Source organism: Musca domestica, unplaced genomic scaffold, assembly GCF_030504385.1.
Source record: "Musca domestica strain aabys unplaced genomic scaffold, Musca_domestica.polishedcontigs.V.1.1 6, whole genome shotgun sequence".
NCBI classification, from domain to species: Eukaryota; Metazoa; Arthropoda; class Insecta; order Diptera; family Muscidae; genus Musca; species Musca domestica.
Genome location: NW_026712363.1, coordinates 854,074 through 1,341,660, shown reverse-complemented (window position 1 = coordinate 1,341,660; position 487,587 = coordinate 854,074). Strand labels below are relative to the sequence as shown.

General features: G+C 34.6%; 3 protein-coding genes, 1 long non-coding RNA gene and 1 pseudogene across 9 annotated transcripts; 3 read left to right on the top strand and 2 right to left on the bottom strand.

Moving 5' to 3' along the window:
* Window positions 1–213: 213 nt before the first annotated feature.
* Window positions 214–467,157, top strand: LOC101900172 (fat-like cadherin-related tumor suppressor homolog). Of its 6 annotated transcripts, none has more exons than XM_059129194.1 (24): window positions 215–425; window positions 11,738–11,899; window positions 22,809–23,669; window positions 39,806–42,389; window positions 42,453–42,559; window positions 42,619–42,826; window positions 58,682–58,743; window positions 58,808–58,963; window positions 59,014–59,380; window positions 128,316–129,324; window positions 129,381–129,563; window positions 157,401–157,575; window positions 176,149–176,420; window positions 193,102–193,819; window positions 204,426–204,600; window positions 271,962–272,402; window positions 282,803–283,203; window positions 288,815–289,123; window positions 370,861–376,153; window positions 381,907–382,182; window positions 445,373–445,543; window positions 447,059–447,082; window positions 447,708–447,845; window positions 466,940–467,157. In XM_059129194.1, exons 3-24 carry the CDS (start codon window positions 22,845–22,847, stop codon window positions 467,071–467,073), a joined length of 14,028 nt encoding a protein of 4,675 aa, XP_058985177.1. In that variant the 5' UTR covers window positions 215–425; window positions 11,738–11,899; window positions 22,809–22,844; the 3' UTR covers window positions 467,074–467,157. The 6 variants fall into 6 exon arrangements, with proteins under 6 accessions (XP_058985183.1, XP_058985177.1, XP_058985182.1 ...); XM_059129196.1 differs by lacking the exon at window positions 215–425 and adding an exon at window positions 457–673; XM_059129198.1 differs by lacking the exon at window positions 215–425 and adding an exon at window positions 720–877.
* LOC131805713 (uncharacterized) lies at window positions 17,954–21,958 on the top strand. Its single transcript, XM_059129256.1, has 2 exons — window positions 17,954–18,633; window positions 21,016–21,958. Exons 1-2 carry the CDS (start codon window positions 17,954–17,956, stop codon window positions 21,956–21,958), a joined length of 1,623 nt encoding a protein of 540 aa, XP_058985239.1.
* LOC131805680 (uncharacterized) lies at window positions 28,370–29,545 on the bottom strand. The gene is made up of 3 exons (XR_009343769.1): window positions 29,169–29,545; window positions 29,035–29,105; window positions 28,370–28,970 (listed from the first exon to the last, which is right to left on the bottom strand). It is a non-coding gene; the product is annotated as an uncharacterized LOC131805680 (long non-coding RNA).
* Window positions 252,795–254,462, bottom strand: LOC109613888 (uncharacterized). Its single transcript, XM_020039043.2, has 2 exons — window positions 253,221–254,462; window positions 252,795–253,070 (listed from the first exon to the last, which is right to left on the bottom strand). The coding sequence occupies exons 1-2, from the start codon at window positions 253,493–253,495 to the stop codon at window positions 252,926–252,928; spliced, it is 420 nt and encodes a 139-aa protein (XP_019894602.2). The 5' UTR covers window positions 253,496–254,462; the 3' UTR covers window positions 252,795–252,925.
* On the top strand, window positions 410,389–411,895 carry LOC109613944 (uncharacterized; annotated as a pseudogene).
* Window positions 467,158–487,587: the final 20,430 nt, after the last annotated feature.

The following is a 487,587-nucleotide window of genomic DNA, read 5'->3' as shown; positions in this document are numbered from 1 at the left end:
CTCTTCTTCCTTAACGTCTTACAAAAAAGTACCACGAGTACTAAACTCAATTATCTTTTTGCTTCAACATCTTGCAATGTTAACTGTGTGCTATGTCAAAGTAACATGTCCGAACTGTATAAGAGTGTTTATGTCATATTCAGCTGTAAAAACAGTGTAACTTCGGCTTCTGGCTTAGTGAGCAGTTGCTACAATTACCTTTCTTTAGTTTAGTTTGACGAAAGTTTTTGGTGCGTGCGCTTGGTTGCTCTGTGGCTCGCGTGGTTTCTCTGGGTGTAGTTTGTTGAATAATTGTGAATATATATGAATAATTGTGGAAAAAGTGAAAAACGCATAATATTATTATAAAAAATGATATTTATATTGCTTCATGCAAAAGATTCTGTAAAAAGTCTATAGAGATCCGTATTCATCTCCGGTTTAAGGTAACAACTATATGTTGATTACAAAGTTATATATACAGAATTTCAATGTTTGTGTGTGTTATGTTAAAAACCAGTTTGAGCAGAGCAATGAGTAGTTAACATACAACCGTATGTATAATTTAAATGGTCGGCGATATGTATGTTTTCATCCAGTCAATTAAAAAACACAATACCGAGGAACGAAATTTAATGAACATAATGACCAGCTAAGAGGATATAAAATTACAAAATATCGACATCGTGTAAATGTAAATAAAATGAAAATGTTTTTCGTAAATAAAGCTATGAATCGGACTTTCCTAGCGTCGTTCACTGCTGTGTGATCGATATAATTAATTATTAAATCATTTGGGGATGTGAAAAAAAATAACAATAAATATGCACATTTATACTAAAATAAAAATTCGTTCGTACAATCGATAACATAAAACACCAATAATCGGGTTTGCGTAGTAAGATATTACAGATTAACAAGTTTTATTATTTATGTGTGCAAATCAGTGAAGGGTGCATGCATGGTAGAAGAATACAGGTAGATGCATCAACGCTTGGGAGCATTGATATGTCAAAAAAATTTAAATGTTTTTTCAAATAAAAGTGGATTTTTATATGTTTTCTTATACTACGTCATACGGAGGCTATTATAATTCGCGTTTTTCAACAATTTTTACAAATATGAATAATTTTTCATTCAACATTTTCAATTCCAAAATTGGTTTGACAGTTTATTGTCCCAGCAGCTGTGTCGACGCGTCTACCTATATTCTTCTACCATGGGTGCATGCTAGAAAAATCAAATTTGATATATTTTTCCGCATTCACCATAATTATTTTTATTTAATCATAAAGTGCTATAGTTTTTAAGCAAAAAAATCCAAGTGAGTAACTGACAAAAAGCTGCTAGCAAATCCAAAATTTAAATTAATAGTTTGAAGAAATGAACGAAGTGATGGACATGATAATAGAATATAAAAGTTAGAATCTGTTGCTTAATATCGGACAAAAGTGAAATCTAAAGATATTTAATTTAATATCGCAACGCCAGATCTCTATATGTTGTAGTTATTGTCGTCTCCTTGTATTTGCATTTATCGATATCAACGCATTGCAAGATCCAACGCATGGTAGAAGAATAAATGTAGTTGCATCAACACAGCTGCTGGGACAGTGAACTGTCAAACCAATTTTGAATGAAAAATTATTTAAATACGTTAAATGTATTGAAAATGCATATCATAACAACCTTAGATTTTGGTCGTATAAGAAAACATAGAAAAATCTGACCAAATTTATAAACGTTGTGGAATTAATCGGACGGCCTGGGCTTAACTCTAGTTTAGTAAAAACTTTTCGATTTTTTCCACAGGTAGGTATTTTCTTCCTGATCTTGGGAAACAATTTTTTTCTTGGGGGACGGACCCGGGACCCCTGATTTTTGACCCGAAAGTCCGGGTTCAAGACCCCGACTAGACTCGGATCCAGTTACCCGATATAGTTATCGTTGGAAAGCTTTTGAAAATACCTATCCAACAAGTAAGTGATAGGGTAATTTGTAAGCGGTTCGGAAGTTATAGTTAAATTATCGATTTTTTGGACCCTGATTTTTTATAAAACCCTCAAAAAGTCCCGAAAAAGGGCCCATTACACGGGGGTCAACCAAAATGACGCCAAATTATTGCTGACACTCTTACCTTTCCAAAATGCTACAATTTGTGCTAATAACTTTTTCGTGTCCAGAGATATTCTCTTCCTGGTACGTTCACCCAGCTACGCGAATTAAAGTTTTTTTTTTTTTTAAATTAACAGTTGTTGTAAGTAGCCGGCCTTCGGCCTGGGCTTTATATTTTCTTCTTCTCCGCCGACCAAAGTTTTCTAAATTTGACACTTTTTGGAAATAGCCGGCCTTCGGCCGGGGCCGAAGAAGGTATTAGCACCAATTGTAGTATTTTGGAAAGGTTAGAGTGTCAGCAATAATTTGGCGTCAATTTGGATGACCACCATAATGGTTCCTTTTTCGTCTTTTGGTGGTTTTTATAAAAAATTTGGTCCAAAAAATCAATAATTGGATAGGTATTTTCATAAGCTTTCAAACTATACCTATATTGTCTATCTCGGTTAAGTGGATCCGGGTCTTGAACCCGGACTTTCGGGTCAAAAATTAGGGGAACTGGGTCCGACACCACCCCCCAAGATACAAATTGTTTCCACGAATCAGGGTAAAAATAACTACCTCTGGAAAAAATCGAAGAGTTTTTACTAAACTGGACCTATGTAGACAGTGGATGGTATCAATTGCGAATATCAAATACAAAATTTGAAACGTTTCGCTTGGAAACATTTTTAAAAACATCAAAATTATGAAAACATGTCGACGCTATACTGAAACGTGGACCGATATGTTCCATTTGTTTCTGATTCTTCTCAACCTGATCAAGAAGGACGCAACCTGCAAAGTTTAGTTAGATGAGTATGTTTGGCTGGACAGTGAAAGGGATGCAGTTCATGTGGTCCTGCCTGGGCAGGTCTTCTGCACATTGCTGTCCATCCGGCCCAATACGAAATAAGGCGGCTAAGGCCACCATCTGGATCTTAATTGTTCCAAAATTTGCTCAGGTTGGCGAGGCAACTCTTGCTCTTTAGCTGCGATGAAAGAGGGGTTGGTCTTCCAAAATGGTATTCACTATATATTCCTCCATGACTTCTGTGACTGCGTCAGAGTGAATTCCATTCAGTCCTGCTTGATTGGTCGGAATTGAAACACTATAGAACATTTAATGTTATCCTCATCGTCGCTGATCATGTAGTGCAAAGTGTGGTCACCATGGTCCAACTAGTTCGTTCGTGAACTATACAATTCTACTATTCCAAAATACGGTGTAAGTTCATAAGTTCTAATTTTCCCCAACGACATAATTCTAGTTTATTAAAAACTCGATTTTTTTGATTTTTTGATTTTTTTTGAAAAAAAAATTTCCAGAAAATTTTTCAGTTAAAATCTTTTTTCTTTTTCTCAGAGAAAAATTTAAATTTAACTACATTTTAGTGAGAGTAAATTTAAATTTAACTCAAAACCGCTTGTTATGAAAACAAAATAAAAATTACAATAATGAAATTATATAATAATAAAAATGTTGTATGGATTTAATAAAAAATGCATAATTGCTTGAACTTTGTTCCAATATCAAATTTGGCAATAAAAACACTGCGCGCATAAATACCTACAAACTGAAACAAACTAATGGAAAGTAATCATGGATACGCCCTTGTGGTGTCCATATTTGGAAAGAGCATCGAAAATGCTTATAAAACACTGTGGGGAAATGGTTAGGGATACACCTTTATGGTGTCCATTTTCGGAAAGAGCATGTAGACCAACATTATGATATAGCCCCCTCAAATGATATAGCCCCTTTCAAATTCCTCAAATGTTGGTAATTTGAGATTTTAAAAAGAAGAACAAATTCTTTCAAATAATTATAAGTATGGGACCATGCTTCATTATAACTCTTATATGTAGGTATCCGTGATTTTAGCTACTACCAGGGTCTTGGTCACATTTTTAAATGGTTCAGAAATTGAACTGCTTCTCTGGCTGTATGACATGTTGAAATCACATGTCCTTCACATTAATTTCTTCAATTCTAGAAAAGTTTTCTTGGTATCATTTTACAATACCGATTTCATGATTGCGTTCTAGTTGGGACTCCTGCAACTTTCGTTTTTCATCGTTGCTTTTCTGTCATTTTTATTATTTTTTACATAAAATCTCAAAGTAATTTTCAGAAAATTTCAGTTACGAGTAATTTGTTTTCCTTTTTATTTCTATTTTATTGATATTAATTCTTGTTACTAAAAACTTAATAAGTAATTGTTTTTTTATACCCTCCACCTTTGAAAGGAGGGTATATTAACTTTGTTTGTCAGTTTGTAACATCCCTAAATATTCGTCGTATATTCATAATCAGCATAAAATTCTAAGTCGTTTTAACGATCTCAGTCTGTCTGTCTATTGAAATCACGATACAGGCCACATTATTTGGCGTAGGTATTTTCATAAGCTTTCAAACTATACCTATATTGTCTATCTCGGTTAAGTGGATCCGGGTCTTGAACCCGGACTTTCGGGTCAAAAATTAGGGGAACTGGGTCCGACACCACCCCCCAAGATACAAATTGTTTCCACGAATCAGGGTAAAAATAACTACCTCTGGAAAAAATCAAAGAGTTTTTACTAAACTGGACCTATGTAGACAGTGGATGGTATCAATTGCAAATATCAAATACAAAATTTGAAACGTTTCGCTTGGAAACATTTTTAAAAACATCAAAATTATGAAAACATGTCGACGCTATACTGAAACGTGGACCGATATGTTCCATTTGTTTCTGATTCTTCTCAACCTGATCAAGAAGGACGCAACCTGCAAAGTTTAGTTAGATGAGTATGTTTGGCTGGACAGTGAAAGGGATGCAGTTCATGTGGTCCTGCCTGGGCAGGTCTTCTGCACATTGCTGTCCATCCGGCCCAATACGAAATAAGGCGGCTAAGGCCACCATCTGGATCTTAATTGTTCCAAAATTTGCTCAGGTTGGCGAGGCAACTCTTGCTCTTTAGCTGCGATGAAAGAGGGGTTGGTCTTCCAAAATGGTATTCACTATATATTCCTCCATGACTTCTGTGACTGCGTCAGAGTGAATTCCATTCAGTCCTGCTTGATTGGTCGGAATTGAAACACTATAGAACATTTAATGTTATCCTCATCGTCGCTGATCATGTAGTGCAAAGTGTGGTCACCATGGTCCAACTAGTTCGTTCGTGAACTATACAATTCTACTATTCCAAAATACGGTGTAAGTTCATAAGTTCTAATTTTCCCCAACGACATAATTCTAGTTTATTAAAAACTCGATTTTTTTGATTTTTTTTTGAAAAAAAAATTTCCAGAAAATTTTTCAGTTAAAATCTTTTTTCTTTTTCTCAGAGAAAAATTTAAATTTAACTACATTTTAGTGAGAGTAAATTTAAATTTAACTCAAAACCGCTTGTTATGAAAACAAAATAAAAATTACAATAATGAAATTATATAATAATAAAAATGTTGTATGGATTTAATAAAAAATGCATAATTGCTTGAACTTTGTTCCAATATCAAATTTGGCAATAAAAACACTGCGCGCATAAATACCTACAAACTGAAACAAACTAATGGAAAGTAATCATGGATACGCCCTTGTGGTGTCCATATTTGGAAAGAGCATCGAAAATGCTTATAAAACACTGTGGGGAAATGGTTAGGGATACACCTTTATGGTGTCCATTTTCGGAAAGAGCATGTAGACCAACATTATGATATAGCCCCCTCAAATGATATAGCCCCTTTCAAATTCCTCAAATGTTGGTAATTTGAGATTTTAAAAAGAAGAACAAATTCTTTCAAATAATTATAAGTATGGGACCATGCTTCATTATAACTCTTATATGTAGGTATCCGTGATTTTAGCTACTACCAGGGTCTTGGTCACATTTTTAAATGGTTTGCCCTTTTTTGGCATCTAGCTTCTGGTAGAAGACCTCTTCGCGGAAATTTTTCAATGTCAATGCTTCGGAGTAGCGCTCATATAAAAGTACCTCCTGAGTTTACCTATTTCGAGGGTTTTGATTATATTTTCGAATCGATTTGACTTAAAATGGGGTAGGAAACCATTTTACATGGGCCTACTATAAACAGTTAATGTATACTTTTTAATATATATGCTATATTTAGGTTTTTAACTCCCAAACTAAAAGCTCTTACTGAAAAATAGATCGAGTCATTGACATTAAAGACGAAAACTACGGGCCGGCAATGCGGACTGGTCCAGCTAGTACATAAATAAAAATTAATATAAAATAATTTTACTTATATATATGGGGGCTATATGAAAACATAGACCTACATTGCCCATTTACGAACTTAACCTGCCTACTGACAAAATAAACATGTGTGCAAAATTTTTGCCTTCTATCTCAAATCGTTCGAAAGATAGCGTGATTACAGACGGACATCGCTAAACCGACTTACAACTTTACTCTGATCAAGAATATATATACTTTGGTGGGTCTGACATGAGTGTTTCGAGGAGTTGCAAACGGAATGACAAAGTTAATATACCCTCCATAGTATGGTGGAGGGTATAAAAAATGTGAAACATTATTATATCATAAAGCAGATAGAATTAAATTTTACTAATTTTTTTTTTACTTCAAAAAATCCTAAAAAAAATCTTAAGGTGATTCAACACCACGATTTTAGTGAGCAATTCTAGGCTCCAAAACGCAAAATAAAACGACCGGGAAATGACTGATGCAGAAATTGAACTGCTTCTCTGGCTGTATGACATGTTGAAATCACATGTCCTTCACATTAATTTCTTCAATTCTAGAAAAGTTTTCTTGGTATCATTTTACAATACCGATTTCATGATTGCGTTCTAGTTGGGACTCCTGCAACTTTCGTTTTTCATCGTTGCTTTTCTGTCATTTTTATTATTTTTTACATAAAATCTCAAAGTAATTTTCAGAAAATTTCAGTTACGAGTAATTTGTTTTCCTTTTTATTTCTATTTTATTGATATTAATTCTTGTTACTAAAAACTTAATAAGTAATTGTTTTTTTATACCCTCCACCTTTGAAAGGAGGGTATATTAACTTTGTTTGTCAGTTTGTAACATCCCTAAATATTCGTCGTATATTCATAATCAGCATAAAATTCTAAGTCGTTTTAACGATCTCAGTCTGTCTGTCTATTGAAATCACGATACAGGCCACATTATTTGGCGTAGGTATTTTCATAAGCTTTCAAACTATACCTATATTGTCTATCTCGGTTAAGTGGATCCGGGTCTTGAACCCGGACTTTCGGGTCAAAAATTAGGGGAACTGGGTCCGACACCACCCCCCAAGATACAAATTGTTTCCACGAATCAGGGTAAAAATAACTACCTCTGGAAAAAATCAAAGAGTTTTTACTAAACTGGACCTATGTAGACAGTGGATGGTATCAATTGCGAATATCAAATACAAAATTTGAAACGTTTCGCTTGGAAACATTTTTAAAAACATCAAAATTATGAAAACATGTCGACGCTATACTGAAACGTGGACCGATATGTTCCATTTGTTTCTGATTCTTCTCAACCTGATCAAGAAGGACGCAACCTGCAAAGTTTAGTTAGATGAGTATGTTTGGCTGGACAGTGAAAGGGATGCAGTTCATGTGGTCCTGCCTGGGCAGGTCTTCTGCACATTGCTGTCCATCCGGCCCAATACGAAATAAGGCGGCTAAGGCCACCATCTGGATCTTAATTGTTCCAAAATTTGCTCAGGTTGGCGAGGCAACTCTTGCTCTTTAGCTGCGATGAAAGAGGGGTTGGTCTTCCAAAATGGTATTCACTATATATTCCTCCATGACTTCTGTGACTGCGTCAGAGTGAATTCCATTCAGTCCTGCTTGATTGGTCGGAATTGAAACACTATAGAACATTTAATGTTATCCTCATCGTCGCTGATCATGTAGTGCAAAGTGTGGTCACCATGGTCCAACTAGTTCGTTCGTGAACTATACAATTCTACTATTCCAAAATACGGTGTAAGTTCATAAGTTCTAATTTTCCCCAACGACATAATTCTAGTTTATTAAAAACTCGATTTTTTTGATTTTTTTTTTGAAAAAAAAATTTCCAGAAAATTTTTCAGTTAAAATCTTTTTTCTTTTTCTCAGAGAAAAATTTAAATTTAACTACATTTTAGTGAGAGTAAATTTAAATTTAACTCAAAACCGCTTGTTATGAAAACAAAATAAAAATTACAATAATGAAATTATATAATAATAAAAATGTTGTATGGATTTAATAAAAAATGCATAATTGCTTGAACTTTGTTCCAATATCAAATTTGGCAATAAAAACACTGCGCGCATAAATACCTACAAACTGAAACAAACTAATGGAAAGTAATCATGGATACGCCCTTGTGGTGTCCATATTTGGAAAGAGCATCGAAAATGCTTATAAAACACTGTGGGGAAATGGTTAGGGATACACCTTTATGGTGTCCATTTTCGGAAAGAGCATGTAGACCAACATTATGATATAACCCCCTCAAATGATATAGCCCCTTTCAAATTCCTCAAATGTTGGTAATTTGAGATTTTAAAAAGAAGAACAAATTCTTTCAAATAATTATAAGTATGGGACCATGCTTCATTATAACTCTTATATGTAGGTATCCGTGATTTTAGCTACTACCAGGGTCTTGGTCACATTTTTAAATGGTTTGCCCTTTTTTGGCATCTAGCTTCTGGTAGAAGACCTCTTCGCGGAAATTTTTCAATGTCAATGCTTCGGAGTAGCGCTCATATAAAAGTACCTCCTGAGTTTACCTATTTCGAGGGTTTTGATTATATTTTTGAATCGATTTGACTTAAAATGGGGTAGGAAACCATTTTACATGGGCCTACTATAAACAGTTAATGTATACTTTTTAATATATATGCTATATTTAGGTTTTTAACTCCCAAACTAAAAGCTCTTACTGAAAAATAGATCGAGTCATTGACATTAAAGACGAAAACTACGGGCCGGCAATGCGGACTGGTCCAGCTAGTACATAAATAAAAATTAATATAAAATAATTTTACTTATATATATGGGGGCTATATGAAAACATAGACCTACATTGCCCATTTACGAACTTAACCTGCCTACTGACAAAATAAACATGTGTGCAAAATTTTTGCCTTCTATCTCAAATCGTTCGAAAGATAGCGTGATTACAACAGACAGACGGACAGACAGACACTCAGACAGACAGACGGACATCGCTAAACCGACTTACAACTTTACTCTGATCAAGAATATATATACTTTGGTGGGTCTGACATGAGTATTTCGAGGAGTTGCAAACGGAATGACAAAGTTAATATACCCTCCATAGTATAAAAAATGTGAAACTTTATTATATCATAAAGCAGATAGAATTAAATTTTACTAATTTTACTAATTTTTTTTTTTACTTCAAAAAATCCTAAAAAAAATCTTAAGGTGATTCAACACCACGATTTTAGTGAGCAATTCTAGGCTCCAAAACGCAAAATAAAACGACCGGGAAATGACTGATGCAGAAATTGATCTGCTTCTCTGGCTGTATGACATGTTGAAATCACATGTCCTTCACATTAATTTCTTCAATTCTAGAAAAGTTTTCTTGGTATCATTTTACAATACCGATTTCATGATTGCGTTCTAGTTGGGACTCCTGCAACTTTCGTTTTTCATCGTTGCTTTTCTGTCATTTTTATTATTTTTTACATAAAATCTCAAAGTAATTTTCAGAAAATTTCAGTTACGAGTAATTTGTTTTCCTTTTTATTTCTATTTTATTGATATTAATTTTTGTTACTAAAAACTTAATAAGTAATTGTTTTTTTATACCCTCCACCTTTGAAAGGAGGGTATATTAACTTTGTTTGTCAGTTTGTAACATCCCTAAATATTCGTCGTACATTCATATATTCTAAGTCGTTTTAACGATCTCAGTCTGTCTGTCTATTGAAATCACGATACAGGCCACATTATCTGGCGTAGAGCGTCAAAATTTAGCAGAATAATTTGTATTGGATGGTCTAGGATGGTTGGAATTGAAAATGATTGGTATAGTGCTCATATAATTGTACCTCCCGATATTTGTCTAAAAATTGGCATTTGTTGGTCGTAATGGGTTCTAACTCCGGTGGCGAAACATTGAATGTATAGGTCCACGTTTTGTATAGCCCCCATATAACGGTACCTCCCGATTTTCGGTATTTTGTTGATTTTTTCAGTTCCATTTTCGATTTCAAATTTGGAAAAAAAAGCTAGAATTTCTATCAGTAAAAACAACTGTCAATGTTTGTCGTCTGGTTCGCTCTCTTATACTAGACTTTTGACTTGACAGGCAAAATTCAGTAAAATTTGACAAAAATGTGACAAAAATCATCATACAATTATATACATACAATTTTTCGCCACACGAACTAGAACCTTTTATGACCTACAAATACCAACTTTTAGACAAATCCTTAAAAAAATGTTTCAAAAATCATCAAAATACTGAATATCGGAGGAACGGTTATATGGACCGATATATCATTTTTAATATCAACCATCCTAGACACAATTCAAATTGTTCTGCCAAATTTTGAAGCTCTATGTCAAATAATGTAGGCTGTATCGTGATTTCAAGAGGCAGACGGAAATCGTTAAATCGACTTAGAATTTTATGCTGATCATGAGTTTATTTACTTTATGGGGTCCACGACGAATATTTAGGGATGTTATGAGTTTGTTGGATTGTTGTTTGCATATGCTTTAAAATATTCTAGGGAATATATAACCTAGTTTTGTGCAACATAAAAAATACGGGGAGAATCTAGCAGGATCCCCAATATTTTGAGATATGTATTTTACAATATTTAGCATAGAACTTTGAAATTTAATAGAGATCTTTGAATTACATCCAGAATCAATTTCGGGATAGTCCATTTCGAGTATATTTTCCATTTTGGCTATGTTTTCTATTTAATTTTTCAAATTTTGGCATTTTGAGTTCTTATTGTGGAGAAAAGCTTTTCACAAAAAATTGTAAATGTTGGTCCTCTTTTTTTTTTGCAGCAGTTATAAAATGGTCACATTGACTTCATCCTTCCAAGACGTTTACTTCTTTAAATCCAAAATGTATTTTTAATATATATGGATCCCTGGCGTTTAGTTAAAATGTAGACTCTTGACGGCTTCAGGGTCTATAGAACAATTTCATTTCAAATAATTTTGTAGAATATTTTGATAGTCTACTATTTAATGGAAGTTTTTAAGCATATTTTAAAAGAAGGAAAAACATTTTCAAAAGTGTGCAAAAAGGGGGTTTTGTTAATTTTCGATGTAAACTTTCAAAACGTCGATACACCTGTCTCCTTTCTTAAGCTCTACTCTCATGATTTGCTGGATTTTGCCCGTAATTATTGAAAGAAATTTGTCTCGCAGTGAAATCGGGAAAAATGTTTTCCCACAATGGTAAAAAACTCAAAATGATCCGAATTACAATTTAAACATTCAAAACAAATAACCGGGTACTTCCATATCAATAATATTACAAATGTACAAACTTCTGATCCAGTGAAGAAAAAAAAAACAACTACTGTTTATAATGCTTAATCAAAAGAAAAAAAAAAAAAACATTGGGAGATGCATATTATAGAAATATTAGAAAAATTCAACATTTTTTAACTAATTTTAGCAAATAGGACAAAAAAATAACTGCGAAATCCACCTATCTACGAGCATCCTAGAATAAAAAACGATAAGCCATATCCTGAGAATGGGACAACTAACAAGGAACAGCAACAAGTAACACAAAATACATCGCCAGGAAGCAGCTGTAATAAAATACATATAAAATGTAAGTCATGGTAGTATGTGTAAAGTCTTTGTGGTTGGTATAATTTATATATTGCGATGTTCCAGAACCAGACAAGAAACGATATAAAAATGTTAGCCTATCGAAAAAATGCAAAACTAGTAGAATTTTACAGTTTCTGGAACATAGCATACATTAAATAGTGAAATTTTCTGTGTGTTCCACACCCTGCAAATTAGTACTATTTACATTTTAATAACATTTTTCCATATCATACAGGAAAAATCGGTTATTCTAGTAATATTATTAAATTTTTACAGATTCTGGAATTGACCATTTATCTTCGTAATATTAAATATTTAAAAATCGTGTTTGTAAGAAAGGTGGTTGCATCCTCATTGCAGCTGATGCCAAATATACCACTGTAGCAGCCGTTTATATATATATAATATATATATATAATATATATATTATATATATATAATATATATATATATATAATAAAGCATAATTTAATATAATAACTAACATAAGATAATGTAATATCAGTAATATGTTAATGCAAGTTACATCGCATGTTATGTTAGGCGGTAGCATTAGCTTTTGTAACAGCGATAGGTTAACACTTACACTCAAAGGAGCAATTTAACTATTATTCTCTTGTACTCTTTTGCTATGCTTCTTCTTACTTAACGAGTTTAGTGTATGAATGCTCTCACGTACCCATTAACTTAACGATAGTTAGGGCCATTATGCTACTCTTTTTCTCTCAATTACTCAATATATTGCAAAATACCTAAAATTGCAAATTAATAAATACTCAATTTGTTGTTGTAATATTGCCTTCGGAATTAGTAGTTAAGTTCTATTTTATGTTGTGAATTAACTTATGCTTGGTCATGGAAATGATGTTGCATCTTTCTATTCTGATCGAGCAACAGAGTAATAAAGTTGGTAAACGGAGTAAACCCCTCTTTTTTTTTGGGAAACATAAAATAATTATAAAATTTGCAACTCGCTAAGACTTTGGAAGCCTTAAGGCTACATAAGCAAGCAAACCTGAGGACGAATACTGCTCGATTCGACTTATTCTGTCCCAGAATAAATTAATAAAAATTACAAAATTAATAATAACCCTTACCAAGGAAAGGAGTTTCCACCATTTGGAGATTTCCCCCTTACATCTGGCGCCCATCGTGAATGTTAAGAAGCTGCTAAAAATTTGGAATTGCTTGCCCCTAGTTAACGTTGTTGTGTAGGAGAGGTGTTTGTTGTTTGGTTACATCATAAACATTTTTTAACATTAACATTGCAACCAGAACTGCAGAAACGTGGTGCTGTTGATTTTAGGAAAAACGAGTGCTAAAAACTGGAAAATTTGGCAGAGTTTGATAATTGAGGATAAAAGTGGTATAGAAACTCAGTTCTTGGTAGAAAATCTATTTAATTTCAATAATGCCAAGGACAACAATGAATTCATTAAGTGCTATGAACCCTCTTGTAGGATTTGAAAACGCGTCCGATCAATTGAATTCCCCTGTAAACCCCCCTAATCCCATGTGCGTGAAGATAAAAACGTTTTTAATTGGCGAAGACTTTCCGTTGTATAACAGTGTATAACAGTTCAAAAACGTTTTTGTATATGAGCGGAAAATAAAAACGATTTTCTAGGTTATAATAAAAACGATTTTCAACGTGTTAGACTTTTAATCTTAGTCATTTGTTTGATTTACGAAAAACGCTTTTTATTATCCCCTAGTAAATGAAATACTAATACTGAAATAAACACATAAAACGAAAATACATTATTTAAATTGTCAATGTGTAATAATTATGATTGTACAATTTTTTGGCCTATATCTCAGGATCAAAAAAGGATACGCGTATATGGAAGGTATCGTTAGAAAGGTGATTCCTTCTACTTTCCGAATATGTGCTGATCTAAGCATTTCGTTGTAGAAATTTTACGAAAAACATTTATCATCGAAAAATACGATTTTAAAGGACAAAATATGTTTTGGCCTACATCTCAGGATCAAAAAAGGATATGCGTATATGGAAGGTATCGTTAGAAAGGTGATTCCTTCTACTTTCCGAATATGTGCTGATCTAAGCATTTCATTGTAGAAATTTTAAGAAAAACATTTATCATCGAAAAATACGATTTTAAAGGACAAAATATGTTTTGGCCTACATCTCAGGATCAAAAAAGGATACGCGTATATGGAAGGTATCGTTAGAAAGGTGATTCCTTCTACTTTCCGAATATGTGCTGATCTAAGCATTTCATTGTAGAAATTTTAAGAAAAAAAATTTATCATCGAAAAATACGATTTTAAAGGACAAAATATGTTTTGGCCTACATCTCAGGATCAAAAAAGGATACGCGTATATGGAAGGTATCGTTAGAAAGGCGATTCCTTCTACTTTCCGAATATGTGCTGATCTAAGCATTTCACTGTGACATACGCGTATCCTTTTTTGATCCTGAGATATAGGCCAAACATATTTTGTCCTTTAAAATCGTATTTTTCGATGATAAATTTTTTTCTTAAAATTTCTACAATGAAATGCTTAGATCAGTACATATTCGGAAAGTAGAAGGAATCACCTTTCTAACGATACGTTCCATATACGCGTATCCTTTTTTGATCCTGAGATATAGGCCAAAAATGTTTATAATCATAATTCTTACACATTGACAATTTAAATAATGTATTTTCATTTTATGTGTTTATTTCAGTATTTGTTTTTTTTTACTAGGGGATAATAAAAATCGTTTTTAGTAAATCAAACAAATGGCTAAGATTAAAAGTCTAACACGTTGAAAATCGTTTTTATTTTCCGCTCATATACAAAAACGTTTTTGAACTGTTATACAACTGAAAGTATTCGACAATTAAAAACGTTTTTATCTTCACGCACATGTCGAAAAAACTATTTCATTTCCTTTTTCGAATGGCAATCCGATTGCCTTAAACTTCTCAAACAAAAGTTGTCCTGCTATACTTTTGCTTGCCGCTGTATCAAAATATGCTTCTCCCTGCATGGCTTGTATATTGACATCTACAACTGGAATATTTCGTCTTACTACTCCGTCACTTAGAGAATTAAAATCCAATTTTCCAGTACTAGCGCGGGGTTTATCTTTATTACAGAAAGGACAATTAGATCGGCAATAACCAGCCGCACCGCAACCGTAGCTATTCAGCTTTGTTTAGAACATTAGAATGCTTATCTGCCTCCATTTTCTTATAGCAGTTTTCAACAGTGTGATTCTTTTTACGACAGTATGAACATTTCACTTGCCTCTTACTGGGATATTCAGTGTCGAGTTTTCGATCTATTTTCTCCTCCCTATTTTCGTTGGCTAACATCTCTATTTCTCTGGCCTTAGCCAGCAGTTCTTGAAATGAGGAAACACTGTTACGGGGTATTCTTTCCCTGATGTGTATATTTAGCTGTGAAAAAATCATGTCTATCATCATCTTCTCTGGCAACTTGTCAGACAGTTGAGCAAACAAAGATCTTTTTCGACATACAAATGCATCTGTAGTTTCAAACATTTTTTGTTTGTCTTGAAAAATCTCGCTATATATGCGCCAATTTGGCTTTGACGGAGCAAACGCTTTTCTTAAAAGATCAATTGCTTCTGGGAACGTTTTAGCTTCATCTTGTACACCTTGCCACCACGTGGAAGCATAACCCTCTAGAAGTAACGGGAGGCTATTAAGTGCATGGACATCAGAGATATTCTCCGATTCTTTATATACCAATATGGTCGCAATAAAGTCTTCAACTTTGGTCGAATTTCTGTCTCCATTAAAACGAGAAGTGCATGTGCTAAAAGTACTATTCCTTGGTCTTTCCCTGGCTGCTAAGTCACCTAAAAGATTCCTTAACATTTGCTCCATAACATTGAAAAATATTGGGGAATTTGTTGGAGCTCGAGCTTCATTTTGCCAGGACGCAATGGGATTTCCACTGTTTCTAATTGGATCTGAATTTTGTTGAGGAACAGAGTTTTGAGCATTACCTGACACACCTGATAATTCACCATCTATATGATTCACAGTACCTTGTCGGACTGGTGGTGTTTTTCTCGGACTTCGTCTCATATTCCACACTTTTTAAAACGCAGACTTGGTAACCCTTTTTCACAAAACTGAAGCAACTTCTCTCACCAATTATATCGAATGACAACAACAACCAAATGATACCTTACCAATGTACCAACAACAAATCACTCGCAGTACTAATTTGCGTTTGCCTTCGATAAAATGCAACAGATTATGTATTCTGCTACACGATTTGCATCAAACAGGCAATTTCTGGAACAATATCTTTTTTGTTGGGCGCCACTTGTAGGGTTCGTGGGGAGACAATTAATCCTAATATTTAGGGGATTTTGTCTTTTTGTTATTTTATTTAAATATCTTATATTATATCGTAGATATAACGAGACAGACGTTTCCGTCTAGAAAAGTTTTTATCCACTTTATAATATTTTTAGTATCAAGGGTCAACACACACACAAAATGTCCAATGTCGTCCACTTAATACTATAGATTTTTATAGAATAAAAGACGATGATATTCTTGTGTTTGATACTTTATTTCTAAAAGCAACTCCAAGAATGACAAACTTAGCCTAATGCGTGTACTTATATAGGCGAGATCATAAACACGTGGAATGATTAAAACATGAAATTGAGGATGATTGAGTATAAACAAAATAATCACAATAACAATATCACTTGTAAAAGAAAGAAAGAAAAACAATCACTCAATCTCTCATAGGTATTTTACAATAATGTCAAGTTAAACTCATTTCATTGAATTTATGCGAGAGCACTAGAGAACAATTGCAGCATCACTCAATACTCATCAAAGAAATGCAGTTACTTAACACAAAACAACATATTCTCTTATTATTGGCATAGAACAAAATTAATTATCCGAACACTCGAGCAAAATTACAGTTCAAGTTAATGTAAAATAATTGATGTCATTCTATATATGCATAATAATAATAATACAAACAAATCATGATATAGAAGTGTGGGAACAGAAGTTTGAGTGAAGTTGAGAGAGTGTCACGAAGTTTAGCTATGAAGCAATCAATCATCAGCTAGCAAAATGAGTTGCATTTACGACGCGGCAAAGTAAAGACGTTCTTAAGACGGCCCGCATTAACGACGATCAATATTCATATTTATTTTATCTCAACTTTTCATTGCTTTAAATTACATAATCATTTTTATAAATTTGAGTTATTAAATATAATATTAATAAACCCTAGACAAAATATCGTGTTTTATTAAAAAGGAACCCTATAAATTTGGGGACTCAACCGCGATTAAGAAATAAAAATATAAATTTGATAAATTTAACGCGAAAACTATATAAGAATGCCAACTCCACTTGTGCAAAGTGTTACGTAAAATGTTTATTGTGTCGAACAGTACCAAACGTGTGAAAACTTTATAAGTTGTGTTAACCTTTCGTTTAACTTGTGTTATTGTGAAACAATATCACTGATTTCATGTTTAAAATCTCCACAGACTATTAAAACAATACTCTGGAGAAGAGGTTACTTGTTCAGAAACAACATTTGTGTTTCATGTCATAGAAAAAAGTCCAAATAATTTTTATATGTTTGTATGTTTAAAATAACGGTACTATCCGATTCGAAGTAAAATACAAAAAAACTGAAAGACTGTAACTTTAATTTAACCTTGACTAAGAAAAGAGAAAAAACGCAACTGCAAAAAGTCCGAGACAACAAACAACAAAGACGCTTACTCTAGGAGATTTTTTTGTCATACGCAACAACTTATCTACGGCCAAACGGACAATAACAACGGCACTGCATAAATTTATCTTTGGTGAAGAAGGAGATCGATCAAACCGACGACGATTGCGCTCATTTGAAGGCTTTGAGTTTGTAGAGGACAGTGCTGAGTATGGAGAGAAACTCAAATACATCAAACAGAACTTGTCAACAGCCGATCTAGTCTCAATTTGCAACCTATTATGTTTGAGCTACGACGTGGAGCATTTATGTGGTCACATATTCTCAAACCTCAAAAAAGGTATGCTGCTAACAAACGACGGAGACAACGGCGCAGAAAGTCAGGCCAACGACTACGATGACGCAGAGAGTCAAACACAAGATGATGAGTGTTATGATGATGAACCTGGATCGACCAATGGCAATGATTTAACAATTGTACCGAGACGAAACTACCCCAAGTTAGAAATGAGTGTAAATAATAATACCGTTAGTCAAAATTTGCAAAGCAGAATCCGTATGCAGAACAAAAACAACAATGGAGAGACACAGCAATATGTAGAACGGCAATCTACGAATGATGTGCATAGTGAAGACTACGATAACAATAAAGATAATATTACATGTCTGCAGTCACGGTACAACGAGGCTCTCCATGTGCCAAAATTTGCAATGAATTTCAGAGACATAGAAGACACAATAAGAAATTTTGATGGAAGTAAGAATTTGTCAATTCGCTCGTGGTTGGAGGAATTTGAGGAGAATGCCAGAGTTATGTGTTGGGATGAATTTCAAATGTTTATTTTTGCAAAACGTTCTTTGAAAGGCTTAGCAAAATTGTTTATATCAACTGAGAGGGGCATAACATCATATCAACAATTAAAGAAGGCTTTGTTAGACGAATTTGATACCGTGGTAAAAAGTTGTCAACTTCACAAAATGTTGATGGAAAGGAAAATGTCAAAAAATGAGACCGTTGAAGAGTACTTTCTTCACAAGAGAGAGATAGCATCGAGAGGTCCTATTGACAAGAAAGCGCTTATGCAATACGTAATAGAAGGCATTAAAGATTCAACAGTCAACAAAACCATTCTTTTTGGAGCAGACAATTTAAATGAGTTTAAAAAGAAACTTCGATCTTACGAAATGATGCAGATGTCAACAGAGAAAAAAAAATATTCTGAGCCAGTCCAATCGAAAATGACAAATAAACCCGAAAAGCCTGACATAATATGCTTTAATTGTGGCGGTCAGGGTCATACATCCAAAAAATGCCGAAGTGCTAAGAAAGGAATGAAGTGCTTCAATTGCAACAATTACGGACATATTTCGAAAGATTGCCCATCAAAACAAAACGTAAACGTTCGACTAATAAATTCAGACACATATATGAAAATAGAAGTTAAGTTTGGAGATAAGAAATGGTCAGCCTTATTCGATACTGGAAGTAAGTTTAACATCTTGACTGAAAATGTGTACAAAGCCCTGAATCGGCCTCAGCTAACAAAAACAAACTTTTATCTTGTTGGATTTGGAAATAATAAAATAAAGCCAATGGGATCTTATGCGTGCGTAGTCGAAATTGATGGTGAGAAATATGCGTTATGTTTTCAAGTTGTGCCAGCAACGTGCGTAGATGTAAACGTTATTATTGGAAAAGAATTTTGCTCGTACGCTGAAATATACATTGCCCCAGAAAAAATTCAGTTTAGGAAATTGAGAGATGAGCAGTCTGAAGAAGTTTACGGTATGATGGCATTGGATATTTGGAACAACGAAAAGAACACGGAAATTTATATCGAAGAAACGGCAAGTGATTACGCTAAAGGAAAAGTTATTGATATGATTAACAACTACCGACCGGAAAAGACGAAAGAAACGAACGTGGAAATGAGGATTACATTAAACCAAGAAGATCCTATATTTTGCAACCCAAGACGACTTCCTTTAACTGAGAGATATATTGTCGAAGATCAAATTGAAAAATGGCTCGCAGAAGACATCATCGAAGTATCAAATTCAAAATTTTGTAGTCCAGTAGAATTGACGATGAAGCGTGATGGAACTCATAGATTGTGTATAGATTACAGGAAAATAAACAAGGTAGTCGTAAAGGACCATTTTCCATTACCTTTAATTGAGGATCAACTTGATCGATTACAAGATGCGACGGTATTCAGCACAATTGATTTGCGAAATGGTTTTTTTCACGTGCTTGTAAATGATGAAAGTCGGAAATACACATCGTTTGTAACACACAATGGTCAATACTAGTTTAAGAAGGTACCATTTGGACTAACAAATTCACCAGCAGTTTTCCAGCGACATGTTAACGCGATTTTTAGGAGCTTAAACAGAGAAGGTGTTGCGCTAGCCTACGTCGACGATATTATTATTCCAGCTAGAGACGAAAATGAAGCGTTAAAGAATTTAGAACGAGTTTTGGACATGTGCAAGGAATATGAACTAGAAATAAATTTGAAAAAATGTCATTTCCTCAAGAAGCGTACACAATTTCTTGGCCATGTAATTGAGAATAAAAAAAATTATCCGTCACCAGACAAAACAGAGGCGATAATAAAATATCCAATACCTAAGAACTTAAAAGACGTCGAAAGCTTTCTGGGACTGCTGGGTACTTTAGAAAATTTATTCCACAGTTTTCAGTAATATCGAAGCCGTTATCTGACTTGAAGTCTACTAAAACACCTTTTTATTTTGGCGCAGAACAAATGAAGTCTTTTAATAAATTAAAAGAAATGATGGCGAATCAACCAGTCTAGAGTATATTTAACCAAAAATACCAGACAGAACTTCATACGGATGCATCTATCGACGGTTATGGAGCTGTTTTGCTGCAGAAGTTGCCTGACGATGATCTGTTGCACCCCGTGTATTATATGAGTAGGAAAACAACTGAGCAGGAGAGGAAATATTCAAGCTACGAACTAGAGGTTTTGGCAATTGTGGAGGCATTGAGAAAATTTTGTGTGTATTTAATTGGATTACGGTTTAAATTGGTAACGGACTGCAACGTCAAAACAATTGAGAATAAAGACGTACCAACAAGAGTAGCCCGTTGGATAATGTTTCTTCAAGAGTACGATTATTATGTTGAACATCGACCCGGACTACGATGGATACTTTATAAAAGGTGATGTTTTATACAATTTTGTAAATGATTGTGAATTAGTTGTTGTACCGAAAGGAATGCAAAATGAAATAATTAGAAGCGCCCATGAAAGAGGTCATTTTTCTGTGAAGAAAACAAAAGAGCTGTTATCAAGAGATTATTTCATTTCAAAGTTAGAAGAGAAGATCCATAAACATATATCAAATTGCATTGCCTGTATAATAACAAATAGGAAAAAAGGTAAACAGGAAGGGGAATTACACACGATTCCAAAGGGCGATATACCACTGCAAACGTATCACATCGATCATTTAGGACCGTTAGAGTCAACAAGTAAGATGCATAATCATATTTTTGCTGTCATCGACGCGTTCACAAAATTTTGCTGGCTCTATCCAACGAAAACAACATCTGCGCGAGAAGTAATAACTAAATTGCAACAACAAAGCTTAACTTTTGGAAATCCTGTCAACGTAATCTCAGACCGTGGTTCAGCTTTCACTAGCGAAGATTTTAAAAACTATTGTGACACGGAGAACATTAATCACATGAAAATAACAGCAGGTCTTCCGAGAGCAAATGGACAAATCGAACGACTAAACTCAGTTATCATCTCCGTTTTATCAAAACTAAGCATAGCAGACCCTACGAAATGGTACAAATATGTTGGTGATGTACAAAGAATAATAAACTCAACATACCACCGTAGAATCAAGAGTACTCCATTTGAACTGTTAGTTGGTATTAAGATGAGAACAAAAGATGACGTCAAAATTAAGGAGCTAATCGAAGAAGAGTTTATGAGGGCATACGATGAAGATCGAAATGAATTACGACAGAAAGCTAAACAACAAATATTGGATGTTCAAGCTGAAAATGTGAGAACGTATAATTTTCGACGCAGAGCTGCTACAAAATATAAGATTGGTGACTTAGTTGCTATTAAAAGAATCCAACTTGGCGGAGGTCTAAAATTAAAGCCGAAATATTTAGGTCCATATCGTATCATCAAAGTCAAGCCTAACGATACATATGATGTCATAAAATGCGGTAACAATGAAGGCCCTAAGCAGACGACAACTTGTGCTGGATTCATAAAGCCCTGGCCCAGAGGAGAATATGACGACGATGAACTATTTTCGCAGGATGGCCGAGTTGTGGAAACAGAAGTTTGAGTGAAGTCAGTCATCAGCTAGCAAAATGAGTTGCATTTACGATGCGGCAAAGTAAAGGCGTTCTTAAGACGGCTCGCATTAACGACGATCAATATTCATATTTATTTTATTTCAACTTTTCATTGCTTTAAATTAAATAATCATTTTAATAAATTTGAGTTATTAAATATAATATTAATAAACCCTAGACAAAAGATCGTGTTTTATTAAAAAGGAACCATATAGAAGTAAACATAAATATATAAATAATAATGGTGTGTCCACTACAATATAATATAGTTTTATTTTTTTTTCTTATAAAATCATTTGTATTTCATATACCACATTACTTTCCAATATAGTCTTATGCCAGACTATGAAAATTTCATTTGAAAATGTTTTTCCATTTTCACCTAAATTTTCATCGACGTCTACACACAATTTTTTTTTTCATATGAACATTGTTGATATTTTCTTTGTTGCTTTATACTGTTTTTTATAAAATGAAAAGGAATCAAAGAAATGACGTGCAGCCATCTTGATTTGAGCGTTACGAATTTAAGCACAAATAATAATTTCAGATTACAGAAGTTTGTGTACATAGTTTCACCCCCTTCATACCTCTTGCCCATAAACTCATTTTCACATTAATGAAAATTTTCATAGTCTGGCATAAGACATAGATCAAATATATTTAAAAAAAAAAAATATATATATATATATTGTGTCGCATTATTGTACATATTTTTATTGAAACTCATGTTTAATATTTGTAGAATAATATAGCTTCGATATATAAATATTTATATATTTTATGCTTACACTTTAATGATTTTGACATACTTTAATCAAGCATTATTTTTAATTTCAGATTTTTTAACTATGTTAAGTCCTGGGAATATTTAATATGAAGTTCAAACATAATGTGTATATGTTAACGTGTACGTATACGGTAGTACTTCATTTAATTGTGATCTTTTGGACAGTTACTCAAGTCTGTTATGCTGATAATCTAGAACCTGAATCACTTAGTCGAAAAGTGCACAACATATATAGTATTGAGTTCAAAAAAAAAGAGTACAATGTTACTATTCCGGAGAATAGCATTGGTAAAACGTACGCTACGCCTAAGTCGTATGACGAAAGGATTGGTTTAGATACACCAATGTCATGTAATGCAGTTTTTCGAATTATTTCTGGAGATCGAGACAAGTTGTTTAAAGCAGAAGAGAGAACAGTCGGCAACTTTGCCTTTTTGTCAATAAGAACGAGAACAAGTAACGTAGTATTAAATCGCGAAAAAAACGAAGTGTATAATTTCAGAGTTAAGGCATTCGTAACATGTCCTGCGAACGGAAGCAATATTTTGCATGAGGCAGAGTGCACGATAAACCTTCAAGTTCTTGACAGAAACGACCTAAATCCTCTCTTCTATCCAACTGAATATTCAGTAACTATATTCGAGGACGTTCCTGTTCATAGCAGCATATTAAAAGTTACAGCTGAAGACGCAGACTTAGGAATAAATGGAGAAATATACTACAGTTTTTTAAACTCCAGTCCATATTTTATAATCCATCCATCTTCTGGTGTCATATCGAATGTTAGGCCCCTAATAAATCTGGGTGGAAGAGAGTTGGAAATAATAGTAATTGCGATAGATCGAGGCTCCGCAATGTTGCATCATAACCATCAATCTAGCAAGGCTAAAGTTCTGATAAATGTTGAAAAGGTAAGTTCATTCAATTATTTATTAAAAAGATGTCAACCCACATCACGTGTACTGATAAATGAACATCATGTTTCGCCATCAAATCTAAATCAGAGAAATTTTACTTTACTGAATTCAATCAAGTGAAGACCGTTTTTTGCTATGAAATTAATAAATCCGAAGGACAAACTCTTCGTGTGTGCAGAGATTTGTTTGTTTACGCATTAAAGTCTTACAATAAATAAATTCTTGAATTTGTTTTATTATTTTTTAAAGCCACAAAATATTCGTATATAGTATTTTGAATGATATAAATTCAGAAGGGGTAGCAAAGCGCACCGGGTTCAGCTAGTATCCTATGTAAATTAAACTATATCCGTCTATGTGTGCGGCCGTCAGCAAACGCAACTAATGCACAATATTAGGTCAATCTTTGAAAATTTAAACAATATTCAGGATGATTGGAATATGCCGTCTCATTTAGTTATGATACTACCATTAAACATTCGTCCTTCTGCATGTTTTTGTTACAATTTCTACCGATTGAACTGTAATTTGACATTTAAAGTTTTCAGTGTTATAAAATATACACCGGCAATAACTGTTAACTATTGGTCTTTAACCCATTAACGCCGGCTCCCTTATTTGTAGGAAGAAAACTGTTGAAACTTAGTGGAGGATGCCATAATGTCACTCATATTCCGCGCACAAAAATTCAGCCCCCTGTCTCTACCCCTTGCTCGTGCAGGGGGTGGTGCGTTTTCGCACCCGTCGGCGTTACTGAGTACAATTTTAGTACTAGAAAATGTTTTAATAAATTAATAGCATTGTAAAGGAAAATACATGAATTAAGTTGGAATTTTAATAAAATTACTCAAAAATTAGACGATAATATTAAAAAATAGTGAAGTAATACATGTTCCAAAGGTTGCACGTTATCATACACTCCACCTTGGGAAGGCCCATATATCGGCACCTGCCGATATTCGGTTTTTTAATTTTTTTTGAAAATGTCCTAATTTGTTTCATATGGTGAAGGGTATTCAAAGTCCGGTCCGGCCAAACTTACTGCTTTTTTTACTTTTTCTAATTATGAATATTGGAGAAAATTTGTTTGAGAATATAGCAACGCTAATGGGATTTGACGTGCCTTTTGCACCCTATTTATTTATTATTATACTACACTTTTTATAGTAGTTAAATAGCTTAATGTAACAAATTTACAATATAAGGATTCGAATATACGTGCTGGATGTTGATAAGTCAGAAGAGTAAAATAAAAGATTGAAAACATGATACTAAACGACCAATTTTATTTATGTCTCTATTTCGCTTTTCTGCAACGTCAGTCTTATGACTAAGAGGGTAATGTCATTTGATACAAAGAAAATATTTTACTTTATAAAAAGAGAAAGAATCATCCAATTGAAAATCTATGGAAATTGTAATTAACGAATCAGATTTGAATATAGCTCCCATTAGAGCTGCAAAACTATCAATATCCCGACCATCGATAGTTTCGATATTTTTAACAAAAATATCGATACTATCGAATGAAAAAGTAGGTTTGTATAAATTTGTTGCCAACGTTTTAATTTAAATCTTATTAAAAGTGAATAGTGATAGGTCATTTTTGCAAAGTTTTTTAGCCAGATATTATTTAAATAAGAGACCTATTTTTTTGTAAATTTAAATTCATTTTATTTCTCTTCAAAAAAATATATATCATGTACTATAAAATACATTTCATATGTACTTGTATGTTTAAATATTACGATAAAATTCACCAAGTAATAAAAAAAAAACAAAGAAAAAAATAAATAATGAAAATATGAGGTCTTTTACAGAGGTACAATTAATTCAAGAGGTACAAATTATTTCATGTTGGATATTACCCAGGAATTTTTATTAATAAATAAAAGTTTATCAACAGTCTTTGGTTTTATCTGAAATTATAGATCCAGTTTTACTGAAAATCCTTTCAGATTCTATAGAAGTTGCCGGTATGCATAAATACCTTAAGGCACAGGATTTGATTAAGGACATATCAATTCCAATATTCTGCAACGATATATATACACTGGTGGCCAAAACTAAAGCAACTGTAACTTTTTCAAAAATTAAGAAAATGAGAAAGTTTTTCTTGTTTTAAATTAGGTACTTTATTCACTTTTTAAAAACCTAAAACATAAAACCAAATTTCATTTTTATATAAAAAATAATGTTTGGTAAAGTCAATTCACCCGATTTTGGTTTGGACAAAACAAAAGCAACTATGTTGTACATTCATATAACCGCTGCAATTTCAGTTGTTTTTACTGTGATATTTATCGCTTTTTGTTTCCTTCGACAATTTCGCTTGTCATAAATCCTTTTTGAGAAGTTTTTTAAAACAGTATGTGTTTTTCTTTTCGTTTTTTAAGTACTGGCCAAAAAAAATTTTAAAAATGGCTAAAAGCAAATATAGTACCTTAATAAAACAGCAAATTATCAGTGACTATCAAAACAACATATCACAGAAAATAATTTCCGAGAAATATTTCATAAATATTTATGTGATTTCATAATTATTTCTGTATACTAAGTCGGTTTTTTGAAACTGGATCAGTAGTAACAGTCTATAACGGATGAAGGCCGTGAAAAACTTCAGCCCGTACTGATCCACAAATTGTGAGAGAAATAAAAAACAACTATTTAAGAGTTCAACTGGATTGGTGAGCAATCATTGGATATAAGCTCGAGATCAGTGCGTAGACGAATAGTGGCAGCTGGTCTGCATGCTCGTAAGACATCAAAAAACCACTTATATCTGAAAAAATCAAAAAGGCTTTCGGAAATGATAATATTAAGTGAAATTAAGCTCAATGGAAAAAACATTATTTTTGGGATGAGTCTACGTTTAATATTAAAGGCTCAGACGTGAAAAATTTTACGGTGAGAAAATCAAAAAATGAAGGACTCAAGCCGCAGTGTTGCAAAGGTACAGTGAAACATGAGGGAGGGTCAAAAATGGCGTGGCGCTGTTTTTCTTTTTTCTATCCATAAAATAAAGGAAGTTGTGGATCGGTTTGTTTACAAAGATGTGTTGGATATCACGTTGTTCTCTTACGCTGAGTAAAATATTCAGCTGATTTGGGTGTTTCAGCATAACAATGATCCCAAACTTGTATCAAAACTTGTCAAATATTGGTTGCGGGAGTCAAAAATTCATGTTTTGTTATGGCCGGCACAATCACCTAACCTAAACTCCTTAGAAAACCTTTGGAGTATCGTAGGTAGGAAGATCAAGAGAGATTCGGAAATAAATAAGCACAACATTTTCTAAAGAATTCGGGGTGCCTGGGAAGGCACACCCAAAGATCAAATTGAGCGTGCTATAGATTCAATGCCTCGTAGGTGTGCAGCTGGCTGGAAAATAATGGTTATGCTATCGACTACTAGCCAAAATTTAATTATTTTAAAATAAAAAATCAAAAGTTGCTTTAGTTTTGACCAAGCAAAAATTGGGTCATTTTAGTTTTCCACATATTATTTTTCGTTCAAAATTATTTTTGTATTTTTAGTTTCTTAAAAGTGAATTAAACCCCTCATTTAAAACTGGAATAATAATTACGATTTGTTTATTTTTGTAAAAGTTACAGGACATTTATTGTCTTTTCGATTTAAGTTGCTTTAGTTTTGGCCACCAGTGTATATATATATTTATTAGTTGTATGATAAATTACATAAGTATATTTTTACCTTCCAATACAGCAGTGGGTCGCTATCCATCGGTGAATTTTCATTCTCCAAATATTGCCGGAGGGATATTATAGCATCTACTTGATGACTTCTCATTTTGTTGGCTATTTTGTTACAAACAAAATTTAAAAGTGGTGGCTGCGGTTGCTTATTTGGAACAGATTTAGAAGTTGACGGTTCTATATTGTGCTCAAACGTCGTACTTCGGCTTATGAAGCTCAGTACATTTTTCAAAAGTTGGGACCCATTATCGTCATTAGTTTTTGATAAAAAGCCTTCCTTTTAAAAACGCGGATCTAACAATGTTCCTAGTCTTGCTGCAGATCGCTCTTCATATGGAAAAAGTCTCTTTCTCACTTTTTCTGTAAGGAATGTACAAGCCTGTTGTCCTTCAAGGGTATTTAAACGTGATTTAACTTCGTCAAGTGCTTGAAAAAGACCACACGTTATTGGAATGATAAGTGATATTGTAACATTAGAATTGGACGATGTTTGGGTCGTTGCTGTCTCAAAAGGTGTCAATAACTCTTTTATATCATTCAGTATTGCGATATCATCTACTGTTAGGGGTGGTGGTGCTTTTGGTGTCGCTAAAAGTATGTTTGAAATCCAAGCATTTGTGACCAAAATTCTCTCAATCATTTTCAAGGCACTGTTCTATCGGGTGGGTACTTCTTGAAGTAAACTATGTGGCTTCGCCCTACCTTGTGCCGCCTTAAATTGTTCATAAACAACTGTACTGCTTTTAAAATATGTCACAATCTTCTTACATTTTGCCAAAATTTCTTTTATATTGCTTTGTGCTAAACAATCCTGCACTACAAGATTCATTGTGTGTGCAAAGCAGGGAAGGTGTTTCTTTTGCAATAAGTCGCAAGCCTTGATCATGGTACTGTCGTTATCAGTGACAATGGACGTAACCTTCGTCATCACACCCCACTCATCTAAGACTGATTGTAATGATTTCGAAATGTTTTCTGCGTTGTGGTTAGTAGCCGTTAGAAGTTTTACGCAAACAAAAATCCTCTGTAATAAAGTGGCAAGTAACTGTCAGATAACCCTCATTTGAACGGGAGGTCCAACAGTCTGTTGTGATTGCACAGTGCTCTATTTCATTTAAAATCGAATGTAGCTAATTTTTTTGCGCGTTATACATTTCAACCATCATTTTATTTTGTAGTGTCGTACGTGATGGTAAAGAGTAGGAAATCTCTATAACCTCTATCTTCCACTATGCTAAACGGCTGCACGTCGATAGCTACCATGAACATAAGAGCATTATCCAGATTCCTCTTGCGCTCCGATTCTAAGCCGTATGTGTCTTTTTGTTTTAAATAAGACGTGATGACATTGGTCGGTTTTTCAACTTCTTTGAAGCCCGGATGTGATCTTTTAAGGTGGTCGAATAGATTCGTTGTATTGCCGCTGGTTTTATAAAAATTTCCACATAAACGGCATTTAGCACAATTTTTTCCTTAACCGCTTCAAAATACGTCCAAACATCCGAAGATTGCTTACGGGTCTTTTTGGGAATAGGTTCCCCATCATCACTGTCTTCCTCAGTATTTTCGTTGGGACTTTCTATATACATATGTGATGTAAATGTAAGTGCCCATGTACATTAAACAAATATGATAATACCTACCATTTAATATTTGCAGATACCTCTCCATTTCTCTTAAGCCTTCAATTTCCTAATAAACTTGTGTTTGTGATCTATAAATTGAAAAATAATAATTGTTGAACAAGTTTTTAAATTACATTTTGATAAACACTTACTGCTAGCGTCTGTTCACATTACTTATTTGTATTAAAATATAAAAATGTACAGACGGCCTGTGAAAAAGACTGATACAAGCTACCTTGTTCAAATTTGTCGATAGTATCGATAGTGAAAAACCCCATCGATAGTCCTCAAAAAAGATATCTATCGATACTATCGATAGTTTTGCAGCTCTATCTCCCATACATAGTGTCGTCCGATTTCATAAGTAGTGCACAATACATAAGTAGTGCACAATACAATACAAATGCGTAATATCCGCCCGAATCAAATCAATTTAGGTACACGCAGCCAGGTTCAGTGTGGAAGTTTATCTGGCAATCGATTAAGATTTCGATGCTCCCATATATATTTTCGTCCGATTTAAATTTCATTGCGCCACATGTTTAATATGTATCCAGTATGGGTGGATTTCGACACATCTGAGTGAGTTCAACCCTGAAGGAAGTACTTCTAATTTGGTGAAAATCGGTATAGATATAGGTAGAGCTCCCATATATATGATTCATCCGATTTGGGGTGTAAGTCCCTCACATTCGTAATATATATATATATATATATATATATATATATATATATATATATATATATATATATATATATATATATATATATATATATACTAGCTGGCCCGTTTTTGAATTGAGTGACTTAAAAATTCCCATTCAAACCCCTGAAACGACATTGACGACATCTGCTAATCCGATTTTTTTCGAAGATGAACGGTGAGAGCATTTCGTTGTCTATATTTTCATTTGTCTATGTCTATACATGCTGTTATATGGTTGCCATACCCAAATTTCGAATTTTGATTGAATTTTGATTGAAATAATCTATCCAATGAGAACTCAAAATGCAAAATTCATTGGGACTTCAATCAGTGAAATACCGAATATGAAAGGCACTGTAATATGCGGACTACAAAATAGTGGAGTGAATTGAAAATATAGTAAGAAATGGATTCATATACTCCGAAAATTCTTCCGAGCCCTTAAAAGAAACCTTAAATCATAGGTGCCGTTATACGGGCACTATGCGCTATCGTCAGTAATTACACTGCGCCGCAGACAATCTTTAAAATTTTAAAAATTCCCATTCAAACCCCTGTAACGACATTGACGACATCTGCTAATCCGATTTTTTTCGAAGATGAACGGTGAGAGCTTTTCGTTGTTTATATTTTCATTTGTCTATGTCTATACATGCTGTTATATGGTTGCCATACCCAAATTTCGAATTTTGATTAGAAATTTGATTGAATTTTGATTGAAATAATCTATCCAATGAGAACTCAAAATGCAAAATTCATTGGGACTTCAATCAGTGAAATACCGAATATGAAAGGCACTGTAATATGCGGACTACAAAATAGTGGAGTGAATTGAAAATATAGTAAGAAAAGGATTCATATACTCCGAAAATTCTTCCGAGCCCTTAAAAGAAACCTTAAATCATAGGTGCCGTTATACGGGCACTATGCGCTATCGTCAGTAATTACACTGCGCCGCAGACAATCTTTAAAATCTTAAAAATTCCCATTCAAACCCCTGTAACGACATTGACGACATCTGCTAATCCGATTTTTTTCGAAGATGAACGGTGAGAGCATTTCGTTGTTTATATTTTCATTTGTCTATGTCTATACATGCTGTTATATGGTTGCCATACCCAAATTTCGAATTTTGATTAGAAATTTGATTGAATTTTGATTGAAATAATCTATCCAATGAGAACTCAAAATGCAAAATTCATTGGGACTTCAATCAGTGAAATACCGAATATGAAAGGCACTGTAATATGCGGACTACAAAATAGTGGAGTGAATTGAAAATATAGTAAGAAAAGGATTCATATACTCCGAAAATTCTTCCGAGCCCTTAAAAGAAACCTTAAATCATAGGTGCCGTTATACGGGCACTATGCGCTATCGTCAGTAATTACACTGCGCCGCAGACAATCTTGGGGTTAGGAAATGTTTCCATACAAAAAGGTCCGCAAATATTTTGCTCTATACTCCGCAAATGTTACGGTAAAGTTTTAAATTTGATACAGTCCTAGGGGTTACATGATGAATCATTTGTACAAAATATGTATCAGGTTGGTCTACATTCTGATATAGCCCCCCTCAGATGATATAGCCTCTTTCAAATTCCTCAAATTTTGGTAATTTAAGATTTTAGAAAAAAGAACAAATTCTATCAAGTAGTTATAAGTATAGGACCCTGCTTCATTATAACTCTTATGTAAAGGTATTCGGTGATTTTAGCATCTAGCTTCTGGTAGAAGATCTCTTCGCGAAATGTTTCAATATCAATATTTTGGAGTAGCGCTTATATAAAAGTACCTCCTGATTTTACCTATATCGAGAGTTGTGATTATATTTTCGAATCGATTTGACTTTAAATGTGTGTTTAGGTTATTTTGTTGGTAGGAAACCATTTTACATGGGCCTATTTTGCTTTATTATTTAGGTTTTTAAATCTCAAACTAAAAGCTCTTACTGGAAGAAATAGATAAAATCCCAAAAAATCGCGTAAAAATTTGAAATTTGAAAATTTTAATTTTGACTTGTGTGGTGTACAATAGTAATGTTTTATTTTGCATGATTTTTAAAATTTTGACTTACTATTTTGGAATGTACATTTGTAGTGTTTTTTTTTTATTGAATTGAGCTGATTATGAATATACATATGTATATTCTATGGGGTCTATGACGAACATATATATATATATATATATATATATATATATATACTAGCTTTTAGTCTTTAATGCTTATAATATCCTCCACCTTGGAAAGGAGGGTTTATACACTTTTTAATTCCATTTGTAACATCCATAAATGTTCGTCATAGACCCCATAGAATATACATATGTATATTCATAATCAGCTCAATTCAATTCAAAAAAAAAAAAAAAAAAAAAAAACACTACAAATGTACATTCCAAAATAGTAAGTCAAAATTGCAAAAATCATGCAAAATAAAACATTACTATAGTACACCACAAAAATTAAAATTAAAATTTTCAAATTTCAAATTTTTACGCGATTTTTTGGGATTTTATCTATTTCTTCCAAGAGACAATTCCGATTTTGTGTGAATCGTTAAAATCAGATCAGCGGTTCTTGAGTTATAAGCGTAGCAATTAACACAAATTTATGTGATATATATAGATAGATTAGAAGTTTTCTTTCTTTTCTTCTTTCTAAAATCTTAAATTACCAAAATTTGAGGAATTTGAAAGAGGTTATATCATCTGAGGGGGGCTATATCAGAATGTAGACCAACCTGATACATATAGGACTGTACCAAATTTAAAACTTTATCGTAACATTTGCGGATAAACTGCAACAAAGTCAAACGACACAGTTTTTACATTTTTTTAAATAAAAGCAAAAAATGTCGGAAATAAATGTTAAATTTTAGAATACGTTTAGTTTTGTTCGAATTGGTCACCTTCCCACGAATTATGGCCTTCGAACGGCCAATGAAACCGTCACACACTGCCCGAATGTTGCTCTGCGGTATGTTAGCCCATTCCCGGCGAAGCGCTTGATTGAAGTGATCGACACTTTGCTATTTTTAGTGCCAACCTTGCTTTCCAAAAAGCTCCAAACACAATAGTCCAACGGATTGGTATCCTGAGATTTTGGTGGCCATTGTGCGCTGAATATTAAGCAAGATACCTCATTTTGTAACCATTCTTGGGAGGCGCGTGCTGAGTGCGATGGTGCTGAGTCCATTTGGAACGTCCGAGGTCTGCGGCCAAAATACACCCCTTCGGCATTTATTCTGATGCAACGGTTAATTCGAGCGGAGAGCGACCATCGGCTGTTATGGCGGCCCACATCATCACCATGGCCGGCGCTTGAGCTCTTGTGGCCAACCGAAGGTGCACATTTTCACTTGACCTCTTTGGCAAGAAAACACGATCATTTTGTTTGTTTACAAACTGCTAGATAGCGAATGTTTTCTCATCGGAGAAAACCAAATTCGGTAGTTCACCACTTTCGGCCAAGCGAAGCAACTCTTTAGCCCTTTTGAGTCTATTTTCTTTCTGTTGCGGTGTAAGATCTTGCACTTTTTGGAATTTCAATGGTTTTACCCCGAGCTAATTTTTTCAATATTTGTCGAATGAAATATTACGATATGTTCAGCTCACGAGCCATTTTTCGGCCACTGCGACGCGGGTTTCGATCAAGTCGCTTCTTTACTTTTCGAACCATTTCTGCTGATGTTGCTGTTTTCTTCCGTCTGGAGATTAATTCGGGAAAGCATTCTATCGCTCTGAAATTTTGCTCAGACATTCATATTACCTCTAATATGTTTGGCATTAAAAATGGGACATAACGGTCCACGTTTCGGTGAGGCCCCCATATAGCGTTACTTCCTGATTTTTGGTATTTTGAAGGTTTCGACCACAATTTCAAACCCAATCATGAGTTTCTTGACATTTTGAAATCACTGCCTGCTAAATTTTGTGAAGTTAAATCCACTATTAGTATTGACCATATATAACGGCACTTCCAAATTTTAGGTATTTTGGAAATTTCTCCCTGCAAAACGTATAATGTATGTTAATGATTTGCTGAGTTGTATTAATGGTAGGAACTGTATGTCGTTTGCATTTGCTGATGACATTCAAATTTTGTTTAAAGGAGAATATGTGTTTATGGATGTGTTGCAGTCGTCAATTGATTTTAATATTAATATGTTGGTAACTTGGTTGTCCTGTAATGGTCTCTCAATAAATACTCAAAAATCTAAAGTTATGTTTTTTGGGAACTTGCAAGAGGATTCAATTAGAGTTTCCATTTATAGGACGCCTATAAATGTTGTAAGCTCGATGAAATGTCTTGGTTTGTTTCTTGATTCTGGTTTGGTGTTTGATGTGCATGTGAATTCTTTAGTGTCCAAAGTTAACTTTATTTTAAAGAAGTTGTACTGCTTGGACATAGTTTTGCCTAAGAAGATTAGAATTCAGTTGGTACATGCATTAATAATGCCTCACTTTTTATATTGTATTGAGATTTTTGGGGGTAGCTACGGTTTTGTTTTTCGTAAGTTAAAACTATTGTTTCATAGAGTAATGCGATATGTTTTTTGTGTCAAACGTCGTGATCATATATCTCCTTCTGTGAAAGAGTTTCTTGGTTGTTCGTTTGAGTGTTTTGTGAATTTAAGGTCAATGTTGTTCTTCTACAAACATTTTAAATTGAGGACATCTTCTACTCTTTTGGACCTTTTTAAGTTTTCGAGATCTGTAAGGAACCTGCAAATTGTTATACCACGCTTGACTCCTCTGTTGGAAAAATCCTTCTATGTAAGAATTGCTCGCATTTTCAACAATCTGCCACCTAATCTTAAGACATTCAATTCTTCCCTAAAATGTTATAGGCGTAAATTATATGCTCATTTCAATATTGTTTAAAATATATAGTTTTCTTGTGTTAATTTGTTTTTTTCCTTGCATAGTTGATTTATCTAAATCTTCAATGAATTGTGATTTTTGCTAATCTTTTTTTTTTTTTTTTTTTTTTTGTTATTTTTTTAATGTTATTTTTAAGATTAAGGATGTTATGAATAGTTTTGAGTAGTCATGTATAGGAGTTCTTGGAACCATCAATCAATTGTTAATTTTATTCATTTTTTGTTAATTTGTTTTAGTGTTTAATTTTAAGTAATTCTTTTAGGATTAAGGATATTATAATAATTTTAGAGTAGTCATGTATAGAAGTTTTTTGAACCGTCCATGGCCCTGTTGGCTAGGTTTCTGTACTAATTGAAAATAAATAAATAAAATAAATAAAATAATGGCATTTCCTAATATTAATTAGGAAATGTTTTTTACAAACTTATTATTTTGTATTTTGATTCTCAATGAATGGAAGGAAAGATTACAAAAATTGTCTATAAAAAACCAAAATTTGAGTAAAGCCAGAAAAATAATTTATCCTTTGTAAAACCTTCTAAAATCTGAAGACAAAACGACTACATCTTTTTATGAAAAAGGAATAATTATAAAAAATATGTATTGGCTGGCAATTAAGATTTGTTCACATTTAAATGCTGGAGTGATTTAACGATAGCCACTTACGGTTTTCCAGCCAAATATAAAGAAATCACACTATCATGCTTCAATTCCATCACGAATAACTTTTTTTTTCTGGAAAATTCTCACCAAAATGCTTTTGTACGCTTGTAAACAATATAATCAGCTGTCACTGAAATAATTTTAACAGCTCAATAGTGCATCTATCATAGTTTTTATACATTTCAGCATTTTCCATGCAGTTTACTTTCCAACGCCAACCCCACTTACCATTTTCATCTCAGTAATTTGTTAAGATACGTAAATGTAGGATCATCAAAATATCTGCAGGTATCGTTTTACTGGGGCTCTAAAATAAAATGGACCTCTATAGACAATATTCTGCCACCGGAGCTAGAATCTATTACGAACTACAAATACAAGATTTTAGAAAATTTCTTTAGAAAATGTGGCTTAAATCGCCCAGTATTTCGACGATTTAATACTCGAAGGTACCGTTATATGGATGCTGTAGTAAAACGTGGACCTTCACAGACTATGTTCACCCACAAGAGGTAAAATCTGTTATAAAATACGAATATCAAATTGGGAACAATTCCGTTGAAAAAATTGTTCAAAAATCATTAAAATATTGAATATAGAGAGGTACTAATTCCGTTTAAAATATTACTAAAATTATTAAGATGCCGAATATCGGAAGTAACGAGCGAAAAAACGAAACGAATAACGTACCGCTCACACGAAGTCACAAACTTTTATTTTTATACCCTACACCACAAAGTGGTCAGGGTATTATGTCTTTGTGCATTTGTTTGTAACAAAAGGAAACGAGATAGACCCATAGTTCCTTTTGATGATCTGCATAGAATCACATTCTGAGTCGATTTATGCATGTCCGTCCGTCCGTCTGTCTGTCCATGTATTTTTGTAAACAAAGTACAGATCGCATTTATCGCCCTATCCAGATGAAATTTTGCACAGATCATTTGTTTGGCCCAAGGACGAATCCTATTGAAATTGGAGATAATCGGTAAAAATTTAGATATAGCTCCCATATATATCTTCGTCCAATTTGCCTTTAATTGTGCACCAAACGTGTAATATCAGCCCGAATAGTATGGAATTTTACGCATACAACCAAATTAGGACTTAAAATAAATATGCCAAAATCGGTTCAGATATAGCTATAGCTCCCATATATATTGTTCATCCCATTTGTTATTTTTGGCCTCCGCTGCCGTAATATGCACTCTGTAACAACAATATTTGGGGAAATATAGCAAATACAGCTCAGAAATACATTTGCTCAATTTTATGGAGATCGATTAAGATTTGGATATTGCTCCCATATATAACTTCGTCCGATTTACCTTTTATTGTGCACCAAACGTCTAATATTTGTCCAAATGGGATGGAATTTGGCACTTACGACCGAATTGAGTCCAGAAGCAAGTATGTCAAATTTGGTGAAGATCGGTTCAGATAGCTCCCATATATATTGTTCATCCGATTTTTTATATTTGTTACCCACAACAGTAATATGCACTCCGTAACAACGATATTCAGGGAAATATATCAAATACAGCTCAGAAATACCTTTGCCATATTTTACCGAGATCGGTTCAGATTTGGATATAGCTCCCACATATATCTTTATCCGATTTCAAATTAATTGTGCACCAAATGGTCAATACAAATCCGAATTTAAAAGATACAAATTCTTCGGCATGTTTAGTCCTTTGAACTTTAAATTATAATTATAATCATAGCGTGTATGTTTGAATTCTCCCATAAAAACTTTTAATTGTTATGTGCAGCTCTACTAAATTAGCAAAGTGGTGTAGGGTATCATAAAGTCGGCCCGCCCGACTTTAAGACTTTCTTTACTGGGTTTTCAATCGTTTTGTACTTCAAACAAAACAAAACAAAACCACAAACTTTTCGATGTCAGACGTACACAAACATTACGCTTGCCTTAAAGAATTTTGGCTGCGTGTTGCCGAACTGTATCGTTTGAACGAATCACTAGGAAACGTTTCCAAACGTTTGCGGTGCCAAACGATTTTTTTCCACTGTATGCATACTCTATATATATAAAAATCAATTGTTGTTTGTTGGTAATGGAATCAGTTGAAAACGGCTGGACCGATTTGCATAATTTTTTGTACAAACGTTCGTCATACCCGAGTTAGGTTTAAAAAAAAAATATTGACCACGCCTACTTTTACGATCACTATTTTGATTTATCTAAAATCTTTATATTAGCCAGATAATGAAGATATCGATTTGAAAATTATTACACGAGACACTGTTGACGTTGGGGCTGAGGAACTGACCACACATACTTCTAATCTATTTATATAATAACCAATTGTTGTTCGTTGGTAATTGAATCAGTGGAGAACGGCTGGAACGATTGGTATATTTTTTTAATGTTCGTCCTACCACGAGTTACGTTTTTATGCAAAGAAAAAGTGACCACGCCCAATTTGACGTCCATTTTTCGATTTACCTAAAATCCTATTTGCCAAAATAATGAAGATATCTGCTCCACAGTTAGTATACAACGTAATCTTGACTCTCACTCCAAGCCTAGGTATCTGTGTGGGTCAGAGGAGCTGCCCACACCCACTTTTTAAGATCTATGTGTAAAAATTTTAAAAAAGCATAGTAAAACTTCAGTTGAGGATAACTGGACCGACTTAACTCATATTATCTTTTGGTTATTTGTAATTACACTGAAAACGTTTTCAAAAAAGAAAATTTTGAGAAAAGTCTCTAGAAAATTTGCAGAACTGTATTAACTGTTCTATTTGGATATGGAATTTTGTGTAGAATTGTTTCAGAATGCGTTTTGGAATTGAAAATTTTTATTGAAAAAACCCGAGAAATGTTGCCTATTTTGTGTACATGCCGTTATATGGTTGCCATAATAAAATGTTCAATTTTGATTAAAAAATACTTCTCGAAGCATCAAAACATTTAAAAGCTCAACGCGCTTTTAAACAGTTATTGCCGGTATTGATTTCACAATACTCAAAACATTAAATGTCAAATTAGAGTTCATTCGGTAGAAATTGTAACAAAAACATGCCATAATTTAATCGACAAAGATTTCTACTTTTTTAACATAATTTATGGGGTCCCTAACTTTTATAAACCGATGCACCTTATTTATAATAGTTAAATTAAAGTCATATTTCCAGGATTTCTATTTAGAAATTGCTATCGGAAACTTCATAAAATTGACTACATATGAAAATAATCCATCCAATGCAAAATTCATTGGGACTGCAATCAGTGAACTACCGAATATGAAGAGGCAATGTAATATGCGTACTGTTCAAAATAGTGGAGCGAATTGAAAATTTAGTAAGAAAAAGATTCATATCATCGGAAAATCCTTCCGAACACTTAAACGAACCCGTAACCTTAACTTATAGGTAACGTCAAACGGGGACTATGTGCTATCATCAGTAATTACACTGCGCCCTAGACAATCATGAGGCTGGGCAATTTTTCGGTTGGTAGATAAAAATCCAAAAAGGGGGGTTCCCGGGTCAAACTTTTTTAGGGTCCATTTTATATAACTTAAACATACACAAAGGGCCTCAAATATTTTCCTCTATACTACGCAAAATTTAAGATAGAGTTTTAAATTTGATGCAGTCCTATGGGTTACATAAAGAATCATTTGTAGAAAATATGTTTCATGTTGGTCTGCATTGTGATATAGCCCTTTTTTAATTCCTTAAATGTTGGTTATTTGAGATTTTAGAAAGAACAAAACATTATTTCAAATAATTATAAGTATAGGACCAAGCTTTGGTACAACCCTTATATGAAGGCATCCACTTATTTCAACTATTTCCAGGGTCTTGGTCATATTCTAGGTCACCTCAATGTTTTGGAGTACCGCCCATATAAAGGTTCCTCCTGATTTCACCTATTTCGAGGGTTTTGATTATATTTTCGAATCGATTTGGCTTAAAATGTGTGTTAGGATAATATAGGGTAGAGAACCATCTTACATGGGACTATTACAAACAGTTGATGTATAATGAATGTGCTATATTATTTGGGATTCCAACTCTCAAATTAAAACCTCTGGCTGGAAAAAGGATCAGGTTTTTTGAAACACTATGAATCGCACGGTACGTGGCATATACCGACATTTTTGAACTGCATATTTATTTCTCTTTAGTCGAGTCATCATTTATACCAAAAATTGTGCCACTTATGTCAGCCAGATGTGTGAATTATTATGCTTTAAAAACTATGCGTTAAAGACTAAAACTACTGACCGGCAACTCGGTCTGGGCCAGCTAGTGAATTAATAAAAAGGAATGAATTTAACATAATATTAATTTGTACATTATTTGCAATCAGTTAATATACAGGGAAACGTTTTTAAGGGGTTTGTACTGTTTCGTTTCCTATGTTGCATCATCCAGCAGAGTATATTTCAGTTTTGTTTTTGTTTCCACTCATCTACGCAAACAGTACAAAATAAAAAAATATATAAATTATACAATTATAAATTATATTATAACCAATATCACTGCTGTTTTGCTTACAGACTAACCTTCATTCGCCAGATGTATACGTCACGACTGTTTCCAGTATTGTTATCCATGAAACTACTGATGCCAACAGGAATATTTATGGAATAATTCGGGTTTCAGATAAAGATAGTGGCAGGCACGGTGACATAAACGATGTCTCCATTGTTAATGGCGATGCAGACGGAATATTTGAAATAACCCAAGCAAAAACGCGAGAGGAATATTATATTCAATTGAAGAAACTTGTTGTACTAGCAAACACAACTAACACCTTTAATATAACGATAAGGGTGGAAGACAACGGGATTCCGAAAAGACATACGTCTAAAAATGTACTTTTTACAATATATACTGATAAACAAAATGCTCCAGTCTTCACGAAACCGTTATATGAAGTATCCATTCCAGAAACAGCTCCTATTAATATGCCTGTTATTCGTTTAAAGGTAAGCGATCCCAGCTTCGGAAAAAATGCATTGGTTTTTCTTGAAGTTGTTGGAGGAAATGAAGGTGGAGAATTTAAAATAAATCCGGACACTGGCATGCTTTATACTCAAAAGTATTTGGATGCTGAAAAAACTGCCTTTTACACGCTTACTGTCTCTGCCATCGATCAAGCAAATTTAGGAGTTCGAAAACAATCATCAGCGAAAGTAAAAATTAATGTACTGGATGTAAATGACAATGATCCAATTTTTGAGCAGAAAAATATAACAGTTTATATAAATGAGAATGAAAAGGCAGGAACTTACGTAACGAAAGTTCTTGCAAGGGACAAAGATAGCGGAGAAAATTCATATATTTCGTATAGTATTACGAATCTCTATGATATGCCCTTCGACATCGATCATTTTAGCGGAGTTATACGAACAACAACTTTAATTGATTTTGAGGTAATGAGACGATCATACCAGTTAAAAGTCAGAGCATCGGATTGGGGACTTCCTTACCGAAGGCAGACTGAAATGGAGGTTTTTGTTAACATAAATGATATAAATGACAACAGACCTCAATTTGAACGTGTCGACTGTCTTGGAAAAGTTTTTCGACAGGCTCCTATAGGCACCGATATATTCACATTATCAGCAATAGATTTTGATGTTGGCGATTATATAACGTATCGTCTAATTTCTGGTAACGAAGATGGCTGTTTTAATATGGATTCAATTACTGGCGTTATAACAATTGGATGTGATCTTAATGACATTCCAGTCTCTCATCGTTACATTAACGTATCTGCAACGGACGGAACACACTTTTCGGACGAGATGATGATCAAAATAGACCTCTTAAGGATCGAACATTCGGATGCATTAAAGAATGGTTATAGTAGTTTCGAGTGTCATGAAACAGGAGTGGCAAAAAAGTTGGCTGATATATTAGCTGCTTCGGAAAAAAACAATATGAAAACCAATAACGAAATAGAAAGTAACGGGTACTTTACGCTTACAAACAGATATGGACAAAATGTACACAAACCAGAATTTATTGATTTTCCATTAACATTGAATGTAAACGAAAGTCTTCCCTTAGGAGAAACGATTACGCGGTTTAGAGCGAAGGACCGAGACTTGGGATATAATGGAAAATTAGTGTTCGGTATTTCCGATGGCGACTTTGAATCAGTTTTTAGAGTGGACCCCGACAGTGGAGAACTTCAACTAATTGGATACTTGGATCGAGAGCGCCAGGAAGATTATGTTTTGAATATAACAGTGCGCGATCTTGGGCAACCTCCCAAGAGTGATTCAAAAATGTTAAGCGTGAATATTTTAGACGTCAATGACAACCCACCAATATTCCAAAAGCCTATTATTAGACTTCATCTGCCTGAAAATACTAAAAACGAGAGCCAAGTATTCTGTCTAAATGCCACGGATGCCGATGCAACTGTTAATGCCCAGATTTCCTATGGAATAAAGTCTGACACGAGGAATTTTGCTATAAATTCCACTACAGGTTGTTTATTTTTAATAAACTTGCTTGATCGGGAAAAGCAAAATGAGTATGAACTACAAATCTTTGCCAAGGATGGAGGTGTTCCGTCTCTTTCGGCGGAAGCACTTGTTTCCATAATTGTTGACGATGTTAACGACAATGCTCCTGTATTTGGGATCCAGGAAATAATTTTCAAAGTCCGTGAAGATCTTCCTAGAGGTACAGTGGTAGCTAAAGTAGAAGCAAATGATTTCGATATAGGTATAAATTCGGAAATACTTTTTTCGATTAAAGATGACACGACAAATTCATCTACTTTCAAAATTGATAAATACAGCGGGATTATAATGACACAGAATTACTTAGATTATGAAAAACAACAAATTTATAACCTCGTAGTTACTGCAGTAGATTGTGGAACGCCATCGTTATCCTCTGATATGCCAGTTGTTATAGAAATAATTGATGTAAATGAAAATCGATATGCTCCAGAATTCGATGACTACGTATATATAGGGAAAATTAAAGAAAATGAGCCAAAAGGTTCAATTGTACGCAGTGTAACAGCTAAGGACCTTGACACCAAAGGTCCAGAATCCGACATATCTTATTATATTCGAGGTGGAGATGGAATGGGAATTTTTTCAATAACCGACAAAGGTATAACCAAACATATTCTAAATGTTTCACTGTGACTAATGTATTCTTTGCCAATATTTAAAGGATCAATTCGTACACTTTCTCACTTGGATGCAGAAAGTAAAAATTTTTACTGGCTCACTGTATGCGCCCAGGATCAAGCTGTAGTGCCATTATTCAGTTGTACACAGGTATTTATGAATTAGGAATTTATCAAAAAATAAATATTAATATACCATTTATTCCATAGGTGTTTATTGAAGTAGAGGACGTAAATGACAATGTTCCCTTAACATCTCAGCCAGTTTACTATCCGCATATATTTGAAGGAAGTAACGCACACACGCTCATAATAAGACTGAACGCAACTGATGATGATATTAACAAATTAACCAAAATATCTTATAAGATTGTTTCAGGGAATCCTGAAGGTTTCTTCGAAATCAACAAAGAAACAGGTAAAAAGTAAACCAATGATTTAAAAGAGAGTTATATATAACGACTTATATATGATAAAATTTGTTACCATGCATTGAGCAGCCAAATCCAAGGTTGATTCAAAGTTTTTTTTTTATGAAAGAACCGCTATTATAGATTTGTATTTTTTTGTCGCATTATGCGTTCAATTAATATCTTACCTTGAACAGAGCTTAAATAATTGCTTCAATTCCAAAACACATAAAAATGTTTCGGCTTACTTTGAAGAGTAATATTCATTGTTTTTATTTATTTAATTTTACGGGCTGTTGATGTATGTTGAAAAAAAACAAGCTTTTTTTATTTTTACTCAAATCTAATAAATATATAAATAAATCACATTTCCTTCAAAAAAAGCCTGCTGCTGTGCTAATCATTTACTTATCTATATCAGAGATGGGCATAATGCGCTGTATTTTTAGTGCACTAATAATTTCACTATCACTGTTCATTTAGTGGTAGTGCAATTTTTAATTCCACTACCACTAAAGGGTTAGTGGTAGTGAAAAATAAATTGCACTACCACTAACCCTTTAGTGATATTTGAAAAATAATTGCACTACCACTAAATTTTAGTGGTAGTGAAATTTTAATAGCACTACCACTAAATTTAGTGGTGTTTAAAAAAACTTGCACTAAATTAGTGGTATTTCATAAAAATAGCACTGAATTAGTGCTATTTAGAAAAGTAATCAAATTTTATAAATATGTACAATTTATTCTGGATTGTTGCCCCTACTCACTTCAATAAACTTCATTATAGCTGGTATAATACTTATATACATAGTGTTTTTTTTTTTGGTTTCGCTAAAATTTAGTGGTAGTGCAATTTTTTTTTTGAAAAATCGCTAAATTTAGTGGTAGTGCTATTAAAATTTCACTACCACTAAAATTTAGCTGTAGTGCAATTTTTTTTAAATATCAGTAAAGGGTTAGTGGTAGTGCGATTTATTTTTCACTACCACTAACCCTTTAGTGGTAGTGGAATTAAAAATTGCACTACCACTAATTATTTAATTCTTAGTGCACTAAAAATTTAGTGCAATATGCCCAACCCTGATCTATATATATAAAAATCAATTGTTGTTCTTTGGTAATGGAATCAGTTGAGAACGGCTGGACCGATTTCCATATTTTTTTGTACAAACGTTCGTCATACCCGAGTTAGGTTTGTAAAGAAAAAAATATTGACCACGCCTACTTTTACGCTCACTATTTTGATTTATCTAAAATCTTTATATTAGCCAGATAATGAAGATATCGATTTGAAAATTATTACACGAGACACTGTTGACGTTGGGGCTGAGGAACTGACCACGCATACTTCTAAGCTATATATATATATAATAACCAATTGTTGTTCGTTATTAATTTTATCAGTATAAAACGGCTGGAACATCTACCACGAGTTAGGTTTATATGCAAAGAAAAAGTGACCACGCCCAATTTTACGTCCATTTTTCGATTTACCTAAAATCCTATTTGCCAAAATAATGAAGATATCTGCTCCACAGTTAGTATACAACGTAATCTTGACTCTTACTCCAAGCCTAGGTATCTGTGTGGGTCAGAGGAGCTGCCCACACCCACGTTTTTCGATCTATATGTAAAAATTTAAAAAAAAAGCTTAGTAAGACTTCAGTTGAGGATACCTGGCCCGATTTAACTCATATTTTCTTTCGGATATTTGTAATTACACTGAAAATGTTTTCAAGAAAGAAAATTTTGAGGAAAGTCTCTAGAAAATTTGCAGAACTGTATTAACTGTTCTATTTGGATATGGAATTTTGTGTAGAATTGTTTCAGAATGCGTTTTGGAATTGAAAATTCTTATTGAAAAAACCCGAGAAATTTTGCCTATTTTGTGTACATGCCGTTATATGGTTGCCATAAAAAAATGTTCAATTTTGATTAAAAAATACTTCTCGAAGCATCAAAACATTCAAAAGCTCCGATGACACCTTATTTATAATAGTTAAATTAAAGTCATATTTCCAGGATTTCTATTTAGAAATTACTATCGATCCTGAAGTCGGAAACTTCAAAAAATTGACTAGATATGAAAATAATCCATCCAATGCAAAATTCATTGGGACTGCAATCAGTGAACTACCGAATATGAAGAGGCAATGTAATATGCGTACTGTACAAAATAGTGGAGCGAATTGAAAATTCAGTAAGAAGAAGATTCATATCATCGGAAAATCCTTCCGAACACTTAAACGAACCCGTAACCTTAACTTATAGGTAACGTCAAACGGGGACTATGTGCTATCATCAGTAATTACACTGCGCCCTAGACAATCATGAGGCTGGGCAATTTTTCGATTGGTAGATAAAAATCCAAAAATGGGAGTTCCCGGGTCAAACTTTTTAGGGTCCATTTTATATAACTTAAACATACACAAAGGGCCTCAAATATTTTCCTCTATACTACGCAAAATTTAAGATAGAGTTTTAAATTTGATGCAGACCTATGGGTTACATAAAGAATCATTTGTACAAAATATGTTTCATGTTGGTCAGCATTGTGATATAGCCCTTTTTTAATTCCTTAAATGTTGGTTATTTGAGATTTTAGAAAGAACAAAACATTCTTTCAAATAATTATAAGTATAGGACCAAGCTTTGGTATAACCCTCATATGAAGGCATCCGCTAATTTCAACTATTTCTACGGTTTTGGTCACATTCTAGGTCACCTCAATGTTTTGGAGTAGCGCCCATATAAAGGTTCCTCCTGATTTTACCTATTTCGAGGATTTTGATTATATTTTCGAATCGATTTGGCTTAAAATGTGTGTTAGGATAATATGGGGGTAGAGAACCATCTTACATGGGACTATTATAAACTGTTGATGTATACTGTTTAATAAATGTGCTATATTATTTGGGATTCCAACTCTCAAATTAAAACCTCTGGCTGGAAAAAAGGATCAGGTTTTTTGAAACACTGTGAATCGCTCAGTACGTGAACCTATATTGACATTTTTGGATTGCATATTTATTTCTCTTTAGTCGAGTCATAATTTATACTAAAAATTGTGCCACTTATGTCAGCCAGATGTGTGAATTATTATGCTTTAAAAACTATGCGTTAAAGACTAAAACTACAGACCAGCAACGGTCTGGGCCAGGTAGTAATTCATAAAAAACACAGTTAACAGTCAACACTTGCTGTATTTTGACTTTTACTCAAATCTAAAAGAAACAGTGTGATATCGTAATGCCGTAGTATTTATATATTTATATTTACGCTTAATCCCATTATTGTTGTTTTTATAAAAACATCGTTTGTTTATTAGTGGAGAAAGATTTTTTTAATATTCCCAACGCCAATAATTTCCCACCCCTGCCATACAATTATCTAAATAAAATCTATTGACAATTCAAAAACAAAATTATATTAGACTAGCTGACCCGGACCGCGTTGCTGGCCCGTAGTATTAGGGTATAATGAAATTTTTTAAGAACCTAATATTAGATGTAAAGTTAAGCTTTTTTTCTTTGAAAAAGACCTAAACTTTGATATAAACGTTGGCTTACAACCATTTTATAAGAATACAGAAAGATGTATAAACTTTTGGGAAGATTGATATGTCAACATTTAAGTCTGTTAAGATAAATTCCGAATTTAACTAGCGAAGACACAAACCACGAAATTAACATAGAAAATAACAGCGCTCTGTTAACGTTAATAGAGCCAAACGAATATAGCTTTTTCTTAAAAATATTAATTTATATTAATTTTTTATATAAAAAGGCCAAATAATAGCCATATCTACACATCATAAATTATTGTTACAAAAACTGCAAAGTTACAAAGTAACACATCGTATTTGGCAGGACATACTTTCAACCCACAACGCCTTCCAGGATCTTTCTTCCGGGTCAACATACATATCAATGGAAAGCACTATCCATTGACATCATAAAAAGTTTAGAATTTTCGGATAGTTTCCGAGGTATTTGACCATTTCTGGTGAAATCCTTTGAACAGGATAATTCCATTGGCCAATACGCTTTCCAGGATCTTTCTTCCGGGTCAACATGCATATCAATGGAATGCTTATGAAGAGCACTATCCATTGACATCATAAAAAGTTTAGAATTTTCGGATAGTTTCCGAGGTATTTGACCATTTCTGGTGAAATACTTTGAACAATAGACGTCGCCACCGGGAATCGAACTCCTAACCCATCACGCTCCAGCAGTAGCTCTTAACCAACTCGACCATTACTCTACGGCAACATCGCGTTCTAAATTCGTTCTCTGAATCAAACAATGTATAATTAAATAGAAAAAAACTTGGTTTGTTGTTTACTCTGAAACTTAAAAAAGCATCGATTCAATCCTTCAATAGCGAGTTACATACATATGTATGTATTATGTTATGATGGTGCACACATTTATATGTATAGTTTAATTCTTACTAGTTAATTAAAAATCTATCAAGTTTATTATGTGAAATGTGTACACATTGGCCAGCTTCAAAGTTGATGCCGATTTCGCTCAGGTAATCACGCTATCTTTCGAACTATTTTTTTAAGTTCGTAATGAGTATGCGTATGCGGAAATTTTTCTTTGCAGGTCCACGTTCGTTCTAAATGATGGAGGGTTTAAAAGTTGGGCCGGCCGAACTTAGCTACTTTTTTATTGTTTTATTTCAAATTTGTTAACAATATTATAAAACATCCCGAAAAAACCTTTTTATACTCCCTTAGAAACTTTCACAAAACAGCTAAGAATAAAATTATTGTCCCAGATCGGTATGTTATTTTGGGAACTTTTTTTATTTATTTATTTTATTTTTTTTTTTTCAAAAAACATTACCCTCTGATTCACTTTTCATTTAAACCCACGTTGACCAGCAAAATCTGACTGAATGTACAGTTTGCAATGGAATACTTTTCAAAAGATTCGACCAGAAATTACCATATACCTCTGAGTCTATCCAAACTTTCTACATATTTTATGATGTCAACATATATATCAATGTATGTTGGACCGTAAGAAAGATCCTGGAAGGCATACAGTCTAGTGAAATTATATGTATTTAAAATAATTTCTCCTGAACTGGCTACTTAACATTAAACATTCGTGGTATGTTATTAACATAGGAATGACTATATTTGTGCATAACTCAAGCTGTCTTTGCGCCAAATGTATTTTTTGCTGTTTTATTGAGAGAGAGCTATAACTGTTGTGATTTCATGCAAAATGTTTACATATTGCGAATAAAGTAGCATCCACTCGGTTAGTGCGGTAGGCTAACCGTCAAGCTGGTGTGTCGTGGTTCTTTTCGCTGACTGGGCCCCGGGTTCGATTCCCGGTCAACGCATTATATATATATATATATATATATATATATATATATATATATATATATATATACACAACATTTTACAGGTTTTTTTTCAAAAATAAGTAGATTTGTATATGTTTTCCTATACGACACCAAACAGAGGTTGTAATGTTATGCAGTTTTATTTTAATTTTAAAAGTATTTTATTCAAAAATGTAATTTCTAAAATTGGGTTTGACAGTTCATTGTTCCAGTAGCTGAGTCGACGCGATTTCCTATATTCTTCTATTATGCTTTTAACTGTAGTCAATTTACAAATCTGCCGGTTTTCGTGGTTAACCCTTATCGATGTTTTCTTTATTGTGTGGTTTATTGTTGTATTCTTTCCAACACAGTTGTTTAAGGTGCACAATATTTATGATGAATGAAGGAATCCTTGCATGTACACTTGTATATATGTTTTCAATTTTTTTTATACCCTCCACCATAATATGGAGGGTATATTAAGTTTGCCATTCCGTTCGTAAAAACTCTAAATATACATTCTAGACCCCACAAAGTATATATATTCTTGATCAGCATACAATTCTAAGTTGATTTAGAGATATTCGTAGGTCTCTGGAAATCACTTTAGCTTCCGAACGAAATGAAGTAGGCTAATAAAATTTTGCTCAAATCAATATTATGTCTGCAGGACTTTTGGTATCGAAAATGTGCCATGTACGTCCACGTTTTGGTTTTTTTATTATTGTTTAATTTATTGAATCTTTCATATATTTAATGATAATAACAATAAGGTTTCATATCTTATATACTAATATATTTTTTATAGGGAGGTTGTCAATACAATCACCCCATATTTATACCCTACCACACTATGTGTTGGGGGTATTATAAGTTTGATTGGGCCAGAATTTATGTAACACCTCGAAATATTGGTTTCCCATATAGGAAAGTATATATGGATCTTCCTAGCTCGCCGAGCTGAGTCGATCTAGCTATGTATGTCCGTCCGTCCGTCTGTCCGTCTGTCCATGTTAATTTGTAATCACGCTACAGGTCGCAATTATGGCCCGATCTTCACGAAATTTTGCACGAAGGTGGGGTTAAGGTCAGAATAAAAGCCTATTTCTTTTGGAGATGATCGCCAAATGTTTAGGGGTTGAAATGGACCAAATACTGAAAAAATGTCGGATTTTGCAGTAGCTATACAGGTCGCAATTATAGACCAATCGACGCGGAATTTCGTATGTAGCTAGAGTTTAGGGCGGGGAAGAAGCCTACCAATTTGGGTGGTCATCGGATAATATTTAGCGGGTAAAATAGACCATATATTTTTTGTTGAAAAAATTCAAAATTTTTCATTAAAGCGCGAATATTTTAAATCCCGGCGAAATCACAAAGCCATGACAAGGTTACTTCTGATCTCTACATTGATGTTAAGATCAAACAAAACGGACATATAGCAAAATATGTGCGATATTTATGTCTATCAAAGAAGATATGCTTGAAAGATCTCTTATATGTCGAGAACGGCTGAACTGATTTCGACAGTTCTCATTAATTCAGAATGGCCTCTTGGCAGGAAAGAAACAACGTCTAAAAAATCGCATAAAAATATCTCTCTAAAGATGAAAATATTGATTTTGTAACATTTTTTCATATTTTTTCCATTTTGTCATATTTTTGGCATATTTTCATTTTGAATTAAACATTTGGTAATATTTCTACAGCTAACAAAACTAAGTAATTAGGATATCAGGATATCATATACAGATCGCATTTATGGCCCGATCCTTACGAAATTTTGCATGGGGATCAGATGAGGGCTCTTTTTGGAGATGATCGCCATATATTTAGGGGTTGAAATGGACCTAAAAACTGCAAAAATGTCAGCAGGTCGTAATTATCTCCCGATCCTCACGCACATTTGAATGGGGGTTACCGCGCATTGAAAAAGCCAAGCAGTTTCGGATGGCCATCCAAAAATATTCAATGTGTGAAATAGTTTGGCAACTTTTGTAGACAAAATACGAAAATGTCCACTCCAGTGACTTTTTGGAGAATTCACAAATACAGAAAAGACGCACTTCTGACTATTTCGTTAACGCTGATTTCGTTGAAGAATATAGTCAAATGTCTGTATCTCATATATAGCATTTTCAGATTAAATTAAACCTTTTGCAATTCAAATGAATCTTTTTGCAGCGGGAATGAAACCTTTTGCAGTGGAATTGAAACCTTTTGCAGTGGAAATGAAACCTTTTGCAGTGGGAATGAAACCTTTTGCAACCGAAATGAAACCTTTTGCAACCGAAATGAAACCGTTTGCAACCGAAATGAAACTTTTTGCAAATCAAATGAAACTTTTAAATTTATAGAAGGAAAAATAACAAAACATTTATATTTTTAGTAGTTTTTAAATTAAATCAATTAATTATAACTAATATATTGACAAAGAGGATTTTTTATTGATTATAAATATCTACATTTATTTATATTATTTCTTAAATTTTCAATTATTGTAATAAAAAATGGTTCTTTATTGATTTGGTATAAAATGCTTCCATATTATTAAATTCCAAATGCTTAACGGTAAAAAGAGAAATTTAAACAAATTTTGGCCTTTATAGGTATGGCCAGGACTGAAATGTGAAATTAAGCTTTACCACAATTTTTTATAGTTATAGTATACTATTAATCTTTCCTAATAAGGGATTCCCGCTTCGCAGCTTTATTGATTATGGAGATAAAGCAGTCGTGATTTCAATAGACAGATAAGTGGAAATCATTAAATCAACTATGATCATGATTGTATATACTTTATGGGGTCTACGACGAATATTTAGAGGTGTTACAAACCGAATGGCAAATTTAATATATTCTCCTTTCCATGGAGAAGATTATAAAAAGGTATCTAATTCGGGTCCTTTGAAAAAAATACCTTGAAAAACTTTTTTCAATCTTTCTGCATCTACACTTGTGTTTTATGGAAGCTTAAGAAAAAAATTTATAAAAACATAGTTATTAATAATCAATAAAAATTCCTCTTTAACTATATATTAGTTATAATTAGTTAATTTAATTTAAAAACTACTAAAAATAAAAATGTTTTGTTATTTTTCCTTCTATAAATTTAAAAGTTTCATTTGATTTGCAAAAAGTTTCATTTCGGTTGCAAACGGTTTCATTTCGGTTGCAAAAGGTTTCATTTCGGTTGCAAAAGGTTTCATTCCCACTGCAAAAGGTTTCATTTCCACTGCAAAAGGTTTCAATTCCACTGCAAAAGGTTTCATTCCCGCTGCAAAAAGATTCATTTGAATTGCAAAAGGTTTCATTTAATCTGAAAATGCTATAGATGCGTTTCAGTCAAAAACTAATAATAAATGTTAATCTTTTGCCACTTCTGAGAGACTATGGGTCTTTGGGAAATATTGGTTCCAGATCTAGGAAGACCATTTAAGTGCAACATCTACCAATAAATTGGAAATGAGCAAATTAGTTTAAGTTGCTATTATTCGAAAATTAGAGAACGGAACCTGATGGTTTTCTTTTATTATTTGTCACAATATCTTGTGGAATTCTTTCGAGTATCTCGCCTATATAAACTGTATCGTTTATTATAGTGTTGTAGGGTATTCAACGGTCGGCCCCGCTCGACTGTAGCCTTTGCTTACTTGTTTTTTCATGCTTTAATTATTAATTATTCATAATTTTTTTTATGATATAGATATGTGTTATTTTGTGGGCTTGTGGATACAGATATATACGTGAATTAATTGAGTAGGTAATTAAGATTAGTTTAGATACAGTTATATTTAAGTGAATCGCGGATTACAGAAATAGTCTTACAGAAATAGTCTAATCATCCCGCGGACTACATAGTATAGTCTTATCGATTTCTTCACTAATCTTCCCGCGGACTACAGTAATAGTCTTTTCGATTTCTTCACAGAAGCAGCTTCCAATTTAGCATACTACTACCTGTAGAAGTATAACAGTGGGCGACGTTCAATTGGCCAGACAAGAGCTGAAAATAATGAGAGAGTAAGACAAAAAATAAGCTATATGATAAAAAGAGTGTCACGTCTGCGCAGTCTATCGTGTCCTCCGAATAGTAGAAGTTGGCGGACCAAGCTATTTGGGTGCTCGGATAGTTTGTTTAAGTACTTTCGGCAAAGCTTCTTTATTTCTTCTTCAACAGTAAGTATATTTAGGTCTTTGTGGATGTTTGCGTTCCTTATGTACCATGGTGCACCTGTAATAGATCGAAGAATATTCGACTGTCTTCTTTGTAGTTTACTTACGTTAGAGGCACTAGCTGTGCCCCAGATCTGTATGCCATACGTCCAAATTGGCTTTATTACAATCTTATATAATAGGACTTTGTATTCTAATTTAATAGAAGAACGTATACCAATTAACCACTCAAGATTGGCCTTTTTAGTTTAATTTGCGTGATTTTTGCATCGATGTGTTGCTTCCATGTAAGTCTTCGGTCCAGGTGTATTCCGAGATATTTTACGGTATCTTTCTGTGGAACTTGAGTATTAAAGATTTTTATCGTGGGGCAAAGCTCACGTCTTAGAGCAAAAGTAACGTGTATGCACTTGTTTGCATTTACCGATATTCTCCATTTTGTCAGCCAATTTTCGAGAAGATATACATGGTATTGTAGTTCTTCCGACGCAATCAGAGGATCCTTGTGTATGCTAATGAAAGCAGTATCATCAGCAAACGTTGAGGTTAGAGTTTCATTGGTTGTGGGCATATCGGCAGTAAATAACACGTACAGAATTGGTCCTAAGATACTACCCTGTGGGACGCCAGCCAATATTTTCTCGAATTTGAAAGTATGTCTTTCGATTTAACAACAAACGTACGATTTGACAAATAACTACAAATAAGTTTATGAGTGTTTTTAGGTAGAGTTTCACACATTTTGTATAGAATTCCAAGATGCCAGACTCTGTAAAACGCTTGGGAAATGTCTATAAATAACGCGGAGCAGTATTCCTTCCTTTCGAATGCCATTCTAATGTTTGTGACTATGCGGTGCACTTGCTCAATAGTACTGTGGTTCTTACGGAAGCCGAATTGGTGATCGGGGATAATATTGCTACTTGTAATATGGGGAGTTAACTTCATTAGTAATGTTGTTTCGAACAGCTTTGAGAGTATAGATAGAAGACTGATGGGTCTATACGATTTTACTTTTTTCAAGTTTTTTGTGGCTTTCTTCTCAAATTTTTTTTGTGGCTTCCCATAAGCTGTAGTCAGTTCTCTCTGTGGAATTCACGTTATTTAGGAATATTTTTAGGTTTCGCTCCTCATTTAATCTGAGTGCTTGTTGTAAGAGTTTTTCACATTCTTTTAGTTTTTCCCGAAACCTAGGTGAGCGGTGCTTCTGCCATTCTCTTCTGGCCTTCCTTTTAGCAGACACGAGTTTTCGAATGGTCGATGGATTGTAGGAATTATTTTCTAGTTTAGAACATTTAGTGGGAGTGGCAATATTGACAGCAGTGTTGACTATCGAAGTAAATATTTTAACTGCATTGTCGTTTTGGTATAGCCCACATATAAAGGTACCCCCCAATATTCGGTATTTTGGTGAGTTAAGCGATATTATTCACCAAAAATATTTAAAATTAGGTATTTGATGTTCATAATAGATAGCACAGTCAATGACAGAAAATTGTTAGTGCAGGTCCTCGTCTTCATATGGCCTCCATATAACGGCACCTCCCGATATTCGGTATTTTAATGATTTTAGCGACATTGTTCACTGGAATTGTTTCAAATTTAGTATTTGAAGTTCGTAATTGATATTACAGTCAATGACAGAAAATTATCTGTGCAGGTTCACGTCTTCGTATGGTCCCCCATATAACGGCACCTTCCGATATTCGGTATTTTGATGATTTTAGCTACATTATTCACTGAAATTGTTTCAAAATTGGCATTAGATGTTCGTAGCGGATACTACAGCCTATGGCGGAAAATTGTCTGTGCAGGTCCACGTTTTGGTATAGCCTCCATATAATGGTACCTCCATATCTTTGGCATTTTAATGATTTTAGCGATATTATTCACCGGAATTGTTTCAAATTTGGTATTTGAAGTTCGTAATGGATGCAAAAAACAAACGAAAATTTGAGTCAAATCGGCCAAGCAGTTCTCAGCAGATGTATTACTATACTTTTTCAAACTTTATACATGTAGCTTTAAATAAGTATGTATGGCCCTAAACAGAGGGAGAGTCAATAGAACGTCATATACTAACTACGAAACTGATATCTTCATTATTTTGGCAAATATTAAGATTTTAAGATTTTCTTTACATAAAAACCTAACTCGGGGTAGGACGAACATTTAAATATATATATATATATATATATATATATATATATATATATATATATATATATATATATATATATATATATATATATATATATGTGTCGAGCCGTTCTCAACTGATTCAATTACAAACAAACAACAATTGATTTGTTTTATAGATTAAAGAGTAGGCTTGGTCAGTTCCAAGTAAGTACTTAGTATTGCATGAAAGGCCAACAGTATGTCGTGTAATAATTTTCAAACCGATATCTTCATAATTTTGGCAAATATAAGCATTTTAGATAAATCGAAATGGTGGGCGTGAAAGTAGGCGTAGTCAATATTTTTTTCTTTAAAAACCTAACTCGGGTTATGACGAACGTTTGTACAAAAAATTATGCAAATCGGCCCAGCAGTTCTGAACTGATTCCATTACCAACGAACAACAATTGATTTTTATATATATATAGATTTTATTCTATCTATATCCACACCAATATCTACATTAGAATATAAACAATTGAAAACAACACTCATTTTACTGACATGGTCACCCATCGCATAGTTTGAGCGATGTAGGGTTAGGTTCTATGATGCGCGGTTGCTTAGCAACCGCTCCACTCGGAGACCTGCTGGTCCATTGTGATCATCCTGATAGAGTGAAAATAAAGAAATAAAGAGAGAAGGAAAAGGCTTATGTTAGAAGGATGTTGTTACGAGCGAGTCAGTACTGTAAACATGATCAACCATTTATAAACGACAATCTAGAATACATGGCATGTTCTACTTTTTACTTGGCTAGCTCTGCCGTGGCGAGTTCACTGTATCCCCGGGTTATCGCTTTGTAACATAGGAGTTTTTCATAATAAATCAAAACCACATCAATAAACAAAGAACAAAAAACACATAAAGTTGGCCTGGGAAAACTAACATCATCAACTCATTTGTGACTGCTGTAGTTGTCACATGGAGTGCATTTTTCTTCGCCCTAAAAGTACGCACGTGGTAACGTACACACTTACCATTTTACCGTTGCCTCAAAATACCGTTACACCGCGCAGCACATGGTCCAACTACTCTCTCCCCAAAATAATATTAGCTTAGATGTTCATTTTTAATTATACAAAAAATTTATTATTACTAATAGTATTACTTATATAATACATTCATACTTAATACCTACTTACGAACTAATTCTTAAAACTAAATCTGCCATTAGAGTTGTTGTTGATGACTGATGATTGTCAACCTGATTGTTGCTGTTATTTGCTGATTTTCCTCTTTGTTGGTTTTGCATTTGGTTGATATATTTTTAAACTGTTGTAATTGATGTTGTTTTTAGTTATTTTATTCTCGTAACGATTTTAGTTTTTCATTTGTAGTTTAGTAAGATTCATTATTATAATTAAATTATTATTAAAGGGTTTTTTTATTTCGGTCATTATTATGTAAGACTTTTAAATTAATTCATTGTGGTTTCATGTTGTTATTTGAAGTGGGTTGATTATTTGTAATTGCTTGTCTTTTTTTTATTATGTCAGGATTGGTTTCAAACTTGTTACCATTGAATTTTGTATTAAATAAACTTGTTGTAATAAATTTATAAAACAGTTAATAGATTTTTTTCTCACAAACAACGGCTCATTAAAATTATTTCCTTCATCATTCCATGATCTATTTTCTTTATTATTAATGCTTTTGTGATCTTTTTATTCTTTGTTAATGCATTTGTACATAACAATCTTATAGCCAAACATTCTGATATTGGTTCTGTTATTTCATTATTATAATTTTTTTTACTTGCAAAAACTGTAACTTTATTTTAGATTTCGTCTTTTAGTTTGCCAAAACAGTACACGATTCTTCTCATTTTAATTTAGTATTCTATATAGTTTGCCAAAACTGTAAACGATTCCTTTCATTTTAATTTAGTTTTCGTTTTTAATTTTCCAAAAACGGTACACTATTCTTTTAATTTTAGTCTAGTTTTCAGGTTTTTATTTGCAAACTGTACACTATTCTTTTAAGTCTAAAACATTCAATATTTTAGTTTTGATCTTCTCACACTTCAACTTTTCCTTAAGACTCGCACTGACCAACTGCACGATCTTGTTTTTACATTCTTTCTAACTACCAAAAGAACAAACACACACACATGTGCAGAAGCAATAGAATGCAAAACTAACGGCAATAAATTCTTTTGGCAATGAGAAAAAAAACCCATGGATTAGCCAATCAAATCCTGGCATAGTATACTAGGTCAATGCACATGCAGCGTTTTTGTGTAGTTTTAGCGTTTTTTGTGCCGTTTTAGCGTTTTTTGCTGTAAGGGAAAATGATCGAAAACAAATCCCTAACAAAGTATACACGAAGAATTAATCGTGTTGTCTTTAGCCATTTTAGTCTTTTAGCTTACTGAAGAATAATTGACGGCTCAGTGTGGGATAGTGAAGACAGATCATGCAGAGTTTGCTTACCCGTGAGCCTCAGTCTGACTCTAAAAAGAGTTGGACATTGACAGAGTAAGTGTTCCGCAGTTCCTATCTCTTCTTCGTCTTGACAAAGCCTATAACAGTCAGTATCGTCGCCCCCCACTTGGAAGTCATGGCCCTAATATTACAGTGACCTGTAATTAAGCCTATTACAAGTTTCAGGTCCGATTTCGCCATGGAAATGAGTGATAGAGATCTCCTTTCGGAGATTACCGGTCAAATTTTTTGGAAGCAATACAGTCTCTTGCATTTTGCCAGTTATGCTGAAATATTCTGTGTCTGTGTATAATCTGGAAGAAGTGACACAAGGGTGGTTTTACCGAGCTCTCAATCTCTAGAACAGTTGACTCGGAGCCACTTCTTGCTAATTCATCCGCAGCTTCATTTCCAGAGATGTTGCTATGACCAGGAACCCAACAAAACTTAATAAAGGACATCACTTTTTCCAGGCAATCCTGCACTCCAGGACTGCCATAGATTTGATGATGGATGAATTTAGCGCTTTTAGGACCGCTTGACTATCGACATATACAGTCACTGGTCCATCCAGTTCAACTGTTCCATTCATCAGCAATTCTACAGATTTCTGCCTGGAATACGCTACAATCTTTATTGAGTTTGAATGAATTCCGCATATTTAGGCTTTCGCAGAAAACACCTGTACCAGTTCCACTTTCCATCTTAGAGCCGTCGGTAAAGATAGCTATACCCCTGAAAGGTGGGTGTGTTGTGGGTCCAAGTGTCTCTTGTAGGTATGTGGATGTCCAGTGTTTCGAAGTCTAGCCTAGGTGATATATAGTCACTAGTTAAAACCCGACCTCCTAAATTTTCCAAATAATTCATTATGACCGAATGTCCTTGGGTCTCAGTGCAAATCTCGCTGCTTGTTTCTCTACAAATAAGGGTTTCGAGTAGTAATTGATTTTTTACTTTCTTTGTTTATATTGTTACATTCATAAGTAACTTACGTGGGGCTCAGAAATCGTAAACAGTTATATTCATAAGTAACATTAGAAATATTAGATGTTTGTGCTCCCAAGGCTGGGGCATTTCTCTATTTTTACAATTTCATATGATATATGGCTCGGTGTAATATAGTAAGACAAGCGCATATTAATACATGCGAAAAAAATATTATTCCGGGGAAAATTGGCCTAGAATCAAGAAAATAGTTTATAGTAGGAGTATACCAAAAATTTGACCCATTTGAGCAGTTCTCTGCAGGGATGTTTCTTACAAATTCGGGACACAAACTGCCAATTTACGGAAAATTCGGTTTAAAATTGAGACTAAAACGCCCAGAACACCTTAAATCTGTCAGTACAATTATATGGGGTCTATAACGAAACGTTGATCTTTATGACCCATTCTCAACACCAAAAATCCTACGGATACATACATCTGTGTGAATACCTATCAACCTTCCTCGGAAAATAGAGTAATTTCTACAGACGGACAAGACTAAATGGATATGCAATTGTATGTATATCAAGACGTTATAAATAATATTATTTAAGATGTGCAAAAGAAGCTAACTGAACGTTGGCTAAATGAATAGAGGGAATATATTTTAAATTATTCTCTCATTATTCACTTCCTAGAGAATCAAAACGACTAAAAAAATTGGTCACTGATACATATTAAAAAGTAACTGTTACTTTGAAGCATAATAGTTAATTTACTAATTTAATGTCTTCATAGGTGAACTCATGACAACTGAAAGAAAGCTTGATCGTGAAAATCAAGTAGAACATATATTGGAGGTAAGATTTAATAATATTTTAATAAGAAACATTTTAATAAGTACTAATAAAATTAAATTTTTAGGTTCGCATCTCTGATAATGGTTTTCCATCTCTATATTCAACCACCCGTGTTGTTGTTTCGGTCAAAGATATCAACGACAACAGCCCACAGTTTGAACAACGTTTCTATAAAATCCAAATTCCTTCTACTTCAGATATAAATGTTCCTATATTTCAGGTAATTTGTCCAATTCCGCTCTTTCCTCTCCACTAATAATCTTTTTCTAGATTCTCGCCACTGATATTGATATTGGAGAAAATGGACGAATTTCTTATAATATTAAATCCGGCAAAGGAAAAAACAAATTTCGTATTGATGCCGACACTGGTTTAATTTACGCCACTAAGCCATTAGAAATGGAAAGTGAATATGAATTAATTATTAAAGCAGAAGATCATGGAAGTCCCAAGAAAAGTCAAACAGCTAGATTAAACGTATTGGTTATACCGATTTTAGAACAATCAAAGGCTCCACCTAGCATAAAAACAACAAATAGTTTAGTTGAAGTCACAGAAAGCGACAAAGCTGGATTTTTGGTAACTCTTATACAAGCTTCTGACGAAGACAGTGAACATCTTTGGTATAACATTAGTGGTAAGTATGAAATGGTTACATTTATTTATATACAAGATATTTCATAAAAGTTATATTTAAATAGGTGTAATTACATTATTACAAAAAAGTTCTTGTTGAAACTAATGTCCTGATTTAAATATTATTATTATGAACTAAGATCGTCTGCATACAGATCTTCCCCTAAAATATCTGAGACATACATACACATACAGAACATAGACAATACAATATTTTTATTTAGCTATTCTAAGAAACGTAATAGACAATTGCCAGTTGGTGTGAAAATTTTCCTTGTGAAAGTACCCCTGGGAAATTAATAATAATGAGGTTGTCACCGCATCTCAGGGTTTTCGCTCCAATGTTAACAGCACACTTTTCAGCCGTGAAGGAACCATCAGTAAACAATATCGTTTGGTAGCAAATGCTCCAATTATTGTATTTCTTCATGTTTTTACCATTTTCTACGGATATTACAGATAACTGTTACTAAGACACAGCCTACTGTTCTTTGTAAAGTTTGCAACTGCAATTGCATACTGTTTGTGGAAATATTGATAAGGGGAAAATCCTTTGTTTCCATTACAGCAAAATTGAGTTCATGCATTGCTGAAATGAGAACTGACATCAGACAATGTAACGAAAATGTTCGTGATTGTTGATTTTTCTGCCTTGGGTGCAGCATATCCCGAAATGCCTGTTCCGAATACTTTGGAGAAAACACCGGACGTTGGTTATCTTCGGTTTGTCAGAACATCATCCCCCATAGATCTGTTTCGGTGCACTTTTGAAACCGTTCCGGATTTAGTCGGTTACGATGCTGCAGCGAAATGCATATATTATGCGACGTGCTGCAGCACCGTAGTGAATCCACGTCTTTGTCATCTGCTTCTGAGTCTTCGTCGGAGTACGGAACTCCACCGCACCTTACGCCACGTGTTGCTGTACAATGTGCATGTTTCTTGCAATTTACTTGCAACGGACTCCAAGGCAAAATGGATAAGATAGTGGAATTTATGAATCGGAGGAATATTAAGATCGTAACGCGGAAGGAAACCAAGCTGAATGCAAATTGCAGCCTATTGAGAAAGGATCGCACCAGAAGTGGATGTTGGGGATTAGCGTTTCTGTTACAAAATGCTACCCAATGCAGGCCTATCTCGCTTTAGCTAGTCTCTAGTGACTTATAAGAAGAGAGTGTCACAGTTCGCCAGGCATAACCATATTGTCACCCGGTATAATAAATGACGTGACTTGGCAACCCGTCTTTTCTCTTGGTTCAGACCATCGGATAATCGTCTCCATAAGCAGATCGCCCGATTTCATAACCTCTGAACGCCGCTCTTTCCATAACCATGGGATGCAGAAAAGGTTTGTCGAATACCCAAAAAAAGACCAAATTTCCCAGCAGAGACAGCGGAACTAGCAAATGAGCGTGATGATATCCGCCGTTCCAACCCTACTGATCCTACAATCAGTGAATTAACAGTGGAAGTCAGATGGTTGGAAAAGAATCACAAGAGGAAAATTTGGCTAGACCAACTAAGGTGTTGCAATATTGGTGTTGCAATGAGTAAGCTGTGGGTAACTGTTAAGTCGCTTTTAAACTCCGGAAAAAAATAAAATGATAGAACCTCAGTCACTTTTAACGACAATTTGTCGAGCATCCCGAGAACGTCGTATCAGATGTCTTCCCGCCGAAAAGGCAGTTAGTTTTTTAGATCCTCTGTGATAAGAAAATGTGAATCACTTTTTATTGAAGTTATGTTTGGTGATGAAAAGGTATTGTTTGGTGTTGTGTACTGTCTCCTCCGGGTGACGTTAATCTATATATATAAAAATCAATTTTTGTTTGTTGGTAACGGAATCAGTTGGAAACGGCTGGACTGATTTGCATAATTTTTTGTACAAACGTTCGTCATACCCCGAGTTAGGTTTTAAGGAAAAAAAATATTGACCACGCCTCCTTTTACGCCCATTATTACGATTTATCTAAAATCTTTATATTTGCCAAAATAGTGAAGATATCGGTTTGAGAATTATTACACGAGATGCTGTTGGCTTTCCATCTTACCCTAAGTACTTATTTAGGGGCTGAGAAACGCGCCTACTTTTAAATCTATCTCTCTATTTGTAGAAGAAAGTTGTGTTAGTTACTACACTTATAACATAAAGACCGCCGGTCTAATTTTAACGATTTAGACAAATTCGTATTTGCCTCTTGGCCGTAAGGAATAAAATTCAAAAAAATCGCGTAAAAATGTGAAATTTGAACATTTTCATTTTGACCTTTAAAATGTACAATAGTAATGTTTTATATTGCATATTTTTTCCATTTTGACTTACTATTTTCGAATTTACATTTGTAGTGTTTTTTTTTTTTTTTTTAATTCTAATATTATGTGTAGGTTTTTTTGGGTAGTATAAAGCCACAACGGATAAAACTGTTATTTATAGATTTTATGTATTTATTCGTAATACCCAATAAATACATAAAATCTATAAATAACAATTTTATCCGTTGTCGCTTTATATGAAAATTCTAAAATCGGGAAAAATAGACAATTTTTCAATGGAATCGAATTTCAAAATAATAGTACATTCCACCGACAAACTTCGTAAGGAAAATTTGCCGCAAAAAAATCAGCGAACCAGTTGAAGATTATTTTTCTTTTTTCTATATTGAAGTGTACATTTTTTTTATTGGTTTGAATTCTGAATGAATAATATTAAAAATGAAATGAGGGCGCAATACGATGTTAAATGCTTCCTACTCCAGGACCTACATCGTGCTTCAGCTGGAAAATGCGAACACATTTAAACAAACAAAAATGACCACAGAAGCGTTATGGGGTTAATTTCAAAAAGTGAACCTGCTTCTTTCATATGACAATAAATTGTCAAATGAGAACACAAAATGCAAAATACATTGGGACTGCAATCAGTCAAATACCGACTATAAAGAACGCAGAATAGAAATTCTACCTAAACATTCAAGATACCTTTAATCGCTTTGGCAGGTCATGATATGGATCATAACCCCTGATAACGGAACAACCCGATTTCAAGTATATTCTACAATTTAACCATATTTTTCGTACTAATTTTAGCTTATGTTGATAATTTAAGAAGAAACCATCTTTGCAAAAAGTTATCACGTTTTGGTATCACCAAAGGGGGAAGAAAACCTCTTCTTATAAATTTTTATTTTTCGGAAAAGTGCGCATCTTAGTCTTGAGGCTACCTGGGGTAGAAGATCATCTTACAGATAATTATCCTCATAGGAATTTATTTAAGTATAGTCCCCACATTAGTATACCCCCAAGTCCACTTTCCCAACCAATGTGTGGTCAGAAAAGAAAATTTGGTATTCTATTGAATTTGTAACCCCCCAAGAGAATATTGGTTGGGAACGTAGATTTGGTTGTACGTCTATATGAAATAAACTCCGAAATGTCAATCTGGGACTCATTCAGTCGGAAATTGTGGCAGAAACATGAAAAAAATACGAAATTATAAAGTAACTTTATTGGATCTCCACCGCACAATTTAAATGACAAACAATTAATGCCCCTCTTCGGTAATCGGAGCAAAAGAGTAATTTCTTTGGCTATTCTGACAAGTATGAGGTGGACAAAACTGAATACCACGCAGTACGGGATTTTAAACGTTGGAAATACAAATTTCAAATTATAGCTCATTTGAATGTTTTTTACAATATCAAAAATTGAGCTGAATTTTCACATGGGGCTATTATAGATGTTCTTTATCATATAGGTATTTAACACTCAAATTAAAGCCTATAGCTGAAAAATAAGATCAGGCTATTCAAAATATCTAAAACCGACGGTAATTATAATTTTTGCCATGAATATTAATTTATATTTAGTCATGGAGTCATTACTCATAATCAAGTCATTACTTATAATCAAAATTGGAGTAATTATAATGGTGTCATTACTTATAATCAAAATTGTGCCGCCTACATAAGTCAGATCTGTGATTTATTATGCTTTAAAGATTGAAACTACGGGCCGGCAACGCGGACCGGGCCAGCTAGTGCTTTTATAGATATTTATAGCAATTTATTTTTGGAGTATTCAAAAATTGTAAAAGAAGGGATTCTAAAGTTAATTTACTTGATCCGCATAAATCTATATCTGTCCGATCAGCCTGTTTCCGTTAAGCTTGTCAGTTTTGCATAATTTCAAACCTACTCACTATAATGCTATACACCGTATGTCTTCTTTACTTGATTTTATGTTGATAAATGATTGTAATATCATAATCTGTCTGATCAGTTAATATGTGTTGAAGAGTGATATGAACTCCCAAAATAACACTTTGCTATATGAAATATTGGAACATCAATATACCTTTGTATTCTATGTTGTTTATTGAAAAAATAAAATTACTTACTTCCGTTGAAACCTTTAATACAATAACAGGTTATGGGCCTCCCCTTCCGCGTATAATTTGTTTTCTTATGTGATTTCGCGTATAGAAAAAAAGGATTAAACAATGTGACCAATATGTAGATGGAAAAGCTTCGTGGAAGCGAGAATTTTGAAGATTGGAAATTTGCAGTTGAGGCATTTTTTCAAATGAAAGGCCTTTGGAGTTCCATCCAGGGAACAGAAGAAAAGGAAGACAAGCTAATCCAAGCCAAAGCTGAACTGATATTACTGGTGGACAAAGCGGTGTATCCCCACATACGTGAGTGCAAAAGTGCGAAAGAAATATGGACAACATTACAGAGTACGTGAATGAAATAATCAATTCAGCACACAAGCTAAGAAGAATGGATTGGTTCCATGCTTCTGGCTGGATTACCCGATGAATAAAGGCCAATGTTTATGGGAATACAAAGTTCCAGTATTAAAATCACGGGTGATTCAATCAAATTGAAATTGCTTCAAGACATAAAAAGGACCTAAATGCTACAGCTGTAATCAGTATGGACACATAGCTGCAAAATGCCCATGCAAAAATTCAAAAGGCGATTCTAAGAAGAACGTTGAAAAATAGCGATTGGTACTTCGATTCTGGTGCAACCGCCCTAATGTCATAAGTTCACAACAATGAGCATGTTTCAATATTGTCAAGGGTTTGGTAAGTACATCTGCTACCATATCCTCTGTACACATATATTCAACGTTAATCTTTCCATTCTCCACAAGTTCTCTTATGAAATGGCATGGTAGGCGCTGTTTACGATTAAATTAATAGTACTTTTGTTGTCACATTTAATTTTGACCGGTGATGTATTTCCAAGTTCATGAATCAAAGACCTTAACCACAAGGCTTCTTGTCCACATGCAGACAAAGCCATATATTCTGCTTCTGTCGTTGACAAGGCTGTAGTCTCTTGTTTTTTTTTTTTAATTCCAAGAAATGTATCCATCTTGAAACTCGAAGACATATCCTGAGGTCGATTTTCTTTCATCTAGGTCACCAGCCTAATCAGCGTCAGAAAATCCCTCCAGGTATTCTTTATCAGATTTTTCAAATTGAAGCTTAAAATCAACGGTGCCTTTGAGATACCTCATAGTTCTTTTGACAGCTTGCCAATGTGCTTTTCCTGGTGTATTGTTGTATCTGGACAAAACCTCCACTGCATAAGAAATATCCGGTCGACTGACTTGTGCTGCATAGTGTGAGTTTCCAATGGCTTCTTGGTAAGGAACTTTTCGCATTTCCTCCACTTCTTCTTCGGTAGATGGTCACATCTCCTTTGACAATTTCTGGTTAACATCTAACGGCGCCGAAATAGGGTTGCAGTCTAGCATGTTGAATTTCTGCAGAATGTTACGAATGTAGAGTTCTTGATCCAGCCATAACATCCCTTTTTTGTGATCTCGAGTTACTCCCATTCCCAAGATATAATGAGCTTGACCTATATCCTTCATCTTGAAATTTGTTGAAAGGCTTTTCTTAATAAAAAGTTTGTTTTCTTCATTGTTTGTGAATATCAAGATGTCGTCTACGTATATTGCAACGTATGCAATTTCTTCCTCAAGCCTGGCGTTGAATCTCTCGATATCGCCTTTTGAGTCTCGTTTAATCTTAAAACACCATTTGCTGTCAATTGGCTTCTTTCCTTCTGGTATTGCCTTTTCCCACTGCCCTCTATAGATTCCTTCTAATGCCCCTTTCACGGTCTTGGGTTCTTCATTTGTATCTATAGCATTGTACACGTAATCATATCTTTTTACAGGCTTCGAAATTCTTGATGACCGTTTTAAATTTTGTGGCGATGTGATTCTAGTTTCAGGTAGACCGGCCCGGTCCGCGTTGCCGGCCCGTAGTTTCAATCTTTAAAGCATAATAAATCACAGATCTGACTTATGTAGGCGGCACAATTTTGATTATAAGTAATGACACCATTATAATTACTCCAATTTTGATTATAAGTAATGACTTGATTATGAGTAATGACTCCATGACTAAATATAAATTAATATTCATGGCAAAAATTATAATTACCGTCGGTTTTAGATATTTTGAATAGCCTGATCTTATTTTTCAGCTATAGGCTTTAATTTGAGTGTTAAATACCTATATGATAAAGAACATCTATAATAGCCCCATGTGAAAATTCAGCTCAATTTTTGATATTGTAAAAAACATTCAAATGAGCTATAATTTGAAATTTGTATTTCCAACGTTTAAAATCCCGTACTGCGTGGTATTCAGTTTTGTCCACTCTCGGTGGTCTTAAGCACTTTTTTAATTATTTGGTATCATGGTTTCTAAGGGGTTTAAAACCTCTTTGCATAAAATTTTCAATTTTCGGAAGAGGACATTCAATTGTTTTACTAAAAAATTGTATTGTAATTATCCACATAGGCATTTATTTAAGTATAGTCCCCACATTAGTGTAGCCGCAAGTCCGATTTCCCAACTAATGTGTGGTCAGAAAAGACAATTTTGACTTCTATTAAATTTGTAGCCCCAAAGAGAATATTGGTTGGGAACGTAGATTTGGGATACGTCTATGTCAAAATGTCAAAAATGCGGAAATGTCAAAATGCGACTCATTCAGTCGGAAATTGTTGCAGAAACATGAAGAAGTAGCACCGGACCGAACATTTGCTTTATCGTAATTGAATTAAACTGTCACGAAAAATACGGATACAGCTCATTCTAATGGAAAATGTTGCTAATGACTTTTTTCACATGGGGCTATTACCGATATTGCATATCATATAAACTATTTAACAACATTTAAAACTATTCAAAATATCTAAAACCGAGGGAAGGTGAACATCTGTTATAGTTTTTACCATGATTATTTATTTATATTTAGAAATTATTATGGAGTCATTACTAACAATAAAAATTGGCATAGAAGAGTAAAAGTACGGGCCGGCAACGCGGACCGGGTCAGCTAGTATATATATTTATTTATTTTCATTTAATACAGTAGCCTAGCCCATACGGTTTCAAAAACAACTATACATGACTATACAATTTTTTTTGATATTCTAAATCTTAAAAATCTTATTCAAGCATTAAAACAATACTAACAAAAATTGATATATGAACCAACTATGCAAGGGAAATAAAAAACAAATTAGCACATGAAAACCACGAACATTTTTAAACAAAATGTTGATTAGAATGAGCAACAATTTACGCATATATATATCTATATCTACAGTTCTCATCTGACAGTCGATGAGCAAACATCGTTGTTCTGAATCAGCTGATTTAATTAGAAAGCACGTTTTTTCATTCTCCTTTAATTTGTTGGCATTTTTTGCAAATATATTTTTTTTCTTCCTTTTTAAGTTTGATTTAATTGATCGGATTAAAAACAAGCAAAAATGAATGGGGTGTACCCCCCGAATTATAACAGGTACGCTGTTCTGGACCCAACCCGGGATAAACAAAAGTCTCCTCGCTCTCACAAAAGAACACGGCTAGATGCTGCTGATTTTCTTCCTCTACCAACACGAACCCCTAATTATGACGAAGTCCCCAGATTTTTAATCGCCTCCGCTACATCTAAAGACTCCTCAAGTGAAACTAAACCATTGGCCTCTTACAATGTTTTCCAAATCGGACGAGGTATTAAAAACATCTGTCGTGAGTACTCAGAAATATCAGAACTCCGTAGTGGTGACTTACTGATAAAGGCGAATAATATCAAAGCATTCAGAAAATTTTTGTCTGCCAAATACATAGATATAGTGCCAGTCAAAATAGTGCCACATCCTTCACTAAATTCCTCGCAAGGAATAATATTCTCCGACAAAATCAAACATTTACCCGAAGAGGAGATACTCAAAGACTTGGCAGAATACCAAGTAATTGGTGTAAGAAAATTTATGAAAATGGATGGAAACCAATTAGTAGCAACAGGAGGAGCTGTGATCACTTTTGATCTTATACACCCTCCGAGTCGCATTGACATTGGTTGGAGCACTGTTCCTGTCCGGGATTACATACCAAACCCACTGAAATGTAAAAACTGCCAGAAACTAGGTCACACAAAGAACCACTGCAGATCTGTTGAATTGTGCAAAGAATGTGCTTTACCACCACCACACAACACGTGCAACCGAAAATTCTGTGTAAACTGCAATGTTGACACACACTCTTCAAACGACAAAAATTGCGCTTCCTTCCTGACACACAAATCAGTAAACAAAATAAAAATTAAACAAAGATGCACGAACCGTGATGCGTGGAAAATATTTAAAAGCGATCCGGACAACTACCTAATTAAACCCCCAGTTCAAAAGCAGCTCTATTCTCAAGTAACACGCGGCGACAAAAATACCGAAAATAACACTCATCATAATACGAATGTTCCACCATCTTCAAAAACAATTTCCAACCAAAAGTCGTTACCGCCTAACTCAACAAACAAATCAATTACATCTTCCCCAACTACACAAACTAAATCATCAAACGCAAATTCTTTGTACTCTTACAACACAAGCCAAGAAAATAAAAAACCAACAAACGAAAATGCAGAAAAAGAACCATTATTAAACAAACTTTACACACAATTAAACTCTATCAAAGACAACGATCATCAAAATTCATCAAATTCGGAAAAGTTCTCAACAAATGCAACTTTATCAAGTAACCCAGCCAAGATTACGTCAAGGAGACCTGAAATTGTAGATATGGACGACGTTTCAATGTTTCCTGAAATACTATAATTCTATCAAAACCTTATTATTATCATATCTAATTACTATTACTTTTTTTCTCTTCTTTTTTATATTTTTCTATGGATCTGAATTCGAACATTACAATTCTCCAATGGAACATTCAAGGTTTTATTTGCCATAAATTTGCTTTAGAAATAATTATTGCATTGCACAAACCAAGCATTATAGTTTTACAAGAGACCCACATCACGGAACAAAATATGCATTTATTATTTCTTCCAAGTTACAAAGTTTATCATCACAACAAAAACTATAACTATTCCAAGTCTGGAATATGTATTTTTGTTAAAAATAATATTAATGTTACGCACGACAGCATTTCCTCTGGAAATCTATTATTTCAGTCAATAACATTGGACTATGGTTCTCCTCTTCACATAATAAATGTCTATAAAGAATATGACATAGCTATAACGCCAGATATAGTTAATTCTATTAACATACCACCTATGTGTCAAACCCTATTTCTGGGAGATTTGAATGCCCAGAACACCCTATGGGGCTCATCTGAATCCTCTAATGGAGGCCTCATATGGGAAGAGTTTGCTGATACTCATGGTTTTGCCATCCTCAACGACGGTTCTCCTACTCTTTTAAGCACTCGCAATACCCTTACAGCTATAGATGTAACAATGTGTACCCCTGACTTGGCCCCTACACTGTCCTGGAACACACTAGCCCTACCGGAAGTTGGAGATCATTTTCCCATCCTCATAACCAACAACATTCCCATACCTACAAAGAAGTTTATTCCCCGTTTTAAGGATAAAAAGGCAAACTGGCCGCTATTCCAAACTAAATTATTACATTTTAATTCTGTTTTCACCGAGTCTGATAATATAAATAGAGAGGCATCACAAATAAAACGGCTTTTCAGAAAATCAGCCAACGAATCGATTCCAATTACTCATCAACCAAAAAATAATATAAGGCCTATATGGTTCAATAAAGAATTGTCAAGGTTAATCCGCATTAGACAAAGAGCATGGAGATTATTCAGAAGAGTTAGGAATACCGAAAATAGTCTATATTACAGAAGAATGTGTGCGTTAATTAAACGCGAATGTAAGAAAGCCAAAAGATTGACATGGAACAGATTTCTTAACTCTCTTGACCCAAATATGGATGTTCGTTGTTTATGGAATAAAGTAAAAACCATAAGAAATCCAAAATTTGATAGATTTTCTAACATTCACTTTAATAATGAAAATCTCACAAACCCAAAAGATATTGCCAATGCGTTCGCATCTTTTTGGAGCTCCATAAGCTCTGATGAAGCCTTTGACCCTTCCATTTACATGTCAAAGCATTCTTTTTCTATTAGTAATCCCAATGTTCTAAACACAAACAACACGATTCTTACAGAAAAAGTCGAGCTTCATGAACTCAATGATGTTCTCCAAAGTCTGAAGGGTTCAACTCCTTCTTTGGATAAACTAACATATTCAATGATACGGAATGCTCCAAACATAATAAAGAAACGGATATGTAAGTTATATTATAGAATAATACACGATGGCGTCTTCCCACATGACTGGAAGATCGCAATTCTTTGCCCTATCCCTAAACAAGGAAAAAATCCAAACTCTTTGCAGGGCCATAGACCCATCTCTTTACTTCCAGTACTTTCAAAGATTCTTGAAAAACTTTTGGCAAGACGTTTACTACAATACAGCCAACATCGTTTCTCCACAATACAACATGCCTTCCTTCCACATCACGGTGTACATACACTGTGTCACAATCTGGAGTGTACATTACGTGATAACATAAGCCGCAGAAAACACAGTGTGGTTATCTCAGCGGATTTAGAAAAGGCATTTGACCGTGTTGTATACACCAGTATACTCACTGAACTCCATAGTTGGGGAGTACAAAGTCAATTCATTGCATTAATACGATCCTTTTTATCATTTCGACGTGTGCAAGTTAGAGTCGATGGCTATTTTTCTAATTCTTTGCCTTTGGATAACGGTGTACCCCAGGGTTCGCCTATCTCCGTTATTCTTTACAATATATACATAAATTCTTTATGCAGAACTCTTAAAAACTTATCAGGAATTGATTATGTAGGAGTATACGCTGATAACATATTTGCAATTTTATCAGGCTTTCCACAAGTTGTAGAAGTAAATTTAAATAGTTTTAACAGTTCAGTACAATGTTGGGCTAGGGATGTAGGAGCTGTGATCCCTTCTAATAAAATAGAGCTTCTTCACGTTTGTCGCAGGAGAAAATGTCAATTTAATTCAATGTGCCTCGATCAAAATACTGTCAATATTCACCAACGAATGAGAATTCTGGGACTGTCATTCAGCAGAAATTTACTGTGGAATGACCATACAAAAATGTTACAAGCCAAACTGGGAAAGATTAACAACCTACTTCGGTTAATCTGCTCTAAAACAAAAGGACCTCACATTGACACGGCAATTAACATATGTAAATCCTTGGTGTACGGGGTAATTGCCCATTGCATTACAATTTATGGATTCACATCCAAAGCAAATATTTCTAAACTGAATGCTGCCATAAACAAATGTTTTAGAACTGCCACGGGGCTTCTTCGTTCCACACCTCAAGAAGCACTTTACATAGAGGGAAATTACAATGATTTTCAACATATTTTGGAACAGTTCTCTATTAGCCTGGCCAGCAAAGCCCTTACTATACGTGCACATGGGCTCCATAAAACATTTTGGAGATATGCTAACGCTAACAATACTTCGTGTTTAAACTCTATTGTCCAAATCTTGACTCTTTTTTCAACCTTGGAAATACCTCTGCCTTCCAAACCTATCCCAAGTCTTACAAACAGCAGTAATTTCGTCTCGATCGACACTACGTTATCTTCACACTTAAAAGAACACACCAATGACGAGTGCTATAAACAACTCTTGCTTGAAAAAATTGCTGCCTTAAGCCCGGACATGATCCTTTACACAGACGGTTCCTTTAATGGTTTTTCTACGTCATTCGCAGTAATTAAGCAATTGACCACGAACAGTTTCTCTACGATTTGCAAAACAAGATTGCCTAGCAATACAGGTATATTCACAGCGGAGCTCAGTGCTGTAAAAACCGCCATAGCCCATGCCAAACAATACATAAAGACGTTAATTTGTATCGACAATTTGAGTGTCGCTAAGGCCCTTCAAAAAAACAAAGGAGGAATTTACACTGATATGGTGAAGATCCCAAACCACTGTGAGATTTTTGTTTTATGGATACCATCACACTCAGGTATTAAGGGAAATGATTTTGCTGATAAGATGGCAAAAGAAGCACTGGTTATGACTCATATAGCAGAAATCCCCTGCTTTCACTTTACCTTACTGCATCTTTATAAAACAAAAAAACGTGCTAATAAATTGATTATGTGGCAATCTTCGTCCACCTTTCTAAGACGAGTTAGTCCAACAATTCCAAGAATTAGCTACAATCCTGATTTTTCTAGATCCGATTGCATTTTCCTATCCCGACTCAGGGTTGGTAAATGCTTATTTAACACTCGACACTATTTTGATAATACAATGCCAGCTCGGTGTTCTTTCTGTGGCGAGCTTCTTACAATTGAACATATTCTATTAGAATGTCAATACTCTACAATCAATTTAGGCATCGAAAAAATACTCGATTGTTCCACTAAACAGTTTTTACCCCGAATCCGTTCGGCACTAAATATTCATAATATTCGTGATATTTAATTCAGATCCATACTTGTATATATAGCTAGAATATACCCAATAAGAAATTCATATTATACTATATCGAGCGCATAAGGTCTTAGTTACCAGGCGCCTCCCTTCAATATTTTGTAAATTTACTTTATAAAATATTTTGTAAATAAATAAATAAATAAATATCTATATCTATATATATATATATACTAGCTGGCCCGGTCCGCGTTGCCGGCCCGTACTTTTAGGCTTTAATGCGTATTTTTTAAAGCCTAATAAATCACAGATCTGACTTATGCAAGCGGCACAATTTTGATTATAAGTAATGACTCCATTATAATGACTCCAATTTTGATTATAAGTAATGACTTGATTATAAGTAATGACTCCATGACTAAATAGAAATTAATTTTTGTGTTAAATACCTATATGATAAATAACATCTATAATAGCCCCATGTGAAAATTCAGCTCAATTTTTGATATTGTAAAAAGCTTAACATTTCCATTCAAATGAGCTATAATTTGGAATTTGTATTTCCAACGTTTAAAATCCCGTACTACGTGGTATTTAGTTTTGTCCACCTCATACTTGAAGGCAGAATGTTGTCAGAATAGCCAAAAAATTACTCTTTTGCTCCGATTACCGTAAGATGGGCATTATTTTTTTGTATTTAAATGGTTCGTTGGGGATCCAATAAACACACATTTTTCATCATAGTATAATTCAATGACGATTAAACAAATATTCGGTCCCGCGTTACTTTCTAATTTCCTATTTGTTCATGTTTCTGCCACAATTTCCGACTGAATGAGTCCCAGATTGACATTTCGGAGTTTGCTTCATATAGACGTACATGCCAAATCTATGTTCCCAACAAATATTCTCTTGGGGGTTACAAATTCAATAGAATACCAAATTTTCTTTTTTGACCACACATTGGTTGGGAAAGTGAACTTGGGGGTATACTAATGTGGAGACTATACTTAAAGTAGCCTCAAGACAAAGATGGGCCCTTTTCCGAAAACTAAAAAAATTTATGAGAAGAGGTTTTCTTCCCCCTTAAAAACAAAGATGTCAAAATGGAAGAAGTGGCCAAGACCCCGAAAATACCTTAAATCATATGATGGTGATACCAAAACGTGTAAAAACGTTTTTTGTAAGGATGGTTTATTCTTAAATTATCAACATAAGCCAAAATTAGTACGAAAAATATGGTTAAAATGTAGAATATTCTTGAAATCGAGTTGTTCCGTTATCGGGGATTATGACCCATATTATGACCTTCCAAAGCGGTAAAAGGTATATTGAATATTTAGGAAGAATTTCTGGAAGGAATTCGCTCTACTATTTTGCGTCCTTTGTAGTCGGTATTTCACTGATTGCAGTCCCAATGTATTTAGCATTTTGAGTTCTCATTGGACGAACTATTGTTATATGAAAGAAGCAGGTCCACTTTTTGAAATGAAGCGCATAACGCTTTTTCGGTAATTTTCATCTTCCAGCTGAAGGTCCTAGAATTTTATACGTGAAAGATCGCCATTTCGTATTGCGCACTCATTTCATTTTTAATATTATTCATTCAGAATTGAAAACAATAAGAAATGTACTCTTCAACATAAAAAAAGAAAGAATTGAAAAAAGAAAAAGAATCTTCAACTGCTTCGCTGATTTTTTACGGCAAATTTTAAAAGGTCCTTACGAAGTTTGTCAGTATTCGATTCCATTGAAAAATTGTCGATTTTTCCCGATTTTAGAATTTTCATATATTATTCTCTTCTGAAATTATATTATTCTTATTACCCAATAAATACATAAAATCTAAAAATAACAGTTTTATCCGTTGTCACTTTCTACTACCCAAAAACAACTACATATCATATTAGAATTCCAAAAAAAAAAAAAAAAAAAAAAAACACTACAAATGTACATTCGAAAATAGTAAGTCAAAATGGAAAAAAATATGCAATATAAAACATTACTATTGTACATTTTAAAAGTCAAAATGAAAATGTTCAAATTTCACATTTTAAGCGATTTTTTTAGATTTTATTCTTTTCTGCCAAGAGGCAATTCCGAATTTGTCTGAATCGTTAAAATCAGACCGGCGGTCTTTATGTTATAAGCGTAGTAATTAACACAACTTTCTTTTACATATAGAAAAATAGACTTAAAAGTAGGCGCGTTCCTTAGCCCTTAAATAAATACTTAGGGTTGGATGGAAAGCCAACAGCATCTCGTGTAATAATTCTCAAACCGATATCTTCACTATTTTGACAAATATAAAGATTTTAGATAATTCGTAATAGTGGGCGTAAAAGGAGGCATGGTCAATATTTTTTTTCTTTAAAAACCTAACTCGGGGTATGACGAACGTTTGTACAAAAAATTATGCAAATCGGTCCAGCCGTTTTCAACTGATTCCGTTACCAACAAACAACAATTGATTTTTATATATATAGAAGAAGATATATATATATATATATATATATATATATATATATATATATATATATATATATATATATATATATATATATATATATATATATATATATATATATATATATATATATATAAAAAGGATAAAAAATCGCGCAAAAATGATAGATTTGAAATTTTTCATGACTTTTTTTTTATTTTGACTTACTATTTTCGAATGTACATTTGTAGTTTTTTATCTTTTTGAATTCTAATATGATATGTAGTATTTTTTGGGTAGTATAAAGCGCCAACGGACAAAACTATTTTTTATAGATTGTTATACCCTACACTACGAGGTGGTCAGGGTATTATGTCTTTGTGCATTTGTTTGTAACAGGCAGAAGGAAACGAGATAGACCCATAGTTCCTTTTGATGATCTGCATAGAATCACATTCTAAGTCGATTTATGCATGTCCGTCCGTCCGTCTGTCCGTCCGTCCGTCCATGTATTTTTGTAAACAAAGTACAAGTCGCATTTATTGCCCGATCCAGATGAAATTTTGCAAAGATCTTTTGTTTGGCCCAAGGACGAACCCTACTGAAATTGGAGATAAGCGGTCAAAATTAAGATATAGCTCCCATATATATCTTCGTCCGATTTGCTTTTTTTTTTGTTGTGCACCAAACGTGTAATATCAGCCCGAATCTTATGGAATTTTGCATATACGCCCAAATTAGGCCTGAAAATAAGTATGCCAAATTTGATCGAAATCGGTTCAGATATAGCTATAGCTCCCATATATATTGTTCATCCGATTTGTTATTTTTGTCCACCGCCGCCGTAATATGCACTATGCAACAACAATATTTGGGGAAATATATCAAATACAGCTCAGAAATACCTTTGCCATATTTTATCGAGATCGGTTCAGATTTGGATATAGCTCCCATATATAACTTCGTCCGATTTACCTTTTATTGTGCACCAAACGTCTAATATTGGTCCATATGGGATGGAATTTGGCATTTACGACCGAATTGAGTCTAGAAGCTAGTATGTCAAATTTGGTGAAGATCGGTTCAAATATAGCTATAGCTTCCGTATATATTATTCATCCGATTTGTTATATTTGTTACCCACAACCGTAATATGCACTCCGTAACAAAGATATTCAGGGAAATATATCAAATACAGCTCAGAAATATCTTTGCCAAATTTTATCGAGATCGGTTCAGATTTGGATATAGCTCACATATATATCTTTATCCGAATTCAAATTAATTGTGCACCAAATGGGCAATACAATTCCGAATTTAAAAGATACTAATGCTTCGGCATATTTAGTCCTTTGAACTTTAAATTATAATTATAATCATAGCGTGTATGATTGAATTCTCCCATAAAAACTTTTAATTGTTATGTGGAGCTCTACTTAATTAGCAAAGTGGTGTAGGGTATCATAAAGTCGGCCCCGCCCGACTTTAAGACTTTCTTTACTGGTTTTTATTGGATAAGTGGAAATATACGTGTTATTCATAAGAGGATAATATATGAAAAAAATAGTAGCGTGTTCAAAGGGTTTTTCAATTTGGCTAACTTTATTGACGATTATTTGAGAATGGAAATTGCGGGCGGGTTACATTGAATTGTAGTACCGAATTTTGTAGTGGCGAACTGAATAGACGATGTTGAAATAACTTAACGCGGTCACACTTAAGTGAAAGAATAAATACAATTTTAAAATCGGTAAGAAATAACGAAAATACAAGACAAAATTGTCAATGATAGCCCAGTCTATTGGCTAACTTTGTAAGGACCTTAAACATTTGCTGTTACAAATTCGCGTACAAGTTCATGAATCATGTCCGTTTTTCAATGTGAACAAATAAATAATGGTTACTACGCCTTTAACTCAAGAACGGCTGATTTTGACAATTCACGCTATTTCGGAATGGTCTCTTGGCCTGAAAAGGATAAAATTCATGAGTTAATTTTTTGTTTTAATGTATATATTTTTTTAATTTTTTATATTTTTTTTTAATTTTTCATAATTTTAAATATTGCATTATTTTTTTTCAATTTGACATGCTTTGTTGAAGTTTAAATTTTTTGTTTGAATTCTGAATATAAGGTAAAAAATGAGATCAGTGCACAATACGATGTTAAATGGTAATCTTTCCAAACAAACTAAAATATGACTATGATATAAGAGTCATATCAAAACATGGACCTAATCCTCTCATTTGGCAGTTATACGCCTAATGAGAACTCGAAATTCAAATTCATTGGAACTGCAATCAATATCAATATAATGCCGAATAAAAGATGAATTCATTATGCGGACTATACAAAATGGTACATCGAATCGAAAATTTAGTAAGAAAATAAATGATATAGTCCGAAAAATTTTACTGAAGCCATCAAGTTATTTAAATCGTAGGTACCATTAAACAGGAGTGTATGCGCAATATCGAGTAATGGCGTTGTGAAACACACAATATGAACGTTCTAAGTGAATAGTATTCGGTTAGTAGAGCAAAATCCTGAAAGGGTTTAGGGTTCCCAGGTCGAACTTTTTGAGGTACATTATATAGCCCAAACCATACACAAAGGACCTCAATAATTTTCTCTAAACTTCGCAAAATTTGCAAAAAGAAAATTTTGATAGAAAAGAGAAAATTCGAAAAAATTCTTAAATCCGGAAAAATCGAGAATTTTTTTTCAATGGAATCGAATTTAAAATTATAGCTATTTCGGAATGGACTCTTAGCAGAAAAGGATAAAATCCAAAAAAACATCAGGTAAAAAAATGTTATTTTTTTAATTCTTAATTAAAGATATTGGAAAAGAAATTAGAGCACAAAACGATGTTAAATACTGATCTATCCTGACAAGAATTAACATCTCAGGACCTACATCGCGCTTCTGCTGTAAGACCTAAACCTTCTTCTTTCATACGGTAAAAATCTGTCTAATGAGGAATAAAAATGCAAAATTCTTTGGGACGCATGTCAATGAATTTCCGAATATAAAGGGTCACTGCAATATGCGGACTAAACAAAATAGTAGATCAAATTGGAACTTGAGTAGGAAAAGTAATTATATCCTCCTGAAATTTCTTCCACAACCTTCAATATACATTAAATCACTGGTACCGGTATACCGGGGGACTATGCGTAATAGGGAGTAATTGCACTGTGCAAGAGCCAATGTAGCGGTTGGTAAATTCTAAATGAATAGTATTCCGTTAGTAGATCAAAACCTCTAAAGGGGTTTACTTTACGAGGCCAAACTTTTGTATTACCCATTATATAGCCTTATTCATACCAAAAGGGCCTCAAATATGTTTGTCTAACGAAATATAGATTTCGTTTTGGTATAGCCCTCATATGAACGTGTTCCCTGATTTTAGCTATTTCCGGGGTCTTGGCCACATTTTTTCAATTGATTTGGCCCTTATTTAGTTTCTAAGTAGGTAGAAAACCACTTCAAAGAAAATGTTTAATGTTTAAAGGTTCCTCTTGATTTCAACTATTGCAAATAAATTTCCAATCGATTTGGCTAAAAATTTGAAACACCGAATAATTTTAAAAATACCGAATAATTTCAACATAGTCATAAATTTTGGTATAGTTCCCATATAACTTTACCTCCCAGGTCCACTATTGTGAGCCAGATCTGTGAATAATTATACTTTAAAAAGTAATCATTGAAGACTAAAACTACGGGCCGGCAACGCGGACCGGGCCAGCTAGTAACATATAAATAAAGAATTAAACGTCTTAAGATTAGGTGTCAGATTTTTAAAAATGCGAAGAATTCTTACACAAAAGGATTTTTCCAACAGAGGAGTCAAGCGTGGTAAAATGATTTGCGAGTTCTTACAGATCTGGAAAACATTGACCTTAAATTCACACAACAAACAATCAAGAAACTCTTTCACAGCTGTAAAAATATGATCACGAAGTTTTACACAAAAAACATATCGCATAACCCTACTAAACAATAGTTTCAACTTACGAAAGACCAAACCACAACTACTGAATTTTATCTTTCTTAGGCAAAAGAGAAGAAGGTGTCTGGAATTTAAAATGTTTATAGAAGAACAACATTGACCTTAAATTCACAAAACAATCAAACGAAAAATCAAAAAACTCTTTACTTTATGATCACGACGTTTAACACTAAAACATATCGCATAACCCTACTAAACAATAGTTTCAACCTACGAAAAACAAAACCACAACTACACCCTAAAAGGCATGAGCCAACTAAATTTAAATTTTCTTAGGCAAAACTAAATCCAAAAAGGTCAACTTCTTTAAGATAAAGTTTACTTTGGACACTAAAGAATTCACATGCACATCAAACACCAAACCAGAATCAAGAAACAATCCAAGACATTTCACTGAACTTACAACACTTATAAGTGTCCTATAAATGGAATCGGTTATTGAATCCTCTTGTGTGTTCCCAAAAAACATAACTTTAGATTTTTGAGCATTTATTGAGAGGCCGTTACCGGACAACCAAGTAACCAACATATAAACATAAAAATCAATTGATGATTGAAACACATCCATAAACAAATATTCTCCTTTAAACAAAATTTGAAAGTCAACAGTAAATTTAAACGACATACAATTCCTACAATCATTAACATCAGCAAATCATTAACATACATGACGAACACTAGAGGGCCAAGAACAGACCCCTATGAAATTGTATTCTACTGGTTGATGGGATGAGATTAATAAAACCTACGTTATCCGCAATTTTGTAGCGACCGCCATCTTGGATTTATAATGATAAAGAATAAACATAATTGTATTGTCACCAAAATCCAAAGTATATACAAAATTTCAGATTAATCGGTTGACAGGAACGCGGTCACACTTAAGTGAAAGAATAAATACAATTTTAAAATCGGTAAGAAATAACGAAAATACAAGACAAAATTGTCAATGATAGCCCAGTCTATTGGCTAACTTTGTAAGGACCTTAAACATTTGCTGTTACAAATTCGCGAACAAGTTCATGAATCATGTCCGTTTTTCAATGTGAACAAATAAATAATGGTTACTACGCCTTTAACTCAAGAACGGCTGATTTTGACAATTCACGCTATTTCGGAATGGTCTCTTGGCCTGAAAAGGATAAAATTCATGAGTTAATTTTTTGTTTTAATGTATATATTTTTTTAATTTTTTATATTTTTTTTTTAATTTTTCATAATTTTAAATATTGCATTATTTTTTTTCAATTTGACATGCTTTGTTGAAGTTTAAATTTTTTGTTTGAATTCTGAATATAAGGTAAAAAATGAGATCAGTGCACAATACGATGTTAAATGGTAATCTTTCCAAACAAACTAAAATATGACTATGATATAAGAGTCATATCAAAACATGGACCTAATCCTCTCATTTGGCAGTTATACGCCTAATGAGAACTCGAAATTCAAATTCATTGGAACTGCAATCAATATCAATATAATGCCGAATAAAAGATGAATTCATTATGCGGACTATACAAAATGGTACATCGAATCGAAAATTTAGTAAGAAAATAAATGATATAGTCCGAAAAATTTTACTGAAGCCATCAAGTTATTTAAATCGTAGGTACCATTAAACAGGAGTGTATGCGCAATATCGAGTAATGGCGTTGTGAAACACACAATATGAACGTTCTAAGTGAATAGTATTCGGTTAGTAGAGCAAAATCCTGAAAGGGTTTAGGGTTCCCAGGTCGAACTTTTTGAGGTACATTATATAGCCCAAACCATACACAAAGGACCTCAATAATTTTCTCTAAACTTCGCAAAATTTGCAAAAAGAAAATTTTGATAGAAAAGAGAAAATTCGAAAAAATTCTTAAATCCGGAAAAATCGAGAATTTTTTTTCAATGGAATCGAATTTAAAATTATAGCTATTTCGGAATGGACTCTTAGCAGAAAAGGATAAAATCCAAAAAACATCAGGTAAAAAAATGTTATTTTTTTAATTCTTAATTAAAGATATTGGAAAAGAAATTAGAGCACAAAACGATGTTAAATACTGATCTATCCTGACAAGAATTAACATCTCAGGACCTACATCGCGCTTCTGCTGTAAGACCTAAACCTTCTTCTTTCATACGGTAAAAATCTGTCTAATGAGGAATAAAAATGCAAAATTCTTTGGGACGCATGTCAATGAATTTCCGAATATAAAGGGTCACTGCAATATGCGGACTAAACAAAATAGTAGATCAAATTGGAACTTGAGTAGGAAAAGTAATTATATCCTCCTGAAATTTCTTCCACAACCTTCAATATACATTAAATCACTGGTACCGGTATACCGGGGGACTATGCGTAATAGGGAGTAATTGCACTGTGCAAGAGCCAATGTAGCGGTTGGTAAATTCTAAATGAATAGTATTCCGTTAGTAGATCAAAACCTCTAAAGGGGTTTACTTTACGAGGCCAAACTTTTGTATTACCCATTATATAGCCTTATTCATACCAAAAGGGCCTCAAATATGTTTGTCTAACGAAATATAGATTTCGTTTTGGTATAGCCCTCATATGAACGTGTTCCCTGATTTTAGCTATTTCCGGGGTCTTGGCCACATTTTTTCAATTGATTTGGCCCTTATTTAGTTTCTAAGTAGGTAGAAAACCACTTCAAAGAAAATGTTTAATGTTTAAAGGTTCCTCTTGATTTCAACTATTGCAAATAAATTTCCAATCGATTTGGCTAAAAATTTGAAACACCGAATAATTTTAAAAATACCGAATAATTTCAACATAGTCATAAATTTTGGTATAGTTCCCATATAACTTTACCTCCCAGGTCCACTATTGTGAGCCAGATCTGTGAATAATTATACTTTAAAAAGTAATCATTGAAGACTAAAACTACGGGCCGGCAACGCGGACCGGGCCAGCTAGTAACATATAAATAAAGAATTAAACGTCTTAAGATTAGGTGTCAGATTTTTAAAAATGCGAAGAATTCTTACACAAAAGGATTTTTCCAACAGAGGAGTCAAGCGTGGTAAAATGATTTGCGAGTTCTTACAGATCTGGAAAACATTGACCTTAAATTCACACAACAAACAATCAAGAAACTCTTTCACAGCAGTAAAAATATGATCACGAAGTTTAACACAAAAAACATATCGCATAACCCTACTAAACAATAGTTTCAACTTACGAAAGACCAAACCACAACTACTGAATTTTATCTTTCTTAGGCAAAAGAGAAGAAGGTGTCTGGAATTTAAAATGTTTATAGAAGAACAACATTGACCTTAAATTCACAAAACAATCAAACGAAAAATCAAAAAACTCTTTACTTTATGATCACGACGTTTAACACTAAAACATATCGCATAACCCTACTAAACAATAGTTTCAACCTACGAAAAACAAAACCACAACTACACCCTAAAAGGCATGAGCCAACTAAATTTAAATTTTCTTAGGCAAAACTAAATCCAAAAAGGTCAACTTCTTTAAGATAAAGTTTACTTTGGACACTAAAGAATTCACATGCACATCAAACACCAAACCAGAATCAAGAAACAATCCAAGACATTTCACTGAACTTACAACACTTATAAGTGTCCTATAAATGGAATCGGTTATTGAATCCTCTTGTGTGTTCCCAAAAAACATAACTTTAGATTTTTGAGCATTTATTGAGAGGCCGTTACCGGACAACCAAGTAACCAACATATAAACATAAAAATCAATTGATGATTGAAACACATCCATAAACAAATATTCTCCTTTAAACAAAATTTGAAAGTCAACAGTAAATTTAAACGACATACAATTCCTACAATCATTAACATCAGCAAATCATTAACATACATGACGAACACTAGAGGGCCAAGAACAGACCCCTATGAAATTGTATTCTACTGGTTGATGGGATGAGATTAATAAAACCTACGTTATCCGCAATTTTGTAGCGACCGCCATCTTGTATTTATAATGATAAAGAATAAACATAATTGTATTGTCACCAAAATCCAAAGTATATACAAAATTTCAGATTAATCGGTTGACAGGAAGGGGGTGAAATTTGAATTACTATATTTAACCCAAGAAAAAATAAAAAAACGGGGTGAGCTAAATAAAACCTTTAAAAGATATATGCTTATTTTTTGTTAAATTCAATATAAGTGCCATGCCATTGAGATGACACCAATTAAAAATGCTATTTAAAATGTAACATTATCGTCTTGTTTTGTTTGTCATCTCAAAAGAGTTGCCAACATTTAAAAAAAAAATAAATAAAAAAGAATAAATATAAATAACAAAAATTCCAGCTACAGATCTAATCTTAAATAAAATATTTGGAACTTGTGTATTAAAAAAGAAATAGTTATAATTAAAATAAAGAAAATGTCGTGCCCTTTTGAATTGTGTAATATTGTTGCTGAGGATGAATTGTGTGTTACCTGTTGGTTTTGTCTTAATCAATGGCATGCAAAATGTGCTAGGATTAATGCAAAAGTAGTAGACACAATTAGAAATAATGTTGGTGTTCGTTGGTGTTGTGTGCAATGCAGGAAACTCTCTGCAGACTTTTATAATTTTGTAAAGGATTTGCAGTCGGAATTGACATCGATGAAAAAAGATTTTTCCTCATTATCACTCCGATTTGAGAATTTCTCTACATTGTTTGAGAAATACCAAGAGTTAGATGAGTTTGTGTCGTCACCGTCAGTTTCTGGACAGAAAAGCAAAAGGGCTGCGAAAAAGGCACCAACTAAGGGAATGCCTAGTCGCAAAGCAATAGTTTCTGTTGAGAACACTGTTCCACAACCGGTCTCAGTTAATATCACTGATACAACTGAGAATGGACGTGAACAGTCGTATGCCAGTGTTATTACACACCCAGTTCCGGTAGATAACAGCGGTATAGGTAAAGGGGTAATTAATCCTAATTAATGAATATTGATAGTGAGGTTTCTAAGAAAACCTCACAATCTACTCGTGACATACAGGAATTATCATTTCCTTCACTTATCACTAGTGATCGTCCCGAGACTGCTACTGGCAAAACTCAACCTGTCCAAAGATCATTATCCATGGTCCCCGCCATGAAAATGATATTTGCAACAAGGTTTGCACCAGAAACAACGGCCGATGACATAAACTATTATATAAAATCAAAAATTGAGGGAGATTACTTTTTGAAATGTTATAAGCTCCGATCTGCATTTTCTGAAAGTAGATCTTCTTTCAAAATCGTTGTGCCTGACAATATTTTTGTACAGTTGATTTTAAAAGAATTTTGGCCTGCTAGGGCATTTATTAAAGAATTTGTGGAGAGATCCGATAATTTAGCGCATTTGCCTCTTAGACCAGACTCGGTGCCTAAAAACTAAATGACTCATTTTCTATCTGCTATCAGAATGTAAGGGGGCTTAATACAAAATTAACCAGTTTATATACTGATAGCATTGGTTTCAATTATAATGTATTGGTTTTCTCCGAAACTTGGTTAAAAACATCTATATTAAATAGTGAAATATTATATTCAAAATATCAAATATTTAGAAAAGATCGTGTTTGTAAAAAAGGTGATGGCGTCCTTATTGCAGTTGATACCAAATATACCACTAATTTAATTGATCTAAATGATTTTCTTGATATAGAATTTGTTTGTGTTTCCATTGAATTGGGCAAATCTAAATTGTTTGTAACTTGCTCTTATATTCCCCCCTCATCTTCACTTGACATTTATAATCAGCATTTATCAGAAATAAATTTAATTACTGAAAAAATGAAAGATTCCGATCGCATTCTGATCCTTGGTGATTTTAATATGCCCTCCATTAAATGGCTTCCAATGCCAGATTCTGAAGCTTTGATTCCTTTGCCATCTGAAATGAACAGTACTCAGTATACATTTGATGTTGTAAATAGTTTGTGTGACTTAAATCTTTATCAAATAAACAGTGTAAAAAATTCGCATGGCAAAATTCTTGATTTGGCGTTTGTAAATATAACACAGCATTTTGATATATTCAGAATTCCTCCAATATGCACTCCTGAAGATATATACCATCCAACTTTATATATCTCCATGACTCACAGTTATGTAATTGAAAAAAGTCAGTCCGACTCATTTAAAACTGTCCTTAATTACAAAAAAAAACTAATTTTCGAAAACTTAATACTCTCATTTCCTCCATAAATTGGGCTTCTGTGTGCCTGTGTAACAGCCATAAAGATCTAGAATATGTAATTGATAAATTTTATGATATTTTAAATAGATTTAAACTGGAATGTGTTCCAACCACTAGAGTTAAAAATTCAAATAAATATCTATGGATAACCCCTGAGTTATCAAGTTTAAAAAATTCTAAAAATAAGCTTTTTCGTAAATATAAAAAATCAGGCTTAACAATAGACTATACTAATTACTCTGTTGCTAGATCTAAATATACTTTAGAGTCTCGACGATTGTATAATCTTTACCTAGACAAGATTAAAAATAATGTTAAATCCAATCCTAAATCTTTTTATGATTTTGTTAATCTAAAACGAAAAGTTTCCTCAAAGCCCTCAGTATTGAAATATAACAATAAAGAATTTGTCACAGGCACAGATATTGCTGAATGTTTCGCAGATTTTTTTGCCACAACCTATTCCAGTACATCTTGCCAAATTAAAGATTCGTATCCTTATAAGTTATCACAGGCTGATCAAATTTGTATGGCTTTTCTACAACGTCATGATGTGTCCAATAGTCTGCGTAGTTTAAAGTCGATTAAATGTCCAGGACCGGATGGCATACCTAATATAATTCTTAAATATTGTTCAGAAACATTAGCACTTCCGTTAACTATATTGTTTAATTATTCACTTAAATTTGGTCACTTTCCTACTATATGGAAAAAATCTTATATTATACCTTTACATAAGTCTGGTAGTCTTACTAATGTGTCAAATTATAGAGGAATTGCAAAATTAAGTGCCATACCAAAATTGTTTGAAAAATTAATTACTGCAGTAATTTCACAGAAAATTCAATCTATATTGAGTCTATATCAGCATGGTTTTCGTAGTGGTCTTTCAACTACAACAAATCTTATAGAATTTACGTCAACAGTAATAAAAGGATTTGTTCAGCGTAAACAAACTGATACAATTTATACCGATTTTAGTAAAGCTTTTGATAGGGTTAACCATGAACTCCTAATATATAAATTAAATTATATGGGTTTCAACACAAACTTAGTCAAATGGATATCATCTTACTTACAAAATAGATCACAACTAGTTTTGTTTGAAGGGTATCTATCCAAAACGATTAACGTTCCATCGGGTGTTCCGCAAGGAAGTCACCTTGGACCGGTCCTCTTTCTTTTATTTATCAACGATTTACCTAATTCCACAAATTACTCGAAATTGTTAATGTACGCAGATGATGTTAAATTATTCATTTCCCATAATTGTGATAAACGAGCGAGTTTACTTCAAAACGATTTAGATAGCCTTTTTAAATGGTGCACGTTAAATTGTATGGAGTTAAATTTAAGCAAATGTAAGCATATGTGCTTCTCCAGATCTTCTTCTCTGATATTAAAATATAATATTGACGGTCATTCATTATCAACTGTAGATTCATTTGTTGATCTTGGCCTCTTGATGGATCCAAAATTAAATTTTAATAGCCATGTAATAACAATGGTAAATAAAGCAAATGGTGTTTTAGGTTTTGTTAAACGGTGGGCCAAAGAATTTTCTGATCCATATATAACAAAACAGTTATTTACGTCTCTTGTTAGACCTATATTGGAATACGGTTCTGTTGTATGGGATCCTCAATATGCAATATACTCAGATAAAATAGAATCCGTGCAAAAACAATTTCTGCTATTTGCCTTACGAGGTTTACATTGGAATAGTGATTTTGTTTTGCCTTCTTATGCTAGCAGGCTAAAATTAATTAGATTGCCTACACTTAAAAGCAGACGTATTATGTTGAACTCCATGTTTGTACTAAAAATATTAAATGGTAATATACCCTCAAATTTTCTGATTTCATCTATTAGAATTAATGTTCCGTTTAGATCTAGTAGATACTACCAATTATTATATACTGATTTTCACCGCACGAATTATTCAATGGGCGAACCTCTTAGTAAAATGTGTGTTGACTTTAATTCTGTGTACTGTAATGTAGATTTTGGTATGAGTTTAGAAGTTATTAAATCTAGAATAATTTTATTTTTAAACAATTAACATACATGTTTTATTATTTGACAAACTAGCTGATGAATTAAATTCTGTAGCTGGTTTTAAATTTCCTACTGAATTCCCATTATGATGCGGATCATGATGTGTACGCGATCCCTCCGTAAAGGGAGGTCGCCCCCTCGGTCGGCAGGGGTGGGAATGTGAGGCGTGGGAACGTTCGAAAAAAAAAAAAAAAAAAAAATCTCTTTGCGGTAAGTCAACATTTATTTGAGATTTATAAGTCACTAGCTGGCCCAGTCCGCGTCGCCGGCCGTAGTTTTAGTCTTTAATACATAGTTTTTAAAGCATAATAATAATATTATAATATAATAATACTAATTCACAAATCTGGCACAATTTTTAGTATATATGATGACTCGATTAAATAGAAATAAATACGTCGTTCAAAAAACCTGATTCATTTTTCAGTAAGAGGTTTTAGTAATAGGTAAAATCAGGAGGTACTTTTATATGAGCGCTAATTCGAAACATTGACATTGAAAAATTTCCGCGAAGAGGTCTTCTACCAGAAGCTAGATGCCAAATAAGGGCAAAATCAATTGAAAAATGTGACCAAGACCCTGGTAATACCTAAAATCACGGGATACCTTCACATAAGAGTTATATAAAGCATGGTCCTATACTTATAATTATTTGAAAGAATTTGTTTTTCTTTCTAAAATCTCAAATTTCCAATATTTGAGGAATTTGAAAAGGCTAAATCATTTAAGGGGGCTATATCACTATGTAGACCAACCTTATACATATTTTGTACAAATGATTCCTATATATTATTATTAGATATATAAAAATCAATTGTTGTTTGTTGGTAACGGAATCAGTTGAAAACGGCTGGACCGATTTGCATAATTTTTTGTACAAACGTTCGTCATACCCCGAGTTAGGTTTTTAAAGAAAAAAATATTGACCACGCCTCCTTTTACCCCACTATTACGAATTACCTAAAATCTTTATATTTGTCAAAATAGTGAAGATATCGGTTTGAGAATTATTACACGAGATGCTGTTGGCTTTCCATCCAACCCTAAGTATTTATTTAAAGGCTAAGGAACGCGCCTACTTTTAAGTCTATTTTTCTATAAGTAAAAGAAAGTTGTGTTAATTACTACGCTTATAACATAAAGACCGCCGGTCTGATTTTAACGATTCAGACAAATTCGGAATTGCCTCTTGGCAGAAAAGAATAAAATCTAAAAAAATCGCTTAAAATGTGAAATTTGAACATTTTCATTTTGACTTTTAAAATGTACAATAGTAATGTTTTATATTGCATATTTTTTTCCATTTTGACTTACTATTTTCGAATGTACATTTGTAGTGTTTTTTTTTTTTTGGAATTCTAATATGATATGTAGTTGTTTTTTGGTAGTAGAAAGTGACAACGGATAAAAGTGTTATTTATAGATTTTATGTATTTATTGGGTAATAAGAATAATATAATTTCAGAAGAGAATAATATATGAAAATTCTAAAATCGGGAAAAATCGACAATTTTTCAATGGAATCGAATACTGACAAACTTCGTAAGGACCTTTTAAAATTTGCCGTAAAAAATCAGCGAAGCAGTTGAAGATTCTTTTTCTTTTTTCAATTCTTTCCTTTTTTATGTTGAAGAGTACATTTCTTATTGTTTTCAATTCTGATTGAATAATATTAAAAATGAAATGAGTGCGCAATACGAAATGGCGATCTTTCACGTATAAAATTCTAGGACCTTCAGCTGGAAGATGAAAATTACCGAAAAAGCGTTATGCGCTTCATTTCAAAAAGTGGACCTGCTTTGTTCATATAACAATAGTTCGTCCAATGAGAACTCAAAATGCTAAATACATTGGGACTGCAATCAGTGAAATACCGACTATAAAGGACGCAAAATAGTAGAGCGAATTCCTTCCAGAAATTCTTCCTAAATATTTGGAAGGTCATAATATGGGTCATAATCCCCGATAACGGAACAACTCGATTTCAAGAATATTCTACATTTTAACCATATTTTTCGTACTAATTGTGGCTTATGTTGATAATTTAAGAAGAAACCATCCTTACAAAAAACGTTTTTACACGTTTTGGTATCACCATCATATGATTTAAGGTATTTTCGGGGTCTTGGCCAGTTCTTCCATTTTGACATCTTTGTTTTTAAGGGGGAAGAAAACCTCTTCTCATAATTTTTTTTAGTTTTCGGAAAAGGGCCCATCTTTGTCTTGAGGCTACCTTAAGTATAGTCTACACATTAGTATACCCCCAAGTTCACTTTCCCAACCAATGTGTGGTCAAAAAAGAAAATTTGGTATTCTATTGAATTTGTAACCCCCAAGAGAATATTTGTTGGGAACATAGATTTGGGATGTACGTCTATATGAAGCAAACTCCGAAATGTCAATCTGGGACTCATTCAGTCGGAAATTGTGGCAGAAACATGAACAAATAGGAAATTAGAAAGTAACGCGGGACCGAATATTTGTTTAATCGTCATTGAATTATACTATGATGAAAAATGTGTGTTTATTGGATCCCCAACGAACCATATAAATACAAAAAAATAATGCCCATCTTACGGTAATCGGAGCAAAAGAGTAATTTTTTGGCTATTCTGACAACATTCTGCCTTCAAGTATGAGGTGGACAAAACTAAATACCACGTAGTACGGGATTTTAAACGTTGGAAATACAAATTCCAAATTATAGCTCATTTGAATGGAAATGTTAAGCTTTTTACAATATCAAAAAGTGAGCTGAATTTTCACATGGGGCTATTATAGATGTTATTTATCATATAGGTATTTAACACAAAAATTAATTTCTATTTAGTCATGGAGTCATTACTTATAATCAAGTCATTACTTATAATCAAAATTGGAGTCATTATAATGGAGTTATTACTCAAAATTGTGCCGCTTGCATAAGTCAGATCTGTGATTTATTAGGCTTTAAAAAATACGCATTAAAGCCTAAAAGTACGGGCCGGCAACGCGGACCGGGCCAGCTAGTATATATATATATATATATATATATATATATATATATATATATATATATATATATATATATATATATATATATATATATATATATATATATATATATATATATATATATATATATATATATATATATACTAGCTGGCCCGGTCCGCGTTGCCGGCCCGTACTTTTAGGCTTTAATGCGTATTTTTTAAAGCCTAATAAATCACAGATCTGACTTATGCAAGCGGCACAATTTTGATTATAAGTAATGACTTGATTATAAGTAATGACTCCATGACTAAATAGAAATTAATTTTTGTGTTAAATACCTATATGATAAATAACATCTATAATAGCCCCATGTGAAAATTCAGCTCACTTTTTGATATTGTAAAAAGCTTAACATTTCCATTCAAATGAGCTATAATTTGGAATTTGTATTTCCAACGTTTAAAATCCCGTACTACGTGGTATTTAGTTTTGTCCACCTCATACTTGAAGGCAGAATGTTGTCAGAATAGCCAAAAAATTACTCTTTTGCTCCGATTACCGTAAGATGGGCATTATTTTTTTGTATTTATATGGTTCGTTGGGGATCCAATAAACACACATTTTTCATCATAGTATAATTCAATGACGATTAAACAAATATTCGGTCCCGCGTTACTTTCTAATTTCCTATTTGTTCATGTTTCTGCCACAATTTCCGACTGAATGAGTCCCAGATTGACATTTCGGAGTTTGCTTCATATAGACGTACATCCCAAATCTATGTTCCCAACAAATATTCTCTTGGGGGTTACAAATTCAATAGAATACCAAATTTTCTTTTTTGACCACACATTGGTTGGGAAAGTGAACTTGGGGGTATACTAATGTGTAGACTATACTTAAGGTAGCCTCAAGACAAAGATGGGCCCTTTTCCGAAAACTAAAAAAAATTATGAGAAGAGGTTTTCTTCCCCCTTAAAAACAAAGATGTCAAAATGGAAGAACTGGCCAAGACCCCGAAAATACCTTAAATCATATGATGGTGATACCAAAACGTGTAAAAACGTTTTTTGTAAGGATGGTTTCTTCTTAAATTATCAACATAAGCCACAATTAGTACGAAAAATATGGTTAAAATGTAGAATATTCTTGAAATCGAGTTGTTCCGTTATCGGGGATTATGACCCATATTATGACCTTCCAAAGCGGTAAAAGGTATATTGAATATTTAGGAAGAATTTCTGGCAGGAATTCGCTCTACTATTTTGCGTCCTTTATAGTCGGTATTTCACTGATTGCAGTCCCAATGTATTTAGCATTTTGAGTTCTCATTGGACGAACTATTGTTATATGAACAAAGCAGGTATTATATTATTCTTATTACCCAATAAATACATAAAATCTATAAATAACAGTTTTATCCGTTGTCACTTTCTACTACCAAAAAACAACTACATATCATATTAGAATTCCAAAAAAAAAAAAAACACTACAAATGTACATTCGAAAATAGTAAGTCAAAATGGAAAAAAAAAAGCAATATAAAACATTACTATTGTACATTTTAAAAGTCAAAATGAAAATGTTCAAATTTCACATTTTAAGCGATTTTTTTAGATTTTATTCTTTTCTGCCAAGAGGCAATTCCGAATTTGTCTGAATCGTTAAAATCAGACCGGCGGTCTTTATGTTATAAGCGTAGTAATTAACACAACTTTCTTTTACATATAGAAAAATAGACTTAAAAGTAGGCGCGTTCCTTAGCCCTTAAATAAATACTTAGGATTGGATGGAAAGCCAACAGCATCTCGTGTAATAATTCTCAAACCGATATCTTCACTATTTTGACAAATATAAAGATTTTAGGTAATTCGTAATAGTGGGCGTAAAAGGAGGCGTGGTCAATATTTTTTTCTTTAAAAACCTAACTCGGGGTATGACGAACGTTTGTACAAAAAATTATGCAAATCGGTCCAGCCGTTTTCAACTGATTCCGTTACCAACAAACAACAATTGATTTTTATATATCTAATAATAAATAATAATATATAGGAATCATTTGTACAAAATATGTATAAGGTTGGTCTACATAGTGATATAGCCCCCTTAAATGATTTAGCCTTTTCAAATTCCTCAAATATTGGAAATTTGAGATTTTAGAAAGAAAAACAAATTCTTTCAAATAATTATAAGTATAGGACCATGCTTTATATAACTCTTATGTGAAGGTATCCCGTGATTTTAGGTATTACCAGGGTCTTGGTCACATTTTTCAATTGATTTTGCCCTTATTTGGCATCTAGCTTCTGGTAGAAGACCTCTTCGCGGAAATTTTTCAATGTCAATGTTTCGAATTAGCGCTCATATAAAAGTACCTCCTGATTTTACCTATTACTAAAACCTCTTACTGAAAAATGAATCAGGTTTTTTGAACGACGTATTTATTTCTATTTAATCGAGTCATCATATATACTAAAAATTGTGCCAGATTTGTGAATTAGTATTATTATATTATAATATTATTATGCTTTAAAAACTATGTATTAAAGACTAAAACTACGGCCGGCGACGCGGACTGGGCCAGCTAGTGACTTATAAATCTCAAATAAATGTTGACTTACCGCAAAGAGATTTTTTTTTTTTTTTTTTTTTCGAACGTTCCCACGCCTCACATTCCCACCCCTGCCGACCGAGGGGGCGACCTCCCTTTACGGAGGGATCGCGTACACATCATGATCCGCATCATAATGGGAATTCAGTAGGAAATTTAAAACCAGCTACAGAATTTAATTCATCAGCTAGTTTGTCAAATAATAAAACATGTATGTTAATTGTTTAAAAATAAAATTATTCTAGATTTAATAACTTCTAAACTCATACCAAAATCTACATTACAGTACACAGAATTAAAGTCAACACACATTTTACTAAGAGGTTCGCCCATTGAATAATTCGTGCGGTGAAAATCAGTATATAATAATTGGTAGTATCTACTAGATCTAAACGGAACATTAATTCTAATAGATGAAATCAGAAAATTTGAGGGTATATTACCATTTAATATTTTTAGTACAAACATGGAGTTCAACATAATACGTCTGCTTTTAAGTGTAGGCAATCTAATTAATTTTAGCCTGCTAGCATAAGAAGGCAAAACAAAATCACTATTCCAATGTAAACCTCGTAAGGCAAATAGCAGAAATTGTTTTTGCACGGATTCTATTTTATCTGAGTATATTGCATATTGAGGATCCCATACAACAGAACCGTATTCCAATATAGGTCTAACAAGAGACGTAAATAACTGTTTTGTTATATATGGATCAGAAAATTCTTTTGCCCACCGTTTTACAAAACCTAAAACACCATTTGCTTTATTTACCATTGTTATTACATGGCTATTAAAATTTAATTTTGGATCCATCAAGAGGCCAAGATCAACAAATGAATCTACAGTTGATAATGAATGACCGTCAATATTATATTTTAATATCAGAGAAGAAGATCTGGAGAAGCACATATGCTTACATTTGCTTAAATTTAACTCCATACAATTTAACGTGCACCATTTAAAAAGGCTATCTAAATCGTTTTGAAGTAAACTCGCTCGTTTATCACAATTATGGGAAATTGTGCCGCTTGCATAAGTCAGATCTGTGATTTATTAGGCTTTAAAAAATACGCATTAAAGCCTAAATGTACGGGCCGGCAACGCGGACCGGGCCAGCTAGTGTTGTCAGAATAGCCAAAAAATTACTCTTTTGCTCCGATTACCGTAAGATGGGCATTATTTTTTTGTATTTATATGGTTCGTTGGGGATCCAATAAACACACATTTTTCATCATAGTATAATTCAATGACGATTAAACAAATATTCGGTCCCGCGTTACTTTCTAATTTCCTATTTGTTCATGTTTCTGCCACAATTTCCGACTGAATGAGTCCCAGATTGACATTTCGGAGTTTGCTTCATATAGACGTACATCCCAAATCTATGTTCCCAACAAATATTCTCTTGGGGGTTACAAATTCAATAGAATACCAAATTTTCTTTTTTGACCACACATTGGTTGGGAAAGTGAACTTGGGGGTATACTAATGTGTAGACTATACTTAAGGTAGCCTCAAGACAAAGATGGGCCCTTTTCCGAAAACTAAAAAAAATTATGAGAAGAGGTTTTCTTCCCCCTTAAAAACAAAGATGTCAAAATGGAAGAACTGGCCAAGACCCCGAAAATACCTTAAATCATATGATGGTGATACCAAAACGTGTAAAAACGTTTTTTGTAAGGATGGTTTCTTCTTAAATTATCAACATAAGCCACAATTAGTACGAAAAATATGGTTAAAATGTAGAATATTCTTGAAATCGAGTTGTTCCGTTATCGGGGATTATGACCCATATTATGACCTTCCAAAGCGGTAAAAGGTATATTGAATATTTAGGAAGAATTTCTGGCAGGAATTCGCTCTACTATTTTGCGTCCTTTATAGTCGGTATTTCACTGATTGCAGTCCCAATGTATTTAGCATTTTGAGTTCTCATTGGACGAACTATTGTTATATGAACAAAGCAGGTATTATATTATTCTTATTACCCAATAAATACATAAAATCTATAAATAACAGTTTTATCCGTTGTCACTTTCTACTACCAAAAAACAACTACATATCATATTAGAATTCCAAAAAAAAAAAAAACACTACATTCGAAAATAGTAAGTCAAAATGGAAAAAAAAAGCAATATAAAACATTACTATTGTACATTTTAAAAGTCAAAATGAAAATGTTCAAATTTCACATTTTAAGCGATTTTTTTAGATTTTATTCTTTTCTGCCAAGAGGCAATTCCGAATTTGTCTGAATCGTTAAAATCAGACCGGCGGTCTTTATGTTATAAGCGTAGTAATTAACACAACTTTCTTTTACATATAGAAAAATAGACTTAAAAGTAGGCGCGTTCCTTAGCCCTTAAATAAATACTTAGGATTGGATGGAAAGCCAACAGCATCTCGTGTAATAATTCTCAAACCGATATCTTCACTATTTTGACAAATATAAAGATTTTAGGTAATTCGTAATAGTGGGCGTAAAAGGAGGCGTGGTCAATATTTTTTTCTTTAAAAACCTAACTCGGGGTATGACGAACGTTTGTACAAAAAATTATGCAAATCGGTCCAGCCGTTTTCAACTGATTCCGTTACCAACAAACAACAATTGATTTTTATATATCTAACTAGCTGGCCCGGTCCGCGTTGCCGGCCCGTAGTTTTTGTTTATTATGCATATTTGTCAAAGCATAATTATTCACAGATATGACTGATATAAGTGTTTTAAAATACCTGTACCCATATTTAAGCCGTGGGCTTCAAAGGTGTGGATGTGCTATACAAATCTATTAAAAAGTATATATCAATCTTATCCCCATGTAAGGGATCAAATTAATTTTTAGTATGGTAAAAATCGTAGCAAAATCTTCCAGTGAAATGAGCAGTAATTTGGAATTTGCTGTATTTTGTACACCTCATAATTGAGCGCTGAATGAATTAAGAATAGCCAAAGTTAATTACTTTTTTAAGCCATTAGCACCTCAGATTGTCCATTAGCGTTCTTATAAGTCCCCCTAACCATGTCGGTCTGTTTGTCCGCCAAAAAGTGGACTTGAGGGGGTACTATTATATGGAAAAAATTCTAAAATTTGTAGATATGTTCATATTTTTGTGTAAGTTTTCACCCCCCAAATACACATTTTTAGCCAAATCCTTTGAAATATGGTAAAATCAGGAGATACTTTTACATGGGCACTACTCCGAGACATCGACCTACATTGAAAACATTTTTCTAGCCCTTATAATCCAATATGACAAATAGAGACCAAATCAAAAATTTAACAGAACAACATAGCATGTCAAACTGAAAAACATTCCGCGTGATTTAAATGAGTAAAAATAGTTTTATCCACCATATTATCATATAGATGTATTTCCCAAATCTACGTTTCCAACCAATATTCTCTTGAGAGTTACAAATTCAATAGAATACAAAATTTTCTTTTCTGACCACACATTATATGTGAAAGTGGACTTGGGGATACTCCAATGTGGGGACTTTACTTAAATAAATTCCTATGTGGCAATTATCTGTATGATGGTTCCCTAACCCCTTAGAGACAAAGATGCCAAATAAGGGCCAAAATATGAAAAAAGTGGCCAAGACCCCAAAAATAGCTTAAATCATATGATGGTTATATAAATATAAAATCGGGTTGTACCCTTATCCGTGAGTTATGATCGATATCATGACCTGCAAAAGTGATTTAAGGTATCTTGAATGTTTGGGAAGAATTCCTGGAAGGATAGAAATCCTTTTCTTACTAAAAGTCCCATTCGCTCTATTATTTTGCACCCTTTAAATTTGGTATTTTACTGATTGTACTTCCAAAGAATTTTGCATTTTGAGCTCTCATTGGACGGATTATTGTCACATGAAAGAAGTAGGTCCACGCTTTGAAATGAGCTCCATTAGGCTTTTTCTGTCATTTTTGGTTGTTTAAATGTGTTTGCAAATACAAATTAAAAAAAAATGACAAAAGAAGAATAGCAAATTGAAAAAATCTTCAACTTGTTCGCTGATTTATTACAGCAAATGTTTAAAGACCCTTACTATTTTTTTAAAATTCGATTCCACTGAAAATCTTTTCGATTTTTTCCCGATTTGAGAATTTTTGCAATGAGATCTCTTTTTCGTTATTTTTTTAGCGAATTTGAAAAAGTAATTATCTTTTAATTAATAATTATCTTTCTTTTGGTGTGACCGCGTTAAATTATTTCGATATCATCTATTCCGTTTCGCCACCATATAATTCGTTATTACACTTCCATGTAACCCGCCATCAATTTCAGTTCTCAAGAAATCAAGTCAATTAAATAAATTGGTTTTAATATTCGAATTCAAAAATAAAAAATAAAAAACACTACAAATGTACATTAGAAAAAAGCCAGTCAAAATAGAAAAAAATCATGCAAAATAAAACATTACTATTGTACATTTGAAAAGTCAAAATGAAAATGTTAATATATCACATTTTTACGCGATTTTTTTGGATATTATCCTTTTCGGAGAGGAGACAACTCCTAATTTGTGTGAATTGTTAAAATCAGTCCAGCGGTTCTTAAGTTATAAGCGTAGTAACTAACACAACTTACATTTATATATATAGATAATAATATATAGGAATCATTTGTACAAAATATGTATAAGGTTGGTCTACATAGTGATATAGCCCCCTTAAATGATTTAGCCTTTTCAAATTCCTCAAATATTGGAAATTTGAGATTTTAGAAAGAAAAACAAATTCTTTCAAATAATTATAAGTATAGGACCATGCTTTATATAACTCTTATGTGAAGGTATCCCGTGATTTTAGGTATTACCAGGGTCTTGGTCACATTTTTCAATTGATTTTGCCCTTATTTGGCATCTAGCTTCTGGTAGAAGACCTCTTCGCGGAAATTTTTCAATGTCAATGTTTCGAATTAGCGCTCATATAAAAGTACCTCCTGATTTTACCTATTACTAAAACCTCTTACTGAAAAATGAATCAGGTTTTTTGAACGACGTATTTATTTCTATTTAATCGAGTCATCATATATACTAAAAATTGTGCCAGATTTGTGAATTAGTATTATTATATTATAATATTATTATTATGCTTTAAAAACTATGTATTAAAGACTAAAACTACGGCCGGCGACGCGGACTGGGCCAGCTAGTGACTTATAAATCTCAAATAAATGTTGACTTACCGCAAAGAGATTTTTTTTTTTTTTTTTTTTTTCGAACGTTCCCACGCCTCACATTCCCACCCCTGCCGACCGAGGGGGCGACCTCCCTTTACGGAGGGATCGCGTACACATCATGATCCGCATCATAATGGGAATTCAGTAGGAAATTTAAAACCAGCTACAGAATTTAATTCATCAGCTAGTTTGTCAAATAATAAAACATGTATGTTAATTGTTTAAAAATAAAATTATTCTAGATTTAATAACTTCTAAACTCATACCAAAATCTACATTACAGTACACAGAATTAAAGTCAACACACATTTTACTAAGAGGTTCGCCCATTGAATAATTCGTGCGGTGAAAATCAGTATATAATAATTGGTAGTATCTACTAGATCTAAACGGAACATTAATTCTAATAGATGAAATCAGAAAATTTGAGGGTATATTACCATTTAATATTTTTAGTACAAACATGGAGTTCAACATAATACGTCTGCTTTTAAGTGTAGGCAATCTAATTAATTTTAGCCTGCTAGCATAAGAAGGCAAAACAAAATCACTATTCCAATGTAAACCTCGTAAGGCAAATAGCAGAAATTGTTTTTGCACGGATTCTATTTTATCTGAGTATATTGCATATTGAGGATCCCATACAACAGAACCGTATTCCAATATAGGTCTAACAAGAGACGTAAATAACTGTTTTGTTATATATGGATCAGAAAATTCTTTGGCCCACCGTTTAACAAAACCTAAAACACCATTTGCTTTATTTACCATTGTTATTACATGGCTATTAAAATTTAATTTTGGATCCATCAAGAGGCCAAGATCAACAAATGAATCTACAGTTGATAATGAATGACCGTCAATATTATATTTTAATATCAGAGAAGAAGATCTGGAGAAGCACATATGCTTACATTTGCTTAAATTTAACTCCATACAATTTAACGTGCACCATTTAAAAAGGCTATCTAAATCGTTTTGAAGTAAACTCGCTCGTTTATCACAATTATGGGAAATTGTGCCGCTTGCATAAGTCAGATCTGTGATTTATTAGGCTTTTAAATATATATATATATATATATATATATATATATATACTAGCTCGGTCCGCGTTGCCGGCCCGTACTTTTAGGCTTTAATGCGTATTTTTTAAAGCCTAATAAATCACATATATATATATATATATATATATATATATATATATATATATATATATATATATATATATATATATATATATATATATATATATATATATATATATATATATATATATATCGAAGTATGTGTGGTCAGTTCTTCAGCCCCCAAATAAATCCCTAGGGTTGGAGGGAAAGCCAACAGTATCTCGTGAAATAATTTTCAAATCGATATCTTCATTATCTGGCAAATATAAAGATTTTGGATGAATCAAATAGTGAGGGTAAAAGTAGTCGTGGTCAATATTTTTTCTTTAAAAATGGCCGAAAATATATATGGGAGCCATATCCAAATATGAACTGATTTCAATATAATTTGACAAATTTATTTTCTGATCAAAATCACGTCACATATTCCAAATTTTATTAGAATCGAACATACATATCGTGTTTGCTGCATCAAATAAGCGAAAATATATATGGCAGCTTTATCCTAATCTACACCGACTTCAATTTAATTTGACAACTTTTTGTACTAATTTAGTCACTCATGCCGAATTTCATTGGAATCGGACATACGAATCGTGTTTGGTGTATCAAAAATATGAAATCGGCCGAAAATATAAATGTATCAATATAATTTGACTATTTTGACTACTATTTTGTATAGTCCGCATATTACAGTGCCTCTTCATATTCGGTATTTCACTGATTGAAGTCCCAATGAACTTTGCATTTTGAGTTCTCATTGGATGGATTATTTCCATATCTAATCAAAATTTAAAATTTGGTTCTGGCAATCATATAACAGCATGTATAGAAAATATGCAAACTTTCTCCATTTTTTTGTTTTTTTTTTTCAATAAGAATAAATATTACGTGGTATACTAACTGAGGAACAGATATCTTCATGATTTTGGTAAATATTAGGATTTTAGATAAATGGAAAAATGGGCGCAAAATTGGGCGTGGTCACTTTTTCTTTGCATAAAAACATAAATCGGGGTAGGACGAACATTTAAAAAAATATATCCAAATAGTTCCAACCGGTCTCAACTGATTCAATTACCAACGAACAACTATTGGCTTATATATAGATTAAAAAGTAGGCGTAGTCTATTCCTCAGCTCCCAAATAAATACTTAGGAATGGACGGAAAGTCTATAGTATGCCGTGTAATAATTTTAAAACCGATATCTTCATTATTTGGCAAATATAAGGATTTTAGATAAATCGAAATAGTGGGCGTAAAAGTAGGCGTGGTCAATAGTTTTTTCTTTAAAAACCTAACTCGGGGTATGACGAACATTTGTACAAAAAATTATGCAAATCCGTTCAGCCGTTCTCAACTGATTCAATTACCAACGAACAACAATTGATTTTTTATATATATAGATTACTAGCTGGCCCGGTCCGCGTTGCCGGCCCGTAGTTTTAGTGTTTAATGCAAATTTTGTATAGCATAATATTTCACAAATCTGGCTCATAAAGGTGAACAAATTTTAACATAAATATTGATCCGACTAAATAGAAATAAATGTCTATGGAAGGAGGGCAAATTAATTTCTGAATAGTCAAAGTTAATTACGCTTTTACACCCATTATCATAGCACCTCAGATTGCGCTTTAGAGTCCCCAAGAAGTCTATGTCCTTGTTCATAGTAAAATTCAATGACGAATCAACAATGCCCGTGTTGTTGTCCGCCAAAAGGTAAAAATCACTATAGATCGGGGCCCTGGGGACTATATGGGGACTTTACCGAAATATTTATATATATATTTTCTGTAAGATGGTTCCCTACTCACAAAGTATCCTAAATACAGCAAAATCGATTGGAAAATGTGGTCAAGACCCTCGAAAAAGAAAAGCCAAGATACCAAATAAAGGCCAAATCAGTTGAAAAACGTGGCCAAGACCACGGCCATAGCTGAAATCAGGGATACATTATACATATACATATAAGGGTTATACCAAAACGTAGCCCAACCAATATTCTCTTGGGGATTACAAATTCAATAAAATACAAAATTTTCTTTTCTGACCACACATTAGATGTGAAAGTGGACTTGGGGATACTCCAATGTGGGGACTTAACTTACATAAATTCCGAGGTGGCAAATATCTGTATAATGGTTCCCTACCCCAGGTTAACATAAATACAATTTTTAGCCAAATCAATTGATGAATGTGGTCAAGACCAAAATGGGTCCTACTCTGAAAATTTAAAATTTTATGCGAAGAGGTTCTCTGCCCCCTTAGAAACAAAGATGCCAAATAAGGGCCAAAATATGGAAAAAAGTGGCCAAGACCCCAAAAATAGCTTAAATCATACGATGGTTATATAAATACGAAATCGGGTTGTTCCCCTTTCCGTGAGTTATGATCGATATCATGTCCTGCAAAAATTTAAGGTATCTTGAATGTTTGGAAAGAATTTCAGAAAAGGAAATAAGAAAAGGATTTCTATCCTTCCAGAAATTCTTTCCAAACATTCAAGATACCTTCAATTTTTGCAGGACATGATATAGATCATAACTTCAAAAGATTGCAGTTTCCTGCACGCTTGGCATTTGCTACATATATATATATATATATATATATATATATATATATATATATATATATATATATATATATATATATATATATATATATATATATATATATATATATATATATATATATATATATATATATATATATATATATATATATATATATATATATATATATATATATATATATATATATATATATATATATGTTATATATATATATGTTAACTTACTATGTTACTTTCAAGCGATGTTGTAGTATACTTGGAAATTTTCAGGAAAATATGTGCAGCGGTTTTCAAATCTATAACTTGCAAACTAACAAACATACATTTCCCTCGTTTCGTTTAGTTATAATAATACCACTAAACATTCGTCCTTTTGCATGTTTTTGTTATAATTTCTACCCAATGAACTGTTATTTGAGATTTAAAATTGTCTGTATTGTGAAATCTATACTGGCAATAACTGTTTGCTGCTGGTTTCCCGTTATACAATTTAAAAGTATGTTGAGATTTTAAATGTTTTCATGCTTTCAGAAGTATTTTTTAATATGCAAAATTTCTCGATATTTTCGGTTGTTTTATAAGAATCTTCAATTCTAAAAGGCATTCTGAAACAATTCTACATAAAATTCCATATCAAAATGGAACAGTTCCTCAATTTTTTTCAGTTACGCTATTTTTTAGAGTTTTTCCTCAAAATTTATTGAAAATGTTTCCAATGTAATTACAAATAACCAAACGAAAATGTGAGTCAAATCGGCTCAGCAGTTCTCAACGGACGTGTTACTATACTTTTTGAAATTTTATACATATAGATTTAAAGAAGTCGGTGTGGCCAGTTCCTCTGACCCCAAACAGATACCTAGGGTTGGAGGGGGAGTCAAGAGTACGTCATATACTTGTTATGGAACAGATATATTCAATATTTTGGCAAATATTAGGATTTTAGTTCAATCGAAAAAATTGGCGTGGTCACTTTTTTTTTGCATAAAAGCCTAAATCGGGGTAGGACGAACATTTAAAAAAATATCTAAATCGGTCCAACCATTCTAAAATGATTCAATTACCAACGAACAACAATTGATTCATATATATATATAGGTTAAAAAGTAGGCGTGGTCAGCTCCTCAGCCACCAAATGAATACATAGGGTTGGATGGAAAGTCAATAGTATCTCGTGGAATAATTTCAAAGCGGTATCTTCATTATTTTGGCGAATATAAGGATTTTAGATAAATCGAAATAGTGGGCGTAAATGTAGGCGTGGTCAATATTTTTTTCTTTAAAAACCTAACTCGGAGTATGACGAACCTTTGTACAAAAAATTATGCAGATCGGTCCGGCCGTTCTCAACTGATTCCATTACCAACAATTGATTTTTATATATATAGAAGAAGAAGAAGAAGAAGAAGATATATTATAGATATAGAAGATGAATAATTTTACATCATCAGCGTACATGAATAATTTAGAATACTCAATTGAGTTTTTTAGTTCATTAACAAACAATAAAAATAGAACTGGCCCAAGATGACTTCCTTGTGGAACACCAGATCGAACATCGATAGATTTAGAATGACCACTTGCAAGCAAAACTATCTGTTACCTATCGCGCAAACAGGATGAAATCCATAAAGCAAAGTGTCTATCAAATCCTATACGTTCAAGTTTGAACAAAAGTAACTCATGATTGACTTTATCAAACGCTTTGTTGAAATCGGTATAAATTGTATCAGTTTGTTTTGTTGTGAACAAACCCTTTAATTACCTCTGATGAAAATTGAATAAGATTTGTAATGGTAAGCGCCCAGAGCCCATGTTGAAATGGACTTGGGATTGATTTGACTTTATGGGAGATTACATCGATAATTAATTTTTCAAACAACTTTGGATTTGCACTCAACTTTGAAATTCCTCTATAATTTGAAACATCAACTAAGCTGCCAGATTTATATAGAGGCACCAAATACTATTTTTTCCAATCAGAAGGGAAATGACTAAATTTAAGTAAATAATTGTACAAGAGTGTTAAAGGGACTTGCAAAGTATTTGAGCAGAATTTTAATATTATACTAAGAATGCCATCCGTGCCCGGATATTTTACTGCTTTAAAATGACGTAGACCTTTTGAATTTTTTTGTAACTGAAAATATGGTATAGTTACTTCAGTAATTGCTGGTCATTTATATGGATTGGAAAAATTTTGCGAAAGTTGTCATAAGAATAGACAGACTCGACAAATTTAGCAAAACATTCAGCAATTTCAGTATCGGAAACACACTTATTATTATCAACTTTTAATACACAAGGTTAAGAAGATGTTTTTCTTTTTAAATTTACAAAATCGTAAAAGGACTTTGGATTACATTTAAAATTATTTTTAACTGTATTTAGATAATCTTTGTACGATCTACGAGCTTCTATAGTATACCTGGATCTAGCAATTGAATAATAAACATAGTCTATGTAAGTCCCAGATTTTTCATATTTTCGAAAAAGTTTATTTATCTATTCTTCTTTGTCTGTCTATCTTCTACACTGTTAATTTGATGAAGGCCTAAATCGCAAATGGAAAAATGGGCGCAAAATTGGGCGTGGTCACTTTTTCTTTGCATAAAAACATAAATCGGGGTAGGACGAACATTTAAAAAAATATATCCAAATAGTTCCAACCGGTCTCAACTGATTCAATTACCAACGAACAACTATTGGCTTATATATAGATTAAAAAGTAGGCGTAGTCTATTCCTCAGCTCCCAAATAAATACTTAGGAATGGACGGAAAGTCTATAGTATGCCGTGTAATAATTTTAAAACCGATATCTTCATTATTTGGCAAATATAAGGATTTTAGATAAATCGAAATAGTGGGCGTAAAAGTAGGCGTGGTCAATAGTTTTTTCTTTAAAAACCTAACTCGGGGTATGACGAACATTTGTACAAAAAATTATGCAAATCCGTTCAGCCGTTCTCAACTGATTCAATTACCAACGAACAACAATTGATTTTTTATATATATAGATTACTAGCTGGCCCGGTCCGCGTTGCCGGCCCGTAGTTTTAGTGTTTAATGCAAATTTTGTATAGCATAATATTTCACAAATCTGGCTCATAAAGGTGAACAAATTTTAACATAAATATTGATCCGACTAAATAGAAATAAATGCCTATGGAAGGAGGGCAAATTAATTTCTGAATAGTCAAAGTTAATTACGCTTTTACACCCATTATCATAGCACCTCAGATTGCGCTTTAGAGTCCCCAAGAAGTCTATGTCCTTGTTCATAGTAAAATTCAATGACGAATCAACAATGCCCGTGTTGTTGTCCGCCAAAAGGTAAAAATCACTATAGATCGGAGCCCTGGGGACTATATGGGGACTTTACCGAAATATTTTTATATATATTTTCTGTAAGATGGTTCCCTACTCACAAAGTATCCTAAATACAGCAAAATCGATTGGAAAATGTGGTCAAGACCCTCGAAAAAGAAAAGCCAAGATACCAAATAAAGGCCAAATCAGTTGAAAAACGTGGCCAAGACCACGGCCATAGCTGAAATCAGGGATACATTATACATATACATATAAGGGTTATACCAAAACGTAGCCCAACCAATATTCTCTTGGGGATTACAAATTCAATAAAATACAAAATTTTCTTTTCTGACCACACATTAGATGTGAAAGTGGACTTGGGGATACTCCAATGTGGGGACTTAACTTACATAAATTCCGAGGTGACAAATATCTGTATAATGGTTCCCTACCCCAGGTTAACATAAATACAATTTTTAGCCAAATCAATTGATGAATGTGGTCAAGACCAAAATGGGTCCTACTCTGAAAATTTAAAATTTTATGCGAAGAGGTTCTCTGCCCCCTTAGAAACAAAGATGCCAAATAAGGGCCAAAATATGGAAAAAAGTGGCCAAGACCCCAAAAATAGCTTAAATCATACGATGGTTATATAAATACGAAATCGGGTTGTTCCCCTTTCCGTGAGTTATGATCGATATCATGTCCTGCAAAAATTTAAGGTATCTTGAATGTTTGGAAAGAATTTCAGAAAAGGAAATAAGAAAAGGATTTCTATCCTTCCAGAAATTCTTTCCAAACATTCAAGATACCTTCAATTTTTGCAGGACATGATATAGATCATAACTTCAAAAGATTGCAGTTTCCTGCACGCTTGGCATTTGCTACATATATATATATATATATATATATATATATATATATATATATATGTATATATATATGTTAACTTACTATGTTACTTTCAAGCGATGTTGTAGTATACTTGGAAATTTTCAGGAAAATATGTGCAGCGGTTTTCAAATCCATAACTTGCAAACTAACAAACATACATTTCCCTCGTTTCGTTTAGTTATAATAATACCACTAAACATTCGTCCTTTTGCATGTTTTTGTTATAATTTCTACCCAATGAACTGTTATTTGAGATTTAAAATTGTCTGTATTGTGAAATCTATACTGGCAATAACTGTTTGCTGCTGGTTTCCCGTTATACAATTTAAAAGTATGTTGAGATTTTAAATGTTTTCATGCTTTCAGAAGTATTTTTTAATATGCAAAATTTCTCGATATTTTCGGTTGTTTTATAAGAATCTTCAATTCTAAAAGGCATTCTGAAACAATTCTACATAAAATTCCATATCAAAATGGAACAGTTCCTCAATTTTTTTCAGTTACGCTATTTTTTAGAGTTTTTCCTCAAAATTTATTGAAAATGTTTCCAATGTAATTACAAATAACCAAACGAAAATGTGAGTCAAATCGGCTCAGCAGTTCTCAACGGACGTGTTACTATACTTTTTGAAATTTTATACATATAGATTTAAAGAAGTCGGTGTGGCCAGTTCCTCTGACCCCAAACAGATACCTAGGGTTGGAGGGGGAGTCAAGAGTACGTCATATACTTGTTATGGAACAGATATATTCAATATTTTGGCAAATATTAGGATTTTAGTTCAATCGAAAAAATTGGCGTGGTCACTTTTTTTTGCATAAAAGCCTAAATCGGGGTAGGACGAACATTTAAAAAAATATCTAAATCGGTCCAACCATTCTAAAATGATTCAATTACCAACGAACAACAATTGATTCATATATATATATAGGTTAAAAAGTAGGCGTGGTCAGCTCCTCAGCCACCAAATGAATACATAGGGTTGGATGGAAAGTCAATAGTATCTCGTGGAATAATTTCAAAGCGGTATCTTCATTATTTTGGCGAATATAAGGATTTTAGATAAATCGAAATAGTGGGCGTAAATGTAGGCGTGGTCAATATTTTTTTCTTTAAAAACCTAACTCGGAGTATGACGAACCTTTGTACAAAAAATTATGCAGATCGGTCCGGCCGTTCTCAACTGATTCCATTACCAACAATTGATTTTTATATATATAGAAGAAGAAGAAGAAGAAGAAGATATATTATAGATATAGAAGATGAATAATTTTACATCATCAGCGTACATGAATAATTTAGAATACTCAATTGAGTTTTTTAGTTCATTAACAAACAATAAAAATAGAACTGGCCCAAGATGACTTCCTTGTGGAACACCAGATCGAACATCGATAGATTTAGAATGACCACTTGCAAGCAAAACTATCTGTTACCTATCGCGCAAACAGGATGAAATCCATAAAGCAAAGTGTCTATCAAATCCTATACGTTCAAGTTTGAACAAAAGTAACTCATGATTGACTTTATCAAACGCTTTGTTGAAATCGGTATAAATTGTATCAGTTTGTTTTGTTGTGAACAAACCCTTTAATTACCTCTGATGAAAATTGAATAAGATTTGTAATGGTAAGCGCCCAGAGCCCATGTTGAAATGGACTTGGGATTGATTTGACTTTATGGGAGATTACATCGATAATTAATTTTTCAAACAACTTTGGATTTGCACTCAACTTTGAAATTCCTCTATAATTTGAAACATCAACTAAGCTGCCAGATTTATATAGAGGCACCAAATACTATTTTTTCCAATCAGAAGGGAAATGACTAAATTTAAGTAAATAATTGTACAAGAGTGTTAAAGGGACTTGCAAAGTATTTGAGCAGAATTTTAATATTATACTAAGAATGCCATCCGTGCCCGGATATTTTACTGCTTTAAAATGACGTAGACCTTTTGAATTTTTTTGTAACTGAAAATATGGTATAGTTACTTCAGTAATTGCTGGTCATTTATATGGATTGGAAAAATTTTGCGAAAGTTGTCATAAGAATAGACAGACTCGACAAATTTAGCAAAACATTCAGCAATTTCAGTATCGGAAACACACTTATTATTATCAACTTTTAATACACAAGGTTAAGAAGATGTTTTTCTTTTTAAATTTACAAAATCGTAAAAGGACTTTGGATTACATTTAAAATTATTTTTAACTGTATTTAGATAATCTTTGTACGATCTACGAGCTTCTATAGTATACCTGGATCTAGCAATTGAATAATAAACATAGTATATGTAAGTCCCAGATTTTTCATATTTTCGAAAAAGTTTATTTATCTATTCTTCTTTGTCTGTCTATCTTCTACACTGTTAATTTGATGAAGGCCTAAATCGCAAACGATTCACAACATCAAATGAAAAATGGTTAGAGTTCCCAGATGGGGTTAAAGGCGTCAACGATTCTAAATCTGTCAATGAGAGCCACTTTATAAATGGAAAGTTGAAATCACCAAGAACCAAAATATAATCAATAACATCCATTTTCTGAACTATTGATGATATTGCTGAAATATGGCGATAATATGAGGTAGCATCTGATGATGGAGGTATATAAGAGCATGAGACAAGAAATTTACATTTGCCCAAATCGACAATTTTGCTGATAAATTCAATATCATTACAATCATTTAGTTCAACTATATTTGTAGGATTTGATGCATCAACAGCAATAAGAACTCCCCCACCTTGTTTATTTATACGATCTTTGGGATACATTTGGTATTTTGGACATAAAATTTCGTTATTCAATGTAGATAGATTTAACCAAGTATCGGAAAATTATAAAATATTGTATTCAAAGGCAAAGCTATCAATTTATAAGCGAGATAATTTAGATTTTATCTCCCTTATATTCTGATAGTAAATTGATAAATTATTATTTAGTTTTTTGAAGCAGGAATTGATAAGTGAGGTATATGAGCTAAATTTTCTGATTTTTTCACAAATTCTTTTACAAATGTCCTAGCAGGCCAAAATTCATTCGTAATTACCGTATCGAAATGATTTTGAGGTAAAGCAACTTTAAAAGAAGATCTACTTTCTGAGAATGACGAATGTAGTTTGTAACATCTCAGGAAGTAATCTCCTTCGATTTTCGACTTTACATAAGAACTTATGTCCTCAGCTGATGTATCTGGTGCTAATCTCGATACAAAAACCATTTTCAGGCCGGAACCATAGATAATGGTTTATCATTAACTTGTAGAGATTTTGAAACTGAGTTGGAAGAAGCCACCTTAGGTGCGTTGATGGGGGTTGCCTTAGATTCTTTTTTCCGACGAGAGGGAAAATGTACTCGCTACATTCAAAGGAGTTGACGAATCCTTTAAAGTTTTCTTACTCCTAATAGTGGGGGTAGAAATACCCCCTGAACTTTTAGGATTAACAAACCTTTCAGTAACCTCCGTTATAGCAACCGTGTTTGGCGGGTCTCCTTCGGTCACAGCGGTTGCATATGAGTTCGCTCTACCATTTCCTAAGTTCGTAGAAGCCGGATGAGGAACTAATGTACAATCTGAAGCGTCTTGTACGCCAGAAACATCCACATTAGTTGAACACTTCTTAGCAGTCCTTTAACGCTTTGAACCAGGTACGAATGGTGAGGTAACTAATTCATCTAAATTAGAAAAATTTTCGAAAATTCCATTAAATCGGGACATTCGGAAGTAAACATTCCAAATATCCCCATTAATTTCTCGAATTTCCGCAGATATTTCTTTCGAAATATTATAAAACTCTACGCTAATATTACGGCATTTAATACAACACCACCTTAATCTAAATTGAGGGCATCAGCAATATTTACCTCAATTCCAGCACAATGAGCATGTGACCGGTTAAGGCAAAGCCAACACTCAATTGTTCCAACAGAATCAGTAGGATTCCTACAATTTTCGTACGAACAATACATAATTAAAACAGAAAATATCATTTAATGTTAAAAGTGGATATAATTTGATGTTAAAATTGGAGAAACAAAATTATGTACTCAAATGACACAATTTACTGTAGCGGGGAAATTATAACGAGAGGAACAGAAATAGATTAATAAATAAGTATTTGGCAAACTCTGTTTTGTAATAAGACCGAATGTAGGAAAAAGGAAATACAAAAATTTACAATAACAACAATTAGAAAGGTTAAAAAAAGTAGAAGACAATTCAAACTTGAACAATTGAAACAAGAATAATTCCAATTACACTAATATGCATAAAACACACCACACCAAATCACTAACAAGTACGCTCGTAAAAAATATACTTATTTATGATTTTATACTAATTTTGTCACACAATTTAAAGACTTGAAAATACACTTTTATTATTTTTCAATAAAGAGCACCAAAAAAATTGGCGATATTTCATACATAAAATTGGCATCTAGCTTTCAACGCCAGGACCTATATCGTGCTTCAGCTGGAAGATGCGAACACATTTAAACAAAAATGACCGACAAAGCGTTATAGTGCTCATTTCAAAACGTTGACCTACTTCATTCACATGACTATAATCCATCCAATGAGAACTCAAAATGCAAAATACATTGGGACTGCAATCAGTGAAATACCGAATATAAAGGCCGCAAAATAGTAGAGCGAATTGGACATTTAGTAAGAATAGGATTTCTATCCTTCCAGAAAACCTTCCTAACTTTTTTTTATTATTTTGTTTTTATCCTTATTTTGTATCTTGGAAAACCTCTTCGCATAACATTTTAAATTTTCGGAATGGGACCCATCTTGGTCTTGACCATATTCATCAATTGATTTGGCTAAAAAATTGTATTTAGGCTACCCTGGAATAGAGATCCATCTTACAGATAATTGTCCACATATGCATTTATTTAAGTACAGTCCCGACATGAGCGTACCTCAAGTCCACTTTCCCAACTAATGTTTGGTCTATTGAATTCGTAACCCCCAAGAGAGTATTAGTTGGGAACGAAGATTTGGGATGCATGATTTATTTCTATATGAAATAAACTCCGAAAAGTCAAACTGGGACTCATTCAGTCGGAAATTGTGACAGAAACATGAAAAAATTACGAATATTAGGAAGATACGGGACCGAACATTTGTTTAATCGTCATTGAATTATACTATGATGAAAAATATGGACTTTATGATATTCGGTATTTTGATGGTTTTAGCCACATTTCTCCACCAATTTATCTAAAAATTGTTATTTGTAGTTCATTATGGGTTCTAACTCCAGTGGGGGAACATTATATATATGTATCTATGTTTTCGTATATGCCCCATATAACGGTACATACCGATATTCGCTGTTTCGATGAAAAAAGGGTATTTATTGTTTGTAATGGGTTCCAGCTTCGGTGACAGAACATTGGGGCTATACGAACCCCATATAAGGGTACCTCTCGATATTCGTTATTTTGATTGATTAAAGCCACATTTTTTAATAGATTTGTGTGAAATTTGGTATTTTTACTTCATAAAGGGTTCTACAACCGGTGTCAAAACATTGTTCATATTGGTCAACGAAATTATATCAAGTTTGTTATTTAAGACTTACAATAGATTACAATCTATGTAATAAAATTATTAATAGGCTCCCGTTTTGGTATGGCTTCCATATAACGGCTCCAGCTGTTTTTTGGAGTGTATTAGAAGTTAGGCCCGGCCGAATTTAATGTCTTTTGACTTGTTTAGAGTTTAATTTTTAAAATTACCATTGGAAAATTGTGTGAAAGAAAGTATTATTTTAAATCAAAAAAAAAAAAAAAAAAAAAAAAAAAAAAAAAAAAATTGTATACTTAATATGGTAAGTGTACCAGTAGTCGGCACTTTTAGGCTTTTCAATATTTCAATCTTTCGACATTCTGAATGAAATCTTTCAATTGCAGAAAAATAAAGTTGTTCAGATTCCAAATTTTGTTTAGTTTTCGAAATAATAAACAACAATTGAATTTGTTTTTATTAAATGGGCAAAATTAGCAATTTTACTAAAATAGTAGTTTTTTGCCGGTAGTCGGCACCATTTTCCAATGCTCGGCATGTCTATTTGCCAGTAGTCGGCTGTAGCATGCATGGGTTAAAACGATTACAATTTTCCTGTAGATAATTTCAGATGAATCATATGGCCTGGCACGCATAGTTCACCAGCCTTATTGCTCGTCGTTGGGGTGGGATCTTGCCTAAATTCATCAAGAAATCATGCCAACTACCAGTCTATTTAATTATAATGCGTGCATAAATGATATAAAGAAGTACAAGAAGGAAAGAGATATATGAAGAAGGATATCTATAGTCCAAAGCAAAATATCGAAAAGAGGAGTCTATTTCCTTCATAATTTGATAATGCCATGCTTAGCTGTAGATGCATGGTTAGCCCTCCCATCCTGTTTGCCATGAAAATCCAAAAAACAAAAATAAATTGTTTAACACATATGGCAAACCCATATTTGTTTACCCTATGTTACTTTTCTGACCCCTGTTTCAAATTAAACATAGAACATTCGTTTAGCACATGGTTAACAATACCAAAAATTTATTGAAAATAAAATTCATTATAACTACTCAAAAAGAAACAATTCAGATAAATATTGAAAATCCTAAATTTATAAAGATTTTAAAATTCAATATTTTTGAAACTATCATATTTATCACCGATATCAAATACTTGACCAATTACTAATAATTTCCACAAAAAAATCAGAAAAAACTAAAAATAGCTAAATAATTACGTATCAAATTATACTAAATGTATATCTATAAAATTATATTATTGAAAAACATAAGTTAAAATTTTTAAATTTTTCAAAAAAAATAGAATTTCAAAATTCAGAAACAAAATTCGGGCTTGAACGTTAGATGTTACATTGAAAAAAAAGAATCTTTAATCAGTTCTGTATATGTTTGTGTGTTTCTGTTTCCTTCATGTGAACAGCTGTTAAGTACATTGACCTTTTACAGCCATCATCAACACAAGCACAAATTATTGCAATCGGAGATTTTTTTATATTTTCATTTCAAGTTAAATTATTTAAAGATCATTCCCCAAAAATAAATTCATATGTAAAGCAAATGGGTTTCAATAAATATACAATGTTGGATTTGTTATTGAAAGCAAAACAAAATAAAATTAATTTAAAATAAGAAAGAAAATCATTAGCAAAGAATACATTAAAGCAGTGCTTTTCAAACTATGTTCTCTCAACAACATAGTTAACAGCGCCAATTGTTCGCAACAGCGAGCTGCCTGTTAACCCAATACTTAACATTAACACATCCAACACTTGTACATTTTTTTGCATAGCGAGTAAAATTCAAACAACCATCAACATCCGTATCCTTTAGAAATATTTTAATTGCAAAACAAGTAATTTTAAAGCCATTTAAAAAGTTTTATGATCATTTTATAATATCAGCAAAATATTTGCAAATTTAAAAATATCAATGCAAATATTTTGTGGAACGTGAGAGCAATAACGGTTCACCCGCTTACTCTCTGTACAATAGATCGATTGGTTGGTTGATGGTGGTTTGATGGAAGTTAAAGAGAGTTAACTTACTTTGAATATGTCGGAGCTCCCACGTTGAAAGGCCTTCCAGAATGGGTTGGTTGATATTTACAACAGCAAACTTCAGCAAATTAACCAATTTAACAGTCGTTGGATCTGTTCTCTCTTCTCAAACAAAACACTTATCATATGAACTTTTAACAGAGAATGATCTTCACTTTGATCTGTACTTTTCTTATTTTGTTCTCTGGCCTTCAATTTGGTTAACCACACAAACACTCACTTTCGTTTCAATGCCGAATGTTTCTGATTTTTTTTACATTTTTTCTTTCTTTTTTTTTAGAAAACTAATGCAACCAATAAAAAATATATGGGTATTAAAAATAATTTTGATAGGATAAACTACCAATATAGCGTAATATTTAAACTTTTGGTTTTTTTTTCTTCACTTGGTATACCCGCACTCAAATATTAATGATTATAAGATTTCCAAAAAAACTACCGATCGCTTTAAAGCCTACGAAACCACTAAACACTGAAAGTTGTTGAAGAAGTTTGGCAGACATAACAGCTTGTGGACGGCATCGGTGTATCAAGGCAGGGAAATGAGGGGGAATCCTTAAACCAAAGAGGAATAACAAAATTAAAACTATGGCAAAAGAGAGACATCTCCTATAGAGGATCTTACCAAGTGAAAACAACGACATGGAGCATATATGGTACTGCTGCCAAGTAAAAAAAACAGGAACTCCAAAGAATCCAATAAAAAGATGTATCTGGGCCACCAGTTAAGTTTCAGTATTGCAAGTTTTTTTTAGAGTTCCTTGCTCCGGCAAGAATTTATTCCAACAATCGTGGAAACAGGCAAAAGAAAATTATTTCACCAACAATTACAACCACGCTTGAAAACTGGCTGGCTGTTTTACAAACAATTAGGAAAACTTCAAAGTTTTTTTTTTTTTTTTGATTAAAAATTTTTGGTTATGACTTGCAAAAATGCAAAAAAATAAACTTTTCTTTTCAAACTTTCAAATAACTTTGCAGGTGAACAGCTTCGAGGTTAAGATAAAATGATCAAAATGTCTCCTCAGTTACCCCCTTTTGTATCCTCGGCTAAAACCAATCAAAAACGGCTGAATAACCAATACTATCTTAAATTTCCAAAAACAATTATGGCGACTTTTCTAGCACAAAGACATGGTAAAAGCACTCAGTTGAGGTGTTGTGCATGTACAAATGTATGAAATAAGAACATACCAAAAAAAAAAGGTTAAAGAAAGTTTCACCACTATCATCAAAAAAAATTATAGCATTTCCCCTTATGGCATATTATAGCATTCAGAAGTGAAGGTGAACTTCAATCTGCTATAATTTGTTGAAATTAAATTTTATGTTTCAAAATGAATTTAATTACCATTAAGAAAATAAAAAAAATTAAAAAGACAAAAAAAAAAATAATAATAATGTCGGGGCTGGGATTTGAACCTGGTTCTCCCGGTCCATAGGCAGAAGCTCTTCCACTGAGCTATAACACATCTCGAAGTCGGTTCAGCTAAGTAAGATCAACATGCGATCGCGAACAGCATTATAGATTTAATGGAATGCATTAAGGGAAAAATGGCATTACATCAATGTAATGAACCAATAGAAACGTAACAAAGCAAACAAACAAAACAAAAAAAAACTATAGACTAGAATCTCACAACAACGAGATCAAACGGTTGAAGAGGCGATCATGTGGATCGAAAAGTACGATCTAGTAATTATGTGTAGTGATATGTAACTAAATGTTAATTAACATTGCGTTACACTGCAATGCTTCACCAGAGCTGTCCAATCCCTAGTTGTGAGGGTGCCAAAGAAAACATTAATATTTTTCAACTGAAAATCTATATGCGCCACTACAAATACCCCCCGCTAAAATCAGACTTGTGGGATTAAAATGGACAACAAGGATGATCCCGCATGTAGATTTTCACTACTGTCTCAAATCTTTCGCATGATATGTACCAAGTAATTTACCTTGAAGGTCCTCCAGTTCATAATAGCTATTACCAAGCTTCCGACGAACTCTGCTTTTAATAAATGTTGGCGCTAGTTTCGCATTATACCCTTTCTCAAAATTACTTTGACTGAAGTTTCGCCTATATATCTCTTGGCCAACCTCATAGGAGACTTGTCGTGATCTTAGATTATAATGTTTTTCATTACGTTGTTGTTGTTTTTGCATTACCCTTACCGCTTTTGACCTAACGATGTCGAATGTGTCTGATCTATTGAAATTGATTGATCTATCTTCTAAAAGGTTCAAGTTCCTCAATATTTGGTAAGTGGAACCGTTTGTGACCATATGTTGGCCAAACGCCATAAAGTAAGGAGAAGTTCCTATTGCACTATGGACAGTTGAACGTAAAGCGCAAGCTATGTGACTTAGCTTTTCGTCCCAATCTTTTTGGTCTGGTTTTACATAAGCCTTGATTGCTGAAATGACCGATCTGTTAACTCTTTCAGATGCATTCGCCTGTGGCGAGTGCACTGCAGTATAAATATGTCTAATTTTGTAGGAATTCAAGAGATCGTTAAACTTTTTTGCTTTAAATTGTGTCCCATTATCTGAGATGACACATTCTGGTACCCCGAAAATGTGGAATAACTCTTCTTCCATGTATTTGATTACAACATCAGCCGTGAATTTTTTTACTGGTCGGAGAAATGAAAATTTAGAAAAATGATCTAAAACTATAAAAATCCCTATATTTCCTGACCTGGACCTCGGGTAGGGTCCAATAAAGTCCACATACAGACGCTGGAAAAATCTCTGTGTTATACCTGTATCGCCAATAGGTGGTCTCATGATAACGTTTGGATGTTTGGTACTTTTACATACTTCACACGAGTTAATGTAATTTTTAACATCGCAAACTAGATTTGGCCAGTAATAATATCTACGAAGTCTTTCTAATGTTTTGTTAATACCACTGTGAGAAGACAATGGATCATCGTGATGTTTTTGAAGAAGTTCTGGTACCATTGCTTTAGGGATCCATAACTTCCATGACATATCGTCAGTAACCTGTTCTCCTACAGAATGCTCTGTTCTTCTATAGAGATAACCATCTATAATCTTTAAATCTGGAGTCGAATCTAAATTTCTCTCAACCTTCTTCAAAAGATCCTTGTATTCGTCCGAAGAAAAATGACTGGACGCTAAATCCACGAATACTCCACGTTCATTATCAATGCCAGATAAACAGCAGATCCCCGACAAATCATCCGTGTTGGTACGCGAGAGCGCATCAGGAACTATGTTTTGAGACCCCTTTCTATGCTCTATTTTGAACCTGTATCCCTGAAGTTTTAAAGCCCACCTTGCCAGCCGTGAACTTAAGTCGGTTTGGGACATGAGCCATTTAAGAGAAGCGTGGTCTGTTATCACCGTAAACTCATGTCCCTCGACATAAGCCCTAAATTTTTTAATGCATAGCATTGCTGCCAAGCACTCTTGTTCGGTGACACTATAGTTGCGTTGGGCTTGGTTTAGTTTCTTCGACATAAATGCGATTGGAAACTCATCACCCTCCGCATTCTTTTGCACCAAAACTCCTCCTATTCCTGTTTTGCTTGCATCACAGTGTATGAAGAACGGCTGTGAGAAGTCAGGACTGTGCAAAACAGGGGCTGTGCAAAGAATGGACTTTAATTTTTCAAAGGATAACTGGGCTTCATTGGTCCAAATAAACCTTCTATTAGTTTTTAACAAGTCGGTTAAGGGACTCGAAATCGCAGCATAGTTCCTAATGAACTTTCGGTACCAACCTGACATTCCCAGAAATCGACGCACCTGTTTGACAGATCTGGGCTTAGGAAATTCCATGATAGCCGAAATTTTGTCAGGATCCGTTCGAATGGTGCCATTACCGATTACATGACCCAAATACCGAACTTCGCTCATACAAAATTTACTTTTTCCCACGTTAATCGTTAACCCTGCCTGTCGAAGGCACTTAGCCAATTCCCTGAGCACTTCGATATGCCTCTCAAAGTTAGGAGATACCACCAGAAGATCGTCCAGGTAGACCAACACTTCAGTTCTGAGAGACGCTGGTACTACTCTATCCATCAACCTACACATCGTTTGAGGGGCGTTGCATAAGCCGAATGGCATAACCTTAAAATGGTAGAGTGGTCTCCCAGGAACCGTGAAGGCAGTCTTACCTTTCGACGAATCATCAAGAGGTATCTGCCAAAAAGCGTCTTTAAGGTCAATGCTCGATATGTACTCTGCCTTAGGCAGACGGCTCAAAATTCCTTCGATGTGAGGAAGCGGATAAGCGTCCCCTTCTGTTACGGAATTAAGTTTTCTGCTATCTAAGCATAGGCGATTCTTCCCTGGTTTCCTATGTAGAACAATGGGAGAAGACCACGCACTGGATGATTCTTCTATAACCCCCATAGCTAGCATTCTATCAAGCTCTTCATAGATTAATTTCTCAATTGCCGGAGAGACAGGGAAATGCCTTTGTTTGATTGGTGTTGCGTCACCTGTATTTATTGTGTGGCATATTAGGTTGGTTTTTCCCAGGCCCTCTTTCGCAAATGATGGAAATATATCTATGACGCTTTGTAGTTGAAATTTTTGTTCTAATGTCAGATTTTTCTGATCTAAGAGATTATCGATGTTAAAGGACATTCCAAGGCTCGAAACATTATTTATTAAGGACAATGGAAGAAGATTGTATAACCTCCAAAAATCTATACCCAATATTAAATTCTGAGATAAGCTAGGAACAATATAAATCGTCATAGGCAGACTTTTCTCTCTAAAAACTATTTCGGTTGTGAAAACTCCAACTATGTTTTGAGGCTTACCATCAGCCGTATTAACCTTGGTATTTAATTTTTTGTATGGTGTTTGAGAGGACAGAAAGTCGATAGCAGCTTGAGAACCCAAACAGGTCACAGAAGCTCCAGTATCTAACAACCCCATCATACTCTTGCCTAATAGACGAACCTCAGCATATGGTCTAACATCTCCTGGCCGCTCTAATATAGAGATATTAAAATTCTTCCTGAATAATTTAACATTTTTCCAAAAATTTCGCATTCTCGCATTAGACCGAGTAATTTTAGGTTCTTCACTGAAGATACGTTCTCTGATTTTATTATAATTACTTAACCTGACATGAAAAGGAATAATCGGTCTAGGACCTATCTGAGAAGAAGAAGAACTCCGAGATAAAATTGTAACATGATTTGGGTCTTGGTTTGACACACTCAAAGGTTCTTTGTGTATCACTTCCTGAAATGATTGATTTTTAATGGTATCTGGACAAAAAGTGGAATAAAGAATATTTTTCACATCGTCTGCGAGGACTGCTGACATGTTGTCGGTTTGTGTGCACTTTTCAGTGCAGGAATACGCAAGTTTTTTGAATTGTTGCATTTTCTACAGTTGGGCTTATATACTTGTGGCGTACCACAACCATAACAAAATATTGTTCGATCAGCTAAGCACTCCTGGTATCTGTGGCCAGATTTTCTACAGTTCCAACATACCAATGAAACTTCAGATAATTCTTCGAATTCCAGCAACTCTGGATCTGTACCATCATTGTAATCCAATTCAGTAACTCTGCTTGCAAACTTATTTTGTCTATTGCCACCAAAACCTTGTTTTCGACTGATATCTTGCATGAAAAATTCCCGTCTACGACAAATTTCCCGAAGCTGACCAACAGAATTTATGGACATATTCAAAATCTCGTGCTGTATATCTGGTTGCAAATTACGGCGCAAGATTTCTACCAGGGTTTTATCATCTAACGGTTTATCTAACCTATCGACTAAATCAATAACCGAATCATAAAAGGTGTCAAATGGTTCGTTTGGCTTTTGCTTTCTATCTCTAATCAATTCTCTAAAGTCGATATCTGTTCTAGAATCTCGGTATTGCTGGCGTAAAGCTTTACAAAGATCTCTCCAAATGACAACTGGTACCGTGCGATGAAACCTCCAATACCAGTCACTTGCCTTTCCTTCAAACAACGAACTGGCACTACGACATAAAATATCAAAATCGCCGTTGAGCGTCTGCTTTGTAAGGGCTTCAACACGATAAATAAAGTTATCGACGGGTAAACTAGTAGAACTGCCATTAAACTTGATTTTCCAGTTAGTGATAATCTGGCTAACTTTATCAGGTCTTGAGGACAAATCACGACTAGAGGTAGGAAAGCTTAAACGAGACCTATTCAAATTTACCTCGTTATTAGCTTGGCCAAATCCACCATTGATAACATTGTTAACATTGTTGGAAGGCAATCCCAAAAGTTGCTCCAAGGTTCTCTGTTCAACCTCACAAACATTTTGTATGCCTTGATTATTCCTAATCTCCACAGGAGAGGAAGCATTATAAATTTGAGGGACAGAGTTGATATTTAAACGAGCCAGACTCGCTTCAACACTTTTTTCTACTAAAGAAGAAATCTGACTTGAAATACTTTCAATTATTGTTGCCTGTTGACTACTCATGAGTGAAGCTACCATTTCTCTGACGGCATCTAAATTTAAATTTGCCTGAGAGGTTGATGTTCCCGCTGAAGGATTCGAGGTAGAAGCTATATCCTGTTGAGGAATTTCTTCTGTCCTGCTTGCATCAAAATTCCTGGCTTTAGATGATGATCTTGTTGTAATTGTGGAAGTTGATTTCTGAGAAGCTGAAGAATTGGACGATTTAATATCCTTAATAATTTTAACACCACAAACCGGGCAATCCGAATGAGTTTTTATGTAACTGTTAATGCATATCTTATGAAACGAATGTCTGCATATGGTTTCAGACAAAACTGAGGGACTCTGAATCGCAGAACTGCATATTTTACATATTAGACAATTATCCACTACGACTGGACCACCAGAAGCCATATCATCAGAACTCCTTTCAAGAGGCATTATTAACAAAAAATCTCAAAATCAAAAGGACAACAAGTGAATGGTAACAAATGAAGAAATATCCTAAATTTAATAATTAAATTATTAAGCAAAATGAAAAGTACTAAATAGGAAAATAATTATTTTTTTACAAGTTTAATTTGTTCAGGAGATCAGAAATTACATAGGGCAATGAATAAAAAAATAAATAATCAAAATTTGAGGAAATAGCAGAAAAGAGAAAGAGGCAAGAAAGATATAGAAATAGAAAGGACTATAGACTTTCATTTTCGATGGTTAAAAACATAATCTTTAACGTTTTTAAATTCCAAGTCGCAAAAATTGATAGAAGTAGAAGCTTCTTATAAGGCCTTAGAATTGAAGTCAGAATTAGACCAACCTCCAAAATCTGCATTCATTCAAACCTAATACCAGAAAGAACCTTCTACAAAGAATATAAAGAGAACAAGTCAACAGAACTTCTGGTTATAAACTTAAGCACAACTGCATATCAAATTTATAAATTCCAAAGAAAGTTTGTTAACAAGACGTATGAAAAATGAAGAAGGGAAATGAAAGGATTAAAAGAAGAAAGGACCTGAGTGATAAAACTATGATATAAACTATATCAAGTCGTTTTGTGTCTAAAAATCTAAAATATACTCATCACTCGGGCCCCACGTTGGGCGCCAAAATAACTGTAGCATGCATGGGTTAAAACGATTACAATTTTCCTGTAGATAATTTCAGATGAATCATATGGCCTGGCACGCATAGTTCACCAGCCTTATTGCTCGTCGTTGGGGTGGGATCTTGCCTAAATTCATCAAGAAATCATGCCAACTACCAGTCTATTTAATTATAATGCGTGCATAAATGATATAAAGAAGTACAAGAAGGAAAGAGATATATGAAGAAGGATATCTATAGTCCAAAGCAAAATATCGAAAAGAGGAGTCTATTTCCTTCATAATTTGATAATGCCATGCTTAGCTGTAGATGCATGGTTAGCCCTCCCATCCTGTTTGCCATGAAAATCCAAAAAACAAAAATAAATTGTTTAACACATATGGCAAACCCATATTTGTTTACCCTATGTTACTTTTCTGACCCCTGTTTCAAATTAAACATAGAACATTCGTTTAGCACATGGTTAACAATACCAAAAATTTATTGAAAATAAAATTCATTATAACTACTCAAAAAGAAACAATTCAGATAAATATTGAAAATCCTAAATTTATAAAGATTTTAAAATTCAATATTTTTGAAACTATCATATTTATCACCGATATCAAATACTTGACCAATTACTAATAATTTCCACAAAAAAATCAGAAAAAACTAAAAATAGCTAAATAATTACGTATCAAATTATACTAAATGTATATCTATAAAATTATATTATTGAAAAACATAAGTTAAAATTTTTAAATTTTTCAAAAAAAATAGAATTTCAAAATTCAGAAACAAAATTCGGGCTTGAACGTTAGATGTTACATTGAAAAAAAAGAATCTTTAATCAGTTCTGTATATGTTTGTGTGTTTCTGTTTCCTTCATGTGAACAGCTGTTAAGTACATTGACCTTTTACAGCCATCATCAACACAAGCACAAATTATTGCAATCGGAGATTTTTTTATATTTTCATTTCAAGTTAAATTATTTAAAGATCATTCCCCAAAAATAAATTCATATGTAAAGCAAATGGGTTTCAATAAATATACAATGTTGGATTTGTTATTGAAAGCAAAACAAAATAAAATTAATTTAAAATAAGAAAGAAAATCATTAGCAAAGAATACATTAAAGCAGTGCTTTTCAAACTATGTTCTCTCAACAACATAGTTAACAGCGCCAATTGTTCGCAACAGCGAGCTGCCTGTTAACCCAATACTTAACATTAACACATCCAACACTTGTACATTTTTTTGCATAGCGAGTAAAATTCAAACAACCATCAACATCCGTATCCTTTAGAAATATTTTAATTGCAAAACAAGTAATTTTAAAGCCATTTAAAAAGTTTTATGATCATTTTATAATATCAGCAAAATATTTGCAAATTTAAAAATATCAATGCAAATATTTTGTGGAACGTGAGAGCAATAACGGTTCACCCGCTTACTCTCTGTACAATAGATCGATTGGTTGGTTGATGGTGGTTTGATGGAAGTTAAAGAGAGTTAACTTACTTTGAATATGTCGGAGCTCCCACGTTGAAAGGCCTTCCAGAATGGGTTGGTTGATATTTACAACAGCAAACTTCAGCAAATTAACCAATTTAACAGTCGTTGGATCTGTTCTCTCTTCTCAAACAAAACACTTATCATATGAACTTTTAACAGAGAATGATCTTCACTTTGATCTGTACTTTTCTTATTTTGTTCTCTGGCCTTCAATTTGGTTAACCACACAAACACTCACTTTCGTTTCAATGCCGAATGTTTCTGATTTTTTTTACATTTTTTCTTTCTTTTTTTTTAGAAAACTAATGCAACCAATAAAAAATATATGGGTATTAAAAATAATTTTGATAGGATAAACTACCAATATAGCGTAATATTTAAACTTTTGGTTTTTTTTTCTTCACTTGGTATACCCGCACTCAAATATTAATGATTATAAGATTTCCAAAAAAACTACCGATCGCTTTAAAGCCTACGAAACCACTAAACACTGAAAGTTGTTGAAGAAGTTTGGCAGACATAACAGCTTGTGGACGGCATCGGTGTATCAAGGCAGGGAAATGAGGGGGAATCCTTAAACCAAAGAGGAATAACAAAATTAAAACTATGGCAAAAGAGAGACATCTCCTATAGAGGATCTTACCAAGTGAAAACAACGACATGGAGCATATATGGTACTGCTGCCAAGTAAAAAAAACAGGAACTCCAAAGAATCCAATAAAAAGATGTATCTGGGCCACCAGTTAAGTTTCAGTATTGCAAGTTTTTTTTAGAGTTCCTTGCTCCGGCAAGAATTTATTCCAACAATCGTGGAAACAGGCAAAAGAAAATTATTTCACCAACAATTACAACCACGCTTGAAAACTGGCTGGCTGTTTTACAAACAATTAGGAAAACTTCAAAGTTTTTTTTTTTTTTTTGATTAAAAATTTTTGGTTATGACTTGCAAAAATGCAAAAAAATAAACTTTTCTTTTCAAACTTTCAAATAACTTTGCAGGTGAACAGCTTCGAGGTTAAGATAAAATGATCAAAATGTCTCCTCAGTTACCCCCTTTTGTATCCTCGGCTAAAACCAATCAAAAACGGCTGAATAACCAATACTATCTTAAATTTCCAAAAACAATTATGGCGACTTTTCTAGCACAAAGACATGGTAAAAGCACTCAGTTGAGGTGTTGTGCATGTACAAATGTATGAAATAAGAACATACCAAAAAAAAAAGGTTAAAGAAAGTTTCACCACTATCATCAAAAAAAATTATAGCATTTCCCCTTATGGCATATTATAGCATTCAGAAGTGAAGGTGAACTTCAATCTGCTATAATTTGTTGAAATTAAATTTTATGTTTCAAAATGAATTTAATTACCATTAAGAAAATAAAAAAAATTAAAAAGACAAAAAAAAAAATAATAATAATGTCGGGGCTGGGATTTGAACCTGGTTCTCCCGGTCCATAGGCAGAAGCTCTTCCACTGAGCTATAACACATCTCGAAGTCGGTTCAGCTAAGTAAGATCAACATGCGATCGCGAACAGCATTATAGATTTAATGGAATGCATTAAGGGAAAAATGGCATTACATCAATGTAATGAACCAATAGAAACGTAACAAAGCAAACAAACAAAACAAAAAAAAACTATAGACTAGAATCTCACAACAACGAGATCAAACGGTTGAAGAGGCGATCATGTGGATCGAAAAGTACGATCTAGTAATTATGTGTAGTGATATGTAACTAAATGTTAATTAACATTGCGTTACACTGCAATGCTTCACCAGAGCTGTCCAATCCCTAGTTGTGAGGGTGCCAAAGAAAACATTAATATTTTTCAACTGAAAATCTATATGCGCCACTACACGGCATATGCTATTTCAGTAAAAAAAATATTATTATTTTGTATATTTTTTCATTTCAAATAGTATAAAACAATGCTGTATTACTAATTCACAGTTTAATTAACTATCTAATCATCCTAGATCAAATATAGGTAGAAAATTAAGAATAGTATGGTTACCTTCAGTAACGTATGGACTTTCAATTAAAATAAAAATGAGATTAAATAAAAAAGTATCTTTCTTATATTTGGAATTTGTGAATTGATATTTTTCCTTTAGATAACCAACTTTTTTTTAAATGCCACCGCTATCTAAAACGTCAAATAGCTGATTTAAAAAAACCTACTTAACTTAGAAAAGTTGGTCAAAAAGCACAAATAAAAGCAACCGCCGACTCAAAACTATTTTTTTATTTGAGTAGTTTTTGGATTATTTTTTAAATACTTTTCTCAAAATTTGGTGAAATAGGTCAAAAATGATATTTTTCTAGTAATCGGCACCCCTGCCGACTACTGGCAAATGTCTTTTTTTCTGTTCCTAATGTCGGCATTAAATAATATAAGAGAAAAATGCTTGATTATGTATGTTTTTAAGTTATAAAATTATCTTTAGACTGTTATTTACTATTATAAAATACTAGCTGGCCCGGTTCGTGTTGCCTGCCCGTAGTTTTTTTCTATTATGGATATTTGTCAAAGTATAATTATTCACAGATATGACTGATATAAGTGTTCACGTACTGGTCGATTAAAAGTGTTTTAAAATACTTGTACCCATATTTAATCTGTGGGCTTCAATATTTAAACCGCGGACTTGAAATGTGTGGATGTGCTATACAAATCCATTAAAAAGTTCATATCAATCTTATCCCCATATAAGGGATCAAATTAATTTTTAGTATGGTAAAAATCGTAGCAAAATTTTCCAGTCAAATGAGCAGTAATTTGGAATTTACTGTATTTTGTACACCTCATAATTGAAGGCTGAATGATTTAAAAATAGCCAAAGTTAATTACTTTTTTAAACCCATTAACACCTCAGATTGTGCATTAGAGTCCTCATAAGTTCCCCCTAACCATGTCGGTCTGTTTGTCCGCCAAAAGGTGGACTTGAGGGGGTACTATTACCTGGAGAAAATTATAAAATTTGTAAATATGTTGAAATTTTTGTGTAAGATTTTCACCCCAAATATACATTTTTAGCCAAATCCTTTGAAATATATGGGTATTATATGGGCACTACTCCGAAACATCGACCTACATTGAAAACTTTCTTCTACCACTTTTTATCCAATATGACAAATAGAGGCCAAATCAAAAATATAGCTATTTTAAACCCATTACCGTAAGATGGGAATTAATTTTATTTGCCATTTAAATTGTAAGTTGGAGACCCCATAAAGTCCATATTTTTCATCATAGTATAATTCAATGACGATTCAACAAATATTCGGTCCCGTGCTACTATCTTATATTTTTAATTTGTTCATGTTTTCACAATTTATTTCATATAGATGTACATTCCAAATCTACGTTCCCAACCAATATTCTCTAGCGGGTTACAAATTCAATAGAATACAACATTTTCTTTTCTGATCACACATTAGATGTGAAAGCGGACTTGGGGATACCCCAATGGGGGCTTTAGTTAAATAAATTCTTATGGGGCAATTATCTTTATGATAGTTCCCAACCCCAAGGTAGCATATATACAATTTTTTAGCCAAATCTATTGATGAATGTGGTCACGACCAACATGGGCCCTTCTCCAAAAAAATTCAAATTTTATGCGAAGAGGTTCTCTACTTCCTTAGAAACAAAAATGCCAAATAAGGGCCGAAAAATTAAGACCAAGACCCCAATAATAGCTAAATTAATACGATGGTTATATAAATATGAAATCGGGTTGTACCCTTATCCGTGAGTTATGAACGATATCATGACCTGCAAAAGCGATTTAAGGTATCTTGAATGTTTGGGAAGAATTTCTTTCTTACTTAGAGTCCCATTCGCTGTACTATTTTCCACCCTTTATATTTGGTATTTTACTGATTGTACTCCCAAAGTATTTTGCATTTTGAGCTCTCATTGGACGGATTATTGTCACATGAAAGAAGTAGGTCCATGCTTTGAAATGAGCCCCATTAGGCTTTTTCGGTCATTTTTGTTTGTTCAAATGTGTTCGCATCTTCCAGCTGAACCACGATGTCGGCCCTGGAGTTGAAAGGTAGATGTTAGTTAACATCGTATTTCGCACTTATTTAATTTCTTTGATGAAAAAATGTATATAGTGAAAAATTATTCTTTATTTTGTTCACAAAAAATCCACTGAATTCAATATGATAATACAAATTGAAAAAAATTGACAAAAGAAGATAACAAATTGAATCTTCAACCTGTTCGCTGATGTTTTACAGCAAATGTTTAAAGATCCTTACAAAGTTTGCCAATAGAATGTACTATTATTTTAAAATTCGATTTCATTGATTTTTTTTTTCGATTTTTCCCCGATTTGAGAATTTTTGAAATGAAATCTCTTTTTTCGTGATTTTCAGCGATTTTGAAAAAGTAATTATCTTTTAACTTTGGTGTGACCGCGTTAAATAATTTCGATATCATCTATTCTGTTTTGCCACCACATAATTCGTTACTACACTTCCATGTAACCTGACATCAATTTCAGTTCTCAAGAAATTAAGTCAATTAAATAAATTGGTATTAATATACGAATTCAAAAATAAAATATAAAAAACACTACAAATGTACGTTAGAAAAAAGTATGTCAAAATGGAAAAAAAATCATGCAAAATAAAACATTACTATTGTACATTTCAAAAGTCAAAATGAAAATGTTAATATATCACATTCTTACGCGATTTTTTTGAATATTATCCTTTTTGGACAGGAGACAATTCCGAATTTGTATGTATCGTTAAAATCAGTCTATCGGTTCTTAAGTTATAAGCGTAGTAACTAACACAATATTTAAATCGATTATTAAGTTGACGCCACCGCTATTTTTTTCTTTACAAACAAGCGCTATCGCACGCATTGGACGGCACTCACTGACGAAAACCGTTATTCCCTCGTAATAAATGATCAGAGCTCTGTTTTTTGCAGAAAGAGAGCAGAGAACACTGTTGACGTTTCTTTGCAATTATTTCATTATTTGGTCAATTCCATTTTTAGTTATTTAAGTTTAAATTTTAAAACTGCCGACTACTGGGACATGCCGAACTTAGGCGCACTTACCCTATACGCCATAGGCATACATTTTAGTTAATAAAAATCCTTGTTTATTTCTAAAAAATAGTTTTAATAATATACAAAGGGATCTCTATATTTTGTAATACATTTCGCATTGGATATAATTTTTTCACGTTTTGGCTATGTTTTACATTTAATTTTGCAAATTTTGGCACTTTGTGTTTTTAAGAACTTATTATTCCGGTACTTATAGACAAATATTGTGTAGTATATTTCTTCTTTTGATACCGTCTACCTAAAACGAAATTGTATGCTACTTTCAGCCGTCAACTCTTAAAAACGTCTGAGGAACAAATGACCAAAAAGATTAATGAAGATTGATGCAAATATGATTAAATAGTAAAATTTAATGAAGAGTATTTTTGTCTTTGACGTCATCCTTATAAAAATATGATTTTTGGAGATTTTTGCACAAATTCACCCGAAGTACGGCTTTAACCCTTTAGTAAAATTAGGTAAGATTTAGACTCTTGCCGTCTTTGGATCTATAGTGGAATTTGACAAATAACTTTTTATAATATTTTACTTGAAGTTTTTAACCATATTTAAAAAAAAGACAAAAAGACGCCTTTGTTGACTCGACAAAATATTCCACGTAAATTTATCTGCAATATTGCTGAATACATTATATACCTAAAATGAACGGATTCGAGGAATTTTTCTTATTGTGCGTTTTAGTAGTTATGTCTTAAGAATATTCATATTGACTTGGAGTTTTTAACCATACTTTAAAAACGGTCCAAAAAGACGTCTTTGTTTACTCGCCAAAATTTTCCTCGTATTTTTATCAGCAATATTGCCTAATACATTATATACCTAAAATGAACAGATTCCCAGGATTCTTGTTGTCCGTTTTAATAGTTATGTATTAACACTAAGATATTATACAGTAATTCATTTTTTGAATATATAATTATCGTTCTATTGTTATATATATATTTTTTTTTTTTTTAAGGAGGAAATGAAAACCATGCATTTTTTATTGGTCATGATAACGGAAATGTGCTTCTTTCCAAATCGCTTGATTGGGAAACAAAAAATTTTTACAATTTAACTATAACAGTCAGCGATGGATCCAACATTGTAAATACGCAATTATTTATTAAAGTCGTCGATACGAACGACAACCGACCTCAATTTACAAAAGATGTATACCACGTAAACATATCTGAAGGCATAAAAGAGGAAACTATAGTTTTGCAACTACATGCATTTGACAAAGACGAAGATAAAAAAATATTCTATACTCTGCATGGATCAAAAGACCCATCATCCCTGGAGTTCTTTCGTATAGATTCGGTAACAGGAAATGTTGTTGTGAGTCAAAAGCTGGATTATGAAAAAAATAAACGTCATGAATTGATAGTAATTGCAAAGGATCAAGGAACGCCAGCGAAACGAAACTATGCCAAAATAATAGTTGATATTTATGATCATAATGATCATAGTCCAGAATTTACAAGTAAAATGTTGCAAAGTAAAATTCCGGAAAGCGCTGCAGTAGGCTCAAAAGTGATACAAGTAAGCGCTACGGATAGGGACAGTGGTAAAAATGGAGAAATTTTTTATTCAATTATTAGCGGAAATGTTGGGAATATATTCGAAATAGATAAAATTGTTGGTACTGTCTATATATCTCAAGCACTGGACATAATGCATATGCAAGAGTACATGCTTCAAGTGAAGGCCACTGACTACGGAAATCCCCCTTTGTCATCGCAGATACCCGTTCATATTATTGTCGTAATGTCAGAAAACGACCCTCCACGATTTACACTTGCGACATCTGTAATAGAAATGCTCGAAAATCTCCAGATTGGATCATTCATAACACATATAGAAGCAAGGTCATCGTCCTCGGTGTTTTATAACATTGTCGAGGGCAACGATGGGGGATATTTCTATATAAATCCTTCAACCGGCGTTGTATTGGTCAATTCTAAAATTGATTACGAGCAGATAAAGTATACTTAATAAATTTGCAGTCATTGTAATGATTTGAACACTTTGTTAATTACAGGCAATTTAACTTAACTATTAAAGGAACAAACATGGCATCCGTATCATCATACCATAACATAATAATACATGTATTGGATGTAAACGACAACCCTCCTTATTTTACACAGATAGAATATTTTGGACAGATATCAGAAGCCTCTGAGCCTGGATCTTATGTTAATAGCAATAATTCCATCAACAGGTAAGTAATTTAAAAATTATATGCGTTGTTGTATTATTGGTACGTCAGAGCAAATTGCTAAGCTTAAGTGCGAACTTTGATGAAGTCAATCTGCAAGAATTTCTTCAGACTGCAAATAAAGTCATTACATGCTCTTCTTATCAACCTACTCCTCGGCAGAGTAAATTTCGTGTCAATGGGTCTTTTAAATTTCTTTTCTTTGACATTTTACGTTGGTTGAAATTGTTGGGTTCAAGTTTTGCTAATTTATTTCTGTGACCCTTCACTTCTTTTGAAAAACATTAATTTTCTTTTGTCCCGCAATTCTAAGAAAAATGCGAAATATTTATTGTCTTGGTACAGGAGCAAACACTTCATCATAATCAGTACTGTATTTCCAAGACGCGCTGAATCCATTGTTTAATTTTTCAACATTGCATTTATATCCTCCTGTATTGCATCAGACCACTTTTATTTCTATTTTGACAAAACTTCTTCTTTAAAGATCTCGGGTTCAATAATTGACTTAGATTTTCTAACACATGGCGAATATCGGTCGGGTAGAACACCTTTATTTATTCTTGAAAATTTCTTTTAAGTTGGCAGTTCTTACTCAGGAGAATATTACAAACCACTACTCAAAGTACGGAAAGAGTCATTTACATTTATTTTTAATGTAACACCGAGCCTATTTGACAAGATTACTTTTTCTTTGAGTTTTAACCTTTTCATCTCTGTAATCTCTACTTATTATAAATATATTGGTTTATAGTAAGATCTATCTAATATTTTACAGGTAGGTGTTTTCATCCAACGATTGTAATTTCGTTAAATGGAAATGTATGCTATGTTCTCATTGCACTTTCAATCGTGTTGTTCGCTCTCAGAATTAGGTGCACGAATTAACCCGTTCATAGGACACTATTCGTAATACATTGTAAAATAATTCCTTTTTTCAAAAATTTTATTTGTTTTTAATGAGAATTTATACGTTCGTACTCGTTTTGTTTCATATTTTCCAAAAGTAAAAAACCAATACATACGATATTTTTTGTTTTGCAATGTTTTAAATTCATTAAGGAGTATAATAAGTTTAAGTATTCCGCTTATAACAATTATAATCCCACATCCCTCAATCCCTCGACAGCAGGATTGACCCGAAACAACAACATCACAGTTTCGGCCAGTGGCTGCCAACCCAGAATGTATATGTTCGTGTTTGTCTATTTTTTGTGTTGGAAGCAGCACTTGTGCGATGTAATGGATGTAGAGAATGGGTGCACTTTAAGAACTGTTCCGGACTAAGGCGTTTGCGAGACTACAGCGAAAGGGATTATGTTGCGACTTGCTGCAGTAACGTAATCCCCAACGAGTCCACTTCTTCGTCGTCCTCATCAGCGACGTCGTCGGAGTATGGAACTCCACCGCAGTCTCCAGAACAGCAACCAACAATTGCAATTCAATTGCAACGGACTCCGAGGCAAAATAGATGAGATAGTGGAATTTATGAGTCGCAGGAATATTAAGATCGCAGCGGTGCAGGAAACCAAGCTGAATGAAAATTGCAGTTACACCATTTCTGTTCAGTACAGACCTATCTCGCTTGAGCTAGTCCTTAGTGACCCATACATCGAATGAATGGGGGTAGCAGTCAAGTGTGGAACTGCCGAGGTAGATGTGCTTAATGTGTATATCCCGCCGATTAATAGCTGTGAACTTCAAACTTCACAGCAGAGGCAGCGGGATTAGCAAACGAGCGTGATGATCTCCGTCGTACCAACCATACTGATCCTAGAATCAGTGATTTGACAGTGGAAGTCAACCGGTTGGTACAGGAGCATAAGAGAAAGAAGTGGCTAGACCATCTGGAGTGTTTGGACATTGAAACCGATATGCTTACTCGGGTGGGTGGATGTTGGGTGTGGGTAACGGTTAAGTCGTTTTTGAACCCTGGAAAATGAAAATGTCATCCGTAACGCTAAGTCATCAGTTGCCAACCACCAGCACGGATTCCGTCCACAGCATTACACGCCATTTTCACACATATTAGTAGAGGACTGAACCAGAACAAGCCGTGTGTGGATAGCCCTTGACCTATCAAAGACATTTGATACGGCCAATCATGCCATACTGTTTGAGGACGTGCAGAGAACCACCCTCCGGCCAAGTTTGAAACGTTGGATAATCAACTATATTTATGGACGCCAGTCGTGCGTGGAATTCCGGAACAAAAAGTCCAAAACCCGTAGAGTAAAACAGGGAGTTCCCAAGGGTGAGGTGATATCTCCGGAACTGTTTACCCTCTACCTTTCCGGAATTCCTCGCCCTCCAGACGGCATTGAGATCGTAACGTATGCGGATGATTGTACAATCATGGCGTCGGGCCCAATGATCGATGATATATGTGAAAGGCTGAACCCCTATCTCGTTTAGATTGCAGCATACTTCCACACAAGGAAAATGAAAATATCTGCCACGAAATCAACGGCCACACCCTTCACCATATGGTCTGCGGATATGAGAACACAGCTGAATGTGCAGGTCGTGGGGGTGCGGACAAAGAAGCCTTGTGACCTCTTATAACGCAATAGGTCGGTCTGTGAATACTAGTGCTACGCAGTGGACCTGCCAGAACGCTGCCCTGAGAACTGTGACAGGGTGCCTTCTCATGACACCAGTGGACCATCTACATGAGGAGGCGAAGGTTCTTCCCTTACGTCAGCATAGCTATATGCTTTCGTTGCAGTACCTGCTTGGGTGTCACCGTGAGAGTCATCCCAACCATCATATGGTGGATAAATCTCCCGCACCCAGGCGTGTCAGGAAGGACATACATGATCTAGAGAGGGAGGTCCAACGCTACAAGAGAGTACCTCTAGATCAAGAAGTCTATCAGGCAGGTCTGAGTGGCATTCATACCGATGCAGTCGCAGATGCTATTAGCAATTATAAAATGAATGCCGTCCTCGGAGTCCTCCCCCATCCAGAATTTTATGCTGATCATGAATACATATACTTAATGGGGTCTTCGACAAATATTTAGAGACGTTACAAACGAAATGATACATTTAATATACCCTCCCTTCCATGGTGGAGGTTATAACAATTTTAATTACGTGTGGGTAGTTAATAAATTTTTGTTGTTTTTAAATTTAATCAATCATAGCATTGAATTTTATTAAAATAATAATGCACTTATCCCTTCATCCAATAACTTATGTTACCGAACAATACCATATTTTACTTAATTAAAGATTTTAACTGCCTACACAAAATTATTATTTTTTCATTTTCTCTTAATATAAATTTCGAAAAAAAAGTAAAGATAGATATTTATACACTCATTTAAAATTTTTAGTTTAATAACTTCATTAGTATAACATCTAAAAAAATCAAAAAAAAAATAATGTTTTTCCTTTTTATTCGACCTTTTTATATTTTAATGAAACAAGTGTTTTTCGAGCTTGAGGTCTTTGTTGTTATATTTATTTTAATCTTCCAATATTTCGAAATTCAATGAATTTCATCTTCAGGGAAATAGTCCTACAATAAAAAATAAACAAAGTACGACTTATTAACTATATCACAGTTTTTTCTAATACTAACAGGTATATTAACACAGAACAAAGATCGCTTACATGTGTATAAATACTACATTGAATTTTTATAATTAACTTAAAGCTAGCGTAGCGTTTCTACTCCGTCAAGTTACATTATTGCACTGATTAGTATTTATTTATTGCACGATCTCTACCCTGTGGGAGATGCCTGTAGCAGTAGGCTGCGTTGTCAGTGTCTGTTTTGCTGTTTATTCTTGTTGTTGTTAGGAGACTGTTTATGTGGAGCATCTCTAGTGTTAGTCTCTTGTTGTAATGATTCTCCGTTTGCAGTATTTTTACATCGTCAATGTTAGGGGTATGATTGTGTATTTTACAGTGTTCGGACAGTGCTGTTTTTTGTATTATGTTGGTATTTCTTAATTTTATGTCCGACTTGTGTCTTGACATTCGAGTTTTTAATTTGTTTTTCGTCGTGCCGACGTATAATTTTTTGTGTTTTTCCAATTCAATTTGCTAAATAATTATTTTGTTGTGTTGTTAGAACTGTGTGCAATGGTATATTTGGTTTTGTCGTATATGTCAGATTTTGTTCATCAATCAATTCCCCATTAATAGAACTGTACAAATATATAGTAAACATTTTAAAAAACTTGAAAAAAATTCTATTTATAATATTAAAGATGCTGTGCAATTTAGGGATAAGGTTAAAAACTTGACGATTAATGAGAACGAAAAGATGGTCTCCTTCGATGTAGTCTCACTCTTTCCGAGTATACCAGTAGATTTAGGACTAAACATTATTGAAGAAAGATGGGAAGAAATAAACCAATATACTAAGATGCCAAAGACCATGTTCCTGAACATTTTGAAATTCTGCATAAAAGAAAATAGATACTTTAAATATGTAGACAAAATATACAAACAAAAAGTCGGATTACCAATGGGTTCTCCGGCATCCCCAATTATTGCAGATCTGGTCATGGAATCCCTACTTGACGTTTGTTTAAATGCACTTCCAAAGAAACCCAAAATATTGACAAAGTACGTAGACGACTTATTCGCAATAATTGAAGAAGATTCAATACAAGAAACATTAAAAATATTGAACAGCTTTAACAAATCCATAAAATTTACTCTCGAAGAAGAGAAAGAAGGAACAGTACCGTATTTAGATGCACTATTAATAAGAAAACATTACGAAATCCACCTAAACTGGTACCAGAAGCCTACCGCTTCTGGAAGGTTAATAAATTACTATCCAAAACACACAAAACGTACAATAATCAACACAGCAAAAAACTTAATACATCGAGTACTAAACATTAGTGACGAACAATTCCATGTTGAAAACAAACTCAAAATCAAAAACATCCTCACTAGAAACAATTTTCCGGCACACGTCATAAACTCATTAATAAGAGAATACAAACCAACAAAACGGATATCAGAAAACGAAAAACCGAAGAGAATATACAAATCGCTGATATATTTGCCTAATATCTCAGAAAGATTGGAAAAATCTGACATATACGACAAAACCAAATATACCATTGCACACAGTTCTAACAACACAACAAAATCAATATTTAGCAAATTGAAAAGTAAAACACCAAAATTGGAAAAACATAACGTGATTTACCAAATTGAATGTGGTGGTAATAATGAGGAAGGCTGTGGAAAATTATACGTCAGCACGATGAAAAACAAATTAAAAACTCGAATGTCAGGACACAAGTCGGACATAAAATTAAGAAATACCAACATAATACAAAAAACAGCACTGTCCGAACACTGTAAAATACACAATCATACCCCTAACATTGACGATGTAAAAATACTGCAAACGGAGAATCATTACAACAAGAGACTAACACTAGAGATGCTCCACATAAACAGTATCCCAACAACAACAAGAATAAACAGCAAAACAGACACTGACAACACAGCCTACTGCTACAGGCATCTCCCACAGGGTAGAGTGCAATAAATAAATACTAATCAGTGCAATAATGTAACTTGACGGAGTAGAAACGCTACGCTAGCTTTAAGTTAATTATAAAAATTCAATGTAGTATTTATACACATGTAAGCGATCTTTGTTCTGTGTTAATATACCTGTTAGTATTAGAAAAAACTGTGATATAGTTAATAAGTCGTACTTTGTTTATTTTTTATTGTAGGACTATTTTCCTGAAGATGAAATTCATTGAATTTCGAAATATTGGAAGATTAAAATAAATATAACAACAAATACCTCAAGCTCGAAAAACACTTGTTTCATCAAAATCAAAAATATTAAAATTTATGTTATTTAATTTTATGTCAAAATAATTTACAAGTTGTGGGATGAAGAGATAAGTGTGTATTTTAATTTGAATTAAACAACAACAAATAAGCGATAACACAAGTAAGTATTTAAAATATTGGATTTAAATAATAATCGAAAGATTGACGTCCGAGCCAGGGCCCGAACCTGGCTTACAGAGTGCAAGATAATGGCAGAATAATATATATATATATATATATATATATATATATATATATATATATATATATATATATATAGTTTTGTCCCGGACGAGTCCCAAATTTATAGAGTTTTGTCCCGGTTGAGCCCTCAAATTTATAGTTTAATCTATTAATTAATGTTCTTTATTCCCAAATCTGTGGTATTCACTAATTCCTTCGCTTCACAATAAAAGTCACAGTTTTATATTTAATTCGTATAATTATAGATTTGGAATTAATGTTTATTTTAAAAGTAAATGGATTTAATAAAAGTGAATGAACAATGAATAAATGTAACTAAGCGCCGTCGTTGTACGTCTTTACAGTTTCGCGTCTTCGTATGAACTAACTTCAAGTATGAGTATGATGTATGAGCATACCCTAATTTTCTCATCCCACATCTCGGCCATCCTGCAAGTCATTAGGATTTCCAATATCCTCAAGGTCATCTTCTATGCTATAATGCTTTGGCCACGGTTTCATAAACTCGGCACAGGTTGTAGTTTGTTTCGGCCCTTCGTTAATACCTTCCTTTATAACGTCGTAGGTGTCCTTTGGTTTACTTCTCATAACTTTATAAGGACCTAAGTATTTTGCCTTAAGCTTCAAGCCACCACCAAGTTGAGTTCTTTTTATGGCTACAAGGTCGCCAACATTGTATTTGTGTGGTGTTTTGCGCTTCTGATCGTAGTACTTTTTGTTCTCATCCTGAACGGCTAAAATTTGAAGTTTCGCTGATTGCCGTATTTGATTTCGTTGTTCGTCATAGCATAAAAACATTTCTTGCTCAAGCAACTCCTTTAGCCTTTCGTCTTGTTTAGTTCTCATTCGCTTTCCAACCAACATTTCGAAGGGTGTGCGTCCTACACTTCTTTGATACGTTGAGTTAATTACCCTTTGAACGTTCCCCACATGTTTATACCACTTGCTAGGTTCTTCGACACTTAACTTCGACAAAACTGACGTAATGACACTGTTGAGCCTTTCTATTTGGCCGTTTGCACGAGGAAGTCCAGTTGTAATTTTGATATGATTTATTTTTTCTTCGTCGCAATAGGTTTTGAAATCTTCGCTCGTAAACGCTGAGCCACGATCGGACACGATTTGAAAAGGATTGCCAAACGTAATACTTTGCAATTCTAGTCTCGCGATTGCATCCTTGGCGGAAGTAGTCTTCGTTGGATACAGCCAACAAAATTTGGTGAAGGCATCAATCACGGCAAATATGTGATTATAATTCTTGTTTGTCGTTTCCAGTGGTCCAAGATAGTCAATATGGTAAGTGTGCAATGGCGTATCTCCTTTCGGCAGAGGGTTTAATTCCCCTTCCTGTTTTCCACGCTTTCGGCCAGTTATCACACAAGCAACACAATTCATTACAAGTCTGTGAATTTTATCTTCAAGCTTCGGGATGTAGTATTCCTTATCGATCAGCTCTTTAGTCTTCTTTATGGAGAAGTGTCCCCTTTCATGAGCATTTTTTATTATCTCGTTTTGCATACCCTTTGGGATCACTAAAAGTTCACAATCGTTTTCAATCTTGTACAATATACCACATTTTACAAAATATCCCTTATAACTAGGCTTTTCCTTTAAGATTTCTTGAATTGCGCAGAGTTCTTCGTCCATCTCTTGCAGTCGTCTTATACGTTCCACTAAACCAACATCGTGAATAACCATTATCGGGTATCGACTTAGGGCATCTACATGCTTCATCTGTGTACCAGGTCGATGTTCTACTACGAAGTCGTACTCTTGTAAAAACAGGATCCATCTTGCTACTCTTGTACTTAAATCTTTTTTATCCAGTGTTTTCGTAAAAGCATTGCAGTCGGTCATCAATTTAAATTTTTTACCAATGAGATAAACTCGAAACTTCTTCAATGCCTCGATGACAGCAAGTACCTCCAACTCGTAACTTGTGTATTTCCTTTCAGCGTCAGTGGTTTTCCGGCTCATGTAGTAGACAGGATGTAAAAGGTTGTCGTCTGGAGATTTTTGCAATAATACTGCACCATAGCCATCAATAGATGCATCTGTATGTACCTCAGTTTCAAAGTTCTCGTTGTATATGTTTAGTACTGGTTCGTTAATCATGCACTGCTTGAGTTTATTAAAGGCTAATTTTTGTTCATTACCGAATTCAAACTTTACATTTCCTTTTCGCAGATCGTTGAGTGGCTTGGCTATCAGCGCAAAATTCGGTATGAATTTCCTAAAATATCCGACGAGTCCTAGAAAGCTTTCAAGTTGTTTCAGATTCTGTGGTTGTGGAAAATTTACCACGGCTTTCGTTTTGTCTGTACCAGGTGAAATTTTTCTGTTTTCAATGATGTTACCTAGAAATTGAATTCTTTTCTTTAGGAAACTGCACTTTCTGAGATTGATGTCCAATCCATAGTCTCTACAGGTATCCAATACTCTTTGAAGATTTATAACAGCCTCTTCGTAATTACTTGCTGGTATTATGACGTCGTCGACGTATGGTAAAGCAACACCTTCTCTATTCAACTCTCGGAAAATTGCATTTATGTGACGTTGGAACACGGCCGGCGAGTTAGAAAGACCGAAAGGAACCTTTCGAAATTGGTACTGCCCGTTGTGCGTCACAAACGACGTATACTTTCTGCTTTCCTCGTTGACTGGTACGTGAAAAAATCCATTTCTTAAGTCGATCGTGCTGAATATAACGGCGTTTTGCAAGCGATCTAGTTGATCTTCGATTAGCGGCAACGGGTAGTGATCCTTTACTATCACCTTGTTTATTCTTCGATAATCAACACATAATCCACTCGTCGAATCGCGTTTCTTCACCAAAACGATTGGACTGCAAAATTCTGAATCTGAATGCTCAATAATACCTTCATCCAACCAGTTATCAATTTGATTTTCTACTACAGTTCTCTCCTGTAGTGGTAGTCGTCTGGGATTGCAAAATATTGGTGATTCATCTTTGAGCACGAGCCTCATTTCCACGTTCGTAGTTTTACTTTTGCTGGGCTTATATGCCTGAACCATCTTCCTTACTTTTCTCACCATTTCGTTATCAGCAGAGGTGTCAATGTCTAAATCAATTTCCTTATAATCGTCACAAACTTCCATAACCATTATTCTGTGCTCCTCGTCTTCTTCTTGTACTACGTCTTTTATCTTCTCGATCTTCAGACGGTCCGGAGTAATTATTATTCTGGCTTGGCTACAGATATCGGTTCCCATTATTATCTCAACGTCGCTACATGTATTTGGAACAACATGAAATTTCATAACGTATTCTTCGTTCTCCAATAAAATCTTGTAATCAAAATTTCCTAATGGCTTAACTTTATTTCCCTTGGCGTCCTTTCCAAATCCTACTAGGTGGAAATTTGATTCAGTTAGCTTCGGATTTTTGAGAAGATTGTACACTTTCTTGGATACGACATTAAATTTGCTGCCGGTGTCAAATAACGCTGACCAACTTTGATCTCCGAATTTTATTTCTTTTCTCATTATATCATGTGATACCAATCGTCGTATATTTGAAGTTTGATGTTTTAAAGGACAGTCTTTGGAAATATGTCCAAAATTATTACAATTGAAACACTTGATACCTTTTGATTTGTCTCTACAGGCTTGCGATGTATGGCCTTTGACCCCACAATTGAAACATAACATGTCTTTTCTTGTATTCTTCATATTTTGCTTAGTAGCGTTGAACGTGTTGTGTTTTGCTTCAACGGCGTTTCTTTGCTTCATCCACATGGTCTCGAAACATTTTAGTTTCGCCTTAAACTCTTTCAAACTTGTTGCACCATAGAGGACCGTTTTGTTTGAAGTCGAATCTCGTATACCATCTATCACGTATTGCATTAAAGCACTGTCTTCCACTGATCCACGCGAAGCAAGCTCTTTCATGTTCAAAAAGTATTCGTGAACATTCTCGTCTTTCGCAATTTTACGTTCCGCAAGTAGTGTATGTAGTTGTGCGCTATTCAAGTTCGTTCCGAATTCGTCAATAAGAGATTCCTTAAGTTTCTGCCATGATGTAATTCCTCGTTCACTTGATACAAAAAGTTTAGCAAGACCTTCCAATGATTTCTTACCAAAAACGTACATCTGTAAATCATCCCAGCCCATAACGACAGCCGTTTCCTCAAATTCTTGAATCCACGATCTAATCGACAAGATTCCACTGCCATCGAATGGTCTAATTGATTCCTCAATATCGCGAAAATTCATTGTAAATCTTGATGCATTATAAGTCGTTGCATACTGCGTCATTCTGAATTTGTTATTATCATTTCTGTTTATATTTTTATGTTCGTATGTTTGTTTGAATGAATTTACTCCTTTTTCTACGGTTGTTCTAGTTTTCTTCATGGCATCGAATGTTGTAGCATACCTTGATGCGCCCACGTAAACTTCATTATTGCTGCTAGCATCTTCATTATCGTCGTTATAAACTTCATTGTAGTCATCACCTTCATCGTTGCTCTGCTTTGGCACTATTGTTCGATCTTTCGTCTCACTCGTTTCGGAAACTGCGTCTTCGTCGGGGTCGTCTTCATCAGTTTGGCAATCGTCGTCTATGTTCGAAGAGTTCAACAGGCAACCTTTTTTCAAATTTGTAAATATGTATGGGAATAAGTCGTTAACGTCGTATGCAATTCCCAACATGTTGCAGATTGATACCAGGTCTCCTGCGCTCAAATTCTGTCGAACGTATTCTGCCTTCGCCTTATACTCATCCGTCGTTTCGTCATATTCAAAGCCATCAAATTGTCGAAGTCGTCCTCTATTTCCCCGATCTCCTTCGTTACCATACACAAACTTATGCAAAGCAACAACAACTGTTCGTTTGGCACCAGCCAAATTATGGCGAATCGTTGCAAAATCACCAAGTGCAACCATTTTGACCGTTATTCTGTTTCTTTACCTTGAGTTTTTCCCAAGTACAGTTTTTCCTTTCGTCGTTTTTTTTTTTTTTTTTTTTTTTTATTCTCTACTTCGTTGCGTCGTATTTTTATTTGTAAAATAGAATAGTTTATCCTTTTTTGTTCGTCGTTTTTATTAATTCCATTACAAAAACTTCTCTTTGTACTTTGATCGTCGTTTACGTCGTTTTTACTCGAACGCATACATATTCACTTTGTTCGTTACTTTTTCCGTCAAAATCCAATACTACTGATTTCTCCGGGATTAGTGGTGTCTTCTTTGGTTATCTCGAACTGACCAACGTCGTTTTGGTTCATTTTATCCGGGTTGAGCCCCCAAATTTATAGTTTTGTCCCGGACGAGTCCCAAATTTATAGAGTTTTGTCCCGGTTGAGCCCTCAAATTTATAGTTTAATCTATTAATTAATGTTCTTTATTCCCAAATCTGTGGTATTCACTAATTCCTTCGCTTCACAATAAAAGTCACAGTTTTATATTTAATTCGTATAATTATAGATTTGGAATTAATGTTTATTTTAAAAGTAAATGGATTTAATAAAAGTGAATGAACAATGAATAAATGTAACTAAGCGCCGTCGTTGTACGTCTTTACAGTTTCGCGTCTTCGTATGAACTAACTTCAAGTATGAGTATGATGTATGAGCATACCCTAATTTTCTCATCCCACATATATATATATATATATATATATATATATATATATATATATATATATATATATATATATATATATATATATCCTAATGTATATTTCGAGGTGACACAAAGGAAATGCCGAACTTAATATACGCTTCATAGTATGGTAAAAGGAATAAAAATAAAAAGACGTACCTACTAAAAGGAAATATTCTCCTTTTTTAATGTTTCTGGAAGTTTTATAATTTCTTGTCAACTTCTTGAAACGTCTATTTTGTCTAACGTTTTCAACAATTTAAATTATTAAAATTAACTAGCAAAAGAGCAGAAAGTTCGGCCGGACGGAATTTTGAATGCCCTCCACCAGTTGGAACGAATTTGGAAATTTTCAAAAAATTAAATCCGATAAAAATTCTGTTAAAATCTTTAAAATACCAGATATAGGGGGTTGACGTTATATTATTGTCATAGGCAATTACAATATTCAGTAAAAAACTTGAAACAATTCCGGTGAATGATATAGCTAAGATCGTTCAAATACCGAATATAGGGAGGTGCCGTAGTATAGGGGCTATACGAAGACCTGGAACTGCATAGTCAATTTTGTGTCACAGGGTGTAGTACCCACTACGAAATTTGAAATAATTCTGGTGAACAATGTCGCAAAAATCATCAAAATACCGAATACAGGGGGTGGGTGCTACGAAGACCAGGACCTGCATGGTAATTTATTGTCACCGGCTGTAGTACCCCTTAGGAACTTCAAACCCGAAATTTGAAACAATTTCGGTGAAAAATGTAGCTAAAACCATCAAATTTGCGAAGGTACCGTTATATGGGGGCTATACAAAGGCGTGGTCCTGCATAGTCAATTTTTTTCCACCGGCTGTAGTTCCCATTACGAAATTTGAAAGAATTCCGGTGAACAATGTCGCTAAAATCATCAAGATAACGAATACAAACGTGGACCTATATAGCCCATTTTCAATACTGCAAACAAAACACACATTTGAGTGAAATTTGATCAACCTACTTCAATTCGTTCGGAAGCCAGAGTGATTTATACGGACGGAGAGACAGACTGAAAGACGGACACCATTAAATCAACATAGAATTGTATGCTGATCAAGAATATATGCACCTTGTGGGGTCTACAGTGTACATTTCGGAGTGCTACAAACTTAATATACCCTCCATACTATTGCACAGTGGTCGCTGCCATTGGCCAAAATTCAAAAAATGAAAATCAGATATTTATTGTCAAATGTGTACAAATGAACTCTTTTTAGAAAACATAATAATCTCGGCTTCATTCTAACGGCCCACTTCAAAAATAGCATCAAAAAAGAGAAAATGTAGTTAGTTGCTTTTTTCAGTGGGATCAGTAAAAAAAAAGAGTAAAAATAGATCTGTATTACAAAATTAAATACATTTTAAAATGACAATTCTTGGCATAGTTATTGAAAAGCAAGGTATTGACTTATTTTTAGTGCAGAAATATGTGTGTTTAGTAGTTGTGTATTATATAGAAGATGTGAGTGTTCTGAGTTGCCTTTAAGATTAATTTTGAAAATAAAATTGGATTTCAGTTAAAGTTTTAATTGTTTTCCCCCCCTGAATCCTCCAATGTGATTTTTTTCACGCCAATAGTAATGGCCCTAAGATTCTAAAAGTGCTAATTTAACTTTCAGATTTTGTCAGATTTGTACGTTATGCCCAATATACTGAAGTGAATTCGCTGCAATTTTGTCAGTTCTATGCTGCTAGTGACATAGAATATGTTTTTGTTGTATGGGATTGATAAGGATGTAATTAAGGGGTGTTCAATTTTGTTGCAAGCATTGTCTCCTGGGTATAATATTAACGTCCCAAAAATGTAAGGCCTTTGCACTGGAAACTGCTAAAGAGTTAACAAATATATATCCATGGCACTATCTTCCACCCACAGTTCATAAAATTTTAATACATGCACCCGACATTATAAATTTGTCATTATATCGATTATATAATTGTAGGAGGAGGCCGTGGAGTCTAGATACAAAGATATAAAAAAGTTTCGACTAAATCATACCCGAAAAATTCTCGTGTTTCAACAAACACGGGACAGCGAAAGTTACCAAACAATAACCAGTAAAGAAAGTCTTAAAGTTGGGCGGGGCCGACTTCATGATACCCTACACCACTTTGCATATTTAGTAGAGCGTCACATAGTAATAAAGGTTTTAACGGGGAATTTGTGAGAATTAAATCATACCAACAATAACAATAATAATTAAAAGTCCAAAGGAACTAATTAACTTAAAATTGGATATATATATATATATATATATATATATATATATATATATATATATATATATATATATATATATATATATATATATATATATGAGAGCTATATTTAAATTTGATTTGGGCTAATATTACACGTTTGGTGCACAATAAAAGGCAAATCGGACAAAGATATATATTTGAGCCATATCCAAATATTAACAGATCTCGATAAAATTTAGAAAGGGTATTTCTGAGTTATATTTGATATATTTCCCCAAATATCGTTGTTACAGAGTGCATATTACGGCTGCGGAGGACAAAAATAACAAATCGGATGAGCAATATATATTTGAGCTAGATCTATATCTGAACCGATTTCGATCAAATTTGGCATACTTCAGGTCCAATCTGGTCGTACGTATATTCCATATTATTTGGGCTGATATTGCAAGTTTGGTGCACAATATAAGGCAAATTGGATGAATATATATGGGAGCTATACCCAAATTTTGACCGATTATCTCCAATTTCAATTAAATCAAACAAATTATTTGTGCAAAATTTAATTTTGATTTAATTTTACAGTAAATTGTTATTTTTTTTTTGTTTACAAAAAATAATCAAATTTGGACTTGATTTGTATAAAAAATGCTTCTATTTTTGGAAGTACCTTTACAGGGGGACTCTACATGGAGGCGGGCTGTTCCAAATAATTTTCAGTAAGATTATTTTTTAACTCCTTAGAACGTAAAATGTCAAATAACATTACAATCTGGTGTAGAAATGTGACAAGAATTTGGTAAATAACCCTTATTCGGGAGGTTGTAAGGGGACCATGCCAAAACATGCATCGACCATATCCATTTTGTCACATTTTTTATTTTTATCCCTTCAAGGTACCATAACCAAAGATTCTGATCACTGAAAGTATTTTTGGCCGCTGTTCCCATACGACCTCGACCACTGTGTATTGGTTTGCTGATGATTTCATGCTATAATAATACAGGTAACAATAAGTATTGTTGTGCAATGAACGTAACAACAACCACATACAAATTTGTTTTTGTACGTAATACGAGTTATATGTCCAAAAATGTAAACAAAACAATTAATTTTCTTATTTTTATTGTATATATGTCTATATATGGGGGATACACGATATTGTGGACCTATATAGAAAATTTATGTACTCACAAATAACTCCTTGTAAAGAATTTAAGACTATTCCGTTTAAAAATGTGGCTAAATCATCAAAATACCGATTATCGGGGGATACCGTTATATAAGAGATATACGATATCATGGACCTATATACAGAACTCCTTGTCAGGGGGAAAAGTGTTCACAAAGAACCCCTTGTGCAGAATTTCAGACAATTCCGTCGAAAAATGCGGCTAAAATCATCGAAACACCGAATATCCGGGGGTTCCGTTATATGTGGACTGTATGATATCGTGGACCTATATAGACAACTCTCTTTCAGGGAGTAAAGTACTCACAAAGAACTCCTTTCAGACAATTCAATTAAAAAATGTGGCTAAAATCATCAAAATACAGAATATCGGGGGTACCGTTATATGGGGGCTATACGATATCGTGGACCTATATATACAACTCTCTTTCAGGGAGTAAAGTACTCACAAGAACCCCTTGTGTAGAATTTTAGACAATTCCGTCGAAAAATGCGGCTAAAATGATAGAAATACCGAATATCGGGGGGTACCGTTATATGTGGGAATAAACGATATCGTGGACCTATGTAGATCGGTGGGTACCGTTATATGGGGGCTATACGATATCGTGGAGCTATATAGATAATTCTCAGCCAAGAGCTAAAGTACTCCCAAAGAACTCCTTGTGTGGATTTTTATACAATTCCATTAGAAAATGTGGCTAAAATCATCAATATACCGAATATCGGAGGGTACCGTTATATGGGTGCTATACCATATCGTGGACCTATATAGATAATTCTCTGCCAAGAGATAAAGTGCTCTTAGGGAACTGCTTGTGTAGATTTTCATGCAATTCCATTGAAAATATGGCTAAAATCATCAAAATACCGGATATCGGGGGTACCGTTATATGGGGGCTATACGATATCGTGGACCGATATAGCCCATCTTCGAACTTGACCTGCCTGCAGACAAAAGAGGGATCTGTGCAAAATTTTAGCTCCCTATCTTAATTCGTTTAGACTGTAGCGTGATTACAACAGACGGACAGGGCTAAATCGTCTTAGAATTTTACGCTGATCAAGAATATATATACTTTGTTGGGTCTAAAATGATTATTTCGATGAGTTACAAACGGAATGACGAACTTAATATACCCTCCATACTATGTATGGTGGAGGGTATAAAAAACGTAATTATTGTAATACTATAATGTGTAAACAAACAAATACCTCGGTCTCCCAACGCGTGAACATGCCAGGAATAGCTGACCATGAGAAAAGCAGCAGCAACATACCAAATTTAGTCGCATACACAAAGAGTTTTTCCTTCGGATTTATTAATTTCATAGCAAATGCCAAGCGTGCGGGAATCTTTGGAAGTGAGTGGTATTTCTATTGCAATTAGTGAATTCGAGGTAACAACATACCTACCTATAATAATCGTATCCTCAATTAAATTGTTGTGTAGTTTTTTTACTGTTAACCTAATACAATTGCAAAAGCGTTGTTGGTCAATGCTTCTTAATAAAATCGTATAACAATCTGAACCAATTTAAATATAATTTGACAAAATTTACTTCAACACCAAACTCCGTCACACGTTCCATATTTCATTGAAATAGGAGGTAAGTACCGTGTTTGGTGCATCAAATATGTGAAATCGGCCGAGGATATATATGGGAGCTATATCCAAATCTTAACCGATTTCAAATTAATATGTCAAATTTAGTATTGTAACCAAATTCCGCCACACATTCTGATTTTTTTTTGGAATCGGACATTCTTATGTTGTTGTAGCAGTTTTAACATGCTCCGTTGTTTATATTCTGACTAATCTGGCCCTTCCTCAATGTCCAGTTTTAGGAATTCTGCTACCTTTACGGGCTGTAGCCAGAGATCCTCTGGACGGAGTTAAGTAGGTTTGGCTGGACAATTAAACAGGTGCAGCGTATTGTGCGGGCTTGTATCGCACGCTGGGCAGGCGTTCCGCACATCTTCGTCAATTCGTGTCCAATACCAATTGCGACGGCTGCACCATCCTGAACGTAGTTGGGCCAAAACTACCCTGGTTTGTCTAGGCAGCCGACGTTCTTCAGCTACAATGGATGGGGGGTGGACTCCAAGTATGGCATTCATAGTGTAATTTGTAACTACCTCTGCAACTGCATAAGTATTCAGATCCGCTTAATAGGCTTCATGATCTAGGGGCTCTCCCTTATATCGCTGGGCCTCTCTCTCTAGATCATGCAAGTCCTTCCTGACACGCCTGGGTGGGGGAGTTCTATCCACCATATGGTGGTTATGCTGAAGTAAGGGGATAACCTTCGTCTCCTCATGTAAATGGTCCACAGGAGTCATGAGGAGGTACCTTGTTGCAGTTCTCAGGGCGGCATTCTGGCAGGTCTGAATACTTTTCCACTGCGTTGCACTCGTAATCGCCGACCACACTGGAGCCGCATAGCTAACCACAGACCGACCTATCGCTTTATAAGAGGTCAACAAGGTTTCCTTATCCGCACCCCAAGTGCTGCCGGCTAGCGCCTTGGGGCCTTGTTCCTATTTTTCATTTTATCGCAAATAGCTGTGGCTTGCGCGGAAGACTTAAATATGCCATCGAATGTGACCCCCAGGATTTTGGGGTAGTTAGTGGTCGGAATTATGTGCCCCTCGACCTGCACATTCAGCTGTATTCTCATCTCCGCAGCCCATGAGGTAAATAGTGTGGCCGTCGATTTAGTGGCGGATATTTCCATATTCCTCGCATGGAAGAAGGCGGCAAGCTCCGCGAGATAGTTGTTCACCCTGACACATATGTCATCAACTACAGGACCCGACGCCATGATCGTACAGTCATCCGCATAAGTTACGATCTCGATGCCGTCTGGAGGGCGCGGAATTCCGGAAAGGTAGAGGTTAAATAGTTCCGGAGATACCACCCCACCTAGGGGAACTCCCTGTTTCACTCTAAGAGGCTTGGACTTCTTACTCCAGAATTCCACGTACGACTGGCGTCGACGTACGACTGGCGTCCACCCATCTAACCTAACCTAGGTCGAGAGCCACCACTACTATTCTATGGCACGGCCTGTTCTGGTTGAGCCCTCGACTGATATGTGTGGATATGGCGTGCAAAGCTGTTGTAGTGCTATGTAGTGGACGGAAACCGTGTTGATGGTTAGCAACAGAATAGCTTTCTCTGATACTGGGGTAGAGTAAAGCCTCGAGAATCTTTGCTACTGGCGACAAAAGCGAAATTGGCCTGTATGATTCGCATTTGCTGGCATCCTTGCCAGGCTTCAGTAGCGGGACCACTCTGCCCCTTTTCCAGGCTTCGGGAACTATGTGGGTGGCTAACGACAAGTTAAGGACTTTGGTTAGATACTCGACTCCCGGTGTATCCAGTTGCTTCAACATTACCATTGGTATTCCGTACGGGCCCAACGCTTTAGATGACTTAGCGTTTCGAATGACGTTCGCAACATCACCCATCGTAAACTGTAAAGGTACATCCTCGGCGGGAAGAGCTCTTATACGATCGCCTCGCCCTATCACTCTCGGGGTGCTCGACAAATTGGCGGTTAAAATGGCCAGCGCACCTCTTCGGATCAGTCACCGTTACGTCGTTAAATGTGACTGCTGTCCTATAATCCTTTTTCCCAGGGTTCGAGAGTGACTTTACTGTTACCCACAGTTTACTCAAATCGGTTCCAATGTGGCAACACTTCAGATGGTCTAGCCAAATTTGGTCTTACTTCGGGGATTCGACCAGCAGGTATATTGCGAGCGGCTGCAGCTTTGATGATGTCCGGGAAAATCCTTTCAGCTACCCGAACATCAGAAGGATTGGGCAATTCTCTGAAGCGAAGGTTGAACTCTCTGAACTCACGCCAGTGGGCTTTCCCATGGTTAAGAAAAGAGCGGCGTTCTGGGGTTATAAAATAGGGCGATCTACTGATGGAGACGATTATCGGGAATTGTTCTGAGCCAAGAGAAATGACGTGTCTCATGCCAAGTAACGTTATTTATCGCACCGGGTGACACAATGTTTAAATCTGGCGAACTGTGACACTCTCCTCTTATTCGGGTGGGAGCATCCTCGTTTACCGTGCAAATTGTGGAGCACTCAATCTGCTCTGCCAACGCTGATCCCCTCTGGTCATTAGCTAGGACGGAATGCCACAACTCATGGTGAGCATTGAAATCCCCTAGTACCAGGCGGTTATTTCCTTCCAAAAGTGGGCTTATATCAGGCAAATAATGCGGTTCACAGCTTTTAACCGGCGGGATATACACATTAAGCACATCTACCTTGGCAGTTCCACACTTGACTGCTATCCCCACACACTCCATGTATGGGTCACTAGAGACTAGCTCAAGCGAAATAGGTCTGTATTTAACAGAATGTGTAACAGGAACGCTTATCCCCCACCTCCACTTCTGGTGCGATCTTTCCTCAATACGTTGTAACCATTGCAATGTTGTAAGCTTCAACTTTCATTAAGTTTGGTTTCCTGCACCACTGCGGTCTTAATATTCCTCCGATTCATAAAATCCACGACCTCATCAATTTTACCTCGGAGTCCGTTGCAATTGAATTGCAAGAATGATGCACATGTGGCGTTAGGTGATGCGGCGTTGGTTGCTGTTCTGGAGACTGCGGGGGAGTTCCATACCCCGACGACGATTTGGAAGTTGACGACGAGGTCGTGGACTCACTGGGGACTACGTTGGTACAGCACGATGCAACATAGTCCCTATCGCCATAGTCTCGCAACCGGGTTAAACCGGAACAATTCCTAAAATGCACCCATCCTCCGCATCCAATACATCGCACCGAAACTGATCTATGGTGGATGGTGTTTTGGCAAACCGTACAGAACCATGGTCCGGGTTTTTCCTCAAGCCCGACGCGGACCAAGAGAATCCGGAGCAAGCATTCCGTGATGTGCTGCTCCCAATACACGAAAATAAATAAACACAAACATGTATACACTGGGTTGGCAGCCGCTGGCCGAAACTGGAGTGTTGTTGGTTTGGGGCAATCCGGTGTCGTAGAACCCGCTGCCGTGGGTTGCGGACATACTTATCGTGTTTGGTGCTAACATACATGAAATCGGCCAAAAGATTTATATGGGAGTCATACCCAAACCTCAACCGATTTCAATATAATTTTTTTTTCGTCCGTATTTCATTGAAATCGCCTTTGGTGCGTTAGATAAAAGAAATTGGACAAAAATGTATATAGCTCCCAAATCTGAATCTGTTTGAAAATATAAATCGACAAATATATTTTTGTACCAAATTTAGTCACTCATGTATCGTGTTTGGTGCATCAAATATGTGAAATCGGCAGCTATATCCAAATCGGAATCGATTTCAATATAATTTGACTAAATTATTTTCGGATCGAAATCCCGTCACACATTCCAAATTTCATTGGAATCGAACATACATATCGTGTTTGGTGCATCAAATAAACGAAATCGGTCGAAAATATATAAAGGAGCTACATCCACATCAGAACCGATTTCAATATAATTGGCAAATTTATTTTCTAATTAAATACCGTTAAATACCAAGTTTCATTCAAATAGAACGTACATATCGTGTTTGGTGTATCGAATAAACGAAATCGGTCGAAAATATATGTGGGAGCTATATCCAAATCTAAACCGATTTCTATATAATTTGACAAATGTATGTTCGTTTTAATTTTTCGGTACACATTCCAAATTTCAATGAAATTAGATATACATAGTACGTTTGGTGTATCAAATACATGAAATCGGCCGAAAATATTTATGGGAGTTATATCCTCATCGGAATCGATTTCAATATAATTTGACTAATTTATTTTCTGATCAAAATCCCGTCACAAATTCCAAATGTCATTGGAATCGAACATACATATCGTGTTTGGTGCATCAAATAAATGAAATCGGTCGAAAATATATATGGGAGCTATATTCCACATATCCCATGAACCGATTTCTATATAATTTGGCAAATGTGTTCGTTTTAATTTTCGTTACACATAGTATGTTACACATAGTATGTAAATGAAATCGGCCGAAAATATTTATGGGAGCTATATCCAAATCTGAACCGGTTTCAATATAATTTGGCAAATTCATTTTTGTTTCAAATTCCGTTACGCATTCCAAATTTGGAGACTGTATCCGTAATCGATCAATAGATGTGCATATAAAATCTAGTTTTCGGTTTTCGAGTCCAATAATTACAAACAAACATACAAACATTTCCCTTTTATAGATATAAAAGATAGAAGATGGTAAAAATAATACTTTATTATATATATTATTAGCTGGCCCGGTCCGCGTTGCCGGCCCGTAGTTTTTGTCTATTATGCATATTTGTCAAAGCATAATTATTCACAGATATGACTGATATAAGAGTTCACGTACTGGTCGATTAAAAGTGTTTTAAAATACCTGTACCCATATTTAATCCGTGGGCGTCAATATATAAACCGTGCGCTTCAAATGTGTGGATGTGCTATACAAATCTATTAAAAAGTATATATCAATCTTATCCCCATATAAGGGATCAAATTAATTTTTAGTATGGTAAAAATCGTAGCAAAATTTTCCAGTCAAATGAGCAGTAATTTGGAATTTACTGTATTTTGTACACCTCATAATTGAAGGCTGAATGATTTAAAAACAGCCAAAGTTAATTACTTTTTTTAAACCCATTAACACCTCAGATTGTGCATTAGAGTCCTCATAAGTTCCCCCTAACCATGTCGGTCTGTTTGTCCGCCAAAAGGTGGACTTGAGGGGGTACTATTACCTGGAGAAAATTATAAAATTTGTAAATATGTTGAAATTTTTGTGTAAGATTTTCACCCCAAATATACATTTTTAGCCAAATCCTTTGAAATATATGGGTATTATATGGGCACTACTCCGAAACATCGACCTACATTGAAAACTTTCTTCTACCACTTTTAATCCAATATGACAAATAGAGGCCAAATCAAAAATATAGCTATTTTAAACCCATTACCGTAAGATGGGAATTAATTTTATTTGCCATTTAAATTGTAAGTTGGAGACCCCATAAAGTCCATATTTTTCATCATAGTATAATTCAACGACGATTCAACAAATATTCGGTCCCGTGCTACTTTCTTATATTTGTAATTTGTTCATGTTTTCACAATTTATTTCATATAGATGTACATCCCAAATCTACGTCCCCAGCCAATATTCTCTTGGGGGTTACAAATTCAATAGAATACAAATTAGATGTGAAAGTGCACTTGGGGATACTCCAATGTGGTGACTTTACTTAAATAAACTCCTATGTGGCAATTATCTGTATGATGGTTCCCTACCCCAAGGTAGCATAAATACAATTTTTTAGCCAAATCAATTGATGAATGTGGTCAACCCCAATATGGGCCCTACTCTGAAAATTTCAAATTATATGCGAAAAGGTTCTCTACTTCCTTAGAAACAAAGATGCCAAATAAGAGCCAAAAAAAGAAAAAATGGCAACTCTGCTCGCATGCAGGTGTTTTTTCTGTGTGTCGTCAAACAAATAAAAATTTTATTAAAATTTCGCAGTTATTGTGTCTTTAGAAGTTTTAAATTGTGATTCTTTAAATATATACATTTCAATAGTTCGCGATAGTGTGAAGTTTTTGTGAAATATAGTGTTTTTATACTATTTTACAAAATTTAATTTTGTGCGCGTTGATCTTTATTTTTTTGGTGTTTTAATTTTCTTTTCTGCGTTTGTTATTTACAACGTAGTGTTATTTTCTTTTGTCTTTGACGTTTGTGCCTGATTTCCTTTTGCTGTCCTGTACGTATTAAATTAGCTTTCTTGAGCATACTTTTAGGCTGCTACTGTAAATTGATTATTAAACTATTTCCCCAATACGCTGTTTCCTTTAGTATTTCTAATAATCATGGAGTGCTCGAATAAAAATTGTAAAATTACTAATTTTAAAGAACGTTTACTAACATGTTGGCTATGCGATATGAACATGAACATTTAAAATGTGCCGATCTTAATGGCCGCCATTTTGATGTTCTTACTGATCGCGAAAAATATGGTTTACGTTGGGCATGTATTGATTGTAGGCCCTTAGAAATTAACTTTTATACTCATTTCAAGGATACTACAGTTGATAACCTTCCCGATACTACAGTTGATAACCTTCGGTATTATACTCCCAAAGAATTATGCATTTTGAGCTCTCATTGGACGGATTATTGTCACATGAAAGAAGTAGGTCCACGCTTTGAAATGAGCCCCATTAAGCTTTTTTCGGTCATTTTTGTTTGTTTAAATGTGTTCGCATCTTCCACCTGAACTAAATTGACAAAAGAAGAATAACAAATTGAAAAAATCTTCAACTTGTTCCCTGATTTTTTACAGCAAATGTTTAAAGGTCCTTACAAAGTTTGTCAATAGAATGTACTATTATTTTAAAATTCGATTTAATTGAATTTTTTTTTCGATTTTTTCCCGATTTCAATGAGATCTTTTTTTTGTGATTTTTTAGCGATTTTGAAAAAGTAATTATCTTTTAACTTTGGTTTGACCGCGTTAAATAATTTCGATATCATCTATTCCGTTTCGCCACCACATAACATAACATAACATACCATAACATAACGGTACTACACTCCCATATAACCCGCCATCAATTTCAGTTCTCAAGAAATCAAGACAATTAAATAAATTGGTATTAATATTCGAATTCAAAAATGAGAAGTAAGTCAAAATGTAAAAAATCAAGCAAAATAAAACATTACTATTGTCCATTTCAAAAGCCAAAATGAAAATGTTAATATATAACATTTTTACGTGATTTTTTTTGGATATTATCTTTTTTGAGAGACAATTCGACAGGAGACAATTCCGAATTTGTATAAATCGTTAGAATCAGTCCAGCGGTTCTTAAGTTATAAGCGTAGTAACTAACACAACTATATATATAGATATTATGATAAGTCAAATTGAAAAAGTCGTACATTATATAAAATTGAAAAAAAAATCAACTTGTTTGCGGATATTTACAGCAAATGTTTAAAGATCCTAACGAAGTTAGCCAATAGAATGAGCTATCATTTGGATAGCATAGCACATCATTCGATCCCATTGAAAATGTTTACTCGATTTTTCCTGAATTTAGAATTTTTGTAATGAGATAGTCTCTCTTTTCGTTACTTTTTTGGTGTAAATTTTGGTGTGAACACGATGAATTATTTCGATATCATCTATTCCGTTTCGCCTCCACAAAATTCGGTACTACAATTCAATGTAACCCATCTGCAATATCCATTCTCAAAAAATCGAGTCAATTCAATAAAGTTGATCTAATTAAAAAAAAAAACGTTTGTACACAGTAAATATTATTTTTTCCATATCTTACCCTCTGCGGAAATTATACTATTCGTATAGTTCAACTTACTATGCTGTGGAAAGGTGGGTTGTTACGAGCCAAGGCGTCCCTGTTATGTATGTGTTTATCAGGTGGGTCAAAGCTCAACCGAGGTGAAATATAGTCACTTGTGTTGGCTTCCACTCCCACATTCCTTACACGTCTTAAAATCGCAGAATGTCGAAAGGATTGACAGCGCCATTCGCGTCATTCTCTGAATAGAAGAGCACACCTTATTGCCTGTTCCTCTACATATATGTAAGCACAATAGGGTATCCAGTGCTTGAGGAGTGCTCCTGAAGGGACCCGTTATTAGTAAGGATGGGGCTCTTTGAACTTTGTCAATGTGTCGCAAGTAAGTTGACTTCTTTTACCATCCGATTCAGCTTTGTTAATGATTGCTACTCGAAGATTGTTCGTCTCTACTCGTCTGGGAATACTTCCTCTTCCGTCCTGTTTGCCTGGCCTGTTGCGGCTTGACCTCCCTTGTGGCCCTTTCCAGGCTTAGAGCTTGTAGGGGCTGATAGGGTCTGCTTGGTCACAATCGACTTGCTGACTGACGGCACGGAAGTTGTAGGTTTCGGCTGAGAGGCCGTAGATTGCTGACCACCATAGGATCCTCAACAGAGGGTTGGACCACGGGTGGGTCTTCCCTACCGTTGATAGCAGATGGTAGGAGAGCTAGAACAACTTGATTAAGAGATCAGGTCAGTAGTTGCGGGTGGTTCTTCTCGAACTTTGCAATTACTTTGAGGTTCATCTTGATCAGAATCCTCTCTCCCTCTGTAATCTGTGCGGGGTCCTGGCCGATAAATTACCGACCTTCTTCCAATAATTACCGACCTTTTTTAGCCCGGTGTTGCTTTCTCCTCTTTCGGATCGGCGACTTCGAGAGTGGTAGGGTTGCTGGTAGTATTCCTGCCAGCACCTACGTTGATGGTGGCCGATTTAGGCATAAGTCATCGGAAGCGACCGACGAAGATCCCTCCTGAAGTTGTGACTCCGCACAAGTCTCATTACACTCAATGAGTTGGCCTTTTTAAGTGACTTAGCATTTTGAGGCGAGGGAATAACAGTGATGTCAAGTTCCTCATCGAAAAGTGCCGAGTCATTTCCGAAGCCAGAAGGAACACTTTCCTGACTGAGCCTTAGTGCCTTTGTCTTTTCCAGGAGAGCGTGCGAACATAGTCGGTACCCTGACTGCAACTAAAGGGCTGCAAATGTGACAATTTTTTCTATTTATACCGTGGAGAGAACACGCTCGTCATGTTATGCCCCGTTTGATCAAACGCATAACAGTACGTGACATCCAACAAAATGCTCGATGTCTCGTCATGTCGGTCAGACTCAAACCCGTCGTCATAACATATAATGACCAGTAAAAGGGGATGTTGAATAGTGTGTCATACAAAAATGTTCTACCAAAAAAAAATAACAACAACAATGAAACAATTGCCAACGAAAAAGACACACACGTAATGAAGGCAAAGCGCTGTCGCTACCTGTTTTTTCCGATATATGAAAAAAAAAACATTTTTTGTAATAAAGTATTTCTTGGGAATACTAACATATTTCAGGTACTTCTGATGGTCTACCCAAAATTTTCACATATCGTGGTTATTGACGAAACAATCCAAAATGTCAATCCTTTAAAAAAACCTGACAAATTTTCTTAATAAAAACACGGTTTGGTTTTTCTTATTTTAATTATAATTTCATACATTTTTGTCTCCAGTACTGAGGTGTAAATGAAAATGAGTGCTACTTTAATTCAAGTAAACAACACTAAATACTTCCATTGTTCTATTCTGCGCATATTCTGTTATTGAGTGAGAGTCATATCTCTGCCCACATACTGTAATTCTAAAAGAACACTATATGTAGGTAGAAAATAGCCAAACAATATTTACCTATTATTTTATAACCAAAATTTTATGATAGACGCCAATAAATTGGGATTGTCCAGTATATTTTCCTTTTTTTCTATTCATTTGTTGATGTCTATGCATATTTTGTTATTGAATTAGAGTCATATCTGCCCTCATCTAATATATTTTTGAATTATTGGTTTTGTATTCAATTTTAAATTTATTTATTTTACACATGTTCACCGTTGAAAGTAGCACACGTACACAAATGACACACAATTATGACGACGACATGGTTCGATGTCATCGTCGACACCCTGCATTTGTGGAGAACACCATGCAAATATTCGAGTCAGCCATGCCACGATCGAACCTTTGACAATGACACACATGAATCAAAATAGGGGATGTTGTTGGTTGTCATTGCCTACCAAATACATAGCGCATGATTGAATAGACAAAGTCAGTGTGTCGAAAAAATCATAATTCATACAATTCGTCTTGTGCCTTTACTGCAAACCGAGGAACACTGATGGGCACGGTTTACGTAACACCCCAGCGTTAGGGTGTCTTTTTTGCTCGGTATACCAACACCGATCACTGTCTAATTTGGGGCACCAGTTGTTCGCCCCGTCGAACCAGGTATCATGGGCACTCGGATATTTGTTTCGAAACTCTCCTCCCGGTACCGCTGAGTTGTCCGCGACTGCTTATTTAATTCGCATCTGCCCAATATGTCTATTGCGTTCCGCTATCCGCAACCTGTGGACGCATCCAGCTGTGTTTCCGCGAACGGACGATTATATAAAAATCCATGTAACATTTTTTGTAACTCTTGTTTTTTTGCCTCGAAGTACAATTGAAATGTTTGTTGACGCACTATATCTACATGTTTTTTTAAACAAAATATTTAACTTGGCTAGAATGTGATGTGGACATTACTCTCAGCCTGTAAATTGATATAATTGGACGATACGTCTATCGCTAATATTTCGTTTGTAAATTCAAAATGTTTTGCTCTGAACGCGGCTCTAATTGTGTGTAAGTTTGTCTGTCGGCGACCGTAAATTTTTTACGTCACCAAAAGCTCCATCAAACAGTCGGAAGAACTGCAGCCGCACTGAAGTCTACTACATTTTTAGAATTCGTCTTTGCAGGAAACGGTATGGATTCTTCTTCTTCTATGGATTCTTCTAATTATATTATAAATAGGTCTGGCCGAACTTAGCTGCTTTTAATATATTTAACATTATTAGAGCTTTTCCGCTTTTTATGTGGCATACTCTACACTATAAATAGAACTAAAATAAAAAAAAACACTTAAAACTTCAAAATGTTGACTAAACCAACTGAACTAACATTCGTCTGGACTAAAAAATTGTTTTTCTACTTTTTGTTTTTTTACTCGAAGTATTTTTATTAAAAATTCTTACATATACTGTTTTTTTTTAATATTCTTAAAAATATGTATATTTTCAGTTTACTTTACCTTAAGGCACATGACGCTGATGTTGGACAAAATAGTAATTTGGAATATACAATAATGGATGCCGTTAGTAATCAGTATTTTCAAATCGATTTTTTGACTGGGAACATACAATTGTTGCAAAAATTAGATTACGAATTGATAAAAGAGTTCACATTTAACGTTATGGTAAGTATATTTTTGTGTAACGTTAAGTCCTTAATGCAGGAAACACGCAGTAACTTTGAGCTCGGCTCCTTCACTGCAACGAGTGTGTCCAATTCGTACGTACTCTAAATCGAATTACACATAAAACGCCAAAATTTAGTAAAAATGCTGGATCAATGCACAACAATAAGTACAAAGCATTACAATTCATGCATTTGGGAGAACTACATGGTACTTCAAATCGCACACCAACAATCGTTAAGTTAAGACGGGTCGAATCCAGCATGATAATGATGAGTTCCATTTTAATGCAAATCGTTGGAGAATCATTGGTATACAATTTCATACACTTCCGTCAAAAAAATGTGGCTAAATTCATTAAAATAGTGAATACCTGCAGGTGCCATTATATGACCTATTTACACAGTTGTTGATGAATATAATATGAAAAAATGAGTCTAGAATCGAAAACACAAAACTGACCTCAATTCGTTTAAAAGATTGTTTGATTCCTATGGACAGACGGACATCACTAATCGACTTAGAACTTTAGGCAGATCAAGAATGTATTTACTTTATAGGGACTAACGTGAACATTTCGAGAAGTTACAAACGTAATGGCAGTTAATACATATGTGATATAGTCATGTGATATGATATATCAATTTGGACCGCACCGAATGTCTGTTGTGGCGGAAATTCACACAGTAAGTCACAGGGACATAAAAGCACTGGGAAATAAATAAACAGACCCAAAAGTAAAACCTTTATTTTTAGAGTTTTAGTAGTCTCAGATTAGCTACAACTGGCAATAATTGTTTAGGAAAAGTAGTGGAGGTCTTATCTGAAAATAGGGCTTAGTTCTAGAAATACACTTGTTTAGCATCGGACATTGTGAAGATGAATGTTTTTAGATTTTGTTGCTTGCATTTTTTCTTATGGCTATATATGTGGTTTTCAAATTAATGGTTTGTACTTTAATTTGTGATCCGGTTTAATTATTATATATTATATAACTTTATACAAGAGATCTTTCTTTTATTTTCACAATTAAATTAGTTTTTTTAATCGCTGTTGCTTTTCATTATGTTCTGTTTTAATATAACGAAGTATTTTAATAGAAAAATAGAACTGTTTCGTTCAATTTGAAATAAAAAAGACTAAAACGTATTTTTTGTCCCTCTGAGGTCGAAGGTCGGTAGGAGAAATTATTCAAAACAGTTAAAATGATTGAGCAGTCATAAGTAAAAATAATTCTAAGCTGCAAAATTCACTTATTTATTTTATTTAAAAATTATAATAAAAATAAAGTAAATATAAAAGTAATATGTTGGTTCATTCTTCTTGCTCTTTGCGACTTTACAAAAAATTGTATGTGTGGGCTGTAGTTTGAGTGATGGCATGTGGAAGTTCAGAAGTGTGATAGACGAATTCGTATATACCTCATATGATACCTGTGACATTACTTTGAAAATTATGATAATGTTTAAGAATGTGTGTATTCATTGAAAAGCCGATACACCCAAAACGAGTCACTATTTGGTGCGGATTTTTGTCAAGAGGCATAAATAGTTAAAAAAAAAATTAAGAAAAGGATATTGACAACAATTGGATGTTGAAACCAAACTGCGCACAGTGTTACTACCGTGTACCGTGTAAAAATGGTAAAAACCAAGTCCTTCGTAGTACTAATTTATGGGAATATCTAGGAAAACATATTAATTGAAAGGAATCTGAATTTTGGTATTGATACGTTGAGATTTTTTTACTGTAATCTCCATTTTTGTCCAAACCAAATATATTATATTATGATAACTATTTACAAATTTAAAGCATCGGTCACTACAAATGTAATTAGCGTTTACACTTACTAAACATGTAGTGCTTATTTCATTACCTTTGTAAAGAAAATTTTGAAATTAGTGGAGTGGGAAAAATTTTGTATAAAAGTGTATATCGATTTTATTTGTTGGTTGAGTTGAGAAAACTGAGCCCTTCAAACGTATTGAAGCTTAAACTGTTGTGGTTCGGAATATGTCGTCATATGTTATGTCTTCACTCACAAAATATTAAGAACAGGGGAAACTAAACTGCTAAGCACTTACATAAGATTGTCTTTAAATTGTAAAAATATTGTCCTAACAGACAAAAAGTAGAACCAGGCTTAAAAGATTTGCTCGATACGGTGCTTTAATTTAGATTTTGTAAGTTTGAAGGTATTACTTATAAAGTACTTTTAATTTTTTTTATTATCTAGAAGCCGGATAACTTCACAATAAGAGGTCGCTCACATATATTGCCTATACGGAAAGTTTGGTCACAATCAAATACTGATGAATTGGTGAACTTATACCATTGACTTTGGCTCAAATCATAACAATTTTTTTTCTATATTGTCAATAATGTAAGCTAGTAAAAACACGTTAAGTTCGTGTCGAACATTTAATACCCATTCCAACAGGTGAAGAAAGCATTTAAACATAAGAGTATTAGGATTCAGTATTCAAACGAGTTTCATTTTAAACTGCAAATCCTAACGAACTTGGTTGGAGAATTTGAATGTTCAATTTTCTGCTACAGATATTGGAATATATTGTAAGTTTAAACTACCAAATTTGAAATGTTGGAAAATCATGAGGATTTCCGATATCGGGGAGTACCGTTAGAAAAAACGTGGACCTATATAGAAAATGTTCCGTCAGCACACGTTGTTGTTGTTGTAGTAGTAGTAGTATATGTATGTGTTTGCGTTCTGCTAATCTGGTTCCAGCTCCAGGTTTAGAAATTCGGCTACTTTAACGGGCTGTAGCCAGAGATCTTCTGGAGTGAGTTGGGTAGGTTTGGCTGAGCAATTAAAAAGGTGTAGCGTATTGTGCGGGCCTGTATCGCACGCTGGGCAGGCGTTCCGCACATCTTCGTCAATTCGTGCCCAATACGAATTGAGACGGCTGCACCATCCTGAACGTAGTTGGGCCAAAACTACCCTGGTTTGCCTAGGCAGCCGACGTCCTTCAGCTGCAATGCATAGGGGGTGGACTCCGAGGATGGCATTCATACTCTAATTATTAACTACCTCTGCGACTGCATCAGTATGAATTTTATTCAGACTCGCTTGATAGGCTTCATGATCTAGGGGCTCTCTCTTATATCGCTGGACCTCTCTCTCTAGATCATGCAAGTCCTTCAGACTCGCTTGATAGGCTTCATGATCTAGGGGCTCTCTCTTATATCGCTGGACCTCTCTCTCTAGATCATCCAAGTCCTTCCTGACACGCCTGGGTGCGGGAGATTTATCCACCATATGATGGTTGGGATGACTCTCACGGTAACACCCAAGCAGGTACTGCAACGAAAGCATATATCTATGCTGACGTAAGGGAAGGACCTTCTCCTCCTCATGTAGACGGTCCACTGGTGTCATGAGAAGGCACCCTGTCGCAGTTCTCAGGGCAGCGTTCTGGCAGGTCTGGATGGGCTTCCACTGCGTAGCACTAGTATTCACAGACCACAGTGGAGCCGCATAGCTGACCACAGACCGACCTATCGCATTATAAGAGGCTTCTTTGTCCGCACCCCCACGACCTGCACATTCAGCTGTGTTCTCATATCCACAGACCATATGAAGAGTGTAGCCGTTGATTTCGTGGCGGATATTTTCATTTTCCTTGTGTGGAAGTATGCGGCAATCTCCACGAGATAGGGGTTCAGCCTTTCACATATATCATTGACCATTGGGCTCGACGCCTTTGGACTTCTTGTTCTGGAATTCCACGTACGACTGGCGTCCACACATATAGTTGATTATCCAACATTTCAAATTTGGCCGGAGGGTAGTTCTCTGTACGTCCTCAAACAGTGTGGCATGATTGACCGTATCAAATGCCTTTGATAGGTCAAGGGCTACCAACACTGTTCTGTCACACGGCCTGTTCTGGTTCAGTCCTCTACTAATATGTGTGGAAATGGCGTGTAATGCTGTTGTGGTACTATGTTGTGGACGGAATCCGTGCTGGTGGTTGACAACTGTATAGCTTCCTCTAATGCTGGGGAGGAGTAAAGCCTCAAGAGTCTTTGCTACTGGCGACAAAAGCGAAATCGGCCTGTACGATTCGCCTTTACTGGCATCTTTGCCTGGCTTCAGTAGCGGGACCACCCGGCCCATTTTCCAGGTTTCGGGCACTATGTGGGTGGCTACCGACAAATTGAGAACTTTCGTTAAGTACTCGACTCCCGGCGTATCCAGCTGCTTCAACATTACCATTGAGATTCCGTCCGGGCCCAACGCTTTGGATGACTTAGCGTTACGGATGACATTTGCAACATCACCCATCATAAACTGTGGTGGTTCCTCCTCGGCGGGAAGAGATCTGATACGACGTAGTACACCTCGCTTTGTCCTATTGCTCTCGGGGTGCTCGACAAATTGTCGGTTAAAATATTCCGCGCACCTCTTCGGATCAGTCACCGTTACGTCGTTAAAAGTGACTGAGGTCCTATCATCCTTTTTTCCATGGTTCGAGAGCGACTTAACCGTTGGGTTGTACGACGGAGATCATCACGCTCATTTGCTAATCCCGCTGCCTCTGCTGGGAAGTTTGGTCTTATCTCGGGTATTCGACCAGCAGGTATATAGCGAGCGGCTGCAGCTTTGATGATGTGTCGGAAAATCCTTTCTGCTACCCGAACATCAGAAGGTTGGGAAGTTCTCTGAAGCGGCGGTTGGTGAATTCTCTGAACTCTGGCCAGTAATCTTTCCCATGGTTAAGGAAAGTGCGGCGTTCAGAGGTTATGAAATCGGGCGACCTGCTTATGGAGACGATTATCGGGAGATGGACTGAGACAAGAGAAATGACGGGTTGCCAAGTCACGTCATTTATCAGACCGGGTGACACTATGGTTAAGTCTGGCGACCTGTGACACTCTCCTCTTATTCGGGTGGGGGCATCCTCGTTAACCGTGCAGACTGTAGAGCAGTCAATCTGCTCTGCCAGCGCTGTTCCCCTCTGGTCATTACCTAGGACGGAATGCCACAACTCATGGTGGGCATTAAAATCCTCTAGTACCAGGCGGTTATTGCCTACCAATAATGGGCTAATATCAGGCAAATAACGCGGTTCACAGCTATTAATCGGCGAGATATACACATTAAGCACCTTTACCTCGGCAGTTCCACACTTGACTGCTACCCCCATACATTCCATGTATGGGTCACTAGAGACTAGCTTAAGCGAGATAGGTCTGTACTGAACAGAATGGTGTAACAGGAACGCTAATCCTCCACCTCCACTTCTGGTGCGATCCTTCCTTAGTACGTAGTAACCATAACAACGTTGTAAGCTGCAATTTTCATTCAGCTTGGTTTCCTGCACCGCTGCGATCTTAATATTCCTCTGACTCATAAATTCCACTATCTCATCTATTTTGCCTCGAAGTCCGTTGCAATTGAATTGCAAGAATGGTGCACAATCCAGAGTTGGAACAGCAACATGTGGCGTTAGGTGCTGCGATGTTGGTTGCTGTTGTGGAGACTGCGGTGGAGTGCCATACTCCGACGACGTAAAATGCACAGATTTTATTAAATATAATAGGATTTTTGGCAACGATTTTACCTGTAAATGCAACGATTTTGCAGAGCTTACAATAAAGCGACACATAATACGAAGAAGCAGTTTCAGAACATTCTTGAAGAACCGTCCTAAAATTTCTTTCTATTTCTCTAGAAGCCTCAACAAAATTCGTTACATTGTCCGAGAATACGGACCGAGGACAACCACGCCTAGCAACAAACCTATGAAATGTTGCCAAGAAATTTGCAGTCGATAAATCGGAAACTGCTTCCAAATGTATCGTTTTCGTCGAAAAACATACAAAAGCACATACGTAGCCTTTCATAATTTTACAGGCTTGACCCGTAAACGCTTTGACATCGAATGGACCAACGAAATCTACACCAGTTGTAGTGAAAGGCTTGCCAATCTCAGTCCTTTCAGGTGGAAGTGCGCCCATAACTTGATTGCTCGAACGCTTTTTGTGTAAAATACAAATTCGGCACCGATTTATTACAAAACGAATCAAATTTTTCAGTCGAGGAACCCAATATTCAATTCTTATAATCCTTAACATCAACTGATTTCCACCATGAACGGAAATCTTGTGGACAAATTCTAGCAAAAGTTTGACGAACCGACACTGATAGGGCAGTATAATAGGATGTTTTTCCGTGTACGTAAGAGTAGGAGAGTTAACTAATCTTCCATTCATACGTATTATGCCTCTTTCATCCAAATAGGGATTTAGGGGGCCCAAAGAACTCTTACTATCAAGAGAATGACGTGCTAATAAATCCCTATATTCGCCCGCATGGTACATTTTTTGAGAGAGAATAATCAATCTGCTTCGGGCGAATTCGATTTCCGACGAGGCAACTACTACGTCAGGGTGAGAAAAGTTTTTTCTATATCTCGGATAAGTGCGATGGAAAAATCGAAGGATGTATGAGACGACACGAAGAGCTCTAGCCATACAAGAGAATCTAACAAGAAAGTCCTCCGAATTAGTAAAAAATGAGGCATGGTTTCAAAAACCGACAGATCACGAATTGACCATTCCGATTTGCGATAACGAAGCCAACGTGGCCCATGCCACCAAAGAGGTGAATTGGCGAGATCTAACGGAGGTAGACCACGACTTCCCAAATCTGCAGGGTTATCCCCAGATTTAACGTGGTACCAATTGTGATTGCCAACGTTTTCTTGGATTCGACAAACGCGATTAGCCACAAACGTAGTCCAAGCCGAAAGACTCGTAGCCAGGAAAGAACAATCGTTGAGTCGGTCCAACAATAAACTTGACGAAACTCGATATCAATTTCACTAACTATAGTTTTTAGAAGCTCAGAAGCCAAAACTGCAATCGAGGCAGACGTTTCACTCCGAAGATATTGCTTCAAAACAAGTTCGCGCGAGGACCCTAAGAAATCATTGATGTCAATGTCTGTTTTTATTGGAAGAGTCACTATGTATCTACCGTCCGACATTCTACGCGTGGTTTTGAAATAGTTATCTTCACAAAACCGATCCGAGGGAGACATAATTTTCCGTTCCTCTAACTCCCAGAACCGTAAATGAGTTTTATTCAGATTGTCTTCTTCTATGACGTCGATTTTAGTCGCGAAAGTTCGGACTTCAGTCATGGGAACCGGATCAGTAACTAACCATCCAAATATAGAATTTTGAGCCAACAAGTTGCCAGAAAGGATAGGCCGACAACCTTCTAACAAAATCTTCGGATATAGGTATGCGCCCAGTAAAATATCTACAGGACAAGAATCAAATAAGTTATAATCGGCCAAGTGCAGATCGGGTATTTGTGCCCTTAAATCTGTGCTCACATCAAATGAGGGTATATTTCCCGAAATAGATGGCAAAACTAAAGCTGTAGTTTCCATAATCGCCCTACTATTAATCGGACTTCCAATTTTCAAAGAGCATAATTTACGAGAAGTTGCCGAAACAGTACAATTAACACCGGAAATGGAAGCATTATTAGAATGCACATGGAGTTTCAAACGATTCTGCAGCCGCTCAGATAAGAAGAAAGACTCAGAAGCTGGATCTATAAGCGCCCTTGCAGAGTAACTAAATGCTCGATGTCTCGTCATGTCGGTCACACTCAAACCCATCGTCATAACATGTAATGACCAATAAAAGGAATGTTGAATAGTGTGTCATACAAAAATGTTCTATCAAAAAAAAAAAAAAAAAAATAAATAAATAAATAAATAATAATGAAACAATTGCCAACGAAAAAGACACACTCATGATGAAGGCAAAGCGCAATCGCTACTTGCTTTCCCGATATGTGAAAACAAAAATTGTAATAAAGAATTTCTTGGCGAATACTAAAATATTAAAGGTACTTCTAATTGGTCCACACAAAATTTTCACATTTCGTGGTTATTGACGAAACAATCTAAAATGTTAATCCTTATAAAAAACAATAATCCCCTGAAAATTTTTCTTATTTTGATTGTAATTTCATAAATGTTTGCCTCCGGTAGTGAGGTGTAAATGAGAATGAGTGCTACTTTAATTCACGTAACAACACTATTTACTTCCATTGTTCAATTCTGTGCATATTCTGTTATTGAATGAGAGTCAAATCTCTGCCCACAAACTTTAATTTTAAAAGAACAATATATGTAGATAGAAAATATGTAAACAATATTTACCTCTTTTTTATGACCTAAATTTTATTATAATCACCAATAAATTGATATTATTAAGTATATATTTCATTTTTTCTATTCATTTGTTGATCCCTATGCACATTTAGTTATTGAACTCAATTTTATATTTACGCAGTGTTTGTTACTTCAAAATTACAGCACACACAAAAACACACCCTCACCGTCGAAAGTAACACACACTCTCTTAATTTAAGCACACGTACACAAATGACACACAATTTGACGATGACACGGTTCGATGTCATCGCTGACACCCTGCATTTATGGAGAACACCATGCAAATATTCGAATCAGCCATGCCACGATCGAACCTTAGACAATGACACACATGAATCAAAATGTGGGATGCTGTTGGTTGTCATTGCCTATCAAATACATAGCGAATGATTGAGTAGACAAAGTCAGTGTGTCTTGTGCAGGCCTTTAGTATCAACCACCAAGCTAGCAAGCGACAGACCGACCAACAAATTGACAACAAAACAGACCGACCGATCGACTCAACTAGATGAGCGTACGTGTATGTATGTTTATTGGTGTCGTTACAAACAAACAAATGTGTTCTGTTGTCGCTTGCTAATTGTCAAACAAACTTAAAGGGATTATATGGAAATAAAAAGAAAGTAATTCAATGTAGTTTTGGCACAATTATTTAATGACATTTCCGGAACATTTTTTTTTAAATAAAGCTTTTTTTATAATTCAATGAATTTATTAATATAAACTTTTGTTTCATAAATTAAACGGAAAAAAAATACGTTTATTTAATGTATTTCTCACAAATAAAATAAATGTAACTTAATCCCTTTTGGTTATGTTTGACTTGTTTCTTTTTTTCACTTGTTCTCAGTTATGTTAGTGGTAGAAGTACACGAAAGTGATCGATGTGGGAGGTGATGCGCGACGCGTTGTAAGACGGCCAAACAAAGATCAACGACACTTGTATTGTTACTTTTCACTTTCAATCTCTTTTTTAATATTTCGGTATTGTCACTTCAAACACTTTACGTACCTGTTTTTTGATGAAATCAATAGTAGAAAATGATGGATGGACTGTATGAATGTATGTGTGGTTGGATGATAATTGTTTTGCTGTGAAATGAGAGCAAACACACCAATTAAAAGGGTTCCAACAACACCGATTCGATACGCGGCTCGAAGAGAACAATTGTTTACGTCAATGTAAATAGAAAGAAAAAAACAAGAAATAAAAACACGTTAGTTTAAGTTTTTTCTTAGTATTTGACCAAGAGTCAAATGCACAGATTTTAGTAATTAATATAGGATTTTTGGCAACGATTTTACCTGTTAATGCAACGATTTTTAAGAGCTTACAATAAAGCGACACAGGTTAACCACGAACCAAAAAATACGAATGAGCGATGTTGAGAGGCGGGGAAAAGCCGGCAAAAAATTAAACGAATCTATAATCGTTAAAATCAGCAGTGTAATGTTACAAGGATGTAACAGTGAGGAGTTTGCAGATTTTAACGATCGTGTAGGTCACAAAGGTTGACCTTGATAAAATAAACAAACAACACTTAAACAGTATCTATTGCGAATATCAACAATCAAATTTGGAACACTTCCGTAGAAAATGTTGGCTCAAATCTATAAAACACTGAATACACTGAAGTACCGTCGTATGGGGACTATAAAAAACATGGAACATATTCTGCCTACCTCCTGCGGCAGAATCTATTACGTTCTCTAAACACCGAATATGTGGCAATTCTATAGAAAATGTGATTTTAATCGACAAAATGCCAAATATCGGGAGGTACCGTTATAATGGGGGCTGTACGAAAACCTCGACAACCTTCCCAGTATTTGGTCCTCAACATTATAAGTCAACAGTAAGTACTTGTATCAAAATGTATCCACTTTTGTCAACTCCTTCTATTTTTGGCCAACTTTAATATGATCTCGCGACATAGTGCGGCGCTACGTGCCACGCAGACGAAACTACACACGATGTTTTTTAAGATCGCATTATAAGCCGCAGAGCAGATGTCGGTTGTCCATCTCGGAACTGCGATTTAAACATAATAATCAATTCATTTATTAAATAAAACTTTAAGTTATTTTATAAGTTGTAATAAAATATTAATTATGAAGAACAATGAAGTATGACAAAATATGTACAGATGAGATGTCTATTAATTGGTGGTTGCACAAATACTGATGAAGCTGTACTACTGTGTGTTAAAGAAATGTAATAACTTAAAACTATTGAGGCATGCAACACTGCTTTGATGTTGCCAGATTGTTGCATTTTATGTGGTACTACTAGGGTTAGGTTCAATTGCAAAATGTCCAAGATGAAGTTGTGTTAAAATTTTCTTCCTGAATTTTTGTGGAATAATTATTCTGGAATTTAAAAGTAGACATCCGTCAAACTGTGTGCAATTCATCCTTATGTTTGAAATAAGGCGCTATTTGTTGGTCCACTTGATTTTGTTTTTTCCATGTATGATAATATTTTCTGAAAAATTTTGTTTTGTTTCTTCTGCAATCATAGCATTTGTTGCTGGAAGTTTTGATATTGATTAATTTAAATCTTTTTGTATATCCTGCTCAAAAGTCATTGATGCTATTATGAAATCATCTGAAGGTTCCTCATTAGATTATAAGCCTTGAGAGAACATCGGCATACATATATATATATGTGCTGGTAGATTTGGATCATAGTGTGTGATATATCTATATCTATATATATATATATATATATATATATATATATATATATATATATATATTATTTTTTTTTTGCTCGTGCCGGGCTTGAGGAAAACCCCGACTTTGGATCTGTACGGTTTGCCCAAACACCATCCACCATACATCAGTCTCGGTGCGATATAATGGATGCAAAGGATTGGTGCATTTTAGGAATTGTTCCGGTTTAACCCGGTTGCGATTGTAGCGATAGGGACATGTTGCATGCTTACCAACTCCCTCGCAGTCTCCAGAACAGCAACCTTCACCGCAACACCTAACGCCACATGTTGCTGTTCCAATTCCGGACAGTGCATCATTCTTGCAATTCAATTGAAAAGGACTCCGAGGCAAAATTGATGAGATAGTGGATTTCATGAATCGAATGAGGAATATTAAGATCGCAGTCGTGCAGGAAACCAAGGTCAATGAAAATTGTAGCTCACAACAGCGTATTAAGGAAATATCGCACTAGAAGCGCCTGGTAGTAGGGGATTTCAATGCCCACCATGAGTTGTGGTATTCCGTCCTAGGTAATGAGCAGAGGGGATCAACGTTGGCAGAGCAGATTGACCGATCCACATTTTGCACCCCAATAAGAGGAGAGTGTCACAGTTCGCCAAATTTAACCATTGTTGGACTTTGTTTCAGTTTTTTTTTTATCTCACACTGTATAACGTCCATCCGAATGTCTGTTGAAATCAAGATACAGTCCACATTGTTTGACGTAGGGCTTCAAGGAGCTTGGCACAACAAAGTATATTCTTCCTAGACACAATTGAAAATGTGACATGTCGGGGCATCGGTATTTTGATCTGTGTAAAAAAAAATGGATTTGTCCTTCGTAATGGGTTCCAGCTCCATTAGAGAAACACTAAGCATCTACGTCCACGTTTTTCTCGTATTTGTAGTTTAAAGTGGAACACGTTTGAATTCAGATACTTTCATATATATATATATATATATATATATATATATATATATATATATATATATATATATATATATATATATATATATATATTGTTTAACTCAGGGGAGTGGGGATAAGGGCTTCGACAGCGGTAGCAACAACAAAACTCCCCAGAGTTATTATGTTGTGAGAGGTGTGTAGTTGAGGGATTTGGTGCGAAAGAAAATATAATAAGAAATAAAACACAAGAATAATTAGTGTATTCTAAATTAAATTCATGCTTTATTGTATCTTTCTTTTCAACGACGACAAATTACCTTCAGTAATTGGGGTGGCGACAGAGGCCTTTTGGTATGTGATAGTGGCGACAAAGGCCGTGTGCTTTCGCTTTCGTTTCTCAAAGACAAGTGAACGCAGAGGTTCTAAGTGATCGCAGAGGATCTCTTGTCTATTTCTAATACATATGCAAATAGAGACAAGTGAACGCAGAGGTTCTGAGTGACCGCTGAGGGTCCCATGTCTGTATATTATTACAACTACAACTACTTTCAATGAGAGCAAGGTGAGCCTACCGCCAACAACCAATACCCAGCGGCGATCCGCTCACTACGGTATCCGCCAAGGGAATTGTAGAGGAGATGCTAGTGTGCCAATCAGCATCCGTGATTGACGAGTATTGGAAAGTTGTGGTGGAACGTATCGAACTTATACATTCCGGCCCCTTGCTAGAACTAAGAGTTTAGCAATCATATAGTGTTATAAGTTAGGAGAGAACGTAAATTCAGATTCCTAAGTGAGCTATAGTTGCAGATTTTCAAATTATGACACGAACGATTTAATTCAGTTTTACAATTTCAATGTTTAGTGCATGTGATATTTTTAAATTTTAAGCGATATACATTATTTTAAGAAATGGTCGACTTCAATTTTTGGTGCGAGATTATGTAACAGTCGCGGGAGGTACTGAACCAGTGAGAATGTACCCGAAAATAGACTTTTGGGCCAGCAACGAATCCAAAACAATTTGGGGTGGTTCAGCTTCGAGTATCTTAGGATATAGGTCAGCGCCAAGTAGCAAATCTATTGGGCGGTCATCGAAAGAATCCGCTAAATCAAGCTTAGGAATTCGAGTCTTTAAATTACAAAAAGATGGTGACGAGAACAACTTCCCCTTGATTTTAGGTAAGACTAACGCGTTAGTTTTGACAATTCTAGATGAATTTTTAGGGGAAGACAACTGAAGAGAACAAACTTCTCTTGGAGCAGCACCTTTAGAGCAAGTAGTCTCAGAGCGAGTTAAAATACCAAGATTATTTTTAAGTTTTTTACTAACAATTGATGCCTTGGAAGAAGGATCTACAATTGCTCGAGCAGTGTACGATTTGCCATTATGAACAATGTTTACTAGTGCAGTTCCCAAGAGCACATTTTTCTCCATGGTGTTGGGAGACTGACTGTCAGAATTATTCTTAGCAGAGAGTGGGTGCGTTTCAGAGGGCTTTGGATCTCGACTTTTCACTTTCGTAAAAGCCGGAGGGGTCGTTGAACCTCGACTTTTGACCTTTGTAAAAGCCGGAGGGGTCTTTAAACATCGACTTTTGACTTTGTTAAAAGTCGGAGATAAAGTCTGTTTGTACATCGAATCTCGACTGATATTTGAAGTACAAGCCGGAGAGGATTTCTTAGATTGCACACTGTGTGTTTGTGAAGACAGGCAAGATTCAAGACTTGCAGATACCTGAGATTGTTCTGAACAAAGTGATACAACAAAACTACTAATTTGTGGCCGGTGGAGAAGGCTGTGATGCCTTTGTTTGCAAGATTTGCAACTATTTGTGCTATGACAATTTTTAACTACATGACCACATGAGAGACAGTTGATACAAAGTTCATTATTTTTCACAATTAAGAATATGTCCTCGAACGAAAGTTTTTTAAACTGTGGGCAAAGTCTTAGAATATGACTTTGGTTAGGACAAATTGGGCAATAAATGTCTTGACCTAAATTAGTAGACCGAGGAGAAGGAGAAATATATTTGGACTCATGTACCAAAGACTTGTTAATGCCCGAACTAGATGTAAGAGCATGCTTTGATGCTAACGACCTAGTTGAGTAGTGACGAGGTGAAACACTCTTTGATAGCACCGATTTAGGCAAGAAACTAGGGGATAAGGCAATTTTGGGCAAGGACTTTGCTGTAGGCGGATTGTTATGTATGCTCTGAATACATAGCAAAGTTTGTATTCTGTCTGTGAGGAAAGCATCTAAGTCTGGCCAGGAAGGCAACAACGACTTATTTTTTATACTTTGCTCCCACAAAGCCAAGGTGGTAAAAGGCAAACGCTGCAAACAAATATACACAATAATTGGATCCCACTGATCCGTGGCGACGTCATAGACGGCCATTGCAGCAAGACAACTATTTATTTCACGTTGAATTGTTTTCAAAGAATGACTAGTTTCTTTTTTCTGTCATAGGTATCCGACAATGCTTTCCACGCTAAATGGAAACTACTATTGGTGAGTGGAAATCTAGAAACGATTTCTCGAGCCTCACCGGTGGTCTTCTGCCTAAGATGACAGAGACGTTCAATGTCTGAAAGACGAACATTCTTTATAAATAGTGTGGTGAACAAATCACGAAAGGTGGGCCAAGACACAAAATCACCAGCAAAGACTTCGATATCAACAGGTGGCAACATGAAACAATGATTATCGAAGGGTGAATTGGAACTCATATTAGTGGGAGATTTGGAGCTCGTATTAAGGGGTGGAGAAACAGACTGCACAGGAACCGATGAGTTAGGTTCGCTCCAAAGCAAGCCTGAAGGTGGTGTAAAACTATCACTATTAGGAGGAGGAGCTATAGCAGAACAATTCTCATAGACGGGTGATTTGAGACGAGCCAGATGCCGCTTAATTGTGGTCAAATACCAATGGTATGCGATAAATGAATTATTATATTTATCCTCAACGCCATCCAAATTATCAACCTGTGCAGTCTCGGATGCCGTGAGGTAGTTTTTGCACTCAGTGTAAGTGTGCAAGACCTTATCCCACAATTCTTGAATTTTCGTAATTCGAATTTCGAGATTACATATAGTAAATTGAGATTCTTTTATCTGTTCGAAGAATTCAACAGATTTGAGAAGTGTGTTAGAAGCTCTAACAAAGCGAGTAACTGGCGTTATCGACATTTTATTACTAAATTTATAACAAAAATAATACAAACAGTATGCAAAAGTAAGGAAAATCAGACAAAGGTTGCTATTATTGAACGGAAATGACAAATTTCCTAAACTGAAAACCTTCAGATACTTCAAAAAGTTATAAATATTGAGGATATAGCAGGGCTCAATAGGAGAGAAATTAAGAAAATCTTTTCCTATGTAACAAATATTACTAAAACTGCTCCAATATCAATAAATTAAGAAAATGAATGCCGAAAGTAGGGTGTATTCTTAAAAAAAAAATAACCAAACCCTACAGAGGATCACCAATAGTACCAACAACTGTAAATAAATTGCCCAAAGAATTGAAGAAAATAGCCACAAACGAATATTTTCAACTAATGTTTGTTCTGAAAATATCTACAAATAATGCCTAATGTAGGGTGAATTTGTCCAAAAATTTCAAAAACCCTACTAGGTTGCAATTGTTCAGCCAAATGTTAAATAATATCTACAAATTTTTCAAATCTAGCCAGAAAAATCGATTAATTATCACCAATATATGTTGCTAAATATGCCTGCAAAGAATGCCGAATGTAGGGTGAATTCGTCCAAAAATTCCAAAAACCCTACTACTAGTCCAAAATATATCACAAAATTAACAAAAAATTAATTCTAAAATAAATTGCAAAAAATTCACAATTTGTACTGTTTTACCCCACTGTGTCGAACCAACAACGGATATCGCACAAAGAGGAATAAAACACAAGCGACGTCGGCAGAGAAATGACTATGCGTAAGCAGCTACGCACCCACACAACAAGCGACGCCACAAACGATCCAACAGTGAGAGTTGGAGATCAAAGCAAGTGTTGTTATTTTCACTGTATATCAAACCGACGCTAAAAAGGGCGCGTGGAATGATGAAGTATTTTTGTTGCAATTTTTGGCAATGCAAGTTCTCAAGTGAGAATTGATCGATGGTTAGAAACAAAGGAAGAAGAATTGCAACAACAATAAATGCGCGTTGGTGACGACGACAAAGTAACCAATCGACAGATGGATGCACTGTTATTGCAAGTGTGTTGTTATTGGTAATTAGAAACAAACAATTCTCTTTGAAGGGCTCAACCTTTGAAACGTGAAGGGGATAACAACAGCGAACGTTTGGTTGGTGAGAAATTGAACAACAAATAAACCAAACGACCAAATATAAAAGAATGTGAATGTATGCTTTGGTGATGCAAATTTTTCTTCAACTAAGGCGAGAGAGTAGAGCAACAACGAGGGGGACACTTTCTATTCTCACAAAGGGTTCAACATTTGAGATGAGAGTTAGAAATGGAAATAATGAACGAAGCAGAGCAAGAGCATCAAATATTTTTTCGCGACGACGGATGATCAGTACAAAGAAAGCTAATTATTTTCACAACGATAGAACTACTTGTTATAGGGGAATGCACTTAATTAACGCAAGAAGTGTTAACACGAGTCGACCAACTGACTTGTTTTTAAACGAAAGGCAAAAGTATGATCACCGCGGCATTGGATGATCAGTACAAATAATATTCTTTTCTTGTAGAAAGACGAGAGTGGACTGTAGAACAATCGACCAAACCGAAACAATTTTAATATGCACTAAGAATCGCGGGTAGCTCACTTCAAATGGAAAACTGAATTTACGTACATGTTCCTTAGTCAAATATTTTGGTGATGATGGGAGGGATCCAGTGATTTCTTCATCCAAACAAACGACAACAAATTTTGGCTCGAAGGACCAATGTTTAACTCAGGGGAGTGGGGATAAGGGCTTCGACAGCGGTAGCAACAACAAAGCTCCCCAGAGTTATTATGTTGTGAGAGGTGTGTAGTTGAGGGATTTGGTGCGGTGCGGGTGTTACGCGCGTGTGGTGTAAAGAAAGAAAATATAATAAGAAATAAAACACAAGAATAATTAGTATATTGTAAATTAAATTCATGCTTTATTGTATCTTTCTTTTCAACGACGACAAATTACCTTCAGTAATTGGGGTGGCGACAGAGGCCTTTTGGTATGTGATAGTGGCGACAGAGGCCGTGTGCTTTCGCTTTCGTTTCTCAAAGACAAGTGAACGCAGAGGTTATAAGTGATCGCAGAGGATCCCTTGTCTATTTCTAATACATATGCAAATAGAGACAAGTGACCGCTGAGGGTCCCATGTCTGTATATTATTACAACTACAACTACTTTCAATGAGAGCAAGGTGAGCCAACCGCCAACAACCAATACCCAGCGGCGATCCGCTCACTACGGTATCCGCCAAGGGAATTGTAGAGGAGATGCTAGTGTGCCAATCAGCATCCGTGATTGACGAGTATTGGAAAGTTGTGGTGGAACGTATCGAACTTATACATATATATATATATATATATATATATATATATATATATATATATATATATATATATATATATATATATATATATATGCCAATCAGCATCCGTGATTGACGAGTATTGGAAAGTTGTGGTGGAACGTATCGAACTTATACATATATATATATATATATATATATATATATATATATATATATATATATATATATATATATATATATATATATATATATATATATATATATATATATATATATACATATATATATATGTATAAGTTCGATACGTTCCACCACAACTTTCCAATACTCGTCAATCACGGATGCTGATTGGCACACTGGCATCTCCTCTACAATATATATATAGATATATATATATATATATATATATATATATATATATATATATATATATATATATATATATATATATATATATATATATATATATATATATATATATATATATGTATATATGTGATTACATACTATGGTGGGGGGTTTAAAGGTAACACTGGGTTCTATGATAATGTTAATTCAATACATTTTAATGTTAAATGACGGATTTACAGCATTGAATTTGACAGTGAACAAAGCTCAAAATAATGCAGAGGTTCTCAAAATTGAAATAGCAATTGAGCAATTTAAATTCTGAAGACAGGAAAAGGAAGAGCGAATAAAAATATCCTTCAGAAACATGATCTGCCAGCGATAAAATGGCGACATGTACATTTTATTTACAAATGTTAATTCCACACATCAATTACGTATGAAGTTAGCTTTCTGCATGCGATTAATGCAGCTTCAAAGACTATTACATGTATAGATAAATACAGATATTTATTTACTGCAATTGTAATTTAGTATGAAAAGATAATTTGCATAAAGAACGATTATTATCGCATACATAATTTATGGAAACAAAATTAATTAATTATTTGAACTTAATGGTAGCAAATTTTAACATTAGTCACATATAAAAAGATGTGGAAGAGGCTCTTAAAAAATTCGCGAACAATATCGTGGCTCATTTAGTATCAAATTTTCCATTTTTTTAAGGTACTTTTTTTAAATACAAAATGCAATATATTCATGTCATAGCATTACTTTTGTATATCTGTGGAAAGTGATTAAGACGTTATTTAAGCTGGAAATAATATAATTTTGTTTTACAGGTCAATGACAAGGGAAGCCCAAAGTTATATTCTAGAAGCTTAGCACATGTAACTATTTACGTTGTTAATGTAAATGACTGTCCACCAATTTTTGAAATGCAAGAAATGAATGCTACCTTATACTTACCTTCTTACGAAGGAATTGGAGTGTTGAAAGTAACTGCTACTGATATGGACAAAGATATAAACAACAAAATTCGTTACGATATAGTGGAAGGGAATTTAAACAACACTTTTCAAATCGACAACTCTACTGGTATGATAACCACAAGGTAAGTTTTCTTATAGTATACTTTATTATATTCACACCAAATTTTCAAAATTTATTTGCTACGATTGCATATTGCTCATTACGATTACATGTTACCAGACAATATGTTGGTTTCATTTGCAACACTTTCGGTTGCACGCTTACATTTTTTTCCATTGTTATCAGGGAGACTAATTAAACACTTACATATATCCTATGTTTGCACGTAATAATTAAATATAAAAACTGCTATATACAGAATTGACCTATGATTTCAAATAGCTTTTTAAAGCTGTAATGACATCGATGGTATTATCTGGTCACGTCTTCTTTGGTTACATTTATATTACCACTCCTGATGCGGTACATCTAATCTTTAAAATATTTTCTTGCAAATCATACATCATTATATGGGTTTGCCATATAACACAAAGTGGATGTGTGATAATCATATCTATAATCAATCTTACGGTGGTGGATTCTCGATATGTACTTTTTTTTCGCTTATGGATCAGCATATCTTGTGCCCTATTGCAGACATATGTAACAATCCCTATTTTTTTTATTTATATACGAGCAGCTTTCTTGGTAATTTTGTCAAAATTTTATTGCATCAATTTTATTATAGCATTTCATTTCATTTTAAATCTTGAAATTAGATTTACATCCACCCGTAATAGGTTGGTCTATTATTACCCCATATTTGCGAAAGTTGTTCTGCATATGATACTTTTTAAAACTTGATCCAAAATCCATATCAAAACTAATTTTAATAATATGTTCCATAAATCGGCATCATATGTACGTTGTTCATTGATAGGCATAGTTTCATCATTGCAGACCTCAATTGATATTGATTGTCTGTCTCAATTTGGCAGATATTAATTCCCTTATAATACCTGGATGCAAAGTTTGCCATCTACTTTGTAGTATTTGATGAGTTTAATAACTTTGACCTTCGATCTTTGTATTTCGATGCTACAGCAATTGACTTCTATATTTACATATAACATTTCTGACTGATATACACAAGCCTGTCATTCCGTTTGTAACTCATGGAAATATTTGAGACGCAACAGTGTATATATGTAGCTGATCAGAATATTTATATACTGTCAGTCAGTTGTAATCACGCTGGAGTCCAAACGAGTTCCACATACAACGGTATTTCCGATATTCTACATTTTGATGATATTAGCCACATTTTCCAAAGCTTTGTTTGTAGTTTAGGTTTAAATGAGCACTATATTCTCTGGCAGAACAGTTTTTTATAGGTCCGTATTTTCCTATATTCCGTATATTCCTATATATATAGGTTAGGTTAAAGGACGCAGAGTTACCATTTGGTAACCGCTCCACTCGGCGACCTATAGGTCCATTGTGTTCATCCTAGAAGAATAGTAAGAAAAAAGGAAGGAATGGTTGATAGAAGGGGGTGAGATAGAAGATAGAGTTTTAGAGTGTGATCTACGGCTAAGGAAGTTGCCGTGTCGTCTTTAGCCACTTAAATCTTCTGGCTAATTGTAGAATTACTATAGGGTCAGTACTAGAAAAAGAAAACAGATCATGTGACACTAGTTCACCCAACAACCTGTGTCTCACATTAATGGGTGCTGGGCAGTGGCAAAGCAAGTGTCTCAATTTCTTCTTCATCTTGACAGATCACACAGTAGTCATTGTCGTCGCTATCCCATTTCGAAGTCATTGCCCTTACCTTGCAGTGGCCTGTGATGATACCCACCACAAGCTTTAGATCAGTTTTCGACAACGACAGTAGCGATTTTGTGAGAGCGTGGGCCAGATTCCACTTTTGTTGGATTGTCTCAGAGTAATGTCTGTGAATAACCTGTAGGAAGTGGCACAGTGGTGATTTAACCGAGTTATCTACTTCAATGGTAGTTGATTCGGATCCTAGCCTGGCCAATTCGTCTGCAGTCTCGTTACCTGGGATGTTATAGTGACCAAGAACCCGACAGAGCTTGATGGACAACCCAGTGTTTTCCAAGGCTTTTATGCAGTTCAAATCAGCCCTAGACTTAATGGTAAAGGAGTTTAAGGCCTTCAGTGCCACCTGACTATCGACATATAAAGTCACCGGACCGCTAAGCTCAGTATTCCTAATGACCAGCGGGTCTGTGGCATTTTTGACCGCAAAAATTTCCGCCTGAAATACGCGACAGTCGTTTCCAAACTTGTAGGATTCACGAACATTAAGTGTATCACAGAATACACCAGCTCCCGTTCCACAGTCCATCTTTGAACCGTCGGTATAAACTAAACGGCTGCAAATGTGACAATTTTCTCCATTTATGCCATGGAGAGAAAACGCTCGTCGTAGTGCCCTGTTTGATCAAACGCATAACAGTGCGTGACATCCAACCGAATGCTCATTGTCTTGTCATGTCGGTCACACTCAAACCCATCATCATAACATGTAATGACCAATAAAAGAGAATGTTGAATAGTGTGTCATACAAAAAGACACACACGTGATAAAGGCAAAGCGTAATCGCTACCTGCTTTTCCGATATGTGAAAAAATAATTTTTTTTGTAATAAAGAATTTCTTGGCGAATACTAAAATATTAAAGGTACTTCTAATTGGTTCACACAAAATTTTCACATATCGTGGTTATTGACGAAACAATCTAAAATGTTAATACTTTTTAAAACACAATAATCCCCTAAAAATTTTTCTTATTTTGATTATAATTTCATAAATGTTTGCCTCCGGTAGTGAGGTATAAATGAGAATGAGTGTGCTACTGTAATTCACGTAACAACACTATATACTTCCATTGTTCAATTATATGCATATTCTGTTATTGAATGAAAGTCAAATCTCTGCCCACAAACTTTAATTTTAAAAGAACACTATATGTAGATAGAAAATAGGCAAACAATTTTTACCTCTTTTTTATGACCGAAATTTTATGATAATCACCAATAAATTGGGATTGTTCAGTATATATTTTATTTTTTCTATTCAATTTTATATTTACGCGGTGTTTGTTACTTCAAAATTACAGCACACACAAAAACACACCCTCATCGTCGAAAGTAACACACACACTCTCTCAATTTAAGCACACGTACACAAATGACACACAATTTGACGATGACACGGTTCGATGTCATCGTTGACACCCTGCATTTATGGAGAACACCATGCAAATATTCGAGTCAGCCATGCCACGATCGAACCTTATGCAATGGCACACATGAATCAAAATGGGGGATGTTGTTGATTGTCATTGCCTATCAAATACATAGCCCATGATTGACTAGACAAAGTCAGTGTGTCGAAAAAAGCATAAGTCATACAATTCGTCTTGTTCGGGCCTTTAGTATAAACAGCTATGCCGCGGAAAGGTGGGTTGTCATGGGCGCAGGCGTCTCTGTTAGGTATGTGTATATCAGGTGGGTCACGTCTTAAAATCGCAGAATATCCAAAGGGTTGATTGCGCCATTCGTTTAGTTCTCTGAGTCGAAGAGCACTCCTGAATGCCTGTTCTTCAACATGTATGCTCAGTGGACTTAAGCACAGTAGGGTGTCCAGTGCTGCTTGAGGTGTGCTCCTGAAGGCACACGTTATTGATAGGGGTGCGGCTCTCTGAACTTTTTCAATGCGTCGTTGACTTCTTCAAGGAATGCCACCATACTAGAGCTCCATAGGATAGAATGGGGCGAACAATTGACTCATACATCCATTTAATGATGTGTGGTTTGAGGCCCCAGCTTTTACCTATGGAGTTCTTACAGGAATAGAGTGCGATCAAGCCTTCCTTAGCTCGTTCCTCAGTGTTCCTCTTCCTAAATTAACTGGTGGTCGAGGATAGTGCCAACGTATTTGGCTTCTGGTGAGAGGTTTAAAGTGACTCCATCTAGCCTCGGTGGTGTAAATGAAGGATATTTACGTTTCTTAGTGAAAAGGACGAGCTATGTCTTTGATGGTTTCACGCCAAGTCCATTGCGACGCGCCCGCCTTTTTATGGTGACTAGAGCTCCCTGCATCAGGACAGAGATTGTTTGCAAGAATTTCCCAGCAATCAATAGGACGACATCATCAGCGTATGCGACTACTTTTGTTCCTTTTCCCTCTAGATCTATGAGTATGCTATTAATAACCAAAAGCCCGATTAATGGTGATAGGACACCACCTTGCGGCGTGCCCCTAGTGACCGTTTTCCTGACGGATGTTTCCCCAATTTATGAGGAGTTGGGATACCCTAAGTTTTGATAGTGAATCATGAATGGATTTTAACGTGACGTTGTTGAAGGCTCCCTCAATATCGAGGAAGGCAGCCAAGGTGAACAAGGAGCCTTTCATGTTCTTCTCTATGTGCCCTACGACATCATGTTGCTGTTTTAACAGATTTATCTTTCATGTAGGCATGGTGAGCAGTGCTGATGGAGGTCTTGGCTAGTAAAGATCTGATCTCTATGTCTTTCAGCCTTTCCAATGTTTTCAATAGGATGGATGAGAGACGTATCGGTCTGTAGTCCTTAGGAAGTGAGTGACTCGGTTTCCCCGCTTTAGGGATATAAGTGACTGCACAGACACAGCTTTGAAAATCTCCATCACTATTGTGGATATTGACGCTGAGACACGCTGAATCATTGCGGGAGTAATGCCGTCTGGCCCTTGGGATTTAAAAGGCTTGAATGTGTCTATAGTCCACATAATTTTGGATAATCTTACAATTCTGTCAACCAGATTTGGTCCCTAGCCGTATAGTCGCGATGCACTTGATCGGTTTGCCGATGGCTTACCGTATCAGTACAGCGGGGAAAGTGGGTGTTCTCGAACTTTCCAACGCCTCACATTCCCACCCCTGCCAACCGAGGGGGCGACCTCCCTCTACGAAGGGATCGCGTACACACCATGATCCGCATCATAATAGGAATTTAGTAGGAAATATTTATTCTAATAGATGAGATGAGGAAATCTGAAGGTATATTACCAGTTAATATTTTTAGTACAAACATGGAGTTCAACATAATACGTCTGCTTTTAAATGTAGGCAATGTAATTAATTTTGGCCTGCTAGCATAAGAGGGCAATACAAAATCACTATTCCAATGTAAACCTCGTAAAGCAAATAGCAGATTTTTTTTTGCACTGATTCTATTTTATCTGAGTATATCGCATATTGAGGATCCCATACAACAGAACCGCATTCTAAAATAAGTCTAACAAGGGACGTAAATAACTGTTTTGTTATATGTATATGGATCAGAAAATTCTTTGGCCCACCGTTTAACAAAACCTAAAACACCATTTGCTTTATTTACCATTGTTATTACATGGCTATTAAAATTTAATTTTGGATCCATCAAGAGGCCAAGATCAACAAATGAATCTACAGTTGATAATGAATGACCGTCAATATTATATTTTATTATCAGAGAAGAAGATCTGGAGAAGCACATATGCTATTTAACTCCATACAATTTAAACTACACCATTGGAAAAGGCTATCTAAATCGTTTTCTGGTAAACTAGCTCGTTTATCACAATTATGGGAAATGAGTAACTTAATATCATCTGCGTACATTAACAATTTCGAGTAATTTATGGAAGTAGGTAAATCGTTGATAAAAAAAGAAAGAGGATCGGCCCAAGGTGACTTCCTTGCGGAACTCCCGATGGGACGCTAATCGTTTTGGATAGATACCCTTCACACAAAACTAGTTATGATCTATCTTGTAAGTAAGATGATATCCATTTGACTAAGTTTGTGTTGAAACCCATATAATTTAATTTATATATTAGGAGTTCATGTTTAACCCTATCAAAAGCTTTACCAAAATCAGTATAAATTGCATCAGTTTGTTTACGCTGAACAAATCCTTTTATTACTGTTGATGTACATTGCATAAGATTGTATAAAGACCACTACGAAGACCATGCTGATATGGACTCAATATAGATTGAATTTTCAGTGAAATTACTGCAGTAATTATTTTTTCGAACAATTTTGGAATGTCACTTAATTTTGCAATTCCTCTATAACTTGACACATTAGTAAGACTACCAGACTTATGAAAGTGATCAAATTTAAGTGAATAATTAAACAATATAGTTAAAGGAACTGCTAAGGTTTCTGAACAATATTTAAGAATTATATTAGGTATGCCATCCGGTCCTGGAAATTTAATCGATTTTAAACTACGCAGACTATTTGACACCTCCTGACGTTGTAGAAAAGGCATACAAATTTGAGCAGCTTGTGATAACTTATAAGGATACGAATCTTTAATTTGGCAAGATGTACTGGAATAGGTTGTGGCAAAAAATCTGCGAAGTGTTCAGCAATATCTGTGCCTGTGACAAATTCTTTATTGTTGTATTTCAATGCTGAGGGCTTTGAGGAAACTTTTCGTTTTAGATTAACAAAATTATAAAAAGATTTCGGATGGGATTTAAAATTATTTTAATCTTGTCTAGGTAAAGGTTACACAATCTACGAGACTCTAAAGTATATTTAGATCTAGCAACAGAGTTGTACTAATTACTATTGTTAAGCCTGATTTTTTATATTTACGAAATAGCTTATTTTTAGAATTTTTTAATTTTGATAAATCAGGGGTTATTCATGGATATTTATTTGAATTTTTAACTCTAGTAGTTGTAACACATTCCAGTTTAAATCTATTTAAAATATAAAATTTATCAATTACATATTCTAGATCTTTATGGCTGGTACACAGACACACAGAAGCCCAATTTACGGAGGAAATGAGGGTATTAAGGGACAGTTTAAAATGAGTCGGACTGGTGTTGGCTAGCAGATTGAGACTCTCTAGTCCATAGTCGGCCCATGTGCCGTCAGTCCGTTTTATACTTCCTATGGATTTAGGATCCTTCGAAAGGACTTTACGGAATCTGGAGGCACCGTTGAAACTTTCTATTGACTCGATGAAGCATACCCAAGATATGCGCTTGATCTCGCTGTTGTACTTGTTGAAGGATATCTCATAGGCATCCCAGTCCGATTTTCCTTCCTTTTCTGATTGTACAGTCGTCTACTGTCCCTCCTTAACTTGGCTTGGTAGGTTAGCGGAGAGACTTTTTCCAAACAATCAAGCAAGGCATTCGTTATCACATTTACGGAGTTGTCTGTATCGAGGGTTGAGGTTAAGACCATGTTGTCGAAACAGTGAAGCCTAGATATAGTTAGGTTCATAAATTTGTGCAAATTTGCCTTCTTTGTGTTTCTATGAGGTTTTTGATGAATTCCCTCCACTAAGATTTTGAAAACTATCTTCCGGTGATCTGAGAACGAGCACTCAGGAAAAACTTTCCAGTCTTGTATAAGAGATTCATCCTTCTTAGTAAGGTTGAGGTCAATGACCTCTGCCCTGTCTTTGATTTGAAATGTTGTATCATTGCCCCTTTTACATATTTTGAGATTATATTTCAAGATAAAATCAAAAATTGACTCAACTCTGACATTGGTATCGTTGCTGCCCCATTGGAAGTGGTGTGCGTTGTCATCACAGCCCATGATTAGATGTCCTTTGTCAGCCAGATCTTTAAGCAGCTCCTCCACTTCGTGGCCAGGTCGTTCATACGGTAGGTATCGAGAGGTGAAAATGAGAATCCTCCCGGATTTAGATTCCATTCTCGCCACCGTAACGTCTCCTCCACTGTAGTTGCTTAGGAAGATAAGATTTATACTCTTTGGCAACAATACACGTCCTTACCTTATCACCATTGGAGACCGCGTAAGAGACGTACCACCCAATCCCTAGTACAGCTATCCTATTATTGTATATAAGTTAACACCTTAGTCCAATCACACCACTGTGTCACACCAAAACCACTTCCAACTTTCCGCTGACACCACAAAATCAGTCCAGCGAACTCAATCAACATTCAACAAGAGGATCATATTCCACTGAACGGTGGGAACAACATTTAGCCAAGGTAGCTTTTTATGCAAGTGGCGTGATCGCCACAGCACTCCTCAATTATAGTTATAAGACACAATTAAAATCAATTCTAAGCTGACTTCTGAATAAAGAGATGCATAGCACCGCAAAAGCAATTAACAAGATTTTTGATTTCAATTAACTTTGACTTCTAAAAATCAGGAAGATTTCTGATCACAATTAACTGGCGCCCAACATTCAATCCAACAAGGACCCAACCGAGTACGAGGAAGCCCCTGAGTATCGTGAAGAAAAAAGGACGTTCAACAGAACAGCTGCCACTCGGTATAAAAAGAATATGATGAATATAATAATATTAGTAAGTAGCAGTAAGTGTATAAAAATTGTGCAGACATAGAAAAGACAAAATAAAAATAATTTGTGTAATCATAAAAAATCAATTAAATATTTGTGAGCTAGGAAATTTAGAAAAAAAAAGAAACTAAAATCATATTGGCAACAGAGAGATAAAATCAAACAAAGCAGAAAGATAAATGAAAATATTAAGTGATAAGTGATATGGACAAACTACTATTATAAGTTGAGGCAGAAGAGATTAGAAAAAAAAAAAAAAAAAAAAAAACATTAACAAAGTTGAGCAAGAAATTATTAAGTAAAAGAAATTATCAAATGCTTAGTGATTTGGAAAATCTAATATCGAAAGTTGACGCCATGATTTTATCAAATTCAGCAACCACATCGTCTGGTGAAAATCTTAGAATTGACCCTTTTAACGAATCTCAAAAAAAAAAAACTAACTCAGATCATAGCTGAGACTGTGACAAACCTTCTTAAAAGGGGGAGGATGTTAGTACCACGGAAGATATCAGCATAGTAAGTTCTGGGGACATCTCAGAGGGGGAGAGAATTCCGGACATAGTAAAAACATTAAGGGAATTCGCAGGTAAGCCCGGTGAATTTACGTCATGGAGTAAAGCGGTAGATAGGATTTTGAATATTTACGAGCCTCAGAAAGGAACTGCGAAGTACTTCGCAATCCTACACACGATAAGGCATAAAGTAGTAGGAGAAGCTGACACAGCTTTGGAGTCGTATCGGACCCCATTGAATTGGAAGGCCATAAGGAAATGCTTAGTCCTACATTTCTCAGACAAGAGGGACATTTCGACTCTGGAATATCAGATGACGGTTTTATGTCAGGGAGGTCAAACGCTTACTGAATTTTATCAGAAGGTTTACCACCACCTATCTCTGATCCTAGACAAGATCGACTGTTTGGATCTAGGAAGTGAAGCTTTGGAAGTTTTGACTCAGACATACAGGGACAAAGCATTAGACACGTTTATACGTGGACTAAACGGTAATCTTCCCAGCTTATTGAGTATAACTAACCCAACAAGTTTGCCTCAGGCACTCAATGCCTGCCTGAAACTAGGGAATTTGGGTGTTCGCATCCAACATGCCACTGAAAAGGGACCTAAACCAAATAGAGTCCCACAAGCAAATTTCCCAAGACAATTCTTTCCTCAACTAACATTTGGGAATAGGAATATTCAAAGTGAACAAAGGTACAGAGGTCCAGCTGATAATCGTTATCAGACATTTCAGAACGGCCAACAGCAGTACCAAACAACCGGAAATTTTCCATACCGACCTCCAGAAAGGAATCATTTTGTACAAAATCAGTTTATTGGGCACATACCTCCTCTTCCACCAAATCCTGCAGCCCCAATGGATGTAGATCAATCCATCCAGACCAGACATGTTGACTACCAAAATAGGCCACAAATGAATAGTACTAGCAACAACAGACAGTTTAACTTCAAACGACAAAATTCTGAAACGTTCATCAGCCCCAAAGACAACAAAAGATGTTCAACATCGAGGCCAATGTTCGTGAAGACAATGAATCAGATGATTACGAAGTCTCAACAGAGCAGCAATATGAAGTGAGCTATGACGACGAGTATGAAGAAGATTTGGAACATCAACCAATAGTCGATGACGTTAATTTTTTAGATTAACTTCTACGTTGCCATACTTTCCATACAGAACGAAAAATGGTAACGAACTAAAATTCCTAATAGACACCGGATCAAACAAAAATTATGTTAATAGCAAATTCATCAGAAACCCTTTTAGAAACAAAACCCCTTTCTTTGTTAATTCCGTAGGTGGTGCAGTTAAAATTGAAAACCATAGCTTCATAGACATCTTCGATTGCGGGACAGGAAAACTCAAATTTTGAATCCTTCCTGGTTTAGAGACTTTTGATGGGATAATTGGAAATGGTAGTTTGAAATCTTTGAATGCTATAATCTATACGTATAGATCCTATATCACTATTCTAAACGACATCAAATTTCCTTTAAATGAACTGAAAGTAACTGAAATTCATAATATCAACCTACGTTTGAACCATCTGAGTCGTGAGGATGGAGATGAAATTAAAAAAAATTTGAATAAGTTTCCCAATGTATTCGCAAACCCTAACAAAAAGCTCACTTATTCAACAGTAGTACAAGCTGAAATTAAAACAAATAATGACAACCCTATCCAATGGCATTGAAATCCGAAATTGACAAGCAAATCGAAGAAATGTTAAATGACGGAATAATTCGCCTTTCCCGATCTGCATACAATGCCCCCGTATGGATAGTGCCGAAAAAACAAGACAGCTCAGGCGTAAAGAAATATCGCATGGTAATTGACTACAGAAAATTAAATGAGGTGACAAAACCTGATAGGTACCCCATACCAGAAATTACAGACATTTTAGCTAACTTGGGAGACCAAATGTATTTTTCCACCCTATATTTGAAAAGCGGATTTCATCAAATTCCCCTTAGAGAATCTGACATTGAGAAAACGGCTTTCTCCGTCAAGAATGGAAAGTTTGAATTCACGCGACTACCATTCGGCCTACGTAATGCTTCAGCAATCTTCCAAAGAGCACTTGACGACATTCTCAGAAATCATATCGGGAAGAGATGTTACGTTTACATCGACGACATCTTAGTATTCGGCAAGAGTAAGGAAGAACACATTGCGATTCTAGAAATAATATTCCGAACACTGGAAAATTCTAATCTGAAGGTTAATCTGGATAAAAGTGAGTTCCTGAAAGAAGAGATCAATTTCTTAGAATTTAATGTGAAAAAAGGAGGTTTCTCTACGAACCCCGACAGACTCACGGCTATAGTAAATTTTCCGCAACCCAAAACGGTCCATGACCTACGTTCGTTCTTAGATTTGACTGGACATTATCGAAGATTTATACGGGGATATGCTAAAATAGCCAAACCGTTACCATCCATGATGAGAGGAGACTTAGGGAAAACTCCAAGAAACAAGTCAATGAAGATGAACATAGAATTAAACTCCGAGCAAATTGAAAGTTTTAAACAGCTTAAGAATTGTCTAGTGTCAAACGAAATAATCTTAAAATATTCAGATTTTAAAAAACCTTTTGAGCTTACAACTGACGCCTCGAAATATGCTTTAGGAGCAGTCTTATCACAAGACAATAGGCCCATCACCTACCTCTCTCGAACTCTCAGCAGAGCTGAGGAGCAACACGCTACAAACGAGAAAGAGATGCTGGCAATAATTTGGGCTCTAAAGGAATTAAATTGTTACTTATATGGTGCAAAGAGCATAAAAATATTTACTGATCATCAGCCGTTGGCCTTTGCGCTAAGCAATAAAAACACAAATGTAAAGATGAAAAAATGGAAGACGCAATTGGAAGATTATAATTATGAGTTAATATATAAGCCAGGCAGGACGAATGTGGTCGCAGATGCGCTATCAAGGCCGCCGATGGCAGAAGATCTAATTTATTCAGTAGAAGTCCCAATAAACACCTTTAAAAATCAAATTCTTATCGAGGAGTCCACAGAATCCTCATATGAATTCAAGATAGTGTTCCCTTCCTATCATCGGCATACGATCAAAGAACCAAATCTAATGGAATCAGATTTAAAGACTATACTGACAAAATACTTGAATCCAACCGTCATTAATGGGATCAAAACCACCGAACCGATCATGCTTAAAATTCAAGTTTTGTACCCTGATTACTTCAAAAATATTCAAATTAGATTTGCTCGCATATTGGTTGAAGATGTGATCGACGAAGTAAGACAGAAGCAAATTATAATCGAAACTCACAATAGAGCGCATAGGAACAATGCCGAAAATAGAAAACAAATCCTAGAAAATTTTTACTTACCTTCTATGACCAGGAAAATAAAAAATTTGCTCAAGATCTGTAAAATATGCAAGGAGAATAAGTACGAACGATATCCGAACGTTCCGAAACTTCATGCAACTCCTATACCAACGCATCCTGGGCATACAATCCACATTGACATCTTCTCTACCGACAAGTTTCGAGTTTTTACCGCAATAGATAAGTTTACAAATTTTGCAATAGCAAAAATGTTGAATGGCAAAAGTGTCGAAGATATTAAGAAACCATTAAGAGAAATCATTATACCCTACACCACAAGGTGGTCAGGGTATTATGTCTTTGTGCATTTGTTTGTAACAAGCAGAAGGAAACGAGATAGACCCATAGTTCCTTTTGATGATCTGCATAGAATCACATTCTGAGTCGATTTATGCATGTCCGTCCGTCCGTCCGTCTGTTCGTCTGTCCATGTATTTTTGTAAACAAAGTACAGGTCGCATTTATTGCCCTATCCAGATGAAATTTTGCAAAGATCTTTTGTTTGGCCCAAGGACGAACCCTATTGAAATTGGAGATAATCGGTCAAAATTTAGATATAGCTCCCATATATATCTTCGTCCGATTTGCCTTTTATTGTGCACCAAACGTGTAATATCAGCCTACATTGTATGGAATTTTGCATATACGCCCAAATTAGGCCTGAAAATATGTATGCCAAATTTCATCGAAATCGGTTCAGATTTAGCTATAGCTCCCATATATATTGTTCATCCGATTTGTTATTTTTGTCCACCGCCGCCGTAATATGCACTATGCAACAACAATATTTGGGGAAATATATCAAATACAGCTCAGAAATACATTTTCTAAATTTTATCGAGATCGGTTCAGATTTGGATATAGCCCCCATATATAACTTCGTCCGATTTACCGTTTATTGTGCACCAAACGTCTAATATTTGTCCAAATGGGATGGAATTTGGCACTTACGACCGAATTGAGTCTAGAAGCTAGTATGTCAAATTTGGTGAAGATCGGTTCAGATATAGCTATAGCTCACATATATACTGTTCATCCGATTTGTCATATTTGTTACCCACAGCCGTAATATGCACTCCGTAACAACGATACTCAGGGAAATATATCAAATACAGCTCAGAAATATCTTTGCCAAATTTTATCGAGATCGGTTTAGATTTGGATATAGCTCCCATATATATCTTTATCCGATTTCAAGTTAATTGTGCACCAAATGGGCAATACAATTCCGAATTTAAAAGATACAAATGCTTCGGCATATTTAGTCTTTGAATTGTAAATTATAATTATAATCATAGCGTGTATGATTGAATTCTCCCATAAAAACTTTTAATTGTTATGTGGAGCTCTACTTAATTAGCAAAGTGGTGTAGGGTATCATAAAGTCGGCCCCGCCCGACTTTAAGACTTTCTTTACTGGTTTTTTATTTTGGTGTACCTAAATTAATTGTATTTGATAATGAGCGATCATTTAATTCACAGAGTATTAGGTTCATGTTGGAAAACGAACTTGGCATTGAGATCTTCACAGCACCACCATATCAGAGTGAAGTAAATGGCCAAATAGAAAGGTTCCATTCCACATTGTCAGAAATTATGAGATGTAGTAAATGTGAACAACCCGATTATTCTTTTGAAGAACTTCTAGAAATCAGTGTCAACAAATACAACCACACAATACACTCATCAACTAATAAGAAACCTGTAGACCTTTTTTTTAGCAGACCAATAACCTTCGGGCCAGAAGACTATAAAAAACCCGCCTCAATAATTACGAAAAACTCCTAAAGAAGCAAGAAAATGATTTGGCGTATCATAATCAGGGTAGAAATGAGCCAAAAGAGTACAAAGAAGGTCAGAAAATATTTGTCAAACAAAACAGGAGGTTAGGAACAAAGTTGTCGAAACGATTTAAGGAGGAAGTAGTAAAAGAGAACATGCACTCAACTGTTCTAACGGAATCAGGAAAAAAAGTTCATAAAAGTCATATTAGATCCTAGATTATCCTAATAATCCTAGATTATTCTCAATCTGAGATCGTCTTTATAGAAAGTGGAATAGGGAAAATCCAAACGGGTTATTTTAGAATATTGCACTTTATAGACGTCGATGAATATGCAACAACATTGGAGCAGATCAAGCCAAGTCTGAGAAATAACATCCCACCATCCCATCCACTTCTTCCCTTTCTCCTATAAGACATCCGATCCATTATATCCCTAATTAACAGGCTAACCCTTTCTAAAAGACATACCAGGGCGATTAATGAAATAGGAACTGTTTGGAAATGGCTCGCCGGAAGCCCTGACCACGACGACTTCCAGATTTTGGCTGACAAAATGAACAACGTCATAGAAAATAATAATAATCAGATTATCATTAACGAAAGGCTTATTGAACAGGTTAACAATGTCACTATCACAAATAATAAAATCTTGAAATCTCTCAAAAGTAATGAAAATATGCAAAACACCCCAATCCTAAACAAAAATATAAAATTGATGTAATTAAAGAGAAAATTAAGAATATAAATAGTGCAATACAATTGTCAAAATCAAACATTGTAAACACATTTATGTTATCTGATGAAGAAATGCTTGAAGTAGAAAAAATATTTTACGATGATAACATCCCTTTTATGAACTTAGAATTTTGCTAATATCAAAATAGCGTGTAATGATAAATTTATTAGTTACCAAATTATAATACCAAAAACTTTGAGCAATGTTTGTAAAAAATTAATTTTAAAACCTATTAAGAGAAGCAATACTATTATAAATTTAGACTTTAAGCAAATACTTGTATGTGAAAAGAATAGTTTTGGAATAAGAAATAATTGTAACATAATTGATGGGGTCACACTGTGCCTATCCAGCGAATTAACAAATTTTGACAAATAATAATTGTATCCCAAAATTAATAAGAAATATTCCTCATAACTGCTCTATTACGAATGCTGAACATATTAAGCAAGTAGAAGAATTCGAATCTGGACTAATATTTTTAAACGATTTCACTGGAAATATTTTTGTAAATGAATCTGAACAAAAACTAAACGGTAGTTACTTGATAAGATTCCATAATGTTTCTGTTAAGATCAATAACTCTGAATTCGAATTATTACTTCAACATGTGTCAACGAGGAGTGATATTGAAGAAAATGTTTCTTTGGAATTTTTAAAATCATTGCATGTAAGGAACAACCAACGAATCGAGCGATTGAATTTTAAATTCGAAAGCAGCATACTTACCAACGCTGGCCTCGTGACTATAATAATATGCGTTGCATTGGTGATGGCTATTAGAAGAAACAAGAACACGGACAAGATTGTAGTCCGGAATGAATTCAATACTGAAACAGCAGGAATTAATGAAGGGACTAACAAGAATTTGATGTCAGCGCAGGGGATCCCATGCCGCAAGAGTCTTTACAATATTCCATTTTACTAATCAAACGGGACGCTTGATTTTTCAGCAGGGAGGAGTTAACACCTTAGTCCAACCACACCACTGTGTCACACAAAACCACTTCCAACTTTCCGCTGACACCACAAAATCAGTTCAGCGAACTCAATCAACTTTCAACAAGAGGATCATATTCCACTGAATGGTGGGAACAACATTTAGCCAACGTAGCACTTTATGCAAGTGGCGTGATCGCCACAGCACTCCTCAATTATAGTTATAAGATACAATTAAAATCAATTCTAAGCTGACTTCTGAATAAAGAGGTGCATAGCACCGCAAAAGCAATTAACAAGATTTCTGATTTCAATTAACTTTTACTTCTAAATAAAGAGGTGCATAGCACCGCAATACAAATCAGGAAGATTTCTGATCACAATTAACTTATATAGGATTCCTGAAACAGGACTATGTCTACTTCAGCTTTGGGATAGGAGGGAGGAGGGATAGGTGGAGCGTGAGGGATAGGAGGAGTTCAGCAGCACAGCTTTGCAGTGATGCAGATTAATCTGCATGATGCTATGTAGCTGCTATTTTCTTCCTCCTAATGCAACGGCGTTAGCCGGAAACGGATCCAACCGGCGCCGAAATGCAATTTTCCCGCACAAGCTTGAAGGTACTCCTGGCAATCCGTATCCATAGATACCTTGATGACCAGGCCACCTCCCTCAGTGCTTGAACTGACAAGACGCCAGTTTTCTTTTCTGAGGTTGGGGTTTTGCTTGCCCAGTATTGTCAGGATGCGTGCCGGATCCACAGATGGTGGTGGCACCCAAGCTGTCAATACCTTACGGCAGGGGATATGCTTTAAGGATACAGGTGCCAGATCACAGCCTTGTCAAAGATCGTGAAAGCCAGATACTGCGTAGTAGTAGTTTGGAAGTAGAGTTATGTTTCACATAATACCAATTGCCCTATTTAAAAAAAAAAAATCTACATTTAATTAAAATAATACGTATCACTTTCATATTATATCATAGCATTAAGGTATTTAAGTATGTCTATATTTTTATATAAGATATGTATATAAATAAAAAATTCTACTCATGTACACAATATTGTCATTGAAAATAATATATTTTCTATTTATGTGGGTTTAATTACAGGAATATTAATACATTGGTACCGTGCTATACTCTCCATATCCGAGCATCCGATGGTATTTTTTCAACAATTTCACAAGTTGAGATACATACAGCGGTCATTAACGAGACTGGCTTTCAGTTTCAAAAAAAAAGGTACAAATTTTCTTCCGTCGAAAATTCTTCGAAAATTGTTGTTGTCGGTGTGGTAACCACAATTGGAACTTTTTTGGACGAAAATGTTGAGTACAAGATATTAAACCCAACTAATCTTTTTGAGATTGGTAAAACTTCTGGTGCTATAAAAACAACGGGAGTAATATTTGATAGAGAATCAGTGGATGTATATACCTTGATAATTGAAGCTATGTCTATTCTTTATAATAACAATCAGCCCTATCTACGCCGTGCTACCACTTTAGTTGATGTTTCAATTTTGGATACAAATGATAACTGTCCTATATTCGTTAATTTGCCATATTATTCCACAGTCTCATTAGAAGACACGAAAGGTTCTGTCATAATGAAAGTCAAAGCTATTGACTTAGATAGCTATGAAAATGGAGAAGTTCGGTACGAGATGAAAAGAGGAAATGGTGAGCTTTTTAAAGTGGATCGGAAAACAGGCGACATTATACTTAGACAGAAAATTGAGAATGACAATAAGAAATATGAACTTGTGGTAGCAGCATATGATAACGCATTGACACCATGTTCTTCTGAAGTCACCGTTACAATAAAGGTACGTATTTTATTAAATATTAAACGACTTTTTTTTGATTAAAAAATACATACATACCCCATTTTTTTGCATTTAAAAGTTTAGTTTTTATTATCTAACCGACACAATTTTTATTATAAGTAATGACTAAATAGTATTTTCAAATAGAAATAAATATTCATAGCAAAAATGCTAATATATGTTTATTGGTTTTAGATATTTTGAATAGCCTGATCTGATCTTTCAGCTATAGGCTTTAATTTGAAAAAAAAAAAAAAAACAAGTAAAAAAACATTAAGTTCGGCCGGGCCAAACTTTTAATACCCTTCACCTTAGGGTAAAAGAAACATTAGAAGAAATATGGCAAAAACCATTAAAATGCCGAATATTGGGAAGTACCGTTATATAAGGGCTACACCAAAACGTGGACCTATAATTACAATTTTTCGCCACTCGAACTAGGACCCATTATGACAAACACAAATACCTATTTTTAGACAAATCAATGAAAAAATGTGGCTAAAACCATCAAAATACCGAATATCGGGAGGTACCGTTATATGGGGGCTACACCAAATCATGGACCCATACATATAATGTTTCGCCACCGGAGCTGGAAACCATTATGACCAACAAATACCAAATTTCAGACAAAACCGTGAAAAAATGTGGCAAAAATCATCAAATTACCGAATATCGGGAGGTACCGTTATATGGGGACTATACCAAAACGTGGACCTATAATAAAAATGTTTCGCCGCACGAACTAGGACCCGTTATGACCTACAAATACCAATTTTTAAACAAATCAGTGAAAAAATGTGGCAAAAATCATCAAATTACCGAATATCGGGTGGTACCTTTGTATGGAGGCTATACCACAACGTGGACCCATGCATGAAATGTTTCGCCACCGGAGCTGGAACCCGTTATGACCTACAAATACCAATTTTCAGAGAAATCCGTGAAAAATGTGGCATAAATCATCAAAATACCGAATATCGGGAGGTACCGTTATATGGGGACTATACCAGAACGTGGACCGATATATCTCATTTTCAATACCAACCATCCTAGACATAATGCAAATTGCTCTGCTAAATTTTGGCGCTCTACGTCAAATAATGTAGGTTGTATCGTGATTTCAACAGACAGACAGACAGACGGACATCTTTAAATCGACTTAGAATTTTATGCTGATTATGAATATATATATACTTTATGGGGTCTAAGACGAATATTTAAGGATGTTACAAACGGAATGACGAAGTTAATATACCCTCCTTTCCAAGGTGGAGGGTATAAAAAACTATATGATATAGAACATCTATAATAGCCCCATTTGAAAACTCAGCTCAATTTTTGGGTTTTCAAAGTGATAATTGGTGCAGTGTTTTAAAATCTTGTTTTGTGTTTTAAAGTAATATCAATTTTCAAATTGTGTAGATTTACATTCTCCCTTTTATCCTGTTTCTTTAGTTACATTAGCTAATTAGTTGTTGTAACATATCACTTTGTTTTGTTTGTCATCTCATAAGAGTTGCCAAAATTAAAAAAAAAATAATAAAATAAATAAAAAAAAATTCCAGCTACAGATCTAATCTTGAAAAATATAGTTTTAACTTGTGTTAAAAAAAGAAATAATTATAATTAAAATAAATAAAATGTCGTGCCCTTTTGAATTGTGTAATATTGTTGCAGAGGATGAATTGTGTGTTGCCTGTTGGTTTTGTCTTAATCAATGGCATGCAAAATTTGCTAGGATTAATGCAAAAGTCGTAGACACAATTAGAAATAATGTTGGTATTCGTTGGTGTTGTGTGCAATGTAGGAAACTCTCTGCATACTTTTACAATTTTGTACATTGTTTGAGAAATACCCAGAATTGAGAAATACGAAGAATTAGATGAGTTTGTGTCGTCACCGTCAGTTTTTGGCCAGAAACGCAAAAGGGCTGCGAAAAAGGCACCAACTAAGGGATTGCCTAGTCGCAAAGCAATAGTTTCTGTGGAGAACAGTGTTCCACAAACGGGTTCAGTTAATATCACTGATACAACTGAGACTGGATGTGAACAGTCGTATGCCAGTGTTGTAACACGCCCAGTTCCGGTAGTTAAAAGCGGTATAAGTAAAGGGGTAAATAATCCAGATGTTATGAGTATTGATAGTGAGGTTTCTAAGAAAACCTCACAATCTACTCGTGACATACAGGTATTATCGCTTCCTTTACTTATCACTAGCGATCGTCCCGAGACTGCTACTGGCAAAACTCAACCTGTCCAAAGATCATTATCTATGGCTCCCGCCATGAAAATGATATTTGTAACAAGGTTTGCACCAGAAACAACGGCCGATGACATAAACTATTATATAAAATCAAAAATTGAGAGAGATTACTTTTTGAGATGTTATAAGCTCCGATCTGCATTTTCTGAAAGTAGATCTTCTTTCAAAATCGTTGTGCCTGAAAATATTTTTGTACAGTTGATTTTAAAAGAATTTTGGCCTGCTAGTGCATTTATTAAAGAATTTCTGGAGAGATCCGATAATTTAGCTCATTTGCCTCTTAGACCAGGTTCGGTGCCAAAAAACTAAATGACTCATTTTCTATTTGTTATCAGAATGTAAGGGGGCATAATACAAAATTAACCAGTTTATATACTGATAGCATTGGTTTCAATTATAATGTATTGGTTTTCTCCGAAACTCGGTTAAAAACATCTATATTAAATAGTGAAATTTTATGTTCAAAATATCAAATGTTTAGAAAAGATCGTGCTTGTAAAAAAGGTGGTGGCGTCCAAATATACCACTAATTTAATTGATCTGAATGATTTTCTTGATATAGAATTCGTTGGTGTTTCCATTGAATTGGGAAAATCTAAATTGTTTGTAACTTGCTCTTATATTCCACCTTCATATTCACTTGACATTTATAATCAATTTTATCACTGAAAAAATGAAAGATTCCGATCGCATCCTGATCCTTGGTGATTTTAATATGCCTTCCATTAGGTGGCTTCCAATGCCAGATTCTTTGATTCCTTTGCCATCCGAAATGAACAGTACCCAGTATACATTTGATGTTATAAATAGTTTGTGTGACTTAAATCTTTATCAAATAAACAGTGTGAAAATTTCCCACGGCAAAATTCTTGATTTGGCTTATATAAATATAACACAGCATTTTGATATATTCAGAATTCCTCCAATATGCGCTCCTGAAGATATATACCATCCAACTTTATATATCTTCATGACTCACATTTATGTAATCGAAGAAAGTCAGTCCGACTTATTTAAAACTGTCCTTAATTACAAAAAACTAATTTTCGAAAACTTAACACCCTCATTTCCTACGTAAATTGGGCTTCTGTGTGTCTGTGTAACAGCCATAAAGATCTAGAATATGTAATTGATAAATTTTATGATATTTTAAATAGATTTAAACTGGAATGTGTTCCAAACACTAGAGTTAAAAATTCAAATAAATATCCATGGATAACCCCTGAGTTATCAAGTTTAAAAAATTTTAAAAATAAGCTTTTTCGTAAATATACAAAATCAGGCTTAACAATAGACTATACTAATTACTCTGTCGCTAGATCTAAATATTCTTTAGAGTCTCGTAGATTGTGTAACCTTTACCTAGACAAGATTAAAAATAATTTTAAATCCAATCCTAAATCTTCTTATAATTTTGTTAATCTAAAACGAAAAGTTTCCTCAAAGCCCTCAGCATTGAAATACAACAATAAAGAATTTGTCACAGGCACAGATATTGCTGAACGTTTCGCAGATTTTTTGCCACAACCTATTCCAGTACATCTTGTCAAATTAAAGATTCGTATCCTTATAAGTTATCACAGGCTGCTCAAATTTGTATGCCTTTTCTACAACGTCAGGAGGTGTCAAATAGTCTGCGTAGTTTAAAATCGATTAAATTTCCAGGACCGGATGGCATACCTAATATAATTCTTAAATATTGTTCAGAAACCTTAGCACTTCCTTTAAATATATTGTTTAATTATTCACTTAAATTTGGTCACTTTCCTACTTTCTGGAAAAAATCTTATATTATACCTTTACATAAGTCTGGTAGTCTTACTAATGTGTTAAGTTATAGAGGAATTGCAAAATTAAGTGACATTCCAAAATTGTTCGAAAAATTAAGTACTGCAGTAATTTCACTGAAAATTCAATCTATATTGAGTCCATATCAGCATGGTTTTCGTAGTGGTCTTTCAACAGTAACAAATCTTATACAATGTACGTCAACAGTAATAAAAGGATTTGTTCAGCGTAAACAAACTGATGCAGTTTATACTGATTTTGGTAAAGCTTTTGATAGGGTTAAACATGAACTCCTAATATATAAATTAAATTATAGGGTTTCAACACAAACTTAGTCAAATGATAGATCACTTACAAGATAGATCACAACTTGTTTTGTTTGAAGGGTATCTATCCAAAACGATTTGGGATCCATCGGGTGTTCCTCAAGGAAGTCACCTTGGACCGATCCTCTTTCTTTTATTTATCAACGATTTACCTACTTCCATAAATTACTCGAAATTGTTAATGTACGCAGATGATATTAAATTATTCATTTCCCATAATTGTGATAAACAATCTAGTTTACTTCAAAACGATTTAGATAGCCTTTTTCAATGATGCAGGTTAAATTTAAGCAAATGGAAGCATATGTGCTTCTCCAGATCTTCTTCTCTGATATTGCAATATAATATTGACGGTCATTCATTATCAACTGTAGATTCATTTGTCGATCTAGGCCTCTTGATGGATCCAAAATTAAATTTTAATAGCCATGTAATAACAATGGTAAATAAAGCAAATGGTGTTTTAGGTTTTGTTAAACGGTGGGCCAAAGAATTTTCTGATCCATATAAAACAAAACAGTTATTTACGTCTCTTGTTAGACCTATATTAGAATACGGTTCTGTTGTTGTTGATCCTCAATATGCGATATACTCAGATAAAATAGAATCCGTGCAAAAGCAATTTCTGCTATTTGCCTTACGAGGTTTACATTGTAATAGTGATTTTGTTTTGCCTTCTTATGCTAGCAGGCTAAAATTAATTAGATGTCCTACACTTAAAAGCAGACGTATTATGTTGAACTCCATGTTGTACTAAAAATATTAAATGAATTAATGTTCCGTTTAGATCTAATAGATACTACCAATTATTATATACTGATCTTCATCGCACGAATTATTCAATGGGCGAACCTCTTAGTAAAATGTGTGTTGACTTTAATTCTGTGTACTGTAATGTAGATTTTGGTATGAGTTTAGAAGTTATTAAATCCAGAATAATTTTATTTTTAAACAATTAACATACATGTTTTATTATTTGACAAACTAGCTGATGAATTAGATTCTGTGGCTGGTTTTCAATTTCCTACTAAATTCCCATTATGATGCGGATCATGGTGTGTACGCGATTCCTTCGTAAAGGGAGGTCGCCCCCTCGGTAGGCAGGGGTGGGAATGTGAGGCGTGGGAACGTTCGATAAAAAAATATACATAGTTTTGTCCACCTCATAATTCAGGGTAGAATGATTTCAGAATAGTCAAACATAGTTATTTTTTAAACCAATTACCGTAAGCATGGAATCAATTTTTGTGTCAATTAAATTGTGTGTTGGGGACCCCATAAAGTCCATATTTTTCTTAATAGTATAATTCAATGACATTTAAACAAATGTTCGGTCCCGTGCTACTTTCTAATATTCGTATTTTTTTTCATGTTTCTGCCACAATTTCCAACTGAATGAGTTCCAGTTTTACATTTCGGAGTTTATTTCATATAGACCAAGCAAAGATGCCGAGTAAGGGCAAAAAGAAATGAAAAAAGTGGCCAAGACTCCAAAAATAGCTTAAATCATATGATAATTATATCAAAACGTAATCACATTTTGCAAGGATGTTTTTATTTTCTCAAATTACCAACATTTGCCGAAATTAGTATGAAAAATAATTGTAAAATATATTTGAAATTGGTTTGTACCCTTACACGGGGGTTATAACCCATATCAAGACCTGCAAAACGATTTAAGATTTGTCTTGAAAGTTTGGGAAGAATTTCTGGAATGACATAAATCCTTTTCTTACTTAATGTCCAATTCGCTCTACTATTTTCGCACTCTTTTCATTCGGTATTTCACTAATTGCAGTCCCAATCAATTTTTCATGTTGAGTTCTGGACGGATTATTGTCATATGAAAGAAGTAGGTCCACGCTTTGAAATAAGCCACATTAAGCTTTGTCGGTCATTTTTATTTCTTAAAATGTGTTCGCATCTTCCAGCTAAAGCACGATGTAGGTTCTGGAATTAAAAGCTGGATGCAAATTTTAGACATGAAAAATCGCCATTTAACCTCGTATTGCGCTCTCATTTCATTTTAAATATTATTCATTCAGAATGCAAACCAAAAAAAAAACAATTCAATATAGTATGTTAAATTAAAACAAAATTACCCCAAGATTTTTTTTCATTAACATTTTTATTGACATATTTTCGCGCAATTTTTTTTTCTTGGCAAGATACCGTTCCAAAATTATATGAATTGTCAAAATCCATTAAGCCGTTCTTGAGTTATTAGTGTAGTAACTAACATAACTTTATTTTATATAGTGGAAATAATTCTCTATTTTATATCCTCTTCTGAAATTATATATTTCCACTTACCCAATGGAAACATAAAATCTATAGTTTTATCCGTTGTCGCTTTGTACTAAAACATTTAGTGTATTAGAATTCAAAAAGAAAAAAAAAACACTACAAATGTATATTCGAAAACCGTAATTCAAAGTGGAAAAAATCATACAATATAAAGCATTGCTATTGTACATTTCAAAAGTCAAAATGAACATTTTCAAATTTCACATTTTTACGCGATTTTCTTGGATTTTATCCTTTTCTGCCAAGAGACCAAGAGTTGTGCGACCAAAATGCATGTTCATATATTTTGGTGAATAGTAATTAATAAGAAATTATTTCTTTTGCAAGGTGTAATATTTCTTATAAATAGTTACCGTTTAGCCGTACCTACTTATATTCGGTAGCCACAATTTAAAATTGAATCGGATGCATTTTGTCACTTGGGTTTCCGTTTGAGTGAAATTCGACCCTACCTACAATTTTTGGTATGTATGGGTTGTGTAGTCTATATATATGAAAATCAATTGTTGTTCGTTGGTAATGGAATCAGTTGGAACAGCTGGACCGATTTGCATAATTTTTTGTACAAACGTTCGTCATACCTCGAGTTAAGTTTTTAATGAAAAAAAATTGACCACGACTACTGTTACCCTCACTATTTTGATTCATCTAAAATCTTTATATTTGCCAGATAATAAAAACATCGAATCCCTAGGGTTGAAGGGAAAGCCAACAGTATCCCGTGAAATAATTTTCAAAACGATGTCTTCATTATCTGGCAAATATGAAGATTTTAGATGAATCAAATATATATATATATATATATATATATATATATATATATATATATATATATATATATATATATATATGTGTGTGTGTGTGTGTTAGTTACTACGCTTATAACTTAAGGAACGCTGTCAAAAAAGGATAATATCCACAAAAAAAATCGCGTAAAAATGTGATGTATTAACATATTCATTTTGACTTTCGAAATGTACAATAGTAATGTTTTATTTTGCATGTTTTTTCCATTTTGACTTAATTTTTTCTAATATACATAGATGATATCGACATAATTTAACGCGGAACAGAATAGATGATATCGAAATAATTTAACGCGGTCACACCAAAGTTAAAAGATTAAGATTACTTTTTCAAAATCGCTAAACAATCAAGAAAAAGGAGATCACAAAAATTCTTAAATCGGGAAAATATCGAAAAAAAAAAATTTCAATGGAATTGAATTTTAAAATAATAGTACATTCTATTGACAAACTTTGTAAGGATTTTTAAACAGTTGCTGTTATTGTTATTCCTTTTTTCCAATTTGTATTATCATATTGAATTCAGTGAAATTTTTGTGAACAAAATAAAGAATAATTTTTCATAATATTCAATTTTTCACCAAAAAAAAAAAATGAAATAAGTGCGAAATACGATGTTAACTGACATCTACCTTTCAACTCCAGGGCCTACATCGTGGTTCAGCTGGAAGATGCGCACACACATAAACAAACAAAAAATGACCGAATAAGTCTAATGAGGCTCATTTCAAAGCGTGGACCTTCTTCTTTCAATATTCGTCCAATGAGAGCTCAAAATGCAAAATTTTTTGGGAGTACAAACAGTAAAATACCAAATATAAAGTGTGCAAAATAGGAGAGCGAATGGGACTTTTTGTAAGAAAAGGATTTCTATCCTTCCAGGAATTCTTCCCAAATATTCAAGATACCTTAAATCGCTTTTGCAGGTTATAATATCGATCATAGGGCCCATATTGGTCTTGACCACATTCATCAATCGATTTGGCTAAAAAATTGTATTTATGCTACCCTGGGGTAAGGAACCATCATACAGATAATTGCCACATCGGAATTTCTTTAAGTAAAGTCCCCACTTTGGAATATCCCTAAGTCCACTTTCACATCTAATGTGTGGTCAGAAAAGAAAATTTTGTATCCTATTGAATTTGTAACCCCCAAGAGAATATTGGTTAGGAACGTAGATTTGGGATGTACATCTGTATGAAAGTAGCACGGGACCGAATATTTGTTGAATCGTCTTTGAATTGTACTATGATGAAAAATTTGGACTTTATGGGGTCTCCAACTTACAATGTAAATGACAAATAAAATTAATTCCCATCTTACGGTGATGGGTATAAAATAGTAATTATATTTGACTATTCTGAAATCAATCTGCCCTCAATTATGAGGTGGATAAAACTATTTTTACTTACTTAAATCACGTGATTTTTTTTCAGTTTGACATGCTATGTTATTCTGCTTTATTTTTCATTTGGCCTCTATTTGTCATCTTGGATTATAAAAGGTGAAGAAAGTTTTCAATGTAGGTCGATGTTTCGGAGTAGTGCCCATATAAAGGTACCTCCTGATTTTACCATATTTCAAAGGATTTGGCTAAAAATACATAAAAATTTCAACATATCTACAAATTTAGAATTTTCTCCATGTAATAGTACCCCCTCAAATCCACCTTTTGGTTGAAAAGTTTTTGGCAAACAGACCGACATGGTTAGGCGTTAGAGGACTCTAATTCACAATCTGAGGTGCTATTGGGTTTAAAGATGAAATTAACTTTGGCTATACTTAAATCATTCAGCCCTCAATTATGAGGTGTATAATCTGGAGGTGTTATCTGGTTGCCATAACAAAATGTTCAATTTTGAGTAAAAAATACTTCTCGAGGCATCAAAACATTTAAAAGCTCAACGTACTTTTAAACAGTTATTGCCGGTATTGATTTCACAATACTCAAAACATAAAAATGTCAAATTACAGTTCATTCGGTAGAAATTGTAACAAAAACATGCCGTAATTTAATCGACAAAGATTTCTACTTTTAATATATATTTATAATAGTTAAATTAAACTCATATTTCCAGGATTTCTATTTAGAAATTAATAAAATAAAATTTTTTTAGGGTCCATTTTATATATCTTGAACATACATAAAGGGCCTCAAATATTTTCCTTTATACTGCGCAAAATGTAAGATAGAGTTTTAAATTTTATGTAATTCTATGGGTTATATAAAGAATCATTTGTACAAAATATGTTTCAGGTTGGTCAGCATTGCTCTGCATTGTTGGTCTTTTTAATTCCTTTAATGTTGGTTATTTGAGATTTTAGAAAGAACAAAACATTCTTTCAAAATATTATAAGTATAGGACCAAGCTTTGGTATAACCCTTATATGAAGGTATCCGCTAATTTCAACTATTTCCAGGAACTTGGTCACATTCTAGGTCACCTCTTCGCGGAAACTAACGCCCATATAAAGGTACCTCCTGATTTTACCTATTTCGAGGGTTTTGATTACATTTTGGAATCGATCTGGCTTAAAATGTGTGTTTTGGCTACTTTGGTAGAGAACCATCTTACACGGGACTATTATAAACAGTTGATGTATACTGTTGAATAAATGTGCTATATTATTTGGGTTTCCAACTCTCAAATTAAAACCTCTGGCTGGAAAATAGGATCTGGTTTTTTGAAACACTATAAATCGCCCGGTAGGTGAACCTATATTGACATTTTGGAAATGCATATTTATTTCTCTTTAGTCGAGTCATCATTTATACTAAAAATTGTGCCACTTCTGTGAGCCAGATGTGTGAATTATTATGCTTTAAAAACTATGCGTTAAAGGCTGAAACTACAGACCGGCAACGCGGTCTGGGCAATATAGTAGTTTTATAACTATTGTTTTTAGTAGGTAGAACACATTTTTGCAAACAATTTTTGAGTCTAGGATTTTATTATGTTTTCAACTAGGACTATTATATTTTCAACTAAACGTTTTTTCATTTGGAAGCTAGTGCTTCATTCTTTCCCTATATGTCGTTAACGCATATTGATGTTTATATTATAAAATACAATTCATTACTAATAATTTGTGTGTAATATTTTTTTTAAGATCGTTGATAGGTCCATGCCTGTATTCAATAAACAATTCTACTTTGGCCGTGTGAAGGAAGACGTTGAACTATTTTCTGCATTGTCTGTGAACATACAAGCGGAGAGTCCATTGGAAAGAAACTTGATTTATACCATATCAAATGAAGATTTTTTTGAAATCGACTACAGAACAGGTGAGTCGGGGTTTAAATGAACGGAAATGAAAAAATCCACTCTACTCATGCAGTATTTATTTGTACGTTACATTTGAATTTAAGTTTGTTTGTTGTAAAATTTAGTGTTCTTTCGAAGGCATTGTTTATTTACAAAAATTGAGTTCAGTATAGGGTTTAAAATTAAAAAGCTGTCATTAAGAAGAAACTTGACATGATTTGAACTCAAAACAGCAACGCATAATCATGGTACAATAATTACAAAGTAGGACAGAATGATTAAATTTGAGAAACATAATTCAAGATCGAGTTCCTAATATGATTGCAACTCTTTTTCACTCCAAAACGTAAACATCTGTTTCTCTCAAAAGAATCCCATCGTACCAACAACAAACAAATATAACATTAGACAAATACGACAACAAACAAATACAAAAAAAAAAAAAAAAAAACAGTAAAGAATGTCTTAAAGTCGGGCGGGACCGACTTTATGATACCCTACACCACTTTGCTAATTTAGTAGAGCTTCGCATAACAATTAAAAGTTTTTATGGGAGAATTCAATCATGATTATAATTATAATTTAAAGTTCAAAGGACTAAATATGCCGAAGCATTTGTATCTTTTAAATTCGGAATTGTATTGCCCATTTGGTGCACAATTAATTTGAAATCGGATAAAGATATATATGGGAGCTATATCCAAATCTGAACCGATCTCGATAAAATTTGGCAAAGATATTTCTGAGCTGTATTTGATATATTTCCCTGAATATCTTTGTTACGGAGTGCATATTACGGTTGTGGGTAACAAAGATAACAAATCGGATGAATAATATATATGGAAGCTATAGCTATATCTGAACCGATCTTCACCAAATTTGACATACTAGCTTCTAAACTCAATTCGGTCGTAAGTGCCAAATTCCATCCCATTTGGACAAATATTAGACGTTTGGTGCACAATAAATGGCAAATCGGACGAAGTTATATATGGGTGCTATATCCAAATCTGAACCGATCTCGATAAAATTTAGCAAATGTATTTCTGAGCTGTATTTGATATATTTCTCCAAATATTGTTGTTGCATAGTGCATATTACGGCGGCGGTGGACAAAAATAACAAATCGGATGAACAATATATATGGGAGCTATAGCTATATCTGAACCGATTTCGATCAATTTTGGCATACATATTTTCAGGCCTAATTTGGGTGTATATGCAAAATTCCATAAGATTCGGGCTGATATTACACGTTTGGTGCACAATAAAAGGCAAATCGGACGAAGATATATATGAAGGCTATATCTAAATTTTGACCGATTATCTCCAATTTCAATAGGGTTCGTCCTTGGGTCAAACCAAAGATCTTTGCAAAATTTCATCTGGATCGGGCAATAAATGCGACCTGTACTTTGTTTACAAAAATACATGGACAGACGGACAGACGGACGGACAGACGGACGGACGGACATGCATAAATCGACTCAGAATGTGATTCTATGCAGATCATCAAAAGGAACTATGGGTCTATCTCGTTTCCTTTTGCCTGTTACAAACAAATGCACAAAGACATAATACCCTGACCACCTTGTGGTGTAGGGTATAAATACAAGAGCTCTTTGAGCTACAGACGCTCGATTTAAAAGCAAAATATTTAAGCAATATTAAATGATACACCAGTGCAGTATTTTCAAGTGTAAAGTGATACAAGTGATGATGCTCTAGTTATTTCCTCCACTGAACATTGAGATATAAAAAAATGAAACAAAGTCAAAGGACAAAACTATTTTTTTTTTAAATTTTATTGAATGGGAGCAATAAATGTCGGAAATAGCATTAAATATTAGAATATGTTTAGATTTGTTTGAATTGGACAAACGGTCAATGAAACCGTCAAACGCTGCCCGAATGTTGCTTTATGGTATTTTGGCCTATTCCTGGCGAAGCGCTTGCTTGAGGTGATAGAAACTTTGGTATTTTTAGTGCCAACCTTGCTTTCCAAAACACTCCTGACACAATAGTCCAACGTATTGGTATTCGGAGATTTTGATGGCCATGTTTCGCTAGAAATGAAGCGAGGAACCTCATTTTGTAACCATTCTTGGGTGAGGCGTGCTGAGTGCGATGATGCTGAGTCCTGTTGGAATGTCCAAGGTCTGCTGCCAAAACGTTTGCGTGCCCAATTCTTTAATACTCCCTTAATATTTCCGCCATAATATTCGGCATTTATTCTCATGCGACGGTCGATTAATACGAGTGGAGAGCGACCATCGGCGGCCCACACCATCACCATGGCCGGCGCTTGAGTTCTGGTGGCCAACCGAAGGTGCACATTTTCAGCTGACCTCTTTGGCATGTAAACACGATGGATAACGAATGTTTTCTCATCGGAGAAAACGATATTCGGCAGTTCACCACTTTCTTTAGCTCGTTTGAGCCTATTTTCTTTCTATTGTGTTGTAAGTTCTTGCACTTTTTGGAATTTCAATGGCTTTACCCCGAGCTATTTTTTTGCCGACTGGAATATTGCGATATGATCAGCTCACGAGCCATTTTTCGGGCACTGTTGCGCGGGTTTCGAACCATTTCTGCTGATGTTGCTGTTTTATTCCGTCCACTTCCTTGACGTCTGGCTGCGCTACCAGTATCATGGTAACGAGCGATGGTACGAGACACGAAAGTTTTATTCACATTTAAATGCTGGATTTCTCTAACAATAGCAACTTGTGGTTTTCCAGCCAAATATAAAGATATCACACTATCACGCTTGAAGTCCATCACGAATAACTTTTTTTCTGGAAAATTCCCACCGAAATGCTTTTGTGCGCTTGTAAACAATATAATGAGCTGTCACTGTAATAATTTTAACAGCTGTCGGACGAGTGGCTTAGAAGTGACAGGTGTCTGAAGTTGGTTGCAGTTTTTTCATCTCACCCTGTACTATAAGACACTATATACGTATATATACATAAATCCGCTACAAATTTAACGTGTTTCATTTGCATTAATTTGATTTTTTTTTCTCTACATAATACTTATGCTTGAAATGGACAGAATTAGAATAGTGGATAATTTATTGTACAATAGACTCTTCCAAACATAAGTAAAACATGATGTATTACATTGTCTAAAGATATAGATGTCCATAAAAACGATGATTAATTAACGATAATTCTATTTGAAACTACGGATTGCCCCTTTGATCTATACATGTGAAATTCTGTGGAAGAAATTTTATTGTTACATTTTTTGATGTCAGAACATGTTCATCAGCGTATGCTGAATAAATATCTAGAAGCGAAATTACTTTGCCTTTATTATCGAAATCACTGTTTTATAGATGTTCTCTTACCTCTGGCACAAGATTATTTTTGAACCAGTCTAGAAAAAGATTTTGTGTTACCGGTTTGTGCATCAGTATTCTTATAATAACCAACGTTGTTTACACAAAATAACAGTTTTAGCTTTTTTCGTGCACGATTTACTAATCATCTAGCAAATTAAATACAGAAATTCGGAGGTCTAGCTCTTCGCTATTACAGGGTTTACGACAACCTGACGAATATTTGGATACTTTTGTGCATTGTACTACGCATTTCCAAACCCACCTTCTTACCTCCAAGCTACATACTCACAGTGATCCTAAAACTAAAATTCATAATTCTAGTTCTATTTCAAACACTTCCACCATATGAAGATCGCCTAAAACTTATTGGTCTTCCGCCTTTGGAAAAGAGACGTTTTTATACAACTTTTGCACAGTGAAATCTATTCTCAGTTCTTAATAGGTGAATTAAATTTTAATATTCCTTCTCCTAATACCCAAAATTACATAAACTCTCTCTGGCCAAATAAAACTATGAGCATACTAGCTGGCCCGGTCCGTGTTGCCGATCCGTACTTTTAGTATTTTTTAAAGCATAATAAATCGCAGATTTTTTTTATTATATTTAAATTAATATTCATAGCAAAAATGATTATATATGTTCATTGCTTTTAGATATTTTGAATAGCCTGATCTGATTTTCAGGCATAGGCTTTAATTTGAAAAAAAACCTATATGATATAAAACATCTATATTAGCCCCATGTGAAAACTAAGCTCAATTTTTGGTATTTCAAATTAGCTGTAATTTGAAATTTGCATTTCCAACATTTAGAATACCGTGATGCGTGGTATATAGTTTTGTCCACCTCTTTCTCTCTTACGTCCATTACCGTAAAAATGGAATCAATTTAAATTGTGCGTTGGAGACCCCATAAAGTCCATATTTTTCATCATAGTATAATTTAATGACATCTAAACAAATGTTCGGTCCCATGCTACTTTGTAATATTCGTAATTTTTTCATGTTTCTGCCACAATTTGCAACTGAATAAGTTCCAGTTTGACATTTCGGAGTTTATTTCATATAGACCACACAAAGAAACAAAGATGCCGAGTAACGGCAAAAAAATGAAAAAAGTGGCCAAGACTCCAAAATCCAAAAAAAAAAAAAATAGCTTTAATCAAGGATGTTTTGCAAGAATGTTTTTTTTTTTTTTTTCAAATTGCCAACATTTGCCGAAATTAGTATGAAAAATATGGTTAAATTGTAAACTATACTTGAAATTGTGGTTACACGGGGTTATAACCCATATCAAGACCTGCAAAACAATTTAAGATTTATCTTGAAAGTTTAGGAAAAATTTCTGGAATGATATAAATCCCTTTCTTACTTAATGTCCAATTCGCTCTACTATTTTCGCACTCTTTACAATCTGTATTTCACTGATTGCAGTCCCAATGAATTTTGCATTTTGAGTTCTGGACGGATTATTGTCATATGAAAGAAGTAGGTCCACGTTTTTAATTTGAGCCACATAAAGCTTTGTCGGTCATTTTTATTTCTTAAAATGTGTTCGCATCTTCCAGCTAAAGCACGATGTAGGTTCTGGAATTAAAAGCTAGATGCAAATTTTAGACATGAAAAATCACCATTTAACATCGCATTTTTAATATTATTCATTGAGAATGTAAAACAATAAAAAGTGTATTGAATTGTATGTCAAATTAAAAAAAAATTACCCCAAGATTTTTTTTCATTTACATTTTATTTATTTTTAATCGCGTGAAAGATTTTTTTTGCCAAGACACCATTCCAAAATTATATAAATTGTCAAAATCCTACAAGCCGTTCTTGAGTTATTAGTATAGTAACTAACATAACTTTATTTTATATAGTGGAAATAATTCTCTATTTTATATCCCCTTCTGAAATGATATAGTTTCACTTACCCAACTAAAACATAAAATCTATAAATAACAATTTTATCCCTTGTCGCTTTGTACTACCATAAAATTAGAATTCAAAAAGAAAAAAAAACTCTACAAATTCGAAAACAGTAAAAAATAATAAAAAATATATATGCAACTAGCTGTCCCAGTCCGCGTTGCCGGCCCGAAGTTTTGTTCTTTAATGCATATTTTTAAAGCATAATAATTAACTTTTATATGGACGCTACTTTGAAACATTGACATTGCATAATTTATGCGAAGTGGTATTCTACCCCCTTAGAAGCTAAGATGCCGAATAAGAGCAAAATCAATTGGAAAATGTGACCAAGACTCTGAAAACAGCTGAAATCAACGGATACCTTTATATAAGGGTTATACCAAAGCATGGTCCCATACAATATAAAATCTCAAATTACCAACATTTGGGGAGATATAAAAAAATGAAACAAAGTCAAAGGCCAAAACTATTTTTTTTTTAAATTTTATTGAATGGGAGCAATAAATGTCGGAAATAGCATTAAATTTTAGAATATGTTTAGATTTGTTTGAATTGGACAAACGGTCAATGAAACCGTCAAACGCTGCCCGAATGTTGCTTTATGGTATTTTGGCCTATTCCTGGCGAAGCGCTTGCTTGAGGTGATAGAAACTTTGGTATTTTTAGTGCCAACCTTGCTTTCCAAAACACTCCTGACACAATAGTCCAACGTATTGGTATTCGGAGATTTTGATGGCCATGTTTCGCTAGAAATGAAGCGAGGAACCTCATTTTGTAACCATTCTTGGGTGAGGCGTGCTGAGTGCGATGATGCTGAGTCCTGTTGGAATGTCCAAGGTCTGCTGCCAAAACGTTTGCGTGCCCAATTCTTTAATACTCCCTTAATATTTCCGCCATAATATTCGGCATTTATTCTCATGCGACGGTCGATTAATACGAGTGGAGAGCGACCATCGGCGGCCCACACCATCACCATGGCCGGCGCTTGAGTTCTGGTGGCCAACCGAAGGTGCACATTTTCAGCTGACCTCTTTGGCATGTAAACACGATGGATAACGAATGTTTTCTCATCGGAGAAAACGATATTCGGCAGTTCACCACTTTCTTTAGCTCGTTTGAGCCTATTCTCTTTCTATTGCGTTGTAAGTTCTTGCACTTTTTGGAATTTCAATGGCTTTACCCCGAGCTATTTTTTTTGCCGACTGGAATATTGCGATATGATCAGCTCACGAGCCATTTTTCGGGCACTGTTGCGCGGGTTTCGAACCATTTCTGCTGATGTTGCTGTTTTATTCCGTCCACTTCCTTGACGTCTGGCTGCGCTACCAGTATCATGGTAACGAGCGATGGTACGAGACACGAAAGTTTTATTCACATTTAAATGCTGGATTTCTCTAACAATAGCAACTTGTGGTTTTCCAGCCAAATATAAAGATATCACACTATCACGCTTGAAGTCCATCACGAATAACTTTTTTTCTGGAAAATTCCCACCGAAATGCTTTTGTGCGCTTGTAAACAATATAATGAGCTGTCACTGTAATAATTTTAACAGCTGTCGGACGAGTGGCTTAGAAGTGACAGGTGTCTGAAGTTGGTTGCAGTTTTTTCATCTCACCCTGTACTATAAGACACTATATACGTATATATACATAAATCCGCTACAAATTTAACGTGTTTCATTTGCATTAATTTGATTTTTTTTTTCTCTACATAATACTTATGCTTGAAATGGACAGAATTAGAATAGTGGATAATTTATTGTACAATAGACTCTTCCAAACATAAGTAAAACATGATGTATTACATTGTCTAAAGATATAGATGTCCATAAAAACGATGATTAATTAACGATAATTCTATTTGAAACTACGGATTGCCCCTTTGATCTATACATGTGAAATTCTGTGGAAGAAATTTTATTGTTACATTTTTTGATGTCAGAACATGTTCATCAGCGTATGCTGAATAAATATCTAGAAGCGAAATTACTTTGCCTTTATTATCGAAATCACTGTTTTATAGATGTTCTCTTACCTCTGGCACAAGATTATTTTTGAACCAGTCTAGAAAAAGATTTTGTGTTACCGGTTTGTGCATCAGTATTCTTATAATAACCAACGTTGTTTACACAAAATAACAGTTTTAGCTTTTTTCGTGCACGATTTACTAATCATCTAGCAAATTAAATACAGAAATTCGGAGGTCTAGCTCTTCGCTATTACAGGGTTTACGACAACCTGACGAATATTTGGATACTTTTGTGCATTGTACTACGCATTTCCAAACCCACCTTCTTACCTCCAAGCTACATACTCACAGTGATCCTAAAACTAAAATTCATAATTCTAGTTCTATTTCAAACACTTCCACCATATGAAGATCGCCTAAAACTTATTGGTCTTCCGCCTTTGGAAAAGAGACGTTTTTATACAACTTTTGCACAGTGAAATCTATTCTCAGTTCTTAATAGGTGAATTAAATTTTAATATTCCTTCTCCTAATACCCAAAATTACATAAACTCTCTCTGGCCAAATAAAACTATGAGCATACTAGCTGGCCCGGTCCGTGTTGCCGATCCGTACTTTTAGTATTTTTTAAAGCATAATAAATCGCAGATTTTTTTTATTATATTTAAATTAATATTCATAGCAAAAATGATTATATATGTTCATTGCTTTTAGATATTTTGAATAGCCTGATCTGATTTTCAGGCATAGGCTTTAATTTGAAAAAAAACCTATATGATATAAAACATCTATATTAGCCCCATGTGAAAACTAAGCTCAATTTTTGGTATTTCAAATTAGCTGTAATTTGAAATTTGCATTTCCAACATTTAGAATACCGTGATGCGTGGTATATAGTTTTGTCCACCTCTTTCTCTCTTACGTCCATTACCGTAAAAATGGAATCAATTTAAATTGTGCGTTGGAGACCCCATAAAGTCCATATTTTTCATCATAGTATAATTTAATGACATCTAAACAAATGTTCGGTCCCATGCTACTTTCTAATATTCGTAATTTTTTCATGTTTCTGCCACAATTTGCAACTGAATAAGTTCCAGTTTGACATTTCGAAGTTTATTTCATATAGACCACACAAAGAAACAAAGATGCCGAGTAACGGCAAAAAAATGAAAAAAGTGGCCAAGACTCCAAAATCCAAAAAAAAAAAAAAAATAGCTTTAATCAAGGATGTTTTGCAAGAATGTTTTTTTTTTTTTTTCAAATTGCCAACATTTGCCGAAATTAGTATGAAAAATATGGTTAAATTGTAAACTATACTTGAAATTGTGGTTACACGGGGTTATAACCCATATCAAGACCTGCAAAACAATTTAAGATTTATCTTGAAAGTTTAGGAAAAATTTCTGGAATGATATAAATCCCTTTCTTACTTAATGTCCAATTCGCTCTACTATTTTCGCACTCTTTACAATCTGTATTTCACTGATTGCAGTCCCAATGAATTTTGCATTTTGAGTTCTGGACGGATTATTGTCATATGAAAGAAGTAGGTCCACGTTTTTAATTTGAGCCACATAAAGCTTTGTCGGTCATTTTTATTTCTTAAAATGTGTTCGCATCTTCCAGCTAAAGCACGATGTAGGTTCTGGAATTAAAAGCTAGATGCAAATTTTAGACATGAAAAATCACCATTTAACATCGCATTTTTAATATTATTCATTGAGAATGTAAAACAATAAAAAGTGTATTGAATTGTATGTCAAATTAAAAAAAAATTACCCCAAGAATTTTTTTCATTTACATTTTATTTATTTTTAATCGCGTGAAAGATTTTTTTTGCCAAGACACCATTCCAAAATTATATAAATTGTCAAAATCCTACAAGCCGTTCTTGAGTTATTAGTATAGTAACTAACATAACTTTATTTTATATAGTGGAAATAATTCTCTATTTTATATCCCCTTCTGAAATGATATAGTTTCACTTACCCAACTAAAACATAAAATCTATAAATAACAATTTTATCCCTTGTCGCTTTGTACTACCATAAAATTAGAATTCAAAAAGAAAAAAAAAACTCTACAAATTCGAAAACAGTAAAAAATAATAAAAAATATATATGCAACTAGCTGTCCCAGTCCGCGTTGCCGGCCCGAAGTTTTGTTCTTTAATGCATATTTTTAAAGCATAATAATTAACTTTTATATGGACGCTACTTTGAAACATTGACATTGCATAATTTATGCGAAGTGGTATTCTACCCCCTTAGAAGCTAAGATGCCGAATAAGAGCAAAATCAATTGGAAAATGTGACCAAGACTCTGAAAACAGCTGAAATCAACGGATACCTTTATATAAGGGTTATACCAAAGCATGGTCCCATACAATATAAAATCTCAAATTACCAACATTTGGGGAGATATAAAAAAATGAAACAAAGTCAAAGGCCAAAACTATTTTTTTTTTAAATTTTATTGAATGGGAGCAATAAATGTCGGAAATAGCATTAAATTTTAGAATATGTTTAGATTTGTTTGAATTGGACAAACGGTCAATGAAACCGTCAAACGCTGCCCGAATGTTGCTTTATGGTATTTTGGCCTATTCCTGGCGAAGCGCTTGCTTGAGGTGATAGAAACTTTGGTATTTTTAGTGCCAACCTTGCTTTCCAAAACACTCCTGACACAATAGTCCAACGTATTGGTATTCGGAGATTTTGATGGCCATGTTTCGCTAGAAATGAAGCGAGGAACCTCATTTTGTAACCATTCTTGGGTGAGGCGTGCTGAGTGCGATGATGCTGAGTCCTGTTGGAATGTCCAAGGTCTGCTGCCAAAACGTTTGCGTGCCCAATTCTTTAATACTCCCTTAATATTTCCGCCATAATATTCGGCATTTATTCTCATGCGACGGTCGATTAATACGAGTGGAGAGCGACCATCGGCGGCCCACACCATCACCATGGCCGGCGCTTGAGTTCTGGTGGCCAACCGAAGGTGCACATTTTCAGCTGACCTCTTTGGCATGTAAACACGATGGATAACGAATGTTTTCTCATCGGAGAAAACGATATTCGGCAGTTCACCACTTTCTTTAGCTCGTTTGAGCCTATTTTCTTTCTATTGCGTTGTAAGTTCTTGCACTTTTTGGAATTTCAATGGCTTTACCCCGAGCTATTTTTTTTGCCGACTGGAATATTGCGATATGATCAGCTCACGAGCCATTTTTCGGGCACTGTTGCGCGGGTTTCGAACCATTTCTGCTGATGTTGCTGTTTTATTCCGTCCACTTCCTTGACGTCTGGCTGCGCTACCAGTATCATGGTAACGAGCGATGGTACGAGACACGAAAGTTTTATTCACATTTAAATGCTGGATTTCTCTAACAATAGCAACTTGTGGTTTTCCAGCCAAATATAAAGATATCACACTATCACGCTTGAAGTCCATCACGAATAACTTTTTTTCTGGAAAATTCCCACCGAAATGCTTTTGTGCGCTTGTAAACAATATAATGAGCTGTCACTGTAATAATTTTAACAGCTGTCGGACGAGTGGCTTAGAAGTGACAGGTGTCTGAAGTTGGTTGCAGTTTTTTCATCTCACCCTGTACTATAAGACACTATATACGTATATATACATAAATCCGCTACAAATTTAACGTGTTTCATTTGCATTAATTTGATTTTTTTTTTCTCTACATAATACTTATGCTTGAAATGGACAGAATTAGAATAGTGGATAATTTATTGTACAATAGACTCTTCCAAACATAAGTAAAACATGATGTATTACATTGTCTAAAGATATAGATGTCCATAAAAACGATGATTAATTAACGATAATTCTATTTGAAACTACGGATTGCCCCTTTGATCTATACATGTGAAATTCTGTGGAAGAAATTTTATTGTTACATTTTTTGATGTCAGAACATGTTCATCAGCGTATGCTGAATAAATATCTAGAAGCGAAATTACTTTGCCTTTATTATCGAAATCACTGTTTTATAGATGTTCTCTTACCTCTGGCACAAGATTATTTTTGAACCAGTCTAGAAAAAGATTTTGTGTTACCGGTTTGTGCATCAGTATTCTTATAATAACCAACGTTGTTTACACAAAATAACAGTTTTAGCTTTTTTCGTGCACGATTTACTAATCATCTAGCAAATTAAATACAGAAATTCGGAGGTCTAGCTCTTCGCTATTACAGGGTTTACGACAACCTGACGAATATTTGGATACTTTTGTGCATTGTACTACGCATTTCCAAACCCACCTTCTTACCTCCAAGCTACATACTCACAGTGATCCTAAAACTAAAATTCATAATTCTAGTTCTATTTCAAACACTTCCACCATATGAAGATCGCCTAAAACTTATTGGTCTTCCGCCTTTGGAAAAGAGACGTTTTTATACAACTTTTGCACAGTGAAATCTATTCTCAGTTCTTAATAGGTGAATTAAATTTTAATATTCCTTCTCCTAATACCCAAAATTACATAAACTCTCTCTGGCCAAATAAAACTATGAGCATACTAGCTGGCCCGGTCCGTGTTGCCGATCCGTACTTTTAGTATTTTTTAAAGCATAATAAATCGCAGATTTTTTTTATTATATTTAAATTAATATTCATAGCAAAAATGATTATATATGTTCATTGCTTTTAGATATTTTGAATAGCCTGATCTGATTTTCAGGCATAGGCTTTAATTTGAAAAAAAACCTATATGATATAAAACATCTATATTAGCCCCATGTGAAAACTAAGCTCAATTTTTGGTATTTCAAATTAGCTGTAATTTGAAATTTGCATTTCCAACATTTAGAATACCGTGATGCGTGGTATATAGTTTTGTCCACCTCTTTCTCTCTTACGTCCATTACCGTAAAAATGGAATCAATTTAAATTGTGCGTTGGAGACCCCATAAAGTCCATATTTTTCATCATAGTATAATTTAATGACATCTAAACAAATGTTCGGTCCCATGCTACTTTCTAATATTCGTAATTTTTTCATGTTTCTGCCACAATTTGCAACTGAATAAGTTCCAGTTTGACATTTCGGAGTTTATTTCATATAGACCACACAAAGAAACAAAGATGCCGAGTAACGGCAAAAAAATGAAAAAAGTGGCCAAGACTCCAAAATCCAAAAAAAAAAAAAAATAGCTTTAATCAAGGATGTTTTGCAAGAATGTTTTTTTTTTTTTCAAATTGCCAACATTTGCCGAAATTAGTATGAAAAATATGGTTAAATTGTAAACTATACTTGAAATTGTGGTTACACGGGGTTATAACCCATATCAAGACCTGCAAAACAATTTAAGATTTATCTTGAAAGTTTAGGAAAAATTTCTGGAATGATATAAATCCCTTTCTTACTTAATGTCCAATTCGCTCTACTATTTTCGCACTCTTTACAATCTGTATTTCACTGATTGCAGTCCCAATGAATTTTGCATTTTGAGTTCTGGACGGATTATTGTCATATGAAAGAAGTAGGTCCACGTTTTTAATTTGAGCCACATAAAGCTTTGTCGGTCATTTTTATTTCTTAAAATGTGTTCGCATCTTCCAGCTAAAGCACGATGTAGGTTCTGGAATTAAAAGCTAGATGCAAATTTTAGACATGAAAAATCACCATTTAACATCGCATTTTTAATATTATTCATTGAGAATGTAAAACAATAAAAAGTGTATTGAATTGTATGTCAAATTAAAAAAAAATTACCCCAAGAATTTTTTTCATTTACATTTTATTTATTTTTAATCGCGTGAAAGATTTTTTTTGCCAAGACACCATTCCAAAATTATATAAATTGTCAAAATCCTACAAGCCGTTCTTGAGTTATTAGTATAGTAACTAACATAACTTTATTTTATATAGTGGAAATAATTCTCTATTTTATATCCCCTTCTGAAATGATATAGTTTCACTTACCCAACTAAAACATAAAATCTATAAATAACAATTTTATCCCTTGTCGCTTTGTACTACCATAAAATTAGAATTCAAAAAGAAAAAAAAAACTCTACAAATTCGAAAACAGTAAAAAATAATAAAAAATATATATGCAACTAGCTGTCCCAGTCCGCGTTGCCGGCCCGAAGTTTTGTTCTTTAATGCATATTTTTAAAGCATAATAATTAACTTTTATATGGACGCTACTTTGAAACATTGACATTGCATAATTTATGCGAAGTGGTATTCTACCCCCTTAGAAGCTAAGATGCCGAATAAGAGCAAAATCAATTGGAAAATGTGACCAAGACTCTGAAAACAGCTGAAATCAACGGATACCTTTATATAAGGGTTATACCAAAGCATGGTCCCATACAATATAAAATCTCAAATTACCAACATTTGGGGAATTTCAAAGGGGATATATCATTTGAGGGGAGCTGTATCACAATGCAGACCGACCTGATACATATTTTGTTCAAATGATTCTTCATGTAGCCCCTAGGACTGTATCAAATTTAAAGCTCTATCGTAACTTTTGCCGAGTATAGATCAAAATATTTGAAGCCCTTTGTGTATGGTTAAGCTATATAAAATGGACCCTAAAAAGTTTGACCCGGGTTTCCCCCTTTTGGGATTTTTATCTACCAAACGATAAATTTCCCAACCCCATGTTTGTTTGCGGCGCAGTGTAATTACTGACGATAGCGCATAGACCCCATATAACGTTATCTGTTATTTAAGGTTACTTTTAAGGACTCGGAAGAGAATATGAATCATTTTCTAAATTAAATTAAATTCTAAATTTTCAATTCGCTCTACTATAGTGTATAGTCCGCATATTACAGTGCCTCTTCATATTCGGTATTTTACTGAATGCAGTCCCAATGAATTTTGCTTTTTGATTCCTCATTGGATTGATTATTTCCAAATCTAGTCAATCTTTTGGAGTTTTGGATTTCAGATATAGTAATTTCTAAATTGAAATCTTGGCAATATGACTTTAATTTAACTATCATAACTAAAGTTTCGTCGGTTTATAAAAGTTAGAGACCCAATTAAATAAATTATGTCCGTTAGCCTATCCGTTCACCATTTTAAATTACGATAGAGGTCACCAAATTTAATATGCGTCTTTCAAACTTTGCACCGGCTTTTATATTATTCTTAGCATGATTGATGACAAAATGACAAAATGTATATTTTTACATATACTCCTCATATATTATTATCTCCTAAAAATTCATCGACCAAATGTGCTCTAATCAATATGGGTTTATTGGGCTTTTATTGTCAGGTTAATTAAATGAAAATAAACGAATTTATTTCATGTTCTGCTCAACGTTTCGTTGGCTTGTTTCCAAATTTTTCAAGAGCGTTTGTTTTATTAAATTATTAATTATTATGCGTTATTTATTTCTTATTAATATTAATAAAACGGGACTCCACAACATTTGAGGTATTTTGAAGGGCTGAAAACCATTTTCATTTGTCAAAAAATTACAACAAAAGCCCACTTGATGATTTATTTTCTATTCCTCAGTACGTCTTTATATTCGTTATATCATCATATTTAATAAAATTTTCGATTAGGTATAATAATCCCACTAAAAACTCGTCCTTTTGCATGTTGCATTTTGTTAAAATTTTTACCGAATGAAGTGTAGTTTAACATTTAAAGTTTCGGTATCAACTTTTTACTGTTTACTATGAGTTCCCCAATAGGCATTCTGAAAAAATTCTACACAAAATCCACATCAAAATAGAACATTACATTTTTTCAGTTCTGCGATTATATATATATGTATATACATATATATATATATATATATATATATATATATATATATATATATATATATATATATATATATATATATATATATATATATATATATGTATATATATTTCCCAAATAATATAATTAAGATATCCATTTGGAAATTATTACACAGCTGGAAGGATTGGGATATTTTTTTAATGTTCGTCCTACCACGAGTTAGGTTTTTATGCAAAGAAAAAAGTGACCTCGCCCAATTTTACGTTCATTTTTCGATTTACCCAAAATCCTATTTGCCAAAATAATGAAGATATCTGCTCCACAGTTAATATACAACGTAATCTTGACTCTCCCTGCAAGCATAGGTATCTGTAATTAACTGTAATTACACTGAAAACGTTTTCAAGAAAGAAAATTTTGAGGAAAGTCTCTAGAAAAATTGCAGAACTGTATTAACTGTTCTATTTGGATATGGAATTTTGTGTAGAATTGTTTCAGAATGCGTTTTGGAAAATTCTTATTGAAAAAAACCGAGAAATAACAAAGTGTTCAATTACTTCTAGAAGTATCAACACATTTAAAAGCTCAACTTGCTTTTAAACAGTTATTGCCGGTATTGATTTCACAATACTCAAAACATTAAATGTCAAATTACAGTTCATTCGGTAGAGATTGTAACAAAAACTTGCTATACTTTAATCGACAAAGATTTCTACTTTTTAACATAATTTATAGGGCCCTCCTAACTTTTATAAACCGATTACACCTTATTTATGATAGTTAAATTAAAGTCATATTTCCAGGATTTTTATTTAAAACTTACTATCGATCCTGATGTCGGACACTCCAAAAAATTGACTAGATATGGAAATAAACCATCCAATGCAAAATTCATTGGGACTGCCATCAGTGAACTACCGAATATGAAGAGGCAATGTAATATGCGTACTGTACAAAATATTGGAGCGAATTGAAAATTTAGTAAGAAAAACCTTAACTCATAGGTAACGTCACACGGGGACTATGTGCTATCATCAGTAATTACACTGCGCCCTAGACAATCATGGGGTTGGGAAATTTTTCTGTTGGTAGATAAAATCCCAAAAGGGGGGATAACCCTTATATGAAGACATCCGCTAATTTCAACTATTTCCAGGGTCTTGGTCACATTCCAGGTCACCTCAATGTTTTGGAGTAGCGCCCATATAATATTTTCGAAACGATTTGGCTTAAAATGTGTGTTAGGATAATATAGGGAGAGAGAACTATCTTACATGGGACTATTATAAACAGTTGATGTATACTGTTTAATAAATGTGCTATATTATTTGGGATTCCAACTCTCAAATTAAAACCTCTGGCTGGAAAATAGGATCAGGTTTTTTGAAACACTATAAATCGCCCCGTAGGTGAACCTGTATTGAAATTTTTTGAAATGCATTTTTATTTCTCTTTAGTCGAGTCATCATTTATACTAAAAATGGTGCCACTTATGTGAGGCAGATGTGTGAATTATTATGCTTTAAAAACTATGCATTAAAGGCTGAAACTACAGACCGGCAACGCACTATGTCGCGAGTTCATACAAACGGCGGCCAAAAATAGAAAGAGTTGTCGTAGGTGGATGAAATTTTGTACAGATGCTTATTATTGGGCTAAAAAGCAAATTACAAAAATTTGGATAGATTGGACCAAAATTCGGTATACCTCCCATATATAGGGTCTTCCAAATTTCACTCTTTTAGCCTATAAAATCGTTAATATTCAACCAAATTTGATGAAAATTGGCATGTAACTTCTAATTGGGCCTATAAAACAGTTGACAAAAAATTGGATTGATCGGACCATGATTTGGTATACCTCCCATACAATGGGTCTTGAAAAATTCTCTCTTTTGGGATATAAAAACGAATGTATTAACCCAAATTCGACGAAAATCTGCAGTTTACTTCTAATTTGGGCTATAAAACAAGTGACAAAAAATTGAATTGATCGGACCATGATTTGGTATACCTCCCATACAATGGGGCTTGAAAATTTCGATTTGTTGGCCTATGAAATCGTATGTATTCAACCATATTAAATGAATATTTGCAGTTTACTTCTTATTTAGTGAAATATTAAAATTGTCTGTAGGTTTACGTTTCAGAGTATTTTATATTACAAAACCCTCTTTTCAATAAAACACGTTTTATTCGTATTTAATTTTTATTAATAACATAAGCTTTGAAATACACTATTCACTACATACCTCACTGCAATCATCAGATTCATCTTCTGAACATATTTCCGGAATATTTAAGTTATTTTCTTCACAAATATATGATTTAATGTCTTCCATGTTATAATTTCGGGCCAATATATTATGACTGTTCAAGGATATTACAGGGTCCGATTGTAGTATCAAATACTGAATTAAATCCCTATTTGACTCGACTCTACCACATTTTCGGGTGTGTTTCAAACGGTTGCTCCTAATTATTTTATGGCATGACTCGATAGCCTCTTCCGAAAGCAGTCCAAGAGGGGATGTACTGTACCTTACATATCCAATGCCATGAACTAAAATTTTATGCACCGTGACTGGCATGTAATACCAAGAGTATAAGTCGATGTAAAGTTGCCATGTATCTTGAAGAAGCTTATGAAATAAATTTATATTTATAAATCTCCCACAAGACAAAATCCGCAAAATGAGGGAAAAATTGTAAATTAATCTTCTGTCGACCCCGGTAATATCTGCCGCTACTTCAATGTTTGAAAAAAAACGTCGAGCTGTATTTCCATCATTTGATGTCCCGTAGCCCGGTTTTATTTTGTCGACAAGAAGACCTAGATTTGTTTTTAATGCTCTTCGTATCCTGATTTTATTTTCATTCACTAATATTGTGTTTCTACTATCAATTCGCCATGTCTTGACAGGTAGTTTATATGCAATATGAACAATGCACTCAAAAAACTTAATCCAGGCGTGTAAACTAGATATACCGTTCCTATAACACTCTTCGTTGACTTCTCTTTGGTATATAGATTCATCATTCATTTGTGAAGGCTTGGCGCCACATAAAACACAGGTTGCACAACTTTTATTGCCATACAATACATTTAATACAGCTCCGTCAATCATTGTTAGTTTCATGCGATGAGAAATCATAATTTCATAACTGTTATCAATGTATACACAAGCATCCAAATCTGCTATTTCTTTCTCTATGTTTTCTTTGACTTCATTTATAGTCTGTGAATTTTCCTTTATAAAAAGTATTTTAATAGGTCTACATAGCCTTGAAGATGAGTGCCTGTCGTTCTGCCACAAGACATTTTCGTTTGTATCATCTAAAATACGCAAGGGCACAAATGAAGAAACGAACATAAATTCATCTGTTGCGTCTTCGTTTCGAAATTTTTGTTTATAGAGGCTATGACCACTGCTGCCATCAAATCCCCATTTACATTCTAAAGTTATATTATTTTTCGGACAAATTTGTAGTTTAGTTAGAATGCTCTTCGCGGTATTATCCAAAAGTGTTTGTAGAGGTACATTCATTGATGTTTCCGTCACTTCTATATTTTCTGGAATCAATTTTTTCTTAGCTTCTGCTATAGCATAATACGATGGGAAACAATTTTTATGTATAGCATTTACAGCATTTCTCATCATGTTATACTGTCTAACTGATAAATCCATATCCACGTAGAGCGCCAATGCTTTTTCCACTGAAATAATGTCCGTTTCCTTTACATTCGAAAATCTTTTTGCAGCTGTTGTTATGATGTCCGCCGAAGTAGATGCAACAAGTTCACCTACACGTCGCCTTTTTGTTCTACATGAACTTTCCTCAAAGTTAATGCGTGGTCGACCTCTTGATGTAGACTTATCAGGTTCCTAAATATTTAAAAGTTTTTAAATAATTGGTTTAATAAAAATAATCTTCAAATGTACCGAATCAAATTTAAACGTATCCATAAGAAACCAATCTTTTAAGACCATTTCTACTTTATCCCTCCTTCGATAGTATTTTTTCCACGTAGAAGACAATTTGTAGCAAATATTTTTAACCTTTATGTGTTCTTCGCCCGTCATTTTCCTTCCAATTCGATCCTCAATAAATTCTTTAAGTTTTGCCAGAACATATGACATACTTTGATCCTTTACTTCTAACCATTCCAAAAATATGTCACAGTTTTTTAAAGAGGTGGTCACTAAAAAAAGCAAATAACTCTTAGGACCGCAGGTTTCCGCAGCTAATTTTTTTATAGGTTAAAAATACATACTTTTCACAACTAAAATCAACAAAAATGTAGACTAAACTTTTTTAACCTTTTTTTTTCTACTCCACTAATTTCAAGATTTGCTTTACAAAATAGATGAACTAAGTACAACAGGTGTTTGTAACTGTAAACACCATATGATCACTATTTACACCCAAACAAAGGTGAAGCCAAGTTTTTGACATCCCAAGTAACTAAAATAAACACTTTTTTTATAACCGTTACTTTTAATATTCAAATTTTTGAACATATGAAAAAAGTGTCAATTTTCCGAAAAAAATAGAAAAATGCCGATTGCCAAAAACTATCAGATTTGAACCCTCGTACAGGCAAAACTACTTGACGTATCACTACCAAAATTCATATTATTCCTAACTGGAATGTTTTCTATCAATTCTCATCAATAAATTTGTGCTCTTATGTACTTGGTTTTTACCATTTTTGGCCGCGGTCGTGACACTGTGCAACGCGGTGTGGGCCACCTAGTAATATATATATTATATTATTTGGACTTTTGTTACTTATAAATTAAAAGGTATACCTAAAAATTCTATTGTTAAATTAAAAAGAAACAGATAAATGCAAATAAAAACAAAAATAATTTTAATACAACAATCCTGAGAACAGGCTATTCTCTCACAACGTATCCATCCATAGAATATAAGCATTACTTATTATAATATTATGTATACACAAATGTTGGAAAGAATCAAATCTCAAATCCAAATTTCAAATACACAATGGATTTATAAATATATATTTTGACAATGAGATATTGGCAAACGAATAATTTTGAAAAAATAGAAAACATATGTTTGCATGACTTTACCTTCTTAATTCTACCATGCCTTCACCATGGAAAGTAGGGTATATTAAATTTGTCATTCCGTTTATAACACCTCTAAATATTCGTTGAGATGTGGGCAAACAAATAATTTTGAAAAAATAGAAGACATATGTTTGCTTGACTTTACCTTCTTAATTCTATCATGCCTTTACCATGGAAAGTAGGGTACATTAAATTTGTCATTCCGTTTGTAACACCTCTAAATATTCGTTGTAGTCCCCATAAAGTATATACATTCATTATCCAAGTTGAAGCCACGATGTATACATTTGAAATTTTTGCACAATAGCTTGTATTGTGTCTAGGATGGTTAGCATTGGAAATGCTACTTCAGTCCTGCAATAAGTGTCAAAATTGTCGCAATTTATTTTTTAGCGTTGAGTATTAATAGTATTTAATATAGAAATATTTTATATCAAATGAATAAAGAACAATTTGTTACGGCAATAATTGGAAAAGTAAGAAATAATATTAGTAAATCTAGATATTATTAATCGATAAAAGTTTCTCTTTAACTATGTACTAATAATAATTAGTTGATATAATTTTAAATCTACTGAAAATAAAAAGGTTTACGTTCCTAGATGGATTAAGTTTAACTGAGCTAATTTTATCAGCAATCTTGAGGTGGAAAATTAAATACTTTGCAGACTAAACTCCCAATTGGTTGGAAAATGTTGCAAAGGCTTATAATACAAACATTTAGGAAAAGCCGTTGACATCTATTGCTTATTTTAGTTACAATGTTATTAAGATCTTTATGCTATTAAAATAGGCCGCTACAGGAAAATTGTTGTTGTAGGTGTTTATTTCTAATTAGAAATCACTAAACTTTCAAACTATAGAAATTACATACATATATTGGATAGGCATAAAATCTTGTATGCACACCTATCGTTCAAAATTTTATTAATTTATCATTCATAATGAGCCCCTTAGAGAAGTGGGGTTAAAAGACTAAATCAATAACCAACAAAATAAGGAACGCTTCATAAATCTTAAGCCATCAAAATCGATTGTAGTTGCAGGACAAAAGCAAAATTTGTAATTTATTTAAAAATAAAATACTCAAAGATTACTCAAGTATGGTGTATGAAACACTAGAGCTTTGGAGTCAGCAACGCTTACTGTTCACCTAGCAAAGTATATGTATATGTTCATGTCAGCATAAAATCTATGTCGATTTATCGAAGTCCGCCTGTCTATTGAAAATAAAATACATCACACACTAATTTAGTTAGCTTATAAATTGGCACAATGGTTTGTATTGTGTCTACTATTGTTGGATTGGAAAGGTATTCAAGTTTTTGTATAGGCTCCATATAATGGTGTAGGACCAATTGGATGCACAATAAAATCAATGTGTTGTGGTACACGATTAATTTATATAAATATCAACATAGTTTATTAACGAACACAAGAGGAATGAATAAAAAATGAATACATATTTTGATTTCCCAAAATGGATGATATGAAATAATTTATTTTTATCCTGAAGCATATGTGCTGAAATCTACCCTTCGGAATATTTATTTTCGTCACCGGGGACTTTGTGTGCATAGTGATTTTTGACTTCTGACAACCAATGCAATTTTTATTTCCTTACTCATGTCTGGCCTATAATATCTCTTGCAGATCATCCGACGCGTAGTTCTAATCCCGGGATAGGAAACAGAATGCAAATGATATGAAATAATTTGTTTTGAAGTGCATAACAAAGTGTACCTACATCACTCCCCCTCCTGAAGCATAAATACCTAACAAATTAAAAGTAACTTGCCATTTTGCCATTTTAACATTATTCTGGGATCCGGTATTCTCGACAAATGCAGGTTTAGTTCTATCTATCGAATTAGTTCTAAAATTTCCATCAATTTCTAGCTTGAAAAAATTATTATCTTTTTCTATATCTTTGTATAGATTCTGCAAAGATCGCCCATTTTCTACGCGCATTAATGCATATTTGCAGCTATACAGATCTTTGACAGATCCCTTAGTTACGTCCTTATGATGCGATAAACTAGATTGAATATCCCTTCAATTTATCCACAAATTCAAAGTTGTAATCTACCGTACCTGGAACTACCAACTCAACAGGTAAACGTACTGCCTGTCCATACACCATATGCGCAGGACTATGACCCAAATCCTCCTTTAAAGTAAACCTAATTTCTAGCAAAACCATTGGAAGCACATCGAACCAATTTGTTTGCGGATTGAGGAATCGCAGTCTATGAAACCGCTCAAACATGCCATTTGCTTAAAGTTGATATGCAGAGTTGTAATTCTGTGACTGCCGTGTAACCTGGTAAAGTGCGTCTTTGTGTGCATAGTGATTTTTGACTTCTGACAACCAATACAATTTTTATTTCCTTACTCATGTCTGGCCTATAATATCTCCGACGCGTAGTTTTTACCCCGGGATAGGAAACAGAATACAACTTATCAAACACAACTCTACGCATCGCTAGTGGTATATATGGTCGCAATGTCCCCCCTGTGACACTTCGCACCAAATATTAATATTAAACAACGGAACAGCTTCAAATTGTGGTACTCATCCTCCTTCTCTGCAAGAGTGTCATCTTTTTCTGCTCAATATACAATAACTTTAAATTCAAATCTGAGTTATTCAAGGCATTTACCTCAAATGACCTTGAAAGCGTGTCAGCTACTACGTTGGAAGTCCCCCGGACGTATTGGATGTCCTTCGTAAATTGCGAAATATACTCTAATTGTCGGATTTGTCAACGGCTTTTGATGGGTATAAACCGTAAAACATCTCCCTTCGAGCATACAACGAAAGTGCTTTATATTGTCATGAATCGCCAGTAACTCGCGATCAAAGGCACTGTATTTTGCTTCGGTATCGGTCAACTTTCTTGAAAATATAATACTAAGGACTCTGTAACGCAACCACGTACCTGTTGCAACACAGCGCCTACCGTCAAAGCTAATTTGGCGTTACCATCGAAATTACTTAAAATAATGCGAGATGCGAAAGCTCTCTTAATGTCGACGAAAGCCTTTTCAGCTCTATCATCCCACACAATAATTTTCTCCTTGTTACTCAAGGCGCGATTTATCATATCCTGTATAGGGCCAGATATCTCTGCAAGTCTGGAAATATAGCTATGATAATAGTTTATCATACCCATGTATTTTTTGCATTAGCATTACTGTATTTGGTTTCTCAAATTATCGTATAGCGGAGACTTTATCCTGTGGTGGTCCAAAACTTTCCTCTGAAATATTATGTCCTAGAAAATCAATATTTGCTGCCCCGAATGTGCACTTTCCTGGCTTCACATTCAATCCATATTCTTGTAACCCAGTAAATACCGCATCGAGGTGTCTAAAATGCTCCTCTTCATTTTCACTAAAAACTAATACATCGTCAATATATACAAATACGAAGTCCAGTCCTATAAATACCTCGTTAATAAAACGCTGAAAGGTTTGAGATGAGTTCCTCAGCCCGAAAAGCATTCGAACAAATTCAAACATACCGAAGGGGGTGGTAATCGCTGTCTTGTGCACATCTTCTGGCGCCATTGGGATCTGATGATAAGCTCGAACTAAATCCAACTTTGAAAAAACTCGTTTTCCTTTTACTCATATTTAAATCGTGTATGTGTGGTACCGGATACCTATCAGGGACTGTGACAGCGTTTAACTGCCTAAAATCTTCACAAGGTCGACAATCATCTGGGTCCTTCTTGGGAACTAGATGCAGAGAAGAAGCTACTCTCGAATCAGAGCATAGTTAGCATAGTTTTATAGGATCTAACCGCCTAGGCTTTGTGAAATAATAATACAATGATCCGTTAGACATTATTCTATGTACGGTCGAATGTTTTACTGGCTTCGTATAATCCGGCTCCGTGGTCAATGAGGGGAATTGCTTTAGTAGTTCGTATACTGGTCTTCATAAACAAAACTCTTCGGCAACGTGATATGAGCATGTTTAAACTTTTAGATTTGTCATAAGGTCCAACAATACCTTATTTTTGATATCTATCAATAATCCATACTTATGAAGAAAATTGGCCTATTTATATTTGCTAATGCAAATGCGAATTGAAAATCACGACGTAATCCTAAATCCACGTTCAGCTACTTTTTCCCATATATCAGAACCGTCGAACCATTTGCAGCTGTCAAAATGATGTTTTAAAATTTCGATGCCTGCAAATTTGATATATTAGCCCCGCTATCCACTAAAAATTTTAATTTATTCGATTTGTCGTACCCATTGGCCGTCACTTTTACAATGGCCTAATAGTTTTTTTGAGCCATTGTTATCAAAATACGAACAATGCTGTTCACAATTTCTAGCGTCCTTGCCGAATCTGTAATGGAACCTACACCCAATTCCTATTTTTATTTCTCTTCTATCTCCATCTTGCATCTAGACCCTCTACCACTTTAACCATGACCCTCTACCACTTTAACCATGTCTGGAACTAATGACTTTTCCGACGATGCAGATACTCCTAGTTCTGATAATTCATCTCTCTGTAAAACTTCCCAAATATTATCCGCTGTTTGAATAAGCTGATTCGTGTCAGTAATATTTGATCCCATTAATGCAACATTAAGATTTTTTTTGGCAATCTTCTTATCCATATTCTTTTCAAAACGTCCTGACTAAACTGTGTTCCCGCCATTAATGAGGGCTTTTGATCTTCCATCCAAAATCAGAATTTTATCGATGCATTCACTCTCGCTTAAAGCATGCCGTTTTATCAATACATCTTTTAAATCTTCATAGCTGTTATTATTTCTCGGCTTGCGAATAACTTCTAAAACAGACATAATCACCTCCTGAGGTAAAGCTGTATGTAGTTTTTTCCAAAGTGATCCCTTTAATTGCGAATTGCATCTCAGCATGAATAAACCATGCCTCTGGACAATTTGTCGAAAACCCCGGAAGCTTTATAGAAGCAGCGGAAACCTCAAACCCACTCGACTGGTTCATCATGCTAGAACTACTCGATGACACTGATTGTGCATTCGAATTAGAAGCTAATGTTCCGTCACTAGCCGATGAATTATTTTCGTTTGGATCCCGACCTCCTTGTTGTGGTGACCTTAACATGTTGATACCTCGGAGAAGGAGTTCACACAATAATTAGGAAATGAATATGTAATGGATAAATAGAAACAATAATGATACTAACAATTATAATCAAAGTAATAATCACGTATGATAACTAGTAATACTATTCTCTCCAGATTCCACAAACTTACATACGGTTGATTGTAGATGCACTTGATGGTCGGATTTCAATGACATAAATATATTTATTTGCTTTCAAAAATCTTTCGACGAGGTATATTGATGACTAAATCACAGTACGGCTTTACTGGATTTTCACAATTCATTTACTTCAATTAATGTTTCATGTACCAACTGCCCTTTGAACCTTCCACATAATTTAGCTTTTCGCAAAATGATATTTCTGGAGGGGTATTGGTTCCTTCACAAGATTATATGTCTTACAACTTTATTGTTTTGTCCACCATTCATAGACTTTCGCCAATTGACGTTGAATGTGGCGGGTATCCTTTGGAATTATCACAGGACTTGCAATTCCAAAATTATCGATATGTTATTTCTAAATAAATAAAATATTCACACGATTGCTTTTCAAAGAAACAAATACAGGATCGCCAATTGTAGAACCAATTGGATGCACAGAAGAATCAATGAGTATATATAAAAATCAAGATAGTTTATTAACGAACACAATTGGAATGAATAACAACTTAAAAAGCAGTAATTTCGGCCGGGCCAAACTTTGACTACCCTCCACCATTTGGAACGAATTTGGAAATTTTACAAAAAATAAAATCCGTTAAATATATAGATATATATGGGTCCTATACGAAGACCTGGACCTACATACACAATTTTCGTCACAGTCTGTAGTTCCCATTACGAACTCTAAGTACGTAATTTGAAACTACTTCGGTTAATAATGTCGCTAAAATCAACAAAGTACCGAATATCGAGAGGTACAGTTATATGGGGGCTATACGAAGACGTGAACCTGCACAGACAATTTTCTGTCATAGGCTGTAGTATCCACTACGAACTTCAAATAACAAATTTGAAACAATTCCGGTGAATAATGTCGCTAAAATCATCAAAATACCGAATATCGGGAGATACCGTTATATGGGGGTTATACGAAGACGTGAACCTGCACAAACAATTTTCTGTCATAGGCTGTAGTATCTATTAGGAACTTTAAATAACAAATTTGAAACAATTCCGGTGAATAATGTCGCTAAAATCATCAAAATACCGAATATCGGGATATACCGTTATATGGGTGCTATATGATTATGATTTATGATTTCTCATATTCTTCCACTGAATTGCTTCAAACTTCGTATTAAGTTTGTTATGGGTTCTAACCCTGGTATATTTTAAAATACTTTGTACCATCGATGGCAAAACCGTTTCTAAATAGGGTTTAATACAACCAACGATACCACTAGGTATTCAGTATATTATTGATTTGGCAACATTTTCAAGGGAAGTTTTTCAGATTTGATATTCGATATTCACAGTAGACACAAATAATTGAAGCAGACAATTGTCCACATAGGTCCACGTTTTCTATAACCCATGTATAACAGTATCTCACTTGATGACATTTAATACATCACCAACATAATCAACTGGAATTTTGCATAGAGTGTAGCAATAGAGCAAGAATTATGAATTTTGTGTTTAGGATCACTGTGAGTGTGTAGCTTGTAATTAGAAAGGAGCTTGGAAATACGTTGTATATGGTGTACCAAAAGAAACAAATATTGGTCGGGATGTCGTGGACTCTGTAATATAGCGATAGTGAAGAGCTAGATCTTCGAATTTCTGTACAGGGTGAAATGAAAAAACTGCAACAAACTTCAGACTGCTGTTATTTCTAAGCCACTCCGACAGATGTTAAAATTATTCCAGTGACAGCTCATTATATTGCTTACAAGCGTACAAAGTATTTTGGCTATCTTTAGAGCACTCCAGCATTTAAATGTGAATAAATCTTTTGTGTTTCGTAACATCGTTCTTTACCGTGATACTGGTAGCGTACCCCGACGTCAAGGAAGTGGACGGAAGAAAACAGCAACATCAGCAGAAATGGTTCGAAAAGTAAAAAAGGGGTAAAGCCATTGAAATTCCAAAAAGTGCAAGAACTTACACCGCAACAGAAACAAAGTAGACTCAAAAGAGCTAAAGAGTTGCTTCGTTTCGCCGAAAGTGGTGAACTGCCGAATTTGGCTTTTTCCGACGAGAAAACATTCGTTGTCCAGCAATTTATAACAAAATGATCGTGTTTACTTGCCAAAGAGGTCCGCTGAAAATGGGCACCTTCGGTTGACAACCAGAACTCAAGCGCCTGCCATGGTTATTGTGTGGGCCGCCATAACAGCTGATGGTCGCTACCCGCTCGTAATAATCGACCGTGGCATCAGAATAAATATCGAATATTATCGCGAAAATATACTGGAGGGTGTATTAAAGCCTTGGGCACGCAAACGCAGACCTTGGACATTCCAACAGGACTCCGCACCATCGCACTCAGCACGCGCCACCCAAGAATGGTTACAAAAGGAGGTTCCTCCAAAATTTCCGGATACCAATCCGTTGTGTCTGAAGTATTTTGGAAAGCAAGGCGCTTTGCGGGGAAGCAAGCGCTTCACCAGGAATGAGCCAAAATACCGCAGAGCAACATTCGGGCAACGTGTGACAGTTTCATTGGCCGTTTGAAGGCCATAATTCGTGCCAAAGCTGACCAATTCGAACTTATTCTAAAATTTGATGCAATTTTCGACATTTTTTGCTTTCATTCAATAAAATTAAAAAAAAATGTAAAAATTATGGCGTTTGACTTTGTTGCAGTTTTTTATCTCACCCTGTATTTATTATTCTCAACGTTAAAGTAAATCGTGAACGAAAAATATTTCTGAAACTGTGTATAAGCAATTCATGAAAAGTACAAAAAGTTATTAAGTTTTGTACCATTGCCGTTCGCTCAAGGCAAGAGCCAGAGTTTGTGTACACAACGTTGGTTATTAAAAGCATAATAATGCACAAAACCGGTTTTAAATCTAGTGACAGAGGTAAGAGAACATGTTCAACAGGTAGGAACATGTTCCGACATCTGAAAATGTAACGGTAAAACGCGCTGCTACAGAGTTCAGTTGTTGAATGCATTTTGCTTTTCTGCATTTTTGATGATACAAATGTGGAACGAACACAATAAATTTAGTGTTTTCAGAAAGAAAATCTCGGACATGGAGCGTGAGCATCTTATTCATCGAAGGCCTTTGAATCGGGCTGATATTTTAATAAATAGTTTGCCGAAGGCTATGCGCAATCTGCCGGAACGTGTTCTAAAGATTCCGAGGTTTTGCAATTTGGAGTTTAAATCAAGCGATATTTAGCACTGTTGTTTATTTTTGGTGGAAAAACAGTCCTTATGCATTTCACTACAGTTCACATGAGAGATGTTGTTATGACCAATTATCACAAGGAGTGCTATATTACGTTAAAGGATGTGGTCAATGCGCTTATATCAGCTCCAGGGTATATTTGAATAGTCACCTTACTTTTCCGGCTACCAAGCTTGTTTCGAATTTCGTAGACTACGATAAAGTAAGAAGATTCTAAAATATGGTTAACAATGACATTCCAAGAATCAAAATGGTGTATGTTTTTTCGGCTGTGGTGAAAGTCAGAGTCTGTCGGTCGAAGTCCAATCTCCTGTTGCTCAACGACTCTTCAAATATAGTATTTGTACTAATTTTACAAACATAACATACATAAGTCATTATGATTATTTTTATACCCTCCACCATACGTAGTATGGAGGGTATATTAAGTTCGTCATTCCGTTTGTAACTCATCGAAATAATCATTTTAGACCCAACAAAGTATATATTCTTGATCAGCGTAAAATTCTAAGACGATTTAGCACTGTCCGTCCGTCTGTTGTAATCACGCTACAGTCTACACGAATTAACATAGGAAGCTAAAATTTTGCACAGATATCTCTTTTGCCTACAGGCAGGTCAAGTTCCAAGTTGGGCTATATCGGTCCACGATATCGCATAGCCTCCATATAACGGTACACCCCAATATTCGGTATTTTGATGATGTTAGCCACATTTTTCAATGGAATGGTCTGAAATTCCTCACAATGAGTCTCTAGTGTGTAATTTACACCTCGGAAGGGAATTATCTATATAGGTCCATAATATCGTATAGCCCCCATATAACGGGACCCCCCGATATTCGGTATGTTGATGATTTCAGCGACATTATTCACCGGAATTGTTTAAAATTTGGTATTTAAAGTTCGAAATGTAAACTACAGCCTAAGACAGAAAATTGTCTGTGCAGGTCCACGTCTTCGTATAGCCCCAATATAAGGGTACCTTCCCATATTCGGCATTTTGATGATTTTAGCAACATTATTCATCGGGTATTCAAATTGGGTATTTGAAGTTCGCAATTAATACTAAAGCCTAAGACGGAAATTGTCTATGCAGGCCCACGGCTTCGTATAGCCCCCATATAAGGGTCGCCGAAGTAGTTTCAAGTTACGTATTTAGAGTTCGTAATGGAAACTACAGTCTGTGACAGAAAATTGTCTATGCAGGATCAGGTCTTAGTATAGGACCTATATTTCAGTACCTCCTTATATTTGGTATTTTGACGATTTTAGATACAATACTCACCGAAATTATTTGAGATCTCGTATTTAAAGTTCGTAATGGATGCTACAGCCTGTGACAGAAAATTATCTATGCTGGTCCAGGTCTTCGTATAGCTCTTATATAACGGTATCTCCCTATATACGGTATTTGATGATTTTAGCTACATTATTCACCGTTTGTTTCAAGTTTCGATTTTGAATGTGGTGATGGCTTAGCCTATATAGGTCCATGTCATAGAGACCCCAATATCACGGCTGTATTTGGTATTTTTAAGATTTTAACAGAATTTTTAACGGATTTTATTTTTTGAAAATGTCCAAATTCGTTCCTAATGGTGTAGGGTATTCAAAGTTCGGCCTGGTCACTAGTAATTTAGGACAAATTATTCATGTTTATGTGCACTAAGCGATCATTTAAATATTGATCACTGCAAGTTCTTCTAAGATATTTGTGAAAATAATGTTTTACACATGATAGGGATAAGGTAGACATGGTTTAAGCCGTCGGCTCCCTCAAAATGGTTTGAGCTATCGGACTTCAAATGTTGCCGAGATGATCGTCTTATTCAGAGAGTAGGTGGTGTGGCTTCTAGGTCAATTAAGCATAACATTTTTATTTAAAAGAAGTCAGTATAGAACTACTGAAAGTTTATTTCTGGAATTGCTGCTTTGTAGACGAAAGGTACTTGTTGGTATATCTTACGAATAGAAAATTTTTGTTCTTTGAGCGTGATAATATCGATTTATTGGTTCAGTATTCTGAAGTCATCATTATGGGTAACTTCAATTATGATATTTGTTTGTTTGATTCTTCGGCTAAGAAAAGGGATTTGTGCAGTAGACTTGGTGTGACCATTTGGCACAATATGCTCCCAACTCATTTTAGAGCTTTGTATAACTCTATGTCACTCGTGGACTTTTTTGCCTCATAATGATGAATCTGTTGTTTTTTCAATCAGTTAATTGGAATTGATATTTCGGACCATGCATTTATATTTATTTCAACGCACATTTCCCTGACTTGAGTGGAGTTACTTGATTTCATTAATTATAATGCTTTAAATCAAGATTATTTGTTCGATGCTATATCGTCCTTTGATTTTCTCCAATAAACACTTCGAATAATGTGTTGTGCATGTTTATTTTTATGTTTCAATCTGTTAGTTTCTATGTTTCCGGTGAAAATAAGAAAAATTTTCAAAAGTTGAATAATGTCTAGTATTCGTCCTGGGACATCTCTTACTATGCCTCAGTTAGAAACATAGCGTTTAAGCAGTATATATGTAGAAGGAATCAAGATGATTGGAGAAATGTCTGTAAAGCCAGGGATAAAGCAAAAACTGTTGTATGAAAGCCTAAGAAAGTTGGTCATGGGCCCTTGTTTTCAAAACAGTAAATAACTTTGAAGTAGTTTTTAGTCTAAGGGATATTCCCCTGATAATTCCCATGAGTGTAGTGGAAACCATGCATGACTTTCGGAATTGGTGATAATGTTGCTGGTTTCAGTTTTCGATGCGTTTATAAAACAGCGTTTGAGGTTAACGGATCGGATTGGCTTTCTGTGAAGTTTTTGAAAGTTGTTTGCCCCTTGCTTTCCTCCCAATGTCTTAGCTTTGTTTAACTCTATATTAACTACTTATGCTTATTCATAAGCCTGGAAAGCCAGTTAAAAAGAAAGAATGGTGTTGGTGGATTGCAAGAGTTTCTTACGATATCTATTCATCCCATATGTTTGAAAGTTGTTAAAGTCGTATATTGTGTTTTATTTGCATAGCAACAATTTGCTAGGTGATACACAGTGCGTGCTAGTTGAGCTAGGAGTGCGGGAGAACTTTTATTATAAGGAAGATCAAGAAAACGGGAGAATGAAACTAGTCTCTCTGATTGACGACCACTTACAGCGGAGGAAGCTGAGTATAAGAGATAAGATAATAATTGACACAGTGGGTAGAACAAAACAATTTTTGCAACAAAACAAAGATATCTTAATTTTAAATGCCGATAAAGAGGGAAAGACTGTTGCTAAGTATAAGAATGAATATGATACCAAAATGAAGAATATAATACGTGACATGTGCATATATAGACGACTAAAACGGGATTCAACTTATAACCTACAAAATAAAAACAGCAAATTGACGGAAAAATTACTAAAAATTAATATAATAAATATATGAGCTTTTCAAATACATCTTGGACATTTTAAAACTATTGACGACTTCTGGTTATAATATCAAAGACGCGCTGGATCTAAAAGACAGAATTAAAGATGTAAAAATTGAAGAGGACGAAATCTTATTATCATTTGACGTGGTATCGCTATTTCCCAGCTTATATACATTAAGGTTTGAGGACAATAATAGAAAATCTAATTGTATTGGAGAATCATGACAGGTGTATGAGCAGAAAAAAGGACTTCCTAGTAGATAGTTCCTAGAGTAGTTATTGGACGCTACCAAAATATTGATTAAATATGTTGACGATTTATTTTGCATTGTAAAGAAAACGGAGATTGACAATACTAATGTTTTTAACTCCTCTTATAGACATGTGCCATTTACCCACGAAACCGAAAAACAGGGAAAGCTAGCCAATGAACTGATTTGTAATCTTCAAACAATTATTTTTGCATACCCTTGAGTAAAAAAACTGCGTTTGTAAATGTAAATAAAGATTAGATTGAAGATTGACATTTTATATCATTTTAAACTGGTCTAAAAAAGTAGAATTTTTAAAAATCCGGTCGATTTAAAATGGCTAATGTAAAAGAGCTATTAGCCACGTACGAATAGTTAAATTCTTTAGACTATTGTTTAATCAATATGTAAATTCAAACTCAAATTTTTGTCTAAAATGACGTCATGATTGGGGAATGAATTTTCATTGTCCAATTTGAACCAATGAGGTAATCACTATTCAAAGGTTGTGATCTATACAAAGACAGTATTTACATTTCTTAACATTTAGTGTCATGACATTTGCACTGCACCAATTTACAAGGGAGTAGAGATCATAATCATTTAGTGAGAATGTATTAATCGATCAATGAAATGTATTAATATTATAAAAGTTAATACAATAATTACTCAATTAATTCTGCAAACAAATTTAAACATAATTCATGATGGCACCTGATTCCTTACAACCAAGTTTGGTGATACTAGGAAATTCGTTATCTTTTAGTTTTAAATTTAAAAATTCATAGAAGTTTTGGAATTTTTTGTCATTTTTTTTTTTTAATTTGAATATTTTATATTATATTTATTCCGAGCTTTTACTAATTCGTAAAATTTAAAGTGGTATTAAAATCTATGAATTTTATAAATAACCTAATTTTTATGTTACACACGCCCTAAGATGTGGAGTAAACCAAACTAGACCCGATTCGGATAAGAACTTCAATAGCTAATGCATTATTAAGTACACGGAACCAATTTTGAAATTTGCAAATGAATGTTACTTTCATGAGACCAACTCATACTGGACAGTATAGAGCGAAATACATCAATATTAGCCTCAATACTTTTGCAGTTTTTTTGTTTTTTTTATATTGAATTCATGACTAGCGCTAAGTGAAAATTATCGTCCGGTTGGACATTTACTTAAGAATGTGTTAACGGCCGAATAAAACACTAAGTCTAATATTTCAACTTTAAAATTATAAATATTATTTATTTGATATATAACTGTTGTTACCTATACTGTTGACGAAACGGGATGTGGTTAATACATGTTTTGGTATTAGTATCTTAAACCAAATGATGGGAGAATGCTAAAATAAATTGATGTTGTTGAATTTGGTTTAGTTAAATCAATCTTTATGTCTCCCACTAAAACTATTTAATGTCTGCTATATAAATTTGTTATTATAAACACCTGTTCGTTCAGAAAGTGTGCTATTGCCGGAGGCCGATGAACTGCCAAAATTATTTAGAGTGGTTTTAATTTTTGTAATCTCAGCAGATTTAACATTTATGCAGTGAATAATAAGATTATTAAATGTATTTTGCGTTGTCACTTCCACTGTTAAAACTAACACATCGTTAATTATTTTGTCAAAAAATGTATATACTGGTGTAGTTTTCGTCTTAAGAAGAGAAGAATTATATTAAAAGCTAATTTCAAACTTGAAAAGTAGAGCAATTCATAAATAACATAAACACATATTATAACAACATTAAATTAACAGGAATTTTAATATAAACACAATTTGTTAATAAATAATATTTATACGAACATTGCGCGTTTTATTCAAAATCCAGTGAATTTTCACTAGCTTGGCCGATTTGCCCGATAACATTTTTAAATTCTTCTTTAATCTTTTTATCAAATGATCAACAAAACGATCAGTCATGTGGGTCATGTCATAAACCCTTTGACAATAATATGGCAAATTGTTCTAATTTCAACAATTCCTTCCACACTAGGCGCGTTCGTGTACCAATGGAGAAAAGTATCCACTGCCGGTTCTGTTGTGGAATTAACCCTTTCAGTGTCAATGAAAATTTTTGTCGAGATAAAAATCTGAAATTCCGTACTAATTTACTAAAATGTGCTCAGAAATTCGAAAACGAAACTAATAGAATAGAACTGCAATATTTTTAAATAGCGAACGTGTCTGTTATTAAAAGATATCAAAAATAACGGTTCGTAAGAAAAACAAAAAATGGCAAAGAAAGAGAGTACTTTTAAATGTCAAATATATTTGACAAAAACACTGAAAGGGTTAAGGGATTTGAATTAAAGCTTCGGCAGCGTCAACAACAATAACTCCAGACAGTTATTGTGTGACGGTGGGAGAGAGGGTCATTCGTGTGTATAGTGATGGTGAATGAAAGAAATTGTAAAGAAATGAAACACAAGAGATTAGTAATAATTCTATATGGATTTCGTTCTTTATTAGGGTATTTCTTCTTTCTATCGTACAACAAAATTACCTTAGTAATTTGTAGTGGCGTCAGATGACAGGTAAGTATAACCGCGAACGAGGGGTTAGTGCGCGACAATTGTACACTTCGGACACAAAGATTCTTGCAATCACAGAGGATCGCGGTGATCGCCGAGGATCATTAGGTTAGGTTGAAAAGGGGGCGAAGCAAGCCAGTATAGGCCTGTTGTGCGCTCTAGACTAAGGTTTTTTTTTGAAGAAGACGGGCAGTTTACAGTCTGTTATATTTGAAATACAGTTGCGTTTATGAAATTTCTTAACTGTCTTATATCATTTACCATGGTCTAATTAATGTCTGGTATGGAGTCGTTCCCCAAGTATTGGGATCTGATATTTTCAAACGCTGGGCATTGGCAGAGAAAATGTTCCAATGTTTCGTTATCTCCCCACATGCCCTGCTTATGCTGCCCAGGTGCCCCGTAAGGATTCTTTCGTTACGCCAAGGTATATGTTCGATACGTTGTCCTCCCTTCCCCAGCATTCCAATTAATTACACTAATTGGCCTCTCAGTCGAGATCAATGGGGAAATCTTCTCTGCCTCTCTTTTAGGAGTGACATTCGCCTAGTTCGGATTGTGGGGGAGAGCTTACGCTTTCTTCTGCACTTTCTCCTAAAAGTCATATTCGCTCAGTTCGGATGCAGAGAGGCACTTTCCAATGCTGCGGTCGGATATAAGGTAAAGTCTCGTTTCGTTTGAAACGCACACACTTTACAAATAAACCATTTGAAAATGCATATATACTAAACTACATAATCCTTATTTTTATTTTCTATTCTTTTTGGGTTTATTTGTTCCGGTATCACGCCATTGGTATAACGCCAACATTTTGGTCCGTAATGTTTTCCTAAAGGCTTACATACAATTCCTACCTTTGTCGTTGAATTCGCCAGCCACTAGTGAGAAAAAACAATAACAACACTACTTTTCTACATCGTGCCCTGTTAGATCGTGTTCGTTGGTTTATTTTTCGTTTATTTGCAACAACAAGAATACCTAAATATTCCAAGCGCCTTTTCTAGCGTCGTTTTAATAATATTCAAATCTACCAACAATTTACTTCTCTCCCCACCTATCACTGTTAGGTCGTAGTTAACTACTCACATACGTTGATCGCTCTGCCGACGCTGATTGTGTTTTATTTCGTTTTGTGTGGTATTCGTTGTAGTCACTCGCACAGTATGTCAAATTGGAAAAAATGAAATTTATTTTAATAAATTTTACTTGAAAATTATTTTGATATTTTTCTTGAATATAACATCTAGTCGTTATTCAATTTCGATTAACCGTTATATTTTTCGGTTAAAGCACCCTACATCCGGCATTAGTGATATCTTTAAACATTAAAATCGCTTATTAATAAATAGTTGTGGAAATTGTTTATAAAAACTTATTTATAAATTCAATTTGATTTTTTGAAGTGAATTGCATTTTTACCGTTCAGTTTGTAGTGCACCCTACAGTCGGTAATAGTAGAATTTTACATAATTTTGTCAAATATTGGTCATTTTTCTTGGAAATTTAACGTAAACTGATTTGGCTTTCATTTCTATCAGCTTAGTTCCTTATTCTCTTGATTTTTTTTAACATTTGGTTGACAATTAGACCGTGAGCACCCTACATTCGGGCTTTTTTCAAACAGTTAAAAAGTACTTTTATTGAGATTTCTTTGAGTTTTTGGTCGATACTTTTGGGTTTTTCTTGTTTTTAACCATGTCGGTCACTCCATTAACCCAATTTATTCGTGCATCTGACAATGTTGTCAAATTTGTTGTCGGTTTTAAGCTGATTAAAGCCGAAAATCACACATTATTCAACCTTGAAGTTCGAAACACAGAACCTCAGGATTTATGGAAAAAGGCAAAGGATAATTATGATACTTATCTAGATTATTTGATTTCTGTTGAAGGTATTAATTCAGAAGATATTTCTTCTGCTGATGCAAAATACCAATACCAAAACTTACGAAAGCTGTGTTGATTGTATGTCGGAAATCAACGAAAAATTGCACAAGTTAAAATTGGTAAAATCTCCTAATTCTACACATGCTCCTCCAAATAGTCCATCTCATAATAGTTCCAATTTGTCAAATTTGTCCAATACTGCTCCTTCAGATGTTCAGCACGCTTCAAATATATCGATTTCTAATTGGAGTTTGCCACCCACTGCCTCCAATACCATGCATAATCTCAAATTACCACAGTGTGAGATAGATGATTTTCATGGAGATTTCTTGTCGTGGCCCACATTGCGGGACATTTTCTCTGCTATGTTCATTAATAGCTCTCGGTTAAGTGACATTGAGATTCTTTGTCACTTGGTACAGAAAACAAAAGGTGCGGCTAGGGAAATCGTATCAACGTTTCCGCTCACTAATAGAATTTTCGCATTGGCTTGGCAATCATTAAAGGATACGTTCGATAATAAACGTATTTTGGTTCATAATCATCTCAAGCTCCTATTTGACCTTCCGGTATTCGATTCTGAGACCAGTTCTAATTTGAAAACTCTGCAGCATGGAATAAATAGTTACATTTCTGTTTATGACGGATCACTGGGATCCAATTTTGGTCTTTATCTGTCAACAACGTTTACCTAAATTGACTGTAGCATTGTGGGAGCAAAGTATAAAATATAAATCTTCCTTATCTTCCTGGGAAGAATAGACAAATTCCTCACTGAAAGAATTCAATCTCTTGCCTGCTTACGAGAAATGAGAGGGTTCCCCTTCTAGTTCGGCCAAAAAAAAAAAAAAAAAATTAAAGTAAAAATACATGTTGGTAACTCCGCTGTAAAAGATAAATCAAAAGCGGCTTGCATTCTTTGTCGAAATGTGTATCACTCCTTGCGTTCTTGTCCCAAACTTAGAACCCTCATTTGAAAAGAGATTTGAAGCCGCAAAAAACAGGGGTCTTGCCTTAATTGTCTTTCGGTCGGTCATTCGGTTAAGAATTGCTCTAGCAGTCATATTTGTAACCTTTGTAAAAGTCGTCATCATACGTTGTTGCATTAGCCTTCTCCAGCCTTGTCGTCTAGGCCATTGAACACAGCCCCTTCAAATAATATCAATCCTTCGCAGATATATGCAAATATTGCTTCCACTTCAACTGGCGCTAATCTTAGAATAATAAATAGTCACGTCTTCCATGCATCCCATAATAGAAACGTCTTATTAGGCACAGCCATGGTAAACATTGTGCACTTAGGAGCTTCATATCCAGCTCGTGCTCTCATCGACCCAGATTCAGAGGCTTCTTTCATCACAGAAAGTCTACAAAAGCGCCTTAAGTTGCTCACCCGGTCAGTCATCATATGCCACTTCAAAGAAATGTTGTTCACTTCGGATCAGTTCTCGGTTTGATTCTTCTTCATTTGCTGAAACTAACGCGCTTGTTCTTCCAAAAATATCTGGAAACCTCCCATCATTCTCCCTCAGCTCAGACATCACTTGTCGTTTGCCTAATCGTCGCTTAGCTGATGTTCATCTCTTTAACAGTAGACCTGTCGATTTGTTGTTGGGGGCAGATTTATATCCGAAGATTTTGAGGGAAGGGACGCAAATTAACATTTTAGGTTCCTTGTTAGCCCAAAATACGATGTTAGGCTGGACTCTGACTGGTCCCATGCCTTCTTCCTCAGTCCAGGTCTTTACGATTGTGTTGGATTTCGCTGAGGAAGAATCTCCCCGCAGAACACTACTCCAGTTTTAGAAAAAAACGACCTGCCCATATTGAAACTTGTTTTACCATCGTTCCAGTCCGAATTTTCGCAAACATCGCAATTGGGGGACCCTTGTATTAGCTTTTTGAAATAGTTTGTCGGTCAGAAAATTCACTCTTTTGTATACCTTCGTAGATATTGTCGAGTTTAGTTCTAACTCCTTTCGTTTTTATAATAATTGTATAATAATTGTAATAATAAACTCATCAAATATTTGCCTCTGCTCTAAATCCCGCTAAAAAAAACTGTCTAACTTTGCCTATTCATTACTGCTCAAAGACGTATTTTGCTAAGGAGGATAAATGCAAAAACATAAAATGGTAAAGACTAGACAAAATGCATTCTGAGCAAAAGGTTTGTGGCTATACTACCTTGAATAACAGCTCATGACAGAAGCAAGTTAATATAAAAAACACAATTATAGGAAAGAATGACAAATAAAAATTTGAATAATCCAAAATATTGGTTTCAAAGTTCTATTCCATATACCTTCCAAATAATTGCATACTGTCTTAGCGGTTTAAATTGCTTAAAATTGGTAACTATGTTGTTACGATATCATAACAACAGAGGCATTTTTCACAGGGTTGCCATATTTTACTCTGTCTTGTCCTATCTTTACACTTCTATGTCTTTGATAAATGTTAGATTAGTCTTCACTACTTTGGAAAAGATCACTTATTTCACGCAACCCTTTTTGTACCAAAACGGTGCCATGCGCATAAATGTCGTTTAAGTCTCTAACGCTGTCATACACGACACATCAACTTATAATATTGCCGTATTCTTGCCGATTTGTTCGTTCACTTGCAGAATTTGTTCACGCGCTTTCCATCTATGGTGGTATATGCTTCGTATACTTCGTATCGATTCCTCATATAAAAATCTTATTCGGTTCATTTTGAATAGCTATAAGATCTGTATCCTTGAGAAAAAGCGTTCGTGTACTCATATCACAGGCGCTCTTCATACTACTGGTTTTCCTTTCGCATGGTCTATTGATAAGAAGTTGTTTACGGGTATAGCGTGTCGTATCAAAAAAAGGTTATGTATGTGTCTTCGTCTGCTTTGCAAACAAAACAGTTCACTTAGAAGACACTTCGATCTTGTCTTCTGCTTCATTTCTGGCTTGCTTTATGGAGTTTTTGGTCGTCGCTGTTGTCCTAGTCTGCTAAGGGGACCTATTTGTTGGTGCACCTCTTCCGATTAAAAGGTTTTGTTGGGCGATCAGCCAAGAAATTAGTTTTATTCGATAATTAAGTACCTTTCCTTTTTTTAAATCCTTTGGTTGTATAGAAATGGATTCATCTCCAGATATTTTGCCAGAAAATGACCAAGAAATGGTGTCCGACGGAGAGGTTGCGAAGGAGATGTTACTCTCCAAAATTGATGAAGCTGTAGCAATCTCTGCCCTGACAGCTCCACTTCTGTCCGTTGGGGAGAACGTAACACCGCCTCAGCCAACCACTTCATCACCTCCAACGAAAGTGTTCAATCCATTCCACAACGAATTTCTCCTTACCACATCATTTGTACCAATGTCAGCGATTTAAAAGGATGCCACTCCATAAACGCTTGCGGTTGGTAATATCACAGGCCTATTGTCGTAATTGTCTCATGCCTAACCATAAGTCCTCAGCATGTCGAGTATCTCAGCTATGTCATTTTTGTTGGGAGCCTAACCATAGCTTGTTGCATTGCCGAGCACGCCCCTCGAACAATCGGCCTAATCGCTCCTCTGCCGCCATACCTCCGCTTGTCGAATAGCGCGCCGCGAGAGCGATTCCACCACTTTTAATTAGCCGATTAGTTGCTCTGGCACCGACGGCTGTCGTCCGTCTTTGCTCCCAAAACGGCAGTATGTTGGTTCGCGCGCTAATTGATCCCTGTGCGGGCATCAGTAGAATTTGTGAGACGTTGGTCTCACAATTGAACTGGCCAATTTCGTCGGTGGATGGTGTCCGCTATTGTGACCTCATGGTAACCTCGTGTTACGATTTCACCCAGGGGCAATATATGACAGCTCAGGTCGCAAAGTTGTTGTGTGGTCGGACGCCCGCAGTACCCATTCCTCCATCGATTGGAGATTCGTTCGTGGGGCTCCAATTGGCGGACCCCGAGTTTTTTAAATCGAGAGCAGTGGCTATGGTGCTGGGACCAGAGATTTATTCAAAAATAATTATTCCGTCTCGCGTTATGGCTCAACCAGGGTTACCCACTGCCCAATACACGTCGTTCGGTTGGGTCATTTCCGGTGCAGTTCACCCCTAAATTGATCTTGAATAATAATAAATAAAATGAAAGAATAAAAATGCTCATTGAAACTGAATTACTATACCTATAGCTTCATTTCTGGCAACGCTGTTTCGATAACAAGTGTTTTTGTGTCGTCTCCAAAACTAAATTTATAAAAAATAAATTTGCTTGGTTAATTGTGCATTTTTGAGTGTTTTTAGTGTTAATTTTATTAAATATATAAAAAAATATTTGGAGAAAGTGAAGTTTTTGATTAAACTTGTGTTTTAAAGTGTTTTCGCAAATTCTAATATTTGTGTTTATTCATCCACAGACTTTATTTTCATTTTTGTTTGCTTTGTTCTTCGAAGCTTTGTTTTTGTTTTACTTTGACGTTTGTGCTCTACTCGTCTTGTGTTACGTCCTACTAAATTTCGTTCTTTCTGAGCATACTTTCAGGCACTTATTTAATTACAAAAAACAATACCGTTCACACAGTTCTACTTTAAACTCTGTCGTTTACACCTAAAGCTAATAACATTTCTATTTGTAACTGTTGATAATGGCTTGCTCTTATAAGGATTGCAATATTAAAAACGTTACTGAACGTCTTATCACATGTTATTTATGTGATAACTATATGCATTTGAAATGCGCTGTTTTTAATGGCAGACAATTCGACTTTATCACTTATAAATCTAAAGGACTCCGCTGGTCTTGTTTGGATTGTAGGGATTTAGAGATAAATTTCCATCGTTTTTAAGGACACTAAAGCTGAAATTCTAAACCTTAAAAAAAAAGTTTTAACTCTGTATCACAAAATTTCGATAGAATTGAAAAAATGGTTAATACCTTTGAATTTTTAGATGTTTCTCCTAAAAGGAAAAACTCCGCTAGCGTTGTTAGTACTCTTGGTTCCACTAATTCAGACCCTGATAACTTAATAAGTTTAAATTCTCCTACTGTGGTTAACCCCCCTACTGAGAACTATACTCAATGCTGTAGTGACTCACATCCGGCTGTTCCTGCACCGAACGTTAGTTCTTGCACTAAAGGGAAAAAACCTCATCAACGTCATTTGCAAAAAATACTCCCAACCCACCTACTATCGTAGTAAATGATACACATTTATCTAAATGAAGACTTTAATCAACCGCTTTCTAATCAGTTAATTGTTGTTGCGCCTCGTAAAACTGTATTTTTATGTAGGCCGCACCCAAATACTTCAACTGATGCTTCAACTGATGATGGTGCCTTAGTAAAGGAATTTGTTTTCAGAGAACGTACAAAAACCCCTAGATCTGTGAATATTCCAACAGTATCAAAAAACTAAATGATGTCATATCTATACTATATCAGAATATAAGAGGTCTTAACACTAAATTGATACAGAAATATTTCCCGATAATTATCTAATTTTCAGAAAGGAATAAAAAAGGTGGTGGGGTTCTGATTGCATTCCACCACTCGATTCCTTCGGAAGCTGTCGATATTTTTGTCGGCCCAAATAATGAATTTGTTTGTGCAAAGCTAATAGTCTTTGGTAATACAATATATATAACCTGCTCTTATATTACACCCAATTCAGGGGTTAAAACTTACTTAAATCACGCAGATCTTATTGGAAAAGTTTCCTCTTTGCTAACAGATAACTCTACTTTTATTTGCATGGGTGATTTTAATCTTCCTAATGTTTCTTGGGTCTCGGGTGATAATAAATTAGATTATGTACCCTCTATTTACCCAGTTGTACTCGACGCTTTTTGGGATAAGATTTATGAACTTTGTTTATACCAAGTAAATTTTATACTCAATGGTAAGGAACGACTCCTAGATTTAATTTTCTCATCTTCCCTAAATATTTCGCTTTGTAGAAGTCCTCCATTTGTAATTCCTGAGGATACATATCATCCAACGCTCCTTTTAAACCTTGAATTAAGGAACACTCTATCCAATATTACTGTTATTAATACTTTATCTAGTAGGCGAAATTTTGCGAAGGCCAATATACCCCTACTACGCTCTATCTTATCAGGTTCTATGTGGTCCATCAATGGCGACATTGATTCACTTGTTTCTAAATTTTATGAACAGCTCAATTTAGCTCTAGCTAGCTCCGTACCAATGGCAAAAACCATTAGTTGACCAAGGCCCTGCTTGGTTTACACCTACAAATAGACTTTTCAAAAATTTCAAAAAATCTAACACTGCCGTAAATTATTCAAAATATTCCATGGCAAGAAATAGATATAATTCGGAAAACTCCAAATGTTATTCTCAGCATTTAGCCCAAATGCGGCAGAATTTATTAAACAATCCTAAGAATTTCTTTAAATTTGTAAACTCCAAAAGGAGAGCTCAGAAATTTCCCTCCAGCATGAAACTTGGTAGTAAAGAGTCTTCAGACAATTTTGAAATTGCAAATTTATTTGCTGACTTTTTTCTGTCTTCCTATACCCAGGGCACATCTAGAGGCCCTTGCGAAATTCATACCACTTCATTGAATCACTTTCCCTGCATTATCTTAACCGAAGACGAAGTCTTAAATGGTTTAAAGACATTACGCTCCTCATTTTCCCCTGGCCCTGACGGTGTTCCAACCTATATTTTAAAATCTTGTGCTAGAGAATTATACTTACCATTGACTAAGATATTTAATTACTCTTTGAAAATAGGTTATTTTCCAAGCTTCTGGAGATCGAGTTTTGTTATTCCACTTCATAAATCAGGCAATAGACGTTTCATAGATAACTATAGATGTATTGCTAAGTTAAGTGCCATTCCTAAACTTTTCGAACTCTTAGTCTCACGTCGGATGTCACATTTTATAAAAAGCATATTATCACCTTTTCAGCATGGTTTTATGAAAGGCAGATCTACTACTTCTAATCTTTTAGAATTTGTGTGCCATGTTCACAACGGATTTATAAATAAACAACAAGCTGACGCTATTTATACAGACTTCAGTAAAGCCTTTGATACCGTACTGCATAAGCTTTTGCTATATAAACTCGATACTATGGGTTTTCCGACCGCTCTGTTAGGCTGGATTTCATCATACTTGGAGGGTCGTACCCAAAAAGTCATTTTCAATGATTCATTTTCAAAAAATATTGTTGTTTCTTCTGGCGTACCTCAGTGTAGTCATTTGGGCCCTTTACTTTTTGTTCTGTATCTTAATGATCTCCCGGATCACATTCGATTCTCTAAAATACTAATGTATGCTGATGATGTGAAGCTTTACATGCATATAAATTCCCTTGACGATTCGACTTTCTTACAGTACGATTTACATTCCCTTGTGAACTGGTGCAGTGCCAACGGTATGTCCCTTAATCTTAAGAAATGCAAAAAATTTTCCTTGTCACGATCTCATGTTGATTCCTTTACTGACCTCGGTGTTATTCTAGATCCTAAACTACGTTTTCATTCACATATTGACTCATGTGTTAATAAAGCCCAGTCTTTACTAGGTTTCATAAAACGCTGGTCTAAAGAGTTCGATGACCCATATGTCACCAAAAGATTATTTGTAAGTTTAATTCGCCCAATATTAGAGTACGGATGTATTCTGTGGAGTCATTTTTATAAATGCTACTCAGATAAAATCGAATCAGTTCAAGTTCAATTCCTGATTTTTGCTCTACGGGGCCTTAACTGGAACCCGACAGAATTACTTCCACTTTATGAAAATCGTTTACTGTTAATTGATCTCCCAACACTTGAAAGGAGGCGGTTTATGCTAAGAGCGTTATTTATTATCAAATTAACACGAGTTTTGATAGATTCTCATTTTTTAACTGGGGAAGTTACTTATAATATTCCTTCTCGTAGAACTCGTTATTTCGAACCTTTAAAGTTATCTCTCGCAAGAACTAATTTCGCAATCAGTAACCCATTGAGATCCTTATGTGTAATTTACAATAGTCTATGTAACAGTATTTCTTTAAGTAATTCGTTGAACTCTATTAAAAGATCTATTCTCCACATGTGATTGTATATGTTCACTTACCTACTTTTTTTATTTTAAAAAGCTAACTTTTGCGGCACCTGATCTACATCTCCCTTTGCGGAACCAGTAGACTTAGCCTTTGAGCGCTAGTTGTCAGAATCTTTAAGTTCATTTTAACGGCACCTAGTCTACAATTCCCTCTGCGGAAACAAAAGATACCAGCCTTTGAACATTAGTCTTTGTTTAACATATTATTTTCACTGTTATTTGTTTATATTTGTTATATTTGTTATATGTTTTGCTCAAATTCCTTTCTCTATAGTGTATTTTTACCTATTACTTTGCCGGCTGATGTACTAGACTGTAGCTGGCACCACTAACTCACAACTAACCCACCATTCCCGGTCTTTGGTGTGTACGGGAGGTCGCCCGCTCGGTCGGCAGGGGTGGGAGTGAGAGGCGTGGGAACGAACGAAAAAAAAATTTCACACATCAGTACTAACCTTAGTTTAAGCCGTGAATTTAGTCTAACTCTTGTTGCCTCGCAGATAGCGCGTCTAATGTATAAGTTCGATACCTTGGTTACGCCAAGGTATATGTTCGATACGTTGTCCCCCCTTTCCAGCATTACAATTAATTACATTAATTGGCCTCTCAGTCGAGATGAATGGGGAAATCTTCTCTGCCTCTCTTTTAGGAGTCACATTCGCCTAGTTCGGATCGTGGGGGAGAGCTTACGCTCTCTTCTGAACTTTCTCCTAAAAGTCATATTCGCTCAGTTCGGATGCAGAGAGGCACTTTCCAATGCTGCGGTCGTCGGTGCTGGTCACGACCTTGTTCCGCTATTGTGCTCATCTGCAACTACACTTGTTCTTTCGCTCTCGTTGTGATCACACGCATAAGTCTCGTTTCGTTTGAAACGCACACGCTTTACAAATAAACCATTTGAAAATACATATATCCTAAACTACATAATCCTTGTTTTTATTTTCTATTCTTTTTGGTTTTATTTGTTCCGGTATCACGCCATTGGTATCACGCCAATATCTAGTAATAAAAGGTACTTCATTTTTATCTCATCGGGATCGGCCCATAATATATTTGTGGTTTTCCCTACACCCATATTATTCCATAGGGATATGTGGGCGTTTTTTGGCCATGTCTTTAACACTAGACGTGACGCATTTAGCAGCACTGGATTGTCTACGTTTATTGTTGCTAATTCCCTGCCTCTTTTGGCGAGAGAGTTTGCTATCTCGTTACCCCTAACTACCGTATGACCTGGTACCCATATAATGCGTACTACGCCGTGTTGAGAGTAGTTGTTGATTGAATTTATACATTCCAAGACAGTTTTTGAAGTTACTGTTTTGGATATTATAGCCATTATGGCTGTCTTGCTGTCCGTTAGGACGTTTATGGTAGCCGGTCTCGTGTTGGCATTAAGCCAGTTCAGACACTCTGCAATCGCCCGGATCGTATTGTGATCGGGCAAGCGGAAAGAGATTTCGGTTTTTGTATCCTCGATAAAAAGTCCCAGTCCCGATCTCTCCCCTAGCACTGAGCCGTCTGTATAACAACAGTTTCCAGTCGGCATTTGTGGTAGGAATCCGTCGATCCACGAGTCTATGATATGGATTAATGTTTCACAAGAGGCAGCTACAAACGTTTCAGATATCCGGTCCGATACAACATTTTCTATAGATTCTCCCGTTGTTACCTGTAAAATTATTTGATGGTATGTAGCGTGGCCTTTATTTATCCACTCGTCAGTCGCCCTAAGCCTAAAGGCCGCGACGGACGGTTCATACGGTATCTTAATTGCTATTGGATGCCCGAATAGAATTGTCTCTAATTCCCGCAGATGCTTAAGCAGCTCACTCGTTGGACTTTTTGTAGTATTTTGATGTTAATTTGTTTATCCATAGAACAGGTCTAATTACGCTTTTGAATAGCCAGTGTGTCATCTTTGGATTGAAACCCCATTTAGAGCCTATAGCCCTTTTACACGTTGCCAACAGACTATGAGATTTTTTGCTCTTTCTTGGATATGGTCCCTCCAAATAAGTTTCCTATCTAGAATCACAACCAAATATTTAACCTTATTGGAAATATTGATTGTCTTGTTCAGGAAGACCGGTTCATCGACCGACTCGGCCCTTCTGCACAGCAAGTGCAGAAGTATTATAACATCGTCTGCATAACAGACTGGTTCAAAGCCTTCATTCGTTAAAGTCCTTAGAAGACTGTTAATGGTGGTAACCCACAGGAGGGGTGATAATATCCCCTCCCTGTGGAGTTCCTTGACCAACTTTGTTCCTTATGTTAACGTCATATAGCCCACAGCTTATTCATCTATTCCTTAACATATGGTTTTTCCAGTCCTTTATGGCCCGATCGACCTGAAAATTATCTAAGGATTGGATGAGTGTATCTGTGCTGACGTTGTTGAACGCACCTTCGATGTCAATGCATACTGCTAGTTGTACATCTTCTTATCGAAGATGCTGTCGATGTGGTGTACTACCTCATGTAATGCGGTTTCCACTGAACGTCCTTTAACGTATGCATGCTGTTTGTATTTAATCATATCGTTTTCAATTCTGCTCTTAATCATGGTGTCGATTGTACGTTCCATGGTTTTGAGTAAGAACGATGTTAGACTTATCGGTCGTTAAGTCTTGGGCGTTGCGTGCTTGCCTTCCCAGGTTTGGGTATGAAAACTACCCTCGATTCCTGCCAGGCTTTAGAGGCATACGGAAACTTTAAGCACGCGGCTAAGTTGGACGAAATAAGGTCCATTTCCTTTTGGAGCAGAGCCGGGAAGACCATATCTGGTCCCGCTGCCTTAAACGGTTTGAAACTTCTGATGGCTTCCTTTACCATAGTTTCATCAATTTAAGGTGCTTCCTCAGTCGCGATCCTTCTATTCTATTGTTTCCATCTTGTTACACATATTATCCCCATTGTCTCGGCTTGTTTGTGGGGTTTCGAAGGAAACTTTTTTGTTTTTGAAACATCATTCACGCTATCAACCTGTTCGTAGAAAAGCTTTTTGTTGCATTTAAGTTTGTTAGAATACTAGAAAACCAGAATACTAAAGTCTTCGGACCTCATTTCCTTTGTTATGAAATTCCCCTGTCATCATGGGTTTTTCGTAAGCAGGTTTTCTCTCTCGAAGTGGACAGTATTCCTCGAAAGACTTTACTAGGGTCTCCGTTAACCTATTTACATCCCTGTCTACGTCGCCTGTGTTTAGGCATTTAATTTTCCCTGCCCTATCCTCTCTTTTACTAGTTTCCCATACTTCATCCAGTCAGTCTTGGATTTGTTCCGGAAACATATTGGGTTCGGCGGCGCCCGTGTTAGTTCAAATATTATACACCTATGATCCGAGAAAGAGTGTTCTTCCGAAACCCTCCAATTCTGAATCTCGTTTATAAGATTTCCTGAACAAAAAGTAATGTGTAAAACCTCCTCCCTAATTTTGTTTACAAAGGTCGCTTTATTCTCAATGTTAAGAATTATTAGGTCGTTAGTATTTAGATAATCTAGTAGAGACTGGCCCCTTTTATTAGTGTTAGTATTACCCCACGCAATGTTGTGAGTGTTAGCATCGCTACCTACTAGAACTTCGTTACCTGTTTATTTTGTTTTTCTCACCAGCCGCTGAAGTTCCAACGTATGTGGTTATGTCGGCGCGTCGAACGGTAGGTATACTGACGCTAGGTATATGTTTCCATTCCCCTGCCTCAGTACTGTTGTGTCCGATGTTGACAACTCTGGGGAGAAAAGAAAACATACGTTTTTGTGACATATTATACAAGTTCTCGGTCGAGACCCTGTATTGGCATAGAATAGTTGGTAATTTAGTCCAGATACCTTTTACCGAATTGTCCAAGGTTCCTGAATTAAACCAACGTGCATCTTACCTGTATTTATTAGTTTCATCAGAGCTATAGTTGCGGTCTCGATCCGATGAAGGTTGATCTGGATGACCTCTATCATTGGTTCTCCAGTAAACGGGCTTCTTGAGAGTCGGTAATTTTGTCACTGACTCCCTGTTCTGTGTTGCTTGGGGGTCTTCTTTCTCATCCTCGCTGTTACACTTTTTATCCTCGTCTCCGATCCTCACCTTGTTATTCTTGAACCTGACAGCGTTCGAGACATAGAATGCAATGTCCTTAGTCTTTGTCTGACTGGCCATGGAGAGATCGTCAACTCCAATCACAAGGAGATTGTCATCCTCCTTCTCCTCCCTGTGAGACGTTCCGTCTCGAATTTGCTGCCAAATCCTCTGACTTATACCGTCGTTTTAGAGTCAAGCTCAACAGGGTCTGCTTTCCCCGCTAATTATTCCAAGTCCGTTCCCTTGGCTGCCGTTTTCCCACGGGGGTTTTATCTTCTCGATAATCCCCCTTTAGGGCGGCAGTGTTGGCATGCGCAGCAAGCGTGAAGAACATGTTATTATTCTTCATGCCGCTGATCACGATAGGGATTGGATCTCCACCTTCCATGATGTTATCCAAAATTTTGTTGTTGACCATTTCCTCTTATGCTTCCAAATGGTCTTTATTCAATTTGGGTTTTTGCTGTTTTGTTGCCTTTTGAGCTTTCGCCGTTGGGCCCCAGACAGTTTTTTCGTTCTAGTTGTGAGCTTCGCCAAACTGTCACTCACTTCTTTTAACGTCTTGTGCGTCTCTTTCTTAGTAGGGATTCGGTGAGCTATAGTTACAATCTTTAAGTTTTTTTTTTTTTATAAATGACTGTAAAAAATGAGAAAAGGGTCCAATCTCCCACTTCGATTGTCAACTCTGTTCTGGATTCGGAAAGAAAGAACAACATTATTATTGGGATGTAGTTTCAATTCTGGTTTTTATTTAAAAGTATGTTCCTTAAGTACTACTGAAACTAATCTAACTTAACTGCTTGTCATTTAATTTCAGTGGTCTTGTATATCTACTGAGCGCATCGATATCTGTGCGTGTGGGTCATAACCTTTATTACCTCACACATTATCGTATGCGTCAGCGCACAAGATCACCAAATTGTTCACATGTGGTGTTTTATGGCGGCTGGGAAATATGTAATTTTAAAATATTTATTATTTATTGCTTGATTTTCCCAGCACCTCAACCACACTCAAAAGTATGTTCAAAGTATTTTGTACATTCTCTTGGGCGTTTGAATGTGCATGTTTATAGTGGACTGTATTTTTATGAAATTAAAAAATTGATTGGCACGAAATATTTGAATACAATAATATATAATTTCAAGTATATATTATGTAAAATAATATAAATATATTGTTAGGTAACCGCTTCCAGGAAACGACTCCACTTATTTGCCCAGTTTTTCTTGCCTATACCACCACCTTTATCTGCCCTCTTCCTTGTCCATGTTGCCGATTTAATAGTCCATTGTTGCAGACTGTCATCATGCCTGTAGGAAAGGTTCGGCATTGGCTCGGTTTTCACGGCCATTGATCATTTGCTATTGATTTCTCTTTTATAATACTCTTTCATAAACAAAGAAATTCCTTCGGCTTTTCCCTCTTCTTCGATGTATTCTTTTCCATATTCGTTGGAAATGATGGGGCCTTCTGTACGTAGCAGCTTTCCTTCTTTTTTCTCTTCTGCAATGAGATTATTTATTTCCTTTCCTACCAAAAGTATGTTAAGGTAGTGCTCATTTCCATTGCTATTATTTTTTTTAAATAAATAGATAAGTTCCTCCCGGAGTGGTTCATTGGCCAGAGCGGAATCGGAATTTCCTTCCCCATTTCGTTCCTGAAAATGAGGGCTTGCCGATGGGAAACACTTTATAATATTTTCTTTTAAGCAGGAAATCTGTTTTATATTAACCGCATTATGTCCCTCTCTTCCATTTACCAGTTGTTTGGACAGGTCGTGTCTCTCAACCTTTACTCTTGTTCCGTGTCTTCATTTATATTGGTTTGTTGCTTTATTTGTTCCATCATCGTTTTCATATGCTCCTGCTGCTGCAGCATCATCTCCTGGAACGCCAGAAACTGTTGCTGCATTGTTACTGTATTGTTGTATTCGGGTGTATTCACTGCACCAGGATTTTCTAGTTGAATATCTACTGACGCTGTTGTATCCTCTGCTTTGTGAAGCTCAACCTCCATGTTTTGTAGCTCCTGTTTTTGGGACTTCTTTTCCATTTCTGGTATCAGCTTTTGCTTTTTTATATTTCTTTTCTTGTTTGTTTTTTATGTTGCCTTCTTGTTTTTTTTTTTCTTTTATTTGTCCCCCTTTTTTTGTTGGGATTTTTGATGTCTTCTTTTCAAAATTTTATTATTTTTCTTTGTGATTTTGTCGTCTTCTATTGGTGAGACGACAAAATCACAAAGAAAAATAATACAATTTTGAAAAGAGGACATCAAAAATCCCAACAAAAAAAAGGGGGACAAATAAAAGAAAAAAACAAGAAGGCAACATAAAAAACAAACAAGAAAAGAAATATCAAAAAGCAAAAGCTGATACCAAAAATGGAAAAGGAGTCCCAAAAACAGGAGCTACAAAACGTGGAGGTTGAGCTTCCCAAAGCAGAGGATACAACAGCGTCAGTAGATATTCAACTAGAAAATCCTGGTGCAGTAAATACACCCGAATACAACAATACAGTAACAATGCAGCAACAGTTTCTGGCGTTCCAGGAGATGATGCTGCAGCAGCAGGAGCATATGAAAACGATGATGGAACAAATAAAGCAACAAACCAATATAAATGAAGACACGGAACAAGAGTAAAGGTTGAGAGACACGACCTGTCCAAACAACTGGTAAATGGAAGAGAGGGACATAATGCGGTTAATATAAAACAGATTTCCTGCTTAAAAGAAAATATTCAAATATTTCGTGCCAATCAATTTTTCAATTTCATAAAAATACAGTCCACTATAAACATGCACATTTAAACCGCCCGAGAGAATGTACAAAATACTTTGAACATACTTTTGAGTGTGGTTGAGGTGCTGGGAAAATCAAGCAATAAATAATAAATATTTTAAATTACATATTTCCCAGCCGCCATAAAACACCACATGTGAACAATTTGGTGATCTTGTGCGCTGACGCATACGATAATGTGTGAGGTAATAAAGGTTATGACCCACACGCACAGGTATCGATGGGCTCAGTAGATATACAAGACCACTGAAATTAAATGACAAGCAGTTAAGTTAGGTTAGTTTCAGTAGTGCTTAAGGAACATACTTTTAAATAAAAACCAGAATTGAAACTACATCCCAATAATAATGTTGTTCTTTCTTTCCGAATCGAGAACAGAGTGGACAATTGAAGTCGGAGATTGGACTCTTTTCTCATTTTTTACAGTAATTTATAAAAAAAAAACTTAAAGATTGTAACTATAGCTCACCGAATCCCTACTAAGAAAGAGGCGCACAAGACGATAAAAGAAGTGAGTGACAGTTTGGCGAAGCTCACAACTAGAACGAAAAAGCTGTCTGGGGCCCAACGGCGAAAGCTCAAAAGGCAACAAAACAGCAAAAACCCAAATTGACTAAAGACCATTTGGAAGCATAAGAGGAAATGGTCAACAACAAAATTTTGGATAACATCATGGAAGGTGGAGATCCAATCCCTATCGTGAGCAGCGGCATGAAGAATAATAACATGTTCTTCACGCTTGCTGCGCATGCCAACACTGCCGCTCTAAAGGGGGATTATCGAGAAGATAAAACCCCCGTGGGAAAACGGTAGCCAAGGGAACGGACTTGGAATAATTAGCGGGGAAAGCAGACCCTGTTGAGCTTGACTCTAAAACGACGGTATAAGTCAGAGGATTTGGCAGCAAATTCGAGACGGAACGTCTCACAGGGAGGAGAAGGAGGATGACAATCTCCTTGTGATTGGAGTTGACGATCTCTCCATGGCCAGTCTGACAAAGACTAAGGGCATTGCATTCTATGTCTCGAACGCTGTCAGGTTCAAGAATAACAAGGTGAGGATCGGAGACGAGGATAAAAAGTGTAACAGCGAGGATGAGAAAGAACACCCCCAAGCAACACAGAACAGGGAGTCGGTGACAAAATTACCGACTCTCAAGAAGCCCGTTTACTGGAGAACCAATGATCGAGGTCATCCAGATCAACCTTCATCGGATCGAGACCGCAACTATAACTCTGATGAAACTAATAAATACAGGTAAGATGCATGTTGGTTTAATTCAGGAACCTTGGACAGTTCGGTACAAGGTATCTGGACTAAATTACCAACTATTCTATGCCAATACAGGGTCTCGACCCAGAACTTGTATAATATGTCACAAAAACGTATGTTTTCTTTTCTCCCCATTGGACACAACAGTACTGAGGCTGGGGAATGGAAACATATACCTAGCGTCAGTATACCTATCGTTCGACGCGCCGACATAACCACCTACGTTGGAACTTCAGCGGCTGGTGAGAAAAACAAAACAAACAGGTAACGAAGTTCTAGTAGGTAGCGATACTAACACTCACAACATTGCGTGTGGTAATGCTAACACTAATAAAAGGGGCCAGTCTCTACTAGATTATCTAAATACTAACGACCTAATTATTCTTAACATTGGGAATAAAGCGACCTTTGTAAACAAAATTAGGGAGGAGGTTTTAACATTACTTTTTTTCAGGAAATCTTATAAACGAGATTCAGAATTGGAGGGTTTCGGAAGAACACTCTTTCTCGGATCATAGGTGTATAAGATTTGAACTAACACGGGCGCCGCCGAACCCAATACGTTTCCGGAACAAATCCAAGACTGGCTGGATGAAGTATGGGAAACTAGTAAAAGAGAGGATAGGGCAGGGAAAATTAAATGCCTAAACACAGGCGACGTAGACAGGGATGTAAATAGGTTAACGGAGACCCTAGTAAAGTCTTTCGAGGAATACTGTCCACTTCGAGAAAGAAAATCTGCTTACGAAAAACCCATGATGACAGGGGAATTTCATAACAAAGGAAATGAGGTCCGAAGACTTTACAACAGAGCTCGGCGTAAAAAACTAGCAGTATTCTGGGACAGCTACCTAACAAACTTAAATAAAACAACAAGCTTTTCTACGAACAGGTTGATAGCGTGAATGATGTTTCAAAAACAAAAAAGTTTCCTTCGAAAACCCACAAACAAGCCGAGACAAAGGGGATAATATGTGTAACAAGATGGAAACAATAGAATAGAAGGATCGCGACTGAGGAAGCACCTTAAATTGATGAAACTATGGTAAAGGAAGCCATCAGAAGTTTCAAACCGTTTAAGGCAGCGGGACCAGATATGGTCTTCCCGGCTCTGCTCCAAAAGGAAATGGACCTTATTTCGTCCAACTTAGCCGCGTGCTTAAAGTTTCCGTATGCCTCTAAAGCCTGGCAGGAATCGAGGGTAGTTTTCATACCCAAACCTGGGAAGGCAAGCACGCAATGCCCAAGACTTATCGACCGATAAGTCTAACATCGTTCTTACTCAAAACCATGGAACGTGCAATCGACACCATGATTAAGAGCAGAATTGAAAACGATATGATTAAATACAAACAGCATGTATACGTTAAAGGACGTTCAGTGGAAACCGCATTACATGAGGTAGTACACCACATCGACAGCATCTTCGATAAGAAGATGTATACACTAGCAGTATGCATTGACATCGAAGGTGCGTTCAACAACGTCAGCACAAATACACTCATCCAATCCTTAGATAATTTTCAGGTCGACCGGGCCATAAAGGACTGGAAAAACCATATGTTAAGGAATAGATGAATAAGCTGTGGGCTATATGACGTTAACATAAGGAACAAAGTTGGTCAAGGAACTCCACAGGGAGGGATATTATCACCCCTCCTGTGGGTTACCACCATTAACAGTCTTCTAAGGACTTTAACGAATGAAGCCTTTGAACCAGTCTGTTATACAGACGATGTTATAATACTTATAATACTTCTGCATTTGCTGTGCAGAAGGGCCGAGTCGGCTATGAAACTTACATACAACTGGGTCAGACCGAGAGGTCTTAACGTTAACCCGGAAAAAAAAACTGAGATATGTCTATTCACTAGGAAAAGAAAACTGGACCATATCGATGAACCGGTCTTCCTGAACAAGACAATCAATATTTCCAATAAGGTTAAATATTTGGGTGTGATTCTAGATGGGAAACTTATTTGGAGGGACCATATCCAAGAAAGAGCAAAAAATCTCATAGTCTGTTGGCAACGTGTAAAAGGGCTATAGGCTCTAAATGGGGTTTCAATCCAAAGATGACACACTGGCTATTCAAAAGCGTAATTAGACCTGTTCTATGGATAAATAAATTAACATCAAAATACTACAAAAAGTCCAACAAGTGAGCTGCTTAAGCATCTGCGGGAATTAGAGACAATTCTATTCGGGCATCCAATAGCAATTAAGATACCGTATGAACCGTCCGTCGCGGCCTTTAGGCTTAGGGCGACTGACGAGTGGATAAATAAAGGCCACGCTACATACCATCAAATAATTTTACAGGTAACAACGGGAGAATCTATAGAAAATGTTGTATCGGACCGGATATCTGAAACGTTTGTAGCTGCCTCTTGTGAAACATTAATCCATATCATAGACTCGTGGATCGACGGATTCCTACCACAAATGCCGACTGGAAACTGTTGTTATACAGACGGCTCAGTGCTAGGGGAGAGATCGGGACTGGGACTTTTTATCGAGGATACAAAAACCGAAATCTCTTTCCGCTTGCCCGATCACAATACGATCCGGGCGATTGCCCGAATAAAATAACTCTAAATCTTACAACCGTATTTTGTAACGGTTGTGTAAGTGTGACGAATTTCGAACAAATAGACGAATTACAGTTTAAGGCGCTTAATATTGGAATTCGAAATTCAGAGATTCAGAAATCGTGGGGCAAAATATAGTGCACATGCAAAGAGCTCAAGAACTTCCTCAAGACATCCGGGACTGCAGAATCTGATGGTTTTTAGTTTTTGAGTAGAAGTATAGTATTGCTTGCATTGCATATTTTGGATGTTCATCCACCATAAATATGCATATTACTCGTATTAAAGGTCCCAACTTATGACAATTGCCCTCCTACCCTACTACGTCTAATCCCTCTGGTAGAGCACCACCTTCCGAATGGCTTTTGGGCAATTTCGTCGAATCAGTTCATCTGCATTCTGCTTCTCCACCCGTTAGTACTTGCTCCAAATCTCCCACCAGTAATATATGCTCCAATTCATCTTTCAATAATCATTGTTTCATGTTGCCACCTTTAGATATCAAAGTCTTTGCTGCAATTCATGCAGGAAAAGGCATCTTTGAAATTCATACATATTTCACAGCCGCCATAAAAAAACACATGTGAACAATTCGGTGATCTTGTGCGCTGACGCATACAATAATGTTTGAGATAACAAAGGTTATGACCCACACGCACAAATATTGATGCCTTAGTAGATGTACAAGACCACTTGAATTAAATGACAAGCAGCACTTCAATATTCTCCATCTCTAATATTCTCCATGGTTCTCTACCCCCATATTAGCCTAAACAAACATTTTAAGCCAAATCGATTCGAAAATATAATCAAAACTCTCGAAATAGGTACAATCAGGAGGTACTTTTATGTGGGCGCTTCTCCGAAACATTGGCATTGAAAAATTTCCGCGATGAGGTCTTCTATCCCCTTAGAAGCTAAGATGCCAAATAAGGGTAAAATCAGTTGAAAAATGCGACCAAGACCCTGGAAATAGCTGTAATCAGCGGATACCTTCATATAAAAGTTATACCAAATCATGGAAAGAATGTGTTGTTCTTTCTAAAATCTCAAATTACCAACATTTGAAGAATTTGAATAGGGCTGTATCATTTAAGGGGGGCTATATCACAATGTAGACCGACCTGATACATATTTTGTACAAATGATTCTTCATGTAACTCCGGGATTGTATCAAATTTAAAACTCTATCGTCACTTTTGCGGAGTATAGAGCAAAACATTTGAGGCCCTTTGAGTATGGTTGAGCTATATAAAATGGACCCTAAAAATATTTGAACCGAATAATTTCCCAAGTGTAATTTGCCGCAGTGTAATTACTGATGATAGCCATAGTCCCCGTATAACTTTTACTTTTAAGGGTTCGGAAGAATTTACCGAGGATATAAATCCTTTTCTAACTAAATTTTCAATTCGCTCCACTATTTTGTATAGTCCGCATATTACAGTGCCTCTTCATGTTCGTTATTTCACTGATTGCAATCCCAGTGAATTTTTCATTTTGAGTTCTCATTGAATGGGTTATTTCCATATCTAGTCAATTTTTTGGAGTTTTGAACCTCTATAGTAATTTCTAAATTGAAATCCTGGAAATATGAATTTAATTTAGCTAGCATAAATAAAGCTTCATCAGTTTAAAAAGTTAAGGACTCCATAAAGTATGTTAAAGAGTAGAAATCTTTGTGGATTAAATTATGTCCGTGAGTCCTTCGTTCACCATTTGCAATTACGATAGAAGTCACCAAATTTAATATGTGTCTTTCAAACTTTACACAGGTTTTTATATTATTCTTAGAATGAATGATGATGCAAAAAGTATATATTTGTTCCCATTTAGATATAGCCCTCATATAATATTATATCCTAATATTCGTCGACCAAATGTACTCTCATTTGGCCGATTTAAGGTATTTTGAAGGGCTCAAAAGCATTTTTGAGGCTAGAAATCTTTTGCAAAAAAATTACAACATAAGTCCAATTTATGATTTATTTCCTATTCACCCGTGTATTTTTATATACGTTATTTCATCGTATTTAATTAAATTTTCAAACCTCAATTATCAGTATTATAAAAGTCTTGGCAATATTTTCCACATCAAAATTAATTATGAATTCGTAAATTTTTGGAAGATCGTGCTGTAAGGTATTTGGTTTTTACCAGTGGGAAATCCTATGTCAATTTAACTATATCCGTCTGCGTGTGCGGTGTTCGTGTGTGAAATAATAACGTTAATATTTGATTTTTTATACAATATTCCTAGGAAGTTAGAATATGTCCGTTTCGTTTAGGTATTATGAAATCAATACCAGCAATAAATTTTAAGCATTTTCAATTTCAAAATGCATTTTGAAACAATTCTGCACAAAAATCCATATCAAAATAGAAAAGTCAATTTTTCCAGTTCCAGTTTTATAGAGGTTTTTATCAAAAATTTCTGTCATGAAAACGTTTCCACCTCAATTACAAAAAACATTTTGAAAAAACATTTTTTCAAAATATATATAACGTTCCCGTTATATATATATATATATATATATATATATATATATATATATATATATATATATATATATATATATATATATATATATATATATATATATATATATATATATGTTTTTTGTAATTGAGGTGGAAACGTTTTCATGACAGAAATTTTTGATCAAAACCTCTATAAAACTGGAACTGGAAAAATTGACTTTTCTATTTTGATATGAATTTTTGTGCAGAATTGTTTCAAAATGCATTTTGAAATTGAAAATGCTTAAAATTTATTGCTGGTATTGATTTCATAATACCTAAACGAAACGGACATATTCTAACTTCCTAGGAATATTGTATAAAAAATCAAATATTAACGTTATTATTTCACACACGAACGCCGCACACGCAGACGGATATAGTTAAATTGACATAGGATTTCCCACTGGTAAAAACCAAATACCTTACAGCACGATCTTCCAAAAATTTACGAATTCATAATTAATTTTGATGTGGAAAATATTGCCAAGACTTTTATAATACTGATAATTGTCATAAGTTGGGACCTTTAATACGATTAATATCATATTTATGGTGGATGAACATCCAACATATGCAATGCAAGCAATACTATACTTCTACTCAAAAACTAAAAACCATCAGATTCTGCAGTCCCGGATGTCTTGACGAAGTTCTTGAACTCATTGCATGTGCACTATATTTTGTCCCACGATTTCTGAATCTCTGAATTTCGAATTCCAATATTAAGCGCCTTAAACTGTAATTCGTCTATTTGTTCGAAATACGTTACACTTACACAACCGTTACAAAATACGGTTGTAAGATTTAGAGTTATTTTATTTCAGGAGTTATTTTAAAGTAACTTCTGGGGAGAATATCCCAGGCAAAAAACAAGGGAACTGATAAGGATTGGTGGCTCTTTCCGAAACCTAGGTATTCCCTGCCTTACCCCCTGGTAAACATAGCCGTCATTCTCTACTAATAAACAAATGTTGTTATATAAAAACAACAATAATGGGATTAAGCCTGATTTTTGCAACAACAAAATACTACAATATCCCCAACAAACATGCCAACACAATTATAAAAAAAACACCTATAGTCAAAAAAAAGTAGAAACAAACTTTAATAATTACCCAAGCAGTAACGAACACAGAGAAAAAACAAATATTTTCCACTATTATGCATTGCAAAAAATTCCAAATATAGGGTGCATTTTTTAATATTAATATTCTTAACTTTTGCTGCTTTACCTTACTGTGCTAACCAACAACGGATATCGCACACTGAGTAATAAACCACAGGGGAGAGTTGAGTATGCGTAAGCAGATACGCACCCACACAACAAGCGATGCAACAAACGATCCAACAGCGAGAGTTGGAAATTAAAACAAATTGTTGGTGCTTTAAATACAAATCAAACCGACGCTTAAAATTGCGAGTGGAATTATGGCTAATTGTTGTTGCGAAGTAATCCAAACGACAATTACATGGTCCATTGGAATGTAGAGGGGGTATATCAACAAGGGTGAAATTACTCATTAGATGATCAACACTTGTTGGGATCGATGTAATGAGAATGTATGTAATGTATATGTGCTTTAGAATTCAGCGGAAAATGAGAAATACTGAACAGAATAAAAGAAAGAAATACTGAACAAAGTGGACTGTATCTGGGGTATAGTAACTACTACTCAAAATAGCAGAAACATACACGAAGGGTGATTGAAGATCGACCTGTGATGTTAATTGGAAAAAAGCTAAAACTCGTATGCCCTAACAAATGCGTGTAGCTCACTTCAACAAGAATCTAATGTTGGTGCTTATGATGGTGAGAGATTATCCAAGTAATCTCCATGCAAATAAAGAGAGCAACGACAAAAAAGGGCAGATGGCTTATTCGACTGGATGCGAACAATGTTTAACACAGGGGAGTGTAGGAAATCTTCGGCAGCGACAACAACAATATCTCCCCAAAGTTGTTGAGAGGTGAGGGTGTTTCGCGTGTGTAGTGATTGTGAGTGGAAGAACTTGTAAAGAAATGAAACACCAAATAGTAGTAATAGTTCTATATATTTCATTCTTTTTTAGAGCAATTCTTTTTTCTATTGTATAACAAAATTACCTTAGTAATTTGGGGTGGCGTTATAGGCCAGGTTAGGTTTCGCATGAAAGCATAAAACGGCAAGTCAACGCCGAGGTTCTTGCAATAACAGAGGATCGCGGTGATCGCCGAGGATCTACCAAATATTCCTATAAGAAAGGGCAAAGCAAGGTGAGCACACTCAATAACCACCGTTCGTTGACATCTGCACTCGGCAGTATCCGCCATACACACAGACATTTGCGGGAGTCCAACAAAGTATTAACACCAATGTTCCACGGACAAACAATAACCCTTTAACATTATTACAAAGTTTGTAGGAAACGTTAAATCACCCTTTTTGCGTGTCCCGGTAATGGAAATCCTCTAAGTTTTGTAAGAACAGCCTGGGAAAATAATAAACTCGATAAAAACTTGTATGTATGACCGCCAGAGTAAACGAAAGTAATCTAAACTCGCTCAACACTTTGCTGTAAACGCACGCAGCCTTGTGTCAACCATTGTCGCCAGTAATTTATCTGATGAAACCAATATCACTCGACTTCTCCATTATTTGTTATTAAAATTACCAACTTCGTATCAAATGCAAGGGACCACTCAGAAATTACGATTATTAACATGACCAGCCATTTAGCTGCATGCATGGCTATTTAGCTCGTATTTTATAAGCTAGCTATTTTTGTTTAGCCCTAACTAAAATTAAAGCTTTTAGTTCAGCACATAAAGTAAGTAATAGCTCTGATTTCGGCTGCTGCTATTTTCGTTTTTGCCGAATGAGCAGTCACAAACCTATTTTTATGGTTGTGTGTTGTCAATGAACAAATTAATAAAACTTAATTTTTTAATTGAAATCAATATTTTTTCCGCAACAAAGGTACCTCAAAATGACCACTATTGTCTGAAATGCAAAAACAATTGAGTTTTTATACAAATCATATATATTGAAAAGACTTTTTTCACAAAAACCTCTGTAATCAGGCAAATCGGCCAAGCTATCAAAATTCACTGGATTTTGAAAAAAAAAAAAAACTCAATACTATCAACAAATTGTGCTTATATTAAAATTCCTGTAAAATTAATGTTGTTATAATATAAGTTTATAGTATTTATGAACAAACCCATTTTTTAGTTTGAAAAGTGCTAAAAGTTTTTATATAATTTTTCTATTCGGATTAACTAGTCCTTGATTAGGACGAAAATGGCACCAGTATAGACGCTTTTTGAAAAAAAACTATTTACAATATAATTAATCCGTTTCTAGAATCTTCGCATCCAAACGCTTCAAGGAAATGAAGGATCAACTATGATCATCAAATCTCCCTAACATAATGGCTTGAACGGTCATTCCATTTCCAATGACAAGTTAATGAAGAAAAATATTCGAGGACCAATTTTTTTGAAAATCTATTTCCATACTGCTGAAGTAAGACAGTTTTGGCGTAAAACTGCACAGACTCATTGGTTTCACTTTACTTTCATTTCGGAGTAATTGACTCTTGAGTTTCATCTTCTACTGGAAAATACGCTAGAGGTCTGGAATTTATTATGTTTTTAATCTCAACCAACATATTGCGTAGAAATTTTTCCAATGAGACCACTTTGGCATAATTTTGTAGAGTGTATCTTTTATTGACCTTATGAGACGCTCTGAACAACCACACATATGAGGAGAAGAAAGTGGATAAAAGTTCCATTTGCATGTTGAAGTTGTAAAAGTTCTAACAAGCTCATCCTTTTTTATCTTCACTAAGGCTTCTTTAAGCTCTTTTTCGCCGACAAAGTTCGTTCCATTGTCGAACAAAATCTTTCTACCCCAACGTAAAATTGAGTTTCGTATAGCCAGAATGCACGAATTAGTTGTAAGAGAATTAGTTACATCTGTGTGGATGGCCCGAATTGTCAAACCTGCAGACAAGCACCCATATCGTTTCTCTTTGTGCCAATTCGCGGTATGTAAAGGGCAGCTCTAATAATGGTAAACGATCACCGCATAATTTAGTAATTTGAGGTTGAAGATAAATGACGACCTTGAAAGACATATATAAGTCTCTTGGTTCACATGTTTATATTTTTCATGGAAATAAATTAAAATCATTTTTTTTTAATATAACATTCTTTGGGTAGTTAATCGGCCGCTTTTCCTCTTCTGAGTATTAGCATTATCAGTTCAGCTATTGACACGCAGTATACCAACATCTTGGTACGGGTATTTAGTGAATATTTTGCTTTCTTTCCGAATTTTCCCTTTATTTCTGTTAGATATTTCAAATAAAAAATGTTTCTTTAGGATAGCGAGAATGACTATTTTTCACCTTTAGTTATATTTTCTTGTGAAAATTCGTCATGCTTCTTCTTTGGCTGTTTGCAAATGAAAATAAATCATTAAACATAAGCTGCCGCTCTAAGCAACCGTTTCCATTTCGAAAATCTGTACACATTTTTTTGGTTTGTATTTCTTTAGATTTAATAAGCGATGAAACATTTTTTTCTTTTCCGCAATATGCTCGCCACTAGGCCAATGGCATTCTTTTTGTTGTTAATATATAGTTCCCTTGAACCTGTTTGGGGGATCTACTTTAGCAATTCTCTTCTATCTAGTAGCATCGCCTGCAACGTGTATCTTACTGGGAATATATTACAAATTTGAGATTAAAGAGAACTCTATAATTTCTGTAATTCAAAAGCACACAAATTAAGTAATTATAATATATATATATATATATATATATATATATATATATATATATATATATATATATATATATATATATAAAAGAAAGTTGTGTTAGTTACTACGCTTATAACTTAAGAACCGCTGGACTAATTTTAACGATTCATACAAATTCGGAATTGTCTCCTCTCCGAAAAGGATAATATCCAAAAAAATCGCGTAAAAATGTGTTATATTAACATTTTCATTTTGACTTTTGAAATGTACAATAGTAATGTTTTATTTTGCATAATGTTTTTCCATTTTGACTTACTTTTTTCTAATGTACATTTGTAGTGTTTTTTTTACTTTTTTATTTTTTTTTTTTTTGAATTCAAATATTAATACCAATTTATTTAATTGACTTGATTTCTTGAGAAATGAAATTGATGTCGAGTTACATGGAAGTGTAGTACCGAATTATGTGGTGGCGAAACGGAATAGATGATGTCGAAATAATTTAATGGAATCGAATTTTAAAATAGAAGTACATTCTATTGACAAACTATATAAGGATCTTTAAACATTTTCTGTAAAAAATCAGCGAACAAGTTGAAGATTTTTTCAATGTGTTATTCTTCTTTTGTCAATTTTTTTTTCAATTTGTATTATCTAATTGAATTCAGTAAATTTTTTGTGAACAAAATAAAGAATAATTTTTCACTATATACAAATTTTCACCAAAAAATTAAATAAGTGGGAAATACGATGTTAACTGACATCTACCTTTCAACTCCAGGGCCGACATCGTGGTTCAGCTGGAAGATGCGAACACATTTGAACAAACGAAAATTACCGAAAAACCCTAATGGGGCTCATTTCAAAGCGTGGAACTACTTCTTTCCTGTCTCAATAATCCGTCCAATGTACAATCAGAAAAATACCAAATATAAAGGGTGGAAAATAGTAGAGCGAATGGGACTCTTAGTAAGAAAAGAATTTCTATCCTTCCAGAAATTCTTCCCAAACATTCGAGATACCTTTAATCGCTTTTGCAGGTCATGATATCGATCATAACTCACGGATAAGGGTACAATCCGATTTCATATTTATATAACCATCGTATGATTTAAGTTTTTTTTGGTGTCTTGGTCACTTTTTTAATATTTTGGACATTATTTGGCATATTTGTTTCTAAGGAGGTAGAAAACCTCTTCGCATAAAGTTTGAAATTTTCAGAGTAGGGCCCATTTTGGTTTTGACCATATTCATTAATTGATTTGGCTAAAAATTGTATTTATGCTACCCTGGGGTAGGGAACCATCATACAGATAATTGCCACACAGGAATTTATTTAAGTAAAGACCCTACATTGGAGTATCTCCAAGTCCACTTTCACATCTAATTGGTGGTCAGAAAAGAAAATTTTGTTTTTTATTGAATTTGTAACCCCCAAGAGAATATTGGTTGGGCCACGTTTTGTTATAACCCTTATATAAATGTATCCCTGATTTCAGCTGTGACCGTGGTCTTGGCCACGTTTTTCAACTGATTTGGCCATTATTTGCTGTATTTAGGCTACTTTGTGAGTAGAGAACCGTCTTACAGAAAAATATCAACATACGTAAATATTTTGGTACAGTCCCCATATAGTCCCCATATAGTCCCCAGGCCCGCCGATCTATAGTGATGTTTACCGATTGGCGGACAACAACGCGGGTATTGTTTAATCGTCATTGAATTTTACTATGAACAAGAACATAGACTTTTTGGGGACTCTAATGCGCAATTTGAGGTGCTATGGTAATGGGTGTAAAAGCGTAATTAACTTTCACTATTCAGAAATTATTTTGATTAGTCGAATCAATATTTATATTAAAATTTGTTCACCTTTATGAGCTAGATTTGTGAAATATTATGCTATGCTAAATTTGCATTAAAGACTAAAACTACGGGCCGGCAACGCGGACAAATCCGAGGAGAAATGTGACAAAAATCGTCAAAATAACGAATTTCGGGAGGTACCGTTATATGGGGACTATACCAAAACGTGGACCATTTTCAATACCAACCATCCTATACACAGTACAAATTGTTCTGCTAAATTTTGAAGCTCTACGTCAAATAATGTGGGCTGTATCGTAATTTAAATAAACAGACATACAGACGGAGTCTATGACGAACATTTAGGGATGTTACAAACGGAATGAAAAAGTTAATATACCCTCCTTTCCAAGGTGGGGGATATAATAAGCATTAAAGACTAAAATTACGGGCCGGCAACGCGGACCGGGCCAGCTAGTATATATATATATATACTAGCTAGTATATATATATATATATACTAGCTGGCCCGGTCCGCGTTGCCGGCCCGTAATTTTAGTCTTTAATGCTTATTATATCCCCCACCTTGGAAAGGAGGGTATATTAACTTTTTCATTCCGTTTGTAACATCCCTAAATGTTCGTCATAGACTCCGTCTGTATGTCTGTTTATTTAAATTACGATACAGCCCACATTATTTGACGTAGAGCTTCAAAATTTAGCAGAACAATTTGTACTGTGTATAGGATGGTTGGTATTGAAAATGGTCCACGTTTTGGTATAGTCCCCATATAACGGTACCTCCCGAAATTCGTTATTTTGACGATTTTTGTCACATTTCTCCTCGGATTTGTCCGCGTTGCCGGCCCGTAGTTTTAGTCTTTAATGCAAATTTAGCATAGCATAATATTTCACAAATCTAGCTCATAAAGGTGAACAAATTTTAATATAAATATTGATTCGACTAATCAAAATAATTTCTGAATAGTGAAAGTTAATTACGCTTTTACACCCATTACCATAGCACCTCAAATTGCGCATTAGAGTCCCCAAAAAGTCTATGTTCTTGTTCATAGTAAAATTCAATGACGATTAAACAATACCCGCGTTGTTGTCCGCCAATCGGTAAACATCACTATAGATCGGCGGGCCTGGGGACTATATGGGGACTGTACCAAAATATTTACGTATGTTGATATTTTTCTGTAAGACGGTTCTCTACTCACAAAGTAGCCTAAATACAGCAAATAATGGCCAAATCAGTTGAAAAACGTGGCCAAGACCACGGTCACAGCTGAAATCAGGGATACATTTATATAAGGGTTATAACAAAACGTGGCCCAACCAATATTCTCTTGGGGGTTACAAATTCAATAAAAAACAAAATTTTCTTTTCTGACCACCAATTAGATGTGAAAGTGGACTTGTAGATACTCCAATGTAGGGTCTTTACTTAAATAAATTCCTGTGTGGCAATTATCTGTATGATGGTTCCCTACCCCAGGGTAGCATAAATACAATTTTTAGCCAAATCAATTAATGAATATGGTCAAAACCAAAATGGGCCCTACTCTGAAAATTTCAAACTTTATGCGAAGAGGTTTTCTACCTCCTTAGAAACAAATATGCCAAATAATGTCCAAAATATTAAAAAAGTGACCAAGACACCAAAAAAAACTTAAATCATACGATGGTTATATAAATATGAAATCGGATTGTACCCTTATCCGTGAGTTATGATCGATATCATGACCTGCAAAAGCGATTAAAGGTATCTCGAATGTTTGGGAAGAATTTCTGGAAGGATAGAAATTCTTTTCTTACTAAGAGTCCCATTCGCTCTACTATTTTCCACCCTTTATATTTGGTATTTTTCTGATTGTACATTGGACGGATTATTGAGACAGGAAAGAAGTAGTTCCACGCTTTGAAATGAGCCCCATTAGGGTTTTTCGGTAATTTTCGTTTGTTCAAATGTGTTCGCATCTTCCAGCTGAACCACGATGTCGGCCCTGGAGTTGAAAGGTAGATGTCAGTTAACATCGTATTTCCCACTTATTTAATTTTTTGGTGAAAATTTGTATATAGTGAAAAATTATTCTTTATTTTGTTCACAAAAAATTTACTGAATTCAATTAGATAATACAAATTGAAAAAAAAATTGACAAAAGAAGAATAACACATTGAAAAAATCTTCAACTTGTTCGCTGATTTTTTACAGAAAATGTTTAAAGATCCTTATATAGTTTGTCAATAGAATGTACTTCTATTTTAAAATTCGATTCCATTAAATTATTTCGACATCATCTATTCCGTTTCGCCACCACATAATTCGGTACTACACTTCCATGTAACTCGACATCAATTTCATTTCTCAAGAAATCAAGTCAATTAAATAAATTGGTATTAATATTTGAATTCAAAAAAAAAAATAAAAAAGTAAAAAAAACACTACAAATGTACATTAGAAAAAAGTAAGTCAAAATGGAAAAACATTATGCAAAATAAAACATTACTATTGTACATTTCAAAAGTCAAAATGAAAATGTTAATATAACACATTTTTACGCGATTTTTTTGGATATTATCCTTTTCGGAGAGGAGACAATTCCGAATTTGTATGAATCGTTAAAATTAGTCCAGCGGTTCTTAAGTTATAAGCGTAGTAACTAACACAACTTTCTTTTATATATATAGATATATATATATATATATATATATATATATATATATACATATATATCGTTGTTGCGTTCAAACTAATATAACTAATGATCTCCGATTCATTCATATTTTTAGGCATGCTATATGTGGTAAATACTTTGGATTTTGAAATGCAAAAGTCGCATGAATTGATCGTAAGGGCAACTGATATTGTTTCTGGAGTGTTTGCAGAAGTTACTCTATCGATTGGGGTTGAGGATGCAAATGACTGCTATCCACATATTGAGACTGATAACTACAATATAACATTACCCGAAAATCTACCACTTGGCTCCCAAGTTTTAAAGATAAATGCATCCGACTGCGACTCTGATGCAAATAGCGTTTTGTCCTTTCACATAGATGCAACAAACGGTGACAGAGATTCAGAATTATTTTATATCGATGTTGCAGATGGTTCTATTTACCTTAAACATCAATTAAATTACGAGGAGTGCAAGTCATATCTACTCATAATAAAGGTTAAAGATCATGGAACCCCTTCTCTTACATCAAGAGCAAACGTGTGGATCAAAGGTAAGTTGCATAAAACTTCACTTAGAATTGTACTATTGAATAGATCGGAAAGTTTGAAGTCACAGGACGCTATAAAATATATGAAAAATAATGATATTATTAAGAAATATACAAGCTACAACTGTTGACAATTATTATCCAAATCTTTACCAACGTTGCCAGAAATGCCTTTGGAAAATATTTCGTGGTGGGCCCAAAAAGAAAGTAAAAGTAAAAAAGTATAAATTTTGTCATTCCGTCTGTAACTTCTGGAATTATTCGTAATAGACCTTACAAAATATATATATTCTGGATCAGCGTAAAAAAAATGAGATAGAAGATTAAAATTTTGCACACATGTGTAATTTACCAGTAGGCACGTTAAGTCGGTCCACGTTTTCGTATAGTCCTCATATAAAGATACCTCCAATTATTCGGAATTTTGATGATTTTGGCTACATTATTTACTAAATTGTTTTAAATGTTGTAGGGTAAGTGTACCAGTAGTCGGCACTTTTAGAATTTTCAATGTTTCAATCTTCCAACATTCTGAGTGAAATCTTTCAATTGCAGAAAAACAATGTTGTTCAGATTTGTTTAGTTTTCGAAATAAATTTCGTTTTTAAATAGTGTTTTATTTAATTATCATTCTAAACCAAATATAGGTAGAAAATCAAGAATAGTATGGTTACCTTCAGTAACGTATGGATTTTCAATTAAAATAAATATGCGATTAAATAAAAAAATAACTTTCTTATATTTGGAATTTGTGAATTGATCTCTTTCCTTTCTTCAAAAATGCCACCGCTATCTAAAACGTCAAATAGCTGATTTAAAAAACCTACTTAATTTAGAAAAGTTGGTCCAAAAGCACAAATAAAAACAACTGCCGACACAAAAATACTATTTTATTTGTGTAATTTTTGGATAATTTTTTAATAGTTTTCTCAAGTTTTGGTGAAATGGGTCAAAAATTATATTTTTCTAGTAATCGGCACCCCTGCCGACTACTAGCAAATTTCTTTTTTTCTGTTCCTAATGTCGGCATTAAATAATATAACAGAAAAATGCTTGATTTGTAATTTTTTTAAATTATAATATGATCTTTAGACTGTTATTTACTTTAATAAAATATTTCTGATTCCAAAAGTATTAAATTTAATTTACTTAAATCGATTATTAAGTTGACACCACCACTATTTTTTTCTTTAGAAACAAGCACTATCGCATGCGTTGGAAGACACTCACTGACGAAACCCGTTATTCTCTCGTAATAAATGATCGGAGCTCATTGTTTTTTTTTTTTTTTTTAAGAAAAAGAGCAGAGAACACTGTTGACGTTTTTTTGCAATTATTTCATTATTTGGTCAATTCTATTCTTACTTATTTAAGTTTAAATTTCAAAACTGCCGACTACTGGGACATGGGACGACCTAAGGCGCACTTACCCTATTTAATTTTCAAAAATTGCGTATGCAGCCAATGTATAACGGGCTATATTATAATTTAAGCGGTATTTTTCGACGTGTTTTTTAATTTTTCAAAATTCTTCAGTTAACACAATCATCTTCAGGAAAAGTCAATATTTAGTACATTACATGTTTACAAAAAAAAGATCATTTTCTGGAATTGTAAAAATGTCGAAAATCTGCAGTATAAATTGGAATCTATAAGACAATGCCTGTTTCCTTATTGAGTAGTTGGAAGATGCTAATTTATTAAATAATAATATTTCTTAAGTACTGCTTATGAAAATATGACTTAATCTAACGTAAGATTAAGTATAAAAAAGATATAACCACATGTGTGAAAGATATCTACTATATTAGGGAGAGGTCACACTCAGATGCTTAGCTATTTCACATCTGGCAAGCAACCAAGCTACAAATGCTTATCAGCCTGTAGTCTGATAAATTTTAAATTTAATTAATCTCTTCTACACTATCCTCTTTTTTTATAAAACCATATTCAGTATCAGTGAACAGGCAGGTACCGGTAAAGTGGGGCTATAGGAAAACATGGACCTATGTAGACAATGATATGCCACGGGACATTAACCCCATTAACAAACTGTAGATACCAATTTCATAAACATTTTGTTAAATGTTGCTGAAATTACATAAATCCCAGAGGTCGAAAGGCACCGTTATATGGGCGCTATAGGAAAACATATTTGTATGTACAGTTGTTATACCAATTACGAAGCACAAATACAAAAGTTTAGACAATTCCGTTGGAAAAGTGGCTTAAATCTTCAAAATACCGAATATAGCGAGATACACTTATATGGTAAAGCACAAAAATAGCAGTCTTTATTCTTGTTCTGAACAAAGATCGCAACAAGAATTAGGAGACAAACTAAGAAAGAAACAAACATTTAAGATCCGAGAGAAGAGGAAGCTACAATTTCAGAGTACAGTTCGTTGCGTTCAAATGTAGTAAACATTGAAAACCTCAATATCAAAGCTCGAATCTTATGTAAAAACCCAAATACTTAATTTAATTAACTGATTTTAATTTAATGTTCGGGACGTATTTGAAATGTAGACAAAATTGTTTTAATCGTCAATACGCAATAAATATATTTACATTACCTAATTGAAGTTGAAACCTTATACCCGCTGTAAGTGAAACAAGATCTTCGGGGCTTTCTTTATGGGAGAGACGGTTATTAATAATTTCCTCAACTCATCAACTTATTTCTTCACTCCTAATCTCAAAATTATAAACATCAAGATCTTCTTCTTTCGTTATTCCAAAACGTGCAGTGAATCTTTACATAAGCAGCAGAAATATTTTGTTATTGCAAAATAATCAGGCTTAATATCATTATTGTTTTTTTTTATATATAAAAGCAACGTTTGTTTTTACCAGGAGACAAGGAAGCGAATTCCAAGATTTCGGAAAGAGCCACAAATTCTCATCACTTCCCTTGTTTTTTGTCTGGGATATTCTCCCCAAGAGTTATTTTAAAAATAACTCCTATGACAAAAAACATTCTGATGCAGATTATTTTATTATTATATGGAGGGTATATTAAGTTTGTCATTTCATTTGTAACACCTCGAAATATACATTTTAGACCCCACAAAGTATATATATTCTTGATCAGCATAAAATTCTATGTCGATTTATCAATGTCCGTCCGTCTTCCGAACGAAATGAAATAAGTTGATAACAATTTACTTAAATGTGTTTTATGTCTGCAGGACTTTTGGTATTGAAAATGGGCTATGTGGGTCCACCTCTTCGTATAGCCCCCATATAACTGTACCCCTCGAAATTCGCTATTTTGATGATTGTAGCGACATTATTTACCGCAATTGTTTCAAATTTGGTATTTGAAGTTCGTAATGGATGCTACAGTCTAAGACAGAAAATCGGTCATGTAGGTCCACGTCTTCGTATAGCCCCCATATAACGGTACCCTTCGATATTCGGTATTTTGATGATTTTAGCGACATTGTTTACCGGAATTGATTCAAATTTGGTATTTGAAGTTCGTAATGGATACTACAGCCTATGACGTGAGCCATCTGGGCCCACGTCTTCGTATAGCCCCCATATAACGGTACCCCCGATATTCAGTATTTGGATGATTTTAGCGACGTTATTTACCGGAATTGTTTCAAATTTTGTATTTGAAGTTCCTAATGGATCTACAGCCTATGCCAGAAAATTGTCTGTGCAGGTCCACGTATTGTACCTCCCTATATTTGGTATTTTATATACTTTAGCTACATTATAAACAGTTTTTATTTCAAGTTAAGCATTTGAATATTGTAATAGCTTATGACAAAAGTTGCCAATGCAGGTCTAAGTCTTCGTAGACCCTAATATACGCCTATATTCGGTATTTTTAAGAATTTAACACAATTTTTAATGGATTTTCTTTATTGAAATTCGGCAAATTTGTACCAAATGGTGGAGGGTATTCAACTTTTTTTACTTGTTTTCATTACAAAACAATGAATAATAAAATAAACCTTTCCCATGCACAGAGATACCATCTACAATAAATTATTATTACACCTGCAGTTGATATGGGCAATGGTGTTCCACGGATGCACAAATTTTTTATGTAGATTTGACACTTAAATAACGATATCATTATCGTCTATTTAATTTATTATGTATTATCATTTCCTTATACATTGTTGTTCATGATTTTAATAACTTTCCCCAAAAATAAATTGGTTAAATATGTGTGTTTGTTTACTAAGCAACTGATTATTGATGATGTTACTGGATAATCCTTACTGGGGGAAATAATCCTAGTAAGAATTTGCAACTTAAATGTCAAAATGTCTCACTTCACTCACACTTACGGGACTTTTGGGAAAACGAACAGCATCCAGTAAAAATTTTTACGATCATCGCTAACAGTTCATGCGGGGAGGAGTTTTTCTTATTATGGCGTCGGCCTGCTACACCATATAAGTACGTCCATCTAAGTTCAAATTCATGAGAAAGTAGTGCTTCAGTATGTTTCTAAAGAAATATCACTTATTACGGTTATGCAACAGGATAATGACCCGAAGCAGAAATGCAAAAAAGGGATATGTGGACAATAAAATTGCATAAATGGAATCGTCGGACTTGGATATCATATAAAGTTTGTCGATCAGCGTCAAAAAAGGTGTCACATACTACGTCTTTAGGGGGTTAAATATCAAATAGGATAATACATAATATGGGAATAACAGCGTAATCTGAACTTATTTCCAACAAATTTTATAACCTTGCTACTGTTCAAGACCTATCTTTTTGATCAGATATTACGCATTTGGTGCACAATAAACATTACATCGGTCGCATATAGCTGGTATATACCTCAACATTAACCAGTTTCTGCATTATTCGTGCTTGGACCACACAAATGATCTGTGCAAAGTTTTGTCTAGATACTACAATAAATGCAACCTGTAGTTTGCATACTTGAACACTTTTACTTACACCGCACAGCTCCTGAAGTCCTCGGATTTCACGAATTTAATTAGAATTTTTAACTTAAGTTCCTTTTAATCTGCAGTTCATGTGTTATTGGAAAAAGAAAGAAGCTAACAACTTTATACAAAAAGGAATTGTGTTAATAAATAAAACACAAAGTCAGACCGCTGTATACTTGTTGTGTTGTATATTTATAGTTGTTCGTACATGTGCAACATATACTTTCGGCTCTAAAGCTATTCTTTAGATTTAAAACCCCTACAAGTCCATACGCCAGTATCAAAAGAACGGTCTGATTTGCAAAAAAAAAAATCTGCTTTCCATTTCGAACTTCAAATACCAAATTTGAATCAATTCAGGTAAATAATGTCTCTAAAATCATCAAAATACCGAATATCGGGGGTACAGTTTCTTAGGCTGTAGTATCCATTACGAACTTCAAATACCAAATTTGAAATAATTCCAGACAATCTCCAGAAATATGCTGCAGTATCCGTTACTTTGTACCGTTACCGTTATATGGGGGCTATACGAAGACGTGGACATACATGACCGATTTTTTTGTCTTAGGCTGTAGTAGAGAAACCAAAGAATTAAATAAAACTAAAATTCTTTTGGAAAATCCTCTAAATCTTACAACCGCACTCATAAACATTTACATATTTCTCCGCTTGTTATGCTTTCGTTCCAAAATTTGAAATAATTCCGGTGAATAATGTCTCTAAAATCATCAAAATACCGAATATCGGGGGTACAGTTTCTTAGGCTGTAGTATCCATTACGAACTTCAAATACCGAATTTGAAATAATTCCAGACAATCTCCAGAAATATGCTGCAGTATCCGTTACGTTATACCGTTACCGTTATATGGGGGCTATACGAAGACGTGGACATACATGACCGATTTTTTTGTCTTAGGCTGTAGTAGAGAAACCAAAGAATTAAATAAAACTAAAATTCTTTTGGAAAATCCTCTAAATCTTACAACCGCACTCATAAACATTTACGTATTTCTCCGCTTGTTATGCTTTCGTCCTACCTGAACGAAGTAGCATAACCATGTAAGTTGGTTTTTGTCTGTTACGACAAAAACCCCTTCGTCGACCGTGCCTTGTCTATTAATAGAACAGTGCTGGCGTTTTTGTTCAGGATACCATAGTATTTTGTTTTTGTAAAATTGTCAGGCTTAATCCCTTTATTGTTGTTTTTATAAAAACAATGTTTGTTTAATAGTGGAGAACGATGGTAATGTTTACCAGGGGGTAAGGCAGGGAATACCTAGGTTTCGGAAAGAGCCACCAATCCTCATCAGTTCCCTTGTTTTCGGTCTGGGATATTTTCCCCAGAACTTTTTATAACCTCCACCATACATAGTATGGAGGGTATATTAAGTTCGTCATTCCGTTTGTAACTCATCGAAATAATCATTTTAGATCCAACAAAGTATATATATTCTTGATCAGCGTAAAATTCTTAGACGATTTAGCCCTGTCTGTCCGTCCGTCCGTCCGTCTGTTGTAATCATGTTACAGTCTAAACAAATTAAGATAGGAAGCTAAAATTTTGCACAGATCTCTCTTTTGTTTGCATGCAGGTTAAGTTCGAAGATGGGCTATATCGGTCTACGACATCGTATAGCCCCGATATAACGGTACCCCTCGATATTCGATATCTTGATGATTTTACCCACATTTTTCAACGGAATTGTCTGAAAGTCCACATAAGGAGTTCCTTATGGGTATTTTATACCTCGGAATAGAATCATCTATATAGGTCGACGATATCGTACAGCCCCCATATAACGGTACCCTCGATATTCGGTGTTTTGATGATTATAGCCACATTTTTCAACGGAATTGTCTGAAAATCCACACAAGGCGCTACTTGTGATTACTTCATCCCTTGAAAGAGAAATGTCTATATAGGTCCACGATATCGAATGGCGCCCATACAACGGTACCCCCCGTTATTCGGTATTTTGATGATTTTAGCCACATTTTTCAATTGAATTGTCTGAAATTCCACACAAGGAGACTCTTATGAGTATTTCACTCCCTGAAAGATAATTGTCTATATAGGTCCACGATATCGTATATTCTGAAATTCCACACAAGGAGTCTCTTATGAGTATTTCACCCCTGAAAGAGAATTGTTTATATACGATATCGTATATAACGGTACCCCCCGATATTCGGTATTTTGATGATTTTACCCACATTTTTCAACGGAATTGTCTGATAATCCACACAAGTAGTTCTTTGTGAGTACTTTACTCCCTGAAAGAGAGTTGTCTATATAGGTCCACGATACAGTATATCCCCCATATAACGGTACCCCCTGATATTCGGTATTTTGATGATTTTACCCACATTTTTCAACGGAATTGTCTGATAATCCACACAAGGAGTTCTTTGTGAGTACTTTACTCCCTGAAAGAGAGTTGTCTATATAGGTCCACGATATCGTATATCCCCCATATAACGGTGCCCTCTGATATTCGGTATTTTGATGATTTTAGCCACATTTTTCAACGGAATTGTCCGAAATTCCACACAAGGAGTTCTTTTTGAGCACTTTAACCCCTAAAATGTATCTATACAGGTTCACAATATCGTTTATCCCCCATATAACGGCACCTTCCGATATTAGGTATTTTAAAAGAGTTTTCAATGGATTTTATTTTTTGAAAATATTTTAATTCGTTCCAAATGGTGGAGGGTATTCAAAGTTCGGCCCGGCCGAACTTACTGCTTTTTGACTTTTTTTTTAATAATGATTTTTTTAAATATGACAAAAACATTTTTTACCCATGTGACGAGATCGTAAGCTCAATAGAAGAGGAACCAAAGAGTTAAATAAAACTAACATTCTTTTGGAAAATCTTCTAAATTTTACAACCGCACTTATAAATATTTACATCTTTCTCCACTTGTTATGCTTTCGTTCCACCTGAACGAAGTAGCATAACCATGTAAGTTGTTTTTTGTCTATTACAACAAAAACCCCTTTGTCGAATGTACGTTGTTTATTAATAGAACGGTGTTGGCTCTTTTTCGGGATACCATAGTATTTTGTTTTTATAAAATTGTCAGACTTAAGCCCTTAGAAGCTAAGAATAAGGGAAACATCAATTGAAAAATGTGACCAAGACCCTGGAAATATCTGTAATAAGCATGGTCCTATACTTATATTTATTTGAAAGAATGTGTTGTTCTTTCTTAAATCTCGAATTAACAACATTTGAAGAATTTTAATGGGGTTTATCATTTGAGGGGGGCTATATCACAATGTAGACCGACCTGATACATATTTTGTACAAATGATTCTTCATGTAACCCTAGGACTGTATCAAATTAAAAGTCTATCGTAACTTTCGTGGAGTATAGAGAAACGTATTTGAGGGCCTTTGTGTATTGTTGGATGGATTATTTCCATATTTTGTCAATTTTTTGTAGTTTTTGACCTCAGAATTTATAGTAATTTCTAAATTGAATTTTACTATCATAAATAAAGTTTAATCGGTTAATAAAAGTTAGGGATCCCATAAAGAATGTTAAAGAGTGGACATCTTTGTTGATTAAATTATGTCCGATAGACATAATTTAAATTTTAATATGCGTCTTTCAAACTTTACACAGGATTATATATTATTCGTAGAATGATTGACGTTACAAAAGGTATATATTTATTCTCATATAATATTATCTTCTAATATTGGTCGACCAAATATGCTTTAATTTGGCCGATTTGAGGTATTTTGAGGGACTCAAAAGCATTTTCGAGGTCGAAATCATTTGTCAAAAAATTACAACAAAAGCCCACTTTATGAATTATTTTATATTTCCCCGAATATAAAGAGGTATATTCGTTATATCATCGTTTTTAATTTCAAACCTCAATTATCAGTATTATAAAGGTCTTAGCAATATTTTCCAAATCAAAAGTAATTTTGAATTTGGAATAATAACTGTTTACTATTGGTTCCCCATTAGGCATATCATCAATTAAAATACGTTGTGATTTTAAACGTTTTAATGATTTAAGAAATATTTTTAATCAAAATTGAAAATTTTGGTATGGCAACCATATAACGGCATGTATAGAAAATATGCAAAATTTCTCGATTTTTTCGGTTTTTTTTTTTTCAATAAAATTTTTTAATTCTAAAAGGCATTCTGAAACAATTCTACACAAAATTCCATATCAAACTAGAACAGTCAATATTTTCAGTACCTCGATTTCTAGAGGATTTTCTTAAAATTTTCTTTTAGAAAAAGAAGATTTGAGTCAAATCGGCACAGCCGATCTCAACTGATATACTTTTTAAATTTTTTTACATATAGATTTAGGACGAACATTAAAAACAAAATATCCAAATCGTTCCAGCCGTTCTCAACTGGTTCAATCACCAACGAACAACAATTGGTGTATATATATATTAAAAAGTAGGCGTGGTCGGTTCCTCAGCCCCCAAACAAATGCATAGGGTTGGAGGGAAAGTCAACAGTATCTCGTATAATAATTTTCAAACCGATATCTTCATTATTTGGAAAATATAAGGATTTTAGAAAAATCGGAGTAGTGGGCGTAATCGTAGGCATGGCCAATATTTTTGTCTTCATAAACCTAAATCGGGATATGACGAACGTTTGTACAAAAAAATTATGCAAATCGGTCCAGCCGTTCTAAACTGATTTCATTACCAGCGAACAACAATTGATATTTATATATAGAAGATTGTAGGATTAATAAAAAAGTAAAAATAAATAAAAATAAATAAAAAAATAAATATTCCTTTCCATCGTGTTTGCGGCATATGAATGTATTTTTCATATTTACTTGAGTGACATTCTTAAATCGTCCAGAAATCGATTTTTCTGATTTTTAACTTCTTTATGGAATTCCAGTAATCATATTAAAAGTAAAGAAGCCAAAAAATTGTCGACGTGCTCGTCAAAACGACCATTTTCTGGGGAAATAAACAAAGCATTAATTTTGTTAAATTACTACAGTAATTACAGAAGATTGTCTATTTTACTCGGGTACTAAAATTCTGAGAAACTTTAGTGACTAGAACTTCTATGAAACAATGTCTTGTTCCAGAAAGATGCCTGAGAGTGTCCAATTTCAACCAATATATATTTTGGTATGAGATAGGGCGATGCTGTATATGACATACAGTTACGATTGTTAAAGATTTATTAGGTACATATTTTGTTTATATTTATAATTTTTTACATGTATCATATTTAAAATTAATTTATTTATTTTTCCTACATATTTTATCTTTCTTTGAAGTACTTTTGAAAAATAGTGATACAATATATATATATATATATATATATATATATATATATATATATATATATATATATATATATATATATATATATATATATATATATTGTTTTCTGTATTTTTCCTTCATATTCTTCGAACCTATACTGATGTTATAAATTTATTTTTGCAGTAAAAGATCTAAACGACAACATTCCTAAATTTGTTGAGCCATCATTTTCGAGTAAGTTATCAGTTAATGCATCCAGAGGACAATTTGTAACAAGAGCCAGTGCTTACGATGACGATGAATGTGACAGCGGCAAATTGAAATATAAAATTGTAGATGGTAACGATTACCAAATATATAATATAGAAGAATCGACAGGAATTATAGTACTACAAAACAATCAGAGATTGGAAAGCTATAAACAGAGCATTCTCAATATTTCCGTAACCGACGGCCTTCATATAAGCTTTGCAAGAGTAAAAATTAACTTGCTTCCAGAAAATATGCATAGCCCAATATTTGAATCGTCGGTGTATGAGGTACATGTGAATGAGAATGAGAAGCAAAATACACTTATTCTAACGGTGAGTATATAATATTTCAATATCATATCATGTGATATCTCTTATCCGTTTGTAGAAAAATATGATTTATATACATTAAAAACCCTAAACTGCAGGCTGCTTATTTACTTGCCATCAGATGATGTATAGTATACACAACATTACTTGCATGCTGAGTGCTGCATTTAATAGTTAATGTAACGGTTACTTAACCTGTTACATAAGAATCACAAATTCTAAATTAAAAATCCCAGTATCGGGTGGTACCGTTATATGCGTACTCTGCCATTACTTTAAATACCAAATTGCGAACAATTCTATTGCGAATGTGAAATAAATTAAAATATATTTGGAATGGGTTTGAACTACAAAATTCCGAAACATTTATTAAAATGTAGGTAGGTGTAAAAAGATTTTAAAATATCTAAAAACAAACGGTTCAGTTATATCAGAGGATAAACATTGTCCATTTACGAAAATTACCTGCCTACTGACAAAATACACATACAGGGTGAGATGAAAAAACTGCAACCAACTTCAGACTGCTGTCATTTCTAAGCCAAGAGTCCGACAGCTGTTAAAATTATTCCAGTGACAGCTCATTATATTGTATACAAGTGTACAAAAGCATTTTGTTATTCGTGATGGAATTCAAGCATGATTGTGTGATTTCTTTATATTTGTCTGGAAAGTCACAAGTGGCTATTGTTAGAGCACTCCAACATTTAAATGTGAATAAATCTTTTGTGTCTCGTACCATTGCTCTTTACCGTGATACTGGTAGCGTAGCCCGACGTCAAGAAAGTGTGCGGAAGTAAACAGCAACATCAGCAGAATTGGTTCGAAAGGTAAAGAATGGGTAAAGCCATTGAAATTCCAAAAAGTGCAAGAACCGTCACCGAAACGGAAGGAAAATAGACTAAAAAGAGCTAAAGAGTTACTTCGAGTGGCCGAAAGTGGTGAACTGCCGAATTTGGCTTTTTCCGATGAGAAAACATTCGTTGTCCAGCAGTTTGTAAACAAACAAAATAATCGTGTTTACTTGCCAAAGAGGTCAGCTGAAAATGTGCACCTTCGTTTGGCCACCACAGCTTAAGCGCCGGTCATGGTGATGGTGTGGGCCGCCATAACAGCCGATGGTCCCTCTCCGCTGGTATTAATCGAACGTGACATCAGAATAAATGCCGAATATTATCGCGAAAATATTCTGGAGGGTGTATTAAAGCCTTGGGCACGCAAACATTTTGGACGCAGACCTTGGACATCCCATCAGGACTCAGCACCATCGCACTCAGCACGCGCCACCCAAGAATGGTTACAAAATGATGTTCCTCGCTTCATTTCCAGCGCACAATGGCCATCAAAATCTCCGGATTCCAATCCATTGGACTATTGTGTGGAGCAGTGTTGGCTTGTTTGTTCGGGATACCATAGTATGTTGTTTTTGCAAAATGGTCAGGCTTAATCTCTCTATTGTTGTTTTTATAAAAGGATTTTTAATACAAAGCAAATGATGTTTAATTATGCTTAATAGGTAAACAAAAATTATTTCATGTGTTTGTTTTCTCTTTCGAGACGAGCTTAATGATCTGAAATTTGCAGTGAAAAGGAAAGCCAGATAGACACTATCACACACTCACCACTATGCGACGCGTTTCGCCGTTGGTTAAGCGGCTCATCAGGCATATTTGGTGTGGATGATGGCTTACAAGGGCCGTTCTCTGGAAAGTAGTATATATTTCGAACATATTGCAAATTAGCATATGCGAATTATACACTAGAAACTCTCCAGGTTCGACTCAAGTTCTATTGGCAGATCTTTTTCACAGCAAAGTTTTTTTGTTTTTGTAGTGATGGATTTTTTGTCCACAACAACTACATTGCTTCCAATGCATACACTTGTTTTAGTGCTGCTTTAGGAAGACGGGTTAATGGCTCTGAACGTAGAGACGGCAACTTCTAGTTGGCTGCACACCGAGGTCCGCGGTTCAAATCCCACAGCCAGGCTCGGCTGAATTTTTGAGTTTTGCCTTGTTAAGGCGAAGATCATATGTTTTATGATTTATGTGTTTGTTTTCTCTTTCGAGACGAGCTTAATGATCTGAAATTTGCAGTGAAAAGGAAAGCCAGATAGACACTATCACACACTCACCACTATGCGACGCGTTTCGCCGTTGGTTAAGCGGCTCATCAGGCATATTTGGTGTGGATGATGGCTTACAAGGGCCGTTCTCTGGAAAGTAGTATATATTTCGAACATATTGCAAATTAGCATATGCGAATTATACACTAGAAACTCTCCAGGTTCGACTCAAGTTCTATTGGCAGATCTTTTTCACAGCAAAGTTTTTTTGTTTTTGTAGTGATGGATTTTTTGTCCACAACAACTACATTGCTTCCAATGCATACACTTGTTTTAGTGCTGCTTTAGGAAGACGGGTTAATGGCTCTGAACGTAGAGACGGCAACTTCTAGTTGGCTGCACACCGAGGTCCGCGGTTCAAATCCCACAGCCAGGCTCGGCTGAATTTTTGAGTTTTGCCTTGTTAAGGCGAAGATCATATGTTTTAAGATTTATGTGTTTGTTTTCTCTTTCGAGACGAGCTTAATGATCTGAAATTTGCAGTGAAAAGGAAAGCCAGATAGACACTATCACACACTCACCACTATGCGACGCGTTTCGCCGTTGGTTAAGCGGCTCATCAGGCATATTTGGTGTGGATGATGGCTTACAAGGGCCGTTCTCTGGAAAGTAGTATATATTTCGAACATATTGCAAATTAGCATATGCGAATTATACACTAGAAACTCTCCAGGTTCGACTCAAGTTCTATTGGCAGATCTTTTTCACAGCAAAGTTTTTTTGTTTTTGTAGTGATGGATTTTTTGTCCACAACAACTACATTGCTTCCAATGCATACACTTGTTTTAGTGCTGCTTTAGGAAGACGGGTTAATGGCTCATAAAACATATGATCTTCGCCTTAACAAGGCAAAACTCAAAAATTCAGCCGAGCCTGGCTGTGGGATTTGAACCGCGGACCTCGGTGTGCAGCCAACTAGAAGTTGCCGTCTCTACGTTCAGAGCCATTAACCCGTCTTCCTAAAGCAGCACTAAAACAAGTGTATGCATTGGAAGCAATGTAGTTGTTGTGGACAAAAAATCCATCACTACAAAAACAAAAAAACTTTGCTGTGAAAAAGATCTGCCAATAGAACTTGAGTCGAACCTGGAGAGTTTCTAGTGTATAATTCGCATATGCTAATTTGCAATATGTTCGAAATATATACTACTTTCCAGAGAACGGCCCTTGTAAGCCATCATCCACACCAAATATGCCTGATGAGCCGCTTAACCAACGGCGAAACGCGTCGCATAGTGGTGAGTGTGTGATAGTGTCTATCTGGCTTTCCTTTTCACTGCAAATTTCAGATCATTAAGCTCGTCTCGAAAGAGAAAACAAACACATAAATCATAAAACATATGATCTTCGCCTTAACAAGGCAAAACTCAAAAATTCAGCCGAGCCTGGCTGTGGGATTTGAACCGCGGACCTCGGTGTGCAGCCAACTAGAAGTTGCCGTCTCTACGTTCAGAGCCATTAACCCGTCTTCCTAAAGCAGCACTAAAACAAGTGTATGCATTGGAAGCAATGTAGTTGTTGTGGACAAAAAATCCATCACTACAAAAACAAAAAAACTTTGCTGTGAAAAAGATCTGCCAATAGAACTTGAGTCGAACCTGGAGAGTTTCTAGTGTATAATTCGCATATGCTAATTTGCAATATGTTCGAAATATATACTACTTTCCAGAGAACGGCCCTTGTAAGCCATCATCCACACCAAATATGCCTGATGAGCCGCTTAACCAACGGCGAAACGCGTCGCATAGTGGTGAGTGTGTGATAGTGTCTATCTGGCTTTCCTTTTCACTGCAAATTTCAGATTATTAAGCTCGTCTCGAAAGAGAAAACAAACACATAAATCATAAAGCATATGATCTTCGCCTTAACAAGGCAAAACTCAAAAATTCAGCCGAGCCTGGCTGTGGGATTTGAACCGCGGACCTCGGTGTGCAGCCAACTAGAAGTTGCCGTCTCTACGTTCAGAGCCATTAACCCGTCTTCCTAAAGCAGCACTAAAACAAGTGTATGCATTGGAAGCAATGTAGTTGTTGTGGACAAAAAATCCATCACTACAAAAACAAAAAAACTTTGCTGTGAAAAAGATCTGCCAATAGAACTTGAGTCGAACCTGGAGAGTTTCTAGTGTATAATTCGCATATGCTAATTTGCAATATGTTCGAAATATATACTACTTTCCAGAGAACGGCCCTTGTAAGCCATCATCCACACCAAATATGCCTGATGAGCCGCTTAACCAACGGCGAAACGCGTCGCATAGTGGTGAGTGTGTGATAGTGTCTATCTGGCTTTCCTTTTCACTGCAAATTTCAGATCATTAAGCTCGTCTCGAAAGAGAAAACAAACACATAAATCATAAAACATATGATCTTCGCCTTAACAAGGCAAAACTCAAAAATTCAGCCGAGCCTGGCTGTGGGATTTGAACCGCGGACCTCGGTGTGCAGCCAACTAGAAGTTGCCGTCTCTGCGTTCAGAGCCATTAACCCGTCTTCCTAAAGCAGCACTAAAACAAGTGTATGCATTGGAAGCAATGTAGTTGTTGTGGACAAAAAATCCATCAGTACAAAAACAAAAAAACTTTGCTGTGAAAAAGATCTGCCAATAGAACTTGAGTCGAACCTGGAGAGTTTCTAGTGTATAATTCGCATATGCTAATTTGCAATATGTTCGAAATATATACTACTTTCCAGAGAACGGCCCTTGTAAGCCATCATCCACACCAAATATGCCTGATGAGCCGCTTAACCAACGGCGAAACGCGTCGCATAGTGGTGAGTGTGTGATAGTGTCTATCTGGCTTTCCTTTTCACTGCAAATTTCAGATCATTAAGCTCGTCTCGAAAGAGAAAACAAACACATAAATCATAAAACATATGATCTTCGCCTTAACAAGGCAAAACTCAAAAATTATTTCAGTTATTCTGAACTTTTACTACTATAAGTATGTAGACTGAATGATTACCAGTGACCGGTATTTCAATTCAATTAAGACTAAAGTCTTTTTTTGATATTTGCTCATTGACATAATGTTTGTTTCCATCTGTGATGAAGTTATAGATGTTGAAAACAAGTCAAATTGTTTGTGTGTATAGTTGATAACAACAATATTAGACGCAATTTAGAGAAAACTCTGCATTTAGAATATATTTTTTTTAGTAATTGTGTGCAGATGCAGGGATTTTCTGGAGTTTTTTTTTTGTATCTAAGGCTGCAGTAAAATTGAGATGTATGAAGCGATAATAGTTGAAAAAATGAAAAATGCAGTTGCTACAGGTTTTAATAAAATAATAAGGTTAACATTAAAGATGAATTAGAAAAAATAAAAAAGGTTGCCGTTGCTGATTTAACAAATGAGACTTCATGAATTCTGTCTTTGTTATAAGTAAGGTTATGTGTGTTGATATCTGAAAATGTGTTGTAGTAGAGTTTAATATATATTAATAATTTAATTATAGTAGGAAATATATATTTTTTTGTTTCTTTCAGGTGAAAGCTATTGATCATGATTTTGGAAAATATGGATCGATATACTATGATATACCCTGTAATGATATGGCTTCCATATTTAGAATTGACAATATGACGGGTTCAATATATTCCAAAATACCTTTAGACAGAGAACAAAGGCAATTATATGAAATTTTGGTGAAAGCCACTGATGGAGGAGGCAAATTTTCATACTCATTTGTCCGGCTTAAAGTAGATGATGTTAATGACAACGTTCCGTATTTTCAATTAAATGAGTACAAACTGATATTGAAAGATGACATTGCAATAAATACCGTCGTAGCACAAGTAAGTTTATTCATTTTTAAATTTTAGAATAGCACAGGTTGATAAGATATTACAATTCAAACATAAAAATAACAGAAACGTATATATACATACATTACAATTTATATTTAACTGGCTTTATAGGAAATTTCTCATTATTTTTTAGTAAATATATAACAATAATTAACTACATAAAAGTACGCGCTAGACTCCCGAACTCAACAGCCTATTGTCATAATTATTTGTTCTCATCAAGCCTCCAATTCATGGAAGCGAAGTAATGTCCTATGCTGGTAAATACCTTTCCCACAGGTGATAATTATGCGACTCGTGTAGAGGTTCAATGACTGTGGGAAAGTATCGCATATTAAGTTTCCCAATATCTAAAAAATTATGAATAAGTGACGCGTGTACATTGGGAAGGGCAATACAATGGTTTGTGCAGAATTACATGGTTTAACACTCCCCTTCTAAAAATCAGCATCCTGCAGATAAGGTTGGCCAGGAGTGGCTCCATTTATCTACCGGTGCCGGTCTATCCATTAATTATCTTAGTCTCATCCCTTAATCGATTGGGTATCGTTGCAAGTCGATGTTGTGGATTAATTTGAAGTGTCTATCATCCAGACATGATCGTATAGAATTCTTAGAATAGGGGAGTCCGGCATAGAAAAGCCCAACATAATTTTTATTTCTGAATCAAACATATTGAGCCAAAACTATAACAAACATTTGGATTTATATATACAATTATTAGCATAGTTTTTAGTATTTAAATTATTTTTTTAATTATTTTTCTATATAAACTTATATATTTTTATATTTTACTAGCTGGCCCGGTCCGCGTTGTCGGCCCGTAGTTTTAGTCTTTAATATTCGCCACGATATCAACAGCCATACTCTTCACCACATGGTCTGCGGAGATGAGAACACAGCTGAATGTGCAGGTCGTGGGGAATCTAATACCGACCACGAACTACCCCAAGATTCTAGGGGTCACATTCCACAACATGTTCAAGTCGTCCGCGCAAGCCACAGCTATCTGCGACAAAATAAAAGTGTGAACAAGGTCCTCAAGGCGCGAACCGGCAGCACTTGGGGTGTGGACAAAGAAACCTTGTTGAAAGGAAACCTTTGTTCGGAATTTTTCAGTAAGAATTTTCAATATATATATATATATATATATATATATATATATATATATATATATATATATATATATATATATATATATATATATATATATATATATATATATATATATATATCTATATATATAAATGAAAGTTGTGTTAGTTACTACGCTTATAACTTAAGAACCGCTGAACTGATTTTAATGATTCATACAAATTCGGAATTGTCTCTTATCCGAAAAGGATAATATCCAAAAAAAATCGCGTAAAAATGTGATATATTAACATTTTCATTTTGACTTTTGAAATGTACAATAGTAATGTTTTATTTTGCATGATTTTTTTCCATTTTGACTTACTTTTTTCTAATGTACATTTGTAGTGTTTTTTATATTTTATTTTTGAATTCGAATATTAATACCAATTTATTTAATTGACTTGATTTCTTGAGAACTGAAATTGATGGCGGGTTACATGGAAGTGTAGTACCGAATTATGCGGTGGCGAAACGGAATAGAGGATATCGAAATAATTTAATAATTTAGTTAAAAGATAATTACTTTTTCAAAATCGTTAAAAAAATCACGAAAAAAGAGATCTCATTACAACAATTCTCAAAACGGGAAAATATCGAAAAAAATTCCAATGGAATTGAATTTTAAAATAAAAGTACATTCTATTGACAAACTTTGTAAGGATCTTTAAACAGTTGCTGTAAAAAATCAGCGAACAAGTTGAAGATTTTTTCAATTTGTTATTCTTCTTTTGTCATTTTTTTTTTTTTTCAATTTGTAAAATCATATTGAATTCATTGGATTTTTTGTGAACAAAATAAAGAATAATTTTTCACTATATACAATTTTTCACCAAAAAAATGAAATAAGTGCGAAGTACGATGGTAACTGACATCTACCTTTCAACTCCAGGGCCTACATCGTGCTTCATCTGGAAGATGCGCAGACATTGACCGAAAAAGACTAATGGGGCTTATTTCAAAGCGTGACAAGCATGGCATGTGACAGTAATCCGTTCAATGAGAGCTCAAAATGCAAAAATTTTTGGGAGTACAATCAGTAAAATACCAAATATAAAGGGTGCAAAATAGTAGAGCGAACGGGAAAGAAAAGGATTTCTATCCTTTCAAAAATTCTTCCTGAACATTTAAGATACCTTAAATCGCTTTTGCAGGTCATGATATCGATCATAAATAACCATCGTATGGTTTAAGCCATTTTTGGAGTCTTCGCCACTTTCTTCTATTTTTGGCCCTTATTTGGCATCTTTGTTTCTAAGGGGGTAGAGAACCTCTTCGCATAAAATCTTCGGAGTAGGGCCCATATTGGTCTTGACCACTAAAAAATTGTATTTATGCTACCCTGGGGTAAGGAACCATCGTACAGATAATTCCCACATAGAAATTTATTCATGTAAAGTCCCCACATTGGAGTATCCCCAAGTCCACTTTCACATCTAATGTGTGGTCAGAAAAGAAAAAATTGTATTCTATTGAATTTGTAACCCCCAAGAGAATATTGGTTGGGAACGTAGATTTGGGATATACATCTATATGAAATAAATGGTGAAAACATGAACAAATTACAAATATTAGAAAGTAGCACGTTACCGAATATTTGTTGAATCGTCATTGAATTATACTATGATGAAAAATATGGACTTTATGGGGTCTCCAATTTACAATTTAAATGACAAATAAAATTAGTTCCCATATTACGGTAATGGGTGTAAAATAGTAATTATATTTGACGATTCTGAAATCAGTCTGACCTCAATTATGAGGTGGATAAAACTATTTTTACTTATTTAAATCACGTGATTTTTTTTCAGTTTGACATGCTATGTTGTTCTGCTATATTTCCGATTTGGCCTCTATTTGTCATCTTGGATTATAAGGGGTGAAGAAAGTTTTCAATGTAGGTCGATGTTTCGCATTTTACCATATTTCAAAGGATTTGGCTAAAAATGTGTATTTGGGGGTAAAAATCTTACACAAAAATTTCAACATATCTACAAATTTTAGAATTTTCTCCAAGTAATAGTACCCCCTCAAGTCCACCTTTTGGCGGACAAACTGACCGACAAGGTTAGGGGGACTTATAAGGACTCTAATGCACAATCTGAGGTGCTAATGGGTTTAAAAAAGTAATTAACTTTGGCTATTCTTAAATCAATTAGCCCTCAATTATGAGGTGTACAAAGTACAGTAAATTCCAAATTACTGCTCATTTGACTAAAAATAAAAAAACTAATCGACCAGTACGTGAACATTTATAACATTCATATCTTTCAATAATTATGCTTTGACAAATATGCATAATAGACAAAAACTACGGGCCGGCAACGCGGACCGGGCCAGCTAGTATATATATATATATAGATTTTGAGGTGCGAGACTTTTGGGTCAGCAAAGGCTCTAAAACGATAGGTGGTTCAACTCACTTCAAAACAAATCAGGTCTAAACTTCTTTTAGTGTAGGAGATGTAGATGTACTTTTGAAAATACCAGAGGGAGGGATCAACAAGTGCACGAATTGTATACATTATGAACAATGATGTTGGGAGACTGCCTATTCGAATTCTTTTTGGCAGAGGGTGGGTGCGGTTTGGAAGGGTTTCGACTTTTGACCTTCGTAAAAGGTGTAGGGGGCTTTGAACCTCAACTTTCAGCATGATACAATAACAACTTTACGAATTTGTGGCCGGTGGAGAGGGCTTTGAACCCTTTGCTTGTAATAATTACAACTATGTTTCCTGCGACAATGTTTAATAGCATGTCCACGAGGCAGACAATTTATGCCACACTTATCCTTCTTGGGGCTGAATCAAAGCGCATGACTCTGGTTAGGACAAATAGAGCAATTAGTACTCGACATTAGATGTGTAGATCGAGGGTGAGGTATCAGCAAGTTTTTGGTGGTGGAAATAGGTGTCAGTGACACGATATGTCAACGAATTAGTGGAGCAGTAAGACAGTTCAGCGCTTTTTGAATACAACGATTTCTTTGAAGAAAGTTACTTAGTCGAGGAAAGAGTAGAACCAGCATTTGTTGTGGACAATTTCGCATATATATTTTGAATGCATTCTAAACTTTGTATTCTTTCTGTTAGGAAAACACATAGATCTGGCCAAAAAGGCAACAACGACTTATTTTTGATGCTTTGCTCCCACAAAGTTAAAGTCAATTTTGCCAAGCGCTGCAGACAAATAAATACAATATCCCAATTATCCGCAATGACGTTAAATAGTTCTCAATACGGAACAAGTTTCTTTATTTATGTAAGGAATATTAAACAATCTTTTGATGTGACTATACAGTGGTATATCCTTTTCGTCATATTTAGCGGTATATCCTTTTTGTCGACAATGCTTTTCGCGCAAAATGGAAACTATGACTGGTGAGTAGAAATTTTGAAACGATGTCTTTTGCCTTGTTTGTCGTGGTCAAATACCAATGATATGCGAAAAATGAATGATTGTATTTATACTCAACGACATCCAAATTATCAACCTATGCAGTCTCGGATACCGTGATGTAGTTTTTACACTCAGAATAAGTGTACAAAAACTCCAAATACTTAAAATGCTTTTTTACTTTTAGAAACTGTCTGAAGAAAAGTATCAACGTGATTTAACTAAAGCTGTACTAAATAGGAGAACATTTGAGAAAGACTTTACTTGGTGATAAAACCTACGAAGCTTTCTAAAATGGATTCAATATAAACAATTTGTAACAATTACCCCGATATTTCTAAAATATTTAACCAAGCTCTTCAGAAGAATCTGTAATTAGTTGAAGCTGAAGTTGGCAACGATTTTGCAATTTAAGCCAAAGGTAGGGTGTATTCTTCCAAAAATATCCAAACACTTCGTAGACTCACAAATTCTATAAACACGTATTAAATAATTGTCCATACAATTACGATAATAGCCACAAAACGAACAGATTGTGTTGCAGATATGTGCAAAGAATGCCGAGTGTTGGGCGAATTTGTCCAAAATAAAAAACCTACTACCACTTGACAATATTCCAAAAATCGATGTTTAGAAAAACAAAGTTGATTTACACAAAAGCAAGTTTGTTTGTTGAACGAGGACGACCAAATAACCAATCGACAGAGATCTAAGACAAGTGTGTTGTTTTTGTTAATTATAAACAAAAAATTCTCATTTAAGTGCTCGACCTTTGAAACGGGAAGAGGGGATAATAAAGCCAAACTCTTTGGCTGGAGAAAATACTAAAAACATAGAAACAAAACGACTATGTAAGCAAGAAGGTATTGCTATCATTGCGAATTTGATAACGGAGTATGTTGGTTGGGATGGTAGAGACAAATAAAAAACGATAAGTTTATGGAATTTTGTTGCAAGTGTGCTGTTTTGTACATTAGAAGAAAATAATTCTCTTCTGTGAATAACGGTCAAATCGTTAACGTTGACATCAGGCACATGCAAAGGCGAGTCACACAGGTCTATTTCGCTTTTGTTGCCATTAGCGAAGACTTTAGAAGCTTTAGTCCTGCTCAACATTAAATGAAGCTTGCCAATGGGCGATCATCAACATGGATTACGCCCATAACATCATTGCACGCCATAGTAGAGGGCTTAACTAGAACAAGCCGTGTCATTGAATAATGATGCTTGCCGTTGGTTAAGCGGTTCATAAAATTCTAGTACTTTCAAAGAACGACCCATGGTAAAATTAAGAAGGTAAAGGAATTTCGAGACAGCATATCCATCTATGCATTTTCTGTAATTTTCTCTGCATAGAAAACATATGCCTATCTCTGATTCGTGTTTGTACAACGAATTCATACATATTCATTTTGATAATGAGATGTTGTCAAATGGATAATTTTGAAAAAATTGTGAACATATAATTGCTTGACTTTACCTTCTTAATTCTACCATGGTACGACCCTTGTAACCCATCATCCACACTAAATATGCCTGATGAACCACATAACCAACGCGTCGCATTGTGGTGAATGTCTGATAGTGTCTATGTGACATTCTTTTTCACCACAAATTTTAGATTAGAAGCCGTCCCGAAAGAGAAATAAACACAAAAATCATAAACATAAGATTTTCGACTTAGCACGACAAAAATTTATTTGAATTGCTTTGAACTAGTAACTAGAACTAGTAGAACATGATTCGAACTTGGAGGGTTTCTGGTGTTAAATATGCATATGCTTAATCGCAATAAGTTCGAAATAACTACTTCTTTTTGAAGAACGGCACTTATGAGCTGCTTAACCAGTGGCGAAACGCGTCACATAGTGGTGAGTGTGTGATAATGTCTACAATTTTTTTAGATGTACCAAAGGCTTTTTGGAAATTCGCAATATAAGTGTACAAAAATTACTAAAATGTACTACATGTGGTACCATTTCATATCATGTGAACGGTTAGAGCTTGAAAACTTGATATTTGGAATGGGAATCAAGGTTGAGGAGTAGAGTCGATGTTAAAGATAGTTGTGGATGTGTGTACTCATGTATACAATTTCAATTTCAATTTGGAGAAACGGATGGAGCTAGAATCCTGAAATTTAAAATTAACATTACTGGCGTAGTGTAGGATTTTGATATGGATGAAGTTTTCGAAATTTATACTTATATGCCATGCCGCTTAAACTAACATTAGCAAAATCGAACTATGAAATAAATAATACTCTCCGAAGTTTATGTGCTGATTATAATAAATGATACAACACGATTTCTTTGTGTGAACCCTTGCATGTCATAAAAAACTCTATCCTACGTTCTTAGTTCATAAAATAGTTGCCAGACTTAGTGTACAAAATACTTTGTACATACTTTTGAGGCGGTTAAGGCGCTGGGAAAAATATTTGGAAATTACATATTTCCCAGCCGCCATAAAATACCACATGTGAACAATTCAGTGATCTTGTGCGCTGACGCATACGATAATGTGTGAGATAATAAAGGTTATGACCCACACGCACAGATATCGATGCGATCAGTAGATGCACAAGACCACTTGAATGAAATAAGAAGCAGCCCTGCAATGTTCTCCATTCAGTATTAGAATAGATAAGAATAATTGTGTGGCTGCGATTAGGTTAAGCTAGATTAGTTTTTGTAGCACTTAAGAAACATATTTTTTAAATAAAATCAGAATTGAATCAACAGCCAAACCATTCGGTCGTATTCTTTTCTCACCGAAAACTGCATAGAGTTGACAATCAAAGAGGGAGATTGGACTCTATTCTACTTTACACTTAGTTTCTGTGATTTAGTATTTGTATTGTTTAGTTTTACTGTAGTTTAGTTTAGATACTTTAATTCTTTTTAATTGTTAAACCGGCTGATGTTCTAATGTAGCCGGTTTCCCAAGTCTACTAACCCCCTATAATCCGGACTATGGAGTGTACGTGCTCCCTACGTTATGGGGAGGTGCCGTAGAGTTGTTCGTGGTCAGTCGTCTGTAGAAGGTTTATGAGCCAAGAGGAGTTTATAACGTTCCTTTGGCAATAGTAGCAGTAGTTAGATTTTCGTTGAAGTTGCGTAGGGTTTACAATGTTCTCTTGAGTGTAACGATTGTAGTGTTTAGTAGTTAAAGTTGAGTGGGGTTTGTAGGGAACGTCCTTTAACTCTAACATTTGTGAAGTGTGTATGTTCTCTTGTAAGAAAAGAGGGTTTTATAACGTTCCCTTTACTGCTACGACTATTGTTTTACTTCATTAGGGTTGGGAGGGGATTCTAACGTTCCCTCAGCTCTTCTATTTGTGGGGATCGTGTGTGTTCTCTTGTAAGCAAAGAGGGGTTTACAACGTACCCTTTACTTATAGTAGTATTGGTTCACAGTGTTGAAGTGGGGTGGGGTTCCCGACAGATGTTTTATATTATAAAAGAAAATCCCTGTGCACTCCTCTTTCAAATGTCCCCGAAACCAAAGAAACTATTTGTGACTACTCTGGACCCCGCTGAACCTACCCCAGCTTCAAAGTGAGAAAACAAGCAAATAGTGTTTTTTTTTTCATAAATCGATTCAAGCAATTATTTGGAACCCTTGTTAGGCTTATAATAGAAAATGTTTAAGTGGTATGGGATCCCAATTATGCTATCTATTTTGATAAACTTGGATCATTGCAAAAATCATTTCTGCTTTTGCACTGAGAGATTTTCACTGTAATAGTTGCTTTGCTTTACTGCACTATAATGGCAGACAAACATTTATTTGAGCTACATATTATGTTCAATACCATAATGACAGGTAAAATATTAAATGCTGATGTCTTACTTACTTCTATTAGAATTAATATTCCACAGGTTTTAAGAAGGTGTTATCAGTTTTTATACCCTACAACACTATGTGTTTTGGCCATTATAAGTTTAATTGGGACAAAAATTATGTAACATCTCAAAATATTGGTCCTGCACATGGGATATTATATATGGATCTTCCTATCTCGCAAAACTGAGTCAATGTAGCTGTGTGTCCGCCCGTTCGCATGTCCATGTAACATTTGCGGTACAATGCGGTACGCAATATGTACATTGGTGCATATACACAAATACATAACGTATATACATGACGCTAACCAATCTCTTTTCCATTAAATAAAGTGTCCCAGCGCAAATTTAAAAATACAAATATTAAGTACATTATACACAAAATTAAATTAAATGATTTGTTAAACATTAGAAAAGACACAAATTGTGGAAATACAAAAAAAAAAAAAAAAAAAACAAAATTACTCTAAAAACTATACCTAGATAAAATATAAAAACTGCTCATTCCCACACAAAAATAAATAACATTGAATTAAAAACTTCAACTCTAAACTTTGAACTAAAATTGTGCTTATAAAAACTATATTAAAAATAACCGTGATATTAAATATATAGCAAAGTAGGTACAATATATATGTTAAACATGAATGATGTTAGTTACATCACTTATGAAATAAAAAAATCTAGGATAAAATCGAGAAACACTAAATTTTCCTGATTTTGCAGTTGCAGTACAGGTTGCAATTAAAAACCAATCAACACGGAATTTTTCATGAGGTTAAAGTTTAGAACAGGGCAGGAAGACATTTTGATTATATTTAGCGGGTAAAATGGACCACAAGTTTTATGTGAAATTGTAGACTGCAGATATTTAGACCCGTTGGTACATCAATTTAAAGGAGTAAATTTGCAAGTCTAAACATCTCTATTCAGGATACGAATGTCAAGTTGCTGGAAGCCAAGCGTGGCGAATTTGTAAGACATCAACATCTGTCCGCTTTTCATACAATTCATTTCTTTCAAGATCGCAGCTTAACCGTACGGTGAACTGCGCCAACATTTTAGTTCTTCGTGTCTCAAAGGACATTTAGTTCTCTTATATGGTTTCAATGCCCAAATTTGGAATAAGGAATTAGTCCTTTTCAAGCGTTTTCGATATTCCTCTTTTATTGGAGATGATTGTTGAGAACAATGCTCAGGTATTTGATATCCGAAGAGAGTTCAATCGTGACATTGGCAGATTTACTCTTTTTGTGGATAAAGATTAAACAAAAACCTGCGAAACAATATTTTAAAGGTACTTAAACATTTTGAAAATACTTATGGTTCGGTCGCTCTCTGAAGTTGGTAATCTGTTGTCTTTCGACGAGATAGAGCAATAATAACGCGAGAAATAATTCCATGAAAAATCGAGTAGTTATGAAAGTTGAGCTAAAAATAGAAGACACATGTATCGGCGTTTCGAACGTTTACATCCACTGACTAATCCTATTCCAAAATTTGAAAAACTTTTGATTGAACAAAAATTAAAAATATATACAGGATTGGTGTTTTTCTTCCGACATTCATACTCAAGTTGTAATATTCGTTGCAAATCGTGGTATATAGAGTCTTGCCGTAGTGGCCTTCAAAAATGTGTGGAAAGATAAAAACGATTTTAATTAGCGAAGACAACGCTTAACTTTCTGTTGTACAACAGTGTATAACAGACATGCGGGAAATAAAAGAAAGAAGAAAAAAGAAAAATTTTTGTAGATGCGAAATAAAAATGCGATCTTTTTTAGATTTGTAGATTATTTGTTTGTACCCGATGAGGAACATAATTATCTATCTTCTATCTATATATATATAAAAATCAATTGTTGTTCTCAGTAGTGAACGGTTGGACCGATTTGCATAATTTTTTGTACAAACGTTCGTCATAACCCGAGTTAGGTTTTTAAAGAAAAAAAATTGACCACGCCTACTTTTACGCTCATTATTTTGATTTATCTAAAATTTTTATTTTAGCCAGATAATGAAGATATCGATTTGAAAATTATTACACGAGATACTGTTGACGTTACCTCCACCCTAGGGATTTATTTGGGGGGCTGAGGAACTGGCCACGCATAATTCTAATCAATATATATAATAACCAATTGTTGTTCGTTGGTAATTGAATTAGTGGAGAACGGCTGGAACGATTGGTACATTTTTTTAATGTTCGACCTACCACGAGTTAGGTTTTTATGCAAAGAAAAAGTGACCACGCCCAATTTTACGTCCATTTTTCGATTTAACTAAAATCCTATTTTCCAAAATATTTTCATTATATTATCTGCTCCACAGTTAGTATACAACGTAATCTTGACTCTCCCTCCAAGCCTAGGTATCTGTGTGGGTCAGAGGAGCTGCCCACAACCAATTTTTTAGATCTATATGGAAAGATTTTTTAAAAAAGCATACTAAAACTTCAGTTGAGGATAACTGGCCCGATTTAACTCATATTTTCTTTTGGTTATTTGTAATTACACTGATAACGTTTTCAAGAAAGAAAATTTTGAGAAAAGTCTCTAGAAAAATTGCAGAAACCGAGAAATTTTGCATATTTTGTGTACATGCCGTTATATGGTTGCCATAACAAAATGTTCAATTTTGATTAAAAAATACTTCTCGAAACATCAAAACATTTAAGTGTCCATTTTTAGGGTCCATTTTATATAGCTTAAACATACACAAAGGGCCTCAAATATTTTCCTCTATACTCCGCAAAAGTTAAGATAGAGTTTTAAATTTGATGTAGTCCTATGGGTTACATAAAGAATCATTTGTACAAAATATGTTTCAGGTTGGTCTGCATGGTGATGTAGCCCTTTTTAATTCCTTAAATGTTGGTTATTTGAGATTTTAGAAAGAACCAAACATTCTTTCAATTAGTTATAAGTATAGGACCAGGCTTAGGTATTACCCTTATATGAAGGCATCCGCTAATTTCAACTATTTCCTGGGTCTTGGTCACATTCTAGGTGACCTCAATGTGTTGTCACTATTTTGGAGTAGCACCCATATAAAGATTCCTCCTGATTTTACCTATTTCGAGGGTTTTGATTGTATTTTCCAATCGATTTGGATTAAAATGTATGTTAGGATAATATGGGGGTAGAGAACCATATTACATGAGACTATTTTAAACAGTTGATGTATACTGTTTAATAATTGTGCTATATTATTTGGGATTCCAACTCTCAAATTAAAACCTCTGGCTAGAAAATAGGATCAGGTTTTTTGAAACACTATAAATAAATTGTAAATTTTTTTGTACAAACGATCGACATACCCAAGTTAGGTTTTTAAAGAAAAAAATATTGACCACGCCTACTTTCACGCCCACTATTTCGATTTGTCTAAAATTCTTATATTTGCCAAAATAATGAAGAAATTGATTTGAAAATTATTACACCATACTATTGGCTTTCCATACAAAACTAAGTACTTACTTGGGGCTGAGGAACTGACCACGCCTACTTTTTAATCTATATTTATATACAAATCAATTGTTGTTCGTTTGTAATTGAATCAGTTGAGAACGGCTGGACCGTTCTGTTCGTCCTACTCCGAGTTAGGTTTTTATGTAAAGAAGAAGTGACCAGACCTACTTTTGCGCCCATTTCTTCGATTTACACAAAATCTTAACATTTGCCAAAATAATGAAGATATCTGTTTCGCAGTTAGTATATGACGTACTCTTGATTCTACATTTGTTTAGGGTAAAAGGTACTGGCCACACATATTTCTTTAAAACTACATGTATAAAATTTAAACAAGTAAAAAAGCTGAAAGTTCGGCCGGGCCGAATTTCGAATACCCTCTACCATTTGGAATGAATTTGGCAATTTTGAAAAACAATAAAATCCGTTAAAAATTCTGTTAAAATCTTAAAAATACCGAATATTATATTAGGATCTATATGACTACATAGACCTGCATAGGTAACATTTTTCATAAGCCATAACCATATTCAAAAAAATCGGTAATAATATAGCTAAAATCATCAAAATACCGAATATCGGGAGGTACAATTATATGGGGGCTATACGAAGACGTGTTCCTGCACAGACAATCTCCTGTCATAAGCTGTTATGAACATCAAATACCAAATTTTAAAGAATTCCGTTGAATAATGTCGCTAAAATCATCAAAATACCGAATGAGGTACCGAAGACGTGTTCCTGCACAGACAATCTCCTGTCATAAGCTGTTATGAACATCAAATACCAAATTTTAAAGAATTCCGTTGAATAATGTCGCTAAAATCATCAAAATACCGAATGAGGTACCGTTATATGGGGGCTATACGAAGATGTAGTCCTGCACAGAAAATTTGCTGTCTTAGGCTGAGAATCCAATACGAACTTAAAATACCAATGTTGAAACAATGCCGGTGAATAATGTCGCTTAAATCATCAAAATACCGAATATCCGGAGGTACCGTTATGTGGGGGCTATGCGAAGACGTGGACATGCACAGACAATTTTCTGTCTTATTCTGTAGTATCCCTAAGAACTTCAAATACCATATACCAAATCCAATGAATATTGTCGCTAAAATCATAAAAATACCGAATATCGGAAGGTGCCGTTATATGGGGGCCATATGAAAACGTGGACCTACATGATACATTTTTAATACAAAAGTCCTGCAAACATAATATTCATTTGAGAAAAATTATATTAGCCTACTTCATTTCGTTCGGAAGATAGAGTGATTTCCAAAGACGGACGAACATCGCTAAATCGATATAGAATTTTATGCTGATCAAGAATATATATACTTTGTGGGCCTGAAATGTATATTTCGAGGTTTTACAAACGGAATGACAAACTTAATATTCCCTCCATATTATGGTGGAGGGTATAAAAAATTTAAAACTATATTCAAGTGTACATACAAAATTTCCCAATAAACCAACGTTTATATCAAAATTTAGCTTTTTTCAAAGTGATAAGCTTAACTTTACATCTTACATTAGGTTCTTTAAAACATGAATTATACACTAATACTACGGGCCAGCAACGCGGTCCGGGTCAGCTAGTAAGTATAAAAAAATAAAATGATCAGAGAAGAAAATAGCATAGCCCACTGTGCGACAATAAAAAAGTAGTGCACGCATATGAATAGTACTACAGGAAAGGTCGTTCCAAAAGCTTTCTAAAACGCTATTACTTGGCTAAATCAATCGTGGAAAATTGGAGAAAAATTGACTTTTCCGATTTTCAAAAGTTATCATTGAGTCTCATTGTGTGAAAACTAAAAATAGTGCAAGCACATGGAATAGCGCGTTGAAAAGCCCATGAGATACAAGATACAGGCACTCCTAAAAGATTAATCGAACAGATTTTTTTTAAAAATATTATTCTTAAAATCCAGTTTTTTCCATAGGGGAACATAATTGGAAAATGGCCCAATGCGCAGCAATAAAAAATAATGCACTCATACGAATGGTTATTTTTCAGTTGTAAAATCAAAAAAAAAAAAAAAAAATAAAAAATAAAACTCAACGCCCGAGGTGGGATTCGAACCAAGGTTGCTGTGAATAAGAGTGAAAGAGAATGAAATCAAAAATGTCGGAAAAAGCATAAAATTTTAGAATAAATTTAGATTTGTTCGAATATATCACCTTTGGCCCGAATTATGGCCTTCAAACGGCCAACGAACCATAACACGCTGCCCGAATGTCGCTCTGCGGTATTTTGGCCCATTCCCGGCGAAGCGCTTGCTTGAGGTGATCGACACTTTGGTATTTTTTAGTGCCAACCTTGTTTTCCAAAATTCTCCAGACACAATAGACCAACGGATTGGTATCCGGAGATTTTGGTGGCCATTGTGCGCTGGAAATGAAGAGAAGGCGCGTGCTAAGTGCGAAGGTGCTGAGTCCTTTTGGAATGTCCAAGGTCTGCGCCCAAAATATACCACTCCAGAATATTCTAGCGATAATATTCGGCATTTATTCTGATGGTCGATTAATACGAGCGGAGAGCGACCATCGGCTGTAATGGCGGTCCACACCATCACCATAGCCGGCGCTTGAGTTCTGGTGGCACATTTTCAGCTGACCTCTTTGGCAAGTAAACACGCTTATTTTGATTTTTTACAAACTGCTGGACAGCGAATGTTTTCTAATCAGAGAAAATTAAATTTGGCAGTTCACCACTTTCGGCCAAGCGAAGCTACTCTTTAACTTTTTTGAGTCTATTCTTTTCTGCAAGCACATGGAATAGCGCGTTGAAAAGCCCATAAGGGGTACTTACAAGATATTGGCACTCCTAAAAGATTAATCGTACAGATTTTTTTATAAATATTTTTCTTAAAATCCAGTTTTGTCCATAGGGAACATAATTGGAAAATGACCCAATGCGCAGCAATAAAAAATAGTGCACTCATACGAATGATTATTTTTCAATTTTAAAATAAAAAATAAAATAAAACTTAACGCCCGAGGTGGGATTCGAACCAAGGTTGCTGTGAATAAGAGTGAAAGAGAATGAAAGCAAAAATGTCGGAAATAGCATCAAATTTTAGAATAAGTTTAGATTTGTTCGAATATGTCACCTTTGGCCCGAATTATGGCCTTCAAGCGGTCAATGAAACTGTCACACGTTGTCCGAATGTTGCTCTGCAGTATTTTGGCCTATTCCCGGCGAAGCGCTTGCTTGAGGTGATCGACACTTTGGTATTTTTAGTGACAACCTTTCTTTCCAAAATACTCCAGACACAATAGTCCAATGGATTGGATTCCGGATATTGGCTTGGATTCCGTGCTGAGTGCGATGGTGCTGAGTCCTGTTTGAATGTCCAAGGTCTGTGGCAAAATGTTTGCGTGCCCAAGGCATTAATACAGTTCTGGTAGCCAACCGAAGGTGCACGTTTTCAGCTGACCTCTTTGCTAGTAAACACGATAATTTTGTTGGTTTACAAACTGCTGGACAACAAATGTTTTCTCATCGGAAAAAACCAAACTCGGCTTTTGAGTCTATTTTTTCAGTTGTGGTGTAAGTTCTTGCACTTTTTGGAATTGCAATGGCTTTACCCCGATCTCATTTTTCAATATTTGCCGAATGGAACATTGGGATATGTTCAGCTCACGAGCCTTTTTTCGGCCACTGCGTCGCGGATTTCGATAAAGGCGCTTCTTCCGAAAATTTCTGCTGATGTTGCTGTTTTCTTCCCTCCACTTCTTTGACGTCGGGCTACGCTATCAGTATCACGGTAACGAGCGATGGTTCGAGACACAAAAGATTTATTAACATTTAAATGCTGGAGTTCTCTAACGATAGCCAATTGTATTTTAAAGTGTGGCGAAAATCATCAAAATATCGATTATTGGGACGAACCGTGATTCAATGCCATTCTGTGGGCTGTATCGTGATTTCAACAAACAGACAGACATCGTTAAATCGACTTAGAACTATATGCTAATCATGAATATATATACTTTATGGGGTCTATGACAAATATTCAGGGATATTAGACTCTGGTTGAGTTGCGTAGAGCTCCTCTTTCCCGTATTGTATTATATTGTGTATAATAGTATGTAATTATTTATATATCTGTTGAACGGGGCAGTCAGTACCATCAGGTTGGCCGAGCTGTAGTAGAATTGTGTAGATTGGCACCACGGTGCAAGGAAATGCAACTATGTAAATGAATATCAGTTATTAAGTAATTGTAAGATCTACATGTGTATGTATTGGTATTTGATATACAAAATTTATGGAAGAATAAAAGAAGACACCATTCGGTAAAGTGACGCCAAAGAGTTAACAAATGTTACGTTTAAGGGTTCGGAAGAACACAATTCGCTCCACTATTGAGTATAGTCCGCATATTACAGTGCCTTTTCATATTCGGATACCATTCCAAAATTTTCTGAATTGTCAAAATCCGTCAAGCCGTTCTTTTGTTATAAGCGTAGTACCTAACATAACTTTCTTTTATATTGTGAAAATAGTTCTTTATTTTGTTTACAAAATATCGATTAAATTCAATACGATAAGCCAAATTAAAAAAATTGTACATACATTGCAATGTTTAAGATAAATGTACAGTCGTGGGAATTATAAACATATGCATAGACTTGACTAAAATAAAACCGTGGGGCACGTCAATTCTCTACAATATGAATATGTAATTGAAGTGCCCCTCAGTTTTATTTTAGTCAAGTCTATGCATATGTTTATAATTCCCACGACTGTGTCTATTTTGCATTATTTTTTTAAAAAAATTATCTTAAACATTGCAATGTATGTTTAACATAAAACCTTTTAACTTAAATAGTTTTTTACCTATTTATTATTTTCTAGTTTTTATTTCGCTTAATTCATGCAAAGATGATGAAATTTGAATTTTTTTCGATTATTTCCGATTTGAGAATTTTTGCAATGAGATCTCTTTTTTCGTGATTTTTTCGCGATTTTGAAAAAGTAGTATATATATATATATATATATATATATATATATATATATATATATATATATATATATATATATATATATATATATATATATATATATATATATATATATATATATATATATATATATATATATCTATATATATAAATGTAAGTTGTGTTAGTTACTACGCTTATAACTTAAGAACCGCTGGACTGATTTTAACAATTCACACAAATTAGGAGTTGTCTCCTCTCCGAAAAGGATAATATCCAAAAAAATCGCGTAAAAATGTGATATATTAACATTTTCATTTTGACTTTTCAAATGTACAATAGTAATGTTTTATTTTGCATGATTTTTTTCTATTTTGACTGGCTTTTTTCTAATGTACATTTGTAGTGTTTTTTATTTTTTATTTTTGAATTCGAATATTAAAACCAATTTATTTAATTGACTTGATTTCTTGAGAACTGAAATTGATGGCGGGTTACATGGAAGTGTAATAACGAATTATATGGTGGCGAAACGGAATAGATGATATCGAAATAATTTAACGCGGTCACACCAAAAGAAAGATAATTATTAATTAAAAGATAATTACTTTTTCAAATTCGCTAAAAAAATAACGAAAAAGAGATCTCATTGCAAAAATTCTCAAATCGGGAAAAAATCGAAAAGATTTTCAGTGGAATCGAATTTTAAAAAAATAGTAAGGGTCTTTAAACATTTGCTGTAATAAATCAGCGAACAAGTTGAAGATTTTTTCAATTTGCTATTCTTCTTTTGTCATTTTTTTTTAATTTGTATTTGCAAACACATTTAAACAACCAAAAATGACAGAAAAAGCCTAATGGAGCTCATTTCAAAGCGTGGACCTACTTCTTTCATGTGACAATAATCCGTCCAATGAGAGCTCAAAATGCAAAATTCTTTGGAAGTACAATCAGTAAAATACCAAATTTAAAGGGTGCAAAATAATAGAGCGAATGGGACTTTTAGTAAGAAAAGGATTTCTATCCTTCCAGGAATTCTTCCCAAACATTCAAGATACCTTAAATCACTTTTGCAGGTCATGATATCGATCATAACTCACGGATAAGGGTACAACCCGATTTTATATTTATATAACCATCATATGATTTAAGCTATTTTTGGGGTCTTGGCCACTTTTTTCATATTTTGGCCCTTATTTGGCATCTTTGTCTCTAAGGGGTTAGGGAACCATCATACAGATAATTGCCACATAGGAATTTATTTAAGTAAAGTCCCCACATTGGAGTATCCCCAAGTCCACTTTCACATATAATGTGTGGTCAGAAAAGAAAATTTTGTATTCTATTGAATTTGTAACTCTCAAGAGAATATTGGTTGGAAACGTAGATTTGGGAAATACATCTATATGATAATATGGTGGATAAAACTATTTTTACTCATTTAAATCACGCGGAATGTTTTTCAGTTTGACATGCTATGTTGTTCTGTTAAATTTTTGATTTGGTCTCTATTTGTCATATTGGATTATAAGGGCTAGAAAAATGTTTTCAATGTAGGTCGATGTCTCGGAGTAGTGCCCATGTAAAAGTATCTCCTGATTTTACCATATTTCAAAGGATTTGGCTAAAAATGTGTATTTGGGGGGTGAAAACTTACACAAAAATATGAACATATCTACAAATTTTAGAATTTTTTCCATATAATAGTACCCCCTCAAGTCCACTTTTTGGCGGACAAACAGACCGACATGGTTAGGGGGACTTATAAGAACGCCAATGGACAATCTGAGGTGCTAATGGCTTAAAAAAGTAATTAACTTTGGCTATTCTTAATTCATTCAGCGCTCAATTATGAGGTGTACAAAATACAGCAAATTCCAAATTACTGCTCATTTCACTGGAAGATTTTGCTACGATTTTTACCATACTAAAAATTAATTTGATCCCTTACATGGGGATAAGATTGATATATACTTTTTAATAGATTTGTATAGCACATCCACACCTTTGAAGCCCACGGCTTAAATATGGGTACAGGTATTTTAAAACACTTATATCAGTCATATCTGTGAATAATTATGCTTTGACAAATATGCATAATAGACAAAAACTACGGGCCGGCAACGCGGACCGGGCCAGCTAGTATATATATAAACGTACATAAAAATATAACTATAAGAAAAAATGATGTTGCTGTTTTCTTCCCTCCACATCCTTGACCTCGGGCTACGCTAGCAGTATCACGGTAACGAGCGATGGTTCGAGACACAAAAGATTTATTCACATTTAAATGCTGGAGTTCGATAACGAAAGCCAATTGTAGTATGAACTGCAAATACCAATTTTTAAATTTAATTTTAAAGTGTGGCGAAAATCATCAAAATATCGATTATTGGGACGAACCGTGATTCAATACCAACTATGCTAGACACAATACAAATTGTTCTGTGGGCTGTATCGTGATTTCAACAAACGGACCGACATCGTTAAATCGACTTAGAACTATATGCTAATCATGAATATATATACTTTATGGGGTCTATGACAAATATTCAGGGATATTACAAACGGAATGACAAAGTTAATATAACCTCCTTTTCATGGTCGAGTGTATAAAAATATAACAAAAAAAAAATGCATCGAACGGAACATTTCTTCCATAATGCTAACTTTTTAGAGCTGTAAATACAGCTGGAATACTCTTTCCAAAAATTCGGCCGGTATGTCACGTACGGTATATATATATATATATATATATATATATATATATATATATATATATATATATATATATATATATATATATATATATATATATATATATATATATATTACTAGCTGGCCCGGTCCGCGTTGCCGGCCCATAGTTTTAGTCTTTAATAGCATAAACATTTTCAGCCAGAGGTTTTGATTTGAAAGTTTTAAACCTATTAAATCACATGTATTAAAATGTATACATTAACTGTTTTTAATAGCCATCTACCCCCAAATTTTCCTTAACACACATTTTAAGCGAAATCGATTCAAAAATATGATAAAAAAATTTTTCGCGAAGAGGTCTTCTACCCCCTCAGAAGCTAAGATGCCAAATAAGGGGAAATCAGTTGAAAAATGGGACCAAGACACAGGAAATTGCCGAAATCAGCGGAAACTTTTATATAAGGGTTATACCAAAGCATGGTCCTATTCTTATAATTATTTGAAAAAATGTGTTGTTCTTCCTAAAATCTCAAATTACCAACATTTGAGGAATTTGAAAGGGGCTACATCATTTGAGGGACTACATCAATTTATACCGACCTGATATATATTTTGAACAACTGATTCTTCATGAAACCCCTAGGACAAATTTAAAACTCTATCATAACTTTTGCGAAGTATAGAGCAAAATATTTGAGGCCCTTTGTGTTTGGTTAAGCTATATAAAATGGACCCTAAAAACGTTTGACCCGAAACCCCTTTTTGGGATTTTTATCTACCAAGCAAACAATTTTCCAAGTGTAATTTCCCGCAGTGTAATTACTGATGATAGCGCATAGTCACCGTATAACGTTACATGGGAGTTAAGGTTACTTTTAACGTTTCGGAAGAATTTTCCGAGGATATGAATCCTTTTCTTTATAAATTTTCAATTTGCTCCACTATTTTGTATAGTCCGCATATTACAGTGCTCTTTATATTCGGTATTTCACTGATTGCAGTCCCAATGAATTTTGCATTTTAAGTTCTCATTGGATTGATTATTTCCATATCTAGTCAATTTCCATTGAATTTTTTTTTTCGATTTTTCCCGATTTGAGAATTTTTCCCATGAGATCTCTTTTTCGTGTTTTTTTAGCGATTTTGAAAAAGTAATTATCTTTTAACTTTGGTGTGACCGCGTTAAGTTATTTCGATATCATCTGACTGACTTCCATGCAACCCGTCATCAACCAGTTCTCAAGAAATCAAGTCAATTAAATAAATTGGTATTAATATTCGAATTTAAAGATAAAATATAAAAAAACACTACAAATGTACATTAGAAAAAAGTAAGTCGAAATGAAAAAAAAAAAATCATGCAAAATAAAACATTACTATTGTACATTTCAAAAGTCAAAATAAAAATGTTAATATATCACATTTTTACGCGATTTTTTTGAATATTATCCTTTTCGGAAAAGAGACAATTCCGAATTTGTATGAATCATTAAAATCAGTTCAGCGGTTCTTGAGTTATAAGCGTAGTAACTAACACAACTTACATTTATATATATAGATATATATATATATATATATATATATATATATATATATATATATATATATATATATATATATATATATATATATATATATATATATATATATATATATATATATATATATATATATATATATATATATCCCTCCAACCCTATGTATTTATTTGGGGACTGAGGAACTCACCACGCCTACTTTTTAATATGTATATGTATAAACTGTATGTATTGTTGTTCGTTGGCAATTGAAACTGTTGAGAACGGCTGGTAGGATTTGGTTAATACTTTTTTTAAATGTTCGTCCTACCCCGAGTTAGGTTTTTATGCAAAAAAGTGACACCGCCCAATTTTACGCCCATTTGTTCGATTTACATATAATTCTAATATTTGTCAAAATCATGATTATATCTGTTCTATAGTTAGTATACCACCTAATCTTGACTCTCCCTCCAAGCCTGGGTATATGTTTGGGGTATGTAAAAAATTTAAAAAGTATAGTAACACATTAGTTTAGAAAGGCTGGGCCAATTTGACTCAAATTTTCGTTTCGTTATTTGAAAGTGGAAACGATTTCATGAAAGACAATTTTGAGAAATGCCTCTACAAAAATCGCGAAAGTGAAAAAATTGACTGTTCTATTTTTATATGGAATTTTGTGTGGAATCGTTTCAGAATGCCTTCTGGAATTACAAATTTTTTATTGAAAAAAAAAAAAAAAAAAACAGAAAACATCGAGAAATTTTGCATATTTTATGTACATGCCGTTATATGGTTGCCATACCAAAATTCTTAACTTTGATTTAAAAATACTTCTCAAAGCATCAAAACAAAATCTAATGGGGAACCAATAGTAAATAGTTATTGCCGGTATTGATTTCACAATACCGAAAACTTTAAATGTCAAATTACAGTTCATTCGGTGGAAATTGTAACAAAAACGTGCAAAATTACGAATTTTTAGTGGTATTATTATGCCTAATCGAAACGGATATATTCTACCTTTGTAATGCTGATAATTGAGGTTTTAAAATTTTATTAAATACGATGATATAACGGATATATATATATATATATATATATATATATATATATATATATATATATATATATATATATATATATATATATATATATATATATATATATATATATTACTTTTTCAAAATCGCGAAAAAATCACGAAAAAGAGATCTCATTGCAAAAAATCTCAAATGAAAATATTTATTTCTATTTAATCGAGTTATCATTTATATATATATATATATATATATATATATATATATATATATATATATATATATATATATATATATATATATATATATATATATATATCATCATTTATCATTTATATATAAATATATACATACATACATATATATATATATATATATATATATATATATATATATATATATATATATATATATATATATATTCTGTGGGCTGTATCGTGATTTCAACAAACAGACAGACATCGTTAAATCGACTTAGAACTATATGCTAATCATGAATATATATACTTTATGGGGTCTATGACAAATATTCAGGGATATTAGACTCTGGTTGAGTTGCGTAGAGCTCCTCTTTCCCGTATTGTATTATATTGTGTATAATAGTATGTAATTATTTATATATCTGTTGAACGGGGCAGTCAGTACCATCAGGTTGGCCGAGCTGTAGTAGAATTGTGTAGATTGGCACCACGGTGCAAGGAAATGCAACTATGTAAATGAATATCAGTTATTAAGTAATTGTAAGATCTACATGTGTATGTATTGGTATTTGATATACAAAATTTATGGAAGAATAAAAGAAGACACCATTCGGTAAAGTGACGCCAAAGAGTTAACAAATGTTACGTTTAAGGGTTCGGAAGAACACAATTCGCTCCACTATTGAGTATAGTCCGCATATTACAGTGCCTTTTCATATTCGGATACCATTCCAAAATTTTCTGAATTGTCAAAATCCGTCAAGCCGTTCTTTTGTTATAAGCGTAGTACCTAACATAACTTTCTTTTATATTGTGAAAATAGTTCTTTATTTTGTTTACAAAATATCGATTAAATTCAATACGATAAGCCAAATTAAAAAAATTGTACATACATTGCAATGTTTAAGATAAATGTACAGTCGTGGGAATTATAAACATATGCATAGACTTGACTAAAATAAAACCGTGGGGCACGTCAATTCTCTACAATATGAATATGTAATTGAAGTGCCCCTCAGTTTTATTTTAGTCAAGTCTATGCATATGTTTATAATTCCCACGACTGTGTCTATTTTGCATTATTTTTTTAAAAAAATTATCTTAAACATTGCAATGTATGTTTAACATAAAACCTTTTAACTTAAATAGTTTTTTACCTATTTATTATTTTCTAGTTTTATTTCGCTTAATTCATGCAAAGATGATGAAATTTGAATTTTTTTCGATTATTTCCGATTTGAGAATTTTTGCAATGAGATCTCTTTTTTCGTGATTTTTTCGCGATTTTGAAAAAGTAGTATATATATATATATATATATATATATATATATATATATATATATATATATATATCTATATATATAAATGTAAGTTGTGTTAGTTACTACGCTTATAACTTAAGAACCGCTGGACTGATTTTAACAATTCACACAAATTAGGAGTTGTCTCCTCTCCGAAAAGGATAATATCCAAAAAAATCGCGTAAAAATGTGATATATTAACATTTTCATTTTGACTTTTCAAATGTACAATAGTAATGTTTTATTTTGCATGATTTTTTTCTATTTTGACTGGCTTTTTTCTAATGTACATTTGTAGTGTTTTTTATTTTTTATTTTTGAATTCGAATATTAAAACCAATTTATTTAATTGACTTGATTTCTTGAGAACTGAAATTGATGGCGGGTTACATGGAAGTGTAATAACGAATTATATGGTGGCGAAACGGAATAGATGATATCGAAATAATTTAACGCGGTCACACCAAAAGAAAGATAATTATTAATTAAAAGATAATTACTTTTTCAAATTCGCTAAAAAAATAACGAAAAAGAGATCTCATTGCAAAAATTCTCAAATCGGGAAAAAATCGAAAAGATTTTCAGTGGAATCGAATTTTAAAAAAATAGTAAGGGTCTTTAAACATTTGCTGTAATAAATCAGCGAACAAGTTGAAGATTTTTTCAATTTGCTATTCTTCTTTTGTCATTTTTTTTTAATTTGTATTTGCAAACACATTTAAACAACCAAAAATGACAGAAAAAGCCTAATGGAGCTCATTTCAAAGCGTGGACCTACTTCTTTCATGTGACAATAATCCGTCCAATGAGAGCTCAAAATGCAAAATTCTTTGGAAGTACAATCAGTAAAATACCAAATTTAAAGGGTGCAAAATAATAGAGCGAATGGGACTTTTAGTAAGAAAAGGATTTCTATCCTTCCAGGAATTCTTCCCAAACATTCAAGATACCTTAAATCACTTTTGCAGGTCATGATATCGATCATAACTCACGGATAAGGGTACAACCCGATTTTATATTTATATAACCATCATATGATTTAAGCTATTTTTGGGGTCTTGGCCACTTTTTTCATATTTTGGCCCTTATTTGGCATCTTTGTCTCTAAGGGGTTAGGGAACCATCATACAGATAATTGCCACATAGGAATTTATTTAAGTAAAGTCCCCACATTGGAGTATCCCCAAGTCCACTTTCACATATAATGTGTGGTCAGAAAAGAAAATTTTGTATTCTATTGAATTTGTAACTCTCAAGAGAATATTGGTTGGAAACGTAGATTTGGGAAATACATCTATATGATAATATGGTGGATAAAACTATTTTTACTCATTTAAATCACGCGGAATGTTTTTCAGTTTGACATGCTATGTTGTTCTGTTAAATTTTTGATTTGGTCTCTATTTGTCATATTGGATTATAAGGGCTAGAAAAATGTTTTCAATGTAGGTCGATGTCTCGGAGTAGTGCCCATGTAAAAGTATCTCCTGATTTTACCATATTTCAAAGGATTTGGCTAAAAATGTGTATTTGGGGGGTGAAAACTTACACAAAAATATGAACATATCTACAAATTTTAGAATTTTTTCCATATAATAGTACCCCCTCAAGTCCACTTTTTGGCGGACAAACAGACCGACATGGTTAGGGGGACTTATAAGAACGCCAATGGACAATCTGAGGTGCTAATGGCTTAAAAAAGTAATTAACTTTGGCTATTCTTAATTCATTCAGCGCTCAATTATGAGGTGTACAAAATACAGCAAATTCCAAATTACTGCTCATTTCACTGGAAGATTTTGCTACGATTTTTACCATACTAAAAATTAATTTGATCCCTTACATGGGGATAAGATTGATATATACTTTTTAATAGATTTGTATAGCACATCCACACCTTTGAAGCCCACGGCTTAAATATGGGTACAGGTATTTTAAAACACTTATATCAGTCATATCTGTGAATAATTATGCTTTGACAAATATGCATAATAGACAAAAACTACGGGCCGGCAACGCGGACCGGGCCAGCTAGTATATATATAAACGTACATAAAAATATAACTATAAGAAAAAATGATGTTGCTGTTTTCTTCCCTCCACATCCTTGACCTCGGGCTACGCTAGCAGTATCACGGTAACGAGCGATGGTTCGAGACACAAAAGATTTATTCACATTTAAATGCTGGAGTTCGATAACGAAAGCCAATTGTAGTATGAACTGCAAATACCAATTTTTAAATTTAATTTTAAAGTGTGGCGAAAATCATCAAAATATCGATTATTGGGACGAACCGTGATTCAATACCAACTATGCTAGACACAATACAAATTGTTCTGTGGGCTGTATCGTGATTTCAACAAACGGACCGACATCGTTAAATCGACTTAGAACTATATGCTAATCATGAATATATATACTTTATGGGGTCTATGACAAATATTCAGGGATATTACAAACGGAATGACAAAGTTAATATAACCTCCTTTTCATGGTCGAGTGTATAAAAATATAACAAAAAAAAAATGCATCGAACGGAACATTTCTTCCATAATGCTAACTTTTTAGAGCTGTAAATACAGCTGGAATACTCTTTCCAAAAATTCGGCCGGTATGTCACGTACGGTATATATATATATATATATATATATATATATATATATATATATATATATATATATATATATATATATATATATATATATATATATTACTAGCTGGCCCGGTCCGCGTTGCCGGCCCATAGTTTTAGTCTTTAATAGCATAAACATTTTCAGCCAGAGGTTTTGATTTGAAAGTTTTAAACCTATTAAATCACATGTATTAAAATGTATACATTAACTGTTTTTAATAGCCATCTACCCCCAAATTTTCCTTAACACACATTTTAAGCGAAATCGATTCAAAAATATGATAAAAAAATTTTTCGCGAAGAGGTCTTCTACCCCCTCAGAAGCTAAGATGCCAAATAAGGGGAAATCAGTTGAAAAATGGGACCAAGACACAGGAAATTGCCGAAATCAGCGGAAACTTTTATATAAGGGTTATACCAAAGCATGGTCCTATTCTTATAATTATTTGAAAAAATGTGTTGTTCTTCCTAAAATCTCAAATTACCAACATTTGAGGAATTTGAAAGGGGCTACATCATTTGAGGGACTACATCAATTTATACCGACCTGATATATATTTTGAACAACTGATTCTTCATGAAACCCCTAGGACAAATTTAAAACTCTATCATAACTTTTGCGAAGTATAGAGCAAAATATTTGAGGCCCTTTGTGTTTGGTTAAGCTATATAAAATGGACCCTAAAAACGTTTGACCCGAAACCCCTTTTTGGGATTTTTATCTACCAAGCAAACAATTTTCCAAGTGTAATTTCCCGCAGTGTAATTACTGATGATAGCGCATAGTCACCGTATAACGTTACATGGGAGTTAAGGTTACTTTTAACGTTTCGGAAGAATTTTCCGAGGATATGAATCCTTTTCTTTATAAATTTTCAATTTGCTCCACTATTTTGTATAGTCCGCATATTACAGTGCTCTTTATATTCGGTATTTCACTGATTGCAGTCCCAATGAATTTTGCATTTTAAGTTCTCATTGGATTGATTATTTCCATATCTAGTCAATTTCCATTGAATTTTTTTTTTCGATTTTTCCCGATTTGAGAATTTTTCCCATGAGATCTCTTTTTCGTGTTTTTTTAGCGATTTTGAAAAAGTAATTATCTTTAACTTTGGTGTGACCGCGTTAAGTTATTTCGATATCATCTGACTGACTTCCATGCAACCCGTCATCAACCAGTTCTCAAGAAATCAAGTCAATTAAATAAATTGGTATTAATATTCGAATTTAAAGATAAAATATAAAAAAACACTACAAATGTACATTAGAAAAAAGTAAGTCGAAATGAAAAAAAAAAAATCATGCAAAATAAAACATTACTATTGTACATTTCAAAAGTCAAAATAAAAATGTTAATATATCACATTTTTACGCGATTTTTTTGAATATTATCCTTTTCGGAAAAGAGACAATTCCGAATTTGTATGAATCATTAAAATCAGTTCAGCGGTTCTTGAGTTATAAGCGTAGTAACTAACACAACTTACATTTATATATATAGATATATATATATATATATATATATATATATATATATATATATATATATATATATATATATATATATATATATATATATATATATATATATATATATATATATATATATATATATATATATCCCTCCAACCCTATGTATTTATTTGGGGACTGAGGAACTCACCACGCCTACTTTTTAATATGTATATGTATAAACTGTATGTATTGTTGTTCGTTGGCAATTGAAACTGTTGACAACGGCTGGTAGGATTTGGTTAATACTTTTTTTTAAATGTTCGTCCTACCCCGAGTTAGGTTTTTATGCAAAAAAGTGACACCGCCCAATTTTACGCCCATTTGTTCGATTTACATATAATTCTAATATTTGTCAAAATCATGATTATATCTGTTCTATAGTTAGTATACCACCTAATCTTGACTCTCCCTCCAAGCCTGGGTATATGTTTGGGGTATGTAAAAAATTTAAAAAGTATAGTAACACATTAGTTTAGAAAGGCTGGGCCAATTTGACTCAAATTTTCGTTTCGTTATTTGAAAGTGGAAACGATTTCATGAAAGACAATTTTGAGAAATGCCTCTACAAAAATCGCGAAAGTGAAAAAATTGACTGTTCTATTTTTATATGGAATTTTGTGTGGAATCGTTTCAGAATGCCTTCTGGAATTACAAATTTTTTATTGAAAAAAAAAAAAAAAAAAACAGAAAACATCGAGAAATTTTGCATATTTTATGTACATGCCGTTATATGGTTGCCATACCAAAATTCTTAACTTTGATTTAAAAATACTTCTCAAAGCATCAAAACAAAATCTAATGGGGAACCAATAGTAAATAGTTATTGCCGGTATTGATTTCACAATACCGAAAACTTTAAATGTCAAATTACAGTTCATTCGGTGGAAATTGTAACAAAAACGTGCAAAATTACGAATTTTTAGTGGTATTATTATGCCTAATCGAAACGGATATATTCTACCTTTGTAATGCTGATAATTGAGGTTTTAAAATTTTATTAAATACGATGATATAACGGATATATATATATATATATATATATATATATATATATATATATATATATATATATATATATATTACTTTTTCAAAATCGCGAAAAAATCACGAAAAAGAGATCTCATTGCAAAAAATCTCAAATGAAAAATATTTATTTCTATTTAATCGAGTTATCATTTATATATATATATATATATATATATATATATATATATATATATATATATATATATATATATATCATCATTTATCATTTATATATAAATATATACATACATACATATATATATATATATATATATATATATATATATATATATATATATATATATATATATATATATATATATATATATATTCTGTGGGCTGTATCGTGATTTCAACAAACAGACAGACATCGTTAAATCGACTTAGAACTATATGCTAATCATGAATATATATACTTTATGGGGTCTATGACAAATATTCAGGGATATTAGACTCTGGTTGAGTTGCGTAGAGCTCCTCTTTCCCGTATTGTATTATATTGTGTATAATAGTATGTAATTATTTATATATCTGTTGAACGGGGCAGTCAGTACCATCAGGTTGGCCGAGCTGTAGTAGAATTGTGTAGATTGGCACCACGGTGCAAGGAAATGCAACTATGTAAATGAATATCAGTTATTAAGTAATTGTAAGATCTACATGTGTATGTATTGGTATTTGATATACAAAATTTATGGAAGAATAAAAGAAGACACCATTCGGTAAAGTGACGCCAAAGAGTTAACAAATGTTACGTTTAAGGGTTCGGAAGAACACAATTCGCTCCACTATTGAGTATAGTCCGCATATTACAGTGCCTTTTCATATTCGGATACCATTCCAAAATTTTCTGAATTGTCAAAATCCGTCAAGCCGTTCTTTTGTTATAAGCGTAGTACCTAACATAACTTTCTTTTATATTGTGAAAATAGTTCTTTATTTTGTTTACAAAATATCGATTAAATTCAATACGATAAGCCAAATTAAAAAAATTGTACATACATTGCAATGTTTAAGATAAATGTACAGTCGTGGGAATTATAAACATATGCATAGACTTGACTAAAATAAAACCGTGGGGCACGTCAATTCTCTACAATATGAATATGTAATTGAAGTGCCCCTCAGTTTTATTTTAGTCAAGTCTATGCATATGTTTATAATTCCCACGACTGTGTCTATTTTGCATTATTTTTTTAAAAAAATTATCTTAAACATTGCAATGTATGTTTAACATAAAACCTTTTAACTTAAATAGTTTTTTACCTATTTATTATTTTCTAGTTTTTATTTCGCTTAATTCATGCAAAGATGATGAAATTTGAATTTTTTTCGATTATTTCCGATTTGAGAATTTTTGCAATGAGATCTCTTTTTTCGTGATTTTTTCGCGATTTTGAAAAAGTAGTATATATATATATATATATATATATATATATATATATATATATATATATATATATATATATATATATATATATATATATATATATATATAAACGTACATAAAAATATAACTATAAGAAAAAATGATGTTGCTGTTTTCTTCCCTCCACATCCTTGACCTCGGGCTACGCTAGCAGTATCACGGTAACGAGCGATGGTTCGAGACACAAAAGATTTATTCACATTTAAATGCTGGAGTTCGATAACGAAAGCCAATTGTAGTATGAACTGCAAATACCAATTTTTAAATTTAATTTTAAAGTGTGGCGAAAATCATCAAAATATCGATTATTGGGACGAACCGTGATTCAATACCAACTATGCTAGACACAATACAAATTGTTCTGTGGGCTGTATCGTGATTTCAACAAACGGACCGACATCGTTAAATCGACTTAGAACTATATGCTAATCATGAATATATATACTTTATGGGGTCTATGACAAATATTCAGGGATATTACAAACGGAATGACAAAGTTAATATAACCTCCTTTTCATGGATATATATATATATATATCCCTTCAACCCTATGTATTTATTTGGGGACTGAGGAACTCACCACGCCTATATATATATATATATATATATATATATATATATATATATATATATATATATATATATATATATATATATATATATATATATATATATATATATATATGTATATATTTATATATAAATGATAACTCGATTAAATAGAAATAAATACGTCTTTTACAGAAGTTGAACCTATTTTTCAGTAGGAGGTTTTACCTTTAGAAAAAAATGTGACCAAGACCCTTGTAATAGCTAAAATCACCGGATACTTTCACATAAGAATTATAATGAAGCATGGTCCTATACTTATAATTATTTGAAAGAATTTGTGTTTCTTTCTAAAACCTCAACCTGATACATATTTTGTACAAGTGGTTCCTTATGTAACCCCTAGGACTGTATCACATTTAAAACATTATCGTAACTTTTGCGGAGTATAGGGCAAAATATTTACGGTCTTTGTGTATCGTTAAGCTACATAAAAGGGATTCTAAAACAGTTAGATCCGGGAACCCCTCTTTTGGGATTTTTATATACCAACCAAAAAATTTCCTAACCCTAAGATTGTCTGCGGCGCAGTGTAATTACTGACGATAGCGCGTATTGCCCGTATAACGTTATCTATGATATATGGTTATTTTTAAGAGTTTGGAAGTATTTTCCGAGTAAATGAATCCTTTTCTTACTATATTTTCAATTCACTTCGGTGGGGAGATTCAAGATTACGTCGTATACTAACTGTGGAACAGATATATTCATGATTTTCTTCTGATATTTCTTCAAATATTAGGATTTTAGATAAATCGAAAAAATGGGTGCAAAATTGGGCGGGGTCTCTTTTTCCTGCATAAAAAAACCTAAATCGGTGTTGAACGAACATTAAAAAAATATCCAAATAGCTCCAGCCGGCCTCAACTGATTCAATTACCAACGAACAACAATTGCTTTATATATATATTAAAAAGTAGGCGTGGTCAGTTCCTCAGCCCCCAAATAAACACTTAGGATTAGAGGGAAAGTCTACAGTATGTCGAGATAGTGGGCGTAAAAGTAGGCATGGCCAATATTTTTTTTTTTTTTAAAACCTAACCCGGGTATTTTTTTTTGTACAAACATTCGTTATACCCCGAGTTAGGTTTTTAAAGAAAATAATATTGGCCACCCCTACTTTTCCGCCCACAATTTTAATTTATCTAAAATCCTTATATTTGCCAAGTAATGAAGATATCGGTTTGAAAATTTCTACACGAGATACTGTTGACTATCCCTCCAACTCTATGTATTTATTTGGGGACTGAGGACTGACCACGCCTACTCTCTGCATATGTATACACTGTATGTATTGTTGTTCGTTGGCAATTGAAACAGTTTAGAAAGGCTGGTACGATTTGGTTAACACTTTTGTTAAGTGTTCGTCCTACCCCGAGTTAGGTTTTATGCAAAAAAGTGACAGCGCCCAATTTTACGCCCATTTGTTCGATTTACATAAAATTCTAATATTTGTCAAAATCATTATTATATCTGTTCTACAGTTAGTATGCCACCTAATCTTGACTCTCCCTCCAAGCCTGGGTATATGTTTGGGGTATGTAAAAAATTTAAAAAGTATAGTAACACATTAGTTTAGAAAGGCTGGACCGATTTGACTCAAATTTTCTTTTGGTTATTTGTAAGTGGAACGTTTTCATGAAAGAAAATTTTGAGAAATGCCTCTACAAAAATCGCGAAAGTGAAAAAATTGACTGTTCTATTTTTATATGGACTTTTGTGTGGAATCGTTTCAGAATGCCTTTTGAAATTAAAAATTTTTAAATATATATATATATATATTTTTTTATATTATTATTATTTTTTTTTTTTATTATTATTTTATATTATTTATATTATATTTTATATATATATTTGAATTCGAATATTTGTACCAATTTATTTAATTGACTCCATTTCTTGAGAACTGGAATTAAGGCGGGTTACATTAAAGTGTGGTACCGAATTATGTGGTGTCGAAACGGAATAGATGATATCGAAATAATTTAACGCGGTCACACCAAAGTAAAAAAGAATATTACTTTTTCAAAATCGCTAAAAAATCACGAAAAAGGAGATCTCATTGCAATAATTCTCAAATCGGAAAAAAATTCAATGGGGTCGAATTTTAAATTATAGTACATTCTATTGACAAACTTCCTAAGGACCTTTAAACTTTTGCTGTAAAAAATCATTGAACAAGTTGAAGATTTTTTTATTTTTAAAAGGTTTTATTTAGCTCACCCGTTTGTTTTATTATTTATTCTTGGGTCAAATTAAGTAATTCAAATTTCACCATCTTTGCATGAATTAAACAGAAAGCGAAATAAAAACTAGAAAATATAAACTAGGTAAAAAACTTTTTAAGTTAAAAGGTTTTATGTTAAACATACATGACAATGTTTAAGATAAATGTACTAAAAAATAAAAAAAAAATAGATACAGTCGTGGGAATTATAAACATATGCATAGACTTGACTAAAATTAAACCGAGGGGCACTTCAATTGCATATGCATATTGTAGAGAATTGACGTGCCCCACGGTTTTATTTTAGTCAAGTCTATGCATATGTTTATAATTCCCACGACTGTACATTTATCTTAAACATTGCAATATATGTACAATTTTTTTAATTTGGCTTATCGTATTGAATTTAATCGATATTTTGTAAACAAAATAAAGAACTATTTTCACAATATAAAAGAAAGTTATATTAGGTACTACGCTTATAACAAAAGAACAGCTTGACGGATTTTGACAATTCATAAAATATTGTAATGGTATCCGAATATGAAAAGGCACTGTAATATGCGGACTATACTCAATAGTGGAGCGAATTGTATTCTTCCGAACCCATTTCTTAACTCTTTGGCGTCACTTTACCGAATGGCGTCTTCTTTTATTCTTCCATAAATTTTGTATATCAAATACCAATACATACACATGTAGATCTTACAATTACTTAATAACTGATATTCATTTACATAGTTGCATTTCCTTGCACCGTGGTGCCAATCTACACAATTCTACTACAGCTCGGCCAACCTGATGGTACTGACTGCCCCGGTCAACAGATATATAAATAATTACATACTATTATACACAATATAATGCAATAAGGGAAAGAGGAGCTCTACGCAACTCAACCAGAGTCTTCCGATTTCCAGAGCCTCATATTACAGGCTTCAATAACTCCATCATATGGAATTTGTGTAATTTGACAGTTTTCAATGTCCCACTACGTATCGGTCGTTTGGTAGCACCTTATGTACAACGTAGGGACCTTTGAACTTAGGTAGTAGTTTTTTATTCACCCCCACTGTAGTGTCTACATTACGAATTACGACAAAATCTCCTACCATAAATAAGTTCACAGCACCACTTTTATCATTCGCCCTCTGCTCCCTATATTCCTGTGATCTCGCAATACAAACCTCAGCTTTATCTCTTATATCTTTGATACCCCCTCAGCTAAAAATTCAGAAAACTCGTTCGATGTAAAACAGCTTCCTCTATCTGTTATACATCTCACTGGTCGACTGTAATAATCAAAATATTTTAATAATGCCGCCTTTGCTTCTTAAGTACTCGTCGTAAGAACTGGATATAATCTAACGAACTTAGTAAATGCATCAATAATCACTAAAATGTGTTTTCTTTTTGATTGATCTAAATGAATTGTGTGAAAAGGTCCAGGCTCCTTTGGAATGTTGTACAACGTTCTCGCATTAGGTCTATGAGGTGCCGAATATATGATACACTTCAGACATTTTTTTTCGATACTTCTCTACTTTTTCTTTCATATACGGAAACCAGTAATGATCCCTCATCTTAAGATAACACTTGTCCACACCTAAATGTCCTATTTTCTCATGAATGGTCCTTATCACCTCTGTTTCCATCGCTGTCGGAACATAAAACCTCAATCCATTTTTAGTCTTCTTGTACACAACACCATTCAGCATGTCATACCCATCCATAGTCCCATTCTCTAACTTTAACTTCAACTCCCTAGCCTGTGCAGCACACAGTTGAAAATATATGTCTTCTGATTCTATGGTTGCAACAACACCACAATTTTCCTTTTCCACCCGTGACAATGCATCATCATGACCAATTTTTGTTCCTGCCCTATGTACAATAGTATAGTTGAAGTTTTCGAGTTCCAGCGCCCACCTCGCAATGCGGCTATTCACGGTTCTCTTAGCCAACGTTATCATAAGTGAATTGCAGTCGGTCATAATTTTAAAACTAATCCCCTCTAAATAAACTCTGAATCTTTTGATTGCATATATTATTGCCAACGTCTCTAGCTCAAAGCTTTGATAACGTGTTTCTGCGTCCGTTGTTCTTTTTGAGAAGTAAGCAACTGGATGGAATAGACTATCTTCCTGCTTTTGCATAAGTATAGCGCCAAATCCTGCTGCACTAGCATCGCAGTGCAACTCTGTTCTCTTCTCGGATTATAAATGGCTAATATGGGACTAGATGTCAAATATTCCTTAAGGGTCTCGAAAACCTTCCTGCATTCATCCGAAAAATCAAACTTTACACCTTCCTTTGTTAAATCATACAATGGTTTAGCCATTACTGAAAATCCCTTTACGAATCTTCTAAAATATGAGCAAAGACCGACAATAGCTTGTAATTCCTTTACGTTTCTAGGTTCTGGGTAATTTTTTATAGCTTCTACATTCCCTTCCGAGGGCTTAATCCCTTTTCTTGAAACTTTATATCCTAGATACTCTATGCAAATTTGTATTTTTGTATTTTCAGCTTCAAACTATTTTTAGCTAAATGCCTCAATATTTTCCCCAAAAGCACTTTATGTTCTTCTAAAGGTTTTTATGCGGCCACTATGTCGTCCATATAAATTACTATTTTATTTCTATCCAAAAAATCTCTGAAGATGCCAGCTATAAAACGCTGAAATATCGCCGGTCCGTTTTTAAGTCCGAAAGGTAGCCTTAGGAACTCGTATTGCCCATTTGGAACTACAAAAGATGTATACTTAACAGAGTCCTTTTCCAATTTAACTTGGTAGAATCCCGACTTCAGGTCCATGACTGTGAACCAAGACTTGCCTTCGAGATACTCTAAACAGAAGACTGTTATCGGATCGGACTGGGATCGGATAATTGTTCCTAACTATCATTTTATTCAACGCCCTATAGTCTACGCACATTCTTCTTTCTCCGCTTTTTTTCGTCGTCAAAACTATGGGAGACGCATACGGTGAATTGCTATGCCGTATTATACCCTTTTTTAACAAGTCAGCAATAATTTTATTAACCTCACCCTTCTCCGCAAATGACAATCTTCGAGGTGAACAATATGTTGTGTTTCCAGAATTCACTATAATATTTGCCCTAAAATTCGACGGCTCCCGATTTCCTTCAAATATCTGAAAATAATTTTCCATCACTGTACTAATTATCTGATTTTTCTCCTGTAACCTAAGGTTAGGATTGACATCTAACGCTTCAGCCTCCCCTTCTCCTATCTCAATGTTGCAAACAGTCTGAAAAAATCATGATTTTGTTTCACCATTTCCCATTTAATCTGAGAACTCAAATCAAACACAGGTTTATATTCTATATTATTTATTATTGGCGTTCCCGAATTCAATTCGGTGTTGGGAGCCTCTGAAGAAATTTTACAAAATTCATTCCCGTTCATTTCTCTGTATTTTACTCTTACCTTTATATTAAAAAATTGGTTTTGGCCCGAAACTGTCACTACCGATTTTACAGGGAAATGCGATCTGAAGTGCCCCATTTTTCCACACTTAAAGCAGGATGCAATAGTTATTTTCTCTTTCGTACAGCTTGCCGAATAATGGCCATAATCGGAACAATTAAAAGTTCTGACATTATGCGTAGTTATTGAGGTTCCGGTATTCTGCACATTTCTTTCCCCTTTTATAACTCCACGGTTCTGAAAATTTTTATCTACCAGCAATTTCTCGTATTTCGGAATATTTTCTTTAAATGCGGCTACGGTAGACACGTTGTAGAATATAGACGCTGTCTTGTCTCTAAGACCGTCTACAATATATTCAACTAATTCATCTTCGCTGATAGGGGCATCTTCCGCTATTTGCTGCATTGTGAGAACATAACGATGCAAGCTTTCGCGTTTTCTGTTCCACACTCTATTTTCCATTTTTTTCAGACTGTCTTTAGCTCCAACATTTTTCTTAAATTCGACGCACAATTCTTTTTTGAAGTCATCCCAATTACTCGCGGCCGATGTCCTCATAAACAGAATGGCGCTGCCGGCCATCATGCGGCGTGCAAATAAGAATTTGTCTTTGGCAGAACATCCAACTACATCCGTCACTTTTTCGAACTCATTTACCCATTTTGCCACATTAAAGTCATCATCTCCGTTAAATTTGGGTAATGCGGCTTCAACATCGGCAAAAGTAGCTGAAGTTTTATTTTTCATCTCCTTTTGTACCTCTAACTCCTCTATTTCTCTTTGAAGCCTCATAACTTCCAATTTAGCTTCCAGATGTCGTGCCAGTATTTCGAAGTCAATTTCTGCCGTCTCATCTGCAGAGGCTGTTGGCGGATCTGTCTTCTCGGCTTGGACGTCTGCTCCAATAACTTGCCGTAAAAGTTCCCTTAACAGTGTCACCGTAGCCGATTCCGGGAATTCTATACCCACTTTCTGTAACTCCGCTACCAGCTTCTCCCGTACCATCCTGCTGTTGTTTTTTCCTCCGTTTTTTCTCACTGTATTTGCGGAAGCCAATAATTTATTTATTTTTTACTGCTCGGAAGTTTATTTCTGTTTTATATTCGGAAGTTAATTTTCTTTTATTTCGTCAGAATTTTCTTTCTTAGGGAGCTCGTCCACACCTGACGATTTTAACTCTTTGGCGTCACTTTACCGAATGGCGTCTTCTATTATTCTTCCATAAATTCTGTATATCAAATACCAATACATACACATGCAGATCTTACAATTACTTAATAATTGATATTCATTTACATAGTGGCATTTCCTTGCACCGCGGTGCCAATCTACACAATTCTACTACACCTTAAATAACAGGTAACGTTTTACGGGGACTGTGCGCTACCGTCAGTAATTACACAGCGCCGCAGACAATCATGGCAAATTTTTCGGTTGGTAGATAAAAATCCCAAAGGGTGATTGCCAGGTCAAACTTTTTTAGGGTCCATTTTATATAGATTAATCATACACAAAGTGCCTCAAATGTTTTACTCTATACTCCGCAAAAGTTACGACAGTCCTAAATTTTATACAGTCCTAGGGGTTACATGAAGAATCATTTGTACAAAAGATGTATCAGGTCGGTCTACATTGTGTTATAGTTATATATAAAAGAAAGCTGTGTGAGTTACTACGCTTATAACTTAAGAGCCGCTGAACCAATTTTAACCATTCGTACAAATTCGGAATTGTCCCTTGGCCGAAACGGATAAAATTCCAAAAAATCGCCTAAAAATGTGATATATTAAAATTTTCATTTTGACTGATAATGCAATAAGGGAAAGAGGAGCTCTACGCAACTCAACCAGAGTCTTCCGATTTCCAGAGCCTCATATTACAGGCTTCAATAACTCCATCATATGGAATTTGTGTAATTTGACAGTTTTCAATGTCCCACTACGTATCGGTCGTTTGGTAGCACCTTATGTACAACGTAGGGACCTTTGAACTTAGGTAGTAGTTTTTTATTCACCCCCACTGTAGTGTCTACATTACGAATTACGACAAAATCTCCTACCATAAATAAGTTCACAGCACCACTTTTATCATTCGCCCTCTGCTCCCTATATTCCTGTGATCTCGCAATACAAACCTCAGCTTTATCTCTTATATCTTTGATACCCCCTCAGCTAAAAATTCAGAAAACTCGTTCGATGTAAAACAGCTTCCTCTATCTGTTATACATCTCACTGGTCGACTGTAATAATCAAAATATTTTAATAATGCCGCCTTTGCTTCTTAAGTACTCGTCGTAAGAACTGGATATAATCTAACGAACTTAGTAAATGCATCAATAATCACTAAAATGTGTTTTCTTTTTGATTGATCTAAATGAATTGTGTGAAAAGGTCCAGGCTCCTTTGGAATGTTGTACAACGTTCTCGCATTAGGTCTATGAGGTGCCGAATATATGATACACTTCAGACATTTTTTTTCGATACTTCTCTACTTTTTCTTTCATATACGGAAACCAGTAATGATCCCTCATCTTAAGATAACACTTGTCCACACCTAAATGTCCTATTTTCTCATGAATGGTCCTTATCACCTCTGTTTCCATCGCTGTCGGAACATAAAACCTCAATCCATTTTTAGTCTTCTTGTACACAACACCATTCAGCATGTCATACCCATCCATAGTCCCATTCTCTAACTTTAACTTCAACTCCCTAGCCTGTGCAGCACACAGTTGAAAATATATGTCTTCTGATTCTATGGTTGCAACAACACCACAATTTTCCTTTTCCACCCGTGACAATGCATCATCATGACCAATTTTTGTTCCTGCCCTATGTACAATAGTATAGTTGAAGTTTTCGAGTTCCAGCGCCCACCTCGCAATGCGGCTATTCACGGTTCTCTTAGCCAACGTTATCATAAGTGAATTGCAGTCGGTCATAATTTTAAAACTAATCCCCTCTAAATAAACTCTGAATCTTTTGATTGCATATATTATTGCCAACGTCTCTAGCTCAAAGCTTTGATAACGTGTTTCTGCGTCCGTTGTTCTTTTTGAGAAGTAAGCAACTGGATGGAATAGACTATCTTCCTGCTTTTGCATAAGTATAGCGCCAAATCCTGCTGCACTAGCATCGCAGTGCAACTCTGTTCTCTTCTCGGATTATAAATGGCTAATATGGGACTAGATGTCAAATATTCCTTAAGGGTCTCGAAAACCTTCCTGCATTCATCCGAAAAATCAAACTTTACACCTTCCTTTGTTAAATCATACAATGGTTTAGCCATTACTGAAAATCCCTTTACGAATCTTCTAAAATATGAGCAAAGACCGACAATAGCTTGTAATTCCTTTACGTTTCTAGGTTCTGGGTAATTTTTTATAGCTTCTACATTCCCTTCCGAGGGCTTAATCCCTTTTCTTGAAACTTTATATCCTAGATACTCTATGCAAATTTGTATTTTTGTATTTTCAGCTTCAAACTATTTTTAGCTAAATGCCTCAATATTTTCCCCAAAAGCACTTTATGTTCTTCTAAAGGTTTTTATGCGGCCACTATGTCGTCCATATAAATTACTATTTTATTTCTATCCAAAAAATCTCTGAAGATGCCAGCTATAAAACGCTGAAATATCGCCGGTCCGTTTTTAAGTCCGAAAGGTAGCCTTAGGAACTCGTATTGCCCATTTGGAACTACAAAAGATGTATACTTAACAGAGTCCTTTTCCAATTTAACTTGGTAGAATCCCGACTTCAGGTCCATGACTGTGAACCAAGACTTGCCTTCGAGATACTCTAAACAGAAGACTGTTATCGGATCGGACTGGGATCGGATAATTGTTCCTAACTATCATTTTATTCAACGCCCTATAGTCTACGCACATTCTTCTTTCTCCGCTTTTTTTCGTCGTCAAAACTATGGGAGACGCATACGGTGAATTGCTATGCCGTATTATACCCTTTTTTAACAAGTCAGCAATAATTTTATTAACCTCACCCTTCTCCGCAAATGACAATCTTCGAGGTGAACAATATGTTGTGTTTCCAGAATTCACTATAATATTTGCCCTAAAATTCGACGGCTCCCGATTTCCTTCAAATATCTGAAAATAATTTTCCATCACTGTACTAATTATCTGATTTTTCTCCTGTAACCTAAGGTTAGGATTGACATCTAACGCTTCAGCCTCCCCTTCTCCTATCTCAATGTTGCAAACAGTCTGAAAAAATCATGATTTTGTTTCACCATTTCCCATTTAATCTGAGAACTCAAATCAAACACAGGTTTATATTCTATATTATTTATTATTGGCGTTCCCGAATTCAATTCGGTGTTGGGAGCCTCTGAAGAAATTTTACAAAATTCATTCCCGTTCATTTCTCTGTATTTTACTCTTACCTTTATATTAAAAAATTGGTTTTGGCCCGAAACTGTCACTACCGATTTTACAGGGAAATGCGATCTGAAGTGCCCCATTTTTCCACACTTAAAGCAGGATGCAATAGTTATTTTCTCTTTCGTACAGCTTGCCGAATAATGGCCATAATCGGAACAATTAAAAGTTCTGACATTATGCGTAGTTATTGAGGTTCCGGTATTCTGCACATTTCTTTCCCCTTTTATAACTCCACGGTTCTGAAAATTTTTATCTACCAGCAATTTCTCGTATTTCGGAATATTTTCTTTAAATGCGGCTACGGTAGACACGTTGTAGAATATAGACGCTGTCTTGTCTCTAAGACCGTCTACAATATATTCAACTAATTCATCTTCGCTGATAGGGGCATCTTCCGCTATTTGCTGCATTGTGAGAACATAACGATGCAAGCTTTCGCGTTTTCTGTTCCACACTCTATTTTCCATTTTTTTCAGCCTGTCTTTAGCTCCAACATTTTTCTTAAATTCGACGCACAATTCTTTTTTGAAGTCATCCCAATTACTCGCGGCCGATGTCCTCATAAACAGAATGGCGCTGCCGGCCATCATGCGGCGTGCAAATAAGAATTTGTCTTTGGCAGAACATCCAACTACATCCGTCACTTTTTCGAACTCATTTACCCATTTTGCCACATTAAAGTCATCATCTCCGTTAAATTTGGGTAATGCGGCTTCAACATCGGCAAAAGTAGCTGAAGTTTTATTTTTCATCTCCTTTTGTACCTCTAACTCCTCTATTTCTCTTTGAAGCCTCATAACTTCCAATTTAGCTTCCAGATGTCGTGCCAGTATTTCGAAGTCAATTTCTGCCGTCTCATCTGCAGAGGCTGTTGGCGGATCTGTCTTCTCGGCTTGGACGTCTGCTCCAATAACTTGCCGTAAAAGTTCCCTTAACAGTGTCACCGTAGCCGATTCCGGGAATTCTATACCCACTTTCTGTAACTCCGCTACCAGCTTCTCCCGTACCATCCTGCTGTTGTTTTTTCCTCCGTTTTTTCTCACTGTATTTGCGGAAGCCAATAATTTATTTATTTTTTACTGCTCGGAAGTTTATTTCTGTTTTATATTCGGAAGTTAATTTTCTTTTATTTCGTCAGAATTTTCTTTCTTAGGGAGCTCGTCCACACCTGACGATTTTAACTCTTTGGCGTCACTTTACCGAATGGCGTCTTCTATTATTCTTCCATAAATTCTGTATATCAAATACCAATACATACACATGCAGATCTTACAATTACTTAATAATTGATATTCATTTACATAGTGGCATTTCCTTGCACCGCGGTGCCAATCTACACAATTCTACTACACCTTAAATAACAGGTAACGTTTTACGGGGACTGTGCGCTACCGTCAGTAATTACACAGCGCCGCAGACAATCATGGCAAATTTTTCGGTTGGTAGATAAAAATCCCAAAGGGTGATTGCCAGGTCAAACTTTTTTAGGGTCCATTTTATATAGATTAATCATACACAAAGTGCCTCAAATGTTTTACTCTATACTCCGCAAAAGTTACGACAGTCCTAAATTTTATACAGTCCTAGGGGTTACATGAAGAATCATTTGTACAAAAGATGTATCAGGTCGGTCTACATTGTGTTATAGTTATATATAAAAGAAAGCTGTGTGAGTTACTACGCTTATAACTTAAGAGCCGCTGAACCAATTTTAACCATTCGTACAAATTCGGAATTGTCCCTTGGCCGAAACGGATAAAATTCCAAAAAATCGCCTAAAAATGTGATATATTAAAATTTTCATTTTGACTGATTTGCAATGATTTTTTTCCATTTTGACTTACGTTTTTGAATGTACAGTTGTAGTGTTTTTTTATATTTTATTTTTGAATTCGAATATTAGTACCAATTTATTTAATTGACTCAATTTCTTGAGAACGGAAATTTAAGGCGGGTTACATTAAAGTGTAGTACCGAATTAAGTGGTGTCGAAACGGAATAGATGATATCGAAATAATTTAACGCGGTCACACCAAAGTAAAAAGATTATTACATTTTCGATGGGGTCGAATTTTTAAATAATAGTACATTTTATTGACAAACTTCCTAAGGGCCTTTAAACTTTGTAAAAAATCATCGAACAAGTTGAAGATTTTTTTATTTTCAAAAGGTTTTATTTAGTTCACCCCGTTTTTTTCGATCGGTCCCAACGATACTCTCACCCGCCCCTGCCGACCGAGGGGGCCACCTCCCGATTACGGGAGCGCGTACACCCCATAGTCCGAACTATGGAGGGTTAGTACGTTAGGGAAACCAGCTACAGTTATACATCAGCCGGTTGTTTAAATTCACAAATAAAGACAACACACAGGAAATAAAACAACATATAACAGATAAGAGTAGATAATATAGAATCTGGCAACTACTTGCTTTAATACTAAAGATGTAAAATAGTGTGTTTAATGACATGCAAAGGGTCTGTCAATGATATCTCATTATATAATTTGTTGTAGATATCACATAAAGACCTCATAGGATTATAAGATTCATAATTGGATTTAGCCAAGCAAAGTTTAAGTGGTATGTAATTTCGAGTATTACGAGCAGGAATATTACACATGAATCAATATGCAAATTAAAACGCAATTTATTGTCTAAAATTACACCAAAATCAACGAATGAGTCTACATTGTCCAATTTGTAAGAACCAATGAGGTAATCACTTTTAAAAGGTTTTGTTCTAAACAAAGACAGTTTTTTACATTTCTTGAGATTTAGCGTCATACCATTAGCACTGCACCAATTAACAAGGCAGTAGATATCATGTTGCAAGTTAAGGGAACTAATGTGAGAGTCCATATTACAAAAAAGTTTGACATCATCAGCAAACATTAGGATCTTAAAGTAACGTAGAACCGTTGGAAGGTCATTTAGATACAATACAAAAAGTAGAGGACCTAAATGGCTACCCTGTGGGACACCAGAGTACACAGTTATCTGTTTAGAAAGAACATTATTGAAAGAAACTCTCTGTGTACGCCCTTGCAAATAAGATGATATCCATGATAAAAATAATGTTGCGAAACCCATTTTGTCAAGTTTATGTAATAATAATGTGTGATCCAATTTGTCAAAAGCCTTACTGATATCAGTATATATAATATCAGTTTGGCATTTTATTGAAAACCCCCTGTGTACATAACATATAAGTTCTAATAAATTAGTTACAGTTGACCTACCCTTTACAAATCCATGTTGGTAAGGCGATATTAAAGACGAAACAAAGTGCGTTAGTCTCCGCGAGACTAAAAACTCAAACAATTTCGGTATTGCACTTAATTTTGCAATACCCCTATAATTTTCGACGACACTTCTATTATCAGCTTTATGCAAAGGAATAATAAAACTAGATCGCCATACTTTAGGAAAATAACCAGATGTCAAAGAATAATTAAATATAGTGGTTAGAGGTAAATAAAGCTCATATGCACATGACTTTAAAATGTAAGCAGGTACTCCATCAGGACCAGGGGAATTACTACTTTTTAACGATAGAAGACCATTTAAAACCTCCTCCTCAGACAGAATAATTTGGGGGAAATAATTTAATCTACTAATATTATAAGCATAATTGTCATTATGATTGGATGAAGGCTTAGAATAAGTATTTTGAAAGAAGTCAGCAAACAAATTTGCTATTCCAAGGTGGTCCCCTGATTCCCTGCAACCAAGTTTCATGCTACCAGGAAATTCGCGGACTTTAAATTTAAATGTTCAATGTTAATTTACTTCGAGCTTGTGAATATTTTGTATAATTTAAAGTAGTATTACATTCTTTAAATTTTTAAATAACCTACTTTTTATGTTGCGCAAGCGTCTAAGATGTGGGGTACACCAAACTGGTCCTGAGTCAGGATAGAACTTCAATAATGGAAAAATATGAAATTTGCAATTCAATGTCACCGTCATGAGACCAACTTGAATTGGACAATATAGAACGAAGGAGATCAATATTAGTCTTAGAAAAATTTAATTTGTGAGGCTTAGTTTGTGGTTTTGCATAATTTGTTTGAATATTAACTTCAAGGTCTATGACAAGTGTTGGGTGATATTTATCTTCCGGTTCTACAAAAGGTGAACATTTAGACTTTAAATATGTATTTTTAAGTTTAGTGTTTAGGCCTCTTACATTTTGATAAAGCAAAGATATATATTTAGTTAGTTTTTTGGGACATTCGAAACAGAAGGTAGCGTTGTTGGTTTTACAAAATTTCGCCTTTTTCTAAATTCAAATTCTTTTACCAATGTACCGTCTGGCCAAAAAGAATCTTTTAACATTAGATCATACAATTTAGAATGAACCGTTATTTTAAATGATGATAAATCACGTGGTATAGATGAGTTAAATTTAAAAATGTTATAATCATTATCAAGAACATTTTGAATTTTGGACTTGATATAATTACTAATGTTATCTACAGAAGTACTAGGATGTAGTCTAGAAACAAATATACCTTTTCTGGGAGCAACTACGATTAAATCGTTATTACTAGTAGAAGGAGCATTTCCTGGAGCACATATGATTATTGAAGGCGGAATCTGTGGATTATTAGGGGTAACTTCTGAAGATTGGACTTCAAATTAAGTAATTCAAATTTCACCATCTTTGCGTGAATTAAACAGAATGCGAAATAAAAACTAAAAAATAAAAAATAGGTAAAAAACTTTTTAAGTTAAAAGGTTTTATGTTAAATGTTTTAAAAAATAGATACAGTCGTGGGAATTATAAACATATGCATAGACTTGACTAAAATAAAACCGAGGGGCACATCAATTGCATATGCTTATTGTAGAGAATTGACGTGCCCCACGGTTTTATTTTATTTTTATATTCATATGTTTATAATTCTCACGACTGTACATTTATCTTAAACATTGCAATGTATGTTTAACATAAAACCTTTTAACTTAAAAAGTTTTTTACGTATTTTTTTTTAATTTGTTTTTCTTTTTTTTTTTTTAATTTTTACAATGCACAATTTTTTAATTTGGCTTATCGTATTGAATTTAATCGATATTTTGTAAACAAAATAAAGAATTATTTTCACAATATAAAAGAAAGTTATGTTAGGTACTACGCTCATAACAAAAGAACGGCTTGAAAATTTTTGATTGTAGACGAGATTTTCATGGTGTCTTATCAAATGTTATGCATGATAGACGCTCGATTAAGGCAAATTAAGAACTGTGAAAATCGGTTTTTTGGAGGATTAAACGTATTACTTTTCGGTGATCTTTTACAACTGCCTGGTATAAAACGATCAGGAACACCTGCTTTGATACAGCCAGAACATCTCTAACCAGCTACACATCTCTGGCGTTTATTCACGCTGTGTGAATTTACTGAAAATATGCGTCAGCAAGGTGACCAGACTTTTATTGATATTTTAAACGCTTTGAGAGTCGGTGAGCTAACAACCCAACATTTTAGTATTTTGATGGGAAGACTTCTTCAAGAAACGAGCGATGAGTTTTCAATAGACAAAGCATTAAATTAAATAAACAGAATGAATAAAAACTAGAAAATAAAAAAAACTTTTTAAGTTAAACATACATTGTAATGTTTAAGATAAATGTACTAAAAACCAAACAAAAAAATAATAAAATAGATAAAGTCGTGGGAATTAAAACATATACACAGACTAGACTAAAATAAAACCGTGGGGCACGTAAATTGTCTAAAAGTTATTGACTTAATGTGCGATAGAAGAATCGTTTAATTCGTCGTTAGGCAGTTGGCCCGCAGACGGTCAGGAAATTACTTATTGTTTTCTTGCTCATGGAAATAATTATACACTCCATATAAAAAAGAGATGTTTTAACTAGTTTATCGTTGGACATTCACACTGCTGGCTGGCGAGGAATCGTTTCACTGCTCGTAGTTTGTCTTTAATCGACAAAACATATGATAAAAGTACTACTCGCTCACCACTATGAAACCCTAAAACTCGCTTATAATGAAGCTTGCTAGCTTGTTTCCACATTCTAGCCCTACTTATCACTCGTTATCGGTTGAACAAGTACCTAATTATAGTGTAACATTACAAAACAATCATTTTAGTCAACGATTGTAGACAATTGACACGGATTTATTTTAGTCTAGTCTATGCATATGTTTATAATTCCAACGACTGTATCTATTTTATTATTTTTTGTGTGGTTTTTAGTACTTTTATCTTAAACATTGCAATGTATGTTTAACATAAAACCGTTTAACTTAAAAAGTTTTTTTTTACCTATTTTTGGTTATTTTGAAATACACACACCAAGTTATTTCACACATGCTGGTATCAGTTCATAATTTTTATTTAATTGCATTTATGCGGAATGTCCTATCTTAGATGCAACAAGTAAAAAAGCAGCAGGTTCGGCCGGGCCGACCTTTCAATTCCTTCATAGGCAACTTTGTCATAAGCCATTACAATATTCAATTACGAAATTTAAAAAAAAAACAGGTTAATAGTGTATAATATTTTTAAAAAAATCTGTCCAATTAATCTTTTAGGAGTGCCTATATCTCGAAAGTACACCTCATGGGCTTTCCAACGCTCTATTCCATGTGATTGCACAATTTTTAGATTTCGCACAATGGGACTCGATGATAACTTTTCGGAAAAGTCAATTTTTCTCTTATTTTCCACGGCAGATTTGGACAAGAAATTACGTTTTAGAATGTTCTTGGAACGACCTATCCTGCAGTACCATTCATATGCGCGTACAATTTTTTATTGGGCCATTTTATGTTCCCATATGGAAAACACTTTCCAACGAGCTATTGCATGTCCTTGCACTATTTTTAGTTTTCGAATAATGGGACTCGATGATAACTTCTAAAAATCGGAAAATTGATTTTTTCTCCAATTTTCCACGATCGATTTGGCCAAGTAATAACGTTTTAGAAAGCTCTTTCCTGCAGTAATATTCATATGCGTGCACTATTTTTTACTGTCGCACAGTGGGCTATGTTATTTTCTTCTATAAAAAAACAATCGATGTGAGGACGAAAGTTTTATTGAAGGGCCTTTAAAGTAGTAATTTTATTTGTTCATACTTATAAATATGTTTCTCATCGGGTACAAACAAATAATAACACAAATTTAAAAAAGATCGCATTTTAATTTCGCATCTACAAAAATCGGTTTTATTTTCCGCATGTCTATTATACATGGTTATACAACAGAAACAGAAAGTGTCCAGGTTAAGCGTTGTCTTCGCTAATTAAAATCGTTTTTACCTTCACGCACATCTTTAAAATATTATGTGAAATATATATTTTCACACAATTATTTCCATAAATTTCTTTTGTTGATCCCAGAATAGATCAAAGTCTAGATCTTACATTAATACCAGGAATTCATAAAAATTAAATTAGCTTTCGAAGAAATAAATAAATTTAGATGTAATAGTATCTAAGAAAATTAAATTACAAGTTAAAATTATGTTTTTACCCGTTTAACTTTTAACCATTAAAAACAAAAATTCCCCTTTATACTTCATTTTTCGGAGAAAGTGCCAAAGGAAGAAACATTCTAAATCAAATTTCGTTGTGAGTCACTGAAGAAAAAAATGTATGTGCTTAATTTGTACCATAATCATTAATAGTGGTTAAATAACATATATTTTCAACAAATTCAGCACTTTATCCGTATTTGCTGTAAGTTTTCTTTTTGACCAATAGCCAGTCTGGGTTGAGAAAAATTTCAAGTGTATGTAAATAAAAACTTTGAAAAAGTTTCGAGTTCATGGGTAAAATTGATTTAAGGCTTATATGTTACCATGAACTTATACAAAGTCACCCCAATACTTTGCGATATACTTCAAGTTTCTTCAAATCCTTTTGGTTGTCTAAAAGATTATTCATATTATTCTCCATAGCTACTCGATCATCATCGTCCATTACCCCAAATGCCCAGTGTTGAAACGAACCCACGGGTTTCAACGGAGCTCCTCTTTTTGACGATGATCCTCTCTGAGGAATAATTGATTATTGGTCTTTATATTATTAAAAGTCTGAAGTCGTGGGCATAAGCTTTTTGATGTTTTCAGCAATTCGGAAGCCATGGCTAATGTTTGTAAATATAGTTTCAGCTCAAAGTACACAACCATATTCCATTATGAGGAAACCATGTGAATCTGCGACATGGGATCCAAATATACCGCCGCCGAACTATTCATTTCATGTACGGATGATGCCTTGGTAGACATTAGTAAGAAAAAGTTCAACATCAATGCCCACATTATTGATTGTTTCCTTATTTTTCGCTTACATCTCGTTATATTAGTATGTGTAGTTTCCGCCTGTTTTTTTACTCTTCCCGAACATCGACATAAATTGTTGCATCTGTTGTTGCATTAACTCTTGGAAGGCCTTAAATTGTTGGTCGAGCATTATTACTCTTTGTGTTTCTCGCTCGTCCTCCTCTTCGCTAGAAGTTCCTTTTCTTTAATCCCGATTATTTTTTAAGGATTAGACTTTGCCTTGTGCCTTGTTTTGTCAAGCAATTTTTTTAGCTTATTTATTACTTATGCCCTTGTGGCATTTTTCAAAATTATTATTATTTTTTCTGCTTCAATGTCTTTTTGCTTTTGTTACTCCTACTGCTTCTTGGTTATGTTTTGTCTCTATGTTTTTTATATATTTTGCCGCTATGGCTTTTTTTGTCTTATTTTTCCCCTATGGCTTCTTTTTTGGATTTTGTCCCTATGGCTTTTTTGTTTTAATATGCCCGTATGGCCTATTTGATATTTTTTTTTACAAAAATAAATTTATCTTTTCTTGAAATATATTTTTGTGGCCCCGGTCCTTTTTTCTTTTTTCGAAGGACCAAATGTCAACAAAAAGTCGTTGTTTCGTTTGACAGTTTAATTCGAATCTTTAGGGGCGTTTAGTTTTATGCATCTGCTGAAGACTACAACACTTTACATGTCTAAAGCTATTCATAGGCCTAACACAACTGCCGTGATCTATACTTACTCCCCAGCTAGGCGCATGTTTGTGTGAGAACATTCTTTAGTATCAATGCTTCTGCAGCAGCATAAAGTGTAATCACCCCTTATGTTCTTAACATACATGCGCACACATCTACAAGTACTCTAACATGTTGGACTAAAAATACATAAAAATTTATAGCCTACTAGCTGACCTGGACCGTGTTGCTGGCCCGTAGTATTTGGGAGTAATGCAAATTTCTTAAGAACCTAATATAAGATGTAAAGTTAAGCTTTTTTCTTTGAACAAGACCTAAACTTTGATATAAACGTTGGCTTATAACCATGATATAAGAACACAGAAAGGTGTATAAACTTTTGGGAAGATTGATATGTCAACATTTTAAAAGTTTTTTTTTTCAAAAATAAGTAGATTTCGACACCAAACGGAGGTTGTAATGATATGCAGTTTTTAGTTTTTTATACCCTCCACCTCGAAATATACATTTTAGACCCCACTAAGTATATATATTCTTGATCAGCATACAATTCTATGTCGATTTATCAATGTCTGTCCGTCTGTGGAAATAACTCTAACTTCCGAACGAAGTGAAGTAAGTTGATAAAAGTTTACACAAATGTGTATTATGTCTGCAAGACTTTTGGTATTGAAAATGAGCCCCCGTATAGCCCCCATATAACGGTACCCTCCGATATTCGGTACTTTGATGGTTTTAGCGACATTATTTACCGGAATTGTTTCAAATTTGGTTAAATTTTTAAAATTTAATATCATTTCTAAGATAAAACATGGCCTTTCAGAGTGAAATTATGTGAGGGCTACGCCAAATCATTTTTTATCCGTCATAGGTTTTGGAAAATATTGCTCCCATATCTATGATGATAATGTGAGATGAAGAACTAATAATAACAACATCTGCTTGCTATTTCTCTATGCAGCTCGAATAAGCTTTACTTTTTTCGAGTAGTAGTAAACTCTGTGTGTATTTTCTCAACCTGCAGCTGCAATCGAAATATTTTTTGTTATTTTTTTTAACACAAAATCAACCTGTCTCATGCTTTTGCTGTTAGAGTTAGAGAACGAAACTTAAGAATTCCAATTATGAGTTCGAATATATTGAAGTTTTCAGATCTACAGAAACTTCACTTCAAATGTGTTGTGAGACTGGCTATTCCAATTATTCTTGGCAAAGGGTGGAATGCTTTGGAACTAGACTTTTGGCATTCGTAAAAGACGTAGGAAACCAGAGATGGTTTTGGATATGATTCATGTTTACTAAAGTGGAGAAGGCTCTTGTGCCTTCGCTTGCGGCAATATTTAACAGCATGGCCACGAGACAGTAATATGTGCAATACTTATTATTTTTATTGATTAAGAATTTGTCTTCAAACGAATATTTAAAAAACTGGTGGCAGATTCAATGATCATGACTGGTTGGGACAAATGGGACAATAAGTGGAGGAGAAGAAGGAACACATTTGGGCTGATGTACCAGTAATTTTTTGTGGTGACAGAGAAAGGTCAACGATTTCTAGGTTTAGTTGTATTATTTCTGTGACGAAAGCATCTAAACTTCTCCAGGAAGGCAAAGTCCACTTATTATAAATAATTTCCTCCCACAAAAAAGATGGCAAAAAAATACTACCAAGCAGCGAGACACCTATTTATACAAAGTTTAATAGTCTTCAAACAATGACATGTGTTCACGGATAAGTGAACATGTTTCTATAATAAAAGAGAATAGCGGGGCTACCTAGTGTAGATGAGAGGGATTTGTTAAACTGGGATCTTCTTAATACAGTCCACATGAAATAAGATAAGAAAATGTGGTGAGCAGACCTTCGAATTAGAAATAAATAATACAGAACTTTCAATTGCTGCATGTGTTATGGTGGAGTTAGATTATGGGATGTAATCTTTACTCAGACTGATAAGCAAGTGCAGCATGTTTGCTTGCCACATGTGAGATAGCTATGCGTGTGTATGACCTCCCCCTAAGGTTTATGGTGGTATGGTGCATATGCATGTGTACGGTTGGTATCTATCTCTCTTTCTCTCATTTACACTTAATTATAATTTAGGTTAAGTCATATTATCACAACTAGTTCTTAAGAAATGTTTTTAATAAATAAATTCAGTGTCTTACAAACGCTCAAACGGAAAAGACTTTGGTCTTTTAATTGATCACGGTTTACATTGGTCCACCGAGCCGGATCGGTTAGAGGATAAATGTTGAAGAATTTGCCTTAACATCGAGGAAATTCTATCAGGCTAAAATTGGTCTTCAAGAGTGGAAAATTACCGAGCTAAAACTACAGCTGGAATTGTTCCCATACAGAAGAAATTTATAAGCCAAATAAAAGGATGTTGAGTCAGAAGGAAACTTCAGCACAGAAGACTGTGGTGGCGGTGCACACCGAGGGGGCCTCATATTTGAAATCTTCAGACAGAAGGGGTGATGCATATGCCCAGGAGGACGAATCGGTGAAACGGCCGCCAATGATGAAAATAAAGGAAGAGGCTGCCACTCTTCTCGAAATGATGGGTACAATTATGGAAATAATGAGTACCTTAAAGACAGAAGAAGCCATAGAAGGCGTATTTGACTTCGCCAAAGAAAAAATTATGGACGCGGCAAGAGAAGTAATATCGTATCCAGGCGTTCATAGGCGATTTTTAGAGATGCTTCTAAAGAAGTCCAAACTAGCCGCTGCTATCAGGGCAAGTCAGCCGAATGGGACAGCGAGGCTGTATTTGGAAGATGTTAAGATCATCCTTAAAGTCACGCAGGCTCTTAATGTGGAGACCAAAGAGAAAGTCCTTGGCTTGAAGAAACAAGTGGCCTGCATAACATCCAAATTGGACGTCGAGCGAGAGGGGCGCGAAGCAGCGGTAGCCGCAATGAGAAAAATGGAAGGTGATATTAAGGAAATTGAGTTTGCCTTGATTTCACAGAAAGATGAAAAAGAAGATGCCCTCAAACTTGTCTCCAAATTGAAGGAGGAAGTCGAAAATGCTGTGTGTGTAGCCGAGGATACTAAGGACAAATTACGAGCGGCTAACCAGGAGGCAGAACGCGAGGGCAAGGCGTTGAAGGCGGTAATAAGACAACTTAGTGATGAGTTGTCTTGTGCAAAAAGAGAACGACTTGCAGCTGCAACCGAACGTGACGGGTTGACTGCAAATCTAGAAGCTGGTAAAGAAAAAGAAAGAAGGATACTTCTTCTGGAGGCTGAAATAATGCAACTTAAGGAAGAGTTGCTCATATCGCAGAAAACATCCAAAATCGAGGCTGATGAATTGACTGCAAAATTAGTGGTCAATATCAACGAAAAAATGATGGTTGAAGAGGTTTATATGGAAGACCCAATTGCCAAAAAGGAATCAACTATGGAAAAGGTAGATGAACAGCTCTCTGGAAAACTGGACACAGGGAGATTGGAAGAAGTCGAAGATAAACTGTTTGCCAGCGAGATGAAAACTAAGAAGAAAAGCAATATGCGTCGCTGGAATAATAAAATGCTGGAAGACGGTCAAGTTGTGATGAAGATGCCTAGTGGAAGTGGTGCAGCGAATAAAATACAAGCCGAGGTGACAGAAAATTATGAACGCTGGAACGATAAACTGTCCAAGGTCGGTGAGACGTCGCTTCCAGAGAAGGATGGAAACTTTGGCTACAGAAAGAAGACGACAGATAAAAAGGATTCGGCTTGGAAATTGAAGCCGGCAGATAAAGGAGGAGGGATGTTCAAGAGAGCCAGGTTGGATAGATGGAGGAGTTACTTGGGTGCTATAACTTAACTTCTTTTCTCTTAAAATGTCACTTCTATTAGATCTATTTTATTGTTCATATTTGTAATTTTTATATTTTATATGTATTTTTGCCCCTGCCAAGAATGTTCACGGATAAGTGAACATGTTTTTATAATAAAAGAGAATAGCGGGGCTACCTAGTGTAGATGAGAGGGATTTGTTAAACTGGGATCTTCTTAATACAGTCCACATGAAATAAGATAAGAAAATGTGGTGAGCAGACCTTCGAATTAGAAATAAATAATACAGAACTTTCAATTGCTGCATGTGTTATGGTGGAGTTAGATTATGGGATGTAATCTTTACTCAGACTGATAAGCAAGTGCAGCATGTTTGCTTGCCACATGTGAGATAGCTATGCGTGTGTATGACCTCCCCCTAAGGTTTATGGTGGTATGGTGCATATGCATGTGTACGGTTGGTATCTATCTCTCTTTCTCTCATTTACACTTAATTATAATTTATGTTAAGTCATATCATCACAACTAGTTCTTAAGAAATGTTTTTAATAAATAAATTCAGTGTCTTACAAACGCTCAAACGGAAAAGACTTTGGCCTTTTAATTGATCCCGGTTTACAGACATGTTTTTTTTTTTTTTTTTTTTTTTTATCAAAAGAAGGAATGTCAAAAAAGTTTTTGATATGACCACTTACCAGAATGCGCCTTTGGGTACAACAATAAGTACGAATACAATAAAGCATTTCACGCTATGGCGAAACCACGATTCGTTATTAGAAACCTTGAAACAATGTATCTTGCCTTAACTGCAGTCTTCTGTAAAAGATGACAGAGACGTTCAATGTCCGAAAGACGCGATATGACGAAATGTGAGCCAAGCACTTCGATATTAATAGGTGGCAACATGGAACAATGATTGTCGAAGGGTGGATTGGATCCACCATTATTGGCGGAAGATTCAGAGTAACCATGAATGGTGGAGGAACGGCCTGCACACAGACCGGCACGACAGATTCGCTAAAAAACGAGCCTTAAAATCAATATAAAAAGTGATAGGAAGCTCGCTATAATTTTCAGGAGGAGGTGATACCTGAAGTGCTATAGTAAGAGAGCAGATAACAGTTCCTGTTTATGGTGGATGAACATAAACAGGAGCTATATTTTCTTCAGCCGGTACAGGTACTGAGGATACCATATTATACTAAATTATACTCACTCAATGTTAGAAAACGTCTCAAATGATGCATTGAGTTAGAACTGGGCACGATTTAATACGGTTGCAATTTTGGGAAACGTATATTCTTAAGTGGGAATTGATCTACTTTTAGAAAACATACGTAAATTGGAAGAAAGCAAATATGTTTGGAGAAGACGATAAAATAACTAACGGCCTGTTATAAGAAGTATATAGTTATTGTAACAAGAGAATCACGAACTTTCATCAAAAGACTCAACATTTGGTGTAGAGGTGTAGAGTAATGATCGTACTAAAATAACGACACCGAATAGGATTGGGTTATGGACAATGGAAGAACAAATTAAGCAACCATCGGTTAACTGAGCTGTGGATGTTTTGGTGAAACTTATCAAATTTATTCAATTATCATTATATCGCAAAATGTTACTAATTTTTATGACTTGAAACTATAAGAATATTTAAGATGTCACAAGCCTAGCAAAAAAAAAAAAAAACAATAAATATAAGTCCATATAACATATGACTATGAAGAGGATATTCCGTATTTGGATACAACTGTCAATTCAATTGTTAATACAAATAAAATTCTTTCGTTTGAAGATGAGTATGTTCAACTTTACATATTATCATCAATAAATTAAACAATAAAATAAGTCTATCGGCGACAGGAATAAAAAAATACAGTTGGGTTTGCTAACCTTTCTTAATGTGCCTGGTAGAGAACATTATATTTTGATTAATATTATTATTACAAAAAAAAAATCATATAAGTTATCGGTAAGATGGTTATTTCTTAATAGCATATGAAAACAAACGAAATGATTAACGCGCGGCTCAAATGAAATTATAAACTATTAAATGTTGTACTATTAAATTTTGTACAAAAAACACAAGTAACGTTTTGTTTGCTGAGAAAAACGTTGACGTGTACATTTAGGGTTGACATTCTAAATAATTTTGTAACTTTTAACATGGTTAATAGAGATAATAAATTTTAAAAATATTCTTTAATTAATTAATATTTGTGTTTAACATTATTTTTTAATCAGTTAATATATTTAATCAGTTAATATACAAGCAAAAGTTTGTAATGAGTATGTTGTTTCGTCATCCATGTAGCATATAACCAATAATAGGATTTCTTTGACAGTATTAAGAAGCTAGGGCACGTATCTAAGACCGGCCTACTAGCTCGTCGGGGTGGGTAGGTTCGGTGCTTCTCTAGCTCTATATATGGCTACTTTAAATTAATTTAGTTTATACGTGCAAAAAGAGATGTTAGAAAAAAGGAAAGTAACTATATGGTTCATTGGTACAATACCACTGTATAGACGTGTCGGTCTCATTCCGTCTTTGCTGCCCTCCACCCTAGCCATATAGAGATGAACAAGAATCAACTTTGTTCATATGACCCAAGATAGAACGAATCAGTGGCCCACCTACTTAACCATCAGGCAATCAGCAATATTGAAGTATTATGCCATATCCATCCAAATTTATTGTCTAAATATTAAAGGCTACTTTATAACTAGGTTCAATAACTAACATGATTATTTTCAATGAATCTGTGTAATTAATTTAAATTTAAGAACTTAAAATTTGTTAAAACTACAAATTTTAAAGAGAAACACTAAAATAATAAATCGATATCTCTGCATAATTCTAATTCCGGGGTATTTACCCACTCTATTGTATTTACACGCTTTACACAAAAAATATCACCCAAAGCAGAATGTAATATTATGGATACAAAGAGAAACAAATAATACTCACGATTTACATACCATCCACAATAATGCTCCAACGTTGAAAGGCCTTTCTACGATTGCTTGCAGTGGTTGCTGTAATTTCTAACAGGAAAGCAATAATTTATGTTAACAGAGTTATGTGCTTCTCTTTTGCTCTGCTGTAGAAAATGATGATATTAAATATGCAAGACAATGATCATCATTATTAACTGCAGAGAGATCGATGTTAAATTGTTACAAGCAAAATAAGGTAACCACACAACTGCTAGCATGAGATGCTCAATGCAGAGTCACGATATGTATGTTTGTCACCCGAATTTATGTTGTGTTGTGTGTTTATCGAGCTTTGCTTGATTATGTGAAACTCGTTTGTAATCACTGATGATAGTACACTAGTTGTTATAATTGAAGTTTTAGAAACAAAATAGAAAAGTTAGTTAAGAATTAATTGAATGAAATAATTAAGAGATAGCTTTTCTAGTATACTGCGCCTTTGCTGTTAGGTCCTGGGTTTCTTAGATTTCCGGATTTAACACACAATTCGGTATCTTGTTGGATACTACAAGAGTAGTTTATTCTCTAGTTTCAACCAAACAATCCAAAGGCAATAATGATGGTTTTGAATCACTATTTGTGATACTGCACCGGGTTTGGTTGGTTAAATTATGATGTAATTATGCCTTGCTTCCACTTGTTGTCGATCAATGTGACTGACTAGATCAACGTGTTCACTGACAGAGTTTCTGCTCTACACTTTGCTCTTAGATTGTGAGCAAAGAACAGACGGTACTCGTTGGTTTTGTTGGATTACTTATTCCTCGTTCAACAATTACAATGAAGGTTTGGTACTCAGTGCCAATCGCATATGCGAGATGACACTCAGTTTAATGTGTAATTATCATTAAACGCAGGTCAAGATAATGATAATTTGGATTTTTAAATGAATATAAACCATTTAACTATTTAAAAATTAGCAATGGATAACTTGCCAAGAGTATATATTACCAACAGACTTATATTAATCGTTTGATATTTGATAAAATCAACTGTCTTGGGCGAACTTATCAACGGTACGTGGGACAGCAAAATGGCCGAGTAAAGCACCTCTCAAGATAAAGAAAATTCTGCTTTATTTTTGAAGTGGATATGTCTGGTTTGTGTGGAACTGAAGAGTTTCTTTGTAATATTTCTATTTTAGATCCTGCTTCTGGGGTTTTGTTGATAAGAGTGCACACTTTTGTGCACCCTGTCGGCCGTTTTTTGAAGAACATCTGGAACAATTGGGTTTATATGTGTTGGGTGCTCCACACCCATAGCAGAACACGGTTCTGTTTTCAAGGCAGTCTTGGTAACGATGACCAACTTTGCCGCAATTCCAACAAATCAAATTAATGGCCGATACTTCTTTTGCGGAAAGACTCACCTCTGACGTCATCTCAACTTCGTCCACCTCTAATTCAGAGACTCTTTTTGACATTTGGACGGGTCTTGAGATAGCAATGCCATGTTGGCGGCGCATGTTTTCCATGAAAAACTTCCGCCTCCTACACGTATCGCGCAGCTGTTGCAAAGATTTTATCTCCAAGTTGAGTATTTCATGTTGGATTTCCGGAAGTAAATTTCTACGAATAATTTCTACCAACAACTCATCTGCTAACGGTGCCCTAAGCCTTTTAGCCACGATGGATTCATAAAAGCTGTCAAAGGTCTCGTTTGATTTCTGTTTTCTTTCGCGGATTAATTCCATAATGTCCACGTCAGTCCTAGAATTCTGATATTGGTACACAAATCCTGCCAACGAATGCTGCTCACTGATCGATGATACCGCCAAAACCAATCGTTCGCCTTTCCATCGAACAGCGAACTAGAGTTCCCACAAAGGAGGTCGAAGTTACCTTGAAGGGTTTGGGAGGTCAATGCTTCCACGCGGTAAATGAAATTGTCTACGGATAGACCATTTAATCCGCCATTAAATTTGACTTTCCAGTTAGACATTATCTGCAACACTTTGTCAGGCCTATAATTCAGGTCAGTTGAGACGGAATTATTAAAGGAGGAGGCATTTAGGACCGAAAAGCCATTGTTTGGTGGGGGTCTATTTTGAGCACCACTTCGTTGTTGAGTGTGAGGTGTAATGCCAAACAACTCACGGCAGGTACGGCCCTCAACAGCTGGCAAGGTTTGCATTTGTTAAGGTGATGTACGGTGTAGTTCAGGTTGAACAGGCGAATTAGATGGCATTAGTCTTGATAAGCTCACGGCTATTTGGTTCTCAATTAGCTGACTCATCTGTGCACCTAAAGTAGCTATAAGCTGGGGCTGTTGTGAGGAAATAATGTTAGTTACCAATTGGGTAATTCTCTCCGTTTGTGTCACGTCCGTAGCATCAGAAGGATCATTGTTAGGATTATTATCTCGACTAGTAACTGACTCGGAACCAACCGGATTATTTGTTGCCCTTGCCTGAGATCTAGTTTGAACCTGTGATGTACTTGGCGTCTTCTGTTCTGACACAATACGCATGTTGCACACTGGACAATAGGGTCTGGTTTTTACGCATCTATCTAGACAAGTTTTATGGAAAATATGACCACACGAAATCTTTTGTGCATATACAGTCGAAACAATAATTTCTCCACAAGCATTACACAAAATATTATTATCTGCCCCCAGTGGGACAGAAGTTTTTTCCCCAGTATTGGTTGCCATATTTAATAAAAATCGAAAAAAGTGTGTACGCCCTTGGGAGAGAGATAAATAATAAATAGTCGGTGAAAATTTTAATAACAGCAGAGCAATTAATTATACAACTCAAGGGATGAAGACTTCCCAAAATAGTTGATCTCATTAGAACTCTCTGAGGCGTATGTATCACCAGGGAAAGATTTATTGCATTAGATAGATTTGCTCAACTGATTTTTCGTTTTTTCCCAAATAAAGAATATTTTCCGAAATGGTTGAAATAAAATTCAGTTGCAATAAATTTACAATAAATATGTATATGATTTAAACAAGAGCAAGATCCCGTTAATTTTTAAAGGTATTACCTTAAAGTTTTCTTTTTTTATCTTCAAGTTTTGCATAAAATCGCAATAACTTGTGCACAACAAAATTTAAAAACAAATAATTTTCCTGTTTGATTATCCAGAGGTTCATAAGTATGCCAAGTGATTCGAAAAAATACTAATTTAATACTGACCAAGAACAAATACATAAATAGAAAAGAAAGATCATAATAAATGACCATACCGGATGGAATCACAATTGTTCCAAAATCCAGGCGATGGCATTTAGAAAATGTTAATACATTCGTTATAACTGTGGTCGGATCCAGCACATGTGACCAGAAACTGTTCTCCTTCCAATTACTTAGAAAGTTATTAAGACAAACTTGAAGGGAGATCAAATACAAAGTAGGCTGCAAAAAATGAAGATTGCATTATTGATTCTTAGCAACATCCTTACAATGTAAAGATCTCAAAAGTTGCGAGCACGAGGAGTGTTATCGGGCAAATCGGCCAAGCTAGCGAAAATTCACTGTATTTTGAATAAAGCAAAATTCGTAAAATTTTGGTTTATTAACAAATTGAGCTTATATTAAAATTCCTGTAAAATTAATGTTGTTAGAATATACGTTTACAGTATTTATGAATAGACCCACTTTTTTAGTGTGAAAATTGCTAGAAGTTTAAACTTAATTCTTCTCTTTGGATTTAACTAGTCCTTTGCTTGGTTAAGACGAAAAATGGCGCCACTATAGACGCTTTTTGACAAATAAAAATTTACGATACAATTAATGGACATATAAACAAAGAATTTTGTAATAGAGCAAATATTAAATAAACATGTAAGTGTTGCCCTATCCAAAGCACGATGTGTTAGTTTGAAAAGTGGCGACAACATTCCCCCCGCAGTATAGCTAGAGGTTTCCTCGTAGTTTTACTCTTTTCTGGAAGCCACGTCCAAAACTGCTAACTTCGTTGCTGCACTCCGTACTTGTCCATCGCTTGCCAATCGGGTTTCTAGAATCTTGCCTCGCATCCAAACATTTCGGGGAAATGAAGGATCAACTATGATCACCAAATCCCCCTGACATAATGGCTTTGACCGTTCATGCCATTTTGAACGGCAAGTTAACGAAGGAAGATATTCCAGGACCCATTTCTTCCAAAATCTATTCGCATACTGCTGTGAAGCAAGCCAGTTTTGGCGTAAAACTGCACCGTCGTCACTGCACAGACTCGTTGGTTTCATTCCACTGGAAGCCCCAAGAAGAAAATGATTCGGTGTAATTGACTCTTGAGTTTCATCTTCTACTGGAACGTAAGCTAGAGGTCTGGAATTTATTATATTTTCGATCTCAATTAACATATTGCGTAGAACCTCATCAGTTGGAGTCCTCATTGGCATAATTTTGTAGAGCGTAACTTTTACTGACCTTACGAGACGCTCCCAACATCCACCCATATGAGGAGAAGCCGGAGGGTTAAAGTTCCATTTGCATGTTGAAGTTGTAAAAGTTCTAACAAGTTCGTCATTATTAACCTCCACTAAGGCTTCTCTAAGCTCTCTTTCAGCACCGACAAAATTCGTGCCATTATCGGAGAAAAACTCTCTTGGTATACCTCGACGTGAAATAAAATTTCGTATAGCCAAAATGCACGAACTAGTTGTAAGAGAATTAGCCACTTCTATGTGGACGGCCCGAATTGTCAAACAAGTAAACAAGCAACCATATCGTTTCTCTTTGTGTCGATTTACGGTGACAAAAATAGGACCAAAGAAATCTATGCCTGTGTATGTAAAAGGCAGTTCAAACGATGCCAAACGAGCTCTGGGTAATTTAGCCATTTGAGGGATTTGAGGTGCAGCCTTACTTATTCTACACATCTGACAATTTTTTATTACTGTTCTGAAGACAGATCGCAACCTTGAAATTGAGAATCTTTGTCTTACTTCATTTATCACAGTTTCGTGGTTCATATGTTTGTACTTTTCATGGAAATTAATTAAAATTAGTTTTGTAATATAACATTCTTTTGGTAGTATAATCGGCCGCTTTTGCTCATCTGGAATATCAGCATTATCTATTCGGCTATTGACACGCAGTATACCATCATCTAGATACGGAGATTTGGTAAATATTTTGCTTTCTTTCGGAATTTTTCCCTTTCTTTCTAGATTAGATATTTCAAATAACAAATATTTCCTTTGGGATTGCGTAAATAACAGATTTTCAGCTTTAATTATATCTTGTGAAAATTCACCATACTCCTTTTTTGGCTGTTTACAATTGGAAATAAAGCGTAAAACATAAGCTGCTGCTCTAAGCAACCGATTCCATTTCGAAAATCTGTACACATCAAAAACAGGTTCGTACTCCTTTATATTTAACACACGATGAACCATTTCTTCCTTTGTGGAATCCGCAATATCCTCGCCACTAGGCCAATGCCATTCTTCTTGTTATAAGAATGTAGGTCCCATGAACCACCTGTTTGAGGGATCTACTTTAGCGATCGTCTTCCATCTAGTAGCATCGTCTGCAACGTTTATCTTACTAGGAATGTAATGCCAATTTGAGATTGAGGATAACTCTATAATTTCTGTAACTCGAAATCCCACAAATTGGTGATATTTTCGGTGATCTGATTTAATCCAGCTAAGAACCGTTTTCGAATCTGACCAGTAAAACGTTTTATTTATATTTATTGTGTGATTTCGCATTATATATGAAGCAAATCGAGCACCTATAAGCGCCGCCATGAGTTCTAATCTTGGCACTGAAGTCATTTTAAGTGGTGCAACTTTGGTTTTTGAGCCTATTAATGAAACTACTATATTGTTGCCTTTCTTCATTCTATAGTAGCATATTGCAGCATAACCTTCTCTGCTGGCGTCCACAAAGGTGTGCAACTGAAAATCTACGTCATCATAATTAGGAAAAAAATGCAAGTAACATCGGGGAATTTCAATTTTTTGAAGATCTGGCAATATGCTCACCCATTGGGTCCACTTTACAAGTAAATCATGTGGAATTTTTGTGTCCCATCCAATGTTTGCTCTCCACGTTTCCTGTAGCAATATTTTTACATACATAATTATATAGCCAATTAATCCCAGGGGATCATAAATTGACATAATGACTCGCAACATTTCACGTTTTGTTGGTATTTTCCCATTTGAGAAAATATCACTCCCTTTTAACCAGCTTGAAATTTTAAATGTTATTGTGTCTTTTTTATGCTCCCAAAAAACGCCCAGTACTTTTTCTGTATTCGACAGTTCCTCTAAATTCAAACATTTCACTGGGTTAGATACAGAAGAAGGTAGTGATTCTAAAACCTCCGGGTTATTAGAGACCCAATTTCGTATATTAAACCCAGCTTGTTTATGTATATATGAAATATCTTTTATAAGCGATATGGCTTCTTCAGCTGTATCAACAGAAGCGAGCAAATCATCAACGTAATGCATTTCTTTTATGAGCTTCGTGGCGCGTGGAAATTGCTTCTTATAGTGCGATGCATTAAGATTTTTTATATATTGCGATAAGCTTGGCGCACAGGTTGCTCCAAAAATCATAACTTTCATGACATAAATATCAGGCTTACGACTCTGATCACAATCCCGCCATAAAAATCTCTGTACATCACAGTCCTGCGGTCTAACTCGGACCTGGTGGAACATTTCCTCAATGTCTCCACATATCGCCACAGCTTTCTCCCGAAATAGCAAAAGAATTGTTGGTAAAGGTGAAAGCATATCAGGACCTTTTAAAAGAAATGAATTGAGAGATAATCCGTCTACTTTCGCTGCAGCATCCCAAACGAGTCTTGATTTACCTGGTTTGTTCCGGTTGAACACTGAAAAAATCGGAAGATACCACACCCTTCCTTCAGACTGACAAACATGTGCATCACTTAATTTCTGAATGTAACCCTTATATAAATATTGGTCAATTTTGTTTTTAAATACAGTATATAGTTCTGGATTTCCCTTTAATTTGCGTTCAAGGCACGTCAAGCGTCTCAAACACATATCATAACAAAGAATTTCCACAATAAAGGTACCTCATAGTGACCACTTTCTAGTTTCCTAGTATATTTGCCCAGTAACATGAGTGCACGGCTATCGTTTTCACATATAACTGGATCATGAACACTAATGCCTATGCTTTCCACAGAGTAAAATGATCTTATTAACGCCTCTAATTGATCAATACGTTGTGAACAATCGCAAATATGAAAGTTGATCGACTTACTTGATGTATTATTCCCAGCAACAGCTCCGTAAATAATCCAACCTAACTTGGTGCGAGCGGCTACGGGTTCATTCAAGGATCCTTCGTGAATCTTACTTGGAGCGCACAAATTTGAGTAATTAAGACCAATTAAAACTTTTGGTACAGCATCTTTGTAGCTGTTTATAGGAAGGTTGCGCAAATGCTCATAACGTTGTGATAATTGTTCGTAATCCAAAGATTGTGTTGGCAAATCAAGACTGCTCACAGTGCACACTTCCATTTATGATCGTCTCATATTCAGCCCACTTATTTCAACTACCAGCTTTTTAGAACAGTCTTCGGTTCTTTCCACTCCACCCGTCCATCTTAGGCACAATGGTTTAGGCACTCCCTGTATATCTAAATCGATCATCAATGATTCATCCATCAGACTAACAGATGAACCTTCATCAATAAGGGCAAAGGTGTCAACGAATTTTTGTACTCCAAATAATTTTATTGGGACAATTTTAAATAAAATTCTGCTATTTATTTCGCAGTGAGAGTTTACGATTTGTTCACTATTATTATTTTGACATGTGTTTTCGTTATCACTTGACTTCTCCTTTTCTTGTTCTCTTGTGATTTCAGAAAAATTATGTAAAGAAGAATGATGGAAGTATTGACACCCTTCTACACCACACATTATTCTTTTCTTGCATTCTCCTTTATGTTTATGCAGGCAGAACTTACAGAGCATATGTTCTCTTACTAGTCTCCACTCCTCTCCACGGTCAAGTTTCAAGTATTGCTTGCAGCAATCAACTGATTTACAGTTCTTATTACAAATTATGTATTTACGTCCCTCTCCGTGAGAGTGGACAAATGCTTTGTTGTTGTGCATTTGGTTATGACTTCTGCTCTCTACATTGATGTTGTTACTACCAGTGAGGTTATTAACTGCTATACTACTAACAGTAATGCCAATGTTAAACATCCATCTGTCAAATTCGGCCAGATTTGGACTCTTTTTGGCATTTAATAATTTCAATTTCTGAGTCGCCCATTGCATTTGATACGAAGCTGGTAATTTTAACAACAAATCATGGAGAAATGAAGTGTTATTGATTTCATCAGATAAATTACTGGCGACTATAGTTGAAACTAGGCTGCGTACGTTAACAGCGAAAGTGGTCAGTGAGTTTAGATTATTTTCATATACTCTGGAGGTCATCTTTATACGAGTTTTTATTGAATTTATTATTTTCTCAGGCTGCCCGTACAAAACTTGGAGAATTTCCATCACAGAAGACACGTTAGAAGGGTGAATTAACATTTGCTGCACACTTTGTAATGCACTGCCTTTTAGAGATCGTTGAAGTCGAATCAAGTTTTCGGCATCAGTGAAACCACAAGCTTGAGTGGACCAATAAAATGTGGAGGAAAATAGTGGCCACTCTTCAGGCTGACCAGAGAATAAAGGAAGTTCCTTAGGCACCGATTGTCTTGAATTTATTTGGCTTTGGGACAAATAATTTGTTGTATTAAAGATGTGCGAGTCGAAAGAAGGGACTGCTGCTGGATGAAAATACATAGTTGATGTTAAAGGGTTATTGTTTGCCCGAGGAACATTGGCGGTAATATTTTGTTGGACTTCCTCAACTGTCTGTGCGGATGGAATGGCGCTTGTTGTTGTCAAAGATAGATGTGTCAAACCTGGAGTGGAAATTATTTCAGTATTTATTGGCGCTGTTTGTGAAGTTATTGGAACATGGACATTAAATAAACCGCTATTCTCATTTGGTGTACCGAATCGAATAGTTTGTTGACCAGTACGATTTCTGTCCGTTAAGTGTGGATCTATACTATCAGCTGATGTAATTGCAGACGTGCTTGGGTTATTAAGGTCTACTGCTGTAAGATTATTGTTCTGGTATGTATTACCTAAGTTTTCACTTTCAATTACTTGTGCATTGGCATCTAATACATAAGGCACATTCAAATATACAGTTACATCAGGCAGGAATAAATCCTGCTGGCCCGTGTTGTTGTTATCATTATTAACGAAAGGTTGTTGGTCTGTATTTGATAAATCCCCAGTATTAAAATCATGGTTGGCTCCAATATTTTCAATACGTACTACGTTGCCAGGGATATATGCGCAATATCTTCTAATTCTTCGCTAATCGAAATAGATTTTTGAGAATGTACTGATGAAGTAGTGTTTATTTGTTCTTCTAAAAGTTGATATTTCATTTTTATGTACTGCTGATTAAGAGCAGTTTCTGCTGCAAGTTGTTTTTGTTTAAGATCACGTTCTTCCTCTAATCGTTGGAGTTGCAGTTTAACTTTGGTTGGGAGAGCGTGATGGGGTTGTTCCTGAATTTGGTTTGTATCGCAGTTTGTTGAGAAACTTTGATTTCCACCGCAGTCCTGGCATTGGAAGTTTTTGTCCATTGGAATGCGAACGCACGTAGTGCGGAAGGAATTGTTACAATTAGAACAATTCGCCATATTATTGTCAGGGGGTTTATGACATAAGCCACATGGCTGATCGTTTTGTTGATCATATGATATCATTTCTACTCACTGCGATTGGCAAGTCTTTTTGGTTAAGAATCCAAGAATAAAAAAGAATTTTAAAAATGTTATCGGGCAAATCGGCCAAGCTAGCGAAAATTCACTGGATTTTGAATAAAGCAAAATTCGTAAAATTGTGGTTTATTAACAAATTGAGCTTATATTAAAATTCCTGTAAAATTAATGTTGTTAGAATATACGTTTACAGTATTTATGAATAGACCTACTTTTTTAGTGTGAAAATTGCTAGAAGTTTAAACTTAATTCTTCTCTTTGGACTTAACTAGTCCTTTTCTTGGTTAAGACGAAAAATGGCGCCACTATAGACGCTTTTTGACAAATAAAAATTTACGATACAATTAATTGACATATAAACAAAGAATTTTGTAATAGAGCAAATATTAAATAAACATGTAAGTGTTGCCCTATCCAAAGCACGATGTGTTAGTTTGAAAAGGGGCGACAACAAGGAGAATAGGACAAAGAAAAAGAAGAAAATAAACAACATAAGTGAGCCGAATTAAAAACTGAGTTAATAAACTGAATAGGCGGTACAGAAATAGTGACTTAATTCGGGCCTCACGTCTGGGCGCCAAAAATAATTTATATGTAGCATATAACCAATAATAGGATTTCTTTGACAGTATTAAGAAGCTAGCACACGTATCTAAGACCGGCCTACTAGCTCGTCGGGGTGGGTAGGTTCGGTGCTTCTCTAGCTCTATATATGGCTACTTTAAATTACTTTAGTTTATACAAAAAAAAACGTGTCGGTCTCATTTCGTCTTTGCTGCCCTCCCAACCTAGCCATATAGAGATGAACCAGAATCAACTTTGTTCATATGACCCAAGATAGAACGAATCAGTGGCCCACCTACTTAACCATCAGGCAATCAGCAATATTGAAGTATTATGCCATATCCATTATAAATTTATTGTCTAAATATTAAAGGCTACTTTATAACTAGGTTCAATAACTAACATGATTATTTTCAATGAATCTGTGTAATTAATTTAAATTTAAGAACTTAAAATTTGTTAAAAATACAAATTTTAAAGAGAAACACTAAAATAATAAATCGATATCTCTGCATAATTCTAATTCCGGGGTATTTACCCACTCTATTGTATTTACACGCTTTACACAAAAAATATCACCCAAAGCAGAATGTAATATTATGGATACAAAGAGAAACAAATAATACTCACGATTTACATACCATCCACAATAAAGCTCCAACGTTGAAAGGCCTTTCTACGATTGCTTGCAGTGGTTGCTGTAATTTCTAACAGGAAAGCAATAATTTATGTTAACAGAGTTATGTGCTTCTCTTTTGCTCTGCTGTAGAAAATGATGATATTAAATATGCAAGACAATGATCATCATTATTAACTGCAGAGAGATCGATGTTAAATTGTTACAAGCAAAATAAGGTAACCACACAACTGCTAGCATGAGATGCTCAATGCAGAGTCACGATATGTATGTTTGTCACCCGAATTTATGTTGTGTTGTGTGTTTATCGAGCTTTGCTTGATTATGTGAAACTCGTTTGTAATCACTGATGATAGTACACTAGTGGTTATAATTGAAGTTTTAGAAACAAAATAGAAAAGTTAATTAAGAATTAATTGAATGAAATAATTAAGAGATAGCTTTTCTAGTATACTTCAGACTGCGCCTTTGCTGTTAGGTCCTGGGTTTCTTAGATTTCCGGATTTAACACACAATTCGGTATCTTGTTGGATACTACAAGAGTAGTTTATTCTCTAGTTTCAACCAAACAATCCAAAGGCAATAATGATGGTTTTGAATCACTATTTGTGATACTGCACCGGGTTTGGTTGGTTAAATTATGATGTAATTATGCCTTGCTTCCACTTGTTGTCGATCAATGTGACTGACTAGATCATAGATGCCCAGTAGTGGCTGATTTCAGCAATTTCAACTCACACGTATTCTTACGCTCTTTTGTTTGATCGCCAATCAACCAATAGGAAAGCAGAAATATGAGTGGGAGAGACAAGCTACACAGGCAGAAGTTCTGTGTAATATTAACATTTAATGATTAAATTTAAATTAATTATTTAATTATAATTATTTAAATTAAATTAAATTTTAATCGTAATCGAGACTGCTGTTAGTGAACACATAAACTGAAAATTATTGCGATATGTCAATGATGTCATTTGAAAAGTATTTTATGATACAAAATGCTTTTGATGATATGAAAAATAAGAAATATAATTTAAAAAAACATTTTGAAACTACTTAAATAAATGCATTTATCAAGAGTATTACTAAAACATGTATATTCATTAATTTTACATTTCATAGAAAAAGAAAAAAAATGACGACACCCGCCACACATATGCTTTCGTCGCTATCCCGTTGACGACTAAATAAAATGAATAGAAAAATCTTTTCTTCCAGTGTTATTTTGTCGCTCTCACCAACACTATTACATTGGGCATCTATGGACTAGATCAACGTGTTCACTGACAGAGTTTCTGCTCTACACTTTGCTCTTAGATTGTGAGCAAAGAACAGACGGTATTCGTTGGTTTTGTTGGATTACTTATTCCTCGTTCAACAATTACAATGAAGGTTTGGTATTCAGTGCCAATCGCATATGCGAGATGACACTCAGTTTAATGTGTAATTATCATTAAACGCAAGTCAAGATAATGATAATTTGGATTTTTAAATGAATTTAAACCATTTAACTATTTAAAAATTAGCAATGGATAACTTGCCAAGAGTATATATTACCAACAGACTTATATTAATCGTTTGATATTTGATAAAATCAACTGTCTTGGGCGAACTTATCAACGGTACGTGGAACAGCAAAATGGCCGAGTAAAGCACCTCTCAAGATAAAGAAAATTCTGCTTTATTTTTGAAGTGGATATGTCTGGTTTGTGTGGAACTGAAGAGTTTCTTTGTAATATTTCTATTTTAGATCCTGCTTCTGGGGTTTTGTTGATAAGAGTGCACACTTTTGTGCACCCTGTCGGCCGTTTTTTGAAGAACATCTGGAACAATTGGGTTTATATGTGTTGGGTGCTCCACACATTTAATGATTAAATTTAAATTAATTATTTAATTATAATTATTTAAATTAAATTAAATTTTAATCGTAATCGAGACTGCTGTTAGTGAACACATAAACTGAAAATTATTGCGATATGTCAATGATGTCATTTGAAAAGTATTTTATGATACAAAATGCTTTTGATGATATGAAAAATAAGAAATATAATTTAAAAAAACATTTTGAAACTACTTAAATAAATGCATTTATCAAGAGTATTACTAAAACATGTATATTCATTAATTTTACATTTCATAGAAAAAGAAAAAAAATGACGACACCCGCCACACATATGCTTTCGTCGCTATCCCGTTGACGACTAAATAAAATGAATAGAAAAATCTTTTCTTCCAGTGTTATTTTGTCGCTCTCACCAACACTATTACATTGGGCATCTATGGACTAGATCAACGTGTTCACTGACAGAGTTTCTGCTCTACACTTTGCTCTTAGATTGTGAGCAAAGAACAGACGGTATTCGTTGGTTTTGTTGGATTACTTATTCCTCGTTCAACAATTACAATGAAGGTTTGGTATTCAGTGCCAATCGCATATGCGAGATGACACTCAGTTTAATGTGTAATTATCATTAAACGCAAGTCAAGATAATGATAATTTGGATTTTTAAATGAATTTAAACCATTTAACTATTTAAAAATTAGCAATGGATAACTTGCCAAGAGTATATATTACCAACAGACTTATATTAATCGTTTGATATTTGATAAAATCAACTGTCTTGGGCGAACTTATCAACGGTACGTGGAACAGCAAAATGGCCGAGTAAAGCACCTCTCAAGATAAAGAAAATTCTGCTTTATTTTTGAAGTGGATATGTCTGGTTTGTGTGGAACTGAAGAGTTTCTTTGTAATATTTCTATTTTAGATCCTGCTTCTGGGGTTTTGTTGATAAGAGTGCACACTTTTGTGCACCCTGTCGGCCGTTTTTTGAAGAACATCTGGAACAATTGGGTTTATATGTGTTGGGTGCTCCACACCCATAGCAGAACACGGTTCTGTTTTCAAGGCAGTCTTGGTAACGATGACCAACTTTGCCGCAATTCCAACAAATCAAATTAATGGCCGATACTTCTTTTGCGGAAAGACTCACCTCTGACGTCATCTCAAATTCGTCCACCTCTAATTCAGAGACTCTTTTTGACATTTGGACGGGACTTGAGATAGCAATGCCATGTTGGCGGCGCATGTTTTCCATGAAAAACTTCCGCCTCCTACACGTATCGCGCAGCTGTTGCAAAGATTTTATCTCCAAGTTGAGTATTTCATGTTGGATTTCCGGAAGTAAATTTCTACGAATAATTTCTACCAACAACTCATCTGCTAACGGTGCCCTAAGCCTTTTAGCCACGATGGATTCATAAAAGCTGTCAAAGGTCTCGTTTGATTTCTGTTTTCTTTCGCGGATTAATTCCATAATGTCCACGTCAGTCCTAGAATTCTGATATTGGTAACGGAGAGCTCTACACAAATCCTGCCAACGAATGCTGCTCACTGATCGATGATACCGCCAAAACCAATCGTTCGCCTTTCCATCGAACAGCGAACTAGAGTTCCCACAAAGGAGGTCGAAGTTACCTTGAAGGGTTTGGGAGGTCAATGCTTCCACGCGGTAAATGAAATTGTCTACGGATAGACCATTTAATCCGCCATTAAATTTGACTTTCCAGTTAGACATTATCTGCAACACTTTGTCAGGCCTATAATTCAGGTCAGTTGAGACGGAATTATTAAAGGAGGAGGCATTTAGGACCGAAAAGCCATTGTTTGGTGGGGGTCTATTTTGAGCACCATTTCGTTGTTGAGTGTGAGGTGTAATGCCAAACAACTCACGGCAGGTACGGCCCTCAACAGCTGGCAAGGTTTGCATTTGTTAAGGTGATGTACGGTGTAGTTCAGGTTGAACAGGCGAATTAGATGGCATTAGTCTTGATAAGCTCACGGCTATTTGGTTCTCAATTAGCTGACTCATCTGTGCACCTAAAGTACCTAAAAGCTGGGGCTGTTGTGAGGAAATAATGTTAGTTACCAATTGGGTAATTCTCTCCGTTTGTGTCACGTCCGTAGCATCAGAAGGATCATTGTTAGGATTATTATCTCGACTAGTAACTGACTCGGAACCAACCGGATTATTTGTTGCCCTTGCCTGAGATCTAGTTTGAACCTGTGATGTACTTGGCGTCTTCTGTTCTGACACAATACGCATGTTGCACACTGGACAATAGGGTCTGGTTTTTACGCATCTATCTAGACAAGTTTTATGGAAAATATGACCACACGAAATCTTTTGTGCATATACAGTCGAAACAATAATTTCTCCACAAGCATTACACAAAATATTATTATCTGCCCCCAGTGGGACAGAAGTTTTTTCCCCAGTATTGGTTGCCATATTTAATAAAAATCGAAAAAAGTGTGTACGCCCTTGGGAGAGAGATAAATAATAAATAGTCGGTGAAAATTTTAATAACAGCAGAGCAATTAATTATACAACTCAAGGGATGAAGACTTCCCAAAATAGTTGATCTCATTAGAACTCTCTGAGGCGTATGTATCACCAGGGAAAGATTTATTGCATTAGATAGATTTGCTCAACTGATTTTTCGTTTTTTCCCAAATAAAGAATATTTTCCGAAATGGTTGAAATAAAATTCAGTTGCAATAAATTTACAATAAATATGTATATGATTTAAACAAGAGCAAGATCCCGTTAATTTTTAAAGGTATTACCTTAAAGTTTTCTTTTTTTATCTTCAAGTTTTGCATAAAATCGCAATAACTTGTGCACAACAAAATTTAAAAACAAATAATTTTCCTGTTTGATTATCCAGAGGTTCATAAGTATGCCAAGTGATTCGAAAAAATACTAATTTAATACTGACCAAGAACAAATACATAAATAGAAAAGAAAGATCATAATAAATGACCATACCGGATGGAATCACAATTGTTCCAAAATCCAGGCGATGGCATTTAGAAAATGTTAATACATTCGTTATAACTGTGGTCGGATCCAGCACATGTGACCAGAAACTGTTCTCCTTCCAATTACTTAGAAAGTTATTAAGACAAACTTGAAGGGAGATCAAATACAAAGTAGGCTGCAAAAAATGAAGATTGCATTATTGATTCTTAGCAACATCCTTACAATGTAAAGATCTCAAAAGTTGCGAGCACGAGGAGTGTTATCGGGCAAATCGGCCAAGCTAGCGAAAATTCACTGTATTTTGAATAAAGCAAAATTCGTAAAATTGTGGTTTATTAACAAATTGAGCTTATATTAAAATTCCTGTAAAATTAATGTTGTTAGAATATACGTTTACAGTATTTATGAATAGACCCACTTTTTTAGTGTGAAAATTGCTAGAAGTTTAAACTTAATTCTTCTCTTTGGATTTAACTAGTCCTTTGCTTGGTTAAGACGAAAAATGGCGCCACTATAGACGCTTTTTGACAAATAAAAATTTACGATACAATTAATGGACATATAAACAAAGAATTTTGTAATAGAGCAAATATTAAATAAACATGTAAGTGTTGCCCTATCCAAAGCACGATGTGTTAGTTTGAAAAGTGGCGACAACATTCCCCCCGCAGTATAGCTAGAGGTTTCCTCGTAGTTTTACTCTTTTCTGGAAGCCACGTCCAAAACTGCTAACTTCGTTGCTGCACTCCGTACTTGTCCATCGCTTGCCAATCGGGTTTCTAGAATCTTGCCTCGCATCCAAACATTTCGGGGAAATGAAGGATCAACTATGATCACCAAATCCCCCTGACATAATGGCTTTGACCGTTCATGCCATTTTGAACGGCAAGTTAACGAAGGAAGATATTCCAGGACCCATTTCTTCCAAAATCTATTCGCATACTGCTGTGAAGCAAGCCAGTTTTGGCGTAAAACTGCACCGTCGTCACTGCACAGACTCGTTGGTTTCATTCCACTGGAAGCCCCAAGAAGAAAATGATTCGGTGTAATTGACTCTTGAGTTTCATCTTCTACTGGAACGTAAGCTAGAGGTCTGGAATTTATTATATTTTCGATCTCAATTAACATATTGCGTAGAACCTCATCAGTTGGAGTCCTCATTGGCATAATTTTGTAGAGCGTAACTTTTACTGGCCTTACGAGACGCTCCCAACATCCACCCATATGAGGAGAAGCCGGAGGGTTAAAGTTCCATTTGCATGTTGAAGTTGTAAAAGTTCTAACAAGTTCGTCATTATTAACCTCCACTAAGGCTTCTCTAAGCTCTCTTTCAGCACCGACAAAATTCGTGCCATTATCGGAGAAAAACTCTCTTGGTATACCTCGACGTGAAATAAAATTTCGTATAGCCAAAATGCACGAACTAGTTGTAAGAGAACTAGCCACTTCTATGTGGACGGCCCGAATTGTCAAACAAGTAAACAAGCAACCATATCGTTTCTCTTTGTGTCGATTTACGGTGACAAAAATAGGACCAAAGAAATCTATGCCTGTGTATGTAAAAGGCAGTTCAAACGATGCCAAACGAGCTCTGGGTAATTTAGCCATTTGAGGGATTTGAGGTGCAGCCTTACTTATTCTATACATCTGACAATTTTTTATTACTGTTCTGAAGACAGATCGCAACCTTGAAATTGAGAATCTTTGTCTTACTTCATTTATCACAGTTTCGTGGTTCATATGTTTGTACTTTTCATTGAAATTAATTAAAATTAGTTTTGTAATATAACATTCTTTTGGTAGTATAATCGGCCGCTTTTGCTCATCTGGAATATCAGCATTATCTATTCGGCTATTGACACGCAGTATACCATCATCTAGATACGGAGATTTGGTAAATATTTTGCTTTCTTTCGGAATTTTTCCCTTTCTTTCTAGATTAGATATTTCAAATAACAAATATTTCCTTTGGGATTGCGTAAATAACAGATTTTCAGCTTTAATTATATCTTGTGAAAATTCACCATACTCCTTTTTTGGCTGTTTACAATTGGAAATAAAGCGTAAAACATAAGCTGCTGCTCTAAGCAACCGATTCCATTTCGAAAATCTGTACACATCAAAAACAGGTTCGTACTCCTTTATATTTAACACACGATGAACCATTTCTTCCTTTGTGGAATCCGCAATATCCTCGCCACTAGGCCAATGCCATTCTTCTTGTTGTAAGAATGTAGGTCCCATGAACCACCTGTTTGAGGGATCTACTTTAGCGATCGTCTTCCATCTAGTAGCATCGTCTGCAACGTTTATCTTACTAGGAATGTAATGCCAATTTGAGATTGAGGATAACTCTATAATTTCTGTAACTCGAAATCCCACAAATTGGTGATATTTTCGGTGATCTGATTTAATCCAGCTAAGAACCGTTTTCGAATCTGACCAGTAAAACGTTTTATTTATATTTATTGTGTGATTTCGCATTATATATGAAGCAAATCGAGCACCTATAAGCGCCGCCATGAGTTCTAATCTTGGCACTGAAGTCATTTTAAGTGGTGCAACTTTGGTTTTTGAGCCTATTAATGAAACTACTATATTGTTGCCTTTCTTCATTCTATAGTAGCATATTGCAGCATAACCTTCTCTGCTGGCGTCCACAAAGGTGTGCAACTGAACATCTACGTCATCATAATTAGGAAAAAAATGCAAGTAACATCGGGGAATTTCAATTTTTTGAAGATCTGGCAATATGCTCACCCATTGGGTCCACTTTACAAGTAAATCATGTGGAATTTTTGTGTCCCATCCAATGTTTGCTCTCCACGTTTCCTGTAGCAATATTTTTACATACATAATTATATAGCCAATTAATCCCAGGGGATCATAAATTGACATAATGACTTGCAACATTTCACGTTTTGTTGGTATTTTCCCATTTGAGAAAATATCACTCCCTTTTAACCAGCTTGAAATTTTAAATGTTATTGTGTCTTTTTTATGCTCCCAAAAAACGCCCAGTACTTTTTCTGTATTCGACAGTTCCTCTAAATTCAAACATTTCACTGGGTTAGATTCAGAAGAAGGTAGTGATTCTAAAACCTCCGGGTTATTAGAGACCCAATTTCGTATATTAAACCCAGCTTGTTTATGTATACATGAAATATCTTTTATAAGCGATATGGCTTTTTCAGCTGTATCAACAGAAGCGAGCAAATCATCAACGTAATGCATTTCTTTTATGAGCTTCGTGGCGCGTGGAAATTGCTTCTCATAGTGCGATGCATTAAGATTTTTTATATATTGCGATAAGCTTGGCGCACAGGTTGCTCCAAAAATCATAACTTTCATGACATAAATATCAGGCTTACGACTCTGATCACAATCCCGCCATAAAAATCTCTGTACATCACAGTCCTGCGGTCTAACTCGGACCTGGTGGAACATTTCCTCAATGTCTCCACATATCGCCACAGCTTTCTCCCGAAATAGCAAAAGAATTGTTGGTAAAGGTGAAAGCATATCAGGACCTTTTAAAAGAAATGAATTGAGAGATAATCCGTCTACTTTCGCTGCAGCATCCCAAACGAGTCTTGATTTACCTGGTTTGTTCCGGTTGAACACTGAAAAAATCGGAAGATACCACACCCTTCCTTCAGACTGACAAACATGTGCATCACTTAATTTCTGAATGTAACCCTTATATAAATATTGGTCAATTTTGTTTTTAAATACAGTATATAGTTCTGGATTTCCCTTTAATTTGCGTTCAAGGCACGCCAAGCGTCTCAAACACATATCATAACAAAGAATTTCCACAATAAAGGTACCTCATAGTGACCACTTTCTAGTTTCCTAGTATATTTGCCCAGTAACATGAGTGCACGGCTATCGTTTTCACATATAACTGGATCATGAACACTAATGCCTATGCTTTCCACAGAGTAAAATGATCTTATTAACGCCTCTAATTGATCAATACGTTGTGAACAATCGCAAATATGAAAGTTGATCGACTTACTTGATGTATTATTCCCAGCAACAGCTCCGTAAATAATCCAACCTAACTTGGTGCGAGCGGCTACGGGTTCATTCAAGGATCCTTCGTGAATCTTACTTGGAGCGCACAAATTTGAGTAATTAAGACCAATTAAAACTTTTGGTACAGCATCTTTGTAGCTGTTTATAGGAAGGTTGCGCAAATGCTCATAACGTTGTGATAATTGTTCGTAATCCAAAGATTGTGTTGGCAAATCAAGACTGCTCACAGTGCACACTTCCATTGATGATCGTCTCATATTCAGCCCACTTATTTCAACTACCAGCTTTTTAGAACAGTCTTCGGTTCTTTCCACTCCACCCGTCCATCTTAGGCACAATGGTTTAGGCACTCCCTGTATATCTAAATCGATCATCAATGATTCATCCATCAGACTAACAGATGAACCTTCATCAATAAGGGCAAAGGTGTCAACGAATTTTTGTACTCCAAATAATTTTATTGTGACAATTTTAAATAAAATTCTGCTATTTATTTCGCAGTGAGAGTTTACGATTTGTTCACTATTATTATTTTGACATGTGTTTTCGTTATCACTTGACTTCTCCTTTTCTCGTTCTCTTGTGATTTCAGAAAAATTATGTAAAGAAGAATGATGGAAGTATTGACACCCTTCTACACCACACATTATTCTTTTCTTGCATTCTCCTTTATGTTTATGCAGGCAGAACTTACAGAGCATATGTTCTCTTACTAGTCTCCACTCCTCTCCACGGTCAAGTTTCAAGTATTGCTTGCAGCAATCAACTGATTTACAGTTCTTATTACAAATTATGCATTTACGTCCCTCTCCGTGAGAGTGGACAAATGCTTTGTTGTTGTGCATTTGGTTATGACTTCTGCTCTCTACATTGATGTTGTTACTACCAGTGAGGTTATTAACTGCTATACTACTAACAGTAATGCCAATGTTAAACATCCATCTGTCAAATTCGGCCAGATTTGGACTCTTTTTGGCATTTAATAATTTCAATTTCTGAGTCGCCCATTGCATTTGATACGAAGCTGGTAATTTTAACAACATATCATGGAGAAATGAAGTGTTATTGATTTCATCAGATAAATTACTGGCGACTATAGTTGAAACTAGGCTGCGTACGTTAACAGCGAAAGTGGTCAGTGAGTTTAGATTATTTTCATATACTCTGGAGGTCATCTTTATACGAGTTTTTATTGAATTTATTATTTTCTCAGGCTGCCCGTACAAAACTTGGAGAATTTCCATCACAGAAGACACGTTAGAAGGGTGAATTAACATTTGCTGCTCACTTTGTAATGCACTGCCTTTTAGAGATCGTTGAAGTCGAATCAAGTTTTCGGCATCAGTGAAACCACAAGCTTGAGTGGACCAATAAAATGTGGAGGAAAATAGTGGCCACTCTTCAGGCTGACCAGAGAATAAAGGAAGTTCCTTAGGCACCGATTGTCTTGAATTTATTTGGCTTTGGGACAAATAATTTGTTGTATTAAAGATGTGCGAGTCGAAAGAAGGGACTGCTGTTGGATGAAAATACATAGTTGATGTTAAAGGGTTATTGTTTGCCCGAGGAACATTGGCGGTAATATTTTGTTGGACTTCCTCAACTGTCTGTGCGGATGGAATGGCGCTTGTTGTTGTCAAAGATAGATGTGTCAAACCTGGAGTGGAAATTATTTCAGTATTTATTGGCGCTGTTTGTGAAGTTATTGGAACATGGACATTAAATAAACCGCTATTCTCATTTGGTGTACCGAATCGAATAGTTTGTTGACCAGTACGATTTCTGTCCGTTAAGTGTGGATCTATACTATCAGCTGATGTAATTGCAGACGTGCTTGGGTTATTAAGGTCTACTGCTGTAAGATTATTGTTCTGGTATGTATTACCTAAGTTTTTACTTTCAATTACTTGTGCATTGGCATCTAATACATAAGGCACATTCAAATATACAGTTTCATCAGGCAGGAATAAATCCTGCTGGCCCGTGTTGTTGTTATCATTATTAACGCCCAGTATTAAAATCATGGTTGGCTTCAATATTTTCAATACGTACTACGTTGCCAGGGATATATGCGCAATATCTTCTAATTCTTCGCTAATCGAAATAGATTTTTGAGAATGTACTGATGAAGTAGTGTTTATTTGTTCTTCTAAAAGTTGATATTTAATTTTTATGTACTGCTGATTAAGAGCAGTTTCTGCTGCAAGTTGTTTTTGTTTAAGATCACGTTCTTCCTCTAATCGTTGGAGTTGCAGTTTAACTTTGGTTGGGAGAGCGTGATGGGGTTGTTCCTGAATTTGGTTTGTATAGCAGTTTGTTGAGAAACTTTGATTTCCACCGCAGTCCTGGCATTGGAAGTTTTTGTCCATTGGAATGCGAACGCACGTAGTGTGGAAGGAATTGTTACAATTAGAACAATTCGCCATATTATTGTCAGGGGGTTTATGACATAAGCCACATGGCTGATCGTTTTGTTGATCATATGATATCATTTCTACTCACTGCGATTGGCAAGTCTTTTTGGTTAAGAATCCAAGAATAAAAAAGAATTTTAAAAATGTTATCGGGCAAATCGGCCAAGCTAGCGAAAATTCACTGGATTTTGAATAAAGCAAAATTCGTAAAATTGTGGTTTATTAACAAATTGAGCTTATATTAAAATTCCTGTAAAATTAATGTTGTTAGAATATACGTTTACAGTATTTATGAATAGACCTACTTTTTTAGTGTGAAAATTGCTAGAAGTTTAAACTTAATTCTTCTCTTTGGACTTAACTAGTCCTTTTCTTGGTTAAGACGAAAAATGGCGCCACTATAGACGCTTTTTGACAAATAAAAATTTACGATACAATTAATTGACATATAAACAAAGAATTTTGTAATAGAGCAAATATTAAATAAACATGTAAGTGTTGCCCTATCCAAAGCACGATGTGTTAGTTTGAAAAGGGGCGACAACAAGGAGAATAGGACAAAGAAAAAGAAGAAAATAAACAACATAAGTGAGCCGAATTAAAAACTGAGTTAATAAACTGAATAGGCGGTACAGAAATAGTGACTTAATTCGGGCCTCACGTCTGGGCGCCAAAAATAATTTATATGTAGCATATAACCAATAATAGGATTTCTTTGACAGTATTAAGAAGCTAGCACACGTATCTAAGACCGGCCTACTAGCTCGTCGGGGTGGGTAGGTTCGGTGCTTCTCTAGCTCTATATATGGCTACTATAAATTACTTTAGTTTATACAAAAAAACGTGTCGGTCTCATTCCGTCTTTGCTGCCCTCCCAACCTAGCCATATAGAGATGAACCAGAATCAACTTTGTTCATATGACCCAAGATAGAACGAATCAGTGGCCCACCTACTTAACCATCAGGCAATCAGCAATATTGAAGTATTATGCCATATCTATTATAAATTTATTGTCTAAATATTAAAGGCTACTTTATAACTAGGTTCAATAACTAACATGATTATTTTCAATGAATCTGTGTAATTAATTTAAATTTAAGAACTTAAAATTTGTTAAAAATACAAATTTTAAAGAGAAACACTAAAATAATAAATCGATATCTCTGCATAATTCTAATTCCGGGGTATTTACCCACTCTATTGTATTTACACGCTTTACACAAAAAATATCACCCAAAGCAGAATGTAATATTATGGATACAAAGAGAAACAAATAATACTCACGATTTACATACCATCCACAATAAAGCTCCAACGTTGAAAGGCCTTTCTACGATTGCTTGCAGTGGTTGCTGTAATTTCTAACAGGAAAGCAATAATTTATGTTAACAGAGTTATGTGCTTCTCTTTTGCTCTGCTGTAGAAAATGATGATATTAAATATGCAAGACAATGATCATCATTATTAACTGCAGAGAGATCGATGTTAAATTGTTACAAGCAAAATAGGGTAACCACACAACTGCTAGCATGAGATGCTCAATGCAGAGTCACGATATGTATGTTTGTCACCCGAATTTATGTTGTGTTGTGTGTTTATCGAGCTTTGCTTGATTATGTGAAACTCGTTTGTAATCACTGATGATAGTACACTAGTGGTTATAATTGAAGTTTTAGAAACAAAATAGAAAAGTTAATTAAGAATTAATTGAATGAAATAATTAAGAGATAGCTTTTCTAGTATACTTCAGACTGCGCCTTTGCTGTTAGGTCCTGGGTTTCTTAGATTTCCGGATTTAACACACAATTCGGTATCTTGTTGGATACTACAAGAGTAGTTTATTCTCTAGTTTCAACCAAACAATCCAAAGGCAATAATGATGGTTTTGAATCACTATTTGTGATACTGCACCGAGTTTGGTTGGTTAAATTATGATGTAATTATGCCTTGCTTCCACTTGTTGTCGATCAATGTGACTGACTAGATCAACGTGTTCACTGACAGAGTTTCTGCTCTACACTTTGCTCTTAGATTGTGAGCAAAGAACAGACGGTATTCGTTGGTTTTGTTGGATTACTTATTCCTCGTTCAACAATTACAATGAAGGTTTGGTACTCAGTGCCAATCGCATATGCGAAATGACACTCAGTTTAATGTGTAATTATCATTAAACGCAAGTCAAGATAATGATAATTTGGATTTTTAAATGAATTTAAACCATTTAACTATTTAAAAATTAGCAATGGATAACTTGCCAAGAGTATATTAAATTTTGCTGTGATATATTACCAACAGACTTATATTAATCGTTTGATATTTGATAAAAGCAACTGTCTTGGGCGAACTTGTCAACGGTACGTGGAACAGCAAAATGGCAGAGTAAAGCACCTCTCAAGTTAAAGAAAATTCTGCTTTAGCTAGAGCAGACAGCGATTCCAGTCTACTAGCAATAAGCGGCGAGTTAGCAGGGATATTCTAATCGATTTACGTAGAAACACTTCAGATGTCGCTATCAGTTCTCTAAATCGGTATAATTTTATGAAACCCTAGATATCATGAATTAAGTTCAAGGTACCCCTTACATCCAGCAGAGCACATTTCAGATTTGTTATTGCCACTCACCTACACAACAGTACGAAACAAAAAACAAGTCCCGTTGTTTAAGTGATGGCCAGCATGCAATAGTGTAAAAAATTCATATTTCCTAGAATATTCAATGCAATAATTTTATCAAGACCTCAACTCATTTCAACAACTTCTCATTTTTTTTTTTTTTTTGATACATTCGTATGAATATCAGTAAATATTTTTTTCATGTTTTTTTTTTTCAGATTACCGCTGTAGATCTCGATACTGGACGCAATGCGCAGCTAAATTATTCTATTGAAAATGTAACTGACAATGGCAGCTGGTTGAAAAATATAGTGTTAAAATCAAACGGAGAAATCGTCATATTGAAGTCATTAAAACTCTTAACGAACAGATTGATACAATTTTTTGTACGAGTAATTGACGATGGGTACCCAGACAGACACAGCAATTTAATCCCTGTGTCCCTGCAAATTATGGAGTCAAATGTAACCATTCCTTACTTCGAGAAAAAGTCGATGAATATTAACGTCGATGAAACCCTTAATCCAGGATCCATACTGGCCAGACTCAAAGTTACAGGAAATTATTCCGTTAAGTTTTCTCTAGCTTCCAAATCTTCAAAATTTACTGTTTCCGAGAATGGAGATGTTTTGTTGACACAATCTTTAGATAGAGAGCTTAGTCCTTTGGAACATATTACAGCTATGTTTGAAACCGCCACAAAACCTGTACTATATGGGTACATTGATATATACATTAATATTCAAGACGATAACGATAATTTCCCAACATTTTCAAACTTGGTGTACAACATGGATGTTCCAGAAAACAACGAAAAAGGGTCATCAATTTTGAAAATAACAGCTTTTGATCCAGATGAAGGTCCCAACGGTGATGTTCGGTACTACTTGGACGATGACGACTTGGACAAAATGTTTGAAATTGATATACACTCTGGTTGGATAACTCAACTTGGTACTTTAGATAGAGAATTGCAGTCGGAATATTATTTTAATGTTTTGGCAAGCGACAATGGTCAATCGAAACAAACATCTAAAGTAACAGTGTCTATAGCCGTTAGAGATTATAATGACAATCCACCATTATTTAAACAAACATTTCAAATGTTTTCTGTACCCGAAAATGCATTACCTGGTACCGTTCTAAATCAACTTTTGATAAGTGATTTAGATTCAGAAAAGAATAATTTACAATTTTTCATTGTTTCTGGCGACAATAAATCTCAATTTCAAATTGCCAACACCGGAGAACTCTTTGTGTCCAAAGCACTTGACAGAGAATCAATTTCATCATATAGCATTAGTGTGGCTGTGACTGATGGAAAATTTGTGTCATATACTGACGTGTCAATTAATGTTCTTGACATAAATGACAATTTCCCTATATGCATAAGTCCAAAGTATGAAATAGCCATACCAGAATCAACACCAGTAAGTGCCTCAATTGTGAAAATAAATGCAATCGATATTGATGATGTTGAGAATAGCAGAATAAGATTTTATGTTACTGGAAATTATTCGGAAGATTTTTATGTAGATAAAGATCAAGGAATTCTTAGAGTTGCCGAACCAATCGATCGAGAAATACGATCGAAATATTCTCTACTTGTTCATGTGCAGGATGCAAAAGAACTATTACAGGAGTGTATTTGTGAAGTAATTATAACAGTAACTGATGTAAATGACAATCGGCCAGAATTTTCCATGCATCAATACATATTAAGTATACCAGAAAACGCACAAATTGGCACAATTGTTACAAAAATACATGCCGTCGATAGAGATTTTGGTTTAAATCGAAAAATATCCTACACGCTTTTGGATGAAACTGAGTATTTTGAGATTTATTCTTCAAGTGGTATCATAAAGCTCAAAAAACTGTTGGATCGGGAAAGCATTTCTGTTTTTAATTTAACTGTAAAAGCAGAGGATAATGGCACTTCGAAGTTATATTCTACGGAAAACCTTATTGTTCATGTGCTCGATATAAATGATAACCCGCCGGAATTCCAACTTAAACAATATAAAGCATATCTGTGGGAAAATGCTACAGTAGACACCCAGGTAACGCAAGTATATGCAACTTCAAAAGATATTGGTGTAAACGCAGAAATATCCTATTACATTATTGGTGGAAATGAACAACAGAAATTTAAAATTGATACAACTAGTGGAATAATTTTTCTTAACATGGAAATCGATTATGAAAAGACTAAGTCATTCTTTTTGAATGTGCAAGCAATCGATGGTGGCATACCTCCTTTAAGCAGTCAAACCTTTGTGAATATTACTGTTTTAGATGTTAACGATAACACCCCACATTTCTCCCAAAATCTTTATCGAGTTAAAGTAAGCGAACGCGCCAATATAGGAGACAACATTTTACAAGTTATTGCAATGGATGATGATAGTGATAAAAATGGAGTAGTTGAATATAACATTGAACGAGGTGATCGTCTAAAACAATTTTCTATAGATGATTTCTCTGGAAAAATTTATGTGAATCACAATTTAGACAGAGAAGGTATTCAGTCATATATTCTAGAGGTGAGAGCATGCGACAAAGGGTGGCCACGGCTCTGCAGTTTTGTCCAAGTTTTTGTAGACATTATGGACGTAAATGATAATAGCCCGATAGTTAGGAATGGCAATAGCACGATATTGCTGCAAGAGAACAAGCCTTTGGGATTCGAAGTAACAACATTTGATGTCTCTGATGCGGACGAGTATCCAAATACAAGTCCCTATACATTTGATTTTAGGAGCGGAAACGAAGGAGGATTTTTTCGTCTTGAACAGGACGGTAGATTGTTAACTGCATTTCGATTTAGCCACAGAATATGTGATGAATACATTCTTCAAATAAGAGTCTTCGACAATGGCATTCCACCACTTTACTCAGATACTTGGGTCACTATCAAAATAATTGAAGAAAGTCAATATCCCCCTATTATTACTCCTCTGGAAATAACAATTAATTCTGTTGAAGATGATTTCGGTGGCGGCTTTTTGGGGAAGGTATATGTATCAGATCAAGATAAATATGATACGTTCACGTACAAAATAGAGGCAAACATGACACAAACGTACTCTGCGATTAAGCTTTTTAACATATCGGCAACCACCGGCGATATATATGCTATAACAAACTTGGATATTGGCTTGTATTATATTAACGTTAGTGTTTCCGATGGAAAATTTAATTCATTTGCAAATGTGAGAATCAACGTAGAGTTAGTGACAACCGAAATGATAAAAAATGCTGTCATAATGAGATTTAGTAAAATCACGGCGAAAGATTTCATATTAAGTCATCGAAAAGCATTTCTCAGAATCATGCGCGAAGTTTTACAGTGCCGACAGAAGGACATTTTCATCATTGCACTGAAAGAAAACGATTTCACCAACACAAAGCACATCTTTAAAAACTCGTCATCTAACTTAACAGTGACTAATTCCAACCACATGTTGGATGTTGCGTTTGCTATTAAAAAACAATTAATCTTACCAACATCGGAAAGCTATTATACACCTGAGGAGGTATTATATAAGATGTCCATTGGCGTCGAAGAAATAGAAATTCGTTCTAACCTGCCTATTGAAGATATTGTGTCTAATGAGTGTCCAGTAAATATCTGTGTTCATGGAAAATGTAATACTCAGATGTTTATTAATAAAAATGAAGTAAACACGTTTTATACTGATGTGGTGAGTTACGTTACTCCAGAATATAAACTGAATTATAATTGCGCCTGCAAACAAGGCTTCGATGGTAAAAATTGTGAAGAACCTGTGAATGCATGTTCTTCCGACCCATGTCCACCACAGAAACAGTGTTGGCCAGCCGATACAATAAACGGCTATCAGTGCATCTGTCCATCGGGATATGCAGGCCAGTTTTGCGAAGTGCAATCCTCAAGATGCCACTACAACAATTGTTCAAATTTACAAACATCGGTTTCTTTCAGTGGAAAAAGTTACGCCCACTACAAAATAAATAAGTCGTCAGCTAGACATTTGGTTGAAAGCCAATTTTCTTTAACGCTCAGGATACGCACAGTACAGCAATCGGGAACACTTGTCTACGCCAGTGGTCAAATTGACTACAGCATTATAGAAATTGTGAATGGAGTTGTTCAATATCGATTTGATCTTGGTTCAGGAGAAGGCGTCGTTGCTGTTACGAGTATAAATATATCTGATGGCGAGTGGCACTCAATTAAACTAGAACGAGTTTTAAATACAGCGAAACTTGTAGTTGATAACAAGCATACATCACAGTCCAATTCTCCCGGAATTAATTCTATATTAAATTTAGATAAAAATGAAATTTTTGTCGGTGCAAAAGTGATACCACATCATACTATAGTGGGATATGAAGATATCCAGCGAGGTTTTATTGGTTGCTTGGCCGATATTAAAGTTGGACACGAAACCTTACCATTACATATAGTTGCAGGTGGTAATACGGTAGCAGCTTTAAGATTTACCAACGTAGAGTTCCTTTGCGATCCCTCAAAGGTGTTAATAAATCTTGGTATTTGCGGAGAACAACCTTGTCTAAATTCAGGCATTTGTCATGACCTAGGCGACAACTTTCAATGTGTTTGTTCTGAACGTTACGCTGGAAGGTTTTGTGAAATAGATCTAGATCCATGTGCTTCTATTCCATGTTTATATGGCGGCCTTTGCGAAATGCTTGGTCCAAATAATTACTCATGTACTTGTCCTTCACATTTATCAGGAAAACGCTGCGAGTATGGCCGCTTTTGTATCCCCAATCCCTGTAAGAACGGTGGAATATGTGAAGAGGGAGATGGTGTTTCTCACTGTATGTGTAGAGGTTTCACGGGGCCCACCTGCGAAATTGACGTCGACGAATGCGAAAACCAACCTTGCGGCAGCGGAGCCACCTGTATAAATGAGGCGGGAAGTTTTCGTTGCATATGTCCCTCATATTTAACGGGCGCCAGTTGCGGAGATCCGCTATATTCCAATTCTATTTCAACGAAATTGAGAAACTTATCCGTTGAAAAAATAACAGGAATTATTTGTGGTGCTTTGTTTGTGTTCATTCTGTGTACTATCACCATATGTTGCAGAATGTATAGGAGAAATTGTTCTACAAGAAAAAAAAGTTCGAGTCGCATTAAAAACAGTTGCAAAGAAACAAAATTAAACTCATTATTGGAGAAAGAGAAAAACAATAAACACAAAACTAAAATAAGTAATCTTGAAGTTAATCACCGACCACTTAGCTACGCCCCAACAGCTACAGACAATATGATCTCGAGTACTCATTTTGTAAATAATTTGGATATACTTAGGAGTTATGGATCTGCCGGTGACGAACTTGAGAATATACCATTCGAGTATCAAAAAATAAGTATTAATAAAGTAAATGTAAATATTAACAACGAAAACATATCAGAGGCAGCAGTGTCAGCCTATAAGACGGACTGGTGTGATCAAACGCAGTTAAAGACTTTTTGTGAAAGCAAACTTAACAATGGTAAGTTCAGTTTTTGAACAATTTTTTAATTCATTGTATTATAATTATTAATATCGAATAAGCACTGCGGATTGAAGAGAAAGGCATGTTAATGGTTTACCCAAAAATTCTGAATACTTTTTATTTTTTCGTTTTGGACAACTGCCTAACATATGGAAGCTTTATATTTTATGTCTGAACCGATATACCTTCAAACTTAACAGACTTTAGATGATGTGATCTAAAATTCAATTATGTATATAAATATATATGTTGTTGTTTGCAAAATAGTTAGGGTTAATCTGATAACTTATGTTTTATAAAAACTACGTTTATTTATGAGGAGGTAAGAGGTAAGAGCCTCCAATCGGAGTGAGGTGAAGCAATTGTAAGACGACCACAGATAAAAGCAAAATAGATTTTTTATCTCTCAATATATATATATATATATATATATATATATATTTCTTTTTTTCCCCATTTTCTTTTCAATCAATTATGTTTTGCTCACATTATGTACTGTACGTACTAGTTTGTACAAACAGCAATAATTATTTGTTAATGGAATGCAATAATTATTTGTTAGGCCTTTTTAGTACTCAGAATTTCTTCACCTTGACAAAAAATATGTAATCATAACTTCATACATACTGAATTTTCTGACATTCAAGGTTTTATATATTATTAAAGTTTTTTTTTTTTCGGAAATAATATTAGGAAAATTACACCAAAAAGTTATCAACATCTTTCATTTGTATAAATTTCAGAATTTCTGATCTATATCTTCACCCAATACTAAATTTAATAACATTTAGTACTCATATCCAAAACAATCCGCATCTCCATCCTACATACTTTTCGTACATTTATAGTACACATATCCAAAACTACCTCAATATATTTATTTATTTATTTATTTATTTTCAATTAGTACAGAAACCTAGCCAACAGGGCCATGGACGGTTCAAAAAACTTCTATACATGACTACTCTAAAATTATTATAATATCCTTAATCCTAAAAGAATTACTTAAAATTAAACACTAAAACAAATTAACAAAAAATGAATAAAATTAACAATTGATTGATGGTTCCAAGAACTCCTATACATGACTACTCAAAATTCCAGATACCAACAGATACCTCAATGTTGAGGATTTCAGTCCCATCCCTTCACTCAATACCAAATTATGTAACATTTAGTACTTTTCGTACGATTATAGTACACATTTCCGAAACCACTTTCATATGTCTAAGATACACATGAACAGCGACCCTAACATCAAATTTCAGATTTCAAGCACTATCTGTTCACCCAATACAAAATACAGTACTAATTTGTAATTTTTCTAAACTACTTCTTTATTAAAAACCTACAACCAACAGGGACCCAATACAACATTTCAGATTTATCCGTTTTCCCTAGTTCCTAAATTTAGTACAGTGCGCACAGGTAGTACACATATATCACTTACTTATATTTATTTTCCAGTCTTGATACCTCAAAGTTCGAATTTCGAAAAACCCTTGGTGAACTACATCAGTAACTATCATTTCAAATTTCTAGCTAATTCCGTTTGACCAATGGAGAGTATTGAATTTTTATTGTTTTTCTTACCCTAATAGTACGGATTTCCAAAAACATTGCATTATCACACGCCTAAGCACCAAATTTCAAACCATTTTTTGAGGTATTAGCTAGCCATTGGTTAAGGGCTATTGTCGATAATGTTTGACAACAGATCTTAACGAGGTTTAATGTCAGTTAAATACTTATGTGTTAAGCTATTGCCAAAATCTATAATTTACGTTCTAAATTAAAAAAATTATTTTTTCCAACTCTTACTTAAATACTAAATATACATAAATGGGACTATATCCGGTTTGCAAATGAAACAAAATCTGATTACAAAATTTAATTATTTAATGTTTCGGAAAAGTGACCCTTTTCATGAACTTGTATTAACAATTACAGAAGTAATAAATGTCATAGCGAGCGTCATGCTTGAGTGCTATAAGAAATCCTATTCTATCCAGGCAAGAAATGTCAACCAGTCTGTTTCTCTGAGTCGATAGAGAATGTTAATGACGCCGCCAAATTCCGCAAACTTAATTACCAAAATAAACTACAAATACCAAAAACCCCACGGCAGCGGATTCTACGACACCGGATTGACCCGAAACAACAACACTCCAGTTTCGGCCAGCGGCTGCCAACCCAGTGCATACATGTTCGTGTTTGTTTATTTTTCTCTATTGAGAGCAGCACATCCCGGAATGCTTGCTTCGGATTCTTTTGGTCCGTGTCGGGCTTGAGGAAAATCCGGACCATGGTTCTTTTCGGTTTGTCAAAACACCATCCACCATAGATCAGTCTCGGTGCTATGTAATGGATGCAGAGGATGGGTGCATTTTAGAAATTGTTCCGGTTTAACCCGGTTGCGAGACTATAGCGATAGGGACTATGTTGCTTCGTGCTGCACCAACGTAGTCCCCAGTGAGTCCACGACCGTCAACTTCCGAGTCGTCGTCGGAGCATGGAACTCCCCCGCAGTCTCCAGAACAGCAACCTTTACCGCAGCACTGTTGCTGTTCCAATTCCGGACAATGCATCGTTCTTGCAGTTCAATTGCAACGGACTCCGAGGTAAAATTGATGAGATAGTGGATTTTATGAATCGGAGGAATATTAAGATCGCAGCGGTGCAGGAAACCAAGCTCAATGAAAATTGTAGCTTACAACGTTGCAATGGTTACAACGTATTGAGGAAAAATCGCACCAGAAGTGGAGGTGAGGGATTAGCGTTCCTGATACACCATTCTGTTCAATACAGACCTATCTCGCTTGAGCTAGTCTCTAGTGACCCGTACATGGAGTGTATGGGGGTAGCAGTGACTTGGCAACCCGTCATTTCTCTTGGCTCAGACCATCTCCCGATAATCGTCTCCATCAGCAGATCGCCCGATTTCATAACCTCTGAACGCCGCACTTTCCTTAACCATGGGAAAGCCCACTGGCCCGAGTTCAGAGAGTTCACCAACCTTCGCTTCAGAGAACTGCCCAATCCTTCTGATGTTCGGGTAGCTGAAAGGATTTTCGGGGACATCATCAGAGCTGCAGCCGCTCGCTATATACCTGCTGGTCGAATAACCGAGATAAGACCAAATTTCCCAGCAGAGGCAGCGGGATTAGCGAATGAGCGTGATGAGCTCCGACGTACCAACCCTACTGATCCCAGAGTCAGTGAACTGACAGTGGAAGTCAACCGGTTGGTACAGGAGCATAAGCGGAAAAAGTGGTTAGACCATCTGAGGTGTTGCAACATTGGAACCGATTTGAGTAAACTGTGGGTAACGGTAAAGTCACTCTCGAACCCTGGAAAAAAGGATGATAGGACAGCAGTCACATTTAACGACGTAACTGTGACTGATCCGAAGAGGTGCGCTGGCTGTTTTAACCGCCAATCTGTCGAGCACCCCGAGAGTGACGGGGCGAGGCGAAGAGTACTACGTCGTATAAGAGCTCTTCCCGCCGAGGATGTACCTCCACAGTTTACGATGGGTGATGTTGCGAATGTCATCCGAAACGCTAAGTCATCTAAAGCGTTGGGCCCGGACGGAATATCAATGGTAATGTTGAAGCAACTGGATACGCCGGGAGTTGAGTATTTAACCAAAGTCCTTAACCCACATAGTTCCCGAAGCCTGGAAAATGGGCAGGGTGGTCCCGCTACTGAAGCCTGGCAATGATGCCAGCAAAGGCGAATCATACAGGCCAATTTCGCTTTTGTCGCCAGTAGCAAAGACTCTCGAGGCCTTACTCCTCCCCAGTATCAGAGGAAGCTATTCAGTTGCCAAACCATCAACACGGTTTCCGTCCACTACATAGCACTACAACAGCATTGCACGCCATATCCACACATATCAGTCGAGGACTTAACCAGAACAGGCCGTGCCACAGAACAGTAGTGGTGGCTCTCGACCTATCAAAGGCCTTTGATACGGTCAACCATGCCACGCTGTTCGAGGACGTTGAGAACACTACCCTCCGGCCAAGTTTGAAACGTTGGATAGACAACTATATGTGTGGACGCCAGTCGTACGTGGAATTCCGGAATAAGAAGTCCAAGCCTCGTAGACTGAAACAGGGAGTTCCCCAAGGTGGGGTGATATCTCCGGAACTGTTTAACCTCTACCTTTCCGGAATTCCGCGCCCTCCAGACGGCATCGAGATCGTAACTTATGCGGATGACTGTACGATCATGGCGTCGGGTCCTGTAGTTGATGACATATGTGTCAGGGTGAACAACTATCTCGCGGAGCTTGCCGCCTTCTTCCATTCGAGGAATATGAAAATATCCGCCACTAAATCGACGGCCACACTATTTACCACATGGACTGCGGAGATGAGAACACAGCTGAATGTGCAGGTCGAGGGGCACATAATTCCGACCACGAACCACCCCAAAATCCTTAGGGTCACATTCGATAATATGTTCAAGTCTTCCGCGCAAGCCACAACTATTATCGAAAAAATTAAAAGTAAGAACAGGGTCCTCAAGGCGCTAGCCGGCAGCACTTGGGGTGAGGTAAGGAAACTTTGTTGACCTCTTATAAAGCGATAGGTCGGTCTGTGGTTAGCTATGCGGTTCCAGTGTGGTCGGCGAATATAAGTGCAACGCAGTGGAAATGTATTCAGACCTGCCAGAATGCCGCCATGAGAACTGCAACAGGGTGCCTCCTCATGACGCCTGTGGACCATTTACATGAGGAGACGAAGGTTCTTCCCTTACGTCAGCATAATCATATGCTTTCGTTGCAGTACCTGCTTGAGTGTTATCGCGGGAGTCACCCTAACCACCATATGGTGGATAGAACTCCCCCACCCAGGCGTGTCAGGAAGGACCTGCACGATCTAGAGAGAGAGGTCCAGCGATATAAGAGAGAGCCTCTAGATCATGAAGCCTATCAAGCGGGTCTGAATAGCATTCATACTGATGCAGTCGCAGAGGTAGTTAATAATTACAGTATGAATGCCATACTCGGAGTCCACCCCCCATCCATTGCAGCTGAAGAACGTCGGCTGCCTAGGCAAACCAGGGTAGTTTTGGCCCAACTACGTTCAGGATGGTGCAGCCGTCTCAATTCGTATTGGGCACGAATTGATGAGGATGTGCGGAACGCCTGCCCAGCGTGCGATACAGGCCCGCACAACACGCTGCACTTGTCAAACCTACCCAACTCGGTCCAGAGGATCTATGGCTACAGCCCATAAAGGTAGCAGAATTCCTAAACCTGGACATTGAGGAAGAACCGGATTAGTCGAAAAAAAAAAAACAACAGAACGTGTAAAACTGCTACAACAACAAATACCAAACTTTAGAAAATTGTTTAACGTGTGGCACGTTAAAAATATTGACTTTAGACTTGCTCACTAACTAAAAATCAATAGAAAACATACGGTAAAACCTTTCAAAAAAGTAAAATCGAGGGTAGGGTTCTACCTAGCCCCCATTAAGCATACCAGATGTTTAGGCTATGTCTAAACATTGACCAATCTTCACAGTTTTAAATTAACATTGATCATTAGAAGCTACTCTACAAATCAGGTCGATTAGTTATTTAACACATTTTTGTCACACCTTTCCATACATGGGATACCACTTTGCAATGTAGGGCGTAAAAACGTACTATTAGATTTTTCTTAAAAAATGTTTTGTTCATTGGTAATATTATATAATTAGCTATTGACAATTTTTACATTGTTTTTATTCAGGTAAATGCGTTGATTATAACTTGCCATTGAATCGTCTAACATCAACTAAGTCAAGCTGCACAAAACTAATTCACGTTGCAATGCCTAACGTATGTCAACCAACATATGGTGCGGATTATTCTAATCATGGGCAATATCATTGGGATTGTTCTGACTGGGCTAGAAACAGCCAAAATCCATTGCCTGATATTACAGAAGTACCTGGTGCAGAAATAGTAGATTCATCTAGTTTTCACAGTAATGAAAGCAATGAATCAAAGCCAAAGGATCACGCACGTAAGTAGTAAATATATATATATATATAATCTCTAGACAACATTTTTTGAGAAAAAATATTTACAAATCTCTTTGGGCAATACAAAGAATTAGATGTTGTATAAACTACAGGGTAAAATGAAAAATCTGCAACCAACTTCACCTTCAACAGCTGTTGAAATTATTCCAGTGACAGCTCAATATATTGTTTACAAGCGTATTTCCCAGAAAAAAGTTATTCGTGATAAAATCCAAGCGTGATAGTACAATTTCTTTATATTTGGCTGAAAAACCACATGTGGCTATCGTTAGCAACATTAGAAGAAATTGTTTGAAAAGTAAAGAAGCGACTTGATCGAAAACCGCGTCGCAGTGGCCGAAAAATAGCTCGTGAGCTGAACATATCACAATATTCCATTCGGCAAATATTAAAAATTGAGCTCGGGGTAAAGACATTGAAATTCCAAAAAGTGCAAGAACTTACACCGCAGCAGAAAGAAAATAGACTCAAAAGAGCTAAAGAGTTGCTTCGCCTGGCGAAAGTGGTGGACTACCTGGTCACCAGAACTCAAGCGCCTGCCATGGTGATGTGTCTGCCGCCATAACAGCCGATGGTCGCTCTCCGCTTGTATTAATCGACCGTGGCATCAGAATAAATGCCGAATATTATTGCGAAAATATTCTGACTGCAGACCTTGGCCATTCCAACAGGACTTAGCACCATCGCACTCAGCACGCGCCACCCAAGAATGGTTACAAAATGAGGTTCCTCGCTTCATTTCCAGATACATTCCGGCATTTTTTGCTTTCATTTAATTGACTTTGTTGCAGTTTTTATCTCACCCTGTATAGCGTCAATGCATACTAAAGGCTAGCACAAGACAAATTGTATGAATTATGATTTTTTTGACCCACTGACTTGTCTACTCAATCATGTGTTAAGTATTTGATCAACAGTGACACCCAAAACAACCCTCATTTTGACTCATGTCTGTCAATGCCAAAGGTTCGATCGAAGCTTGATCGACTCGACCATTTGCATGGTGTTCTCAAAAAAAGCAGTATGTCTACGATGACAACGAACCATGTTTTCGATTCAATCATTTGTGTACGTGTGCTTAAATTGAATTGTGTGTGCGTGCTACCTTGTGTGTGCGTTGTTAATTTGAAGCAATAAACACATTTAGAAATATAAAATGCGTATTCTTGTAATTTTGGAAAGAGGTATAACACTAACTGAAAAAAAAGTTTCAATTTTTAATTACGAAAATATGCTGAAAAATTATATTTTTGTCATCTTCATTAAATTCTGATCATAAAACAATAGATAAATTTTAAATTTAATTAATTATCTGTGTAGTATTTTTTCATTGATATTTTCTGTAAAATCCTATTTAACTGAGGCATACGTTCGACAAATACTCTGTTCCAGAACCTGCAAAAATCTACTAGTTTTGCAATTTTGTCGATAATATCTGGTAAATTCTTGCAGTTCTGGAACAGAGCAAAAATGTATTGTATTCTTCAATAATCAAAATTATAAATCTAAGAATTCATAGCGCAATCGTTTAAACCGATAGCGTTGCTCTCCCTCCTCATTTTTTCAATGTCCTTTTCATTGATAATTGTATCATGTTGTTGCTATTTTTTTGTTTGAAAAAAAAAACATTTGTATGACACACTATTCAACATCCCCATTTTTTGGTCAATGCATGTTATGACGATGACGAGACATCAAGCATTTGGTTGGATTGCGCGTTTGATCAAACAGGGCATAACATGACGAACGATTTCTGTCCATGGCATAAATACGACATCTCAAACAATTTGGTGAGTATTGTACCTAAAATCTTCAAAACACGGAATATTCGGAGGTACCGTTATATGGGTGCTATATAAAGACGTGGGCCTGTGCAGACAATTTTCTGTCTTTGCCTGTAGTATACATTTCGAACTTCAAATACCAAATTTGAAACAATTCCGGCGAATAATGTCTCTAAAATCATCAAAATAACAAATATTGGGAGGTATCGTTATATGGGGTCTCGCATTCTGTTTTTCGTTGATCGTACCTGTTCACTGGCTTGAACTTGTGAACCTGTTATCTTCCCTGCTATCGTTGCGGTGTGTGTCCTGGATTGACTAACCTGTTTACATCACCCTGTTTCACTACAACAACTACATCACCCTGTTTCACTACAACACCCTGTTTTTGCTATATCAACCTGATTAAAACCCTGTTACACCGTTTCCATCGCAAATAAATTTTACGTTGTTTCAAATTTTACAACTTTTTTCTGTACGTCATATTGTAAAAATATATTACTGTAATGGCGTGTTTAAATAAAAATTGCAAAATAAAATCAGACGAAAGAATGATAACATGCTGGTTATGTCACGAAAATTGCCATCTTAATTTCGAACAACAAGGGACTTCACTGGTGCTGTGTGGATTGCAGAAAAATTGGAGTGAGCTTTTACCGATTTTTCCAATCTCAAAAACAAACTTTTCTGCAGATTCTAGAAGATTCAGCTAAACTCTCTAATCGAATAAATGATTACGGTAAATTATTTGAAAATTATAAGCTGTTAGAGAATATGAATTCACCACAATCATCTCCGAAGCGTCGAAAATCAGCTAGGAATGCAAACAAAGAAAAACGCTCTGAAAATAACTATAGTACATCATTATCAAACACCCCTTCCGTGCCAATGCTTGATTCTACTTCCAACAATTCATCACCTTTTTCCTGAGGTTTGGAAAACATCGTATATCATTCCACTCTTTAAAAACGGAAATAAATCTGATGTGGCCAATTACCGAGGAATAGCAAAATTAAGCGTGATTCCAAAGCTTTTCGAAAAACTGATTACTGAAAACCTTATCCATTGCATTAGTTCTATTGTTTCACCCTATCAGCACGGATTTCAGAGGAAGTGTTCTACAACAACAAACCTCATTCAGTTCACTACAGTTATAAATCGAGGATTTCTTCAAGGAAAGCAAACTGATGTAATTTACACAGATTTCAGCAAGGCATTCGATAAAGTTAATCATAAATTATTACGATTAAAACTTAAAAACATTGGATTTACAAATAGAAGTTCCGAATGGATTTTTTCATATCTACAAAATAGAACACAAAAAGTATGTTTTAAAAACGCCATTTCGAAGAGTATTATGGTTTCTTCTGGAGTCCCACAAGGAAGTCATCTAGGACCAATCCTATTTTCTTTATTTATAAATGATCTACCTTCATCTATAAAATTTTAAAATATTTTGATGTATGCCGACGATGTGAAAATATTTCTTAGCATTTCGGAGATATGTAAGAATCAGCTGCTTCAAAATGATTTGAATTCGTTTGTTAACTGGTGCAACATTAATCTTATGGAAATTAATTATTCGAAATGCAAACTTATGAGATTCACAAGAAAAAAATTATTGGATACTTGTTACACCCTCGGTGATTATTCTCTGGAAAAAGTTGATACATTCGGTTGATCTTGGAGTTGTATTGGATTGTAAACTTAACTTTAAATCTCATATTTCTGTTTCTATAAACAAAGCAAAATCAGTTCTTGGTTTTGTGAAACGTTGGAGTAAAGAGTTTAAGGATCCTTATGTTTCAAAAAATTTATACATGTCAATTGTTCGCCCAATTTTGGAATACTCTTCGGTCATATGGGATCCAATTTATAAAACACACAGCGACCGCATCGAGTCTGTTCAAAAACAATTCCTACTTTTCTGTCTACGAAGTTTGAACTTTTTATATGATAATCTTCCACCATACACTGATAGACTCTCACTGATCAAGCTGCCAACTCTGGAAAGCCGTAGAAAAATGCTAAATGTCTCATTTCTTTATAATGTGATTATGGGTGATATTTCTGCTGGCTTTCTTGTTAACAACATAAATTTCAATGTTCCTCAACGTACTACCCGCCACTATGCACCACTAGCAATTCAATTCTCCAGGATGAGCTATGCAAACGCTGATCCTTTAACAAGAATTTCAAAAGATTTTAACGCGTTTTATAATTTTATCGATTTTACAATGGATATTAATACTATAAAAAGTAAAATAATAATGTTTTTAAATTCTTAATTTTAATTATACAATTATTAGTTATGTACATATATAGTCTGTAAGGAATTATCCATAGACTAATAGATTAAATAAATAAATAAATAAAATAAATAAAATAAATACGCAGACGTGGACCTGCATAGACAATATTCTGCCTTAGACTGTAGTATCCATTTCGAACTTCAAATACCAAATTTGAAACAATTCCGGTGCATAATGTCGCTAAAATCATCAAAATACCGAATATCGGGGGTACCGTTATATGGGGCTATACGAAGACGTGAATCTGCACAGACAATCTCCTGTCATATGCTATAGTATCCATTACGAACTTCAAATACCAAATTTGAAATAATTCCGGTAAATAATGTCGCTAAAATCATCAAAATACCGAATATTGGGAGGTATCGTTATATGGGAGCTATACGAAGACGTGGATCTGTATAGACAATTTTCTGCCTTAGGCTGTAGTATCCATTTCGAACTTCAAACACCAAATTTGAATCAGTTCCGGTAAATAATGTCGCTAAAATCATCAAAATACCGAATATTTGGAGGTATCGTTATATGGGGGCTATGCGAAGACGTGGATCTGTATGGACAATTTTCTGTCTTAGGCTGTAGTATCCATTACGAACTTCAAATACCAAATTTGAAATAATTCCGGTAAATAATGTCGCTAAAATCATCAAAATACCGAATATTGGGAGGTATCGTTATATGGGAGCTATACGAAGACGTGGATCTGTATAGACAATTTTCTGCCTTAGGCTGTAGTATCCATTTCGAACTTCAAACACCAAATTTGAATCAGTTCCGGTAAATAATGTCGCTAAAATCATCAAAATACCGAATATCGGGAGGGTCCGTTATATGGGGGCTATATGAAAACGTGGACCTACATGGCCCATTTACGAACTTAACCTGCCTACTGGCAAAATAAATATGTGTGCAAAATTTTAGCCTTCTATCTCAATTCCTTTGAAAGATAGCGTGATTACAACAGACAGACGGACATGGCTAAATCGTCTAAACCGTCACATTTTTCAATGGAATTGTCTGAAAATTCACACAAGGAGTTCCTTGTGGATACTTTATACCTCGGCAGAGAATTATGTATATAGGTCCACGATATCGTATAGCCCCCATATAACGGTACCCCCGGTATTCGAAATTTTGACGATTTTATCCACATTTTTCAACGAAATTGTCTGAAAATTCACACAAGGAGTTCCTTGTGGGTACTTTATGCCTCGGCAGAGAATTACCTATATAGGTCCACGATATCGTATAGCCCCCATATAACGGTACCCCCCGGTATTCGGTATTTTGACGATTTTAGCCACATTTTTCAATGGAAGTGTCTGAAATTCCACAAAAGGAGTTCCTTGTGGGCACTTTATACCTCGGCAGATAATTATCTATATAGGTCCACGATATCGTATAGCCCCCATATAACGGTACCCCCCGGTATTCGGTATTTTGACGATTTTAGCCACATTTTTCAATGGAAGTGTCTGAAATTCCACAAAAGGAGTCCCTTGTGGGCATTTTACCTCCTCAAAAAAAATTGTTTATATAGGCCCACGATATCGTATATCCCCCATATAACTGTAACCCTCGATATTCGGAATTTTGATGATTTTAGCCACATTTTTCAACGGAAATTGTCTGAAAATTCACACAAGGAGTTCCTTGTGGGTACTTTATACCTCGGCAGAGAATTACCTATATAGGTCCACGATATCGTATAGCCCCCATATAACTGTACCCCCCGATATTCGGTATCTTGATGATTTTACCCACATTTTTCAACGGAAATTGTACACAAGGGGTTTTTTGTGATATCGTATAGCACCCATGCAACGGTACCCCCGATATTTGGTATTTTGATGATTTTAGCCACATTTTCAAATCGTATTGTCTGAAAATCCACACAAGGAGTTCTTTGTGAGCACTTTACCCCCTGAAAGGGAATTGTCCATATAGGTCCGCAATATCGTATATCCCCCATATAACGGTACCCCCGATATTCGGTATTTTGATGATTTCAGCCACATTTTCAAATCGTATTGTCTGAAAATCCACACAAGGAGTTTCTTGTGAGTACTTTACACCCAGACATAGATTTGTCTTAATAGGTCCACAATATCATATATACCCCCATATATCGGCATCTTCCTATATTAGATATTGTAAAGATTTAAAAAAAATTTAATGGATTTTATTTTTTGAAAATTTGCTTATTCGTTCCAAATGGGGGAGGGTATTTAAAGTTCGGCTCTGCCGAACTTACTGCTTTATTACTTCTTTTTTTCAAATAGTATAAAACAATCCTATATTGCTAATTCACAGTTTAATCCAGAATTTGAAATTAATGTCTTTTTTAATTATCGTTCTAAACCAAATATAGGTAGAAAATCAAGAATAGTATGGTTACCTTCATATGGATATTCAATTAAAATAAAAATAAGATTAAAAAAAGGACCTTTCTTATATTTGGAATTTGTGAATTGATACTTTTCCTTCAGAAAGCAAACATTTTTTTTTTCAAAAATGCCACCGCTATCTAAACGTCATATATTTGATTCGAAAACCTGCTTAATTTAGAAAAGTTGGTCAAAAAGCGCAACTGCCGACGCAAAACTATTTTTTTATTAGGTAGTTTTTGGATGATTTTTTAATACTTTTCTCAAGTTTTGGTGAAATTGGTCAAAAATGATATTTTTCTAGTAATCGGCACATCCTGCCGACTACTGGCAAATCTCTTTTTTTCTGTTCCTAATGTCGGCATAAAATAATATAACAGATTAATGCTTGATTTGTAATGCTCTTATTTACTATTATAAAATATTTCTGATTCCAAAAGTATTAAATTTAATTTACTTAGATCGATTATTAAGTTGACGCCACCACTATTTTTTTTTTCTTTACAAACAAGCACTATCGCACGCGTTGGAAGACACTCACCGACGAAAACCGTTATTCTCTCGTAATAATTGATCGGAGATAATTGTATTTTACAGAAAGAGAATTCTATTCTCAGTTATTTAAGATTAAATTTCAAAACTGCCGACTACTGGGACATGCCGAACGTAGGCCACATACCCTACCCTCCATAATATGGTGGTGGGTATAAAAATGTTATGAAAACAAAATGTCAAAATACTCAGATCACTCAGATCATCAATTAATGTTTGTGTTATTAATTTGCACACTTTATGATTATCGAATTTCGTTTTATATTAGGATTTTGTATTTTAAACAATTGAAAAGGCATTTAAGTTCGTCCCACAGTGGATTTGAATCACAAAAATACTCAAAATCGTAATTCTTAAAAAAATATTACTATTTTAAATATTTTCAGCATTTCGGAGTTTTTTTTTTTGTATCTTCCTAGCTATAAAAAGTCAAACAATAATTAATAGACATTAATTATAAAAAAATAAATTAATAAAATCAATTTTTTTTTTTTTAATTTGTAATTTTTTTTAATATAAGAGTGTTGGCTTGTTTGTTCGGGATACCATAGTATTTTGTTGTTGCAAAATCGTCAGGCTTAATCCCTTTAATGTTGTTTTTATAAAAACAACGTTTGTTTATTAGCGGAGAAAGATGGTAATGTTTACCAGGGGGTAAGGCAGGGAATGCCTAGGTTTCGGAAAGAGCCACCAAGCCTCATCAGTTCCCTTGTTTCTTGTCTAGGTTATTCACCCCAGAAGTTATTTTAAAAAACAAGTAAAAAAGCAGTAAGTTCGGCCGGCCCGAACTTTGAATACCCTCCACCATTTGGAACGAATTAAAAAATTTTCAAAAAAATAAAATCCAATAAAAATTCTTTTAAAATCTTTAAAATATCTAATATAGGAAGGTGCCGATATATGGGGGATATACGATATTGTGGACCTATAAAGACAAATCTATGTCTGCGTGCAAAGTACTCACAAGGAACTCCATGTATGGATTTTCAGATAATTCCATTGGAAAAAGTGGCTAAAATCATCAAAATACCGAATATAGGGGAGTACCGTTATATGGGGGATATACGATATTGTGGACCTATATAGACAATTCCGTTTCAGAGGTAAAGTGCTCACAAAGAACTCCGTGTGTGGATTTTCAGACAATACGATTGGAAAATGTGGGTCAAATCATAAAATACCGAATATCGGGAGGTACCGTTATATGTGGGATATACGATATCGTAGACCTGTATAGACAATTCTCTCTCAGGGGGTGAAGTACTCACAAGGAACTACTTGTGTTGAATTTAAGCCAATTCCATTGAAAAGCGTGGCTAACATCATCAAAATACCGAATATCGGGGGTTACAGTTATATGGGGGATATACGATATCGTGGACCTATATAGACAATTCTTTTTGAGGAGGTAAAATGCCCACAAGGGACTCCTTTTGTGGAATTTCAGACAATTCCATTGAAAAATGTGGCTACAATCATCAAAATACCGAATCGGGGGTACCGTTACATGGGGCTATACGATATTGTGGACCTATATAGATAATTCTCTGCCGAGGTATAAAGTACCCACAAGGAACTCTTTGTGTGGATTTTCGGACAATTCCGTTGAAAAATGTGGGTAAAATCATCAAAATACCGAATATCGTCGGGTACCGTTACATGGGGGCTATACGATATCGTGGACCTGTATGGACAATTCTCTGCCGAGGTATAAAGTACCCACATGGAACTCCCTGTGTGGATTTTCAGACAATTCCGTTGAAAAATGTGGGTAAAATCATCAAAACGGGGAGTACCGTTATATGGGGAATGTACGATATCGTGGACCTGTATAGACAATTCTCTCTCAGGGGGTAAATTACTCGCAAGGAACCACTTGTGTGGATTTTAAGACAATTCCATTGAAAAATGTGGCTAACATCATCAAAATACCGAATATCGGGGATACCGTTATATGGGGGCTATACGATATTGTGAACCTATATAGATAATTCTCCGTCGAGGTATAAAGTACCCACAAGGAACTCTTTGTGCGGATTTTCAGACAATTCCGTTGAAAATGTGGGTAAAATCATCAAAATACCGAATATCGGGGGGCACCGTTATATGGGGGCTATACGATATTGTGGACCTATATAGATAATTCTCTGCCGAGGTATAAAGTACCCACAAGGAACTCCTTCTGTGAAATTTCGGACAATTCCGTTGAAAAATGTGGGTAAAATCATCAAAATACCCAATCGGGGGGTACCGTTACATGGGGGCTATACGATATCGTGGACCTGTATGGACAATTCTCTGCCGAGGTATAAAGTACCCACAAGGAACTCCTTCTGTGAAATTTCGGACAATTCCGTTGAAAAATGTGGGTAAAATCATCAAAATACCCAATCGGGGGGGTACCGTTACATGGGGGCTATACGATATCGTGGACCTGTATAGATAATTCTCTCTCAGGGGGTAAATTACTCGCAAGGAACCACTTGTGTGGATTTTAAGACAATTCCATTGAAAAATGTGGCTAACATCATCAAAATACCGAATATCGGGGATACCGTTATATGGGGGCTATATGATATCGTGGACCGATATAGCCCATCTTCGAACTTGACCTGCCTGCAGACAAAAGAGAGATCTGTGCAAAATTTTAGCTTCCTATCTTAATTCGTTTAGACTGTAACGTGATTACAACAGATGGACAGACGGACGGACAGGGCTAAATCGTCTTAGAATTTTACGCTGATCAAGAATATATATACTTTGTTGGGTCTAAAATGATTATTTCGATGAGTTACAAACGGAATGACGAACTTAATATACCCTCCATACCTTTTTTGGTGGAGGGTATAATAACTTCTATGACAAAAAACATTTTTTACCCAAGTGACGAGATCGTAAGCTCAATAGAAGAGGAACTAAAGAATTAAATAAAACTAAAATTCTTTTGGCAAGTCTTCTAAATCTTACAAACGCACTTATAAACATTTATATCTTTCTCCACTTGTTATGCTTTCGTTCTACCTGAACGATGTAGCATAACCATGTAAGTTGGTTTTGTCTGTTACAACAAAAACCCCTTCGTCGACCGTGCCTTGTCTATTAATAGAACAGTGTTGGCTTTTTTGTTCGGGATACCATAGTATTTTGTTGTTGCAAAATTGTCAGGCTTAATCCCTTTATTGTTGTTTTTATAAAAACAACGTTTGTTTATTAGTGGTGACCGATGGTAATGTTTACCAGGGGGTAAGGCAGGGAATACCTTGGTTTCGGAAAGAGCCACCAAGCCTGATCAGTTCCCTTGTTTCTTGTCTGGGATATTCTCCCCAGAACTTATTTTAAAAAATAACTTCTATGACAAAAAAGCATTTTTTACCGAAGTGACGAGATCGTAACCTTAATAGAAGAGGAACCAAAGAATTAAATAAAACTAAAATTCTTTTGGAAAGTCTTCTAAATCTTACAACCGCACGTATAAACATTTACATCTTTCTCCACTTGTTATGCTTTCGTTCTACCTGAACGAAGTAGGATAACCATTGAAAATACCAGGGATTCGTCGGTAATTTTCCTGTAGAAAATAAAGACGCTTAGAAACCGAACCAAAGAAATATTGGTGGAAACACAATATTTCTCCCAGATGGATTTCAGGATGTATAGAAAAAAAGAATGGAATAAAAACACAAAAGGATTATTATTTGAAATTTGAAATTATAATTATAATTTTGATTATTGAAAGAAAATTTTAGGTTTTTTTTGAAACGAATTCTTACCGCTTGTAACAATGGTTGAATTGAAAGTAAGTAAAAAGAGAAAAAAGGAAAAAGTCCGTGAAAGCACAGACGACATGTTTCGAAAATGAAAGCAGAACGCATACATATAAGAATAAGTAAGCGGCAATGTCAAAGTGTATGTGAGGAAAATCATTGAAAAAGAATCAGGAAAACCTGAGATGCCAAAAGGAGAAAAGAAAATATCCTAATTTTCCTTTCTCCCACGATTTTGGCATTAACATCGCCGCCCACCTTGCAGTTACACTGCAATGAAAGAAATAAAAACAAGGTCATGTCGTGTGTACTTTTCCGGAACACAACGTAATCTGAATGGAATTTACGTTATCAGAAAAAAAAAACGTTGAAGGAAAGAATATGTGTAGCTGAAAAGGAAAGTTTGTGTTTCGTTCACAAGAATAAAAATAAATACAAAATAGTGCAAATTTTTCAATGGAATTCAGTTTTGGTTTATTTTAGAAGATAGGATGTTTGTTTCAGAATAGAAACTAGGACGAATAAGGTCCATAAATGGCCCAGCCAAATATGGTGTTGATGGCAGTTGGCAGTCCTGGTCTTGAAATGGTACCTTCTATGACTATTTTAGTGTACAAGTCAGCTCCAATAATTATGTCGATGGTAGAACGCTCATAGAATTTTGAGTCGGCCAGGCATAAGTTGACATAATTGTCCTTGAAGTCTGCAGGCAAGTCTTTGGAAGAATTTTTAATGTTTACCCGACTATCCACCTTCATCATCGCTTCGACTTTCCGTGCAGAATCAAACCGGGATGTCAGGGTTAGAGGGCACAACGATTCCTTGTCCAAGGTGAGCGTCGTCAAATTCTTGGAGTCGGTCAACCTTTTTAATACTCTTCTGACAGTTGAACCTGAATCCAGTAGGCATCGTGCTGTCAACTTCACTTTCCCATCCGAAATCCGAACGACCACTGTCGGGACCAAAACAATGGTATTTTGGCGTATCAGCGATGATAGTGTTTTGGCACTAATGCCGTTGGTAGCTGAAGGTGTAGCTTCGGGATGCGCGCGATCTGTGGGCTGGGCATGACATTCGGGTTCAGGACGTCGTTGATGTTGAGTGCGTTCAGTAGATGGGTGAAGTAAGGTGTGGTGCCGCTTGTGGCACTTCTTGCAACCCTGCGATGAAAAGCAGCTGCCGTGGGAATGCTCGTGTGCGAGACAATTTTTGCAATATTTGTATTTCTCCACGACACTGAGACGACCAGATGTACTCATCCCCATAAATTTCCGGCATAGGCGCAATGGATGTCAGAACTAGCTGGTTACCACCATGGAGAGTAACGGAATGAACGAAAGAAACCAGCAACTTTGAGAAATGGCAATTGGACGGAAGAATGATGGGATGTTTCTCGTTATAAGATAGGCCCGGAGAGGATGAAAGGCGGCCACATGAACGAATTATTCCATCAGCGTCTAGGAAAGGATTTAAATTACGGATACAACTGGAAGCAAGAATTGGAAGTTTGGCAAATAGTGCGTGGTATTCATTTGGATAGAATGCCTTTTGGCACAACTGAATCCACCGATTTCTAGCTAGATTCAGCTCATCGCTAGTCAATGGGCCCGATACGCGAACAGAATTGGTACGAAATCCATGATGCGTGCGAGAGATGAATCTATAGACCAGGGCGAGGGCACGAAGAGCTTTACTGAAGCATGAAAACACATCTAAGACGTCTTGGAAATCAGAAAAATAGGCAAAGTTGACGTGAATGGACCTCTTTTCGAGATTTGTGTCCGGAATTGAAACAGCGGTTGCACCCCACACGCTCGATTTTTCGCGCAGCCAATGAGGTCCCCGCCACCATAAGTCATTACCGACAAGGTCTGACGGGAAAACGCCTCTGCTTGCCAGGTCTGCTGGATTTGTCTCAGAAGAAACATGATGCCATTTGGATGAATCAACAATTTGAGTAATGTTGGAAACTCTATTCGCCACAAAAGTTTTCCAGAAGAAAGAACAATTGTGGAGTCCGTCCAGCAGAATATGGAATAGGACGGGACATCCAATGACGGAAGAAGACTATCGATCATCTCAGCTAGAAGTACAGCACCACATAACTCAAGTCTCGGAATTGACAGAGTTTTTAATGGAGCTACTTTCGTCTTGGAATATAGGAGGTGCGTGGAAACAGATGCGCCAGAGGATATACGAATGACGCGTCACAGAAGCCATGAAATTGAATATCGCTTGTAGGCGTGAAATCTATCCAGCACGGAATTCGAATTTTATCAATGGACGAAAAATCATTTTGGAATTGCAACCAATCGGAAACGATATCACGAGACAATAAATCATCCCATCCGATACCAGAGGCCCAAATCTTCTGCATCATAATTTTTGCCAAAACCACACATGGAGATAACCAACCGGCTGGATCGAACAATTTCGCTATATGCGACAGAAGTACACGTTTGGTATATGTGGACGGATTAGAAAATGGTTTGGCAGTAAAAAAGAAAGAATCTGAATGAGCATCCCATCGTATGCCTAACATTTCGGCCGTACTACTTTCTTCGAACTCAAGAAAGTCCTGTCGAAGGAGATGCTCAGGCGGAATATCGGCCAGAATTGTTTTCAAATTGGATGTCCACTTTCGTAAAGAAAATCCAGCGGACTTCAAAGCTGATTGCAACTCCTGAATAGAACGTAGGGCTAAAGGAATAGAATGAGCCCCACCGAGTACATCGTCAACGTACATAAAATTGCGAAGAATGTCGCTAGCTCTATTAAGTTCTGAACGAACATCCTCAGCTAGCTGTTGAAGTACTCGAATCGCCAGATAAGGTGCGGAATTGAATTTTTGTTGTAACAGACAAAACCAACTTACATGGTTGTTAATGCCAAAATCGTGGGAGAAAGGAAAATTAGGATATTTTCTTTTCTCCTTCTGGCATCTCAGGTTTTCCTGATTCTTTTTCAATGATTTTCCTCACATACACTTTGACATTGCCGCTTACTTATTCTTATATGTATGCGTTCTGCTTTCATTTTCGAAACATGTCGTCTGTGCTTTCACGGACTTTTTCTTTTTTTCTCTTTTTACTTACTTTCAATTCAACCATTGTTACAAGCTGTAAGAATTCGTTTCAAAAAAAACCTAAAATTTTCTTTCAATAAAGGATATTTCTATATTGTTTAATTAAACACTCTAATCCTTTTGTGTTTTTATTCCATTCTTTTTTTTTCTATACATCCTGAAATCCATCTGGGAGAAATATTGTGTTTCCACCAATATTTCTTTGGTTCGGTTTCTAAGCGCCTTCATTTTCTACAGGAAAATTACCGACGAATCCCTGGTATTTTCATTTGGTCCTCCACGAACCGGATTTTAGCTTAAACCGAAAGTTCTGTTCCAGTTTGGAGTAAAAACTTCGCTATTTTTCTTTTTCTTCAACATTAAGGTAAGTTTGTGCCTTCGTTCTTTTACTATAAAAGTGCAAATTTTTCTGAAAATAAAAAGTGCATTTGCCGTCGGCAAAACATCATTTCGTTCAATACGCGTTTTCGGTGGAAGAGTGTAAATCATTTTCGATTTTTAATATCTTAAGAGAACAGTGCAAACTCCGATTGTGCAGTGATTTAACTCAAAGATTAATTTCTCTTAAAATTTCGGAAAAGAGCTTTATTGTTTTCAAGTGTTTTGCATCCACTTTAATATTCGTTCGATCATAGCTACTCAATTTAAAGTTTGCGCTGTTTTGGTATTAGTGATTTTTTTTTTTCGATCAACAAGTGACAACAACAATTAATTTTTTCTCGCTTTCGTTGTATGTTTGTTTGACGATATTGCAGTGTGTGGTTGTTGTTATTGTTTCTCTCGCTTTACTTATCACATCTCATCCATATGTGTATAGGGTTCACCAATTCGAAAATCGACCTTTAGTACATCATAGTATTTCACTAAACATAGGGGTCGCCAATTCGTTTTTTGGTATCCGTTGAACCGATTATTAACCGGTTACCTTCATTCGAATATTTTTATTTTTTGCATTCTGCATTGAAAATAAGTTCGTTCTCAATAGTATTTTACGTGAATAATTATATTACATTGATATTGTAATATTGTTTCTTCAAAATAATTATTTATTTTTCTAAGCGATTTATTCATTTCGTCCGACATAATACGTTCTCTATAAACACTTTTATTGAAAAAAAGATATATCTGTTAAAGTAAATAATATTATAAAAATTGAATAATAATCGTTTTTTTTTTTAATAAGAACGAGGGAAAAAATTGCGTATTTTTCTTGCCACCTTCTATCTTGTTTGAACATTTTTCGAGCTTTTGGTTTGAAATTCAGTTTTTTGTGAAATTTATCACAGTTAATTTTTTTGCTCTAAATTTGATATTCCCAGAAAGCTTTCTGTTCTGTTTTGCGATTTGGATTTTTTTATTCGATTCTTCATTTCAGTTATTCTCCTCGTATATCTAATTCGAAGTTACTTATTCCAAAATGTCTCTCGACACGATCGTGGGATTTGATTCGGATATTAGTGATAATCTCCTTCCAGTCAGCTCCATTCACTCTATCAATGTTCACATTGAAGAAATTAAGTCCATATGGGTAAGAATCAAGTCCGAGTATGATACATACATCCGAGATGGTGAATCCGAGGGCAATGGAGACGAAGAGTCGGGTGATGAAGACACAGCTTCTGAACTAGAGACAATTCGAGCTATGTATAAGACAACGTACCTTACTTACTGTAAGTGTATATCCCAGCTGTCTCAGTTATCCGAGGAACTACAATCGGCTTCAATTCCAAAAGAGTCTCCCGTGGCTCCCAGCCCAGTTCCTCCATCCAATCCTGAACAGGCGAACTCAGGATATTCTTTCAATTTACCGCCATGTGATACAGAGGTCTTCTCCGGGGATTATATGTCATGGCCCACATTCCGAGACATGTTCACGGCTGTGTACATAAAAAATCCTCGCCTCAGTCCAGTTGAGAAATTATTTCATTTAGTCCACAAGACCGAAGGCGAAGCAAAAGAGATAGTTCAGAAGAGTCCTCTTACTAATAGTGGTTTCAGCCAAGCCTGGTCCAGCCTGTGCGATCGCTACGAAAATAAGCGAATTCTCGTAAATGGCCAGCTTAAAGTTTTATTCAACCTTCCTTCAGTTCCTTCTGAATCTGCTCAGAGTTTAAAACGCCTCCAAAGAGACATTAATTCATGCATCTCTGTTCTCAAGACCTACGATATTGACGTGGCGAGCTGGGATCCCATTTTTATCTATCTCTGTTCTAATCGTCTACCTGATTCTACACTTACTCTTTGGGAGCATACCCTCTCGGACAAGTCCAGTATTCCACGGTGGGCGGAATTGGACACATTCCTAACAAATAGATATCGCACTCTACAGTCTGTTTCAGAGATGCGAAAAGGTGTTTCAGGTTCAAGTCAAAAGGAAAGTTCGGTCGATATAAAGTCCAAAGTTTCCAAAAAGTTTAGTTCGTTCCAGAGTAAGGTCTCTGATCCCAAATGTCCGTTGTGTCCAAACGAGGCTCACATAATCCGCAAATGTCCGAAGTTTTTAAAAATGAATTATGAAGCGCGCATTTCTGAGATCAAACGGCAAGGACTGTGTCTCAACTGCTTTTCAAAAACGCATTCCGTGAAAAATTGTCCTAGCAAACATAGTTGCTATACATGCAATAAGCTGCATAATACTCTTCTGCATAGAAACTCTGTTCATTCTTCTTCCTCCTCAGCACCATCTACATCTAGCACTGCTCCAAATTCAAACCTCAATCCCAGCTCCGCTCCATTTTCACATTCTGGATTACAGTCCACTAGCAGCGGAGTGGGAACTATACAAAATTATTTTTCTGCTAGTGTTCAGGGGGTATTGCTAGGCACGGCGATGGTACAAATTGTTCATAATGGTGTGACATATTCGGCTCGCGCGCTCTTCGATTCTGGTTCCGAGGGAACTTTTATTTCAGAATCATTGTTTAATAAACTTAAATTGGCTCATAAGCGCACGAGAGCTCAAATTTCAGTTCTGTAATTGAAAGTCTTGAATCTCCTCATCTGAACTTGAACGATATAAAATCATCTGGGATTTAGCATGATCTGGATGAATTAATATTTGCCTATACATTTTTTCAATGTCGGCATTGAAAACGAAGCGAAAGAATCTCCACCTTAAAATTAACAAGGTTAGGTCTGATTGCAGAATTGGACACGTATGAAGAATATCATTGAGACTTAACCCGCTGGAAGTAGGAGAGGAGGCATTAAATACTACCCGAACCTTTGTAGATACGCTCTCAGGTTTGATGACGGCATGGTGAGGTAAATAATAACTAGGACCGGATGAAACGTTGGAATGGGGAATACAGCGCATATGGCCTAGATCACAGTATTCCCGAACGACTCGATCATATTCCTTCTTTAAATCGGGAGTACGCATGAGTCGAGCTTCGTTCCTATAGAACTGGGCCATAGCACTGGATCTTGAATGTCCTAAACCTTCGTCATTAAAATTAGTCTCCTTAAAAGGCAAACGAACCATGTATTTACCCTCATTAGTTCTTGTTGTAGTTGATTTGAATGGTTCTTTGCAAAATTTATAGGGTGGGGACAAGAAGTTCTTCCTTGGAAGATTCTCCACCTCCCAAAAGCGTGAAAATTCTTTATGCAAAGAGATTTCGCAAAAATTAGAGATTATGTTGACGACCCGGACGAATTCTTACCTATGGGGCCCGTCTAGATCCATCCGAAGACTGTCTCTTGGGCCAGAAGAGAGCCGCATATACCTGATCTTGAATTGGAAAGCATTAGGGCTGGCAGCACATCGCTGCCAAAAAGTAGGTCAACTTGTGAGCTCTTGTAGAATTTAGGGTCAGCTACGAAATATTTGGAAGATCTTTGAACGAAGCAGTCGGAATAGAATGACTTGGCAGATTCCCCGAAAGTTTAGGAATTACGAAGGCAGTAATCGTTAATTCAAAGTTGTTGTCAAATTGCGAAGAAAGAATGAAAGAGCACTGTTTACGTACGCTGGCAGAATTAGAATCATTCAAACCTGAAATTTGAGCTCTCGTGCGCTTATGAGGCAATTTAAGTTTATTAAACAATGATTCTGAAATAAAAGTTCCCTCGGAACCAGAATCGAAGAGCGCGCGAGCCGAATATGTCACACCATTATGAACAATTTGTACCATCGCCGTGCCTAGCAATACCCCCTGAACACTAGCAGAAAAATAATTTTGTACAGTTCCCACTCCGCTGCTAGTGGACTGTAATCCAGAATGTGAAAATGGAGCGGAGCTGGGATTGAGGTTTGAATTTGGAGCAGTGCTAGATGTAGATGGTGCTGAGGAGGAAGAAGAATGAACCGAGTTTCTATGCAGAAGAGTATTATGCCGCTTATTGCATGTTGCTATACATGTTTGTTTGCTAGGACAATTTTTCACGGAATGCGTTTTTGAAAAGCAGTTGAGACACAGTCCTTGCCGTTTGATCTCAGAAATGCGCGCTTCATAATTCATTTTTAAAAACTTCGGACATTTGCGGATTATGTGAGCCTCGTTTGGACACAACGGACATTTGGGATCAGAGACCTTACTCTGGAACGAACTAAACTTTTTGGAAACTTTGGACTTTATATCGACCGAACTTTCCTTTTGACTTGAACCTGAAACACCTTTTCGCATCTCTGAAACAGACTGTAGAGTGCGATATCTATTTGTTAGGAATGTGTCCAATTCCGCCCACCGTGGAATACTGGACTTGTCCGAGAGGGTATGCTCCCAAAGAGTAAGTGTAGAATCAGGTAGACGATTAGAACAGAGATAGATAAAAATGGGATCCCAGCTCGCCACGTCAATATCGTAGGTCTTGAGAACAGAGATGCATGAATTAATGTCTCTTTGGAGGCGTTTTAAACTCTGAGCAGATTCAGAAGGAACTGAAGGAAGGTTGAATAAAACTTTAAGCTGGCCATTTACGAGAATTCGCTTATTTTCGTAGCGATCGCACAGGCTGGACCAGGCTTGGCTGAAACCACTATTAGTAAGAGGACTCTTCTGAACTATCTCTTTTGCTTCGCCTTCGGTCTTGTGGACTAAATGAAATAATTTCTCAACTGGACTGAGGCGAGGATTTTTTATGTACACAGCCGTGAACATGTCTCGGAATGTGGGCCATGACATATAATCCCCGGAGAAGACCTCTGTATCACATGGCGGTAAATTGAAAGAATATCCTGAGTTCGCCTGTTCAGGATTGGATGGAGGAACTGGGCTGGGAGCCACGGGAGACTCTTTTGGAATTGAAGCCGATTGTAGTTCCTCGGATAACTGAGACAGCTGGGATATACACTTACAGTAAGTAAGGTACGTTGTCTTATACATAGCTCGAATTGTCTCTAGTTCAGAAGCTGTGTCTTCATCACCCGACTCTTCGTCTCCATTGCCCTCGGATTCACCATCTCGGATGTATGTATCATACTCGGACTTGATTCTTACCCATATGGACTTAATTTCTTCAATGTGAACATTGATAGAGTGAATGGAGCTGACTGGAAGGAGATTATCACTAATATCCGAATCAAATCCCACGATCGTGTCGAGAGACATTTTGGAATAAGTAACTTCGAATTAGATATACGAGGAGAATAACTGAAATGAAGAATCGAATAAAAAAATCCAAATCGCAAAACAGAACAGAAAGCTTTCTGGGAATATCAAATTTAGAGCAAAAAAATTAACTGTGATAAATTTCACAAAAAACTGAATTTCAAACCAAAAGCTCGAAAAATGTTCAAACAAGATAGAAGGTGGCAAGAAAAATACGCAATTTTTTCCCTCGTTCTTATTAAAAAAAAAACGATTATTATTCAATTTTTATAATATTATTTACTTTAACAGATATATCTTTTTTTCAATAAAAGTGTTTATAGAGAACGTATTATGTCGGACGAAATGAATAAATCGCTTAGAAAAATAAATAATTATTTTGAAGAAACAATATTACAATATCAATGTAATATAATTATTCACGTAAAATACTATTGAGAACGAACTTATTTTCAATGCAGAAAGCAAAAAATAAAAATATTCGAATGAAGGTAACCGGTTAATAATCGGTTCAACGGATACCAAAAAACGAATTGGCGACCCCTATGTTTAGTGAAATACTATGATGTACTAAAGGTCGATTTTCGAATTGGTGAACCCTATACACATATGGATGAGATGTGATAAGTAAAGCGAGAGAAACAATAACAACAACCACACACTGCAATATCGTCAAACAAACATACAACGAAAGCGAGAAAAAATTAATTGTTGTTGTCACTTGTTGATCGAAAAAAAAAAATCACTAATACCAAAACAGCGCAAACTTTAAATTGAGTAGCTATGATCGAACGAATATTAAAGTGGATGCAAAACACTTGAAAACAATAAAGCTCTTTTCCGAAATTTTAAGAGAAATTAATCTTTGAGTTAAATCACTGCACAATCGGAGTTTGCACTGTTCTCTTAAGATATTAAAAATCGAAAATGATTTACACTCTTCCACCGAAAACGCGTATTGAACGAAATGATGTTTTGCCGACGGCAAATGCACTTTTTATTTTCAGAAAAATTTGCACTTTTATAGTAAAAGAACGAAGGCACAAACTTACCTTAATGTTGAAAAAAAAGAAAAATAGCGAAGTTTTTACTCCAAACTGGAACAGAACTTTCGGTTTAAGCTAAAATCCGGTTCGTGGAGGACCAAATGAAAATACCAGGGATTCGTCGGTAATTTTCCTGTAGAAAATGAAGGCGCTTAGAAACCGAACCAAAGAAATATTGGTGGAAACACAATATTTCTCCCAGATGGATTTCAGGATGTATAGAAAAAAAAGAATGGAATAAAAACACAAAAGGATTAGAGTGTTGAATTAAACAATATAGAAATATCCTTTATTGAAAGAAAATTTTAGGTTTTTTTGAAACGAATTCTTACAGCTTGTAACAATGGTTGAATTGAAAGTAAGTAAAAAGAGAAAAAAGGAAAAAGTCCGTGAAAGCACAGACGACATGTTTCGAAAATGAAAGCAGAACGCATACATATAAGAATAAGTAAGCGGCAATGTCAAATTGTATGTGAGGAAAATCATTGAAAAAGAATCAGGAAAACCTGAGATGCCAGAAGGAGCAAAGAAAATATCCTAATTTTCCTTTCTCCCACGATTTTGGCATTAACAACCATGTAAGTTGGTTTTGTCTGTCACAACAAAAACCCCTTCGTCGACCGTGCCTTGTCTATTAATAGAACAGTGTTGGCTTTTTTGTTCGGGATACCATAGTATTTTGTTTTTACAAAATTGTCAGGCTTAATCCCTTTATTGTTGTTTTTATAAAAAGAGCCACCAAGCCTGACCAGTTCCCTTGTTTCTTGTCTGGGATATTCTCCCCAGAAGTTATTTTAGAAAATAACTTCTATGACAAAAAAGCATTTTTACCGAAGTGACGAGATCGTAAGCTCAATAGAAGAGGAACCAAAGAATTAAATAAAACTAAAATTCTTTTGGAAAGTCTTCTAAATCTTACAACCGCTCGTATAAACATTTACATCTTTCTTAACTTGTTATGCTTTCGTTCTACCTGAACGAAGTAGCATAACCATGTAAATTGGTTTTGTCTGTTACTACAAAAACCCCTTCGTTGACCGTGCCTTGTCTATTAATAGAACAGTGTTGGCTTTTTTGTTCGGGATACCATAGTATTTCGTTGTTGTAAAATCGTCAGGCTTAATCCCTTTGTTGTTTTTGTAAAAACAACGTTTGTTTATTAGTGGAGAATAATGGTAATGTTTACCAGGGGGTAAGGTAGGGAATACCTATGTTTCGGAAAGAGCCACCAATCCTCATCAGTTCCCTTGTTCTTTGTCTGTGATATTCTCCCCAGAAGTTATTTTAAAAAATAATTTCTATGACAAAAAACATTTTTTACTCATGTGACGAGATCGTAAGCTTAGTAGAAGAGGAACCAAAGAATTAAATAAAACTAAAATTCTTTTGGAAAGTCTTCTAAATCTTACAGCCGCACTTATAAACATTTACACCTTTCTCCACTTGTTATGCTTTCGTTCTACCTGAACGAAGTAGGATAACCATGTAAGTTGGTTTTGTCTGTTACAACAAAAACCCCTTCGTCGACCGTGCCTTGTCTATTAATAGAACAGTGTTGGCTTCTTTGTTCGGGATACCATAGTATTTCGTTGTTGCAAAATCGTCAGGCTTAATCCCTTTATTGTTGTTTTTATAAAAACGACGTTTGTTTATTAGTAGAGAAAGATGGTAATGTTTACCAGGGGGTAAGGCAGGGATTACCTAGGTTTCGGAAAGAGCCACCACCAATCCTCATCAGTTCCCTTGTTTTTTGTCTGGGATATTCTCCCCAGAAGTAATTGAATATTGTTCTGGTATTGTACTATTTATAAAGTCTGTAATTCGTTTTCCTTTTTTTCTGAGCAATTTCTGTTAGATCTCAGATTGATACTAAATAATGATTCATAACATCTGCTCCTTGATATAGAATTGACCTATTGCAGAAATATTTCTAGATTGGATGTTGTTTAATATATATACAGCTTCCATGTAAAATTCCTCAAATACTACTGTATCAATTTTTTTTCATTGCACGCAAGTACATCGGTAATCGTCTTAAATGTTGAATAAAACTGTCTTGCTGTATTTGCTATCATTTGCGTGATATCGCTATAGGTGCCTGCAGTTAAAACATTAAGACAAAACCCACATTTTTAACCGTGTAATTTTAATAAATTAAAAAGTGTGTAAAACAGACTGAAAGTGGCCATTCTCAGCTATCTTTCTGCGAATACGAACCAGGGTGCCTCAGCGCAGGCTATACGAAGGCGTGGACCTAAATAAAAATTTATCGGACATTGACCAAAACTAAAAACCTAACAAATCTTATCTGGCGGTAATTAACGAAATTTTCCGTAAATATTATGAAAATTCTTCATTGATTCCGTGAAACACATTCATTAATGCTATGATATTTCTTCATCAATACAATGAAAGGCATTCATAAATGAAGTGAAAAACATTCATTATCAAGATGAAAAAGTTTCGTGAATGTAAAGAAACTTATTCATTGCTGCAATGAAAAACATTCAATGAAATATCTACATTAATGAAATATAACTTTTTCATTAATGGAATAAAACTTATTTATATATATTTATTTATTAAAATTTATGTTATTAAAATTGTATAATTAAATTATTATTACATACTAGCTGGCCCGATCCGCGTTGCCGGCCCGTAGTTTCTGTCTATTATGCATATTTGTCAAAGCATAATTATTCACAGATATGACTGATATAAGAGTTGACGTACTGGTCGATTAAAAGTGTTTTAAAATAGCTGTACCCAAATTTAAACCGTGGGCTTCAAATTAGTGGATGTGCTATACAAATCTATTAAAAAGTATATATCAATCTTATCCCCACGTAAGGGATCAAATAAATTTTTAGTATGTTAAAAATCGTAGCAAAATTTTGCAGTCAAATGAGCAGTAATTTGAAATTTACTGTATTTTGTACACCTCATAATTGAGGGCTGAATGATTTAAGAATAGCCAAAGTTAATTACTTTTTTAAACCCATTAACACCTTAGACTGTGCATTAGAGTCCTCATAAGTCCCCCTAACCATGTCGGTCTGTTTGTCCGCCAAAAGGTGGACTTGAGGGGGTACTATTACATGGGGAAAATACTAAAATTTGTAGATATGTTGAAATTTTTGTGTATTTTGTATCACCCCCCAAATACACATTTTTAGCCAAATCCTTTGAAATATGGTAAAATCAGGAGGTACCTTTATATGGGCACTACTCCGAAACATCGACCTGCATTGAAAACTTTCTTCTACCCTTATAATCCAAGATGACAAATAGAGGCCAAATCAAAAATATAGCAGAACAACATAGCATGTCTAACTGAAAACAATTTCGCGTGATTTAAATAAGTAAAAATAGTTTTATCCACCTCATAATTGAGGTCAGAATGATTTCAGAATAGTCAAATATAATTACAATTTTTCACCCATTACCAGGAGAATTAATTTTATTTGCCATTTAAATTGTAAGTTGCAGACCCCATAAAGTCCATATTTTTCATCATAGTATAATTCAGTGACGATTATTTGTTCATGTTTTCACAATTTATTTCATATAGATGTACATCCCAAATCTACGTTCCCAACCAATATTCTCTTGGGGGTTACAAATTCAATTGAATACATTTTTTTCTTTTCTTTCACACATTAGATGTGAAAGTGGACTTGGAGATACTCCAATGTGGGGACTTTACTTTAATAAGTTCCTATGTGGCAATTATCTGTATGATGGTTCCCTACCCCAGGGTAGCATAAACACAATTTTTTAGCCAAATCAATTGATGAATGTGGTCAGGACCAATATGGGCCCTACTCTGAAAATTTCAAATTCTATGCGAAGAGGTTCTCTACCCCCTTAGAAACAAAGATGCCAAATAAGGGCCAAAAAATGAAAAAAGTGGCCAAGACACCAAAAAAGCTTAAATCATACGATGGTTATATAAATACGAAATCGGGTTGTACCCTTATCCGTGAGTTATGATCGATATGATGACCTGCAAAAGCGATTTAAGGAATCTTGAATGTTTGGGAAGAATTTCTGGAAGGATAGAAATCCTTTTTTTAGTAAAAGCCCCATTCGCTCTACTATTTTGCACCCTTTATATTTGGTATTTTACTGATTGTACTCTTAAAGAATTTTGCATTTTGAGCTCTCATTGGGCGGATTATTGTCACATGAAAGAAGTAGTTCCACGCTTTGAAATGAGCCCCATTAGGCTTTTTGGGTAATTTTAGTTTGTTTAAATGTGTTCGCATCTTCCAGCTGAACTAAGATGTAGGCCCTGGAGTTAAAAGGTAGATGTCAGTTAACATCGTATTTCGCACTTATTTCATTTTTTTGGTGAAAAAATGTATATAGTGAAAAATTATCCTTTATTTTGTTCACAAAAAATCGACTGAATTCAATATAATAATACAAATTGAAAAAAATTGACAAAAAAGAATAACAAATTGGAAAAATCTTCACCTTGTTCAATGATTTTTTTACAGCAAAGTTTGTCAATGGAATGTACTATTATTTTAAAATTAGATTCCATTGAAAAATTTTTTCGAGATCTCTTTTTTGTGATTTTTTAGCAATTTTGAAAAAGTAATTATCTTTTAACTTTGGTGTGACCAAAATTATTTCGATATCATCTATTCCGTTTCGCCCCCACATAATTCGGTACTACACTTCCATGTAACCCGCTATCAATTTCAATTTTCAAGAAATCAAGTCAATTAAAAAAATTGGTATTAATATTCGAATTCAAAAATAAAATATAAAAACAATACAAATGTGCATTAGAAAGAAGTAAGTCAAAATGGAAAAAAATCAGGCAAATGAAAATGTTAATATAACACATTTTTACGCGATTTTTTGGATATTATCCGTTTCGGACAGGAGACAATTCCGAATTTGTATGAATCGTTAAAATCAGTCCAGCGGTTAAGTTAAGTTAAGTTAAAAAGTTAAGTTATAAGCGTAGTAACTAACGCAAGTTTCTTTTATATATACAGATTATTAAAATTTAAGAATAAAATTATAATTAAATAAATAAAATTAATTAAATAATTGATCAAAATTTATTACAAATAAAGAATATTATATAAATATTAATATCAAATGATAAGCTTTTAAAAAGAAATATTAATTTGTATTTCAAATCCAACTATATATAAAATATATTTTATATCATTTAAAATACAAATAAAATTTTCTTTTAAACAGCTTATCATTTGAAATACCTATTTATATAATATACTTTAATTATAAAATTAATAAATAAAATTTGACATTCAATGTTATATATTATCTATATATAAAAATCAATTGTTGTTCGTTGGTAATAGAATCAGTTGAGAACGTTCGTCATATCCCGACTTAGGTTTTAAAAAAAAAAATATATTGCCCACGCCTACTTTTACGCTCACTATTTTGATTTATCTTAAATCCCTATATATGCCAAATAATGAAGATATGGGTTTTAGAATTATTACACGACATACTGTTGACTTTCTCTGACCACACCTACTTTTTAATCTATATATAAACCAATTATTGTTCGTTGGTAATTGAATCATTTGAGACCGGCTGGAACTATCTGGATATTTTTTTAAATGTTCGTCGATTTAGGGTTTTATGCAGAGAAAAAGTAACCACGCCCAATTTTGCGCCCATTTTGTCAATGTATCTAAAATACTAATAGTTGGTAAAATCATAAAGATATCTGTTCCACAGTTAGTGTACGACATAATCTTCACTCTCTCCCCGCCCCCAACCCTGGGTATCTGTTTGGGGTCAAAGGAAAATAATCGTGGAACTGAAAAAATTGACTGTTCTATTATGATATGGAATTTTGTGTCGAATTGTTTCAGAATGTCTTTTGGAATTGAAAATTCTTATTGAAAAAAAAAAAAACAGAAAAATAGAGAAAGTTTTCATATATTCTTATACATGCTGTTATATGGTTGCCATACCAAAATTTTCAATTTTGATTAGATATGGAAATAATCCAATGAGAACTCAAAATGGAAAATTCATTTGGACTTCAATCAGTGAAATACCGAACATGAAGAGGCACTGTAATGTGCGGACTATACGAAATAGTAGAGTGAATTGAAAATATAGTAAGAAAAGGATTCATATGCACGGAAAATTCTTCCGAGCCCTTAAAAGTGATTTTATCTATTACCAGGGTCTTGGTCACATTTTTCAATTGATTTTGCCCTTATTTCGCATCTAGCTTTTGGTAGAAGACCTCTTCGCGGAAATTTTTCAATGTCAATGTTTCGGAGTATCGCTCATATAAAAGTACCTACTGATTTTACCTATGTCGCGGGTTTTATTATTATATTTTCGAATCGATTTGACTTAAAATGTGTGTTTAGGCTACTTTGCGGTAGAGAACCGTCTTACATGGGCCTATTACATACAGTTAATGTATACTTTTTAATATATATTCTATATTATTTAGGTTTTTATCTCTCAAACTAAAACCTCTTACTGAAAAATAGGTTCAGGTTTTTTTTTAAAGACGTATTTATTTCTATTAAATCGAGTCATCGTTTATACTAAAAACTATGCCACTTATGTGAGCCAGATTTGTGAATTATTATCAGTGTTGCCACCTCATGTGTAATTACACATATCATGGTAGAAGAATACAGGTAGTCGCATCGACACAGCTGCTGGGACAATGAACTGTCAAACTAAATTTGAAATTGAAAATGTTGAATGAAAAATTATTCAAATTCGTAAAAATTGTTGAAAAACGAATATCATAACAATCTCCGATTGGTGTCGTATAAGAAAACATGACAAAATCTACTTATTTTTGAAAAAGCATTTTGACATATCAATGTTCCCAAGCGTTGATGCATCTACCTCTATTTTTCTACCATGACACATATCGTGTGTAATTTTTCATTGCATGTGTCGCTGATGTGTAATTAGTGTCATGTGTAAACCATGTGTAATTCATTGATTGACGTGACACTTTTTTATTATGTTTTTGCTATTGCCAACACTGTTTTGTGGTAAAGGTAGATATTCGTCCTTTTCTTACACATGTGCCAAATGATTAAGATGATGCTTTCAATATGCAACGAAACCTATAAGAGAATAACAATAAAGAATAACGGTTGTGGGCTTTTATTTGTTTCATTTATTGTTTTCGCTTGCGTTTCTTTGAATTGTTGTGTCTAAAAAAGGGAAAAGGTGTTTGTAAAATAAACAAATATTTTAAACATTGGACGTTTTATTGCAGGTATGTATTTATGAGAAAATATTCAACCAATCCGAGACTTTAGGACTATTTTATTTCAGAGATGGCAGAAAAGAATGGATTTAGATTCCAACCTGCATGGTTACAGAAAGCAGAATTCAAGGGCTGGCTCGTCAAAATATTTAATGATGGACAGGAGTTAGCCTTTTGCAGACTATGCTATAAAAAGTTATTGTGCCATAAGCCGGTATTATCAAGACATATGGAAACAACTTTTCACAAGAACGCTGCTTCTGCCATCAGATTGACTTCCGACATTGTGATAGCTTTGGAAAATTCGCATTTAATAAACCAAAAGTCAGAAGGGCTAAATTAAAATTGGTTGGAACGTTAGCAACAATTAATTTGCCATTTAGACTTGTGGATGAGCTAACACCTGTGCTAAAATCATCTTTTCCAGACTGCGATACATTAAAAGATGTAAGTCTTGGTAGAACTAAAGCAACAGCGTTGATGAAAAAAGTTTTAGGCCCAATTTTTTCAAAGGAGCTATATGATAAACTAAAGAATACGTGTTTTTCTATTATAATACATGAAACAACGGATATAAGCACAACAAAGCAGATAGCTTTTGCTGTAGTCTATTATAGCGAGGACACGAGGACACAAAGAGTGTTTGTCATCTACAGCTATTGACATCTTTCAAGTTCTTAAAACCTCCATAATTGATAAAGGAATACCATTTGAAAATTTAGTCGGATTTGCCGCAGATACACCTAATGTTATGTTTGGCCCATATAACTCTGTAGCGAAATTATTAAAAGAAGAGAAGCCAGATATTGTATTAATAAAATGCTACTGCCACTTAATACATTTAGTAGCATCCAAGGCTTGCCTTAGATTGCCAATATATTTGGAAGATTTGCTACGAAATATAGATTCCTATTTTAATAGGAGTTATATTCGCCAGAAAAACCTTCAAGAATTTCAAGAATATTTTCAAACTGGTATTCACAAAATATTGTCACCAGTAATAACCAGATGGGTTTCGATACATTCATGTGTAAATCGCATTTTAGAACAGTATGAACCATTAAGAAGTTTTTTAGACTAGAAGTTTTTGAAGATCCTTCTAAAATTACTGAATCCATATTGCAGGCACTAGATAATCCAAAAACTAAAATTTATTACGAATTTTTATCGTATGTTCTAGATATTTTAACTTTATTTAATGTTCTTTTTCAGTCAGAAAAGCCAGTATTATATGAAATGAAAACTGAGGTTATAAAAATATTGCAAACTTTATTTTCAAATTATATAAAAGTAGATATTTTCAAAACACAATGCTTGTGGAAAATTAACATGTCGGATTCAAATATATTTGTTCACTTAAATGATATATATATTGGTGTTGTTGCAAATGAATCCTTATCACAGTGCACTTCAGAAAAAACAGTAATACTTCAATTTTGTAGAGAATTTTATACAGAAGCAATTAAGCAAATACAATCAAGATTTGGTTTTAGTGACGATGTTTACACTATAGTGGATATAGTGAATCCAAAAATAGCTCAAACTTTTCAACCCAAAATATTAACTATTTTTAAAAAAAGATTTCCATCCTTCAATATTAATTTGCAGCAACTCGATAATGAGTGGCGACATGCACTTTTAGAGTACGAAAAGTTTAAACTTGATGAAAATTTGGAACCAGAAATATACTAGCAGAAAGTATTTAAGTTAAAAAATTCTTTAGGAAACGTACTATTTCCAACATTACAAAAAGTCATTACGTATATTTTAATACTTTCCTTTTCAAATGCTTCTGCAGAAAGAATATTTAGCTCTTTAAATAACTGCAAAACAGATTTTAGGAACAAAAGTCATCAGATACAGTTGCATCGATTTTACAGAAGAAGGTATACGTAGGAAGTGGGACCACACATGAAATGAATGATAAAAGTTGGAAGTACTAATCGTATTTTTTGATTAAACAGAGATAACGTAATTTCTAAAATTTGAATTATAAATTCGAATTATATTTTAGTTATTCATTATTTATTTAAGTTGATTTTTGCCTTATAGTCATTATTACAAAAAATAAAAAAAATGTTGATATATGTATAAAATGCGTAATTTTTCCATTCTCAATGTGTAATATGTAGTTTTCTTGGTGGCAACACTGATTATTATGCTTAAAAAACTATGCATTAAAGACTAAAACTACGGGACGGCAACGAAGACTAGTATGTGAATAAATATTAATATTAAAATAATTGAATATTTATTTAAATATATAATTTCGATTAATTAAACTCATTTTAAATTATAATTTAGATAAATTAATAATTAAAATATAAAATCTGAAATACGAATTAATACTTAATATAAAACTTTACATTCGAAATAGAAAGGGATTTTAAATTTAAATCTTAACACTTGGAATTAATAGTTTCAAATTAAATAGTTTTAAATTTATTTATAGGTATTTAATAACCATCAAAGTATAAGAAAAAAATCCGCCGTTTTTGGGTTTCCTAGACCCAAGATAAATAGTCATGAGTTCAAGAACAGCATGGTTTCATATATACATATAAAAAATCCTCCTGTAAGTTCGGCCGGGCCGAACTTCGTATACCCTCCACCATTTGGTAAATTAAAAATCCTGTTAAAGTCTTAAAAATACCGACTGTAGCCGTATATTAGGGTATATACGACGACATGGACCTGCATAGGCAACTTTTGTCATAAACTATTACAATATTCAAATGCGAAACTTGAAAAAAAATCTGTTTATAATGTAGCTAAAATCATCAAAATACCGAATATAGGGAAGTACAATTGGAGTTATAAAACGTGGACCTGCACAGACAATTTTCTGTCTTAGGCTGTAGTATCCATTACGAACTTTAAATGTCAAATTTGAAACAATTCCGGTGAATAAATTCGCTACCGTTATATGGGGGCTTTACCAAAACGTTCAATACCAAAAGGCCTGCAAACATAACATACATTTGTGTAAAATTTTATCAATCTACTTCAATTCGTTCGGAAGCTAGAGTGATTTCCACAGACGTCGGACGGATAGACGGACGGACATCGCTAAAACGACATAGAATTTTATGCTGATCAAGAATATATATATATATACTTTATGGGGTCTAAAATATATATTTCGAAGTGTTACAAACGGAATGACAAACCCTCCACCATAGTATGGAGTGTATATCCATACTATGATGGGGGGTATACAAAAAACAATATAAAGCTATATTAGCATGAATATACACTATCGCAACACATAATTGTCGTGCATTTTCAGAAAATGATATTCTTTTAAATCTTTAAAAAGATTATATATATATATATATATATATATATATATATATATATATATATATATATATATATATATATATATATATTTTTTTTTTACAAAATCTTTAGCACACACAAAGCACTTCATATTTGTACTTTTCCAAGTATACTGTTATTCCAAGCATTCTGTCCTCCCAAAACACTTTACCACAAAACAAAATCTCTTTAACATAATACTTTCACTTTTTCACGTGCGTTCACTTCAAAAAATAACCAAGAATCTGATTTATTTCTTTTTTTCTTTTCGACAGCAAATGACAATATCGACTAACGGTTTGTCTGTGTGGCTGTTTGTCATCAACCACCATGAAAATATGTTATCCTCTTTTGTTCTCATCTTAATGGTGGTTGATCTTTGTTAGTACATATAGGGGGAGGGTAAAGAGTTTTTTCTTCTGCTGCAGCATTTTTATACCTTCCACCAAAAAAGGTATGGAGGGTATATTAAGTTCGCCATTCCGTTTGTAACTCATCGAAATAATCATTTTAGACCCAACAAAGTATATATATTCTTGATCAGCGTAAAATTCTAAGACATTTAGCCCTGTCCGTCCGTCTGTTGTAATCACGCTACAGTCTAAACGAATTAAGATAGGAAGCTAAAATTTTGCACAGATCTCTCTTTTGTATGCAGGCAGGTCAAGTTCGAAGATGGGCTATATCGGTCCACGATATCGTATAGCCCCCATATAACGGTACCCCCGATATTCGGTATTTTGATGATGTTAGCCACATTTTTCAATGGAATTGTCTTAAAATCCACACAAGTGGTTCCTTGCGAGTAATTTACCCCCTGAGAGAGAATTGTCTATACAGGTCCACGATATCGTACATTCCCCATATAACGGTACTCCCCGTTTTGATGATTTTACCCACATTTTTCAACGGAATTGTCTGAAAATCCACACAGGGAGTTCCATGTGGGTACTTTATACCTCGGCAGAGAATTGTCCATACAGGTCCACGATATCGTATAGCCCCCATGTAACGGTACCCGACGATATTCGGTATTTTGATGATTTTACCCACATTTTTCAACGGAATTGTCCGAAAATCCACACAAAGAGTTCCTTGTGGGTACTTTATACCTCGGCAGAGAATTATCTATATAGGTCCACAATATCGTATAGCCCCATGTAACGGTACCCCCGATTCGGTATTTTGATGATTGTAGCCACATTTTTCAATGGAATTGTCTGAAATTCCACAAAAGGAGTCCCTTGTGGGCATTTTACCTCCTCAAAAAGAATTGTCTATATAGGTCCACGATATCGTATATCCCCCATATAACTGTAACCCCCGATATTCGGTATTTTGATGATGTTAGCCACGCTTTTCAATGGAATTGGCTTAAATTCAACACAAGTAGTTCCTTGTGAGTACTTCACCCCCTGAGAGAGAATTGTCTATACAGGTCTACGATATCGTATATCCCACATATAACGGTACCTCCCGATATTCGGTATTTTATGATTTGACCCACATTTTCCAATCGTATTGTCTGAAAATCCACACACGGAGTTCTTTGTGAGCACTTTACCTCTGAAACGGAATTGTCTATATAGGTCCACAATATCGTATATCCCCCATATAACGGTACTCCCCTATATTCGGTATTTTGATGATTTTAGCCACTTTTTCCAATGGAATTATCTGAAAATCCATACATGGAGTTCCTTGTGAGTACTTTGCACGCAGACATAGATTTGTCTTTATAGGTCCACAATATCGTATATCCCCCATATATCGGCACCTTCCTATATTAGATATTTTAAAGATTTTAAAAGAATTTTTATTGGATTTTATTTTTTTGAAAATTTTTTTAATTCGTTCCAAATGGTGGAGAGTATTTAAAGTTCGGCCCGGCCGAACTTACTGCTTTTTTACTTTTTTTTTTGTTTTTTTTTTTTTTTTTTGGAAATTATGATGTGCATTTTTGTTGCAGGTGAGAACAAAAGAGAATAACAAATTTAAATGGTGGTTGTTTATATGTGGGAGAGGTAAAGTGTGTGCTTTACATGAAAGAATGTGTGCATGCATATGCTGGCACAGTAATTTGGTATTTTTTTTACAACAACTTATGTATATGATGAAGAATGTTTAGATTTGGTGAGGAGAATAGGAAAAACCATCAACAGAACTTTTTTGTCAAATTTTCGATTCTGATGAAAAGTTTAAGGAGTTATTGTTGAAATAATTAAAGATGTGTTTGCTTTGCAGAGACCAAATAACGGTTGTACTTGTTTTTGTTTGGTTGGCACGTAGGCTTTTTGTGAAAACAAACCTTTTAATTTCATGGAATACAGTATAATCTCGATGCATTTTTCACAGGTTATTACATATAACTCACGTTTTCTACATTCGGTAGAAAATGTTTGGTTTTTAAAAAATATGTGAACATATTGCAATGCTGTCGCTACATAAATATCTTCTTACTTATTTTTTGTCATAGGTTATTTTGACTATTTTGTAGATTAGTTTTACGTCGATGAATAAAATAATGAAAGCCAGCAAAACAATCTAAATCAAGCATTGATTAATAATAATTTTTTTCGGCAATATTAATCTTCTATATATATAAAAGAAAGTTGTGTTAGTTACTACGCTTATAACTTAAGAACCGCTGGACTAATTTTAACGATTCATACAAATTCGGAATTGTCTCCTCTCCGAAAAGGATAATATCCAAAAAAATCGCGTAAAAATGTGTTATATTAACATTTTCATTTTGACTTTTGAAATGTACAATAGTAATGTTTTATTTTGCATAATGTTTTTCCATTTTGACTTACTTTTTTCTAATGTACATTTGTAGTGTTTTTTTTACTTTTTTATTTTTTTTTTGAATTCAAATATTAATACCAATTTATTTAATTGACTTGATTTCTTGAGAAATGAAATTGATGTCGAGTTACATGGAAGTGTAGTACCGAATTATGTGGTGGCGAAACGGAATAGATGATGTCGAAATAATTTAATGGAATCGAATTTTAAAATAGAAGTACATTCTATTGACAAACTATATAAGGATCTTTAAACATTTTCTGTAAAAAATCAGCGAACAAGTTGAAGATTTTTTCAATGTGTTATTCTTCTTTTGTCAATTTTTTTTTTCAATTTGTATTATCTAATTGAATTCAGTAAATTTTTTGTGAACAAAATAAAGAATAATTTTTCACTATATACAAATTTTCACCAAAAAATTAAATAAGTGGGAAATACGATGTTAACTGACATCTACCTTTCAACTCCAGGGCCGACATCGTGGTTCAGCTGGAAGATGCGAACACATTTGAACAAACGAAAATTACCGAAAAACCCTAATGGGGCTCATTTCAAAGCGTGGAACTACTTCTTTCCTGTCTCAATAATCCGTCCAATGTACAATCAGAAAAATACCAAATATAAAGGGTGGAAAATAGTAGAGCGAATGGGACTCTTAGTAAGAAAAGAATTTCTATCCTTCCAGAAATTCTTCCCAAACATTCGAGATACCTTTAATCGCTTTTGCAGGTCATGATATCGATCATAACTCACGGATAAGGGTACAATCCGATTTCATATTTATATAACCATCGTATGATTTAAGTTTTTTTGGTGTCTTGGTCACTTTTTTAATATTTTGGACATTATTTGGCATATTTGTTTCTAAGGAGGTAGAAAACCTCTTCGCATAAAGTTTGAAATTTTCAGAGTAGGGCCCATTTTGGTTTTGACCATATTCATTAATTGATTTGGCTAAAAATTGTATTTATGCTACCCTGGGGTAGGGAACCATCATACAGATAATTGCCACACAGGAATTTATTTAAGTAAAGTCCCTACATTGGAGTATCTCCAAGTCCACTTTCACATCTAATTGGTGGTCAGAAAAGAAAATTTTGTTTTTTATTGAATTTGTAACCCCCAAGAGAATATTGGTTGGGCCACGTTTTGTTATAACCCTTATATAAATGTATCCCTGATTTCAGCTGTTTCTTGGCCACGTTTTTCAACTGATTTGGCCATTATTTGCTGTATTTAGGCTACTTTGTGAGTAGAGAACCGTCTTACAGAAAAATATCAACATACGTAAATATTTTGGTACAGTCCCCATATAGTCCCCAGGCCCGCCGATCTATAGTGATGTTTACCGATTGGCGGACAACAACGCGGGTATTGTTTAATCGTCATTGAATTTTACTATGAACAAGAACATAGACTTTTTGGGGACTCTAATGCGCAATTTGAGGTGCTATGGTAATGGGTGTAAAAGCGTAATTAACTTTCACTATTCAGAAATTATTTTGATTAGTCGAATCAATATTTATATTAAAATTTGTTCACCTTTATGAGCTAGATTTGTGAAATATTATGCTATGCTAAATTTGCATTAAAGACTAAAACTACGGGCCGGCAACGCGGACAAATCCGAGGAGAAATGTGACAAAAATCGTCAAAATAACGAATTTCGGGAGGTACCGTTATATGGGGACTATACCAAAACGTGGACCATTTTCAATACCAACCATCCTATACACAGTACAAATTGTTCTGCTAAATTTTGAAGCTCTACGTCAAATAATGTGGGCTGTATCGTAATTTAAATAAACAGACATACAGACGGAGTCTATGACGAACATTTAGGGATGTTACAAACGGAATGAAAAAGTTAATATACCCTCCTTTCCAAGGTGGGGGATATAATAAGCATTAAAGACTAAAATTACGGGCCGGCAACGCGGACCGGGCCAGCTAGTTTTCAATAAATGGTTATAAATGTTTGCTTCTTATTATGTTAATTATTACTTTTATGGTCTGGAAGGTATATTAAGTTCATCATTTGCGTTTGTAACTCATCGGAAGAACAATTGTAGACCTAATAAAGTATATATATTCTTAATCAGCGTATATTTCTAAGACGATTTAGCCCTGTCCATCCGTCTGTTGTAGTCACGCTAGGGTCAAAAGGAATTAAGATAGGAACTAAAATTTTGTACAGATCAGTATTTTGTCTGCAGGCAGGTCAGGTACGAAGATGGGCTATATCGATCCACGATATCGTGTATCACCCATATAACGATACTTCCCGATATTCGGTATTTTGATTATTTTTCCACAGATTTGTCCAAAAATAGTATTTGTAGTTCGTGTGGCGGAACATTGTTGATATAGGTCCATGTCTTCGTATAGCCACATTTTTCAACGGAATTGCTTCAAATTTCGTATCGTACTACAGCCTATGACAAAAAATACTTTTGCAGGTCGAGATCTTCGTTTCCCCCTTATAACGGTTTTTAGTTTAATGGTATATTTCGACGGGCTTTTAAACTTTTTCGATATCCTTCCAAATGGTGGAGGGTATTAAAATTTCGGTCCGGTCCAAAATTTGCTGATTTTTACTTCTTAATACATACACCACACTGTGGTAGAGGGTATTTTACCGTTGTAACGGGTATAAATACGCAAGATAAACCCTTTATAACTTTTTTTATAAAATAACATTCTGAGTCGGTTTATGAATGTTAGTAAGTCTGCCCACGTATTTTTATGAACGAAATGTAGGTCGCCTTTATTGTTAAATTTAAATTAAAATTTCCATGCATCATTTGTTTGGCCTAGAACGAACTCCATATCGTAACGTTTCATTCATTTCATGAAACTGCTTCATTAAATTGGTGCACAAATTTAAAAATAACAATTATCACAACTTTCTCTCTAATTATAAATACTTTGGTTCCGTACTTGTTTGTATCAGGCAGCGTGGTTATACATAATTTCTATATTCACATTTTTTACTGAATTTTGTAAAAATAAGTAGTTTCGTAACATTAATGAAATCCGTTTCATATATTAAATGAAACCAAAAAGCAAAGTAAGTGTTTTTCATTGGGTCAATGGAAAAAAATCAACGAAACCGGTTCAGTGATACTTTCAGTTTACCATAATTCCATTGATAGCTCCTCGAATTATGCCATTTAGATAGTATAGGCCCTATTAATAGGCACCCACTATATTCGGTATTTATATGATTTTGGACACTTGATTAGCCCTGTGTTCTGTTTGAACATTTATAAGGTATCTCCCAACTGTGGCATTGAAAATCCCTGTAGTCTGCTCGAGTAATTTTTCAGCCATTCAACAACCTTAGCTTTGAATGTCACTGTAGTCCGTTGTGTAATTTTGCATACTTTTTTAAAGCTTGAGTATCTATTAAGGTCTCTGGCAACCATAGCTATAAAGGTCCCTGCAGGCTTCTTGCAATCTTATCTTTGAATATTTCTGTAGTCTGCTTGAGTACGCATTAAGATCTCTCGCAACGGTATATTTGAATATCCTTGCCGTCTGCTTGGGTTCTAATTTAGATAATTCGGAACTGTAGCTTTGAATATCCCTTTTGTCTGCTTGCGTACTTTTTTAACGTGTATCGCAACCGAAATTTTGAATAGTTTTGTAGTCTGCTTGAGTTTATATTAAGGACTCTCGAAACTGTAGCTTTGAATATACCTGTAGTCTGCTTGAGTACCTACTCGCAAACATAGCTACGAATATCCCTGTAGTCTGCTAGAGTACATACTACGGTCTCTCGCAACCGTAGCTTTGAAAATCCTATAAGTCTGTTTAAGCACATATTTCAGTCTCTCGCAATCCCATTCTTGAATATACGTGTAGTCTACTGTAGTTTTTATTAAAGTCTCTCGAAACCATATATATGAATATTCTTCTAGTCTGCTTAAGTACTTATTGTGTTCTCTTTCAACGTATTAAGTTCTTGAAGTCCAATAGAGTACTTATTAAGCTTTCTTGCAACCCTATCCTTTATTATCCTCGCAGTCTGCTTGAGGGCATATTAAAGTCTCTCGCAACCGTAGCTTTGATTATCCCGGTAGCCTACTTGAGTACTTATCAGAGTCTCTCGCAATCGTGTTGATATATTAATCGGTATTCTTGAATATCCTATTAAGGCCGCTTTCAATCTTATCCTTGAATATCCTGTTAGTCTGCTAACTATTTAAGTAAGACTTCAATGCGTAAACAAACAAGTCTCTCGGTCAACACGTGAACATGCCAGGCACAGCTGTCCATGAGAAAAGCAGGAACATGCCAAAGTTAGTCCGCATACACGAAGAATTTGTCCTTCGGATTTATTAATTTCATAGCAAAAGCCAAGCGTGCAGGAAATTGCAATCTTTTGAAGTTGAGTGGAGTTTCTGTTGCTATTAGAGAATTCGAGATAGCTACATACTTCCCCACAATAATAGTATCCTCAATTAAATATTTGGGTAGTTTTTTACTGTTAGCCTAATACCATAGCAAAGGCGTTGTGGGCCACAATCATATCCCAAACTAAACAGATTTCAATATAATTTGAAAGAATTTATTTTTGGACCAAATTACGTCACACTTTGAAAATTGAAATTGTTGGATTTTTTTTTCTGATTAAATATACGAAATCGACCGAAAATATATATGGAAGGTATATCCAAACCTCAAAAAATTTCAGTATAATTTGGAAAAATAATTTTTATTCCACAACACATTCTGATATTTACTTATTCCGAATTTCATTGGAATCGTGTTTGCTGCATCAAATATGTGAAATCGGCCGAAATATATATGGGAGCTATATCCAAACCTCAACCAATTTCAACATAATTTGGATTTTTTATACCCTCCACCATACGTAGTATGAGGGGGTATATTAAGTTCGTCATTCCGTTTGTAACTCCTCGAAATAATCATTTTACACCCAACAAAGTATATATATTCTTGATCAGCGTAAAATTCTAAGACGATTTAGTCCGGTCCGTCCGTCTGTCCATCTGTTGTAATCACGCTACAGTCTAAACGAATTAAGATAGGAAGCTAAAATTTTGCACAGATCCCTCTTTTGTCTGCGGGCAGGTCAAGTACGAAGATGGGCTATATTGGACCACAATATCGTATAGCCCCCATATAACGGTACCCCCCGATATTCGGTAATTTGATGATGTTAGGGGCTTTTCAAAAAATTTTCCTCGTAAACAATTTCCACTGTCCAATAACAAATACCCGAAAGAAAATTTGAGACAAACCGGAGCCTTTTTCATTAGATGTCTAACTATAATATTTATACTATCTTTATAGATATAGATTGAAAGAAATAAGCGTGGCCAGTTCCTCTGACTCCTAATAGATACTTAGTGTTGGAAGGAGAGTCAACAGTACCATGTATACTAACTTTCAAACAGATATCAGAAATTTTGAAATCGGTCTAGCCGTGGAAAGTCAACATTATCTCGTGTAATAATTTACAAACCGATATCTTTATTATTTGGCACATATAAAAATTTTATATAAGTCGAAATAGTGGTCGTAAAAATAGGCGTGGTCAAAATGTTTTTCTTAAAAAACCTACCTCGGAGTATGACGAACGTTTGTGCAAAAAAAAATATGCAAATCGGTCCAGCCGTTCTCAACTGATTCCATTAAGATTTTGAGTGTTTTGATGCTCAATCAATCCGATTTGTTCGGAATTTTTTAATAAGAAATTTCGATTTTAATGGCATTCTACACAAAATTCTGTATCAAAAAAAAACTTTAGATTTATTCAGTTTTTCGACTTTTCTATGGGCTTTTCCCAAATTTTTCTCGTAAACAATTTACACTGTCCAATAATCCAATAACAAATAACCGAAAGAAAATTTGAGTCAAATCGGAACCGTTTTTAGTATACTATATATACTATATTATACTATCTTTATACATACAGATTTAAAGAAATGGACGTGGCCAGTTTCTCTGACACCAAATTTATAATTAGTGTTTGAGGGAGAGTCAACCGTACCATGTATACTAACTTCGAACATATATATTCATTATTTTGGCAAATATCAGGATTTTAAGTAAATCGAAAAAATGGGCGTTAAAGTGGGAGTGGTCAATTTTTATTTGCATAAAAACCTAACTCGGGGTTTGGCGAACATTTAAAAAAAAAAATGTTGAAATAGGTCCAGCCGTTTTCAACTGATTCAATTACCAATGAACGACATTTGATTTTAATACACATATTGAAAGTTGGCGTGGTCAGTTCCTCAGTGCCCAAATAAATAAATAGGGCTGGATGGAAAGTCAACATTATATCTTGTAATAATTTTCAAACCCAATATTTCAATATTTCAATATCTTTATCATTTGGCCCATATAAAGATTTTATATCAATGTAAATAGTGGTCGTAAAAGTAGGATTATTTCCATATCTAGTCATGTTTTTGTTACAATTTCTACCGAATGAACTGTAATTTGACATTTAATGTTTTGAGTATTGTGAAATCAATACCGGCAATATCTGTTTAAAAGCACGTTGAGCTTTTAAATGTTTTGATGCTTCGAGAAGTAGTTTTTGATCAAAATTGAACATTTTGTTATGTCAACCATATAACGGCATGTATACAAAATATGCATAATTTCTCGGGTTTTTTCAATAAGAATTTTCAATTCCAAAAGGAATCTGATACAATTCTACACAAAATTCCATATCCAAATAGAACAGTTAACACAGTTCTGCAATTTTTCTAGAGACTTTTCTCAAAATTTTCTTTCTTGAAAACGTTTTCAGTGTAATTACAAATAACCAAAAGAAAATTTGAGTTAAATCGGCCCAGTCATCCTCAACTGAAGTCTGAGGATGACCAACACTGATACCTAGGTTTAGAGGGAGAGTCAAGATTACGTTGTATACTAACTGTGGAGCAGATATCTTCATTATTTTGGATCGAAAAATGGGCGTAAAATTGGGCATGGCCACTTTTTCTTTGCATAAAAACCTAACTCGTGGTAGGACGAACATTTAAAAAAATATCCCAATCGTTCCAGCCGTTCTCAACTGGTTCAATTACCAACGAACAACAATTGGTTATTATATATAGAGATTAGAAGATAGCGTGATCAGTTCCTCATGCCCCAAGTAAATCCCTAGGGTTGGAGGGAAAGTCAACAGTATCTCGTGTAATAATTTACAAACCGATATCTTTATTATTTGGCACATATAAAAATTTTATATAAGTCGAAATAGTGGTCGTAAAAGTAGGCGTGGTCAAAATTTTTTTCTTAAAAAACCTAGCTCGGAGTATGACGAACGTTTGTGCAAAAAAAAATATGCAAATCGGTCCAGCCGTTCTCAACTGATTCCATTAAGATTTTGAGTGTTTTGATGCTCAATCAATCCGATTTGTTCGGAATTTTTTAATAAGAAATTTCGATTGTAATGGCATTCTACACAAAATTCTGTATCAAAAAAAAACTTTAGATTTATTCAGTTTTTCGACTTTTCTATGGGCTTTTCCCAAATTTTTTTCGTAAACAATTTACACTGTCCAATAATCCAATAACAAATAACCGAAAGAAAATTTGAGTCAAATCGGAACCGTTTTTAGTATACTATATATACTATATTATACTATCTTTATACATACAGATTTAAAGAAATGGACGTGGCCAGTTTCTCTGACACCAAATTTATAATTAGTGTTTGAGGGAGAGTCAACCGTACCATGTATACTAACTTCGAACATATATATTCATTATTTTGGCAAATATCAGGATTTTAAGTAAATCGAAAAAATGGGCGTTAAAGTGGGAGTGGTCAATTTTTATTTGCATAAAAACCTAACTCGGGGTTTGGCGAACATTTAAAAAAAAATGTTGAAATAGGTCCAGCCGTTTTCAACTGATTCAATTACCAATGAACGACATTTGATTTTAATACACATATTGAAAGTTGGCGTGGTCAGTTCCTCAGTGCCCAAATAAATAAATAGGGCTGGATGGAAAGTCAACATTATATCTTGTAATAATTTTCAAACCCAATATTTCAATATTTCAATATCTTTATCATTTGGCCCATATAAAGATTTTATATCAATGTAAATAGTGGTCGTAAAAGTAGGATTATTTCCATATCTAGTCATGTTTTTGTTACAATTTCTACCGAATGAACTGTAATTTGACATTTAATGTTTTGAGTATTGTGAAATCAATACCGGCAATATCTGTTTAAAAGCACGTTGAGCTTTTAAATGTTTTGATGCTTCGAGAAGTAGTTTTTGATCAAAATTGAACATTTTGTTATGTCAACCATATAACGGCATGTATACAAAATATGCATAATTTCTCGGGTTTTTTCAATAAGAATTTTCAATTCCAAAAGGAATCTGATACAATTCTACACAAAATTCCATATCCAAATAGAACAGTTAATACAGTTCTGCAATTTTTCTAGAGACTTTTCTCAAAATTTTCTTTCTTGAAAACGTTTTCAGTGTAATTACAAATAACCAAAAGAAAATTTGAGTTAAATCGGCCCAGTCATCCTCAACTGAAGTCTGAGGATGACCAACACAGATACCTAGGTTTAGAGGGAGAGTCAAGATTACGTTGTATACTAACTGTGGAGCAGATATCTTCATTATTTTGGATCGAAAAATGGGCGTAAAATTGGGCATGGCCACTTTTTCTTTGCATAAAAACCTAACTCGTGGTAGGACGAACATTTAAAAAAATATCCCAATCGTTCCAGCCGTTCTCAACTGGTTCAATTACCAACGAACAACAATTGGTTATTATATATAGAGATTAGAAGAAGCGTGATCAGTTCCACATGCCCCAAGTAAATCCCTAGGGTTGGAGGGAAAGTCAACAGTATCTCGTGTAATAATTTTCAAATCGATATCTTCATTATCTGCAAATATAAAGATTATAGATAAATCAAAATAGTGAACGTCAGAGTAGGCGTGGCCAATATTTTTTCTTTAAAAACCTAACTCGGGGTATGACGAACGTTTGTACAAAAAAATATGCAAATCGGCCGTTCTCATCTGATTCCATTACCAACGAACAATAATTATTTATCTATATATACTAGCTGACCCGGACCTCGTTGCTGGCCCGTAGTATTAGGGTATAATGCAATTTTTTTAAGAACCTAATATTAGATGTACAGTTAAGCTTTTTTCTTTGAAAAAGACCTAAACTTTGATATAAACGTTGGCTCACAACCATTATATAAGAATACAGAAAGATGTATAAACTTTTGGGAAGATTGATTTTGTTTTTTTTTTTTTTGAAAAATAAGTAGATTTGTATATGTTTTCCTATACGACACCAAACGGTGTCGTATAGGTGTGCAGTTTAATAGTCTTTTATTCAAAAATGTAATTTCTAAAATTAGTTTGACAGTTCAAACAAACTTGTCGGTCAATTTACAAACTTGTCGGTTTTAAATATACATTTAAGACCCCATAATATATATATATATATATATATATATATATATATATATATATATATATATATATATATATATATACATCTGGCTCACATATATGACACAAGTTTTAGTTTAAATTATGACTCGACTAAAGAGAATAAATATGCAATTAAAAAATGTCAATATAGCTTCACCTACCGGGCGATTTATAGTGTTTCAAAAAACCTGACCCTATTTTCCAGCCAGAGGTTTTACTTTGAGACTTGGAATCCCAAATAATATAGCATATTTATTAAACAGTATACATCAACTGTTTATAATAGTCCCATATAATGAAAAACCTCGAAATAGGTAAAATCAGGAGGAACCTTTATATGGGCGCTACTCCAAAACATTGACAAAACATTGAGGTGACCTAGAACGTGACCAAGACCCTGGAAATAGTTGAAATTAGCAGATGCCTTTATATAAGGCTTATACCAAAGCTTGGTCCTGCACCTATAATTATTTCAAAGAATGTTTTGTTCTTTCTAAAATCTCAAATAAAAAACATTTAAGGAATTAAAAAAGGGCTTTATCACAGTGCAGACCAACCTGAAACATATTTTGTACAACTGATTCTTTATATAACCCAAAAGAACTGCATCAAATTTAAAACTCTATCTTAAATTTTGCGTAGTATAGAGGAAAATATTTGAGGCCCTTTGTGAATGTTTAAGTTATATAAAATGGACCCTAAGAAAGTTTGACCCGGAACCCCCCCTTTTGGGATTTTTATCTATCAACCGAAAAATTGTCCAACCTCATGATTGTGTAGGGCGCAGTGTAATTATTGATGATAGCACATAGCTCCGTATGACGTTACCTATAAGTTAAGGTTACGGGTTCGGAAGAATTTTCCGATGATAAGAATCTTTTTATACCCTCCACCATACTATGGAGGGTATATTAAGTTTGTCATTCCGTTTGTAACTCATCGAAATAATGATCTTAGACCCAACAAAGTATATATATTATTATATAGCGTGAAATTCTAAGACGAATGGATTGAGATAGATGGCTAAAATTTTGCACACATATTTATTTTTCCAGTAGGCAGGCTAAATTCGTAAATGGGCCATGTAGGTCCACGTTTTCATATAGCCCTTATATAACGTTACCTCCCTATATTCGGTATTTTGATGATTTAGCGACATTTTTCAAATTTGGTATTTGAAGTTCGAAATGGATACTACACTCTAAGACAGAACAAGTAAAAAAGCAGTAAGTTCGGCCGGGCCGAACTTTGAATACCCTCCACCATTTGGAACGAATTAGAAAATTTTCAAAAAATAAAATCTATTAAAAATTCTGTTAAAATCTTGAAAATATCTAATATCGGAAGGTGCCGATATATGGGGGGATATACGATATTGTAAACCTATATAGACAATTACCTGTCAGGGGTTAAATTGCTCAAAAAGAACTCCTTGTGTGGATTTTCAGGTAAAACCATTGGAAAATATGGCTAAAATCATCAAAATACCGGGGGTACCGTTATATGGGGGATATACTATGTGGTGGACCTATATAGACAACTATCTTTCAGGGGGTAAAGTACTAAAAAAAAACCATGTGTAGAATTTCAGACAATTCCTTTGAAAAATGTGGCTAAAATCATCGAAATACCGAATATCGGAGGGTATCGTTATATGGGGGCTATACGATATCGTGGATCTATATAAATAATTCTCCACCAAGGGATAATTTACCCACAAGTTACAGCTTGTGTGGATTATCAGACAATTCCGTTGAAAAATGTGGCTAAAATATCGTGGACCTATATAGACAATTCTCTTCCGAGGTATAAAGTACCCACAAGACTCATTGTGTGGAATTTCAGACCATTCCATTGAAAAATGTGGCTAACATCATCAAAATACCGAATGTCGGAGGGTACCGTTATATGGGGGCTATACGATATTATGGACCTATATAGACAATTCTTTTCCGAGGTATAAAGTATCCACAAGATATTCCATGTGTGGATTTTCAGAAAATTCCGTTAAAAGATGTGGGTAAAATCATCAAAATACCGAATATCGGGGGTACCGTTATTGTTTGTATCAGGCAGCGTGATTATACATAATTTCTATATTCACATTTTTTACTGAATTTTGTAAAAATAAGTAGTTTCGTAACATTAATGAAATCCGTTTCATATATTAAATGAAACCAAAAAGCAAAGTAAGTGTTTTTCATTGGGTCAATGGAAAAAAATCAACGAAACCGGTTCAGTGATACTTTCAGTTTACCATAATTCCATTGATAGCTCCTCGAATTATGCCATTTAGATAGTATAGGCCCTATTAATAGGCACCCACTATATTCGGTATTTATATGATTTTGGACACTTGATTAGCCCTGTGTTCTGTTTGAACATTTATAAGGTATCTCCCAACTGTGGCATTGAAAATCCCTGTAGTCTGCTCGAGTAATTTTTCAGCCATTCAACAACCTTAGCTTTGAATGTCACTGTAGTCCGTTGTGTAATTTTGCATACTGTTTTAAAGCTTGAGTATCTATTAAGGTCTCTGGCAACCATAGCTATAAAGGTCCCTGCAGGCTTCTTGCAATCTTATCTTTGAATATTTCTGTAGTCTGCTTGAGTACGCATTAAGATCTCTCGCAACGGTATATTTGAATATCCTTGCCGTCTGCTTGGGTTCTAATTTAGATAATTCGGAACTGTAGCTTTGAATATCCCTTTTGTCTGCTTGCGTACTTTTTTAACGTGTATCGCAACCGAAATTTTGAATAGTTTTGTAGTCTGCTTGAGTTTATATTAAGGACTCTCGAAACTGTAGCTTTGAATATACCTGTAGTCTGCTTGAGTACCTACTCGCAAACATAGCTACGAATATCCCTGTAGTCTGCTAGAGTACATACTACGGTCTCTCGCAACCGTAGCTTTGAAAATCCTATAAGTCTGTTTAAGCACATATTTCAGTCTCTCGCAATCCCATTCTTGAATATACGTGTAGTCTACTGTAGTTTTTATTAAAGTCTCTCGAAACCATATATATGAATATTCTTCTAGTCTGCTTAAGTACTTATTGTGTTCTCTTTCAACGTATTAAGTTCTTGAAGTCCAATAGAGTACTTATTAAGCTTTCTTGCAACCCTATCCTTTATTATCCTCGCAGTCTGCTTGAGGGCATATTAAAGTCTCTCGCAACCGTAGCTTTGATTATCCCGGTAGCCTACTTGAGTACTTATCAGAGTCTCTCGCAATCGTGTTGATATATTAATCGGTATTCTTGAATATCCTATTAAGGCCGCTTTCAATCTTATCCTTGAATATCCTGTTAGTCTGCTAACTATTTAAGTAAGACTTCAATGCGTAAACAAACAAGTCTCTCGGTCAACACGTGAACATGCCAGGCACAGCTGTCCATGAGAAAAGCAGGAACATGCCAAAGTTAGTCCGCATACACGAAGAATTTGTCCTTCGGATTTATTAATTTCATAGCAAAAGCCAAGCGTGCAGGAAATTGCAATCTTTTGAAGTTGAGTGGAGTTTCTGTTGCTATTAGAGAATTCGAGATAGCTACATACTTCCCCACAATAATAGTATCCTCAATTAAATATTTGGGTAGTTTTTTACTGTTAGCCTAATACCATAGCAAAGGCGTTGTGGGCCACAATCATATCCCAAACTAAACAGATTTCAATATAATTTGAAAGAATTTATTTTTGGACCAAATTACGTCACACTTTGAAAATTGAAATTGTTGGATTTTTTTTCTGATTAAATATACGAAATCGACCGAAAATATATATATGGAAGGTATATCCAAACCTCAAAAAATTTCAGTATAATTTGGAAAAATAATTTTTATTCCACAACACATTCTGATATTTACTTATTCCGAATTTCATTGGAATCGTGTTTGCTGCATCAAATATGTGAAATCGGCCGAAATATATATGGGAGCTATATCCAAACCTCAACCAATTTCAACATAATTTGGATTTTTTATACCCTCCACCATACGTAGTATGAGGGGGTATATTAAGTTCGTCATTCCGTTTGTAACTCCTCGAAATAATCATTTTACACCCAACAAAGTATATATATTCTTGATCAGCGTAAAATTCTAAGACGATTTAGTCCGGTCCGTCCGTCTGTCCATCTGTTGTAATCACGCTACAGTCTAAACGAATTAAGATAGGAAGCTAAAATTTTGCACAGATCCCTCTTTTGTCTGCGGGCAGGTCAAGTACGAAGATGGGCTATATTGGACCACAATATCGTATAGCCCCCATATAACGGTACCCCCCGATATTCGGTAATTTGATGATGTTAGGGGCTTTTCAAAAAATTTTCCTCGTAAACAATTTCCACTGTCCAATAACAAATACCCGAAAGAAAATTTTAGACAAACCGGAGCCTTTTTCATAAGATGTCTAACTATAATATTTATACTATCTTTATAAATATAGATTGAAAGAAATAGGCGTGGCCAGTTCCTCTGACTCCTAATAGATACTTAGTGTTGGAGGGAGAGTCAACAGTACCATGTATACTAACTTTCAAACAGATATCAGAAATTTTGAAATCGGTCTAGCCGTGGAAAGTCAACATTATCTCGTGTAATAATTTACAAACCGATATCTTTATTATTTGGCACATATAAAAATTTTATATAAGTCGAAATAGTGGTCGTAAAAATAGGCGTGGTCAAAATGTTTTTCTTAAAAAACCTACCTCGGAGTATGACGAACGTTTGTGCAAAAAAAAATATGCAAATCGGTCCAGCCGTTCTCAACTGATTCCATTAAGATTTTGAGTGTTTTGATGCTCAATCAATCCGATTTGTTCGGAATTTTTTAATAAGAAATTTCGATTTTAATGGCATTCTACACAAAATTCTGTATCAAAAAAAAAACTTTAGATTTATTCAGTTTTTCGACTTTTCTATGGGCTTTTCCCAAATTTTTTTCGTAAACAATTTACACTGTCCAATAATCCAATAACAAATAACCGAAAGAAAATTTGAGTCAAATCGGAGCCGTTTTTAGTATACTATATATACTATATTATACTATCTTTATACATACAGATTTAAAGAAATGGACGTGGCCAGTTTCTCTGACACCAAATTTATAATTAGTGTTTGAGAGAGAGTCAACCGTACCATGTATACTAACTTCGAACATATATATTCATTATTTTGGCAAATATCAGGATTTTAAGTAAATCGAAAAAATGGGCGTTAAAGTGGGAGTGGTCAATTTTTATTTGCATAAAAACCTAACTCGGGGTTTGGCGAACATTTAAAAAAAAAATGTTGAAATAGGTCCAGCCGTTTTCAACTGATTCAATTACAAATGAACGACATTTGATTTTAATACACATATTGAAAGTTGGCGTGGTCAGTTCCTCAGTGCCCAAATAAATAAATAGGGCTGGATGGAAAGTCAACATTATATCTTGTAATAATTTTCAAACCCAATATTTCAATATTTCAATATCTTTATCATTTGGCCCATATAAAGATTTTATATCAATGTAAATAGTGGTCGTAAAAGTAGGATTATTTCCATATCTAGTCATGTTTTTGTTACAATTTCTACCGAATGAACTGTAATTTGACATTTAATGTTTTGAGTATTGTGAAATCAATACCGGCAATATCTGTTTAAAAGCACGTTGAGCTTTTAAATGTTTTGATGCTTCGAGAAGTAGTTTTTGATCAAAATTGAACATTTTGTTATGTCAACCATATAACGGCATGTATACAAAATATGCATAATTTCTCGGGTTTTTTCAATAAGAATTTTCAATTCCAAAAGGAATCTGATACAATTCTACACAAAATTCCATATCCAAATAGAACAGTTAACACAGTTCTGCAATTTTTCTAGAGACTTTTCTCAAAATTTTCTTTCTTGAAAACGTTTTCAGTGTAATTACAAATAACCAAAAGAAAATTTGAGTTAAATCGGCCCAGTCATCCTCAACTGAAGTCTGAGGATGACCAACACAGATACCTAGGTTTAGAGGGAGAGTCAAGATTACGTTGTATACTAACTGTGGAGCAGATATCTTCATTATTTTGGATCGAAAAATGGGCGTAAAATTGGGCATGGCCACTTTTTCTTTGCATAAAAACCTAACTCGTGGTAGGACGAACATTTAAAAAAATATCCCAATCGTTCCAGCCGTTCTCAACTGGTTCAATTACCAACGAACAACAATTGGTTATTATATATAGAGATTAGAAGATAGCGTGATCAGTTCCTCATGCCCCAAGTAAATCCCTAGGGTTGGAGGGAAAGTCAACAGTATCTCGTGTAATAATTTACAAACCGATATCTTTATTATTTGGCACATATAAAAATTTTATATAAGTCGAAATAGTGGTCGTAAAAGTAGGCGTGGTCAAAATTTTTTTCTTAAAAAACCTAGCTCGGAGTATGACGAACGTTTGTGCAAAAAAAAATATGCAAATCGGTCCAGCCGTTCTCAACTGATTCCATTAAGATTTTGAGTGTTTTGATGCTCAATCAATCCGATTTGTTCGGAATTTTTTAATAAGAAATTTCGATTGTAATGGCATTCTACACAAAATTCTGTATCAAAAAAAAAACTTTAGATTTATTCAGTTTTTCGACTTTTCTATGGGCTTTTCCCAAATTTTTTTCGTAAACAATTTACACTGTCCAATAATCCAATAACAAATAACCGAAAGAAAATTTGAGTCAAATCGGAACCGTTTTTAGTATACTATATATACTATATTATACTATCTTTATACATACAGATTTAAAGAAATGGACGTGGCCAGTTTCTCTGACACCAAATTTATAATTAGTGTTTGAGGGAGAGTCAACCGTACCATGTATACTAACTTCGAACATATATATTCATTATTTTGGCAAATATCAGGATTTTAAGTAAATCGAAAAAATGGGCGTTAAAGTGGGAGTGGTCAATTTTTATTTGCATAAAAACCTAACTCGGGGTTTGGCGAACATTTAAAAAAAAATGTTGAAATAGGTCCAGCCGTTTTCAACTGATTCAATTACCAATGAACGACATTTGATTTTAATACACATATTGAAAGTTGGCGTGGTCAGTTCCTCAGTGCCCAAATAAATAAATAGGGCTGGATGGAAAGTCAACATTATATCTTGTAATTATTTTCAAACCCAATATTTCAATATTTCAATATCTTTATCATTTGGCCCATATAAAGATTTTATATCAATGTAAATAGTGGTCGTAAAAGTAGGATTATTTCCATATCTAGTCATGTTTTTGTTACAATTTCTACCGAATGAACTGTAATTTGACATTTAATGTTTTGAGTATTGTGAAATCAATACCGGCAATATCTGTTTAAAAGCACGTTGAGCTTTTAAATGTTTTGATGCTTCGAGAAGTAGTTTTTGATCAAAATTGAACATTTTGTTATGTCAACCATATAACGGCATGTATACAAAATATGCATAATTTCTCGGGTTTTTTCAATAAGAATTTTCAATTCCAAAAGGAATCTGATACAATTCTACACAAAATTCCATATCCAAATAGAACAGTTAATACAGTTCTGCAATTTTTCTAGAGACTTTTCTCAAAATTTTCTTTCTTGAAAACGTTTTCAGTGTAATTACAAATAACCAAAAGAAAATTTGAGTTAAATCGGCCCAGTCATCCTCAACTGAAGTCTGAGGATGACCAACACAGATACCTAGGTTTAGAGGGAGAGTCAAGATTACGTTGTATACTAACTGTGGAGCAGATATCTTCATTATTTTGGATCGAAAAATGGGCGTAAAATTGGGCATGGCCACTTTTTCTTTGCATAAAAACCTAACTCGTGGTAGGACGAACATTTAAAAAAATATCCCAATCGTTCCAGCCGTTCTCAACTGGTTCAATTACCAACGAACAACAATTGGTTATTATATATAGAGATTAGAAGAAGCGTGATCAGTTCCTCATGCCCCAAGTAAATCCCTAGGGTTGGAGGGAAAGTCAACAGTATCTCGTGTAATAATTTTCAAATCGATATCTTCATTATCTGCAAATATAAAGATTATAGATAAATCAAAATAGTGAACGTCAGAGTAGGCGTGGCCAATATTTTTTCTTTAAAAACCTAACTCGGGGTATGACGAACGTTTGTACAAAAAAATATGCAAATCGGCCGTTCTCATCTGATTCCATTACCAACGAACAATAATTATTTATCTATATATACTAGCTGACCCGGACCTCGTTGCTGGCCCGTAGTATTAGGGTATAATGCAATTTTTTTAAGAACCTAATATTAGATGTACAGTTAAGCTTTTTTCTTTGAAAAAGACCTAAACTTTGATATAAACGTTGGCTCACAACCATTATATAAGAATACAGAAAGATGTATAAACTTTTGGGAAGATTGATTTTGTTTTTTTTTTTTTTTGAAAAATAAGTAGATTTGTATATGTTTTCCTATACGACACCAAACGGTGTCGTATAGGTGTGCAGTTTAATAGTCTTTTATTCAAAAATGTAATTTCTAAAATTAGTTTGACAGTTCAAACAAACTTGTCGGTCAATTTACAAACTTGTCGGTTTTAAATATACATTTAAGACCCCATAATATATATATATATATATATATATATATATATATATATATATATATATATATATATATATATATATATATATATATATATATATATATACATCTGGCTCACATATATGACACAAGTTTTAGTTTAAATTATGACTCGACTAAAGAGAATAAATATGCAATTAAAAAATGTCAATATAGCTTCACCTACCGGGCGATTTATAGTGTTTCAAAAAACCTGACCCTATTTTCCAGCCAGAGGTTTTACTTTGAGACTTGGAATCCCAAATAATATAGCATATTTATTAAACAGTATACATCAACTGTTTATAATAGTCCCATATAATGAAAAACCTCGAAATAGGTAAAATCAGGAGGAACCTTTATATGGGCGCTACTCCAAAACATTGACAAAACATTGAGGTGACCTAGAACGTGACCAAGACCCTGGAAATAGTTGAAATTAGCAGATGCCTTTATATAAGGCTTATACCAAAGCTTGGTCCTACACCTATAATTATTTCAAAGAATGTTTTGTTCTTTCTAAAATCTCAAATAAAAAACATTTAAGGAATTAAAAAAGGGCTTTATCACAGTGCAGACCAACCTGAAACATATTTTGTACAACTGATTCTTTATATAACCCAAAAGAACTGCATCAAATTTAAAACTCTATCTTAAATTTTGCGTAGTATAGAGGAAAATATTTGAGGCCCTTTGTGAATGTTTAAGTTATATAAAATGGACCCTAAGAAAGTTTGACCCGGAACCCCCCCTTTTGGGATTTTTATCTATCAACCGAAAAATTGTCCAACCTCATGATTGTGTAGGGCGCAGTGTAATTATTGATGATAGCACATAGCTCCGTATGACGTTACCTATAAGTTAAGGTTACGGGTTCGGAAGAATTTTCCGATGATAAGAATCTTTTTATACCCTCCACCATACTATGGAGGGTATATTAAGTTTGTCATTCCGTTTGTAACTCATCGAAATAATGATCTTAGACCCAACAAAGTATATATTATTATATAGCGTGAAATTCTAAGACGAATGGATTGAGATAGATGGCTAAAATTTTGCACACATATTTATTTTTCCAGTAGGCAGGCTAAATTCGTAAATGGGCCATGTAGGTCCACGTTTTCATATAGCCCTTATATAACGTTACCTCCCTATATTCGGTATTTTGATGATTTAGCGACATTTTTCAAATTTGGTATTTGAAGTTCGAAATGGATACTACACTCTAAGACAGAACAAGTAAAAAAGCAGTAAGTTCGGCCGGGCCGAACTTTGAATACCCTCCACCATTTGGAACGAATTAGAAAATTTTCAAAAAATAAAATCTATTAAAAATTCTGTTAAAATCTTGAAAATATCTAATATCGGAAGGTGCCGATATATGGGGGGATATACGATATTGTAAACCTATATAGACAATTACCTGTCAGGGGTTAAATTGCTCAAAAAGAACTCCTTGTGTGGATTTTCAGGTAAAACCATTGGAAAATATGGCTAAAATCATCAAAATACCGGGGGTACCGTTATATGGGGGATATACGATGTGGTGGACCTATATAGACAACTATCTTTCAGGGGGTAAAGTACTAAAAAAAAACCATGTGTAGAATTTCAGACAATTCCTTTGAAAAATGTGGCTAAAATCATCGAAATACCGAATATCGGAGGGTACCGTTATATGGGGGCTATACGATATCGTGGATCTATATAAATAATTCTCCACCAAGGGATAATTTACCCACAAGTTACAGCTTGTGTGGATTATCAGACAATTCCGTTGAAAAATGTGGCTAAAATATCGTGGACCTATATAGACAATTCTCTTCCGAGGTATAAAGTACCCACAAGACTCATTGTGTGGAATTTCAGACCATTCCATTGAAAAATGTGGCTAACATCATCAAAATACCGAATGTCGGAGGGTACCGTTATATGGGGGCTATACGATATTATGGACCTATATAGACAATTCTTTTCCGAGGTATAAAGTATCCACAAGATATTCCATGTGTGGATTTTCAGAAAATTCCGTTAAAAGATGTGGGTAAAATCATCAAAATACCGAATATCGGGGGTACCGTTATATGGGGCTATACGATATCGTGGACCTATACAGATAATTCTCTTCCGAGGTATAAAGTACCCACAAGTTACAGCTTGTGTGGATTATCAGACCATTCCATTGAAAAATGTGGCTAACATCATCAAAATACCGAATGCATCGATATAGGTCATCTTCGAACTTGACCTGCCTGCAGACAAAAGAGGGATCTGTGCAAAATTTTAGCTTCCTATCTTAATTCGTTTAGACTGTAGCGTGATTACAACAGACGGACGGACAGGGCTAGATTTCGTTAGCATTTTACGCTGATCAAGAATATATATACTTTGTTGGGTCTAAAATGATTATTTCGAGGAGTTACAAACGGAATGACGAACTTAATGTACCCTCCATACTACGTATGGTGGAGCGTATAAAAATGTCTGTGCAGGTCCACGTCTTCGTATAGCCCCCATATAACGGTACCTCATTCGGTATTTTGATGATTTTAGCTACATTATTTAACGGTATTTTTTCAAATTGGGCATTTGAAGTTCGAAATAAATACTACACCCTAAGACAGAAAATTGTTTGTGCAGGTCCACGTCTTCATATAGCCCCCATATACGGGTACCTCCCAATATTCGGTATTTTGATGATTTTAGCGTCATTAGTCACCAGAGTTGTTTCAAATTACGTATTTTGAGTTCGTTATGAGAACTACAATCTGTGACAGAAAATTGTTTATGCAGGTCCAGGTCTTCCTATAGGCCCCATATATCAGTACCTCCCTATATCCGGTATTTTGACGATTTTAGGTACAATACCCATCTAAATTGTTTGTAGTTCGTAATGGATGCTACAGCCTGTGACAGATAATTGTCTATGCAGGTGCAGGTCTTCGCACAGCTTTGATATAACGGTACCTTCCTATATACGATATTTTGACGATGTTAGCTATATTATTCACTGATTATTTCAAGTTTCGACTTTGAATATGGTAATGGCTTATGACAAACAATGCCTATGCAGGTCCACGTCATATAGACCCTAATAGACGGCTATATTTGGTATTTTTAAAAGTTTAACAGAATTTTTTAAGAATTTTATTTCTTGCAAATATCCAAATTCGTTCCAAATGGTGGAGGGTATTCAAAGTTCGTCCCAGCCGAACTTACTGCTTTTTAACTTGTTCTTACTAAATTTTCAATTCGCTCCACTATTTTGTGCAGTACGCATATTACATTGCCTCTTCATATTCGGTAGTTCACTGATTGCAGTCCCAATGAATTTCCCAACATACCAAAAATACAATGCAGCTTGAGAACAATATTATAAAAATATAATTTTTCAACAATGCTTGAGAAACACTTATGTTCCACAAACATTTCTCAAATCTGTCCCTTGTTGACAAATTAGTTTTGATTTTTTGTGAAAATTGTCAGCAAGAAATTATTTTCTTTGGCAGAAAACAAAATTACGCGAATTTAGGACCCATTTCTGGACCGAACCCTTAAGGTATGCATGAATAATAAATCCGGGAATCTTTCACATAAATTATTCCAATCCCATTTCAGATTGGAAGCATCAAAAAAGTTGAAGGAATTCAATAGATGTGTAGTCTTAGTGGAAGAGATGCAGAAGTTCAAATAAGGGAGAAGAAAGCGTCAGGGTATCAAGGCCACATGAGGCAGTGACTACTGGGATGTCCATTAAGAAATAAATGTGAAAAATGATTAAAAATTAAAAAAATAATCTATATATATAAAAATCAATTGTTGTTTGTTGGTAACGGAATCAGTTGAAAACGGCTGGACCGATTTGCATAATTTTTTGTACAAACGTTCGTCATACCCCGAGTTAGGTTTTTAAAGAAACACATATTGACCACGCCTCCTTTTACGCCCACTATTACGATTTATCTAAAATCTTTATATTTGCCAAAATAGTGAAGATATCGGTTTGAGAATTATTACACGAGATGCTGTTGGCTTTCCATCCAACCCTAAGTACTTATTTAGGGACTGAGGAACGCGCCAACTTTTAAATCTATCTCTCTATATGTAAAAGAAAGTTGTGTTAGTTACTACTCTTATAACATAAAGACCTCCGGTCTGATTTTAACTATTTAGACAAATTCGGAATTGCCTCTCTGCAGAAAAGAAAAAAATCTAAAAAAATCGCGTAAAAATGTGAAATTTGACTTTTAAAATGTACAATAGTAATGTTTTATATTGCATATTTTTTCCCATTTTGACTTACTATTTTCGAATGTACATTTGTAGTGTTTTTTTTTTTTTTTTTTTTTTTAATTCTAATATGATGTGTAGGTTTTTTTGGGTAATACTAAGCCACAACGGATAAAACTGTTATTTATAGATTTTATGTATTTATTCGTAATACCCAATAAATAAATAAAATCTATAAATAACAATTTTATCCGTTGTCGCTTTATATGAAAATTCTAGAATCGGGAAAATCGACAATTTTTCAATGGAATCGAATTTCAAAATAATAGTACATTCTACCGACAAACTTCGTAGTCACCTTTAAAAATTTGCCGCATAAAAATCAGCGAACCAGTTGAAGATTCTTTTTCTTTTTTCTATATTGAAGTGTACATTTTTTTATTGGTTTGAATTCTGAATGAATAATATTAAAAATGAAATGAGGGCACAATACGATGTTAAATGCTTTCTACTCCAGGATCTACATCGTGCTTCAGCTGGAAGTGCGAACACATTTAAACAAACAAAAATGACCGAAAATGCGTTATGGGGTTAATTTCAAAAAGTGGACCTGCATCTTTCATATGACAATAAATTGTCAAATGAGAACACAAAATGCAAAATACATTGGGACTGCAATCAGTCAAATACCGACTATAAAGAACGCAAAATAGAAATTCTACCTAAACATTCAAGATACCTTTAATCGCTTTGGCAGGTCATGATATAGTATATTCTACATTTTAACCATATTTTTTCGTACTAATTTTAGCTTATGTTGATAATTTAAGAAGAAACGATCTTTGCAAAAAATTATCACGTTTTGGTATAACCATCATATGATTTAAGGTATTTTCGGGGTCTTGGCCATTTTTTTTTCATTTTTTGGCCCTTATTTGACATCTTCGTTTCTAAGGGGGAAGAAAACCTCTTCTTATAAATTTTTATTTTTCGGAAAAGTGCGCATCTTAGTCTTGAGGCTACCTGGGGTAAAAACCCTGGGGTAGAAAATCATCTTATAGATAATTATCCTCATAGGAATTTTTTTAAGTATAGTCCCCACATTAGTATACCCCCAAGTCTACTTTCCCAACCAATGTGTGGTCAGAAAAGAAAATTTGGTATTCTATTGAATTTGTAACCCCCAAGAGAATATTGGTTGGGAACGTAGATTTGGGATGTACGTCTATATGAAATAAACTCTGAAATGTCAATCTGGGACTCATTCAGTCGGAAATTGTGGCAGAAACATGAAAAAAATACGAAATTATAAAGTAACTTTATTGGATCTCCACCGCACAATTTAAATGACAAACAATTAATGCCCATCTTACGGTAATCGGAGCAAAAGAGTATTTTTTTGGCTATTCTGACAACATTCTGCCTTCAAGTATGAGGTGGACAAAACTGAATACCACGCAGTACGGGATTTTAAACGTTGGAAATACAAATTTCAAATTATAGCTCATTTGAATGCTTTTTACAATATCAAAAATTGAGCTGAATTTTCACATGGGGCTATTATAGATGTTCTTTATCATATAGGTATTTAACACTCAAATTAAAGCCTATAGCTGAAAAATAAGATCAGGCTATTCAAAATATTTAAAACCGACGGTAATTATAATTTTTGCCATGAATATTAATTTATTAATTTATTTAGTCATGGAGTCATTACTCATAATCAAGTCACTACTAATAATCAAAACTGGAGTAATTAAAATGGCGTCATTACTTATAATCAAAATTGTGCCGCCTACATAAGTCAGATCTGTGATTTATTATGCTTTAAAGACTAAAAGTACGGGCCGGCAACGCGGACCGGGCCAGCTAGTAATATTATATACTATTACAAAAATAAGCTTATTATAATATTATTTTTGTAAGCTTATTCTACAATTTCAAGTATAAGCTTATAAATAAGGGTTCCGTTTCGATTATTCTATACTTGTTACACAAACATTTTTCAATGTTTTCTCAAGATTTTCTCAAGCTTAAGGCTTATGTTCATAAGCTTAATGTAATATTATTCTCAAGCCATTTTGGTATGTTGGGTTTGCATTGGATGGATTATTTCCATATCTAGTCAATTTTTTGGAGTTTCCGACTTCAGGATCGATAGTAATTTCTAAATAGAAATCCTGGAAATATGACTTTAATTTAACTATCATAAATAAGGTGCTATCGGTTTATAAAAGATAGGGACCCCATAAATTGTATTAAAAAGTAGAAATCTTTGTCGATTAAATTATGGCATGTTTTTGTTACAATTTCTACCGAATGAACACAAAATTCCATATCCAAATAGAACAGTTAATACAGTTCTGCAATTTTCCTAGAGACTTTCCTCAAAATTTTCTTTCTCGAAAACGTTTTCAGTGTAATTACAAATAACCAAAAGAAAATATGAGTGAAATCGGGCCAGTTACCCTAAACTGAAGTTTTACTATGCTTTTTTAAAAATTTTTACATATAGATCTAAAAAAGTGGGTGTGGGCAGTTCCTCTGACCCACACAGATACCTAGGCTTGAAGTGAGAGTCAAGATTACGTTGTATACTAACTTTGGAGCACATATCTTTATTATTTTGGGAAATAGGATTTTAGGTAAATCGAAAAATGGACGTAAAATTGGGCGTTGTCACTTTTTTCTTTGCATAAAAACCTATCTCGTGGTAGGACGGACATAAAAAAAAGATATCCCAATCCTTCCAGCCGTTCTCAACTGATTCAATTACCATTCATTGGTTATTATATATATAGATTAGAAGTATGCGTGGTCAGTTCCTCAGCCCCCAAATAAATCCCTAGGGTTGGAGGGAACGTCAACAGTATCTCGAGTAATAATTTTCAAATCGATATCTTCATTATTTTGGCAAATATAAAGATTTTAGATAAATCAAAATAGTGAGCGTAAAAGTAGGCGTGGTCAACATTTTTTTCTTTAAAAACCTAACTCAGGGTATGACGAACGTTTGTACGGTGCAAATGTACAAATATACAAAATGTATAAATATATATATACAGATTTTTGCCACATTTCTTCACGGATTTGTCTGAAAATTGGTGTTTGTAGGTCATAATGGGTTCTAGCTCCTTTGGCGAAACATTGCATGTGTAGTTCCACGATTTGGTATAGCCCCCATATAACGATACCTCCCGATATTCGGCATTTTAATGGTTTTTGCCACATTTCTTCTAATGTTTCCTTCACCCTAAGGTGGAGGGTATTAAAAGTTTGGCCCGGCCGAAATGTTTTTTTAATTGTTAAAGCATAATAATTCACAAATGTGGCTCACATAAGTGATAAAATTTTTAGTATAAATGATGACTCGATTAAATAGAAATAAATACGTGTTTTAAAAAAAACTGATCCTATTTTTCAGTAAGAGGTTTTAATTTTAGAGTTAAAAATTTAAATAATATAGCATATATATTAAAAAGTATACATTAACTGTTTATAATAGGCCCTGATAGGTAAAATCAGGAGGTACTTTTATATGAGCCCTACTCCGAAACATTGACATTGAAAAATTTCCGCGAATTGGTCTTTTACAAGAGGCTAGATGGCAAATAAGGGCAAAATCAATTGAAAAATGTGACCAAGACCCTTGTAATAGCTAAAATCACCGGATACCTTCACATAAGAGTTATAATGAAGCATGGTCCTATACTTATAATTATTTGAAAGAATTTGTTTTTCTTTCTAAAATCTTTTACCAACATTTGAGGAATTTGAAAGGGGCTATATCAGAATGTAGACCAACCTGATACATATACATATACAAATGATTCCTCATGTTACCCCTAGGACTGTATCACATTTAAAACATTATCGTAACATTTGCGGAGTATAGGGCAAAATATTTGCGGCCCTTTGTGTATGGTTAAGCTATATAAAATGGACTTTAAAAAAGTTCTTTTGGGATTTTTATTTACCAACCGAAAAATTTCCTAACCCCAAGATTGTCTGCGGAGCAGTGTAATTACTGACGATAGCGCATAGTGCCCGTATAACGTTATCTATAAATTTTGCATTTTGAGTTCTCATTGGATGGAGTATTTCCATATCTAATCAAAATTCAAAATTTTGGTATGGCAACCATATAACAGCATGTATAGGAAATATGCAAACTTTCTCGGTTTTTTTCAATAAGATTTTTCAATTCCAAAAGGAATTCTGAAACAATTCTACACAAAATTCCATATCATAATAGAACAGTCATTTTTTTCAGTTCCGCGATTTTTCTCAAAATTTCCTTTCATAACAACGTTTCCACTGTAATTACAAATAACCAAAAGAAAATTTGAGTCAAATCGGCCCAGTTCTCAACTGATGTGTTACTATACTTTTTCAAATTTTTTACATATAAATTTAAAGAAGTAGGTGTGGCCAGTTCCTCTGACCCCAAACAAATACCTAGGGTGGGGGGAGAGTCAAGATAACTGTGGAACAGATATCTTCATGATTTTGGCAAATATTTGGATTTTAGATAAATCGAAAAAATGGGCTTAATTTGGGCGTGAAAATTTTCAATGTCAATGTTTCGGAGAAACGCCCACCTCCTGATTTTACATATTTCGAGGGTTTTGATTATATTTTTGAATCGTTTTGGGTTAAGATGTGTGTTTAGGCTAATATGAACAGTTGATAATATAAACAGTTGATGTATCCTTTTTTAAATATTTGACTTATTATTTAGGTTTTTTACTCTTATGTGAGCCAGATCTGTGAGTTATTATACTTTAAAAACAATGCATTAAAGACCAAAACTACGGGCCGGCAACGCGGACCGGGCCAGCTAGTAGGAAGATAAAAAACAAACAACTTATATCATGAAGCAAAATAAAAAAAATAAAATAAATGTTTATTTTTGACCTTGAGTTTAATTTTGATCATATTTGCTCGCCACATAGGATCACCTAATACAAGAAGAGAAGGCAGAACCGCAAGTGAGGACAAATTTCCTGAAATTGGATCAAGCAAGATCGCTAAAATTTTCAGGGACAGTAAGCTACTCGCAATTTCAATATATCAAATTTTGGTCGACTACAAATTTCTTTTGTATTTTCTCTGAAAAGAGAATTTAGAGACCAGGTCGTACCAGAGATTATATGAGTTCACCACCTACAATTCCAGTAGAAGTGGAGAACGAGATACATTTAAATAGAGATACTGACTTGCGACTGTGAATGAATTCGAGCGACGAAAATTTGTAGCCAAAAGTGACAAGCGGGATGGTGCCCCACAGATTCAGTTTGATTTTTTGACAAATGAAGACGATGATAGGATCACAATTTTCCATGGGAATATTACATAAAAAACTGGGAGTGCGAAAACAGACAAGTAACCCTATGTTATCATATTCGTCGAAACTGCGGGTGGTCAAATAAATATCAAGGCGTATTAACAAGCGCTATTAGTAACAAAGTCTCTAAAAATCACACAAACTCAGATTATGTATATACACTGTATATTTATTTTCCATACCAAAGCTCAGAAACTTGAAAAAATAATTAAATTAGTAAATAATTTAAAAAAGAATTCACCAAAATTTTTATATTTTGCCTACAATATTACAACCAATAAAATTTAAGGTACCAACCTAGCTGAATATCTTAAAGAACGAAAAATTATTTAACATGGAGTAAAATATGTCGATTTTATTACTTATCATTATCAAATATCATTGATATTTATGTTGGTATCTATTATAGAGAGTAAATTTTCCCTATTATATAGAGTTTTTCGGAACGATACTGATACTTTTTAATAATATTTTTGTGGTATTTATAATATTACGAGCTGACCGGACCGCGTTGCTGGCCCATATCGATAGTAATTTCTAAATTGAAGTAAACTCTTACTACAAAAATGTCAATGTAGATTCAAGTAACGGTTTTTAAGTGTTTCAAGTGTCCTGGCTACATGGCTTTAATTTAACTATCAAAAATAAGTTGTCATCGGTTTATAAAAGTTGAGGAACCAGTACATCTTTATATTCATTACTTCGTAGTATTTAATTACATTTTGAAACCTAAATTATTAGTGTTATATAGATCTTAGCAACATTTTCCAAATCAAAAGTAATTTTGAGTTCGTAACATTTAGAAGGCCATCTTATAAAGTATATTGTTTTGTCCTCCTCATGGTATGTATTCTTGATCAGGATAATATTATATTTTATGTGTGCGGCCGTCCGCAATCGCAATTAAGGCGCAATATGAAGGTTAATCTTTGAACCTTTATACAATATTTCTTGGATGATTGGATCCTCCTTCTGCATGTTTTTGTTACATTTCTACCGAATGAACTGTGATTTGACATTTAAAGTTTTCAGTGTTATTAAATCTATACCGACAATAACTGTTGGTCCCTCATTTGGCATAGCCGCAATGAAAAAATTTTAATGGCATTTTGTAACAATTCTACACAGAATTCTATATCAAAAAACAATTATCGATTTATTCAGTTTCGCGACTTTTCTATGAGCTTTTCTTTCTTTGGTAGAAATTTCCACTGTCCAATAATCCAATAACAAATAACCGAAAGAAAATTTGATTCAAATCGGGCCAGTTGTTTCTGTTTGGTTGTGCGGGAGAGTAAGTTTGAAATTATTCGCTTTTTAAAATGTATATAGGAAATATATAATTCAGTATATCTCAACACATAAAGTTGCCATAAAATGTATAATTATTAGATGACACCAATAACATTTTAATATTTAATTTATGGTCTTCTGTTTACTCTATTAATATATAATTATTATAATTGATTAATATTGATATATAAAAATTGCTTGGCAAGAAAATTTCAATACATACACACTGAAATGTAGCAATGCCTGTTATTTCAAATTTGTTAATAGAAGAAAGTTAATTTGTTCTAAACTTCTTACAACGTTATATAATATTAAAAATGTCTTGCTACTTTTAAATATCAATGTATCTTATATTTCTAGATGCTATTATGAGACCGGATCCTCGAAGAGACACTTTAACCGTAAATGAGGAATTGGTTGTCAATTCACAAGTTCAAGATAGCATTCCAAAACCAAATCTACCGTTCGGTAGTAATTCAAGACTGAGTCCAGCGTATTATAGTGAGAACGAAGACTATACATCAAATTCAGGTAGGTATAAACGCAAATTAACAACAATTGAATTGAGTTATAAATTTAGTTAGAACTGACTGCTCTTACCACAATTTAAGTCGATGATACTTCTATTGTTTCAATTTATAAATGAACTATATAGATAGATATTGAAAAACTTGGCAATTTCTTAGGAAAAACTTTTTCTTCATTGTTAAACAGCTTAAATAGAATGTTACCGCAATAGTGAGCCATTAAGTGGGTGACACATATTTGTATACCCTCTACCATTCTATTAGCTATATCATTCCTTTTATAACTCCTCGAAATACTCATGATAGGCCTTAGAAAGTATAAATATTCTGGATCAGCGTGAAATTCTAAGTCGATTTAACGGTGTCCGTCTGTCTGTTATAATTCGAACGAATTGAACTTGAAAATTTTGCACACGTGTGTATTTTGCCAGTAGGCAGTTTAAGTTCGTAAATGGTTCACGTTTCGTATAGCCCCCGTATAACAGTACCCCCGATCTTCAGTATTTTCATGATTTTACCGACATTATTCACCGGAATTGTTAAAAATTTCGTATTCAAGGTTTGTCTACAGCCTTTGAAGAAAGATTGCGCATGCAGGTCCACGTCTTCGTATAGCCCCCATATAACGGTTTTCATTTAAGCGGAATTTTTTCGGAATTTTTTGAAAATTTTCAGGTTTCTCCCAAATGATAGGGGGTATTAAATGTTAGGCCCGGCCGAACTTAGCTGCCTTTTTAAGGAGGTTAAATTGATTGTTTCCTGGGCGATAAATGTTTGGCGATTCTAAAATCCATTGTTTAAAGAAAACGTTGGCGGAGTGCGCAATCAAATAACTTTCATAAATGTTTGACTTAAGAGCTTTATAGGATTGTTTTTAGTAGTTTGTCCCAAAAGCCTTAACATGTGTAGAATTTTAACGTGATCCGAAAAAATAATTGTCAATAAAAGTTAGTTTCATTGAAATAGGGCGAGAAAGTCTTTTGTTTTAACGACGCATCTAATTGAAATTATATCACAATATATTTATTCTATCAAACACATTATTGTCCTACATAATCATCTGACTTCATTCGTTATGGTGTTTTGAACCTACATTAAGTGTGTGCCATGAAGGCAAAAGTAGCAGTTATTAGCAAATATTTTTAAATGTCAATTGCAATGGCAAATATATTTTTGTCAATTTTGGCCCAAGACATTCTCTGTTTATTATAAAACTTGATTATGCTTCTTCCTTGGCGAATTCCTATAAATTGCAAGGTCCATGGCAGTTTGTTTTTGCATAACAACATTTTAAGCCAACAACAAGATAATTGTCAAGTGGCGTGTTTGATATAAACTACATTAAACTACAAATTATTAAAATATTTTTATATCCCACACACCACTTGAAAGATGCTAATAGTAAATTGGTTTATTAATACAAGGTTGTACTTCTATTGGTGTTCACATTCTTTTTTAAACGTATATGCAAATGTTAATGGTCAATAATTAATAATTATTTTGCTATTTTTCCTTAAAGTGCCTTTCAGATGTATAACAAAATGTAAGTATAATATAGTTTTAGTAGTGTTAGATCTTCTTTAGGGTGATTGTTTGAAAGTGAAGGAACGTTTTTCAGAAAGCACATACACTTCAGAACAATGCATGAAATATTTATTTATATTAATAGTACGGTTCATTTCAATTAATGTTTGTAGACTATTTCATGTAAATATTGACCGCGACTGCGCTTCAAATGGTCAATCCATTAGTTCTATTATGGTATACTCTTTCTAACATTTCGGTCGGTATCTCACCAATAAATGCGTCAATGCCACCAGCCCGTAAACCGCATCAAATTGTAACTTTTGCTGGAAGCATTGTTAGCTGTTGCAATGCTTACATACCCGTTGTTCATTTGTAAGACGATTCATTGTTAATTTATAGACCAAACTGAAAGTTTGACATTAAAATGAAACACAAACGTGCGTGAGCTGTTAAACATGTGTTGCCAAAAAATTATAAATTAAAAATCACCCTTTATAATTTCATCATACTTGCATGAAAGTTACTATTTATTATTTGTGATAGAATGATATTTATTCACATGATTCGTACTTATTTATTTTTTGTTATTATTCAAGCTTTGTGCTTTTTAATATTTTGAAATAATGAGAGTTTTATTTTAGGTAAATTGTACGTGCGTCATCCAGATTCGTACTTGCCACCGTTAAACAATCTCAGTGAAACAGACGGAGAAACAAATCCACAGTGCTATAATTTCAAATGTCAAGCAGATGTCGAGGACGAGAAGCGGAAGTTAAGCGGTAAGTTTAAAATGAGTGAATATCTTTCTTTGTTTATAATAATTTATCGTATTCTAAATAATGAGTTCTAAAAACTAGAACTAGAACAAGAAAATTCGGCTTGTTGCGTGGAAATATTATACTCCTTCACTTTTCTCCATACAGGATGATAATAACGAGTTAAGGTACGGTCATGCTGGGCAAATATTTGATCCAAATTTGTTTTCCCATATTTACCTGAACAAATGTGAAATTCATACAGAGTTGATTTAGTTTTCTCGAACAGTCACCAAACAGTGTCAAATACTGCTATGGTAAAACATGTTTGACATGTGTTCACATTCGTAAAATATATTTTCCCCGTGAAACTGTAGAGAAACGTTTATTTTTGAGAGAAATAGAGAGTTAAAGAGAGACATAAAGAAAATTAAGTTTCGAATACAATTTATTTTGTAGAAGGGACAGAAAAGACCAGCTGTTGAGGAAGAAGTGTCTTGTCATATTTTTATTTTTGTTTTGGAATTTTCGTATGTTTGTATGTACATGTAAAATAGAGTAGTGTATAATTCTGTTTGTGTGCATATTCTTTTCAATTATATTTAAATTGTTTACTACATATCCAAAAAATGTATATATATATATATATATATATATATATATATATATATATAAAAGAAAGTTGTGTTAGTTACTACGCTTATAACTTAAGAACCGCTGGACTAATTTTAACGATTCATACAAATTCGGAATTGTCTCCTCTCCGAAAAGGATAATATCCAAAAAATCGCGTAAAAATGTGTTATATTAACATTTTCATTTTGACTTTTGAAATGTACAATAGTAATGTTTTATTTTGCATAATGTTTTTCCATTTTGACTTACTTTTTTCTAATGTACATTTGTAGTGTTTTTTTTACTTTTTTATTTTTTTTTTTGAATTCAAATATTAATACCAATTTATTTAATTGACTTGATTTCTTGAGAAATGAAATTGATGTCGAGTTACATGGAAGTGTAGTACCGAATTATGTGGTGGCGAAACGGAATAGATGATGTCGAAATAATTTAATGGAATCGAATTTTAAAATAGAAGTACATTCTATTGACAAACTATATAAGGATCTTTAAACATTTTCTGTAAAAAATCAGCGAACAAGTTGAAGATTTTTTCAATGTGTTATTCTTCTTTTGTCAATTTTTTTTTCAATTTGTATTATCTAATTGAATTCAGTAAATTTTTTGTGAACAAAATAAAGAATAATTTTTCACTATATACAAATTTTCACCAAAAAATTAAATAAGTGGGAAATACGATGTTAACTGACATCTACCTTTCAACTCCAGGGCCGACATCGTGGTTCAGCTGGAAGATGCGAACACATTTGAACAAACGAAAATTACCGAAAAACCCTAATGGGGCTCATTTCAAAGCGTGGAACTACTTCTTTCCTGTCTCAATAATCCGTCCAATGTACAATCAGAAAAATACCAAATATAAAGGGTGGAAAATAGTAGAGCGAATGGGACTCTTAGTAAGAAAAGAATTTCTATCCTTCCAGAAATTCTTCCCAAACATTCGAGATACCTTTAATCGCTTTTGCAGGTCATGATATCGATCATAACTCACGGATAAGGGTACAACCCGATTTCATATTTATATAACCATCGTATGATTTAAGTTTTTTTGGTGTCTTGGTCACTTTTTTAATATTTTGGATATTATTTGGCATATTTGTTTCTAAGGAGGTAGAAAACCTCTTCGCATAAAGTTTGAAATTTTCAGAGTAGGGCCCATTTTGGTTTTGACCATATTCATTAATTGATTTGGCTAAAAATTGTATTTATGCTACCCTGGGGTAGGGAACCATCATACAGATAATTGCCACACAGGAATTTATTTAAGTAAAGTCCCTACATTGGAGTATCTCCAAGTCCACTTTCACATCTAATTGGTGGTCAGAAAAGAAAATTTTGTTTTTTATTGAATTTGTAACCCCCAAGAGAATATTGGTTGGGCCACGTTTTGTTATAACCCTTATATAAATGTATCCCTGATTTCAGCTGTGACCGTGGTCTTGGTCACGTTTTTCAACTGATTTGGCCATTATTTGCTGTATTTAGGCTACTTTGTGAGTAGAGAACCGTCTTACAGAAAAATGTCAACATACGTACATATTTTGGTACAGTCCCCATATAGTCCCCAGGCCCGCCGATCTATAGTGATGTTTACCGATTGGCGGACAACAACGCGGGTATTGTTTAATCGTCATTGAATTTTACTATGAACAAGAACATAGACTTTTTGGGGACTCTAATGCGCAATTTGAGGTGCTATGGTAATGGGTGTAAAAGCGTAATTAACTTTGACTATTCAGAAATTATTTTGATTAGTCGAATCAATATTTATATTAAAATTTGTTCACCTTTATGAGCTAGATTTGTGAAATATTATGCTATGCTAAATTTGCATTAAAGACTAAAACTACGGGCCGGCAACGCGGACAAATCCGAGGAGAAATGTGACAAAAATCGTCAAAATAACGAATTTCGAGAGGTACCGTTATATGGGGACTATACCAAAACGTGGACCATTTTCAATACCAACCATCCTATACACAGTACAAATTGTTCTGTTAAATATATATATAAATATATATATATATATATATATATATATATATATATATATATATATATATATATATATATATATATATATATATATATATATATATATATATATATATATATATATATATATATATATATATATATAAATAAATACATAGGGCTGGATGGAAAGTCAACATTATCTCGTGTAATAATTTTCAATCCGATATCTTTATTATTTGGCACATATAAAGATTTTATATAAATCGAAATAGGGTCGTAAATATAGGCGTGGTCAATATTTTTTTCTTTAAAAACCTAGCTCGGGGTATGACGAACGTTTGTACAAAAAAATATGCAAATCGGTCCAGCCGTTCTCAACTGATTCCATTAAGATTTTGAGTGTTTTGATACTCAAAAATTTCGCGATTTGTTCGGAATTTTTTAATAAGAATTTTCGATTGTAATTCTACACAAAATTCTGTATCAAAAAAAACTTTATTATTCAGTTTTTCGACTTTTCTAGGGGCTTTTCCCAATTTTTTTTTTCGTAAACAATTTGCACTGTCCAATAATCCAATAACAAATAACCGAAAAATTTGAGTCAAATCGGAGCCGTTGTTAGTAGATTTGTAACTATACTTTTTATACTATCTTTATACATATAGATTTAAAGAAATAGGCGTGGAGAGTTTCTCTGACTGTATACTAACTTTCGAACAGATATCTTCATTATTTTGGAAAATATAAGGCTTTTAAGTAAATCGAAAAAATATTATATTGACAAACTTTGTAAGGATCTTTAAACAGTTGCTGTAAAAAATCAGCGAACACGTTGAAGATTTTTTCAATATGTTATCCTTCTTTTGTTATTTTTTTTCAATTTGTATTATCATATTGAATTCAGTCAATTTTTTGTGAACAAAATAAAGAATAATTTTTCACTATATACATTTTTTCACCAATTTCAATTACAATCGAAAAAATATTGCATTGACAAACTTTGTAAGGATCTTTAAACAGTTGCTGTAAAAAGTCAGCGAACACGTTGAAGATTTTTTCAATATATGTTATATATTTTTTCACCAAAAAAATTGAAATAAATAGGATGTCAACTGACACCTACCTTTTGACTCCAGGACCTACATTTTAGTTCAGCTGGAAGATGCGAACACATTTAAACAAACTAAAATTATCCAAAAAGCCTAATGGGGCTCATTTCAAAGCGTGGAACTACTTCTTTCATTTGACAATAATCCGTCCAATGAGAGCTCAAAATTCAAAATTTTTTGGGAGTACAATCAGTAAAATACCAAATATCGATAGATCGAATGGGACTTTTAGTAAGGAAAGGATTTCTATCCTTCCAGAAATTCTTCCCAAACATTCTAGATACCTTAAATCGCTTTTGCAGGTCATAATATCGATTATCACTCACGGATAATGGTACAACCCGATTTCATATTTATATAACCATCGTATGATTTAAGCTATTTTTGGTGTCTTCGCCACTATTTCCATTTTTTGGCCCTTATTTGGCATTTTTGTTTCTAAGGGGGTAGAGAACCTCTTCGCATAAAATTTTCGGAGTAGGGCCCATATTGGTCTTGACCACACGCATCTATTGATTTGGTTAAAAAATTGTATTTATGCTACCCTGCGGTAGGGAACCATCATACAGATAATTGCCACATAGGAATTTATTTAAGTAAAGTCCCCACATTGGAGTATCCCCAAGTCCACTTTCACATCTAATGTGTGGTCAGAAAAGAAAATTTTGTATTCTATTGAATTTGTAACCCCCAAGAGAATATTGATTGGAAACGTAGATTTGGGATGTACATCTATATGAAATAAATTGTGAAAACATGAACAAATTACAAATATTAGAAAGTAGCACGGGACCGAATATTTGTTGAATCGTCATTGAATTATACTATGATGAAAAATATGGACTTTATGGGGTCTCCAACTTACAATTGAAATGACAAATAAAATTTATTCCCATCTTAAGGTAATGGGTGTAAAATAGTTATTATATTTGACTATTCTGAAATCAGTCTGCCTTCAATTATGAGGTGGATAAAACTATTTTTACTTATTTAAATCACGTGATTTTTTTCAGTTTGACATGCTATGTTGTTCTGCTATAGTTTTGATTTGGCCTCTATTTGTCATCTTGGATTATAAGGGGTGAAGAAAGTTTTCAATGTAGGTCGATGTTTCGCAGTACTGCCCATAAAGATGTGGCTAATAATGTGTATTTGGGGGGTGAAAATCTTACACAAAAATTTCAACATATCTACAAATTTTAGAATTTTCTCCATGTAATAGTACCCCCTCACGTCCGCCTTGTGGCGGACAAACAGACCGACATGGTTAGGGGTACTTATGAGGACTCTAATGCACAATCTGAGGTGCTAATGAGTTTAAAGAAGTAATTAACTTTAGCTATTCTTAAATCATTCAGCCCTCAATTATGAGGTGTACAATATACAGTAAATTCCAAATTACTGCTCATTTGACTGAAAATTAATATATATACATATATATATATATATATATATATATATATATATATATATATATATATATATATATATATATATGTATATATATATATATATATATATAGCAGTAATTTGGAATTTACTGTATATTGTACACCTCATAATTGAGGGCTGAATGATTTAAGAATTTAAATTACTGCTCATTTGACTGAAAATTAATATATATACATATATATATATATATATATATAGCAGTAATTTGGAATTTACTGTATATTGTACACCTCATAATTGAGGGCTGAATGATTTAAGAATAGCTAAAGTTAATTACTTCTTTAAACTCATTAGCACCTCAGATTGTGCATTAGAGTCCTCATAAGTACCCCTAACCATGTCTGTCTGTTTGTCCGCCACAAGGCGGACGTGAGGGGGTACTATTACATGGAGAAAATTCTAAAATTTGTAGATATGTTGAAATTTTTGTGTAAGATTTTCACCCCCCAAATACACATTATTAGCCACATCTTTATGGGCAGTACTGCGAAACATCGACCTACATTGAAAACTTTCTTCACCCCTTATAATCCAAGATGACAAATAGAGGCCAAATCAAAACTATAGCAGAACAACATAGCATGTCAAACTGAAAAAAATCACGTGATTTAAATAAGTAAAAATAGTTTTATCCACCTCATAATTGAAGGCAGACTGATTTCAGAATAGTCAAATATAATAACTATTTTACACCCATTACCTTAAGATGGGAATAAATTTTATTTGTCATTTCAATTGTAAGTTGGAGACCCCATAAAGTCCATATTTTTCATCATAGTATAATTCAATGACGATTCAACAAATATTCGGTCCCGTGCTACTTTCTAATATTTGTAATTTGTTCATGTTTTCACAATTTATTTCATATAGATGTACATCCCAAATCTACGTTTCCAATCAATATTCTCTTGGGGGTTACAAATTCAATAGAATACAAAATTTTCTTTTCTGACCACACATTAGATGTGAAAGTGGACTTGGGGATACTCCAATGTGGGGACTTTACTTAAATAAATTCCTATGTGACAATTATCTGTATGATGGTTCCCTACCGCAGGGTAGCATAAATACAATTTTTTAACCAAATCAATAGATGCGTGTGGTCAAGACCAATATGGGCCCTACTCCGAAAATTTTATGCGAAGAGGTTCTCTACCCCCTTAGAAACAAAAATGCCAAATAAGGGCCAAAAAATGGAAATAGTGGCGAAGACACCAAAAATAGCTTAAATCATACGATGGTTATATAAATATGAAATCGGGTTGTACCATTATCCGTGAGTGATAATCGATATTATGACCTGCAAAAGCGATTTAAGGTATCTAGAATGTTTGGGAAGAATTTCTGGAAGGATAGAAATCCTTTCCTTACTAAAAGTCCCATTCGATCTATCGATATTTGGTATTTTACTGATTGTACTCCCAAAAAATTTTGAATTTTGAGCTCTCATTGGACGGATTATTGTCAAATGAAAGAAGTAGTTCCACGCTTTGAAATGAGCCCCATTAGGCTTTTTGGATAATTTTAGTTTGTTTAAATGTGTTCGCATCTTCCAGCTGAACTAAAATGTAGGTCCTGGAGTCAAAAGGTAGGTGTCAGTTGACATCCTATTTATTTCAATTTTTTTGGTGAAAAAATATATAACATATATTGAAAAAATCTTCAACGTGTTCGCTGACTTTTTACAGCAACTGTTTAAAGATCCTTACAAAGTTTGTCAATGCAATATTTTTTCGATTGTAATTGAAATTGGTGAAAAAATGTATATAGTGAAAAATTATTCTTTATTTTGTTCACAAAAAATTGACTGAATTCAATATGATAATACAAATTGAAAAAAAATAACAAAAGAAGGATAACATATTGAAAAAATCTTCAACGTGTTCGCTGATTTTTTACAGCAACTGTTTAAAGATCCTTACAAAGTTTGTCAATATAATATTTTTTCGATTTACTTAAAAGCCTTATATTTTCCAAAATAATGAAGATATCTGTTCGAAAGTTAGTATACAGTCAGAGAAACTCTCCACGCCTATTTCTTTAAATCTATATGTATAAAGATAGTATAAAAAGTATAGTTACAAATCTACTAACAACGGCTCCGATTTGACTCAAATTTTCGGTTATTTGTTATTGGATTATTGGACAGTGCAAATTGTTTACGAAAAAAAAAATTGGGAAAAGCCCCTAGAAAAGTCGAAAAACTGAATAATAAAGTTTTTTTTGATACAGAATTTTGTGTAGAATTACAATCGAAAATTCTTATTAAAAAATTCCGAACAAATCGCGAAATTTTTGAGTATCAAAACACTCAAAATCTTAATGGAATCAGTTGAGAACGGCTGGACCGATTTGCATATTTTTTTGTACAAACGTTCGTCATACCCCGAGCTAGGTTTTTAAAGAAAAAAATATTGACCACGCCTATATTTACGACCCTATTTCGATTTATATAAAATCTTTATATGTGCCAAATAATAAAGATATCGGATTGAAAATTATTACACGAGATAATGTTGACTTTCCATCCAGCCCTATGTATTTATTTGTATTAAAATCAAATGTCGTTCGTTGGTAGTTGAATCAGTTATAACGGCTGGACCGATTTCAACATTTTTTTACAAATGTTCCCCGAGGTTTTTATGCAAATATAAATTAACCACTCCCACTTTTACTCACATTTTTTTCGATTTACTTAAAATCCTTATATTTGCCAAAATAGTGAAGATATCTGTTTGAAAGTTAGTATACATGGTATCTATTAGGAGTCAGAGGAACTGGCCACGCCTATTTCTTTAAATCTATATGTATAAAGATAGTATAAAAATTATAGTTACACATCTACTGAAAAAGGTTCCGGTTTGTCTCAAATTTTCTTTCGGTTATTTATTATTGGATTATTGGACAGTGGATATTGTAATTGTAATTTATGGACTCGAAAACCGCTACACAAATTTTCCTGAAAATTCCCAAGTATACTACAACATCGCCTTAAAGTAACATAGGCTATATACATTTTTGAAATTCCACTTGGAACTGGAGATGTAGCATCAGAATCAGAGGTACCTGCCAAAAATTTAGATTTTATATGAACATATCTATTAAAGGATTACTTATACAGTCTCCAAATTTGGAATTTGGAACAACAATTAATTTGCCAAATTATTTTGAATTCGGTTCAGATTTGGATATAGCTCACATATATATTTTCGGTCGATTTCATGTATTTGATGCATTAAACATGCTGTATACGCCACATTTCAATTAAATTTGAAATGTGTGATGGAATTTGTCTAACAAATTTGTTTGCCAAATTATACTGAAATCGGTGCAAATTTGGATATAGCTCCAATATGAATTTTCGGCCGATTTCTTTTACTTTTTTCAAATTATATTGAAATCCGTTCAGATTTCGATATAGGTCCCATATATATTTTGGACCGATTTCGTTTGTTTGATGCGCCAAACCCGATATGTACGTTATATTTTAATGAAACTTGGAATGAGTGACTGAATTTAATCAGAAAGTACATTTGCCAAATTATATTGAAATCGGTTCATATTTGGATATAGGTTCCATACATATATTTCGGCCGATTTCATGTATTTTATGCACCGATTTCAAAAAAATTCAGAATGTTTGGCAGAATGACGAAATTTAGTTTAAAAAAAATCCAAATTATGTTGAAATTGGTTGAGGTTTGGATATAGCTCCTATATATTTTTTCGGCCGATTTCACATATTTGATGCAGCAAACACGTTTCCAATGAAATTCGGAATACTTGAATATCAGAATGTGTTGTGGAATAAAAATTATTTTTCCAAATTATATTGACATTTTTTTAGGTTTAGATATACCTTCCATATATATTTTCGGTCGATTTCGTATATTTAAGCAAAAAAAAAAAAAAAACAACAACACCAATTTCAATGAAATATTGAAGGTGTGACGTAATTTGGTCCAAAAATATTTTTTTCAAATTATATTGAAAACTGTTTAGTTTGGAATATGATTGTGGCCCAGAACGCCTTTGCTATGGTATTAAGCTAACTGTAAAAAACTACCCAAATATTTAATTGAGGATACTATTATTGTGGGGAAGTATGTAGCTACCTAGAATTCTCTAATAGCAACAGAAATTCCACCCAACTTCAAAAGATTGCACGCTTGGCTTTTGCTATGAAATTAATAAATCCGAAGGACAAATTCTTCGTGTAAGCGGACTAAATTTGGCATGTTCCTGCTTTTCTCATGGACAGCTGTGCCTGGCATGTTCACGTGTTGACCGAGATATTGATTTTTTTGTATAGTTATTGTTGACCTTTGATCAATATATTTTCTTCTGGTTTTTCGTTTGGCTTAAGGTCAGAATTTAAAAAAAAAAACGACGAATTTGTTTTTTTATATTTTAATTTATTTTTCCGATATTTCCGATATCTTCGATAGTCGTCATCAGGGATTTGATTTAAAAAAAGAAAAAAAAAACACAATTAACATTTAGTATAAATAAATAAAACAAAACAGTATAACGGCAATTACATTGGATTTTATCTCTTCTGTTTTTGAGTTCTCTGATGCAGGTTTTCCATCCTTTCCTTTTTACTCGAATTTTCCAACTAATTTTTCTTATGTTTTTCGATGACATTTCTATAAATTTGAGCGCAATGTTCCGTGTCAGTTTTGAAGTTCATTTTTTTAACCACAAAATATTCGTATCTAAAATTTTGAATGCATATAAAGTTAAAAGGGATAGCGAAGCGCATATATATATATATATATATATATATATATATATATATATATATATATATATATATATATGCGCTTCGCTATCCCTTTTAACTTTATATGCATTCAAATTTTAGATACGAATATTTTATATATATATATATATATATATATATATATATATATATATATATATATATATATATATATATATATATATATATATATATATAATATATATATATGTATATATATATATATATATATATATATATATATATATATATATATATATATATATATATCTATATCTATATATATAAATGAAAGTTGTGTTAGTTACTACGCTTATAACTTAAGAACCGCTGAACTGATTTTAATGATTCATACAAATTCGGAATTGTCTCCTATCCGAAAAGGATAATATACAAAAAAAATCACGTAAAAATGTGATATATTAACATTTTCATTTTGACTTTTGAAATGTACAATGGTAATGTTTTATTTTGCATGATTTTTTTCCATTTTGACTTACTTTTTTCTAATGTACATTTGTAGTGTTTTTTATATTTTATTTTTGAATTCGAATATTAATATCAATTTATTTAATTGACTTGATTTCTTGAGAACTGAAATTGATGACGGGTTACATGGAAGTGTAGTACCGAATTATGTGGTGGCGAAACGGAATAGATGATATCGAAATAATTTAACGCGGTCAGACCAAAGTTAGAAGATAATAACCTTTTCAAAATCGCTAAAAAAATTACGAAAAAAGAGATCTCATTACAAAAATTCTCAAAACGGGAAAATATCGAAAAAAATGTCCAATGGAATTGAATTTTAAAATAAAAGTACATTCTATTGACAAACTTTGTAAGGATTTTTAAACAGTTGCTGTAAAAAATCAGCGAACAAGTTGAAGATTTTTTCAATTTGTTATTATTCTTTTGTCATATTTTTTTTCAATTTGTATTATCATATTGAATTCAGTGGATTTTTTGTGAACGAAATAAAGAATAATTTTTCACTATATACAATTTTTCACCAAAAAATGAAATAAGTGCGAAATACGATTGTAACTAACATCTACCTTTCAACTCCAGGGCCTACATCGTGCTTCAGCTGGAAGATGCGCAGACATTTAAACAAACAAAAATGACCGAAAAAGACTAATGGGGCTCATTTCAAAGCGTGGACCTACTTCTTTCATGTGACAATAATCCGTCCAATGAGAGCTCAAAATGCAAAAATTTTTGGGACTACAATCAGTAAAGTACCAAATATAAAGGGCGCAAAATAGTAGAGCGAATGGGACTTTTAGTAAGAAAAGGATTTCTATCCTTCCAAAAATTCTTCCCGAACATTTATGATATGATATATGATATCGATCATAAATAACCATTGTATGATTTAAGCTATTTTTGGAGTCTTCGTCATTTTCTTCTATTTTTGGCCCTTATTTGGCATCTTTGTTTCTAAGGGAGTTGAAAATTCTCGGAGTAGGGCCCATATTGGTCTTGACCACTAAAAAATTGTATTTATGCTACCCTGGCGTAAGGAACCATCGTACAGATAATTGCCACATAGAAATTTATTCATGTAAAGTCCCCACATTGGAGTAACCCAAGTCCACTTTCACATCTAATGTGTGGTCAGAAAAGAAAATTTTGTATTCTATTGAATTTGTAACCCCCAAGAGAATATTGGTTGGGAACGTAGATATGGATGTACATCCCAAATCAAATAAATTGTGAAAAACAAGAACAAATTATAAATATAAGAAAGTAGCACGGGACCGAATATTTGTTGAATCGTCATTGAATTATACTATGATGAAAAATATGGACTTTATGGCGTCTCCAATTTACAATTTAAATGACAAATAAAATTAGTTCCCATCTTACGGTAATTGGAGTAAAATAGTAATTATATTTGATTATCCTGAAATCAGTCTGCCCTCAATTATGAGATGGATAAAATTATTTTTACTTATTTAAATCACGTGATTTTTTTTCAGTTTGACATGCTATGTTGTTCTGCTATATTTTCGATTTGGCCTCTATTTGTCATCTTGGATTATAAGGGGTGAAGAAAGTTTTCAATGTAGGTGTACTTCCTGATTTTACCTTATTTCAAAGGATTTAGCTAAAAATGTGTATTTGTGGGGGGGGGTGTGAAAATCGTACACAAAAATTTCAACATATCTACAAATTTTAGAATTTTCTCCATGTAATAGTCCCCCACAAGTCCACCTTTTGGCGGACTTATGAGAACTCTAATGCACAATCTGAGGTGTTAATGGGTTTAAAAAAGTAATTAACTTTGGCTATTCTTAAATCATTCAGCCCTCAATTATTATTCCAAATTACTGCTCATTTGACTAAAAACTAAAAATTAATCGACCAGTACATAAACACTTATAACAGTCATATCTTTGAATAATTATGCTTTGACAAATATGCATAATAGACTAAAACTACTGGCCGGCAACGCGGACAGGGTCAGCTAGTATATATATAAATATATATATATATATATAAAGCACTTGCTGAATTCATTTGTTTTTATATTCCTTAATAATGTAATAAATGCTTCCTTCTACACATTATTTCTTTTTATGCCCTCCACCATACATAGGAGGGTATATCAAATTCTTCATTCCGATTTAGCCCTGTCCGTCCGTCCGTCTATTGTAATCACGCTACAGTCAAAACGAATTAAGGTAGAAAGCTAAAATTTTGCGCAGATGTTTCTTTTGTCTGCAGGCAGGATAACTTCGAAGATGGGCTATATCGGTCCACGATATCGTATAGCCCCCATATAATGGTACACCCCGATACCGGTATTTTGATGATTTTAGCCGCATTTTTTCGACGGAATTGTCTAAAATTCTACACAAGGTGTTCTTTGTGAGAACTTTTTTACTTCTTTATGTTTATTGTGTCCTGCTTTTAAAGCAAAATGCTGCGACAATGTTTTTCAACTGATATTTTCCCTTGTTTGACCTTGCAAAACATAAATGTTTGACCAAAAAAGAGGAAAATAAAGTATTCACATTATGGGCACCCCGTTCAAATTTTTGTTTCTTGGAAAATAACTTTGTTTTCTCAAGATCAGCTGTTTTTGCATTTTCCGTCAAATAATATTCAGTGGGCAGATTGTGACAAAGAAATATTTGGAAATGTTCACCAAATATTTGCACAATGTTACCGTACTTTTATAATAATAAAAACACACTCGATCTCTGACATGATTTTTGTTAATGCAGTCGTTTAATCTCGGGTTTGCTCAGCATCATTGTTTATTCAACCATTTAATCAAGACAGTGCAGTTTATTTTGACTTTAAAATGGAAACATATTGTGAGAGTTCAACCGAAAGTGTTGCAAGTGGAAACTACACACAGTCTGGTAAATGAAAAAGTCGAAGTTTTGTGTGAAAAATCTTGACCTACATCGTAATATAAAAAATAATTTTAAAAATATTTTGTCTATTAAGTACCACTGATGTGTTCCCTTTTTATACCCTCCACCATACATAGTATGGAGGGTATACTAAGTTCGTCATTCCGTTTGTAATTCATCGAAATAATAATTTTAGACCCAACAAAGTATATATATTCTTGATCAGCGTAAAATTCTAAGACGATGTGGCCCTGTCCGTCCGTACGTCTGTCCGTCTTTTGTAATCCCGCTACATTCATAACAAATTAAGATAGGAAGCTAAAATTTTTCACAGATCTGTCTTTTGTCGGCAGGCAGGACAAGTTCGAAGATCGGTCCTCTATATCGTATAACCCCCATATAACGATACGCCTGCTATTTGGTATTTAGCCACATTTGTCAGAAATTACACATAAGGAATTCCTTCTGAGTACTTTATGCCTTGGAAGAGAATTATCTATATAGGTCCACGATTTAGTATATTCCAAATAGAACGGTACCCCCATATGATGATTTTAGCCACATTTTCCAAAGGAATTGTCTGTAAATCCACACATGGAGTTCCTCGTGAGTACTTTATCCGCTGGAAGATAAATGTCTATATAGGTCCACGATATCGTATAGCCCCCATATAACGGTACCACTAGATATTCGGCATTTTGGTGATTTTAGCCACATTTTCAACGGAATTGTCTGAAATTCTACACAAGGAGTTCTTTGTGAGTACTTTGCCCCCAGATATAGATTTGTCTATATAGGTCCACAATATCTTATATCCCCCATATATCGGCACCATCCGATATACTGTATTTTTAATATTTTAACAGAATTTTTAATGGGTTTTATTTTTTTTCCTTATTCGGAGGGTATTCAAAGTTCGTTCCGGCCGAACTTACTTCTTTTTTTTACTTGTTAAAAGTAAAGATTTCATCTTGAAGTGCTTAGTAAAATGCACGTCATGATTGCGCTCAGATTCGATCTTTTGTGCTTTAATCAAATCACTCAATCTACAAAGAAGAATCAAAGCGATAATACTCATCCGAGATGATTTTCCCGTCATAAAAAATTCAACATTAGTTCGTAAACAAGTCACTCGTGTGAGTTGTTTGATTGCGAATTCGTGTTTGCTCACAACATTTTCGTTTCGTTTGAGCAACTCTATAAACATTTTACATCTGACCGTCTAATTGAGTTTGATTGGATTGCAACTAAGTGTGATGTAGACTTCAACGAAATAAACAGTTTTTAATTTAAGAATTTTATGAACCCAATATTAGATTTTAAAAATAAACCATTACCAAACGCGGAAGTTCTTCAATTGATAAATCTATCTAATCAAGATACGAGTGAAGAAATGCACAATTTTGTCCAGATACTTCACATATGTCACGAAATTAAAGGAGGTCTTTGACAACAATAATGAAGTTATCGGCATTTTTAAAGAATCCGATCAAGTTTTTTTTTGTAAATTATTAAATAAAATAGGTTTAACTTTTTCACATTTTTAAATTAAAAAAATATTGGTCAATTTGATAATTTTAATTTAATGTAATTCGTTTTAGTTTTTAATTCAATAGATCATAGGTTTTGTTCATTAGATTGTTCAATAGAAAATTTAGAACCACGTGGTATAAGGTTTCACTGATTTTTTTTTTTTTTTTGCGAAATTTAAATCGTTTGTTGTATTTTGTGTTAACAATTGTTACCCACTAAAGTTTGTATATATAAAAATTTCCCTTTTTTTTTTTTTTTTTTTTTGATATTGGATCCTCTATGTCACTTGTCACTAATTAATCTCCAATTTTCCTAATCACAGGAAACCAAGTTTGACTCTTGACGATGCCTATTTATTGGTATTCAGCATTGGAATTAACCGGTGGCTGTATAAATGTTCGTATGTAATTACATTATTAACATCATTTTATAAATAAACAACCCACAATTTTGCGAAAATTAAAGCCAATTCATATACGTTCTCTGCCATAAAGCATTGTTTCATCAGATTCTCGACAGTACTTCTATAACTCCAATATTAAAACAAAATTAAAAAGGTCAAAAAAAAATATTTGAATAATACAGTCCTGTAAGGTGCGCCCGCAGAAAGGAGTTGTCTTAAAATGTCTTGGTTTGTTTATTGATTCTGGTTTGGTGGTTGATGTGCATGCGATATGTTTTTTATGTCAAACGTCGTGATCATATATCTCCTTCGGTGAAGGTTTTTCTTGTTTGCTCGTTTGAATGTCTTGTGAATTTAAGGTCAATGTTGTTCTTCTACAAACATTGTAAATCGCAGACACCTTCTACTCTTTTTGATCTTTTTAAGTTTTCTCAATCTGTAAGGAACCCGCAAATCATTATACCACGTTTGACTCCTCTGTTGGAAAAATTCTTCTATGTAAGAATTGCTCTCATTTTCAACAATCAGCCACCTAATCTTAAGACAGTTAATTCCTTCCTAAAATGTTATAAGCGTAAACTATACGTTCATTTCAATATTGTTTCAAATTTTTCAGCTTGCATAGCTGATTCATACAATGATTCAATCAATTGTTAATTTTGTTATTTTTTTTTTTTTTTTGTTGATTTGTTTTAATGTATAATTTTAAATAAATTTTTTTAAGATTAAGGATATTAAAAATAGTTAAGAGTAGTCTTGTATAGAAGTTTTTGGCACCGTCCATGGTCCTGTGGGCTAGGTTACTGTACAAATTGAAAAAAACATACATCGTCATATCGTTTTTTTCTGGCGTTTTCCTCTTTCTTATTTTGTAAAAATCAAGGATACAAGAGAAAGTAAAAGCTTTCGTGCGTATATTACTTACAGAAATAACAATTGCTCTAAAAACCAAAACATGTTTGTATTCACACAAGAAAGGGAAAAATATTCTTACAAAATCAAGATGTAAAAGCGTCTTGGTAAGCAGTTAACAAATTTTCTGCTAAAGGGAAAAATATTATTACTAAATCAGGCTGTAAAATCGTCATGGTAAACATTTAACAAATTTACTTTGAGTCTCCAGTTATTGTTCGTGCGGCGGGGCGAAACCGTGGATGTGGTGAATCACTTCCCATTATTTACCCACCATTGCAGATCCAGGCGAAATAGGTGCAGCCTGTCATGTGGGCCTGTGTCACAAGCTGGGCAGATGCACATCGCTGTCAATCCGGGCCCATTTTGAATTGAGGCGGCTGCATCATCCGGATCTTAACTGTGCCATTACTACTCGGGGTTATCGGGACAGCTCTTAGTTGCGATGGGAGGGGTGGTCTCCTAGTACGTTATTCGTCCTATATCTTTCCATGATTTCTGCGACCCCGTCAGAGTAAATACTATGCAGTCCTGCTTGATAGGCCTGTTGATCTAGAGGATCGCTCTTATACCTCTCTTTAAATCATGAAGGTATCTTGCAGATATTGCATTGACAGCATTTTATTATGCTGTCGCACCAGTAAGATCTTAGCCTCCTCATTTAGATGGCCGATAAGTGTCATGAGGAGGCACCTTGTTGTGGTTCTAAGGGTGAAGTTCTGGCAGAACTGAATATTTTTCCCCTGCGTAGCACTAGCATTGTCGGACACACCGGAGCCGCATAGTTTACCACCTACCGGGCTATCGCGTTGCAAGATGTCAACAAGGTTTCCTTATCAGCTCCCCATGTGCTGACGGCCAGAGACATTTTCCTGCTTCTGATCTTTTCGCATATAGCTATGACCTTGAAAAGTGTGGCCGTCGATTTAGTGGCGAATATCTTTATATTCTTCGCAGTGAAAAAGACGGTGAGATCTACTTTGTAAGCGCTTAAACGGAACTCCCTGACATAAGTGATATCGGACTGTATGAATTACTTTTGCTAGCATCCTTGATTGGCTTCAGTAGCGGGTAGCACTCTGCCCATTTTCCAGGCTTCGAGAACTATTAGTGGTGCCTTACGACAGGCTGAGGAGTTTGGCGAGATACTCAACTCCTTGGTCAACTAGTTGGTTCAACATCACAATAGAGATTCCGTCAGGAATACCTCCTCGGTTGGGATAGATCGTACACGGCGTAGGACCATTCTCTTAGCCCAGTCACTCTCGGGGTGCTCTATAAATTGCCGGTTGAAATCACATGCGCACCTCACTTCTAAGCTACTAAATGAGACATATGTACGAATATTCTTTTTTCCATGAATCGAGAGCGACTTAACCGCCTCTGCTGGGAAATTTGGGTTTATTTCAGGTATTCGCCAGCGGGTCGGCTGCAGCTTTGATGATGTCCCGGAAACACCTATCTGCTACCTGAACATCAGATGGGTTGGGCAGTTCTATGAAGAGGCAATTGGTATATTCTCCGAATTCTTATCAATTGTCTTTCCTATGGGTAAGGAAAAGGCGACATTCAAAGCCTATGATGTACGGGAAACACCTATATTCTACCTGAACATCAGATGATTGAATTCTTGCCTATTGGCTTTCCCATGGTTAGGGAAAGTGCGAGGTTCAGAGTCTTTAAAGTCGGATGGTCTGTTGAAAGCGATAATAATGGGGAGGTGGTCTAAGCCTAAAGAAATAACTGATTACAATGCAACGTCATTCGTCAGACCTGGGGACACTATGGGTATGTCCCCCTTCTTCTGGTAACACGTCCTCATTCACGGACAACCGGACTGTCATAATTCACAATGGACCAGAAGCGAACTGATTTTGGACACACATATATATATATATATATATATATATATATATATATATATATATATATAACGCTGGGCACAGGTATTAAACGGCGAGATGTACAAGTTCAACAACTCTACCTCGGCGGCTCCATACTTGACCGCTACCCCATACATTCCATGTACGGGTGTTATCCAGAACATTGAACAGCAATGTGTGGCGTCAACTGTTGCACGAATTACTGTTGTGGAGATTGCGGGGGAGTCTCGTACTGGGACGATGACGTGGACGACGAAGACTCAGTCAGGTCTACATAAGCGCAGCAGGACCGGAAAATGCGAAAAAAACACTCACTCCATGCATCCGTTGCATCTCACCGAGACCGATCTGTGGTAGATGCGAATATGAAAAACGGTGCAGAACCATGGTCCGGGGTTGGTCTCAATACTGGCTCGGACCAAGAGAATACAGAACAAACATTCCGAGTAGTGTTGCTTCTACATCAGAAAAATTAACGGCCCATTGTCGAAGGTTTGTTCCTTCGAGTCAATACGGTACATAGAACCGGTTGCCGCAGGGTTGTGTAGTAGGGGGTGGTGTCGATCTACAACCAGTTAAGGATTTTTGGCAAGGCAATTTCGTCAAAACCCCGATGCTCTACAGTCTCACACTGCTGGAAGTGCTCTGTTTGCGGAACCTCTCACACGCAACAAGGGCGAAACCTTCTTAATATAAACCACACAAGTACTGTCAATAGGTGGATCTATCATATCGTGGTAGGGGTCTTCCATCGGACCTACAACTTCGACGTCTTTCGTGGGATGTGGGACTTTGACTTCTGTGGTATCTATGGGCTGGTCTGCTGGGACTGTTGGGTCTGGGTCTGCTAGCTATCCTTGCTGCTGAACGGTAACTTGCTTTTAGTCAAAATAGGATCAAATTTCTTATATATTCCATCGAATCCCCATTTTTAGTTCTTTATGTTTTCAGAAATTAACAAATTTTTTATATACGAATTCTAATTTAAAATAACTCATTCAATTCTAATTGCTTGACTTATACTTTTTTAAACATTATACAAATTATAATAATTGTTTTGTATTTTATTTTTAGTCAACTCAGATGATGAATATTTTTGCCCCAAGAGTCCCTACGGTAGCAATCGTTCCGTACATCTATGCGAAATAGAAGATTCAGAGCTCGAAGAATTTTTGCCCAAAAGACAAGTAGAAGTATCAGATGACTAATTCTAAAATCAGATCTATATTATTTTCTGTTTTGCTAACTATATAATACTTCCAGAATTTAATAAAGCAAATATTTTATTATAATCCGTGTTTATACAAATAATAACTCGAGTTTAAACTTGCGGTTTACGTGGTAAGTTTGTTGTCTTATGTTATGTTTAATATGGTTTCTGCCTGGCTGATAATAAGATTATATAAAAGGTACACTACAAAACATTCCTTGAGTATAAGGAGTGCAATTTCGCACTTGATACTATAAAAACTTAAAAAAGTTATTATCAGCCGTGGCCGAACATGCAACACGACTACATTTGCATTATAAATGTAATATGATTCTCTTTTTGTACCTATTAAACTAATCGCAAGAGATTTGTAGCATTTGAAAATAAATACATATGTGGGTGGTTCTGTAGCTTTCTATGGTTTTTTATAAACAGTAGTATATTGTAAAATTTTACAAACATTGTCAGATATTGTCGGTAATTTTTTACAATCATTTTGTGGTCCCTCCTACGACAAAAATTAAGGTCGACAACATATTATTGTATCATAGCACCAATTTTTTTCAAACCCTAAAAATGTCAATATTTTAAATTAGTTTTCAATTTGTAATTGCATTTTTAATGTGTTGTTTGATTTTATTATCAATAGTAGTATCTTTAAAAATTGTTTAAACTACATAAAAAATAGGAAATGTTTCCTATATTTCATATTCATATTTTCATATTCCATATATATTTCATATTCCATTCATATTTTCATATTCCATTTAATAATAATACAAAAATACATTCGAGATACTAGATTTAGTTGTTGTGCGCTAAAATTAATTAATGAAGCAACACTAATAATATTATATGAAGTAGTGGTAACTCCAATGCGTTTGTAAACTTATAAACGGATGTAAACCGTGAAATCTTCTTTCGCATCTGTCTCTTTTGCTGCACATAAACGCCGACTGTGATCACTGAATCTATTTCATTTGATTGAAGGAACGACAACTAAGTGTGATCAAACCTACTCAATAATACTCGTTGTAAATGCACAACAAACCCTCCCAGTGATGTAGACTTCAACGAAATAAACAGTTTTTAATTTCAGAATTTTATAAACCCAATATTAGATTTTAAAAATAAATCATTACCAAACGCGGAAGTTCTTCAATTGATAAATCTATCTAATCAAGATACGAGTGAAGAAATGCACAATTTTATCCAGATACTTCACAAATGTCACGAAATTAAAGGAGGTCTTTGACAACAATAATGAAGCTATCGGCATTTTTAAAGAATCCGATCAAGTTTTTTTTTTGTAAATTATTAAATAAAATAGGTTTAACTTTTTCACATTTTTAAATTAAACAAGTAAAAAAGCAGTAAGTTCGGCCGGGCCGAACTTTGAATACCCTCCACCATTTGGAACGAATTAAAAAATTTTCAAAAAAATAAAATCCAATAAAAATTCTTTTAAAATCTTTAAAATATCTAATATAGGAAGGTGCCGATATATGGGGGGATATACGATATTGTGGACCTATAAAGACAAATCTATGTCTGCGCGTAAAGTACTCACAAGGAACTCCATGTATGGATTTTCAGATAATTCCATTGGAAAAAGTGGCTAAAATCATCAAAATACCGAATATAGAGGAGTACCGTTATATGGGGGATATACGATATTGTGGACCTATATAGACAATTCCGTTTCAGGGGTAAAGTGCTCACAAAGAACTCCGTGTGTGGATTTTCAGACAATACGATTGGATTGTAGACCTGTATAGACAATTCTCTCTCAGGGGGTGAAGTACTCACAAGGGACTCCTTTTGTGGAATTTCAGACAATTCCATTGAAAATGTGGCTACAATCATCAAAATACCGAATATCGGGGGTACCGTTACATGGGGGCTATACGATATTGTGGACCTATATAGATAATTCTCTGCCGAGGAATAAAGTACCCACAAGGAACTCTTTGTGTGGATTTTCAGACAATTCCGTTGAAAAATGTGGGTAAAATCATTAAAATACCGAATATCGGGGGTACCGTTATATGGGGGCTATACGATATTGTGGACCTATATAGATAATTCTCTGCCGAGGTATAAAGTATCCACAAGGAACTCTTTGTGTTGAATTTCGGACAATTCCGTTGAAAAATGTGGGTAAAATCATCAAAATACCGAATATCGGGGGGTACCGTTACATGGGGGCCTTACGATATCGTGGACCTGTATGGACAATTCTCTGCCGAGGTATAAAGTACCCACAAGGAACTCCCTGTGTGGATTTTCAGACAATTCCGTTGAAAAATGTGGGTAAAATCATCAAAATACCGAATATCGGGGGGTACCGTTATATGGGGGATGTACGATATCGTGGACCTGTATAGACAATTCTCTCTCAGGGGGTAAATTACTCGCAAGGAACCACTCGTGTGGATTTTAAGACAATTCCATTGAAAAATGTGGCTAACATCATCAAAATACCGAATATCGGGGGTACCGCTATACGATATCGTGGACCGATATAGCCCATCTTCGAACTTGACCTGCCTGCAGACAAAAGAGAGATCTGTGCAAAATTTTAGCTTCCTATCTTAATTCGTTTAGACTGTAGCGTGATTACAACAGACGGACGGACAGGGCTAAATCGTCTTAGAATTTTACGCTGATCAAGAATATATATACTTTGTTGGGTCTAAAATGATTATTTCGATGAGTTACAAACGGAATGACGAACTTAATATACCCTCCATACCTTTTTTGGTCGAGGGTATAAAAAATATTGGTCTATTTGATAATTTTAGTTAATGTAATTCGTTTTAGTTTTTAATTCAATAGATCATAGGTTTTGTTCATTAGATTGTTTAATAGAAAATTTAGAACCACATGGTAGGGTAAGTGTACCAGTAGTCGGCACTTTTAGGATTTCCGCGTTTTTAATCGCTCACAATTGTGAATGGAAATTTTCAATTAGTACAAAGTTAAGTTATTCAGAATCGAAATTTTGTATAGTTTTTGCAATAATAAATAAAGTTTTATTAACTTTTTATTAAATTTTATAAATTTGTAGTTTTATTAAAACAATGCATTTTTGCCAATTGTCGGTATGGCATGTTAAAACAGTCGGCAAACCAATTTTTTTGTAAGCATAATTAATAATAATAAATTAATTCATTAAAATATAATATATTTGTTTAGTTAAACTGATTCGACGTCTTTATTGTACTTTTCTTAAGAATATGGATTGTTGAGGACGTTCACAGACAAAAATTTAATTTTTATTAGAATAAATCATATTTTCTTACCGAAATTGTACACAAAGATAGCTGACAATATGTTTGAAGTAAATAAAATACATTTAGTTATAATAGTTTCATTTATTTTGGCTTAAAAATAAAAAGTGCCGACTACTGAGACATGCCGAACTTAGGCACACTTACCCTATAAGGTTTCACTGATTTTTATTTTGGCGAAATTTAAATCTTTTGTTGTATTTTGTGTTAACAATTGTTGCCCACTAAAGTTTGTATATATAAAAATTTTCCTTTTTATACCCTCCACCAAAAAAGGTATGGAGGGTATATTAAGTTCATCATTCCGTTTGTAACTCATCGAAATAATCATTTTAGACCCAACAAAGTATATATATTCTTGACCAGCGTAAAATTCTAAGACGATTTAGCCCTGTCCGTCCGTCTGTCCGTCTGTTGTAATCACGCTACAGTCTAAACGAATTAAGATAGGAAGCTACAATTTTGCACAGATCTCTCTTTTGTCTGCAGGCAGGTCAAGTTCGAAGATGGGCTATATCGGTCCACGATATCGTATAGCCCCCATATAACGGTACCCCCGATATTCGGTATTTTGATGATGTTAGCCACATTTTTCAATGGAATTGTCTTAAAATCCACACAAGTGGTTCCTTGCGAGTAATTTACCCCCTGAGAGAGAATTGTCTATACATGTCCACGATATCGTACATCCCCCATATAACGGTACCCCCCGATATTCGGTATTTTGATGATTTTACCCACATTTTTCAACGTAATTGTCTGAAAGTCCACAAAGGGAGTTCCTTGTGGGTACTTTATACCTCGGCAAAGAATTATCTACATAGGTCCACAATATCGTATAGCCCCCATGTAACGGTACCCCCGATATTCGGTATTTTGATGATTTTACCCACATTTTTCAACGGAATTGTCTGAAAATCCACACAAAGAGTTCCTTGTGGGTACTTTATACCTCGGCAGAGAATTATCTATATAGGTCCACAATATCGTATAGCTCCTATGTAACGGTACCCCCGATATTCGGTATTTTCATGAGTTTACCCACATTTTTCAACGGAATTGTCTGAAATTCCACAGAAGGAGTTCCTTGTGGGTACTTTATACCTCGGCAGAGAATTATCTATATAGGTCCACAATATCGTATAGCCCCCATGTGACGGTACCCCCGATATTCGGTATTTTGATGATTGTAGCCACATTTTTCAATGGAATTGTCTTAAAATCCACACAAGTGGTTCCTTGCGAGTAATTTACCCCCTGAGAGAGAATTGTCTATACATGTCCACGATATCGTACATCCCCCATATAACGGTACCCCCCGATATTCGGTATTTTGATGATTTTACCCACATTTTTCAACGTAATTGTCTGAAAGTCCACAAAGGGAGTTCCTTGTGGGTACTTTATACCTCGGCAAAGAATTATCTACATAGGTCCACAATATCGTATAGCCCCCATGTAACGGTACCCCCGATATTCGGTATTTTGATGATTGTAGCCACATTTTTCAATGGAATTGTCTGAAATTCCACAAAAGGAGTCCCTTGTGGGCATTTTACCTCCTCAAAAAGAATTGTCTATATAGGTCCACGATATCGTATATCCCCCATATAACTGTAACCCCCGTTATTCGGTATTTTGATGATGTTAGCCACGCTTTTCAATGGAATTGGCTTAAATTCAACACAAGTAGTTCCTTGTGAGTACTTCACCCCCTGAAAGAGAATTGTCTATATAGGTCCACAATATCGTATATCCACCATATAACGGTACTCCCCTATATTCTGTATTTTGATGATTTTAGCCACTTTTTCCAATGGAATTATCTGAAAATCCATACATGGAGTTCCTTGTGAGTACTTTACACGCAGACATAGATTTGTCTTTATAGGTCCACAATATCGTATATCCCCCCATATATCGGCACCTTGCTGTATTAGATATTTTAAAGATTTTAAAAGAATTTTTATTGGATTTTATTTTTTTGAAAAAAAGTTCGGTTCGGCCCGGAACTTACTGCTTTTTTACTTGTTTGGTATTGGATCCTCTATGTCACTTGTCACTAATTAATCTCCAATTTTCCTAATCACAGGAAACCAAGTTTGACTCTTGACGATGCCTATTTATTGGTATTCAGCATTGGAATTAACCGGTTGCTGTATAAATGTTCGTATTTAATTACATTATTGACATCATTTTATAAATAAACAACCCACAATTTTGCGAAAATTAAAGCCAATTCATATACGTTCTCTGCCATAAAGCATTGTTTCATCAGATTCTCGACAGTACTTCTATAACTCCAATATTAAAACAAAATTAAAATGGTCAAAAAAATATTTGAATAATACAGTCCTGTAAGGTGCGCCCGCAGAAAGGAGTTGTCTTAAAATGTCTTGGTTTGTTTATTGATTCTGGTTTGGTGGTTGATGTGCATGCGATATGTTTTTTATGTCAAACGTCGTGATCATATATATCCTTCGGTGAAGGAGTTTCTTGTTTGCTCGTTTGAATGTCTTGTGAATTTAAGGTCAATGTTGTTCTTCTACAAACATTGTAAATCGCAGACACCTTCTACTCTTTTTGATCTTTTTTAAGTTTTCTCAATCTGTAAGGAACCCGCAAATCATTATACCACGTTTGACTCCTCTGTTGGAAAAATTCTTCTATGTAAGAATTGCTCTCATTTTCAACAATCAGCCACCTAATCTTAAGACAGTTAATTCCTCCCTAAAATGTTATAAGCGTAAATTATACGCTCTTTTCAATATTGTTTAAAATTTTTCTTGGTTTTTTTTTGCAGTCTTTTGTTTTTGTGTTATCCTTGCACATCCTTTTGTTGATTTGTTTTAATGTATAATTTTAAATAAATTTTTTTAAGATTAAGGATATTAAAAATAGTTAAGAGTAGTCATGTATAGAAGTTTTTGGCACCGTCCATGGTCCTGTGGGCTAGGTTACTGTATAAATTGAAAAAAACATACATCTTCATATCGTTTTTTTTTCTGGCGTTTTCCTCTTTCTTATTTTGTAAAAATCAAGGATACAAGAGAAAGTAAAAGCTTTCGTGCTTATATTACTTACAGAAATAACAATTGCTCTAAAAACCAAAACATGTTTGTATTCACACAAGAAAGGGAAAAATAAAAAACACTATGGGTATGTCCCCCTTCTTCTGGTAACACGTCCTCATTCACGGACAACCGGACTGATTTTGTATATATATATATATATATATATATATATATATATATATATATATATATATATATATATATATATATATATATATATATATATATATATATATATATATATATATATAACGCTGGGCACAGGTATTAAACGGCGAGATGTACAAGTTCAACAACTCTACCTCGGCGGCTCCTACCCCATACATTCCATGTACGGGTGTTATCCAGAACATTGAACAGCAATGTGTGGCGTCAACTGTTGCACGAATTACTGTTGTGGAGATTGCGGGGGAGTCTCGTACTGGGACGATGACGTGGACGACGAAGACTCAGTCAGGTCTACATAAGCGCAGCAGGACCGGAAAATGCGAAAAAACACTCACTCCATGCATCCGTTGCATCTCACCGAGACCGATCTGTGGTAGATGCGAATATGAAAAACGGTGCAGAACCATGGTCCGGGGTTGGTCTCAATACTGGCTCGGACCAAGAGAATACAGAACAAACATTCCGAGTAGTGTTGCTTCTACATCAGAAAAATTAACGGCCCATTGTCGAAGGTTTGTTCCTTCGAGTCAATACGGTACATAGAACCGGCTGCCGCAGGGTTGTGTAGTAGGGGGTGGTGTCGATCTACAACCAGTTAAGGATTTTTGGCAAGGCAATTTCGTCTATTGAATTAAAAACTAAAACGAATTACATTAACTAAAATTATCAAATAGACCAATATTTTTTATACCCTCGACCAAAAAAGGTATGGAGGGTATATTAAGTTCATCATTCCGTTTGTAACTCATCGAAATAATCATTTTAGACCCAACAAAGTATATATATTCTTGACCAGCGTAAAATTCTAAGACGATTTAGCCCTGTCCGTCCGTCTGTTGTAATCACGCTACAGTCTAAACGAATTAAGATAGGAAGCTAAAATTTTGCACAGATCTTTCTTTTGTCTGCAGGCAGGTCAAGTTCGAAGATGGGCTATATCGGTCCACGATATCGTGTAGCCCCCATATAACGGTACCCCCGATATTCGGTATTTTGATGATGTTAGCCACATTTTTCAATGGAATTGTCTGAAATTCCACAAAAGGAGTCCCTTGTGGGCATTTTACCTCCTCAAAAAGAATTGTCTATATAGGTCCACGATATCGTATATCCCCCATATAACTGTAACCCCCGTTATTCGGTATTTTGATGATGTTAGCCACGCTTTTCAATGGAATTGGCTTAAATTCAACACAAGTAGTTCCTTGTGAGTACTTCACCCCCTGAGAGAGAATTGTCTATATAGGTCCACAATATCGTATATCCCCCATATAACGGTACTCCCCTATATTCGGTATTTTGATGATTTTAGCCACTTTTTCCAATGGAATTATCTGAAAATCCATACATGGAGTTCCTTGTGAGTACTTTACACGCAGACATAGATTTGTCTTTATAGGTCCACAATATCGTATATCCCCCCATATATCGGCACCTTGCTGTATTAGATATTTTAAAGATTTTAAAAGAATTTTTATTGGATTTTATTTTTTTGAAAAAAAGTTCGGTTCGGCCCGGAACTTACTGCTTTTTTACTTGTTTGATATTGGATCCTCTATGTCACTTGTCACTAATTAATCTCCAATTTTCCTAATCACAGGAAACCAAGTTTGACTCTTGACGATGCCTATTTATTGGTATTCAGCATTGGAATTAACCGGTGGCTGTATAAATGTTCGTATTTAATTACATTATTAACATCATTTTATAAATAAACAACCCACAATTTTGCGAAAATTAAAGCCAATTCATATACGTTCTCTGCCATAAAGCATTGTTTCATCAGATTCTCGACAGTACTTCTATAACTCCAATATTAAAACAAAATAAAAAAGGTCAAAAAAATATTTGAATAATACAGTCCTGTAAGGTGCGCCCGCAGAAAGGAGTTGTCTTAAAATGTCTTGGTTTGTTTATTGATTCTGGTTTGGTGGTTGATGTGCATGCGATATGTTTTTTATGTCAAACGTCGTGATCATATATATCCTTCGGTGAAGGAGTTTCTTGTTTGCTCGCTTGAATGTCTTGTGAATTTAAGGTCAATGTTGTTCTTCTACAAACATTGTAAATCGCAGACACCTTCTACTCTTTTTGATCTTTTTTAAGTTTTCTCAATCTGTAAGGAACCCGCAAATCATTATACCACGTTTGACTCCTCTGTTGGAAAAATTCTTCTATTCTTCTAGGTCCACAATATCGTATATCCCCCATATAACGGTACTCCCCTATATTCGGTATTTTGATGATTTTAGCCACTTTTTCCAATGGAATTATCTGAAAATCCATGGAGGGTATTCAAAGTTCGGCCCGGCCCGGAACTTACTGCTTTTTTACTTGTTTGATATTGGATCCTCTATGTCACTTGTCACTAATTAATCTCCAATTTTCCTAATCACAGGAAACCAAGTTTGACTCTTGACGATGCCTATTTATTGGTATTCAGCATTGGAATTAACCGGTGGCTGTATAAATGTTCGTATTTAATTACATTATTGACATCATTTTAAAAATAAACAACCCACAATTTTGCGAAAATTAAAGCCAATTCATATACGTTCTCTGCCATAAAGCATTGCTCCATCAGATTCTCGACAGTACTTCTATAACTCCAATATTAAAACAAAATTAAAAAGGTCAAAAAAATATTTGAATAATACAGTCCTGTAAGGTGCGCCCGCAGAAAGGAGTTGTCTTAAAATGTCTTGGTTTGTTTATTGATTCTGGTTTGGTGGTTGATGTGCATGCGATGTGTTTTTTATGTCAAACGTCGTGATCATATATATCCTTCGGCGAAGGAGTTTCTTGTTTGCTCGTTTGAATGTCTTGTGAATTTAAGGTCAATGTTGTTCTTCTACAAACATTGTAAATCGCAGACACCTTCTACTCTTTTTGCTCTTTTTTATGTTTTCTCAATCTGTAAGGAACCCGCAAATCATTATACCACGTTTGACTCCTCTGTTGGAAAAATTCTTCTATGTAAGAATTGCTCTCATTTTCAACAATCAGCCACCTAATCTTAAGACAGTTAATTCCTCCCTAAAATGTTATAAGCGTAAATTATACGCTCATTTCAATATTGTTTAAAATTTTTCTTGGTTTTTTTGCGGTCTTTTGTTTTTGTGTTATCCTTGCACATCCTTTTGTTGATTTGTTTTAATGTATAATTTTAAATAAATTTTTTTAAGATTAAGGATATTAAAAATAGTTAAGAGTAGTCATGTATAGAAGTTTTTGGCACCGTCCATGGTCCTGTGGGCTAGGTTACTGTATAAATTGAAAAAAACATACATCTTCATATCGTTTTTTTTTTCTGGCGTTTTCCTCTTTCTTATTTTGTAAAAATCAAGGATACAAGAGAAAGTAAAAGCTTTCGTGCTTATATTACTTACAGAAATAACAATTGCTCTAAAAACCAAAACATGTTTGTATTCACACAAGAAAGGGAAAAATATTCTTACAAAATCAAGATGTAAAAGCGTCTTGGTAAGCAGTTAACAAATTTTCTGCTAAAGGGAAAAATATTATTACTAAATCAGGCTGTAAATCGTCTTGGTAAACAGTTAACAAATTTACTTTGAGTCTCCAGTTATTGTTCGTGCGGCGGGGCGAAACCGTGGATGTGGTGAATCACTCCCCATTATTTACCCACCATTGCAGATCCAGGCGAAATAGGTGCAGTCTGTCATGTGGGCCTGTGTCACAAGCTGGGCAGATGCACATCGCTGTCAATCCGAGCCCATTTTGAATTGAGGCGACTGCACCATCCGGATCTTAACTGTGCCATAACTACTCGGAGTTATCGGGACAGCTCTTAGTTGCGATGGGAGGGGTGGTCTCCTAGTACGGTATTCGTCCTATATCTTTCCATGATTTCTGAGACCCCGTCAGAGTAAATACTATGCAGTCCTGCTTGATAGGCCTGTTGATCTAGAGGATCGCTCTTATACCTCTCTCTAAATCATGAAGGTATCTCCCTACGTGCCTAGGCGGAGGTTGCTTATCCTATGATTGATATGCCACTGTCTTTAACACCTAAGCAGATATTGCATTGACAGCATTTTATTATGCTGTCGCACCAGTAAGATCTTAGCCTCCTCATTTAGATGGCCGATAAGTGTCATGAGGAGGCACCTTGTTGCGGTTCTAAGGATGAAGTTCTGGCAGAACTGAATATTTTTCCCCTGCGTAGCACTAACATTGTGGGACACGACGGAGCCGCATAGTTTACCACAGACCGGGCTATCGCGTTGCAAGATGTCAACAAGGTTTCCTTATCAGCTCCCCAAGTGCTGACGGCCAGAGACATTTTCCTACTTCTGATCTTGTCGCAGATAGCTATGACCTTGAAAAGTGTGGCCGTCGATTTAGTGGCGAATATCTTTATATTCTTCGCAGTGAAAAAGACGGTGAGATCTACTTTGTAAGCGCTTAAACGGAACTCTCTGACATAAGTGATATCGGACTGTATTAATTACTTTTGCTAGCATCCTCGCTTGGCTTCAGTAGCGGGTAGCACTCTGTCCATTTTCCAGGCTTTGGGAACTATTAGTGGTGCCTTACGACAGGTTGAGGAGTTTGGCGAGATGCTCAACTCCTTGTTCATCTAGTTGGTTCAACATCACAATATAGATTCCGTCAGGACCAAGCGCTTTGGATGACTTTGCACTTCTGATAACTTGTGCAACATCTTCCAACGTAAATTGTGGTGGTACCTCCTTGGTTGGGATAGATCGTACACCATTCTCTTAGCCCAGTCACTCTCGGGGTGCTCTATAAATTGCCGGTTGAAATCACATGCGCACCTCTTCGGATCTGTCACTCCTAAGCTACTAAATGAGACATATGTACGAATATTCTTTTTTCCATGAATCGAGAGCTACTTAACCGCTGGTTCAGCTGGGAAATTTGGGTTTATTTCAGGTATTCGCCGGCAGGTCGGCTGCAGCTTTGATGATGTCCAGGAAACACCTATCTGCTACCTGAACATCAGATGGGTTGGGCAGTTCTATGAAGCGGCAATTGGTATATTCTCCGAATTCTTATCAATTGTCTTTCCTATGGTTAATGAAAAGGCGGCATTTAAAGTCTATGATGTCGGGTGTACAGGAAACACCTATATTCTACCTGAACATCAGATGATTGAATTCTTCCCTATTGGCTTTCCCATGGTTAGGGAAAGTGCGGGGTTCAGAGTCTTTAAAGTCGGATGGTCTGTTGAAAGCGACAATAATGGGGAGGTAGTCTAAGCCTAAAGAAATAACTGATTATAATGCAACGTCATTCGTCAGATATGGGGACACTATGGGTACGTCCGCTGAACTGTGGCGTTCCGCCTTATTCTGGTAACACGTCCTCATTCACGGATGAACGGACTGTCATAATTCACAATGGACCAGAAGCGAACTGATATTGGACATATATGTATAACTATGGGCACATGTATTAAACGACGAGATGTACACGTTCAACAACTCCACCTCGGCGGTTCCATACTTGACCGCTACCCCATACATTCCATGTACGGGTCACTAGAGTCAAGCTCAGGCGAGATAGGTCTGGACAGAGTGGTGCAATAGGAACGCTAATCCTCCGCCTTAATACGTTTTATCCATCACAACTTTGAAAACTGTACTCAGCTTCGTTTCCTGTATCCCTGCAATCTTGATATTCTTCCGACGCATGAAGCTTACAAATTCGTTGATCTTACCTCGGAGACCATCGCAGTTGAAGTGAAGAAAATATGTGTTATCCAGAACATTGTACAGCAATGTGTGGCGTCAACTGCTTCACAAATTGAATTGGAAAATGCGAAAATACACCCACTCCATGCATCCTCGAAAAGAATTGTCTATATAGGTCCACGATATCGTATATCCCCATATAACTGTAACCCCCGATATTCGGTATTTTGATGATGTTAGCCACGCTTTTCAATGGAATTGGCTTAAATTCAACACAAGTAGTTCCTTGTGAGTACTTCACCCCCTGAGAGAGAATTGTCTATACAGGTCTACGATATCGTATATCCCCCATATAACGGTACCTCCCGATATTCGGTATTTTATGATTTGACCCACATTTTCCAATCGTATTGTCTGAAAATCCACACACGGAGTTCTTTGTGAGCACTTTACCCCTGAAACGGAATTGTCTATATAGGTCCACAATATCGTATATCCCCCATATAACGGTACCCCCCTATATTCGGTATTTTGATGATTTTAGCCACTTTTTCCAATGGAATTATCTGAAAATCCATACATGGAGTTCATTGTGAGTACTTTACACGCAGACATAGATTTGTCTTTATAGGTCCACAATATCGTATATCCCCCCAAATATCGGCACCTTCCTATATTAGATATTTTAAAGATTTTAAAAGAATTTTTATGGCATTTTATTTTTTTGAAAATTTTTTAATTCGTTTCAAATGGTGGAGGGTATTCAAAGTTCGGCCCGGCCGAACTTACTGCTTTTTTACTTGTTTAACAATCATTTAGTGGTCCCTACTGAGACAAAAAATCTTTAAAATTTGTTTAAACTACATATAAAATGGAAATGTTTCCAATATTTCATATTCCATTTAATATATGAAAAATGTAACATGTTTCGAAAAAAAAAAAATACATTCGAGATACTAAATTTAGTTGTTGTGCGCTAAAATTAATTAATAAAGCAAAACTAATAAGATTAAATGAAGCACGATAGAAACGCATTGGGTTTACCACTGCTTCATATAATCTTATTTGTTTTGCTTTATTAATTAATTTTATATACACTGGTGGCCAAAACTAAAGCAACTTAAATCGCAAAGACAATAAATGTCCTGTAACTTTTACAAAAATAAACAAATCGTAATTATTTTTCCAGTTTTAAATGAGGGGTTTAATTCACTTTTAAGAAACTAAAAATAAAAATACAAAAATAATTTTGAACGAAAAATAATATGTGGAAAACTAAAATGACCCAATTTTTGCTTGGTCAAAACTAAAGCAACTTTTGATTTTTTATTTTAAAATAATTAAATTTTGGCTAGTAGTCGACCATAACCATTATTTTTGATAGCAGCTGCACACCTACGAGGCATTGAATCTATAACACGCTCAAATTGATCCTTGGGTGTGCCTTCCCAGGCACCTCGAATTCTTTAGAAAATGTTGTGCTTATTTATTTCCGAATCTCTCTTGATCTTCCTATCTACGATACTCCAACGGTTTTCTAAGGAGTTTAGGTCAGGTGATTGTGCCGGCCATAACAAAACATCAATTTTTGACTCCCGCAACCAATATTTGACAAGTTTTGATACAAGTTTGGGATCCTTGTCATGCTGAAACACCCAAATCAGCCGAATATTTTACTCAGCGTAAGGGAACAACGTCATGTCCAACACATCTTTGTAAACAAACCGATCCACAACTTCCTTTATTTTATGGATAGGCCCAAGTCCATAGAAAGAAAAACAGTGCCACGACATTTTTGACCCTCCCTCATGCTTCACTGTACCTTTGCAACACTGCGGCTTGAGTCCTTCATTTTTCGGCCTTCTCACCGTAAAATTTTTCACGTCTGAGCCTTTAATATTAAACGTAGACTCATCCCAGAAATAATGTTTTTTCCATTGAGCTTGATTCCACTTAATATTATCGTTTCCGAAAGCCTTTTTAATTTTTTCAGATATAAAGGGTTTTTTGATGTCTTACGGGCATGCAGACCAGCTGCCACTACTCGTCTACGCACTGATCTCGAGCTTATATCCAATGATTGCTCTCTCACCAATCCAGTTGAACTCTTGAATAGTTGTTTTTTTATTTCTCTCACAATTTGTGGACCAGTACGGGCTGAAGTTTTTCACGCCCTTCATCCGTTATAGACTGTTACTACTGATCCAGTTTCAAAAAACTGACTTAGTATACAGAAATAATTATGAAATCACATACATATTTATGAATTATTTCTCGGAAATCATTTTCTGTGATATGTTGCTTTGATAGTCACTGATAATTTGCTGTTTTATTCATGTACTGTATTTGTTTTTAGCCATTTTTAAAATTTTTTTGGGCAGTACTTAAAAAACGAAAAAAACACATACTGTTGTAAAAAACTTCTCAAAAAGGATTTATGACAAGCGAAATTGTCGAAGGAAACAAAAAGCGATAAATATCACAGTAAAAACAACTGAAAGTGCAGCGGTTATATGAATGTACAACAGAGTTGCTTTTGTTTTGTCCAAGCCAAAATCGAGTTAATTGACTTTATCAAACATTATTTTTAATATAAAAATGAATTTTGGTTTTATCTTTTAGGTTTTTAAAAAGTGAATAAAGTCCCTAATTTAAAAGTAGAAAAACTTTCTCATTTTCTTAATTTTTGAAAAAGTTACAGGGCATTCATTCTCCTTGTAATTTCAGTTGCTTTAGTTTTGGCCACCATATATATATATATATATATATATATATATATATATATATATATATATATATATATATATATATATATATATATATATATTTATTTATATATATATATATATCACCATCCTTTTATTTCCAAAACTTAACCAACCCCCCTCATAGTTATTTACATCAACTTCTTGTTTGGCATTGATTTTCACACTGGACAGTGAGGTTCAATGGCCATCATAGTCAAGGCCACGCAGTAGCAGCAAGAAATATTGTTAGATCAAAACACAACTGCAATGCCAACGCATTAAACCAATGCATAGGCAGCCAACAACAATCAAGCATCACAACGATCGATTCAACCAAAGCATTGCGCCAATGCATAAACACACAACAACAAGCAAGCATGGCACAATGCATAAACGCACAACAACAAACAAGACACACTGGACATCGATGTTAATGCATGGTAGTGGAGACCGGGCAACGCAGGCATAGCATAACAACAAAGACCATGCATGACAGTGAACCATCGTTCGATGATGGCAAAGCAAAGGCATCAAAGACAAAATTTATAACTGTTTCGTGTGACAACAAAAAGGCTTTGGCATAGAAGGTCTGAGATCACGTGACATGCTGCGAGGTTATAAAAAGGAAAAATCCTATTAGAAGTTCTTTTCAGTTTGTGAAGTGAACTACAGCGAAGAATACAGGTGAGTCAGAGTGGTGAAAAGATAGGAAAACTGTAAGAGGTGTTCATAAGCTCGCGTTCTCGAGCTAGAGTTTAACCCCTTGAGGTGTCGTAAAGCCCTTGGGTTCTTCGGGTTTCTTCGTATTTCATCCCCTTGAGGTGTCATAAAGCCCTTGGGTTCTTCGGGTATTAACCCCTTGAGGTGTCGTAAAGCCCTTGGGTCTTCGGGTCTCTTCGCTTCTAAACCCTTGAGGTGTCTTAAAAGCCCTTGGGTTCTTCGGGAATTAAGCCCTTGAGGTGTCGTAAAGCCCTTGGGTTCTTCGGGTATCTTCGCTTCTAAACCCTTGAGGTGTCGTAAAAGCCCTTGGGTCCTTCGTATTTCATTCTCTTCGGGTATTAATCCCTTGACGTGTCGTCAAGCCCTTGGGTTCGTCGTTATTAACCACTTGAGGTGTTTAAGCCCTTGGGTTTTCTTCGTTTTTCACCCCCTTGAGGTGTTTGAAGCCCTTGGGCTCATCCATATCAACCCCTTGATGTGTTCCAGCCCTTCGGATTTTATCGTTCATTTTAACCCCTTGAAGTGTTAGAGCCCTCGGGTTCTTCGTTATTAACCCCTTGAGGTGATAAAGCCCTTTGTTTTCTTCGTTTTTCATCCCCTTGAGGTGTTTTGGAGCCCTTGGGTTCATCCATGTCAACCCCTTGAGGTGTTTCCAGCCCTTCGGGTTTTTATCCTTTTAACCCCCAGCACCAGGAGAGCACGAACGTCCTAGGTACCGCTGAACTTGCCGCTTTATATATACATTCTTACCCGAACTGTTAAATATAAGTAAACCCCAATCAATTCTGAATAAACTAAACGTATTTGCTTAAAAAACAAACCACTTGCGTTTTTTACTCTCTCGGTCACTTTATAAATTTCTGTGGCAGACCCTCGACCCCGCGAGCATACCTCAGCAAGAAGAAGGGAATTTGGGTCGTTACATTATTTAAAGAACAGTGTTAAAATCTAACTCCATAATAGAAACTTATAAACGGATGTAAACCGTGAAATCTTCTTTCGCATCAGTCTCTTTTGCTGCACATCAACGCCGACTGTGATCACTGAATCTATTTCATTTGATTGAAGGAATGAAAGAAATACTTACGGATAATTTTTTTTTTCCAGTTTTTGAGGTAGTAGTTTCGAAGGTTCTAATAGATAGATTTTTATTTTTCATTCATAATATTATCAAAGGGTACACTAATAATGGAATACTTTCTGATAAGAACATTAATTGAAAAACTAATAAAATCAGGCTTACAATTTTTGAAAATATTTAATGACCGACGCAGGTAATAAAGAAATGAAAAGTATCAGTAAAACATAGATAATTGTTGTTATACCCCTCCACCAAAAAAAGTATGGAGGGTATATTAAGTTCGTCATTCCGTTTGTAAATCATCGAAATAATCACTTTAGACCCAACAAAGTATATACATTCTTGATCAGCGTAAAATTCTAAGATTTAGCCCTGTCCGTCCGTCTGTCCGTCTGTTGTAATCACGCTACAGTCGAAACGAATTAAGATAGGAAGCTAAAATTTTGCACAGATCTCTCTTTTGTCTGCAGGCAGGTCATGTTCGAAGATGGGCTATATCGGTCCACCCCGATATTCGGTATTTTGATGATGTTAGCCACATTTTTCAATGAAATTGTCTTAAAATCCACACAAGTAGTTCCTTGTTAGTACTTTACCCCCTGAGAGGGAATTGTCTACACAGGTCCACGATATCGTACATCCCCCATATAACGGTACCCCCCGATATTCGGTATTTTAATGATTTTACCCACATTTTTCAACGGAATTGTCTGAAAATCCACACAAGGAGTTCCTTGTGGGTTCTTTATACCTCGGCAGAGAATTATCTATATAGGTCCACAATATCGTATAGCCCCATATAACGGTACCCCCACGGTATTCGGTATTTTGATTGTTTTATCCACATTTTTCAATGGAATTGTCTGAAATTAGACGAAAGGAGTCCCTTATGGGCATTTTACCTCCTCAAAAAGAATTGTGTATATAGGTCCACGATATCGTATATCCCCCATATAACTGTACCCCCCCCATATTCAGTATTTTGATGATGTTAGCCACATTTTTAAATGGAATTGTCTTAAAATCCACACAAGTAGTTCCTTGCGAGTACTTTACCCCCTGAGAGAGAATTGTCTATACAGGTCCACGATATCGTATATCCCCCATATAACGTTACCTCCGATATTCGGTATTTTGACGATTTTACCCACATTTTTCAACGGAATTGTCTGAAAATCCACACAAGGAGTTCTTTGTAGGTACTTTATAACTCGGCAGACAATTATCTATATAGGTCCACGATATCTTATAGCCCCCATATAACGGTACCCCCGATATTTGGTATTTTGATGGTTTTATCCACATTTTTCAATGGAATTGTCTGAAATTCCACAAAAGGAGTCCCTTATGGGCATTTTACCTCCTCAAAAAGAATTGTGTATATAGGTCCACGATATCGTATATCCCCATATAACTGTACCCACCGATATTCGGTATTTTGATGATGTTAGCCACACTTTTCAATGGAATTGTCTTAAAATCCACACAAGTAGTTCCTTGTGGGTACTTTATACCCCGGCAGAGAATTATCTATATAGGTCCACAATATCGTATAGCCTCCATATAACGGTACCCCCCGGTATTCGGCATTTTGATGATTTTAGCCACATTTTTCAATGGAATTGTCTGAAATTCCACAAAAGAAATCCTTTGTGAGCATTTTACCCTCTCAAAAAGAATTGCTTATATTGGTCCACGATATCGTATATCCCCCATATAACTGTGCCCCCGATATTTGGTATTTTGATGATGTTAGCCACATTTTTCAATGGAATTGTCTTAAAATCCACACAAGGGGTTCCTTGTGAGTACTTTACACGCAGACATAGATTTGTCTTTATAGGTCCACAATATTGTATATCCCCCCATATATCGCACCTTCCTATATTAGATATTTTGAAGATTTTAAAAGAATTTTTATTGGATTTTATTTTTTTGAAAATTTTTTAATTCGTTCCAAATGGTGGAGGGTATTCAAAGTTCGGCCCGGCCGAACTTACTGCTTTTTTACTTGTTTTTTTTTCAATTTTAAATAAAATTAATTGAATTCAAGGAATAGGCGCAAGGGGTCGTAAACATCCGTCAATATCTTCTCATGGATAACCATTATTAAAGAAGCTATATTTAGCATCGTACTTTACTTTATCGAATTCCTTACATAAATCTCTATAAACACAGTGTTCAATTAAGAATCATTATTGTTCTTAAATTTCTAGTTCCAATTAATTTTAATTGCGTTCACATACCTTATTATTCTTGTACTGCGTTGGAGTACAACTTTGTGGTTTTAGCACAATGCATTAATGTCAAAATTGTAACGAGCTAAAAAAGCATTACGCGCCACTTTGCAACACCTACACTTTTCTCGTTACATTGTAACGATTAAAATCAAAGAATTCGTTTTTGGATTACGTCCACTGCACCAGCAGGTAAAATATTATCTATGATAATATAACAAAGTTAATCAATAAAACCCAAGTCAATATTGACAAATTAAAACTAAAACATTTTGTGTATTTACTTTATATTTTTATTTTTTATTGCTACGCAAACATTTGGTCCTGAGCGAGCCGGGTAAAGAAATTGTTTACGACAATTAACAAATAAATCTCGTCTAATATTTCCATAGAAGTGTTTATACCCTCCACCATACTATGGAGGGTATATTCATTTTGTCATTCCGTTTGTAACTCATCGAAATAATGATCTTAGACCCAACAAAGTATATATATTCTTGATTAGCGTAAAATTCTAAGACGATTTAGCCATGTCGCTCTGTCTTCTTATAGCCCCATATAACTGTACCTCCCTATATTCGGTATTTTGATAATTTTAGCGGCATTATTCACCTGAATTGTTTCAAATTTGGTGTTTGAAGTTCGAAATGGATACTACAGCTTAAGACAGAAAATTGTCTACGCAGGTCCAGGTCTTCGTATAGGCCCCATATATCAGTACCTCCTTATATTCGGTATGTTGACGATTTTATGTACAATTCTCACCGAAATTGTTTGAGATATCGTATTTGAAGTTCGTATAACGGTACGGTATTTTGATGATTTTTGCTACATTATTCACCGTTTAGCTGCTAAAACAAGCAGAAATGTGCACCATATTTTTTTCTCGTGAGAGCTGCAAGTTTTGCTAGTTTTTGGAGTACGGGAACGCATTGTAGCAGAATTAAATTAAGAAAACATATAAAAATCTACTTATTTTTGACAAAACATTTTGAAAATTTTGACGTATCAATGTTCCCAAGCGTTGATGCATTAACCTATATTCTTCTACCATGCTATAGTCGTATGGGGCCAACCCTACAACACTACAATATGTTAGAAGCCCCCTTATGTCCAAATCCATTTAGGAAGATTTCGTTTTTAAAACGCAATGGTAGTGGTCCATTCTACCCGTTGTCCTAAACTCTAACTTCATGCGAGATTCCGTATCCTTTGGTTTCTATTTGTGAGCATTATAACGGCTGCAACATCAGGAACATTTTTAGTTGTTGGTCCATTTCAACCTCTAAATATATTGCGGACATCTTTAAAAACAATAGGCATAGCTCTTCTGAGGCTCACCCTACCCTTATGAACATTTTCGTGAGGATCGGACGATAATTGTAATCTGCATTTAATAACCCCAACCTGTGTTATAAGTTGAAAAAAAATGCAAAATGTATGTATATTTTTATAACCTCCACCATACATGGTATGGAGGGTATATTAAGTTCGTCATTCCGTTTGTAACT

Excerpts from the sequence above, each read along its gene's own strand:
- LOC101900172 (XM_059129194.1), top strand. The coding sequence starts at position 22,845 with ATGAAGTTCAAACATAATGTGTATATGTTAACGTGTACGTATACGGTA. Across the intron at positions 272,403-282,802 it reads AGCAAACGTGTGGATCAAAG|TAAAAGATCTAAACGACAAC; the intron begins GTAAGTTGCATA and ends TTATTTTTGCAG. Across the intron at positions 445,544-447,058 it reads AGACTATACATCAAATTCAG|TGCCTTTCAGATGTATAACA; the intron begins GTAGGTATAAAC and ends TTTTCCTTAAAG.
- LOC131805713 (XM_059129256.1), top strand. The coding sequence starts at position 17,954 with ATGCTGCTAACAAACGACGGAGACAACGGCGCAGAAAGTCAGGCCAAC. Across the intron at positions 18,634-21,015 it reads AAAAATGAGACCGTTGAAGA|GAAAAAAGGTAAACAGGAAG; the intron begins GTACTTTCTTCA and ends AATAACAAATAG.
- LOC109613888 (XM_020039043.2), bottom strand. The coding sequence starts at position 253,495 with ATGGCCAGTCAGACAAAGACTAAGGACATTGCATTCTATGTCTCGAAC. Across the intron at positions 253,071-253,220 it reads GATGAAACTAATAAATACAG|AGTTGTCAACATCGGACACA; the intron begins GTAAGATGCACG and ends TTTTCTCCCCAG.